The sequence below is a fragment of the Thunnus albacares genome, chromosome 7 (assembly GCF_914725855.1).
Source record: "Thunnus albacares chromosome 7, fThuAlb1.1, whole genome shotgun sequence".
In the NCBI taxonomy this organism is placed as follows: Eukaryota; Metazoa; Chordata; class Actinopteri; order Scombriformes; family Scombridae; genus Thunnus; species Thunnus albacares.
This window is the reverse complement of record NC_058112.1, coordinates 8843314-9403326: the sequence shown is the minus strand read 5'-3', so window position 1 is coordinate 9403326 and position 560013 is coordinate 8843314. Positions and strand designations below refer to the sequence as shown.

Sequence of the window (560013 nt, the reverse complement as noted above, 5' to 3'; positions counted from 1 at the left end):
GAGACAGGAACAGTGTAAAAAAGAAAATTGATTAAATAATTGACAAAACATCAAATGTGCCTCACAATGTTTTCGAGAAGAGTTTTTGTATTTTTCTGTTACAGAGATTGTTTAGGGATGCATAATATTTTTCCACATCAGTTGAAAACGTCTGAAATTTGGTACATTGTTTGTTGATCTTAATTTATGAATATGATATTTCCCTTGCAGACAAAGATGTTTTTACAGTCCTGAGTGTGACCAGATAACATGAAATCATGTGTTCAGAAAATATAAACTAAAGCAACTGATTATTAACACATCTGACCGAATTTTTGGTGTAGCATGCTAAATACAGGTGTAACATTGATTCTATTTCAAATGTACAAAATTAGCATAGAGGAGAAATATCTGTATATTTACTCATGGATTTATTACATGGATCAAAGTTATGCAATATTTTTAAGTGAACCTCTTTTACTTTGTTGGCTATAAAGAATGAGAGAGGGCTTTTGCAACATGTTTTTAAAATCTAACAAATGAAATTCTGTTGACTGCTGCCAGTAGATAGTGCTGTGTGTTGGCTATTATACACTGTCATGGTATTTCTTATCATCATATTGTTACACCTTTGGTCACAAAGGTCAAATCTGCTGATTTGTCCATTCGATGAGTCACTGCAAGGTAGTTTTTATGATGTTGATGAGTGTGTCACTGGAAAACATTTCAAGGTTTCCCAGTGAAACTCTACTTACAGCAGATGAATGTGAAAACAACCTTCTAGCCTCAAACTCTGCACACATATTATTCTGCACAGTGAAGCTCAAATATTCAACTATAGGAACAAGAAGAAAAACATATTTTTGAGTGGAGGGGCCTTTAAATACTGTCATGAACCCCTGACCTTGTTGCCATGACAGCTGTACTGTCTCTTTAAGATACCCGGAAACGGTTCTCTGCTATGTGCTTACTGGTCGCGGTTCAAACAGACAGCTGACCTCCCTCCCGGCGATGATATCCCACCCTGTAATCTATGTTCTTCGTAACAGTGTGAGGTGCTGGCGACACCGGGCTGTCCTTAAAGCAGCTCTGAAGGCCTCGGACTTCAGCGTCCGGCGCTGCTACTCTACCCCAGTTCGTGGCGGTGTGACGGGCATGGAGGAGATACTAGCGAGGGTCGTTGCACCTTTACCCACATACGAGACGAGAGACAAATCCCCCCCTCCTCCTGAATCCAGCAGCGTGGAGTTCATGCACTTCTACAGAGGTCTAGAGAAGGAAGACAAACTCGGTTTCCTGGCGAAGCTGTCGCAAGATTTCGGGGTGGATCACAAAAGTGTGTCGGAGCTCGCCGGAAAGCTACTGGACACCCAGCTAAGGGACTTGGCGACCATTTTGCAAGTTGAAGACAGACTGCGCTACAACTTGACCCCCCGTTACAGACAGTTGCTCAACCATATAAGCAGGGTCGAGGGGGGAGTGAAGTTTCTGGTGGATCTCAGAGCCGATGTGCTCGAAATTATCTCATCTAAAGCTATCGAGAGCCCACACATCAGGGTAATGCCTATGTTTACATTTTCTACGGGTGCCCTCATGTGTCAAGTAGTGCCGTTCGCGTTTAGACGTTTAGCACAGTTGCCTGAGTATTGTAATTCGGAGACAGTGTGTACAATATTATAGAAGTATAAAAATATAAAGAGTGTAGCTGCTTCAACAACTAACCCCCCCACAGAGGAACTAAATACACTCGCAGCTTTGCCGTCATCACATGGCTCACATTTCATCACAGCTTGAGTGGTAATGAACTTTACCCCAGTTATCCTTCCTCACCCCTACTGAAGAAATAACTTGTATATCTATTTTAATTTCCTCATTGTTTATGATATTTTTTCCAATAAGTTAGTCAGAGCTTGTTTGGCACAAGACATTATTAAGCTTAATTTCAGAGCTGCATCCTTCACATTTCCCTTTTGCCTTGCTCAGGCAGACCAACTTAAAGTACAACAGTAGTGTTGGAAATCTCTTGTTGTTCTATGATCCATTCTATATATGAAGAGGCAAGCAGCAACAAAGTGAGAGAGCTGAATATAAATCAAGCATGCAATGAATATTTTGAATGAAAAAAAAACACAATTGAAAGAAAAAGGCAGTGGAAAAAATACACATTTTCCATCACACAGAGCTCCCTTGCTCTTTGTCCCCTTAATGGCACATTTTGGGCAAAATTATTTTTCAGAAATGCCACCCTTTCCACTTCACTGTTCAGTCATTCATATCCAGTCAACTGTATTTACAATTTTCAATTCAGTTCAGCACTGGAGTGCAGCAGTTTTCATGCACACTGTGGGATAAGAGTGGAATATTTTTCAGATGGCAAGCTTGATGTCATGTTAATCCATGCACCTAGTTTGTTCAGGAATACAAATGAACACTGTGGGCTGCGCATTTAATTTAGACCCTCACTGCACCTTTCTCAACCAAGTTTCTAAGGCCTGGTGACTTTTTTCAGATATATAAAAAGTATGAAAATGTACTATAGATGTTTTGATATTAATACATACTCACTTATTCAGTGCAGAGATCGAGTAATTTGACAGGATAACTCTTTTAATAACATGCCAAAGAGAGGGGCTTATAATTAGAGGGCATCAAAGGTTGCACATTCAAGTACTTTCTTGGCACCTAAACTAAAGCAATGTGAAGATGAATGTTCTACTAGTCCCTTTTTTAACCGTAGCTAAAGCGGTGCACTTATTACTGTTTGCAACACTTACAAGCTACAGAAGAGCAACTTATACGTGTGATTCAGACACTTCACTTTGCTTGTTATGCAGTGGAATTAGAGCCTACCACCAGATGCTTGTCAGTGAGGGCAAGCAAGATAGAAACTGCAGTACTTAGTTGTCCATATACAGTATATACCATATGTGTGTGTATGTATATATATTTATCAAGTATTTATCATGACAGTTACAAGATTACAGAACTATTGATGCTTGTGTATTATCTGCACCTCTCATAAACACAAGACAGTGTATTTGCAAATAATTTCTTTAAACCATAATGGAGTAATAGATGCATGTGGGTAGATTTAATAAGTGAAGTTATCTGATGCACAATATTACTAGGGCTGCAACTAACGACTATTTTGATTATCAATTAACCAAATATTTTCTCAATTAATTGATTAGATATAAAATGTCAAATGTCTTGTTTTGTCCCGACCAACAGTCCACAACCCAAAGATTCAGTTTACTATCATAGAGGACTAAATAAACTAGAACATATTCAAGCTTAAGAAGCTGGAACCAGAGAATTTTGGCATTTTATTCTTAAAAATGACTCAAGGTGATTAATCGATTATCAAAATAGTTGGTGATTAATTTTCTGTCAATCAATTAACTGGCTAATTGTTGCAGCTCTAAATATAATGCTAATTTCACTGTCAATAACAATGTGTATACAGTCCTTGGCCATTTGACCCCTGATTAGCTAGGCAGAATAAGGGCATAAATGCAGGTTTGCCATCGATCTGGTTCATATTCTCTACGTTGGCTGAATCTCTAAGCAAGATTCATACTGAGTTGGCATGATATTGTTGCTTTGCTGCGGCTTTGTATAAGCTTGTGTGCTGGAGAATTGCTGTTTGTGTGTCAGAGGTCACCAGCAGTTGTTTTATTGAAACTATAAGCAGAAAACCCCCATAGTGTGTAGATGTTGAGGTAATCCAAACCACATACAAGCTTCATAACATAACATCAGGAAATATGCTTTACACAGTGTTTTGTGATATGATGGCCTAATCTAAACCAAATACCATAGTTGCCAAGTTGTGTCCACTTTTCTCAAACAAACTAGATGAAATGCAAACTGCAGATTTGTAAACTTGTCTCTGAGAGATGCATTAATCAAAATGTGGATGTGTGCGCCATTAAAAGCTAAAACTGCCCCCACTTGAGCACATAAGGACCCATTTAAAGAAAACTTAATTTTAATGGTACAGTATGTGCTTTCTTTGGACACTGATTGATGATACAGTGAAAGAGGTTATCTGTTACCTTTATGATCAGTTTATGTACTTGTAGCCTCTCCTGTCCTGCTCAATATCTATTTTATTCCTGCTGAGAGGTGGTACAGATGCATTTAATCTCAATAACCCAGACCCACTGGGACCCTTTTGTAGTTTAAAAAGGTCTAAGCTACCTACAGGGTCCACACTTGTACTCGGTGCTGACCACCTTGGTCTTGGTGGTGCACAGCAATCTCTGCGTGTTGTTATTGCCAGAATTGATTGAGCTGAAAACGAGAAAAGGTCATGGTAAATATGAAGCTTTTAGTCGCTGTATTGATAGTGTATACCAGGGGGAGAGAAAAGTGGCAATCAAAAGAAAAGATGAATCATAGAAGGAAAAAATAATAAAATTTCTAAAATTGCAAATGTTATGAAAGTTTGGAATTTGCAAGGTTGCTGCTACTGTGTTTCTTGCAAGAGTGGCTCTTTCAATTTGACGCTAGATTAATCTCTCTTTGTGCAGTAATTGATTTTTCATGTTCCTCCTCACTCCTTCCACCTCCAGGCCTTTTTATTCTTCTCCACCTGCTCTGATGAAAGACATAAAGACAAGTTTGAGACGTCGTTTTCCTCCTAGAGGATTACATAAAGTATCAGTGAGACTATTTTTGACCCCCATAGACAGAGTGTCAGGCGACATGTGGCATACAGCCTACTGGAGTAAAGGTACTGGCACACAGTGGTCATTTGGCCTCGGATAGACGGACTGCTCCTTCCAGGCACTGCAGTCCTCATCGCTCTGTATAATCACAGTATAACTGCAGCTCAGGGTAGAGAGGGTCCTTGTAGCAGAGGCTGTATCAGCTCAAAGCATCAGCACCTCAATGCTTTGATACAGCTCCAGTGTCAAAAAGCGTTGCTTCATTTTCTTTCTAATGGAGTGCAGGATTTTCTTCTCCCCCCTTCCCTATTTTTCCGCCGTCTTTCTCCTAACCCGAGGCTTCGAGTGCTATAACCCTTCCATTTCAAAAGACTTCATCTTCTGCTAGGTCAATGGAGTACACATTACAGTTTGGCCTTCCTATTGTGTGGGTGAGAATTGGCTACCTAAGGCAGTGCCTGCGCTTTCACGGGTTGTTGATGTGCTGCATTTTCCACAGAAATGCTGGGCCAGGATTATCGGCCATCATAGATTATTTTGCTCCAGGCAGTTTGTGAAGTTTGAGGAGCACAAATGCACATCAACACAAACACACATCGCAGAAATTGGGAAGTAATGATGGAAGTTGTGCTGAACTTTTTTCTTTTTTTTTTTTTTTTGAAGGTTACTTTTGATTTGCTCCTCACTCAACTGATTTTTCCAGCGTGAAACCTCTGAACCATAGAGTTGAATAATGCAGGGTCTGCTGTATATGTGGGGAAGAATTTTAAATTTTGTATGTTTTGGTTCTGATAGTTGCTCATACAGAATTTCAGCCAGTGGCCTTTATACCATGACAGTACTTGAGCTTGTTTGTATTAGCTATTATTATGACTGACAAGACGGCATTAAAATAGGCCCACAGTGAAGTCATCCTATGGAACAGCCAATATAAGGCTGTATTTATGTGTGTCTGCGTGCATGCACCGTGTGCACTTTGTTTGTGTGTTTGCAAGAGATTTGCTTTAAATGAAGTCTGACCTTTGCAGGAGGACAGGCCTGCTTTGAAATGGCAAGTTGTTTATTGAAGTGCCTCCTCTACACCCATTGCAAGCTCAAACAAATCATTACTCATAATGTGAAAACATTCAAACGGCATACAGACAGCCAGGGGACTGTACACCCCGCACAGTGTGTAAGATATAGGGTATGGAATTGTTCATAGCCTACAGACAAACTTTAGCAACTCCGCTGTCAGTCAATAGGACAGAGTTTGTGAGTTCTTTCAATAAAAGAGGTCATGAGGTTGTAAAGAATGTGTGTTTTTCTAGTTATTTTAATGGTCATATAAAAGCAGCAATTTCATCAGAATACTTTTATAGTGTTTCTTCTTTATAAGATAAATTCCTCCATAGATACAGTGAACTTAGATTGCTCAATGGTATAGTGGATACAATGACATTCTTTCTCTCATTGATCATGTACTTCTGAGGTTTACCTGCACACCAGTGTTTTATCAAATACAAAGTCAAGATTCTGCTTCCATTTTCCCGACAGATTGGCCGCTGAGCGGTTCTCAACAAGTGAAAGAATGTGGTGATTTTTAGGTTATTAAGTGAGTATGGTTGTGATTCTAAATTCTCACCTTTTTTCTCTCCAAGGACCTGAATGGCACACTGAAGAGCTTGCTGTCTGAGTGGTTCTCTGTAGGTCTTCTCCGTCTGGAGCGAATCACCTGGCAGTCCCCCTGTGAGATCCTGCAGAAGATCAGCCAGTAAGGGCATCCACACTCCCTCATGATATCCTCCTCCTCCTCTTTTGTTGCATCATAATCTCTTTTCTTACATGTCAATTAAACAGTACAGTATGAACACTGAAACACTAACTAAAAACCTTCTGCCAGGTATGAAGCTGTCCACCCTGTGAGGAACTGGACTGACCTGAAGCGCAGAGTGGGGCCATACCGTCGTTGCTATGCCTTCACCCATGCTGCCATGCCAGGAGAGCCCCTGGTAGTGCTGCACGTGGCCCTCACTGAAGACATCTCTGATAACATTCAGGTTAGAAGCTATAGCTGCAGGCTGCTGTAATGGTTTGTCTGACTTTAACGCACCTTCGAGGGTAGTTAAACATCTGGGATTTACTATTTTGTTCCTCCTCTCAGCTGACAAATGAGTTATTGCTCTGTTAAAAACAATGCATGAGACCTTTTAAAGTGCATCTTCCTCTGGGAGCGACCTCCACAGTGCAGACTTCCTTTTCTTTACATTGAGGAAAAGGTGGTTGTGATATTTCAAATATATTATATATTTCTCAGATAGTTTGAATGCTTATTGTATTGAGACTGCTGCCTTGACTGGAGCTATTCAGCTAGTAACAGCAAGTTTGTGTCTGGATGATGACTCAACAAAAATGTGTTTTTCTCTTAGAGTATCGTCCGTGAGTTTGGAACCCTCGATGTTGAGGAGGATGTGAATAAGATCAATGCAGCCATCTTCTACTCCATCTCCTCCACCCAGGCTGGTCTACAAGGGGTGGAGCTGGGCAACTACCTTATCAAGAGGGTGGTGCGGGAACTGCAGGTGGGTGCAGGAGGGATGCACGATATAGTTTAGGATGTTTGTCAGCAAGAATGTGGTCTATGGTTGACTGTGGAACTAGAAATAGATGTGGAATCCCAGAAACAAGCTAATCACAGTTGAAGACAGTTTACCTTTAGTTTACTTTTTTAATATTCATTGCGGGAGCTGGAGAGATCATCAGATACACACATTCTAAAGAATTACAATTACAGCACTTTTGCTCAGTTTTCACAACAGAAGTCTAAGGTACAAAACACTGACTGACTACTAAAATCTTCTCCTGAAACACAAAATCCTGTGCTTCTGTACAAATTGCAAAACACGAAATCAAATGCTCAGACTACAGCCACTTCAAATTAGCACAAGTTTTAACTAATAACTATAACTGAACATACAGATCACTGAATGAAAACACCATGTTTTTGCAAGTATTTCTCCTTATTTTAGCATCATTACTTTGGTGATCAGCATTGCAACATAATTGCTAATTAATTTGAAAAAATAATCTGGAAAAGGAAATGTAATTTGTTTCCTTTTGATTACATTTGGAATGTATTTAGTGTTACCCTTATGTAAGTTGTGGTTTAATGTTATATTTTTATGTAACTTACAGAAATATCTAAACTTTGTGGTCGATACAGAAAAGAAAAAGTAAACTGATGCAGTAAAGTAAAATCGGAAACATAATTTTGCCTTGTATGAATGTAGGATTTACTGTATGTCAAAGTCAAACTCTAATCTTCATTATCTACTTATTTACAGTAATACAGCATATTCAATAAATAAAACTGAAGTCATTCTTGCACTACATCATTTCAAATACTGACCTCTGCATACATTTCACATTGTTTTTCTAATTATACAAAATTTAGGAAATCACCATTTTATATGAAAAACAACAATTTAAATTCAGTGATAGTAATATACAATGATGTGATGCTCTTATAAAGTTTTCTGTGATACTAAACTATATTTGCTATATTATGTGAGATTTTAATGCCAAAATGAGGAGTTCAGTATTTTGAGTTGAGAAGAGGCAAGGTTATGTGAACATCAGTTATCTAAGCATTTAAATTGTCTTTCTCCATAATAGCTGGATAATAACACTTTATCTCGACAGCACACGCGACACATGCAGAGACACAGCTGTTAACTTCAGCAGAGCTCCTCAGCTCCTCCTCTATGGGGTAGTATCAAAAAGTGTTTTGTCTCTACCCTGGGAACAACATATTTCATTCTGTATGACTTGCATACTAAGTTCAATCAAAAAGCTATGGTAGCCTTCAGGTGCATCCCAGCTGGCAGGGCGGTGTTCTGGCAAGAAATACATTTGTGACAGGCAAGATTTTTGTTTGATTTGATTGCTTTTCAAAAGTTTAAGTTTGTCTTTCAGTCTCAGCGCTAAAGCATTAATTGCCCACTTGTTTTAGCAGTTGCTTATACACACATTAATGTACACACATAAACAGAGCAGTAATGAAATCTGCTCTGTCACTAAACAGGCAGTAATGAAATCTCATCCATCCCGCTCAATAAGCGCAGAAGAGCCCTTCATGTCGAGCCACTCCAGCTAGCACTTGTTAAATGATTGGAACATTGAATGGAACATCAAAAACCACTCTACCCAACAGCTGGGAAATAGCTCTTTATAGTATATCCTCATAAAATCAGGTTTCAGAGCTTTAAGCTGCTTCCACTTTAGTTATTCATACAACAGGATTGCTGCAAGCTTTTTACTTAATGGCAACATAGGGTTCAGTGAGCTCAGCAGATATTGTTTTTTGTTTTTGCTTTGGCATTAGGGCTGCTTATGTCGGAGGTTGGAAAGTAGGTTATATCATACTGTGTTGTAAAGACGGTTACAGACGGTGATTGTTGTTTTCACCAAGAGGTCTACTAGCGTTGCATGTCAACATCTTCTCCTCTCATGTTTGTTGTCTTTCTAAAGAAAAAAATAGTCATCTAAAAAAAGAGGTGTGCTACTTTTTAGCTTCCCTACACTGCCCTACAAAAGTGGAGAGCAGTAACTATAAAGCAGTGAAGCTGAGATAGAAAGATAGAAACGGATAGAAAGGTTGCAATGCCTTTATTAAGGCATTAATGTGGTAATTAAGAACTAGTCAAACCTCAAACGATGGAAAACCACATGGAAAATGTGCAAAAAAATTAAAATTGTATTTATCTGAGGAACGTTACAGTCTGTGTTTTTATCTCCCACCATTTTCCGAATCTTCAGTAGAGCAGAAGCTTGAGTGATATTTAAGTCACATGCTTCCTGTACGTACGTCACGATTCTTTGTTGCTGTTGTACTTTTTTGCATTTTCTTAACTTGTCCACATTTAACCAAACGTAAAAACCTTTTTTATGCCCACATTTAAAATAAAAACCAATGATGGAAATGCACTTTCTGATACTCTGCTAAGCTAGTTAGCTGTAGCAGGTGTTTAGCTGTCTTTTTGAGTTCAGCTACTGCCTCATATAGTTATTTTGAATAACAAAATGAATAACCAAAATGTTGGGTGATCAAAAATTATACATTATTATATTTTATTATAATTACAGTTAACAGCTATGGAAAAAATCAAGTAAATTTAGTTTTAGCTTTAACAAAGGCTAGCCTGTGTCTTCCTCACCAGCTAGCTTTCAATTGATATAGCTCTCTTGCTTTAGATGTATAGTTGGTTGACTCCTTGTGGTATACAGTGCAGTTAAGTGCAACTGTGGCCTCTAGAGCAGATTACCAAGCCAAAACCAAATTTTACATGTTGTATCCATAGTGATTTTAGTTTGGTAGATCAGATGCCAAAAATTCAGATTCTTAATTCAGCTTTGATCAATGCACATACACTGCATTTTGGCTTTGTAGGGCAGTGTAAAGTGACTTTTGTGTGACATTTATTCCTTTTCTGGACACTCCACAAGTGTATCCATTTATTATGCCCCTAGTGGGAATCGAACCCCTGACCCTGACAGTGTAAGTGCCAGGCTCTACCCTCGGGGCTACACAAAACCATAACACACGCTTGTATTCTGAAGAGGCCCTGGCTTTCTGATAGAGCTTTACCTTACGTAAAGGTGAAGAGAGGAGCAGCATAGCTACAGAGGAAGCACAATGATGATGGATAGATGATAGAGTGGAAAAGAACAGGTCACAGTCATGATTTAAGATGAAGGGAGGAGGTCTTGCTTGTCTTTGTCGATTGGACCCTGGGGCACAGCTCTGGCACTTCCTCCATATCCTTTCCTTCCTGTTCCTTTTTCACCTTCCCTACCGGCCTTATCCATATTTCCACCACTCTCTTTCTTTGTCATCCCTGCCCATTCTCGACATGGGGGCACCCAGTAGTTAAAAGAAGAGGTTGGAGTGAAGAAGGTGAGATGGTGATACAGTAGAGTGAGAACAAACACAAGGGCAGGGAGGAAGAAAGGAAAACAATGTTGCCGAGAGAGGCAGACAGACAGCAGTGTGTCCCTCCAGGGGTTGTCTGACACTTCTACTTTCATCTGCAGCCTTTCACTCCTCTGCCTAGCACATCGCTCCTTCACTTATCAACCCAGATGCTGGAGCGTGAAGATGGGCGGAGAAGAAGGGGGAGTATTTTGGGCGAAAGGACAGGGTGTAGTGGGTTGGAAGTAAACTTATAAGATGGGTCGGTGGCTGGGTGGGTGGGTAGGGGGTGTGTGTGCGTGTGGGTGGTCTAGACAAGACAGAGACTCGGAGGAGAGAAGAGTGAGAGAAGAGGACGGGTATTAAAGGTGGGGTGCAAGGGAGTGATGAGGAGGAGGATAGAATAAAGAGGGAGGGAGGGAAGGAGAGAGAGAGGGGATCATCCATCTCCATCAGCAGGGCAGGATCGTAAAGCAATGGAGTTGATTTGTAATGCCGTCCCTGTCTGAGGAGCTAATGGCCTGAGCACACACAAGAAAATTCTGTTTTGTGTTTTGATACTGAGGATGAGTGTTCATCTCCCTTACTTCTACTGTTGCAACAATGGAGCTCTTTGCATTCTAGTGGGGATCAAATCTCTGCTTCCTCTCATCTGTTTTCCTCATACTCTTACCTTGTTTTCTCATCCCTATCCCTTTCCTAGTTTTCTTTCTTTTGTTTTTCCTTTTCTTCTCTTAAAGCTGGTTAAGGCAGGCAATTCTATGCTGAATTGTCTCTCTATGTATGCAAATGACTCTGCATCTTTTTTATAGTGTTTCTCTTAAGTGGATTTAAATATAAAAACTTTTTTCTTTATTTTTCATCCCTCCAGAGCGAGTTCCCTCACATGGCCCAGTTCTCCAGCCTGTCACCCATCCCAGGCTTCTCCTCTTGGCTCCAAGGCCTCCTCAGCCAGTACAGGAAGGAAGGCCGCGGCTCCGACCTCCTCTCTGAGCAGGAGTGGAGGGAGGTGGAGCAGGCCACTGACTCAGCCCCGGGGACCCCGGCCATAGATGCCCTCCGCAAGCTTATCAGCACCAGTGAGTGGATGCGCTCCGAGCGTCTGACCCGCGTTCTGGAGCCCGTCTTGATGCGGCTCTGTGCCTGGTACCTCTACGGGGAAAAGAGGCGAGGCTACGCTCTCAACCCGGTGGCCAACTTCCATCTGCAGAACGGCGCCATCATGTGGCGGCTCAACTGGCACGCTGACACCAGTCCCAGGGGCGTTGCGAACTCTTGCGGCATCATGGTGAACTATCGTTACTTCCTGAATGAGACGTCTACAAACAGCGCACTTTACCTGCAGAATAAGGTCATCACGGCATCAGAGCAAGTGCTGGGGCTGGTGTCCCAGTTTCAAAAGAACAGCAAACTGTGAGATACAGATGAGGATACACCCATAAATACACCTTTGATCTATTGGTCTGAAAGTTTGAATGCACTTCAATGATACTAATGACTGGCAAACTTTTGTTTTTTTGATTTGTCTTAAATATTTGACAATTCATCTAATATAAAAAAAAGTGACGGCTTCGTAAGCACCACTGAATGGACGTCAGTTGATCTTGTTTTTGAATTCATCCCGTCTGCTGTATTTAATGCATAGCTTAGGGTTTTTTTGCCGCATTGGGTTTCTGGCTGAAGCTGTTTCATATTGTGTTATGGCTTCACAGGTGGAGAGACTGTAGCTAATGAAGCACGAGGCATCTATCAATGCCTTACCATGTTCCTGGATAACAGTGTGTGTAATGGTGAAGCAGGAGCTATGAGTGAGTGCAGCTACTGGAATAAATGGTGTTTAGATTCTTTCATTTGGCTGAATTGTCTCACTGCAAAGATGTTGGGAGAGTATTGGATTTTGTCTTTTTTTTTTTCTTGGGTCAGGTTTATACACACCTGCTGTTACAACGCCTATTCCCACTAAAGCTCAATACACAAAGGCATGAAATCACAGACTGGAAATATTATTTCATATTAAATAACTCTAAACTAAACATTTTTTTGCCATGTATCATGACTACATTTTACAGTCGACTGTGCTCATTCACACCCAGTGGGCCGGACCCTTCTGGTACCTCCATTCAGGTGATTTTCAAATAATTTTGCCTGCACACACACACAGACATGCACACACACCACCAACCTCTCCAGAGAGCCATCGCTGATGTTCTAACTGCTCTGTACAGGTGCCAAGCAGGGCTCATATCAGCCCACACCCCATTGTTGTGAAATAATATATCACAGCAAGTTGACTGTGAAATTACATTTTATCTCTCCAAGGAGCCAAACTTTCTTTTCATTTTTGTCACACTCCCTGTCTCTCTCTCTGTCTGTCCCTCTCCCTTTTCTCTCCCTGTGCCGCTCTGTGTCCTAGAAACTAATGGAGTGAGAAATAAAGTTAAGGTAAATGGCTAGATTGATGGTGTTCAGTTGTGAAGAAGGGGGGAGGAGAATAAAGAAGCATAAAAAGGACAGTTGTTTAAAGGATGCCCTTGAGAGACGGTCTGAGTGTCTCCGGAGATATTGGCAAAAATAAAGAGACCCATACGTCTCCATGCACAGATGTGCATGGGGACATGGAAAAAGAGCAATACCGTCATGCAGTCACACGATGGAAAAAGATGCACACTGTGGTATGGGTTGCCATGGAAACAACAATGACATATTCCTCACCTGCTGCTGGCAGATACGGCTTGTTTTGAGCAAGCGGCAACCTACAGGGCTGAAAGAAGAAGCCAATGCAAAAGTGCCAATACCTGTAGTTCCTCGAATGGCCACTTGAGGCTGGCTCCAAAAGTGAGTCAATTCCTGTAGACCCCCATGTTAAAATGCCCAACTTTACAGCAGAAAGAAAAATGTTTACAGCCTGGTACAAAAAAGGTTTTGGTCTTTATAGCTAATTTCCCCATTCATGACAACTGTATGGGAGGCAAATTTTTATATAATTCACCAATTAAAATTTTATGAAGGCTTAAAGTTATGCATAATTAAGGGCACGGCCGTATTGATTGACAGGTGGGTGCCATCACAGACAAGTTGCTACCATGGTGACAATGTTGGTTAGGTGACATAACCATGACGTAACCCCAGATTCACAGTGTATAGCCATAGCCATTGCTATTTGTGTGTTTTCAGTTCATTAAAGTTAACTGTAACATTTTGGTCACCTGAAAAAGTCTTGTTCAGCGTTTGGTTGTACTAAAAGACCCTCTAAGGAGTCGGATGTTCTGTTTTTTTCCATTAAGTACATTTTATTTTAATGGTTTTAAGTGTATTTTTTGCTAGCGAAAATTAGCATTAGCATTATCACAGTTAACCACAGACTGTAAATGCACCATGCTAACCCAGCTAGAAGCTAGCATTAGGGTCAACTCCACCCTCTCATCCAAATATGAACTGTGTCTCAATTCACGAGCTGTTTCTTTTGAAGGCTGCGTTTGAAGACTGAATGTGTCACAGCAGTTTGACCAAGGCTGTCTCATTTCGAAGGCTCCTTCAAATGCAGCTGAGAAATGCAGCCTTCTTTTCCCAAATTTGGAGGATCCAACAGAAGGATCCTTCACGGCCCAACTTATCTCAGAATGCATTTCGCAAAATCCGGAAGTCCGTGCGATAAAATGGTGGAGATTTTGAGCCAGACTGAGCTGTAGGACTGTTAAAATGTCATTTTATTAAGTTTTAATATTTCTTCAGGCAAGAAAGTAAGCATTTCAATTCCCAATATGTGTTCAGTTTATCCAAATAACGCTTGTTTGTAAATCTGCTTGTGCCATTTTGGAGATGTGAGGAGCCGCTGACCGGGTGAAACCAGCCGCTCAGCTGTTCGCAGCCCGACTCCTGAGATGATTGGCTGGTCAACATGTTGTCATCCCGGTGAGAACATGATCCAGTGAACTGATTTGTGCAGCTCTTTGGTTAATTTACCGCTGGCTCTAATGTCTCCGCAGCGCTTTGATATATGATATAATTCCTTTAGGAAGACAAGTGATCTCACAGATGAAATTTAACAATTGTAGCTGCTACGTTAGTTTGTCTGAATGTAAAGTGAAGCTTCATGTTTTTATTGGACAGAATAACAGCATCACCTCTATGGCTCTATATGTACAGATATCACCACATTTCAATAAATATAAATGATTCAAATGAACAGATCAGTCTATATTAAATTCACTTTATTTTACTAAGCTATATGACAGTTTGAATTTTTATTATAGCTACATTACAGACTGAATAACATAATTTACATTTTGTCACAGTCCAGTCAGGTAGGTGTGTTGAAGCTGAGCTGCTGCTGTCAGCAAATACGCTGCTGCAGACAGAGATTGGACAGGCTCTTTTCTCTACTCCAGAGATTGATTGAAAAATGAAACAATTTACGATACTATTTACATAAATAAAATACATAAGAAGTGGAATAACAAGGTATATGTGGGTCCTTAAAAGTTCAATTTTAGAAATATCAGACCTCAGAAAATGTGTTTATGTATACTTTGGGTCAGCTGAGCAGGGAGTTCCTGGGGTGTGTTGCTGGACCTGGATGGGGTGCCACAATAATAAAATTAAAAGTGATGGCTCCATTTCTACTAGCTGTGTCCCGATTGTCAACTGCAGCTGTCAAGGTTGCTAGGCGACAGGAGCGGCACTTCGTGACACAAGGATAAGGGCAGGTACAACTAGCAACACAGCTGGAAATCTTACGCAGACCAGACCGTCTCATTTAACAACGCTCAGTTCCAGCCTTTGCGGTCAGCGAAGGACAAGCCTTTGTAGATTGCGTCCTTTGAAGGATGCGACCCCTGAATTGAGACGCAGCTATGGTCACTTCTGGCTCTAAAAATCCAAGATGGCGATGGTCAAAATGCAAACTTGAGGCTTCAAAACGGGAGTCCACAAACCAGTGGGTGACATCACAGTGGCTATGTCCATTATTTTTTACAGTCTATGGGTTTTGAGTCGCCTTTTCCCGTGTAGGTCCAATGTCAACGACCAGAGCAGTTTGGGTTAAAAGTCCAGCAGTTTTTATTTACTCTTAAAAAAAAGCATATTACACCATACAGTGAAAGTAATGACTTTTTAAAAGTAGTTAGTCAGGTATTTACCATAGGACTAAGAGGACAAAATGCTCACATGGTGAGCAGTTACAGCTCTGAAATCTGATTTATGGACACATTGGGTCCCTCAAAATAAATTGATACAAACCTCCTCAGTGGAGGCTTTTCAGAGGATGAGTCAATTCATGCTGCACACCTATCTGATGGGAAAGCTTTAAAATTACTGACAGTACAGTGCTAATCAAGTCCACTTTTAATGTGTTGAATGGAGTTAGTTTGAAAATGGCTGTTCAAATGAATTGAATCTGAACATGTAACCAACCAATCAATGGAAGACGCCATAGCACACATCCTCCACACCACCCTATCTCTCCTGGACAAGAAACGGAGCTATGTAAGATTACCATTTATTAACTACAGTTCAGCTTTTAACAACATAGTTCCCTCCAGGCTCATCACAAAGCTCAAGGATCTGGGTTTAAACACCTCAGTGTGCATGTGGATTGTTATGGAAAATTCTAACTTAAGGGGCTACAAATTGGGTTATACTGGATCAAGCATGGACCTTGGGTCACAGAGTAAGCAACACTAAATCTTAAGCTGAAGGAGGCACTGTCTCCTCTCCTTGAGACTCAGAGCAGCTGTCTGTGATGTCTGGGAAGCGGAAGCCTTTCTGATAAAGAGTGAACCGGTGTTGTCACGGTAACCAAGGTCAGGGAGATGGCCCTGAGACTCCCCAGACACCACTGATAGGTGATTGCACAGATTCCATTGGCATAAGCAGACAACAGCGGCTCCAAACTCCATGCAACATGACTGCACTAACACAGGTAAAAAGATCTTGGTGTTTAGAAACTAATGAACCAATAGATTAATTTTTCATATTAAAGATGCATTCGGTTTGACCATTTCTGGGTGTATAGTATTTGTGGCATGATCTGTAGGGGTTTAAAGACCAAAAGACCTAAAGACGGCATCATGCACATTCAATTGTGATTGATAAAGTTTCTTTTCTCCGCTTGGCCAAGTGTTCAATAAATATTCTCAGCCTAAGAAATCAAAGGCTCCTGGACACTTTCTTCACTGATGAGTTGACCATTGATCAGCATTTCTCAATAATATGAATCCTTGACTTCCTGATGGACAGACACCAGGTGGTGAGCATAGGTGGACACACCACTTCTACCCTCATCCTTAACACTGGAGGACCCGAGGGCTGCATTTTGAACACCCTGCTTTATACACTGTCTAGCCACTTGCAACTTCAACACCATCATCAAGTTTGCTGACGACACAGCTGTGGTGGGCCTGATCACAGATAACAATGAAAAGGCCTACCTGAAGGAAGTAGAGGACCTGAAAAGCTGGTGTCAGGACAACAACCTACTCCTGAACATCAGAAATACTAAGGAGTTGATAGTGGACTTTGGAAAGAAGCAGGGAAGGAATTACGCCCTCCTTAATATCAACTCCTCAGTGGAGAGGAGGTGCAGCTTCAAGTACCTTGGTGTACACATCACTGAGGGCCTGACTTCAGCGCTGCATACTGACTCAATGGTGAGAAAGTCAAGGCAGAGACTGTTTTACCTCAGACGCTTGAAGAAATAAGGGGTATCCCCTCAAATACTGACAAATTTCTACTCCTGCACCATCGAGAGCATCCTGACAGGGAACATTACTGCTTGGTGCAGAAACAGCACTGACCAGGACAACAAGGCCCTACAAAGAATGGTTCGTTTGGCTGAACATACAATAGGCGGTACTCTACCCTGCCTAAAGGATATTTACACCAGGCACAGCAAGAATAAGGCCACGAGAATCATTAAACATCTCAACCAACTGGATAATGGTGTCTTCTCCCTGCTGTAAGAAGGTATTGGATACATCAGCGAGAGCCTCTATCCTCAGTGAGTCACTGCCAAAGACTGTCCTCCCCTCCAAGCATATATATATATATATATATATATATATATATATATATATATATATATATATATATACTATTCCTATTCTAATTAAAGTCTTTTTAATGCACAAATTGAAGGAACTGGCAGGATTACATTTCACTGTGATTGTACCTTATATGATTACATGTGACAAATAACCTTGATTGATTGATAATTACTTAGAATATCAATTTAACAAAGGAAGTGTTTGATAATATTAAACATCCTTGATCAAATGGCAGTAAAATTGGATTGCTATATTAGAACCTTTTGTAGACATTGGCTGTCATAGTGCAAATTTAGCAGCAAGTATTCTGATCACTGACAATCTACACCGTGGCGCAGTGTGTACTTAGACCAGTCTTCATTTGTATCAAATCAGATTGCAGTTTTGTCACATTTCCAGCCCAGCACGTTGATAATGGATTCACAGCCAAGCTCAATATTGTACTGCTCCGTTGTCTGACACATCTTAGTGCCAATACTTTCCAAAAAAAGCAGCACAAGACCTAATTACAATTGATTAGAAACTGTCTGCTGTGGAAATTCATGCCTCATCTAAAAATAATTCAGTAATTCAGACAATCTTTTTAATTTTTATTTTCAAGTATGGTGGTGGTGTGTGTGCAGCGGGGGTGGGAGGTGGAGGGGGTTTATTTCATTTCTTGTCCCTTGTTCTGAGGGAATTGCTTTACAAATTAAGCTAATCCATTTTTTACAGATCCCACTGACCAGAAAAGTCAGGGAGTGATGGTGGAGTGGTGGCCATGGCATTTTCATGTTCTAATTCATTCTGATAAGGTCTGAGATGTAAAAGCCTTTTGTACAGAGAGTTTAAAGGGACAAAAATGGAAATAAGTGCCGGACCGTAGTATATATTAAAATGATACCAATGCACATGGGGACATTCCATAACTACTTGGGAATGGGAATGCTGTATACTGGCATGATTTTTGATTGGAAATGGTTTCAATACATACATTCATAATATCACATTTGGTTATTGATCAAAGAGCTCCAAAAAAATAATCTGAACACTTTGTTGTGTTTTTCCAAAACGAAAGGCTTCAATTTCCTTTCATTTTACTGAAGTTCTCGATCACATTAAATGGTATGGGGTACAAACATTGGCACAGGACACAAACAAACATTTGAATTCAGCTCAGTCCAATATTTCCTCTAAACACTACACTACTGTTGAAAACATGTAGAGTATCAAACCAGCCGAGTCAGATTCAATCCACCAGTGGCATCCTCAAAGGGAAACACACCAGAAAAAAATTACTTTATGGGGAAGAAATGTAAAATTGATGGGACAACTCTTACAATACAGTACAGAAAAATCTTAATTGTCACTTTTTGCACCACAAAATCAGCTAAACCTCAGCCAAGCTTAAAGCCCCTGAAAACTTGGTTTTAACTCTTATGTATTGGCTGTAACATCAAATATTCATGACTGAAGCAACAATCAAAGTTAAAGTTTGGGGGAAAAAACTTTAGATTTTATTTTTTAAGTTTTTAAGTAAGTTAAATAAGTAAGTTTTTTTTCCCTTTTTTTTGGTCAATTATTGCCAAATTCTGATTGATCTTGCTGCACAAGAGGTAAAATAGGTGTCACCACTCCTATTTTAAAACTAATACAGAACCACTTCAAACCAGTAAGAAGAGCAAAGATAAAGCAGCACAGGCAGATTACTCTTCTGTAAAATTATCAAAACTGTTTCACCATTGGCGGGAAACTTTTTGCTCTTGGTAAGACACTTTTAGGGCCTTTATGCTACTGTACCTTCTAATCTTGTCAGTGAAGTGCATGCTTGCTTTTAAAAAAAAAGTCAGTTAAGTTTCTGATGTGTTTTTAGGGCATCTGCTCAGTTTGAATTGTGTCCACTGGAATTTTATAGGGTGTGGCATTTTATTATAACACTTACTCCTGACATTTGAGGAAATCAATGTACTCGCTTTTTGGGGCTTGAGTCGTTTTTTATGATGAGGACTTTTGCACACATGTTCTAAATGTCACTGTGGCTATTCATAGCAGTATTTGCAGGTAAGTGATGATGTGAGGAAAGTGGGATTTTCAGTTGATACTGAGAGAGAGAGAAAAAAAGTCTGCCCAAACACTGGCTTGTACCTGCAGGCCACTGACTTTCGTGTGTGTATGTGTGTGTGTGTGTGTGTGTGTGTGTGTGTGTGTGTGTGTGTGTGTGTGTGAGCGGAGGATTCATCCAAGTGTGCTAATCCATTCTTCCTGGTTGCTGTAGCTGGCCCTCCTTCATGCTTCTCACCTCACATCATCACCATTCTCCTCCTTCTCCACCCCCTACCCTGCACCCACAGCCCATCCAATCCCTTGGTCTGTCTTCAAAGGGCTTCACGGTTTAGGAGCAATCATGACACACACATACACACACGTTTCATACGTGCATAGCCACACACGCTCACAGGCTTACACACTTCCATTCGACTGCACCCAAATTATTTGCGTTTTAACCTTTAGAGGGCAGCAGTGTTTCATTCAGTAAATTGTCACACACAGTGCTTGGAGTTTGAACAATGCTTCACTGATGTGTTGGCTGGCCAAACACAATCTTTCTCTCCCTTTTCTAATTCACCATAATCTCTCTGTCTCTTCTTCCTCACGTCCCCTCCTTGCACACCTCCCTTTGTCTCTTTCCTCTCCCTTCGGGGTCTGTGCTGTTATTCTTCTCAGCCCACCCCACCCACCCTCTCTGTCCCAGTTGCGGAGAGAGTTGGAGATTGACAGATCTGCTATATCTGGTTATAGGCTGTAATTAAAACTCATTTGGCTTGCTGATGGCATTTTCCGCCCCCCTTCATCCATTGCAATTAGTCAGTATTAGTTGACCTGACGTCTTGTATCAGATTGGATTATTGAATTAAAAAAAAAGAGGTAAACAGAAAGAGGTAGCAGTGGCATCACCCAAGGGTGACAGCCACTCTAGGCCTGATACAGTTGCCAGACGGATTGAAATGAGAGCATGAAAACGCTCTCTCCCCTTGTCTCAGCCTCCTTCTGTCATACACACACACGCACACAAAGACTTTGTCCATTGATTCTCCTAGTTGTTTCCTTGGATCACAGAGTTTTTTCAAAACAAGTAAAACCAATTCATTCAGGGCCCCAGTATATCCACATATGCATATGACAAACACATGGTTCTGTTCCTGAATTCATTGATCAGGTAAACAGTCCACAGATCAGAGGTGATGATCACTCACAGGCTGAAATCCTTAAAGGCTCATTTACCTCTTCCTCTTCATTCGTCCTTCATCTTTTACCATCAATATCTGGACCACCTGGAAATACCTGGAACAATCTCTCTATCATTTTTAGAGCTAAAGTACCTCCTGCTGTGCATAAGTCAAATTTCCCAAACTTTTGACAGTTGCGAAACAAACCAGATGTTGAGAAATTTAGTAAAACAGATGTTCTGACACACATTTGTGGTGGAAAACTGCCTTTCCATGAACAGGCCAGTAATTGTGCAAAGATAACATTTACGTCAATAAGAGACAGTTCCCAAGGGAAGTTGGAAGGGGATGATCAGTAATGTCACATTTTAATTTTCTTTGTGTAATGAGTGAAGGCTGCTAGGCCATGTGTATTGTGAGAAATGCGGAAGATGCCAAGTACAACTGATACATGTTAGAGAAGTCTGAGACACCATTGTTTTCTGAGATGAGTCATGTCTGGATTATTACCAAAGTGTGTTAAGATCAAGCAAGGTGGGGTTCAGCAAATAAGCTCCACATTAGGAGGGGTTATGAGAGGTATATAATTTAATGTTTTATTATTTTTCATTAGGTTATTTTGTCCCAGGTCAAAGCCTCGGTTTGCTCTGTATTTCACTTTAATGCACAGTAAACCTATTCACTTTGGACTCTTTCAGCTTCCAGTGTATTCTTTTGAATCTTTTTCATAACAAGTGGTAAATTAATTTCTGAGTTGTGGGTGACCTGAGGATCTCTGGCCCATTTGAAGATTTCCCACGACACATTGTTCGCACCAGCTTTTTCTATCTCAACAAAACAAAATCCGTCTTCCTCTGATTGGAAAAATGTCTTGGATAGACAGACAAACCTTTTGTTTATTGAGTTTATTGAAATCCCTGCCATTATAGTTGAATGATGTCCCACAATGTAACCACAGCATGAGCTACTTCATAGAGATTCATATGCAGAAATAATGACATAAAACTTCTTGATCCACATTAAAGGGTTACTCCAGGGATTTAGAATTACACTGCCTTATAGTTTGGGGATATGCAAGAGACAGATTAAACAAGACTAACACCGTGTCTACACAGGAGGCGTAATATGAGCAGCACATTAGTAGAGCAGCATCAGTAGCTAGTAGCTACTCCATTTGTGTGTCTCATAAACTGTATCTCTATAGTGTGTCTATAGAAAATGTTTTCAGGCACAGTAATGAGTGTAGGTCACCCGTGTTTGGCAGCACTCAAAGCCCAACATGCAATCACTGTAGTTACATGCATAAAAGGTAGGAAAATACACTTAATGCACAAAAATATGTCTCAGGTTGCATATAACACAATGGAAACGTATCTGTTCTGTCAGACGTATGTGAGACGGACGAGTGACAAGCTCAGCTGAAATGCTTTCTGTGTACTTTACAGTCATTCTAACAACTATACTTAGGCACAGTGTTTTGAGCTAATTGCTAACATCAACAGGCTACCATGCTCACAATCATATCTGCTAAACATATTGATGTTTTGCAGGTATATGTTATGTATAGGCTACCATTTTTGGCAAGTTAGTGTGTTAACATTTGCTAATTAGCACTAAACACAAAGTACAGCTGAGGCCTATGGTAATGTCATTTGTTTTGCAGGTATTTAGTCATAAACCAAAGTATTGAACAAACTTTGACTTGATAGTGGTGCTAGAGGGAAAGTCAAGGGATCACTAGAGTTATTACAATTTATCCTAATGGGCACATGAATATCACTACCAAATTCCATGGCAATCCATTTAGCAGATGTTGAGATACTTCACTGGGTAAGTCAAAACTTGGGCATATTGGTGGTGCTAGAGGAATAGTCAGGGTATCACCCAAATTAGCATGCTTCATCTTCTAGGGACAATTTCAAGACAATCCATCCAATAATTTTTGAGATATTTCAGTCTGGCCCACAGTGGTGGACAAACCTGCAACTGACTGACCAGCTAACATTACCATCCCTACAGCCACACCAAAAGAATGGTCAAAATCAATGCAGCAGAGGCAGAAATATCCTAACTTTTTGTGTCTATAATGGATTAAGCTCCAAAACCACTTCTATTCTACACTTCACTTAATACAACTATCAGACCTTCCCAGCCTGGTTGATGTCCACATCTTTTAAACTCCAAACCCCAGTTTGTAACACAGGCTTTCTGTTATAAAATTGTGGTCTCCAAGTCAAAGCTCAGATCACCCTGATGACCCCATCAGTTATTTTCTCAGACATGACAAAGCTGATCCACAGCTACAGAAGACATTATACAGCAGTTCACAGGCTGAGCAGTACTCCCCATCCGTTCCCCTTTAAATGGTTTGAAGAAGCCTCTTGAAAACCAAAAAAAGATCAGAATCTTTTTTTGTCATTATTCTTATTTGAAATAGAATATCTTGGGATCATTTATGAAGTCATGCTACCAATTAATATTTCATTACAAACTCACAGGTGTGTCATTTACACTCCATCTAAAGTTGAAATACCCTAATAGCATGAGAGACAAGCATTTTTAATGAACTTCAGCTTGTCTCTTCAAAAGATTCCACCATCTGATGAAATACGTATCACATGCAGTGACTTTTTCTCTTACTTTTCCTCTTTTCTGGAGACAAACTGAATAATGAGTCAATGGCTTTTCCTGTCAACACGGTTTGTCTTTTACAGTCACTGCGTGCATTCCAGCGACCCATTAAAGCTATAGACCTCCTCCATACTTTCAATCTCGCTCATGCATCTGCAGAGTTATCTTCAAAAATCAGTTTATTCTATTTCTTTCCCTCAGATCAGCTCACACTGCACTCTCTCCGTCTCCCTCTGTCTCAACTGTGTGTCTACCTCCCTTCATCCAGACATGCACAGCGGTTGCAGAGCTGCATATTGAAAGGATATGCAGTCTCACTTCATGAAGCTGTGAGTCTCATTTAAATAGATGCAGCAGCTGGGCTGACACGCGAGCCTCGCCTCGTGAATCCATGCTCCTCTTGCAACAGGAGAGATGGGAGAGCGGAAGCCAACAATGGTGTGACAAATTGCGTTTTCTTATTTTTCATTCCGCTGATTTATTCCTTCCCTCTACTGCACTGCCACCCATCAACAACCCACTCCCCCACCGACACCCCTCAGCCACTCCTCCATCCTGTTTCCCATCTTGTTCTACCCTTTGGAGCGGAAGGCCTATAGCAGTGGTAATGAGGGAGGTTAATTGGCCTTGCTGTGTCTTTAGGAGGCTCGAATGTAATGATGGCAATGATAGGTGGGGGGCGACAATTTTCTCTGGATGCCCACCTGCTTACCCTCTATTGTTTTCACATAATCTGAAACCTTCCCCACTGAGTGTCCTCTTCGTCTAGGCAGCGGGCAGATAAAAGAGAGACTTTTCCATGGGAAAACGTTCATACAGACACTAACACCTTTCATGCTGTTCTATTACTCAGGGTCACATTCTGATACTGCGTGCCATCAAAAAGTTGAGTTGTTTTGCATTACCAGGGTGAAATGTTCACTGTGATGGATTGCCTGTCTTAAGCAATTTTCTTTTTGATTTTTGATTTTCATAGTAAAGTGAATGGAAAGCATTAAGTGTATACTAGTATCCAAGTTTTGAACTTTATCCCGGTTTTGGTCATATTTGTGTTATGATGTGTACATGGATGTGTACATTATGCTAACAGTTTCCAGGTTTTTGATTGTCTGCATTAGTGCAAAGAACCTCTCTGTCATTTCTGTGCTGACTGAGATAAGCTCAGCAGTTGTAGAGGATGAACCCCGTTTGGTTTCCAGATGCCCGGACTCTGCTGCAATTACCGATCTGCTGGATTTGGCCTCTCTTCATAATTTGAGTTGAAGATGCACCTGTGCACTAAGCAGACATAAATGAGAAATCTGGAATAGATCTGACTTTTTCAATCCTGTCTTAAGGCAATAGACAGGTGCCCAGAATACAGAAACAGATTTTGCTCACTGTAATTGTGTCTCCTGTTCATATTGACCATGAAGAGATTTGTTCCTATGGTGCTTCCAATATACTGTAAGTGATGGGGGACAAAATCCACAGCCTTCATTCCTGTGGAAAAATACATTCCAAAGTTTCCATCCATCCATCCATCCATCCATTTTCCGCCGCTTACCCGAGATTGGGTTGCGGTGGCATTAGACTGAGTAGAAAACCCAGACATCCTTTTCCCTGGCAATGCCCTCCAGCTCCTCCTGGGGGATCCCAAGGCGTTTCCAGGCCAGGAGAGATATGTAATCCCTCCAGTATGTTCTGGGTCTGCCCCGGGGTCTCCTACAGTTGGATGTGCCTGGAACACCTCCAGAGGCAGTGTGTCATTCCAAAGTTTATCTGAAGTTAATATGAAGCTTCAGCAATCTGAGTTAGCCAAATCAAGTGAATATCTTGCAAAGTTATGAAATTTCTCTTCTGAACAAATTCCACAGCTCTGCAGGGAAGCACAGAGCTTTGGATTTTGGAAGATACCTACCTCATTTGTCTAAGATTGCCGAAGCCTCATATTAATTTCAGATACACTTAAGAATGCATTTTGACACTGAACCGTGATTTTGGATTTTGTCCCCCATCACTTCCATTGGAAGCAATGTTCTCTTAGTGGCCAGTATGAACAGAACAAATGATTACAGCAAGAAAAAAACTTTCTATTGAGGGTACTCCAGCTAGCATATCAGGTTTCTCAAAACCTGAAGAGCTTTTTCATGTTGAAACCAGGATATGATGTTTATAAGAGCAGGACACTCCAAAAACTCAATTATAACCTGAATACTAGTGTGCATGTAAACGTACTCGTTGGCTGCCTTGAAGATACAGGGTCAATCAAAAAGCTCACCATATGCACTGGAAAATGGTAAGAGATATTCTTAAATACACACAATTTGTGGCCGCAGTAATGGATTTAAACATTTGAAACCACTACTGTGGTCTTTAAAGTGAAACTGTGACACTTTAAATACTGGGTCTTCACATCAGGCATGAAGAAGAGCAAAATTAGCTTGTTCAGAAAATGGAGTGAATTTAATCTACATAATTAATAGCAACTTCAAAAACTGGCTGTGAAAGGCACCTTGTTGAGAACATTTTTCATTATCCTTACAAAGCTGTGAGTATATTGTATAAATATACGACATGCAAATACCCTGCAGTATGTGTCTTTGCATGGGCCAAGGCTTGTTAATTGTTACACAATCCATGCATTTAGTCTGCAGGTATGTGTCTGATCTTTTTAATTCAACAACGGGAAATGACCATTGAAACTATTTTGTAATAACAGTAACTGCTCAATTTATGTTATGTTATTCCCCAGAGCACATAACTCAGTATCTGTAGAAAGAAGCTGGGAGGTCAACACGATCCATTATTCATCAACTATCTCTTTTTCTACACTTTACCCTTTCCTTCATCAGCACAAACACCTCCTTCCTCTTTATGTCCACTCCATCTCAGCCACTCCCATCTTTCCCCACTCTAGTCCCTTCATCCACCTCGCTGCTGCGGTCAGTTAGGCCACTGCAGGTGACCGATGAGCAGAGCCATTGATCACGATAAAGTCAGCCTTTTACACTTAATGAAATCCACATTCGCTCACTCCCCACATGCAAAGTGTCTGGAGGAGCTCCACCAACACACACACACACACACACACACACACACACACATAGAAGTCGAGTGTTTGTGGGAACTTGATTAAATCAATACAAGTAGAGAGAATAAGAGGCAGGCAGATGGATGGATTCAGTAGAGCATATTCACCTGTTATACTTGTGCTTATTCATGATCAAGCATCTGTTACCTTTTCTTCTTGACTTTTTGCCCCCCGTCTGCCTCTCTGCATGTTTTTTTATGTGGCATTTATGGATGATAGCAAGAAGCCTTTGAATCTTAGCGAGGTGTTCAGGTGCGTCTTGACCAATTGGAAGAGTGTCAAGATTTATTTACGCAAACCCTGATCACACACACGCCTCAAAGTGCTTCATGAACAAACAAGGAAAGCAAACGGAGAGGACAGCTAATATGACTGGAGGTCAAGGAAACTGGAGCTTCAGTGGCAGCGCATAAGGCCTTTGTTGCTCCAAAGAAATATAGCACTGTGTGTGTGAGAGAGAGACACATTTAGATTACTAATATTGACAATAATAACATGAGATTTATATTGGAAGGACATACTTAATGAAAGTTCTCCCCACAGGTCAACAAGCCAAGTTGAACACTTGATGAATGAGGGAATGCCACTGAAACTATTGCACAGATTGCATGGATATTGCAGCAGAGAACAACAACAAAACATATACTGTTATAGTTTTGACCTTAGTTGTAAATGTTGTGTGCACAGAATATTGAATTACACTGTATTTCAACAAATCGAATTTTATTTGTTTGCAGCAAAATGCTCTTCCAATTCTCTCATCGCAGGTGCTGAGTGCTTTGCATCAGTATTTAGTGTGAATTTGGCCCTGTTCATACATGGCATTAACATGTGTCTTGGGTGATCTGATCACAAGTGGATAGCTCTAAATGTGTCAGTTCACACCCGGCATTAGAATGCGTCTCCACATGTGTCTTGAGTGACCACTTGTGATCAGATCTCACTTCCCCGCTCTATATGCAAATAAACATGTACATCATTTCTGTTTACAAAGACCAAATGCATTGTTGTTTTTAACCGGTGGGAGGCAGCAATGCACTTCCTGTGCCTAGTCTGCCGGAAGTTAAAAGAAGAAGAAGTTTTCCAAGACTTTGGCGCATGGGAAAAATCAAAACTCTTCAGCCCAAATGGAAATCAGACAGCGTGTTTTGTGTGTACTCAATCCATAAGAATCCATTTTGCCTGTTGTTTTGGCTTCTTGTTGTTTCGCCCCTTAATATGATGTTGTTGGAGCACAAATGAATACATACCTCCGCTTACGCAGAGGATGTCAGTTGAGTAGGTGGTCCCTAAATGTCATGTCATGTCAATCCCTAAATGCCAATCTCATCTGCACATATGTAGAAAAAGAAAACTGCAGTACACTTCACTACAAAAAACTTTTTTTTTTAAAGAAATCTTAAAAAAATAACCTATTACAGTAGGTATTTTCATGACACTGAAGTAGGATCTACTAAGAGCCCATCTTCCTCCATGACCACTCCACGTGTTGCTCGCATCTGTGCACATGCATGTTAATTGGCTGCATAGAAACAAATCTAAATTTCAAATTTAAGGAAAACGTTGGCACTAATTATGTGGACATCAAGTCGGGCAGGTGAAGGATTTTTGGAGGCAAGAGCAGAAGGATTTAGCTTCCATCCAGCAGTTGTTCCCTGCTGAGTGTTAATATGCAATTCTGATAGTGAAGAGCAGCAGCATGTCTCTGCCTCTCTAGACTTGTTTGAGGCAAATTACAAGGTGTTGCATCCAACATGAAAGCTTTCAAATTGACTTATAGGTTTACACTTTGTATGATAGCCCCGGGACAACGACTGTCTCAGCCAATCAACGTTTGTGATGTCATCACATAGAGTCCTGCTGCCGAAAAAAAAAGGAACATAGGAGGGGAAAACGGCTGTGCAAAGAGACGCAAATTACAAGGTGAGACCAACATGAACGTTTTCAGATTGACTCATTATTTTACACTAGACTGCTAATAACTTTATTATTATGAGGGTATTAAAATGCATATTTGCTTTTTAGATTGGCATTTTGCCACCATGGAAATAAGCTAACATTAACTTGCATAGATGAGCTAAAAGTTAGCTAGGTTGCCACCAGCCAAAACTGATGAGCATTGCTATCTTTCTGGTTCTAATTGAAAGAATCTGAAGTAATATTTGTCATAACTTTGTAATATTTGTAATAACTGAAGATGCAGCCAAACCATCGCTTTAGAGAGCTGAACGTTGCCCACAAGTATCCTCGTGCCTTTCATACTCGAACAGAAATGCATACGAAAGTGTGAGCTAGATAATATACATAGAACAAATAAACACACACTAATACTCACTGTATGACATTAACACAAAACAATGAATGCATGTTACTTATCGCTGATTTTTAAAAAAAAACAAAAAAAACCAGGTAATACAAAGACTGCATGCTCTTACTTTGAAATGCGGAAATGACGTCGTCAGCAGGCGATTGCGTGCTATCCGAAAATGTATGAGTGGATTTTTGTTCAGGCCGGTGGAAAGTTTGTTTCAAAACTCCGAGTGTGTAAAAAGCAAATCCACATGTGTAAAACTGAGATCCACAGATGTTTTTTCGATTCACAAATAAAAACTGAGTTCACAAAACTTTTTTTGTATTTGTGGAAGATGTTTATATTTACAGATTACACATTTACACACAGATTGTTGATCTGTTCACACAAATCATTATGAAACAAATCTCACTCCATAAGTTCTCCTCCTCTCCAAAAACAAATGTACATGAGCAACTGTAACAATACTGAATAAAGCTGTTTCACGTAAAAAATCAATGTTTCCCCAACGATGTTTAGCGAGCACCGGACTTCTGGAAGGGGCTGCTAGTTGAGCTGTTAACATTTACTCAGCTTGTTTCTCTGATAATTTAAGATCCAGATGTCCAATGACTAAAATCCTTCATCTGGTTAAAAAATATGGTTAAAAACGACCAAGATCTAAAAACTTTATCATAAAAACTGACTTAAAACTGAATAAAAGTTAATTTATAACAGTTTCTGTCGAACAACCACAACGCCAAGGTATTATCTTGTAGGTGTATACTCTTTGGTAGACACAATTATAGTGGACAAACACAATGCAGACACATGCATCTTGTGCGCACATACTCTTTGGTAGAGGGGTATGACACCATTGACAGGTGACCAAATGAAACAGTCCATTAATTTGATTAAAATGACAGATTTCTCTGGGTTTTAAAATTATTGGAAACATTTGGGATAATGTAAGCACACAACTCAACAAAATATATAACATAGGTCTAGTTGTTTTTAGACATTTTAATGTGGAATAGTTACATATTACAGCTTTAAAGCAAATCAATACATGGTACATTAACATTTATTAAATTAACCAGTCCTGTGCTTTAGCAGACCACACTGGGTCTGCAGAAGTAGCTCCTGCAGGTAAGCGCATGGGCAGAGAGAGACTGCAACGACTCTGCTGCTGGCTGAATCATGAGGAGAAAAGAGACAGAGAAGAGAGGAACTTCTAGTTTTGTTAGCCTGGCTCCATGGGTGAAGTTCAGACTTGGTGCAAACAACCAAGGACTCTGGGAAATTGAGTTTTTTAAGGACTCCCTCTGTTTCTTAGAGTGTTGAAACATGTGGTTGGCCTGTGAGACCCAAACACTGCAGTAAACTGAATTTATACCCTGGCTCAAGCTCATGAACTTCAGTAAGCTTCCAAACACACATGCTGTCATTCGTTCATTCCATGAGCTTCATTACTTATACTACTTTAGTAGACAAGTTAAACAACAGTGGTGAAACCAAAAGACACACACCCCTGTTTACATCATAGGAACTGAGGTGGAGCGGGTGAACAGTTTTAAGTTCCTTGGAATCAACATCACACATCTCCACCCTAGTAAAAAAAAAAAAAGAAGCTCAGAATTGGCATGAGATGTGCACAGCCCAAGACAGGAAGGCTATGCAGCGGGTGATTAAAACCGCCCAGAACATCATCGGGTACCCATCTACCGAGCATCAGTGATATTGGTAAGGTGAGGTGCCTGCACAGAGCCCAAAGGATACTAAAGACAATACCCACCCCAACCACAGCCTGTTCACCCTGCTGCCATCTGGCAAGAGATACAGAAGTACCATCAGACTACAGAGCAGCTTCTTTCCTCAGGCTGTGAGACACCTCAATTCATCCTCCGCACTCCAATATAAAATATTGTCTTATTTTTATGACTTATTATTTATTAATCCATTTATCTAATTTCTGTTTTTGTGAGTAGCATAAAGGGACTACAAACTATATTTTGTTATACAACCTTGAGTTTTAAAATGAATGAATGAATCTTAAATCTTGAATCTTGAAATATAAAACAAAATGTGAAGCTGGAGTGGAGCTGTGCCCTCTCTGGATGTGGATGTCACTTTTGATTGTGACCCCTTGTTAAAGACAGGGACACACTGTCCACTGTGGCAGATGCTGAGGTAAGGGAATAATGCTTTTTATCACGGCAGATTAGCGATTAGTGTTTACACAGATGGCCTGTTTAGTTTGGAACAGAGGGACCAGGGCAGAATTGCTCTAACAGTTTAGCATCAACTAAATGCTGACTGAATAGAGCATTGTTTGCAATTTCATTTCTTAGATATGACAGCAAAACAACAGTAATACTGAAACTACAGCTAAATGCATGTCTGTGCACCTGGTTTCATGATGTCAAAGCCAAAAGCCCAGCTACTACCCTGGTCTCATATGCATTGCTGGTGAGCAGTGGCCCAAAAGTTACACTGCTTCACCAATATTTTTTTTATTATCTTGTGCAACTGCATCCAAATATAGCATAAGTCTTGCTCATGAGAAAGCATCCAATAGTTTCATCTACATGTATATGAGTCTAATCCTCAGGACTTACCTTATTGGCCTTACTGCTTCTTTTTCAAAGATTTATGTAGTGAGCACACGTCCTCATTGAAAATCTAACAAAATATGAATTTTGACTACACAGCAGCATTACAGTGTGCAAGTTTGCCTAAAGCAAAGCATCTGAATCATCTTCTTGGTCTTTCTGACCTCCAAATAAAGCAAAAGATAACTGTACAAACCCATCTCAGTAGAAGTAACAACGGTTACGATATTGTAACCCTAGTTCTATAAGCACAGGCAGAGCCCTCTACTGGACTCTATGGGTAATACTCTCCTCCAATCACGCGCACACAATTGGCCACTGACATTTGCATGTATGTGGCAGGCCAATCAGGACTCACCTACCCATTACATGTGTGTTGCACACTAAAAAAGCAGTGTCTCCCTGCTGCTCACTATCTGAAAACACTATAGCCGACGGTGTAGGAGCGGCAGGGTGCTTAGGTGGAGGGCTCTGCCTTTGCTTATAGAACTAGGGTTACAATATTGTGACTTTTGTTCTATCTCACACAGCCTCTGCCCTCTACTGGACTCTATGGGTACAGTAGGTGGAGCCCGATGCATGTTTGCCGTGCTGCGATATGTCATCAGACTGCCTCACTGAGCCTGACCAGCTACAGTCCTCCCACTACCCTCCTACTACTAATCCCAGCTACTTAAGTGGAGCAGTAGGGGGTCAAACCCAGTCCAGTTCACATCGACCTGAGCTGGGTGAAAACGTGGCCTAACTTCGCGGGGGTCATAGATCATACACCAAACACCTTGCACACCCCGTTCTCGGAGTCATCTTGGATCACGGGAGAATGCAGGTGTATAATTGCCCGGGGGGGTCAGGTGTACCACAGCTGAATGGGGTGAATCGACAGGGCGCCCAGCCTGCTCACTCTCTTAGCTTAGGTCAGCACAAGCAGCAAAGCTGTCTTGAATGACAACACCTTTAAAGAGGGGCGCTCCAGAGGCCCATAGGGATCACTCACTAGGGCCTCAAGTATCACGGGTAGTTGAAGGTGAAGACATGCATCTCTGACCGTTGTCTCCTAACCCCCTGTAAGAAATGTTTCATGAGGGGGTGGGCGAAAACAGTTCTGTTGCCAAATCCTCATGACAGGAGGATGCAGTGCATGCAGCAGTAGAAACAGCTGCTGTATACACTTGAACAGTGGCATGAGACAGCCTCTTTTCCACCAGATATTGTAGAAAGGACAGAACCTCTCCCACTGCACATTTCAGGGGATCCAGACTCCTTTCCTTGCACCAGCGTTGGGATCCCAACCACTTTAGCCTGTAGCAAGCAATGGTGGATCCCACTTTCACTGCCTGGATGGTCTGCATCATCCTGTGCAGACAGTCTAGCCCGCATCAGCCTGTCCCTCTCAGGAGCTAAGCCTGGAGAGGTTGGCCTAATGTGGGCAGCGCTCCTATCTACCCTACCTCCTGGGACAGAGCCCCCCACATTTGGGGGATGGACCAGGGCTGGGCTGCCAACATCTGGGTCATCTCTGCATACCACGGTGCCTAATGGCGGTCTGGGGCTATCAGGATAACCGACAGCCGCCTTTGTCTCACTCTCTCCAGTAGCAGGGGAATGAGATGAAGAGGGGAAAGGTGTAAAGTAGCCTCCTTGACCATGCCACATGTGGGGGTCAGTGACAGGTCTGTCAGTGCTCCTCGATCCAGCCTGGGCTGCTCCGTGGTCAGGGGAGGGCTGGTGCTGCAGTGTCTCTGTTGAGGTGATGTGGGAGGTGGCTGAGATGGCTGATAGTGCTCTGCCCTGCCTGCGGGCCCTCCACCTTGCTGTGGTGTTGCAGCGATGCACCTCATCTCCTTTCTGGTTTGAAGAAGGCACAAGCGGCAGGTGACAAGTCAGCTGCGCTTTCTCCTCTTCCAGTCTCTTGAACTGCTGAGTTGTTTGCTGCCACAGCCAGCTGCGCGCCCAGTCTCTTTCCTGCATCAGCGGAGGCTGCAACTTCCTGCTCACCACTCAGCCAGCTGAGTGAGGAATCAGGAGGGCTGCGAGGGCCTCTTCCAAGGGGAGGCACACCAGGACAGCCTGTCCCTGTGTGGCCTTGCACTCTCAGGAAGGAAAGCAGTCCTGCCACTGGTGACTTTGTTTTCAGCGGCTCCTTCCAGGACGCTTTGACACACTGCCAGATGTCTGGGAAGGGAGGCGAAACAATGGCTGGTTGAGCCAAATGAGCCAGGCTGTAAAGTCCTTCATGGAGCCAGCTGGTTTTGGCCGGATGGAGATGGGGGCAAAGGGAGCCTAACACGCTCCATTGCCATGGCCATAACCTTCGGGAAATTGTGGCGACCTGATTTGGGCAGTGGATTTCTGAAGGTCAGTAATATTGCAGACACAGATGAGATGTTGTGGTCATCATCCATCGGTGAGGCCGCTTAGAGAGTCTCAGCCGTGGTGTTCAGCATTAGCGGTGGTGGTGGAGGGCCGGATGAAGCGGTGAGCTCATCTTTGCCACAGAGATCAATCTCAAGTTCCAGTTTGCCCTCAAGGTAGCGGAGTGAGACTTCACACAGCCGAAAATGGTCCCACCGTTGCTGGCACTGAACAGGAGGGAGTGCCTGGCAGTGCACGCAGGGCAGTGGCTGCATCATGCCACTCTCTGCATGCTCCTATCTGAGGCACTCAAAGCAGAAGAGATGCCCAGTGGCAGCGGCAATGAGATCGGGGCACAACAGGCAGGAACAAGCTTATGGCAGCAACTCCATCCACAGAGAGGTAAGATCAGGGAGCTGATTTTGCCGTCGCCAAAGAAAAGAGGATAGTGAGCCACAGGGAGACTCTGCTTTTATAGTGTGCCCGTCCTGATTGGCTGGCTACGTAGAGGCAATTTCAGTGGGCAATTGCATGCGTGTGATTGGAGGAGAGTATTACACTTAGAGTCCAGTAGAGAGTGGAGCCAGTGTGAGATAGAACAGTTATCCATAGTGTGAATAGACCTTTTTGGCTATACTAGTCAAAATGAGCAGCGCTTATGTGATGGAATTCTTCTGTGTAAGTCTGCTGTGTAGCTTCAGTAAGGGACATCTAGTGTAGCTTTAAGAAAAAAAAAGAACAAAACTGGCAAAGTCTGGTTTTGGGGTGTGATGTTCAGCTCCTGCACAAGTCCACCATGTACTTCTTTCTGACCTTCTCCTGAACAGATAGGACCTTTAGGTGGCCTGATAGTCCTTTCTGTCAGATAAGTGGAAATTATTCATGATTTTGCTTCCACACCGGTCTGATGCACTGGAAATTATGGCATTTTTTTTTAAAGTAACAATAGGAAAAGTTTCCATCTTTTCTGTACACCACAACATTTTTCCCCACAAGAATATAAAATATACAGCTTCCATTTCCTGAATATTTTAATCTTGTGTGTTGTAAGCAAGCTAACTGTGAGCAAGACTGTGGTACAGAGGATATTATTAGATATTGAATATTTTTTCTGTCTTATACACATGCTTCATGTGGTTTGAAAATTACATGTTTTCACTTTGATGTGGCATGAAACATCAGAAACCACCTCCATTAGTGGTTAGAAATAGCGGATCGAGAACTATTATCAAGACATCTTGGGTGCTTTTCCATTTGAATTTTAATGAAGTTAAACCCTATCCTCACGCACATACATGCACACAAACACAATAGCTTTTTAGCCATGTAGCTTTTTTCTAAACTTTTTAGAAAGACAAAGCACACACACATGCATTAGTGTTTCACAGCCTTGAAATGGAAGACCAAAGGAACATTAATGGATCTATCAAGCATCTCGCTGTCCTCCTTCCAACCATACAGACATCATTAACAACCATGTTGCTACTCTGCTACGGACAGCTTAACCAATCTAAGGCAAAACAGAGGAATAAATAAGTCTGCAGAGGAGAGGAAAGGAGGGCCAGAGCAGAGGGCAACTGACATGGATAAACATTTTCATGAATATTGGACATTGCATTTAGGAGATAAATATCACTTCCTGCACACATGCACTAAATGTACATTATGTTGCTGCATATCAAATGTAGACCACATACTTTAAATTTATTGTAAATCAAAGGAAGTTTGTAACATAAGGCTTGCTTCCTGTTGCCACTAGGTTGTGCTACACAAATGGGTCATTAATGCAGCAATACATTTAGTGGAGGTCGCCTGACATGCATATGCATTTTCATGAATATTGGACAGAGCACAAAGGAGTTAAATATCACTTCCTCTGTCCACTATGTGGTGCAAGTGAACACCCATTAATTATATGTCATGTTGCTGTATATCATGTGTAGACCACATCATGTAAATTTAATGTAAATCGGATGATGTTTGTCACATAAAGCTGACTTCTTGTTGTCAGGAGGTGGCGCTGTGACTATGACTCAATATTAACATGTAGTTGTGTTCAGGTCTGGACTCTTATCAAGCATGAGAAATCTGGGGCAGATTGGACAATGAACACTTGAGTTACAATGTAATGTACAATGGTAAAACATTGAAATGTGTCACATCGCCATGGCAACTGTGTTCAATGAAAGCTTACAAGCATAATAACTTTGCATTGCAAAGGTCTTTAGATGACACTGACCAAATTTGAGGTTGCTCTGGTTAATTCTCTAGGAGGAGTTTGTTAAAGTGCAATGCCTGCAAATGGCAAAAACAGTACATTCAAAATGGCTGACTTCCTGTTTGGGCTTAGGGTATGGTTCCAAGAGGCTTTTTGTAAGTCTGGACATGATACATGTGCCTATAAAATTTGGTACATCTAGGTGAAACCTAATGTGGGGACTTCAACTTTGAAATTTTGTGGGGAGCGCTATCAAGCCATTTTGCCACACCCATGCCCAAAACCCTTAAAACATATATTTTTACCACTTCTGATGCATTTGCAAAGTTTTGTGAGTTTTTGAGCACCTTTAGCCACTAAAAAATGCAATTCATTTGGATAAATAATATTTCCTTGCATTATAATAGGGCCTTTGCACCACTAGGTGCTTGAGCCCTAATAAGATATACAGTGGAATGCGTTTATAGTGATCATGTCCGTCCGAGATAAATTGATCACTATAAGCCGATGATTATTATAATCGATTTTTTTTCTTTTTCTTAATTTCTCATGCAGATTACTATCTAATTGACATTTGCATATTTATTACATGAATATAAAGAAATTAAACGGCAGCTTCTCTATTTACTGAATTTTATTGACTGTTTCAAAGTACAGTACAGCTGTTTCAAATGCTTGTTTCGCTGCTGCATCTCGCTGGCTCGTTTGTGGCAGTTTGTCATAAGCTTCAAGGACACTACGTTTTTCATTTAGTTAAAATGACTTTCTTTCTCCCATCATGATTTCATTGTGCATGCAGCCTCAGGTCACCAGCTGGCAGCAGACGGGTTGTGCGTTAGTCTGAGGGGTTGGGCGCCAAAGCGAAAAAGTTGAACCAGAAAACTTTTGGAGAAACGCAACCTATAACGCTGTACAACCCTACCATGAGGGAAGAGAAAAACATTACTAGGAAGAGGGGAGGACATTTCTCTTCGTTTGATAACGTTAAAAGTAAAGTTAGGATTTGCTGACCCCTTTTAAAAAAGATGAGAGAAAAAGAGAGTGAGAGGAATAAAATGTTATTTTCTCATTGATTCACGGCGGTTACAAAAATGTCCACAACTGCACCCTGCACCTCCACACAACCCTGCAGAGTCGCACTGCAACGTCTGATAATGGTGCCGCAGCCGCTATCATCTTTTAATCTTATCGTCTCTCTACTGTTTTTCATTGTCTTCTACTGTCATCTTCTTAATGTCAGACTGTCTTTGCTTTTGTATTGTACTGCCTTTGCTTTGTCTGTCAAATCAATTTGTTTTTAAAGGTGCTACATAAATAAAGATATTATTATTATTATTATTATTATTATTATTATTATTATTATTAATAAATACACATCATACGTATATTATGGGAGTAAGGTAAAAAGAAAATAGAGTTACCATAGTTTTAATTTTTTTTCCATATGTTTTGTATAAAATGACCCATAATGAACATGACTATTGATTACTATAAGCAAATTATTTAAACAGCATTTGCATAGGAATGATTCTGTCCCAAGCTTTTTGATCCGTATCAGCTGTTGATCACTGTAACCGTGATTACTATGAGCAGTTTCCACTGTATAATGTGCAATATTATAGTTTTTTCGATTAAATCCCGTAAGCCAACACAGGACACTTTGTCTCAGAGCAGTTCTTTTCTTAAATAACTGTCCAGCAAGTCAGATGGACATGTCATGACAAGTCAAACATGTGCCATGTATGTAACTGACATTTGCTAAACCCCTCCATCATACAGTGATAGTCCAATCATAGCTTAGCAACCATAACTAGGCTTGGCATGCTTGTCAAGCTTTGGATTTTTCCACATGCTGAGATGGTCTGTATGAAGCTGTAGTAAAAGACATACTCAGCATTTAGTCCAACTGTCATGAAATTGTTTTTATTTTCTGCTAAAGCATACATATCTGCTCTGTGCCCCACATGTTCTGTGTTGCCCTTTGAGAAAAGAATCACAGACCAAAATGGAGAAATTTATATTTTATCTTATTTGGTTTCATGATAGTGCCCCATATCCATTAATTCTTCAGAATACTGTTGATCAGATAAATAGATTAGACATAGATAAGGAACATGTTCCCATACAGCCAATCAAATCTGCTTCACTTTAAATCATATTTAAGTCAATGACGTCAAAGACACAAATTCGCCCAGGGTGGAGTGAACTGACATGAAGACGCATCCCTTCGAGTTGAAAATGTGTCAACTTGAATGAAGAATTTGTGCTTATCTTGGGTCTTTATGAATCTACTTCATAAACATACAGAACTGAGAGGAAAAAGGAGACAGACAGGATGGGAATACAAGAAAGAAGCTGAGTTTCTGGTGAGTTTGGGGAGCCACACTTGGTAGTCCAGTATCACATGACACACTGCTCCTGAATCAGTTTGTCTCTTTCCCCCCTTTATCCTTTCTTTAAATCTTGAATCAGTTGCACATTCTTTACTTTCTCCTTGTCTGTCTGTCTCCACTATCACACCTTGCATTTCTCTCTCGTCTGCATCCTCCCTCCTCATTCCTTCCTGCACTTTGTGAATATAAAAAGCCTCAGTTTTACACTTAACTAAAGTACTTAAACTTGAATAGTGCATTAATGGATCAACAACCACTTACTGTCATGGGAAAACAGTTGGCTGTAACACTACAGCATAAAGCAGCAATTACCTACATACATTGGATAATAAAAACAACATTATTGTGTTAACTAGCTACTCCTTGATCATTTATATGACAGATTATTATTTGATGCAGAACATTTCAGATGTCATATGTCAATCCTTTTGAGCAAGAGAGTTCATTTGTTTTAATTCAAACATTGCGTGAGTGAGTGGGTGGTGAGTTGATGGTTGCTCTGTTTTAACAGAATACAGTGGTGCTCCCATGAGAATGTAATGCTCCACCTGAGCACAAAATGAGCAATGCTAGAATTTACAGCAGAAACTGCTGGAGGGAGCCCAATTTTACTGCATTTAGTGAATGCAAAGGGAACTGCATAAAAGCTATCTCTAAAAATTAACTCAAAAGCCAATAATGGATGAAAATGAACAAGAAAGTCAGAGAAAGACAAACAAGGAGATGAAAACAGAAATGAGATATTTGAAAAGAGGTTGCTCCATTCCTAAATGTAAGGAGGCAGAGATGATTATATGCCATTCAGAGTCCTGCCTCTGCCTCTCTCAGTCAGATAGCCATGACATGAGGCAATCCGCTCAGCTGTGATCAGGAAAAGTGGGTCCTCTACGCAGTGTGTAGATGTTGTGAATCTTACCTCACCTTCTCTGACTCTAGGCCTTGTCTCTCTTTCCATTCAGCCCCTTTTTATTTCTCTGCTTCTCCATGTTTCACCTACTTTACATCACACAGCCTTTTCCCTGTGTCTCTGCCAATCTTCCCTTCTTTATCTCCTCTCCTTATGCCCAGTGTGCCTCGATGACTTTGCATCTGATTGAGAATCCAGTTCTATTAGATGTAGATTACATTGGCATTAGATACATATTGCTTATAAAACCCAGAAGGCAGAAAGGTTTGCTTTAATACTTGTATGCTAGTCATCGAGAAATCCCCTGGTTATCTACACCACTATCTATGTTTCTTTCTCTCTTTCACATTAAACATGCACATGGTGTGCTGGCGACAGCGCTGCAAACATCGTGTATAATACACCAAGGAATGATGTTTGAATGTTAATGAGTCACTGATGCATGATATTTTTGATTTTTGTCAGAGGCGGAAGTTCACTGCAAGTCTTCCTTTTAACTCTCATTGTGCTTTCCATTATTAATAAAATGGTATTAGGCTGCCTTTGTAAAGCTAAGTATGCCAACATAATGGCATTGTAATATTCTATATTAATGCACAAACATTTCCTTTAGCGCTGTCCCCATGGTTCAAATACTTGATCTGAGAGGAGATGCAAGTCCCAAAAGCTGGAAGGAAGCTGAAAGGCAGGAGGAATGATATTCATGAATAAACTGCACAATTACCCTTTGAGACTAGATATTTGTTATCCCAAGAAGATGAAGACTCCTGAGCTCGAGTGTCACCGCTACACTAATTCTTACTTCATTACACCTCTTGTAGAGTCAACAACAAAGCAGAGAGAAACCAGCTGCAGTAAGACCCAGAGTGACAGCTTGGTTTCTTCATATGAATTGATGATTTATGAAGGTAAAACAGGACTCTCACATTGCAGCTGATGCAAGGTGAGAATTGTTGATTGGTAATTGATTCTGACAACTGCTGTTGAACTCTGAGACACATTTAAAGGTGCAGTGTGTAGAATTTAGTGGCATCTAGTGGAATGGACTTGGCAGAAATGGAATATAACATTCATAAGTATGTTTTAAGTAGTGTATAATTGCCTGAAAGTGAGAATTGTTATGTTTTTGTTACCTTAGAATGAGCCCTTTATATCTACATAGGGAGCAGGTCCTCTTCCACGGAGCCTGCCATGTTTCTACAGTAGCCCATAGGGGTGTGCCCGAATCCAAATATGTTATTTGGCAAAGCACAAATAGTGGGATTTTTTATGAGCATTTATTTCATACAAATATTTTAAAAATTATTTGTTTTCGGGAAGAATGAAAAAACCATGTCATATACCAGCGTGCAGGTTGGTTACATCGCTATCTCAGTCTCTCTCTTCTGCTCCGCTGTTATGTCTATCAGCAGGTCTCAACAAGTGGAGTCACATCCACCTGCTACATGATGCACATTTCCTAATTTGGACATCACTCCCAGAGCAGGGGGTGTTCCCCAGAGATAAAGCTGAGCTACTGACACATGCAAAGTGTTCCCAAGGGACTCTCCATAACCTGTTGTTTCCCTTCTCCTTTCCACAGTTAGGTTGTAAAAAATAGGCAATAAATGAAAAGTGCAAAGCAAGAATCTCCTTTGAAGTTCTTCCCTACATGTTACACAATGCGCTGTCTATGTGTTATAAGTGTATAAATAAGTAGAGGTCTGTCTGCAATGAGACAATGAGTAAAGTTATAGCTCAGTAGTCAGCGCAGTCATCTATGATCTGGGAGACTCGAGTTCAAGACCCAGTGTGGGGACCTCCTTCAGAAGGTCATTCAATCACACTTATTGTAACACTTTAATATCCTAAATTTAAAGGCGCAATAAAAACAAAAACTGCATTTTTATGCCTATTTCCACTTTTATTTGAATACAAATACAAATATACATAATTTTGCTGCCTCAACAAATACAGATACAAATACTGGGCTTTCTGCACATCACTAGTAGCCAAGAATGGACAAACCAAACACTGGCTCTAGAGAGGGCCTTTTGTGTTTTTTGTGAGTTTCACGGCCACCATAGGTTCTCCTACATGCTTGGCAGAGGAGAGGGAGGGGAGGCGTATTCATTTAGTTGCAATTTGCAACTTCACAGCTACATGTCACTAAATTCTACACACTGGTCCTTTAAGTTGATCGCCCTCGGGGCATGACTAACAAGAGTAAGAGTTTACAGCCATGCTAGTGAAGAAGAAAATACAAATTTGGGTAGAAACTTGATAATCAAGTGATGTCTGGGAACAACCCCTCGGTCAACAAGATGCTGACCTTTTTGATCCTGTCTGAATGCAGCATCCCTTCCTGTTCCTGCCCCTTGATTTCATCTGTCTGGGAGCCCCTTCCTTTTCCCCCACCCCCTTACTATGTTGACCCTTGATCTTGTCTGTGTCAGACTGTAAGGTCTGAATGCAAATGCCCTCCCTTCCTACATTTTGTTTACCATTTGTTGATCACTGCCTTGATCTTACAGTATAAAGTGTTTCCATTTCTTCTGCTCTGGGTCAGTCGACTGTCTCACACCCGCTCTGTGTCAGTAAGCTCACCACATTCCGGAATGCTATTAAATCACTTCAACCACAGTAAACTTTGAACAAAGACTTGACTGATTTTCTTCAACACTGGCAGCTCTGTGAGGCTATACTTAAGCTAAATGCCCACATCAGCATGGTTACATGCTCACAATGATAATGCTAGCATGTTGATGTTTAGTGGGTACACTGTTTACTGTGTTCACTGTGTTTGGTTTAATGTGTTAGCATGCAATAATTTGTTGATAAGCACTAAACACAAAGTACAGCTGCAGGTATTTGGTCATAAACCAAAGTATTGGACAACTGTAATTGTCTGGAATTTTGACCAGATGATAACACTAGATGAAAAGTCATTACAATGCATCCTCTGGGGACAATGAATGTTTAAACATTTCAAAGCAATCCATTCAATAGTCACTGAAATATTTCAACAAAGAACTAAAAAGTCTACCTCATTGTAGTGTTGGAGGAAATGTCAGAGGATCTCCAAAGTCATTAGAATACATCATCTGGGAAAAATGAATGTCTATTCCAAATTTTGTGCCAATCCATCACAGAGATATATCACAGTATTAGTGAAATTTTTGACCTGCTGGTTGGCATGAGAGGAAGTCATCCCCTGGGGACCATGAATGTCTGTACAAAATTTCATAGCCATCCATCTAATAGTTGTCTAGATATTTAAGTCTGGACTGGCGGACCAACCGACAGACCACCATTGCCATCACTAGAAAAAAAACATGACCAGAGGCAAGTCTCCATGTCAAGCAAGACACACGAATGTTCAGTATATCACAATGTGTTATTAATTAATTCCATTTCATTTCTTGAAGTTAAAAGTGCTGCCATACAGGCATTTCCTTTTATACTTTCACTCTGAACTCATTATAATATGCTATATTCATCTAAATATTTACTGAATAAAATAAAACTCATCTCTTATTTCTCTCTATTTATTAACTTCTTATCTCTTGTCTTCTCTCTCCCTGTTGGCCCAATACTTCTCAAATGTGTCTTTCTCGCTTTGCCTCTGCCTTCTCCAAGGCCCCCTTCTTAGAGAGTCTTTTCACTTCTGTATAGCATATAACATAAACACTGTCCCATTTACTCAGGATAACCCACAAATCCCATTGTGAACAGTTGTCATTGGTGTCTATTTTCTACCAAATGTAAAAAATCTGTCCATAGTGAGGCATGTTTATAACATTTAGTAATCAGTATATTGCTTCCAGAAAGAGATGTTGTTGAATCCGACAACTAAAAACTGTATCCTACAGGTGTTACTTTTGGGAAAGCCTTCTCCTTTAAAGTGTAAGACAGACTCAGTTAGTTAATGATGAATCCATATATGGTGAGTTAAGGGAGACAGGAAAAATCCTTGTCCTCTGGATGTGCCAGTAGTGTCAATAGAAATGGGAGAAGTCAGGCGATAAATGACTGATTATAATGTCCACGCATGACATGCTGCATTAACATATCAAATCATGCAAATGGTGAGCTGCCCTAGAGTTGCAACAAGGGGGAGCATGTGTATGTTTGCGTGTTTAAATTAGAGGAAGGAGAGCAGAACACACACATGTGTAGACCACATGTCTCAATCATTCTTTTTTCTCTTTCTAACACTAGCAAAGTCATTAGCAAACTGTCGAGTAGTTACAAAATGGCAGAATCATAACGGAAATGGTATCAAATCAAGCTCTAGAAACAATGTTTGTGATGGTACTGATTCTTTCCATCTGTTTTCATTAAAATGAAAATGAGACAGTTCATCCATCTTTCTGCCAAAGTGATATGCCTACATCTAGGGAACAAGGAATATGAAAGCATTCAATTTCCAATATCCATTCAAATGACTATGCAATGGTATGCACAGTATGTATTTCAATAAATTAACCATGGCTGAGGTCATGAAACCTTACATTTCTCATGGAGAATGGAAAAGAATTTCAAATAGTTTGTGGCCTTGAGAGAGAGATTTAAACACTGAAGGTGGAAGTCTTTCACATAATCTACTTAAAGTACAGTATAAAATGACTTGTATCTTTTGCTGCTAACCGTGTCAAAGTAATGCGAACAGAAAGCTAAATTTATATATTGTTACAAATTAAGCATTCACGCTTTATTCTAAAACGAATAACCACATTGCTAGCCCTTTAGTCCCCTAATATGAATGGAAAGCAGCATTGCAAGTTATTTGAAAAATGTAATCACACGTTCTATATTACTTTTTAAAAGTTATTGCGGTACTTTACCAATCACTCAACAGCAAAAGTCATTAGTTACGTCACATGTTACCTTACTTTTGTTACTCAGCCCAGCTCTGTCAAAGCTGCCTTTTAAACAACTTCAAAGCCTCCACACCCACATGTTATATCTTCTGTGTAAAAGAAAATGAGATGTGGTCATTTAACAATCTAATAGACTACAGTTTGGAGGTATTTACTGACCATCAAAAGCTAGGTTAACATTAGCCTCAGGGACTGCATGAAGTGCCGTCCTCTCTGTAAAGCTGCATTGCTCTCACACCCTCCAACTATGAACTAAACCAGGTGATTCCTAAATGTAATGCCTTACTAGTGGGTGACATTAGCAAGTCAGCTACTGTAAGAAGACAAAATGTGCAAATAAAACAACTTTGGAGTTTCCTGGAGTTGAATTTCTGTGGCTAACTGTATCATTTCCCACACCAAATTATCATGTATCAGATGCCTGTCCACTGATATCACCCCCCCCATCAAACTACTGGTAACATGGCATGTCAAAGTAAGTGTTATTGGGATTAGTAACTGTTATGTAATTACTGAATTTCAAATGTAATCTCTTATACTAATTGTTACTGAAAAAAGCACATTTGCCCATCACATCATAGAAAGCAGCCTGATTAGCTGTATATGCTTTCTTAAAATAATCCAAGTGCAAGTTAACCTGTACTCATTGACTTGACGGTAAACTATGAATAATGGATTTTATTTATCATTAAACTACCAAGAGTGGTGGCTTTTTAGCCGTTTTTGCAAATGGCCATTTGCTACCCCTCCCCTGAGTAGTGACTGTCCAATACAGTGTGCATGGAGCTATTAGGTTGAAATTTAGGGTTTTTTTTTGCCCATTCAAAAGCAAAACTGATGATTAAACAGTGTGTTTATCAGCACTAACGTAGGATGCAATCGTTAGCATGTTTGAATAACTAGCTTACTACTAAAATGCGACTTGAAATACATTCATTTTAAAAATGTCCTTAATTTCAGACACAAGTAGCCAAAAGCAGGCTTCGCATTTATAGCCTGGGAACATGTATTTTGATGGCTGAAATTACAACTGTAGCTGGCTGCTTTCATTAGCTAGTGCTAGCTTATTAACATTAACTACATGAGTTTGCTGAAAACTCCATCTCCGGACAAATAACTAGTTTGGCAGTCATCTCAGGCAACTTCCATTTCAGAGTGCAGAGCAGGACTAACGTTATTGATAGAACGGGTACTACAGCAGCTTCCACACGGTGGGTGTCAGTTTGAAATTAGTTTAGTAATGCTGCACTAACAATTGGTCTTAGAAGTAGGTAACAAGCTAGGCAAGCCAGCAATTGCAGAAAAAACATTGCTTAATCCATCCACTTTTGCTCTTGTACCTTTGGTTTTGGAAAGGCAATTCAAAGGCAGAGGGGCAGTGAACCTAAGCCTCAATTGCTTGAATTATTGCTCTCTTCCTTTCCTGCAAGTCACATCCCCTTGAGCTAGTACCTTTGCTTTCCTCTCCAGAGTGGCACATTTCTTTTTCCTCTACGTGTGGCTGTGGTTCAGCTCTTCCTCCTCCTCATTTATCAGGCCAGAATCTGTAAATGTGCCTTTTGTGCTAGCCTCCCCTTTTATGTGACCCTGCTGGAGAGGTTGTCTGCATCTACTTCAGCTTGCTCACCTTCTTCTGCCATTTTTCTCCCACCTACCTCAGCTTGGTGGTTGGCCTGCTTTCACGTGAACTCCTTTTCTCCATTTTGCCTTGATCACTGTCAGGTCTTTCTCAGAGGCATGCTCTGATCTTGTGGCTGTCCACTTCCCAGGCAGAGCTGAGCCATCATCTAAGACTGTAATGATTTAAATAATAATAGTGGAAAGTATGAGATTTTGAGGTGAGTGTAAAGACGTATAGGTGTAAAAACTACTCTGATAAGTAAATTGATGAGCACATGATAATAAAGTTGTAATAGTCATGAAGATGACAGCTATAATTATGATACAATTCCTCTGGAAACAGTTTGATTGTTATAATTCATTTTTTTACTGTATACCACTGAAGTTCAATTCAGTTAACCTCTTTATTGTACTACTAGAGGAAATTGTTGTTGCAGCAAGGCAGCTCAAAATCCATTTCTGGGTGAAATCCAGGTATCCATAGCTGGGTGTATTATTATGATAATGACGTTGTGGGGTACAGTGGATTGGGACATGTGTGGGTTTGATGAGGGTGTTGTTCGTTATCCATTGTGTGTGTTTAGGCGACAGAGAGAGAAAGGCCTCCTGTTTAACATACTTGTGCGTGTGATTTCAACAATCCCCTAAGAAAGAAACATCAAGTGGTGATGAGTCATATGCTCGTTCACAGATTCAGGCACACGCTAGACGGTAAACCCGATGTCATTTTAGTGGATGAGAACTGGGCAGTAAAATAAGGTGAAGCTGTCCTCTGTGACTGAATTTACAACTGGATGTTATGCCCGGGCCACTACCTCTACCTGAGCAGCGCGTATGCGCTGAACTGCTGCGGCTTGTACATGTACGGTGTCGACACAGACAATGTTGCTGCAGCCCTATCTTTCTGGAGTTTGGACAACAAGAAGCTAATAATTTTAAGAGGCACACCAAGTGCAGTTTTTCGTCACTATACATGTTGGAAATGAATGAATGACCTCACGTTTTGAAGGGAATTCAACACTAATTTTAAGTTTGCAATAGGATATTAAGAGAAAGCTGCATTTTATAGTGTAACCCAGTGGCAATAAAGGGTTAACTATTAATAATATATTACTACAATGTTACTGTTTTTTATTTTTTCAGTGAGCGTAGAGATGATCAGCCACTCAGAATTCATAGTTCGCTAAGTCCCGCCTCTAGCTAAACATGACTGACAGATCACTACGCACCTGCGTGATCAGGTGTGTGTGAGAGACAGAGAGATGTGTGTAATGGCGACAGAGCAAAAGAAAACTGATGAGTAGCATTAAAAAGTTTACAGTAGTTAAGCTTAATGTGGCTACAAGCTAACAAATCAACACAGAAGAAAACCAAAGTACAAGCAAGCAGGAGTTTGGAAAGTCCCATTTTTTCCTTCCTTCTATCTCGGTCTAATGGGCAAGCGTAAGAGCCACTTCTGAAGATCCATTCGATGGCGAGCCTCCTAGCTTGATTCTACCTGGAGCGCAGGATTAACTCATCGAATACTCCACCTGGTGGTAGGGTGGTGTTAGTCTCCAAGACTGCTACAGACAAATCCACAAGAAATGTCCACTCTATTCAAAACACTGTCACAGGAACAGTCACAAACAAGAAACTACAGACAGTGGATTGACCAGACAAATATTGAAAGTGATCACAGAACAAACACTCTATTGACGAACTAAAGACTTTTATTTTAAAGGGCCCATTTTTAATTTTTCATTCATCGTTATTAAAATGTTGTGAGCTATCACTTCAAATCTCAAGTCACTAAAGATGCATATTGCAACTTACCTTGTTGTTTGTGTACTTCATTTATGGTTATTGCAGTCTATGTCCCTTAGCTCCTTACGAACCTAGACTAGCAGTGTATTTACCTGGAGTGGGTTACACAGGTTACAAAAGCTACATGCATTACTGGAATAATTACATAAAAATAGACACAAAATAATTTTATTTAATATATTTGATTCCATTCTTTGTAAACAATATGACATCACCATAACAACATCATGTGTGATTCGTTTTTCCATCCTGCCATTCTGTCAGAATGTGTGTTTGTGTATTCCATGCTGTCCAGGTGTTCTCAGTCTGCCTGAATCCATGTGAATGCAGCAATACTGTCATTCAGTCCTGTCTTTCATAGGCTGGTAGCCTTATCCATTGCTTGACTTTTGCTCTGTCTTTCCATTGTCTTGATTTTTTCCCCCCATTAGTGTTATACTTAGGTATGAGGATGAAATTCAAGAGGACTTGTTGAAAGAAACCTTCAGGAAAGAAGGTCATACTGTTAGCAACAAAGTCCACCTTACAATTTGTCTAGACTGTAGAACAACATAACAGTCTTGGCTTTCCCCACATGTTGTAAAACACAGTAAAAAAAAACCCTTTTCATTCTCACTTTTATCTCCCAGTGTATGTATTAGGGATGTGCAGAGAGCCCAGTATTTGTATTTGTATCTGTATTTGTTGAGGCAGCAAAATTATTTGTATTTGTATTTAAATAAAAGTGGAGAGAGGCTTAAAAATCCTGTTTTTGTTTTTATTATGCTTTTAATTTTAGAAAATTCAAGTGTTACAATAAGTATTCATGAATAAACTACTTTATGAAGGAGGTCCCCACACTGGGTCTCAGACAGGAGTCTCCCAGATCATAGACGACTGCGCTGACTACTGAGCTAAAACTTTAATCATGGTCTCATCGCAGACAGACCCCTACTTTTTTATACACCCACAATACAGAGTCAGCACACCGTGTAACATATAGGGAAGAACTTCAAAGCCGATTATCGCTTTGCACTTTTCATTTATTGCGAATTTTTACAACCTAACATTGTGGAAAGGAGAAGGGGAACAACAGGTTATGGAGAGTCCCTTGGGAGCACTTTGCATGTGTCAGTAGCTCAGCTTCATCTCCAGGGAACAACCCCAACTCCGGGAGTAATCTCCATATTAAGAAATATACATCATGCAGCAGGTGGATGTGACTCCCCTCGCTCTTGAAACCTGCTGATAGACATAACAGTGGAGCAGAGGAAATAGACTCAGATGGCGATGTAACCGACCTGTGCATGGGTATTTGATTTTTTTTCTTCTTGAAAACAAATAATTTTTGAAAATATGTCTATGGAACAAATATTCTTAAAAAAAAAAAAAAAACACTATTTGTGCTTTGCCAAATAACACATTTGTATTTGGGCACACCCCTAGTATGTATGTGGGGAAAGAGAGAAATGAGTATACTGCACATTATGTTCATGAGGACATGATTCCGTCTCTGTGAGCCCGCAGGCCATTTTTGCATTTACAGGTAAGCTGACTGACAGGGTGCATCATAGATGTATATTACCCACCTGCATGATGTCTGGAGCTGCTAACTGTTTCATGTATTCTATCCCATCTGACTAGTAGACTCAGGGAAAAGAGCAGGCCCGCATTCTTAACACGCCATGCATTATGCAAAGAAACATTCTGTACACTATGACAGTCTTTGATTATTTTCTTCATGTTGCCACATCGCACTTTAGCCTTGCTTAAATTAACCCTCCCACAGCCATGATTGTTTTGTGAATTACACAATATATTGTTATTTTTGGTCTCCATTAGCTAGCACACAGTGGAGAGTGACAGGCAGTACAGGGAGAGCAAGAGGGATAATGTGCCCAGCCATTCAGGCCAAGGACATCATGCTTAGATGGTATAAGCCTTAAGGTGTGTTCCAACTCACATTTTAGAGGTGGTGTGACTGCATACATAGGCAAAGTAAATACGTGAGTGGACAAGGGTTCACTGACTGACATTTCACTGAGAGCAAAGTGAATAGAGAATGTGAGAATAGAGAATTCATGTTTGATCATCCTCTCTGCTGCAGAATTTGCTCATTTATTTCATGGTCACACTGTGGATTCACTCACATTCAGATTGAAATATAATCAATACTGTGTAACATCTTAGGACAGAGTACTGTTGTATGCCTGCAATAAAAAATTAAAAAAAAAAACTTGACACAATTATCAAAGCAGAGTTCCAGGGTTCCGGAGTAAAATCATTGAGGCTTCTTCTGAAAATAGTAGTGGTTCACAAGTATTAGTTTCGGTGCAGGGGCAGCCAAAAATATCATACACTGGGAAATCAGCGTTACATTTATAACTATTCTGGTCAGCAAGATGTAGACCCAAACTGAAAGTGTAGAAACTCTGAAACACTCGTTAGAGCTGAGGGGAATTGCAGGCCAGATGTTTACTGGAAACAGTCTTATTATCTTTAGTTTACTGCAGGATAAATGAATAATGAAAGAATAGTAAATCAGCAGGGAGATGGTTTTAAGAGGGATTTTGTTTCACTTAGTATCCTTCTGTAAGTTACACTAAAGGAAATTCAAGTTCCTTCTTAGGCTATATTGAGCAATTCAAGGTGTTACACAAACTACTAGTTGTCACTAGTGGAAACAGGAGAGACGGAGGATGGAGTCATATTTTGTTGGGTTAGTTTTACCATCTACCAATATCCAGGTTTGCCAGTTTTACATTGTGGGCTGGCTCACAAGCATGGCTTATGTACATTTAAATGTAATAGAGACATAATTAGTTAGTTACTTATGTTGGTTAATGAGTTCCACCTTTGCTTTTCCTGCTATGACAAATCAAAATTTAAGAGCGATATAGAGTTATGTTGCTTCAATATTTTAAGTACCTCTGTAGAATTGGGCCAGCATCAAAGTTATAGGTTGTGACGTCAGTTGCTCAAAAATGACATATAGCTACATTTTAGTGACTGATGCCATCTAGCGGCCATAGTAATTATGACCTGGAGCAGTGGCGCAATTCAGATGATGTACATAAAGGTTGACAATTTTCCTCATTCGGAGGAGGTGGGGAGGTTTGTGGTTGTAACCCAATAATGGACTACCACAGGAGACAGATGTTCATTGTAGGGATGCACAATATTATCGGCACATCATCGGTATCGGCCGATAAAAGCTCTAAAATGAAATATCGGCAGCAGCCATTTCTGCTGATTATGAGAGGCCAATTGGTTGCCATCTCCTCCGCCGCCTGACTGTGCTTCCCTCCACGGACTGTTTCACCGTGACGGTCCCGGTGCTTCCTCCGCAGGCTTCACTTCAAGCTGCCCGTCAGACCCGCTGCTTCTTCTCACTTTAACTTGAATAACAATCCGGGGCTCAGTGCTCCGGTTGGATCCACATGCAGAAGCAGGGCTAATGTTAACTGGGAGGCTAGCAGAGGCTAGCTGGCTGTGCTTCCATCTGGCCATGCTGCGGCTAACGCTCTGGACCAGAGATTAAATCCTACACATTAATCCTGTCTGTCTAATGAACTCAATGAAAACTTTACTGCTCCACCCACTTGGCAGGTTCATTAAAGTTTTAAGGCTTCCTAAATTCTTCCTTCATATATTATCTTTGTTGATCATACTTAGTACAATCTATGTTTGCATGCATAATAGTCTCCTCAGTCATCTGGAAAAAAAAAATATGTGCATATATCGGTATCGGCGCATATATTGGTATCGGTATCGGCATCGGCAATCGGCCACAGTGAGTTGGAAATATCGGCATATCGGATATCGGCAAAAAATCCAATATCATGCATCCCTAGTTCATTGCCAACTGTGAATGTCACATTTCCAAATGCTAATCGGGACAGTTTTTTTAAAACCGTAACTACAATTATCCCCTAACTTTAACCCTCTTATTAACTTTAAGGAAGTAGTAATTTAAACCCACACCATGAAGTAATCATTATAACCCAAATCATGATCGCTCCCAAACCACAATCGATTGATCATTTTAGCCCAAACCAAGTGGTTTTTGTACCCAAACCTAACCAGACATTAACCATAGCGTTGTCTCGTCATAATACAGGACCAGTGAGAGGTTTGGACACACTTTCTCATTCAAGTGAATGTGAAGGTGTGTCCAAACCTTTGACTGGTACTGTTATTCATTTTCAACAATGGTTTGTGATGATTTTGGACAGCTCAGACAAATGATGTTGACCTGCTGATTACAGCTAAGAGGGGCGCCAGATTAAAAAATGCTCCTATGTGTTGTTTTTGGAGTGTATGGCCACACAATTTATTTGGTCATTTAATTTGGAACATTTGTCATGTTTTTTTTTTTTTTAATTAGTGTTTTCTTTTTCACAGTTCCCAGTCCCTTACTCATCCCATTTAGCCCAACATTTACACCCCTTAAAAAGATTCTCACAGGACCATAATTATACCATATTCATAGTCAGAAAAGTTAAGGATTACAGATAACTTCACAGCATATAATCGCAGTTAACGTGACACTTCAATATGAATAAATAAATATTCTCTATGTAGGCACTTTAAATTCACATACAGTAGAGCTGAGATTGCATTAAAGAGGTGCCAGAAGGCATTAATGTCTTCCTTTCTTTCCTTTTCCTTCTTTTTTCTTTTTACTTAGTTCTCTGCACATAAACAAGCATTAATGCATGTTCATGTCTTTTCCTCTCTTTTCTTACACGCACAAATACACACACATTTAAAGGCAGGAAATAGTGAAGCTGTAAATAGACAGTTCTCTGCATGACTCAATTGTGTGTGTGGTTTCACTGTTGCGTGATTTGCATATATCACCTCATCTTCATGTGAGAATATGCTTTTGCATGATTGTGTGCACAGACATGCCTGCATTTGTCCATGTAAACACAACTTCTAGTTGTTTGACATTGAAAATGTAATTGTGCATTCAAATTCAGTCTGAGGTTGTGTTTAAAGACTGCTCTCTTACATGAGTCATGACAAATTATGGAAGTAAATTGTTTAGTTTTATGCTTTGTCTCCACAAATCATCATGGACATGGTATTAAAAACTGGGCACACAGCAAGGACTGGCCATTAAACAATTACATGCAAATTAATGAACAAATAAACAACATGATCAATCAATAAATCCATTAAGTAGGCCAGTCTCACGGGAATCCCAGAGTTTGTTACATCACTAACTGAATGGCTCCTTCAAAAGAAGAGGACAGTTGGTAACAAAGTTAATGGCTTCTTAGCTGACATCTTAAATTAATATACGAGTTGTATATCAATTTGACAGATAGCCTCTTCACTATTAAATTATACTTCTATATCTTCTCCTCTTCAAAGATTTAAAGCACTTAGCACACAATGCACGAGATGATACTCAAGCTGAGAAGCTGCTCTTTGGCTGTTTAAATCCACTTCAGAATGATGGACATAAACTTCACTCACAACAAAACTCCAGGATTAGCTCTCCTCACCACACCAGCCTGGCCTCACAGTTTGGTCAATCAGCTCAATCAGATTGGAGACATTAATTGCTGGGCTCAGCAGCATAGAAGGACTGATTTCAACAATTATGCCATGTCATGTCACAGTGCAGAGTGCTCTGTCATCATTCTGCAGTGAAAAAAAGCCTTCTGTCGTTAATAGCCTTAAGCTTCTTACGATTCCCCACATGCCAACTTTCAGCTTTCTTCTGTAACATCCTGCCTGCCTTTCTATCACATTTTAATTTCCCTGATATTCATATTTCATTTCCTCGCTCTCTCTTTCAGTATCAAGTCTATCAATAACAGGGAGAGCTTAGCAGAGGACTGTCTTCAGATCAGTATCATTACCTGAAAACATTTTATTTTGGTTTGGAACATATTCTAAATAGATTTTATGGAGATAATGTTTATTTCATTGCATTGCCTCTCAAATTCCTCAGCATTGTTTGACTAGTGTGCATTGCCATTGATAACACACTGGGTAAACTGAAACACTATGTATACTGAACTGCTGAAGAGATGGAAACATCTCTGCTAATGGAGTTGTTACAATGATCAAAACTTTCTCACAAGTTTTCATTTTGGCTTTAGATCCTTGGATGATTTCTTAGAGACTATCATTTATTTTTTTCTTCTTTCCTCTCCTATTAATTATCTCTTGACTCCTCAGATTCATCTTGTCACCCTTTGGAGGGGGCCCGTCCCCTTGGTTGGAAACCCCTGCTCCATAGTAGCATCTTCAAAATGATGCATTAATGTGGTACTTCACCCACAATCATTTAAGTATCAAACACTCACCCCATGCAGATCGTGACCAATGGCCGTTAAAAGAGTGGTCTTTCATTGTTCATGTGTGTTACAGTGGATTCAAAGACAAATCTTCTCTCTTCACCAACATATGGCAAACACTACTTCTGGCAGAGCTTTGTATCTTAAAAGAGCACGGTAGTGCTACACTGAAGCAGTGTATTCAGCTTTATTTCCTAATTTGCTTTTCTAGGCCCTGTTGGGGTCCAAGCAGCTGCTTCGTTTGCTTATGTCTGAGGAGAGCCATCTGATCTCTCCTCTGTATCCTAATCCTGTCCAAAGTAACAATTTCACATAATCAAATGTCTATTTTGCTATGATTCAAGCTATATACTGTACTTTATGAAACTTTAATATGGCGAATGTGCTGTTGTAAATAACCAATGTCAGGTCTGCCTTTTCTGTGAAAAGACTTTGTTTCAAAGAGAGTGATCTGAGTTATTTGCCCATGCCTCAGCAGTACCAGTTTACTTGTAATGGACAGAAAAGGAACTGCGTAGCAGAATGAGCAGCAACAGTGACTGTGTGGCTGTGCAGATAAGAAAATCATCACAGAAAATCCAGGAACATGACAGCAGTGCTGGCCACACCATAACTACTCTGAGCACTGGGCAGTGCAGGGTAGAGAGATGATCACTTGACAAACTAATATGGCACCAAAAAAAGCGATGTTCGTTAATTAAGAATAGTTTGAATTCACATTTGAGGAGTTATGCTGGAGGAATTTTCTCATTTATTTCATGGCCACTTCAGTGATTCAATCACATTCAGATGGAAATTATTTTTGAAATTATTTTCTGTCACACTTGTCATGACCACCTCAAAAACCATGGAAAATAATGGGTGACACAAAAGGGTTAAAGCAAAAAATACATGATTTATTTGAAACAACTAAAAATGTCAAAATGGTATTAAGTGTGGCAGCATGTCAGTAGTGTTGTGTGTGTGTGATAAAATAGTGAGTGGAGTGTTGTATGTTAAAAGGAAAAGCAAAAAGAAGGGGAGCATGGAGAGTGGGGGGCAGAGTTTCCCCTTTCTCTCACATCACGGAACAAGTGGGGTGTGCTCAAGGGGTGTGCCCGGATACAAATACATTATTTGGCAAAGCACAAATAGTGGGTTTTTGCCAAATATTTGTTTCATATGAATATTTTAAAAATTATTTGTTTTCGGGAAGAAAAAAAACAACATGTCAAATACCAGTGCGCAGGTCGGTTACATCGCTATCTCAGTCTCTCTCCTCTGCTCCACTGTTAAATATATCAGCAGGTCTCAACAAGGGGAGTCGCATCAACCTGTTGCGTGACACACGTTTCCTAATTTGGACATCACACCTGGAGTTGGGGGTGTTCCCCAGAGATAAAGCTGAGCTACTGACATACACGAAGTGCTCCAAAGGAACTCACCATAACCTGTTGTTCCCCTTCTCCTTTCCACAAAATTAGATTGTAAAAATAGGCAATAAATGAAAAGTGAAAAGCAAGAATCACCTCTGAAGTTCCTCCCTACACATTACATAGTGTGCTGTCTCTGTGTTATGGGTAGAGGTCTGCCTGCGTCTGTTTGTCTGAATAAAGTTTTAGCTCAGTTGTCAGCGCAGTCATCTATGATCTGGGAGGCTCCAGTTCGAGACCTGGTGTGGGGACCTCCTTCATAAGGTAGTTTATTCACGACCACTTATTGTAACACTTGAATTTTCTAAAATTAAAAGCGTAATAAAAACAAAAACAGGATTTTTAAGGCTCTTTCCACTTTTATTCGAATACAAATACAAATAATTTTGCTGCCTCAACCAATACAGATACAAATACAAATACTGAGCTCTCTGCACATCCCTAGTGCGTTCTTAGAGTACTGGGAACACTGGGCCCATGTATTCCCAATAAACAACGACCTGATCACACCTGGTGGGCATCTGACACACAAAAGACAAAGACAAGCACCATGCCCAACAGCCAAAAGAGGCAGGGTCATCACACATTAGACAGGAAGGTAAATAAATAATAATACAACAAACAGTATACAACAACACACAACTGAAACAATAGAAACATCTCAATTTTATATATATCACATTCACAGGCAGGAAAGTCAAAAAATTCAAGGGGACTTAACAGCAAATAATCATCTTTCAATGTGACACTGCAACATAAATAAATCGATATTCCCTGTGTAGACTTTTACTCTTGCATCCCTGAGGTTGCACTCAAATACCAGAGGACACAAGAAAGTGTTTGTCTTTTCTTTGCCTCTCTCTCTCTCCCCTGCTTTCATTTTTCTTTGTCCATGTTTCCCATCTTCACAAATACAAACATGTTTTGCATGACCGTTACTCACACTCTCCTTCTCTTTATAGCACATACACGTTGGCAGGAAATCGAATCTATGCACCACTTCCGAGTTGCTGTGGTAGCAGGCTACTCAAGCCCAGATGTACTACTCTCTGTTCACGTCCTCCAGCTCTTCTGGGGGTAGCCCAAGGCTTTCCCAGGCCAGATGGGATATGTAATCCCTCCAGTCTCCTCTCAGTTGGATGTGCCCAGAATACCTCCACAGGTGTCCAGGACGCAGGGAGTCATTTAGGGAAGGGAGCTGATTCTTTTAATGTGAAATAGCAGCAGTGCTACACTGAGCTCCTTCTAGATATCATGGGTTCTCGACCTGTGCCCTGGGGTGAACCCAGACTGCAAAGGAGACTCATTTCAGTCACTTATATCTGCATTCTCATTCTGTCAGTCACTTGAGCTCATGACCATAAGTGAGGGCTGGGGGCCCAAAGGAGACCACGGTCTTGCCTGGAGCTGCACGGGAGAGAGAACATTGGAAGCGGTGTGACAGGACGTGGAAGCGGGGCAAGTATGGAGGAGTGCAAGCTAGGCTAACTGCTAACCCATACAAACTGGCAGTTCCAACAATTATACTGGCTAATGTTCGTTCTCTGGACGGCAAAATGGATTATATCAGACTTTTGAGAGTTTTCCAGCGCAGGCTAAGGGACTGCTGTGTCTCTGTGTTTACAGAAACATGGCTAAATGAAAACATGGACAGAGCCAACCCATCCACGGAAGATGCAATATCTACCTCACTTCACCTCACTCTGTCACATCTGGAGGGATAGGATACTTATACTAGGATCCTCTCCGTTGATTTCAGCTCGTACCGTCATACCGAAATAGCTGGTGGAGAAGCTGAGGTTGCTGGACATGGACACTGGCACCTGCAACTGGGTCCTTGACTTCCAGATGCAGAGGCAGCAGGGATGGCAACCGCACATGAAAATCCATCTCAGTAAGCACAAGTTCACCACAGGGCTGCGTCCTGAGCCCCCTGCTGTTCATCCTGTTAACACATGACTGTACTGCCAGACTCAACACCAACCATATCATCAACTTTGCTGATAATAAAACAGTAGTGGGTCTTGTCAGCAATAATGATGAATCTGCATACAGAATGGAGGTGGAGCAGCTAACGGCCTGGTGCATATCCCACAATCTCTGCCTCAACGTCAACCAAACAAAGGAGAGGGTGACTGACTTCAGGAGGGACGGCAGACATCATCCACCACTGACCAACCACTGGCTGTGGAGAGGGTCAGTAACATCAAGTTCCTTGGAGTGCACCTGGTGGACGACCTGACCTCAATGAATAACACCTTGGCCATCATTAAAAAAGCACAACAGTGGCTCCATCCCCTCCAGTCTGTCCCACCACCCTTCTCATAATCTGTTTTCCCTCCTGCCCTCTAGGAAGAAGCACAGGCGCATCTGTGCCAAATCCAGCAAAATGCTAAATAGCTTTCACCCAAAAGCAGGAAGGATCATTAACAGACTGTGCCCCCCATGAACATGCCCACCCCCCCACCTACCCTCTAACCTCCTCATCAGTGCTGGTCACTCGTTGACACGCACCAGCTGTCAACATCGAACTGAGACATGCACTTTCTCTCCAAATGTACTTTAATGCACTATGCTGCTAATTTTTTGTTCTTTTTTTTCTCTTTGGGATACATGTTTACATGTTTTTATCATTTTGTAAGGGAATTTTTAGATATATATCTTTATCTTTTCTGTTGTTGTTGCACTGCTGTGGGCTAGGAGGAACAGCATTTAATTTGAATCTTGAATCTTGTACCATGACTTTGCATAAACCTCACACTCCATCTTATCCTCACTTGTGAACAATAACCTGCAACCTAAATACTTCTTTGCTTTGCTTACACTGCTTTTCTTACATTGCTTCACCTGGAGCAGCACTGCTCCTAACTCACACAGATTAATCCTGGCTGCAGACTTAAAGGTGCTGACCATCCCAACCGCATGACCTCAAGGGTGTACTGTGTATACAATATAGGACATTGCACATCATATTTTACAAGATTGTCATGTGTTTTGTATGTAAAATGTTAATCTGCAAACTAAGTAACCAGTAACGTAATGCTGTGTAAAAAGTAAGTACAAGTAGGCTACTGAGAAAAAAGTACAAGTACATATTTCACTCTAAAAATGTTGTGGAGTAGGAGTAGTATACACCAATACAAAATGGAAATATTCAACGTACCAATATGATTGTTCCTGCATTAACTGATTTTTTGGCCACCTGGGGAAGTAGAAACAAGCTATAGACACAACTTGTTAGCAAACGGTTTCTTATTTACACATACATGAGACACAGCAACATTACAATTCATTTGCAGTCTTTCTGGCTAATTCCAAAATTCACTCTCTTTTTAGTTCTGTTTGCTCTCCACCAACTCCTAAAGGGAAAATTCTCACTCTTTAGCTGCTAAGTTTGTCTGCTGTGTGGTGCTGGACAGGTAGCATACAGTGGGTTTATCGGAACTTTGTTAGTATAAACAGCTGCCTGCTGCATCTGGAAATTATGCTAATGGAGCCCATGGGACTAAACCAAAACAGTAAAACCAAAACATTGAGCTGAAAGATACTAAAACACTGGCCTATACAAGCACCCAAGTTTATGAGCTCTGCACACAAGTTCAGTAGCTCAGCAACATATTATTTACGACAGAGTTGTCAGATTATGGTTGTTTCTGTAGCTTTCATGGTCTTTTGATATGCTTTAACAAAGAGGTAATGTACTGTGAATCATGGCTGAGCTGACAATGGCACTCTCTGTCACCGGTGAGGGGAGCTCCTCTGCTAAAAGCTACCAATTTGACAATGGTGAGTGTCAGTTCACTTTGAAGATTTGTTTATAAAGATTTATTTGTACATGTTTTGAATACCTCTATCTGCTAATTGCATGCACTCAGAAGGGCATAATACTGTCATCTGTCTGCAAATAAGATCTCCACAATGCTTGGATGAGTGTAGGGAGGATAATCACCCCCACCAAACGCATTTCCATTAAGACAAACAATTCCCTCTGCCAGGACAGTAAAGTCATGGACTGGTTCTAAACACTTTTCATCGAGTAAATTATCACCTCCTCTGTTATTTAGTTGGGAACGTCCTCTCACTGAGCAAAATTGAAAACTGGTTCAAATTGCAGAGTCTGAGGAGATCATCATGTTGTCATCTGCCAGCCAACTAAAATTACCACAATCATAGAATCTATTCAGGGAAGAAAAATAATCCCATCAGATACAATTCAGGCTCATTAAAACAAACACTTCATTGACCTGGAGCAGGGTTAAAAATACTACTTTATTAAGATGAGGGGACCTTTGTCGTCATGGTTACAATGATAACTACTTGGTCCCTTGTTATCATGGTTAAAAGAAACCATTGTTAACTGTAAGTAGGAAAAAGGAAATGAACATTGGCCTCCCATGGCAAACTCCCACATTTTGTTGACCACCCATCACCCCGACATTCTCCCTTTGTGGGCTCTAGCATAACGCCACCAAAACAATTAGTATGATTGCTTAAGGACTTTGTCACTTGATTGTGAACAAATGCCATTTTGGGACATTTGCTGAATGTTTTTCTTCAGAGACTTTATAGGCACTCTATCACTGTGAATGAAAGTGTAAATATGGCAATTGCACTTCAATAGTTAATATTTGGTGACAAGTAACCTTCCTATTGTCCATCCATATCATAGAGTGAATGAAAGAATGTAAACACAGTTACTGTAGAGAATGTAACTGAAGTACCATACAGTATGATCATGTACACCTGTGTCATATTGTTATGGTGCTCTCAAAAGCTGAAATCAGTTACTGAGCTATGAATGAAAACCTATGCGGTAAGGTATCTTCTGTCAACTGTTGTCAAAACAACAGCCAGGTGCCCGTGTTAACATTGAAAGAATTTTCCTCACTGTATCATTCCTGTTCATACTGGCTATTTATAGATCCCCTTCAAATGTGCTTTAAATGTAAGTGATGGGGGCCCTGGAAAGATATCTAAACTTGATTTGACAAATTTGAACGACTGAAGCTTCATATTAGCTTCAGATAAACTTTTAAATATATTTTTGCACAGAAGGAGGATTTTGGCCTTCATCACTTACACTGAAAGTGCATTATGAAGGGATCTTCTAATGGCCAGTATGAACAGGAGGAATGATTACAGCAAGAAAAACACATGTCAATGTTCATTTGGGCTCCTGACTATTGTTTTAAGACAGACTTGAAAACATTGTGAACCCATCATTTAAGGGCGTTTTCAAACCTGCACTTTTTAGTCTGGTTGAATCGGACTCTGGTTTGTTTTCCCCCTTGTGGTGCGATTAGGAACTGTTTGTTATTTATGAGAGGGAGGGGGTGGTGCAAAATGGGGGAGGCACAACAAATATTTTTTTAAGCACTGGGGAGGGACTTATGTTTTTTTTTATGTTAACTTCAAAATTAGGGGAGGGACATACAACTTTAAATGGTTGCATTTTGTATTTATTTTAAATACATTTTTTCTTTTCAAAATACGTTAGGGTTAGAGTTAGGGTTTTACCACTGTGTGGTTACAAGACTCAAAAGCATTCAGAGGAAATAAACCATTCAAACTTGCCTATTCAGTTTGTGATGGAATATGAAGGGTTAAATGAAAGAAGCCCCTTTTGTCAGCCTATCAGAATTTTATGCCTCTGCAGTTACTGGGAAGAAAATGCTGCTTTCAGCTCTGTGATCGGTGGTCCACCTATAATTTTACAGACAGCCGAGTAATTCAAATGACAGTAAAATTGACAATCATAACCATATCTTCCCTCTAAATGGGCGGACTTTGTTGTTACTACTTTATGAGAAGTTAAGGCTGCTGTGTGCTGTGAACGGGTCTGTACCATTACCACGCTTGTACATCTGTGCTGCGTCAAATAGGCAAAGTCTACACACCACAGGACAGTCATCGTAACCAGCAGATATGCCTGATCTGCTGCCAAATTTCAGCAGTGAGAGCAGTGTTTACGTCACCACGACCACATGGCCCATACAAATACAATCAAGTCAAAGAAGATTGATAAGACAGAGAACTGATGAATGTCATTTGGGCTTACATAAAATCATATTGTGAACATTACTGTCCATGCTTGCAATTATTTGTCAGCTAGGAAAGCTACCATGGCTTTTGCCCTGTAGGCCAACATTGTTGTTTTGTCAGCTGACAATTATGTGGTTGCTGCTGCTGGCTGACAGATTACACTCCATTTAAATACATAGTTTAAACACTTTTCCTGGCCTTCGCCGTTATGAAGCGGTGCACTGGCGCACTGAAATGGAGCGGACACAATCACAAGCACAAACAAATAAACAAGCCGGGAGTAACCATGGCTAGTGAGGATTCTCCATGCCTTTTTCAAGATTAACTTTTAGTGAAAAGTTGGAGTTAATTGGCAAAGGAAGACTTTCACCAGAGCTAATTTCATGCGGAAAACCAAGGCTTTTTTCAGCTCAAGGATTTCATTTTCAAGAAACTTTCATTAATGCATCATCAAGGGGGAAGTTTTTGAAATCTAATAATGGCTGCCGAGCCAATTGATATTATTCTGACTGGTGCTGCCACAGTTGTCTGTTACAGTTTATTTGGGAAAACGGTCATTAATATGTACATGTTGCTAATGTTGGCTTTGAGTGTCCTGTGATATGTGTGTGTGTGTGTGTATGTGTAATGTATAGGCTTATTAAATGTTGATAGTTTTGTGTCGTGGGGGCGTGACTGTTGTGCACCTTTATTCTGCTGAAGTGCACATAGCTTGATGATAGTGTGATGATGTGATTATTTCTAAGGAGGATTTGCATTTAGCTTAAGAAATTATCTGTTTGTTTTGGTGATAACTCTCACTCCCTCCCTGCTGTTTGCTTGTTACATTGGTTGGATTAAGTTAGCGTCTTATTTTTGTTTCAGAGCTGGAATTGTTATAGGTAACTTTTGCAGTACTAAAGGAGAGGATGCAGTAAGTTAGGCTGGTAGCTTGCTTTTTTTCCCCCCGACGAGGGAAGGGGGGTCAGAGGGCCAAGGTTTAAGAGTCATGGTTCGCTATTAAATGTAATGGTTGGAAAAGGTCAGCCTTTGCTTTTTATTTTCTCCAATACTACCTACCTTTGTTATGAATATAATAAAATATGGTTATTTATGGTGGAGAGAGGGTCATGCATTTTCTCCTAGTCACTCAGGAGGCTCAAGGAAAAATATTTGTAGCTCTGGGGAGGGTCAAGATAAAAAAGAAAAAGTCATTGTACTTGGGTGCGGACCAAAACAACCATATTGAGGCCCTTTAAGGATGTGGTCTCAGCCTGGTCCCAAACAAATTCTGGAGTGGTTTGTTTGTGGTGGGAATGTGGTCCGACTTCGACCTGACCCAACTACTAGGCGTACTCTAGAAGTCTGAGCTAAATGGCTCCTGTAGCCAGGTGTGTTTTGCATACTGGGATGCAGACAGGTGAAGCTAGCAGCTAGCCAGAGAATGAATTGAGGTCTGACTTGGACTAGCCCAACAAAGAATGTTGGTTTAGGACCTAAAAAATGTCCTCTAGCCCTCTTTTTCTGTGTTTATGTCCTTTTCCTGCAGCGACAGATGGATCTCACCAATATGCAGATTGAAAGTTCTCACATGGCTTGTAGTGATGCAATTTGGTTCACTTGGATTTTTCACAGTGTAAAAAGAAACTAAATGGGGGTGGGGGGAGTTATCAACTCATCCACTGATTTGGACCAGAGCAAACAAAGTTTAAGTATGAAAACACCCTAGGTCAAGTTTACAGTAGGGCTAGCTCTGCTTTCCCCTCTGTGAAATTGTTGGCATACCAAACTGTATAGCATATGTTTGAGTTTTTATCCATTATACCACTATATATGTAACTTTTGTATAAACAATTATCAGCCTTAATCAGTTAATAGTCTCTGAATAAAAAGATGTTGACACCAGCCAACATGTAACTCTCTTTTAATTTATGTCACTATTTATGGATATCAGATCCGGGTTCTGTTGGCATATAGACAAAGTGATCAGAAAAATCCCTATCCCGAGTGCTGAATTTAAGTAACTGAAAAGTATGAATTATATACAGACAAGTGACAAAAAATAAGATAAACCTGAATTACACAAACCTCCAACAGAAAAACTAAAGCACAAAAAACTAATCTCCATCATTAATTTAACCCTGCTAATATCCTACAGAACAGAAAAGTGTTGCATCAATCTTATAATCCCACAAGCTGCTGGTATGGTACATGAAATGGCTGTTGTAATCTTCCCTGTGCCTTTGTTCCTTTTGGCAGCAGGGATTTCTATCTTTTTCATCCACTGGCGTTTTGACTCACACTTAATCTGCGATTTCACACTGTTTCCATCATTTTCAACCGGGTGTCTTGGCTCCCATCAAAATAAAACAAATGAAAAGTGTGGCACGGAGTGACAATTTTCCCTGCAAAGTCGTACAGTGAAAATGAGTCTGCGGGAGGATAATGGCCTCAGTGGAGTGGTCACTGTGATCAGCCATTCATCTCCCTGCATGCTCCTTGATGAAGGAACAGCCTGTATTTTCAATCCAGTGTCAGATTGCAAAAGGGATAGAAGGCTGGACTGTTCATACACTGCGGGACACATAACCTAAGTGTGTGTGTGTGTGTGTGTTGATGTGGCCAGCTGGTAGGACATCAGCCTGTTGTGGTTAATTTGCTAGAGGGGGGTCCAATGCCAACTGAGCATCTCCCGTTTTACTGCTTCATTAGACACATTCAAACACACACATACACACACACACTGATGTTGCCCCTCAGTCGTACCATATACATGAGCATTCTGGTAAATTGCAGGGGGCAGATTAGCATGGTTAATTCACTTGTTGAAGAGGCACTAGGGCGAACAACATCGCAGCCGTATTAACCGAGGGCATTACACAGAACGCTTCCTAATGTGTGCTGCTCTGGAAATGTCTCATTTCAGCATGTCACCATCATCTCTGGACAGTTCTGCCATCCCATGTGATGCTCATTTAGTTGCCGTTTCCTGTCCTTGTTTTAGCCAGTCAATGTTGTTCGCCTTATCCCCAGCCCTCCTCTTCCTCTCTTTCTTTATCTGTCTTTCTCTCTCTGTCTTTCTCTTTCAGGTAAAGTACACAGACAAAGTCAAGTTGTTCAGAACAGCAGTGTCTCTTGATGAAAACCCAGGGGAAATGTGCTGGGAATTGCTTTCATTTTGTTAAAGACGGGGCTATTCTTTTCTTTTGTGTTTGGCACGGCCAGGCACAGCTGTTTGCGCAATTCAATACCAACTCCCTTATAAATGGATTTTCCTCCTCTGCTTTTCCTCAACCTCTTCCTCCCTTACAGCTTTGTTGGGACTATGTACACAGTTGTAATATGTTTGCTCTGGTTTATCAGAAGAAATGGAATGGAAATGTTAAAACAGGTGGATGTTAATACAATTAAGGCTATTTTAATCAGGAGAAATGTAGAATGAATAATAGATTATTTTTGGATCAACAATGACAAAATCTGGGCAAAGGTTAAGAAGACCCAACATAGAACAATCACCTTTATCAGTAGCAAGGTTGTTAGTAAGTGCACTCTCTGTTCTGTGGATACCTCTAAAGCCTGAATGAAATATTCATCAAAGGAAGCGCACTGGCTAAACATGGCAGCATGGAGACTGTTCTGTAATTGAGAGCACAGGGGATCCAAGTTACTCCAACCTGACAGAAGAGAGGGGAGTTGTGCCAGCATTCAGTGAGCTGTTTGTGTGGATTAAATGCTTGTGCCAACTTTAACAATTACTTAGCTTTTTAAGCAGTTTGTTTGGAACAATGTCCAATGAAAACTGAATTATGCCAAACAGTGGCTAAAGAAAATTTTGATCATAATTACTGATGCAGTGACATGTAGACATGATATACATATACATCGAGAGCCTCGTGCAGTACCTCAATGTTTCCTTTTCTCAAATCTTTCACACCTCATCTGGGAAAGCAAGAATGTAAATGTGAATCTATAGTCCCCAGGAATATAACAGTAGTTCTTATTTTTTTGGAAATAAGGACATCCAAGTCATATCAGCTGGAATAGGAATAATAATACATGATAGAGATGCTTAAGGAGAGTGAGATGGGAGCTAAAGAGATTTTTTTTAGTTTTTGCTTTCTGATAGTTTCCCATGTTTTCCATTTACTGTATTTGTCAAACTGTCATGTTAAAATACCTTTTTGAGGCATCTTATGCCTTACTAATAGTAGGAAATAATAATAGGGAAAGAAATAAAGATATAAAGAAATAAGAATAAATAAAGAAATAAAGAAAGATAGAAATAAAGGTCCCTGGCCAGATTTGATGCAGGGACATTGTGGTTTATGGATGGTGTATTAACCCCTAAGCCACAGGGATATCCCTCAAACTGTCATGTTGTGTATATTCTACAATGCTTATTGTTTTTTTTGATATAACCTTTCATTTTTCCAGGGTATTTTCACCCAGAGCCCCTTTTCAACAGTACCCACCTCACACAGTTTCACACATTCACACCTAGGAGCTGTCCAGTACAGCCACAGTCTCATCTGTTGGCCATTGAGCAGCTCCACTGGAGCAGGTGGGAGTCCAGGCCCTTAATCAAGGGCAGCTCGGTGGTGATAAATGAGGGAGGAGCGAGTACTGCTCAATCACTTTACCCGGCCAGATTTTTCTGATTTTTTACCTCTGCCCCCTGCCCTCTTACCATTCTCTTCATTCACACAACCAATATATGTGATTAAAGCCTCAATTCTTTTTCACTTTAGATTTTAGGTGTCCAACAATTTCTCTACTTTGTAGCAATCGGCCAGGTGTGTGGAGATGAGAAAGTATTATTGCACCATTATTGCATCTCACACCTCTCTGTGACTGTTCAAAATAATGAAACCCTTTTGCCTTCAGATGTAATTGGACAACATGTCATACAAACTAGTTCATTTTGATCATACCCTGGCGTTTAGCATATCTCCTGCTCACTCTGGACTACTGTCTGTCAAATATTAGGTTGTTAATGCACACTACACAGTTAGACGCTTTTAAATATGTTTAAACATACAAAATATTTTTCTCTCCTTTCTCACAGGAAGGTCAGAGAACAGAGTCATCCACAGATAAGTGCCTGATGAGATGAAGTGTTTTGACAAAGGGCACTTCAGCAGGGTGAACACAAGTTACAATACACACAGGCTAAAACCAAGCTCTGATTGAAAAATGATCTATCTGGTCAGTAGCTAATAACTCAAATAAAATACCTAAAGCAACACCATAGTGTACTGTAATATGTATGTATATATATATATTATATATATATATACATACATACACATATATACACACATGCTGTAATGACTGCCGCTTTCTATGATGTTCATTGTATGTCTGTACCTGTCTGATGTGGGTAAAGCTCCTAGGCACTACAAATTGTGAGGGGATGTATTGTTTTGGATGAGAGGTGTTCAGAACAGTATGCTATATGAACATCAGAGATATTTATTAGTCACAAAGGACATCCAGCCTCAAGATGGTCTGTCAGACCATCTGTATACTGCTGTATACTCCCCTTCTCCCTTACCTTCCTCTGGATTAACAGACTGATTTGGCTTTATTTTTGTTCTTTCTCAGACCATCAGCTCATCAACTTCTTCAAAAACACAAGCTGCAGTTTGGCGGATGCTCATCAGGTCATCCTTGTAACTCCTGATGGAACCTTTCTTTGGCCTGACTGTTAACACACTCCTACCACCTGCCTTGCTCCAATCAGCATGACTTCAAAGGCTGTTACAAACAGCACCAGGGAGATGAAATATCCCATTGCTGTTCCCACTTACATCTGTTTCCACCCAGTTATGTAATCTTGCATGGAGAAGCAAAGTTGCAGGTCACTGAAGTGCCTTGTGATCAGAGTCTTTATGCAGCCTGGGACATGGAACAACTCCAGCGTGAAATTGATGAGCTGATGCAGAACTGACCCAAAAGTGTCTGGGCAAAAAATATGGAGGTCTTATTTTAAAAGAGAAATATTGAAAAAGGCATGCAGAAAACATTCAAGGTTTAAAGGAAACATATTGTAGAAAGGTGCTACATAAATAATATGAAAGTATCAAAACGCTCAGTCCACGGAGAAATGCACGCAGCCTGTATTCAGAAACTGGGCCTTTTAACAAGCTGTTTGGACTTCTGTAAGGTTGTGATGTCACAACTATATGGGCAGCGTTTTCATTACCATTATCTTGGAGGGGTGACCCGCCCCTCCAATGGGACCCCCCTGAAACAAACAAAATATGTTTATTTATGTTATTTACCTAATTTATGTGACCTTGTTTCATTTCAGGTCAGTGTGAGAGTCTCCACTGCATTTTGCTGTCATTGTCATTACACAGCCTTCCAAAGGTTTGATAATGTTATCCTTAGGGGTGGCCATTTACCATTGAGTTTTACCCAGACCACTGATTTTACCTACAGTAGCTACAGTGGACTACAATCCATTACCTGTGGTTGGCCTGAGTGAGCGTCACTCAGAAAACAGTCAGCCAATCAGAAGAGAGGGGCATTGAGCAGACACAAAACCTCTTTTTAACTGTGAGGCATACACGCAACCTCACCCCTTATAATGTACATTCTCTGCCAGTGCATGAAGTAGTGTGTCCTATATTAAGCAAAGTGAAAAGTAAGGATATAGATGCCATACCCTAACTGTGCCTTAGCATATTATATTTACAGTAACTACAATATTTTCCCATCCATATGTTACCGGTGCCAGACCTAGGGGATATCTGGACCGACAGCAAAGGTTACACAGGCAAGGGTGCACTGTGTAGCCGATAAAAACATGGTCTGTGGATTAATAAGGGAGAGAGCCAAAGTTAGCATCTTGCTCTAGCCGATGCTCATTTAATATTTAACACAACAGTATAAAACTGTGCATATTTCTCAGTTATGTGAATGTTAGTTTTCTGAAACCTGCTGCTTCAAAGTTCATATTTCACATTCACACCAAAACATGTTACAGAAATAAAATAAATGTTGAAACCAAATTCACAATAAACAATATAAAAAGAAAGAAAAATAACTTCACACAAATTTAAAATATGACTTACATTTCTAAATGAATAAGAAGAGGCTTAAGTAAAATATCATGTGCTTTATATATAAAATATAGTCTAAGATATATATATATATATATAAATATATATATAAAATATAGACTAATATAACAGTACAAAAATTATATTACCCAAAACACACATTTACTTTACTCACATTACTACAATCACTCCTATTTTAACACATACACCACAGTTACACTCATCCTACACTGATATGACCTACACAGAACCTGTCAGCAACATCAGCATAACACTCACTTGCACTTGCACTTAACCTCTTCACAAAATGGCGCGAGCACGCCCCGCCATGGACTGTATGCGCCCCGCCAACGAGTGACCGGAAGTGAAACCGGTCTGAACACAGCATCTCTATTTACCGTTAACTCACGACTGACTGGCTTATACTCTAAAACAATCTTTAAAACACACCTCCGTATGTTACCACATGCAAAGGTCTGTAACTTTCACCGACAAAACAGTAGAGAACCGAAACTCACGGAGGCAAACACTCTCAATGGCGGTGCCCGCGAAAACATACAGCAACGATAATACGTTCCAAATACATCTCTAAACCATGTGACAACTTCACAGAACGACTTGCAATGCATTTACATTAGATATTACACAGAGCTAATCATAGAAAAGCAAGTTTTAACATACCTGTGGATTAATAAGGGAGAGAGCCAAAGTTAGCGTCTTGCTCTAGCCGATGCTCATTTGGTATTGAGTTGCGCATGAGCGGTGCAGGTACGAGTGATCTCCCTCAGGTATCCACAGTGGCATTAGAGCGCCGTCTACTGACATCTTTGAGTATTGACCTGATGTCAAAACAGAGTTAGATTAGTTCAAATAATTAACAAAAAATTAGGTGGTGTCTGTTTACATAAAAAAACTTAACGTGTCCTTTCCAACCCATTACACATACTGTAGTTTGCATGCACAGATATTGTAGAAAGCAAGAATCTTAGAGTGGTTGGTTTAATCAATCAATCAATGTGTCTGCCTGGTTTGTGTGGTGTGTCTCGGCTGGGCCAGTCGAACTTTGGTGCAGACTACACAACTGCAAAGACAACTGCAAACAAGACCCTCCATTTCAGGAAATTTAGGTCCACTTCCAGGTGAACTCTGGTGCAGTTTGTTTGTGGTTTGAGAGCTAAGCAGACCAACCACAGGACTGTGTGAGAGTAGATACAGTATGTGAATTTAACATTAATAAAATAGCTGATAAACTATTAAGGAGGTGATGTATAGCATCCATTTATACAAGACCACTCTGTAATCAAGACCACTCTCTAATCATGAGCTTGTGTCCTACTCCATGTATTTTAGCTGCCCCCCAATAAAAGGTGAGTGAAACAAATGAAATGAAACGACTGCACAGGAACTACAGTAAACGTTTTGCCCTGTTTTTGCCTTTTCTTCACTATTTATGATATACAAGGTCCAGTTATAGTCTGGGCTTATAATGTGCATAATCAATCATTTATTTCTGAGCTCTTTGAGATAAATAAACACATTGTGGGTGCATGTAGCACTGGTGATATGATGACATGTTTATTGTTAACGTATCTGATGTCCACCAAAAATGAAACTATACATCAGGGCTGTGTGGCGACCACAACAACTGTGATTGGTCTGCATTAGCTACTTTGTTTTTCTTCTACATATTAATGCAAGTTTTCTTTCCAATGCAAAGTGAATAAGATAATGTGAACATGATTACTTCAGGTATATAATGACACAGAACCTATGTGATATTATGGCAGTGGTTAAATCACACACTGAACTATAAATGAATCCCTGGACATTGTAAAAGTACACACTGCAACACATCCACAGAGAGGTGTAACATTGCCTTCACACCCACAGGCTCAAAACAATTCTGTTTGTGAGATAAAGGCTTATTTTTCATAGGACCAGTTAAATAAATGATTGAAATACACTGCAGTCACTATTATTGAAGTCAGCAAGCAATGGTTAAAATAGACAAAAATCCTTTTAGTTATTCATAGACTTGGTGAGATGACATGTTCCCTTTAGCAACACATTAAACACACACACAGACAGATGTTAATCACATCACTCCTTGTATTTGAGCATAAAAGAAATCATAGGTGGTGTTTTTTATTTCTGTCATAAAAAACTGTTATTTTCCAGACAACCAGCAGGTGATTAGTAAACGATTTCATTATTGTGATGTTATGCTTATCATGCAGACAGCAATTCTAATTTCAGACCGACAAAGATATATGGCCCCAAAGAAAGTCTCATTCTGCTACATTAATGTTAAAATTTGTTCTCTGACCATTATAAACACCACATGTTTCCATGAGGCATGCAAATACTGTATTATGAATATGAATCTACAGAAAGCCATTAAAAACACAGTGACATTCAGTATATATAACTGGAGAATAACAAACAAAAACAGCCGTGCCAAATGCTTTTCCTGGACTGAGTCAGATGTGTTGTTGAAGTATCTTTTGGCAGTATGTCAGATGTTTACTGTACCTCTCAGCCCTCTGTCTTTTGGATAGGTTTACTGCAGGAGACCAGCTCAGCAGTCTGACCAAGGACAACAAGAGGTTATTAAGTAAATCTACTCTCAGCAATTGTTGCCTTCCGCTTGGCTCCCCCTCAGTCTCTGCCAGGGTCCCCCTGTGAGATATGGATTGTTTTCAAGTAACAGGCGGTGAAAATGGCCATCTCATTATTTTTAATGGGTGTTTGAGATGGGCTCCGTTGCAGTGGTGCGCTGTCATTTAGGTGCCTGGGCAGATAGGGGGATGAAAAGAAAAAATGTATGAGGTGCACAGGGGAAGGGGACTTCTCCATTGTGGTAGAGGTGTGTTCTAACTATCGTTGCAGCAACAAGAATGTCTTAATGTGTGTTTTTTTTGATCAGAGTCATACCGACAGAGTGGGAATGGACAAGTGAGGAAAGGAGGAGGAACAAGAGAAAGAGATCTGTCCACTGAAGCATAACTGTGTCTGCATCTGGCTGTAACCCAGGCGGCCACAGCACATGCTAATTGTGATCATTTTTCAGTCTACATTAGTCAGTTGGCTAGCAAGCTCATCTTTAAGCCCCCACCCCACTAACACTGTGATTAGGTACACATAGTGTATTTTTTATAACCCTGGAGCTGCCAGCAGCACCGAACAAAATGGCATTTTTTTCAGTGCATTTTCCATCTAGATGAGTTTTAATTAAGTCTCCTCTCTGTGCTCCCCTGTGGCTACTCTAATCAGACTACGGGAGCGTTGCCTCTTTCTCACATGTTTTGTAAAGGATCCTGTGGCCCCTGTTGGGCCCCCCTGTCTCAGTGTAACACCCCCTCTGTCAGTCCAGCTGCACACTGTGAGAGACACAAAAACACAGGCACTGGGTTGAGCATTTTCTCCACAGCAAAAGACAATCAGTGGGTGGTTGTCGTGTCATTGATTAAGATTGGTGAGGTTATTACACTGCATGGATATGCACAGATGCTCCCTGATGAAGGCCAGGCTGAAACATGCTGGACTACTAATTTGTAAAAGTAGACATGGAAAAAAAAACTTTGAAAATAAGAAGTTTGCTTTAATCTTACTTTTCATAAAAGTTTTTTTTTAATTTGGCATGTATCACAATCTTAACATGGTAATCATTTCTGCCATCCACATATGTGCAGTATTTCCCAGACTGTGTGTACTTTTGTATTTATATGTATTCGTATTTGGCTTAGAGTCTGTATGTTTATATATTTTTTATTTTACTTTTCTTTTTTTCACTTTTCTGAATATTATTGCTTATTAGTATTGGTTGGGTTTTCAAGATTTAATGTAAATCCCTTAGCCCATTGTTACTATGCCTTATTGTGGATTCACATTTTTTTTGGCATGTATGCATATATGGGGCCCATGCTATTGTTTTAGTGCCCTATTTTGATTATATACAAGGCCTTATGTGTTGGGTGAAATGCCACCCACAGCTGGTATATAATTTAGACTGATTATGTGTTTGTCAGACCCTGATGAAGACTTAGAGTCAATACGCATTGGTCTGCTTGATTGTCTATGCTTGAGGAATAAATTCATAAGATTATTTCACCTGAAGTTGGAGGGCCTTAGTTTTTTCCCCATGTTTATCTGCACCACTTAAGGACAAATATCAAACATGGCACTTTTGTTTGGAATTTTCAATGTGATAAAATGAAAGTTGGAGTGGAGAAGTGTTCAGTTTCTAGAAGAAAGGGTATTGTCTTCTCATAATTGTGTTCTTTCTTCCTATTCAAAAGGATTAGACAAAAAATCCAATTGGAGACGGTTGGAAGGTTTGACGCCTTATCATCGTTCAGTTCTCCATGTATCAAATTTGCTGCTTGATATCCACATTGTTCTCCATCTATTTATGGATTGGATCTAAATGAATTAATCCTTGATTTTCTCACCACCCTTTCTCTGTCTTTTTATGTGCAACAATGAGCAGTGTCGCTAATTAAAGTCTAATTAAAATTTGGTGTCATTTGTCCCGTTATTATCACTGTTTCTCGCTTAGGGGGTAAGGGTTAACACTTAAGGGTAACAGTTGAAGTTTGACAAACTTACTGACACATAGATATCAGTATGTGTGTGTGTGTGCTTCATGTTAAGTAGGAGAAAAAAATGTTTCCTTTTAAAATGAGAGACTGCTGCTTGTTTTCATTCAGCGTATTGGTCTAAGCTGTATTTCCTTCTCATTATTGTCTAAAAGCAACATGCCATTGTTTATGTGTGTGTGTCTTCATCCTGAGTGTTGTGTGTATCATTAGCAGCAGAACAAGACAATGAGATGAGATGACGAGCCCCAACTTTAAATCATACCAGTTAGAGAGAAATTCCTTCGAGATATCAAGAAATGTTTTAGGTTTATGTACTGAGCCATCAGCCAAATCGCCCACACACTCAGAGGCCCATATTAGCTTTGGCATATTAAGGCCTTTTTTTCCCTATAATAATTATAATTGTTACTAGATCACGTATTTCATACCAGTTGGGAATAGGATAGCTTGCAGTGATCTTAATGGATGCACAGGTGGGAAAAACATTTCTCACATGGCTAGCCTGATGGACAAGCACATGTATTTGTCAGTGCACAAGTGACCCTGTCCCTGTTCTTGTCCTTGATACTACAGCAGCAACAAGGGCATTTATTTGTGACTATGAAACACACAGAGATACAAGAGAACTGATTAGTTTCCCAAAAAACATCATCAAGACTAAGATAATTGTAATTGTAATCTGACTAGCCCTTTTAAGCTTTAGAAGTGGTGCCCAAAACCATTGAAATGTAAGACCCTCATATAAATGATCGTAGATTAGGTAGGTAGTCCTTCTGCCCATTCTTGTTTAATGGCTAACACAATGTCTTCACAACTTTGTAGCTAAAGCAGCATGATAGCAGAGCAGCAGAGTCAGTTGTCTGTCTGTGTCTATGCAGGATGTATTCACGTACATTATTGAGAGTAGGTCATTTGCGTTTTGGCAAAGCTCAAAGACCAACAAATAATCACTGCAATTACATGTTTAAAGTTGAAGTGTAAAAATATCCATTGGTTTTCGGTTACATGCATAGAGCACAAATGAAATGCAAGCTTTTACGCAGCCTGTTTAGAGAGCTGTATCTATTAAAAAGCATAAGCAAAAGCATATCCGTTCTGTCAGACACGTGAGATGGACGACTGATAAACATTAGTCATGTTTATCAGTGACTTTCATACTGAGCGATTCCAAGTATAAAACATTTCTTTTATATGGTTTACAACTTTTACGCTTTGCGATTTATGTATTTTCAATATAGCATGGCTTACAGACAGTTATATACGCCACGTTACTTTAAAGTGGATCCTGCATTTTCTTCAGTACCACATACAGCCGACGTTATGAAACTCTTTCTTAAGTGCTGCTTTGGGAAACAAAATAAAATTATAGAGCGAAACACTTTACTTCCCAGATCGATCGTTACTGGGAAACAGGGCCCTGCTCATACCAATTTAGGGAGGAAATGGGATATTATCAATACCAAAAACCTTTTCTGATTAACTTGCTGAACAAAAACTACACAATGCATGCAAGCCTACAGTGACATGCACACTCACACACATACGTTGACATGCACACAATCAATAGCTTAGACCTCAAGCCATTTCAAAATTTCCATTTTAATATCACAATCCAATCCCCAATGACTATACCGACACTGAGAGGCCCGATCATTAAAACCAATGTGACAGGTGATCGTTGGATGACTCAACCTTACCGCTATAAATCAGTGGAGTGAGAATATGAAGCTGCTTCTATGAGGCATAGCTGCAGATGTTTTCACATGAAGAAATCTGTCCATGAGTTATTGTTTTTGTTGGACTTTCCAACAGCTTAAGTCTTATGTTATGTGTTCCTGTTTTGTTCATGGTGGAAAAGGGTTGTGAAGCACAATATTTCCCACACTTTACAGTTAGTCCTTTGAGCAAATGCAGTTAGAAAGTGATGTTATGTGTATGATCCTCTGCCTGTTACGCGGATCTCTATCTTTGTGTTTGTGTTATGTTTTGTGTGCATATGTAAAAATTGCTACCCCCTAAGATTAAGATTTTAATCAGATTCACTTTACTTGTGTGCAGAGTAATAGCTGAGGAGATTTATGAAAAATCAGGTTAGGGAAGTGAGTTAGGGAAAATACCCCCAGTCAGCTGATTTGGTTAGAAGCAGAAAAGAAGCATTTAAAAAAAGAGGGCAAACAGAATATGAAAAGTCGTCTTCTTGATTGAACTTTCGCTGTGTTTCATGTTTTACCACATGCAGTATGGGTCTTTTCACTCCCAACTCTAACCAATTAGTGGATTACAGGGTCGTGCTTGTCAACAGTGAATGGAACCATACTGCTCGCAAATGATGCTGGGGACTCCTAACTCTCTAATCGTCGCCGAAACAGAAGCAGCATCGATACAGCAGCACTGGAAATAATGCTGCAGTACAGTTTTAGCATATGTGTGTGTGTGTGTACACTACAGTACAGTACTTCATACTGTTCACACTTTTATTAATGCATATGTCTTGTGCTACAGATTGGGGAGAATTTGGGAGAGAGCATTGTGCATTTTTCAGACACACACACACACACACACACAGAGATGATAATTTCCTTCTTTCTATTAAAATTCAAAACAACTGAGAAATGCCTCTCAGGGATAAACTCATTTGGAAAAAAAATGGCAATTTTTTCAGCTGTGGGATAGCAGCATACAGTATGTATCTTTTCAGGAGTGCACACTGGTAATATTTGATAAATTATCCGTTTTACGGTGGCATTAATATTTAGGCAATTGCTGCTATACTGGAAAAGAAAGAGAGGTAGAAAGACAGAGATAGTGAGGTGGCTAAAACAGAGCAGAAGGGAGGGAGGAGGTGGAGGGCAGCAAGGGATGAATAAGGATGATGAAGAACCAGGGTCCGGGCAAAGTTTATCCCTAGGGCTTGTACCGTGGCTCTGCTCCTCCAGTCTGAAGGCCCCTTTAGGAGGTTAGGGTCAGGCAGCTGCCCAAATCGATGGGCTGAAAAGGGACTGAGAGGCTCCATGCTAATACCTGCTCCATAATACCGCCTGCTGAATCCCTGCTGGGTAATGTCATCCATCACCCTGCTGCTGCCACCAGCACAGATAGAGGAGGAGGAAGAGAGAGACGCAGCATTGTACAGATAGATAGATGGCTGAGGATGGCTCTTGCGTCTTTCCTGTATATCCCAGAGCTGATTTTAATAAAAGTGGTAATAGGGAAGCAGGAAGTCCCAGCACTGTGTCTCTGGCCCTTCAGACAGAGAGATAAATGCCAGGTCTTGCAGGTCTAGTGGGACAGAAAGATGTTAATCCATATATTACATATTACTTGCCTCAGCCCCAGCGTCACAGCGCTGATACATCATAGTAGCTATTGATTGGCCCCTGTCCTGACAAGGGCTGCTAAATGAGATATTTCGTCCTCGCGAGGGAAGCCTACTGTATTAATTTTCTAACCAGGGGCCAACTGCCTGGCTAGTGTTGTTTTGCCTCAAGTTTAATTTAGTTTCATGAAAGGTCTCGTTTTTCTGTGGGGCAAGGTCTGAAATTATGTGCCGTCTCCAGAGAAGAGTAAATTCTTTTTTAGAGACTCATACACACCGCCCTTATAGAGGCATTAAGCCATTTTCAGCTGCTACAACCTTTTAAATGTTTTTACAACAGAATATTTAACACTTATTCAAACACTTTTGAGCTGTAATGAGGTCTTCTGATTGATTATGGTCTGTTTTATTTGTACTTATTTACAGGCTTATTAAAGATTTTTAATAATGAATAAGAAGACAAGCGGCATTAAAATACATGACTAAGACCTCAGTCACCCTGGCATTTATAACAGTAACCTATTGGACCAAAATCAGTTCATTTCTGTTTAGGTAAACTAAATATGTCAGTACTTCTGCATTTAGTTGACTTGGTGAACTTTGGCATGTATATATGCACCATTGGTCAGTTACAATTTGTCTTGACATGTCGAGCTTTGAGGTGAAACTGGAGTCCAGTATGGAGGAACCATATCATCTGTGTCAAGTTATTACTACACTTTGTAAAATATTTTAAGCCGGTTCAAGTTAACTGAACTTAAGCTGAATAATTAATTCAATGTGAAAATGTAAAACCACCTGAATTATGATAACTCAGCTAGAGATAACAAGTTCAATAAACCTAAGGTGTTAAGTTGAATCATCAACTATTCAGTCGCACTAACGAACATATAACTGTCAGATTTACTTTCCATTTACAGTACCTCAGTTTGAAGACTCAGTTTTTATTTGTCACAAAGAACTTACAGCTGTCACTGTTCATAATGGAGCTAAATTACAGCAGAGGCAGCACAAAGAAAACATGCAAGGCTGCTCTCAGTGAACTTGTAAAATTATAAGTGCTTGAGGGTTGGGAATGAATTCCACACTCTCCTTTATCATGGTTTGCATCGTTTTCATTATTATGAAAAGAAACAACCAAGACTTTTCTTAACATGTATAAAAGACACATACCAAGTTTCCATCATGTTTGTTTCAACAGCGCATGCTGGGGAGTCTGGTAATATGCTGATGATGTTTCTTTGGAAACTGAATGAGCTGAGTGAACTCAGTTATTCATTCCACTCAGCATTTCAAGTCAAAAGACTTCGAGTTGGGTGAACTCATGTTTATAAGTTCTGAAGTGGTCTGAAAACAGAAAAACAACATGATGAAATACAAGATGGCCACACCTCCTCCATTTCTCTCCCTCTACCGTTTTTGAATCTTCTCAAAGCTCTCTCCTCTCTTGAAAGGGAAGGGATTGAAGATGGCTGCTTAGGGTATGAGTGGTTTGTTAGGCTCCACTCTTATCCTTTTATCCTGCTTCTCCCTGCTGCTACTCACTGCTTTAGCCATTGCTTTTAAACTAATACTCACCAGTTTTTCCAGTAAAAGGCATATATTTTTTGTAATGCCCCACCAACTGAAATAAAAACACAAACTGATAAAAAATGTTTAATGAAAAGGTGAAACACTGGCTGAAACAAAACCAAACCTGCGATCATTGATCACTGATCATGCACTCGTGCATGCACACATAGACATAGATATGAACACACAGACAGAGGAACAGACACACATAGACAAACATACATACTCATAAAGACTTCATGTATGCACAAACCTATAAATATTATGCATATATACACATATTGCCATGAATTAGGGAACATAGACAAACATGTATTATTATGTGCTCAATTTAACTCATGTATTTTTGGTAATGATGATATGTTATGACAATTTTTTAAGTGGATAAGCCTAATCAGCGACAGGGGTCATAAATAATCTGGGCTAGATATCCTATATGCAACACATCTATATCATGTTATTATAACCTGTTTCAATGTTTTTGCATTGTGCTTGACAAATGAACTAATACAGAAAGAAAAAAAAAACTCCCTTCGGTGTATTTGTGCGTACTCACCTCATGCTCATTACAGAACCTGCCATGCCTCATGTGCCCTCCAGACACCTTCACAGAGTTTACTCGCTTCTGTGAATTACAGTCACCTGCCTGCACAGCTGCTCTGCATGAACTCAGCCATCGTAACATTTATTACAATACCGTGCTCTTAGCAAAAGCATTGTTCTCAAGCTTTCCTTGTGTTTAACCTGGCTGCTTGCACTGAAAGGTCTTCTTGCACCATTTACTCCACTGTCTACACTTGACAGTCTAATAAATGGTTTGAAATACAGTTCAAGCAAACATTGGCTGAGGTTTGGATTTTAATGGGTTTATTTAGATGTAACATATTACTTAAAATATCTCTTTTGAGCCAAGCTTAAGTTAGACCACAACCTTTGGGTCAGTTTCATTGCTTTGTTCCACTAGAGATAAGAGTATGTCATGGGTATCAGTATATTTACAGTCACTATCTCCCCGCAGAGCAGTGCTTTAACTGTTGCCTCCCTTATCAGTAGTGTCCTTCCTCTCCAAATACACAGAACATTTAAACCAACCCAATGCGCCGATCTAATCGCTCACACCGTATTGCTCTTTTTCTTTTCTCTTTTTACCTCTTTTCCTCTCTGCTGAAATGTTCTGTGCACAAATGACAGAGAGAAAAGGGCATTTGAGGTGAGAACTATACCTGTCAATGTTAGTTTCTAATGACAAAAGTGTTATTTCCCTCCTTTATTCTACTCACTATGCTCTATGTAACATTGTGCTAAAAGGTGTCACTGTGAGAAGATAAATGTAGTGTGGGCTATCTGTGGAGGCCAGCAGGAGGAGTGAGAGAGAGAGAGGCTATAAAGGCAAACATTCATTCTCATTAACTCTCAGTTGAATTACTTACCCAGTTGACTCCCTGTATCTCCAAACTGCACTGCTCTTCACTGAGCTGCCCTTGAGCCATCTTTAAGGCCACTGAAGACTTTCTGTGTTGTTTTCCTGTCTTCTGTCTCTCTTCCTTTCTGCTCTGCACAGACACACTTTTGAATGGGTACACACATGCAGTTTTGTTTCTGAGCATTCATGCGTTTGTTGCCTAAAACGGTGTAGCAAAGCCACACCCTCCTCATCTCAGTCTGTGGAGTTGATTCATTACCGTTCTTCTTCTCACATGATTATGGAAATGCTGACTGAGGGGGGTAAATTGAAAAGAAAGGGGGATGATGCAGCTGCTACACGTAATAGATATTGACTTAACTATGATGCTGTGATGGCCAATTGATACACTATGTGGTGGGCACCTTACTGAGGTTCCAATTAAGGGAAATCACCTGTAGTTCTGTTCATTTTGTCTGAAAAGGAAGTAAAAAAGATACATCAGCACCTTTCAGTTTGGGTCCAGTTTGTTTTGACAGCATACAATTTTTTCAACAGTTTTGTGCTTCAGACTTGTGTATGTGTGCGTGTGTGCTTCAGATTCTAAGTGATGATGCCCCTGTGCAAAAAGTCAGGTCTATAAAAAACTTTTTGCCCTGTTTCCCATTGCTTGCGATGAGCCCTGACCTCACTCCCCATCAAACACCTCCGGGATGAGTTGAGACAAAGATGAATCAGACTGTGAGCGAGGCATTATCACTGACCATCAGTACCTGACACCACCAATGCGCTTGTGGGTGAATGGGAGCAAAGACCTGCAGCCTGGTTCCAAAACCCTCCCTGAATACTGGAGGCTGTCATAGCAGGATATTAATGCCTATGGTTTTGGACAATTCAATACACAAGAGGGGATCCAAAAATGCCTGGAACTGTTGAAAAAAAGTCATTATAAATCTTTCAGAAGTACCTTTCCAATCCCCTTCAAAGTAATCTCCTTGAGATGTACACTTGTCCCAGTGCTTCTCCCATTTCTGGAAACATCTCCTGTAGTCTTCTTTTGTCTTTGTCACCATGTCTGGAGCCTCCTGTGATTCTTCCTGGATTTCTTTCATGATGGCAAATCTTCTCCCTTTCAGTCTTTATTTTAATTTCACCAAGCTGTAGACATATGCTACCTAGCAGCAAATCTGATAACGACACCCTACTGCTGTGGTATTGATGGCTTCCGGGATTTTTTGGGTCCCCCCTCGTATGTTCAACAAGCATGTACATATGTAATACTCATGTGTCCATATACAGTGCTCTCTTTGAGTGTCTACACACTTTTGTCCATGTGGTGAACTTCCAGAATGTTTGGTCAGACCTTTCTCTTCTCTCTCTCCCATTGTGTGTCTGTTGAACAAGAAAATCAGCGTCGCCTGTTTTGTTTTCAAGAATTTCTGCTGGGACTGAGACAATATCGCAGAAACACACACACCAACCCAACAGACTTGAGTCACACACTCCAGATTAGGAGCAATCAGTGTAAATAATGTTTTGTTTCAAATCACCGGAGGGAGGCTTTCAGTCTGGTGGATAAATGAGTCATATGATAGAGGGACCCACTGAGGCCTCATGTGGGCCCAGATAGATCATTTGACAGGTTTGTGAGGTTATCAGAGGTGTTTGTGATAATGTCAATTGACTGAAGAAACCAAATGACGCAGGAATTAATCCAATGGTAATTAAGTGAACCAGTGCCAGCAAGAAAAAAAAACAAAACTGCAAGAGTGATTGAGTGAAGGAGAGAGAGCTAGAAAAAGAGAGAATAAGAGAGCAAGAGATCCACTGTTGATTTTTCTGTCTACGTTGTTAGACAGCGATCCGTCTTCAGGATCAATACACTCAAGATACAACAGTTAATCATTGAACACACAAACACTTTTACGTGAAGCACACAGACACACACACCCATGTGATTAGAGCAGGCCACGAAATTACACACGCAATTATGTAGATTTAAGAATAAGGTAAGTAAAACGTGAAGATGGGGGGAGGGTTGGTATTGCTCTACACAATGTAAAGCCCCCTGGGGGAAATTTGTGATTTGTGATATTGGGCTATACAAATACAATTGATTTAATTTGAACTGAAAATGGGTAAGGGGGGTATTGCCCACAGCAAGCTGCTGCCTCCTAGGGTTCCCCCTGGGTGAGCGGTCCCCCGGGAGGATGGACACTGTCCACTCTCAGCAGAAATGTTGACTTGCCACTGAAACCAGAGATTATTTTAGCAACAGTACAGATGTAGTAGTCGGCAAGACTCTGATTTCAAACTTAATTCAACTCCATTGCTTTTCACATTTAATTGGAATAAAATTCGGAAAGAAAATAATTTGAGCAAAAGCTCCAAAACATCAAGATTGGTTAATAAGTCAGAAATAATTTCAAAGAATAGATCACAGGCTTTAAACATTGTTTGAACTGACACCAGAGCTTATCTGACACCAGTGAATAAGAAAATGTTTAATTCCCTTGCAGTGCATTTGAATTAACTTGCAAGGAATTTATAAGTGTTAACACCTTTAATATTAAGAAAAAGCGCTGTCATTTCACAATCTGTCCAGAACCATGATAACATACTGTATAACAAGCTGTATGACTAAGGCATACTGTATGTATGATCCTGAGTCACAGCCAGTGTGTCATGAATAGCTGTTCCTGTTAATGACAGGGTAGAAATATCTGTCCATCATATATGTTAATCATTTCTGTTATTTTATGCTAACCATAGCAGCCTGACAACCAAAGGGCCCGCTGGTGTACAGCAGATTACTCATCCCTCTGAGCTGAACATGTGACACAGCCTACAGAGTGGAATGATTTTTCAATGACTTCCACAGAGGCGGTTTGTCTTAGTGTTTAGACGTAATGGAGAGTGAGCTATTCACTTTAAAATTACATAATTTGAACTATTTCAAACTTTCATAACTTCAAGGTCATTTATCTAATGACATTTTCTCTTGAAAAGTTAAAGTTTCCTGTTTGTAAATGTTTAAGAATATTCCTGAAGTTTGTTTTTTTGCATTTATTTTAAGATTGCTGAATGTGTGTGTGAATTGTGGTACGTTTGTTTGTGTTCACAGCCTCCAATCCATAAATCTATGTTGTGTTCAAGCGCTGGTAGAAAACTTGTTGTCAAAACTAACCTGTAAGCTGATATGTAGTCCCTCTGTCTGCAAGTAGTTTGACAGTTGGTGTAGCAACCTCGAAAATCTGAAGAAAAAGCCGGGCAGCTAATGCAGCCTTTCATACAGTACATCTCTTTAGAGTCTTTGAAGAAAAATCCTAGTAAATAGTAAATAGTTTCCAAGTTGTCTGACCTTGACAAACTCTGTGTTATAAGAACTTCGTCTGGTTTGGCTTTCTAAAACACCTGAAGATCTTCAAGTCTACTTCTTTGGCTCACAGCCGTATCTGTCCATTAGTGGAAAAGCATCTGTTCTGGGCTTTCATGCTCCCACACATTCATCCTGTGAATCATCCTTTTTTTGATGGGATGCCTGGAAGAATACAGAAACGTCAGTAAAGGGAGAGAAAAGGGACCCACTGGACATAGCTACTTGATACATAAGTAGTACCTAGGGATGGGTATTGTTAGGTTTTTATCAACACTATATATAGACTTCATAATATCTCACTGGAAACTCATCTAAAATGTCACTTACATAAATAATATTCCTGACATCAAAATACTGAGTGAAGTTTAGAAAGGGAGGAGGGACTGGTTGGGAGGGGGGCTGCCGGCTGAGTTTACAAGAATTTGCCAAATTTTAAGATACATGACAAATGAAGCTAAACAGTTAGACTATATACAGACAGCTTTCGTTTTAGCTTGTTTGTAACAATTCGTTATTAGCTGAGCAAGCGTGCTGTGGTTGTGTAAAACATAGCAGCAATTGATGAGACTGTGGACACAACAGATGAAAATATCACTTTTCTACATGTTTATACATGTTTAAGTGTATTGATAAGGTATTGGCTTTTTACTCGCTAAAGTTTTATTGCACTTACAGTAACGATCGTATTTGTTTTTAACTCGAGTAAAACAATATCTTTCAGAGAGCAGAAGAGAGGACAGAGATGAGAGGCTGCAGCATGATAATAAATTACACCAAAACGTAAAATATTACCAATAAAAGAACTGACCTTAAATTAATACCCTGTTTTCTTAAACTTGTAGAACCAGTTCCAATTCAGAACTGGGTTTCGGGGGCCATCCTTAGTAGTACCAAACATGCAGATGGTTTTGGTCTTTGAATGTTAGGGTTGTGGACAAGCCTCCATGTCAACCTTGCTTGTTTGATGCATGAGCTGTAGCATTATTAATGCAGTACACCCAAGCAAAACTTTTTCTGTTATATCTGTCTACATCTTAACAAAATATTGGCCAGTAGGTGCTCCTGTCTTTATCAATGAAAGAAGAAGTTCTTGAATGCTAAATCCAACAATAAAAGAGCATTGCCTTTGGGATGCACTGTCCTGGGGTTGTAGCAATTTGCACAGAAATCACCACAGTCTAAGTAAAACCTGCTTCTAGCCTGTGATTGGTGCATCTTCTTACTATCTTCTTTGCACTCAAAATGGGCTCTAAAAGTTTCCATGATCTGTTATCTACAAGAGTATGTGCTGCCTCAGACTCTCTTGCCAGTGAACCTCACTAAATGTTCCAACACCTGTCGGACCTCTGTGGGCTGTTAACTGGGAACCTTGCAGCAGGCTGATTGTATCTGCTCTGATGCAAAGCCTGTGTTTCTATTGTGCATGAAAACAAAATTGTGACTATTAGAAATGAATAAATGAAGTTGCTGTCTACAGACATCAACTTGGCATTTTTAAGCTACTCTGTAACACAAAACTGCAAATATTAAGGCTCTAAACTATTCATTGCATAGTGTATAAGCATCATTTGTCAACCTTTCAAACCATATTTCAAGCATATGTTCACAAAGTTATCTTCCCTCTGAAAACTTCCCTCTGAAATAAATTTGACAAATTAAGTCAGTGCTGATACAGACAAATGTGCTTTTCAGGGAGGCTAGGCAAAGCAAATGTCTGACAGATGACATATTACTGAAAATACAATAATGTTGCCACAAAAAAATTACTTCCAATCAATAGAGAATCTTCTCCACAGCTGAATATCTTCCACTGCAAGGTCAGTGATGTGAGGAGCAGCAAGAATCAGTCACCTGTCACGCTGACAGAAAGCTAATAAACCAGAACACTCAGCAGTGACATGTGGTTTCAAGAAATGTAGGTACCTCATCTTCTGACAATCCTGCTATAAATTCAAATTCTATTATACTTATTAATTATTGCTGCAATGTAATGGACAGAGGAGCAGTGGGATGTACTGCAAGAGAGGTCACTATTGTTTTCCGTTGTTCAACAGGATAGTAAATTGGATGTGTAAGGGGCCCTTGGCAGCTGCCTATTGTGCCAACAATGGTTGTGCCATTAACATTGCTAAAAAAAATTCTCAGTCTCTTATTTGTACTTGACATAGACTGAAGAGAAGAAGTATTTTAGGGTCAATTATATAAACAGAGAGTTGTTGAAAACTCAGAGTGTAAAAAATGTTTAATTACTTACTTGTAGATAGCAATTAAAAACAGGAATGCAACACATAAAACTCAGTGTGACCTTGATGAAGACTGTATTGATGCTGGTATGTGTTGAGCTGGGTTTTAAAAAAAAAACTTTTATTCCACAGTCTGTTAAAAAAGAAGAAAAGCTTAATCTTTTCTCTGAGTTTTTTTTTTTTGCAATTTTCTTTCACAACACTGCCAAGGAATCAAGGAATTATCTCTTTTTGTTCTCTTGTTTTTTGTGTTTCTCTTTTCTTATTTATCTCGTGTATTCCTTCAGGGAGGACAGCAAAGACAGAACCAAGCAAAACATGACAATAACTCTGTATAATACGATAAGTAGCTTAGCTAACCACTTTGCTGACACACAACCTCTAAACTGGTCTCCCAAATCCTCCGCTTCAACTTCAGGGCTTCTTGTGTCAAATCAAATTCAGGTATTAACAGGCAGAGGTTTGATATGAAAGCCCTGAGGTGATGCAAGATCGAGTTTGGAAAATGGTTGTAATTAGAGTGTGCAAAGTCTATTTTACAATTGGTAGACTGTGTTTGTCTGGTAATTCAGTCAGTACAGTGTCTAATTTAATACTCAGGCTACCGTCACTGCTGGCCAAAGTGATCTTCGACTTAACTGACTGTGTATTTAGAGCACATTAAACTGACAACAGCCCCACTGCTAATCAACATGTGTGGATGTGTTAATTGCTACAGAGTAACATGAATAATGGAGCAGGAACTCCAGTTAGAAGGTATATAAACAGTTTTACTAATCATACTTTATATAAGCAAGTATCTCTTGAATGTTAAAGTCCACATATTATTTCAACAAATCTTTTTTGAAAATTCCTTAACAGCCTCTCTTCCATCAGCATGGCTACAAACATTATATAAAGTCTATGTTACAAACCTACAGAGGCCCTTGCAGGTCTCTGGTACTCTTGACTGTCACCTGGGAAACACAAAGCATTGATTAGCACAAGGCCAAATACTCTACATGACTATTAGCTCACATTGTTCATTGTATAAAGGGGTGGTGGACAACATATGAAACACCTCTTAGTATAATGCCATACTGTACAATTCAACAGCACCACAAACAGCCTCCAAAACGTTATGGTGAACCAACAAAAACTGAATACTATAAACCTCATGAAGGTGGTCATAAATGCAAAATTCAGATGTTGAGGACAAAATCCAACAATGTGAACTTTCTCTTCTTCATCCTTTCATCACTTCTTTATCCCAGAACTTAGATGTTTCAAAGTTGTCTTCTTAATCCTCACTGAGGGAAACAATGATGATATCAGTCTCAGGCTACAGCCACCGATAAAAGAGCATTTGATTAACAGAAATGACCAAAATGACAGAGAGCATCAGTTTTGAAACCTAATTTCAGTTAATATGTGTGTGATCTTGTCTACAGCCAGGTCCTTCTCAGTTATTTCACTTCTTCTTAGTGGGAAAAAACTAATAATAAATCAATGAATACAGCTGATACAATTAATAAGGCTCACCTGTTTTTTCTACAGAGAGCGTGAGATAGTGAGACGAATATTGACATTTGCATGCACATTCAAACTGCATACATTGTGCCTACAATATACAATCAACTTTTCCCATAACATTACAAGAAAATAACACTAACTTGACCACTAACAGAGAGCAAATTATTCCACCGTATTTTAAAAATCGTATCTCTTAAGAACTATTAAGAACTAGCATTCACAAACCATAGGTATCATTAGGATAATGGTATACAAAATGCTGTGACTGCTGTTTTTGAATTTGTTGATTTGATTGAGGTAGCACGGCTCATTTCTGAATTACTGCCACAATGTTGACATTCATTTCCTCTGCGTGAACCCAATCTAGTGGTCCATGAAGTCAATGGGAAATGATTAGACCGAAGCAAAATGCGAGGCGGAGGACAAAATGTGTGTGTGAGTGTTATACCCTGAAAAGGGACTGAATCTATAAAGATAGTGTTCACAATGTTCACTCTCTGGCATCTTTATGGTGAATGCTTCAAACTTGTGTTGACAAGGAAGGAAACATATCAACAATGCAGCAATAATCATTTTCACAATAATTGTCTATTACCATTACATTCCATTTCAGTTGCAGTCGAACACAAATCATCTCAGTCCATAAAACTTCCTCCAAGGTCCTTCATACACAAAATGTGCATTTGTGAACAGTCCAACCAATCTCACCATGCCTTCACCAGCAAACAAGCAATATACAGATGAGAATATACAGAATTTCATGAAGCTCACAGCTACATAATTCTGTTAAACTTCCCTTTTAGTCTGGCAGACAAGGCTGCAACCCCTGCACATTAATCTTAACAACTTAATCCAAAATACATACGACAAGTACCTCTTTTGAGGTACTTGTCGTATGTATTTTCGAGCTGTTTTGGTAACAATTTCAATAAACATTCCTATAACACTGTTCACATATATGTCCACAACCCAACTAGCATACATGTCTATTCCTGGTTATAGCATAAACACCCACATCAGGATTACCCTTATGCCTCTGGATATGTCCTGGCAAACATAAATATTAGCTATTTGAAATGTCTCTGTGCCTTGTTAACTTTCTCTGTTTATGCAGGAATTCAGTAAAAGTTTTCACCTACATGTTTCCACTTGGCACAGTTACATTGAAAACATGTAGTGCCGCCATTGCTAACTATCCGTAGCTGTATTTTCCTCAGTCTGTTTTCACCAGAATAACCCGGCCTATTACAGCACAATTACTGAAGACAACTGCTAACATGTTAAACCGAACTCAAAGTATTTACCAACTTATTTGACATGTTGACAACTTGAACGTGTTTTTCGTAACTGAAAAGGGAGAGAATCAATTAAGATAGTGCTCATGATGTTCACGCTCTGGCCTCTTTATGGGGAATGCCGGGCCGAGAGCGCTCTCTTCTGGACATTTACAGACGTAACCATTGAGGACAGCTTCTCTGCTATCTACTCGGCAGATTTAGAGGCTTCCCTCGATTTAGATCACAGACTGTTTTACCGTTTTTCATTGGCTTACTGTATATTTTTATACAGGACATTTTCCCGTCTTTTCTTTTATTGCATTACTCCTGTTTGTTTAATTCTACTATTGAATTCCACACATGAATTTCTGTAACGTCTCTGTATTTAAACCTCAATACTTATTCCAAAAATTAACAATATGTTTTATCTCTAATTTATTGAACTGCCATGTGCATGAACTTCACTCTACCACATGAGGCATTCGCCCAGCCGCCGAGTTCTGTGGCTCCTGAAAAAATTAAAGGTAGAGTCAGTGATTCTGGAGAAAGATCGTTCAATACACTTTTTGTCAAATTCAGCGAGTATCTCCTCATGGTCTGCTAGCTGCCCATTCTGTGTGTGCACTGAAAAAGTCTGAGTTTGTTTCCCGTTTACAGCACTGGCTCTGTACATGGAAAACAAAGTGAAACAAAAAACAAAACACTATTCCAGCCAATCAGCAGGGGGTGTTCATGCTCGTGCACAGGATAGGGGGAAGTCATGAGAGCAGCTGTCTGTGTGAGGACATGACAGTTTCCCGTCTCCAGCAGCCGTTAAATGGTGAGGGAGGGCTGGTGAACTGGAGAGATAGAGAGGCTGTGACCAATTCACATAGAAAGTGTTTTCTCATGGAATAACTTCATTTTATTAAATGTATTAATCCACACTGAATTCAAGACAATCTAGAAGACCCCTCAAATTTCTTTATGCTCCGAGTCTGTTTCTGTCACATTTAGTAAAACATAATCTGAGCAGGCAGCTGTTTAAATTACACAAATATTCTGCTGTATATGTGTATTGAACTTATTAACCATATCAATGAATCACTAAATACAAACACTGTTGATTTCTTCCAGTGGAGCTGACATGCAAACTATTTTGGTTCAGTAAATTTCGGCTGTCAGTCAGCCTGGTGAAGGTAGTTTGTCTGGCTCAGCTTAAAAAGAGTCCATTGTGGTATTGTCAGGCATTGAGCACTTTCACCACAGGAATCGGTGAGTTCTCTTGTGTAGGAGAAATGTTCAGAAGCCAACGCTCTGTTTCCTCAGCTCCCTCTATCATCATGTATTTAGTATGTCAATGTACAGTCAATATACCATCACACAGTGCAGGGGTTGTCATTGACATACCTTTATGTTTCTGCTGTCAGACAATTGCAGACATAAAAAAAATACTGAACAGATTGTGAGTTTCAGTGAAGCAGCAGCAGCAGGAATTATGGCCTTGGTTGCTATAGTAGGTAGCGTTTAAAAAGTAACAAATCACTTTTTTATACTCGACTAGTCATCACAACAGTGCCAGAAAGAAACTCAGAATTCTATTAAGTGTATCCATATGCAGTTATTCAGCAATATAGAATTATCTTGAATGACGAATGTTCAGTGCCAATGGATGGCATAATAAGACATTCATATAGCACAATGAAAATGAAGGTTGACATTTTTAGTTATTTAACAGTGACATGATTTAACTGTGATCACAGTCAAACCTTTAGTAGTTTAGATAGCCTAAGCTTAATTTGTTTTGCAGATTCAAACAATATGAACATGTAATCTGGGCATCATCATGTGTCCTACAAAAAATATTTTTGCAACACTAAATAGCTGCATATGAATAGAATCATTAGAGCTATAAGCCAATGAAAATACCTTTGTTGTGCGATAAGCCATCACAGATCCAACTTTAACCTGTTGAGAAGGAGCAGAGTTTTCTGCAGTATTTCCCTATTTTGTGTGCAACAAGTCACCATGTATAAAGAAAAAAAAGGGTAAAAGTAAGAGGTGATGTTTTTCTGACATTTTAAAATTTCAGTGAGGATGCAGACTTTTACAAAGCAATATGAAAACCAGAATCCATTTGGCATATGACAGACTTCAGGGAGCAACATTTGATTGACACCAGTGTGTGCACTAACATAGCTGAGAGGACAAGGATAAGAAAACATTTGTCAGAGTGCAGATTGCAATGTCATTTTTTCAAAATTTGTTGTATTCTAATTAACCTTGCACACACTATTTGAAACCTTTTGAGCCTTTGATCAGTATTTTTCACGTTTCTTTTTTCTTATACAAGCATCTTGATCAATTTGCTTTTTCTGACCCACACAAACACATGCTCTCAGTCATTCCATCCTGTAATATCAAGCCACAGACCTCCCGTCACCTCCATCAACCAAGTTAATGGACTTAGTTGGAAAGTCTGTTCTAAGGAGTCCAACCCGGCTTAACTTGATCAAAGCAATTACAGCTGGTGACATTGGAACCTTGCTGGCAATGTAAATAGCAATTTCGGATATATCCACATTACTGTGGACAAACATAGCCTCAGGTTCACTTCAGGCAGAGATAGCCTGCCAATTATCCAGTTATGAGAAACCAAAGTGATGGGGAAACTGGAAAGGCTAGAGTTCTTTTAATTGACTTTGTCTCCACAGTTAATAAGGTACGAGAGTAAAGGATAGACAGCAACAGCTATTTGTGACACCACTGGCCACAGTTAGACTTACATAAAGAGTTCCTCTTGGCTCAATAAAGAAGTCAGGTATTTGAGTTATCTTTGTTTCGCAGGGGGTCATGATGGCTGAATGAAACCTTATGTAGCAAAAAATGGCTTTTTTAGAAACTGGGAAGGTAAGATCTTCCCCTCTCTCACTACATTTTTTTCACATGCAGCTAATAATCTAAGTGTAATGCAAAGACTTTGTTTTGTAACTTGTCATCATAGTGTTTTGCGCTAATAAAAGAGGAAATTCATCCCAGGGTGCTGTTAATCTCCAAGCAAAGTCCTTTAATTGTAATGCAAATTGATGTTATTTGTAAATCCTTCTTAAATGGTGCTAATTCTGTTAGATCTACATACTTAACAGCAGAGAGCACTGCGGTTAAGTGCTACTCTTACCTAGAATTAAAAATCCTGCAATCATGTGAGAAATATACACAGCAACAGACACTTCACTTACAGCTCTTAAGCTTTAAAAGCATGCGTCTCTTCTCATTTTGCCTATAGAAACTGAAAGTGCAGTTTATGGCGCAGTGCATTGTCAGGACTAAGCTTTAAATACGACTCGATCACACAGCTGTCCCTTTACTTTCACAGGCTTTTAGTTTCTCAAATGAATATGAGGGAGCTGATTCATTCTTTATTCCTCTAAGGGGGAAATTTGCTTGCAGGATATAACAAACAGGAACATCACAACAACACAAGTCTGTTACAGTGTGCCCAGGCTATTTAAGGCAGTGATAGCTGAGAGCACAAAACTCCTCCCAAAGCATGTTTTTTTGCAGAGTGGTTGTCTGTATCTGCGGCCATTGTGGATAATCATATGTGACTGTGCAGTGCGCACATCACATGAAAAGATAGAGCGGTGACTAAAGTGCATATATTAATGTAAGAGCAGATGGACATGCACCTGCAGAGTGAGGGAGAGAAAAAGAGAAATAGAAGAGTGAAATATTTTCACTGATGTGGTGCAGAAATCCAGTTTTCTTGTTTTCTGTTAAATTATTCCTGTTAGTACTAATCACAGTCCACAGCCCATAAATCTACACATAAATTTGCCCCTAACGTGTTCTTGTGACCACCAGAACACCCACTGTGTTGCATCAATGTAAATCTATTCAGGGAGTGAATGTGCTGAGTCCATTCACTGCTCCTCATAGTTATCTGGAGGAAAATCACAGGCATCCGACCGCAAAGAGACACAATGAGCCCAACAGTGAAAACAAATTGGTACTCTGGGGAGCTCTGATGCCTCCTTTTTGCTCCCCGGTTTGGTGGGGGCGACATAATAAAATACTTCTGCTGCAACGATGCAGGTTGAGTCTGCAGAAGAGTGTGTGTGCGTGCATATGTGTACAGGAATTGTAAAAATATGACAACTATCAGTATGCATGTTTACGGTAAGCAGCTCAGCATGGTGTCCCCGCATGTAGTTACTTCTGATATTATGTAGTTAAAAACATGCAAAGGTCAGTCTGAAATGCATCATGCTGATATAAATCCTCAGGATTGAAACTGTGTACAACATAAGTTAAGCATCTTGGTTATATTCTTTGTTGAATTCATGCATTGTTTTCTACTTGTATTCATAATCGCCTGGGGACATTAAATAGCATACCGTACAATGTATTGTATGGTGTGTTAAAACTCACAGACAGATGTGCTGTGTTCATAAGAGCCTCCCATCCCCAACAATCATCTATTTTTCATTCTTTTGTTTGTATGGCAAAGCCTCCTACTGTCTTTTTGTGTTTAACCAACCTGCAGAAACATCTCAGGGTACAACACACTTTAATCAGCATGTGATATTTAAAAGACTGCAGGGTCCAAGAGGAACTGATGTTAAAACTAGTATGCCATGTTGCCAAAGCTTCCTATATCCCAACAATGTAAAGCAGCTGAATTAATGATAAATCCTCTGAGGCACTTCATTATTAGCCTTCACACAAGGCAAACTATTTCAATGCCTAAAAGCCATAAAAAAACAAACATACAAACACAAGCAAAATTAACCGTAGCTGTTTTACATTAACATGGCACCTGATAAAAATACAAAATCTGTATACTCACATACTCACTCACATACCTGTGACCTTATTTCATCATTTAGAAACTTTGGTTAGTACACACTGAAAATCAGTTGAACAACACCTTCTTTTATTAAGTTGACAAAAGGTATGGGGATTGTTGATAAATGTAGTGTTTATCTATAAGGATACTGTTTTTTAAATTAGGCTAGTAATATATGATGGGCTATCACATGCAGGCAGATGTTGTGTTGTTGCTGTCATACACTGACATCAACAACCTCCATCTCTCTTTTATTGCCTCATTTGCATATCAAGGCCCCCAGTTTAACACCTTTCTGTGTGAAAAACAACACAGAAAATAAGACAGCTGTGAGTTAGTGACCTTGAAATGTATCAATGACAAACTGAGATGAGTTGGAAATCATTAAAAAAGATACTTCATACTGTGTTTTGTGTACTTACAGTATGTTGACTAGGCAAAATGGACTTGGAGAGGCTATTAAATGCAACATTTACAGCACATTAGCTGCGCATCTTTGCATGTAATAAAGGAGGCTGTTCTTTGTTAGTGGTTTGTTTGGCTTCACTTTCTGACTCTTTTACAGATGTCATCCTAATGAGGAAGGGAATGCTTAATGAAGTAAAGATCTACCTTTTCTGTGTGCCGATGTTGAGCACAAACTAACATGATTCCACTAACACAGGGAATAAAAACCCTCCAGACCACAAAAAACAAACCTAAGAATGATTTAATCTGTGAGTGAACAAGTTGAACATTTGGGAAATGGGCTTATTCGCTCTCTTGCTGTGAGTTAAAGAAGAGGACTTATAATACTTTAATGTTTGTGTGCTAACTATGGAACAATTTTTACATTTCTGTTTGTGTACAGATTAAACAAACGAGATACAATATGTTCATTAATGAGCTTTAGGGGTGCTGGTTGACAGATGTTTTAGCCTTGGACAGAGGTAGCCAAGAGGCTGACAATATAAGGCCTGATTAAAGATGTTTAATACAAACAACTGGACAGCTACAGCAACAATTAGGCATCATTCTCCATCAGAGCTCCCCCATGAACCACTTTTTCTCACAAAAAATAGCAAAAAAAAATGTTTACAAAAAGAATATCAAAGGCTGCACAAGTCTCCTGTAGCAATGCTGTCAGATATTTTCATCTTTGGAATGTTTCAGGAGACAGATTATCAATGAAGTCTTCACAAAGGTACAGTTCAATGCATCCATGGTCACTGATTGTTGACCAGTTGTCTGCCAAAGTTTAGTTTCAGCTGACTGATGAACACTGATGTCTAACTGAGATGTGATGAAATGAAATGAAAAAGCAGAGAGAGACTGTGTCTACATTACGCTCTGTGGAAGGAAAAGACCTTGAGAAAGAAAAAAAAATGGATTCTTATTGCAGACTGTTAATCAAAACACATCACAGATAAAAGCTGGAGGAAGGCACCCCCCAGATCAAGGTCGATGTTGGCTCCTTCTCTCTTTTTGCCTCTTTCATCTAGAGCATGTAGTACAGCTTGACATGAATATCCACAGGACTGCCAACTTGTGACTCCAGCTTGTAGTGAGAAATGTTCCTGTGGAATTTTTGTTCATAATAAAATGAGCATCATTCATTCTATTGTGTGTTTATTGGGTAACATTTTTGATATACATCCCCAATATTACACATATTTTTCTTCAAAACATAGGATAAGAAAGTCTCTCTGGTCTATTCCAATAGAAGTAATACCTAAATAAATTATCAACTCCACTGGAACGCGCATCGCACTAATTTGTTGATGCATGCTTTTGGTTCAGATGATGATCGGTGCATTCACAGACAATCCGTGAAGAGTGCTACCTTAACCTTGATAATTATGCACTGTAACAGTCCCATCGTGAGCAGAGTAGGTGATGAAGGACAGCACAGCTCACTAATCCATAATGATGAGATTAGAGGGACACCCCTTGCGTAAAAAACACCAGCGCTGACAACATGTCACCGGCCGTCGAGCACGTTCAACAATGAATAAGTCAGTGAGGACTCAGAAAATGTCATGCAGATAAAACTGAATAAAGGGGCACGGAGAGGCTGCACAGATGTCTGCCACTGCCGTTCCTCTGAGAAGAGCTGTGGATGAGGACAAAGCCCCGTAGAGTGGGCACGGACGCCCTGCAGGGGATGCACCCCCACCACAGCATAAGTTTGTGTGACAGCATTACATGGCCGTGAGCCAAATGCTGCTCCGACAGTGACATACCTTGTGAATGTTGTGAATGTTCCCTGTAAGAATGTCCCAGAGTGCGCACTGAGTTGGTGAGATGTTTCCTCTGCTTCACTCCTGAGGGGAGGGAAAAACCCCTCCAGAGAAATAACCATCGATCTAAAAGAGCTAGTGATGACCTTAGGCATAAATGAGGGATTTGGTTGCAATGTTGCTGTGCTCCCTTCTCTGATAGTATGACAAGAAGATGAGACTGATAGCATGCATAAGTCACTCACTGTCTTAGCTGATGTCAGGGCTAAGAGGAGTGCTGTTTTCAAAGACAACATCTTAAGAGAGATTTGAACTATGGGCATCCCACTATGATGCCAAAGAATGCACGACAGGTCTCTGTCGCCTGACTCCTTTCAAAAAGTGCTTAACCAAAGGATCCGCAAAAAACAGATCTCTCTCCATAGCCTTCAACACAGGATGAGATGGCTGCAGCATACCTCTTAATCATCGATGGAGCCAGTTTCTTATCTACCAACATCTGGAGGTAGCTCAGCATGAGAGGCAGAGGACACAATGTGGGATCTGAGAGGCTCTCCATGCACCAGCTCTGAAAAGCAGACCATCTACCTGTGTAACAGGCCAAACTAGAAGGAGCCCTCGTCCCCCTGGATAGTGTGTATCACCGCAGGGGACAGTCCTAAGCTCTCCAGGCACTCACATTTCAGGGGCCAGGCCCACAACTGCTGGCCTATCACTGGGAGGTGTAGGATCACACTGTCCAGCTGTGATAGTGAATCTCTGCACCACGGGAGCTGCCATGGCTTCCCAACCAGCAGCTGCACCATAGTCAGGAACCATGATGCGATCATGCTTTCTGGGGCCACCAGGATGACTTCCAAATTCTCCTCCTGAACGCGCGCTAAGAGGTGAGGAATCAGGGGAACTGGGGAAAACATGTAAAGAAAAGCTTTGGGCAACAGGCAGTGAGAAAAGGTGTCCACTCCCTTGCATTCATGGAGAACCACGGCTCACAGTGTGCATTCTCTCATGAGGTGAATAGATCCACCTCCGCTCTCCCGAATCTGTCCCACAACATCTGGACAAATGTGGGAGGGAACTCCGTGTGACATAAAGTCTGTGGTTCTATATACCCAGGATCTACTCCACTCTGATGGAGTACCACAGCAGGAGGCTCCTGACTATTTCCAGCAGCTGAACTGAGCATATACTGCCCTGGCGGTTTAAGTACACTGCTGCTGACATTATGTCTATCCTCACCACTACATCCTTGTCTGTCAGTCGTGGGGCGAAGTATCTCAACACTTTCAGCACCGTGGACAGCTCCAGGCAGGTTATGTGGAGAGATAGAGGCTCTGGCCATCTCCCCCCTATGACATGAGACTGACACATTCCTCCCCAACTGAAGATATATGTGTCTGTGTACACTGAAATGTGTGATGTAGCTCTCCCAAGAGGAACCCCCATCAACAGAACACAGGGGGTTTTCCAGTATGTCCGATCTGACTGCAGTGAGGGAGGAATAGTTGTCATGCATCTCTTGTGCTTTATCGGGTCATGGCAGTAACAGCTGAACCACCCTTGGAGCTGTCTCATATGGAAAAGCCCTAGAGGAATGACCACATGACTGGCAGACATCATACCCAGCAAGCGAATCACCGACAGTGCCATCACCACTCTGTGAGGTGTGATACGTGACAGAAGAGAGTTGAGCACTTCTAGCTGGGAGACAGCTTTGATATCATGGTAGAGGAGTTCATATGCCTGCCTAGATAAACTATTGACTGGGGAGGAAGAGGGGAGCTCTTCCGCCAGTTTATGGCAAAACCCAGTGCTGAGAGATGCTGCATGAGCTGCACAATGTACCAATTGTCTAGGTAAAACAGCTCTCTGATGCCTCTCCTGTGTAATGGCTCCAGAGCTGTTTCCAAACATTTGGAGAAGGTGCAAGGAGCCAGAGAAAAACTGAAGGGTAACTAGTTGAATTGATACTGTACTCCTTGGAAGGAGAAACGCAGGAATTACCTGTGCCTGTGGATGATTGGCACATGAAAGTATGCATATATTAGGTCAATGGATGTAACCCAATCATCGGGTCGCCACATACTCCAGCATGTTTGACGGTCAACATGTGAAACAGCCTCTTCATTATGCACTTTCTGATGAGTGATAGGTCCAAAATTGGCCTCATCCCACCTTTTTTCTTCTTCTTCTTCATTCTTCTCACCTGGAGGGATACAGGAGATAACCTCCTTCTCCAGGAGGTCCGACAGGTCTGCAACACACCAGTAAACAGCGGTGGGGAGGACTGGTGAACTGAAGCATGTAGCCCTTTCAGATATTTCTTGTCATCCATGCATTCATGGAGAGCAAACTTTGCCATGCTGGGCAGCACTCTGAAAGTGGGTGGGCACACATCAGTGGAGCCTCTGTGGACTTTGTTGATAACCAGTGCTGTGCCCTCGCTGCCACTATGTGATGTGAGCACTTGCTCGCCACAACACATGGGAGGGTGCAATGGAAAAGGCTGGCACTGGCTACAGTGCTCAAAGTGCGGAACAGTGTCAGCATTCATCTCAAAATGTTCAGACCCTGAGTCCAACTCATGCCATGGTGAAATACCCCCACCAAGTTGCACTGATGGGTGGGAGGTGGGCGATACCCGTTTATGGTCTGTTGAGCAAACTTGAGACGGGGATTAATACCTGCCCGTGAAAATGTGAGTAACCGGGCTGCCTCAGCAACTGACATTTGTGTGCACAGCGGAGGAAACGTGTGTGGGGAACCACGGCCTCAGTGACTGACGCACTGTGTATGTGTGCAGTGGATGAAACATTTGTGAGGGCTGTCTGTCTTAGTGGAAACAGCCACAAAATGCTCAGTGGAGACAAAAGCAGACTGAATGGGAGGAAACTGCTCTTTTTAGTAATAAGTGGGTGGCCCTGAAAAGGGCTGTTGTGTTCAGCAGGATCAAGACACATGTTCCCCATGTCCCATCATTGCCACTGCCACCATTGTTTGTGAGGCGGCTTGGCAGGTGGGTTGGACCAGGTTCACACTGGTCAATGGTTCTTGGTTGCAGGATGGCACAGAGCCTGTTGAGTCATAGCTGCTGAAGGAGGATATTGCAGAGGGGGAGGTTGCACCAGAGCAGGTGCATGCTGAGGCGCAGCGGCTGCAGGGCGCTTCGCTTTGGAGTGAGCATCTCGGTGGTCATGCTGGGAGCCTCAGGAACGCTGAGGCTCAAGTGCAGCTCTGCTTCAGTAAGTCTGTGTCCTTACCCTGTCCGCTTCCTCGGCTGCTTTGTGCAGATGTGTAGTGGCACTCTGGAGGAGCAGATCAAAAAGTGTGGTGAGGCAGGTGGGGCTGTCCAGCAGCTCCTGTCCGATTTGTTTTGGAAGCTGAGACATAAGCAGCCCTGAGTTTCACTGCATTATCATTATTATGACTGTTAGCATGGTGATACATTTAAACACTTCCTCACCGTTAAATAGACCAAATCACATATCACTGCTGTTGGGACTCACTAGGGGACCACATGTTTCAAGACCCAAGAAACCTGAGACACTGGATGTTCACGCCTAAGGTGTGAAGCTCCACCCATGGATCCAGGTTAACAAAACCTGAGAGCCCCCTCCTCTCTCTCTCTTTCTCCGCCAGCTGTGGCAGGAACAGCTTCTTGCTCTCTTTCCCCTCATAGCTGGAGCAGCTCTCTGCTGGAGCAGCTCTCTGCTCTCTTGTGTGGCCTGTTCACGGCAGACACACACAGAACTCTTGTGTTCGAGAGCCTGCCTAAGACTCAGAAACTAAGTTTCCTAGTGCCAGCTACTACACAAGTCTGCTGGCTGGTTTAACAAGTACAGGAGCCACGAAACAGAGTTAGCTTGCCGCTAACTCTAAACAAAGGAGTGACCTGGGCCCTCTGACCTGCACGGCCGGAGTGCCATCTACCCTGCATCTTTCAGCTTTGGAGCCAAACCCTTCTTAGCCTGTCTCTTCCATGGATTCACCAGCTAAGAAGCAGAACACCACAAAGCATCTCTTCCCTCATGGACTGGTAACAACTGGGCATAGCCTAGCAACATAGTGAAGCATAGCACGGCTAAGCAAGAATGTTTAACTTAATCAATGTACTGTACATGTATTGATTTGGCTAAGGTTATTCATTGAACTATTGATGTGATGTCCTTGTTGTTCACAGTCAGGTTACTGCATTACCACACTGCTAGGTTAGCGTTAGCATGCTTATCACATGTTACACCCAGTAACTAGGCCTTGCATGCAACTAACCTCTTCCTAACCTGGCACCTTTAGCATACACCAATTGGCCTTGAACAGAGAACCACTCAGTTAAGAAGTTTAAAACCTAGTTTTGCAAACTTTGGTTCAGGCAGCACATGTGGTTCAAGACACCACATGGTCTGGCCTTTTGTCCCTCTGGTTCTCTTTGTCAGCCACATTGTCTGCATGCCATGTGCTCAGTCACCACGTGACTGCAGCCATCTTGCCATTGTCTAGTAGTAAAATATATCAATAAAAAATATGAACAATTCTTGTTAATAATTTTATTGATTTTAATAATTAATAATTATCTTGATAATCATTAATTATTGCTGATAGTCAAACTTGTAGCCAAGGCCCAACACTGCACATTATCATAAAAACAAATTGAATCACACAATAACTTGTTGCTGTTCCAGCTAGGTGCTTAATTATCAAATCATAAGAGCTTTATGTTGCAGAGCAATGTCGTATAACTTTCCTTCCTTCTGTGCTTACGTCAATTCACCAACTTTAGATGCGAGATTTGTATTTCTGCTGCAAGGGAACCAAAATAAAAGACCCATAATATTAAAAAAAGGGCACTAACAAAATAAAGCTTGCAGGAAGTGGTTACCTTACCAACAAAACTTCCTAAGAGTCATTTACAGGAAGCAAGATGGTGGCCAGGTACTATTCCAGCGGTGGGACAACAGGAAAAATGTGCTCCATATCCCCGTGGAGTCTGGTGAAAGGCTCATAGCGGGACATCGGTCCCTTTAGTTTTCCAGGGTTGGAAAACGCCACCTCCGTGTAGGGCTGTAGCTCTGTGAATTAAGGCCACACTGAGGGATGCCTGGACAGTGGTTCCTGGATGTAAACATCTCTGCCTAAGAGGCTGTTTGCAGGTGCAAGTTGGTCTGCTAGCATAGGGATGCCTCTCAGATCTGCTGCCATTTTAAATGTGGCCGGCAGGTCCTGGAAAAGTGCTTTCATGGCAGGCAGTTGGCTGGCACGTTATGGCGGAAAAGGAGCGAGCCACAGCTCCGGGGCTCCTGATCGTGGTGGGGAAGGAGAAGGCTGCAGCCATGGGGCTCCTGACCTGTTGTCATCAAGCTCCAAAGCTTCCATTGGGGAGGAGGGAGGGAAAATCTTCACAACTGTGCATGCGTGTGGGGGATAAACCCAACAGCAACAGCTCTTAGAGGGCGAAGCCTATGGGAAATTGAACCATGCCCTTGAGAAGGGCATCCTTGCTGTGTCAAGGTTGATAATACAGTTGGAATTATATTTAAAGAACAGATTTGGATCCTATTTTCAAGACAGATATAGAGTTTAGTGTTGAAAGTAGAGAGTTGTTTCCATTTTATGTGGCTTTTCTGTAGACCATTTGTAAAACTGTAATAAAGCTAAAAAAACAGTATACAAAACTTTAAATAAAGATTTCACTGAGGAAGTTAATGAAAGCAACTTAAAGGCCTACAATAATCTCGCTAAAGGCAATAACTGCATTTTTCATCAAGTGTAAAAGATATCAAAATAAGCATCCACCTCAAAAATAACCATCCAAAGAAATACATATTAAATAAGCGTTTTCAGACTTACAGATTATACCTTGTCAAGGGTGAAGACACAGTTGATGGATGTGGATACACATGACCTCTTTGCATTGCTGAGGCTTCAAACAAAATGGCTGTTCAACAACATGAGGCTGTTTAAACTGCATTACCCCATACACCAGTAGGAGGCAATTGGCAATGTTGATGAATTGTATTTGATCCTAAATTGAATGCCCGTGCCAGACAATTTGCAATTAGCATAGGGAAACGCACCAATAAACCTAAATAAGGGCAGCAGACCTAGGTGCTGTGTGCAAACCATCAAACCAAAGTAATTTGACAAGTAATGTTAAACTCAGACAAAAGAAGAAAGAAAAAAAGGAAAGGAAAATGCCACCTAAGGGCAGTAAAAAGAAAAAAAAAAACTTTTCTTCTGCAGAGATAGAAACTCTACTCAATGAAGTTTCATTAAAAAAAAAATCGTATTTTCAAGTGTGAGCAGTGGGGTCACCGGTCCAGAAAGGTGCAAAGCATGGCAAAAGATCACCAGTGCAATGAATGCTATATTTGAAAAGACGCCAAAAAATGCTTCCAGACGTACCAGTTTTGGGAGGGGGGCAGGAAACTGTCAAGACAACAGACATGGATGAGCACATCGAAGCCATCACTGAAGAGGTTTCTTTGTTGGGGGTGAAGTCTGATATTCCACTGGATAGTCACCTGCCACAGCCAGGAAACATCAGCAGCATACAACAAGATCAAGTAGCTGAAGACAATGGTAAGCATCAATCCAATTTTTTAATCTCCAAAGGGAATTTAATTAAGTTGATTGCTTCATTTGATTCCTTGAATTTTACCTAATCTATAGCCTACCATGCCCATTTTTGTTTTAAGCTACATGCCCATTTTAAATAAGTGGTATATGAATAAATGAAACAAAGCATATGTATTAATGGTCTTTATTTTATTATACAGATGCATCTGGCTCTGGAGCGCCATCCACTTCCCAGAATGCGCCTGGACCATCAAGACGATCCATCCGAGCAGAGATCATCTCGGAGTCGGTCCTACAAAATCAAGAGAAGATATTAGAGACTCTTCTGCATATCTCTTCTAGTTTTTCACATATTAATGACACTCTCAAATAAATAAATAATCTTTAAAAAACAAGAAATAAAAAACATTTATCAAATAAATGTCATTACAATTTTCTGCCTTGAGTATAGGTCATTTCGCAATGTAACAAAAGTGATCTGCTTACATGTTAAAAAAGTAAAATGAGTCACTGTTGGGTTTCAACACTATGTCTCTGGTCAGGTCCCACAAAACCATCTACCCCCATGTCTTCAGGTTGTGGTGGGTGGGGTAGGGGCACACCATGTTGCATTGCAATATTGTGTAGAACACAGCAGGCCATGGTTATTTTGCACACCTGCTGTGTCTAGGCATAGCCACCGGCCTTTCAGTATACCGGTGGTGTGCTCCACCACTGAGCGAGTGTGTGTCAGTCCCTGGTTATTGGCCATCTTCTGCTGGGTCTGAGGGTTGGTAAGTGGTGTCATAAGCCACGGTAGTAGTGGATTGCCCTGATCACCTAAATTAAAAGTTGGATTTATGTTGAATAGTAAAAATGCAGACTTATGACAATTCTATCATATTATCACACTTACCAATAAGCCACCTGTCTCTAGCAGCACCTTGATCCAAGCACATACCCACCGAACTGTTGTGCAGCACGAAAGAGTCGTATGCTCCCCCCAGCCAGCGGGCTACTGCATTTGAGATGTTATTCTGTGCATCACATATTATTTGGACATTGATTGAATTGAAATTGTTTTCTACTGAGGGAGGGGAACAGATTTGGGGATAGTGATACACACGAATACAGATGATCGTTCCAATAGCAAGCCAGCAATGGCATAAAAATTCCCTTTTATCTGGGTCTGTTGGGCAATGATATATGGAAACCTAATGTACTATGGAGTTAACTGGATGATTCCCTGAAAAACTTTGGAGCGCACGAGTAACAGTGGACTGGGAAATGCCAGACCTGTCACCGATCTCTCTCTGGAAGGTCCCAGTATCCAGGAAACTGATAGAAGCGAGTACTTGCAGATGAGGTGGAGTGGGATTAGATTTTTTTGTCACTCATCTTAGTTGAGGCTCCAGAACAGCTCACAGGTTTAGAAGAATCTGCCTCGGTAATGGAAAAGGGCTTATGAGCCACTCGTCACGCTCAGCAAACAAATCTGCTCGATCTTTAAATACATGCTCTCTTCTCAAGGTTTGGTCGGTCAACACTTCAAGCAGTAGCAAATAAGCTATTGCAGAGTCAGTTGGGCACCACTTCATACTACTTTATATAGCAAATCCTAATTAATGACGTGTGCTGTCATAACTAATGATTGGATAGGGGTGTGTGGGTGAGTGTGTGTGTGCGTGTGGGCATATTGGTCTATTTTTTGTTGTTATTTAGGCTGGACCTAATCATCTTTAATAAGTGTAAACATTTAACACTATTGAATGAATAAATAATTGCAGAATATTTTTCGTCCTTGTTTTCATGACATGCTTTTCCATCATCATTATCCATATTTCATGGCACAAAACACAAGTTGGCTTTTGTGTGTATTGGCTTATGTGTGGTCCAGGGCACCCTTAAATTTTGATCTTAAATTGTTTGCACACTCAATTTAAGATCAAATCTGTGCATACGCACAATTCATGCATGAGGCCCAGTGTTTCCAACTAAATGACTAGTGGAGCCAGAACAATGACAATGCTAACATGCTTATGTTTAGGTAGTGTTAACCATGATCACCATCTTAGGTTAGCATATTGGCATGATAACATTTGCTAATTATCACTATGCTAAACTACAGCTGTGGCTGATTAGGAATGTTATTAGTTCTGCAATTATTTGGTTAAACTGGACTAACCAAAATTTTGACCTGACTATGGTGCTAAAAAAAAAAGTAACTGAAGAAGTTAATTTGAAACATCCTGAGGGCAACATAAATGTCTGAACCATATTTCATTTCATGGCAATCCATCAAATATAGCTGTTGAGACACTCTACAAAAAAACAAAAATGTCAACTGTCTCAATCACAATTTATGGTAAAATGGTATACCGTGGTTACTATTTTGTAAATGTATTTGTCTGTCAACATTTTTTTACAGTGCACATTTAAGGAGATAGTTGTGGATGGCTATGTGGGATGCTGTATCATCCCTGCTGAGACACATCCATAGCAATGACAGTTTGAGAGCAAAGTTCTGAACTTGTAGCATCGGTGATGGGGGAACACTGACTGCTGCTAAGAATCAGGGTGGCATGGCCAGCAGGTTGAGGTGAGTGATGCTACAATATCAGAATGATGAGTGAGAAAAAATAACAGTTGATAGATAGAAGAGGGAATATGAGACCCTTTAGGCCTGGTTGAATATATTGCTAGTGTAATTACCACCAATATCTGCCAATGGCCCATTCAGAATTTGTCACAGGTTCAGGGCGTTACTTAACCTTGCTAAGCCTAAGTAGAATGACAGTGAAAATGATAATTGAGACATCATTACAGATGAGGATCTTCTGTTAATAGGTGCTAAATGATCATCTAGGAGGGAATAAATGAGTCTGAATGGCTGAGTGGGAGATGGCGGATGGAGGATATTAGTATCATTATTATTGGATATTATGGTTGCTATTGGCATTTTCAGAAATAAAGTTATAGGAGCTGTCAGGAGGAAATCTTCCATGCTGGTGAAGCTATAAAGCAGCCACTCTAATTAGGAAGTGAAATTAAAATGCTCAGCCAATGGAGGGTTTTGTTTTGAAACCACAACGAGGCGGAGGAAAAGTCACCCTGCCTTTCCTCCAGAACATCTTTTTCTGCCATTTAAAAACTCATAAAGTTTGTTTTTCAACTTTGTAACCACTGTAACCATTAAACTTCCTGTTTGTCCTTCCCTTCAGTACTCACCTTGTCCTACTTTGTCATCTCTTGCATCTCAGAGAATATTTCTCTTAGCTGCTTTGTAAGCATGAGCTTCTGATATGAAGCACAAGAATGAGACATGACACATGAATTGGTTAAGCACAAGCTGATGAGCATATGGAAATATGTGCCAATGCATCTCGCAATATTCCATAAAGGAGGTGAATATTAAAGGCTGTACATGATTTAGAAACTGCTGTGATATTGTGTATTTTTTATGGATGTACTATAACTTGCACCCACCATTTTAGTCTATTTGTCTACAGCAAAACTAGACTAAGAATGAATACATTTTAAGAATATGTCTGTTGAGTTGATTGTACTTATTGTCTCCCACTTTTACTGCCATGAGAAGGCTGCATTTGATCCAAAAGGATGGTTTGACACCTCTATTAGCTGTTGTTATGAGACTGACACACCCAAATCCAATATAGTATAGAGAAAATAGCAGGTTCTTTTTAGTATAATAAGCACTAATCAACTGAGACAGCTTGAGTGCAAATTGTTCACATCTATACATGTCAAAGTCAGAGATCACAGAATCCAGAATAATTGAGCGAAATAACAGCATTCCAACAGATATAAATTAATCTCTGTTGCGAAATGATGCACAAATAACAAAGGAAGACAACATAGGGGTGTTAAGGCTCACTGCTCATTAAAATAGCTTGGAAAAGTGTGGGGAGTTTTTGATGAAAGCTGATTGCATTAATTCAAGTTGACAGCTACGTCTGTAGCAGGCTGACATCAAAATGCTATCCAGACTTCACATACAGTGTTGTAACTCTATGTTGCTGAAGAGTCAAAGAAAAGTATTAAGAAAGTAGAAGTCATGAATAAATGAAATTGACTTTCTCATTTGAAGTTTTTACATCCAACCAAGTTTTATTGTGGCACTGAAATGATAATGTATGAACCAGAAATAAAATGACCATTAATGTAACTGCAAAATTATGCAAGCTGGCGTCAGCACACACTTCTGTCTAGACAGAAATCATTTTATTGTCTTTAATGTCCAGCACCTGTTTTTCCATGTTCTGCCCTGGCTTAACTTAACCTATATGAGGACCTCCATAATCGCTTCGACTGGGACACACTTCATTTCCACACCCAAGATTAATGTGTTGAACGATCCTGGCATGATCCTTTATTTAAGAAAGCCCCCTTGTGTGCTTTCACTGATTTTACCAGGATGGCCAACCTGTTCTCATTCCCAGGTCATCAAATACCACTGCTTTGTCACGCCCCTCAGTGTCTTATTCCGACACTCAAAGTGCCCTTTAGCGTCTGTATGAGACACACCAGGCTTTCAACTAACTCCAATGTAAACTCATCCATAGCAATATTTGACACCCAGAGCAACTGCTCTGGCCATGCATTTACTCCAATGTTAACCCGACCGTGGTGCTATATGAAGCTATGAGCATTAGTCCAGTGCGCGGACTGGAGGACCAACCGCCCAGAAGTATTTTCCTCACTACCAATTCCCATGTTAAGGTTTTCTTTTAATTATATCTTTAACATTTCTCAACACAAAAATACAAAAGTGTCCTTGATAACTCAACAATATGATATATGATACAGTTAATGTTATGACCATCAGTTTTAAATAATTCTCCTTCGATTCTGAGAAAAAAAGTTTTTTTTATCAGTCAATACTGTCCTAAGTCAGTATTCAATCAATACTGAGCCATGTCATCCTTTAAAGCACTCCAATGTTGTGTGTGTGTGTGTGTATGTGTGTTTGTGCGTGTGTGTGTGTGTGAAGGGGGGGGTGGTCTCCATGAACCAGCTGCACACAAACATCTTAATCAGTTTGAAATAAATTCAGTAATAATGGTTTCATAACAGGTAACAAGGTCTTTGTCTCCATAGCAACATGGCTGAGGATCATGAGTAATGTAGCCTTTCACTATCCAAAACTGGCAAAAAAACAACCCTCTTTCTCAGAATCAATGGAAAAAAAATAAAAAATGATGGTCATGACATCACCTATCATATCGTTGAGTTATCAAGGACACTTTCATGGTTTTGTGTTGAGACATGTTAAAGATAACATTAAGATTCAAGATTCAAGAAGTTTATCATGTGCACAGTAAACACGGGCAGTTACACTGTAAAATGAAATTCTTCTAGTCCACTCTCTCAAGCAAAAAATTAAATTAAATCAAAATTTTAAAGTTAAACTCACAAACAAAGAGTATAAGTTATATATAAGTTACATGTACATGTATAAGTCACAGTTACATTTACAGTATTGCACAGCACAGTATTGTGTGAAAAAGCAGCAATCCTGAAGTGACCAAGCAGCAGGTCATAAAATGCAATGTGCATTATTTCAAATATTGCAAATAACAGTGTGGATACCAGTCATAAAAAAATGCACTATACATTACTGAAAATAAGGTGAGATGACAGTGAAGTGACAGCAGCAATCAAAATGTATCTGTCTGTGTAGTGTTCAAAGTGCAACCAGTCAGAGGTTAAAAAACCTTAAATTTGGAATAGACAATGAGGAAAATACTTTGGGCGGCGGGTCCTCCGGTTCGCCCACTGGACTGATGCTCATAGCTTTGTATAGCACTGTGGTCAGGTTAACATTGGCGTGAATGGAAGGCTGGAGTAGTTGCTCTGGGTGTCTAATATTGCTCTGGATTGGTTTACATTGGAGTTAGTTGAAAGCCCAGTGCATTTCATACAGACACTAAAGGGCACTTTGTGTGTCAGTATCAGATGCTGACGGGCGTGACAAAGTGTTAATTGATGACCTGGGAAGGAGAAAGGGTTGGGATGGCTAGGCTCTTGGGGGTCTTTCCAGCTTGCATTTCTGTTTAATGGTGAAATACCTACATGCAATCACTGTCTTATCTGCTGCCTGACTGAAGAATAGTCTACAATACTTGTACAATATCGAGGAGCGGAACAGAAGAACAAAACAGAACTGCTCAAGTCATCTGTAGGTGGTGATTACCTCAAACGAGTTAACAGTGTAGTACCTTTTTCTAATATGTTCCAATGGGTTTGTAGCATTTTTTGTGCAGTTTGTGCAACCTGGACATCTCATATTTGGCACCTCTTGCATTTTTGATGAACACTCTGACCACCTAGAGTTGAAAACAATAATGCCTGAGCAGACCAATGCTGCTGCTTTTCTATGCTGTCCAACTGCAAGGGTGGAAGGGTCAACCCAACTGATCAGCCATCAAAAATGGAGCAAAGGCTAGTAGTTTTTTCTGCTGACAACACAGAAGAATTTTATCTCAAAGACAGAAATCATCATATCATAAACAAAAACATCAAGTCTTGAAAAATATTAGTGGAGTATTTAGAGCTTTGGGTATGTTTTTTGTTTGTATGTTACTCAATGAAACTGCTGTCATTACCAAAAATACATAAGTGTGATCAGGATGAGAGCACAGGGTGGAAAGCATCATGTTACTTTTATGGCATTCAGTGTGAATCATCTTACAGCTATCAAGTAGGCTAATTAGGCTAAACCATTAGATGGGCCACCAGTGAGGGCACCATGATCTTCTCCCTCAGAGAGATATTCCTACATGATCCAGAAAAAGCAGGTTTTCATCACTTCAGGTAATCATAATGTGCTGTGCAAAAAAATGTCTTCTGGGGTGTCTCAGTGGCCTAGCAGTAAAGAAACATACCATATACTGTGATGGCAATGTCCCCCGAAGTCTCTTCACTCCATGGTCACTCAAAACAACTCCTCACCACTACAACATATTCAAAATGTTACCAAACAGGTTCACTCTCCAAATTTTCTCATCATACTGTATCTGCCCATTTTTAGTGTCTCTTCATGGTTGCACAGAGGCTAAAAATGGCTTTTAGAGTCAGTTTTGAGATTTTATTGATTACTTTAAAAACATGCGTAAACATGGCTTGTGTACCTGACCTTTAAAATTCCAATGAGCAATAACAGCACCCTGAGGTGTTTGGGCAGACTATTGCTTTCAGTCTATACTCAAGAGCAAAGTGTTCCTGATTGCCCTTGTCATTGAAAACTATATTTTTTTCTGTAACAAATATTCAGCTATTTGAATAGTAACCTAGTTGCTGATTGATATCACACATATTGACTGAAGCTATAACCAATACAGATCTTAAGGATGCTGAAATTCCCTGTAGAGATGAGGGGAATTTCATCATCTGATGACAATTCTTGGTGGGTTTATCACTGTGAGTGACCCATTTCACATTATACATAGTCATTTCATCCATTGTTGATTTATAAAAAAAAAAAGATTAGAGCAGCTTTAAGAAAAGGAAGTTCAGTGTCACCAATTAAAATTTCAAAGAAAAAGTCTGATGGTATTGTTTAATCTCTAAATGACTATATGAAGTGCAGTATAAAAATATTACAACCTAATAAAATTACATAAATGTTACATCTAATCATTAGCTGATAAATAAAAAAAACAATCTGATAATCAGCCTCCAGATTTTTTCATTAAAAAATGACTGATTAGGGGAAACTGACTAAAATGCAAAATGTAAATGTCATCCATGCATGCTAACACACTTGCTGTCATTAGTCAACAAATGGCCTTTCAGTGAACACATGATCTGCAAAACAGCATTGTGGGAATTTTCAGTAACGGCTTTATTAAATTAGTGCAAAAGACAGACGTAACTCATTCAAAATGTCATCTTTTTCTTTAAGGTGGTCTTCCACACGAACCCACACACGCTACGTTCTTTTGATGAGCGCAAGAGAGAAAAGCGAAACTATCCACCAAAACCATGGCCTCTGTTTTTGTTTTCTTCTTATACATCTTCTTGTGACTTGTAATCAGAGATGGGGAGAGAATAGGAGAGGGCGGAATTGACAGGAGACAAAATTGAACCAAAAAAAACAAACAAACAACAAACTTAACAAAAAAAGATGTTACAATAAAATAGTCAACACATCAATAGCATTAGAAATAGTGCCTAAAATTCACAGAAAAAAGGTTTCCTCTTTTTTTATTTACTCACTGTGTAGGTGACCAAAGAACTTGCAATCAAAGTACATAAGTTAATCAATACTGTATATTTATACAATGGTAAAAAATAAAATATTTATATAATAGTACTTTTTTTAAGGTTTACACCGTCACTATAAAGATATACTGTTTTCCACTCCATGACAACTAATGCAATAAAAACAAGCAAATCGAAGAAACAACTCCAGAGAGTTTGAAGGCTTATGGCTACCACCTTGTCCTAAAAGACCACAACCACGGCAGACAAAGAAACAGGCTTTGTTCTCTCCAATGAAAGAGAGAAACAAGATCAAACACAGTCTGTGACGAGAAAAGAAAGGAACACACAAAAGTCAATGCTCTTCCCCGACCAGGACAGTAGCTCAGCCTTCGCAGTGTTCCCTGGCCCATCCAGAGACAGAGAGAGGTTGATAGATAAACATGGGGACAGGAAAAGAGAGGCAGATAGATAGTGGGACAATGTCTTGGCATGGGGAGGGTGAAGGAAGGAGGGATGGAGCAGAGGGGAAAAGAAAAAGTAGAATAGAGGTAGCTATGAGAGGAAAAAGAGGGAAGGGGGGGAAAAAAGACAGCTGGGGATGGAGTGAAAAGTGGCAGATGAACTTTGGGAAAAGACCAGAGGTTTAAAGGTGAGGTCCAATATGAAATAGATTTATAGCTTTTGTTTTGTTACAATATCAATATACATAGTGTTTCAAGTATCTCCTACAGATGTGGCATGTTGCCATGAACGCTGCTAACACCCAATGTTTGTCTGCCAGTGTAATGGTGCAGTGCTAAAATGGAATACAATGAAAACTGTACAAAGAAATGAATTAATTGATGGTGTGGAGGGTGAACGTGGGGAGAGGAACAATAGACAAAAAGTCTAAGAGAGTCACATAGATTCAGCAATAGATGACGAGACCAGATGAGAGGAGACTGACAGATGCAACAACGAAAGTAAAGACGAAGAAAAGGAGATGAGAGTGACAAAAGGATAAGTGAGTGAATTAAAAAAACAAAAAAACAAAAATAACGCCAAGTGGTGTTATACAGCAGTTGTGCCGGTGGGGGATTGTGTGTATTTTCGTGTTTGATTTGTCATGGTGAGAAGACTTCTTCTCGCTTCTTCTTCTTTTTCGTCTTCTTCTCTCCTAAGCCTGGGTTGCGTGGGGGAGATAAGTCGTTGCTTTTCAGTGTTGCAAAAAGGACTACGGGAGGTTTCAGCAGAATCTACAGGCCTGGTGGGAGAGGAGATGAAAGCAGAGGAAAAGACAGGAGAGAAAGAGGGGTGAGTGGGTGGGGGGTTGAGAGGAGAGGAGGAAATGAAAATAATAAGAGATGGAGAGGAGAAATGTGTGGGAAAGAAAGGGGAAAAGATAGGCAATACTGTAAAGTCAAGGTCATCACTGAAGCAGATCAATGGCAATCAATTGCAGAGGACAGATGATGGTATCGCGTCATTAAAGATTCAGTGAGGACAAGACAGAGAAGTTATAATTGTTCACTCTTAGTCCACATTTAGACAGTATGTAACTGGCATTCATGTGAAAGTCCACCCTGACACTGTGTCAGCTTGTACCTTCCTTAACATCCTGGACAGTCCAATCAATATGGTTGAACACAAGCGAGCAACTCTCTTCTAAGTGAGAGTGCAAATAAGTACACCAAGCTTTTGATTTATCATGCCATTAGAGACACTTTCTGGAGTGGCTACAGTGAAGATTAATTGGGTACTGACATGTGCTTGTAGAATACTTAAATTTTTACTTCAGAATGAGTTCAGTTTATGGTACGATGGACAGCTCTGAGACAGAAAATATGACCATGTGCTCAACAAATTAGCTTGGACTCCCCACTTCCTTCGAAGAGGGGAATCTGGTTCGGCTCACTCAACATAATCTTTATGAGAACCTGTGAAATTCAAAGCATCACAGAACATATGTTAATTTTGGGGCTGATGCTGCATTTCCCCCTGTGATCAAGAGGTTTGATTGAGTCTATAAAAAGAGCGTAGGGTAGGGTATGTTCTCTGGTAATGTGACAGTTTGTCTCATCAGTCTGGTAGAATTGCTTACAACGAGCTGGTTCAAAATTTGATACACACAGTCACATAAATACACACAGCGGGCAGACTCACATGTAGGCTACACACACACACACACACACACACACACACACACTGCAGTATGGAATGTGAGAGTTTATTGATTGCCTCTCTGCCAGCCATCTCCTCCCAGTCTGCTCCCTATTTCTGACATGTTTGGAGATGGCTGCGCATTCGACAGAAACCCTCCTCACTCCTGCTCGCAATTTTGCTTGTTCTCTCCCCTCTTTCTCTTTTCCCTTCTCCTTGTTTTATCTGTTTTCTGATATGACTGGAATGACTAGGATGCTTGGGGCTTCTGCTACGTCCTTTAACTCTACTGTAGGACTGAGCAGAAGTCAAGCAGTCAAACAACACATTAGATTAAAAGGCGCCTATTTGAAAAATAGTAGTTATACAGGTAGGTGCAATTACTACCAAATGCAGATTTCATGAAAAAGTCTCTAACTAAATTTTAAATTGTGCTGTACTGAGGAAATGAACAGTTCACTACAAACTTACTTCATAAGTGTGCTGTGGAGAGATAAATCCAAGTCAGTCAATCGTTGTTTGTCGAGACCATTTGCTCCTCTATCAAACGCCACCACGGCACAAATTCACCACAAATCTTCTCTTTATTGAGCATTATATAACATTATGATCTGAAATTTTAAATAATTGTCAAAACTAGCTTTTTTGTCATTCCACTCACCTAATCCTCTTTTTGTGTGTAAATTCATAAGGAGCCCAAAATTGGAGAATCCCTTTCCAGGTTTGTCATTGTGAATTTGTATAGACTGCTGTGATAGAGTGCTGTTTGGTGATATGGTGCTAATTGGAATCTTTATAATAATCAGAGGGGAAACCTTAGGGATCTCTAGGCCTTCATAACATATTAGCATTTTAAATATTTTATTTAATCTCTTTCATTTAATAATTATTCTCTGCTAATTCTAATTTTAGCTATCTATCAAGTTTGCTTCAGAAATGAAAAGGTTACTATCCTAAAACCATGAAAATAGTTATCCAATCAGATTTTTTTGTTGTTGTTTCTAAGCGGAGAAAGGATTAGCTGGCTCACTCATTGGTTAGGACTTCATAACTGGGACAGAAGGCCATAGCTCCCATAGCTGCATGTGTTTGTTTAGAAAGTGGCAGATGAATAAACAAATTACATTTTGATTTATAGTAGGTGGGACCAAAAATCATTGCCCTGGGCCTCCCCGTAGGCCAGAGCTACTCTTTCTCACAAGGTTTCTCTTTTTTCTGTCAAGGGGTTAGTAGATCAGCAAGAAAAAGATTTAATAACAATTTAATAACAATGTAAATTGCTCAGAACAATGTTTCGATTTTACAAAATGATACTATAACTTTAATGCAAGGAACAGAGCAGCTTGGACAGCAGAGAGGAGCACATGAGGATGATGATGTAGCTAGCTTGATAGCGTTGCCTTTTTCAAGGTGGGCTTTCGCAGAGAAGTAATAAATAACACAAATGGAAGGCCAACTCCAGCACTGGAATTGACAGAAAAAGGGAAAAGTGTTGAAAGGCATTTCAAGACTGACTATTATTAACGCTACCCGTGGATGACTGGCTGCAAGAAAACTAACAGGTTGTATTGCTGGAGTTGCCTTCTTTTTCCACCCTAGTCATCCACCTGGGCTACTACTGGATTTGTTAGCCTTACCAACCTAATGAAGTCACCAAAATTACGCCAGGTGCAAAGCAGCATCAAGTGCAATGCAAGTGTCTTTGCTAGTTTAAGACCGACGCAGTTGTCAGTTTCCCATCAATGTCCATGTTGTTTAAATAGCAAATGCACTTGCACCCATCAGAGTGCCCACGAGCGTGTTGGTCTTAAAATGAGGTGTGGTCAGGCGCATTGTTGGCGCATTGCTATCTTGAGGCAGCAGAGAGCGATTGCACTATTGAACAACAAATCTGGTCTTAAGTCAGTGGCGCAGTGTTCACTGTTATTTCAAGGGTGCTTTATCAAGACAGTAACATTCGCCTACATAAGCAGGTGCACAACATACACTCTGCTTGTTACACACACGGATGTGCAACAGCGCACAGACATGCATAGATTACAGATAAAAGGATTACAATGTGAAAGATTATTATTGTGTACATTAACATATTTAAAAAAATCAGTCATAATTCTTAATCATAATATTTATCAGAATTAACTAATCGTAGTAATGATGGATAAAGTTGTCTAATTATTTCACCAAATCGTGGCAATACATGTAGATATTTAAACAGAAGGACAACAACGGATCAAACATAGGTCGACTTTCCTGTTTCATCAATACATGAGGACATGAGCAATACGGGGAAATAAATAAGGTGAAAAAATGATTAACCTAAAGAAGGAAATAATTCTGCACAGCTTCTAGCTGCTGCCAGCAGCAGCCGGATCAGAACCTTGGAGAGCTGATCAGGTCCTGATAAATGTGTTGATGATTCTTTACATGATTAAAATTAATGATTTGATTTTTGAACAATATTTAACAAATATTCTTAAACATTTTTGAGAGTACAGTGATCAGGTTTCCATACTTTCAGCAATTAAAACCCCACTGATTTGATTTGAGGAGCAGCAGTGTGCTCGTTATGGATCGTGCGCTTTCACTTTGCGCATGAGCAGATCTGTTTCCTCTGCAGAGAAGCGCTCCTTCTTACTACTTGGCAAATGCGCCATCATAATCACAATCCGCCAAGGTGCAAGAGCACCTGGCTCTTAAAGGGAATGGGAGATGACACTCTGATTGGTTTATTGCATGTTACGGCCAAAACACACCTGTGATTAATAAGGAGACTATGGACAGCCACTTTGAACCATGTGCCTGATGCATTAACCATTTTTTCCACCATTGAAATAGCAAAAGTGGATTTGGACACATCCTAAATGCACTTGCGCCATGTGCTTCAGACCGTGTGCTTTAGATCGTTAAAATAGGGCCCCTTGTGTTTCTGGGGAAGCAAGAGCTTGAATTTAGAGCACATGATGAGGGCAAAGATTCTGAGAACAAAGGCAACTACTGAGATGCAGGAGTTTTCGTCTGAATATGACATCCCCCTCGGCTGTCATCTTGATACTGCTACTGTTGCCTATCCCTCCCAAAATCTTTTGGAGGCATCTTGTGTCCAGCACTTAAAGTCTGGAATTTTAATGAGGGAGAAGTAGTAGAAACCATCTTAAGGATTTTAAAATGGCAATTATCTTTTTTTTTGTGGAAAAACCATACCAAACTTTAAGTTTCTAGGTCAAAAGGGAGACGCATCAAATCAGGGTTTTTCAGTAAAAAGGCTGGATTAAGTCGTAGTACCACATGTGTATCTCCTGTGGCAAACTGAAGGCAGTCAGGGTGCACTAAAAACCTGTGAATATCACTGACCCGCTTAGCCGATGCCAGTGCCAACAAAAGAGCAGTCTTAAGTGAAAGCACTTTCAGATCTACCTGCTCCAAAGGCTCAAAGGGGGGTGACATAGTGCATCCAAAATACTTGACAAATCCCATGATGGGGCAAGCTGTTTGGACACTGGTTGCAGCCAGCGAACATCCTTCATAAAAGAGCTGGTGAGGGGATGTTACCCCACAGCCTTACCATCAAAACCTACATTGCACGCTGCAATAGCCACCAAGTAAATCTTGACTGTGGAGAAGGCTTTGCCCTTATCCAGCAAGTCTTGCAGGAAGCTTAGAATCACAGGCACAGAGCATTGGAAAGGCACCTCCTATAACCTTGAACACCAGTCCTCAAACACACGCCATTTACAATCATATAGCAACCTGGTAGAAGAGGCTCTAGCATTCTGAATGGTTGTGATGACATTCTGTGGAAATCCATCTGCATCCAGGTGTGACCATGGTCAGTTTGGGCGGAATCAGGGCCAGAAGGGGAAATGCATGAAGCAGAACCTGGGGCCACTTGTGAGCCAGCACATCTATCTCCATTGGTGCATCCTGGTCTCTCAGAGAAAAGAACACAAGACACTGAATGTTCTTCCTTGAGGTGCACAGATCCACGGTGGGGTGACCATAGCGTGCCCAGACCTAACTGGTCACCTCTGGATGGAGTCTCAATTCTCCATATAGAGGTTTGCCTCTGGAGAGCAAATCCGCCCCCCATGTCTTTACTACCAGGATGTGAGTGGCTCTCAGTGACAGATAATGCACACTGCTCCACAAAATCAGTGAACCAGTGTGTGCAACCGAGGGGAGTGCAGTCCACCCTGTCTGTTGATGTATGCCATCACAGTTGTATTGTCTGACCTTATAAGCACATGAATACCCCTTATAATGGGAAGAAAGTGCCTCCTGCCAGGGACACTGCCAGGAGATGTAGGGAGTTTATGTGGGTGAAACGAAGGTGAGGAGCCCACACCCTGTTCACGATCCTGCCCCTCATGGGTGGCTCTCCAACCCTGCAGTGATGTGTCCATTGTGACCACCTTCCTGGTCAGGACGGACCCCATTGGAACCCCTTGTGTCAAAAGACCGGGGAGCTTCCACTGGTGGAGCACTAACATACATTCCACTAAATTCCTCACATAACAATGTCAGTGACATGAGTGGTCCAGGCCAGGGGATGCAACCCAACATTGAAAACCCTTTATGTATCAGTGGCCTAAGGGGATGGCCACTATAGCCAATGCCATCAGCCCCCAGCAGCCGTAGGCATGTCCTGAAAGATAACAACTTCCCCCTGCGGAAGAGAGCCAGGCATGCCAAAAAAGCCTTCACCCTTTCCGCTGATAGGTGGGCTCTGAGGGAGACTGTAGTTTAAATCATTTCTCTTTGAAACTGCAGATTTCTTATGGCGGAGAAATTCGGAGTCTGTGCATGATGCAGAAAAATTAGTGCCCCGCAATTGAGTGGTTAGCTCAATTTGGACATTTAAGCTAATATTCTTGTAAGTAGTCTGCTTTCTGAGTGAAAGGCGAGAGGAGGTTTTTGAATGAGTTGATGACGCTGCACCATCCCTTTTGTAGGGAGAGGATGTCCCTCCTCTGGATGCAGTCGTCATGACTGCCAGCCAATAGGGCTGGTGTAATGGTATAGGGCTTCTGAGGACTGCAAGGAGGGTCATACCCCCATGGTGGGATACCGAGCAAATGTTTAATAGAGAACATATGTTATTGTTCCAAGCAGAGTATTTTTATATGTCTTACATGTTTGGAGGGGATCTTAACTATTTCCACATAGTAACTAAAAGGTGTAACTGTTACATGTATTGAAAACTGAATTAACTGACAAAGCTAATGTTAGCTTGCTAGTGACCATTTTATAGTGTGTAAAGTGTAACAGGGGTAAGTGGCTGACATATCTAACCTGACACTGCTGTTTAATAACGATGTAAACTGGGAAGACTGTAAATTATTTTCCATAAAAATAATAGAATATCCCTCATATTACAAAATGTTATACCTGTAACGTGATGATCAAACAATGTTGGTTAGCTTAGCATAGTATTACCCACTCATCCTAAACTGCATTGGATGATTTACGCACTTTGTAAACCTAGTACTGGATTTCTGAATAGCTGGCTTACTTCAATCCAGGGATTGAAAAATACCAGATAAATCAATTCAAATTTAAACTTGAGTTAGGATTGTATATCCTTATCACATTGTGCCATGGAATTGTATAAAATCTGTGACTGACTCATATGTAGCCTTTACAGGATAATGGATGGCAGATGTGTAATATGTGCAAATTACAGTAAATTTGTAGCAAAGAAAGTGAGACCATGCACTGCTCCATTACCACGGTATATGGTTCTAAAGACTGTGACAGTGTTTAAGTACACTGTAAGTACAACTCCTTGGTGCACAGATGCAGTGGTTACTGTGAGGAACGGATCAGGTGTACCATAAGCATTCTGCCTTACTTAACAGGCTTACCTTTAAGCCTTGCCTTTTACTGCTAATCTAGCCAAATGCATGCAGCAAAATGTGGTGTAAAACAGCCAATTTGGAGGTGGCAATTTGTCATAGCTAGCGTTTGTTTCTAAAGGGTTTACTGTTGCATTATGCTTTCTATGATTCTTTTGTGAGTGCATGAGTGGGTTGCACTGTTGCTCTTACTATTGTGGTCATAGCTCTGCTGTGCTTTGTTTAATAAATTGGCAGTCAGTATCAGTCAGACAAACTCATCATGCGTTTCGACTGTTGACCCGCCAATATGTCCTCGTCTTTTTTTCTGTCTTTATCCTCCCTCATCTCTCTCTCTCTCTCTCGCCCTCTCTCTGTCTCTCTATGAGATTAGGGAGCAGTCTTGAGGAATGTGAACTATAATTTTCCCAGACATTCTGAAATGAATTGGACTGTACACTTCAGAAAATTCTGAAGCGATCGAAACATGGCTGAATGGGGTTGAATATCTAATAGGGTAGAGGGTATGTAACGGGTGGTGGTGGGGCCGATTGATTTTTTCTTTCTGTATTGTTTTTCTTCCAGTGCCCCCCCTTTCATAATGCTTAGGCCTAAGTGTTCCCAAAAAAAAGGAAATAAAAGTCAAGAAACACTCGAAGGCACTCGAGACTCAGATATTGGTTTTGCAAATCTAATGAGACAGCCCTGTTTCACCTCACATGAAGAACTGGATATAAAAGAGGCAATTCTCCCCCTCTGGCTAAAAAGTCAAGGCCTTGACATGAAAATACATTGCTGAATCAATTCACCTCAGCTTTCTCACAGACACAGGCTATGAACTCATAGGTCAGGAACAGATGAAAGAGAGAATTAGGTAGGTAGAAGAGGGAGCAAAAAAGAGGGGAATGAACAGACGGTTGCTGAATATAATCACTATACCTGAGGTTGGCTTGGTTATAAATGAGTCACTTCATGTTACGTCTAGTAGAATTAGCTACAATAACACGCTGTGCTCCTGTAGAGAAGCACAGAGGGAAATTTTATAATGATTCTTGCTACATTCTCAATGTCTTCTCATTTTTGTTGTTGTCATTCTTTAAATCTTCTCGCGTCTGTCTACTGTTTAGAAGAGGTTATCCATATAAAGTATAAATAGCAAAAAGTTCCTGTTTATATATGAACATCTTTGTGTGTCACTCTCCTGTTCCAACACTGCATTAAAAACAGTTTCCAGTGCCATAGCAAATGAACCAATTTCCATTTCACAACACCGGAAAGAAAGGAATACATTTTAACTCAAACCTCTTTTCGTCATGTATATGAATGACCTAATGCAGAGTATCACAGTGATTCACTGATGTTGACTTATCTCACCATCTCCACTTATTGTAAGTCTCTCTGGGTAAAAGCATCGGCTTAATGCGTAAAATGTAAATTTAACAAGCTGCAGGAGGCATGGAAGAATCAAACGGGACACTGGGGGGAACAGTAACCGTTTTCTAGCCTTTCTAATTGCTGAGAAGCGAGGAGGGTGACAGTTGATTAGCCCAGGTATGTCACGGCTGCTAGACGAAAACAGCGGCATTGCAGCATGAAGAAGAAGCATTACAGAGGAAGACAGAGAATCTGTCAGGGTAACAATGATTGTAATGAAAGTTAATAAGCCGTATCAACCCTGAATTTAATGAATTAACTATATAAAAAAAGAAAAAAAAGTTTCTTAAATTACAGGAATTTGTAAGTGAAAGATTCATCCCTGTTGCCTAGAAATTACGTTTATATGCCATAGTACTACTAAATTGCAACAGTAAAAAGGCTTTGCAGGAAACATAATACTGGTTGAATTATGTTTTCTCTCAATGTAATGAGAAAATGTTTTTGATTAATGTAATTGGCAAGTTGGAAAAATGTTAATACTGAACATATGAGTAAAATGTTCAGTGACAGACAACGTATTCCTTTTTTTTCCCTGCCGAAATATCCAGTCTTGCTGTATAATAGACGCTGGTAATAACTACAGAAATATTAAAGTTTTTATGTTTATGTTTAGACTCTGGCAGCACTTGGTTAATATCAGGGAAAGACTGTGGTCTTGGTTTAATACAGTAAAAAAGTCAGCAGTGACTTGAGGCACAAACTGAAACCATGATTTTTCACTAACCTTAACCAAAGTGCTTTTATTGCCTAAATCTAACCACATGCAGGACTCACGATGCAAACCTCAGTCTCTGGTGCCACAGTCTAGTGTTCTGTATGCCTACCATCCACCCTGACCTCCTCCCTCCGAATTTGATACGATATACTGTATAATTGTAGCACTTAACGTTGCTCGTGAACCCAGCCAGCAATTATGTTTGCCAACACAATGTAAATGCCAAAACAATTTAGTGGAAAATATTAAAGGGTTAGATTTAATATTAAATAATTTTGTATGCAGGTTCTAATCTCATTTACAGTTTTGATGGCGGGGTGAACATTTTGTTTACATTTAGACACGGATTGTGTCATTTAATTGCTTTACAATTTCAATTCAATAGAACTTTATTTATCCCTGTAAGGACACTGTATGCAGCAGCTCGCTACTACATCAACAGACAGTCAACACACAAAGGAGACAGGAAAATAAGAAAAACACTGTTAGTCAGAAAACTAAAAACAGCAACAATCTAAAAAGATACACAAGGTAACGAGCCATACAAAAGCATGAAAGGAAAAGAGAAATTGAGAGGGCAGACAGCAGAGGGGACACATTTCCTCATGATTTGTTGGTCACAAAAAGAACTCAGATCCCTCTGGTTCGCTCCAGTAATCTTTGAACAAACGTTAACAGTACTGTTCAGGCTGTTTCTGTCTTCCACTGTCAGACTGTGAAACCAGCAACTAAAAGAAAAGGTTAAAGGACTCTCAGGAAAAGATTGATAAAAACCACTAAGAATAACTGACACGAGTGAAAAGGAAATTAGTTTTTGGAGAAGAAGTACTCTTTGCTGCTTGCCGAACTATAGACTCTTTTCAACAGCAGATATGTGTTTTTTTTTAAATAAATAAACCTGTAATTACTCACAGATTACTTACCGCACTTCATTGACATGCCAAAAAAAAAATCCCATTTAGTTTTTTTTTGTTTTACAAGTTCATGATGCTGGTAAAATGCATGAAGCTTCATCAGTATGGCTTCTCTGGACACATCTCTGAAATTATCATTTCAACCTCGGCTTTTCCTGCTATAATAAGTGACAGAATGTCTACTGTGAAAAAAAAATATCTCTGTGTTTACAGCCCACATAAGCTGGTTGTCAAATACTTTCAACAACTGACAATTTCAACATTCTCATCATGTCTGATGCTCTGTGTGATGATATCTCTGATGTTTCTAAAATCAATAATTAGCTCCATGATTTCATGGATATACTTCTAACAAGTAGGAAGAGCTACACTGTAGCTCCTGATTATGATCATTTAACGCGTTTGTATTTTACACAATATGTTAGCTTAAGACATTTATAATAATATTTGTGGCCATGGTGTCAGTGAAATGAGCAGAACATGGGGACATTAATGATAGCTTCCTTCAATTTAAGTGACCCAGTGAACCATGACAGTTAGCCACCATGAAAAATACCAGGGCACTGGACCACTGACATATAACACTACCATGATGACTGTTATCAGTTACACCTGGATTTGACAAGTCAAAATATCAACAGGACCACTATGGAAATAAGCAATTCTAACTTTTATCCTGTGTCATGCTTTAATTTCATACGTAACACTTTGTTTTATTTGCTTTTTACAGTTTTTTTGTTATTTTTTGGAAAAGCATGTTATGCGTAGGTTGTTTTATTACAGAATCAAACCAAATCAAATTTGAGGAAAAACAATGAGGAAGGTCTACTCAGCTCTGTTTGCCCCAGCGATTAAACAGAAGAAGAAGCTTCCATGATATTTACACACAACAAGGGTCAGACTGTAGAAATCAGATACTCGATGTTGTCATTCACATTGTCTACTTCATATTACCTCATCCTGTTGCTAACAAATGGCTTGTAAATGACTCTTGACTTATTTTTGGCAGCTTCAGATTTGGGGCTTAAATGTCCCTTTATATAACTGTTTAACAGATGTACCAACAAATGTACCAACAAGTCATTAATAATACATGAGTGAAAACATGTGTACAGTCTAGTGCAACTACTTTACATTCATAAACAATTTATGATGCCTTTAAGCATCACTTGCTAATGATCAACAAATAATTCACATATCTTCAGAGCAAATATGACAACTTTTCAGATTCCGAAAAGGGTAAATTATGTACATATAGCCTTCAGACCTAAACCAAAGTAAGTTGTCATTATGTATTCCATCTGTAGATCATACTGTAGTCTGTTAAGGCTTCTTCATGTTCATTATTGAACAGTGGTAGCTCACTTGGTTGTAGTCTGTTGTTCTGAGAAGCTGTACACCTCTTTAAATACCAGAGAGTGACTTTTCATATCTTGGTTCAAAGATCAAAAACTCTTCACAGCTTGAGCTGAAGGCAGAAACAACTCTCCACCATACACATCGCTCTGGTGCGCGGTCTCTTTAAAAGAAGCTGTGAAAAAGCTATATTTTTACAAGAGTAAATAAGCCCCTAAACATCCTGTCTCTCTAGCTGGAAGGGGATTAGTGTAGAGCTGCCGAAGGAAGAGGCTGTCAGAGCGAAGCGAGGGATCAGAGAGGAGAAATAGTGTGGACTAAAACCCCGGGAGGATGGAGGTAAATTAGTGGCATCTGGGCTGGGAGTTGTTTGTTGTGTTTAATGGTAAATACTTTGTTTTCACTCCGCCCTCTCGCTCTCTCTCCTTTACTCTTGGAATTACATTATTACTCTTGCTGAAATTACAGAGGAACACAGAGAGAAGCAGGGACAAGCAGTTTCTGTAGAACATTATTACAACCACAGACAAATCTGCAGCTACAGCCCATAATCCTGCATGGAAAAGATTTCAGCATGCAGTTTGAGCTTGTAGACCTTTCTAAATTGACCACATGCAGGGTGAATTGGCACAGTTCAGGATGACATGATTGTGCATATGTGTGTGTGTGTGTGTGTGTGTGAGTGCAAGAGAGGTAGTAGAAATACTGGTAAGAGCATCAACATCCGTTCCCCCAGAGATTTTCATTTTATCACCTTATTTCACATCCCTCATAAGCCAAATTCACACATTGCCACTTTGGGCAAAACATATCAATCTCCAAAGGCCGGCAATGTCCACACCTCCCATATGTGTAAAATACACATTATTTACATCCTGACTATCTTGGCCAACTTATTGCCTCCAGCCACATGCCAACTTTGAGAATTTCATTTTTAGCGACAGTGAGGCTGCTGAGGAGAGATAGTGCGTGCACTGCACAGAGCACATCAGTTCACATGTGCACTGATAGGGGGCAGTGTGGTCATCTGTGTTGGTGCGCCACCTGTGAGCTGCATCGCCAGCAAAAGTGGAGCGTTCCTTCTAGTAATTACTTCTAAAATTAGCAATAATTCTTATGAGTAGCTGTCCTTTTTCTGTGCGTCTGCAGCCTATGGGAGCACGTATTGACTGCATTTAGTTTGCCCAATTAGGAAGCCTTATCTCAGGTGAACAATGGATGCTTTCACATGAACATTTAACACCCCCGGATCTGAGAGTGTATGTGTATGTGTGTTGGTCTTTATATATCTGCAAGCATTTCCCTCTACTGGAGTATAGGATAATACTTTATTTGTTCCCTATTTTAAGCTAATCTGTGTGTGTGTGTGTTTGTAGTGGATGTGTGTGAGAGTCTATTACACACTGATCACAAAAGAAAGGCTTACAATAGAGAGGAGTGAAAGTAGGGCCCTGCAAAACCCTGGGATTTAGGTGCCAATCCTGCAACAGCAAACAAAGGTCTAGTAAGCATTAAAAGACACAGTATATGTTGGCGTTCACTCACCCTCCCTCTCTGTCCTGCAGGGTTACATACATTATTTAAGGGTCTGAAAAGCAACCCCAGTGGAGGCAGAGAGTGAGGACAGAAAGCCAGCCAGGACGTGACTCTACTTTTGGCAGCGTTGCTACGCTGAGCTGAGCTGAGCTGAAGGACTCAGTGGAGGATGGATGGATGGGAAAGCACGATCTGACTGTGGTTCCATACTCCTGTTTGGTGACGGCAACAGTAAATTCCCTACCATATTAACAAGCAAGCAGGCTTCACAGCCCACACATCATTTAAAATTCTTTTGGCTTCCAGTAGATGCACACAACAAGAGAAAATCTGTCAGTGGGGGAGAAATGATCCAGTTTCCTTTCTCTTCAACCTGTTTTGATCAGTTCTCTTGATTCAAGTGTCATTTTATGGAGACTTACAGACTTATCTTTCTCTTCCTGCCTTGTTTGTGTTTGAAGGAAATATATACGATTGTGAATCAGGACGACTCCATCTGCGTTTTTTTTCCGGGGTTGTTCAAATGGAAACTCCTACTCAGCTGTTAGCAAAAAGCAGTGATGTGGGTTAGAGAAGCCCACCCCCCACCACCACCACCACACACACATGCAGTTTGCTGACAGTGTCTTCCTAAAATACTCGCTGGCTGTATGTTAGAGCACGAGAAACTGTCTAGAAATACTACGAGCGATGTTGCAGTGCTGTGTCTGAGTTTGTGAGATGTTTATAATGCACTGGACAGAGCTTAGGGACACACAGCTACTGAGTGCTGAGAGCTCTGGCCCGAGCTTCAAGATGAATAACACCCGCAAGTCCCACCAAATTCTGCTCTATACCGGAACCGTTTACTGACGGGAGGAGAGGTCAAGAGTTTATTTTTTAAACTTACAGCAGCAGTAATAGTGAGTGCTCCGTCTGTGTGTCTGTAAGCACGTTTAGCAGAGCAGCAGCAACAGTGAGTGTTCAGTCTGTGTGTGTGGCTACAGGCTAGGTGGGCTAGGGGGTATATATTGGTTTATATGTAGCAACGTCATCATGCAGAAACCTACATCAGGTCACGTGGGAACATTTTTTTAGAAGGGCTTGGGCAAATGGCATTTTGACACTAAAACATACATAGTTTGACCAAAATTTGAATTTTCAGATTTGAATACATATGAAACACTACTGGGATACTACAGAATGATATAAAAACCTTGACAAAACAAAAAATAATGGACCCACCCTTCAAGGGAAATGTGATTTTTTTAGATTGAATGTGGAACTGAAGTACTTGTTTATATAGCCTCTTTCTTTAGCCCCTTTCTCTCTCCTCTCAATCCTCTCTGAGAAACACTCATACATAGAAATATATTACTCCTTATGCTGCAAATATGTCACAAGTGAGAAGGTCCTAGTGGATGGCCTGGCATACAAAGCACAGGACTCTTGACACCAAGGGTCCACGGTTCAGGTCTTACATGCCACGCGTTGTTAGGTTTAAGCGATTAAAACACTTTTGGTTGGTTGGGGTTCAGGAAAAATTGAGGTTTTGGTTAAATATTGAAAAGGTCAAAGAATCAATGCTTGTGTTTGGGATCAGGGAGGTTGTACACAGGTCTGCTGGGATTAGGTCCAGACCTCTAGTTGTCAGGAGGACGTTGGAGGAATGTTTCACAGATACATACGGACATTTTGTCAGTTTGCAGACATGTTTGAGAAAAATATTTACTATTGTGTTATAAAAAACGTCATCTAACTGGCATTATGTTACCTACAAAACTTCTTTGCTGATGCAGATTTTTAAATTTAATTTTTAGCAGACATAATTTGGGACTAAGAAAGACAGAGAGCTAAAACGGAAGCAGGGAAAAGAAAAAATCATACAGATGTGAAGAGTCAGAGGAATAATAAGAATGTACTGCTGCGTGGACGTGCATGCGCCTGTAGCCCAGTCGGCAAAAACAGAACAAAACAGGAGAGTTTAATCTCCACACCTATATACTGGTCTCCTTTTCCCCATCCTTCCCCTCTGGCTCTCTCCATTTTTCTTCCCCTCATCTCTCTCCTGCGGGGTCAGAGTTCAGCTTGGAGATGAGGGAATTGAAACAGGATCCTCTCTGCCTCTCTGTCAGACTATCTGACTATACACTGCAGTGATCAGTCCCCTCTATCTGTCCCCCAGCACAGGTCTCTGTGATGAGCTTGAGCAGGAGTCATCTCTCTAGGTGCCTGTGTGTGTGTGTGTGTGTGCAATTGTGTGTAGAGATGTTCTCTGTCTGAATTGGTGGAACCTCTGTTGTCCAGCTGTAATACTGTCTGACATTCCCAATAGAGACACACACCGACCCTGTTTCCTCTCTCTGTAATCTCCAACCTGCAGCTCCAGGGCAACACAGCTCACTGTTACTTCTGTTTTAACTATGCAAACATGCTTCAGTCCAAATGAATGGACATGTACACGGGCACAGGATCAGGCAGCTCAAGAATCTGTCATCTGGAGCAGCTATTTGGTTAATGAATGCCACTGTCTATCACGACTCTATTTACAGTAGTGTAATGAATGCTACTGTCATTCAGAGTAAAAGGACATCTGTGGAGAAGATTCTCCTAATGTCATCTTGGCATGTCAACCAAATATCATGCTTTCTAGTTCAGACACTGAGGCTGCTGCCATGGCAACCGCGGATAACAAAATACTTCTAAAAAAGGAGAGTGTGAAAAGCTAACTGACGGTTCCAGCTGCGATACTCTCAGGATCGCTGCCATAAAACTTTTCCGAGAGCTGGCGGCTTGCCTGTCAATGCTGACGCAGCATCGGCTTACGCTCATGATTCATGTGTTGCAGTGAAACTGCAGCTAATGGTCTATCAACGCTCCAGTGTGGCGTTCTCATACTGTTGCTTGCCACGCGTTGTCAGTTTAATTTAATACTTTGTGTCCTGTGAATCATGAGTTTGTAACAGAAGTTGCAGGTAAGTGCTCCAACTGCATCATGAGAGAACAAGATGATGAGTTCTTCATGGCGCAGCTTCAAACAAACCTTTCCCATACACGACACAGTCATCTACTATGAATGAGTGCTTCGAGAAAGATATGCATCAATCAAGCCAGATGCTGTGATTCACAGATACCTGGAGAAAATGAGAAAATGAGATGCAGAGATTCTGCCTCTAAGCAAAGGATTATGGGGAGAGTGTGGCTGATTGCTAAATAGAGAGCAGAGCGTGGTACAAGGAAGGAAAAACAGTGGCACACGGGGCTGAGGGATGAGAGTCAGGAAGCAGACATAATATGCAAGCTGGAAGTGATCAACGGGAGATGTGACAGAGGGAGAGAAAAGATGTTAAGATCAATCGAACAAGACGAAGAAAAGAGAGGACAGAGAGCTGAAAAGAGAACGATAGACAAGACTGTGATTTGTCGCGATGATCCTCAGTGAAACATTTTACAGTCTCACAAAAATCAGCAGAAAAGATGATGGAAGTACAACACCATCTTTTAGGCCTAAAATCATAGTGTACCTTTTCTTTTATTGCCTTTTCCTTTCGCCTCTCCCCATCGTCCCTTCTTTCTCTTTCCCTCTCATTCTTAGTGCTACCCCTCTTCTTCTTCTCCACATTCTCTTACTATCCCTCCTGCTGCACCCGCCTCCAGTATACAGTGGACCAGATTATAAACTACAGAGAACAAGCCTAGACGGGAGAGCAGCATCCGCGGGCCTTAAAGTTGCAAATGAATTTTCTTCATACCAAACTAGCTGTGGGACGTCCTCCATTACATTTATGTTGTGAATGGAGGAGGCTGAATTATTCATGCTATTGCTAATGGCTTAAATGAGATATTCAGAGTAAATTCAAGTTTGACTTCCTGGGGAATGCCCTGGGCATCGCATAGAAAAAAAAAAAAGAAACGTGAAAGGCACAAGACAGACTTTTAAAAAAATGAATGAAAAAATGCACACTTGCCATATGCAAGGGATGCAAACTGTATCAGTATTACTACATGTGCACACACACACACAGACACACACAGCCACACACAGACATACATTTGCTTATTTCTAAGAAGTCAAAATGGACTTACACATAAAGGACTACACATTGAGTACAATGAATTGCTTCCTTTTTGGTTAAAATTTTCTTAGAGTCCTTGGCATTTAACACTGGTCTTTATTGATTTCTCATCAAATTATGAATTGGCAGCAACATTTTTAAAAAAATATAAAACCGCATGTAAACAAGGACACCATCAAATGAAACTCCACCTCTGCTTCTCTGTTGTTGTGTGATAATACTTACAGAGTAGGGCGAGCAGGAGTGTCACCAGCAGCACGAGAAGGCTGGCGCTGTGGGAGTGAGCAGAGCTGCATTGCATCTTATTCTTCTTACAGACGCACACCTGAACTTTGACCTCTGTGTTGTTGGACAAAGGTGGCACCCCCGAGTCAGTGATGAGCAACGGAAGCTGGTAGTTGGCTTTCTTCAGACTGTGCAGAAGCATGATTTGCGAGTGTGTAGCTGTGGGGGGACACACAGAGGAAGAGGGAGGTTTAATGGAGTGGATGTGCAGTAATCCCCCCATCCTGAATGTATTGTCTATATATTCTGCAGTAACACTGCACAGTAACGGCTGCATATTGTGCAAAGCAGAACTAAATGAGTGTATTATGTCAAAAAACGTATATGCTTTCAAGTAAAGCGTTGCCAAGCCCTTCCTGACAACTGAAGCGACAAATATTGGCACCAGTAAATTGCATAAGATTGTTACATTTTGTTACATCATACTTTAAAAATCCTTAAGAGACACAAGAGGAAATACCGGAGCCAGTCACTTCATGCTGAAATGTGCCACAACTACTACTACTTGTCTGCCAGGGCTGTTAAAGTGACTTATAGTTTAGTATTGAATTAGAAAATGCACATTGTCCAACTGTGCGCTCAAAATAATGTCACAAAGCAACAGTAAGCAACAGTAAATATTTCAAAAAGATATCCCCTCCACCTCTATGGCTGCTCTGTGTGTTTTAAAAATGCTAGAGTGAAGTGTGAGATGCTGAATTTTTAAATTCAAAGTTTCAACAAAACCTGATCAGCATGTGACAAATCAACAAACAGCAACTGTCAGCACCATCAGATCTCCCTCAGTACAATCAGATTCTGTAAATTTGGCATGTTTTAAACAAACAAACTTGATCATTTACTAGTGTTGATGTGTTAAAGAAATTATCACTTTAAACTTCAGCCACATGCACATGAAAACACATACAGATGGGTGACAAATTAAGGCTTCATTGTGCCTTGGCATAGATTCTCCAACTCTATGGACTTCTATTGGAGGGATGGACAACATTCTAACAAAATATATTCCCTCATTTGGTCCCATAGGTGTTCAACTGGGTTGAGATCAGATGACCATAAAGGTCATGATTCCCATCATTTTCATACTCACTGAATCACTCAGTGACCTCTCTTGGCTTGTATGAAAGCATCTGCATTCATTACATTTCCTCACTCATTTATTCAGGTTTTTTCCTGTTAGCTTTCTTGCTGAGGGTTTGATGAGTATATTGATACCACTCGTATATACAGTATGTCCATTAGATTTAAGGCTACAGCCAGCAGCTGGTTAGCTTAGCTTAGCATAAAGACTGGTAACAAGAGGAAACAACTAGCCTGGCCCTTGTCGTTTTTGCACTTTTTGTACCAATTCAATTAATAAGTGATCTTTAGAGGTGCTGTTAAGTGGATTTTGTTATCTTTGGGAATAGCCAGGCTAGCTGTTCCCTCTGTTTCCAGTCTTTATGCTAAGCTAACGGGCTGCAAGAAAGAAAATAAGTGCATTTCCCAAAATGTCAAACTATATTTCCTTAATTTTTCACTCATCTGTATTTTAAAACAAACTGAATTTAATTTTCAAAAGTATAGATTTTAAATTAGATTCAGATGTTAAAACCTAATTCAAATTAAGATTTTGTGTGAAAAAGAATAGCTTGCTTTGAAGTGTGTCTGTCAGTTCACAAACCACTTCATAAACAATTGTAGTGAGAAGGATTAAAACTAGCCGTTGCATGCCAGGACATGCTGAAACTGAAGTTATTTTTATATAGAGATATACTGTCGAGGCATAACCACCACTTCCTACCTGTGGTTCTGCACACACCTTTAGGCACACACACACACACACACACACAGCTGAGACAAACACAGTGCTAGTCCGTTTCACTGGGAGCAGGCTCTTTCTCTGCTGGTCCTATCTGTCTCTTCCAGCGGTGGTGATTGAGGAGTGTCTGTACCTCCCTCTCCCGCTGTCAGTCACAACTAATACCTCTGGGCAGGTTTTAGCTCTGCTCTGTCACTCAAACACACACAGACAGTGCTGTCGGTCATGCAACCCTGAATCAATGTCTGTCCCCCCCCCCCTCGCCCCATTTTACTTCCTTGGATCATTTTACTCTTCATCCTTATTGTGTGATCCATAGCATCCACAGTTTAGAAGTATTATGACACAGTATAAACATGATAATATGATAATGACCCTTGAATATTTGTAATGTAATTCTATGTTGTGCTTTGGCAGCTCTCTCTCACCCTTCCCTTATTTTCTTAGTTTATTTTATCCCTTCATTTCCCAGTGTGCTTTTTGGCAAACCTGTGAGAACAAACTCAAAGCTCTTGGTTTAAAGAAAATCAGTAATTACGGGAAAGAATAAGTGAGTCACATACACTGATGTGCATTTTGTGGTGTGGTCAATTCACATTACTGTTGGTGAACAAATGGCTTCAAATCTGCCTCTATTATGACAGATTTATTCCTGTGATTGCTGAAAGACTTGCCATTTTTCAGTAGGTGAAACATTTCCTATTTTCATCTCCATTATTACATTTCTGCTGGTTCAGCTCAGTTCAGTTCAAGAACAAACAAATCAAATGTTGAGACGGAAATAATTTCAACTAAAATACTCACAGTTGACCCTGGTAACTTTCCAAGTTTTGTCTAGGCCGGGCTGTTTTCCCAGTTCTATCTTAAAGGGTGCGGCATTGGGTGGCAGGTCCTTGTCCCGCCCGCCAACTATGGCCACATTCATATCGTGGGCGTCTTCACACACTCGTGCTACTGATGGCACCACATAGGGGGCATTATCATTGTAGTCTTCGAGGTTGATGACCAATGTGCCAGTACCTGTGGCTGGAGGGCTCCCTGGAAACACAAGAAACACACACTTATTAGGATAGGATACGATTCACTCTGCAAAGTTAGTGCTGTAATGTTGGACCAGGCGCTCATCATGAAGAGTGTGAACAGTAATAATGTGAAAAGAGCAATAATGCAATGTGGCTCCGGTAAAACATGGTGCACTCATGATTATTCACCCTTTTCATTCTACAATGTCAAAATGCTTTCAGCTGATATTCAAGAGCAAAATAAGACCTGAAAAACCAGAACACCAGTTAACTTAATAAGACCTATCCTGTTCTTTTTAACTCAGCTGACCTGATTTAACCCAAACGAAACAAAACAGTTTGTCATTTCAGTGCCGGAAGAGAATGAATCACAGTGGCTCATGTTTTGCAAAAGAGCATTTTGACTTGGCATATGGCGGGCTCCTGTGTTTGCATGAGATTACACCTTTATTGAAGGATGCTGGGTTAAAAAGCAGCTTGGCTCCTCTCTATTACTGCTCTCTGTTTCACTGCGATTAGAGGTTATTAAAAAACCTACACGGCATCCAAAACAGCTCCAGAGGTCAGTCAGCAATTAACACCTAAAGACAAGATCTGTAATTGGAAAATGGGTCTCCTCCACCTTTTCAAGGTAAAAAAATAATATTAGTATATGTGCAATAAATGTCAAGTGATGCTGGGATGAAACCCAGTCTGGGTTTTTATGGTGCCATTAGAGAAAGCTTCATACACTGAGCAGAAAATTGCATTTCCCAACGTGAAATGGTAATTTGGTGAAAACTTACTTTTTAAGACAAACTTAAAAAACAAATTATTGAGGCAAAATTTGGGATGTTTTGATCTAAATTTCAAAGAAAAAAAATATTAAATTTTCTTATTGGGAAGGTTTGGCCAGAGTTTCATAATATACAAAACTACTCAGAAAACAGGTTACACATAATAAATTAACTATCACTAACTGCAGCCCTCAGTAAACTCTGTCTATATAACAGAAGCAGATTCACCACTCAAAACGGGCATAGTTTCCACTGGGGATAGGGATGGGGGTTGATTTTAAATCTGTTTGTGTCTTCTTGCTGTCCAGCCTCCACAATTGAAATGAAACAAGAGAGGAGCTAATAAAAATGTTTATATGCTTTTATATGAGTTGCCTTTAATTTCTACTGTGCTCTCAGAACTTCAGGAGCGTAGCAATGCAAAATGTATTTTTTTTAATTGTTAGTATTGTATTGCATTGTCTTTAATATTTTCCTGCCAAACTAAAATAAACTAAAATAAATCATGATTTGCTATTGGTTAGATTCATTTAAATACACATTTATTGCATCCTTCCCACTTCTGAAACTGAACCTACACCCTTGCCACTCAAATTGGTATATAGCAATCTTTGATACAATGATTCCTTGATTTCATGTCCGTTGTTTTAACTTGTTTTAAAACAAGAATTTTGTAAAATGGGTCAAATAGTTCATAAGGAAACGTTCTCATCTCCAAGCTGTGGCTTTTTATTCACACACAACCCCTTAAACAGGCTGTGAAATCCCTGCATGCAGGCAAATATCCAAGTGCTAAGTATTTACTATTTATATAAATGCATGAGCGTACTCTATGTCAAGTGTAGTGGAAACCTTAAAGGCATGTGTAGGTGCTGATGATTCTCTAGGATAATGGCAGTCATCCAACTGGATACATTACCACAACACACACACACACACACACACACAAGCACACAGTCAACTATTGCTCTCCGCATTCCCACCAACTCACACACACTGTACCGTACTGCTCTCACAAGGTCAATTATAAAACTGAAATGCTCTCACTGCACCAGAAAAAAGTAGTAGTGATAATAAGTATACTTCAACCAGATTTTTCTTCTTTTTAACTCCTTCCAAAACACCATTTGGGTGTATAAATATTTGTAGTCAGAGAAGAGGGCACAGGGCACATATTATATAATGTATATATTTTTACCTGCTTTAGATTCCTTTATAACGGTCTGCGGAGAAATCACAGCTGTTATACAACCAGTAGATAATGACCATGTTCTGTTTGTTTGCTGAGCGCAGAACTTTAATTTCATTCTCAGCTGTGAAACCATCAGCAGATTGTTACTGAGAGAAATCAAATGTAATGGTAGCGAGTTTGCAATTTCTATTGTATAATAATTGTGAGGTGTCTGCTATCTCTGCAGTCAGTTGCGTTTCTATATGTAGCCGAAGAATGACACAAAATGGCAAACAACCCCTATATACTGTAGATAAGTGCAGCTGTGACAATATCAGCAGCATCAAGAGCAGAGAAGAATAACTTAGCAAAAGCAGAGAGGAAATGTGTTCAAAAGCAAATCAAAGACAGCAGCACTTCAGGCGAGACTGCAGATAATCTATTATCACTCGAGACAAGAGACCAAGAGAGTGAGGATGGGGCTCAGCTCCCCCATCAGTGAGAAGATGTAAATTTCTACCCATTTGTGGTGGGAGAGGCTGTCTCTGTGCTTGGCTAGTTATAAATGAAGCTGTTTGTCTTCCTAAATGAATACTCCCCACACCTAATCACTCTATTTCTCCGCTCCTCTCCTATTCCTCCTTATCTCCATTGCATCATGCCTCTGTCATCATCAGCCCGCCTCCGCATCAATGGAGCTTGTCTGCTGGCCTCTACTTCACACTGCTTTGTCACAAAAGCTCTGATTAAACACACCGCAAGTTTCTAAAGGAGACGGGCAATTCACCGATCCTTGCAGCTACAACATGTCCACCCATCTCTGCTTGTTAGGCACTAAAGAGAACATAAAAACTAAAGAAGGCGATATTTAAGAAAAAAGGGACATGGCACCAATGACACTGTTTGGCAGCAAACAATTCCTCTCTAAATATAAAGGTTTCAATCTCCATTTACATCAGTTACATTTTTACAAGAGAACACAGACTACAGGCTAAATCAACATAAAAGAAGTTTAAAGTGTGTTCTCAGGAACTGTGTGTGTGCGTCCGTTAGAGCTGTGTGTGTCTGTCATTTAAGGCTCGACTTCTTCCTCTAGATAAGAGTTGTGTTCAGGGTTAATTACTAAATTATTGTGTTGTTTTAGTGATTGCTGTGTACCAAATGCTAATTATCACTGTTAAAGGCCATCTTGGTGGTATATAGTAATGAAAGAACAGCCACAGAAAATAAATAGTGTTTAGTTATGACGGTTAATTGCAGTACTATGCAGTTCCAGCTTTGTGCTTACATTTCCATTCATTTATTTTATGCCCAAGATTGACTGTTCAGGTTATTGCTCAGTTATTTTCAGAAATTTGAAGGAATTATTTAAAGGACTCAGGATTTAGCGATAACTAGCGGTGAGGTTGCAGATTGCAACCAACTGAATACCCCTCCCCTTCCAAGCGTGTAGGAGAACCGATGGTAGCTGCAAAACTGCAAAAAACATGAAAGGCCCTCTCTTGAGCCGGTGTTTGGTTTGTCTGTTCTGGGCTACTGTAGAAACATGGCGGTGCAACATGCCGGGCTCCATGGAAGAGGACCCTCTCCCTCTCTTTCAGCAGAGTCTTTGCCTCCTAGTCTTTATTACAGTCCATGTCCCCTCAGCAGTGGTTGACCCTGGGCTTTGCAATGTATTGTATAACTGAATCCCAATGTGTCTGCAAGTGAATTATGTTTCGTTGAATTTATGATAATCCAATTATCTTTAAGGCTCTTTTTGTATCTTGGTAACAGGTTAAAATGAAGTTGAACGGAAATCCATGCATCATTTTGCTCTGCAGCTTTTCTTTTTCTTCCAGAATACTTTCCTTTATTTAGGTTACAGGGATGAAGTCAGAAAGTTTTGAAACTTGCATAAGCATAAGTAACTTCTTTACTCATGTGAAGAGTGTTTTATACAAATGAGATAATTAATGATGTATTATTTTCACTGAAAAATTGAACAGTCGAAAGCTAAAATTAACTTTACAAAAGTGAGGATTGATTCTGATAAATTGGTTTCAGAGCAAGAATTACACTAATTAACGAGCAAGATTAACTTTAATTGTCTCCATCAAAGTCCCTCTTCAATATTAAAGGAGCAAAGCCTGCGAGCCAGTTCAGGCAGACAACTCCAGTTGCACTGCTAAACTCACACATGACAAATTCTTTCTATTGTATTATTCATCCAATGCACCCTTTGTAATAAAGCGCCCAATTTAAGTGTAAAAACTACAAACTGTGTTCATACGCCAATATTCTGTTTAGGTGTACGAGTTATTTTATTTTATTGCTCTAGAAGCTTTGTAAATGTTTTACAGTTTTGTAACGAGTATTGTCATGAAAGTATTTATTGTGGACCTGTCACATTCTGTGATCTGCAATCCACTTAACAAGGTTGAAGCAGATGTTGATCAAGTGTATCGAATTGGTGCATCTCTAATTTTAAAGAATCATTTAGATGGTGACGAAGAAGCATGATTTGAAAACTCTGTGACAGCAGCAAACAGACCTTTTCTGATTTCTGAGTGCTCACTTAAATCTCACTCATTTACTGCTTTCAGACGACTGAAAAATATTTAAAATATTAAAAACTTGAGAGCAAGCAATTCATTCTTATCCCATTTTGAAGTCAGTTATATGTAAAAAAAAAAAAGCAGAAAAAAGAGCTCTCATTCACAGGAAACACACTTGAAAATTTTTATGATTAAGTTTTGAAAAGCAATTTTATAATGTCTGCTGGCAACCAGAAACACACACACACACACACACACAGAAACAAATTAATATGAATATGAGAAAAACATTAGCAATATGAAATTATTCTCGTTGCTGCTTAATCATGGCTGAAGGTGGATACAATTTCAAAGACATTTGTGAACACATGATCTTTTTCACAGACTGATGACCGTACTATTGTAATATCTCAATTCATATTTCTATATTCTATATAACATTTTAGGTTGCAGCAGCCAAAAGTTGCAGAACACTAAAGCATGTTTGCAGGATGGATGCAGCAAAGATCCAAGTCAAGGAATTTGTGCACAGGCTGACTTCATCAGCTCTAACCTCTTCCTTTAGGCTTTACCCTCTTGCTTTAGCTCCATCCTCCACCAGCACTCCCGACACCTCCACCTGCCCCCAGCTGGCAGTTACACAGCCCTGTTGTTCTCCTGTCTGCCCAGAGATGAGAGGAGCAAGCAGGCTGTTTGACTCCTGGGGCCGTCAGGGCTAATCCACAGCTACAGGCTACAAACTGTGCTTTCTTTCTCTCCCTTGCTTTCTCTTTCTATCTCTCTATCTATCCCTGATACACTTTGCTGCCAACACTTTGGCTTTAGGCTGATGCTCTCTTTCTGTCCGACTGTCACTTGTTGTTATCGCTTGATATTTTTTTTCTTTTTGTCTGACTTTCCCCTCGCCGCTGTTGTAAAAGAGGAATGAAAGACGAGGTTACGACCAGCAGTTGTTTGAAATGTACCGATTTCTGCCCCTGCATGCTGTGATGTGTATAAAATCCATGATCTGTTTACTTCATCTTGGTGGGGTAAATGTGTTTTATGAGAGGAGCTGAGGGCAGGAAGCTCAGCAAATTTGAAGGGGAAAAGTGCATGAGTATGTACAGCCAGTTCCATTTTAATTTTTGCCAAAGTCATACATTTGATCCGTTTTTCTTGCTGAGAAATAACTCTGCCAAGTGCACTATAGCCAAAAGTGAATTCATAGGGTAAAGAAAATGTCCACTTGTAGAGTCACCAAGGACAAAGCTGACACAAGACTATTCTTATCTGGCCACATTTCTTTTTTCTCATTAGAATAACCATTAAATGCCAGGACAGCGTTGGTACAAACAACCAGTGGATGATGCCCTTGGCTAAAAATATTCAGCATTGTTATTACTATGATTATTTTCCTCAGCCATATAAAAGTAGATGATGAAGGAAATGAAATAACAACAACAACAACAACAACAGACCAGGAGCAGGGATATGAGGAATGGCTCATTGGAAAATGTCACAATACATCATGCTGCAGCTAAACAGTCTACTACTTCACAGGTGGACTACGGTGAGGTAATAGAGGAGAATGAGGAAAGATAAATGAAGGCAAAATCTAAAATGAGAAAGGGAGGAGATGAGAGCAGGACCAGGGAGCTTTAGAGGGTCTGCCACAGCAGAATATTCAACTTAAATTGAGTTAAATCTCTTTCTCATCACTTTACAGTGTCTCCCAGCAAAACAGGAGAAAACTGACTCTTTATTACCACATGCACACAGCAGCGCAGTACTGAGCCATAACACACAAGGTAGCACATACACTGCTGCATTTTCCCATTTCTCTTCATTTCTTTTCGGTGACACGAGTCCATTCAAACACATAGCGGGGGGTTGCACAATGAGTACACATTATGTTGTGGTCTGTAAAATAAGGATGAAAGATGTATGGTTTCACACTGAAGTACTTCTTTTGCCGTGGCAGCATGTTGAACAGTGATGTACTACAGCTGGTGCAAACTAACATTCCAGAGCCAGAGGAGGAATCACTGCGAAGTAAAACTACACAAAGTAATACACTAAACACACTAAACACAAAACAACTCAGGAGACAGAACAAGATAATCCCCACATTGGAAGACATATATCAGGGAAAGAGTAAACTAAGACACTGTTAGTAAAATTATTATTAAAAACGATTCACAAAGCTGTTGCAGTTGGGAATTAATTTGAACTGTGTGAAGTGAAATTGTGAAATTCTACAGAAGCGAAATTCTGTGAAATTCTACAGAAGCTCTCAAAAATATCTTGAGAAGCTGAGAAACACTGCCTTTACTTCTGAAACAGGAAATACTGAAGAATATCAGATTCTACATTACAGTAAAAACACAAAACTCAACCTCAACAGAACATTCCTGATGCTCTGTGGATTGTAAATGGATTTAAATTGATTTTTTTTCTCCGGTGAGTGTATTTCATGCAAAGAGCAGGTGCAATCATTGTTTTGCTGAAGGATACGGTACCGTATCAGGTTTTGTATTTTCCAGTTTCTCTCTATCCGTTTTGCCACCGTGAGTCCCAGACCTTGTTAAAACTCCCTTCAGATAACCCGCTTCATTCTGTACCATCACTCATCAGTCTCCTCAGGGGCTTCAGCAAACACTATCACATGACATCCTGCTAATCTGATTGGCTGATCGGAACTGTAAATGAAACCATCCAGAGCCAATTACAATAGGCACAAGTCATTAAGAGAGATGACTTCGGGGAGAGAAGCGGTGCCGGGGACAGGTGCATCGCTGCTAGTCTGGCAAATTACTTTCAGAATAGAGTTTGGGTTATCAGTTGTTGGCTATTATACCGAGTGACTGGAGAAGGAGGGTATTGATACGGCTTAAAGTATGCGTACACTGCAAGCCCTTTTTCTACTAATTAAACACCAAAATTGCCTTCCTGGGGAGATTTCTTGTTTTGGTCTGCTCCCAGAAAAACATTGCTGAAGGATTTTTACTGTGATAAGCTGCCAGATCAAAATGAAGTACATCTTTAATTATTCAGTTTGTTAAACTCATACTATTCACAGCACTCAAGCAAGATCGAAAGGCCTAATGGGCCAATTTTTAATTATAATTTTAAAGCAGATTTTAAACAGTTTAGTCATGTTACTTCTATTTCATTGTGATTTGCTTTCTAGCTGTTCTACAAACAGCAGTGAACCAAAATGAGTTACACATTTAAAAATGGCCAAAGCCCTGTATACCCATTACCAACTTACACAGGTGTTTTCACTTATATTGTCTGATTAGACCTCCCCTCAGAACAGTGTACTCATGAGCAGATTATATGATTGATATCTCCTTCACTCTCATGTTGCAACTGTTGACGTGGGACAACTCATGGCTTCTGACAGTGCTTAATATCAGTATTCACTATTCTGCCCATTGTTGCTTTGCTTTCAAGTTCCTGGTATTGTGCATGCTGGCTCACTGTGGCACTGTCATGGCTTACTGGGACACTTGAATAGAACAGAGCCATTGTTAATGTTATTAGTATTAGTAACACCTGTGCTTTTCCTACTAATGACAAGTCAAGATGTCTGCTGTCAAAAAGGCCTATTGAACTTTTGTCATAGTGTCTCTAGACATCATGTCACCTGCCTGCCTTTTTGACCCCATTTACACCTGGCTTAAAATGTGATCTGTATCTGGATACGTTATCTGGATAAGGAAAAATGCATGTCAATACAGGTGTAAATGCATTCAAAATGCATTTTGATCAGATCGGCCAGACCACATTTGGAGGTGGTCAGGCTCACATCATGATCGGATCTCAACCAGGTGTAAATGCGATCTGTACAGCCTGACCACATTTATTAGAAAAAAAAATCAGCCCTGTCAGTTCCTGCCAGCTAAAGCAAGCCTAGCAAAAGCTACAAGTAGTAGCTGTAGCTAGAAATCTTCCCTTGCAAGAATTGATTTAGAAATAAATGTTGTGCATTCATGGCAGTGGTTTCCTTCACCTGGGATGCGCTATGTTTGTTGACAAGTTTCGCCTAGCTAGTTTGCACATTGAGATTCGATCACAATGCGGGCACAGCTGAAAAAATGTGTTAAAACCAGGTGTTAATGGGGCCTATCATGCAATTTGTAAATGAACATCTTGTCTGGATATGGAAAAAATAGTAAACTAGAGTAAATTAATTTGCATCTTGAGATCCCATCACAATGCAGGCAGAATTGAGATAACAAGAGCACTTATTAATACCAGGTGTAAATGCAAAGATCTGTAGATTGGATGTCATTATCCAGATAATAAAGATCACTTGTTGATATCAAGGGCAATAAATGGGGCCTTTGGATCATGTTACCTGCTAGCTCTCCCAGTAATGAGATAATGAAATTTGTTTTGAATCTGTAAACTCAGTTTTAGCCTCCGAGCCATGAGTCAATTGCTTGTTTTATCCTGTGATCCTGAACATTTCTTGGTTATTGTTACATTGACTTTGTATGTAAATCCCAGCACAGCTCCACCAAGCTTCAACCTAAACTGAGGTCTCATCAGCCAGAGGAATTGAAAGCACTTGTGCAGGGATAAAGTTTTAGTCAGTTTTCATTATACCACAGTCAAACCAGATCTCTATGAACAACCAAATTAAGGCTGATCAAATTTGCTCCATGATTCTTATCAAGTATTTATGTATGTATATGTGAGATGCTTCAGTGAGTTCGCACATGTGCAGGAGGAAGGGAATAGCACCGATATGACTGAGCTTTTCCCTGACCATTCTAACGGGGAAGGTGTTAATTGAGGTGGCCTTTACAGCAGCTTCAAAACTGTGAAGCTGTGTAATTAAAACAACCCCCCACCCACCACCACCAACATACATCGCAGACAGACACACACACACACACACACACACACACACACACACACACACTCCTCTACTCAGATGGTGCCTTCAACTCTTCATCAGGAACTAATCCTCTGACACATTTCCTATGTCAGTCTAATCACATACTTTCTAGATAAACTGAGAGACATCCTCTATCAGCCCGTATTTGCCCGATTCCATCATTTGACTTCATCTTTCATTATCCATCGTTCCTCTCCCTTTCCATTTCCACTACCCACTCATCTCATTTCATTTGGATCCCTGTCATTAAAACTACACCCAAAGCTGTTCTTATCTGTACAGAGAAAGCCCCGGTGGAAAATCCAGAGAGAGATGTGCCGGGTGAAGAGGTGGGGGCACTTTTTAAAATTTTGATCATATTGAATATACTCACTTCCTAAATAGCCAGTACTTTTTTTTTTTTTCCTAAAATAAGTATCCTGGTATCACTGCACTCAGAAGTTCTGCTGCTGAGTGGGCAGAGGTGTGCTTGTTTTAGCGTGCCAGGCGTGGTGATAACTTCTGATCTGTGGATGAATCAGTATTCCAAGGACACCAGAGAGACAGGGCCTGACAACAGCCTACAACAGAGAGAGACGTTTCTTCCAGAGCAAAGCTGAACAAAGGTATTCTTTAATCACAGACTAGTCTGTTTACAAGGTGGCGACTTCCCCAAGAGGTTCTGCTACAAGTCAAGAAACGAAAGACAGAGGGAGTTGGAGAGGGACAGGAAGTGAGAAACTGAGGTTGGGGAGGAGGTACTACAGTTCTAAAGTGAGAAAGATACAGAGCGTATTTGGGGTTAATGAGGCAGTGCGGCGAGACAGGGGAGGGAACAGAAGGCAAGACAGCATCGAGCTGTGATCTTCAGCTCTTTCCAGAGCATATCTCATTACACTGCCATTATCTTGGGTCAAGATGCCTTGATTCCCTACCCTGCACCCTTCCCTCACGCTGGCATCACCCCCTGCCTACTGCTACGCAGGGTCATAATTGATTGGCTGGGCAAGAACACATTTCAGCAAGGTAGTTAACCTGCTTGCCTCTGTGGCTGTCTCCATAAAGGGATTGACAAAAGAGAGATATATGGATGGAGTGAAAGTGACCTTAAGACAAGCAGGACGCGAGTAAACACTTCCAGCATTCATATAACCCTGTTTTGGTCAAAGGCTGCTTCACAAAGCCAAAGATCTTCTTTCTCTCAAATTTTCCTTCCCAAAATTTCACTTAATTTCTCTGTCGTGTCATTTTTTAAATTTTCACCTTTCACTTTTCCCTCTGCCTCATCTGTTGAGTCTCATTTTCTATGTTTCTCTTTTTGTCTCCTTGACACTGAGCCCTCTATCACTATATTTACCATCCTATTAGACACGATCTGTACGTTAGCTCTTGCTCTCGGCTCCAGTATAATAGATACTTTGGAAAGTTATAGTGGGCAGTCATGGCTAATTTTTAGCATCTGCTAAAAGCCCTGTTCCAAATCCCCTATTAATCAAACATAGATTTATCAGTAACTAAATCAGGTTTTAGTGGAGCTTCATTATACATTTAAAATCCAGCCAGAGAACGAAAAAGCTTGATACTGACATCCATCTTCACAAATGTAAAATATTTGCTTCACTATTCTATTCTTTTCTATTCTATTCTTTTCTATTTACACCTCTTTGGGATGGGCCTGTGGATTTCAGCGCAATGGGCTGACACACCGACTCATTATGCTTTATTATTTCCCTGCTGTAGTTTGAGGCAGCCTGATCACAGCCGGCTAAAGACACAACATGAGTCTATCTATCTGCATTTAGCCTGCCAGGCTGCCTCACTGTGTGCTGGTGACATGACAGACACTTAGCAGTGAAACCGTTGTATCTGGGCTGGCCTGAAACAGGAAAATTACTCAGCCCATTACGAAAATGAGCGACACACTGGTTCCCAGCACTTAGTATGGCAATGAGGCAGCACAGAGGCAGACATCACACACAAAGGTGGACACATGTAGAGACACACAAAGGTACACACGCACACACACACACAGAGAAACAGAAGGTATCTGTGCTACTGACAGTTGGCCACCACTGTCAGTCTTTTTCTGTCTTTTGAGAGAAGAGATGATGAACCTATTATGCGACCCTGTCACATAGAGATGGACAGATACACACACACACACACACACACACACACACACACACACACACACACGCAGTCCTATTTAATTTTACATCCATCTGAGCACCAAAGAGTTTCGTTCTGTGACCCATTAGAATTCAGCATCCCCTCTGTTTTTGCCTCCTGCTTTTTGATTTAAACCTGAGGGGATGTGATCTGACTGTGTTGAATGCTGAGACTTATCAAACTGCTCAGTCTGAGTGAGTGCATGTGTGTGTAATACTTAATATTCCAGTAATTAACAAAGCTTTCTTTGACTGTGTAGAGGTTGTCTCACTGTGATACAGACAGACGGACACACACACTCGCCCTCAGTCTAAATGAAGGTCTCTCCCTTGTACATCGATGTGTTCAAAGCAAACACTGCTTGGCTCTTCCGTGACTAACCTCAAGAGTTTTCAGTAGCAAGTTTGGTGGCAGCAGACACCAAAGATTGCATGTGTGTATATGTGTGTGCGGCGCTGTGTTTCAGATGACTGGGGCTTTGATAATGTATTCATGCCTCCCAATGACAAATGGCTCCCACCAGGAGGCGGTTTAACATTTAAATGATGAGCAGGAGAAAACATGAACCACAACACACAGCACAGAGTGGATATGCAGGGGCAGGCCAGAAAGGCACCGCATGTACCAGGACAAAGACATTAAAAACCAGGATGAACACACAATCCAGTCCCTGAACTTTAATCCACCCACACACAAACACACAGATCCGCCAACACTGAATACAAAAAGGCTAATGTGAAGGAGGGAGAAGGGGGTAAGACGCGGGAACAGCTGGTGTCCCGACGGGGAATCAGCGAGCAGAAGAGAATTTGTTGGCATGCAAAACCAGCAGCTACTGATGAGAGTTTATATAAACAGCCCGTCAAGCCCTCTGCTCAGGTTGGAACAATATCTCCTCAAACAATATCGCGCCGCTCTGCCGGCCTGCCAGGTGCCGCTTGCCCGGGCAAAACTGGGTTGTGCCTTTTCAGTCATTAACTCAGAAACAGAAACACATGAGGAGGAGGTGGGAGACAATGTGCACAAATACAGATGCAGGGATGAATGTGAGCACCGGTGCATGTAAATAAACTGGGTGGATTCACAGTCACGCATGCATGTGCGTGTACGTGCGCACACACTCATAATAATGTAGGGCGAGTCACTCAGGAATGCAACTTTACACATCATGGAGTGACAAATGGCTACGTCTGCTTCTCCTGCAAGTGAAGTTGATTGCTATGGCAACAGAGTGTAACCTCCAGAGTCCAGAGTTAATGCTGCAAATTCTCCAGCTGAGATGACCCCTGACCTTGATATCAACATTATCATTACTTCACTACCTTGTTAAATCCCTAGATCCTCTCTTCTCTTCTTCCTCCTCTCCTCTCCTCTCCTCTCCTCTCCTTTCCTCTCATCTCCTCTCCTCTCCTCTCCTCACTTTCATTTTCTTTCTTTGTCTTATTTCTGTTCACCATCTTCACCTCTCCTCCTTGATCCCAACTTCCTTTCTCTCCCAGTAGTATGTTCACTCACACTCACATCATTTACCATCTGTTGTTGCCTGGGGGGCCGCTCCAGCTGACCTGCCCTCATGCTATTAACCAGGAGCTACAGTCAATCTGTTGCTAACCATGCAAAACATTTACCAAGAGTATACTTCCCATTTCAAGCTAGCACACAAGGTCAAATCAGCTTAAACTGGCCATGGGACTGGCCCATGACAAAGGAAAAAAGTCTTATTTCAGAAAAACTCAGACACATAATACAAGACTTAAAGTTACTGACGGCATATTTTGAGTTTGAGAAACATTCTATATTTGGTAGTGTTCTAATTTTAGGATTGATGCACTTGATTTTTGATACAACATGTTATGAAATATAGCTGGGAAAATTGTAGATAAATATAATGTAACATTGTTAAAGACGTCTCTCTAACCTCCGTTATTATGTCTTCCAATCGATCTTCTCTTATTACAGAATGTAATGTTTTCCCAAGGTCTTTTGCGTACAGGTGATTCTCATAAATGCCTCTCTTTTAACCTCTTCCCTTTCTGTTTCTGTTTGTTTCACACTAAACACTGTACATACTATTATGACACTATTTCTTCCTTCTTCACTCTCCCTCTCCTCCTCAGGGGTGCAGGGTGGATAGGTATTCATCTGAGGTCTCCACATAAAGATAAAGATGTAAGAGGTCAATCGATTTCCTGTTGGTAGTCTACGTAGGTGGGTTGTCATACAATCATTGCACAGATCGCTGTGTGGAAGGAGCAAATTTGTCCTGTCAATGACAGAGCGTGCAGCAAAAGAGGCGAGGCAGGGGTCGAGCGGACATCAGTATTCTGCTCATGTTTCAACAGCGTGCACACGCAAGCATCGCCACAGTAGGTTGTTAAAGGTGTGGGTGAAAGAATAAGGTTCTCCTTGGTTATATCTGTGATTTCTTGCTGAATAGTGGTCTATGGGAGTAGCATGGACACAAGTACCTCTTACACCTCACCTCTTACATCTTAGTTATAAATAGGACTGGGTATAGTTGGAATTTTATGGTTTGGCTCAAGGGGTGGTAAGAATAGTCTGTATTTCTTAACGATTTTTTGATGGATTGCCATGTAATCTGTCTGTGTGTACAGACAATCATTGTCCCCATAGGATGAATTCCACTGACTTTGGTGATCCTTAGACTTCTATTTTAGCACCACAGTGAGATTGATACACTTAGTAAAATGTCTCAACAACTGTTGAATGGATTGTCATTAAATTTTATACAGACATTCATGGTCCCCAGAGGATGAATCCAATTATTTTTTTGATAGTACATCTAGTGTGAACAGCAGGTGAAGGTTTTTCAATTATCCAGTCAACATCTAACAGATGGATTGGCACAAAATTTTGTTCAGGTAATAACGGTCCTCAGAGGATGCATCCTAATGACTTTGATGATACCCTGACGTTACCTCAAGCGTCACCATGATGTTCACATTTGTGGTTTTGAGTGAAAAGTCTCAACAACTATGAAATAGATCGCTATTAAATTATATACACACATTCATGTCTCCCTCAGGATGAATTTAGTGATCCCCTGACTTTTCATCTAGCGCCATCATCAGATTGACATTTAAATCTGTCCAATAGTTTGGTTTATAACCAAATACCTGCAAAACTAATGACATTCCCTTCAGCCTTTGCTATACTTTGTATTTAGTGCTGATAATGTTAGCATGCTAATACGCTAAACAAAGATTTTGAACGCAGTAGACATTAGACCTGCTAAACATCAGTATGTTAGCGTTGTCTTTGTGAGCATATTAGCATGCTGACGTTAAGGTTAGGGTTAGGAGCTACTCTCAGTTTTGTTTTGATACTAGTGCCAATGAGAGAGAGTTTGAAGTACTGATACCTTGTTGTCTAAATGTTGTCAAAACAGAAGCAACCAAACAAGAACTTCAGGATCCATTAGGAAAATCATTGTATTGAAAACGTCACAATTATATCAAGCTGTACCTTCTTACCCTGCGTCCTCTTCTGGCTCCAACACCAATCTTGCTCATTCTCCCTGCCCTGTCCACTCATAGACTTGGCCATTTCTGTCCCACTTCCCCAGCTCTATATCTATTTCTTGTTATCTCCTCTTATGTCCCTTCCTTTCTCTTCTTGCCTTGACCCTTCCACCTTCTCCTCCTGCCCCATCATTACTCCTCTTTCAATGCTCATCTTTCTGAGGCTCTTGAATTCCCCAGCACAACAGTGCTATTCTGCAGCCTACTAATAGAATCTCTCAGTTCCTCTAATGGATCTGTCAGAATCTCCCTGAGCACAGGAGACCAGATAGATTGATAGGGAGAGGGAGTGAGACAGAGAGAGAGCGGGAAGGGAGAAGAAAAGAGAAGAGGGAGAGACATGCTAGGGCTCTCTAGACTTTTCATCTGTGCCTCGGAAAGTCTCAGAGCAGCAGCTCCACTGACACTGCCAACCAGTGACCATATGGTCCGATAGAAGCAGTGCCACTTAAGGCAATCTCATTGTCACGTTGTACTAACAGTTTCACCACAGCCAGGTGAAACTAACAGAGAGAGTGAGTTCTTTCCGAGAGTGTACTGCAGTTTTATGCAAAGGCAGGCTTTGTTTCTACTTTTTCATGTTTGCTGCCATGATTCTGCTCTGAAATATATCACCCAGGAGAAATTCTTTGTAAAATGCAAATGAGAATAAATATATGTTGAGAAGCCTTGTTGGCATGCTGCCACTGGATAGAGTAGAATCTTTATCAAACTGATACCCTTAAAAACACTTTTCAAAAATATTTGTTTAAAGTGAAAGTGAACCTTTTATAATTTTATTCTGTTGACATTTTTGGTATTACATTAAGCAGTTTGATCAGGATTTTGACAGTTTTTCTTGATTTTATGTTGAAGTTCTCTCTGGATTGTAGTCTTTGTTCCTTCTTCCATAGCAGCTATCACTTTCCATATCAACAACCCAATTATTTCTTTATTGTTTAAAGGGGACATATCATGCACATTTCCAGATGTATATTTATGTTCTGGGGCTCTGCTGTAAGTATCTTTGCATGATTTACAGTTACAGTTATTTATCTTATGCTGGCTCTTTATGCAGCCCCTCAGTTTAGCCTCTGTCTGAAACAGACCGTTTTAGCTCCTAGCTAAGGCCCCCTTCCTGATGAGCCCACTCTACTCTGATTGGCCAGCTTGGGGAAGCTGCCCCTCAGCAGACTTCTGGTGGCTCGTAAGGCTATGTAAACAAAGAGTAGTCATAGGATTTTATTTATTTTTCTCGTTCTTTACTTAAAATGGGAACTCCTCAAATACATCTGTACATGTTCGAGCCCGAATCCGAACAGAAATATACAAGTGAACAACGCATGGAAAAACATCATCATCACTTTAAATGCATCAAATGTAGATTTCTTGTGAAATATCTATGTGGCACTGGTTTAGGAGAGTTATGTTAAAGCTAATCATCAACTAGCTACCAATTACTGTTGTATTACCGTATATCAGTTGGTGAACAATCTAAAGGTCTTACTGAATATTTAAATGTCATATACTATTTATATATAATTAATCCTCCATCAGTTTCATATTCTGCGACTTACCATTGTCTGTGGCGATGAAGACAGCTGTGTATTTATTGTCATGGACATAAGGAGACTCACGGTCCAGAGAGGCTGAAGTGTTGACAGTTCCTCTGACTGGGTTCACACTCAGCCAGCCTGCTGGGTCTCGCAGAATAGTATACCTGAGAGAAAGTAAAAAAAATAAATAAATAAAGTAAGTTTTGACCATATAATCACCATAACATCAACTACATAGTGTACCTTGCAGAAGTTGTCTTTCTAGTTCATTTTTCTCCTGTACTTTTAGGCGTCAAGACATTTTAATATAAATAAACCAACTGAATTCCAACTAGAAACTTAAATAAATGTTTCTGCAGTGACATATGGAGAGTTGTTTAATTTCAAGAGTGATTAGGACTATGACACAAGGCACTACTGGTGAACTTATGACTATAAATGCCACAGAAGATCAATTAAGAGTGAAAGAAAGTGAGATGTGTTAGACTTGTATAGTCCGTTATAGATGTAGTAATGGTGCTGAGGGAATTAGAAAATGGTATGAAAATGGGGCTAGAGTCACTTCCTTTGCATAAGGCCCCCCTCCTGCGTGACTGCATCAGCAGCTCCTGCAGGGCTGAGGTTTGAAGATGATGGAGGACCTCTCCAAAAATCTTGTGGGCGAACGGCCAAGCAGGCATTGGCCTTGAAAACGAGCTGAAGAGTGGATCATGACCCTGCTAATGTGGCCACTCATCCAGCCACTGATGGCTGGTAGATGGTGATTGGAAGGAGCTTGCATCTGCGCTAATGTCACAAGTGATTGATTTAGGAGCTCTGGTGAACTACTTTCCTGCACACACACACACACACACACACACACACACACACACACACACATATACTCTACGCACATACCGTATATACAGTTTAAAGGGATATTCAGAGTTGTTTTTATTACACCTCTAATTTTAGGATATCAAAGTGTTAAAATACGTGTTCTTCCAGTGCTCCCACACTGGGCCTTGAACTCTGGTCTCCCAGACCACAGAAAACTACACTGACCACTCAGCCAAAGGGTTCAGGTCAACCAGACACACAGACCTGAAACTATTTATACACCCTCGACACAGACAGCAGAGCGGAGCAGAGGAGAGAGACGGAGACAGTGACGTAACCTCGCTACGCTACGAGTCCTGACCTGCACGCTGTTATTTGACGTGTTTTTTTTTTCTTCACGCAAACAAATAATTTTTTAAATATTTGTATGACATAAAGATTTGTAAAAACCCACTATTTGCGCTTTTCCGAATACCGTGTTCAGATTCAGCTCCACCCCTAACATATATTCAGTTGTTCTGTTAGATGCACACAAAAACACACAAAGGCAGCTACTGTAAAAGTGTCTCAAACACACACACACACACACACACACACACACACACACACACACACACACACACACGACTCCAGACTTTCTTTGACATAAGGCCATAAGGCCATAAGCACCAAAGTGCTCAGCAGTAGACAAATTGTCTCTGAAATGGAGCTCTTCAGCTAACAGAGCGCGACAAAGCCTTGGGAAATGGCTTTGCAATCAACCTTTGCTCACACCTTTCCCCTCTTACTCTCAATCACACACTTTCCCTGCCAGTGATTACTACTGTTAACCAACACATATGTTTTACTGTAACAAAAGAGGCACTGCTGCACTATTAATAATGACACATATATCACTGTATATGCTCACTTTCCGCTCGCCTTTCTCTATTTCTTACACACGCACAGACATTAAGCAAACACACATAGAGTAACCACATGATTCATAAGGCCAGCTCCTCCAATAAAACTGAGTCAGGCTCACAAATTATTCCCCTCCATATGTCTCACTCCTTCCATCACTGAATACACTATCAGACACACACTGTGATCTCTGTGTTACATGGCTTTTTAATCACCAGCACATTGTGACACAGAGACACCCACACACATGCACATGCACAAATGCACTGAAGGTTTCAGGGCATTATGATGTTAAATATGTTGGGTGACAACATTCAAAAACTGATGTATGTTGGGACCTTTATAAAACCAAAATATTTATGTCTATATATACTGTGTATTAATATTGTATGTATCTTTCTTCTAGAACATGACCGGCACCTGACATCAGGTTGTCTTATATTTGGTTTTCTTTACAGTGGGCATTACAGTCTCCCAGAGCCACTAGCATGGCTATAGACTCTAACTCTTGTTTGACTGTAAAATGTACCTGGGTCACATTCTTTAATAACTACATTTAAGAAACTCTTATCAAAAATGTTAAAAACTAAATAGCCAATATATCGTTTTCAGATTTTTTAAACTCATAAATATTGATATTGGCCTTGAAAATCTTGTATCCTTTGGGCTCAACAACAACAACAACGATAATATCATAAACATATGCTCTGTACTGTAATGCATCACCTACATTTTGACATGTTGTGCCCTGGTACATATTTCAGAGCAACATATAAATCCCTTCGTGGTGACCAGGAATTGAAGCCTGGAAATGAACAGAGCAGTCCAACCAGCCTGTATTCACTTTTGAAATCTTCTCTTAAAAGTCAATTTTCACTCCACATGAATTCACAGCCTGGTTTGAACCTGGGAATCTTTTTCAGACACGTTGGCTATTTAATAGCTAACAGCCAAACACAATGATGTTCTGCAGATTGTTGTGTAAAATATCAGGACATTATGGCTCTTCCTACTTCTGGAGAAGACTAATGTTTCTTTCTGCATTAGTGTAGGCTCAAAGGTAACCACTAAATGAGTCAGAGCCACTGTTCCTTCTCTCTGTGCAAACATGGGGACAGTCCATTAAAGCCCTTTAAAGGGCAAATTAGAAAGACATTAAAAAGCCATTAGGAATATTCATATCTGGCTATACATGTTTATCTCCAAAACCAGAGAAGGTCCAAACAAATCAGTCAACAAATGAGACAGCGCACAAACACAATGATCACACATACTCTAATTTTTGTGCACACGCTGAAGCACACATGCACACACACACACAAACACACACACACAAAAGAAAACATGGCCTGTATTTTCTTGCTTGCACTGAGAAATAATTCTCAAGGCAGCATAGTGATTTGTCGAGATTTTTGCTTGAGTGTCAGAAAGTGCCATGTCGTGAGGCACAGACTGTGACCCCAATGTTAGAGGGAGCAGGCCGTAATATTGCCTCTTTCCACAGGACTGCCAGAGCTACATCCTTAGGGGCTGTACTGAGCTGCTATAGCTGGCATCAGAGCCCAGTCAGGATTAGTGTGTGTATGTATGTGTGTGTGTGTGTGTGAAAAGTATGTATGTTTTGGTAAGGGGTTGCCCTTCGTAGTGAGAGGACAAAGAGGAGCCTGGTTGGGGCTGGCAGAAGTGGTGGAGGCCACAGACATAATACCAACCTATGAGTTTTTAAAAATTCTTTTACATGAGCCTCTCTAAGAAACTGTTATACTATCCTTTTAGTGTTTATTGAAAACAAAGGATTAGTTCAAATTAGGAGTCATTATGAGTCAAACTCACAATGACCTCATTTTGAGTAGCAAAAACATGTAATTTGAGAAAATTGCAGGCACTTGTTCAACTTTGTTAAGTAGTGAAAACATGTAACTCACCAGTATTTGACAAACATTGAATAAGACATGTACAGAGAACATGCAGGTAAACAAAAACAAACAAAAAATACAACCAACCGTAATATGGATACTACGAAAACCTGGCACAAACTCATACTTCATAAAACTAAAAAGGGAGTCTTGGCCGATACATATTGAGAATGTAAATAATTTACTCTGACAGCTAATTTAAAAGTTCTTAAGTGAGAAAAGAGTTTGACTGTAGCCTTCGTGGATGTGTTGAGACAGATGAGCTCTTTCTAACTCTGACCTAAGACTTGTTATCTCAGACAACTCAAAGGGATCTGGGAGTATGAGGGGGAAAGAGGCTCGCTGCCCACTTGCAACCCTGTTACATCAGGAGCAAAACGCTGGCATACATTGTGGGTATCTGTGCATGTTTGTGTGTCAACAGCAGGTGTGGGTAGGATACACAGAATGAGAGAGAAAACATTTTGTGCTAATTTAGACAATAGATAAAAGCTGAGGAAAGCTCTTTGCATAAATGCTGATTATTGCTTGTTTGTTTTCACTTAAGGTATGTGGCTGTCACTTCTTCTAAGTAATAGTAATGTAGTGTGGTTGTTTGTGCAGTTTGCTCTCTTATAAATACACATAAGTTTGCTGCATCAAGTATATATACTATTACTGTAGGTGGGTCTCTAATAGGATAAAGTAAATACTGGACAATGTACCTTTCTAATAGAGAAGTTGATCACTAAAGTGCTTTTCAATTTGTTTTATTTGATCCCATTCATGCAGTATGATATTTGTTCCTTCACTTGTTGGTACATTGTGTCTGTTTTTGGACTCTTGATCTCATGAATTTTTTGTTAATTATCAGAAACAGACTTTTATTGTACAATTGACAGTTTGAATCCAGTAATCAGATATCAAAGGAACAATTCAGCTGCTTTAACAATGCAATTTGCTGTAATATGGGAAATCCATTTTTATCCCGATGTTAACATATAAAACACAGTGGTGAACTCCTCAGGCAGTACAAATGCAGTATTAGGAAAAACCATATATAGTATGATGCTGTTATACTGTAACTCCACAAAAAGTCTTATGGAGGAGGTTACAGTAGATGGATTGCTGGGCATACAATGTGTCACAGAAAACCACAGTTTATTTTAGTGGTATTATTTTTGTTCATAATGAAATGAGCATCAGTGGTAAATTGAGTCTTTCTCTCTAACCCTCTCTCTGGTCTTGTTTAAAGCTGCAATGCTACAATAACTTTACTAACCTTGCTCAATCATCTTTAAACTTACTATTTTGTTGATATGCGTCAATGAGCCAGCACACTGTGGGCTTGTAAAATAATTACATACAGCCTATAACCTCAGTGTTCGACTTTCAATTATTCCCTCTTTCTCAGTCTGTTCTATTCAACTCAAAACTGCACAGTGGGAGTCGCGCAGACACAAACACACCTGTGCTCACATGCATGCACCAACTGTTCACAGCTCCCCAGTCAAATACATCCAAGAGCTACAGATCAGGTTAGGGTTTGCACGAAACTCCCAAAGCAGAAGCTGAATTCATCCATCTCTCCCCTATAGCTGAGCTGAGTTTGCTGCTGTGTCAAGCCTGTGTAGGTTTCCAGGGGTGTGATAGATATTCACGTCCTCACTTCCAACTCCGGATGTGCATCATTAAGTTTCACAAAACAGCCATAACAATCTAGGACGTCTGGTAAGGTCATGCTTCTATACTAACTTTACTATCTTTTAAGAGGTAAACTGGTTTGGAGCAGTGAGGCATTGGTTCTCAGCCTCAGGGAGCTGTGAACTCATATAAAATGTACTTCACATAAAAATATATGCAAACAAATCCTGTTTTGCTTTTAATCTTCATAAAATAAGTATTAAGTAATAATATTAGTTTTCTTTTGGGCCCACTTCATTTAACAACTGACATTGTGTGGAAAAAAAAAAACATCCTCTCTTTTGGTGACATAGTTCATTACCCACACAGCTGTATCAGAGTATTGCAGGCATCACTTCATGTTCAGGCAGTTGTGAGTTCTTCAAAGGCAAATAATGAATACAGAGGTAGGGGCACCGGAAAGACTGAAAGATAGACTACTGTTTGGTTGATTAAAATACCCAGCAGTAAGGAGAAGATAGTGATGCATAATGAGACAAGGATCAGTGTCAAACAACACTGGCGCAACATGTGTTTCCCAGGTGTTTCGATGAGATGATTCATATCGTCTGAGGCAAAGGTAAATGCATAAAATTTGAATATTTAAGTGGCTGTAAGTATGTATCTATAAAGAGAGAAGAAGGTTGTATACATCTGCTCTGTTTGGTGACTTGATGAGCTAACCATTTTATATTCCTATGAACCTCTATTATAAAACTGAATCCAATTTATGAAACCCTTAGTCCAATGTAAACTCTATTTTTATCTCACTTATACCTCCTTTTACACATATACTCACACACACCAACACCCGACCCACACAGAAGCTTAGTCTTGCTATTTTAAGTGTCAGTGTTCCCTACTTTCAGTTTTCTGCAGTGCACTGCAACTTTGACAAGTGTACATTCATACACTTGGATGGCAATGACAGCATATTAGAGGAAAACCTATTATGCATTTCTCTCATCCCCCCCGTCCCCACACACACACACACACACACACATCCTTTCTCTAACTTCCTCTCTTGTTCTTCCTGTCCTCACTCTCTGTTGGCTCTTACTTTATCTCACTGTCTTTATCTGTCTCTCTATCACTTTCTTCACTCTCTCCTGCCAGCAAGATCGTCCGGTGATTGGAGTCTAACTTACTGAGAGAGAGGAGACGGCACAGAGCCAATGCTAATAGTCTGTTTCTATCTGAGAGCTGCTGAGTGTGTCTGAGCAATAGATATGAGAACATCAATCAAGAGACAATCCGTAAAAGTACAGAGGTTGTGTCGACTTGTGTTTGGCTGTAACAACTGTACACATCATCCAAATTTGCGGCTAGCAAAGCGAGAGCAGGAGGACAGAGGGAGGGAGGGGGCTGAGCAGGGAGAGCGAAGATAAGGAGAAGGATCGAAGATGGAGATAAGACAGGGACGCACGATACTGGAACTGTGAATAAGTGTGTAATGAAAACGAGTTCTCTCCACTCTCTATAGCCTTCTCCTCCCTGTTTCCTCTCGGATCTACTTCTTCTCTGGTGGTGTCATCTGAGGTGCCAGTCAGTCCGGCACGACTCCAGTTTTGTTGCTGTACCCTCGCTGAACCCGTAAAGTTCCATTCCACAATCCTTTCCACAACTGACGCAACCCGGCCAATTAATGTGAAACCTGTTACTTGACCTGTCCTGGATTTACATAGACTCAAAGCTCCTGGCATTTGCACCGCCAGGGTACTAAAGGGTACATTACAGCTCGGGGGAAATTAATTAATGATACAAATAGTGCTATGTGCAGATGACAGAGGGAGAGGTCTTGCACTTGCATTTCTGCCTGCTCAGACCACTGAATCTGGATCTAATCATAATTGACCTTCTGTGCTTTTCTACACACTGGTAAACTCAGATACCAAGTTTAGACAAGAGATAATTTGGAGCATTGAGGCCAACTTTTTACTTTAAGCAAATCGTCAAACCCTATTTGGAGAGGTCCCCGTACAATTTGCCGACTGTTAGAACTATTAAAGATAAACATAAAATCCACCCCCGCCCTTTTTACTGTTTATTTTACCCTGGCCTGCCCTTGTCCAAGTTTATATACTACAATTGTTTTGTGCCAGATATGTTTTGACAAAAATGGAAGTGCTGCCTCGATTATGTTTAGTGAAGCGCTATGTTCTGGTTATCAGGATGAATGGTGGGTATACAAAGCACACGACCCTGACACCTCAGACTGGGTTTTGCATCATAAATCTTGTGTGTGGTTAGGTTTAGGCAACAAAACCACTTTGGTTAAGATTAGTCAAATAGAAAAGAAGAAGAAAGTAATGCTTCAAGTCATGTTTGACTTTTCCAATATTCATCTAAGACCACAATCTTCCCCTAACCTTAACCCTTGTATAGTCTTAAAGGCAAACTATGAAGGATTCGTGGGTTGCTGTTTGTAAACACAACATTCAAAGTTGGCCACTCCTCCACAGCTCAACTACATCAGAACGAGCTGAGAGCGAGAGAGAGAGAGAGAGCGGCGGTGGGCCATCAAGCTAGAGATTGAATGAAGAGAGGGAGATGCCGTAGCTAGAAGAAAGCAGTGAATCAGAGAAATAAAATGTTATTTTCATGGCGGTTACATTCTAACGCACAAATAAACGTGCCCACACCTCCACACAACCCTGTGGGAAGGTGCTGCAATGCCGGATTTGGTGTGAATGCAGAGCTTAATCCTGTCCGCTGTGGCCTCTCTGCTGTATATGTGTGTGTGTATGTGTGCGTGTAGCTCAGCCCCGCCCTTGGTCAAACAGACACAGAGTCCCAACCTCACACCTGCATGCTGTTAATGGCTGGGGGGCACACCCACTGCCCAAAGGTTGATGCCCAGAAACATCCAAAACACAGCAAAATAATAAGGAAATAAGAAAATACAGGCACAAGGCAGAGTCTCTGTACCCACACACTTCCAGTGGGTCATAAGAGGTGATTCAGAGCGATTATTTGTGTGTGAGTCTCTTTTTCTTTTTTTTTTTTTTTTTTTTTAGGAAAAACCTACATAATATGCCTTTATCATGCTGTACTTGTCTTGTCTTAAGGGTCAAAAAATGACCCAACACACTAAACCCCTAAAGTAAAGCAGCTGAATTGAATTTTAAAACTCAAATCTGTTTTGTCATTCATCACAAACTTTGTGAATATCTGGGTGCAGAAAAACTGCATTTAATCAGTGGACACCACTTGTTTTTATTACAACACACCTGTCATTATTATCTTCTTTACTAAAGTAAAGGTTTACTAGTATTATTGCTATGGTACTGAATAGGTCTAAACATTATTTTTTTAGCAAGAGATAGTACTTGTATAGCCCAAAAAAATGGCAGAAATGTACAGTAAGTAGTTTTGAATGCATTTTATTTGAAAGGAAACAACATTCTTGACGTTTTTTGGCAACATACTGATATATTCTTTTATGCTGTACAATAAGGAATTCAGCAACAAAATACTAGTCTTCTTCCTTTTTTTGAACCACTGCCCCCACCCACAAGGTGTATAACCAACAATAATAAATAATAATAAAATAAGATAATAGATACAAAACAAAAACATGTAGAACATAAATCAATCAACTCTAATAAGCACAGGCAGGACAGCATGCAAGTATGTGTGCATGGACTTTGCGGATATATTTCTCAAATGTGTAGCACATAGTATTTGTTTTACAGTCCTTCTTTGGGGGGGCAGAATTGGCATCTCCTCCTCTTGCCTGCCCCAGCTGCAGCCTCAGGTGAATCAGAACAACCCCATGAACAGCTATCACAAGTGTTGCAGAGGCTGCTATGCGGGTGACACACTCCCTTCCTGTTCCACTTACCAGGCATCCAGGTAGGGTTGATTTTGTTCCATATCATGAAGGCATTGTATGAGGACATATCAGTGATGTTATGGAAGTTGACCAGGGGCCAGCGGGCTGTCATGCTCCTGCAGCTATAAGTTCCAATCACCTTGTCCAGGTTGTCCACACCTCCTTTGTTGTGGTTGTAGTCCAGGATTATGATTGGTTTTCTGTCCTCATGATCACTGATCTCAGGCCTTTTGTGCAGCGTGCTCAGGAGGATCATATTCTTGTTCCTCTTTGGGAGGTATGAAACTAGAGTGGTGGTAGGGGTGAAGGCAAACTTTGATGAGAAGGCCTCTCTCCTATAAATCAATGATATTACAACTATACATAAAAAAAATTAACAGTGAAAATCACTTACATTACAGATATGAAACTAAAAATTAACCTCTGAATGGAACCAGTTGCTCATTTTTTTGTTACCTCAGGCCCAGGGTTGTAGAGGTATGGCAGATACTCCATCCACTTCTCCCAGACCTTTCTCACAGCCGCCAGATTGTCTCTCACATGTCTTGCAAGTCTTGACTCACAGTTATCAAATCGTAGCCGTTTTGAGAAAGTGTGACAGACTTTCAGTGGCATCACGGCATAAATCGCCCTTCCACTCTCTGCATCCCAGAGACTAGATGTAGCCTTGCCTCGGGACCTATACACACCTGCTAAGATTAGCAGCCCTATGTAGGCATGCAGGTCAATCTCATTCACCTTTTTCCATTTGTCTCCATATTTACAGAAACCCTCCAAATTTGTCATCTCCAGGATGAGTTTTTGATGGCTGGTGTAATCAATGTGTAGAATGTTGAGGCGATGTGTTCGGCATGGGCAACTGCATGTCTTGTGGGCCCTGGGGTCACCCTTATGGCATTTTGTGCTGCCATCCTGCCCTGGTTGTCAAACAGTATGGTGACAAGGCCCATGTTATTTTGCTGTTCTTTGACAAAAATGTCTTTCTTTCACCTTGGGGGATTTCTTCTTCATTTGAAGATGAAGCATCACGCTCTGGGTTGTATTCTTCCCCATCTTCTTCTTCAGATACCTCTTCCTCTTCTAAATCACTGTTGTCCTGTTCCTCCTGGACATCTGAAAAAAATCAGATCTACAACCTGTTGAGCACTGAAACGTGCATTCATGGCTTCAGCGAAGAGAGAACTGGGGGTACTGTCACCTGCAGCACCTTTATAGCCTCTGACTGCATTCCCCATTAGTAAAAAATGCTTTCAAGAAATGTTTATTTTGTCTGAAACTGTTTTTGTTTTGTCTGTGAACTTGAGTCATGCGTGGGGTCATGGAGGGGAGATGCTGCAGATTCAGATAAACTTTATCATCCCACACAAGGGAAATTTGTTTGGTTTTAGTTTTGTCTGAGTTCAATCAGTAGCAAACATAATCTCAGTTTCTCATTGTTTGTGTGTGTGTAGTTTTTGTGGTGTGTGTATGATTTTATAACTGCTGGGTCAAAAATGACCCTAAGACAATCTTGTACAATTAGAAAAGCTTTCATGGAAATATGAACAAAGGCGATGTTTCACTTTTTCTAATGTTGGAGTCACTCTAGGAAAAGTCATCAAATTTCAAGTTGAAAAAAGATCATTTAGGGGGTTTTCTCTGCTGTTAAACATAGTGGTGGGTCATTTTTGACCCTTAAGACAGCACTGTGAGCATCCAAACATAATCAGAAAGAACCTCAATCATGCTTTAGTTGCTACAAGTGGATATAAAATTGCAAGAGTGGATGTTGTCGGAAAAACAAGTAAAATACTTTAGTTCAGTTACTTTCTGTTTTGACATTTTTCAACTTGGAAGATATGTTCACTCAAAAAGTTTCTTCATTATATTGACATGATTTAAAATAGGAATTCAGGTGACATTTCTATCAAAACCCATCTGCTGTTGCAATTAGTAGTACATAAACATAATTTCTAGGGGACAGGGTTGCTGCATCTAATTGATTTCTTTCTCTATCTACTGTATATCCATAAATTATATATATATATATATATATATATATATATATATATATATATATAAATATATATGTGTGTGTGTGTGTGTGTGTGTGTGTGTGTGTGTGTGTGTGTGTGTGTGTGTGTGTGTGTGTGTATACACACACTACATAGATTGACAAGCCCTCCACTGACATGGCATAAAGGAAAAGAAAATAAGCACTGCATTTCACTTTGAACACGTTACTGAGCTACAGTGGGGCATTTAATGTGATATAAAACAGCGGTCAAAAACATTTGCAGAATTTGGCTTTGAAGCCATTGTGTTCAAAAAATAAGCGACAGCTTTGGGTTTGCCTACAAAGACCCTGATCAGCCGCTCTGGGCTGGATTTCGACTTTAAACTGAGCTGAGCTGCCCACTTTTGGCCAACCACTGCTCCAGGCAATGCGGACAAATTACCCACGTCACACCTGTTCATATTTCTGCTCTGTATCAGCACAGTGCAGCAGGTCCATACAGGGGAAATAAATGTCACAGCGCTGAGAAAGGGGAAAACAAATGCAGGTGCATGTCGCATCAATCATCCCGTCACAGAGATCCAGTCGAGGTTTGTCTCCGTGTGAGGGAGTAAAGTATGTGAACTCAGAAAAAGATGTAAAGTGAAGGTGTTTCAACTAAGGTTTACACAGTGCTTTATGTGAATATGCATGTTTATGAAAGGCTGATGAGTTTAATCAAACAGCAAACAGCTTTAGTCACTGATGACTTATGCAAGATGCAACAAGTACATCGGGTGATGTTCTTTACCATACATAGAAAGAAGTGAAGAAAGTCAAACAAACTACCAGTGTTAAATGATCCTATCTGAATGTTGCAAGTGAGTTCCATCATTTTCTTCGTCTCCATGGGTGGCAGCACCAGAGTGGCCAGACTCTTTGTTCTGCCTGTCTCTTTTTGCAGTAACTGATCCCCTGTCCCATCCTAGCTTGAATCTGGGTGACAGTGTGACTGACTATGGATTCAACCTACGTTTGATTTACCTTTTACACAACCTCCAAAAGCCTCAAATCTCTCCGTGCTCTCTTCAGCCCATTGACTATTGTTTTGCTGTGAGCCAGGTAAAGTCTAGAGGAGGCTCTCTGCCAACTCCACTCAACAATTGGAGAAGCTCCCCTGAGGATGCTGAACAAAGACCCACTGTGACTACATAACAGCAGTGGAGAGAGAGGAGAGACAGTGGGCACAAAATCAAAGATGAAAATGAAAGGTTTGCATTGTCAATACTTTGCAAGAACAGAGAGGAGTATGCAAGGACACTCCTTTGATACACAAATGCACATTGAAGACACACAAGCTATGTACAAGTCTGTATCAGCACATACACATTGAGTGATACCAGTGTGTCGCCCTCATTGAGTGTAACAACACTTTCATAAAGTAGCAAGCTTGAGTAACAACAGAACAAAAAAAGTTATTATCATAAGGTGGTTAAGGTGCAAAATAGCACCTCTTTGCATCAGTTGAAAACCATAACCCTGTAATTAACAGGAAGAAAAGCAATTTACTCCTGCTTTGCAGCACAGCATCCTTCTCTCCCTGTTCCTCTTGGCATCTTTTAGGATGGTTTTAATTATTTCCTGGCATAGTGACTGTATGACTAAAGCCTCTCCCCTCCCCCACTCTCTCTCTGTCTCCCACACACTCACTCACTCTTCCCTCCTTTACCAAGCATTTGGCATGCTTTACTCATCTGCTAGAAATGAGAAACAAATCTAAACATCTGATTAGCCTGTAATCAGCCCCTTCTCATCCCAGAAGGATAGAGAGAAGAGAGAGAAGAAAATGGAGCAGACTATGACTCAGCTTGTTCTGCTCTGCAGAGTGACATTAACAAAGTGCTGTGGCAAAATGAAAAACATGCAACTCATTTCCTTGAAACTTTCTCTAAGGCACTAGGGCTGAACAATTAATTGTATTTTCATCATCATCACGATATGGGCATGCACGATAAACACCGCAAAAGACTGCCTGAAACACGATGAATAAGAAACATTGTTTTATTCACACGCGCCATGCAGGCCAAAGACTGCTCTGCTGTGTTTTCAACGTTATGTCTCCAGCAGCGGAGAGCAGCCTCTCTGCTGCACCGTTACCTCTGGGGAAAGCCATCGCTTTCCAAGACGCTGAGCGGGTGCAGAGTTTCTGAGGTGAAACGTACTAAGCACCGAGTGATTTTCTTCACCTCAGAGTTGGTTTAAGTTGTTTAAAGCTGCAGTGTGTGTTAGCCAGCTGGTCTCATTTGTTACTGCTGGAGTTCACTGCTCTGCTCTGTTAACGTTAGTCTCTGAGTGATGGCGTAGAAAGTTCACAATAGAACCAATCACAATGTTTGTTTACAATAACTTCCGGGTCAGAAACCTCTGTGTTGTGTACATACAATTTAATGGCACGGAACAGATGGGAGCGATGAACAATTGGGATATACTCTCAATTGAAGAGAAAATGGTTAAGTCTTGTTGTGTATGGGAGTGCTGGGCAAAGAGAGAGAGTGGAGAAGGGTTCGGGTTTTTCAGTGTGCGTGTTAGTGTGTGTGTGTGTGTGTAATTCGTCCCACAGTCTCATAGTTCAATCTGCGCGCTAAAGAGTCCACTTTGTTTTCCCCACAAACCCAAATCAGTTCAGTTCAATCCAGTTTTCCAAACTTAAAAGAAAGACAACGCTTCGGGTTTTACCGCTGCTCCCCGAAAAGCAAAAGAAACCAAAGACACTGGCAAAGCAACACAGTACATAAAATAAGCACAGCAGAAATGTCAGATAGGTTGGACCACTGTGTTTAACTATATATCTTTAAATGTTACAGTTACGGCTGGAAACGACAACAGAAATAAACAAGTCTGTGGATTTCACATATCTCCACAGTCTACCTGGAAGTGACTGTTGTTGTTAGCGAGAGATCATGGTGATTTGATCTATATTCTTCATGTTTGTCTCGCAAAGGTAATTATTTAGTCATCAAATCAAAAAATGCTTGCAACTGCTGCCTTTTTTGAAGATGAACTCTAGTGTGTGTGCACTGTAGACTGTTTGAGTGCTGCACTGCCCTCACAGTTGAGTTCTGCCTTTTTTGTTCCGTCAACATCATGTAATGAAATAACATTTAGAAAATTGATTTTTGACATTTGTGAAAGGAAACCTGCCCTGAGGGGTAGATATTTTTTCCTGATTTTATCTAATTTTCTCTTGATTAAGTGGCCCTACTCTATTTCAATTTCCCCACTCATACCATAGATCTCTGCACCTTGTTTGGTGGAGTCGAGGGTATTGATGATTGTAATGTGAGACATTACAGTTATTTTAAATTGCCATGTTTAATTTATATTTATTTAATGATTTAAGTTGTTTCCCCCCAGATGTTTTTTTTAATTTCAACACTGTATAGTAAGAGATGCTTTGGTTGAGTTTAGAAGAAATTATTTTAAAGGGAGCAGGGGAAATTAGACTTTAATTTCTTATAGTTATAATGCCTTATTTAAATTAATGTTCTGTTCAATTGGTTGGATATTCATGTGCAATTTGTTCAATAAAAGCATGTTTGAAATAATTTATTTCACTTTTTTGTTCTTCTTGTGAATGATGCAATGCTGCCTCAGACAGTAACTACGCTGCCTTCTCCCGTACTGCGTACCAGCTTGGTGGAGTAGAGGTTTGAAGAAATCAGGTACAGTATCTACAGAGCCATGTGGTAACCTTATAATCTTGGCAAATGCCAGTTTGATGCTACTTTAACATGTCACCCAGCAGATAGCACTGCTTAGTAAAGGACACAATGAAAGCCTACTAAAATGTTTATTACTGAGATTCACATTCCTTCCTGTCAGCCACTTAGTTGATGATATATTAAGGTTATACACATGAGTAAATTAAGGAAGTTTCTCCAGTATTGTATATATATACAGTACTGGTTTCTGATGACAATAACTGAGAATTTGCAAAAGTTTCAGTTTTTGACAACTGCGTCACACTACTGATTTCTTGTACTGATGTTTGTACATTGTAAACACTGACTTAACATCTGAAGAATGATCTCCTGCACACATGCTTTCCTTATTTGTTTTAATGTTGCACTTGAGCCATGGTAGGAACAAAAAAGATTTTGAATGTGTGGGTGCATTTTACCATGATTGCAAGGGCAACACACAAAAAAATGCTAAAAGATTGGTGTGACAAAAAATACAATTTGTATTTGACAGATTACAGACAAGTATTTAGTGGCAGCTAGTAGTAGTAACTAGTATTTGTGTTGCATCTGTTACCACAGCCAGAAACATTGTAGTGGGAGAACCAGTGGAATTAGGGTGCTGTACTGAAAACTTAAGTTTTCATCTGCAAATGTCAAATGAACAAATGATTTCCAATGTCTTTATTGGTTGCTGACCGGCCATCGGGTGGGTGTTATGGGTACACACTGCATGTACACACACTGTAACAATATTTTTCATTTCAAAAGCCTAATTGCTGGGCACAGACCACAATTGGCTCCAAAATAGTTGCAATGTTATAAATCATACTTATGAAGCTTTGGCAAAGTTCATTAAGGAAGACCTCTACCCTCAAATTTTGCCTTTATTCATCTAGTGGGTGAATGCTGCTATTTCCTCCTGTCATATTTCTCTGTTATTTCCACTTTCCTACACTGTCAAAATCCCTACATTCACAACTCTGACGTCACCACACCTGACCAATAATCTTTCTGCCTGTGGTCCTCGAACTAATCAGACCCTTGATGCTGTTCTTTAAATATCCTTGCAATTCTGCCATTCTGTCTCTAAGACCTGCTATTGCACAACCCACCACCTCCCCATCACCACTACGATGTCTATGATATCCAGAGAGACTCAAGTGAACGTTTCCATCAACCACCTGCCGGTTCCACTCCACCACCACCACCGTCTAGACTCCAGGGGATCCTTTCCTATCTCGTAGGAGCAGCTTTATGAAGATGCTTCACAATGATGGAGTCCAATCTTTCCTTGTTTCTAATCTCAATAAATATTGTTATTCACTTTAAATTGATCCCTCCTTATTGAAGAAGATTCATGCCTTAAACTCAGATTAAAGTATTGCAGAAACTTTACACTTTCAGCAGATTTATGTGTAAACAACTTTCTTGTGTCACTGCACATACATCATTCTGCACAGTGAAGGTCAAACATCCAAGTGAAGTAACAATAATAAAAACATATTTTTGAGTGGAAGGGGACTTTAAACAAACAAGTTTTAAAGGAAATGAAACCTTTCTATCAGTTACTACTTTGTTGTCCAGCTTGAGAACTTTAAACCCTTTTTTTTCTCAACTTCACTGATTCTGTAGTTACCCCTCTTTGCCTTACTATATCCTAAAAAGTTATATAATTACTATTCAGCTTTTTTTTGAAGAATCATGTTCTACTTGTGGCCCAGTAGCAAATAAATGTTCCATGGCCTGCAGGTTGGAAACTCCTAAACAGCTAGATAGAGGATTAATTTCCAAATGTGGGTAATTATGCTGTTTGATCAGTGATACTGGCGCCTCTGAGCACCCTTTCACAGCACCATGTCAAAATGTGATGCCAAGGAACTAAAAAGCAAGAGAGCAGAGCAAAGTGAAAGAAGGGGAGGAAGCATTAGAAAAAAAATAATCTCTTCTAAAATCTTACTAAATGCAAATAGCTAGCACTGTTTAAAAAAATGCATTGTTGGTATATGGATTGGACTAAACTTCGAACTATGATGTCAACTGCCATGAACAAATTTACACAATTGCAGCCTTCAAATTAAGAAAAAGTTGGTAGTGTGTAATTTTGACTAAAGTTTCATACTGTAGGTTGCTGTTGATGACTAAAGAGCTGTTAAGGTGTCCACTATTACTGCAGCACACTTACTCTTGTAGACCTCTGATGACTTAGCCTACACACAAAGTTCGCTGAGTTGTATGGATGGCCCAGATACTGGGTTACTGCAGCTATTGGTTAATTTTTAATGTGATGTGTTGAGAGAAAGGGAGATAGAGAAGGAGACAGAGTGGCTTTAGGCAAACTCACTTGGTTGTATTTCACTTCTTTGTAGAAAACTTCTGGCCAAACAAAAGTGCTCTGCTGTTGTTTGCCCCTGGCCACTTTGAACTTTGGGGTAACTTTTGGAATTAGTTAGGAAAAGTTCAGCAAGAGTATTATAGATTTCCTCTTTACCTTCCTGTTTCATCCCGATTACCTTGTACTCTGTGCACTTTGCAGCAAACAGGATATTTAACTGGCCCAGCGTATCTGTCTGGACACATTTGCAGGCGGTCTCAGCCAATCAAATCTTCATTAATGACAGTCTACTTGTATTATTAAAAATGTGTGAAAGTCAGTGGGTGAATTCCTCCTGCCTGGCTCCATCCCATCATCATATCCTCCCTAGTGCGCTCTATTCGTATGTCTCACTGTCATCTTTCTGTCCTGTAATGCATGCTCTTTATCGAGGGCTTTCCACAAGGATATGGAGAAACTGGACAGTGGGGAAAAGTAGCCAGCTAGAGGGGTCCGGGGACATGCTGCATGGAGGAAAATTTTGTCTGTAAAAGCCCAAATTTGGTGGCCTCTGGTACATTCTAATGCCACTATTCCATCATATACACTAATCTTAATTGTTGTATATTTTAATGTCTACCTGATTGTAAACATGTAGTGAATTATTGTAAAGGAGAATTAGGCTTCTTGCGTGTTTTAACCCACACAGTCTGAAAATAACTATTAACATTTAAAACCATGCCTGTTCCTGACTGATCAGAAGTTTTGTAATTAAGAATCATTAGACATTATTTATTATTTTTTATTGACACCTTCACTGTACGGTTGTACAAGACATGCCACAAAGATGGTTAATGCATTGTTTTAGTAGAGACATAAATGCACTCTTATTCAACAAAAATAAACAAGGTTATTTTAAGGGGGAACAAGTTTTTAATCCTGTCTTATCTAGCCTATGCATTAGTTTTAAATTATTTATAAAATAAATCTATGCCAAAAATAACTCTGAACTAACAAAACACATGAATCAGTTGACTGAAATCATGTGGATCTACTGAATCAACTCAACTTCTAGTTATCTTCATTTTCATTTTCATCTTCACTATCATCCTGAGTGTGAGGCTGAGGCATGGCCTACATTTCTCATCTGCCACAGGCCTGTTACTTTGACATCATTACCTGTTTTACTGTGTGTTTGCAATGCGTCTTAGAGATGGCTCTGCTGTAAAATGTGCAATGTAGATAAAGATAATTCATTAATTTGTTCATTCATTAAGCCATAAACGTCTGTGTAACGTATATGGAAAATGCAGCGCTTTCAGTGGACTTTTCAATTGTTATTGTCTTCAAGTTGCTGCTGTCGGTGTTTTTCAAAGTAGCCGGTCTAATGAGGATGCACAGTCTAGGCAATCAATGCAATTCTTAATGTATTTTGTCATAGATGTTAATATATGTCAAATACCGAGAATGGCTCTCTGCTCTCTGTTCGGCAGGATACAGCCTCTCAGCTGTGGGCGTACACACACACACACACACACACACATTCATATAGAGCATGCGGGGGCGGGATAGATAGGCATGTTTCTCTATCATCATGCTCACACTGTTTTTAAGCAGAGGCTAGTGGTCATAAATGTACTTGCCGAGTTAATCGCAACTTGTTAATTAAAACTATTTTTATTAGGCTCAAAAATGGATATAATAAAGTAGCTGGCTGGACTTAAATGAGTAGTTGACTGTTTGGCCGGCAGCCAGTGCTTATGGAAAGCTCTCTTTATCTCTCTCGCTCTTACTCTGTTGGTCATCCTACGCAGGCAGGGACAATTTCAGGAAGATCTGAAGGTGATCACACTGTCTGACCCCTCTCAGGTCAGCCTTTGTCACATTTGACACCCTTCCCTTCACACAGACTCTGTGGTCCTTGCAGTCTGTCTGTCCATTGATCTGTCTCACCTTCTCTTTCCTCATCTCTCTCCTTACCTTGGCTCCTCAAAGTTCCCTGCCAATTTTCATGCCTGACATTCAAGCTCTCCATCCTTCTTAACTTCAATATGACCAAAGTGAGAGTAGACAGGTGGCTGCTGAATAATGGATAACCCAACGGCTTGAGATTCTCTCTATTTTCAAAGCAAGGAGAAGAAAACAACTTAACTGTATTTCAGAGAAGTCATGGTAGAGAGGTAGCTGAAGTCTGCAGACCTCTGAGCTTTGGATGAACTGGGAAGTAAGGCACCATGTGACAACTTTCAGAAACTTGAACACTGGAAATGGTTTTTATTTTTACAGCTATTTGCAGATTTTATTTCTGTTGCTATGATTTCCAATCCAAATGTTGTTCAAAGCATTCTGCTTTATCTGTCTACAGCTTCTCTCCATGGTAGAAAATCTTTGGAGATGTCTGGTTGATTTCGACCTATTGTCTGCTTTCAGAAAAGCAGCAATATCTACTCTGATCACTTGAGAGAAACAACCGCTAACCGCACATGCTAGACAAGAACAAATATCAAGAAAAGAAATAAAAAGAAAAACACAACGTTCTTGTCTCTCCAAGGGTAGTATTAACTCTGCACAGACATTATACAACGCTGCACAATAATGCTATACAATGCTGTGTTCAAATTATGGCCATGAGTTTCAGTTGAGGTCCTTTACTTTCTGATGAAAACAGAGTCTCCTTTTCCCATCAAGCATCAATTACATCAGTGTAAATAGTTACTCAGCAACCAATGAGAGTCTTGTCACTGGAAATGAGACCTAATTAAATTACCAAACTTTCTTGATGACACTTCAGATTATTGGTTCCCCTCTTAACACAGCCTAGCAGATTGGCACCACAGGAGCATGAAGTTGAAGATAGGATTTGAAAAAGTAGACTGTCTGACTGAACTTTTCTACAAATTTCAGGGTACAAAACTACCCTGAAGTGCTCGATATTTCCTCAGTGTCAAGTGCCCACGCACCCAGCAAAACATTTCTGTACTCAGAAGGTTTACCAGAGATTTTTGTCAAAAGTGAGCCCAACTCTCTCCGTCTATCATGCACACTGTCATTACCTTGGTCTGATGTGGCTTTATTCTTGAGCACCCTAGTAAAACTATTCTGCTCAACTAAACCAGTCCAGAGGGCTAGAAAACCTGAAGAAACATGAGATAAATCCCCCAGAGCTTAAGACTTTGGCCTAAATACTGAACAGGATTAAAACAACACATATTTGCTATAATGGTGTAAATTGGGACTATATAAGGTCAGTTTGAGTGAAAGTGGTTTTATATAGTGATGTATGAGTCAAGAGAAATTGCTTTGTGTTTGTTTTTTACTGTTCTTTTTACTATTCTCATCACTGTGCTCGAATAAGGTAAATTAAAAAACACAAGTAATTTGCCCCGAGCACTATTTTAATGAATGCTTTTTAACATTAAAAAAAAAATCTATTAATAGTTGCATCATGTGATTTATAGATGCTGTGTGCAACATTTCTTTTATCATTAGGATTTAATTACATCTCCTCCAGAAAATGTTTTCCCTCGCATTGTCAACATTATGAAAGAATGAAGCAGTGATGAGATCATTAAAGCCAGCAGGAGCATTGGGGGCTCGTCAGAATCTGGACTAGTTCAAAGTGTTTGTGGTCAAAGTGTAACAGATTTCTTTTATTTATTTGCTGAAATGTTACACCCTTGCAGGGAAATTATCTGTGCCTCAGCGACATTAAGAAAAAAAAATAGGTGAAGGAAAGCTTTCTAATAACCTGGATAATGAGTTAGTCCTGGCTCTGCTTGGTTCTGCTTGGCTGTGGGCTGAAAACCAGGCTAATGAGAACACAGCATATCCTGTTCCTACACACTACAGCTTTTTGAAGACTATTCATGCAGTCTCCATCTTCAAATACAACCAAAACCTGTTGTAATTTCAGTGATTAGACTTCCAGTTAACGTTTCCATTAATGTTCATGGAGGTAGTAGGTTGTCTAAAGGCTTGATCTTAATTTCATCATCTTGTATAAAACATGTATTGTATGAAAAGTGAAACTGCAGTGATGAATGCTTCACTAGGCAATTTGTGGTGAAATATTTACAGTTTATGGACAAGGTGTCATAATGAGTCCCACTCACAGAGGACATCTGAAATGTTGTTAGTCTGGACTTAGATAATACCTTCTCTTTATTTTATTATCTGTTACATGACTTCTATCATGTTGCTGTCATAATGTCACAATAGACCTTTTTCAAACAACTATTATTCAATAGTCTTAATACAAATATGAGCCATACGTATTTTTAATAAGGCTGGTTACTATGATCACACTAATCCACTATTTATAAAATCCCATAGGCATATATAAGCATTATGCTTCTGCCTGTGCCTTTTCAGTCACTACTTAATATTTAGACTAATTGTATATTAGATTGTATATTGTATATACTGTTTATACTTATTGTATTATGTGTGATGACTGAATAAAAATTTTTACTACTACTAAACTATGCCTACTTTTCAGTGTTCCAATCAAGCAGAGAGTAGAGTATATCTATGAGAGGGATTTAAATCAAATCCCTCTCATAGATATACTCTGCTCACATATTGTGTTTTACTTGGAAATACATCACAATACTAAAGCTAAAGACAATCTAACTTCTGTTTCACTGAGACTTTAACTACCATTGTTTTATAAAATTGCACCATAAGAGACACCTTGTATTTAAAATTTTAATAAGAGTGTACGTGTGTGAAAACCTACATTTCCTTTAAGTTTATTGAGCTCAGCTAGTGACACGTGATTGTCCTGTGGAATATACCATATGATGAACCATCCCCTCTAATTTGGCATTATCTAAAATGCCCCCTGCAATGACAAATTTAGTTAAAGCAGTGTGGCAAATATTTTATTACCCATCTCCCACTGGAGTTTTAATCCTGTCTGAATGGAGCCAGAGTTGCACAGGTTTAAGAACTCGGATGACTGCCGCAATTATTACGAATCAAAGGAGGACCCCAGGTGACAATAGTCCTTTGCAAATAGGGCTTAGGTGCTTAATGTAATGGAAAGGTTTCAAAAAATTGAGTTGCTTAAATAAATTTAGCAGCTGGCTACTTTGTGTTCCCTGGTTTCTCCACATGCTGTTTCTTGACAGAAAGGGCACAGATCAGACTGTTATATAATATATAAAGTAGGCCTGTTCGTATGTATTATTCCTCCTAGTATTAACATAATTGGGGCCAAATCCACAAAAGAATTGCACTGCTTTTGTGGCTACTAAACCTGTACAAATGAGACAAAAAGATAGCGTGTAATTCACAAAGCCTCCGCAAAGGGTGAAATGCACCGCAAACTGCGCTGCCAAGCAAATAGCTTACCATGGTGCGTCTGCGCCATTTGCATTTATGTAAATTATGTCATATTCATACATTCGGTGCAAAATCTTTCTATGCAAACAAGCCTTGTTGCGAAAAAAGTCTTATTCACAAAGACCAGTGCTAAATGCCACACGCAACTAGGGTGGAGTTATTAGCGTCTTCAGATAGTTAGTGTTAACTGTGCGCACACTCACTGTTTCTCTCTGTTTCTTTCTCTTGCTTTAAATCTTCACGCTTGTGAGGCTTGAATGATATTGTATTTATACTGAATGATATTAAGGGTGAAATCTACAGTCAGACATGGGGGGGATCAAATGGAGTTGTGGGCTTATCTCGGATTTAAAAATAAAAATAACTGCACTGACGGAGCTTAGGATTCATCCATACAGTAAGGGGCTGCTTTATTACAAACAATTCCACCATATAAACCTGGAATGCGTGTGTAACAGCTTGCCTGTAGGTGTGTAGCAAAACACAGAACATTAATTACAGTCAGATCCTGACCATATATCACGCATCCGTACATGGTGGTTTTCAAGACGCACTCCAAACACACTTAATTGATATTTGAGTATTTTTTAAACCAAAAAGGGGTTGCAAACATTGACAAAAACTGTTCTATAATTCCTTTTAAACTCAAAAGATAACAAAAAAAACAACTACAAGTTATAGGTTATAGCCATAAAGTGGATTGATGTGCAGCCATATACACCGAGACATGGCCAAGTGGACCTGACTGCTGTCGCAAAAGAATTTGTCCAGCAAAATGAGTGCAGGGACTGGTCGTCAAGAACTGTGTGGGTGCACACACAGAACTGCACACTCCGCTTGTCTCTGTGTGTATATGATATTTATCTCCTGAGTGCTGACTCATGATAATAATGAATGAATATGATGTTGATTTGCACTTGCAGCAGGATGTGTTTTGGTTGTTTAGGAGATGTTTGTTCACTATTGTTTCATCTGTACATTTATGTGTAAGTAGGCTTGGCCTGTCGTGTGTGAATTTTTGTGTTGGATCAGAGGGGCATGTGTATGCGCGTGTTCATCATGTATGTAGATGTAGCGTTGTGTGGTGTCGGACTAAAAAGTAACATTACTCAATACTCATACAACAGTAATATAGGTATGTCTGTTTCAGTGCATGAGCTATATGCCCCCCCTTTGTTCAGATGCATACTGTGGTCCATGCATTCAGTGACACCTGAACAACATTATTGTAAGATTCAGACATTAATGTTACACGTTTCAGACCTGCCTGAGTCACATTAATAGATGTATATTGATAGAAATCTCAGTAGATTATGTTGCTGATGTGAAATACTAGAGAAATACAAATACATGAAAGTTGGTTTGTGATTGTGGAGAGCTCTGTGTTTGTGCACCACAGCTAATTAAAGACACACAATATGAGGTTTTTGTGCTCTCTGCAGTTTTCATTATAGACCAATCTGTGTGCGGAAATATGGAGAAAAGCCTGAAACACTGGAAACAGCTCAGCTTAATCAGGTGCAAAACAAGGGCAAATTGCACTCAGCTGCAAAACTTTATTGGTGTGTTTGCGCTGACATATCATTAGTGCAAAATCTTTTCTGAATAGGACCTTAAAATGGGGCAGATTGCGGGTGCAAATGCTGCACAATTCACGGTGCTATTCGGGGGCGCATTCCATTATCTGTGGATTTGGTCCTTGGTATAACTGGCTAATGTTAAGGAAATACTCTTATTCTCACAAATATACACATACAACCTTGTGTATGTGTGTGGTGGGCACTGAATGCTGCTGACTCTGACCAGCGAGTAAGACCGATTGTGTTCCTTGTCAAATGCATTTGACCTACACATCCCAGGGGCAGACACAGCGAGACACACACACACACCTGCACAGTTATGCAGAGCCAGACAGAGGAGCAGAGAGAAAGGTAAACAGATATCCTCCACTTTTTTTTTTCGTCATTTCATTCTGTGCACGCTCCCTCCCTGTTTCCAACTCTCCAAGTGTCTGTCTCTCACAGTGTCCTCAACCTGTCTGCAGGTTACAGTTGTGACACGTCAAAGTCACTGTTACTGGCGAAATGTCAGAGGATGAAATGACAACAAAAACAGAAGCTATGAAATAAATATAGATATGTATGCCAAGGATGAGAGGAAGACGGATAAAGTTAGAAAGATGCAGATGTGTGACTTGGGAGACAAACTTTTTTAACCTCTTCTAACCCGAGTGAGTCATAAAGAAATTAATTCCGTTATGCTGTTGCTCAGTAACCATGTTTCCATCTAATGTCAAGCAAATTTTAAGCAAACTTTTGAAATGTAGCAAAAAAGTAAAATAAAATAAAAAAAAAGAGAATTAGGTGTGTTTCCATCAGCTGGCTTGGAGAAAATAAACTAGGTTACGCAAAGTGTAGTTTCATCAGAAGTTGGCGGTATAGGCTACATAATGCATAGCTGTACAGTAGGAGAAGTAGACGTTGTGAACCGGAAACTAAACCAGATGTCTTGGCCATCTATGAGAGATAAATGGAGATAGGTCTTCAGGAATTTGGTTCAACTGAGCAAGTTTTAATTATTCTTTCATGTCGGCTTGTATTGGCCATTTTTTTTTTTTTGTGTTATGGGAATATCCGGGAAGACGCTGACAGTTGAAACTGTCATGTGAGTTAAATGATCAGTCATGTGAGTTAAATGTCCACTATGTCAGATCTTATTTGGCAAAGGTGTTTCCATCTCCCATTTATAATGCATTAACTCTGTTTCAAAAAAGGCAAAAACCATCTCAAGCAAGTGTAAAAACTTAATGAAACTTGTTCAGATTCTTGCGTCAGAGGGAAGTTTTTCTAATGCAGTGCAATTCAGGAGCAGAGGATGTGGTAAACAGGTTAGTGAGGACTATTAACTGCTGAGCACAAGCAGATAAGATACAATCAAGACTGAATGTTTTCTACCTCATATTTAGTTTGGTGAAAACATTTTTTGCTGAGTCTCTCTTAACTCCTGGATAGCCTGATGCGTGAAATCAGTGTTTAGACAAAAAAAGGCAGTTTGGCTTTTAACATCTGTATCCCCGCCTCAACATTTATAATGAAAGTGATATCAATTTAGAATGAAGATACTTAAAACTGCTCCAAGGGCATTTTTAGACCTGCGCTTTTTAGCTCGGTTGAATCAGACTCTGGTTCGTCTTCCTCCTTGGTGTGATTCATTTGGGCAGATCTGAACACAGTAATCGTACTAAGTAATCTCTCTGCTCACAAGTTAATCAGCATACTGGGAAGCAAATAAGTAAATTTAACAGTTGCTAGTAACTACTGTGAGAATTACTTAAGGTACAGCCTGGACTAATGCAACAAAGAAAGTTGTTTTTGGCTAGACTACCTTCTTCAGGACCTTCTTCTGGGTTTACATTCATGCTCCTGCCCCAGACACATCTGAACAATAAGTGGAGTGAATGTTCTCACATGGCTTGTAGTAATGCATTTTGGTTCACTTGGACTTTTCTGTGTGAAGAGAAACTGAACCAAAGGGTAAACACAGCAAGTTTACCAACTCATCCACTGATTTAGACCTGAGCAAACAAACTATAGGTTTGAAATCACCCCAAGATTCCTTAAGCCTACAAGATTTTTAAGCACACTAGTGATGTGGCTCCGGGGAGCAATGATGACTGAATCTGTTTGTTGGTCCATTACTCTGGCTTTCCCTCGTCTTTTCATCTAGCACCACCAGCAGGTTGACATTTTTGTTTTTTGGTGAAATGTCTCAATAGATATTGGATGGATTGCCATGAAATTTGCTACAGACATTCATGGTTCCCAAAGGATGAATCCTCATGACCTTGGTGATAACTTGAATTTTGTGTGCCACCATGCGGTTGACATTTGTGGTTCTGAGTGAAACATCTCAACAACTGTTGGATGGGTTGCCATTGGAATTTTGATACAGACACGCCCCCCCTCCAGGATTCATCTAGAACTATCATCAAGTCAAGATTTTCATTTGTGCAAAATTTTGGTTTATGTCCATATACCTACAAAACTAATGACATTCCCATCAGTTATCTGGCATATTTTAGTACGCTAACACATTAAACTACTTTCTTGTTTCTTTCCTTTAAAAGTCTTGTTAAAATGTACATACTTCAAATACTGTACAGATGTATGCTTTAACAGTGACCTTTTGTTATTTCTTTTTTCTTTCTATATTTTTCATCCATTTCTGTTTGCTTTTGATGTACAAAGTCTGTTAAAAATGTTAAATCAAATTGTGACCATTAATCAATGTTAATTCAACTGTCAAGATTAAATAAATGCCCTAAGGTGGCCCAAAGTGTTGAACAGAGCATGTTTCTTGATCTTGCAAAAAACCCAGAACAAAACAAAAAACTGCCCCAGTATTCAAGTAGCATGTTGGTACTACTGAACAGAATTTGTATTCAAGGGCCATTTTGTGCTCTCGGACATTTTTAAATTTATATGGTTATGTGACTTGACTGGTGATCTTGGGGCTGCCACTTAACAAAGCTTTATGGGCACAGGTCTTGACTCCTACACAACATTCAGCGGAACAACTCCACATTATGTAGCATTTGATACTGACACAGTGACTACATTTTACAGCACATAAAGCAGCATTAATAATTTTAGCAGTAAAGTCACGATCTGGTGGGTTTTATTTCCTTGGATCATTATTATCCCGATGTGTTTACTTAACACTATTTTTTACATGATATATAACTCCAAGGGTAGAAAAAGAGCTATCTAAATTGAGTATAAATTAGGCCTGAAAGCCAATAAATGCAATGATGAGTTTTTCGTCCTGTAAAAGGAAGTGCAGCCCCTGCTATGGGGCTCCCTCCGGCAGCAAGAGGAATACTTTTTATTGTAGCACATAGTGAAACTAATGGCCTTCCTGTTATGATGATGATGGTAATATTTGAGAGAGGGCTTTTTCTGTACCAGATTTGAAGCTAATGAGCTGCCCCACTCTGTGGCTTTTGAGTTGACTGGGGTGAATGGTTTAACCTATGCCAGTAAACTGCAGATTGTCTGAGCAATATTCATCTGTTTACACAACATGGGCAGATACAGCACTCTGAAAGAGCTTTGGAGACAGGGATTTCAGCAGTGGAGGAGATGTGCATCTGACGAGGAGATACAAAAGAAAAAAGGTAAAAAAAAAAAAAAAAAAAAGAGTGATGAGAGCAGGAAAATGATGACCTGACAGGCTAAAATTGTGAATTATTGGCATGTTTTTTACCTGCCAGATCACCTTGCTAGCATCATCTGGAGTGGGAATAATGCAAAGCTCACTGACGTAACAGGATTGCACAAGTATAAAAGAAAATTTAAGTGCTGCTCGCAGTGTTTCTTTAACACACAATACTTGATTGTGTAGCTTAGCTCAACTGAGAGACACTGAATGAAAATCAGAAAGCACATTACTGCCTACTGAATACTAAGCCACAAGCTACAGCAGATGACACTGACATCACACAACACAGAAAGCTCAATCTCATTTGTTCTCTCTTATACACAAGACATGGACAGTTTTGCTGAAGCCCCTTACCTGATGCTCTGTATCTGTAATATATCTGGATCTGTAGCATTGAGTGAGGCCACAAAGCTGCCCACGGGAATGTTTTCCATCCTGGTGACTGTCAGGGGGTCAGGGAAGAAGACAGGACCCTCATTAAAGTCCAGGACTGTGACTTGAACAGTGGCTGTAGAGCTGGGGCCGTAGCCAACATCAGGAACTAGGGGGTCCTCGTTCTCAACTTTGATGAATAGCTTATGGAACGCTGTGGCTTCATAGTCCAGAGGCTAAACAGAGGAAGGTAATTGGGAGAAAAATATATGAATTGAGAAATGAGCAGGAGAAGGACAAGAATTAAAAGTAGAGGAAAGATAGCAAGGGCAGGTAAAGATGGAGGGGAAAGAAACAGAAAATGGAGATGATGCAAATGATACATTGCATTGAATATAGTGCACAGCTCATGATAAAACACACATTATTCATTGCACAACAGTGAAATTGTACAATGTGATTGTGGTGTTTTCTATTGCAGTGTATGAATGCACAGTTTCATATGCTTTACCTTGACAACGGACAGCATTCCTTCGTTATTGTCTGGATTAGTTTGGATTTCAAAGCTCTGTGTAGGATCTCCGTTGATTATAGAGTAGATAGCTCTCCATGCCCCTGTGGCTGGGTCGTCTCTATCGTCTACTGTCAGGTTGACCACCACACCCGTCATGCCCTCATGCACATGAGCCTCGAACTGTTGGGAAGCAGACAGACAAGAAGAATCAGTGTTAGTTAGCAAGAACAACTGAAGATACCTGGTTATGGAGACTGTCAGGGAACAAATCAGGCTAGTCTCAGACAGAGAGAACACAGAGATGATGGCTTTGATTAGGGCCTTCTGTTAGGAGCTGATTTATGTACCACTAAAGGTGTATTAACACTGAATGTGAGGTGATTTGTATTGGCAGCATGATTGCATTCTGAGTCACTCGAAAGACAACAGTGAATGTGAATGGGTACAAATTTGCTTTTGGTCGCACGAATCAAGGTAAAGGAGTCTTCTTGAGTTAATAATGTTTCAACTTCAGTGAAACAAATTGTGCCTGTTCTAAATCTGAATGACTGCACTTACAGAGTACAAAAATAAAAAGCAGAGAATATGGTGGAAAATTGGAGAAGGAATTGAAGTTCTTGGTGAGCTTTGAGGTCAATCACAGTCTTGTTTGTGCTTTCACACCTGTAGTTCAGTTTAGTTGGTTCAAACCAAGGGAAAAAAAATTCTAAATTGTTGCATTTTATTTCTGGTGTGGTTCACATTTATGAAGATTTAAAAACACCTAAATATAAACAAATCAAATTAAGAAATAAAGTGAAATACAATAAACATTTTTATATGGATTTCATTTTATGTATGCATTTACTTTGTCATAATTAAACGAAAAACATGTTTAAAGGATGTGTTTTTTGTCCTTAATAAGTGAATTAATTATTTTTCCATCGTGACTGAATTTTCCTTGCTGCACAGAAACAAAAAGAAGTGTACAGGTGTATAGCATTTAAGTGTTGTTCAACAAAGAGCAGCATAGAGCTGCCTAAAATAAAAGCGAAGTAGTGTCATTAATTTTCATAAGGAGGTGCAGAGGACCTTTTTCTTTTTTGAGAGGGAGACACATCATCAATGCCTGAATGAAAAATAATCAACTGTCAAATCACGGTATGATGATGAATATGTAGAGGATTACGGACTAAAAAGAAGTATTTTGTACCGTAATATTATGAGGATGTAGTTACTGTGTGGTTGCTACGTTTCACTCGTTTAACTCATTTTTTATAACTGCTTAAATACACGGAGTAGGACAAAAGCTTGTACTGATGCGCATACATGGTTATCAGAGGATATTACAAAAATATACAGTTCAGATTCTTCTCTTCGATCAGCAGAAGGATTTAGCAGTAGTTTAGCTTTGGAATTCTGCTAAAATCACATATCCACTATGCTGTTATCCACTGATGTGCTTCATCTGCTCTGCTCTCAGACAGCAAATAATCTGGACCTTGTCAGGTGGTCTCGATCTGGTTGTTTAGTCCACACCAGAGCTGGATTGACAGCTTTCACACCAACCTAAACAAACCAAACCAATGGACATTAAAGGTAACCTGTGGAGTGTTTGACCACTAGGGCAATGTTTTTTCGGAGTGGGTGTCCGTTTGGTTTATATCATGCACATACTGTACAAGAGGAGGCACATACACAGGGATCAGCAAGCATGCAATGTGAAAATATTCCTGCCGGCAGTTTTTTGCTATTATACTGATAAACAAGCGGTCAGAACACGCAAGGAAGCATGGCAACGTGCCAAGTCAGACAAGGAAGAGGAGGACTGCATGCTAGCAAAGATATATGAAATAGAATATACAATGCAGAATTTTAAATTTTAGGGGGAGAAGTGAAGCTTCTCTTTCTTTTCAGCTTCCTGTCCTCTTTTTGCCTTTAATTTTCTCCTCAGTCATACAGTTGTAAAAATGCAAAAGCTATTTTCATACTGAAAAGCTACAGCTGAATAGAAACAAACAAACAAAGAGAAAAACACACAGCACATGTAACAGAAGAAACACAACTCATATCCTCCATCATTTATTCCTCACAGTACATCTAATTTATTTTCCAGTGTCAATCACTCCCCAGCTTTCTGCTCATTGCTGGTAGTGGGCCTCAATCAGATTCTTATCAATGCCAGCAGGACTCTCACTAAAGGCTACATTGTGAACAGCGGTACCCTTGCAGAAGATCCAAGCAGGCAGAATTGCCATTCTATGTATGTGTGTGTGTGTGTGTGTGTGTGTGTGTGTGTGTGTGTGTGTCAGGACATCAGGACCATTATGGTGTCAGAGCTTACAGTGTAATCTTTCAGACACAGAACACTCTGTTTAAGGATAGCGCTGGTCCAGCCTAGATTACTACATCTCCTACAGCCCACGGTATTGTTGTTTCACAGATTACTCTCTTACCACTTTACGCTCCCTGGCTCCATGCATTTATCTGAGGAGAGACAAACATTGATTTCTTCTCTTTCCTTTCTTTTATCCCTTTTTTATTCATCCAAAGTTTGTTTCAAAAACACTTTATACCATTCACAGTCATTTAGGGCGCAGATGATAGAAACACATTGTTCTGTAAAGAAGGAGGTTATGTTTGTACCAACATGAGTATTGTTGGTCCTTTTGTCCTGCAAGCCTGTGGCAGTCTGGTACAAAAGCATTATGGAAAATTACGAGGGTTGTGTAAAGGCAGGCTGTTGCAAACATAAAAAAAGCTCGGTGCTCATTTAGCCTTAGCTTTAGTGAACAACCTTGAAGTGATGGAAGCCATTTTGCAAATATTACCTACATGCCACCACTGCAAATACCCGAAGACACGAGCACTGTAATCACTAACAAATACACGTCATCAGCATTCCAGTGCTCATCCTCCTCCTCTGGACTTCAAACTGCAGATAAAACAAACTGAAATGCAATATTAGCAAACTCTTTCTCTGTCTCCCCCTCTGCCACATGAACACACACACACATACAGACAACAGCCGGTCAGATTGGGTTTAATCATGTGGGGCAGTCATGTGGTTGGGTGGTTGGAAGAAACGCTGTATTCTGTGTGATGTGGCCACTGGGCCCCTGCCCTGCCGCTGATAAGGCCCCAATTCCACCTGGAGCACAAAGCAACCAGTCACCTGAAAGACTGGAAGGAAATGACTAACTACTAGACAGAGCTTCTGGCCTGAAATGACTTAAACACATTAAGGGAGAGGGGGGGGGGGGGGGGGGGGGGTGAGGAGAAAAAAAAGGGTCTGCCTTCAAGTGTGTGTGTATGTGTCTGTGCGTGTGCATGTGAAAGTATATGTGCGTGTTGGCTGTTTGCTGTCTGAGACTCCAAGCCTAGACAGAGCGCCACTTAACAGAAGTGGCTCTTGCTTGCTGCACTCTCAGAAAAAATGACCACATGACAAGGGCAGCACAGGCCAAGAGCCAAATAAATGAGCACATCTTCTCTGCAGCCTGGGGTCTAAAGGACACATGAAAACACACACTGTCATTCATACATGTACTTTCAGATCACAAACACACGCACTACTGCATAACTCACACATAGATATATAGATATATAGATAGACAATGTCTGCAGTGGCCATAAATCACAAAACCCTGCACTTCAGACATTTAAAATTCCAAGGAGGAAAACCACAGTGTGGCATTGATTTTTTGTTTCCCATCCCCTTTTATGCCTGACTTTTTCAATAATCTGTCCCATAAATCTTCAAGGTAATGTCACACTGCCAAAAGATAATTGGGTGATAGTCATTTGAGGCAAACAACCTAAGAAGAAAAAAGTAATATAAATGGATAATGTCAAGTTTCGGTCAACAGTTTCAGCACTGTCATTTTGATTGTACCTATGATTGTGATGTTGGCTTATGTTTTTTTGTTTTTTTAATGTCATATGTGGACTAGTGTGACTTCTCTCCACGTTTCATGTGAACATGCTGTAGAAACGTGATGCTACAGCTAAGTCTGATTATCCATAAACATTTAAATTTAGTTTATTACTTAAAGGAACAGTAGTTTTTTCATGTTTTAGTATATTTACTAAAAATCCTGTACATCACAATAAATTAGAACATTTATTTTAACGTTTTAATTTGCCGCTGTTCCAAGCATCCATTGGTTTCCATTCACTTCCAATACAAAAATCTATTAGTACTTGACGCTTGCTTGAGTCGTCTAATCCATCACGGTGAACAAGTCAACAATCAAGTCTATGTACTTTATGTCAGTTATACCGTACATTATTGTTATGAGGTAGTGGGGTGCGGACCACTCAGACCATTCTGCACTTAAACTGCTTTACCACAAAACAATAATGTGACACTGACACAAATAATTTGCAGACTTGATGTTCACTGTGATAGATTACACAACTCAAATGAGTCTCAAGAGTCGGCTTCTTGATTTTCATTCTGTATGAAAATTAATTGAAACCAGTGGCTGCCTTGAACAGCAAGACAAATACATACAAATCCATAATTGTATGGCATGCATTCAAAAGTCGTCAGCAAATATATAAAGTATATATATGATCTGTAGTTAAAGAACTGAACCTTGAGAACATATTGATATGGCTTTTTAAATGAGCATGTTTGAATACATTCTGCATAATGGAATGTCTGCATCATGTAACACAGCTAGCCCTTGTAACACTGTCTTACCCTTGCTATTGCCTCATACACAGCATGTAATTTAAATATTTTCTCCACATTAAATCATATCTGTCTCTTCACTGGTTAAATAGCTTGCATATGACACTGCTAATCAGCTTATGTGACTGTCAGTCTGCCCACACACCTATCACTGACGATGAATAACTCACAGGTGCTGGTTGCCGACTGTGTGAACAAGTCGTAGTGAGGACAGTTAAGTCTCAGAATTAGAATCAGAACCAGAAATACTTTATTGATCGCCGAGGAGAAATTGGTTCATGTTGGGTCACGTCCAGCTGCTACAAGATGAGTTTAAATGAGAAACAAATAAACAAACCCAAGAACATAATATGGCCTCGAGAGTGCTTTCTTTAGCCGTGCAGTAATTGCCAAGTATTTAATGGGAATTTCAGCTGTGATTATTGCACCGATTATTGTACTTATAATAGTACCATGGAATAACATAAATTTGATACAGCAATTACCACGTATTGTCAAAGTAATTTTCAGTCATTACTCAAAAAATCCATAGCTAGTGCCAATACACATCTTAGTCAATATACTGTACAGTGGGAGTGCAGGTTCTCCCTGTTAGCTAGTGAAGCCCAATGGCTGTACTTTTAGCATTTACAAGGTCTGGGATGAAAATCTTTGTTGGTTAGTCCACCACTTAAATATTTCAACAACTATTAGATGGATTGCCATTTTCTACAGACATTCATGGTCCCCAGTAGAGGACGCCTACAAACTTTGGTGATCACTTGACTTTCTTTGGTGCCACCATGAGGCTGACTTTTTTGGTTTTTAGTAAAATGTCTTCAAATGGTCCAGATATTCATGGTGCCCAGAGGTTGAATGTAATAATTGGTGATCACTTTACTTCGCATCTCATCGTATCAGCAGGTCAAAGTTTTCAATTACCCAGTGAAATATCTCAACATCTACTTGATGGATTGGCACAAAAGTTTGTACAGACATTCGTGATTCCAATGTGATGCATCATAATGACTTGTGTGATCTCCTGACTTTTACTCTAGCGCCACCATGAGGATGTGGGCTTGTAGTTTTGAGTGAAATGTTGTGACAACTATGGGAGGGACTGCCCTGATATTTGGTACAGAGACTATATGAATGAATGAAATGTAATAACTTTGGTCATTTGATTCAGTGATGTAATAATTTTGGTGTTTCCCCTAACATTTCATCTAGCATCACCATCAGGTCAAAATTTTACTTTGTCCAAATACCTACAAATCTAATGCCATTCCCATCACCCTATAAAAGTAAGCAGTAATTGGTGGTAGTAATAAGAAAATTACTGGCAGTAGAGCAAAATTTATAGTTGGTCCGATCCATTCAATCAACTGGAAGTTTACAGTATTGGCATCAGCATCAGCATTTAATGGACCAGTGAGGTACCATTTGGTGCTCAGTATGTGAGAATGATTAACCTAAAACTTCTGTGACTCAGTCAGGACCCAGACTAGTAAACACCTGCAAGCAAAAGCAAAACAGCTGGTTGACTTCTGAAAACACAACATAATTCCACAAAACCTTCATTTGAACATTCAACGTACCTGTTTTCACGGAATACTGAAATTTTGGCAAAGGGCCCGAGAAAGAGATGTGAAGCCTTGAGATAAATATACACATCTGTCAGCTTTACCGAGTAACACTAAACACTCTTTGCCTCATTAACATTACTATGGAAATTGTCTCCTATTTCTTATACAGGTTTTTAATTTGTCCTTCATTGCCAGCTGGCATTGTTTGCCTGTTACAAACCAGTGACTCAGACCATTTTCTTCTAGTCTGAGTGTTATGTGCGGTGCTCTTATGAATGGATAGACACAGAGGGTATAAAAAAGAAAGAAAAAGGTGAGTGTGGTACTGGCTTTCAGAAACCATCAAATTTAATAACTTTTCCATCTTGTCCTCCCTCTCACAGGTATACACAAATAAACAGAGACACATGCATGCAATTAGAGTTAAGTAAACAAACATATGCTTGCCATATTCCTACAGGTAGGACACAGCATTATACACATGCCAGTGCACACACGAACACACAAACGGAGGCGGAGGGAGATCAACTTATTTCATTCCTGGATGTCTGTCACAATGTGTTATTAATACAGATGGCAGTTGGGTGCTGCACTGACAGGCAGCCAGACAGACAGTTGAGCAGCTGTTCATTTGTCCTAATGGAAAGTACTTTGTGACACGTCCCTGTTGCCCCCAAGATTTTCACTGACAGGGAACACACATAACAGCAGCCCATCACAATAAACCTCCCGAGACAAGACTATTTTGCCTCTGAGCAACATTTGCTCTATTGCCACATAACAGCAGGGAGGCACTGCAACAGAGGCATTTGAAGTTTGCCTTCCTGGGCATATTAGTTACTTTCACACCATTACTTTCGCAATGTCTTTTTTTTTTAACTGTCTCAAAATCCATCTCTTTTTTCTTGCTACATTTCTGGTCCTCTAAAGACTAAAATGAGACAGATCCAAAAATGGTGCAACACCTTTAACATACATCTTACAACAGGTTTAAAAGTCTGGATGATGGAGTCTTGCGCTCATTTGCTAGGTTGGGCCCCTGTGTAATAACAAAATACTGATGTAGTAGTCACAGAGGTAAAAGTCAGATTTAGAAAGCAATCTCCCTCAGTTAAACAGGAATCGTGTACGTTTTCAAGCAGCCACTTGTCTTTCCTTTATCTGCTTTCAAAAGCAGCTTAACTCTCAGTAGAACGAGGTGTAGACAGACCGAAAATCTGTAAAAAGGCACCATTTTCATTGTACCAGCATGAAGCTGAAATGAAACCAAGTGCACGTGATCACTCATCTTGCCAGACAATCCTATACACAGTGTCTGTGTACAGGATTGGCAACTCACCTCTCTGTCTAACCCCCCACTCGCTTTTTACTCGCCCCCCATCTTTAATCCTGCAGTAAGTGTGCCTGGAGAGTTAATGAGCTTACCTGTGTCTTTATTAAATTTGAACAGCTTCTGCTCAGGCAGTTTCCAAAGATAGATTTTCGATGAATCTGACATTCAGCAAAGCAGCTTTTCTACCTTTGCAGAACATGACAGCCCTCAATGCAGCTGAGATTTTTTTTTTTTTAAAAAGGAAAAAGACTTCAGTAGATACAGGCACACAGCATATTAAATAACCATGCTTGAAAGCACTGACAGCCATTCAAGTGTTACAGCTGATGCATTACATTAGATAGTGTTGGACAGTCCGTCTCCAGCGGCCACTCTAGATAGTTCTGCCTCAGAAAATGTTGAAACTACTGGAAAACTGACAGTCTGACAATCCACACTCACTTTCTGCTGTGTTCTCCCCAATGAAAGTAAGTTTCCATTGATTATTTCAACACAGGACCCCTATTACTACCTCTCTAGACTGCTAGACTGCTAACCATGACTAGCTCTGAGGAGAAAGTCTTTGAAAATGCAAATCTTTATAACTCCTAACCTTTTCAAATTTAAACCTGTGCAAAGCTGGTGCTCAACATACAGCAAGAGATATGTAATGAACGACAAAATGATTGGACAAGTTCGCATTATCAAAACACCAAATAAGGGAATATCTTTTTGAAGAATGGTGTTCCAGAGACTTGTAGAATCAAGGCTGAGGAACACCATTCTTCAAAAAGATATTCCCTCATTTGGTGTTCTGATGATGGTGGTGGAGAGCGCTGTCTGATACGTCAGACCAAAATTTCCCATAGGCGTTCAGTTGGGTTGAGATCTGGTGACTGTGAAGGCCATAGCGTATGATTCACATCATTTTCATATTCATCAAACCATTCAGTGACCTCTGTGCCCTGTGAATTGGGGCATTTTCATCCTGGAGGAGACCACTCCCACCAGGATAGAAATGTTTCATCATAGGATAAAGGTGATCACTCAGAACAACTTTGTATTGATTAGCATTGACCCTTCCCTCTAAGAGGACAAGTGGACCCAAACCAAGCCAGCAAAATGCCCCCAAAGCATAACAGAGCCACCAGATCCTCTTGCTGTAGGGGTCAAGCATTGTGTAACGAAATATAATTGCACAAACATGGTTTATTTGTAAAATGATTTGACAAGGGGATCAGAAATGCTTTAGCGTGAGACCCTTTTTCAAATCTTAAAATTCTTTATGTAGAGGAAAACTGACAACTGACCAACAAACTTAAAGCTCAAATTGCAAAAGTTTCAAGGACATAGCTTACCAAGCCTTACTCTAACCTGCTCCATTTGTCTATGTCAGACACACACACACACACACACAAACACACACACACACACACACACACACACAAATGTATGTTATCCTTTATGGCAGGCATCTAACCTGACATATAGTGCACAAATCCTTTCCTATTGGTTCTCCTTTGTGAAAGAGATTTCTGGCCAACTGCGCCACCGTATCACCCAGGGTAAGCGCTGTGTGTATCTCAGAGCTAGTGAAGCAATCATGCAAGGCCCGGACTAATCCATGACACCCGTTAGCCATCCCCCAAGACAGACCAGCACTGACAGGGCCCTGCTGCCCCGTGCCTGGTGCTACACCCATCACTGCTAACGTCTTTATCAGCGGGACAGATGGATTGCAGGCAAGCATATTCTCCTGGTCATCATAGAGGAGAGCAGGGAGCTGAAGAGAGAGAGGGAGAGGGAGAAGCAGACAAAAAGACAGACAGGCACAGAGAAAGAGCGCGAAATTGAGTGAGAAAAAAAAATACAGAGACTGGCTGTCAGGGAGTTTGAGTGACAAGAATGATAAGGTCCATCATGGTCTTGTTATGAGGAGCAGGGGGAAATAGGCCCAGTCAGACACGGCGTGGAATTAGCTGAGCCAGAGCAGAGACGAGACGACGAGAGGAAGTGCCGAGGAAGAAAATGAAGGTGGGATCAGGATGTTGGTGTGGAGGAAAGAAAGAGTGAAATAGCAGAGAAGGCAAGAGCTGTGAAGGGCAAAAGGTGGTGGGTGTGGGCGAAGACAAGTGTATGTCAGTGTCTGCTCTAATACCAGCATTAACTGGTGCAAAAGTTTAACTATATCCACAAAAGTTCCCTTGTACAGTGTGAGCAAGTGTAATATCAAATCCCACACAGCACAAAATCCCAGAAACAGTGCACCTAAGACTAAAAGTAAACATATAGGGATAACATAACCCTTGCTGAGATTGGCAGATAAAATTCACCAGATGAAATATCCATCTTCGTTAGCATACATATCTAACCTTTCAGTTGAGAGAATTACCAAGGGATTCCATATCATTTTTTTTTCTTGTTTCCTCATAAAAGCAAGATTAGACCTGTGCTATAAAATTAATCAAGTCAGAGCCCAGTCCCCCACAGAAGGTAGCCAAATGTAATAAATTTCCTACTAAGAAAGGACATCTTAACTTATGATTTAAAATGGAAGATAGATTACGCTGAATCATCCATCCTTAAAAAGTACTTACCAAGGGGGAAAGAAATGGCAGTTTGGCAAACTGTTCAGCTAATTCTTACATCTTTCATGAAAGGTTTTGAGCATACTCTATATGTTCAGTATTGCATCAGTAATTATCAGTGTAGGTCGTAACACAACATTTAGCATCACTCTTCAGCTGCTTTCAAGTCAGACTGAAATTGAATTGAATGAATACACAGTAATATTAGGAAAATTCAAATTTCAATTCAACTTTAAGTTGTGAAATCATTTCAAATGGATAATGAAGGCTACCTTGAGTACCATTCTCTGTGTCCTACTTAGATGTCAACATACAGATAGAGTAGCTCCAAATCTTTACAACTTTCTAATAATTAACAATAAAAAAGGGAAATGAGAAATCAGTGCACAAAGTGGTTTGAAAGTTGATTTTTGACTTTACATTTTCATGTTAGTCCACCACATAACAACAGCAACAACAACTAATAAGAGCTTATCTACAGTAAACCATATTTGAGAGAAAATCATAATGCGCCAAAATAATGTTCACTTGTTTTATAATTCTTTTACATAAAGCAAAAACTTCAACAACTTCAATGCAGAGAGATGAATTAAAAAGGGAAAGGAGCACAGATTCCCTGCTGGCTGATCTGAGGATCTATGCAGGAGTCGAGTGGTGGTTTGAAACGCAGACTTCAGAAACTATGAATAGCTGTCTCTTTGTATAGAGCTGCGGTAGGTAGGTCTGAGAAAAAAAGAGGCACCCTATATAGGGATTATGTTTGCTGAATTCAAATAAAATGTCAACTCATAAAACCCAGCTACAGTGGATTTAATGAATAATAACAGGAAGGAACACAATTTCAGAGCATTTATTTGCTTGCTTGTTCTTTTTCTCTCCCTATTCTTTCTGTCCGACTCTTTCTAGTCATCTTTTCCTCCCTCTCTCTATCTTTCTCTGCTTGAGTCCTGCTCACAAGCTGGAAGACAGGCTTTTAAAGCTTATATCTGGTCTGCAGGAGGTGGCGTCTTCAAAAAAAGACAACTCAAGATTCTTCTGAATGAAGGGATTTTGGAAAGTTCTATGAAAAGACTTGAGTATTTAGTTGAATAATTTATATGGTGAAAGCTCGAGAGCTCCCACTGACACAAACCCAGTGCAGATACACATTCGCAAACACACTCACAATATGATGGCGGTCATCTGAGAGGTCATAGATGATTCATGGGCAGGTTAGAGGTGGTCAGGGAGAGTGGAGAGTAGAGGATTTATACAGGGAGCTTAGTGCCTTCAAACACTTGCTTTTTAAAAGCTCCATTTCTCCACGCTGTTAAACGGATCTCTTCCCAGTGAGAAATGAGAACATTAACTGGGACATGGACATGGTGCACTCTGCACGGCCCTGCCGAGCCCTCTGAGCTGTAACATTTCACATCTGAGCTGCGCTCCTTACAAGCTCCCCTGACAACCCCAATGCATCATGGGAGGGCTGTAGGGGAGGTTTGGTTGGGGCAAAGCATGATGTGTCTCCAAACCTGACAACAGCTGTGGGCATTTCCATTAAGAACCACACAACTCAATGTTACAAGTGCACCTTGAGGCGCAGGGAGGGTCTTTTTCTACAAGACCTCATTCCTTTTTTCTGTTTTCTCACCTCCAGAGGTGAGAAGGAGGGATGAAGAGGGAAAAGAAAACAGCCATGGTAGCAGCTTTTGACAAATTCATCACGAGGTGCCACAAACTGGCAAAAGGTGCAATTTATTGTGTGCTATTTTCTATTTTTTGTGCATGTACATTTTATTTTATAGCACGACTGGCAGATCGCGGTTTAGTCTGTTAGCTTTTCACTAATGCCTTGAGGCATTGCTGACTAAACAAAACATCACTGAACCACAACACGTCTACTCCCACTCCTGCACGCAGATTCCCTTATCTTGCCTGTGCACCCACATCAACCAGTTACCAAGATGTGTTATTATGTGTTATTATTTGCCACATATGTTCTTTGCTCACACATGCATACCCCGTGATCTATGCTGGGCTTCCCCTGAGCTTTAGCAGACAAGGACACGAATATTTCTATATAAGAAAGATAAAGGTTAGACAAGTCCTTGAGTGGGTGCAAATACAAAATACATGAAATGTGTAGGTGTATGTTCTGTGAGGTAAAGTAAGCATGCAACAGGTGACTCATCACCATGAATGGGTAGTTGTGCGACTGCATTGACATTTGGTGAACATTTGAATAGTCCATCTATCCATTTCAGTAATGCTTCCACGTTAGTCTCATACTCTGTACTATGTTAGTTAAAAACACATTAAAGTAGATCTGACTGTGCATTTTAGATGAAGAAAAAGCTCCACACTGCTCATGACAAGCCCCAGAAAATGAATCCAATTAGTTGTGCACAATGAGAGAGCCCTTCCTCAACCAGCAGTCCTTGGTTCAAGCTTGCTATTGGGAAGTATCCGCCCTGTTGACATGTTCTTGACAAAGTGCAGTATTTCTACCAGCTCTAACTGACTGTGAACTCTGACCTCCCTGGAGTGGTAAACAAACAATTTCCACACACTTTCTGTAGAAACTACATGTGAGCGACAAGGGGATAAAAAGAAAATGCTCTGTTCAGAAGAAGTAAAAGAGGAAGAAAAAAAAAAGATGTTTCTCACCAGTGGATGTGTGAACTCAGGGGCATGGTCATTCTTGTCTGTGATGGTAATGGTAGCCGTGGCTGTTCCCGTTAGGCCAACCTCACTTCCTGCCATGTCCTTGGCCACAATCTCTAACTCGTACGTTGTAGTTGGCAGTGTCTAGAAAATAAAAACATAGTGACGCAGAGTTAGAAAAGCGATACATAGATGTGCACAAGAAACACAAATATCCACAGAAGAACTAAATAAAGAAATGGCAGGGATATAAGAAGAGGAGAGGAGGTCTGGAGAGGAAGATACAAGGAGAATAATGGAGAAAATAATACCTTAGATAGAGTGCAACCAAGGAGGAAGAGGGAAGAGAGAGGCACAAAGGCAATGCAAGTACAATCACTTTTAAAGTATGGAAGAAAAAATCAAGGTCACAGTAGCTCATGCATGAGGGTGGATGTCACAGAGTTGCAGTAAAATATCCTTGGCGATTAAGTCTGTGAATATTAGAGAATCTATTTGAGAGGTGAATCATGGAAAAATCATTATTAAATGAATGATTAGCCATGTGAGTGATTAAATTAATCCACTCAGAGCAAAAGCTAACACTTATCACCATGTTTTACATTACTGGACGACCCTTTAAAAAAGCCTGAAAGCTCTCATAATAGTTCACCGGAGGCTTGAACCAACCATCACATTTACTGGATAACAGCTGAAAAAGAATCAGCACTCTGTAAATATGCACACTCACACTCACATAACAGTGTACCAATAAACACTCTTATCTCTAACAATATCTCTAAGGAATGGTCAGGAATCCACATTTTAAAGTCCATCTGAAATCACATTTAATCATCCATCTTTGTAGTCAAACAATGTCAGTATGTTTTTTTAATACATTGGTAACTTTTTGTATTATTAGAATGAACAAAAAAGGTCTTTGGGGAAATATTAGAAATGCTCTTTTTTGTCTCAGCCAGCTGGAGGAGCATGTCGGAAACTTGTCTGATTGACATTAGCTGGCAGGCTACTGGTGTCACGCCACACAGAACAGAGACAGAGTAAACAAACTGCTGTAGCTACAAGCCACAGTTTGTTTCTAACAGGGATTTTGAAGAGCAGGGACCAAACTAACAAATAATCTGTGACATTTACAGGTACGTTTACATGATGTTTAATGTGCTGCAGCCGAGCAGCTAATTATCTATCTAGCCTGCAAACTGAAGTTAGTAGTAGACTTTTGTCCTGGTTTGTTCGGTCGCTTGTACAACATGCTAAGGTGTAGGACAAGAAGTGTGTTCATATTTGTAAGTTAGATAAGAAAACTTTAGCAGGAAAGCTAATGTGGGTTGTTTTTGCTGAGTCTGTTGTTTTTGTGTTGTGTAGCAGGATGCTATCAGGCTCAGTGTGACGGTCTGCCCTGCATATGATCGAATGCCACGTTATTGCTCTGACTTGCTGTATAGAAATAAGGTCTCCCTTTTGGTTTCACAGGACAGAGATCACAAGGCAAATAATTTACAGAGCTGATAATGCTAGACAAATGTCATTTAATTCAGTTGGACTTTAAAATTCATACATCTAAGTACAGATAGTGTGGTGATAAAGAGAGAAAAAAAAGCTATGCAGTACAGAATCAAAGTGTAAGCGTAGATCTATTATGCAAGGTATTACACTGATCCATTTTAAAGATTCCCAAAGGCTCAAAGTTGTTTTTTTACACACATTTTCCACAATAATTTGAGGCATCAAAGATCAAGGTTTCTAGGCCCTGTCTGAAATGACAAATATTTTCCTCCACATAATGTGTAAAATCATAGTGTTCACTTAGGGCCTCTGCTGTGCTTTAAGAATCTTCACACATGTTTTTAGTTATTTTTGTTGTCATTGAGTATTAGAGATGAAATAACAAGCTGAACGTTAATGAAACCCAAATTCAACCAATGTCAAGTCATGCTTACAAAACAAAACGAAGTCTTATGATTCTATGTTCCTATGCAAACTTGGTCTGCTAAGGCATCTGTCTTTTAAGTAAGTAGTTTTGCTGAAGCTGGACTGCAAACCTCCATATTAGATATGTAATCCATTAACTGGCCTGCCAGCATCTTTATAACAATTTATGTAACAATATTTGAGAAATATAGTTTATACAGTGAGAGGATTGCGTTCTTAATGATCATAACAGCAATAATTTGTTGCCATAAGTCATGCCTAATAGAAATGTTGATTCTAGTGAATAAATAAAAGAAGGTTGGGGCTGGTAAATCCAACATTTATTTATCTGCTTCAGTGTTTTCTCCCTACTGGGGGTGTTAACTGTCACATGCTGAATAAACTTCATCCATCTGTCTCACTGAAAATGCTGCTGGAGCTCTCGCCTGCATTGTAGATTCACCTCTGCTCTGAGTGCATGTCTACTCCTCTCACTGACCCCTGGAACAAAACAGGGGGGAGCTGTCACACACACATTAGTACACCAGAGTGCACACACACACAGAATCAGAAGAAAAAACACAACAAAATGATCTAGAATGTTATTATATGCTTAACTTTTCCTTGTTTTGTTTTTGCAATAACATCATAAAGAGAAGACAGACTTTTCATTAGGCCCTTGTTTAACACACTAACTGAAATGCCTATAGGAGGGCATTTATAGGCCAGTTGATAGCCAACTAAGGTACTGCTCCAAATGAGCCTGTTTTACAGTGTAGTTACATTAGACGGCTGTTCCAGCTCCTTGCAAAAGTGTTTTGTCAGCAAGGGAAAAATTAATTTGGACTTCATGTCATTTTTTTTTACAATGTTGCCTAGTTGGATATATGCAGTAAGTTCTGTAGTAAAATGATATTAGTGCTACATTATTTGTGATTTCAGATCACAGATGGCAATGATAAAATTACTTTATAATTGTCAAGAGCGTTCATCTCTTGCATTTGAATATACGTTGCTATTCACTACATACACTCTGATTATTAACTCCACCAGATGTAAGTCTGGTCCACTAAAGTTAGGCACGATACGAGATGAATAAATCTCGTTAGCTTCGCCACCATCTTGACAGTAGGGGCAATTGAGTGAGATTCAACTCTTTCTTTGTTTGTGAGGGGAGAGGGAGGTAGGGAGGGGTTTTATTTTGTGTAGTGTGATACAACAAAATGTTCTAAAAAAAACCCCAATAAATTTAAATTGAGAAATTTGGACTTTTGGACTCTGTTTATTGTTACTTTATAAAGTTTATACAGTTAAGACAAACCCAGGAGGACATTTCCTCCATTTCCAACCGCAAGTTGGGGCATTTTTATAAAACTGCAACAACGATAGACGTGGTGTTTACTGTTGCCATGACAATGAAGGATGTGTAAATTGAAAGAAGTAGAAACCATGTTTCAAGTGATCATTTTAACCCAAACCCAGACAGTAAGCACAGTATTGTCATTATTTTTTTTTTATTTTTTATTTTTTTTTTATTTATAACGGTTGTTGCTGGCATGAAAGACACTTCCAACTGGAATTTCACTAACTGCCGTTATACTACGTGTTGAAAAATGCATCTAATAATGACACAGATGGGTTTCATAGGAGTAAATTGAAAGCCCGGTGCGTCAGTATTAGACGCTGACCGCGTGACAAAGCGGTGGTATTTGAGGACATGGGAATGAGAACGGGTTGGTTCTGTCCTCATCATAGATATTGCTCTAATCAATTTCATCTGAGGCAGGCGGGGGGAGATCAAACGATCAATGGCCAGACACCTTCAGGCTCATTTTAATTATCACATCAACTAGAGTTTAGACAGAATCAAAGATTATTCACTGAAATGACGTATTGAGGTCAGGTGCAACATAATGTGTGGACACTTAGACATCTTGAGCGTTGAAACCGAATTTTCATTTTATTGATCAAGAGTTGACCATGGAAGGTAAAGTTACACGTAACATAAAATCCTATAAATGTCAAATTAACTAAACCAGGACACGACACCATTTGAATGCATTTAACTGCCCGTTTTTATTTACTGGGGACTTTCTATACAGAAGAAATTACCAGCCTAGAGGCTAGTGCTGCCTCCTGTTGTAAACGCCATCCATTCAAGCAGCTGCTCCAAGGGAGATTGTGGAAAGAGGAAGACAATAAACAGGTGTTTCTATCAATAGTTTGTCACACATAGTGGGTGACAGAGGTGTCCCTCACAACCAGCTCCTGCTCGATCAAACACTGTGCAGGCAGATGGTGCTCCACGGACCTGTGAGTTTATTAAACTCATGCACACAATCACACATATACACACACACATGCCAACTCTAAGCACTCACACACATACACACACACCTGCACACAGACATACACTTTAGCCCTCCAGCTGGAGAAGAGCAGGGCTCTGGGATACCTGCAGTCTCAGTGGTGTCTAAACACATTGAGCGTGGCCTCCTCTGGCAACTGACAACGTCTTAATGAGTATTTCCTGAGTCTCAACTCAATTATAAACTCCCTGGCAGTACCTGGCCAAGAAAAGATGTTCACATTCACTCTGGGCTAGAGTTACAGCAACGGGGAATTTTCCCTCCAGGTGTCAGAAAACTTCTACTGGCATAGTGTTGATTGAGATACTCGTCTCAGTCAGCCCCTTCATTTTTCAGCCTCTTTTTAATTTGCCTGGAAACACTTGATTAGACTTTGCAAGCGGCAGTGATGTTATAGACAACTGAAAAGTTAACATTTTGCTTTTTCTCTTGTGGGATTTTGTAGAAAAAAAAACTGATGGACGGCAGCATGTTCATGTCTACATAAAACATTGGTGGTCAAGCTCATACTCCAGCTTTATCTATTCTGTCTCTCTCCATACTGTAGTTTTAACATGTTTATTCATTTGCTCCCAGTAATTTTTCTTAATACCAGAGGAGTAGTCAAATGATATTATCACTTATTAACGTAAAGTGGGATAACTTTGGGACTATATTATATCAAAATAAATAATTTCAAGCCAGATATAATTAAAAATGAATAAAATTTGTAAAGTAATAGCCTAAATTAGCTGTCTTGTGAACTAAATGCTAATGTCAGCATGATATCATCCTCACAATAACAATGCTAACATGAAGATGTTACCATCTTAGTTTAGTGCGTTAGCATGCTAACATTTACCAACTAGCACAACAGAGAGTATAGCTGAGACTGATGGGATTCATTTTGCAGGTATTTAAATAAATAAAAAAATGACATGATGATGGCACTACATGAAAAGTTAAGTGAAACCTGTAACTTGTTGGTGGCACTAACATCAGAGGATCATCAAAGTCATTAGCATTAATCCTCTGGGGATCATAAATGCCCGTACCGATTTTCATGGCGATCCAGTCAGTCTGGATCAAAGTGGCAATACTGAGCTCAGCTACAGCACACAGCCCTGCAGAGTTTACTGTTGAATGTGGTATGTGTTGGAGAAAAAAAGTTTAACAATGTGCACACTGGTGTTGATTGACTGAGTAAAGGCAGCATAACCTTTGTCACCTTTGCATCATCGAAATCGAATGTGATCTTTGGTGAACTCTTGCACTCAGAGTGACAGAAATCCCTGTATCCACTTTAAGAATAGCACTGCCTTTTTTCCCAATGTGCAGTATAATTTTCTTTGTAAAATATAAGTGGGAGAAAAACTAGGAAGCCACAAGTGATTTCATTGAGCGATTGTGTTTGTGAAAGCTGACGTGAAACTGAACAAAGAGCTAATGAAGTCGAGCGTTTCAAATGATATGACAGGCCTTGTTTCAGAGACATCTGATCTGAGAATGACATTTCAGACCGTCACATTCTGCCTTGAAAGGATTTCATCAAAGCCCCTCGAGTAAGGGCTGATCTCTGGCACAAAGCAAGGGAGAGGATGAGAGTAAGAGAGAGAGAGAGGACTGGAGAGGGATAAGTATGGAAAGGAAAAGAACAGAATAAGAGAGAAAGACAGCGGCCTGACATCTGAGACACCACATTAACTCTCTGAATAGGTGTGATATTATAATCAAATTGGCAGTGGGTTCTTTGTTCTCCCCTGGCCCTTCACTAGTGCTCGCTGTCAGCACCAAGCCACTGGCTATTCTTCAGGCCTCTTTTCAAATGCTTAGAGAAATGATGACAGACATAAAAAGGCTTAGAAAAAAGTCCAACTAGAGTTATATGAAAACCCACTAGTGACAGTATTTCTACAAGAGCAACATTATTCCTCTTACCTTTACACCTTCATCTGCTTCATCCCTCTTCCCCTCCACCTTTTTTTTCCTAGTGGAGAGCTCTTTTTCTCTACAATTCATACATTTTCTTTTGTCCTTGGCATTGAAAAGACAGTCTCATTATGCGACTACTAAACTGTATATTCAGAGGTCCTAGAATTGGGTCTGTTCCCTCTTTAATTAAGCTCTATTTTCTGCTTTTCATTCTTGGTGTAGACATTTGTTTGGGTATAAGAAAAATACACACAAATGTATGAGTTTTTGGGGATGCATCTCTTGAGACTGTTGCTTCAGGTGTTTACATCCATCATTGTCAAAGCCCATTCATACTCTTTGCCTTTGTATTCCTGTGATGTATGGGGAACTGTTATACTAATCTTTATGAAGATGTAGGACTGAAAGCATCAGTTGACCTGTTTTCTGTCAGCATTGCTCAGGTAAAAGCAGAAACGGATGAAAAATACAAAAGTATCTTGACTGATATCCCAGAGGATATGAATATTATATCAAACTAGCTATGCACTTTTTTCCCCCAATTTCACCTCTTTGATCTTAAATATACCTGTCCTGTTGCCAAATGCTCAGAACTTTAAGTGGGGGGTATGGCTAGACAGTAGAGTAGACATCTCATTAGGTAATGGCGTGCTGTCTGCTTTGCTGTGCTTAGTGGGATGCAGGCCAAATTATAAGAAACACTCAGCAAGATGCAGATCTCAGATCGACTGGAGTAAAACCAGTTTACAGCTGGGATCACAAGCGTTTTCCCTTTCAAGTATTGTACAGGGGGTTGATTCTGTGGTGCACAGTAGGTGTGTGCGTTTGTGAATGTGTGGTTGATTCCAGCCATAATAACTCAATTAAAGGTACGCTAGTCACGGTGTGTGTTTGATATTTTGTAACTCCTGCTACTGCTGCCATGTCAGTGTTAAAGACAGAGTCTCATGTTCAATTTAGTAATGCATATGTATTAATAAAGTAATTTCTGACAATTATTAGACTCCAAACTTAGTCTCTCTCTCTCTCTCTCTCAAACGTTTTAGTTCCACTTCACCTCACAGGTCGCTGGCAGCCTCCTGCACTCCACCTCTATAGATATATGATTAATCACTTTGACAATAGTTAATTGCGGTAGGACGGCAGCCACGTGAGGCCCCTTATCTGGGCCACTGCAACCTACGCAAGTGATCTATTTCTTTCATCATCTTAAGCATGGTTAGCATTCCACTGGCGGAGAGAGCAAGAGGAATATGCAGGCGGCAGTGGGAAGGTGACACATTGATAACAGAGTTTAATCTATCTATCTATCTATCTATCTATCTATCTATCTATATATATCTATATATATATATATATATATATGGTAACATATATATATTCTCCATCTCCTTTCTTAAGTACAATTCTAAACTGAAATTTTGATAACTGCTGTTCCTATAGTGAGATCACATCAATCAGTATGTGAGTTTGAATGGGAAAAGAGCAAAGGCCTCAAATTTCTTAATGAATTAAAATGAATGAATTTAAAAAACCTGTGTTGAGGAGAGTTTAAAGAAAAGAATCATTGCATGAGACTGCAAGGGCAGTTTTCCATTTTGCCACGGAGTCCTCAAATTGAACTCAAAGAAATATTAAATGAAAAATAAATGATAGGACATTAATTATTCTTAAGTCTTACATGTGCAGAACAGAAGGAGCATGATGTAAAAGGTTGTCAGCTGTGAAATGCCCAAAGGTCCATTTTCCACACCTGACATTAAAAAAACAATCTTCTCTGTATAATGAGTAATATTTTTTTCTATCTTAAAAGGCTGTGTTTCAAAATGGTTGACATAGTGTTTAACAACATCTTTTCACTTGTTGCTATCTCTTTTGAAATTAGGATTTATTGATTTTTTTAAAAATGATTTGCATTTTAAACTTTTCACACCCAGCTTGCAACTACAGCCTTAGGCATGTCCCTCCAGATTGACCATGTAACTGTGTCTCTACTGACTGATGCAGCTTTTAGCTTTGAAAAGTTCAATGAGAGGTAATATTATAAATAAATTATTAATCTCAATATTGAGAGTTCCCTGTTATTATAGATGAGTGAGAATGAATCTGTGGTACATCAGTTTAATAAACATGTAGAGCAGCAAGCGTGCTTTACGTGTGATCTTACAACTAGACCATTTTACTGCACAGGGTTTACCTGAAATCTCATTGGTGGAATTCACAGGCTATTATCTTGACTTCAGCCTCCATCATTTATAACTAACCTCGCCGCATACAAATGAGAGAGCAGTTAATCGACTGTAAGAATGAGATGATCCAGCCTTGATGCTAAACACACTGATACAGCATTATATTGCAGGAACGAATCTCTGCTGCTTGATTCTATTTTCTCACAGTGTCATGGTTCCACAAAGACCATTTTTCAAACTGGGAGCAGAGATATGCCATCTATCCCCCCGGGGACATCACTGCTCCAAAAAAAGACAATACATGACTCAGAGAGGATTGGTCAAGCTTTTAAACCTAAGGCGTTTCTTGGATATTTCTTGTTCACTATCAGTCACACAAAAGCGATAATACCTGACAAATCCTGCAAAAACTTCTTTGTATACATGTTACTTGGTGATGCTCACCAGTTAAAAGCCTTTCATTTGAAGACTAGAAACACAAACTACAAGAAGCAGTCATCATGGAAGTTTTATATTATCTCAATTTCAGTATTAGTGTAAAATTGCAAACAGTATCAGGGTTTGCAGACAGCTCTTCGGAACAGAGTATTGTATAAACACCGTGTAAACCACAAAACACAAAACAAACTGTAGTAGCAGGATTTAACTTCTATTTCTCATTTTAATGATTTAATACACAGCTCTGATTCAGCTCAAAGACTCTCTCTGGGATACTAATGCAGTCTGTTTTACATACAATTGCTGTGAGTTCATCAGAAATCTAAATAACAATAAATTTTGTCACACCAACTGCTGAACTCACTCAGTGAGAAAGACAAAACAAAACATAAAACATAGTTGTGTGACACATGACTCCCAGTTTCAACTCTATCACCTAGGGGGACTGAAAAGCACTACAATAATAGATTTTTCTCCAGCAAAGTAACTGTGTGGAAGATTAAATATGTAAATGGGACAAGATCCAAAATGACTAGAACATAATTTCATGGATTTGACAGAAGTGCCATTTCTAATATTCTTTCAGGAAGCAAGCCCAAGGCTTTAAGAAACAAATTAATCATCTTAAATGCCTTTCAAATTTTGTCGAGCAGTGCTGTAAAACTACCAAAAGCTACAAATCCTCCTGTGCCTTACCTCGTGTAGCTCTTGATATTCAGTTAGATTTATCTGACCGAGGCACTGTACGCTAATCAGTGCTGTGACACAAACAGGCAGGTTTGTTGCCAATTATATCATGTTACTTACAAGAGGAAATGTTTATTGTGTTGGCAATGAAGGCAACGCTATGGCTACGTGGTGAGCCAGCAGTAGTCTTACCTAAAGGGAAACGTCAGTATTTTCCAACCTAGTTCCTATTTTCCAATCTTTATCTGTCTAAGTGACTAATAGGGACAACAATTTGGTCCAGCTTTGAGCGAGAGCAGTTCAGTCAGCAGCCATGACAGGAGTGCTGGGAGGAGTTTGTTCTGTTTGGGTACAGAGAGTGTAGCTTAGTCTTATCTAAAAGATTTCCAAAGTCAAAAAATATTGCGGCTAGGGGGCTCTCTCTGACACACCAGAACTCTGCTGCAGACACTGACAGTCAGTATAAGCCTGTTGCTTTCTAGCCCTCCTTCACAGATAGTAGAGCTGCCTGTCTTGCTGCCCACTTTCCTGTTTCTGGTACTGCTCTTTGGCTTCTCTTGGCAGTAGCTCTTCAGCTGCAGACTGAAATACATTATAGCTGTATTTTGAGTGTCAGCCATAAACTCCACAATAATGTGGTTGTCTATTATCTATTCTATGGAGATACCAGAGCAAGCAGTTACTGATTGTCTTTATGAAAATAAACCTTGAGTTTTACTCACTTTCTCCTCTGGAGAAGTGAAGCCCACTTTTCAAAATGACCTCCTTGAGCAGATGTGTGTGGGAAACTTGAAAACATGAAAAAAATGTGCTCCACTTTCAGCTTGTTGTTTCAAAATAACACCTTTTTGCAGTAATTGGCTGGGATTCCTCACTACACACTCACAGGATATATTGAGATGGTTCTTTCTCATGCACTACACTTTGCTGTGTAATGCAAGGATTAAAGTGTTAAATCGGTGAATTATCCCTTTAATATATGGGGGCAATGATGGTAAATAACGTTCAGAATGCAGATGAGGGGTGGATGCAGTGCAGAAAGTCTTGAAAGTCCCATTCTTGTAATCCATTGTTTATTATGTAGTCTCTCATCTGCCAGTTTATCGTAGGGGTATAAAACCATTGTTCCAAAGCCAACTGAACGGGTAAATTGACACGCCAGATGGTTTGTTACACAGAACCATCTGAGAAGTCGTTCTTGTAAACTGTTTGGAAAAAGGCAGGCACTTTCAAAAAATACTTGGCAGTTGATTGGATGAACCATCTGTCTATCACCATCTTACCTTGCGAGGCAGCTGGATTTGCGAGATCACAGGATCATGCGAGAATCCTCACAGGACACTAATAGGTCCGAACCACTCTTGTTTCAGACACAAGCGCATAACTTGGAGCCTGACAAGATGGATTCTCGCAAGATCTCCTGAATCCAGCTGCCTCCCGAGGTAACTGAATGGAATCATATCAAATCATAACATAGGATAATGTATCAAATGATTGCTGAAAGAATTCTGATCTAATTGTATCCTTGTTTGATTAAATCAAAGCATAGTTTGCTGAATCTTCCCCCGGTGGGTTCACTAATTAATCTAGATTGCGCACGGACAACACACACCCCTTATAAAATAAAAAAAAAAAAAAAAAATTAATGAGCCATTGTGGCAGGATTACCATGTGTGTGTCTTACTACAGCAGAAGATCTATACGCACAGTAAATACTACTTTGGAAGTATGAACTTGACAAGCACAAGTGTCAGGCTACGATGATTCCAGTCCTTCTCTACAGAGAACAAAATGAATAGTTCAAATGATTCAGCTGGAGAGAAACTCTGCAACACAGAGAGCAATTCAACATGCATTCAAGTGAAACATGTCCCAGTTTTCCCCCACGGCTGATGCTCAAAGGATTGTCAAGTGTGCTCTGTAGTTCTATATTTCTCTCTTTCTTTTACTTTCTTCTCTCCACTGATTTCATCTCTCATCCTCAACTTCTTCTAACCTAAGCTTTTGTGACTGCAGTTGCACAGATTTTTATTTTTATTTATTCATTTTTTGTAAGATAAAGTCTTTTTCTTTCTTCCTTTGTTTTCCTTGTATTTAGATGTATGCTATTGGAGTCCCTTTTGCCTTGAGTACAACATGAATTCCTCAAGGCATGTATTGAACAGGGTGCCAGAAATGCTCCAGTCCATTTAGCTTTTTTAACCACATATACATGTCATTGTAAAGGTGCCGTGTAATGCTCAGATAAGGAGACTGACATGTGTTTACTGAGATGGTACAGTTTCTTGCTGAAAGTATCCATCACCTCTCAGCCGTCCCTGAACACTTATAACTCTGGAAAGACTGACATATTGATCCAACATACAGGATACTCTGGGTAGGGATAAATTTGATCTCATTAGTAGCCTGCAACATACAGTAAATACTCTGCGATAGACTGGCAACCTGTCCAGAGTATTTTTCTGCCTTAGGCCAAATGTATGCTGGGATTGTCTCTGGTCCCCCGAGACCCTGACAAGGACAAATACCTGCTATAAAAGATGGATGGATGGTCTCAGAAATCAATACGGCACAAGAGATATCCTCCAATAGCATGTGGTCAGAGACGTAAGGCAGATATCCATGTTTTTTTTTGTAATGCAAATGAAAAACCCTCTGTGGATTAAATTACTAAATTGGGTATTTGACCATGTTGCTAACATGTTGCTGCGCAGTTTTGCATATATCCTTATTGAAGGCAGTGACGGCTTTCAGAGTCAGAACCTTTCATTCAAGCATATATTGGCTATGAAATTGTTCAGGGTGAGGGAAACCCTCCCATGTCTTATGTGTTGGGATAAAAATATTATAAATTTAAGCCAAATTCGGATTTATCCATCAGCAAGTCACAAGAAAAACACAGTCCAGCCTTGTGTTGTTTTTCACTTATAAATCATCAACTTTGTGCTCACTTTGGTTTTATCATCTTTCTCTTCGACAGGAGTCAAAATTACATCTGCTGTAGCCCATCTGCTTCAACATTTGATGAGTTATGTTGTCTAACACACTGTGGAGAATTACATCTGAGCTGTTGTTTGTCATCCAACTGTTACTTTTTGGAAAAAAAAAAGAAAAAAGAGTCTTGCCATGCTTTCGCTCTTATCAATGACGCTTTTTTATTCTGCAGCTGACTATATGTGTGTCTAAAGCTGGTATGATCAGTTTAAAAAAGTCCTTTTTTTAGATCTTATTCACTGTTTGTTGCAGTCAGTTGCTTGTACAGAAAGAGATGTACGGCACCTAAATAAGTTTCCACTGCACGTATACAGGTGACACATATGATTTGAGTCTACTAAAAGTGCACTCAGCCTGCACTGGACACTTATGAACCTGCCACAGGTTATTCTCTGGTTGACACTGTTCAGAGAGGCTCAAGTGTAAAACTGTAGCTCCATACACATCAGAGGAGGCTCGTCCATAGAGGCAGAGGAGGTTTCTCCTCCCCTATTTTTGAGAGGCAAGAGGGAGATCAAAATATAAAAAAGAGTAATTGGTTGAAATAAACCATTATCAAATCTCAGTATCATTTATAGAACATTTTTTCTCTTGATTAAAATGCTTCAACAGCGACACCTGCAGGACAGGAAAGAGGGGAAGTACAGTGTGTGTGAAGCGGTGAGAGGAGAGCAGAGGAGGACGGGCTCCTGCTGTCCTCCTTAGAGCAGGATCTCTAATATTAATGTACTTTATTTTTATTCATTCACATAAAATGATGTTGCAAGGGAGGACGTCCTCACTAACCAATCAAGAATCAGATTACAATATTGACATTGCATTGGTCCAAATTTCATCTTCAATCCTCTACCACTGTATGCAGTAAAGCGATATAGATTCATATTTCATACAGTAGCATATTAGCAAAGAAATTGTAATGTGCAAAGCGTGAACAACTTTTAAACACATCTCTAAAAAATTACATTTTATTTAGTTTATAAGTTCCAAATTAACTTTTTTTTGGATTTATGTTTCCCTTTTTTTAATCGAGCACTCGGTAGCTATTTAGCATCTTTTTAATATATTTGATATAGAGGAAGAATATTTTCTGTTGTAGATCATCTATATTAATATTATTATTATAAATAATGTTGTAGCAGTTGGTACAATTAGATAGTTTTCTTTTTCTTTTAAGATGATCTAGATTTTTTATTTATTTTTTGTTCATACAAAAGGTGCCAAATTAACAAAGCGAGCTGTTAAAGACTCAGTGAAATAGACTTTATAGTCAAGTGTGTAGGATTTCATCTTACCCTCATTCCCCCCGCAGGGCACAACCATTACAAATTGTTTGCAATAACTTCCACAATAGATTCTCATTTCTGGCTTTTCTGTATGTAACGTGAGGCTTTGAGTTGTTTTTCCTTCGGTCCTCCGGAACTCAATTTTTTGAGTCACTAGCCGCCACTGATACACATCACTGGTAAACCATAGAATTACACATAATTATGTTACATTATCATCACATAGTCAGTGTCAATATCAGTTTTCTCTGCATGCTCTCTCCCACTCTTTTTTATATGAGTCATGGAGATGGTTAAGAGTTTTTTAAACATCAATAATGTTAAAATAAATTTCCATTTTTAATAGAGACGCATTTCAACTGCAGTTGCACAGCATCTAACCCGTGTTTAACCCAGGACAGGATGGTGTTGATGGCTGAGGCATCTTGACCCATCCTGATTGACAACTAATACAGATTTATCCCACAGCTTTGTATTGTTCTGATTGGTAGTAAGCTTTAACACACTTTTATTGACTTGATAAAACATGTAATGCTGAATAAATAGGACTGATTATTGTTTGGTGTGACAGCAGTAAAATTGTGATGCAAAAAAACAATAAAATTGCTAACATCTGTTGTCCCTCCCTCACCACATCTCTTGTCCTTTCTCTCATTTCCTTATTCTTTTAGTTTTACTGTGTATGTATTGATCGGTGGTGGTAGTGATGGTGGAGAGCGGGCTTGCATTGCAGCATTGACCATATTTATCCCGCCTCATCAGGCCAATTAGTAGCAGGATGATAAGCTGCTGCAGCACCGGTGTCCCTCAGCTCTCTCTGATGAGTGTGGGGCTAATTGGGGTCAAGGTTGGGTTTAAGGCTGCAGTGAGTTGGAGCAGAAAGCGCAAGCTGGGGCTAATCTAATCAGGTGCACCATCAGACCACAGTCTAATTGCGTCATTTAGTGAGCAGTTAGATGTATATTGGGGACTGAAATAGTCCCCCATTACCACATACCCCCACACCACGAGCGGAACATACATTTTGTATGTGTGTGTGCAGATGTGTACAACTGTCGTTATGTGTGTCTCTGAGTGTGAGAGAGTGTTTGAGTTAAGTGCAATCATCATTCTGCGCCTGTCACCGTCAGAGCTATCAAAGGCCCATCTGGGAAGCATGCACGCACGTGTATGCATGCCGTGCATATGTGTATGTGTGCACGGCAGCAGTCACAGATCCTCCAGTGAAGAGCCCAGGTGTTCCTGTTAAAGTGTTAATTAGATTAGTGCAGATCAAACGGGGGTGGCATTCGCTGGGGAGTAGAGGTGGTGGGGCCATCCCGCTGGGGCACCAGTTCCAAATACTCCTCGTCATCCACCAATTAGGATAAATTAATCATTCACTGGACTCATCTGATTGGTTCCCCTGAACTGCATGGTGACCCAATAAGAGGTGTATGCAGATTTCAGTAGAGGAGTGGAGTGTGTGATACAGAAAGGGTACAACAGACTGTAGACCTGTTGGAGGTTTAAACTGACATAAAGTGAGGGTGTTTCTTTAGAAACATAAATGCACATCTGTCCAGTGTCCTGTGCTTTCCATTACTTTACAATGCAAAGTGTTACAGTTATGCTATTTTAGATCATTCAATCTGTGTAGCAATAAAACTTAACAATGGAAAGGGGGTGCGATAATCGTTTAAATATGGAGATAATGGCACACAATTTCAGACTCTTCTGAAAAGGGGTCAAATTACTGTGGGAAGTAGGTGTGAATGTTGGATAGTCATTTTTGTAAAATTTAGCTGAGGACCAGTCTACATATTAACTAAGTAAACAAATTGCCATATTTCCTCTAATAGTGACCAGGGCCTTTATTTACCTGAACTGCAGCGGGTACCAGGCCTTTATTGGAAGCAGTCATTTCACGGGGGTTGTGTGAGTTTTATTACACTAGTAATGTAATGAGAGTCAACAGGCTGCACCTACAGCATAACCGTGTTGTTGATTCGGTTTCAGAACCGTTACACCCCTAAGAGAAATGCATGCAAAGCCTATCTACAGACACAATTTAAGCGAGCCCATTAGAAGGCAAAGTCTATATCTCAGTTCTAGACAAATAGACAGACAGACACGCACAAACACACATACACATCCGCAATTGATCTCGCTGGGTTGCCTTTCCCTTTATTCAAGTCCAGGAACATTTCACAATCAAACCAAGCAAAGTGTGGCTGTGTTCCCACAGAGCCAGAGGACTGAGGACCAGGAAGAGGAAGGAGCACATCAGCACTAGCACACATCAATTCCACATCAAGTAGCAGCTACTTACGTGGATTTGTACTGCACAACAGGGAATGACAACAGATGTTTGCTCAAACTCTTGAAATGTTTGTGTTCTTCCCTCTTCACCGATTACTAACATACATTACACTTTGGAGGGAACCTGACACAACACTATAGAGAGAAACTCACCACTCCTGGGCTTTGTTCCTGGGTTAGGGTTAGCAGACATGCCCAGGACACGGCAGTTATGTAACTACAAGGGAGAAACCCGTTGCCCCAGAACAGTAAAGAATATACACTTAGACCTGACAAACATAAAGAGGGAACCTCTGACTAAAAGGATGGTAACTTTGGAAAATATTGACTGGAATTGGCTAAGAGGCAATCCACCACTGCCAATACTTTTTAAAAACATTTCTGGAGTGTTTTAGATGTCCCTCACTCATCTGTCTCTCCAAACAGATGCGCTTCTATTTTTACAAATGGATCAAACACATCAACTCCAAGTGAGCACTGAGGAAGAGTTATTGTCTTTTTACATTCTGAGTCTATATTCTTTCAGACTTACTGGGGTGTAACCTTCTTTGACAGCTATTCAAATCTCATATTTTCTATTAGTTGTGAACATGTTAAATATATTCATAATGACATATCAAAAGCTACAGTTTCTCTGAGCTGTGACAACATTCTTGTTCACCTGTGAGCCTCTCTAGACACCTTCCTGACCTCTATACTTATGTGCACAAACTCAAATACTCACACTATGGAGTGTAGCAATTCATGGGCATTGTCATAATAGTAGGCTGCTGAAGGCTGGATCTATAATTACAGCTCATTGCCATTTTTGTCACATAAAATCCAAAATCTAAAAAATCTAAATCTAAAATCCAAATCTGTGCAGAGGGGTGGTGACCGTGTGTTGGGACTGGTAGGAGTGTGTTTGGTTATTAGCAATAATTCAATAATTCATTCATTATCATAGATAATTAAAATTCATAATTATCATAGATAATTATGAATTATGACATCAATAGATTATTAATTAATAATTCAGGCACCAACTATTAAAGAACCTCACGGGGGGGGGACACAACTGTCAGATCTATGAGCAGCACAGTTGGTTATTAGCAATAATTAATAATTATCAGAGATAATTATTAATAATTTAATTATTTTTATAATTAATATGAATTACAGGGCATCACCCGGAAAACAAACAAGGTAGTCTCATAAAAGAGTTCACCTAGAATGTTAATATCTGAGAGGTATCAATATTCATGGGTGAACAAAGAAGGGTTGAATTCAAGTGCTGACTCCCTCAATCAGCCACTTTTCACAATATATTAATACAATAATGACAAAAGAACTTCTCTTTAAAGATATAACAGTGTTTATTAAACTTAGGAGAATTAACAAAGTTAATAAATGCTTTGACCAATAAACAACTATTCTAAAATCTAATTCTACCCAAGCAAACAAATGACAGCTATGTACAAAGTTGAACACATGCAGGTGAATGCATGTGTGTGTGTGTGTGTGTGTGTGTGTGAGAGATGGGTAGGTATGTGTGTGTGGGCAGCAAGATGGCGAAGTGATCTGGCGTGATGATGTCGAGGGTTTAGATGCGGACGTGACTATGGGAGGAAGTCATGTCACGTGAGAACCAAATGGTGGAAGTGACAGAGGTGTCTTGGTTAGACAATAACAAGATGATGCTGCCTGCTGGTCGGTGTCTTGCAGTCACCCAATTCCGTGTAAAACACACGTGTCTGATGGTGGATAACTAGGGACGTGTCCCATGTTATCTGACCATCAGATGTGTAAAAAGGTGTGTGTATATGTGCGTGTGTGTGGGTTAGTCGCAAGAGAGGGAAGAAAGAGGAGGGAAGTGTCCGTGAGGGGGAGAGAAGTGGTTCCTTTGTTCAAAGAGAGCGTGTGTATGGACGGCAGTCTGTAACGCACGTTGTCTCTGGTTTCTGATCGACAAAGCAACTTACTTTCTCACTCACTGTGGCGCAAACACAGCAGTAGTCCCAAGCGGGACAAACACAAAAAACAGTCTAGCGTGGTGAACACAACTAAACAGGCAGCAAACTTCAAATACTCCTCAGAGTAAAACAGAACAAATGGACTCAGCGGTCCGTCAATTCACACAACAGAAATAGCAATAAAGCTTAAAAAGCTAAAGGCTAACAACAGCACTGATGCTGAAAATAACACACTATAATACTGTCTCTGCCCAGACTTAAACCTCTTACTTGGTCGCTTCAGAAAGCGAGCAGGGTGTGTGTTTGAGTCCATTTTTCGGTCCAGCTCGGTTCATAGGCTCGGATGCTGACGGGGCCGTCCTTGCGCTGTCAGCGGGTTTCACAGCAGCTGATACTTGGCGGCGTGGCGGAGAGAACAGCATCGAACTCAGGTGAAGAAGAGTGGAGCAGAGAAGTTATCTGTGTCTTCCCGAAGAAATCTGTTACTTCCTTCTGCAGGAGGTGAGAGTGCCGGTTGCAGCAGCGGTCTCTCTCGGTTCCGGTAATTGAGTTTGGTTGAACACAGGTGAAGTCTTGTCTTGTCCAGCAAGGGGAGAGTCTTCCAGTCGGTGGGGTTAGCTCCTTCAGTAAACTGGCTCACAGAGGGAGCAAAGCTTCTCCCAGCTCAGTAACAATGGAGAGCATGTTTCTCTGGGTGAGTTCAGTTTTTAAAGGGGCGGTGATGTCACAGCTGTGTCATCATGATCCTTTTCCGGTTTAGTACCTAGGTGTGAATGAACAGTGCATGTTGGGATATGGAGTCTTAAATGGACTCTCTTGTTCTCAACTGGGCGCCATTTCCTGTTATCAAGCCTTGTGAGTTGCATGCAGGCCTGTCTTTGTCTCATGAAGTATGAGGCCCAACACCGTGTGAAGATTAGGTGAGACAGCAGCAACCAGCTGGATGACTCAAATTGGTGAGGTGAGTTCAAATTGCCATAAATCTCAGCACCTGACCACTTGCAGTCATCAACGACCCTGACCTGAGCCTGAGAATATGATCATTTTTGGGACAATATTCTCCACAAACTGTCTTGTACAAGACAAAGTTGTGCCATGCTTTCCTCTAAATGCCTCCCAAACCAGCATAGAAATAATGCATATCATATTGAAGCCAATTATATTGAATTGCATCACAAAAGAGAGTAGCTTTTAATATGGGGTTCAGCATCTAGGGAGCCCAATATTTGTTTTTTGTCTCCTCACTACTGAAGCATTCTTTCATTAGGGAAGAAGGAATACAGTGGCAAGACCACATACTGAGAGCTTAAGTCTGTCTGTTGACTGAAGTCTGTTTCACCACATCTCTCCAAGGACGTTATTTTCAGTGGGAGGGACTGGCAGAATAAAAGAGTGAAAAAATCTACACCCACTGACACACACCGATAAAAACACACAAACATCATGTATACAAGGCAGAATACACAGGGAACACAGTGCTGGAAATATACACAGCATATACACACTGATCAAACAGACATAAATTAACACCCACAATGATTATAGTATTAGTTTCTGATTTCTGATTGTTTTTTGATTGCCGACTCCTTAATTCATCATTCTATTCTCCTGTTCTCTTTGCTCTTCTCCTCCCTCTGTTCCTCCTCCTCTGTGTATTGAATCTCACCCTCCCCTCCATTTCCTGTTCACAGCAATAACGTCCTAATATAATTTTGCAGAAACTATTCAGCTCTTAAGTTGACATTATGAACAAATTTATGGAAAACATGGAAAGTCCTAATAAAGGTAAGCACTTGTTATTTTCAAAATGTCTCCTGAATGAGAAACATTTGATTATGAGGTTATTAATTATAGTGCTTTTAAAAAATACACTGAAAACTTCTTTATATTTTGCTCCATTAGCTGTATTTTAATAATAACTTTCACAAACTGATCTCTTCATCTATTTTAGTAAGAGCGGAGGAATTTTTATAAGAAATTAGTCGTGACATACCAGCTATTTTCTGAGATTCTTTAGAAATAATGGGCCCATCCACATTGTAAACATAATTTGTTCTGTCTTGTTTCATATGAAATGTCTTTATCTGTCATGGGAGTGATATGTTGTAACAGTGGCACTTGGGGGCAAATGGAGTGATCTGTCTCCAGCTCCTGCTGAAACGGGGACAGCTTGCTTATAATTGCTGGCAAATGTCACCACAGTTGATTACCAGTGATTTGTACCACTGCAAAGGGAATCCAAATAAAAAGTAGAGTTGATGAGTGCATATTTAATGAGGCTCATACATACTAATGCAGGCATCTCATTCTGCTCTATTTCCTCACATAAACATATGCAAATTCACGGTGCAAGTCAGTGAAAACGCAAGAAGTCATCCTAATGAATGAAATACAGAGATACAGTATAAGATGTCATTATCTCAGCTAAATGGTCAATGTGGAATTATGTTAGTTTACTACTTCCAGCTGTCAAAAAATGTCCACAACAGTTTGGGCCTGCCTTGAAAAAGTACTCTGGAAAAAAAACAGACACATTTATACAATCAGATATGATGTTAGAAATTTAGATTTGACATTTGATATGTGATACTCAGAAATCCTGAACTTGATGTGAAGATGCAGATTTACAATGACTGCATGTCTGACAGATGGTTTAAGTGTCATGTTCTGTGTAAAGCACTGCGCCTATAGGTCGCTTACAGTTACTTCATGTTGATAGTATAACCAACTGGAGCGTGTGTATGCATCTGCTTTAGAAATGATAATTTATGTGATCATCATTTGTTTATTTCGTGGGAGAGAATGGGGGGTTTTTGGTCGCGGCGAGTGATTTAATCCATGCAAACAAAAAAGAAAACATTTATTTCATTAACATTTGCTTGAAGCAACAAAATGAATTAGACTGTGGTAATTCCTTATACTAAGAACTTTAATTCTGGGCCAAATAGAAGGCCACCCAACTCCCGCTGAGCAGTCATTAAGCTTCCTGGTAATAAAACAAGTAAATGATGAGTAGATTAGTGGTTTCAAATTTTGGAAGCAAGGATAAAAATGGAGCTCAATTTGTATGCTAGTGTTCTCACTGAGCCCTTGCTGGCCCAGCTGTATGGAACCAGGACCCCTTCTGAGAGTCTAATGAAATACTTTCTTTGAGACACACAAACACAAACGTGTCACAGTAGGACAAATCCTGCCTGGCCTGCATAGTGAAGGACACACACAATATCGTCTGCTAGAAGCACATAAAATTATGTTTGTCCTAGTTGAGCGCGTGTCTCTGCTTACAGCTTATACAGTACTTGAATAATGCGCATAATCCCTGACAAAGCCAGGCAGGACAGTAATCAATGTTATGGTGACTGCATTGGTTTCAGGCTTTAAACCGTGTTGGACATGCACACTTGAAGCAGTAATTTGATCTTGTATATGGAGCACAGGTTGGTAGTCCATTTCCTTGATAGTTGTCCCTCTATGCACAGCGTTGTCTACAACAAGCTGTTGACCTGCCATGCTTTATTTCACATGCACCTGTTTGGATTCACCAATATGTAAATCTGCCCAACTCTGAGGGTCCATCAGCATCTGCTGGGTGCCAGGCAGGGAATACAGATGCAGGCGGATAGGTATTTAGGAAGGCTTCTCACGTTTGCCGACTGAGGAGCAGCACAACAACTTGGCCACAGCCACAGTGGCTCCGACACTCATTCATCAACTGGATTGATTCTCACCAACCGCTGGCAATCTGACTCATCAATATTCAAAATCACACTGCCCTAAAATAGCTTCAGCCTCAGGATTTTAACCCTTAAAGTGAAGTGCTGTGATTATGAGAGAGATTAAGGAAGAGTGAGCCAAATCCTCTGGCTGTACTGGTGAAAGAGGACAATCAGAGTGACTGATGGCTTTAATTGGGTTTAATTGTTTTTTTTTTTTATTATTGCTTTTGGCTTTATTTTTATGACTTTCATTTAGATAAAATAGGATTTTTAAATAAGGGCTTTTTAATTTTTATGGTTGTCTTGTAACTGTAAAAAAAACAAACAAAAACAAACAAAGAAACAAAGAAACAAACAAAAACTGCCCAGGATCTGTAGTAAACCTGCAGCTAAAATGAATTGTTGGGAATTTCCTTTTCCCAATGTGATGTTGGTCTTTCTACTGCATCATAGTCAGACTTGTAAGGACGGGGTTAGGGAAATAAACAACATGTAGACCATTGCAGACATGATGTCTCAAAACATTAAACTGAATTTGTCTTTTTTTCTTAAATCCACCCACAACAAAACTACTGAGCTTCTGGACTAAATTTCTGAAAAATACTTTCACTCTTCTCCTCTGTGACCAGATCATCTCACTCATGGCTCAGCTATCTTCATTTTTTTATTTTGTGTTTTTTACTAGAACATCTCTCGTGAAGCGTGAAATTCACTTGCAAATGTATATAAATGTTGGTATTTCTTGGCAATTGACTTCAAATTCATACATTTTTAATGATGCACTTGTTTTTTTATTGATTAGTTTTTTGTGTTTGTTGTTAGGTAGAGGGAGAGTGAGAAAATCGAGGGAGGGATGGAGGGAGAAGGCCCATTAAATCTCTGTTTTGGCCTCTCCTGCTCTCGCAAATACTGTGTATTAATGCGACCAAATTCAAAATGTAGTTGTTTTTATTTACTAAATTTTCTGTCTCTGTCGTCCGATAATGTGACGAGCATGACATTTGACTGTGGTTTATTGATACCAGCCTGTAAGAACTACTAGCCTATTATAAATGTGACTGTTGTAGAACAGATGCTATGCTTCCTAAACATTTACACGGAGTCGGGACCAAGCCGAAGCACAGCCAGAATGCGATACAGCCGATTAATGTTTACATTCAACGCAAATGTGACTCTAATGTTAAATGTATCCAAATCTACAGTCAACACAACTGCAATCTCCTCCTAGTTTCAGCTTCAGTCTTCCCTGTCTGTTATTTCAAGTCCTTATGGAACACAGCATTATAACTAATCCAAAACACGGCTGTATGCCTTGTCCTTGACCTGCTTGAATCCTGCTTTCAGCCCAGGATTCTCTGCCTGTGGCTGATGTGTGATCATCAAATTCAATTCAAGAATTTCAATTACCAGTGTTCTGCGTAAAGTGCAGTCATTGGCTTTATCCAATAATACTTAGAGTTTTCTTGGGGCATGTTGGAGTTGTTTCAGTGGGAAAAAGAGTGTGTTTCATGATCACCAGATATATCCCAATGGCTTCCACCATAAAGAAACTAAGGCTCCAGTTGATGCACCCAGTAATGCACTTAAATGCACATTTGCTTCCCATGCTGATCCACTCTCACTGAGTTCCTGCAGTCACCTCGCCATCCAGCACTGCCCCAGAATCTATAAAGAAGTCTGGACAATGCATAGTTTTCCCTTGAGTCATTTATTTCATGGTGCCACTTTTCACCTGTCTCACTTGGGCACTGGCATCCACAACATCTATTCAACTATGTGATGAACAATTTCTGCCCTAAAGTGCAGGAAAAAGGAAACATAAGAAGGTTCATCCAACACGTCTGTTTCTTAGTGCAAATGCAGCAAACGCCACATCCTGCCTGAGGCTTAATTTGACCATTACAGTAACTGTTGAAGACAGTAGCCAAACAGTTTCGCACAGTCTCACTTGTATATGGATCAATGGCAATTTTGTGAGCAATCTTCCCAATTGATTGTATTAGTACGTTTAAAATGAGCACTCTATACAGTATGTGCCGCTTTACCAAAACAAGCATCCATTATTTGTAGTTCTAAGAATGTCTGAATCTCTAGATGTTTATTGATAATAATGTGACTAAAAAATGTTTAGTATTTGTTCTATTCTCAACATGTCTCTGGTGTGGTGAACATCAGTCAGCATTATTCCATTTGCAGGACCTTGATAGAAGTATTGTATCTACCTGCCGGTATGTGACATCTATGCACGAGTCAACAGCCTCCACAGTACAGCCTACATAATGTACTGACGGCTCAAAACATGGATGACAGTTATTCACAGCACAGCTACATGTATCTAATATAGTTCAAATGAAAAAAAAAACATGTTGTAAGTTTCCTTTTTTATCTTTGAGGGATTTATATCAAAGTGAAATTGGGCAATCACATCATCCACAAAGAGTATGTAAGCTTTTTGAATAGGATCTGTTCAAATCTCCATAATCCTTGACACCAAAATTAAACTGCACTGTTTGATCGCTGAAGACACACTCCCCCTTGAGCCTCTCCTCCCACTTCAGTAAAATAAAACTAACAGACAGACGGAGGAAGAGGAAAATAACAAGACAAAAATGCCCCAATGCCAGAACAAGCGCTGCCAGATTCATATTCACAGACCCGACACTGCTGGGAGATGTATAGTATACTTACAGCTAATTATTCCCATTTTATGCTTCCTCCTTTCATATGTATCATTTAACATCAATGGCTGAGAATGAACCGGTTTTGTCATATTTTGGGCTTGGCACTGTACAAAGCACTGCACACACTGATATAGGACACAGCATTAGAAATCATTTTTATCATCAATTATCAGAGTGGAGATGAAGACTTCAATTCTCAAAGAGACAGGCGCACTCACAGCCTCATCCTTCACATCCCTCTAACAGCACTGTATATCAGGATCCATCCCAACAGTATATTATGATCTATTTTGAATAACAGTGTAGTCCCTTTCTGCTAAATGGAGCTCTCACCTGAATGAATGTGAAGCTAGAAGATAAGGAATTCTCACCGCTACACAGTACAAGTATGTATGTCATTTCCCAGGCAGGTAGGTACATTCATCCCACAGAGAAGTTAATTTTCCCTGTGGCCTAGTTTCATAGGATGGGTGCCAGTCAGAGAGAGTTAAATAAGCTCGTCATTCTTCAGGTGGTCACTAGACACAGGAATGGAGTCATTTATTTTCCTAAAATAAGGGAGAAAAGGTGCGCAGCATGATTCCTAATCCTTCTTGTTGACAACCCAATCAGTTAGCGTGGTTAGGATGTAACATCATAGTGTTGTGGAATTTTTACAGCATGGTAGTATTGATATATGGAAAGAAGCATACATTAAGTTTCTACTCTGACCAGGTTATATGGTGGTGTTTTAATTGGAAATTGTAAGTGATGAAAATATCAACTTGGTGCAGAGGGGTTTTTTTTCCATTTTTATATACACTTGCTCCTTTGTTGTAGGAATGTATACATCCATAAATCTTCATTATAAAACTTAATTATTTTCTTAGGAACTGTAAAATATTTGGTGATCATCATTTTGATATTAAGGCATGGTCACACTAGCATCGAAGTCCAAAGGAATTGCTGTGATAAGCAGATTTGCTTACAGTAAATCACTGCAAATTGTTTGCATCAGTCTTATTTGCATCTCTTTGGTCAAGTTATTCACAACGTCGCTGTATCTTTTGTAAATAATGTGTCATGCTTAACGATGATACAGAGATCATCAGATTTCTCCCACAAGCTCAATGGTAAAAATGTGGCTACAGGTGTTCATAGAGGTGAGTAAATGATGTGTTTGTGTGTGTCCTGGTACATGGTGAGTTTGTGAGTGACTTGCGTTCCTTTTTTCTCTGTCAGGGTGCTGCTCTTATCTTTGCGGCCCAGAGGCCACAGGACTTATCAGGCACACATTCATCTACACAGGTCACTGCCAAAACCCAGAGCCGCTTCCTTACAGCTGGGCTATGGTCTCCATACAAACCTCTGTCCCCAGGTTTGTACTTAGGGGGGAAAAAGTCAAATATTGACTCCATTCCACTGAACAAACTTCAGAGGAAGTTTCTGTGGTGACTGTCTCACAGTGTGGCTGCTGTGTGGCTCTACAAGCTTGCTGAGCCATGGGATATTGTATCTCCAGGTTTCAGAAAAGCAAGGAAGTCTCTCCTGGTCTTTGCCTTTGGCCTCACTTGCCATTTGAACACATGCCATTATATTCAGAGTGTTCAGATTGCCCCCTTTGATGGCTCATTGTGAATATAGTTTATAACCATTTAATGGACAGAGTTCACATCATGCAACATGGAAGAAGTACCGTCACAAATAATTAAAGGTGTGCTGTGATTTTTTTCTTGTAAACAAGATTTCATGTTACAAATGCATTGTGTGCTTCATTGAGATTGAACAAACATGTCAAATGCATGACCTTACAAAAAATTTGCGAAGACAATTTTTTTCAATACATCTAATTGTGTTTTACTGAGATCCGTGTTTACTGGTTTCAGTCTTCTTCTTTCTTGTCTTTGTTGGTGCATTACGACATTTCTTTGCACGTAACAGCCACCAACTGTCGATTAGCGAAATAATGTGAAACTGTTGGCAGGCATGTGTATTTCATCTCCTGCATCAAGCCCCCAGGAACAGCGCTGGACAGTGAGGTTAATTTTGGCATTAGTAGCCACACTATTGCAGGATCACGTCACTCATCTGGCATAAAAAGACATTTTCGAATACACAATCTTTACAAAAGGCATGGCTGTAACTGACTATGTCTGTAATCAGAACTGGATCCATTCAATCAAATAAAATTAAGAAAGTATAGAATAGTATTACTCAATTATTTTCATGCCATTCATGTGTGTAGGAAGCCAACGGGAAGTGAGCTGGGTCAGCCAGAGGAAGTCATTGATGCATATGCTGTCAACCGGCTCAGATGGACTCTAGTGCACATGATCTAAAGGCCCCAAAAAGAGGAAGCCTGGAAACCTTTTTAAGTATGCGCTTAATGAGCAACTTTCAAAGGAATGAATACGGTGCCATATCCAATTTTCTTAACACATGTATGGCATGCATGCCTTTGCTCATTGAGGGTCCTTGGGCACATGATAAAACACAAAAGGGGCACCCATCCAAAACATTGCTCTGTCCACAGGGTACTTTTAATTACAATCCATTAGGTAGAAATTTATAGCAAAAATACAGAGGAACTGAAAAATAGGATGGACAGTATCAAAACAGGGCTGATATGAATGTAAGTGATAGTCAAATGGAGTCTATTTGAATTTCTTCACACAAGAGAATACAAAGAATAAATATATCCTAAACAACAGGTATGAACATTTCTTCAGTGTTGTGTGAAAGAGCCACAAAGAACAATAAGGTCAGTCGAGGCATTTCCTCACAGAATATAGAGATACCTAAAATAAAAACTACAAAAACGTGGCTGACAGTCAATATTGATCTTTGAAATCTATTTATGTTTCCCACTGTTATTGTGGTCTTATTTCCTAGTCATCTACTGCTTCCTGTGGGATTCTGCTGAATATATTGCACAGAGACATCTAAGATAGAAAAATACACCAATGTATTCTTTGTACATTTGTCCGGGGAGAATAGCGCTTCTCAAACCAGCGAGAGGGAACAGTAGGACGACGATGCTAGTTTGAGTGCATTCAGTCCAACTCTGACTCAGACTGGCTACAAATAGATGAAACTAGATTAAATGGAAAGTGGCAGGACAGAACGTTTAACTCCCTATTTGACAGTCAGTGGGCAGTGGGCTTAACAAAATAAAAGCCAATTTACAGAGTCCCACTGCTGGGCACCATGAGGAGAATTACTGTATGACCTCCGCACATATGCTACAATTTGTGTCAATGCCAACTTCCCCTTCTCATTTTCTCTTTTTGCAGCAGAATGAAACTATCACCACAAATCCTGATCTATGTCTTACTGAAGTAGGGGTGCAATGGCCTTTTGAAGGGATCTTTACACGGGGGCTGTTAAAGATGGTCACCTAAGGAGAGATAGGCCCCAATTGCATTGTGTCTGCTTTAGTAGAGGCAATGAAGCAAGCTGAATTTCATCGGCAAAGAGAAAGTGGCATGTGGAAGGGAACAATAAAAAAAGTACTGAGCACACAACAACAAACTTTTCCAATCAATGCACTTTCTCATGGAGACAGGGTGAAATTAATTCTCGCCTGAAGGGCTATTGTAGGGGGGAGGTTCACTGGAGAGTAAGAGCTGTTGACAAATACTCTTTATCCTCAGGTCAATGAGGATGGGAAAAAGTAAGGGATGAAAGTGAAGGAGTGAGGGGAGACAGCAGGAGGAAGAGAGAGAGAGCAAGGAGGAGAGAGAGATAAGAGGAAGGTAAGAGTGCTGAAGCTCTCTCTAAGTCTAATGACAGTGCAGCGTCACCAGGACCTCACTGACATTACTGAAGCCCTCACTTCCACTTAGCATAGACATTTCCCTCCAAGCAGCGACTGGTTGTCTCACCCTAATTATTCTCCCCTCAACCTGCATGCCTCACTCTGCTTGTCACTCTCCTTCATCTCTCTATTCTCAGGTCTCACCCTCCTGTCCTTTCCTTGCTCCTCCTCTCCGCTGCCCTTTCAATACCTCCTTAGGACACAGGAAAAGTCAGAAGTCTCCACTCTCGTAGATTACTTCTGAATTTTAAAAAGGTCTCGTGTTCTTTTGCTGTGTGCGTAGTAATGTGAATGAGCCAATATTTGAGTTTGTCTCATATTTTGCATTTATTGCCACTTTAGCTTTGTTTGATTTAGATAAATTGCACATTTTACATCTTTCAGCCAGCTTTTAAGGTAGGAGTCATGAGGCTTACAACATTTTTAGCTGGTGCAGAGAACATTCATGATGTTAAAGATTAGTTTTATTCATAACAGACACTCTGTGCCTGTGCAACAGTGGTGGACTTTAGGCTGCTTTATACTACTCCACTACATTTCAGTGGGGAACTACATATATCTGACAAATGTAGTTACTAGTTACTTTTCAGATTAGGTTTTTACATAAAAATGCATTCTTAAAGATTAAATCAGTGGTTCCCAAACTTTTGGAGTTTGGACCCCTTGCAAAAAAAGCAATATCTAGTTTGAGCCCCTTGTCACAATCCAGATGTCTATGAGTTTTTAAAAGTTGCAGCAAAGAATAATTCCCTGTTAAACTTCTCACATGGTTTTATCTTAATAAGTGTTTGAGGCTCAAAGAGGAAAAACTCTCCAATATTGGTGATTAAGGAGATGTCTAAAAAATGAGTACAAACTTTGTTTTTTTCTCTTTCCTACCCCATTAATCATCTCAACTCCTCAGGTTTATCTTATGAACCTTTGGAGGAGGCCACTGGATTAAACTATTGAACTCTATTCTGTAGATCCCCGGTGGTGGAATGAGTTACCAAACTTCATCTGATCTGTAGAGTCCCTCTCAATCTTTAAGAAAAATACTAAAGACGCAGCTCTTTAGTGAACACCCCTGCACTTGATGGACTGAAAAATAAATAAATAAATCTGCTTCTATGCATTCTATGAACTCTATGCATTGCCTCTGCCACTTGGCACCTACTTCCTATCTACTGTTGTATCAACTCTCAGACGTACATAGCTTTAGGTTAAAAGCGTCTGCTAAATGAAATTGTAATTGTAAATTGATCTACAAACAGTTAAAACCTTGATCAGCTAGTGAAATGCTTCTGTCAGTACTAGTAATCTGACAATGTAATAATAATACAACATTTACATAATCAGAACAAGTACTTTTACTTTTTACTTTGATACTTAAATTATATTTTCCTGATAATACTTACTTTTACTATCAAAATGATTTTGAATGCATTGTTTTGTCTGGTGTTGTTCACATCAGTTGCCATGAAGTGCCTAAAGAAACTGGTGCTGAAATTCATGGACTCCATCATTCCTGTGACCACTGATCCTCTTCAGTTTGCCTACTGGGGGAACAGATTGGTGGATGCTTTCCACTCAGCCCTTGAACTCTGTCTACCCCACTAAGTTAGTAGCACAGCTGGCAGATCTGGGGCTGCCCACTCCTGCCTGCAATTGGATTTTAGGTTTTTTGACAGAAAGACCTCAGGTGGTTAGGGTGGGGAATGGGGTATCAGCAGCGCTGAACATCAGCACGGGAACCCCCCAGGGCTGCTGCCTCAGCCCTAGACTCTTCCCTCTACACTCATGACTGCCTGTCCACCCATAACCTTCGCTACATTTTCAAATTCACAGATGACACAAACATCCTATGACTTATCAGGGGAAACAATGAATCACACTGCAGGCAGCTGGTGGACAAGACATTCACCTATGGGGAGGAAAACATTCTTGTCCTCAACAACCAAGGAGCTAATCCTGGGTTTCAGGAAGAAAGCTCCCCCTCTGCAACCTCTGTGGATTAAAGGTACTGAGGTGGAACAGGTCGACAGCTTCAGGTTTCTGGGCCTGCACATCACCACCAACCTGAGCTGGACGGTAAATCAGCCACTGTCAAGAAGGCACAGCAGCAGCTCGATTTCATCAGGTCACTGAAGAAAGCTGGCCTGAGCCATCAGCCTCTTACCCAGGCCTATAGAGGTCTTGTGGAGAGCGTCCTCACCAGAGGTATAACTGTGCGGTATGGAAACACCATGTTAAAGAAGAGAAAGGCTCTCCAGACCGCAGACAGGATCACAGGAACACAGCTCCCCTTCATGGACACTCTGTTCACCCTACACTGCAAGAAACAAACCTCAGGCCATTCTCAGACACTCACATCATCCTGGACACTCTCTGTTAAGTGAAGAAGCTCCACCAGCTAAGATACCACCGACCACAGAGCATCAGAACAAACAGGAAGTGCTTCCACAACAGTTTCTTCCCAATGGCCATCAGACTACACACACACACACGCACACGCACGCACATGCACACACACACATGCACACATACTCCATACTTTTAATTGTGTGTAGCTTTTTTATTTATTATTATGTGCATATTCTATATTGTATTTTTATTACTTTACTTATTTATTATGTGCATATCTTTATTGTATTTTTTATTACTTGACTGAGAGATCCACACAAGAATTCCAATGCCCCTCTACACCTGCAAATAAAGTCTTGAATCTTTAATGTACTTTTACTTGTAACTGAGTATCTTTACACTCTTGTATTAGCAATGTTACTTGAGTGAAGATCTAAATACTTTTTCCACCACTGCTGTGCAAAGACAGAAAGGGGAAAGAGCGTAAACACAAGATGCTTTAATGAGAAACACCAAAGGTTCAGTTGGTCCTCTGGAGTAAACAGTAGAATGTCCTCATGATATTAGCCAACCTTTTCATTAACGAAACTGAAAGGTTGTGAACTCTAAGAGGCAAACAGTAATAGGAAAACAAAGTAAAGGAGGGAAAACGGAGTTCAAGGTGATGATGGAACTATTTTTGTCTTCTTCTGCACAGCACCAGAAAACTTTACTTCATCGTCTCAGAGCTAATTCTTTAATCACAACTTGATGTGGTAATTCAGTTGACAGACTGAACTTCGCTATTATCTGCCAGCTTCTCAAGCTTTAGACTTTAAACAGATTGTGTTACTGCAGTGTTTCTACTCCTGTGCCACATGGACATAAATAATGGATGTTTGAAAAGTCATTACAGGACTCTGGGATGCCAAGCAGGTTACTGAATGTACACTGCAGAAACTCATTGCGCTCCCGCAAAACACGAGGGAAGAGATGACTTAGCTGTCATTTTATGTGCTGATAAGAAGAAAACACTGTTTTGCCTTTTCTTTAACTACTAAAATGTATTTTACAAAGGAAAAAAAAGTCAGATTTGGGTAAATTGTGAATATTAAGAAGAGAGTGTTACAGGGACAGACAGGGAATGATAAAAAGGATCTGGACTGTTCAATCATTGTATTTTCATTTATTATTTGGCAACACATTACACATTATACTGTAGTTAATTTACAGTATTAGTCAACCATTATAATTTCTCTTATAATTTCTCTGTGCTTAGTTTGCATTACTGCAACTGTGTTTTTCTATATTGTAATTCATTATCTATTTATATAACAGTATCTAGTGATGTGTGCACACAGAAGTTATAGTTGCTGATAGCTACATTAAAATACTTATATCTGCTTACAACTAAATTACAGTGTGTTTTAAACCATTTATTAAATGTCTGTATACTGCTTATGAATATGGGGACTTGAAGTAAAGTGTTACCATTTCTTTGATTAATGATCCACTTAAAGGCCTGTCCAATTGGCAAAAATGAAATTGTGCATCAAGACTCTTTGTAAAATCATAATCATGACATGAAAAGAAAATGAATCATTGAAAAACACCCACAAAAAGAAAATAATCATGATAATCTACTTTAATTGCTTATTTTGACACATTTCCACACGTTCTTCTGCAACGGGATATTTTTCTCTCTGATAGACTGTTAACTCTATTATCAAATTTGTCCTGCCTTATTCCTCTCCGTTGTTCCATCCCCTTAGTGTCTTAATGATCACATTTTTCATGTTCATCCTTCTTATTTCCATTTTCCCTCCTTGCTTGTCTCTTCTAGTCATGCATCTCTTGTCTACTCTTCTGGTGAATATAATTCTCTTCCTTGTTGTTCTCTCTGGTCCCAGACTTTCATTGACTACTGTCGGTGAGACTCAATTAAAGCAAGGGGAAAAAAAATAATAATAAGATTAACAACACACACTTTTACCCACAATGCCCAGGGGGCTCAATTTATCTTGAGGAATGCTCAGCCTAAGAAAAAACTGTGATTGACACCTCTAACCTTCATTGGGATGTAATCTTCATCTTTAGCACTCAGAGATCTAATTAATTAGGGGGAATCTCATTTCCTCACTAATGCAACTGGACAGAGGCATGATAGAGGAGGGAGAGAAGGGAAGAGGAGGAGGAGGAGGAGGTGGAGGAGGAGGTAGAGGAGGAGGATGCTGAGGAGAGGAAGGATTGAGAAGGAGGGGGAGAGAAAGGGGTACCGTATTTCATCAATGCCTGTGAATGCTGTCCACCTTGTTCATTTCGAGGAAGAACAAGCAAACGTGAGGTGGTTGGGTTCACACCAACTACAGTGTATTGATTACAACTGCCAGAACTCTGGCTACTGGCCATCACATAAAGAGGCAGTACTCTTTATAATGGGATCTCTTGGTAATGTACTCAAGCATTTCACTTTCTTTTCTGTACTTCTTCCTGTGTTAAAGACATCATCTATGTGTGAGGAAGGGTTATCTGATTGTATATCATATCATTTATGAGACAAGAAGCAAATATCAGGCAGAGAAACACACACTTGAATTAAAACAGGAAAATTACTTAGATGCATGTATTTACTTTCAACTCTGTTGAGTTCTGCAGGAAGCCTAGTTTTCCTATTCAAACTGATAAACCCTTCACCTGATGTTTTCACGAGTGTCACCGTAACAGCAGCCTTAAAGATCCCCTTTAGAGATGTATTAAGAAATATAAAAATACTCTGCTTGGAAAAATAATCTGTTTCTGATATAGTTTTTCCACAAAAAAAGAATAATTAACACATTAAAGTGGCAATCTTGAAGATCTCTGAAGATTTTCATTTAAATAAATGTCTGTTAAGCCACTATCTATCACCAAATGAGGTAAAACAGTGGTGATTGAGCCTATAGCCCACTGATGAAAGCCCTTGCATTTGTAGTATTATCAAAGAGTATGATAATTACAAACCGGGTGTTGGCGGCGACTTTCCCACCATGCATTCAAATTAGCAGAGCCAACGCAACAGACTCTTCATTCGTTTGCGTGTGAAGCGGCTTATTTATTCTTTTTACTCACAAAGCTTTTATTGCACATTCAGTAACTGTCTCTCCTGTGCTGCGCTGTGTGTGCAGCACACACATGCAGGGCTGAACCCCGTCCCTTGGTGCTCCTCAGAGCAGAGGAGACAAAGTAGTGCAGCCATAAATGACATAAATTAGCTACATAACATAAATAAACAGTCTCTGCTGTGTTTTGCTGTCATTTATGGTCGCACTATATCCTCTCCTCTCCACTGCTCTCTTGTGTTTCAGCGAGGGCTCCTTGTGTGTGTGTGTGTGTGTGTGTGTGTATGCTACAGAAGAGGACATTGAACCGGGTGAAATACTCGAGTTGACGACAACTACACTCGTTACGTTACTGTAAGTGCGATAAAAGCTTTGCATGCAAAAAGCCAATAAGAGTGATTTATTCATGTTATCCGTGCAAAAGAACAACACATCTGCAAGTACTGCTTATTGCACACGGTGCTGCCAAAGACAACAAAATGGTGATCTTTGAGATTGCCGCTTTAAATTCCTTACAGCATCTACTCTTTCTTCCTCATTAAAAATGTATAAATATGTAAATATATTTCATCTCAAAGGTTTAACTGCTGGACACAAGATGTCTTCTACTTTACTTCGAGTCCATTCTCAGTGTTTGTGCACTGGAGGCTTCAAGTTTCCACATCACACTTGTGTATATTGCCAGGTTTGGCTTCCAGAGTAGTTGTGATCTCAGAAATTATGCTTGAAGACCCCTAAAAATCTGATTTTCAATGAGCACAGAGAAACTTTCCACTTTCAGCGGAAGAATGAATGTGAATGTGAAGAATGTGAAAACAGCCCTCTACTGTCAAAGATACATCATTCTCAGAAACAGCTAAAAGAGAATTTTTTTAGTGTCAAACAAAACTGAGCGGCGGTTTAAATGTGACTTTGCCATCAGCCACTACAATGCACTGACTGTATTGCAAAGACTTGTACTTTCATCATATTGTATTCATCTATAAGTAATGGGCATAATTTCACAATAAAAGTCACATTTTCTTTGCATAATTTATTATTCTGATTATTTCAGTCTCAATGATCTCCATTCTTTATATACATTGTCTAAGGGTGCAAATGGATCACAAATGGTTTGGAACATATCACGGTTTTCAGTCACGGATAGGATCATGTTTCAGATCAGCAAGAAAAAAAAAGGGAGAGAAATATAACTTTGTTTTCCGTTTACTCTGTGAAACACTTAAAAAGCAAGGAACTTCTGCCCATTGTCTTAAATGAAAACAAAATTCAAGATTTCAAATGTTTAAATAAAACCTTAAAATATATAAAATATTCAATACTTAATTGTTAAATTAAAGTGCAATATGAAGCATGATACCTTCTTCCTTCAAACATGGTAGTGAATGAAACAACAGCCTGTGTCCACGTCATCAAAACTTGATGAGAACTTACAAACATGAACACACGTCTTGTCCCGTAGCTTAGCTTGTTGAACGAGCCACCCACCATACAAACATTCACCAGGGAAAAGTGCACCGCTAACATCAGTTGGCAGTTAGATAGCTAATTAGCTGCTCAGCTGCAGCACATTAAACAGCGTGTAAACATACCTGAAAAGGTCACTTCGGATGCTGGTTTGGTCATTGCTCTTCAAAAGCCCTGTAAGCGAAACACTGTCTGTCCATGACTCGTAGCTACAGCACTTTGTTTACTGTGTCTCCAATGAGACATTCAATTTTGCAATTAAGTTCACATGCATGCGGAACCGTGGGTGGGGATCTGTACGAATCACGGATCAACTATGTTCTTTTACATCACTAACATAGTCCCCATCTGAATTAATTTTGGCATACTGGGAGAAATATTTCAGAAATCGAGTACACTGGAGACCAAAGCAACACATACACACACACACACACAGGCAAACACATTATATCCACTAGCTAAATTAAAAGAGAAACACAAATCAATCTAAACCATCATTCTTTTTAATCATCACCAAAACTATCAATTTGCGGAACAAACATCTGTTACAAACCTCCCTTTATGCAAGAGCAAGATAAAAATTCATTGCAAGCTACTTCATACAGGACGCAACAGTGTATAGTAGAAGTATTCCATATCGACTATTTTTGAAGGGTAAAAAGACCTATGAATATATTTCACACTGCTTGTAGTCTACAGTGGCTGTACAGTAGTTCATTTATATACACTGGCTGTATTTCATTTATGCACTGTAGGTCTTGATTCTCTCAGCTCTTGCAGATATACACTTCTGTATCTTTAAATTACTTCCACACAACTCTGAAGCTACCGATATGGGTGAAAAAACATTTCTCAGGCTGGTGAATACAAAGTGTCTTGGGTTTGTTGTTGTTGCTATGAATAAAATCGCTGTGCTGTTGCTACAAAAATTGTTCTACAGCCTTGCTACTGCCTCTGCACCCATGAACCTTCTCCAGTCTCACCTCTCCATTAAGCTTGCTACTGGAGATTGCATCTTAGCAGAAATCGAACCAGCACTTCACCCTTTCTCTGATCATTCGCCTTTCTTGTTGGCCACCGCACAAGCTGCCCTGCACCTCTTCACACCGACAACAGCTCTGGGTTTCCATGCCTCTCTCCTCCTCATCCACTCTGAGGGCCTGCACCTCTGTCCATACTTGCCTTCATCTCCTTCCAACCAGCTCATTTACTTGCACCTTTCCAATCTCCAAATCATAATAGGGGAATGAAAGGGAGTTTATAAACTGAAGTGCACATCAGATCTGCTGTAATGAAATCTTATCAATGTGTTCCCTGTGCTGTATTATTTGCATATAAATGACATAATATAATAACTCTCTCCGGCCTCTACCTGAGAGGAGTAAATATTTCTCTGTCTGCTTTGTCTCGTTGCTGTGACACGAGGAAACGAGACGCTAATTGAAGAGAGGAAAGCATCTTTATGTGACGACTGACATTCAATTATGTTTGGGGGATCAGATTAGGTGGTGGCCCTAGAAATGTTTGAAAACAACATTTTGCAGAGCGGCAACTCCGAAGGCAGCCGAGGATGTAATTTGAATGGCTGTTTGAGGCCCGTGCTGAATGGCTCTGCTCTGAATGGAATCACTACGCTATGACCTGCGAGTAATTGGATGTCCAGAGTGAAGTGTTGACAGAGAAGGGGGAGGTGAAGCTGACAGAAACAAAAAAAAAAAAGAGATAGACAGTGAGGCAGGGAGACAAAGAGGAGAAATAACATAAAATGAAAATAAGCAAGAAAACAACACGATGAACAGGCACTGCGGGAGGGGGTCAATAAAGGAGGGGGAAGAATTACAACAATGAAAGCAGAGAAAATGAATGCAGTTTTCCTCAAGAGTGGAACCTGCCAAAGCTTCAGTTGTCATTCATCACAGCACACACAGGCGTGTAGCCACTCTGGCCACTGAGCCAAATAAGCCATTAGACAGGATAAGCTTTCTTATCAGCCAAACGCTGTCAGGAAGCACACCGCCAAGGTCACACCAAACAAACAGCAGGTCACTTTACTTACAGCCAACATTACATACTATACGACTGATCAGGGACAATTGTGTACATTCATCCATCTACCTGTCATTCTGAATAGTTAAGCATAACAGAGCAGATAATACAGTATAATGTAAACACATTTACACTTGTGCAGGCCACAGCAAAGTAGTCCTTAGTATACACAGCACACAACCAAAGATCATTTGCTGACAGATGATGAGTGCGGATCAACACAGAATATCACCCACCCTGTCAGCAGAGATTATTTCTTCATGTACACAATACAGCAGGCTGCAGACTTTAGCCTTGACTCAGACTGAAGAACAGAGCTTTTGTTTTGTTCCACGTGTAGATCTTTTTTCAACAGTGATCGTTAAGCACTACTTTTTCTATCTGAAAGTCACCTTCATGAAAAAAAAAAAAAAAACATGTACTGTATTGGTTGTTAAAATGTGTTTTCTGTGTGACAGTATAAAATGGATTTAACAAGCGCTCACCGCAGATAGAGGGGGTAAAAGACAAAGACAACAAAATGAAAAAATAAGAAAACGTTAAGTTTTATCTACTTGAATATAAACATCACAACTCCAAACACACACACACACACACACACACACACACACACACACACACACGCAGACAGACATCCATTTTATCTCCATGTAATTCACCTTTGTAGAACATGGAAGGGGATGGAGGGGTCGGCCGACTCCATCGATTGGCTATCCTTAGCAGTGACAGCTCCCAGATTGGCCAGAGAGCATTAGAGTCAGAAAGTCACACTGCCATTAGCAGTCTGTCCTCTCTGGTTACAGCCTGCCTGCACACGGACACTCCATAGACTAAAATAGATTACAATGATTGGTGTGTGTGTGTGTGTGTGGGCACAGACAGATGTCTGCTACTGTGTGGATGTCTAGGAAATTTAATCACTCTATCACTGTAACTTATCAAATACATTCTGTATGAACTTAAAACTAATAACCTTAGCACTCTCCTTTCATTTTTCTTATTTAGTTTGAGTTGTTCATTCTATGAGCATCCCCTCCTCATGTCTGCATTAAGGAAAACTCACTGCGTGTGAGCGTGTCTCTGTCTGCACTGTTCAACTAGTATTCATCATGTCTCAAATGATGGTATAAATCAGAATGTATGAATCAATATTTTGTTTGCGCGTGTTCATTTGAAGATTCGTGCTCAATGCAAGTTACTGTACATAGCTTATTGCAAATGAATCACATTAGCATGATAACAAGTTGACCTGCGCATATTCAGCTGCGTCCACCTTCTTTTTTGATTCACATCTCTGCTCCTCCAGCTTGTGGTTGGACGGAAAAAATGGGTGTGGGGGGGTGCATGAAAGCACAGCTGACTGAGGAAACTAGGGTTAGATTGATAAATCAGCCATCTAAGACATTGTGTTCTTCTTTAGTATGCACGATCAAGACAGGACAATATCTTCAGTCTGGACTAACATCTGTGATGACATTATGTTTTCTCCAAACAGCTGATTTTTCTCATTAACAAACTCGTTTTCGCCAGCACACACTTGTGGATATAGACGCTGTAACACATACACACACAGGAATAAAACATAATTCAGTTCCATCTCTCAGAAAGATAACATAACACCCCGCACACTGCCTGTGTCAAGCTGCCATACGCTTGCCTTCACATAAAGCAAAGAGGGTGGAACGTGCTTATTAATATTGGCGCGAGATAGCGACCCTTTTCTGTCTCATTACCAGTCAAATTCCTTCTCTATTAGACCCCAATCAGAAACAATAAGTTAAAGTCTGGAAAGTCCTTCTACTTCCTATATTGACTTTTCTAATCCTATTAAACATTATCTACATGTGCAAAAAAGTAAAATAATTTGAACTCCAAGGTGCGGTACAAGCTACACTACGCAGTAGAAATATTCAGTTTTATTGAGAAAAAAAAGGGCGTATGAGACTAAACAGTTTAATAGGGACATTTTTGCAAAGTAGATTGACTTCTTCTTCTAACAGCGTTCTGATGATTGAGAGATTTTCATGTGCATCCGGTGCAAGATACTGTATGAGCACTCCTTCGTCTTTTCAGACTTATGAAAATGGCCTCATGCCCTAGTGATATTAGCTGTCAAAAATTACAGCCTGCCATTGATCCAGCACCGCCGTGTGTCAGAATAATATAAGACAGTGAGGAGAGACGTGTTTAAAGTAAAGTGAGGAGAAAAACAGAGAGCGGTGGAATAAATGTGCATATCAAGACAGGATTTTACACCTCAGAGAAAGCACTAGAGGGAAAATCAAACAAATCTCAATGTGACAAAATTGATTTTCCAATTTTCTCCGGATTACTTTCTGCTTCCCCGGGGCAGGTGAGGTGCCTATCCAAATACACTTAAGGTTCCACCTGAATTATGTCTGAGGAATTCAGAGAATGGAGGGGCAAAAGTTTGGCCATCTCTCCCTTTTTTCCCTCTTCTTCTCTTTTTATTTCTGTCTGTAACACTGCACAAATGTGCTGTACATGCTGTCCTCAAAAACTATATTCTGGATGGCAGATGGAATTGATGTGTGTCATGCCTTAGCCATATTTATGAGAACATGGTGAAGCGGCTGGGTTAAAATCTCTCCTGATCTAGAGGACAGTTTAAATCTTATGCCTTCTGCACGTCCATCTTGCTCTGCTGACTGTGCTTTTGAAGAAGTCTCTCTTTTTTGGCTGGACCAACCCTATAACTGTGGTTGTCCATGAGTGAGTGAGTGAGTGAGTGAGTGAGTGAGTGAGTGATGAAGTTACACCATTGGTCAGCTGGCCCAGTGTTGGAGTTTCCCCATTGGCTGTTGTTCTTTCAAAATGAATCAGCGTGAGATAATGGAAGTGGTGGACAGCAGCGTGACACCAGCAGCGGCAGAGTGAGTAAATATACTCATTCTGATGCTCTGAGCTCTGACATTCAGGAGTTAAATGCAGCAAAGTCGACTAAACTCCTGTATAAATAGAAACGTACCAGCATCTCTACTTCTCCTCCTCTACTGTGCAGTGTGATCGACTCTCTGGCTGGCAGCGCTGTCAGCTGCCGGCAGGAGAGATGCTCTGTGGTGCGTTTGGATTTTATAACTGAACTAATACCAGGACGCAAACTTTTATTTCTCTGACGTTTTCACATCACAAATGATGAACAACAGCATTAAAACACGAGTCTTGCTGGTAAAACATGAGACTCGTGTAGCTGTTATATCAGTTTAGTGTGGGGTGGTTGCTCTGCAGATGCCCTTGATTTGACTGCAACTGCGATAACTGGGAGGAGATAAGCCTCCTGAATTTGCACCCAAAATGCAGTCAAAACTTTCATTTACAATTTCAACCACAGCCTCCATGATCATCGACCGGGAAAGAGGCAGAAAAAAGGTGCATAGAGGCATAATGGAGGGTTAAAGCACCCCAAATAACAATCACTGACAAAACACTCAATGCACAATGTCATGTGATGCTACTTCAGTACACTTTACCAGCAAATATTACTGGGACCACTACAGAAAATTGCAGATGAACATTTAATATCCAGGAATTTACATTACAGACACTCTCACTGACTATCCCTGTGACAAATTGGCCACAATTTCACACATTGACCATACATGGTCCAGTCATATACTAGATTTTGACCTAGTCTTGTTATTGAGATGCTGCACTGCAGCTGGACTGCTGCTAAAACCACTGAGGATGTTTTTGAAAAAAAGCTAGCACATTAATGAATCATGGGGCTGTAGGGATGAGGGGATAAATACAAGACTTGTAGATAAAACATAGCCAATCATACAAGGAGCTTCAGGCTTATATCACTTTTAGGTGGCCTTGTTTGCAATCATAATATAGTAATAATATAGAGGGCTACACTATTGCAGACATGATAAGTTATAGCTGTATGACTGTTTAGTAAAAAGAAATCATCATACTGGATTTCACTTCTTTTGCTTTGATAGCACTTGAAATGGAGGAGATTTCATGGACCTTGACACTTTGTGTGGAGTCTTTCACACAGGTATATAATCGACTCATTGCTTGAAATATTATAGAAAATCCTTTAACGCCGTGGTGTTCTGCTCATATCTTCATTTAAAGCTCAAAGAGACAGTCTACTGAACCTTCAAAAAAGATATTTTGACAGACAGATCTGTGTCCATTGACTTGCTGTAGAACACGTTTTCCATTATGGCACAGTAGAGGAAAAACCACTGATGCCAAGAAGGCCTTTCTAACAGCACTGATACCTCATGAAAAAGGAGGAAATAGACTAGAAAACCCAGAGTCATCGCAGTATTTTTTTACCCTTTTATGATCCTTTTGTATGGGATAGTGCACTGCATCACAGTAGGTAACGCCTGAACATGCACATCTCAGTTTTGCCTAACCGAAGGTCAAGCATGACTCCAGTGTGATTATATATATATAACATATAACTTGGGTCTCAGGTGTTGGTCACTCTGAGGGATTTACTGATAACTTCAAAAATTTATCAGCTTTGGGTAATAAAGTGACAGAAAGAATCTGTACCTTTTGCAGAGATTTATTGAGGCCTCAAACAGGCTGACAATTTGGCCATAAACCTCCATCAAAGGCATTCAACTGCATATTTGAACACCATCCTGTTAGAGACTGTAATAAATCTTGGCTGCAGACAAGTGGAGAGTTATCTTTTGAAATGTCCTGGAAGAGAAATTTCTCAAAAGTCTCGCATTTCCATTACAGAGGAGAAACCACAAAGACCAACATAGATCTCGATTCATTCAATCTCTCACTCAACTCACAAAACCGGCATTAACAGTGCTCACTGCATTGATTACATCTCATTTCATCATACTTTTAATCAATTATGCCTCTATTAAACAGTTTACTGTAGCTATGGGAGCGGCTCATCAAGGCAGTTAGCTGCCATGGTTCCAGCAGTTCCGGATGGGAGGTTTTCAGCCAGGCTTGTTGGACACCACCAGAGCCGACAGATGAGTGTGTATCACCTCAATTAAACTATGCGCTAAGTGTCTGACAACAGCTAATATTCCTCTTCCACCAGCGAACCCAATCGATGTTCTGGCTTTCGTCACACTGCTGAAAAAGCAATCATCCCGTTGTCTCGCTCTGGTTAGAGGGGGAAATGGAGGGGCGCTCATCTCACTTATGCGCCTGCTTACTGAATTGCACCAGCGCTGCCCCATACAGACACACAAATACAGGTGCCCCAAAACGCTGTATCTATACATACACATGACATCCTACAATGTGCTGTCTTCACTCTGCTAACTGGCAGAATTGGTGACATGTACAGAAAGAGTAGATGTACAAGCTTCCTCTCAGAAATGCCTACTGCTTATGACAAGAACTCCAATTGGAAAAGAACCAGCACTCCATCCAGTTAAACACACACATGCACACGTCAACCCACCTCTCTGTCAAGTAACGTAGGGGAGATGACGGTGACAATGTCGCCTCTTTCTGCATCAATGTAGAACATGTTCGGGGAGGGTTTATCTGGCGACTGCCTGACGATGTTGTAGCGCAATGCGGCGTTATCTGTGGCGGGGTCGTCTGCGTCGAACGCCGTCATTGTCATCACTGTGGTTCCTGGAGAAGACAGTGAAGAACAAGGTTGAGTCTGAACTCAAACATACTTCTCATGTTCAATATGTGTGTGAGAGAGAGAGAGCTAAATGATGGTTTTGTAAATAAAATATTTTTACTGGAGTGAAACACAATTGAAGAAGCTACATGAAGATTTGTTTTAGTTTTCTCAGTCCTTGCTCAGATGGGATGTTTTTGCTCTGGGGTTGATGAGTTAACAGTAAAAGGATTAGGTTCAATTCAATGTCTAAAGTGTTGCATTTCTGAGTGTGTAACCAAAATGCTAAGGAAAAAAGCTTTTGAATAAATCTCAAATAGTGCGGCTGTTGAGTCTAGATTGTGGTGTACATGATATTTCTTACATATTACAAATCAATATGTATTGTGTTCTGGCTTCTAAAATTGGAGCAATCATGAGAAATGCAATTTCAAACTTCTGCTGCCCAGACAGCTGCTTAAAAAGTTAGCTTTTCCTATTAATGTGTTTTCTCCCTCGTGTCAGCTCTAACAGCAGGGTGCATTTTATTTGGTAATGGGAACAAAAATGGAAATCCTGCCTGCTGCAGCTGAGCTGAAATAGGAGGCAATCCTTGACACACCCTCAACCCTCACTCTCTTGTCAGTGATGAGATACACTCGCAGCAATTCAGCAGGACACACACTCAATCCACTACATGCACGGAAATGCACATGCACGTATGTACACATTTGTGAAGGCAAATGCACAGATAAGTGCATCCGTGCACACACACAAATATAGACCACTTTAGGTGGTGTCTCTTCTGAGTAGTGTTTTCTATTTCTCCAGTGCAGCAGAAGTGTCTATAAACTGTATCTCCATCCAGTGCTTTATGTTCTTGCTGTCATCAATTTGCAGTCAGACTGGTTAAAATATCATCTGCTTAGTACCTCTTCGATTTGTTGAAGCTTTGGGTTTGACTCATTCTAAGAGAAGTAGTGACTGCATTCTGATAAAGTGATGTATTTGGGATACAGATGGATATTTCTGTCATTCTAAAATGACACGACTAATCAATGAGGGTGATGATGCAACAATCGCAGCTATCAACAATAGCCACAAATTTTTAAAAAAAACAAACAAACAAAAAGAACACCTTAACCTTTAAAATTATTTCCTTTTCTGAAACTATTAAACCCAATCAAGTTACATGTACAGTATTTTCTGGCACAAAAGCCTTTGTGATTCTCATTTGACCCACATATTCTCCTAAGCACCAAATATCAGCACTGCGTAACATGCTTCATAAACATCAATCTCTTTTCATGCTTCTTCTTAATACCCAACAGTACTTTGCCACAGTACATTAGCCAAACTAGTCAAATAAGACAAAAAAGGGCTGCTAGAAAATATGCAGTCTACATTAAATAACTGCGGCTTAATACCAAACGTCTTTAGTCCAGCTGAAGGTAATGGGGGGCAGAGAAGTGTGGGTTTTATCCCCTTGGCATTTGCACTTCAAGGTGAACCATTAATGGTTAAGTAAACCAGTAATCCTTCCTGTGCAGAATAATTACACAGTCCCATCTCCTTCATTACCTATACTCTGTTCCACTTCGCACCTCAAAAGCCACACTATTTGAGATGACTCAGTGAGCGTGCGCACAAACACACACGGGCGCACAGTCATCCACGCACACTTTTGCACACTGACACCACACCAACCGGCAGCGAATTAGAGTGTTAAAACAATGACTAAATTGGTTATCCTGAACAGATCTCAGTGAATTATGTTCTCATTTTGCTGGCAAACCAGGGTCTATTGAACGTAAAACAATCATATTACATGTTTTATGTGTTATCAGAGACAAGCTGACCCTCTCAATCCTTACTGTCTTCATCAGATACCATAATTCCACTCACAAATGAGCATCGTGTAACCAATAAGCATTTGTCAGTCCCTACAACACGGCCATCAGAATCAGTCAACTTATATGATAAACATCTAGCATTCTCTAATGGGACAATGGGGGTGCATATAATTCTAACGCTGACGTCCGTTGTGTTTAATCATAAAGTGGTATCATGTGGGTGGCCTCGGGGAAGACTCATTGCCCTCTCTTATCAGCTTTATCCTCTGGCAGGAGCCAGGGTTCAATCAATCTTAACTGCATTGGATGGTTATACAGAGGGATGGATGTGAATACACAGGACTGCCATTGCCTAGCTATCACTGGGACCCATCTGCTGCTCTGCTGCTCCGGCTCAGACCGGATAAGAGAAATAAATAGAGATGGAGATGGTAGAGAGTTTGTAAACTATCAAGTTACTGTGTAATGAGGTGCATATGTGAGGTGCTCACACATGTGCAGAGTTAAACACCAAAAAGCAGAGAGAGAAGGGTTATGTGGTAAAAGATCACCAATTCACACATGAAAGGACAATGATTGACACACTAAAAAGAAAGTACACACAGATACACATGTTGTGGATTGATTTCATCACACAGGCTGGTGGGACACGGCTGTGTTGCCTACAGCTAACTCCTATATCTTTCTGAAACACCAAGGGAAATCAGTGGGGGCCGGCAGATCTGCGGGTGCCACTAGGGATCTGACACAGTGTGAAAAGCCAAGATGAAGCAAGAGAACATAGACAAGATAGAAATAAGGGTAAACGTGATGCTAGTGTATGTTTGAGTCAGCTGCGTGCGTGTGTGTGTGTGTGTGTGCATGCTATCTATGCGTCATAGTGTATCCGCATGTGTGTGAGCGATTGAAATTTCATCTCAAATTATTCAACCTGTACAATGGCTATTCCAAAACCTGAAATGGGATTCATATTAATCAGACTAAAGTGACTAAGAAAGACCAAAAGCTGACCCATTCTATTCTCAAGTGTGAATGGGATCAAAGGAAGTTCAAAGATGAATCATCTTATGCAATACCAATACTGCTGGGATACATGACAATGAATTACAAGTACATATTCCTAAGAAGCAGATAAATGTATGTGAAAATGTTTGAGTGAAATCCACAAGGTGAGTAGAAGGAGAATTAGAAACTGCTGTCACTAAACATTTGATGAACCTGCAACAGATTTACGCACTATTTTGGGCTCTTAACAGTTACATTTTGTTTGTCAATATTTACTATGTAGCCATGCTGTGGTTTTAGAATAATGAAATGACAGAAATGTCATTGATGTTGTGGCAAAGTTAAAAAAAAAAAATTGTGTCAATTTTTATTTAAGCGAGTTTAGCTGTGCAAAATATGAGAGGCCGAAGTGGAAATTTTTACAAATACCCGCTCAACCTGATTTATCATTCTCGACTGAGCCCTGCTGCAGAGAAAATTGTGTCTAAAATTGAAGTCATTTGGTTCGTCTTCAGTTATAGTTCAGACACTGTACACACTTTAGTGATAGCAGCGAAGAGTATTGCAGCAATTTAAAAGATGTATGTAAAGTCAATTTGCAGGAGCTCTCCGTTCAGCACCACACTCAGACCAGTAATGCAAAAATGTATTATTTTTCACATTATTTTACCACACTGCTTTCCTCAGAGGCCTTTTGCTTGAAATTGTATTATTTCTTTTTACTTTTAGTGGCAGATCCTGCAAATAAACTCAAATGCAGCTCATTTGTGTGACTGAATACCCTGTTAATTTGGAAAAAAAAACAAACAAAACAAAAAAAATGGGATGATGCAGGACTTTGTGCCCCTGATGCAAATTTGTAGTAGGCTTATTAAGTATCCCTTTGTTTATTTTTTTCATCCATCAAATTTACATCAAAATAGCATGTAAATAAAGTGCTGTTCTTCTCAAACTACCTAGTCTTGGTCCCAAACTAATATAGCCTAATGCAGAGGCTCCTGACATGGGAGTCATGACACCCCAGAAGGTCTCATAAGTCTGAGGGGGGATTAACCATTGAGCATATTTTTTCTATTTTCTCTTATTCCTGCTTTTCTGTGAAATAATGGAGTGTGTTACCTCCCCGAGCCTTTGAAACTAAAATTAAAATGTGCAATTGCTTTCTTCCACAGAAGACATTTTGACATGTCACAGTGGGAAAACCACATGTGTAAATAATGAAAAGAATGATGTCTGAATTCCATTAACTGCTTCAGTTTTAGGGTCCTGGTATTGTGCATGTTGGCTCACTGTCACACTGTCGTGGCACTTGAAGAGAAGGGGCCATTGTTAATGTTATTAGTTCCACATGTGCTTTCATACTATGACAAGTCAAATTGTGTGTTGTGAAAAAGGCTTGTCTAAGAGGGAAATACATGATTTTTGCAACTGGTGATGAAACTGAGACTCTACTCAAATATCTTTGCATGATTTCCAGTTCAAAAAATTCCTTATTTAACTCATACTGCCCCTTTATGCAGCCCCTCAGTTCAGCCTCTGTCTGAAATAGGCTGTTTAACTCCTGTCTCTATAAGCCCCCGCCTCCTGATGACTACACACTGTTCTGATTGGCCAACTCTTGGAACCTGCCCCTCGGGAGACTTCCGCCACCTTTGGAGGCTACGTCAACAAACCATGCAACAAACTATAGTAGTAGGATTTCACTATTTTTTCACATTCTTCACTCGAAATGTCAACTTCTCAGACACATCCGTACGTTCGGTCCAAAATCCAGTCTGAAATATGAGAGTGCAAACACTCTCGCAACAACTTCAGCAAACAAACAAAGGCTGTTTATGGACATGTGTGATGAGCTGACGTCAGCTCATTAGCAAGGTAGAAAAAACAGTTGCAAACAAAGCTTTTAGAAGGCTGAAACCTTGGCTTTTGACTTGCAGGGAACATTTCTACATACGTTAACCTCAAGTTTTGGAACTTTGACCAACATAGATATCGGACATCATAACAATATATAGATAACAGAAAAATCACAAAAATCATAATATGTCCCCTTTAAAGGGTCACAGGACAAAAACATTGTAAACTATTCGTCTTATGTCTTGTTTCCACAGATATCTTATTTTTCAAATCTGAAACCAATTCTGTTGCCAGTGGTCAAAATCAATAGGGATAGACATTTAAATGAAAGAGAATAATTAAATTGTTGTTTGCTTACTCAACAAAAGGAGATTTATTGCACTTTTCAGCACACTTTATTGTTGAAACAACGATTCAGGAGAACACTTACAGAAGAAGCATGTGCTTCTGTCTTGGGATTTTCATTTTTTGTCGACCCATTTATTCCCACTAGTGTCTAAAATTTCTGGGTCCTATTGAGCTGGAAATACATACATTCATGTTTATTAAGTAGTAAGATGATAGTTGTGAAATTAGTGCTTGTATATTGGTGAAGCAGCTTTCAGCAGCAGGGCTATCTATTTGACTGAATGCTGCATTGTACTCTACTTGTCAGCGCTGTTTGCATCAGTATTGTTACAACTACACTATCTACCCGGGACTTGGATGTTGGCCTGTCTGTTTGCCTCTGTGTCTTTTGTCAAACTCACTCTCTTGTCATTTCACAGAGATGATTCTAAAGATCTGATTTTCTTTAGAGCAAATTATTTTACGCCTACACTTGAAAATGTGTCTTCTGTTGTAGTATTCTTTAAAGCTGTCTGACTTTAATCTTTCCAACTTCCTACTTTTTGCTTGTATGGTCTTTGTGCACCATGTCTTTGACCTTCAGTGATCAAATGATTAAAAAAAACTCTGTGTAACTGCTTCATCTCTGTCTCTGTCAGTGTGTGTGTATGTGTGTCTGTTGTATATTTGAACTATCTGCCACACACTACACTGTAGATTGTTCTCTGCCTGTCTGAACACACATTTTTTACATTCCTCTATCCCATCAAACTGATTTGTATACCTTTATTTCTTAACACATTATCAGCACTGCACTGTCTGTTTGCCAGCTTATTCATTCCATGGGACTTCACCTCTTTGTCTGCTTACCTGCCCGGTTGGCTGCCTGTGTGGCACACTGCCATCCCTCTGCACTATCCACAAACCTCCATAAAGAATCTCCTGTTGAACAGACTGAAGACTCTGGACACTGTGACTTACTGCCAAGTGTCAAAATGGAAGATTGGGCATCAAAAAAAAAAGAAAGAGGAAACAAGAAAAGACAAACACTTCATTCACTGTATACACAAAAATAGTTATTTTTATTTCCTCTGCTTTAAGAAATAGGTATTCATAATGAAACCTGTGAGGATGACATCACTTTGTGAATGGTGTTTCATTAATTATGTGCAGCCAAACATACAAAACTAAGAGCTAATTTTTTTTTTAAGGAAAACTGAGCGTAACAAAGAAAAGATGAGGCTACCGTCTAAAAGCACTTTGAGTAGCACTGTATAAAGTATGAAAAACTATGTAGTAAATAATAAATATATTGTTGAATGTTTCCACTAACATACAATATATATTCAAAATGTGAATTGTTTTTTATAGGGACATTAAGGGTCTTTAGTCTTCATTTATACTGATTAAAAATATATGAAAAAACAGAATTGCTACCATTGCTATGATTGTATGACATCATTTCAATTGTGTATATACTGTGTATTGATTTAGAAATCAGTACAAGTGTTTTTCTTTTGTGCAACCACCACTGAATATATAACACAAATTAGGAAGAAGGAAAGAGGGTTTTTTTTTTGTTTTGTTTTTTTAAAACATCCATCTAATACCTTACTCTGCATTACACTGAAAAAAAAAGTTAAAATCAAGATAAACAGATTGTTTTCCTTTTTCTTCTTCACTTTATAAACTCTGTAAAAACCCTGCACACATACGTTCCAGTGCATTCTGGTCCATTTTCTGCATGCAAATGTTTTCATAATGCGCCCAGATTGATTAACAACTTGATTCTAATTTTGATCTTTTATTTGCAACATTAATAGTGACGGGAAGCTTTATTTACAGTTAGGAAGTGAAACAACCATTCTTTTGCCCAAAGTTTTGCCATTCAGCTATTCACAAAACTTTTCCAAATAAATAAATTTAGATGCAGAACAGAGAGCGGCTGAAGCTGGAGATGTGGAAAGCTGTTGTGGAGCTCTGCTGTGCGGAAACTAAATATGAGATAATGAGCCCTGAGCTGACAGTCAAGTGAATGGAGTGAAATACAGTCCAGCTGCCCTTTCCTGCCTCCTCCACAATGCAGTTTCTCCTATCTTCTCAGCCAGTGTCTGCTCAGGCCACAGCTGGACTATTGGAAAAAGCTAGATAATAAACAATTTATGCTGGATACATCCCAATGTAATCCACTAGGACGGAAGAACAAAATACAAACATTCAGCATCTTATGAGTGAAATAAAAATCACTGTGATACACCAAACGCATTTATGGATTGGAGGGTAAGGTAAATATCTATGAAAATTCAGATTTTATATGACAGACAGATAAGTAAATGCATACATTTGGGCTAGCGGATTTAACTGCACTTTTTCAAAGAACTGATTGACAGAAAGGACAGTCAGTCTGTTATTGCATTCATCACAGCCAAGCAATGACACATTTGCTAATGAGAATATAAATAACCTGCTAATGAGAATATAAATAACACACAAGCTAATGAACTGAAGAACCTGACAAACAACACTTTACACAATGGCAATCAAAACTAGGTAATGAACTCACATCTTAACTTGATAATTGAAAAAATAATTCAATTGTATTAAATCATTAGAAGAAAAAAAAGAGCCGGAATAGGAGGACGAGCAAGAGAGAAATCAGAATGAATATCATAAACAGCTGGCATTGATATCACAGGTATGTAGTATTAAAGTATTTTAAATGTCATGCCCTCATATTGTTCACAATCTATGAATCAAGTCTCTGGACCAAAACATTTTCATGGACTGATGCATTTCAGTGAATTACAGTCTATAAAGCATTTCATTGACAATAGCTCAGCATGGTTAAACAAACACCAGAACCATGTGGTTTTTTCATTTGAATTATAATGTGCCCCAATGGACCACTTGAAATTGTTCAAATCGGTAGTAACTGACATAGCCAAGTTAAAACATTGGCTCTAACATCTGAAAATGGTTTACAGTCTACAGCAGAAGAAATGATTTGAATTCACCATGTTTTTATAATGCCCTTCTGGGTTTCTTTATCGATCCATCCATCCTACGGTTCATTCTCTCTGAATTGGTGTGATCTCACACTCAATTTGAACCTATTATTCATGATTATTCATGATTTTGGACAGTTTTCAGTCTTAATCTGGTTTTAACATTTATGAAAACAGACATGTACAGATACAGCTGGGGATATCTGTGAACTGAAAATCTAACCTTTCACATCAACCACTGTTTTTGGGAAGGGCACTGACAACACCAGAGAGTAACTCTCAGGATTTCAAGGAGCATTTTGAGTTTAAACAAATACGATCATTTATGCTCATATTCGCATGTCTTTATTTAAGGCACAGTTCCAAATGTCCATAAAGTTGGTTTTACTAGTAACTACAAACACTTCTGAAATGGTCATCGACATTAAAAAACTTTTGGCACTGTTGATGTTAGTGTTGAATGAAATGCCAAAAGCCTTACAGTTACCATTAGCATTTTCTGTCTTGCTCACCTTGCCTCCAGTAAAGCCTCCAGTAATTCCATTTCTATTCCTTTAAGCTAGACAATCATTCATTAGTCCATTTGTTCCTTTAACCAGCTTATTCCAATCCATGGTCACAAGGGACTGGAGGTAAGCACTGTCTATACAGACAATGCTTTTGGGCAATTTAGTGTCAATCATACCACCTAAGCTGCAGATCTTTGAAAACAGGAGAGGAAAACAGTTTCTGTGTTTGAGAAACACAAAAGAATATGCTAACCTCATATGGTGTTAATAACCAAATCATCAGGCTGTTTTGCATCAGAAAAATAGTCAAAATAGTACAATATTCAGAACTGTTAGATTGGATGGGATACTTATCTGTGTGCATGGATTACCATTGTTTTTTATCATGTTCGAGGTCTATCGTTTGTCCCAGTCACCAATACCATATGTGTATACATGTGCATACTACACAACTATGTCATTTGGGATTTTAATCAGGATTTTCCCTGCCATAGCTGATTTCACTCTCCCTCGTATTTGCATATTTCTGCATGTCCCCTCCTCTCCCGCTGGCATAATGAATGCTTAGGGTCCCATGGTGCAGCCAAATGTCAGGCCCTGAGGCTGGCTCCACTGAGCATAATGACCAGCTGAACCACCTCCTATCATGACCTCAAAAAGAGCAGAGAGGAGGGGAAAGCAGAGAAAAGTCAACTAGATGTGAAAAGAAAAGAGGGAGAGAAGGTAAAGAATGAAGACAAGAGAACGACATAGAAAAGAGGATTGGAGGAGACTGGAGAAGTGTTTAAGAACCAAATTAGTTAAAAGATGAAAGACAGGCAAATAAACGACTATTGTATGTAGCAGCAAAGGGGAAAGAGATGTGAGAAGAAACAAATTATGTAAAAGGAAGTGAAGCAAATACATGAAAGCGTAAGGAAGACAAAACTGGGAGGAAACAGGATGAACAGCTGTTGAAATAGTGTGTGTAGGAAACTGAACAGGAAGTGAGACACTGTTCAAAAAACAAAAAGTTGAACAGAGGAAATGGGTGGCTGAGGGTTAATGAAATGTGATATTGTCAGGATGCATCAAAGCTGTTGACTCAGCTGTGCATAGTACACAGTTGCAACAGTAATCAGCAAACTCAATAACAACCTAGGGTGTACTGATTAAGGGAAAACTTCAGCAGCCACACCACATGATCCCATCATCATTAAAGAAAATCTAATTACCCCGTAGCTGTGATGCCACCAGACATGTCCAAATGTTTCATGCTTTTAATGCTCTGCCAAAGAGAGCCCCCAGAATATCATTTAAAAAACAAGTCATTAATCTGAGGAGGCATGGAAGTGACAGTATATTGCTTTCGTTTTCTTAAGCTTAATTAATCATCGTGGAGTGTGCACAATTAAGACAGCAGATCATATCTGATGCCGCCCAGCATGCTCCTCCAGCTGGAGCTACCATAGAGACATGTTGGATAGATCCACACAGGCAATCTCCACAGAGACTGACAGAAACACTGGAGGAGCAGAGAATGTCTCCACTGGGACAGGTGCGAAAAATGACAGATACTATCTTCATAGTCGGCAGGTGGGTGGATAGTACAAACATGTAGAGACAATAGAGTGGGCAACCCTATGAGGGACCTAAATTGTAATAATTTATTGGTAGCAAATTTCTATCCCATCGGGTTTTAACAATGCTGGTGGTTCTAGGGATTGCAATGTAAGTTGGTTGGTCCGCCATCTTGCTCCAGACTGACATATCTCAACAATTAGATGGATTATCATGCATTTTTGTACAGACTTCCATGGAATCCAAAGGATGTAGCCCACTGACTTTGGTGATCCCTTGACTTTTCCTCTCGTGCCATCATGATGTTGACATTTTTGGTTTGCAATAAATGGTCTCAAAAACTACAGATAATCATGAAATTCGATACAGATACCCATGGTCCCAAAAGGATGAAGCCTAATGACCTTGGTGATCTCCTAATTTTTCATTTAGCAGCACCAGCAGGTAAATATTTTCACTTATCCGGTGAAATATTTTCATGTCTAGTGGATGGATTAGAACACAATTTTGTACAGATGGGTACCTAGAAGATGAATCTTGATGACATTTAGCTCAAAGCATTGCTGTGCCTGAGGGCAGCATCATGAGCCGCAAACATGGCTGTAGACTATTCTTCATCTTTATACCTGATTATCCTGTTATAGGTCGCAGAGGGATGGAGTCTATTCAAACATGCACTGGGCAGAAGTAGCAGGGTAGAGGTCAGCAATCTATCATATAGCTGAGCCCTTATATAGTAGGTAAACAAATTCACATTAGCTCATAGTGCCGAACTAAACATGCATGTGGCCAGTCTAATCGATGCATTGCACCTCTGTCTCCCTCATTTCTCACTTGTCTTTAAGTGTGAGTTTCTGAACCAAGGTTGAATTGTAAGGTGAGACTTCAGTCTTAACTACACTAAGGAATATGGACTGAAGGCTCAAGGTAACTCATTAAAATGCAAGACCCTGGAGAGCTATTTGAATGAAAGATCACAACCTCTCACACAGGATTTTATGCAGGAAGTATGCCAACTATTAGGAGACAGATTACACAAAAGAGCCAGACAATGTTAGACCGGAAAAAAGTAAGGCAAGATTTCAATGAGCTTAGAAAAAATCAGTAAAGTAGATTATTTAATTCTTTCTCCCGCACTCCCTCCAAGCCACACCTCTTGGCTTTTAATCTATGATATTTCCCACTTCTTTTGGTCATTTATCAGCTTAAAATCTAAATAGCCACTTGGTCCTGGTTCATACCATCCAAATGATCATAGATTGGCCTCCTTTTTATTGAAACATATACTTATAGATGGGTGGCAAATTAATGCCATGAGTGGTCACTGAATGGTTTGATAAGTATGAAAATCATGTGCATCATATGCTATGACCTTCACATATACCAGATTTCAACGCAGCTGAACACCTATGGGAGATTTTGGAGTGACATTTTAGTCAGCGCTCTCAGGCACAATCATCAAAAAACCACATGAAGGAGTATCTTTTTGAAGAATGCTGTTCATCCCTCTAGTAATCTATTTCATATAAAGTATATGTATATCCCCAAAAGGATTATGTAATTTTGTGTTAATTTTAGGGAAATTGTACATTTTCCAATTAATTTGTAATGTAGCCTGCCCACTAATTTAGCTTACTAGTCAGACTGGTCAACCAGTTGATGATCAGTTGGTGAGATAATATAGCATAATGTTTATGTATCTAATTGGATCTGTCTGCTATGAAGGTTACCAATCAAAAGCTTTAGAAATATTCAAATTAGATGTTCAAAGCCTGTAACCAGTCACAGTGCAGCAAAACAATAAATAAGAAGTAAATGTGATGATAAGGTATATCCACTTGAAAGAATTCTTGATACCATGCAACCTGAGGAAACACATGCAGTTTAAGTTTGCCTTTGAAGATTTTAATTTTGAGGCTTTCCTCAATAAACAAACCACATGCATATCCTCTTATTTAAATCCAGCATGGCAATGTCTAAAGTAAACAGTTTTGAGGCACAGCATTCATTTAAAGGACCAGTGTGTAAGATCTTTGTTAACTTAGAATGAGCCCTTTATATCTACATAGGGAGTGGGTCGTCTTCCACGGAACCCACCATGTTGTACCGCCATGTTAGTAGCCCAGAACAGACAAACCAAACACTGGCTCTAGAGAGGGCCTTTTGTGTTTTTCATGAGTTTTGCAGCCACTGTAGGTTCTCCTACATGCTTGAAAGGGAGGGGGGGGTATTCAGTTGGTTGCAATCTGCTACCTCACCGCTCACCATTCCCTTCCCTACAGTTAATATTTTGTTATGGGGTTATACTGTACATTAGAATTAGCATTTCATGAATTGAGAGGTGTCTGCTGTCTATAAAAACTTCACTGCACATGGGACCTTGCAAGATGCTAAAATTATGAATGCTGTACCTCATCCTGTTTAAATGTTGAGTTTTCTGCCAGATCAGTACAGCCATTCTGTTAGGGATGACAAGGCTGCCAGTGAATGAATTTAGTTGACGATGTCCCTCACAAGCACAGTAATGCAAATGTGTATTGTATGTGTGTGTGTGTGTGTGTGTGTTTGGGTATAGAGACAGGTGTCAGCTTGACTGAGTGCGCTGCGAGTGCAGCAGCCACTGGTCTGTGGAGATGAGAGGACACCACTGACTCCCAGCTGACAGGGTAGTCTGAAGTGGGGTTTCAGCTGCAGGGAGGAGAAATATCTGCAGTACGATCCTTCCCACAGTGACACCTCTGTGCCAAATCCCCATGCAAAAACATGCATACATCTGCACACATGCAGACAGGCGTGAAAAAAACACAAGTACAAATATATACAGTACATGCAGTCACACCGACATTGATGTAGGTCTCACAAATGCACAACATGGGACAGGTCTGTTTTACTGGAGCTGCCGACGTTTTATTTGCTTTCTTTGGTCCCCTGAGCATCAAACACTAAGTTATGGTGTGGAATAACAAGATATAGCTATAGGCAAATTATATAGTTAAATCAGCACATTTCTCCTCTGAATGTAGATAAGATTAACAATAATGTTCCATGCAGTCATTTGACTCCAAGGATGATAACCTCCTATATAATTCTCAAAATGGCCCCAGTAACTCAGCTGGGAATGTGTGATTCACCAATCCTCAATCTCCCTGCTCCTTCACCATTGAGGTTCCAGCTAATGACTCCACTCACTAAATCAAGACAAAAGATACTTCCCCTTTAAAAAGACACTTCAATTAATTACCTCCGGAAAATCCCTCTAATTCTATACTAGGGGCTCAGTGAATAAAACTGAAAACCTATTAGTGGGCATTCATCTGATCTCACCCAGGAAAAGGAGGCAATCAGTGTGGAGCAGCTAGCTACTGTACAGCAGAGCAGAGGGATGAGAAGGACACGGGAGAGGATGCAGGGCTTGGAATGAGTCAGCTTTAAAGTGGATCAAAGCTATTAGTAAGAGAAGGTTCTTGTTTGTTAATTTATAGGTTGCGCCATTCGATTTCATTCTACATGTGAAATACCTTTGATACGCACTGACCATTAAGCAGCCACAATTTGTGAATGAAAAAACATGGAAGAAAATAAAGAAAATGCTGATACAGTAGTGATACAGCATAAGTTCCATGCCTTAAGTGTCTGAATAGTGGATATAGATACTGAGTTTAATTGGGTTTATGTCTGAAAAAAAAAAAAAAAACTGCTAAGATACGCAACTTCCTCCTAACCTCCGAGGTCTGTAAAAAATACACAGTCAGAAGTGAGACCTGAAAGTTTAAAATGCCTTTAAAATGTGTTTTCCTTTAGCAAACTCTTTTTTGTCCATTTAATTTCATCATGAACTGCAAAACAAGACTAAGAGTGAGAAACAGGGATGGAGACAGAGGTGCAATGCATAGATTAGTCACACAACAAATATGTTAGGTACTATGAGCTGAAGATAAAGATGAAGAACAGTCTACAGCCATGTTGGCAGCTCATGAAGCTGTACATAGGCAAAATGATACTTTGAGATAAATGTTAATGTCCAATGCTAACATGTTCACATTGATAATGCAAACATGCAGATTTTTATCAGGTGTAATTTTTACAGTGTACAATGTTTAACATGTTAGCATGTCGAGGTTAGCTAAGTAGAAACAAACACAAAGTAGAGTTGAGGCTGATGGAAATTAGTTTTGCAGGTATTTGGTCTTAAATCAAAGTAGCCTATTGGACAAATTTAAATGCTGACCTGATGATGGTGCAAGAGTCAGGGGATCCCCAAAGTTATTACAATTGATCCCCAGGGGGCCATGATTGTCTGTAAAAATCTTATGGCAACCCAGTTGTCAAGACATTTCACTAAAGAACAGAAATGTCAACCTCATGGTGGTAATAGAGGAAAAGTTTAGTTAGGGGATCACCAAAGCTCCATATAAGATTCACACAACTATCTATTCAATAGTTGTTAAGATATTTCAGTTTGGACCAAATTGGTCCAAACTGGAAGTGGCATGGCTCTGCCATTGCTAAAAATGCTATTTACAGCATTCTTAATGCATAGCACATAGTGTAACATAGGCTATCAATAATATGAAATATAGTAAAAGACAAATGGAAAAATGGAAAATTATCAGGATTGTGTGTGTGTGTGTTTGAAAGAGAGAAAGAGAGAGAGAGAGAGAGCAGATTATGCATGGAGGGGATAATGTTGTCAGTTGAACAACCACACTATATAAGAGGGTTATAGCTCTAGGGGATGATAAGGCAAAGGAAACCAACCACAGCGCAGTGAGATAATACCGCCACCCGGTCCAAGAAATGAAATATACAGTACAGAGTAGAGAAAATAAGTGGAGGGGGCATGAATCTAACAGTCATCTTTTCCACCCAAAATACACTTTACCCCAGGGCATGCATGATGTCTGATGTGATGATAAAATTATATTGAAATAGTTGTAATATACATATGAAACAGCAACTGATATGTATCGCCATGAAAACTTTACACTGCCCTCAGAGATCTTAATATTTATTAAAACAAAGTGATAAGCGTAAACTGAATTTACTACAGTCAGCAAGGATCCATAGAAAATAACAGATTTTCAAGGGCAATAATACACACATACACTGAAGCTGAAAGAACAAAACTTGTATAGTACATGGAAGAAACACACCACACTCTACACATAAGCCTATTTCAATTACCAGTAAACTTTAAAAGAAAGAAAAGAAGTGACACAATGAATGAGCGAGAGTAGGACAAAGTCATGAGTTAAGCGGCTGTTTTAACAGTCTATTGTTCTCTCATTGTTCTTGATTTTACCCCGTAGCAACACCATTAATGGCATTAAAACAATCAAAACTTGATTAAGCACTTTATATGGAGTACATTCCTCAAAGCAATAGTCTTATCCATGTGTGCTGCGTCCTTGAATTATCTGTCATCTTCATTCTTTTCAGTTCTTACATGAGCGGTTGCAGGCATTTGTTCGCCCTTGACTTGGAGGGTTATGATCGTGACCATTCACAGTATTCACCGAGCTTCCTACAGTACAGGATGCTGGAGGACAGTGCGCTGACAGTGACTGGAGGATGATATAGCAGGCTGTTAGAAGGAAAATGCTTTTTACACTCTTGTGTGGAAAACAGTAAGCATGCTTTGTAGAGCCTGAAACAAATGCTATTTTGCATTTGATATCAAAAGTAGACACAAAAAGGTACTTGATACTGCAACTTAACTACAGAAAAGAATAAGAAAACAAGTTTCTCTTATTATGTCCTCTCTCTTACATCTTTACTGCCACGATTGAATGCGTTTTATTTCATAGAACTGAAATAAAAGGGAAATAAGCACCTTAGGAACTGTCAAGTTTCTGTTCATGAACTACTGTATTATGTGCCCATGTCATGACAAAACAACTGCAGTAATATGTTTAAATTAACAAACCAGCATCTGGAACACACTTAGTGTGATCCTTACTTACACTGAGTGTCTGACTTAGTGGCTGGTTATGCATAAAGGCCATACTTCCTGTATTTTAAAATAACAGTAAGTAGGTGATGGTAATAGATGATAGAGCACTACAGAAAGATGAGGAAGAAAAACAAGTGGAGGAGACATTTTCACCAGAAATAAAAGGCATCTTGGGTTCTAAGTGGCCATGTTTCATAATGCTTTCAATAACATTGGTCATATTTCATGCTCTCTGGATACTGTTTCATTTTTATATTTTATATGTCATATTATCATATTTTAATACTGCTCATAATACATACTGTATATGTAATCATGGTTACTGAGAAAAACTATAAACTACAGAGAGAGACAGAGACTGAAACAGAGAAAGAGTTAAATCCCTCGATGAGGAGGTATAAAATGAGAAAAGGTTTTGTTGTGATATTGTTGTGAAAAGATAAGAACACTGACAGATGTTCAAAAAGTTGGCTGGAGGGTGTGAGCGGGGGCAGAAATCTTTCAGTCTGACCTTTAACTTGTCAAAAGACGTACCATATTGCTCTGATGGATCCTCTGATTTCTTCAAATCGAGGTTTTGCTCTTGGCTACTGAGTGTTGTATGATACAAAAAGCTTTATGTATCCTTGTGCGTCACAGAAGAATAATGCAATGAAAAAGGAGCCTTTGAAGTATGCAGGACATAGTTGAATCGATTTCCATTTAAAACTATCTATTTAGAGCAGTGCTCTCATCCAACTTTGATTCCATCAATGATCAAAGAAGACAAATAGAGGTCAATTTTCGTCAAAATACCGACTAACAATATGTTGTTTTCATGTACAGTAGAACACAGTACATATCTGTTAGAGCATTGAACACATATTTTACATGATTGAATATTATTCCAGGGAGCTTTAAGAATATACAGCGTATATACACTTAAAGCTTTTAGCTTACGTATTTTCTTGAAATCAAACCCCTTCATGTTGTGTGATGTGGTTACTAATGCTACTAATCTCACTGAGAATCAACACAAAAAGGCAAAAAGGCAGTATGCCATCTGCCCTACTAAGAAAAAGGACCAAAAACACCACAAACAAGCAAAGCTCCCCCACACACATATACAAAAATAGGTATTGTAGCTTTGGCTCTGCAAAGCCGCTTGGGTAATGAAAAAAAAAAAAAAGTCAACATTGTCTAAAGAAGGAGGCCACAATGTGTAAAAATGAAGCAATAATGCAGTTGAACATCCATGTCTTTATAATTGCCTAGGGATTAATTGGGAGTTAAATGAAAGTGACACCACAAAACATAGACCTAATCTTGTAGGCAGGAGGTATGTAACAATTGACGGTCTGTAATTTTGACAGGCAATGCCAACATCGCTGACACTTATATATGTATTTATTTATTCTCCCACATGTAAATGCCAAATGTTGATCTTGAGTCCTGGCAGAGGAATGTAGCAAATGACTGTACATGTAAGAATATGACTGTTTCTCTCTCTCCGGCTGTTTTGTTAAAGCAACATACAAGCTAGCAGCCAAGAATAAGAGACATTGTTGGCAATGTAACGTACAGCATTACATTTTCGTCCAAACAGTCCACACTTGAGCTGTGTGAACCACAATACACTGCTGAGGAGATTTTGCATTGGAAGCAAGAAAGGACTGCTGGCTCGAGTTTAATAGCAGCTCTGTGGGAGAGTCACAGGAATGGACAGACTGGCTGGAGAGGATCAGGCTGACAGTGACGGGTGATGGATGCTGCACAGCCATAGAGCCCACAGAGATTGGGGGTATTTGTTGCAACAAATAGGATTGTGCACATTTTCTACTGTAATCCGTGACTGAAACCGAGGAGTAGAGGTCATTGTGTGTTACCGGGCATCAAAGTTTTGACGTGCACATGGACAGTGGGGTCTTAGAAAATGTCCTCCACACAACATAAGGATGAACTGATAAAAGACAACTAGTGAAAAAAAAACAGCAGCTTAACTGAGAGGTCAAATGGGGAACAACAAATTCCCTTCAGTTCACATGCTGAATTAAAAACTAACAACATAAACATGTTTGATAATGAGTCACATCACTGTATGAAACATATCTCCGGATTTGCATTTTTGCTCCATTTGAGCCACATTTTTATTTGCTGTATATACGTCTACTTAAAACTATTGCTAGCATGGCTGAGCACTCTCTCTGCTCTCCAGCCTTGGTTTGATGTGCCACTTCTTGAAATAGATGCACTGATGCAAGACCATTGGTAAAGTAGGTATAGGTGGGAGTCTGGTGCACAGTGCAGGAGAAAATACACTGAAAAACTAGAATCTGACTCCTCAGTTTCTCTCAGTTTCCTAACATGTTATTTCTATCAATACTGGTCCACAGCATTTATTTTTAATGGAATATAAGGCATCACTAATCTGAATCATCTCCAGTACTCTCTCCTGCTACATCCTTTTTTTCATTGAAACACAATAACTTAAAGCTTTACAACTGATTGCTCACTGTTCAGTCGATGTTTATACATACAGAACGGCATTCGATACAGAGTACTGAACCTCCTTTTCTCCAGCTAATTTAAGTTTTTGCTTTTGAAGAACATCGTGGATCCCTGTTATCTTCATCCTGCAGAAAATCTAAACAACCCTTATACCAAGTGGAGGCTGTAACATGTTCAGTGGCAAAGATAAGAGTCAATTTTGACAATACAGATCTGTATCACGAAATTTAATCTCAGGACACCTGCTGTATAAAAGCCCATGTTCCACCGAAGACAGCTAACGATAAAACACAATCACCTGTTATGTGAAAAGTGAAGATCCAGGCTCCACTCCTGTTACTCCCCTTTTTTTGGTTTCACTTCTGATGCAACCTGAGGCAAGACCAAAGTGCATGCTTAATATTGTGGCCAGTACACACTCACATTCATGTGGTCTCTGACTGTTTGAGATTTAAACTAAGAAGACGTGATGCACACTGTGTCCAACAAATACTGCCAGGGCAGTAATCACATTCAAAGTGTGTGTGTGTTTTTTTTTAAATTTGATTTACATCATGCAAAAATAAATAAATAAAAGGATAAGAAAACATTATAAAATTTGTGTAATGTAATTAATTTAGATTGTAAATATAAAAATAAACTTTATCATACAATATGCAGTAGCTGTTAATAATCTTGATTAATGATGATGTTGCTATGGTCTTTCCAAAGCTTGTTTTCAGCCTCCTGATTGGAGTAATCGACCCACAGAAGGTTATAGCAAGACAATCTTGCAAGTGTCATAAGCCTCCTTAGTCCAGTCAGCAGCCCAAGGTCAGCAGGGGTCCCGCCTCCTCCTGGCAGTAAGCCTTTACTGTCAGAAACAAATTGTTTGATAGGAGCTCTTTTTCCACTTAATCGCAGCCACCACAGATGTGCACATACACTCACACACACACACACACACACACACACACACACACACACGCACACACACACACACACACACACACACACACACACACACACACACAAACACCAACAAAGGACAGAAATCTCATTAAGATCAATGAGATTGCCAAGATAAAATGTCACTCAAAAATATATTAGCCATGGCAGACCGAATCTCCAGGTCCATTAAAAATACAGAACAACCTTCTGTACCCATGAGCCTTTAGACATTTTTGATTGTTTACATCCATGTCAAAGGAAAGAAAAAAAAAATATATATATATATATATTTATATATATAAAATTCAGAGTCGGTGTAAATACCAGGATGCTGGATGGTATATTATTTATCACTCTGGCAAGAATGCAGGAGTGGCAAAGGATAGACTACACCTAATGTGAGATGCCATCATTACTGTAATTTCATTACAAGTTTGAGGTCATTGTTCCCCTAGGTGAAGATGAAAGTGAATGAGGCAACTCGGTGTAATCTACTTTTCTGAGGAGGTCAGTCAACACTGTGATTAGTGGGACAGGCATGTCAAACCAAGAGAGACAAAGAGGCTTCTTGGCAACACACATATACTATCCACACATGCATACATACTGAAAGACCCATGCATGCATGATATATGCAAATCAACAATTAAAGCTCTCATACAGTTTGTAACGTGTGGCCTACTTTAGTATGACATAGCACACTTCCCTCTAGGACTGTACTGATTGTTAGACTAGCACACTGTAGATACAATACATTCATCAAACACCATCAATCAAAATATGCTACACAGCTTTAAATAACTATCTGTAACATTCACAGCTGCTTTTTTGTATAAAATGATTATGTATGTTATATAAAGGCACATGGGCATATATGTAAAAATATGCAGCACAAAAACAGTCAAAGTCAAAATGGGTGATCTGAAGTTAAAACCCAACGTCAGTGAATGTGTGAATATGTGTATGTGTGTGTAAATGGTAAATGGACTGTACTTATATAGCGCTTTTCTAGTCTTCCAACCACTAAAAGTGCTTTGCAATACATGTCATCATTCACCCATTCACATACACATTCATAGACTGATGACAGAGGCTGCCATGCAAGGTGCCAACCTGCTCATCAAGACCTAATCTAATGCACATTCACACACATACTCACACACCGCTGGCAGAGCCATTGGAAGCACTTTGGGGTTCAGTATCATGCCCAAGGACACTTCGATATGCGGACTGGAGGAACCAGGGATCAAACCGCCGATCTTCCAATTCGTGGTTGACCTGCGCTACCTCCTCTGTGTGTGTCTGTGTGTGTGTGTGAGAAAGAGAACGAACTAATAGAGTTAAATTGTCAGCTCAAAAAGCAGGGCACTTCTACTGAATACTGTATCTCTCTATATAAAGCAAGGAATAATAAAGCAAGGAGTCAGTCTGTCTGTATGTATGTATGTATGTATTTATGTATTTATGTTTGTCCTTCACATATCTTGAGAACCGTTCATCCGATCTACTTCATACTTGGCAGGTGGATTGCTGGGCAATCAAGGATTGATGTGTGAAGTTGTTTGGGTGAGCAGTTCTCAGGAAATGTATAAAAATACATCATAAATAATGTTGATTTGCTTTTTATTCTGCCTATGGACCTAACAAAGCAGAACTACGGACAGTGCCACTCTGCTATTGCAATCCACATTATGGTCAGAGATGGGGTTACGCCTGTAGTAATAAGAACTACTATAGAGAATGAATTGAAAAGGTTTAGAGAGGCAAATTCCATTCCTGTTCCTCATGTGAGGGAACTTTGCATGAGTGTTCAAGACATAGTGCAGATAGCCTGCATGTGAGGTGTTTAGGGAGCATCGGTAAATTGCAGTGTCTACTGATAGTCTGCATGTGAGGCATTTAGGGAACGGGCACTGTTCTCTCTGGGTATTGAGAAATCAGCCCGTTCTGAACAGGCACTGCGCTAGCTCAAATAAAAGTTAAATATGTTAGGGGAGTACTAATAATCAAACATTGTGCCAAACTATTGCATTAGTGTTTATAGGTAACAGAAAAATACTGATAATTGGCATTCAACAGAATGTGAACCTCCTCTGTAGTAATATTTAATTAATTTTAATTAATCAGTTATTGTTCATTTTAATGTTTTGTTGCTTTGTACACCTTCTGCATATGTATGTCTGTGTGTGTGTGTGTGTGTGTGTATGCACTCTAGGTACCTGTGCTTCCTACTCTTCAACTTTCTTCTGGCAAATTTTGCTAGTGGTCTGTTGAAGTCATTTCTGTGTCAGCATTATAAATACTTATGCACTATGTTGGATGTCAAGTCTGAAGTTGCTGACATTTTTTTTTTTTGCTCTGCACTCTTCAGTTCCTGTCACAAGGCCTTTAGTAGAAAAGGAAAGTGTACAGAGTTCAGCGAGAAGGCGTATCCTTAAGGACACAATTATGATGTTCTTACTAGGAAAAAAGGCAAAAGAGGTCGGAGGAGTTAGCGAGCAGACCTCTTTGTGAGAATCACTATTAAACATCTGCATTATTACATTAATGATTTTGTTTTATCAAATATGAATTGTATTTGTGATGTTTTTTTAAGAATAATCTCCTTTGTCAAATCATAATATCAAAAATTATAAATGTCTTTTCATGATGATGAATACAAAACCACAGCATTATAAACTTCATGGTCCCAACTAGTTGTTAGAACCAAATTCATAAAAAATGTCCCCAAACATTACAAAAAAAATTACAGGGCAGTTGTCACATTTCATGGATAATTTAAACATGAAAAAGGATGATGTAAAATGCATTATGGAGCATTTAAGGGAAAGACAATCTGTGTGAGCAAGATGTGATTATGCTGATTATCCTTGGATTTATGGATAGTAAATGTGAGTAATTACTCACATTAAAATAAACCATGGACAGATTATGAGACAATCAGCCCCCTGGGCATATAAAAGTGTGACACTGAAAGGCGTCACAGGAAGAACATACAAAAACATACAAAGCAAGAACTGTTATGAGTAAAAGATAAAAGTCCAGTGAGACTCCCTTAAAGTAGAATACTATTCATTACTCTAAAACTCTTTGAACAAAATGCTCACATCAGCATGCTTGCAATGACAATGCTAACATGCTGATGCTAAGCAGGTATAGTGTTTGGAAGTGGCTATTGGTGTGGATTCCTGTGTCAATAGTCCATTTATTGTTGGCATGGAGTTACTGTGCATGCACTTTGGTATTGATTGCAAAAAGATCATATGATCCAATTAAAATTGTTTCAAAATGGAGGGACGTTTTTACTTGTAGGTAATAGGGATGTGCAGAGGGCCCAGTATTTGTATTTGTATCTGTGTTTGTTGAGGCAGCAAAATTATTTGTATTTGTATTAAAATAAAAGTAAAAAGAGGCTTAAAAATCCTGTTTTTGTTTTTATTATGCTTTTAATTTTAGAAAATTAAAGTGTTACAATAAGTGTTCATGAATAAACTATCTTATGAAGGAGGTCCTCACACCAGGTCTCGAACTGGAGTCTCCCAGATCATAGACGACTGCGCTGACTACTGAGCTAAATCTCTACTCATCGCCACATTGCAGACAGACTTCCACTTACATACACCCATAACACAGAAACAGCACACCGTGTAATGTGTAGGGAAGAACTTCAAAGGCGATTATTGCTTTGCGCTTTTCAGTTATTGCCTATTTTTTATAACCTAACTTTGTGGAAAGGAAAAGGGGAACAACAGGTTATGGAGAGTCCCTTGGGAGCACTTTGCGTGTGTCAGTAGCTCAGCTTCATCTCTAGGGAATAACCTCAACTCTGGGAGTGATGTCCAAATTAGTAAATGTGTGTCATGTAGCAGGTGGATGTGACTCCCCTTGTTGAGGTACTGGTACTGAGCAGCAGTGCGCACAACTCCAAATCTTAAGATTGTATCAGGTACACAACCAAAACAAAACAACGGCACTCACTAATCCATCATCTTGTGTTTTTTAAATTGTGGACAGAAAATTAACGCGTTTCAGTGTAAAGCCGTCATCAGCGTAGAGAACAAAAGAAATAACAATACAAATATAGATAATCAGGTGAGACCCAAAGTCCAATCAGTAAAAGGGAAGAGGTGTGGCCTCAGTGATCAACATGAAAGGCAACCGGTGTCACGAGCCTGAGAGAAACAACATACAGGACTGAACTTCCCAGACAGGAGACTCACATCAAGCATCAATACAAAAATGGCAATGCAAATCAACAAATACATGAAGATGCCGATGAGCAAAAAAAACAGTTGGCAAAAACACAACAAAGCAACAACCTGCACTATATGTGTATAATCCATTAAATATCTAAAGAAAAAAACTATTATAAAATGGATCTATGCTAAAAACATCCCAAAAATTACACAAGAGACCAATAATGTGCATAGAGGGCTCCAAATACTGAGTAAATAAGGAAATCCCTGAGAGATCTCCAAACGAGGATCTGTCTATACTAGGGACTCATAGCATAAAAAAGGAAAAAAGATTAAGAGCTATATGACCCTATAGAAACTGATTAATGAGAGGATTAATTAATTTGAGGATTCTTTTTATTTGCAGTGCAAAGGAGTCAGTATGGGTAGTGCATGTTCACCCAATTATGCCAATTTATTTATGGGAAAATTTGAAGAGGAATATATTTATCACAATAATCCTTTTTTCTCTCTGTTGAGATGTTGGTTTCATTATATAGATGATATATTTTTCATATTTTTGGGTACTGTTGATCAACTGGAGGCTTTCAGTGAACATCTTAATTCTTGCATGCCTACTATAAAATTTTCATTGGAACATAGAGATTCAGTGTCATTTCTTGATGTGCTTGTTAAGAAAACAGAACATGTTAACACCAGTATATACAGAAAAGAGACCGATAGAAACACATTTTTACACTTTAGCAGTTACCATCCTCCTAATATGAAGAAAGGTCTTCCATACAGTCAGTTGTTGAGAGCTAAAAGAATCTGAAGCAAGGACAGCGTTTTTGAAGAACAAGCTATTGATTTGTGTAATCGGTTCAGAGACAGAGGCTTTAATGATCATGTGATTGGAAAGAGTTTGGATGAAGTGAAAAATTTAGACAGAAATACTTTATTGGTCCCAAAAAGGGACTTCAAAATCGTGATGGCTACTACATTTTCTCCGTTATCCAAGGAGATAAAAAAGTACATTTTATCTAGTGATCCCTCTGTTGGTCATTCTTTCAAGGAATTTCCAATTTTTGCCAATAAGCGGGCTAGGAATTTAAGGGACACTTTGGTCAGGGCTGATTGTTATATGCCTCCTCAACATTTTTTGTCTAACCCAGCAGGAGGTAATTTCCCATGTTTAAACTGTGCCCAGTGCAACGCTATGATCAGAGGTGACATTTTTTTACATCCCCACACAGGCAAAAAGTTTAACATTAAGAGTAGGATCTCCTGCGGAACTAAATTTGTTGTGTATCTTTTGAAATGTCCTTGTGGGTTAGCATACATTGGTAAAACTAAACAAGAGTTGAAACTGAACATAAGAGTAGCATGAGGAAAAAAGATGAAAAATCTCCAGTGGCAAGACACTTCCATTCAGCCGGTCATGATGTCTGTTCCCTCAAATTTCAAGGTATAGAAATGATATATCCTTTCAAAACAGGTGGTAGTAGGGACACACTTTTGTTACAGAGAGAAGCATATTGGATCCACACACTACAAACTGAAAGCCCAAAGGGATTAAGCGAAGAACTGCTTCTGGGCTGTTTTCTATAGTCTATTTTCTTTATTATTTATTTATGTATTTTCCTTTGGGGGTCCTTTTGTACATTTTGATTCCCCATTAAGATTCATATAGACACTTCCTTGTCTATCCTTGTCTACTATTTAGGTAGTTGGATCCATGATACTTTATTGTGCTCTCTGGCTAGTATTAAGAGGTCAACAAGGTCAGACTAGGTCCCTTGTACATGCTATTTATCCTCATTGGATCTTAAATTCATCAAAACTTAATCAAAATTTTTTGTCCTTACATTTTTCCAATACATTTTTTCTACATTTTTTCTATTTATTAGGGTTATTTAGCTCTTAATTAAAATTATAATTATGATTAAAATTTACTTGACATGCTGATTGCCCTTCCTACATTTGCCTTATATGGTTGTATAGATTGTTGTTTTTTCAACGATATTTTTCTATGATATTTATCTATGCTCTCATTAATCAGTTTCCATAGGGTCATATAGCTCTTAATCTTTTTTTCCTTCTTTATGCTATGAGTCCCTAGTATAGACAGATCCTCGTTTGGAGATCTCTCAGGGATTTCCTCACTTACCCAGTATTTGGAGCCCTCTATGTACATTATTGGTCTCTTGTGTAATTTTTGGGATGTTTTTAGCATAGATCCATTTTATAATCATTTTTTTCTTTAGATATTTAATGGATTATACACATATAGTGCAGGTTGTTGCTTTGTTGTGTTTTTGCCAATTGTTTTTTTGCTCATCGGCATCTTCATGTATTTGTTGATTTGCATTGCCATTTTTGTATTGATGCTTGTTGTTTAACGACACTAAAATGCCTGATGTAAGGATAAAAAATATCCAGTTAGTGGTCTACAAGAGATATGGCAATAGATTCTGCACTCACTCATTCCTGACCAACAGAACAAACTAATATCGGCACAGAAAACCAGTCTGGACCAACAGCCTTTGGACTACTGGCATGGAATCCCATTCCATGTCAATAAATTATTGCCAGTTCTGTAGCCATAGCTGGTGCCATAATGTTTGGCGTGTTCATCATTTTAGTTTAGAATGTAACGATGCTAAGATTTGCTAATTAGAATGAAACAAAATGTACGGCTGAGGCTGATGGGAATGTCATTAGTTTTGCAAGTATTTAGCCATAAAGTATGAAGTATTGAACAAATTGAAATTTGGACTTGATGATGGTGCTAGATGAAAAGTTAAGGGATCTCCACAATTCATCCTGAAGGGAACCTGAATATCTGTACAAAATTTTGTGCCAATCCATCCAGAAGAAGTTGAGATATTTCACAGAATAAGTAAAAATTTTGACCTTCTGGTCATGGTGCTAGATGAAATTAGAGGACCACCAAATTCAAAAGTTTATACAAAAATTCCTGTTAAACCATCACATAGTTGTTGAGATATTTCAGTTTCGTCCAAAGTGGTAGAACCACCAACCAACCATTAGACAGAGCGACATTGCCATCCCTAGAGCAACGCCGCTAACACGGCTAAAAACTACCTTTGTTCATAGCTGTAATGTACATATGTGGTGAGAAGCTCCCTGGTTGCAGCAATTTTTTTATGCAGGCAAAACAAGCATATCTAACATTTGGGGAAATCTACAGTAGTTTTAGCAGTCAGATCGCATGGTTTCCGCAAGTATTTTCTGCCTCAAATGTAAGTGTGTTATGAGATGTGAGATTATATTAAATACAGCACACAGTTGTTTCCAGCAACAGTATCTATATATATATATATATATATATATCATCTTTATTAAATCTTACTGTATTGCTTCTCAAAATGCGGATACAATGTTATTATGAAAACTTTGTTGTGAGAGCACCGAGGGAGTACAAATTTTGAATTAAAATGTCTGAATCCAAGATAAGATGAAATGGGAATAATCTTTGCTTTTTTATGTATTTCATTACATCCATTGTTACATATGAGAGCCTATACAAAAAATCAAGTAAAATACTATCCATTATTTTTACCTGTCAATAACCATAAATAAAATATGTTGCACTGGAGTTGCCATTTCAACCAATTACTGTCTAAGTCTTTTGGGAATCTATTCAGATGCCGAAATTACCTCTTGTTCTCAAAATCATAAAAGCATTCATGGAGGCAATTAGAAAGTTCTCTGTTGTGTGTCTAGAACATAAATACTGCACCAGTGTTTCCTCATGGGACAAAACAAACCAGTGCGTTTCTTGATAAATGAATGCAGAAAAAGCAATTTTTATAAAGCTTCAGGGAAATATGACTCTGACAGCATTCTATTTTTATCAAGCGCTGTTTTATTTTCATCGCTAAACCATTTTTCAAGCTGTCAGAGAGAAAATAAAAATAAATGAAGAGAAGAAAAGAAATACACCGAAATCCATCTCACCATCACTCCACATGGCCACATCCATCTCAAACCTCTTATCAATACAGTCATCCCTCTATAACAGGTAGTTACTGCTGTGTGAGCCTCTCTCAAATACTTGTCTTTCACATTGTCCCATTCCTATTGATTTCTGTCCACGCTTTCACTACTTGGTGGCAAAATGTCATATGAAACACAAATTCCTTTGCTTAAAGGTGATGTACAGCATGTGGTATGATATTGAGGATTTGACAATTCCATTACTTTTGCTACCACACCACATGTATTTTGACAAGATTGGTGACCACATAATCACAACTCGCCACAATGATGACAAGACCATTTAATTCCTGACTGATGGATACATCTCTTTGCCCTGTAGAGTTGATTACAGCAGAGAATGCACAACAGGCTGCTCCCTTGTTCTCATGTGTGGACTTTGTCACCTCTGCTTGTCTGACAATCCCAGATCAATACTCAATCAAAGAGTTTTTTGCCTTCAGCTGATCTGTTGCTTCTTAGTGCGAAAGCCCAGAAACCGAGTGCTGGACTACTTGCTGTCATTTAAAAAAAAAAAAAAAAAAACGTAGAAGGAGATGAGAGAGGAAGGTAGAGCAGGAGTAGCTAAAGGAGATTCTCAGTGATCGTCTACTGTGCAGTACAGCGTCACTCAAACACAGAGGGATGAAAGCTGTAATTTGGAAAAGGAAACAGTGCAGGGGGAGAGTGACAGTCTGACTAGATGGAGAAGACTGTCTCTTCCAGTCATATTCCCACCACAACGCTGTACCCACATCAGTTTCTTAATGAAAGAACTGAAGTGCCATACTGCCTAGACAAAGATAAGGATAAAACTCTCTGTGAGCATGTTTGTGAGACAACTTCCACTCTAGTTTAAAACCCCACAATATTATGCGGGCTCATGTGCGTCAGTCAGAGTGATGATGAATAGGAGCTAAATAGGAATCTTTTCTACATTCAATAAAAACACTAAACTTAAAGTCAACATTTCCTTCCACTTTTGAGATGTCCTTAGAGTAAACAAGCTATAAGCACACAATTCTTTCATTCTCCTTTTTCTAAAGCTCCACTGTACACAGTAATTGTCAACAATACTGTATGCTGAAAGATGAAAAACAGAACAGGATATCAGGATATATAAATGTAATGGTAAGAGAGTGGAGCTATTATGTACTGTACAAACAGGTTCTGTTTTGTGGTCATGATGGATCCAATTATTGAGGAAGCATCTGGTCATTGATAGACTCCGCTCTGTATGGGTTTATAACAAAATATGTATGAACAGGGACGCTGTCTGTCTTTTATATTCTATTATATCTATCTATTCTAGACTCGAGTATTATGTTAGAAGATAGGTGATGTATTTTGATGGTAATGGACCATTTCCTGAATTGTGAGCAAGAGAATTGTGATGCGTACAAAACTATCAAACCACCTTGAGCTCAAAAGCTACAGTAGCTGTACATTACTCTTAATTACACAAAGTAAAGTGGTTAAACTGCTCCAACACAACCAGCCTACTGTAATTGGAAACATTTTTCTATTCAAAAAAGGCTTTTTCAGCTAACAGGAGCTGGTCTTGTGATACAGGAGAGCTAAAGTGGCTGGGATTACTCTGGTGAAACAAAAAGGGGGGATAAACTAAATTGGAGAACCTGGAGTGCAATGGGGATTTTGAAAGGGGCAATGGCTGTCCTTTCTTGTCAGAGAGGGGGAGTGGAATTGGAGCAATAGGGGAGAGATTGGTTTGTCTGGTGGGACTCTGAGGGTTTTGAGAGTGTGACTGTGTGAGTGGAGAGGAGCAGGTTCCCCGCCGAACCGAAGAGAGGGACGGATAATCAAGCCCAAGTTGATGTGGGACTTTGTGTAGGAGCAAAGGAGAATAGAAACTCTTTAATAGATTAGCAGCGCTCAAGTACTGGAACGGCCACCAGGGAAGCTGAGAGTTGAGCCATTGTCACACCTTGAATTCCCAATCCTCTATACACCTTCATACAAGTATAGTTTTGGGGCTCCACATTATGCTTTTGGGTAAGTCTCTCTCTCTGAAATTAGGGATGAATTCTCATCTACATAACACTCATGCATGACCAGAAGAAGGGAGAGAGGGAAAGAGAGAAAAAGAGTGACAGAAAGCTGAGGGAGAGAGATGGATGTAGATGCTTTTTAGCTTTGGAATGACGCAGGGAACCACATAAAGCCCGCAAGGGAGCAGAATAATTTACTCCAAACCACATAAATATATTCAAATAAAGTCCTATTCACATAAATTCAGATCAAATCACTATTGAAAATAAAGCCCATTTAGAATGCAATTTTTTCCCTCTCAGTGGTGTAATGCATATCGCTCCCTATGGTAATTCAAAAGAAGATAGCTCAGTTAAGACGGCTCAGAAAATCAATGATGCCTTACTGGTGAAAAGAGAACAGATGCATATAAATGAGTGAATAGCCTAAGAGCTTTTCAATGGATTGGGGCTTGCATCTCTATCCACTGGCCATAAGGACTGTTCAGAATGCAGATTTTCACACTGCTCTTTCAATCACTCATCATTTACCATACAAGCTTTAATTTGGAAAATGTCACTGGCGTATCATCTAATAATTTTCCATTTACACACTGCAACTTGCTAGGACTAAACATGAGTCACCAAGTAATTAGGGGAAAATAAAAATTGACCAGGTGGGCTTATTACTTCACTGAACCAAATGGCATCATGTACATACACATCCATAAGTGCAAGGGAGAAAAAAAATCTAATTTATCCTAACACAACAATGCCCCAGAGTTAATTGGGCAGCAGCCTCAGTAGATACCTTGGGCATTAATTTCCCTGGCTTTCTCAGGCTGGCAGGCTGATAATGAGGCATTGTGGGACAGCAGGTCACCTGTTAGGGTGTTGGACAGACTGTTCTCCAGCTAACAAAGGGAGAGAGACAGACAGAAAGGTAGGAACAGAAAACATAATGGGACAAATGGGGACCATCATGCTTCAAATTACCTGCCAGTTTTGGTGTAATCTATCAGTTGAACCATTATCTATCACCTGAATCAATCTCTTTCTTGCTTCCTCTGCACCCACAAACTACTGCTGGCACTCCACAAACCCTCAACCTTAGCTTCTTCCACTAGCCTTCACAAAACTTACCAATGGTACCTACACTAGCAATTACCTATTGGTTCTCTTCCCCTTTTACTTTACTGAGGTTTTTCTCCAGCATGCTGGCAGTATCAGGTTCCTGCCTGCCACTGCACGTGGCAGTCATGATGCCGCAGCAGAAGAACACCCTGAGATCAAGGGAACCCAGCAGGGGAACAGGGACGGACAATAGGAGGACAGGTCAGAGTCCATATTAATGACTGCAGTTCAAACAATCCTGTAACTCAATGCTGGGGACATTTTCAGACAACTGATGTATGGTTCTAGACAAGTGGTCAGCACAGCAAAGTAGGTCTGGCCACAGTATGTTGTCCTCAGGCCCCATTTTCATGAAGGAATATGGGTTTGTGGTTGCAGAGAATTTTTTTCTTGTTTGTTTTGTTGTTGTTTTTTTTGGCTACATCAGTTGTTTTTTAATGTGAATTCTACTGTTCCAGTGTGGGAGTAGCGCTGGAGGTTGTATCTACTGTAGTTTTTATGTCAAAGATGACTAGAGTGAACCATACGGGGGTGCATTACTCAAACTTACTTTACAAATGCTGCAGGTCAAAATCAGAGAAAATTGTTAGGGACACCAGCCACCCCAACAATGGTCTCCTCTCCTTGCTGCTGTCAGGGAGGTGTTAATGATCCCTTGCACAGAGAGGCTAAAGAGGACTTTTTATTCCCTCAAGCTGTCAGAATCCTTAACATTGGACCTTGCTTAAAGTCTGTATATCAGGATTGACTTTTCACATTAATGACCACTTCACTCGTGTTCAAATTTCATGCAGTGCTACTGTGTCTAATTGCTCATTTTTAACTTAATTTTTGTACTTAAATGTTTTAACTTTTAATCTTAATATTTTATCATGTTGTCAATATTTTTAATTTGTTAATTTGTTTGCACTTACGTTTTGTGAATAATTACTATTGTATGATCTCAGGCTGACGATGTAGATATTTACTACACATCACTTGTATAATAATGTACAGTATATGACAAATAATATTGATTTGATGAGGGGGTTTTTCTGCCTAAGTAAACCTAAAGACATCACATAAACTCTATGTTTGAATATTTGCATTCTTCAACAGACTCACATGCATCTCATTAAAATCTTATGAAAACTAGCATTAGAACTATTTTAATGTGATTAACTAAAAATGCTAGTAAAACAGTCTGAAATGCTTTACTGACACATCTAAAGTAAGCAGTAATCATGTCTAAAGAGTCCACTGTGCTATACAGTTCCTCAGCCGCAATAGTCTATACAATGTAAGATGGCCTTCCCTTTTACTCGCTTTAATCACAACAGTAATCCTTTAAGGGCAGCACTAACTTGTCTGCTTTTGTGAATACCAGACTGGTGAGCTACAGTTTTGTCAGGTAATTACTCTTACCATCCATAATAACAGTGTGCAATTATACAAGGACATACAATAGATAGCGAAAACCTGCTGTTCACACAGTTCCAAGACCTTCAGAAAAACTGCTGAAATATTGTCACTCTAAATTACTGCTATTTGTCACCAATTTCCCCATCAATCCTGACCCTGAATCCTCATATTAAAAAGTTGCTGGGGTTCCTACAACTGAATGCATCATCTCTACTTCAACTGGCCCTTTTCAACAGATTTCTTACTTGCACAAGATAAAGGGCGTGATCACGTTGCTCAGTATAGTAGAACTGTAGTTGTTTTTGTCATTTTTGATAGCGTTCAGAGAATTTGTGCAAATTCTGTTTTTGCACCTTGTGATTCTGGAGAGAGTATCAGTTTCCTCTCTTGGGCGAAGCTGGTCCAACTCACTATTCCACGTATCAAACTATTAGCACACAGGTGCTGATTTCATTGGCCATGATTGATGTCAGCCCCTCAAACACCCACTGATAATGTACTTCTCCTGATCCCTGTTTCCAACAGTGCCACGCTGACATGCATCTTCTGTAGCTGTGAGAGAAAAACAAACAGAGTAACCACACTCTGTGCACCTCGACTGTGCTCTGCACCATGAGTTCATAATAACAGGTCCCCTTGGGTGAAATGAGTAAGCATCTGTGGAGAGAGGGGGTGTGGTGAGGAGAGGAATGATGCACAGTGGTACTAGAAAGATATTCCTGTGTGTGTGGGTTTTGTGTAAGTGTGGGTTTTGTGTGATCAGCCATAGGTTGGGCAATATCATCATATAAAATAATAATATACACCATGATATATTGCTACCTTCATTTCCCAGGTTTTAATTTACTGGATTAGCCAAAAACAGACATTCTCATCTGCTTATTTTATTTATAAATAGTTTCTCAATAAACCATTTACACTGAAGACATTTTGACTTTTCACAGCTGATAAAGCTAAAAAGCCCAGGTGTGAGTAATAAAAATAATAATGTCACTGTTCCATTAAAGTGTCCTAGTTAGACATGTCAGAGATATATAAGGATCGTTGAACTGTAACTCCTAAACAGAGACATCATTTATGTCATTAATCACACCTGTGCATTTTATCTCATGACAAGTCAAACTGTATGTTGTGATGCGGGTCTATTGGATTTTCAAAAATCTTCACTATATGCTGATATAAAATTACAGATAACATGACACAAGTTTTAATCCGTATTAATCCATATTGCCCACCCCTAAGCTACTTACACTGCCTGTGTGTGTGTCAGAGCAGAGAGCGGAGCAGAACAGCAGACCAGATCCATCCCTCTCTCTCCCTTCACAGCAGGAACTCGGGCCTTAATTACTTCTGATATAAACACAAATTAGTCTGAAACACAAACAGAGACTCAGTTATGAGTAATATCTTCATTTATACCCCATCATGTCCAATTAAGCAAGATATATCACCTAGATACTAAATTTAACTTGTCTGCATGGTGTTGGCAGAGGAAAGATAAACACAAATTACCAAAAACATGACAGTCACAACACAGTAATTTTCCAGCAGCATACCATTTCATCCCTAAAATTTAGATCAAACGATTTCCGCTGTGTGAATCCATTGACGAGGTTCATGACTTTCAGTGATGATAATGTTTTGTTGATGTTGGCATAATGACTCCCAAGTGACTCTCAAAACAAATAGTGATAAAGAGCTATATGACATAGTGGGAACAATTTATACATGTATCATCACCTTACCTAAACTAGATAATAGTTTAGTGTTTAGTGTTTCACCTGCTGTCAGTGAAATACTGAAATTAATTAGATTACCTAGATTTTGCATATTTTAGCCCATTTATTACAAATTATGTATTCATTGCTACTGACTATTCTTAAGCCATGTGAAGATCTTTGAATTTACATTTTTCCCATATCCTTTCATTATGCATTAATTAAAACTTGCTTGAGTGATGCAATCCATCATAGTGAACATCAACTCTATTAATTTCTGTCAATGTTCATCATTGTTATAACACAGTGCAGACTTTCCAAATCAATTAGCACTCAAACTGCAAAGATAATGTAACTTTGAAATATAATGGATTACACAACTATTCAGGATATTCACAAACTGTACAACTCAAAATGTATGAGTTACCAGATGTTCACACGGGGATTATGTTGGTGATTTTGATGTGGAGAAAATGCAAATACGACAAGTGTGTGAAACTTCACTCACTTCCAGATGAGCTGCAACCTGGCAAAGAAATTAACACTTCTCAACACCAGAGCTTGGAGAGTTCTTCTAACCGGTGTAAATATTCAAGTTGATGTGTTTTAAGGTACACACATAAACTAAAGAACAATACAAATATCAGCTTTAAGTGTTTCACCAGAGTGGACAGTTAAAAAAAATACTTATATTCATCATGAAGCATCCTGAGATCAAGCAATATAGTGTATCTACAGTATTTAGAGGCAACAGTAAGGATCACATTGTTTAGGAGCTTAATGTACCCAAATGGTGAAATTCCCTTACCTTTCCTTTTGTTAACAAATCCCATTAAAAGACCAAACCCAACAATTCATTGATCCAACCAACAGGTATTGCCAGCATAGTCAAAGCCTGATATAGCTTATTCCTCTGTGCCATAAATCTCCATTGTTGTCCAAAACACATCAGTGAGCCACACTGTTGCACTGGGTGACCTACTTCATTACAATGAATATGGGCACTATAGAATATTATGTTTATTATTTACATGCACTGTTCTGCTGCTGTAATTGTGTAGTGAAAATGTACTATTTACTTCGGTTTGAGTATCATTTGCTAAAAGCCACAGTTCGCAGCTGTTTTGGACAATTACAGTCTCTTTTTGAAAATAAACTTTTTGTTTATTGTCTTGAAAAATGTACGTGTTTTGTAGGGACTATTTGACGTGAGGCTGAAAGCCAAAGACAGTGTGGGGAAGTCAGAAAGAAATGAGAGATCGGGTCTTTTCATGGGATTGTAAACAAAAGAAAAATACAGAAAACACCAGCCTTATCATTTAAAATAAACCCTCAGCTAAGTCAGTTAGGATATCTGCTTGTTGATGATTGAAAAGTGAGAAGGTGAATAAATCACTGTCAGCAATACATTGACATTATTGCAAGAGCCCAAAAAAATCAGAGATCCCCTAATGAAGTGGGGCAAAAGCAAGTAAGTCAATATCGGTAGTTATAAAAAATTTGGTACACAGGGTTAAGATGGAAAGAAAAGCATAGAAAATATGAGGGGAAAGAGAGAAAAGGGAATAGGTTGTTGTGAACACAAAGCCCAAGGGAATTCAAGGCATGAAGGAAAAAGAAAATGAGAGAGATAAAGAGGAATGGAGAAAAAATGAAGAGTGGAGGAGTGAACAGAGCAGGAGGAGAGGGCTTGCCAGGAGACTCAGGCTTTGGCTGCCTTGTTATCAGTTTGCACAGAAATGTCAGAGCATTGTGACATTCTCCCCTACAGCTTCCCCTGCTGCCCAGCCACTACTGTGTAATACACACACCATGCTGCTACAGATCACACACACACATTGTGAAGGAGCATGTTCACACAAATTCACTCAAAAAGAACATCAACACACAAACAACATATGCACATACGGTACATTAAGTACAGTATCGCTTCACTCACATGCATGCCTTACGGAGCTTTTTTAGGAAGTAGCATTGGTGTGAAACATTGAAAGTTTTGCAGCACGACAAACATAAAATGCTGTAGCACTGAGACAAAACAAAAAAATAAAAAGACTTTTTATAAAAAGAAAACGAGAAACATGTATTTCTTTAATGTGCAGTTCATCATTTTCACTGTGCACAACACACAGTGAGTGAGACAGTAAAATGTACAATTCTTTGAGTACAATTTGCACAAGTGGAAAGCTCGAACAAGATCACATACACACTCACACCGAAATAAATGTGTCCAATGTTGTTGTGGTAAAAGGCAAGTCAAACGTTCAGAGATGAACAATTAATTCTGCTGGCCTCTCAAAACAGTTTGGCCTCCCAGACCTTTCAGACAAGGATATTCACAGACTGCAACATAAGCTGCAAGGAAATTGTTTTTTTACTCAGGGTTTTATTAGACTTAATATTTTTTTTTCCCTAGGAGGGTTAGGTCAGCTCATTTTTCTCAAGTGTGCAACCCCTGCGGGCAGTCTCACTCCTTTGGGTCCTGCTCATATGGCTCCACCTGTTTTTGGCAGGCTTGCCCTCTAGGAATTTCTTATTATGTGCTCAATTCCTTGTATAAGTTGAAATAGAGCCAAGTTAAGAATAGGGGCCCTATCTTTTTTAAACACTGGCGCTAGCAGATATGATCATGCATAACTACCTGACTCTACAAAGCTTTATAGCATCTTTCAAATCATTGTTTTGGTTTTCCGGCCAACAACGTTACTGTTATGGTCCATTCTAATCCCTCTCATCAGTATCGTTTTTGACTTAGGAGGCAGCTGTTTTTGATTTTTTTTTTAGCAGAAAAGCTCTAAAAATCCACTGTACACTACCTGTGTAGCTTCAAATGGCAGACAGACAAAATTAACAACTAGCTGTTGAACATGGTGGATCATTTAACTGCTAAAAGAGTCAGATATTTCCCTCAGGGGTTGTTGGACCAAAACAGTGCTAAAAGGAGAGTGAATATTGGACTTATGTTTATTCATCAGGGAGCCAGAAACACAACTCTAAATGAATGCTAATGTTGCTCCATATCTGCAGAAAGTGTAAGCAGGGAACTGTTTGCTATTTTTAAAGTATAAAAATGTTGATGCCAGCGTTAGACCTGTGCCCACAACAAAATATATCAATATCTTTTCTTCTCTGTCCTCTTTTTACACAAAGAAAAAAAAACACATATCACTACTAACAACTACATGTTAACCAGCACTCATACCCAAGCTGCTGTGTTGTGGCACTGATTAAATCCTTATGTTATGACCTGTAATCGTCTGACATACTAAAGATAAATACAAGTTACTGACAACAGCTGTGGTCTGTGTTCGGGTATTTTGAAATTTAAAATCAGGGATCACAGAGAAAGTTAGAGGCCACTGATTGTTCCTCTTAGCTTTACTGCCACACAGCCCCCAACCCCGAACACTAAAACACCAAGCCGGTCAATCTATCAATGATTTAAGGTATTTTGAGTGTGTTACTCAAACAAAGCACCCTTTCAAAATATACCTCTACTGAGCAGGAAGCCCACAGGGAAAACATGAGGTGTTCAAAACAATTTGAATGATTGATTTATTATTAGACAAATTATTGCAGCTCAACAGACATGTTGGCTAAGCAGCGTATTTAGTACACAGATTTGCAGGCATATGCAAGAATCATAGTCTTCAGAGCTGCATCCTTCATCTTATCTCGGAGCTCAATTGGATCTGGCATCCATGGCAACTAAAGTACTAAGGAGCTGTCAGATCAGACCATAACTGATAATAAAATCAAAGTTCAGATCATTTTATTTTGCTCACTTTGGTTTATTCAACCAGGCTATAATCCACTCAGGATATAGCATTTTACAGGAAGCTCGGAGTTATAAAATATTTACTGAATGTCTTTGAGATATATATATATATATATATATATATATATTAAAAAAGGAATACAGTATCATATAATTGCATATAAAACCAATTCTATCAAGTCCAGTCACAAGAAGGTCTCTAGTGGTGGTGCTATCAGATCTAACCCAGTAATGTAAAATTAGGTTTTTTTTTAAGTGTATTGGTGCTGAGCTTGCAGAAGTCAGAGTTAACTTGTCTACTAAACAGAGTTAGGGCTAAAAAGTACTATGATGATTCAGGTGTTTTGTGAGGTCTGGTCCTCACTGAGCAAAACTAATAAGAGATTTTTCTGCTTGGGATTTGCCATATTTCTGATTTGTTCTCTGTGGGCTAATTTTCTCACTGGTACTGCTAAAAACACAGGCAGATATACATGAATGCACACACTGACTCGTAAACCTCACACACAGATAATGTGTAAGGCAAGCCAACATTTAGACAGTTACAGTAAATGCACTAACACATGCTCTGCATCAGGTCAGGAATCCACATTGTAAAAAAACATGCATGTAAGCAAGGAATAAAAAGGCAATCGCATAATATTATTCTCAGTATCAGCGATTCCATCATTTAAACCCTGTTAATGCTGGATAAAAGCATCAAATTCACTTTAAATTGGACTGCATTATTCTAACAAGATTCAGCTATGCAAGTTTGTCAGCCTATTATCATGTTTTGTATATCCAGTAACGACATCCTATTGCTTACCTAATATATACCATCGCATAAGCAATGTCTGCATTAGAAATTCATAACACAAGTTCAGCATGAAGTTGACAACTGCTGAAAATGTCTCTATGGGAAGCTCTGTTTGTGTGTGAGTGTAAGTCTTCGCTCCTCTGTCTGGCTGTTGACTGTTAGCTCATATCTGTGAAGCTCTGTTGGTGATTAAGGTTTTAGTCTGTTTGCCTTTTTGTGCTAATGATGTGAGAACAAACACAGTGAGAACCACGCACAGGTTTTTATTTTAGCCTTTCATTGTTGTGTTTTCTACTTCTGACCATATGACAACTACATATGGCAACGACATTCAATTATGTATTTCTCCAAACAATCTTAAGACACCAGACAGGTAGACCTGAGGAGCTCTTTGTTCAGTGAATCAGTGGAGCACAGTTCAAGGTGAACAGCAGGAGCACACAGAGTTTTGCTGATTTTGTCATCAGGGGCATGTGGTGCAAGAATGACTAAGAATACATTTCAGTGGTAGGAACTACCAGTAATAAATGCAAATGCTAATCACTTCTTCTTTCCACCTAAAAGCAGTACAGTCTGTTAAATGTCCAGAGCAGGTCCACCACAACGCCTCTTCATTAAAGAAACAATCTTTCATGTGTTGGAGGTGTGAAATCACATCATGTAAATCCAGATCCATTTCCATTTATAGCAAACTGTTCAAAAATAAGAGCCAAACAGCACCTGGCAGTTAACATCAACAGACAGTTTATCTAGGATGTAACCGCCTCCACAATTCTGACCTAAGTGTCATGTCATATATAACTTTTGTATGGTGGTCGACACACATTCACACCACAGCTGTATATACATAAAAATCATTTCTAATTTATGTTAAAATGCTTTAACGACTGTATAATCAAGACTGTAAATTGTGCTAAGGCACAAACAATCAACTTGTGTAAAGGTGGAAGTAGAACTTTCCTAAAATAGAATTACTGTACATTCAGACAGCATTTATTTATATTCAATCTGGGTGAGGGCACAAGTGTCACCTTTAAAAAAAAAACTGTGATAGCAGTGACAACTACTCAGAGAACCAGAAAAGGGCTCTATGACGTGGTGACAAAGGCATGTGAAGATTTACAGAAGAAGCCACATGTGAAGAGTATTCTCAAAGCCTGCCATATAGGTAATTCTTCTATTTCCCCTGCCAGCCACACTATTGAAATGATTCATTTTGAGGTATGTTATCCCATGGCAACACTTGACCATAAGATGTTAGGATGGAGGGCAATAAAGCAGAGTTTCCTACCACTAAGTCAACAGAGCAGAAATCTGTCAGTACACACTGTTCATCAGAATGAGGTAGACTGGAAGTTGTCAAAAAAAACCTCTACAACTGTAGAGTTTGCTTTCTAATTTTCTCAAACGTTATATAAAATGATATATTTCCACACATAGACAGAAAGACATACAGTAAGTCAACAGAATAAAATGAGTCACTCCTACTCATACTGATCTACTATATGATTTTAATGCAGGAAGAAAGTATTTATTGAGAAAATATGTTTTTGTTACAATTTTTTTTTTTTTTTGTATAAGTTTTGGTTGTTTCTACCACTGATTAAACCAACTGTGTATCTTGCAATGATGGCTGGTGACTAGATGCCTACACCATCGGGCGAGAGAGGTTGTCTTTTGAATCTGTGTGTCTTCTCGTCCCCTACAATTTCGTCAGGTACAACCCAAACTTGTGGCCACAACAAAGATTGAAATTTCAGAAATAACACCAAATCAGCCATCCAGCGAAGCGACAGAATCTTCAGGATTAGATTGTAGTAACAGTAGTGATACCACACACGCTTGAAGTTCAGACATGCTGAGGATGCCTTGCTGAATGCTGGGATGGTGTGATATGTGATTACAGGGCCTTGCAATCAAACCACCAGGTATTCGCACTGTTAAATCTGTATTTACTGGATTCAGACTCAAGGATCCCATCTGCCTCATCTCGACATACATAACATAATCAGATTATACTGGTTCTATCAGACATGTTTTTACTACAGCTGAATGACAATGAGGTGTTAACAGTTTGACAAACTGCATTTCTCTCCTTCCTACAGCATCAGAGGTATGGCATTTCAGTGAAGGTGTTGCTGCAGCATAGCAGAGGGGTAAATAGAGTGCGATGCTATATAATATATATGCTATATAATGTCATACAATGCCATATAAAGGTATATTTAGCCACTTCATGTAATAACTGTGTGTGGGTGTAGCATCTTTCAAGTTATTCTGATGTCATAAGGTTTAGTGGGTAGAAAAATCCCAGTTAAAATTGTTATAGCCTAGTTTTTAAGGATTTAAGATCCTTCCCAGGATGGATGGGGGCATTTCTTTTTCTACCACTGTCTATTTTGATACTACAGATGTCACTTATTTCTGTAAACTGTTCATCCTTTACTTCAACCATTTGGAAACATGGGTGTTTTGCAGTGTCTTTAATTTCAGTCCATACTGTTACACCTGGGATTGCTCTGTGTGCAGAGTCGATGAGGATACAGATGCATCCGTTACTTGTAGCTAACCATTTCAACCTCTCTGCTTGCTCGGTAATTAGTTTCCATGCACTCTCAATAGCAACATGTGGTGTTCAGGTGTTACAGCTAATTCAATATGTGGAAATATTTTTCATTAATCGAATTGTTATTTCAGTTTTTGTACCCCCTGGGGTACAAGTAGCCCTGGTTGGAAAAAAAGAAAAAGTAAAAGAAGCAATACCACAATGTAAAAGTACTGTTACAAGTAAAAGTCCTGCATTCAAAATTGTACCTATGCAAAAGCACAGTTATTAAGTTATTTTTACTATGAAGTATATTATTGAATGTAATTGTTGATGCATTGATAATCAAGCAACTTTTTGAAGTTGTAGCTGCATGAGGTGGGGTTGATTGGAACTACTTTATATTTATACTGTTTGGTAGTTCTATAACAATGTATCCTGTTTTATTTGTTGATCATGTGTTTTGTATGTAAAATCTGAAACTACAAAGTGATTAATATCTACAGCTGCCAGCTAAATGTAGTGTGCTGTACCAGAGGGGTTTCCAAAATCAGACCTTGCTTAAATTCTAAAGCAATATGCTTAACCTTACACAGAACTAGTGTTACTTTCATTTTCAAAGGTAAATTAAAATGATATTTTTAAAAGATATTGTTGTCATCAGAATCACATGTAATAAACATTACAATAGATTGTGATTATCAAGTCTTAAGAATTAATTACTGGCATAACCTACACGTACAAGTTAAATCTAATATAAAACCTTAAACTTTAGGATGGCTCTTTGAAGGAAGCAACTTGTCAGCATACAAGTGCCATTAGAGTAAAGCTAGGCAATAATACTCCAGCCTTAAGTGAAGAAACTCCACCAGTTTATTATTGCACTTCTATAACACTGTCTGACTCACGATGGACAGTTTAAAAAAATTTAAATCAATACAGCAGAACTAGAGATATCTTCCTTTTTCCCATACATTCTTATTCCTTGTCAAAAATTGCTGCATGCATTACTCACAATACAACTCAAGCACTAACAGCTGTTTGGAGATTTGGGTGTGTTACTGTGTGCTCGTGGCAGCTAATGTAGCCTTGAGCCGCTAGCCTCAAGCAGAGATAAGGAGCGAGTGAGAGAGGTGTGATAACCTCAATTCTTTCTAACTCCACCCCCCCCCCCCCCCCCCCCCCCCCCCCCAGATTTCACGCATCTCCTTCTGCAGCCATAAAAGTTGGTGGGACTTCCCCTTTAAGATGTAATGTAGCTCATGAGATCTATGTGTCCGTTTACAATTCTGCGTTGCGGGACAATTGCATTAACAAGTTGAGCTCTCACATGAAAGATGTCTCTCTCTATGTTTTATTATTTAGGCATATGCAATGCCCTTTCAACCCTATCACCACAGAACACACACATACAGCTAAGGATGTAAACATAAACTTCATAAACACAACCGCACCTAGCCTCAGATAAGGGGACGTCTCGAGTGTAGCAATTATAGTGTCTGTGTGATATTGCTGTCAAACTAAATCCAATAAGAGCCCAGTACTCTCCAAAGTCCTTCAATATAACAGTGTCACCTACCTGTAGGGGATCCCTCGAGCACCTCTCCTGCATAACGTGTTTCTTTGAAGATGGGCCGGTTGTCGTTCTGGTCGATGACAGTGATCAATAGTAAGGCCGGTCCCTCGACAAGGTTTCCAGCGAAGTCTGTGGTTGATACTTCCAGCTGTGTGGATGAAAAGATACAAGAGTTCATTTTCCTCAATTATGATGGTGTTCAGGTGGTAACTTATATTTATAGTAATCTCCATAACACTATAAGAGGCTACTGCATCAGTGGTAGCACTGTATCATAATGGTGATGCTTAATAGCTGAATTTTCAACATTTGTCAGATGAACACAGCTGCTATTAGTCTATTTTTGTTACCAGTAGTTGGCAATCGCCCTGGATTACAGTGAGGAAATGATTTGTTCTTGAATGGCTATGAGTAACTGAGGACTCATTTTTTAAACTCCCTTCATCCTTTCTTCTGTCACCCACTTCAGTCCTTCTTATATATATTTTATAACAATTTCTTGCTTCTCCTTAAACTTGAAAAAAGTATTGCACTGTGACTCTTCAGATTCTTTTACAGGCACTTACAGATAATACAGATAAAACCTTTCACTCGAGCCCTCTCCTCCACTTCCTCTCTGCCTCCTCCACCTTGTCTGCTCCTCCACTGCAGACTCCTCCATTGGCCCACATCACATATTTATGCATTCAGCTTCTCCTTACTCTGCAGTATTGCTAGTCATCCCCAAGGTTCACCTAGGGACTATGCCAGCTTAGCAGAGTACAGTTAAAATATGCACAATATCCATTCAGCTAACAAGCAGCTATTAATCCAGAATGGGGCTGTCCTGTTTAGTCAGCCGATCTCTTTCTCTGCTTTATTATAATGCTCTCTACTTGTCTTACACTTAAACAAGACAAATCACAGCCTTGAAGTTGGGTCTCACCATGGACCATGGAGGGTAAATATGCAAGTCAATGAATAAATACAATTTTAAATGAGTTGCATTTGTCTCAGAGACATCAATTAATGTTGTCAGAATATTACTGGCAAATTTTCAAACATAAATAAAAATACATTTCAGTAATTATGATATTTTCATATCACAGAAATAATTAACAGGTGATTCTTAAATTCATCCAATCCAAGTAATAGGTCATCTTTTTTTTCTTTTTTTTTAAGTTCAACCTACAAGACAATTTCAAATTTAGCTTACAGGTGCAACTCACAACTAATAATATAAATAGAATTTATATATATATTATATAAAGACATAATTTAAGATTACATTGCTGGACTGATAAATGGATTTCTTTGATTTTAAAGGTCACAAATTAAATGTTCTCAGTGAGTCACAGCCTTTTAAGGTTCTAATAGTAAATCCAGTATTGTGGCACTTTTGTCAGGCAAGCTAAGAGAAATGAGGAAAAGAATGACTTCTTCCAACACAATTTCCAGAAAAATACTCTTGTTGGCAAGCTTCACTTGCTAGGGGCATGTAACCGGTCAGTGTAAAAAAAAAAAAAAAACACACACAGCACTCACACAGTTTTTGCTGCCTGTATTCATAAATACAAGTAGCATTCCGAATTAACACATTATTCACCTCACAGGAAAACAGGAAAGCTTTTCCTTTAATGTGCTACATGTAGCCTCATTAAAAGTACCATTATCAAATTAATTGGGAAGGCTTAGTGTGATTACCATAAAAAAAAGGAAACCATAGCTGACATGACTGGTTGGCTTTATTTTGTTTATTAAGAGAGGTTTTCCCAGCAGTGGTCTCTTTTGTTTACTGTAATTATCCACATGAATGTCTCAGAAAGTATGCAGTATTGATTTTAAAGTGCTATACAGTATGTAGCACATTTGAGTATAATGACTTAATAGAGGCTACAGACTGGAAAAATCAACACACCTACTGTGCAGTATGCATAAATGGCAGAACTACCAAAACTACTATGTATGCTGTACATTATGTCAGAGTGCTAGTGACTCAACACATAATTAGCTGTATGTTTCTAATGCTGATTGCAGCATTAGGATCACTTTTGATATAATTTAAGCATGAGTGCCACTAGAAATCCTATCTGCAGTTGCGGCTGCACCCTATGAAGTCAGCGATCCTATAAAGATACCATATGTAATGGCATTACCTCTATTTCAATCTTAATCTGTGGTTAAAGAGATCACTTCGCTTCCTTTATTAGCGCTGGAGCAGAGCTGTGGAGATTTATCAGAGAAAGAGAGAGTGTGCAGGAGCGGGTCCTCCTTTATCTATAGCATCACATTACATCACCTATCAGTAATGCATGACATCAAGCAACCTCTCTATATCACATGGGTCATGCCACTCCACTCCCTCTGTCGCACTCCTCTGTCTTCCTCTCCCTTTGTCCTCTCTGTCACCATGGAGCCTGGAGCATATAGTGTAATGGCATACATGCAGCTGAACTAAGTGTTTTAGGGGTTAGGGACCTAATGGTTTCATATATCATCTCATCCTCCTTCTCTCTCTTTCCTGAATCTCTAGTCTCTCTCTCTCTCCCTCTCAGTGCCTTGAGAATATACCATAGGAGGCTTTTCATGAGAGGGACCATTTCCCCTCCATCTCCATCCTGCACAACTGCTGATTCTCAACTAATGGTGTTCTCTACCCAGCATAGTATTGTCATCCTATCTACTCTGCAGCTCAAGCACACACACACACACACAGCATCACACACGCTATATCATTACACTGCTGAAACGGGTGTACAGGGATCTACATGGCAAAAGAATCACTGTCCTATGCCAACAAGTAAATGCACGCATGACTTCGTTCGCTCACACACACACACGCACATACGCTTTAACACACTCCCCCTTTTCTTCTCAGCATGTCTGAGCTGTAATGAGAACATTAGCTGTGAGGTGCCTAGTATCAGATCATTTGAATGGAGGATCACACCAACAACACAGCAATAACCTGTTTGGCAGCTGGAGGGAATTCATAATCAAACACATATCGTCTCGGAGCAAAGAAAATGGTGTGATCTTTCAAACAAAGCCTGCCATGAAGAGCTTTGATTTGCATGAATTTCTTTGAGCTGTTCAGTAGGACATGCACGCATCTCAGATATGTCACAGCTCCATACTATAATACAGTACATGTTCTAGACTGGTTTTGAGTGTGCAGCGCATTTACAATGACAAAGTGAAATAATTAATTAACTAAAAAATACTAGTATGGACAGTAAATTGGCTTGAGTTTTGAGTGTGGTGTTGGTGGACAGTAATGTCTCACAATGTATGATGGCGAGACAGCATCACTGAGTTCTCTGAAATAAAGAAATAAAGAAATTAAGTTAAACATTTTCTAGGAAAAAATAACAGCTCTTTATTAAATGTAATAGTTGTGAAGTGAGAAGAGGCGTTGGAAGACTGGGCTGGATTCTACCAGATAATGTAATAATCCTATAGTTTAATGTTATGACCGCCAGCTTTAATTATTTCAACTTAATTTCTGATAAACCATGGGGTTTTTTGGAGCCTCAGCTTGTTGTTTTGACATTGAGTACATCAGAAAACCAAAAAGAGAGTCTGAAGTTCTGCCTGAAGCATATGCAAGTGGTGATGAATTACTATCACAGATTTTTTTATACTTTGTCTCAAAACAACAATTTTTTATCAAGAACTCTGCAGGCTGTACAGTAGACCAGTATTTGTATTTGTATCCTTTAGGCTTAAAGGCTCAAAAATCCTGTTTATGTTTTTATTACGCTTTTAATTTTAGAAAATTAAAGTGTTACAATAAGTATTCATGAATAAACTACCTTATGAAGGAGGTCCCCACACCGGGTCTTGAACTGGAGTCTCCCAGATCATAGACGACTGTGCTGACTACTGAGCTAAAACTTTAATCATCGCCTCATTGCAGACACACCTCTACTTATTTATACACCCATAACACAGAGACAGCACACTGTATAATGTGTAGAGAGGAACTTCAAAGGTGATGATTGCTTTGCACTTTTCATTTATTGCCAATTTTTTGGAAAGGAAAAGGGGAACAACAGATTATGGAGAGTCCCTTGGGAACACTTTGCATGTGTCAGTAGCTCAGCTTTATCTCTGGGGAACACCAACAACTCTGGGAGTGATGTCCAAATGAGAAAATGTGCGTCATGTAGCAGGTGGATGTGACTCCCTTCATGAGACCTGCTGATAGACGTAACAGTAGAGCAGAGGAGAGAGACTGAGATAGCAGTGTAACTGACCTGCGTGCTGGTATTTGACATGATTTTTTTTTTCTTCCCAAAAACAAATAATTAAAAAAATATTTGTATGAAACAAATAACACTATTTGTACTTTGCCAAATAACGTATTTGTATTCTGGCACACCCCTACTGTACTGTATGTGAAATATGGAGTGTGGTTAAATAAATGTCCTTGTAACAATGGGAAAATTCATCAAATATAACTTGTACAAAGTGCAGTACCTTTCTCACTGTACACTCACCTTGGCACTGACACTTTTGTACTTTATAGTGATGAGTCTTCTCTAAAAGCTCTTTTTTAAGGAAATGAATCCTCAGTGGTCCTCATTGATTGGAGGCTTGTGCAAATCCTCACCTACAGTATGCACCCTTCCTCTCCTTTTACAGTGATCTTTGCATATTGAAAGACTGCAGAGAGAATATGCATGATTTTGTCTGTGCCTGACAGACATAAAACGGGTGAAAGTGAATACATGTTTTTCAGTATGTATGTGGGCACTTTCTATTAGCATGTGGGAATATGTGAAATAAGGTCTTCTGAGACCCAATCAGCCTGCAGCGTATACTGTACTATGTATACGTTATACTGCACATACTATACACAATATCCTCATCAGTCACTTCAATCTCAAGGAAACTGCCAACAGTTAAACTCAACAAAGGGATGATTCCCACCATATATAACACATATAAATCACACTTATATGCTTTAAATCTAATTCAAATTTGATTTTATAAAGTTATTGTCTTTCTGCTGAAATGTGTAAGGAAAATGACCCATTACATTTGTGAGGCAGCCAGTCAGGATGACAGACAGTGTGTGTGTGTGTGTGTGTGTGTGTGTGTGTGTGTGTGTGTGTGTGTGTGTGTGTGTGTGTCTGGAGTGGGGTGAAGTTGCTTGAAGGGGAGGTTTAAGCGAGACCTGAGGCATTGCATTCCTCACACTCGCCTGTTAATAAAATGATTAGGCTATTTTGTCTCCATCATAGATCATAGCAAAATATTTTCTCAAGTTGAAAATCAGCATCTATATGTGTGCAAGAGACGGCGATGATTTCATTTGGAGGAAAATGACTCATTAAAGGCAAGGAGAATTGGAGAAGATGGGCCTTGCTCGTGCCAGATCAGCGGCAGTCAGTCACAGTGAAGATGATCAACTCTGTGACCATTACCTCGGTGTTTATTGGCTGACCTGCCCCAGCCTTTAGAGTGGAGATCTGTCTGTTAACGTTACAGGGTTTCAGTGAGCATCTCTCTTTCCTCTCACTTCCCTCTTTCTATCTCTCTTTGTCCTGAGACTGTGTCAGAGAAGCTGAAGCAAAGCTATTTTCTCTCAGAACTGAGGTCATAATCACACTGAGACCTCGCTGTGTTTCCATGGTGTAGGGGTCTCCATTTGTTTTAAGGCCTTTCTAGGAAGGTTTGTTATTTCAGTGGTACTCATAATTATTTGTCATGAGTAAATCATGGTTAATTTATTCCAAATTGGTTGTACATTATGAATGTCATCTATTGCCTTTGCTACAAAAGGTTTTCTTCATCTGTGTAAAGCTAATTGACAATTACTATTTACATATACAACGCCAAACCTCATATTACATTATTTTTTTTACACCAACTGATTCATCATCTTTTCTAGAAAATAAGTTCAGATCAGTCAATTATGAAAATAATCAGTAGTTGCAGCCATATTGTAGATGGATTTTTTATGTTGTAAGATCTTAAAATACACCACATGCTTTTGAAGGTGGCACGTTTCACTTATACTAGTGAAGAAAAGCCTTTCAGTCTTCTTTTCGATTTCCATACACCTTCTCCTACAGTACAGCAGGGTGTGATAACAACAGAGAGATGTTTTTTCCTCTTTCCCAAAAGATTTTCACTTTTCCCTTCTATTCCTCTCAAAGCTGAGACCTTGAGGCATCAGCTTCCCTTAAGGCCTTTTCATACATTCTGCGTTCTATGGACAGCTGCAGACTTGCACACAAACCATGGATGCTGTTGCATTCATACTATTTTCAGACATCTGCAGACACAGACACATTCCACACATGAGCACTAGTAAATAAGTTTGCAGTGTGATAATTTTCCAGAGTTGTAAAATCCACTCTGTGAGTATTACAAACTGCTATGTAGTGTTTTTCTGATCAGCCTTTAAACGTAATAATCTGTTACACCAACCGGACTTGCTGGATCATATTTCACTGTCTCACCAGCACTTTAAACAACACACCAACACAGCCCCTTGTATTGTTTTACACAGGGCTGTTTTCAGTCTGAATGCAGCTGAGGAGTTTCTGTATGTTGCACAACAAGAAAAAGTCGAACAAAGAAAATCTCATATTACATTATTTCCTTTTTTTAAGATTACTAGATAATACTGACAGAGAGAGAGGCTATATCACCACAGCCAGTTCAGTCCGCACAAAGTGATGGGTTTTTTTTACATTGGCATTTTTTTATAAAGATAGTTGAGAGAGATCAGAAGGGCAGGGGAGAGAGAGGGGATGACATGCAGCAAGGGGCCCTGGCTGGATTCAAGCCCAAGCCGCTGTGCTACGGACTCAGCCTTGATGCGTTGTACATGCTCTACCAGGTGAACTACTGCGGCACCGTCATATCATTTCCTTTTTAAAAAATACAAATACAACCTTGGTGTAGGACTGTGGCTTGATCCTCTTCGGCACTGAAAGGATTCAGAGCTATTCATGTTCAACACAGCAATCAGTGATATAAAAAAAAAAATGCTGCTCTCATTTAGCAAGAGACAGAATACACACACACAATAATGCTGATAAATGTAGACAAGAGTAAATTAAAGCAACTGAATATGAATCCTTTGGCTTGTTTCAATTTAAATTTTTAATAAAACCTAACATTTCGTCATTTTTTACATTTCTTCTCCTCTCTTCTTCTCTGTCTCCAAGGATACTTCCTATCTTTGAGTCTTGAAAGGCCTTTGTGACCAGATGAGAAGCTAGGTTGATTACAGGGGAGGGATATAGGCAGGAGTGTGAGCTGAAGCCCCAGTCAATTGGGCACTTGGCTTATTGTGGCAGAAGTGGGCTAACGGAAAAGGTAGCTGAGCTGGGGCAGCTTTATCACAGCCTTAAACACAGACAAGAATAGGAAGAGTGAAAAGGAAGTGCTTGGTGAAAAGGGGCAGAGTCATGCATATGGAAGCGTCTCAGTTGCCTTCCACTGCTATCGCCTCATTTCACATTCACTCAGCATTCATCTCCTCCTGAGCCATTCAAGTAGTCCTCCCTTTGCTGGGGAGGTGAATTCAAAGGGGCCCTGCCCGCCTGCCGTTTTCTTAAGATCCCAGTGAAACTGCTCTGCGGTAGCTCCAAGGTGAATAGTACCCAGCACCTCCTAAACAGTCCTGTGGCTCAGCTTTTATCAGCAGGCTGTGCTCAGCACGCTGTGCTCCACCCTGCAAAACCCTGGTCCTGCCCTAACACAGTTCAGACAGTCCCCAGGAGGGAGAGCTTTCCCTCCCTTAAACCCTCCTCAATGCTCTCCCTTGGACACAGCAAGTGGGGCATAATCTGATCACAGTGAAAACTTGCTGAATTGTTTACTGTGTAGTAGGTGTGTACATTATTCGGCAAAGCACAAATAGTGGGTTTTATACGAATATTTGTTTCATACAAATATTTTAAAAATTATTTGTTTTTGGGAAGAAAAAAGAACCGTCAAATATCAGTTTGCAGGTCGGTTACATCGTTATCTCGGTCTCTCTCCTCTGCTCCACTGTTACATCTATCAGGGGTAAGTCCCAAATGGACTCTCCATAACCTGTTGTTCCTCTTCTCCTTTCCACAAAGTTAGGTTGTAAAAATTAGGCAATAAATGAAAGGTGTAAAGCAAGAATCACCTTTGAAGTTCTTCTACATGTTACATGGTGTGCTGTCTCTGTGTTACGGGTGTATAAATAGGTAGAGGTCTGTCTGCAATGAGTCGATGAGTAAAGTTTTAGCTCAGTAGTCAGTGCAGTCATCTTTGATCTGGGAGACTACAGTTCGAGACCTGGTGTGGGGACCTCCTTCATAAGGTAGTTTATTCATGAACACTTATTGTAACACTTTAACTTTCTAAAATTAAAAGTGTAATAAATACAAAAACAGGATTTTTAAGCTTTCCAATTTTATTCGAATACAAATACAAATACAAATAATTATGCTGCCTCAACAAATACAGATACAAATACAAATACTGGGCTCTCTGCACATCCCTACTGTGTAGCTCCAGCAAGCTGAGTTTGATTGGTCAGCTTAAGTTAGAATAGGAAACTGAGGGTGGGGCAGGGCACGGTGGGATGTAGGGAGTGTCACTAAGTTAAACATACAAATTACAGCTGAAAGATCATCGATATTGTTGATTAATCAATTATAAGATGAACTGGAAACTAATGCCAAACATACTCTGGTTCCAGCCTCTAAAATGGGAGGATTTGCTGATTTATATTGCTGTAAATTGAATATCACTGGATTTTTTGACTGTTCATCAGAAGAAAGAAAACACTGGAAGATTGGGCTTGGGCTCTATGGGTGTTTTTCAATATTTTCTTATATTTTATAGACCAACCAATTCATAGATTATTCTGGAAAATAAGTTCAGATCAGTCAATTATGAAAACAATCATTAGTTGCAGCCTTACTGTAGTTGGATTTTTTATGTTGCAAGATCTTAAAATACACCACATGCTTTTGGAAGATGGCACGTTTCACTTTCAGTCTTCTTTTTAATTTACATACACCTTCTCCTCCAGTACAGCAGGGTGTGATAACAACAGAGAGATGTTTTTTTTCCACTTTCCCAAAAGAATTTCACTTTTCCCTTCTATTCTTCTCAAAGCTGAGACCTTGAGGCATCAGCTTCCCTTAAGGCCTTTTCATACATTCTGTGTTCTTCGGACAGCTGCAGACTTGCATGCGGACCATGAGTATTACAAACTGCTGTGCTGTGTTTTTCTGATCAGTCTTTAAACGCAATAATCTGTAACTCCAACCGGACTTGCTGGATCATATTTCACTGTCTCACCAGCACTTTAAACATCACGCCCACACCAACACAGCCCCTTGTATTGTTTTACACAGGGCTGTTTTACAGTCTGAATGCAGCTGAGGAGTTTCTGTATGTAGCTGAACAAAAAGAAAAAGTCGAAAAAAGAAAAATGACAGCTTAATGAGGATAGGAATACAGCACATTCATAAAGTAGATGAGACAGGCATTCCTGTTCTCTTCATTCATGTTATGGAGGGGTTATGCAAATAACCTAAGTTTGCTTTTCTAGCACATGTGCAGTTGACATACTTGCTATGCATACAATCCTCGTTATCACAAATGTTGGGCTGTGCGCGTAGATGTCCGCAGAGGTGCCACGTGGACCCTTGCGGCCACGCCAACGCAGAAAGAATGAATTGACCTTACATACACCCACTGGGTTGGTGTACCCAGTTGATCCATCGGTCCTGTTCACATCTGCTGCATCTACCTTCAAACACTTGAATAAATCTATACCACTGAAAGTAAGCCAAGGAAGCAGGCTGTCGAGAAAGAAGCACAGCTGCTAAGTGTGTTTGTTTTCAAGCTCTCACGATAGCATCATAGCTCTCTAAGAGACACGGGGAGATCAGCAGGGAATGGGTGAGAGTTTCCTGCTGAAGGGCACATTTTTCTGCAAAGTGAGACCACAACTTCATACCATCAAAGTCAGTTAAACTAAAAACTCCTGGTACTATAATATACCCATCATTTACAACATCAGGGCTTTTCTGAGGCATTTTGTGTTTGTTTTCAGTGGATAAAATGTTTGTCAAACTCAGGATGTAATTTGTTTTGATTTGATACACCCAACCATATAATTTAGTCTAATACAGTCTAATATGATCCCAGTAAGATCCCCAGTACTCTGCAGGCTGGGTGCTAAGACATTCATAAAGCCTATCCTACAGTCAAAATTTTACATTAATGGAGATTCTTATTGAAAATGAAATATCAGCATAGTCTTGCATATAATCTACATGTATGTCTATGTAACATATGCCTCTTGCATGTTACATTAAATACATTAATTGTGCTTTAAATGGTCATTTTATGCTGTTATCTTATATTTAATATTTAATACTTGGCTACATAGTATCCAAGGTAACACAGCTATAAAGCCCATCACCGGGGGAACAAGTCAGACCGGGCTTGTATCCCCCAGGTGAGTGCGTGACTATTAAATGGAAACCTGTAAATAATAATGTATAGCTGACCTGAGATAGACTTTATTACTAATTATAATCATGTTGACATTCAGAGTGATTATCTATGTGAACTGATTCATCTGTATGAATAGTGTCTTTGTGTAATCTGTAATATAGTGAGTTTTTGATCCTGGTCAAGGTTAGACCGTTGGCCCTGTAATTTGTTATTTAACGGTTATTAAGCTTCATCACAGAAATCATTTATTAGTATTGTAAGTTTCCTTTGATTATGATTTTATTTATGTTAAATAGTTTTACTGAGACCAGGCTTGTATCCTCCAGATCCCAAAGTGCTTGTAAGCAATAAACAGACATCACTGAATTGACATCGGAGCTGTCTGGGTTTCTTCGTTGGAGTCAACTGACGTTACTAACCGTCAGCCGTTAGTCCACCATCATCATCACAACACAAAGCAGAGACTGTAGGCTGTCACTATTATCAGCCATATGAAACAAACTTAACGGGGCCATTATAAACTCTGAGGCAAATATAATCCCCCGTTACATCTACAGCCCTAAATCTTTAAATGGAAATGTGTATGCCTTGGTGGTCTGATTTGTAGTGTGCTTATAAAGCTGGTGTTAGTGATTTTAACCCCTATGACTAGCTGCTATCAGTAGGGATATCTCAGAAAAGCTAAATTATTTAGAGAATGTTAATGTGCTCATTGGCAAATACATCTGCGTTTAGAATATCGGATTGTTTTTTGTGTCGATTTCTTTTCGGTCTCTTATTTCAGAGTCACTGATCTCAAATGTTACTCATTACATCAAAAGAAAAGAAGCCCTTGGAATGTCAAAGAAGATATAAATAGATGGTCTTTGGAGGGAGAGAGATTGAACGAAAGATGGAAGGTGAAAAAGAGTGGGGGAGTTAAAAGTATAGAGAAGATAGAAAATGATAGAAAAGATCTTTCATTCAGCTGGCCGTCTGGCAAGATAAAAAATAATCCTGCTTCTGAAAGGCGGTGAAAGAGTCACAAAGGCTCTCCCTGGTGTATCATGGTACAAAATAGCCCCCCTCCTCTCAAAAGGTATAATTCAATCTCCTTTTGTCTGGCACTGAGGGTACTGTGTGGAGGGCCGGTGGAAAACTTGGCTTACCTGTCTACTACTGTCTCTGCTACTTCTTTGATTTGTTTATTATTTCTCTTTAAACAAGACTCTTCATATCTTTTTGCAAAGCCATGTTGAAAATAATGCCACGACCAACATCTATTGAGCCTCTAGAGGAATGTGCTTCTGTGGCATTGAGTGATAATATGCAAAGAAAAATAGATCCCAAGTGTTCTGACACTTCAGACACTTTTTTGATCTCTTCTCTCTTTTATTAGCAAAGAACAATGTGCAAAGCATTCGAGTAGTAGCTTCTCATTTTTAGCCAGCGCTTTCGTTGTTCAAATGACAACCGTCACCGGCGGCAGGTCATATATCAGCAGTCACTAATTGAAGTTAATTCCGTGAGTAACTTGATGACCGAACAAAATTAAATTGGGCTGTTGTTGGGTTTGTGTGCTCTCTACAAGCTGGTGTCTATACTCGGCCAGAGATTGATTGTGAGGAAAAAAACTCCACTCTGTAACCTCTCTAACCACTTTTCAACTGTGAGTGGACTGTTTTTGTAGGTCCAATGACACCAACAGAGTCTTCTCCGCTAAAAACACTCTCTACAATCACATCTTTTCAATTTCAGGGATCAAATTCTCCCAGTTTAACTTTAATTTATGTCAGATGAATAATTTAACTTAATGGTTTTGAACCAGGAACTTTTAGTATTTGGATCAAGTAGCTGGTGAACAATAAGGTGTGCCAAACTGAGTAGGCTACACATTATTTCAATGTGCCACATGTTTAAACAGTATTATAAATCTCTGCTGCTATGCATATTATCATTCTTCTATGTATAGTGAGCATGTTTGGCACAAAGTGCATGTTTGTGCAGCTTGAGTGTGCACTGGGCAGCTGTGTCATTTAGGTAAATACAAGTGTTATGTCGGACTGGGTATCTCTAGACACCCGATATTAAGGAACTCAAACCTGGGTAAAAAAAAAACCTAATCGTCACAGCCACATCCCTAATTAATACTAGCCTATATCTTTTATTTTTAAAATAGTTTGATCTACAAAGTGTCACATATTACACCCCATTTCAGTCCATTCCCCGCCTTTTGTGGTCAATGTCAGCCATTTTAGTAGATAATTCGGGGAGTGTTTCTGTCTCTGGTCTCTACAGTTGAAAGCGGAGCTGCCCTGGTACGAAGGCTGAGTGCATTAGTGGTTGTGCCATGTGCCTCGGCAGGCGGCGGACAGGCTGAATTAGTAGCAGTAATGCCTGAGGCTGAGCAACAGGGCATTCACTGTTTAATCAGGTTATCTGGGAGTAGGGGCACAGCAGTGTGTCTGCAGGGGTTTAAGGGGGTTTCTGGAAGGACAGCAGGATAGTGACACAACTCTCAGAGCTGAATGATCCTGACCTGAAGGAAGGCTTAAAAACAGGAAGAAATGTTAAAACTTTGCGGAAAATCTCTCTGAACTGCACTGCAAAAAGAACTTCAAAGAAAGTTTCTTTCATCGAGTTATTGCTTACACTTGAAGATGTCTTAATAATAAATTTATTAGCTGTTCTAGAAACCAAACAACAGATGCATAATGGACATCCTGTATACTGTATGTGTGTCTGAGGATAAAGCCTCGCAAACATATTTAACTAGACAATTATGCCTGTGAAATAACAAATTAGCTATAGACCACAGGCATTATCAGAGGAGGCAATGGTGTGTGACCCCTGTGTTGTGGTTATATTTCTTAAAGGTAAGAGCTATCATGGTGGCTAGAGTTTTGTTTGCTCACAAGGAGCAGGCAGTGGTCGTGTTAGTGCTGATGGTAATGTGTGTGTGTATGTGTGTGTGTGTTTGCCCTTTATCTCTTGCCCACATACAGGGACTAAGTGCACATCAGGCCTGTTTTCCTGTGTGCAGGGCAGCGTATCCTGCTCTCCAAAGCCCAGGAAATTACAGTCCAGCCAAGCAGAAAACAGGAGTGGGATTTGGACAACAACAGACTTCACCTGTCTTAGGCCTCAGGCTCATAAAGGTAGACCTACTGTAAATGAGGAGGGTGTGAGATTGCTATATGAAACAGTGGTATATGTCTGTTTGAAGTGTGTGGATGTGAGTTTTATGGTACAGCAATGTGACCGGCTGAGAGTGTATTCATTTATCACCACACCCTCCCATTTATATTACACTTCCCTTTAGCACTCTGCACTACTGCACATACATGAGCCAAAATAGCAGCATTTGCTACCTTGTTTGACTGAACGATGTTTGGACCTGTAGGATATATAGAGATATCTAGATAGAGATATGCACAGAGATATACATTCACACATAACAATACACAAGTATACAAGTAACCACCAGAAACTGTAGGTCAAACGTTTGGGCTTTCACCTAGTCACTGCTCTTTCACCTCAGCAACTTGACAAATTAATCAAAAAAATCCTCCTCCTCTGACACCTTAGCAGAAGAAAATAGCATCAGCAGAGCAGGTAGAGCCAAAAGGACAGATAGAGAGGGGAGCAGTGACTGTAAAATTTGATTAAACAACAAAACTGTGCAGGCATTCATGAAATCTGAGCCTTATGCCGCAAGGTGTACGGATCAAAACCTGCAAAGTCACCAAATTAGCAAATTGTGGGAATTATGTGTTCCGTATGTCTGCAAAAATGAAAAGGCTAAGAATTTTAATACATATCTGCGAGAACCTGCCCTGAAATGCTTTAACTAGCATCTTTGTACTGTATGTGTACTGTGTGTAAAGAGGGGATTATTATAAATTAGCTATTATATTTAGAAGAAATGTTTAGAGCAACACTGGGGCGTATTAGCAGGAGGTAGAAGGTGGAGACTGAAGAGAAAAGCAGTAAACCTGTCAACAGACCCCTCATTCCCCCTTCAAACTATAGACCCGGGTATTATATAAACAACAGTGAGTAGCTTATTAGTGCTGAAACAGTCATCTCTCAAATGCACATAAAATGACAGTTTTCTTGGGATGCACTGTGATGTGCGTGGGTTGTGTCATTGTGTGTCTTCCGTGCTTGAAATGCAGTCTGTGCGATCAAATGTTATTCATGCTAATATCATTCATGTATGTTCGAATAGAATGTAGCATGTAAGGAAAACTATATTGTCCAGAATGTCCACAGCTGGTAGCACCTGTCACTCTGTATATGTATTTATGTTATTTATACACCATTCTATTGCTGCATTATAGATCAGACTTCTGTTAGTGTCAGTCTATAATATAGATTCTTTATTAATTCTAATAGAATGGAATTTCATCACAAACTATTTGTGAGTATTATTATTGGACATTACTTGCTTTCAAGGCTGGATAACCAGTTCCCTGTAACAGCAGCGAACTGACAGAAACCAAGGGGCCCCTGCCTCGAGCTCACTATTTTCACTATTTGTAGTAATTTAAATCAATGCAAATGTGTCCTCCAAATTTTACAGCACAGTATCAACTAAAGCCCTTACTAAAAGTCCTGCATCAGTACCTCATCCTGAGGATCCATCCTGTAGACGGACTCTGAGAGAAAATTTAATTTTAAGAACTTTATTTTTTAAGTAAAATTACATGCATTAAACTTTCAAAGGTTTAATACCTATAGCCCAAGGCTGCTCTCTACAAAGTAAAAAAAAAACAACATGTAAAACTCATGTCAAGAGTCAGAGTCAGATGAACAAAGGAGTGATCTGTCAGAGGATGCAACTGTTTGATGTCTACTCTTGCAAAAATGGGTAATTATAGTTAAAACTGTTTTGCTTTACTTATGCAGTTTGACAACCTAACAAAACTCTTTTGAGGGAACAGCTTTGTACAGTTTTTGAATGAAATTCTAAAATTCAAAACAGCTGTCAATTTCCAACTTGGCCTTTCTAGAGTTGAGATAGGTCTATATGTTTTTTTAGTCAGTCCATCCTTTGTCAGTGTGTACTGTGGCTTGACAGGCAGAATATGGGAGCAAAGTATGGTGCCTTTTTAGATCTGCTGTCAAAGGACATCACAAGGGAGGATGCCTGCTTTCTACTGCAAGTCACAGGCTGCAACACCAAAAACAGGATTAGGACGACTTTTGAAGAAATTCTAGTCTGTCTCTAAGAATATTTTTTTATTATTTCACAGAATAAATCTCAGTATAAAAGAAAGTAATTCAAATAATTACATTGTAGCCAAAGACTCTTTGGGTTTTATCAGTATGATTGACTATTGGGGCAGTTAAGAGCCTATTGTATGTGGAAATCACAAAGAAAGACAAGAAATTTTAACTTGAAAGTAATGCCCATTGCACCATTTGTAGCTGTGTGCTTTTTGTCTCCCTCAAATCTCAGCATCTCCAAGGTAAGCACGCACAAAGGACTCAATACACTTATTGTTGTGATGACCTGCATTACTGAGGGTCATCCCTCTACCTGTGTAAACAAGACTGTTATTTATCACTTCACGTTCTATCCTTCCTCCGTTCTAAGCCAATTAGAGATCTTCCCCGCCACTCTCGACCCGACCCAAGCTCGTCATAACCGCGTTGATAAGCCTTGTCCTCCTCCCCATGCCCCTCTCCCTTCCTCTCCATTTTCCATCTCATTAACATTCATTTTCACCCTAAGTGAGCTTAATAAGAAAATAATGTTTGACATTAAATCCTTGTGAACATGTGGCCCAGCTGATCACTGTCTGTTCTTCCACAGCAAATGTTGACTTTGTTAGGGGTTTGTTTGTTTGTTTGGTTGCTTACGTGGTTCCTTTTTATAGCCTACTTAGAATTCCTACTTTCCATCTGTCTTGAGCTGACCTCTTGCTATTGTTATGCTGAAGTTAGGCTGTGATTTTCTTAAATTTTGCTTGGTTTGTGCTTTGACCTGCAACAGTTTCTGCATCCATATATTCCATGCTGAGCCTATACCACGACATTTAGATACCAAGGCGGTTAACTTTGTTGATTTAATCTTTTTCAAAGCCAGTGGCAATATTATTTTGATATGTGATGACCTTGTGGGGAGGTAAGAGCAATTCTTTGCCAACAGCAATCAATCGTTATCATACCACAAGATAGGGAGATGAAGGAAAGAGGGGAGTGAAAAGAAATGTTCAGTACAACCTTGGTTGTCTATACAGCAGAACATTGATGCAGTACCGAATACTGACAAAGACACTCCTGAGCTTAAACATAGAAGGAGGTAGGTAAGTCACAGGGTCTTAAGCAGAGCCCTTCCAGAGGGTTAGTGTTTACTCATATTTGCTTGCACAGACATGAGATTGACATATAATCCTGAACGCGAGGATCCACACTCTTTATCCAAAACCACATCCACTGTAGTAGATCCTAAAGAAGTGTCTCTAGAGGAAACACGATGGTGTTCTATCATCTCTTGATGAATAATAGACTTGACATTTTCTGACATTTGCTTTAAATGTCGCTTCAAAAACATAATAATGGATCAGAGATTTATATGATTATCTCACATGTTTGTGTCCCAATCAATGGAACTGTTAAATAACGTCTTAAATTGATATCTCAAATTTCAACACACATTTTTCTGTAGATCAATGATGTTCGATTGAACAAACTGTATATATAACAGGTACATATAACACGCCACGCAGCAGTGAAATACCCTGAGCTCTTGGTTTCACTTTGCCGACAAAATGCCTTTAGAATAATGGTGATTTTAATCCACATATGAATATTTTATGTTTCATCCTCACAAAAAGCCATTAGTGCCAGTGAGGAAAGGAGACACCCTAAATGAATGTGCCTGGGACAGCCTGCGAGGACCACTTGGCACAATAAAAGTAATACAGTCTTCATTCTGCACACACTGTTGGACCATCAATAAAAAGGCAAAGCTGAATTTGATAGGAGACCCTTATTCTGAGTCATGACTGGGGCACAGACTTACTATCTCCTTACGATTAGAGGAGAGAGCTAGATATCATGCAGGCCTGACTCAGAAAAGGATGAGGATGGGAGGAAGAAAAGCACTGAGAGCGTGTGAAGCCAGTGTGTCCATCATGTGTGTGCAAGTGCATATGCATGTACAGTATGCAGTGGTGGATGAAGTATTCAGATCCTTTACTTACACTAAAAGTACCATTACAACAATATAAATACGCCATTACAAGTAAAAGTCCTGCATGAAAAATCCTACTTAAAAGTACATAAGTATTAGCAGCAAAATGTACTTGAAGTATTAAAGTAAAAGTATTTATTTTGTCCCTCTGATTGATATATTATTATATATGACCTCATTAGATTATTAATACTGAAGCATCAGTGTTAGTTACTGTTGTAGCTGCTGGAGGTGGAGCTAGTTTGAACTACTTTATATACAGTTAGCTGGTTTAGTCCAGTGGTTCCAAACGTAGGGGTCGGGCCCCTCCAAAGGGTCACCAGATGAATCTGAGGGGTCGTGAGATGATTAATGGGAGAGGAAAGAAGAAAAAACAAATTTCTGATACACAAATCTGTTTTCAGTTTTTGGACTTTTTTCTCTAATCTTTGATTGTGGGTGAAATATTGGATCACTTTGAACATTTATTGAAATGAAACCATGTGAGGATTTTAGAGGGAAAAATCACTATTCGGTGCAGCTGTTAAAAACTCATAGAACTCATCTGAAATGTGGCCCCGACTACACACTGCTTTTTGTAAGATGTCAAAAGCCAAAAAGGTTGCAAACCAATGGTTTCATCTTTAATAATGTGCTGTATTTTAAAAGCGTGTTATATTATCCATTGTGTCAAATCTTCATCTGAAAAGTCACTAAAGCTTTCAAATGAATGTAGTGGAGTATTAGTATAAAGTAGCATAGAATGGAAATACTCAAGTAAAGTACCTCAAAATTGTACTTAAGCACAGTACTGGAGTAAATGTGCTTAGTTACTTTAGATCACTGACAGTATGTGCACATAAAGATATAGCAGCTTGCCTTCGGGAATTACAACTATCAGGTTGGAAATAATGATGATCATTAGTGATGGCCCAGACACAATGAAATGTATAATTGATGTTAGAAGATAATTTACTCCAGGCCATAGAAAGAATGGCATATTAGACTGCTTCAGTTTTTTTTTTCACTATGATGGAATTATTTAGCCATTGACTGAAGCCTTCAATTCAGTCTCTGAGCTTTCATAATCAGACTATGAAGGGAAAATCACTCAGAGGTGATTTTTTTTGGAAAGCAGACTTGCTTTCATTTCAGTCTAGAATCACAAGTCAGATACATAATGAAGGCAAGTGAATTCGCTATGGTTAAAACTAAAATCCATAACTTATTTTAGTTAATGTTATTTTATCTGTTATCTACACAACGGTCTGTTATTAAGATGTTAAGATGAATTGAATTATTTGCTCTGGATAGTGTCTTGTTACTATACCTCTCTGACACTTTCAGTAAAGTCTGTTTCTGTGTCTGTTCAAACCACAGCCGTTGCATGAGGAGAGACGTGTTTTCCATCATTTTTTTTTTTGTAGTGTCACAAAATCCACGACACAATGTGAATACTGGAAACATTTTTTGAAGGCTTTAACACAATCTTAAAGAAGCAGCGTTTATCAGAGGTAGCAAGGAAGCCAAAGGTGACAGAAACAAATCACCCAGAGATGACGGTGAATATTGGCTCAGAAGCCTTTGGAAACAACTAGCTATAGTAAGATAAGGGTTTCAATGTTAATTCAGCTTCTTTTGGACAGGCAGTGTGCACAGTAATAAAATTCTGTAGCTTGCTGTTTGACTAAATCACCCTTATCTTGCAAGAGACCCGCTAGCCGTGCATGGCCAACGTTAGTGTCAGTCAGTGTCAGTTATCTAATGTTGTCATGAGTTCATAATGATCATCAAATGAGGAAGCAGTGACAATATTTCAAATGGAAAATATATAATGGAAAATCAGCTCCTTATCTGGTAATACTTTGTTATACATGTGTGGTGGACAATTTCTCTTGAAAGATTATTGTGCACTCTCATATCTGTTGATGTTCTGTACTCAAATGTGCTTAGGATAAGAGGATGTCAGCCGGACATTTAATCTTCTTGTTTGGCGTTTGCTGACAAGTATCAGCGGGGTGCTGCAAGAATGCGATGAGTCAGGATGCAGCTGGAGAGTGTTTTACTGACAGATCACAGGATGTTCAGGGCAGTCTGTGGCAGGTGTGGCTACCAGTGTAAGTATGACTGTTTGGCTGTGTTTGGGAGTCCATATGCATACATATGTGATCCCGGAATAAAATCTGAGGGAAAATCTCTCTCTGTGAAATCTGCTTTTATTACAAAAACTTCCATGACATCTTTAATTAATAAATAATATTCTAATAATGTGTGTATCTACAGTTCTGTTAGCTCTGCTTTCTGTGTTTGCATGAAGTTTTAAATTTCAGGCTATTCGGATATTTTTCCATAATTCTGTCATCTTCTTCTCTCCGTCTCCTCTCTGCTCAGTCATTGTGCCATTAAATATTTCTGAGCTGAACTAAACTTTTCCATACAGAACACAGTCAAATCTTCATGGAGAAGGTCCCCAGACCCTCACTATCTGCTTGTCTCTCTTCTTTCCTGTCCTCTTTTCCCTGATCTCTCTCTGTTTTGTCCCCCAGAGTTCCCTGTACCAACTTTTGTTATGGCCAACCAGGACCCAAAAAACTTTATTCCACCGAGCTGTTACCAAACTTTCAGGAAATACGCAAAAACTATTAGACGAGTGCGACTGCTTTGAAGGTGTGTGTGCTTGTGTATCTGTGTGTCTATAATCTTTGGTAAATGATAGTAGCAATGCTGACAGAGTGGAAAAGGTAACTGCCTTAAGTTTAAAAAGGCGTGTAATTTACAGCCTGGTTGGAGTAACTGAATTCTGTGAAATCTGTGTTCAAGGTCATTTCTCTCAAAGATTTAACATTTTCCTCTTTAAAGGTCAACAAGGGACCAGGTTCAACTTCTTTTAACAGTGCAACCTCTTTCACCTATTTAGCAGATGATAGTCTGTCACAAGTGTTTAATCAGTCCTTAAAGGAATAGTTTGACATTTTGGAAAATATGGTTGTTCCCTTTTTTTTCCCAGGTGACAGATAAGAGGATTGATACCGCTCTCATGTTAGTCCAAAGGAAAATCCACCTATCAGCACTTCTAAAGCTCACTAATTGACACGTTACACTCTGTTTGTTTAGTCTGTACAAAAACAGGTGTAAACATGACGCATTGTTACATCTGTTTGTGTACATACAGTATTAAACAAATTAGATGTGATGTGTTAATTAGTGATCTTTAGAAGTGCCAGTAGGCAGATTTTGTTACCTTAGGAAAGAGCCAATCAAGCTGTTTCCCTGTTTCCAGCCTTTAAGCTAAACTTAGCATAAAGGCTGCCGGCAATAGCTTCATATTTAACATACAAATGTGAGAGTGGTATCGATCTCCTCAACTAACTCTCACCAAGAAAGCAAATAGGCTGATATCACAAAATGTCAAACCATTGCTTTAACCTTTTCTCGGTGGCTTCAGTAACCTGTTTATGTTAAATGCACATAAATGTACACGCTCAGAATTATCAAGTTAAGATCACACACCTGACTTACTGTCATATCGTAAGAGTTAATGTGGCATGTAAACAAGCTGCTTGTTGGTCCTTTTACATCTAGTTTGCAACACATGAGTAAACCCAGATCTTTACGGTGTCGTGAGCACATTGTGTGTCAGAGGACATGACAGTAAGAAATACTGTTTCTATTGCTGCATCATCATTTCTTGTCATATTCACCTATAAAGGAAGGCGGCAGCTTATATCTTTTTATACTATTCTGCTAGCAGACTATTCTATCCAGTAACTGGTGTATTCATTTGGATACAGGGATGCCCACTTACTGGGTGTTAAAGGTGCTTGTAAATAACCTCAATCAGACCAGAACTACTGAAAGCCAATGTCCTGGTTACACCATGCATGTAACAGTCAGCACTGATACCAGAGCAAGGACAGACTAAAAAGGATATATGGTGAATATGTGTTTGTGTTTGCTCCGCTCAGCCTTTGTCTCTGTTCCTCTCCCGTCTGCTCTCCTCTCACATCTGTTGCTATTTACTGTGTGAAATATTTCTGAGTTTTTACAAAAGCCAGTTAGCTTATCAACAGCTTGCACCCAGCTGAACACCCTAACTCACGTCTGGTTTCTGAAAACAGAATAAGATCAATTGACCGACTTGAAAAGTAGATTTTCTCTGCCCCTCTCTCCCTTTCTGTTCTACGAGAAACGCTTTCGTCAGGCAGACAACCCCGAGGGCACCAAACCCGGCAGGCACCTCAAACAGGCTCTAATGTTCTTTTATCATAAAGGAAAGCACTAACTTCCAACTGATTGCATCAATTCAGCCTTCACTAAATAAGGAATCCATCCATTCTCAAATAGTGCTGCCAATAAATGTATAGCGAGGGAGAGAGAGAGAGAGCACTTTCACAAGCCAGCTTCTAACTGTTCAGGTTTCTTCAGTACGCTGAACATATGTTTAATTTAAAAAGAGATAGTTCAAAGTCAATTTTGTATGTACTTTAGATTCTCATGAATAAAAAGGAAATAATCGGTGAACAAAATACGGATTACATGGACACCAAACATGACAAGGAAAACAATAAATGTGTCAAAAGAGAGAGGAAGAGCGCCCAAGTGGACAGAAAGGACAGAAAGGAAGATACACACAGACACAATAAGCACCAGAGCAAGAACAAAGACACACACACACACACACACACACACACACACACACACACACACACACAGGCGTACTGACCTCGTAGGAGTCAAAGTCCTCTCGGTCCAGTGAGCGGCTGACTGACACCTCTCCTGTGTCTATGTCAATGGTGAAGAGACCTTTGGGGTCCTGGTCAGCACCGGGGCCTGTCAGTCGGAAGATATGGTTCCCTGACTTCTCTGATGAAATCACCTGCAGACACACACATGCACGCACACACACACACACACACCAGCTACTATAACAACTGTAAGCCTTTCCTATTTAATTTTGAATCAGCCTATTTCCTGAAGCAAAGAATTAAGGAATTACTACTATTTTTTTTTTCTTTTTCCAAGGGACAGCATAACAAAAAACACTTTTTATTAGAATTTGTTGATATACATTTGAGAAAAAGGAGCTTACTGCGTCTTGAATGGTGATGCACATGCCTGATAGCTACCAATTAAAAATTTATATCAGACAAGACTTTGATTTAATTTCATCAGTTGGCCAATTCATCTAATGTAAAATAAGACAGTCAGCATTGTCTCCATGAGCTTCGGAGGCCCGCTGTGACCACTTATTAATGCATGGTAGGATTCCTTTTAGGTAAGGAAAGTTGAACAGTTAAATATAAACATCCATCCCTTAATAATTAAACTTGAAGATTATGCAGATTATCTTTGTTGTTGTTGCGCCATGGGAGAGAAATTCCGAACCAAAGAACCAGACAGCGTACAACAGTGATGTTTTAGACCAGTCCTGCCAAATTTGTGAGCTTACAACGTCTCTCTCTCATTCTCTCAGACAGGAATGATCTGACCGAGGGACTTTTTAGATAGATGTACTCACATGAGACTGCCGTAGCCAGCGGCATCCGCAGGTAGCCCAGCAACAGGAATGTGCAGGTTAAAAAAAGAAACACACAGAAAACAAAGCATGTTAGATTTACATAGCACAGAGAAAACAGCCGTGGCTTTGTTCAAGTCACTGGTTAGAGACACAAAACAGTAGAATATAAACCCATATTGTCAAAGTGTAATGTGTGGACAAACTCAAGATTATTCACAGGATAACTAGTCCACTAAACACTTGTTGATTTGCTGCAAAGTGACAGATAATTAAACAGTTCCAAAGAATATATATATTCTCATCTTAATAATATATATTCTTTAAAGATCTCCTCCAGAGTTCAGATAATAATTTGTAACTAATGTCTTTATTCCACAAATAAGTTTAATGACCTCATTCAAATCCTTAAAATGACTATTTTACTAATCTACTACCTTCTTCCTCATCAAAAATCCAAAGCCCATGCATGTACAAATATTTTTAATTTCAAAAGCTTCACTGTTGGATGCAAGATATCTTTTATTTTTTACTTCCATTCTCAGTGTACTAAAGGTTTCAATTTTCCACATCACACTTGCGAAAGTGTGCACAATTGGCTCCAAACTCGTTGTGACGTCACAAATCCTGCTCTTAGGTTCATGAATCTTAAACTCAGATTCAAGGTGTGCACAGAGAAACTTTCTCCCTCCAGTAGCTGAATGTGAAAACAGCCCTCTAGTGTCAAACTCTTCACATACATCATTCTGCATAGTGAAGCTCAAAACTGAAGGAAGACGAAGAAAAACACATTTCTGAGTGGAGGGAGACTTTAAGATTAGGGACCAAAATCACAAATTGTCATTGGAAAAATCACTAACGTACTCTAAAATCAAAGCTGAAATTCAGCTCCTTCTTAAGTTTTCACAAAACCAACACCACAACAATATCTCACACTCTGTCTAAATCTTTACAGACTTCCTGAATACTTTCAACAGCCAGTGTAGACTGCACCCTGTATATACATGTTCTTCTGGGCCTCAGCACTGTCACTGTGTGTCAAGGATCTAAACAGTCCCTCTGCACTGTGCCGTGTGATCAGAGGGATGCCATGAGGTCACCTTTAATGAGAAGGGCATCTAAAATGAAGGCCTTTCTACTCCCCACTTGAAAGAGCATGGGAGATGAGACTACAGTATTACAAGCCTATGCCAGATGAAGCTCAAGCCCTCTCCAAAGCTCTCTGGCATTTATCTTGACTATTGCAGTGCCTGTTCAAAATGTGCCTGTTCGGAACGGGCTGATTGCTTGGCCTCCAGCCGTTGCTTCAACCCATAGAAAAAAATATACAGTCAATGTGAGGTGTGAATGAGTGTATACACCAACAACATGAAAGAATCTAACATTCTATTATAAACAGATGTTAAGTATTGTTAATAGTACTGTTCAGTGTCTACTTTTCTCTTTTTAGAGCATGCCATGTGAAAAATCTGTTCTCTGACTCTCTGTACAGCTCAGCTATGATCGCTGGCTGTGCCCATGCCTATGGTTTATTATGGAGTACAAAAAGCAGAGACAAATATTTTTTTGGTGTAACCAACTCATGCAGGGACTCACTATTTTCAATAGTTTTTCATTATTCGACTATGAAAAGCTCCACCTTGAACAGACATGACTTTTACTGTGCAGTATTAATAGTTTTACTTCAGAAAAAAAAAGTTTTGAGTACTTCTTCTACCCCTACCAATACCAATATTCCCAGTTAGAGAAAGGGTGAAAAGTAGCTAAAGCAAGACAGCATTTTTCAGGGGCCCCGAATCACTAAATCCGCCCCTGAAAAACACACCCAAGTTGCAGAAACGCTGGTGAAATACACTCTGGTTCATCGGGTGTATTAGTCGCTTGCTTTGACATAACCACCGCTGTTCTAAAGAAGAACATGGATTTAATTAATGGAGGTATTTTTGCTGGTGGTAACGTCATGAGTGTTCTAAGTTAGTACAACAAACTTACACAATTTGAGTTACAATCATGGCAGAGTGGCACTGTTCCTGTAGGCTATCTATTTGTGCTTGTCGACTTATGCTCAACTCAGTCCGCAGGGTCCTGAAGCCCCACTCTGCTGCTGCACAAAGCACTGTTCGCTTGTTTCATCAAAGTTTATTAATATTGAATGTGTCGTGTGTCCCAAATGGCACCAAATTTGACACTGCATGTCTTTGGGTCCCCAACAATACACCTGCCAAGTGCCAAGCGGATTGGATGAACGGTTCTCAAGATATGTGAAGGACAAATATACATACATAGATACAGACAGACAGACAGACGGAGAGTCCTTGCTGTATAGTTAGATGTCCTGCTTCATCTTTTCCCTCTCACTCCGAGCTCCTTGCTCCCCCACTTGTTACTCTCTAATACGTCCATCCTTGCTCTTCTGCTGAGCACCCATATCTTATTTTCCATTCATTTTCCACTTCTCTGCACCGTCTTGTCCCCACTCCCTCTGCTCTTTCTGTTTGGCATACCAAACGACGAGAGTGGAAAATGTCAAAAGTGTATCAAAAAGACAGCAAAAGGCAGCTATTTGTGGATGATATTCATTAACTGAAAATGTCTCCTCTTTTCTGCTATATCTAACTCTTCTGCTCTTGTCTTATCTTATTCCTCCTCTTTTTCATTTCTTTCTTTCTTAGCTTTGTTCATTTTATTGTAATCTGGGATATTTTTTTAACAGCAGTAATATCACGGGAGCTTCCCCTTACTATGAGTGGCATACAAATCCCTTAACATCTGAAGTTTAACATTAACTTGTACTTTCTTTTGAAGTATTTTCTCATATTTCTATCTTCGTGAAGACATAAATCTCAAACTATACCTATGGACATACACAAACACACACACGCACACACACTCACATACAGATGCAATAGCTGTCATTCAGGACAGAGATATTTCTGAGCAGTAATCACAGTGGCAGCCAGCACCTGCTGAGTGTGACAAACTGGGTCAGATGAAGAAAACCAAAAAAAGAAGGAGGTGCAACATTAGCCGGATTCACAGATGGCTCGGCATCAAAACTCGGATAGATGCGGGTCGAGTGGAGGAAAAAAACATGAGGACACAGAGTGAAAGAGAAAGTGAGAGAGAAGGAAGCGGCGTGTGCGAAAGAGGGGAGATCACTGATAAAGACGCAGTAACTTCAGCTGAAGAGTAAGTGAAGTGTCAGGAGAAGTTTAGTGTGATTAGGAGATGCCTCTGCAGGGGAGAAGTGTAATAATCTGCACTGCACATACACACACACACACACCCTGACTTGCAGGCATGCTGGCATAGAAACGTGCACCTAGTGGCTTTGTCTCCGCTGAGTCCCTCTCCCTCTGTGTGTGTGGGAGGACTGAAGGGAGAATCTCACCTCTTTCTATCAACTCTCATTACCAGCCGAGCAGACATGAAAGACAGTGGAGCTAGTGATACTGCAGGAGGATGACAGGAGGTGTGGCGCTTCTCCGCAACACCAAACACCTCTGAGCACACAGAGAATGAGCACCAAAACAATGTTTCGTCACTGGAGTGTGTGTGTGTGTGTGATTTTGTGTGTTGGCTTGTGTGTATTGAAACCTTGATAACACCTACGGCTGTCTATGTTCCTGTCATGTGTCAGGTAGGGCAACAAACAAAAACGCTTGGAAGAGTAACACAGGTATGTATAAATATGTACACACCACAGACAACTTCTCAGGAAACCTGTTATGTAACTTTTTTTTTTTATGTGTGTGTGCGTGCATGCTTGTGTACGTACCTCAAAAATCAAGACAAAAATCTACCGCTTGAAGCAAAGTATGCCAAAGAGAGTGTAAAGTTGGCCAAAAAAAAAAACATCATCACACTCAATCATTATAATGCAAATTCTGTGTACACACACACAAACACACCCAAGACAAACACATACGTACACTCCCCATGTCCTTGTGTTTTTTGAGGGAGAATGTGGGAGAATTCAGTCTGTGTGCATGTATGTGTGTATATGTGTGTGTGTGTTGTGTTGTGTGTGAGAGAGAGTATACAGTAGCATCCCTCAGTGTTGCTTCTGTTATCCCTATCAAGGTCACACAGGCAGCTGCGAATGACAATCACTGGCCATGAAAGGACTCTTGGGACCAGGCCAGCCCTTGAGTGTGTATCTGTGTGTGTGTATTTGTGTGAGAGAGGTAGAAAGAGGGGGAGAAACTGAGAGAGAGAGAGAGAGAGAGAGAGAGAGAGAGAGAGAGAGAGAGAGAGAGAGAGAGAGAGAGAGAGAGAAGGAAGCAGGTCTGATTGTGCCTGTGAATGGGAGTGCATTTCTGCGTGTGAGACCCCGAGTGTATAAGAATGTGTGTACAGTGTGTGTGCGCGTATAACCGTACAACCATGCCAGGCTTGGACCAGCGCTCTGCCTGATTGTCCCGCCACTCCAGCCTGCTAATGAGATGGACGAGGCGAGGTGGAAAGGCCTGCTGAAGACACCAACTGCTAGAACCAGCAGAGTTCTTAACACTGGACAATGGGGAAAAAAATGGCGCTAATTAACTAGCTTTGATTGGTTCGCCAACCCTCCGCTAATCATTACCCATCAGCCACTGTATTCTGAGCCAATCACAACAAGCCTAAGAGGGGCCAACAATCAAGAGGGACCTTGTTGAAAAAAAAAGAGACACGAAGAGACAAGAGTGTCATTATGCATCAAGTCTGTGTTAAGAGGGTCAACAGCGACTGTTGCAATGGGAAATCCTGCTTTTGAGAAGAAGCTTTCATTTTATAATGTCCAGCTTGTCCTTGCCTCTTCATATGCGGTTTCTTTTTCAACAACAGGGTGCTTTTTTTTTATTCACGTAACCATAAAAATGACTAACTTGTAGTACATTAAGGAATATGAGTATATATTTTAGACTTTTTAGATAAAAAGTTGCATCCATTAAATATCATAAAAACAGCAGATCAAAATGTGACAAAAACAAGTAAATTCAAAGGTATCCAAGGGAGAATAATAAAGTTTAATGGCTGCAGCCACGGAGAATGGTTATGGCTGTCTGTGTTAGCTTGCTCAGACAGCAGGATGAGCAATCACTCAGTCTTGCTTAAGCTCATGCAAGGACAGCATCTCATGGGCAGTTCACACCCAACAAATCTGTTTTTTATTGCTTCCACTGGTTTTTTTTAAGCTCCTCTCATCAAAATGGATTTCACATCTGCTTGATGTGTCTGGGGTTCCAGACATGAACTGGAATTTGCGTCAGATGGTTTTAACTCACCGCCGGGCAAACATCCGCCATAAACAGGCATGATTAACATTCTGAAAGACAGACAGGGAGAAAAAGGCAGGAACTTTCTGGTCTTCCTGAGACAATTAAGAGAATCAATTAGACTAAATGAGGAGGCCCGCAGGCTGCCTGCTTTCTCATGTTGTAACATCTCACAACACAACTTGCTCACTTTCTGCTTGGGAGCTCAGATAGAGTCCTGGTATTGAATGGCTGTTTTTAGTCAGAGGAGGAGAAACAACGAGAAACAAAGTGTGGGAAAGAAAATAAAAAGAACGAAACAGAGAAAGAAAGGAAGAAGAAGAAAGAGTTGACAGACACCAGGTAGAGGGCAACAAGAGAGCAGAAGGAGACAGACTGACAGGCAGAGCAAATCAGGACATGCTGGGTGCTGAAACAATGGAACATAGGTGCCAGACATGTCTATTCTCCTTACTATATTAGCTAGGGCTACAACCAAACCAGGCCCTCGTTCCTCTCACCAACAGTTTTTATTGGAGCTGTCATGTCAAGCCAGACACATTCTGTTGATTTGTGAGCCGGACCCTGAGGCAGGGAAGGATAAACACAGGTTGGATAACTGACAGCTCCAGCACAGCATGGAGAGTTAAGATAGCTTTAGAGAATGAAGTGTTTGATAGCTGATACTGACACATCTGAGATTTTCATTTGCTATTTAATGGGGCACTGTGTGTGTGTGTATGTGTGTGTGCGTGTGAATTAGTGAATCTGAATCACTGGCTATTATAGTCTTTTAGGAAGTACTAAGCATCCAGTAATGAAGCGTTCAGTCATGCCTTTTTTGCAGTCATGACCGCATATTCATACCTATGGGAAATTAAGCTTCCCATTGTTGAGTTGCCAATAATCTATCGTGCATTGCTTTAGTGCTTTTACAACAAGAAAGCAGGCTGCAGGCTAATCACTGACCCATTACACATAAAAAAAAAATACAATGTGAAACCTGATGTGGTGGGTTGGTTGGGTTTAAACCAGTGTGATTAATTCCAATTAAACTAGATCTTGTCAGTAGTTTGTGAAATCTCAGGTCTTACTAAAGGCACACAGTAAAATATAAAACGTGCTTTATAAATACCACCACCAATAAATTCCAACTGCTTTTAATCATAGCAGTAGCGTGTGATCATGGGCAGATGATCACACTGACTAAAAGCCAGACGACATCCTACTACACATCACAATAGCCAAAGACTTTGAACAACAAACCCACATGAGCTTCCCTGCTAAAGTTTTCTTCTTATCTGCAATCTCACTAACATGAAAACATGTGCACTTTGGCTTACTGAGTAACTGACTGAACAAACCAGGGAAAGCGCACCACTAACTTCAGTTTCCAGACTAGATAGGTAATTATCTGCTCTGCTGCAGCACATTAAACAGCATGTAAATGTGCCTGCAAATGTCACTTCGGTCTGTTTGGAAGCTGACGTGGTTCTTACTTCAATACCACTGCTAACAACACTCTGTCTGTCCATGGCTTGTAAGCTACAGCTTATTTCTATGTACTTTGTATGAGTCTGCTTGCTGCTGTCAGTCAAACACATGTGAACTCACCCCTCCAGCCACTGAGTAGAAAAAGAGCATTACTGATTGTAACGATGCTAGCTCGTGTCCTCTAGAGAGTAGGTTGCACTCAGGCAAAACATACATTACACTGTCAAATTCTTTAGTTTATTCCATCAAGCCGGCACTAAGGAGTGTGTAGTTAGGCTAATTTACCATTGCACCACTCTTACTTGCACTGTAATCAGGTCTATGCTACATTCATTTATGTTTCAGTATACAAATGTTTGTTGTGCTCCATGTGCTCCACTTCGTATTACCTGCTGGCCAAGAATCCAAACTGCCAAACAGGAAGTGGGAGGCTCCAAAGAGCTTTATAATACAGGGGGAGCCCAGACTGTACCAGGTGGGTTGGAGTGGGGTGGGATTTGTCTTTTACAGTACCCCAAACAATAAGTATGTCAGTGTTTCTTGTGTTAAGACATTCAGAATAACATGTAGATTTGGTCCATATTGTTAACGATTAGAAAGGTTATTTAGATTACTTGATTGATTGTAATCTAACTTTTTCAGAAGAGGAGGGGCTGACTGTATAAAAGACAGGGATAGAAGCTCCTCATGATGTTTTTTTAATTTGCTTAATTCAGGTGTGGACCTGCTGCTAGTAGCATGTGCTAGCCGCCCCTAGCCATGGGCCTAGCTTAGATATTTAGGTTTACTGATTTCAATTTTGTAAATAGTTTTTTCACCACCTCATACGAAAACCACCTTGACCTGCGTTTTAAAATCTGGGCTGTATTCCAGAGAGCAGGTTTAATGAACTCTGAGTCTAACCTGAAGTCTGAGTTAATGAACCCTGAGATGGAAAACTCTGAATTTTGTTTCCAGAACAGCTGACCTGAGTTCAATCAACTCTGAGTGCGTTCACTCTGTGTTAAGCATGTGCGTGGTGAATGGAGAAAGACTCTTCATCAATTGTCTCCAATACTATGATTCACTATGGCAACAGGTAAATAAAAGGCAGAGTCTCCATTTTCATTCGGTGGAGGCAGAAACATTAATGTGTGTGTGTGGACTGTGATCATTTATCTTAAAAAAGAAAGCAGTGACAGAGCCTGAGTCAGAGCCGGGAAAGGAGTTAATAAGTAACACAATAAAGTTTTATTCAGCGTAGTCCATAAAGTAATAATTCACTATACTTGAATTTCCTTAACAGATGATAAAGTGATGGAATCTTACTGTGTATCAGGCTATACGTTGCATTTTAAATATATTTATTCAGCTTTAATCTGACAGGGACAGGAGACGAAAATATAACTGAAGATTTTAAAGAAATATATAGATGAAACAGATAAGACATATTTTATATAGAGACATATGACTGTAACCTCAGTCTGATCCAGTAATAATGGGTTTGGTGATTTGCAGTTGAAAAGGTACAAACTGAGAGTACATTTTGAGACGTTTATTTGTGTCTTGGCTTAAAAGCATTCAGTGACTTTATTTCAACTATTTCAACAAATGTCAATTTAAACATAGTCACTGAAATGCTGTTAAGACAACTTCAGATAATATGCACCGTATTTAAAAGACAATGTCAAACTACATTTAGTTTGTAACTAACCACAATCCTATTTATAAATATGAACATAATCTCCAATATGACATGAAAACTATGATTGATGAATATTCAATCACTGAGACCAATCACTGTGTGTGAGTGATGGACATAATTATTCATTGATCTTAAGTATCTAAAGCTTCATACAGGTTTTAAAGTGAGATTACACATTATGTGCAAGTAACATTTCAGCGCAGGAACTGCTCCAACAACCTGACAGCTGCCTTATCAATGTGCACAGACATGCAGAGATTTTACTCTGAGCTGAGGGATGAATTCATACTGTGTAATATTTGAATGAGGGTAAAATCTGCTGTTCAAAGAAATGACTGATGCGCATAAAAGTGGAAACTTTAGATAGTCCTTGTGTAACAAACTTATATCCAACCGGGATTTTGACTCTGACATAAAGTAAACCTCCGCTAATGAATGCTTTTCAATGCATGCCTTGATATCGACTGAATGAATGAGGAAATTAAATGTTGTGACAGCTGCTTCAGGCGCTGCAGGAGAGAGGAGAAACTCGGGGTTTGTTGAAGAAAACCTTTAGAGTAAGTTACCTCCGTACCTGGCCCAAAGTTTAAGTTCTTGCTCTCATCCCCTGGTGGCTTCTAAAACCAAACGTACACCGGATGGAGATTACACCTGACTCACAATCTTTACACTGATATTCCCCCAAAGATTTTCTTCCATTCTTTTAATAATAAAGCAAAAACAAAAAACATGTTGACATTATTTTGACTGCAAAAAGGGACAACTAAATGTGATTTAAGTTGGACTTTAAGTAATGATGAATGACAACTCTGTGGAGCACACCTAAATATTTGGAGCAATCCCTTTACTGTTACAGATTACAGGATGCTGGCCTTGTCTTTAATAGTAAGCTAAATCAGTATCCTTTATATAGGTACTGTACTTTTCAGTTGGAGTCAGACTTTTGCTGTGTGTCTGCACACACTCTAAACAAAACATGTCAGCAAACACAAACATATTCATCACATAAAGAGGGACAGACAACTGTCTGTCAAACCATCAGTCTTTGGTCATCACCTGTGATTGGCCTAACACAAGATTTAATAAGATTCCTAGTTTTCTTGACATTAGGAGAATTGCAATTTGAGACCTCCATGAGATGAAGAGGAAAACTGTTCAAATTGGAGTCAGCTGATGGCTTGTCATTAAACAATCAAATAGGTGCCTGAGGACTCTGTCACTATTATGACTGATCTTAAACTTATATTTCAGTTAAACTTTTTAAAATATGCAACACTTCACCATTTGTTTGATACCGGCCATGAAAGATACAGGTAAATGCATGTTTATATGAGTTACTGGGTAAATAAGGACTGGGTTTTTTTGGACAGGATGGGTATTTTCTGGAGAAATGAGTAGAATGTATTTGAGGTGGGCTCTGATACAAAGAGTATCAGCAGATTTCCAGGGACAGTGCTGGGCTGTGAGGCGATTTTGGTGTATGATTAGTGTTGCAGAGCATATGACACATTTAGTCCAAAAAGACTTTTCCCCATTCACAATCACTACCAAAGAAACAGCTGTAATTTGGTGTCACCAACATCCTGAAATTACTCTATTATCAGAATTGGATTCACTGGGTTCATACAAAGTCTGAGCTGTATCAGTCCATTATTTTCATGTTTTTCATGGGTGCAGGGATATGGAGCACTGGGAAGGCCATAGAGAAAAAAATAACTAATTCGATTTAGTAATTCGTGCTCTTGATTTAACATATTTCACCCTCATGCCATCCTCACGTCCAGCGTTCATCCTCACTATGGATCGCTTGGATTTAATAAGGTTTTATTTTGATCTTGGACTAAGATATGAGGATGTACTTTAAGCACAACATTGTGTTATCTGTGAGATCCCTTATAATATAGAGTGCAGAATACGGGATAATGGACTTTTTTGCTTTCACACTTTAATGCTCATGTGGATCTCATCCACTTCATAAAAACTCAGCTTCAGGGTTGTGGACATGGATATATTATCAATCCACCCATCCATTTTCTGTTGCAGCAAAGCTGGAGCCAATCTCAGCTGACTTTGGGCAAGGGTTGGGGTACACTCTGGACAGGTCTCCACTCAATCACAGGGCTGACATATAGAGACAAACAAGAACAGAACCCAAGCACGTACAGGGAGAACATACAAACATATATATGTATGTGTATATATATACACACACATATATGTATATATATATATATATATATAATGTTTTATATTCTCTTAGTACATCCATGGAGCCAGGAGCAATTCCTGGCTGCCTTGGATAAAGCTTAGCTTGAATCAGGAACTGACAGGAAATGTCTTCGTCATTTTTTTCAAACTTCAGGCTGACTGGCAAAATAGCTAAATCGAGAGCATGAATTATTAAATCGAGAGCATGAATTACTAAAGTGGGAGCACAAATTACTAAAATGAGAGCACACATTATTAAATTGAGAGCAAAAATTTGTTTTTTTTTCCTTCATGGCCCCACCCAGGCTCCGTACATGGAGCCAGCAAGAGGTCAAAAAATGTTCAACATATGGAACCGGTGAACAACTTTAACTGGACTGGCCATCTTGGTTCTCTTAATACATCCAGAATGGCAGGAAAATCATGATATATGCATGTTCAGACTGATTATAGAATCACTGAATGATACAGTACTGAGCACTACGAGGACAAATAATTTTTCCTTAAACACTGCAGTTCCCCAACTTCCTATCCCCCGCTGAGAATTATGCCAGATGCACACTTAATCCCAGACATGAGCAAAAAGCAAGGAATAAACTACTTGAGGTATGATTGATTTATCTTACCAAATACTTAAGCAGTCTAAAAAATGGTCCTATCAGCAGTGACTGAAGAGGCGGCTGGCTACTAAGAGGAACATTTAAGCATATCAATTTCATTGCATGCTCCAGCTGCTGTGTGAGTTGTTGTGAGCTGTTTATAGGCCCCCAAGGGAGGGCAGGGGAGAGACCTCTGTATCAAAACAATTCCACAGCTAGCAGGAGGTGTGACATAAACAACAAGGTTCTTACCCTTACCCTGTGAGTCCCGCTGACAGCCAACCCACCCTTGCCCCTCCAGCACACACTCACACACTCCACACATGTGCATGCACGCGCAGAGTCATACATGTCAAATCATAGCCCTTGCAATCTCACCTCTCCCCTGAATCCTACTGCTTATCTCCTGGAGAGAAGGAGGGAGCATGAAAAATGAATGGCTGCCATATGGAAGTGGTAGGTTGCATAAGAAGAGGGAAGCTATTGGTGTGGAAAATCAATTTCACCAAGTCGACAACATATAGCTTCTATTGGGTAAAATAGCCCACATTAGCCTGTCTTCTCATGCAAAGCAAAAAAGTGGAGGTAAAGGAGAAGGATGGAGGGATACAGGGATGAGAGAAAGCTGGAGAGACTTTACGACTGACAAGTGGAGGGAAGTGCAAATGGGGAAGAAAAACAGGCATAACAATGGAGGGAAAGTAATTCATGTCATATACTATACACTATGCGTCCAATTCCTCTCATGACTATGTAAAAGTACCGCACGGGCTATACTCATTAGCTGACACTGTAGCTCAATCCATAGCAGGACCATAGCATACAGAGATAATTTGAGTCCCCTATGGACCGAACTTATCTGCTGACTCTCATTCCTCTCCACTCTCTCCCTGCAGTTCCTCAAGGGGAAAAATGTGCACAAACCCCTGAGGACTTTGGTTGTCCAACCAAAAGTATCACCTAACGATTCGACACATGCATGCGCATTCACTAGGTCTACAGTCCTCCACTACCGACCAGGCCCTTGAGATGCGTCACTGGGACCATATTGAGTACAGTGCTGGAATAAGCAGGAAGCACAGGCTCTGTACGCTGTGATTGCGGTCTCCAGGGTACAATTATCTATTATGTGCAGGGCTCAGTGTGGGATATTGTTTTATGTTAGTCTCTGCAGGCACTGAGAGATGTGGTTGATCTCTTAGTGCCCAGTCTTATCTAGAACAAAGCTGCTTGACACGCAGAGATACATCAAAGCTTTGTAACACCGCGGGAGAGATAAATGTACAGCCTGTACAGGGTCTAAAATGTATGGTTTTTGGTTGACCATTATGTTCTATGTTGACTCAGGTGAAATGATTTACCTGCTGCACAGACTTCTCACCATTGCACATGAAATAATGCAGTTGCTCTGCAGAGGAAATTAACTGAGGAGCTTTTGGAGGGGTTCCATGTATTATGCAATGACACATAATGCGTAAATATAATCGACATCATAAATAATAAGTCGCGTCACATCATCTTTGGCCTGTTCCACAGGTGTTAAGCTGGACAAGAAAAATCTTTCATCAGTGATAAAACACTGCATAATGTGACTGGGCCTAAATAACAACATTTAAAAGTGTGAAATTGCTAATAATATGCAATTTATTTACAAATTATAAAATTATTATTATTATCAATTATTAATAAAAATAGCTAAGACATTGTAATCCATAAACCATCATCATAAATGTAATTAAATTATTAATATATTAAAATTGTCTTGTTCCCACTTTTAGATGACAATAGCTTATACATCGGAATGTCCATAGTGGAATGTGACAGCGATTAACTTCCCCCATCAGATTTGGCCGATATGATTAAGCAGCAGCCTGTTCAGTGTGTCCTCACAGCCTGATAGTTCAGTAGTGATAAGGAGGGGGGGGGGGGCTCTGCTGTCGCTACATCACATCCTGTTGTGGACAGAGACGAAACATGATGTGCACCTGGCATAGCAGTAGGGATTTATTTAGATCTATTCCACAGACCTACACATTTACCAACTTTTTATTTTGTTATGGACGTACAGCGTGGTAGGTGTGCAGGCTGTATACAGGATTCACAATCAGGTTCAAAACGGTTGTGCCAATGACATGTTTACCAGCCAAATCGGCCTTCTCTGGCTTCTGCTTCTGAAACTATTGTTTGCATTTCACTAGCAGCAATGTTTTTCTACATTTTTACCATCACAGCCCTCTCTGCAATGATTGACAGCTCTCTTCACTGCTGCACTAATCCGACAGGGTTTTCTATATAGAGAGAAATGGGAGTGTGATAGTATGCTAATTACTGATAGCAGGCACGTGCCTGTCAATTTAGAATAATTCTGATTCACTAACATACGCACAGTAGTAAGAACAAAATTCCCCAGTGCGCACATCATGAATCTGATGGTAATTTTGCATCTGTACTTATTTTGTGCACAAAGAACATTTCTACATAATGTAATGTCACCGCTTTCAATGTCCACCAAAAATCTTAATGACAGCAAGGCTGATAAGACTTCAGTATAGCAAAGGATTAAACTAGGTGTCAAACAGTGATGCTACAGACTAAAACATTTTTGTTTTTCTTTCTCAGTCATTAATACGGTGAACTGAGAAAAACGCAGTCTGTCGCCATTGGGAACATTTCATCTCACAAGCTTGTCTCAAATATGTCATGACTCACAAATTAAAAGTATGAACATGGAAGTTGTTTCATTCAATCTGCAGTTGATTTAATTCTGCTGTTAATTGCATACAATGTCCCAGACAAAAAAAAATGATAAAAAGGTCTTATATTGATTGGACTTCTGATAGAAAAGGTCTAAGATATATAAAAGTGTAAAAAGAATTAAAAGATGAGGTAGGTAAAGGTAAAAACAGAGATAAGAGGGAATGGTAATATGTTATGAATGTTAACATAGCAAGTATGAAATAAAACTCTGTATATACAGCAAGTCAAAAGTAAGATGATAAACTTTTTGCTAGCTTGAGCCACACATCATATGAAGGTTTCAAATATATCAAAACATTTATGTGCATGCACAACATAAATGTTTTATTATCTATCACCTGCTAGAATACATGAAACATTAATAACTCATTACTTTATTAGCATTTAATACAGCGTCTTAAAAATAAAAAATAAAAATGTGTGTGTTTTGATGAGATCTTGGTTTTGGCCTGTAAAGTTGGTACTGTATGCTGCATAAGTAATTCAATAGAGAAGGTAGAAGGTAAGAAATAAGCAGAATGAATCAATATTGCCAGAGTTCACTACAGGCAACACAAGAAACCCACTATGTGCTGAATCACATGCAAGAGTGAACTTCTTCAGGCAAACACACACACACTCTCTCTCACACACACACACACACACACACCTTTCTTTATAAGGAGAAAACGCCATTTTCAAGTATCATGAAGTGATGGAATTTTACTTTAACGGTATTTTAACATTCAACCTCATCTTAAATAACTAAAGCTGGAACAGAACATTTCTACAACCTCAAAAAGGGGTTCTGCTTTTAGTCATTTGCATTGCCGTTCCTTAAATTGTACTTAGATGTTCAAGCTGAGAATGAAATATAGAGGAAATATGCCTGTGCTCATCATGATATTCAGAGCACAGAATCTGACCTTACGTTTCTGATCGGGGCTTCATTTCCAAAAAAAGACTGCTCTTAGATGTAAATAGTGTTCCTTAAAAGATAAGCGTGATCCTATGATGTTTCATTCATTACCTACATTCATGTGCGACACCTTGAAATAACCTTTTTTTTGGTGTAATTTTGTCCTTCATTATAGCCACCATACTCATTAAATACATGTTCCCATTCAGCTAAAATGGTAGGAAAACATGATATTACCCAACTTTCACATTTTTACAACATCAAAAAATAAGTCGGCACTAATGATACAACACTAGAAATGAATTTGGTGAAAATGTATTTCTCAGATATGAACACTTCATTGAATAGTGAAACTGTTGAACTTTTGAACATAAGTATAAATATGCATTTTAAATACTCCATGAAAGACTTCTTATATTATGTACATGCTGACACGTTATTTAAAGCACCTGTGAAGACCCTACAGACAGCGGTTACCTTATTTAATGCCCACATGCAAACTGTTTGTGTGTTGAATGTCAGTGAGCTCCCTCTCTGTCTCTGATTTTGCTATTGCTATTGCATAAGATACAGTACTTCCCCTTCAGCAAAAAATAATAAGTAACCTCAGATGTACTAATGATTATTCATATTTTATGCTCTATGAATAACAGACTTGTTAACCTCAACATTATTCATCACTCATCCTCATGCATTTTAGCCCAATTTCAATTTCAAAGTCATGTTAAATACTTAAGGATCTGAATCAGTGCCCAAATGAAAATATCTTCATCTGGAAATCAACATTTTTATTTCAATCATGGTTTTATATGAAGGAAGTTTCTAGTTTACAAACCACCTTACAAGTTCCTAAATGGCTAATTAACTTCTGACTAAAAGACCTGTAAAGACGTTCTGGGACTGCTTATGTTTAATGTTTGGCCAGTATCAGTAAAACACTACATTAAATTTCTACGAAGCTTAAACAATCTTGTATGAAGCTTCTTCTCAATCAATTGGCAATATCTAATCTACAAGAAGATAGATCTGATTGATCTTAAAATGATATCAAATGAAAACAAATCAATGCTCTGTTCCAGCTGTTTCTAATACATATGTTTTGGGTAAGCCAAACCCATCTATAATCAGTCATCAGATAGGTAAGTAAGTAAGTAAGTAAGTGAAACTTTATTTATATAGCACCATTTTTAACACAGGTTACAAAGAACAACAACCAGTCATCACCCAAAGTAATCCCTTGAAGTAATCAAATGTTGTAGAAAGGCCATCCTAAAAAAGTGTGTTTTTAAAAGTTGTTTAAAAAGGACAACAGACTTAGCTGATCTAATGGGAAGGGGGAGATTGTTCCAAAGTCTGGGTACCAGGGCAGATAAAGTGTAGTTGTCTTTGGTTTTTAGTTTGGCATATGGTATGGCCAACAGGTTTTTGTTAGATGACCGCTCGATGGTGTAAGGGCTTAGTAGCTCAGAAATGCAGGCAGGAGCTAAACCATGTAGGGTCATAAGTGATTAAAAAAAAATTAAATTCAATCCTGGACTTCGCAGGCAGCCAATGCAGTGAGGCTACAGTAGAAGTGATGTGAGATCTACGGCCAGTCTTACGTAATAGCCTAGCTGCTGCAATTCATATTAGCTGAAGACGTTCCAGGACAGCTTGACTAAGGCAGGTGAAAAGGCAGTAGTCAAGGCCGATAATAATGGTCTGATTTTTGCAGTGTTCCTTTTCTCCTTTTAGTTGAAAATAACAAGATTGAACCAAATTGTTGACATGGTGTTTGAATTTCAATTTAAGGCCAAATGTAACACCAAGATTCCTAGCATTAGTTTTGACATAAGGGGCAAGTGGGCCAATACTACAAAAAATGCCATTTGTAGTATTTTCAGAACCAAAAATGAGAAGCTCAATTTTGTCAGAATTTAGTTGAACAAAGTTGAGAGACATCCAGTCCTTTATCACGGTTAAACAGTTGTGGAGAGTGTCAAGGTTGCTAAAATCATCTGGTTCAACTGAAAAATATAGCTGAGTGTCATCCATATAACAATGATAGGATATACAATAAAAGCGACTGATTATCTGGCCCAAGGGAAGCATAAACAAGGAGAAAAGAATAGGACCTAGGATTGACCCCATTGGCCACCCCATATAACAGCGGAGCAGATGAGGACACATAGCTACAATTTGACAAATATGTCATAAATCACTCTAGAGTAGTTTATGTCATATTTGAGATGCCAACGTATGTATTTAGTCGATTAATGAGTGGATGGAATGGAGTGATCAATAGTATCAAAGGCAGCACTCACATCGAGTAAGACCAAGATGGAGAGTTCCCCCTATCAGCAAGCAAAGGATGTCATCCATGACTCGAAACAAAGCAGTTTCAGTACTGTGGTTTTGGCAAAATCCAGACTGAAATTTATCGAAGATATTATTCCCTTCAACAACTTGAAGAAGTTGCTTAGTAAGAAGTTTTCAAGTATTTTGGAAATGAAAGGTAGTTTTGAGATGGGTCTAAAATTGTTCAAAATGAATGGAAGAAGGGCAGGTTTTTTAAAAGGGGTTAGACACTAGCTGTCTTAAATTGATTGGGGACATGACCAGAGGTGAGGGACGTGATTATAATACTGAGTACAGCAGGGTCAATGACAGGCAGAACCTCTTAAAAGAATTTGGGGGGTAAGGTAGCGAGATGGCAGGAAGACAGGCACAGATGAGAAATTGTCTCTCTGAGGTTGTGCATGGTAATGGGGCAAGATGTCTTATATCATAGTACTCTGAGATTTAGAACAGGTCACAGCTTTAGAACCATCACTGTGTTTGACTTGGCCTTGTCTTTCCTTAGTTCTTTCTCTTTGTGTCCTTTATGGAAAACAGCCCGTGAATTGTGCAGTAAAAACACACTGCTTCACTAGGTTTTAAAATTGGCTTGTTCTGGATGTTAACAATTTTCAGCTGAGTGTGGTACAGCAACAGTCATGTTATGCTGCGTGAAAAACTGCAGCATGATCTGAAATTGGATCACTTAATTTCTTAGGTTGATTTTAAACCATTAATTGAATCCTCAACTTACTACATCTAACTTGCCCTTTCTTCCACTAACTTCATTAACCAAAAACATAATCAGACCTGCAGGCAACATTGAGATTTACAGTATGTTGCTGTATCCTGAATATAAACAACATGCATTAAAGAAGTAAAAAAAAGCAGACTTGTCCTTGTATAAAGTGGTCAATGATGGAGGCTTTCACTGTGTTTTCCTCATCACAGTAATATATTGCTTACATGTCCAGGCAGCAAAGGACTCCAATACACAGACCTCAAAAGGTCTTCAATCTATGATCACGGGATTTCTTTGAGGCATAAATTGAATACTGTCCCCTTAATTTAAAAAATCATTAAAGCTTACAAGAAAGCAATGGCTTATCTATCTAGAAAGCAAAACCATCTGACGTTTGCCATACACACTAATAAAACTATCTACTTTGTTTTGACAAATCCTAAAGAAAATCTCTTAAATCTTTATTTAAAATATATTTGTAAAGTGTGAGCTGTAGCTTAACTAAATGGCAGCCTTAAAGAAAAGGTAACCATTCACTGAAAATAAAAAATAAATGCACTCATGATGATGATGATCATCAGTCAACTACAAAAGCAAGTTATTGCTGTGCTTCCATCCACCTTGTCATTAATGGAACCACAATAATGTCTCGCATTCTCAAACCATTCTTCACACTGAGTTTTAGTCAAATGATAATACAGACAAATAGCTCTTTAAAACAACTTATTCATACAGTACAACAGTAGTCAGAAGAAACAGTATGCTAACCAGCTGCAGCCATTTAACTTTTTGTTCAAGCAGGAGCAAAGCAGCAGGAGTCTGCTCAAAGCGTTTTTACAGAGTGATATACTCAGTCTGTGCAGGTGGTCAGCAATTTTTATTTCAAATACACGTCCTAGCTAATGTTACATTAAATGTATAATATGTAGCTTTTCCGCATTAAAATGTCTAAAAACGCTTAGACCTATTTCATATATTTTGTTGGATTGTATACTCATATTGTCCCGAATGTTTCCAGAAATGGTCAAACCCAGAGAAATCTGTAATTTTAATCAAGTTAACGGTCTGTTTCATTTTGTCGCCTGTCAATGACGTCATATCCCCCCAGAGTTGTGCTTGACCACCAGAAGCTGTCATAAATTGACTTTTCATCCAGTTTTAAGCCACTTTTTAGATCTTGGTCATTTTTAACTATATCTTTTAACTGGATGAAGGATTTTAGTCACTGGACATCAGAGAAACAAGCTGAGCAAACGTTAGCAGCAGCTCGGCTCGCAGCCCCTCCAGACATCCTGTGTCCGCCGAACAGCCTCAGAGAAACACTGAAACTGCTTTATTCAGTGTTATTCCAGTTTTAATCACCGGGTCTGTTTGTTTTGGAGAGGAGGAGACCCCAGTGGATAATTCGGCTCCCGTTAACAACCTCCTGAACGTCTGCATCTTAAATTATCAGAGAAACAAGCTGAGCAAACGTTAGCAGCAGTTCAGCTCACAGCCCTTCCGGACATCCTGTGTCCACCGAACAGCATGAGAAAAACACTGATTTTTAACGTGAAACTGCTTCATTCAGTGTTTTACTGATTTCAATCACCAGGTCTGTTTGTTTTGGAAAGGAGGAGACCTCTGTGGATAATTTGGCTCCTGCTAAAAACCTCCTGAACGATGAAGGAATCCTAACCGGGAGAGGCTGACTGCAATGACATCAATGGTGGTTGTTTAACAATGAAGACAACATGATCCCACGCTGCTTCACGACATCATCTGATTGAGAGACTCCTAGCGGCAGAAATTACATATTGTGCATTTAACTAAATGTCACAGGATACGAGATAATGTGAGTTAGATGAACCCTCTCTCTATGTCCCTATGGTCACTAGTTTCTTTTCTAGTGGTTAAATGTCTCTCTGTGGCTGTTGTGTGTATTTATTTTCTTAACAAAAACACAGCAAACATATCATGTGATGTAGGTTGTTTTCCTGGACACATAGGTTTCCGTGTTACAGTGTGCTGTCTGCATGAACGTCAGCAGGAACAGAGCCTGATTCGTTTTTAATTTATTGGTTGTTCAGTCACTTGTTGATGTTGTGTGATTTGTTAATGAGCCTGAGCAGAAGGTCTGGTTACCCGTCAGATTTTTTTCTGACTATAAGTAACAATAACACTGTAGGCTTTGTAGGTCGTGCATATAGAAAAGAGTATGCAAGTCATGTATTTGATACATGTATTAATACTTTTTGATGTGACCATAAACTTTTAGATCTGGTAATGTTTGCCCTGCAGGACGATGCCGCATTGTCGAGTTTTGTGTGAATGCAGAGCTTCATCTTGTCTGCTGTGGCCTCTCTGCTCTCTGTGTGTGTAGCTCAGCCTGACCCTCAGTCAAGCAGACACATAAACCTGCAGCTCTTTATACATCCATGACACAGAGACCGAGAGCAGAGCGGAGCAGAGAAGAGAGACGGAGATAGTGATGTAACCTGGTCAATACGCTTTTAGTCCCAACCTCACACCTGCGTGCTGTTGTTAGCTGGGGGCTACACACCCACTGCCCAAAGGCTGACGCCCCCACACCTTTATGTTTAAGCTAGTATGTTGAGTGTCCTCACTGACTTGTGTATTATCATAATAATATAACATGGTGTCAAAGGGATATTAGCTTAACTGAAATCCCACCAAGCCAAAATGCATTTATGTAAACAGATTATGAATCCACCAGAGTACTGATGTGATAAAAAAGGAATTAGAAAGAAAATTTCTTCCGATACCTGCAACATATTTTATACAGCTTATATTTTGAACAGTCAGTACAAATGAACTTTATTAACACTAACACTTAATTAAAACTAGATAAATAAAAATAAGAAATCAGTACAGACCAAGAACCTCCTAAAACATTTGGCTCCATAACAGGGTTGACAATGACTTTAGGACCCATGTGAGGCTCGTCTGTGATTTTATGGCAATTATAATCTCAGAAACATCATTTCTCCTCTCTTTCCATATTGCTATATTATATATTTAATCTTGTCTAGGGAACTGTGTAGCAGATAAAGGAGCACAACATACCCTTCTTTTTTTAAGGATAAATAAGGGTAAAATTAGCAAACATGACCAAACTGTCACAGGCCATGACAAACTACTGTCCTGTACCTTCCGGGTTTAGCATTTCGAATGCAACTCTTTTGTGCATTTTTAGTTATGAAGCTGTAGGACTTGGATACAGTTGGGAAAAGTGTATGATGTAACCATGCATTTCTTACCCTGCCAATGACCTTGGGGAAGGAGGCTCTCTGGTTCTCAGTAACGATCATAGGAGGGACCAGCAGGGATCTCTTAGATCTGTATGGCAGTGTCTGGCCAAGACCCAAGATATCCTAAAAAAGAGAATCCATGTTGTTAAACTTTTCATACCCAAAACAATCCTTAACATTCTGTGCCTTGCTCAGTAAAAAAAATTCTTCTGTGATGTGACATCCTTTATAATTCCCACATCAACTCTACCTTGTCCAATATTACTTGTTTGCATCTGATAAGCAATTATCCCAAACCCTACTGACAGCACATAAACACACACACACACACAGCAAGCAGTCAAACGGATTAGAAATGTTGATAAAAAATGCTGAAACAAGCTTGGAGGGATTCCCAATTCCTCTTCTTGAGTACAGTATGTACTATATAATAAGGAACGCAAAGAGGCTGTGAACCATGCATCTGGCAAGTAGCATCATATGCTTTAAATGGATGGAGAGGAGAGGAGATTCTCTGTGCAAACATGAAATAACTGTCTCTGCTGCTTTCACCACAATTTAATTCATATTCTTTAATTCTTTATTCAGCCCGTATGTTTAATAAGGACAGGGAAGAGGAGAGAAAAAAAGCTAAGCAAGAGCAACAAAGACTATAAAGAGAGACAGTAAAAATGAAGAAATGAGAATGACGGCTTTGGCGAAGCAATTGCAATGTTCATGCAGACAGAGCCAATCTGAAATGTTGCTCTTTTTTTTTTTGCTCTTGAGAACACAACAGCATAATCTAATTTCATCTTCCACCCTCCTGCTGTTGTAAACAAAGACATGGTTGTTACTGTATAATATAGTGAAAGATTTCCCTCACTCCTCTTCATTCCTACGATCTGCTTGGATGTTGACGAAAATAATCTGTCACTGACACTATGAACAGAAAGCTGGAATCCTGGCTGCTAACATAGAGGTGATTACCTACAGGGGAGGACAGTCAGACAGTCTGTCTGCACACCTGGATACAAGCCTAGTAGAGACATCAAGTACACACACACACACACATACACAAAATGCTCTTGCTTACCCATATAAATGGGTCCACAAACCATGCTTCATGTATGCTTTATTAGATATAATTAGACATTACGTATTTTGAATACTAAAATAATAAAAATTACATTGCACTGCAAATATCCATGTCTATACAGTGTGATCATCCTTGAGTGCTGCAGACTATTTAAGGTCATTTATTTTGATTTAATTGATTTCACATAACTTTAATTTAAATGCATTTACATTTTGTCCTCAGCTTGTCTCTGTATATGTCTCTCAAGACCTACTATCAGGACATACAATTAAAGCTTCCCCAGCAGTGCAGCGCTGCTCAGTGATGCATCTTGATCTCCCAAATAATCACAAGTCAGGTGAGAGGGAAAGCGATAACCTGCACAGAGAGCCGATCAGCCACCTGCTTCCAAAAGAAGGTAACCCAAGGACAATATCAGAACAGGTCTATGAAACTCTCCTTTTCACCCCAAAAGCTACAGGGACTTTTCTCTGCTAGCTTCTATTAGTTTTGGTGTCATTTTGTTGGATGAAGTGAAATAGTTTACTTTTGATTTAGCACACAGTTAACAGCAAGAATTACCCACAGCGGGAAAAGCTAGGTTTTATTGGATTTATCCTCATAACCTCCATCATCAGAGAGAAGTTTTTTGTTGCTTTTATTCTGTTGCTTGCACTCCAAAAAAGAAAAGATTATCAGGCTGGAACTCCTAAACCAAAAGGTTTCCTCAAAGCAGCCGTCCTTCAAAACTATAGGTGGTGTGTTCAGATCTTGCAATAATTGATATAGGGATATTAATATCCTGATTAACCTTCGATTCAATGTCCTTATGAGGACAGTTCATTGTCCTCATAAGGGCAGTCACTGCTAAAACAGTTGAGCAAAATGACAGAACAATGACAGAGAGAGAAACAACACAGCAACAAGCCCAGTCGCTGAGCCCTGGTTTAAAATGACAACACAGTTTCAATGAAAGGGAAAACACAGACCTGCGGTTTTTGTGGTTTAATTTGCAATGCAAATAGTCTCTTTTGTCCTTCATCTTTTATAGCCTACTGTGCAACACTTTATTGACAATGTGTGTGTGTGTGTGTGTACGCATTAAGGTGGTTGTGTGCGTGTGTGTGTGCAGGGGGCTGTTTGTGTGTTTACTGTTCACACTGCTGTTCTTGGCTGACAGGGACTCTGGCACCGCTCTCACCCCTGTCAGAATGACGGAAAGAGAACAGGTAAGAGGGAAAAAGCGAGGCATTTGTTTACAGGACACTCAGACAGAGAGGGCAACGCTGCGGCCGCTATCCGGCGAGCACTCGCGCCACTAACCGCCTCATCCCTCCACTCCTCCCACCCACAAAGGTCAGAGAGAACACAGTGAAACAGTAATCATAAACACAACCGGACCAGAACAAACCAAAGACACACTGAGTGGTCTCTGAAATGGCCACTCTTATCAAACCCACTGGGGGATGACCTTCCAAATGCCAAAGACAGAAATCTCAAACTGGACCTGAAGCAGTTAAACAAAACACTGTGCAAAACTGTGAGAGATTATATGACCTATTTTGTGTCTAAAGAGCACAGTCAGTGGTGTGTGTATATGTACGTGACCGGTTCACAAGCGAGGTGATGGACTTTTAAGCAGTGCCTGTAAAAATCCGGCCAGAGTCTGAAGCCCGGGGATGAGCGCATCAATCCCATCATGCACAGGTCTCAGCGGTGTGATATGTGTAAAGGAGGGTAAGAAGAGCTGAGAGGCAAACAGGCACCATGTGGTATTTTTAGTGGCCGGATGTAGAGGCTGGAGACAGGGGTTAGGGCTAAGATAGATCACGCTGTCAAATCCACGTCTTCACTGAGCTGAGATACAGTGGATATGGAGAGGGAGTGATGGCGCTTTAAGACGTATCAATGTTCTGCAGGTGGATCAGAAAGGCATGTTCAGCTGGATACAGACTACCGTTGAGGATGGCTCACCACAGGGTATTCTGGGAGAGATAACTTACAGTCCTACTTTGTTCCTTCTCATCTTTTCGCCTGCCACTTTGCAGCTCCCCCTCTTTCTTTTCTCTCGCTTAACCACAGCTTTTCTTCTCTCTTTGCAGTCTGCACGTGTGATGAATAGTGTTCTTACAGCTTGGTGACACCATAAGAGAAGGAAGCCATGAATCTTTAATGTGTCCTGTTCATAAATTACTGCTGCACCATCAACCCTGGTCCATCCTTAATACATTTGCTTCTCTCCCTGTCTCTCTCTCTCTCTCAGATGATCATTAGGGCATTTCAGTGTACTGAGTTAAAGGTGGTTAGGTCCTGTTGAAAAGATTCGAATATATTTCATTAAGTCGGATGCAACAGGAAGAGGAGAGTGTAAGAGGAGAGCGTACACGCCCATGTGAATGTTTACAGTGTGTACACGCATGCGTACTGTACTACAGTGTGTGAGGGAGATGGAGTCTTTGACATTGTCATCTGAGCTACTGAGTTACTGTGGCAGCAAAGTCACGTCCTTGTCCATTCTGCCATTTTCACTCTCAATGCTATATTGAGAAGTGTCATTACTCATTTCTGACAATGTGTTGGAGACCTGGTGAGAAATGGATTATATCAAGGCCAGCATCGACCAGTGGTGACAGGGATGTACAGCTATTCAGCGTGGAATAAAATCTTGGCTATGCAGCCAGGTCAAGCAATCTGACAGTTCTCCTAATACAAAGTTAAGCTCACTCGTATAAGTATCAGCAGTATGTATATGTGCAAAACAATACATCCCGACACACACACCCGCCTGATAAGATGTCACTCAATGTGAGTGTTGACAGCATAATGTTTCACACTTTGTCTAAGTATAATCAACCAAGTGTAAACACTTTTCATCTTAGTCAAGTGGAATATAGCAAGACACTGATGACTGATGCTTATTTTAAATATTTAATTAGCTGAATTAATTAATACTGTGCCAAAGTGATTATATGTGTGTGTACCTCACCTCTAGATAGTGCCGTACACTGTTCACTCACAACAATTCAGACATAACCGCTTCAGGCCGAGCTCATTATAAAATGAAGCCAATTAAATCTGCCGCTTTTAGACAAACATTTAACCTAATTGCACAGACAGTGCACATATTAAACGTTAGGTCCTTCAACTTACTTCAACTCATATCATATGGTTCATGTGTTAGAGCACATCAATGTATGTAATAACATCATACTAAAATTATATAACATGTTAAAGTCACTACAGCAGCTATGAAAACCAGTAGAGTTCTAATATTTATGTGCTTTGGCTTCTATGTTTACAATCAAACTGGCCCTCTATCAGTAAAAGAACTATAATTGAATTACACTTACCAACACTAAATTGTATTTAATAGCCATATTGAACAAGAGAATGTTAGCAAAGAGGCTTTAAACTCTGGGGTAACGTTAGCTGGTTAGCTAGCCAGCACTGTTGATTATTGAACGTTAGCTAAGTACAGAAAGCTCACAAACATGTAGCTACTCTTTTTACTTACACTGTTTTTACTTAGCTTTGTAAAAAAAAATCTCCTTATGTCACTCCCCAGTTTTGTAGAACACATTTCAGTGTTGCAAATTTGTTTTGATAAAAAACATAATTTAGCTGCTGATAATAGCAAAAGGCAACACGCTAATACTAATGTAAATTACTTGTGGGTTAAAACAAGTGATGTTAAAGTGACTTTTAAAAAGTAAATTCTGAAGTTCTAAGTTATTTACAAATTTAAAAACCTTTTTGGTCTGAGCCGGTTGGTTGTTCATACCTCACTCTGCGGTTAACAACAACATCACTTCCACAGCTGCAGCCGAACCTGCTGTTTCTGTGTAGTGCTTTCTATCTAGAGGGAACCAAAAACCCTGAACAGCGGGGGTGTAGCAGAGTATAAGTACGAATTAAAAACATAAAAACATACAGAAAAGCAACTTTTGTTGATATGCAATATCATTAAAGCTAATTGAAAACATTTACTGTAAAAAATAAATTGAATATCTTCAAACATTTGAGGGGACCGTGCCCTCTTCACTTGAATGAGTGTGACCACCATACTTTGAGTTTATCATCACTGTAGCAGAAAATTCGATCTGTATTTAACATTTTTATTCATTATTATTTATGAATTATTCATTTACCATTCATTTTTCACCCAATGGCAATATCATATTAGCTGTTACGATTATCAAGATACTTTTTCTTCGTCTTGAAACCCATTTCTTAAATAATGTCTGTTATCCTCTGCTGACCTGAAAAAGTCATGCATGTGATGATCCATGTTTCTCTCGACTTCTGTCACAGTCAGACTTTTCTCTCATCTGCAGCTGGTTCAGCATCCAGGAGGGAGGCTTTTAACTAAATCTAAGAGGTCTGAGCATAATTTTCATAATCTAATTTTAGCTTCTCTGCTTCAGTTGTCACCTAACTCACCTAAAATGTTAACACGAGGTGAGCACCTCCTCATATCCATGCACTTACACATAGGAGTCTCACCTCCCGAGACAAGACATTGCTAGTCCTTTCAAAATCCAAGCTGAAAGTCAATCATCAGTAATCGCATGTTGTTGTTTTTTTTTGTTTGTGCAGGTTTTCTTCTTCAGACACTGCGTTTAAATCAATCCTTAAAACACACACTAGAAATGTGTTTATATCTAATTTGTCTCACTCCTATGAGAGACTGTGTCTCAGCTGTACTCAAAGCCTTAGATAGCTCAGTAAAGATAGAAACAATATAAAGGCTATTTGGCTGTTTGCATTCATGCTTATGAACAGTAAAGCACTGATATCTTGATGAAAGTGGAACTGGATTAAATCCCAAAATGGAAAACCCAACACATCCATCCACCCATCACATAGGCTCGTAAAATTATGTGGAAATGGTGGTTTTGTAACTTGAAAAATATCACTAGTTGAAAAAAAGTCTTTTTCAGGTGTCTGAGTCAGATAAATCTAGTTAATCAAAACACCAGTGGTTTGAAGATCTTATCAAAATGCAGTTCAAGTGCTTGTATTACTTCATTTTGGTATTTCTACTGACGTGAAACAAAGACTTTTTACCATTAGCACAGCTCTTTTAATTATGCGCATCAATAATTTCAAGGTGAAGGTTTGTTTTGCTGCTCTTGTAAATTAACATGACGTTAAGCCTTTTTCTTTCCAGTTCACTCACTCCCACGCATAAAAGCTAACAAAACATGTGTAAGTTAGCAGATATATTAAGCAATTCTAGAAAATGATGGAGGATGAGGAGGAACTCACATCAAAAAAAAAAGTCAGACAATAGACAAAGGCAGTAAACAGAATTAACAAATGACACCTACAGAGCAAGCTACAGAGAGATAGTGTGAGTGGGATGGAGAGAGAGAGAGAAAGATTATTTGTATTGTGTTCTGTAATGGTAGCTGTTGTACTTTGGTTGCAAGATGTCACATTTTAGTCATCCCGAGAAAGCCTTACTGAACATTGAAAGCTTGGTTAGAGAAAATCTATTTGCCGTTGCAGGATGAGGATTTTGCTCAGGATGCAATATTACATTTCATTCAGCGCACGAAAATGGATGAAACATAACAAAAGCAAAATAAATAGGCTTTTGGACTCAGATTATTTGGCCTCTTATCAGTTGTTACATTTGAATGGTGCTTGTTTATGCCCCCTGAAGGCAAGAAAATGTTCTGCATAACTGTTGTTCTGCACAACACAACCAAAACAAAACGGGATAATACACACACACAAAAAAAAGTCCATATCTTGGAGCGTGCATTTGTTAAATTGAAATGCATTCTTCCATTAATTCACATATTGATCGGTTGCAAGAGGAATAAATTACTCTTTGAATTCAGAGTTTTGCTCATAATAGGAATCATTCATCAGCTGCTTCTCTCCCTCTGGGCCTGTGTTACAGCAAAACTAACAGCTCACGCTGAGGAATTAAAAACTGATTCTCTCCACCTTCGCTCACAGCACTTATCAATTATCACCAGCCAATATTTTATGCTACAATACAATGCATTTGTTATGCCAATAAATTCACCATGGAACGTTTCCGCTCCGTGTTAAAGAGGAAACAAAGGGAGGTTTGGGCAAATAAAAAATTTAACTTTGACAAGGAAATAACAAAGAGATTTCATTACGAAAATGTAATTTCAGGAGAAACCTACTCTTTGTTACAATAATTGAAAAACAGGGGAGAGTGCTAACTCAGATCGGAGATTTGAAGCTCAGCATCCCAGTCAGTGTTGTCAGCAGAGCCATTCCACAAGTCAAACCCCTGGCTTATTGGAACAAGCTTTTAAATATGCCATGAGTTAGTTACAGATTCTTTAGAAGCTGCTGCCGCTCTGAACACGTGTTTGATGGGCCACTTGAGACGGTGCAGAGGCGCGGGGTGGGGAGTGAGGGGGGAACTACAGGATATGGACAGAGAAAGGAACAATAGATTTTCTGATGATATGAGCCCCAGAGCTTGAAGAGTTCCAGCAGATTAATTGATAGTGAAATAATGAGAGCTTTCAACCACCCCGCCTCACTAGAGGAAGGACTCTTCCTCTCTTATGCGTCTATTATCTTTAGGATGTCTCCCTCTCTGCTCGGCTCCTCCAACAACCTTTCTTCATCTTTGTTTCTTTCTCTACCCTTTGCCTTATTCATGAGCTCTGTGTCTGTTTGTGCTCTGCAATTAGAGTAACTCTACTTTAGGATAGACGGAGACATTAAAGCATTTGTCCACAGGAAAGATACAATATTAATCAGGGATATCAATCTCCTCTGATACAGGCTGATATTTTACAGCAGGAGTTCAAGGAAACAAAAAAAGGTGAAAAACATTGTGGAGAAAAGTTTAGTAACTAATGGAACTTGTGAAAGTGATCCACAAATAGTAATGGAAAGCAAACACACACACATGCACGCACACAGACTCATGCAGAGGACAGACCATACGGTCACATTAGTCACAAGAAACTTCACTTCCCACACATAACTTGCCAAAGACTAATTCACTTATATCGTGAATGACTCGCCAAGGTAACACCCATGGACTAGCTAACCAAATAAACGATGGTGAAAGGCACAATCAAATGAGAGCCACATCATGCCAAAAGGGATGGAGACATTCATTATGCTCAGGGTTGGAGAAATAGTATCAGCAGGACACTGGACGCTGCAGCAGAAAGACAGATGATCCCTGAGAGGGGAAGGGAACACAAACTGTACCTGCAGTCCCTGGAAACTTTTCCTAATCAACTTATTTGGACTAAACAGAGGGAGGATTTAGGTGTATGGAGGATATAAACGAGGGAGAATGGTGTTTATTCATGTGTATAGAGTTCTGAAAGGCTGTCAATTTGCTGGCTACAGAAACACATTTCTCTAGATTACACAAAACAAAAGGACACATTTGCAGAGAATCAAAGCTGAGTTTAGGGGTGCAGGCTTACAGGCCAAAGTCCCATATAACTGGAAGTGGCCAGTGTCATTTTTCATACTCCAAACTCTGGTGCAAAACCATGTGCAACTAGTCAAAAACATTATAGCTGTTTATATTTCCTTGTACGAAAGTGCCTCGTTTCTCTTTCCCTCCATGTGACCTCATACATAAATGATGAATAAAAAAACATGAGTAGAGGGAAATATGCACATTTGGATATTCATCAAAGTTTAAGTGGTGTATTCTTACATTCAAGACAAATTTGTACCAGACTGACGCAGAGCATGTGTAAAGCATATGTGAAACACGCGGTGGTTCCCTTTCACTTTCTCTGCAGCGCTGCAAACATTTCTAAGTGTCAGTAATCTGGATCAATAATCTTGACTGTCTACCATCGACACATTAAGTCCATCAGTCTGTGAACAGATTCAGCGCTGGGCTCAGTTTTTGTCGCCATCTGCAACAGTGCTAGAGACTGACACATCTCTAGTGACAGCAACTAGTATATGCTCATAGGCTTGGCAGAGCACAGCAGCAGCTGTTCCCTGGCCTCCTTCAGCGGCTTTTACACTTTCCCCTTTAGTAAATCAAACCCTTTTCTTTCAAGCTGTTATATGGTTCTCTTGGTGGATGTAACATCATTCACATTTTTTGTCTTCTCCCTCCATATGTCATCTTTAGGATTTAATGCCAATACTTGTTTTGCAGAATACAAGGCTATTTTTTCTTTTCAGGGCACAGAGTATTACCTGAATATCAGGATTCCTCGACTTATTTTTCACTTTCTTTAAATGTCTGTTTGGTTTCAAAGATTATGCATGTGGGTGTTTCCGTACTGCCTAATATGGCATCTCTGAGGAGGTGCAATTATGTTAATTGATGATAATTAAGGTCGCATGAACATGCTTCATATGTATGAGTGATTTAAATTCATCAACATATGCATGAATATGACTGAAAAGTGAAAACACATGTCTCTGAACACTTGATGGATTTGGTTTTTAATGTTTTTAATTTGCAGTTGCAATCATTAATGTATGAATGTTTAGTGAATGGCGCCCAGTACCCGTGTTTATATCTCCAAGCAAATTTCTCATGCTAAACTCTCCATCTTGTTGCCTCATTTGAAGGAATATATTGACAAATTGACATAGACTTAATCACTTTGTTCTTGTTAAAATGAGGCAACAGCCAGCAGCCAGTTAGCTTAGCTTAGCTCAAAGGCTGGCGACAGGGAGAGAAAGCAAACCTGGCTCTGTCCTATGAATAAAAAAATCTGCCTAGCACCTCTAAAGCTCACTAACTAACACATTTGTTTACATCCGTTCAGGAACCATAGTGTGAAACTGCCACACTGAGGTGTTACAGGGGGTTATGTGTAAGGCAATTTCGTGTGAGTGAAACAGCCGATGCTCCAGGATGTTACTGCTCCTGGCTCAGAAATAGTTCAGCACACAACGCCCCGTACACCTCAACGTGTCATTTTTACACTCTGCTTCTTGTACTGATTAAATAAATGAGATATAATGTGTTAAAGGTAAAGTCAGCGATTCTAATCCAATATACTTTTTGTCAAATTCAGCGAATATCTCCTCACGGCCCACTAGCTGTCCGTTCTGTGTGTGTGCTGAAAAAAAATTCAGTGTTCATACACAGCACTGGCTCTGTAAATGGGCATGTAAATTCAGTGGCTCGGACTGAGCTACACAACACTACTCCGGCCAATCAACAGCAGGGGGAGTTCGTGCTCGTGCACAGGACAGGGGGAAGTCATCAGAGCAGCTGTCTGTGTGAGGACATGACAGTCTCCCGTCTCCAGCACCAGTTAAATGATGGGGGAGGGCTGGCGAACTGGAGAGAGAGAGAAGCTATGACCAATACACATAGAAAGTGTTTTCTCACAGAACAGATACACTTCTATTTTATTAAATGTATCAATCCACACTGACTCCCAGACAGTCTCACAGAAACCCACCATGTTTTTTTTACACTCCGAGTCTGTTTCTGTTGCATTAAGTGAAGCATAATCTGAGCAGGCAGCTGTTTTAAATCATACAAGAATCCCAATGTACATGTGTTTTAAATTCATTTACCATATCAGCGAATCAATAAATACAAACAGTGTTGTTTTCTTTCCCTGGAGCCGACATGCAAACTATTTTGGTTCAGTAAATTTCTGCTGTCAGTCAGCCTGGTGAAGGCAGTTACCAGGCTGCTGTCTTCTCAGGAGCTGCAGCTGACAGACGGCTGCTTCTGTAGACAGACACGCTGAACGCAGGTCGAGTGAGAAGAGGGGAGACTGCAGAGAGGCGGAGAGTGTGGATGGACTGTTGTGCTCACTTGAGACAAAAAAAAAAAATTCCGCTCGTGATAATGTGTGAGAGGAACAGAAGTGACTCTACAACTGACGCATCGCTCTGGATTCCACCGTATTTCTCTTTTGGTCGTTGCCTTGGCAATGCGTGCCCATGAATTTGGGGGGCGGAGCTTCTGAAGGAGCACGAAGGGAGGAGTGTATTTGATTGGACGTTTAGTTCAAATATCAACAATCTTTCTCCAGAGTGACTCGACCTTTAATTAGAGAGTTTTAGAAGTGCTGGGAATGAATTTTGTAACCTTTTCGAAAGCTAACCGACTGCTGGCGTTAGTTATACATTTGCGCACAGACGTGACAGTGGTATCAATCTTCTCATCAAACTCTGGGCAAGCAAGCAAATTAAGCATATTTCCCAAAATTACAAAATTTTCATTTGAGGACAAATGAACCAGATAACTGTAAATATATAACAGCTTGTAAATATTCCATAGGGAGTCCTATTAATTTAGCAGCATTTCGCTGTTTATTTGAACACTGCTACAGTATGTCCAGCTTTATTTATCACACTGACCTTTTCAATCTGTAATGAAGTGTAACCATTTCAATTTGGAAAAGTGTAAGTGTAAATGAAAGGAAAGTGCTGTGAAACACATTTGTTTATGCAAACACACACACACACACACACACACACACAGCAATCTCTACTCACCCTGAGAGCATGCGGCGACTTAAGCGGTAGTCCGGTGATGGCCACCTGTGCCGTGTCATCTGCATGTGCACTGAACCCATGGATGAACATGACTGGCCCGCTGTACGGGACATCTCGCTGAGGAACCAGATTCAAATCCCCGTCCACATGGAAGTTGGGGTCCGACAACTCAAACGCCACGTCCTCGTTACCCGCACAATCATCAAACTCAACTGGAAGAAACACATAGAATGGGTAGATGTTACGTCATCACTCCAAACAAATTACAAATAAAAGAGAAGTCAAGAATAATCAGCCACTGAGGTATATGCTGTGCTGTAAAGAACTTGAGGGTTTGCCAGACGATCCACAAAAACAAGTATTTCTCAGATATAAACAGATGCCCAGAAAATAAACAGATACCCAAAGAAAGAGTAGGATGTTCTGAAGGGCTCTGTCAGCTAGGCAACAATAAAGTCAGTGATCTCTATTCACACAAGCCTCCTGCAATATTTATGACCCACTGCATAACATTCTACGCATTGTAGACTTATTAATGTGGCTGACTTGCTTTTGCAGTGCTGTTGCTTTTATTACAGTGAATGCAACGGCTCCCAGTTGCGGGGCTGAATAAGAAGAAAGAATTGAAGTGTAGGAAAAGAAAAGTGTCACCTCTGAGTTATGTGCATGTGACGCGTGCACATGGGAGCTTGCCTTGTCTGACTGAGGGAGATACCGCCAAGGACTCTACCAGGCTTTATCCCTTCTGATCATGTTCATCCTCTCTTTATCTCTCTCACACACTCCCCTCGGTGTCGCGACATGATCCCCATGTCCTCCCCCACCCTCAGCCCTGACAATCCTCCCCTCCCTCATCCTTCACGTCCTCTTTACCTCGGCATCCTGCTGATGCTTCCTACTGTTGCCGCTCCTGGAGGGAGGGGTTCCAGAAGTAGTCTGCATGCGTGGATGTGTACACGTGTTATTGATTAGTAAAGCAGGTGCAACAGGAATCACATGGTACTGTACAACTCTCAGCGTGGGTCTGAGAGAGCAAGGAAATTTCAAGCCTCAGAAGTTTCTGCCTCAGACATATGGTGGCTTATATAAGTCTGCGTTATTTCTTTTTCAATTCTCTTTGAGTTCAGGAATTTTCTGCAATTGGAAACATGACACACATGATATTCCATATGGTTACCATTTACAATGTGCCAGCATGTTGTCTGTCTCCTCTCAATCAACTTCACAAAAATGATTTATTTATGGTAAAAACAAGTAAAAATGTAGATGAGAATGATTATGTTTCTCCACTCCTCTGGGGCAAAGAAAGAATGCTAGGCTGTCAAGGTATCGTCCTACATGATTCATCAATTACTGATGTGATTCTGTCAGCTTAACATAACAAAAAACTCTGTGGTACTGTAGTTCATGACCAACTGAGGGAACTCCTTCACAAAAGATCTGAAAGTCTCTCATCTCTGTGTTCTGTTCACATTGGGGACTGAACAGGCATCTTTCTGAGGAAGAAATGGGTTTAGATTTAAGCCCATATTTATCAAGTTTCTCAGAGCAGCTTGTGGATCAGTGGTGCCTCTCTGAAGATAAAACGCCACTCTCTTCCTCGGTGCAAAGGCTGCGAGCCCTCTCTGCTGAACCAACTCGTTAAAAGTTGAATCTAATATAACTGGCTTGATGTTGTGGTGTTGAATGCTTACCACCTCGCACTTACAATATATTTGAATCACTGCCATACCAATATAGTTTATAAGCACAAACAGTAATTAACACAACCAATGATCTGAGACAGTCTGACAAAAAATTCTGTTAGTATAAGTGTGTATGTGTGTTTTTAAAAAAAAAGCAGACCACTTGTAGGAAATTAAGCTGGTTGGGTTAAGCAGTGTACAGTCTTTGGTCTCAAGGGGGGTCGTAATGGTAGATACAAGGTACTCAGCATTAGATACTTTATGAAATTTGCTTCATACAATGAAACATAAATAATCTATAGCATCAGAGAGTTACAGTGTAGGGTCAGGAAGGGTTGCCAGCTCTTCACTGCCAGTTAACAGAGAGTGGGATACAGGGCTTTGATGCTGATGAGAGAGGCTGCTGGTCTTCTGTCCTTCTGTTCAAGTTTCGTCACATGTGAAGATCAAATGAAATGTTTTTATCAAAAGAAGAACAAGAATATGAGAAACTTTTCATGTTTTAGTGAGAAATTGAGAGAACATGTATGTTTTATGATGGCAGCAATACACTGCCTTAGCAAACAAATAAATACTTTATATATTTTTTAAAAACTCAATAGTGAGTGCAAAATTACTAGTTCCACTAATATTTCTCCTGTAATACACAAGTTTGCAAGCAACATCTTAACTGCACGGCACACACTTTCAGTTTACTGGAAATAGCCACTGCCTCCTCATTATGGGGACAGAATGTTCACAAAGAATCACAACCCTCACTGCATTTGGGCCTTAATAATTAATGATCTTGATGTATACATAATACCACACAGTTGTGGGAAGGCTGTTGTTCAATTCAAGTACAATGGCAACCCATCGCTGTAATTAACACCTATTGTTCTACTGCTGAGAGTACTGTAGCTGTTGTTCATGTTTCTCAATAACAGGATGCAATGTAGCTGGGACATAAAACAACTTCCTTGAAGACTCTACTGCCTAATTGCTCTCATTCAAGTGTCTACCTACTCTTCCACCCTCCCCGTGTTTTACCTTGTAAAAACAATGGCTGTGTGTCTGACTTAAACTCATCAATCTGTACCCATCTATCTCCCATCACCTCAGCACCAAGTGGAATGAGAAAAGTCCATGGTTAGCACTGCCTGACTATAAAATCAATGGACTGAAGTCTATCAAAAAAACTAATTTAGTACACTTAACCTTTGTGACTGTTTAGTCTGGCTTCTTTTATCTGTCTCACTGCAGACATTTTAAAAATCTTCCCTCTGGACAGAACTGTTTTGTGCCATATGGAGCAGAAGAAGAGAATACAGGAGAGGAGAATAGTGGAGAGGAGGAAAGAAGACGGGAAAGGACAATGAAAAAGAAAATGACAGTAAAGGCGAGGCTACAATGGACACTGAGAAAGAGCTACAAAGTCAACAACCTACTCTCCAGGGAAACAAGGCTCCATCTCAAAATTCAACTCTCACTTCTAAGCCAAAGCATGAAAGATGTGTTCATTTCCATTCCCATTACAAGCCTCAGATTTATTTCAATAACATGGGCGCGCTCTTTAGAGCCTGCAAATTGCAGCGCCAAACAGTGTCAGTGGCATTTCAAAGGCAGCCAGAGAGTGTTTGATGGTATTCTAATGTTGTCAGGTTTGGGGGGATTTCAGAAGAGAGCATGGTGAGCTGGCGGCTTTGAAGTCAGGCAACAATGACAGAACGCAACTTACCCCGCTTACCACCAGCACCACCTCGCACCCACTTTCTTTCTTCAGAGTGCTGGCTCAGGGTTGAAATAACTGTGCACAACATGGATTAGGGTCGCCAAAATCCCTCACTGATGACTCAAGAAGAGAAGGTTGGCGTGTGTGTGTGTGTGGTTCAACTTTTTCCTCAAGTTTGACATTCAAGTTCCTTTCAGGCCAAAGCCTCCCGTGGAGTCTGTGAATGGCAAATGTTCCAGAAGCTCTGTCACTGAGGGCAATGGTTATTTCAGGCTTGATTGTTACCATCAGCTTTCTTGGCACCAGAAACAGCAATTCAAAGTTTTCATTTAGCAAGAGATCTTTGGGGATTTCACTCACCTACTTGAGTAATTGAATTTACTAAAGAAACAACAATCAACACCTTTTCTTAACGCATTTGGTGTTTTACGAATAACACATTTACCTGTCAGCCAGTGACAACATAGTCCGAAATTCTACATTAAATAGCTACATGAAGTTATGTAATATTCTTTATACACAAAAAATTAAATAAAAAATACATTGCATGCTCATCATGTCAATAACCCTCTAAAGGATAAAAATGACAAAATGGTCCAACAAAACCATCAGAATAATGAAAACAAAACATCTATACGCAACACTGCAATCTTGATTTTCTGCCTCTCATTGATTTGACATCTAACATTATCCAAGTGTATTTAAATTGGCTCTACTCTCTTTGTCAGCCACATAAATTGGATTTTTTTCCCTCCTCTGTCAGGTACTAAAGTTTTCCTTTGAGGTGTTTTGAAGACAATTTTCTGTCTTGTAACTAAATGTCAAGTCTCCATGATGGGAGAGATGGGAATCAGAGGAGTAATCTCAAAGGTGGCAGCACGGGTGTGTTTGAGCTGATAGCTGCCGTGTCTAACCAGACAGAATGTGCTCAGCCTCATAAAAAAGGCTCAGGAGAACACCATTCTCAAATAATCACCTGGCATAAGGTGCTATAAGAGCTGCTTTTGAAAATGTATTTGCACCCTGAATTGCATTTTACCCCAGAGTTTGCTACCACAGAGCATTGTGTAAAAGTCATTATGCGGATTCAGTGGTAACACGGATTGGGCTATTCATTTAGGAAGATAACAGTTTTAAGGATTAAAGGCAAGAACCAAAGTATAATTTGTGTCGTTTGGCAAACTATCCATCCAAATGTCGACAAAAGGCAAAATGCAACCACCAAAATTCAAAACACAGCACTGGAATCAATCTATCCATGTGTCTATCTACTATCTCTGTCTATCTTTTAATATGAGAACTAACACTGAACAACAACAAACCTAAATTTACTGTTTTTTGATGCCGTTAAAGGATTGTTTACAACAGTAGACACCCACAATAAATGTTGTTGTCCCTAATGCTCAAAAATGCACTTGACTGTATTGGGCCATGCCTGGTTTCTATTATAAACAGCTGCAATCCCCTGCAATCTGGCTGTGTCCCAGCTTACTTCAAACATGCAGTTGTTCAGCCCCTCCTGAAAAAAATGAACCTTGATCCATACAGTCCCCATAACTACATCCATAACTACTCTCCTCCTACCTCGCAGATAGGAGTTTTTCTGTGTCTCTTGGTCCTTTCACATCTGAAACTGCTTCTCTTTCCTGTGGTGTGCCGCAAGGTTCCGTTTTGGGTCCTATACTCTTTGCTTTATATATGCTCCCCCTCGGTCAGGTTATCAGCAAATTTAGCGATGTTTCCTATCACTGTTACTCTGACGATATTCAGCTCTATGTATCTTTTAAGCCTGATAACCCTGATAAATTGTCTGTTCTGCACAACTGTCTGACTGCTATTAAGGACTGGATGTCAAACAACTTCCTACAGTTTAATACTGACAAGACAGAGGTTGTCATCATTGCTTCTGACAATATAGCTCCCAAGGTAGCTAAGAGTATTGGGTCCCTTTCATCAGCTGTTAGGTCAAACTTAAGAAATCTTGTTGTCATATTTGACCAGGCTATGCATTTTGATCAGCATGTTAAATCATTGACCCGTACATGTTTTTTTCCATCTACGAAATATCGCTAAACTCAAGTCCATCGTATCATCGGAAATGATCATCCATGCGTTCATATCATCCCCTTTGGACTACTGTAATTCCATTTTCACTTGTCTCAGCAAAGCATCTCTGGACCGGCTACAAATGGTCCAAAATGCGGCTGCAAGGCTGTTAACCAGGTCCAGCAGGATGACTCACATCTCTCCTATTTTAAGTTCTTTGCATTGGCTTCCCATCCATTTTAGGATTCATTTTAAGGCCCTTGTTAATACGTATAGAGCCCTGCATGGACAGGCACCTGAGTACATCATGGATCTTATCCATCCCTACGTCGCCAGTAGGTCACTTAGCTCATCCAACCAGGACCTACTGGCTGTCCCTCACTCGCAGCTGAAAACTAAAGGTGATTGTGCCTTTGCATTTGTGGCTCCAACACTATGGAACTCTCATCCTGTACATATATGGTCAGCAGTCTCTATAGAAGTTTTTAAAAAACTATTGAAGACCCATCTTTTTAAATTGGCTTTTGTGTCTTCTTGAGTTATCTGATTGGTGTGTGATGTGTAATGATCATTTGTTCATGTGATTCTACTTGTGGTACCTTTTTTTTTTTTTTTAAATTTTAACTTGTGGCATATGTTTTTACTCTATGTATGTTTTTATGGTCTTATTTTCAACTCTTATTCCTGTGAAGCACTTTGTGAATTTCATTTCTGTGAAAGGTGCTATACTAAATAAATTTATTATAATGTTGCCCTCAGGTATACACAGTATCTGCTTTGTACTCCATATAACTCCACGTCACCCAGCCTTGCCCTAAAAATTCAATTTTTATACTAATAATTATTCCCACACTTTTTATTAACATAAAGAAGAAACAATGTTAATGAATATCTATAAAGTTGCATAATGTTGATACTGAACATACTGGCTAAATGTTCACTTGCAACATATTTCATTTGTTTTCCTTACAAAATCCACTTTTGCAACGCAATATCTGCTTGCAACAACTGCAGCATAATAATACTTTTGTTACTGTGTTGTTCAGGCATAGCACTTGGTTAAGGTCAGGGAAGAGATCATAATCTTGAACCCCATAGCAACTTGAAGCATGAGACAGGGTGAGTTTAGTTTAACATTTAATAAAAAAACAAGATTTTTCCTTCTCCAGTGGCAGTAATTATGTTTCCCAGAAAAATGTAATTACTAAATATTCAACAAAAAAAGGTTTCGTATGAATATAATTTCAGGGAGACTGCGTTGATTCATCCAACACCTGCTGTGCATACATGAACCACCGCTCACGCTAACATCTGACAAAACAGTGATACTGTATTTCAGAAACCAGGTGGAAAATATTTAATTTTGATGGCATTATCTGTTAAAAAATGTTCTGTTCAGAGGGAAGTGTCTACATTAAAATATAATATGCAAATATATATTTTTGGTAAGGGCAGAAAAGTTTTTTATGTACTTATTTTGGAGCCACAGTCCCTCATTAGTGTTTGACATTCATTATATTTTTTTTTTGTTTGTTTTTTCTGTTGTTGTTCCCTGTCACAGTGTACAATTCATTTCAGCTAACTGAAAACATCTAGATAATTATAACACATGATGTGTGTGCCCCTTGAGTGTTCTTACAAATAACAGGGCTAGAAAATGTCACTGTCAACTTGTGCCGCGAGAAAAAAATATTCTATTGTTAATGTTTAATTTTCTTATCTTAAGCTGTGATAAAAACTGTCAAAACATTAGAGAAGTTGCACTGTGCAGCGCTGACATTTTTAAAATTATTTACTTGAGGTTCAGAGATTGTGTTGAATCACTGGCTTAGAAATGTGCAAAAGCTGATTATGATAAGCTGGCACTTACAAAATAGATCAGTCACTAACAGCTTAGCAGCTGACTTGAAGTCATTCTACAAACTGTGCATAGTCAGAGGTATTTGGTCCCACAGCACACTCATGCGAATCAAAATCACCATCTTTATATGGAGAGGTTTTGTTTGCTGTTGTGCTAAATACAGCAGCTGGACTGGAGATGGTTGTTACATTGATCCGTGAGGCTCAACATCCAGAGATGGTTCATTCTGTTCTGTTTTAGTCTGCTGTCTGCAGCTCTGTGGGTATCCTGTGGTTCTTGTTTCTATCTCTCTGCTCCTGTAAATCAGTCAAAAAGAGACAGAAGAGAAACAAGACAGTGAGCGAGAGAAAGAGAGTAATTATGGTGGAATAATGAGGGCCAGCTCAGTGCTCTCTCACTCAAGGCTCAGGGTGATCTTCTCCTTGTTATTGCCTTGAGTTACAGCCTGTCCACCTTACCAGGCCAGGGATGCCACTGCCACTGCCGCCAGTGACACACACAGGTACACCCACACACACAGATTCCACAAAATAATGAACCTAATAGAAGTCTCACACTTTTTTATTGGAGTCTCATTTCAAGCTGACACCAGGCATAATTGATGCTCAATCAGCACCACATGAACACCCCAACTGTAAGTCTAGTTCTTCATGTTAGACTTGTGTTCAAATCCACAGCCAAGACTGCCACATTATCTATAGCATGTTAGCAACTCTGTAAGGCTGTACTTAGTGAGGATTTAAACTGAAAACAGCCCTATGTTAAAGCATTGCAGGGGGCCGTGTTGGTGGGAGCTTGTTGTTTAAGGTATTGGTCAGACAATGAAATACAATCCAAGAAGTCCAGTCAGAATTACAGATTAATGCGTTTGAAGGCTGATGAGACACCAAAACATTTCACAATGGTTTGTAATACTCACAGACATAATTTTACAACTCTGTAATCACAGTTATCACAGCGACAATAGTGTGCTAAATGCTAGAAATACAGCATTCACATTACAAATTAATCCAACAGGAATGTGCGCTTGCATGTTGGCCAAGGCAGTGCGTTGATGTCACATTGCATTGCAGCAAAAGTTGAGTCTGGCTCAGTTGTGTTGTTTTGTCAGGAGGCCTCTGCATTGACACCCCTGCTGCATCAACAGGCTGCCCCCATTCAAACGAATAAAAGGGCTGAGTTTTTAAACGAAGGGCTAATGTTGGTCTGAACACAGCCTTGGGCACAGCAGTGCTTTGCGCTATATGATGATACTTTGGTTTTAGTTTGTTTTGTTTGTTCACCGTATTTGTTTAGCAGCATGCCAACATTTACTAATTAGCATTCAACACTAAGTACAGCAGAGGATGTCATTAGTTTTGCAGGTATTTGGTTGTTACCAAAGTATTCAACAAATTCAAACGTTGACATGATGATGGCGTAAGATGGAAAATCAGGTGTTCACCAAAGTCATACACTGCAACCTGATGGGAAAATTTATGTCTGTATGAAATTTCATGGCAATCTAACCAATAGTTATTGGGAACTTGGGACATTTAAGCCAAAATCATAAACATCAACCTCATGGTGGCACTGGAGGAAAAGGCAGAGGATCACCAATTCACAAGGCTTCATCTGAGGATCCCAAATGTCTGCACTAAATTTCATGACAATTCATCCAATAGTTGTTGAGATATTTCAGTCTGGACCAAAGTGGTGGACTGACCAACAGGCCAATATTACCATCCTTGGAGCCACCAGCATTGCTAAAAATGCCAAAAACATACTTATAGAACATGAAGTTGACTATTTAGAAAAAAGAGTTTAAACATACGTGTCTTTTCAGTGAGCTGCAGCCACTGTTGCGTGCAGTGTGCTTCAACCCTGCCTCTTAGTTTTGGCCAGATGTTATGATGCATGCAAAGCACAGGTGGATTTGCAGCTGCATCACAACAGTGGGGCTGCAGATATCAGAATTTTTCTAGATTCGTTGGCCTCAGTGCCAGAGTCAGGCCATGCTAAATTGCTGTGACTAATTTCCAAACAGTATACATTTGCAACCATAAGTGTACACACACACTGCATGCAACATTAAATTACTGCAGTGTTCACGCACCTGACAGATGCATAACTATCCATCTACTATCTATCTATCTGTGGGTTTCTCCCTGTTTTATTTAATTGGGATATTTGCGGTTATGTATTCAGCCTGGGCAAAGCAAGACAAATCAGAAAGAACCTTGGGTTTATTAGAGTTTAACAAGGTTTTGTGAGCATCTTCTCTCTACCATAATTGCAATGTGTATGTCCCCTAACGGATGGCAGGACTTTTGTTTATAATCACCCATGTTCATCAGGATGCAAACAAAGTCACAGACTCCTCTCCATCGCTCACTCACAGTCACAAACTCAAACAGAAGACACCAACAGAATCAGTCTCTCATTATTACCAGCAGCGCTTCATAAAGAAGTCTGAGGCAGATAATGACAGGAAATTGCACTACTGACATTTCTGACTGAAAAAGCATGTATCTTACATATGCCTCAATTTAAGTGCATGTGTGTCCATTTATGATTTGAGTGAACCTGTCAGCCTTTCTCTGTGAGTGTAAAGCAAGTAGGAAGGTAAACATAAACAAACATGTTCACTTAAAGGTGCAGTGTGTAATATTTAGGCTGTATTCAGACCAAATCAGGCAGTGCGTCGAAAATGCCAGTCCTCCCATTCCTTTGAATGGTGGTAGTGTGGCTCGGCTGCGGCGGTTTTGGCCGCTGCGGCGCTGCACCGGACTGTGGTGGCCATCACACCCAGAGATCAGACTGATCAGAGTTGTAAACTCTGCCATGAGGGAGTACAAAGACGTTACTAGGATGAGGAGAGGACGTTTCTCTTCAATATGATAACGTTAAAAGTAATGTTAGACTTTGCTGTCAGCTCCTCGACCCATTTTAAAAATGACGAGAGAGAAAGAGAGAGAGCTGAGAGCACCAGCGAAAGAGAGAGAAAGAGAGAGAGAGAGAGCAGCTGTGGTCGAGTGAGCTAGAGAATAAATGAAGAGAGGGAGCACCCACCCCCTCCCACCCTCTCCCCTTCCAAGTGTGCAGGATAATCTACTGTGGATGCAAAACTTGTAAAAAAGCAAAAGGCTCTCTCTAGAACCAGTGTTTGGTTTGTCCGTTCTGGGCTACTGTAGAAACATGAAAGTGCAACATGGCGGGCTCCATGGAAGAGGACCTGCTCCCTATGTAGACATAAAGGGCTCATTGCAAGGTAACGAAAACACAATGATTCTTATTATCAGGTGATTATACACTAATTAAAACATACTTATGAATATTACATTCCATTTCTGCCAAGTCTGTTCCACTAGATGCTCCTAAATTCTACACACTGCACCTTTAAACTCAATTAATTCATGCAGCAATCCTTGAGCTAGTCACCCTATCAGTGAAAAGATATATTGTTCAAGGTTGTTCACAGTGAATAACATGCATACATAAAACTGACAGCAACGGTAAACATCCCGCTGTCTTCACGCAAGCTGGAACTGTTTAGGCCTACAGACCTGGTCTTTGAAGTTGCCTCTTTCAAGGTTACACCTGCTTAAATATGAATTCATTTAAATTCCTATTTCAGAACCCATCGTTGCACTCCTCAACCCGGTTTTTATGTGAAAATATAAATGAAAATGTATTAGCGTATCTATGCTATTGAGATACCCTGAAGCCTAGTTTGACAAGGTTAACCACAGCAACAGATCTGAAGGGGAGTGAGTGAGGTTTATTCTAGCACCATAACCAATCAGTCTGTTTGTTTGTCAGTGGTTGGGCAAAGCGCTTCATCAAAGAGGGCCACGGCAGGGATGGAAGCCGATTCAGATGATCACAAACACAGGCACAAACATAGTCATATAAAGACACATCGAACAGTCAATCAGCTGCAGAGCTATGTAATTACTGTACATCTTTGCTTATGAGCACCATCAGCAAACCAGATTTTAAGAGATTATACGCACTGTGATAGGCACTTGACAAATGACGATCTAGTCAGTCCATCCAGGTAGACAGCCAGGCAGCTTGTGCAATGAACTAGATGACCTCAAACTACTCTGCCAGTCTGTCAATCATCCCAGCCACAACTGACCACTAGTCCATTACTGTGATGTGCAAGCAAAGCAGCCAGACAACCAGTCACAGAGCCACATGAAACCGATGGAAATCTGAACACATCATCTGATCAATAAACTACAGATAAGCTGCCATCAGTTGGATGGATAATGATGACAGATAGTGTGTGGTTTGTCACATTTATTGATAATCAGCTCTAAAAAAAATAATAATTTTGAATTTAGCTCCAAAACGAACCCTAGAGGTCAGGAGTCCTTTGAAACATATGATTGCAATTGACAGACCAGCTGGCGCTACGGAAGCAACAGGGAAAGCTCTGAGTCATAGAAAGTGTCAGTGATCACTTGTTGACTACCGCAGCAGTGATGTAATCTTACTTGACTTCTAAATGTACTGCAGCTAAAATTAGATTTTGTCTCTGCTTGTTGCACATGATGACCACTGACAGGATCCCTTCCCTGAATCTGTAATCAAACTTGACTGGGGCTTATAGTCTTACTGTACACTAAGTAAGTTCAGAGGTAAAAGTTTAAAGTCATGAGCATGAAGCGTGTCTACTCTCCAGTCACAGTGTCCACACTTACAGACTTTGAAGCACTTCCCAAAAAGTCCATGAAGGCTCAGAGCTGTCCTGCTGTGAAAGTGCTGGAGGGCTGCCTCGCGGACGTTTTGAGCCTTTTATGCACACTTCCTTTAAGTCTGGAGTGCTGCAGACTTTGCTTGAGGGAATTAAAAACATTCCAGAGCATTCTGACATTAAAACTGGGATGACAAAATAAATAAATAAATAAATAAATAAATCACTGATACCTAGCAAGAATGAGTTTACACATATGTGGCAACATTACTAATAATATTACTAATCACATGTATTCTACCATTAAAGTCAGAAAGTGAGCAACAAATATGACATATGAAGTATATAGTTGCATTACTTACACACAGAAATTCCTCTGCCCCACTGAACATGTGATTTGACTAAGTGCTGTTCTATTGCTTATACAGTATTTGGAGTGTTGTGCCCTCCTGTACTCACACACTTGCATGTGTTAAGTACTACAGTGTATAAATAAACATTATTATCATTATTATTATTGCTGAGCAACTAGGTTAATTAAATCTGTAAGGGTTCAGTGCCTTGGGCTTACGTGAACAATATACTACAGTTGAAATCAGCACATTTCTCACAGGCATTATGGAATGATGTGACCAAGAAAAGTGTCCCCTCGAGTATTAACACCACAGTCTGGGCAAACCTCAAGTCAGACCTTTTTCCAATTGTAAAATCTGTTTATAAGTTTGTTCTCAACCCCTATGGACATACACCCACAAATGGTTAACAAAGTCAAGTGATTTCTTGCATTTTGTACACAAGCACAAGGTTCCAGTTCAGCTGTTGTTTATACTGTTTTGATTTCTGAATTAGCTACATAGAACACACCGAGATGAACTAAATCAATTTTCTGAACCAGCTCTCTGTAATCACAAGGATCTATAGCACCTGCTGTTGTTACATTCCATATTGCACAGCTTCAAAATCTCAGCATCCCATGCGGTACAATTATCAGTACACGGTAAACATAACTGTAAATACTTCTAACTGTGCATATACACATATGAGTTCAATTATCTTATGTATGCTGATTTATGAGTTGTGATGACCAATCACCTCTTTTTCTGTGCTTTGTTGGTGCACAAAATTGTGCCTGTATTCGTTCTGAATAATATTCCTCTTGCTGTATTATCAGCTTTTAGTATAGCCACAGTGTGTGCTCATTTCAAATTTCAATATCAGGGTTTCAGCCATCATTGACTTCAGCTTTTGGAATGGAAGGCCAGACCTCCAGAGAGTACACCAGCTTTGATTTTGAAATAAGCATAATGGAGCCCTAAGGGTGGACACTGGGAGAAGGACCATGAGTACAGTCTTATTAGGTTTTTGAATGAACAACCGCAACAAAAGATGTGCTCTGTATATTCATCAGTGCTGGTGAAGCCTGTGAGTGTGTCTGTGCATCTGTAAGGATAAATGCACAAGATTAGATGAGATGCCAGATGGAAGTGAGATTAAACATGTGATCGTGTGTATATTTGCTGTGGCTTCATGCCTCTCCAATAAAACACTCCCAGAGCAGCTAAAAGTACCCGTGCACCTGTAGCATATGTGCAAATACGTTCACGGATGTTGTTAAGGGTCTATTTTGTCCTAAGCAGAGGAAGGAATATTTGCCAACCCATTTAACAGCAAAGCAAAAAAGGGGGAAAACAACTTCCTGCCAACTGCAGCAACACCCAAACCTGTCAATCAAACAACACACGCACTGGAATACACAAACACAAAGAAGCACACATACAGTGAACAAATCCATAAGCAAACGTAATTTCACACACAAGCTGACATCCTGCAACACAGAGGCACCCAGCAACGGCAGATCAGGCAGATCGATAGCCTTTCAGGAAGCCAGTAACACCCAGGTTGAGCCCCTGAGGCTCTAGCCAAGTTACTCAGCACTTTTCCTGGCCACTCAAGAGGAGCCATGCTGGGCTCTGGGCCAAGAGCCAAAGACAGGAAAGTAGCATATGAGTAAGAACAAAACTTTTGACACAAAGTAATTTTGTCACTTCTATGGCAACAGCCTTCATTGTCTCCTTAGTGAGTGCACAGTTCACTTAAAATGTCTGATTGAAGGTACAGTCTTTGTTGGTGAAAGTGCTCTGTCAAGGATCTGCAGGTTTGAAGGACAATTTTTTTATATCATTTATGCTCTGCATTATGGTGTCTACACACAATCAGTGTAGCTGGAAATCTTGTTTTCTGTTCACCTTAATTTTTATTTTTGTAGTGCCAGAGTTAAATGTCATACATGTGCCTGCATTTAGACCAAATAATATTTCAGGCTTTTATCGTATATTGAAAGGGCAGAAAAGAACAACAAATGAAAAGATCTAATGAAACCATTGGGGACAATCCTGAATCCTAACTCTGGAAAGCACAAATGATGTGTTTCAAACAAAAATGTTTTACTTTATGAAAATATTTGAATACTTTGGAAAGTATGACCACAGCTGAGAACATATTCTGTTCTGTTTCAGTCTCAGCTACTCCATTTTGAGTGTCAAACCCCCACACCCACAGATATACAAGTAAAATGAGGGAAAAAAAGCATGAACATGTCACCATTCAGATATAGTATGCTGTCTTCTTATTCTGAGTGACATTTTAAAGCAGCTCATTTTAATTTAGGTTAAACACAATGATGGTGCATGAAAATGGAAAGTAAACTAGACTCGACAGCAGGTCCAACTCTGAATGACACCTGTATTCATTTGGATAATTTGGGGATTCTGTGTCTCTGCCCTACAAGTGGCAGGGTGCCAGTGTCTGTGGTCTTATCATGAGGGAACAGATATTCTAAAATAACACAAAACGGCTGCCTATGTCTTGTCACTGAGATGGAACTTTACCGCTCATAATTAGAGTAATATTTTTTGTAGTGCATCAAAATAAAGTACACAAGGAATGCATGGGAAGTGGGCTATACAATAATGAGGTGCAGATACTTGCGTGGATGGTTTGTGTGATGAATGAAAGAAAGAGAAATACGTGGCTCATTTGATGGCTGTCCTCTGCAGCTGCTGCTGACAAAACCCATATTTATATACTGTAAACATAACTCCAAATGGAAGAAACAATTGTGTGCAACTACAAATACACACACACACACACCCAGTCCTGCATTTGCAGACAAACACTTACACAGACACACACATTTATTACCTACAGCAGACCATGTAAATACAGAGTTATAGCACATTAGTGCTGGGTGATAAAACAACAAACCTAATTATCTGACAAAATTAAATCAGCTTGATAATCTTTTGATAAAGTATGCAGCATAGTTGCATCATTTCCAACAAGGACTGGGCATGTGACAGCCCTATGAACCAATCAAAGTGAAGAACAAAGACAATCTCCTTCAAAGTAAACAAAACATCCTTCTAAAAGGTAAAATTAACAGACTTATTAGTTTTATCAAATGTATAACTGTTTTATGTTTTAAAAATGATCTCCGGATTATAAAGACAGGTAATCTTCACACAGAGCAAGTTCTCCTGAGAAACAGTAGGAGTTATAGTAAAAATGGTTTGTAGGAAATGGGTACAGTGGTTATTTCCCTCCAGAAGAGCAGTCAGACCCACAATGCTAACAACCTTATGGGATATCCATGTCCAAAATATAAGGCCAACTCAACAAAGAACACTGCAGTTCACTTTTTTTAAAGTAAAGTGAAAAGACAATTGGTAGACTGCAACATTCATGGGAATACAGCAGTTTCTAAAAAATTTAACACATTAAATGAAATTTGTCTTGAAGACAAGAAAAAACTTGCTAGTAGATTCATCAAAGTTTAATCACTAAAAATGCAGTTGTAGAGTTTATAAGAGGAGACAGCTGCACTACAAGTAAATGTAACAGCTTAAACCTCAATTTAAACATCAGAAAAATATTAAACCATCCCTTCTGGCTTAAAGTTGTGTAGAAAAAAAAACAAACTCATCCTTATGTAGGACAGTTAACCCTAAAATAAACATCGAAGAAATACCAGACCAGTTTCAAGAGACAGCAAAGACTGATGAATCTGTTCCACAATAGGGCTAACTTTGGTTTCCCAAATCTTGCAAACACTTGTTGAGTTAGACAGCAGTGATGCACAGCTGACAGGCAGCAGGCACACAAAAGGTTAAACAAGTGCTCAACAATTACAGCATTTGAAAGAGAAGACCATAAATGGCTCGTTCTGTTGGAGACAATTACATGAAGGAGTTCACCATCTAAAGCAAGCAATACTATTAGATTTGTCAGAAAAGCTGTCAAATAATCTGAGCAGCAACAAGAATCCTTCTGGAAGAACTAACCCTCCTTTAATAAACACATATGTGACCTCTAAATCTTAATTAAATCACTAATACCAACTTTCATAATTGGTTCAAATGCAGATATGCTCACATGTGGTTCATATTAACAGTGCCTTTTTGAGTTTCCTTGTAAACAACAAAAAGTTATATTTACATTCCGGTTTTTCCCACATAAACTCACTGTGTGTATCCTTGAGGCCTAACAGACATATTTGAGTGTACTTCCATCCTCATAACATCTGTAAGTTTACATTTAAATTGTGCATTATTTATATCCATGTTTGCATCCTTTTTTCCTCCTCGTGTTCATTTTGGGCATCACTACAGTATGTTCGTTGTCCAGATACAGCTGCCTACTTTTAATCATCGGACCAGCATGACACCGATGGCGGGATGTGAGTCACACCACCTATGCGCATGTGTGTTCTCCTTTTCATGCATGGTACAAATAAACATTACTTCATAGCGCTACTAATGCTCAAAACCTCCACAGGGTACCTTTAATATTTGAGAGTATGCACATTGCAGTGGCTTCTGGCATGCAGTACTTGACATTTAGCATCCTGTGTGTACAGTATACTGTATATCCACAATCTACTGGTTATCATCCCAAAACCAGCCAACTGGTTGTGAAGGAGGTAAGAGTAAAAATATAGAAGAAAATAGGTCAGTGCTACATTGTTTATATAATTTTTTTTCCCTCAAATTATCAGTAACTTTGTTAATGGTATTAAATGTCTATATTTGGATCATTATATTAAACCTAATCTAGCTCATGGTGTAGTTAAGTTAAATAAAATAAGGTGCACCTCTTTACAATTTGTGTAACTTTTAAAGCCTACTCACACATCCACCAGCCCACCCTCATGTTTGTCTCAAGATTTGATCCTTGGCCATTTAATACAGAATTTAAAAAACTGTCTCTTTAAAAAGGAAGCTACAGGATGTTCAGAGCAGGCTCCCAGCTGGTGCAAACTGCTCTGATTGACTGCGGTCTCTAATCATTTCAGGCCATCACTTCCTTTCAGAATCAAGATGTGCCAATGTCTGGTCAGAATAATGTAATATTAATCTTGACAGTTCGTATCTGCTTGCCAAAACCTGCTCCCTAAATTTCTTCAAAGCTGCAATTAAAAACATCATGTTACTAATTGATGAACACCCTCTTAGTGAACAGCCCGCATTGAATTAAACATGTGAAGTTTATTTTTCATTCCAGGAGTGCTGTGAATGTTGTTTGTTAGACCTACTAGCAGATGTACAGCAATTTGCATCAGAAATGTAAATTTCTTCCCTGTTAAGTAGGTTAAGCACAGCCGGCACATAAGTATAGGGAGGAAGCAAGAGTGATCTTCTTCAGGGATGTAAGAAGGAAAGAAGAAGACAGGACAGACACAGAAGAGAGAGAGACACACAGAGAGAGTGCATCAAACGATTGCCAATTGCACCATGATTGCAGATGGGGTCTTGGCACTACTGTCATTGTGCCCCTCATAGACTGTGATTGCAGCCTCTACAGGCAGTCTCTGAGGACTGCTGGTGCCAGTTTGTGTGCCAGTGGACCAAGATACAACTTTGCAGCCAGCAGCAGGTATGCTGACAAAAAGGTGAGATATCTATCTCAATGTCATGCAAGATGAAATACTATAAGTATAATCAAATTAAATATAATTAAAGTAAGTATAATCAAAAAAAGAATACTCTTTAGCACCAATAAAGTAAGCTAATGTAGCTTAAATAGTCAGATTGACAGCATGTAACTGAAACACAAGCTGATGTGGTGCCTTGTTGTTGTTGACTGCATGTGTTTTTCTGGACAAAAAGACAACAACAGTGGCTATAATTAATATTTCTATATGAACAATTGATCAAATGATTAATGTCAAAGGTGTTGCTCATATTGACAAAAACCCTCAGGGAATTATCATCCAACTCTTCCCTCAACTCTCAAGAGCGTTTTAGCATCTCTCAGCTCATTGTTTTGTAGTTTCTGGCTGCAGCAGGCAGCTGTTTTCAATGTTGTGGAGCATTTAGCCGCTAAAAAGCCACATATGTATTGTTAGTGGATCCCAAAACTGACCCAAAATGAGAGTGAATAATAGACTCACTTCATCAAGGGGCCAGAAAACAATTACAAATGAAAGCTAATGTTGCTTCATATCTGCTGAATGTGCAACTGTTTGCTAACAAGTTTACTATATCAACTTAAAAGGTGGTAATATTTCACTTGACAGCTTGTTTCCACCAACCCCAAGTGGCCAAAAAATCAGCTAATTGCAGCTTTATAGAAGAATTCTGGTTAATCACAACTATAATTTTAGCCATCATTTGACTACAGTTGAATGGAGCCAGAAACATGATGATCAGGGATGTTGTAAACAAGCCAACAGTTTAGCCAGATTATAAACCACTTTATATGGAGGTAAAATGGTAGCCCCGGTAATAATCTCATTGAACAGGATGATTGTGTGTGTACAATTATGAGTACAGTGATGGATGTTTACCATAAAGAATTTGGATAATTTCACCTTATTTTTTTCCACCCAAATAAGTTTGATTAAATTGCGGGTTTGTTTGAAACATGTATGATTGATTATGATATTTCTTGCTCTTTTTGACCTGTTTTTAACAATGCCGCCATGTTTCAAAATCTCAGCAATTGACTTGATGAATGTAGAAATGATGGCCAAAACTATGAACATGACACCCAGGTTGTAATAAACCTTTAAGGAGCAAGTTTTCTTTTAAGTATAAGCATATTACTGGCAGGTGTGTCTGAATTTTGAATCCCGAAACCTTAATTCCCACTTTCCTCATATAATTTGATTTAACCACATCAAAACTCATCTAGCATTACTTACCGTTACTCTGTATTTTCATGGATTTGAATTCATAAGTTCTGCTGCATGATATCTGTGTTATTCACTATAAATTATATAAATTATAAAGAGCCATACAGCAGCCCATGAAGTAGCTGATAGTTATTCTAGTCAAAAACTCTCATGGCATTTCCTTGTGTCACTATTATTTCTGATGTGCCATAAAAGGATATGCTGCCACTTCAGCTTTTTATTCCTCTCTCACTTCTCCCCTCTCCTTTCCACAGCCTCTACAATTTACACTCCTCATCCTGCAACATCATTCCCTCCCTCTTCCATCTCAGCCTTCCTAACTACCATCTACCAGAAGCCTCCCGTCACAAGTTGACCCATATAAGGGTGAATGTAGCTGTGGGCCAGATAAGTCCACTAGAGACCCACATGGATTCTTTCTTTATCTTCACTCCTTACCCACACTTTCACCTGTTAGAAACAAACACCGTGCCCACCATACATATGTCTGCATTCACAAACATACTGTACATAGAAACACCCACCCACACACTCACATACCAGTACACATATACACACTTGCATACCCATCCTAGTAACGGTCTTTCTTGTAATTACAGTAATTTGTCAAAGCCGCACCTTGATTTATGGTCAAATTAAAAATACACCGGAAAAGAAGCTGCGAGTCCTGGTGACTCCGGCTACAGAGGGTGATTAATGCTCCGCCATTACGGGCATAAGAGTGGCATGATCCGGATACGCACCCTGCCATGCAGAGAGAGGCGAGACAGAGCATCAATCCATGCATCCACAGTCTCTGGTAGATAGAGTGGGCGTAGTAGGTGTCTGCTTGGGGTGGCATCGCGTGGGGTGGGTTGAGCATAGTGTAGGGCAGGTTATATTGCCAAATTTAGTAAGTAGGGCAACAATGTGTGGTGCACAGCTGTTTTAACTCACAGTAAAGCTAGACTGTATGTAGCCTCGCTCCATCCCCATCCAGGGAATCTCCTTTATAATTAACTTTTTGCTTTATTTATGCAAATACCACAAAAACATTTGGCTATGGGCCCTGAAACACAGTTGCCATTTTGCTGGGGAACTCCAATAAACAGATGAGTAAAATATGTTTTTTCTATGGTAACTGGTAAATATACTGCCTGTATTTCTCTTTTACTGGGGAGCATTTGATGGCTGTTTGTCTGAAGTAACAGTGGTGAAATAATGAGGTGCTAAATGACATTGCAAAAGGGTTGAAGGCTGCACAACAATGTCGACATCATGCAGTGAATAATGTATTTGGTGGGCTGGCTAGAGAACAAAAGAAAATGCACCACAGCAATCTCCTCCATGAGCAAAGGATATAAACACTTGAATGAAGTGTGAGCTGAGGAAGTAAGCAACCTTTAAAGCAGAAAATAAATCACAAAAGTCATCTTTCATACGCTGCATGATGGAGTATTTGTCCAAATATGATGCATCTTAAGGTATGTGTGTGGGTGTGCCTGGCTATGATGTAACAAATTCCCTGAAAAACATCATTGTGTGCTGTGAGCAGTAGAGGACAGCAAACTTTATCATCTAAACTTGGAGAGCAGAGCCGGTAGGAGAGAAGCAAAAATAAAACAGATGAGAGAGCTGTTCCATTTGTCCAATTTATCTAAAACCACTTGGCTATATCAGGATTCAAGTACTTTTGAATTGCCTTGATGATAAAGTCAGAGGGAACACAGGCTAGAGACAAGAATTGTGCCAGCGAGGAGGTCTTTGGAGCTCAGTGCAGTTAATATGCCTTGGGCCTTGTGCCAACCAGGAGAGCTCTACGTTTGCAGACTGCTACTGAACATGAAATAGAAGACTTACTGCTAGTAATGCCGAGCCTGGAGAGGGCCATCTCCTTCAGGTAATTTTTGTTCTTCTTCAAGTCAAGTCTTAAGAAATGCTTAATTAAGAAATATGAGTGATGCTATAGAGAAGGCTAAAGGCTGCCATGTTTTTTAGGAGTAATCATGTTTGGTGGTGGGATTGCAGAAAGCCCCACAGAGCCACCCCATGGTCTCGCTCTGCAGGATACAGATAAGGTGGCTCTCTTCATTTCTTCTCCGTATTTTATCGGCTGTCAGCGCAGTATGCCGTATAGCTTCTCAGTACACCATAAAATCAAAACTGTATTTTCTCTCCAGGTTTGCAAAAATGAACAGAACTCAATGCCTTTTTAGGATGGCCTCTGCAAAAGGTATACCCCTGGTTATAAATACTCATGTATAGAAGTCCAGTGTCTGCACAGAATTACTGATATTATGAACCATTGTTTCTGACAGCTTGCCAGGTTGGTAACAGCAAACTGCATCAACTTTACTGCCACCTCTGCAAAGGCAGCAGTGAGGCAAGAAACAAACAGCTTGCAAAACTTAGGTGAGCTATAACACCATCTCAAAATCAATACATCTCACTGCTGTATTTCTCTGCATCGTGGCAGCACCCACTGAGAGAAAGAAACGTTTAACCATTAAAGTAACTTTTCAGAAGTCAACACCTACTTTATCCTTCAGTAAATGTTGTTTACCAACGGGCCCGCTTATAATGCGTCTTGACCCTGTAGAGATGTTTGGTATTTGCAGCACTCTAAAGAAATATGGTACTTCTAAAAGTGCATGAAGTTTAAGCCCCCATTCTAATTCCTCATTCAATCTAAAGGCATGTGTCTTGTAGAAAACAGTTTATTTTCTGCACATCTACAGTATGTTTCTTCATGGCATTGTTTATTTATGCAGAGAAACAGAGAAAACCTCATGTTGAATTGGCGGCGTAGCATTTTGGAGCAGATAAAGGATCAATTTGAGCACAGTTATTTCATAAATTGGAGTCCATTTATTCAGCAGAAATTGCATTCCTCACCATCGGGTCAAACATCTCTTACACATAAATAAATTCAACTCTTTGGTAAAAAGCAATTTCCCGACTTTTCTATTAAGCTTTTATATATTGAAAGTTCTGCTTTGTTTAGAATGGTTTTCATATTGAGCTGTAGAACATGATGCAGATGTATAGATTTTAGCATTGAGTGTAATCCTTCACCATTTGGTACATTGAGATACTTGGATTTTACATGACAAACAATAACAACTATTGAAAGATGACAGCGCTGATGCCACACAACAATGTGAAGGTCATTTCCCTTATATGTTCTGTGTATAGATAAAAATCATGTCTTTATATTTATACAGTTTGAAATGAGATGTTTTCTGAGGTCATGAGGTAAGAAAGAAAGATATATGTTCTTCATTGGCATCTGTAACCTACTCTTTTAAATTGTCTTATACTGTATGTTTCGATTTTCACTTGCATCAGTTTTTCATGTAAGTAATGACCAGCTGAGTAAGAGGAGAAGAACAGGTGATGTGATTGGAGGACAGACAAAACAGAAAGACAAGTAGCAAAACCAAGACCCAGAGGGAGGAAATGTATAGTCGTAGTCATAGAGTGATATAACAAACAGCGCAGAGTGCCAAGAGTGGGAAAGACAGGCAAACAGTGAATGTTTGCACACTTTATGTATTTGCGTTTGTTTCCTGGATATGACCATTAGCCATCAGCTTGAACCCAGGTCTGCGCCAACAGGTATCTCCCGCTAACAGACCGCCCCTTCACTGGTAATTATACAGGGGGGTCTACAGCAGGTGGCAAAGGGCTGAGCAGAATTTACATAAATCTGCATGTGTCACAGGGCCTGGCTGCAGCCTCTGGCACTCTGTATGAATCATGCTCACACTCAGCAGACAATTTGTTCAAATTTAACAAAATGGATGGTGGGAAGTAGTACCAATGCCCTCTCTGAAACCCGTTCGGTGAATGCATTGAATTATTTGTTCTAACAAATGACTTTCCTTTCCACTTTTTGCACATATGTTGCAAGCTGTGGACACTGTCACGCCATGTACATGTACTGTTATTTCATTTTGTTAGCTGATTGATTCATACAAGGATTACAGAGCAGTCACTGACATAAGCAGATACCACTTACACATCGTCCAAGTTGAAAGCTGAAATTGTGTGCCTGATTTGTTTCCTTTGTAGTTGTCTTTTATACGTTGTTTTCGTCATGGTCTTATTGTTTTTCATGTGTCTTTGTAAGTGCTTTGAATCTTTAAGAAACACTTAAAATTAACCATAAAGCACATTTCTGATATGCTGTTATGTGCAATTATAAATCAACAACACGACACAGTACACAGTGCAATTTGTATGCAAGCTTTCATCTATGTGTGCCTCAGATATGAGCATGCACATGTATATTTATGTTTGTACCCTATGAGTGTGTGTGTACACATGTACAGTATGCATATGTGTGTGGGCAAAGGCATGCTTATGCGTCTGTCCAGGCATTGAGACCCCCCATGGTGAGAGGTGTTTCTGCTGACAGGAGCATATTGAAGGTAATGGAACCACTCTGTCGTCCCAGAGCAGAGCACTAAAGCAGAACTGAGTTCTGTCTCCTACTACACGCACCACTGAACCTCCAGATGACAAAATCCCTCGCTGGCTGACCGAATCAAACACAATAAAGCTGAAAAAGAGAAAAAAATGAGATTGAAGGAGAAAATGCTCAGATTTGTCGCATTTTGCTGCCTAAGTGGGAAGGTATGTATTTTCAATTGTGAAAACTGTATATCAGTGGGGTGGCACTTTAAAAAAAAAAAAAAAAAAAAAAAGTTATCTAGCACCTCTACAACCACTGCATGACACTTCAGCCATATAACAATTAAACTTATTCATGTGCCTGAAGCAGGTAATAATAATGAGGAGAACAACTCAGTGGGATGATGAAATAAATAAAGAAGTGCCTGAATAATGAAAGAGGAATGAAAACATGTTCCACGATAAATGACAGACGGCATTACAATCTATAAATTATTCCCATTTGAATTTACATATTTCCATTGTATTTCATCATATTGTACAAATAAAACAACAACAACTCACTGCAAAAGTGAATGAATTATTGAGCAAATGAATTAGTGAGAACTTCCTCAGCTCTGTAGTAAAACGACCGGTAGCTGACATGCCGGCAGCCATAACTCACAACCCCAGAGGAGCAGACTGCTAGCCAGAGGACATTATTGCTGATCTCTGTGGAGACGGAGTGGAGCTGTGCAGATAGGCACTGCTGGAGGGTCCCAGAGGAGCAGACTGGACCAATAAGTTGTGGCAGCAATATAAAGTTGAGATTGGACTTCTGTGGTCTGAGTTTCGCAATGGAGTCTGTGGGGAATCCAAACGGCCACTTCAGTAACAAAAGAGTGACAAGGCTGCCTCCCCACAGGCTCAGAGATGGAACTGAGCCACCATGATAACGACCCCTCAGCTGTGAACACCATGACCTTCCTCTCAACTACCTCTCATATCTTTCATGTTTTGATTATAAACCTGCTGAGATCAAACACATATTTCTGCATAAGGGGGAAATACAACTCAAAGGCTGTTGAGGAGTTCTCCAGCAGGTTATATTGACTCGAGCATGGTAACCAGTGTATTGGGTATGAAAAGCTCTAGCAAAATAGTCGCGAGGCAAACACACATGCATTTGAGTACACAACACACGCACAGTTCACTTTACAGCCCAAAGCTGCCCTCAGGGGAGGAACAAAAGAAGAAAAAAACACTTTGGTAAATATCACCCAATCAAGGGGAATAATTCATTTGCAGACACAAATTATGTTGTTGTTGTCATTGTGGTGCAAAGAAACAACCGCTTCTGTATCCTGTTTATAACAAGAATCCACATGAATTCTAATGAATGTGAAGAACAAAACAGCCCGTACACACACACACACATACACACACACACACACACACACATACACACTGTCACCTTGCCCACTGACCGGGAGAAAGCCTGGCTTTTCTCCTCTCAGCTCCCCTGGATATGCTGCTATTCAAATCCTCAGGAGCCAGACAGACAGACTGAGGGTTTATATGCGTATGTGAGTCTGCACACCCACATGCAGATTTGTGTTGAAGAATGACACAGAGAGAGAGAGAGAGAGAGAGAGAAAGGTAGCAACAGAGTAACATTCAAAGCGAAGCAGAGAAAGTTATATTCAACACGGTTGTGTTTGCTGTGTCCATTTTTAACTGACCTTGTATAAGTGGCTGGCCTTTCTGGAAAGGTCCACTGTATGCCACCTGGTATTGTTTGACCTGGAAGCCAGGCACACAGCCCTCATGGCGTCCATCCTGTTGGGCACCCACGTGGGCAACCTGCGACACAGAGAACAGAGGGAAGGTCAGAATAATACACATGAACACATGGTTTCTGTGCAGATAAACCTGACAGGCACGGGCAGGAGGGAATAATAATAAATAAATGTTTCCCTTTAAAAAAGATAATCATCAGTAATCCTGAATAAACAACATGAAGAAGATACATGAATATGTGGTAACACAAACAAACAAACAAACAAAAAAAAGACTTCCACTTGCACAAAGTTTCTTAACTATGAAAACAAGGGACTAGTCTAATGAATGTAATTGCTTTTGGGTTTATTGTGGAGATAGAGTTGAGTACTTGTACCACCAGAATGACTTCACATATGCTCACTGCTGATGAGTAGCTAAAAAGTAACTGTACAACAAGTTATACAGTTCAGAGGCAGCTGTGATGATTTGGCTGTATAATCATCAACTAAAAATAAACACTTTACATAATAAATTAATTTAGTTTACCATTAATTTACCATTTTTAATTATTGCATCATAGTTTCACCACACATAGAATAGCAAACTTAACTAGGTCAAGATGCCATTTGGCAATGATTTTCGAATTTTACAATTCAATTCAAATTACATTTATTCAATTCAAAAATTATACAGCGACAAAGCACTTTAACCACTCTTTTGAAAAATGACCTTCTCTTTAAGGGTGGGTGTTCCAATGGAGACAGACTGTAAAGTGCTGTGTCTGAACTGATTCTCAGCTCAGAGAGACCAAACATAATCTAGATAGGAAAAGATTCACAGCTGAGCAAAAATAACATTTCAGGTTATATGTAGGTATGCGATGCATTAATTGAAAGATAAGCCTTATGTTGTTTCTTTCAGATTGTACACTGTTTTTATTTACCACTTCGCAATGTCTTATTTTCAAAAGAGAACCATTTATAAATACAGCTGAGGTTTTGAAATCATTTTATTAGCTTGGATGTTTTTGTTTGTTTATATTACATTTTCTCCGGATGTAAAGCTTAGATAGTCTGTCAGACAAAGTTCTGGTCAAAAATATTTTTAAAGCTGGCAGATAAAATTTGTGGCTGAAACTTCAAGCCTCCATACAAACACTCATTGCTCACCAATACTGACAAATCCCCAAAAGAGAAGTTTTGCACAAAAAAACCCCAAAAAACTCATGACATGTGTATTCTTTGCATTAGGCTGCAACATGCAGGCTAGTGTAAACACCAGAGCTCGCATCAAAGAGTCTCCATTGTAGGCGAGCTTGCCAAGCTACAAGTCTTCCACTCAGTGCATGCATAAGAGTAACAACTTGGGTCCTATTTAGGGATGTGACTATCAAAGAGATACTGTACATGCTGCAGCGAGCTGGGCCTCACACTTGACCTTTGTGAATGGACTGGATGGACATCATTGCACTGGCCAAAGACTGGACTTCTTAGGCCAGCAGTCAGTTGTGAGATAAGCTCATCTTATGTACAATATGGTAGTCACTGTATCTCCATAGTGTTGTCAATATGAAAAGGGCCAAAAGTTGGAAGTCCAGTATTAATTTTAAATGATGTTTTGACCTATCTTTAGGCCCTGCAGTGGGTATCAGGCTGTGCCGTCAAAATCTGTTTAGCCCTTAGGTGACACCATTCTGTAAACCTGGCCTAACGTACCTTCAGACTGCCTTTGAATCCACAGCTAAACAAAGAGCAGATACTCAGAGGCTTGACTCGGCCTTATTCTACATTATATCTGCCTAGGCTAACCGACACTGGCTGGCTCCACTGGCTTGATAGGCAGTTTCATCTAAATGGCCATGGTCCACTAGTCCAGCCACCATCTCTTCTTATCTAGTGCCACTTCTCTTACAAATAGCCACTAGCTATATCAAAATCTTTTCACACCATCAGGCAAACAGTGAGCTGCTCTTTAATTCTGCATTTGCCCAAGCGAAAAGCAAATGCTCAGCTTCTTATGTTTGGAAGAAAATATGTGGTTTTGCAACTCTTGTGTCACACGAGAATTCCTTTTTGTACTGTACATACATGAAGTGAGGAGGACATGTCCTTATCTTGAATGATGGATGACTCTGTGCCGATCTCTTTGATAGTGAGCTGAGTGACTTCACCTTAACACAAGCTTCATGACTGGAGTAGTGAGTATATAGAGCCTCCTCATAGTGAGAAGCCCCACTCCTATAATCGGAGAACAGGGGTCAAGAGATAAGTAACTTCGAGCTCTTTATGTATTGGCAATAGCTTTGGCATCATTGCGCAATTCAGAGAACTACTTTAGAAGCAGAATTGTGTATGTTGTAATAATTGACAGCTCTGAAACAGATACGCACACCTAACCAACCCAAGTGATTTTCTGGAAACACCCCCATCCCTAATATGTAGGTCAGCCTAGCATTGTGTACTGTGAAACGATTAGTTAAACACTGTAAGGCTGCAGACAGAAAGGAGGTGAAAAGATCCATTGATCACTAATAGACCCACCAAGCACTGTGAAAAGCTTTCCATACTAGACTGAAATCAAGCTGGACAAGGCCAGTATCAAGTCAGGCAAGGGGGTAGATGATAAATGGAGGATGAAAGCCTCAGTAAGTAAAGTGGTCAGTCACATTTCAGTAAATGCGATTTTGTATATCATGTTATTATTTGAAACTGTTTTATATTAAAACATTACAAAATGTGACAATTCAGTATCGACAAGTAAACATTGTGTTTTTGCACAAAATCAAAATCTGGGATATTATTGGGCTATCTTCACACAGTGCTGTAATTACATAAACCATATAGTATGGCATACATGACACTGATGACTATGCATGTGCCAAACTGTGCCATCTGTCACCAGTGTCAACCAGTGACATCGCACCTGCTCACCCTCATATCTTTTGACCCTTCCTCTTGCAACTCCCCCAGAGATATCAAGAGAGCTTCAACATGAAAATAATAATGACACACCGTTCTTCACAGAATAATGATCCTTTATAATATGCTTACATATTCCCCTAATTCTACTGACAATCCTGTATCACAGTAGTGGTGTTATGACATTATTCGGAATGAATATGAAAGAAATACAGTGAAAGGCTCCCAGGTATGATTTCCATCCACACAGGAGAAATTGATGTTTCAAGAATTTACCAAGAAATCTTATCAATATCAATATTTGACTCATCAGTTACACACAAAGCACAAGAGCAGTGCAAAAATCACTAAAACTGTCCTTTTTTATCAATGGACTGTTTCAGTTGTTTGGTGTCAGTAAGACAAAGGGAAACACTGAACGGAAATGGTACAAAAGCCCATTTATGTAATTTGTCTATTGTTAGATGGTATCTGTCATTATGTCAGTCTCACTTAATAATAACAAACAGTTGTCACTATTTTGCTTTATTAGGGATTTCAGCAGTTTTCAGCACTTAATTGGAAAAATGACTCAGAGCCCTATTTTTCTTGAAGCGCTATGACAATTTGGTGTTTTTCTGGCCTTAAAATTCACTTTGCCTGTCTCAGTGGTATTTTGCTGCCAAGTGCAACCCGTACAGTGCACAAGTGGAAGGAGAGGTGCAATACGATGTAAGGTTAATTCAAAATGAGGCCATGCGTTTTGGTGGAAAGTGGGTCTTTGATGCTGAAAATACATGACTCAGAACCATGTCTGTTTCTGGCCAAACATCACTTCGCTGGCAACTTACTTGAGGAGAGTAAGCGTCTAATGTTGTCATGCTTCACTGTGATTGGCACAGCTGTCAGAGCAATGAGACCAGTGATGTGACTGACTGAGAGAGTATTTATTAATCACTACACTCTCCGACCTATATTCCATTTCACTTTGTGCTGCTACACATACAGGAACCAAAATGGCAGGTGCACTTGAAGATGTGTAGTAGTAATGAGTAATGAGCATTAACCACTAAGTACAGCTGAGGCTATTTTGCAGATAATTGGTCAAAAATGACAAATTAAAATTTTGACGTGATGATGGAGCTAGATGAAAAGTCTGTACCAAATCTCATAGTAATCCAACTGATAACTGCTGAGAGATTTCAGTCTTAACCACAAATGGTGCTAGAAGAAAAGTCAGAGGGTCACCAGAGTTGTTAGGATTCATCCACTGGAGAACATAAATGTCTTAACAAAAGTTTCTGGAAATCCATCCATTAGATGTTGAGATTTTTCAGTGGTGGACTGACCAACAGGCCGACATTGCCATGGAGCAGCACCACTAGCATGGCTCCTATAAAACACTAGATTACAGACAACATGAAAAAAAGGACAGATATATATCATATATTAGGGAAGATACAAGAATCACACCCAGCAGCATCTAGGCTGTCTATGGAGATCTGTCTGCATGATGAACAAGCTTTGGCAGACATTCAGCCATAGAGGTCATTAGATGTAATGCCCCTGCAAAGTAATCACTGCACCCAGGGGACTTAGTGCTTTTCCTTCAGGTGACAGAATGTTCATTCAATTCCATCACACAGCTTCCTGACAAGGCAAGATTACAATGCTTGTTCGTAATCTCAATCAGGTTGACTAAGGGGCCAGAAGCCTGTGGGCAAAGCAAGGCTATACGGGACACATACGCAAATGCAGAAAGAGACATTACCATATGCACACAAATACATGCACAGTGATATAAGTCTATGTGCACACAAGCATGTAGATACCTGCAAACACACCACACACTGCCCTCAACAGGAATCAACAACATGAGCACCCATTTTAATGTCCATTAAGGGGGAAATATTATAGTCCAGCCCCAGTAACTCACAGTAGGACAGCGAAAGCATTAAGGCAAAGCAATACTAATGACAATGTTGTTAGAAAAAGGGAATATTATTGTGGACAATATTTTCCATCAGGAAGCCATTTATGAATGTACTATACGTGTGAAGGTTACATTATAGCAGAATGAACTGAAGCTTTTTCACAACTATGTTCATCTATTGCCACCCTGAAAATTTCTTTTTTCACAAGGAAGAATTAATTAAAAATATAATCTCAAAGGATTGTGTGGACATTATTTTACAGAAGGAGATCCATATCAGGATTTGATATGCACTGTCGGCTCCTGTATGCGCATATGTGTGTGCCTCTTTGTGCGCATGCATGTTTCTGTGAACTCGTTTTGTTTTCATGCCTGAACTGCATGCAATAGATATGAAAGGACCTGATTCATATTCATATGTGTTTAAGTTAGTTTGCCATTTTATGTGCAGTGGGACCTAAATTATCAGCACACATACACACACACACACAAAACGAATTAGTGTGCAATGAATACAAACATTTACATCTGTTTCCAAGGGAACAAAACATGAGCATATGTGCACCCACAGGCCCTGTTTCAGAGTTCAACTATTAAGACTCTCTGTGGTGAATATGTAATGTCTTTCATACTGTAATAACTGGATCCTGACCTTGATGTGCAGCAGGTACACAACATAACAAAGGACCTTTAATACAATATCCCATAAAGTGTAAAATATTAGATTTTTTTTTTTGATCCTGCGTCGAGACTTGGTTCAACAAATGTTTATTAGAATCAACAGAAATTATGAATGAGGTTATATTCTATTATCATGTAGTAGTTTCTTAAAGGAAAACATGTTAACTGTGTTCTAATTAATGAATCGGTTGCGTCAGCTGTTCTTAAGTTCAAACGTAGTCTAGTTATGGTTGTGTTGTGGAAATTGCCTGAAAACACTAAATGCACATATGAAATAATACACAAAACACTGCTGGGTTGAAGATTAAAAAATATTATTGTACAATAAGGAGACAGAGCACACAAAGATTTGCATCAATTCGTCTCACCAAACGAAGTGCAAATTTATTCTATTATAGTGAGAGAAGGAACAGAGAAATGTATGCTAGATAAGAACCACATCTCCCAAGGACACAGGAAGGCAAGAGCCTTAACCTGTCTGTGGCTTTTTACCCTTTAACCTGTCCTGTTTACTCCCAGACCCAGGATGTTACTTTATCTGAGCCTAAACAAGAATGGAAAGAGAAGAGTGGGCCTCCTAAAACACATTCTTTCTAACAAGGACATGCAAACATTAACAAAGCAAATAATCATCATTGCACAACTCTGCACATTAAAATGATAAGCCAGTCCTTTGGTCTGTCATTACCTTTACAGTTGCTAAGAGGTATACATCACTAAATAAAAAATGGTTAAAACGCATAAATTAGTTCTTATACAGCGATTAGCTGTTACTACATTTTAAATCTGGCAACTTCCGGTTGCAACTTTTGCAGTTAACTCAACCAACTGGGAAAGCTAATGATAGCTTGCTAATGTGTGACCTGTTTAGACTGAAGAGTAAATAAAAGTAATGGAATATAGTGGACACATCTGATGTGACACTTGATGAAAAGGCTTTTTCACAATTATATAAACTGAGAACATTTCAAATGGCATTTTACAAAAATACATAACATACCTCAAATTACAAGATATCATGTCAATAACAGTACTCTACATTGCCAAATATCATTGGTTAGGTTAGCAAAATTAGATATTTCCCACTCATTCTAAATAAATAGGCCAACTTCTATCTCTCAAACACATATCTTTCCATGTATGCATTTATTAATTAAAAAAAAAAAAAGTCATACATAATTTTACAAAGAATTGACTGTAAAGTTTAATATCATGGTTGTTGGCCCCATTTAATTGTTACTTTGGAAATTATGTTATGTCTCGAGATGCTTTAGTGACTTCCTGGTTATGTAATTCATTGCTTTATACTGGACAGTCCAACAGACAGGTTTACTCATTACTTAAATCATTACTATTCACAACATTTCTTTAGTTTTAATGGTGCAACCCAATTTAATAAATTAGTATTTTGAAACTAGCTGATAGAACTAAGAACTTATGAAGGACTTTACACACAAAAGATACCAATCACTGTTTTCCCATGAGTTAAAACTGTGGTTTCTACCTGCTGACCGCTTGTTTCTTCCCCTGTGTGGTTTCTTATTATTCAAATATGCAGTATGTTCTGACAGCATGTCTCTTGAAATTACTTCATATCACATGACACAAACTAAATGCTGAAATAAATGTGCATTGTAAATTCAAGGTAATTATTTGCAGACAAAAGACTGTGGCCTAATTAATGTTTTTTTAAGTCCATGGTTTTAAATCTAGCTATGCTCACTGAGAGTCCCCAGTGCAGACAATGATCAGGAACAGGACTGCCTGCTGTACACCAAGACATGCATGCCAAAATATATGCACATGCTCAGACAAACAGGCACAGTGTGAAGTGATTTGTAGGACACAAATCACCTTTACCAGAGCTTCAAATATGTTTTCTCTTGAGGGGTCCAATGAGAGACATTAATTGATTTTTGTGCATTTCAGCTTCAGTATCTTGTGTGTTTGATGTCTCTGTGAAGGCTCCATTGTTCTGCAGCGACAGGCTCTGTATGACTTTGCCAGAGCTGAGCACTACATAGAGGGATTACTATGGTCCAGTCTAAGGGAAACAAAGAGCCTTGGGTGCACGAAAACAATATCTATCCAGCAGGCACAATTATCATGCTCAAGCAATGCTAGACCCGCGGAAAATTGTGTATTGTGTACCAACTTAATGAGATGATCGACACAGAGCCAAAGAGATAAATAAATCTGGAAGTATTTAGCCGGATGTGTGGACAAAGTCCGAGAGAGAGCAGTGGAGCAAACTGCAAATAGACTGGTAATCCAGAGGATAAGTGTCAGAGTACAGGATCATTTGGATCAGGAGAGTATACATCCAATACTGTCAGACATAAATAAACTTTCAATGCACGTCCACCTGGCATCCTATTTCCTTCTTAATGTATTATTAATGACTATGAATTTGCAAATCCCAAAACAATGCAACAGGTACAGCAAGCTATACCTAGATCATTTCCCAACCTTTATTGTCAGACATAACCATGCAGTATTTTTTTCATATTGTTAAGTATTGTTTGGGTTGTTTTTTATGTTTCCATTCGTACCACTACCACTTGGAGTGGCAGAAGTTGTACATTTCAACCAGTTATCATTAATCATTTATCAATTAGTTTTTGCTATCTACTTCAACTATTTATACTTTCAGCTATCAGTTTCACCCATTAATCCATTCTTTTAGCCATCCATTTCAACCTTTTAGCCATTATCCAACTAATTTTAACACACTCTTAATCGCAACATTGTTCAAGTGTTATAGCTAACTCAACATGTGGACAGATTTTCTTTTAAATCAAAACGTAAATTCTGTTTTATCAAATTGTTTGATCTACTCCACAGTATTTCCAAGCATCAACCTGGCAACTACTACACCTACCACTGGTTGGGAATCATCTTGAACATGAGTCAATATTATTGTATTTAAATATAGAGGCGAGAGAAAGAAATGGCTAGAGCCCTGAAGAGAGAAATTAGACACAGAGGCTGGATTGGTTGCATATAGATCAGTTTGCATGAGGAGAAATAAATACAGCTACCTATTGACAACCACTTGGAGTGCAGGTCTTTAGGTTTATGTTAGCTCTCTAAATGCAGCCAAGGAATGCTCAATCAGAAAAAAAAGGATCCATACGCTTTACCTTCAGCATTTAAATCATGCTGTTCTACTAAAAGCTCCATTACCAGCAATAAAGTAAACATTCTAAAAATGAAAAGGTTTCTGTTTTACAGGGGTATTTGCAATGTAGTAAATGGCAAATGAAGTAAAAAAAACTGCAACATGTGCTGTACAGAAATTTGAGGGCAGTACTATTGATTGAAATGAGAGAGACGGATGACTGAAGGACATGTCTGAGTGGCTTCTGGCTGCTGCTGATGTTGTTGTAGCTATGATGCCGGTCGACTCATATTCACGCAGAAAGAGCAAGAACAGGTCAGCTCATCACTTGGGAGTTTGACATCTGATTCAGTTCAAGTGTGAAGGACCAGTCAGGTGATTAAGGCAATGACTTGGCAGAGCACATAGTAAATGTCACCTCTGGTAGAAATCAATACCGCCTCAAGAATCCACAGTGCATCTGATAGATAGAGATGGAGAGGGCCACTATGCCTGATATTTGCTGAGAGGGTAAGGGGGAAAGAGGCTGTGATAGCTGTTAGAAGTGATGTGTGAGTATGTGCACATGCAATATGTGTATGTGTGAATAAACACGACAAGACAGTGACGGAACGGAAAGAAGAGTGAACATGTTTCTGTAAGTGTACAAGTCTTTCATGCATTCTTATGTCTTTATTACTGTATTTCGATTTGTTTTAGTCACTTTTTTTTATTGAGCTGTATCTAGCAAACAGCAGACAACCTGAGGACTTGAACCCACAAAAGAGACAGTGCATCCATTTGCATTTGTTTTATAATTACACACTTTGTTTTGCCTGTAGCTGTCTCTCTCTTTCAATTACAAAAAAATAATTTAAAAACAATCTACAGTTTAATATATTTCTGTAATATGAGACAAATTGTTTTCTGTGGAACTGAATAAAATCACTGTGACCTTCATACCTACTTAAGTGGCTCCAGCTGATGTATATTAAACCTCCTGTATTGTTATATGCTGCATTCTGTGTTTTTGCATGTTTCTCCTTGTATGTTTGTGTCACTGAGTCTGAATGCATGTCTGGATGTATAGATTTGATGATGATCTGGCAAGCCAGCCAGCATGTGTGCATCTGTAGCAGGTGTGCATGTGTCTATGTACAGTTTTTTTTTTTTGTGAGTGTGTGTGTGTGCATACACGTGTCTGTGTCTCTGCATGCATGCAAGACTGTTTGCCAACGATCCAACCAGTCAGCCAGACAGCCTGCCAGTACCCTGACATTTCATCCAGCCACCATCCCTCCTTCCCTGCTCTACATCTCCCTTTCCTCCTCAATCTTGCTTTGCCTCTGTCTCCATCAAGGTAAATGTCAGTGCACACACCTCAGTATAGGTCTGGCTGACCCATCCAGGCCTGGCTACATCTACAGCCCAAGATGAAGCCAGAAAACCAGAGGAGAGAAAGAGAGAATCAATCAGTCTGGGCCTCAGACACCTGCAGCTGGCAGGTTAGCCAGGCATGGAGGACCTGAGTCATGAAACCATCTGGTTCTCGGCCTGGGCTGCCGAACCCTGGCCACACCTGCTGGGCCTGTAAAACAACACTGGAGCAGTAAACACACAACCACGCCATAGAGGAGGAGCAGTGGAGCGAGGACAGAGAGAAGAAAAAAAAAGCACCTTTGCTGCTGGTGGGTGGTTGTTGTCACTGTGTGAATGTAACATTCAGGGAGTAATAAAGGAGAAAGCGAAGGTACAAGGGAAATACAGAGGCAGAAAAACAGTGAGTCAAACAAAAACAAATAAAATATGTGGAGGTAGATATACAGGGCGAAGACGAGATACCCGTGTTTTAATGCATACAAAAATAATGTACTGTAAATACCATATTCATTGCAAAACCATTGTTCCCAGAGTTGTCTGACAGTACAATAAGTCAAAGCTTATGTAAAAAGGACAATGGTGAACCATGAGCCAAGTTAGATGTCTGGCCAACTTTGCTCAAATATTTATCAAATGGTACGTTATAATGTACTAATCTCATTTAAAGTTAAGCATAGAGTTTGAACACAGTTTTTATTTGACGGTGTTTGAGTTTATCAGGCATTATGTGACAATGCTGCAGGATTATGTGTACATACTGTACAGTTGGTGTCGTAAAATGAAATTGGTTGGGAAACACTTCTGCAGGCATTTAACTATGTGTATGTGGTCTGTATTCACAATGTGTAACAGGCTAATGTGTGTATGGGCAATAAGAAGGAGCTTCCTTCCTGATAAGGTGATCATGAGTCAGCTGAGTCCAAAATCACACTGCTGCTGCACAACCAGCAGCCAGCATGGGAATTCAGGAGAGGTCATGATCCACTTGTTTGTCTATGAAGTAATATCTATCCAGCATCGCATTTCAACTTGCTTGAGATATGTCAAGTGACGCAGCAAGGGTTTTGAGTTGAGACTGAACTGGTACATTGGCTTAAAGGAACGAATGGACTGGCAGAAATGGAATAAAATATTCATAAGTAGTTTTAATTAGTGTATAATCCCATGAAAATAAGAATAATTGTGTTTTCATTGCCTTAGAATAAGCCCTTTATATCTACAAAGGGAGTGGGTCCTCTTCCACAGAGCCCGCCATGTTTCTACAGTAGCCCAGAATGGACAAACCAAACACTGGCTCTAGAGAGGGCCTTTCGCATTTTCCGCAAGTTTCGCGGCCACCCTAGGTTCTCATACATGCTTGGAAGGGGAGGGTGAGGGGAGGGGTGCTCAGTTGGTTGCAATCTGCAACCTCACCACTAGATGCCACTAAATCCTACACAGTAGTCCTTTAAGTACCCATTAATAACCCTGTGGAACCATATTTACATCCTCATATAAAATATTTTTGCAGAGTAATGGCATACAGAGGTTGTTATTTGCCTATATTCATGTTTTCAGTTCTAAGAAAAAAAACAAAGTAGTTAGATTTCAGATTCATTGACTGAAAAACAATCCACTGTGGAAAGCTGTAAATTTCAATCAATAGATGTTAGAGTTAAACAAAACTAAACAAAAAACATTGCTGGTATAGAACGAAAGTGTTTCACATTGACTGCAAGAACACTGGGGCTTCAGAAAAAGGCATGAGCATGAAACCATATATTTACCAATCTATTTCTATTCATAGATCCCCCACTCACAGCCCAGCTGAGCTAACAGCAAGCACTCTTCCCTGGCACGTAAACCCCCCCTTGCCTCTTAAAGAGCAGGGGACAGCAACGAATTGGCCTGCTGACTCATTCAAAGCATCGGAATAGCTTCCTGGCACTGGCTAACATATGATGAGGACTATTCTCACACCACTATGAAACTGATCTGACTTTGAAACTTTTAGTGTTACATGTTATTCAAGCAGGCAGGTCCCATTGCGATGCAAATCCAGCATCCCTGGGGGGGATGTAGAGTTGCGTGGTAAGTGAGCTGGCATAACCCTGACAGTACCATTTCCTCACTGTCAGTCTGCTCAAATCCCTTTTCTAGTTGGCAAGCTTGTCAATACTTCCACCTCGCACACCTCTCACTTCACTGCACAGGAGCGGGGAGAGAGGTGTGAAGTGAGGGATTGAAAAACAACAAGAGCGTCAGCTGCAGGCACCAGCTGCTATACAGCAGAATTCATTTGAATGCACTTTATTTCTTCCCTGTTGCGATTTGGCATATCAATCCAAACACTTTCAGCTATATCTAGATGGCATGTTCATTCACCTTGACGGGGGTATTTTGTCTAATAGTCTCAGTAAGTAAACCTGAAAAGACCTGTTTTTTATAAATATATGAGTGACTTTCTCTTGTCTTTGTTTGAGTTTGTTGTGTCTAAACAACAACCACAGCAAAGTTTTACCAATGAACCTCCTGGCAGTGACAGATGGAAACTCAATGCGATGAGTGGACTCCTGAAGTTAAAATGGTGCAGCATTGACAGGGAGGTTACACCCTTTCAGGTGCTGTCAGTAAGAGCTGACTTAAGAATGGCAACGCTATCACACTTTGCTCTAAAAGGCTGCAAATTGCAACACAATTCAAGTTTGAATGTCTCTAATCAGGGGCTCACTCCTAAACACAAGCCTATCAGAGGCTGGCATCAGTCAGTGATGCACTGAGGTGAACGAGAGGAGATAAAGAATAGCAAAGTCTATGAACGTAGATTCACGAAGCCTGCGTTATCGTTCAGCCTGTGTCTTCAGCTATTGTTGGGCGGCTGGTGGGCTGCACGCAGGTATTGGCTGGGGTGGTCATTAGAAGTAAAGGATTGAGTGTTGTGTTGTCTGTTTGTTTCGTTATCAGCTTACCTTTCTCCACTCTAGCTGACCTCCATTCATCAAAAGTACCTGCCTGCTGCTGATACTCTCCCTTCAAGCTCTCTTCCTTCCACCTTGAATTGACCTACACCAAAACCTTCTCAACTGCTTTTTTTCCCCTTGTTTTTGATCTAAGCAAAGATTCCACCTCTTCTTCCTTTTTTTACTTTCCTCCCTCACATTTCTTGCTTCTTACAACTTTTTTACTCTTCACTATATTTCTACTCTTTAATTTCCTTGCTGATTGTCTGTCTTCTCTTCATCATCACTTCACTCTGTTAGAATTCATGTCTTTCTCTGTGCTTTCCCCCTCTCTCTGTCGAATCATATCTGCATGCTACAGTTTGACACCTAACTAATCATGCCTATCTTCAACAGCCCAGCAAGGTTAAAAAAACACTTCAATTAAAACTTGTTTTGATTAATAATCCACTGGAAAAGGCTGAGACAATCAGCTCACTATCAAACTATCCACCTGTAGAATAAAAGATATCCTCTAAAAAGCGAATGCACTTGATTGTCATTTTGCAGTCTTTCACTCCCGATTACACGATGATTACTAAGGCGTGTGTTGAAACTGCACCGGCATTAATGCAGAATACCCAGAGTACGCCATTAATAAAGTAACCAAACTGACACTTCAAAGGACATTTATACAGTATGCAAATGAACATCCTCAGTCATATCCTGTTATCTGTTTGATGTGACTTCTATCTCATTCTTTGTTCTACTTTTTACACGTTCATTTTCACTTATTCCATTGCTACTTTCCTGTAGTGATGGGGGACAGCCGCATGTTCACATTTCTCTCACGCACTGGAACACTGATGTGATTTTGTCATTCAAGCATTAGGAGACACTTCCACCAAAATGAGTCTTTTCGTGCACACTGAGCATATGGAGGATGGAGAGCAGAGAAGTGGATTTTGCTGTATGAGCAATTTTAGAGATTTCTGTGGATGTTTAGATACTTTATTTCCTAAACTGGAAAACTTGTTGAAATTGGAATCCACTGTAGTTGGCGTCAATACAAACCACAACACAGCAGCTTTTCTCTGTGAAAAAACAAGCTAAATTTTTTTTTTACAAGCCGAGCAGGGGTAGATGGATTTTGGGATCACTTTAAGTAAAAGGACAAAATCTGCATTATCTGTTTACAACTATTACAAGATGCAAAGTCATTAAACAAAATCGATATTTGCCCAAAATGCTTCTCTATTCTTTAGAAAGAAAACCCCTCCTATAAACGCATACAAATGTATAATGCAAAGAATTCCTAACACAGGTATGTTTAAAAAGAGACTGAAGTACAATATTGGTACACACAAAACCATTAGATCTTGTCTACATTTCCCTGGTAAACTTAATAAGCATTGAGCATTACAATTGATTGTATTTGGGGGACTTTTAGTTTTGTTTCTCTTGTCTTTCCAACAAAAAGCAAAGAAACAATATAGCGTAATCATCAACAGCAAATAAGATCACTCTAAAGAAGCAGCGCTTGATGCCATGCTTCATAGATCAGATATGGAAAAGACAGACAACTGAAGTGTGAGTGTACATTTATCCAGAAGGGGTTTATTTCTCTTTTCAGCCTGGGAAGCAAAACATGCAGTAGATCAAACACAAGTGGTATCTATAAAACAGAATTTCCCCAATAACCTATTTCCTTTTAAAAATAAATTCAAAGACTTCAGGCCTCATAGGTCTACAAGAATGGACATTGTGCTTTCACAAAGTCAATTTAAAAACATTTTCCCAGACACAGTACTGGAATTTGATTCTTTTGATGGAATGTCAGAGGGGAGCCCCTAACTTGATTTACGGAGGAATAGGAAAGTACATTTTCAAATTCAGCCGTACATCCAATCCCATTTGATCCTGACAAAAGTACACTATAAATTGGGAATCATATTCCAGGCTGTTTCCCAGCTGTAGGCTCACACTCAGCTCTGATTCAGAAGTGGATAGATTATTCTCAAGCAGGCAACGCTGTCTGTCTCCATTGCCCTTGGAAGATATAAAACAATATGGATAAATATGCTGTGCAGGGTCTCATGCTGGTCTGTTTGCCACTACTGCTGAATGACTCCAGCTTCCCTTCATTGAGGAAATACTAATATTTGACTCGTCAGACACTATGGCAAGGAATCGCTTTCACACACACGATCCATACTGCATTTTACTTCTTTTTATCAGCTGCAGGTCTTAGACCTAACATAAAAATAGTCTTTTGATTGTTGATAGATTGAGTATTCAGTTCAATATTGTGTTACTTAACAACAAGGGAGTTTTTGAGCAGTTTCCTTTTCCAACGTGTTGGTGTGTCACTTGTAATTGTGAGTAAAAGCTTGTGTAGTGTGAGCTTTGATGAAGCTACTTTAGGCCGAGGGGTCATCCATACCCGCCTTAGATAGTAGAGCTGCATCATTAGACCTACAGCACAGTTTTCCATCACAACCCTGTCCCTCTGTGCTACTACCTCTCTCTATCTGTCATGTGGCTCCTCTTTTAGAGAGGAGAGGAGTCACTTTTAGTCATCTTTAGCCTCTGCTCTTGATCACACAGAACTGGCAGGTATTGTCACAACCCTGCAGCCATTGATCTTGCCCTCAGTGACAACCTGAGGTGTGTTTTCACACACAGTCCTCCCACCTTTCATTTGCAAGCTCTTAACTTGATTTGGTCCCTTTGACTGTATCACCCTTACAAGATCAATGACACAACTGATTTGGTTTTGACTGGGCTAAGAGAAGGGTATAATTGCCTGTGTGTCACATCTTAAACATTGCCTAATCAAAACATGTTAAAAAAAGACCCTAAAATACATAACAGTAGCCTCCATAAACCAGAATGCTATGCAGCCACAAGACCTGTTGCATATTTTTATAGGGTCATCGTTCTCTATAGGCAACAAGAATCAGCAGTTTTTCTCTACATGCACAGAAACTTAGCTCAAAGTTCACTTAATATGTAATTTGGATATTTGGTCCTTGTTAGCTTCTGTACAGCAAACAAAAGACAAAGATTGATTTATTTAGGTGTTCGGGAGAGGGATATAATCTTACCACTGGTTCCTACAGTGAAGAAAATGCGAATCAGTTTTCACTTTACAAGCCATTAAATGGGTGCATGATTTTTTATGGCACTTCCATAGAGTGGAGGCTAAACAGATTTTAAAAAGAACGTCCTAAATTGAAGCAACAGAAGCAGAGATAGCCTGATTTTAAGTTTCCTGGTTCCTATATTTCCCTTAACGCAACCAAAAACATAACTTTGTTTGCCTGGGAAATGGCCGCATCCTTCAGACTCAATGCTCTGTGTAATGCAGGCTTTCTGTTTTGTCTTCTGGGTTATTTTCTCAGACTTTAGAAATCTCCCACCAGAGATACAAAAACAATCACACAACTTTTTTTTTACAAGTAGCACAAGTAGTGCTCCTCATGAAAGGTAAACTGAAGCCCCTTTCACACATGGACTGTAACCCTGAAATTTTGCGGACATTACCCGGAGGAGTTGTATGTGTGAACCCAGATGTCTGAATCTGTAGGACTGGATATTAAATGGACTTTAATTGAATTGCAATGTACACATAATAACCTTAGTACCTTAGTACAAAGTCTGTGTAATATCTGATTGAGCCCATGTGTGAATACAGCAGTGAATTCTCTGGGGAATTCACAGCGAGCAAACGGGCTACAATTGCTTGCTGCTGTAAGTGCAACAAAATCCAGCAGAAAGGGAGATGGTACAAGCAATTTAACAAACAACTGTTGAACAAGCAGAACATAACTTAATACGACATCTTTGACTCCCAGCGGTCAACTCCCCTCTCATCCACAGCCGCTATATTTTACACATGCGGCTGGCGCTGGATAATTGTCTACATGTTAACCTCTGACCACTATGTATTAACCTCAGATGACTACATATAAACCGAAATGTTAACCAATGACTGTTAACCTCAGATGACCAGTTCATATATATATTGTTAACCTCTGACAAAAAATGTAGTAACCTCCGATGACTACATATTAACCAGATGGCTACTAACTAACCTCAAAAGTCTACATATTAACCTCCGATAACATGTTACCTCCGACGACTTTGTGTTAACATCCAACGACTACGCTAACCTCTGACAACTGCGTATAACCCTCTGACTACATGTCAACCTCTGATGACTACATAAACCTCTGATCATATATTAACCGAAGACATATTATCCTCCGAGGACTACATGTTAACCCCGATGACTACATATTACCTACATGTTAACCTCAGTATATGTGTTAACCTCTGAAAACTACATGTTAAGCTCTGACGACTACATATTAACCTCCCACATTAACTTTTGACAACTACATGTTGACGACACTTAACCTTCGACTACATGTTGACATCAGACGACTGCAATATGTATCATACATATTAACATGCAACAACTATGCAGTAACATCAGATGACTACATATGAACCTACCTGGCGACTATGTATTGACAACTACATTAAACTCAGACAAATACTTATTAACCTCAGACGACTAAATGATAACCTCAAATGACTACATACTAACCTCCAACAAGTACATACTAACCTCTATGTATTAACTTTAGACGTTAACCTCCAAAGACATTAACTTCCCACATAACCTCCACAATATTTAATGGTGGAACTTGCCTTTAAAATTTTGACCTAGTTGGTTTGGAGACAAATATAACAAGACATGAAGTAGCTGACTGCCAACATTACAGTAGCCACTTTTGTCATCAGATGGATGATGCCTCCAAATCCACTCGCTGCAGCTTTTAATGTAGGCCTTCTTGGTTGATTTAGTTTCCAGTTCCATCATGTCTCTTATTTTACAAAATGATGTTCTCTAAAAAATGTACAATGAACAGTTTTCACTTTGGCTGAGGGGCTGTAAACACCAGCTCAAATGTTTAACAGATGTTTAATAAATGTACCAACAAATTATTTATAATAAATTAGTAAAACGTGCATTTAGTTAATTAAACATTTATTAAGCCAATTAACATTTGGTAATGATATTCTGGCAAAATTATTCCTCACTTGTCTATCAGATATGAATTTTTAACTGTTACACATGATACCCTACTACCCTGGTATGTAACTTGTTAATGAAATTATTCATGTTACTTATCATTATTGCATAGGTTTATAATGATTATGAATTTATGTCATTCTTAAGTGTTGACTGCATTTTTTTTATTGTATAAAAAAGTAAATGTACCTCGAAGCATTAATGTACAATATATGAAAGTGGTGCAAAGATTCGTACAGAATCATTCTGTATACAGACCACTGAAGTGAATCAGAGTATTTCTGTGCAGGATCTTGAGGCTCTGCTAATAGCTAATGGATATATTTGGCTGTATTTGATGTCACTGGGCTGCACTAATTGCTTGTTAATCCCTTTTCTCTTGTGTTATGACTACTGTATCTTTAATCAGACAGTGTATTGAATAAAAAAATATCCTTGCCACACAGCAAGGAGACTACCACAATATCCTTTTTATGTTATGTTCCCTTTTAATTTCAGAGGCACTCAAGACCAATTAAGTATAGGACCAGTCACGCTTATATAGATGATTAGATTATGCAATTAACCCTGAGGCAAAATGACAGAAATTATTTCATATAAAATGAAAAGCGGCAGCAATTTCATTCAGCGTATGTGGACATAAGAATATGGGTAAAAACACTGTTTCTTAACAAAGAATTAATTTAATCTTACATTCAGCATTATCATTACGTGCAGTGCAAGGATGCTATTCGGTTGTTTCCGATGCAGTCTAAATAAAAACTTGTTTATCTTGTACATTGCTTCACAAGAGTCAAGGTAATTATGTGTATTTAAGAAAATTCTTGAAACAAAGTACTAATATGATATAACCACAATGAATATATCAGTTTATACACATTTTTTCACCAACTGCACAAATTTTCTCAAAAAATATTCTAAAAATGTTCTGTTGAGGTAAACACTATAAAGACAAATGTCTCTTATGTATTTTAAGAATGAACATGTCCCCAGTTCTGTTCCCTTTAGTGGAGTCTGCATATTCTGTTGAGTGTTTACAAAATGGTTTCAAGATTCACTGTCAAAAGGTTCAGAGGTGGCACTTTTTGAATGTCTTTCTTTTGCTACTTTTAATTGAATAACCCATAAGTGTTTACAATTGGTCTTTTGCCGACAGCAAGGCTATGCCAATAAATATGACTGAGCATTAATGAATATTGTAGTTCTCCCAGTTGAGCTCCAACAAGAGAGTTTCACGATTCCTACCTGTCTGCTCTAGTCTGCCATTTCTCCACCTGTCCAAAAGATGCCTCCAGACCTTCCTTCCTGTTTACTACACCCACCTGCTCACCTGTTCCCACTCAGTAATTGTCTGCACCTGCTGCCCATTCTCTCATCAGCTCATCAATACAAATACCAGTCTCTATCATCCATTCCCTGTCAGCGCTTCTCGTTTCTCTATTTTGTGCCTTCTCCTCTCCTCCTGCCTCCTGTCCATCCTCCTGCCTGTGACCCGGAAATCGATTTCAGTGCGTCATGTTTAAGGATGTCTCAATTTCTAAAGTGCATCTAAAGGAGAGAGGAGCAAGGCGAGAGGATGCTTGCCAGAGGAACTATGTGCGAGGATGCACAGGTGTATCCTTCACAGAAGTCTTTTCAGCACCCATGACGTATAAAAGAGGCATGACATATATTTCGTTGTGTGTTAAATAAAAAATAACAATGTATGAGATCTGTACATTCTTACAATAGACAGATGATGCAGCTGTGCTATACTGTGCTATATATTATAATTAATGTCAAATTGATGACGCATCTCAGGTGGGAGGGAGTAAGACATGAAGGGAGGAGGCCAGGAAAGGAATCGAGGATGTACAAACTGAGATATGAGAAGAGGTCATAGCTTCTTCCATGGACTCTCTCGTCAATCTTTTCCTGATCTGGATTCTGCCTGTTCTTGCACCTGTTCCTGCCTCATCCTGTTGTTCAGACCTTCAGCCTGTTTCTGACCTTCCTGCCTGCCTTTTCCCCTTTTGGACTGTATGTGCCTGATTTCGGACTCATTGCCAGCTGATTAACTGTCACCCTGTCATTTGTGTTTTGAGCATTAAACCCCCTCATTCAATCTGTCTGTCTGCAGAGTCTATATTTGGGTACTTCCCCTGTCTGCCCCATTCTCATTTGAGACGGAGAGGAGGGAAGCTTTTGTGGCAAGAGTGTCTCCCACTCATCTTCCAAAAATTGCCACTAAATAAGTTGTAATTTTAACAAAGTATGATGAATGCACAACTGTTTAAATATTCATGTCCTACATAATATTCTGTATTACTCTGTCCGTCTCTGCTGGTATGGGCAGAGCTCTGAGGACTCAAAGTGTTAAAAAGTCAAAAGAAATATACAGAAAAACATTTTGTGAATATTTATTTATCCTATGTGGGATGGCAATGTCCCCATAATCTTATAGAATGTATCTTTTATTATGTGTACATTGCAATTCAATGCAGAAATAAAAATGCTTGAGCTGGGAAGAGATTACACAGTTTTTCATTTTTAATCACTCATAATACAGTTCCATAAAACTCCCATGAATGCAATGAAGGGTTTACTTTTCACAGTGATTTTTTGCCTCTGTGTAATGTACTGTATAATCATTACAACCCTCATCATTACAGCCCCAATCAGCACTCCAGTGGTAATGTTATTTTCATCCCGCTGCACCAGTATTAACACAGCATACTACCTGTACAGTAACTGTAATATTCAAACACGAATAGCAGTGTTTATGAAGCCCTTTTCCACTCTATAGTAAAAAGTATTAGAGCAATAAATGTTACTGCAGTCCCCTCCCCTCGACACAGTAGTAAATATTGAATATGCTGGATATACTGCAGTGCTGCTGTATGGAAATAATTGTTACAGAGTAGTAAATGTTTCCTCGGCCCCCTCCCGCCCCACTGACCTTCCTGGTGTCTCTGGCCCTGAGATGGGATGTTAATGCCCGTGTCTGGACAGCTGCCACCCTGCAGCCTGTACTCTAATGGATTGATAAAAAAGCTCTGAGCACAGAATCAATCATGATATAAACCTGGAGTGAAGCTTGTTAAACTCTAAGGAAAGTTCCTCTACCCTAATGCCCCTAATCTTCAGCCATTTGTTGTCTGACAGAAAGATTGCAGTTGTTACCATCCTCCTGCTGTGCATTAGGAGGCCAGAACCATTTCAGGTGATGGGCCTGAGATGGATCTGAGGAAAGTAGGGAGTTTGTTTGACAGGTTCTGTTATGCTGTAGAGAAATGGGAGTTTTAACTTGTATGTAAAAAGAAGCAATATGATGGGTTTTATTTTATGTTTTATAGTAAACCTTATTGGCTTTATATCTACAGTATATGTATGTCTGCATTCCTCTCTGCCTGGAACAGGAAAAGAACAGTCCTGCAGTTTGAAAATGTGCCACAGAGAGAAATGAACTTCCATTGGACCACAACAAGGAGCCAGCAGAGTGAGCCCCCTTACACGGGAGTATATAATGAAAAGTTATACTCAATAACATCACAATGTGAGAATGACAATCTAGAAGACAGCGTCTTCATGTGAAAAAAGGCAGGTTGCTGTTAGAGGCCTATATGTTTTTCATTGTGAACGTCACCACCATCAACCAGATTTGGTCATGGATGAGGCCATTCATCTGAATGTTATCATAATCATGTTGTATTTTAATACAATTTCATGGACTTAATTGACTCTGGAAGAGCAATCTCCTTGAGATCCAGCCTGCATGAAATATGTTAAATGGTGGAAAAATGAAATGAAAGAGCGCTACCCTGGACTGCCATACATGCAAAACACATAATAAGATGGTATTCAGAACGCAGTCAGAAAAATAAACACAGTCGTCATTGAAGTAAGCAGCTTTGCGATCTTAGCGCTGAAGAGAAGTCAAGCTTACAAAGACATTCAAAGCAAAGTGAAGTGGTGAATAAGTATTAAGCCTTTATGAAGTTATTATGTTACATTATGGTGGTTAAAGCTCCCTCTAAGCTGAGATGCAATAGTAGTCTTTATCCATGCCAAATGTCTCAATAAAGGCTTTTTAGATTCTTCTGACATCTTCACAAGATTGTCTTCTCTACAGTTCCAATGTCAATACCGTACCAACTACAAATGAGTGTTTAGAGCCGAGATTTTTTTATAACTGAAGTCTATTTTAGAGCAGTTCACAAACTAAACCCCTATTTTTATAGCATCGTCTTATTTAAGAGGTTATATCATTTCCTCTCAATCTCCGCCAATAGCTCACTTCCTATAACTGCCATCTGCATCCCACATTCAATCGAGCTTAAACATCCTTTCAAAATTCACATGGCAATGGCAGGGTGAAGAGTGGAAAAATGGCCAAATAGTCGTGCTGAGCTTTTGTCTGTATAAGCATTCAGCCCTTCCTGTAGTTATTCCAATGCTCTGCCTTTAAGCAGCATGCTCACTGACCCTAATTCCATACTGCTCTGGTGTCATTCTGAAAACTGAATGTAACCAATTCCAGGGAGCAAATTGAGGGGCTATCAATTGTAGTGGCGGGGCGTGTTGTCACTACGGGTGTGTCATAGCGGAGATGGAGTGAGGGCAAGCGTAGGAGACAGGGAAAGGGGGGGGGTATGGCTCGAGGGGGTTAGTTTGGCAACATTTCCGTGGGTCAGACACTATTCTATTGCTCCACAATAAATCTGATTTAATATCTATTGTGCTGCAGGTCCTGCTCGGGTGCGAGTCGGTACGGAGAGAGAAAGAGAGAAGAAAAAGAGGGAGGGAGGCAAACAGGCGGAGTGGTATAAATAAAAAGTGAAAGGAGAGGAAGCAGAATGGGATATTGGGGGCATTGTTGTATTAAATCAGAATAATAAAGCTGTGCATGCACAAACAGTATCAAATAGAGACGTCTGGGAGCCGTAGAGCCACAGTTCCCCACCAAATGGTATCGGCAGTCCACAGTGACGCTGACACAAGGACACAGCTGCAACAGCCAGTTTTAATCAACACATAGCAATGCAACTCCCACTCAGAGAGTAAAATGGCTTATACCGTAAAAAGCCGCTCTGCTTCTGTAGGCGCAGAGGCTTAAAGTGTTGCTGTGAAATAACAAGCTCCACCATTGGTTTAAAGTGTGTTGTAACCTGTTGTAATGGTGTCAAACTCCCTATAGCAGTCTTGTCAGGGAAGAGCACACAGTTTGGATGCTGCATATGCTAATCGCTGCCATCGCATCCACTCCTGAGTTTTATATTGCTGCTTTAAACCATATATCCTGAGCTCCATAATATATTGTGTGCTTAGATGATTTACTGGTAAGTGATACAGTGTAATAGCCTCATTGCATTTTGGAGAGAGGAGAGGAGACATATAAACAATCGCTATTGGCTGCCATCACTAGTATACGTACAGTACGCACAGACACACAAACTAAGCCTGTGCCAAAGCAGTGGCCTATTATAATCACTATGTTAAAATCTCATTGGATCCCCCTTCAGTCCTTATGCATATAGCAACCTGTTTCTTATGGCAGGAGAGTTTGGCAATGGCACCTCTGCAGGCATTACATCGACAGTTTGCCGTTATAAATGATGGCATGCATACAGATTTCTGTCAAAACAATTGGCTACAGAAAAAGCAGATGATGAGTGTTCGAAGTTATTTTAATGTCCTCTACATGTATAACCACCATGTAAATAGATTTATGGCAGTTTCCAATGCTACAAGTTGGGCACTGGATAGAGCAAAGACCTTACTTTTGGTCTTCAAATGAGCCAGAGCTACAGATATGTTTGCTTGAAGCAGGGTTCCAGGTCAGAAGAATAAACATCTTATTTAGAAACCAAGCTGTTACGGTGTAAGAGCTGCTGGACTGAGGGGAATTGTGTAAAATAACTCTGACACAACTGCTGGACTAAACCAAAATAGAGCTTTCCTCTCAAAGGAAAAAAAATGGTCAGGGAACAGCAGTTGAAGACCTTGTGAAGGACAAATACCAAAGCCTACCATAGAGCATTGTAGTTTGTGAGGCAGACCACCATGAAGTCACTGTAAAGTAAGTATAGAGATGATTTTATATCCATCTTAAGATGTGATTATGATAGAGTAAAATAACACAATCTGTTCAATCTGTCAAATCCCAATTGTGACAGGTTGAATTGTCTTTTGATTACACTGTGATTACCCAGCTTTATGAGCTTTATGCAGAAGCCAGATGCCAGGATTAATTCACTTCATTATTTTCATGTTGGTTATGTGTTTTTTTTTTTTTTTTATGTCAACATGTCAGAGTTACATATCTTGAGTGTCGGCATGATTTGCATCGTTTCTGTTTGTTTGAGAAGACCAAGTTCAACAGTGTGATGACCGAGTATAGCTGTATAGTCTACCTGTGTACCTTGCGTCAGATTTAAAACTGCACTTTTTGTACAATTCTCTTTCAGGAAATCCTCCATTTGGTAAATTCCTGTACCGAGGAAAAACCATGTATGAACTCACATTATCCAAAATTGATCCAGTCTTTTTACAAAACATAGTCACAACACACAGTATTGATGCATTGAGACAGTTGCTGTGCATTAAAGAGCTCTAATCAATAATTGGAAAAAACGTTTTCTAAGCCCTCTCTTTTGTCTTGCATGGCAGTTCACCATCAGTGCCTGATCACTTGTCTTCCTTTGCTCATTATGGCCACTCTGATGGTTACTGTACATCTGCCAGCCCGTGTCATTATAGATAAAAATGTTGCTTACTCAGAGCCCCCGTTCCCACCCTTCCCGTGACAGCAGAATATCAGTGCTTGACCACATATCCCTTCCTTATTATGGCCACTCAGACAGAGTTACATCAGCTGGTCAGTATTCCAGCTCGTCAGCTCTATTTCTGATGAAATGCCACATTGCGGATGTGAGGTCAGCGCACACTGAGATAGTTGTCGCTTGTATACACAGTATACACAGGTCATTTGGTATACTGTGGGGTGTAGCACACTAGATGTTAATGTACAACAGTCATTAGGTCACTTTGTAAGCTTGATTCATGATAAATATGGACTAACAATTGTATCCAAGCCTTTTAAATGACGGTTAACTCATTCAGAAGATATTCTTAATGGACATCAACATACCAAAATGGTAATGCTGACTATAGATGAGCAACCCCCAATCTTCTAATCATTAAATTCTGAATGGGAATACATTAAATGCTGACAAGATCTTCAAAAGAGCCAGTATATGTGAAAAGGAGAAATTATCGCAACATTTGTTGCATGCATAATGTCACACATATCCAGCAGACAGTCTTCCACAGATGCCCTTGGTTACAACAAAACAAATAGAACAAATACAACAAAAAAATGGTTCTTAAAAAGCCAATAAGCATGGAGAAATATTTTTTTTGTGGATTTAGTCATTAGATCTAAATGAAGAGAAAAAAAGATTAAAAAAACAAATATCTTTTAATCTGTAGGCTGAAAAAATTATTCACATACTGCTGCGGTTTTAGGGGGAAAAAAAATCTTTTAGCCAGTTTTACAATCAGTAAGTCTTTGCTAGTACATTCACATTATCTCTCCAGCTTCTACATACATTCCACTCTGCACCTTCAAAGCATCCAAAAATACTCTGCACTGTTTATTCTTGCACTACCTCCTGCATGGTGTTTGCTGCCTCTGTGTAGCTGAGGTTACAACACCGGGGACTGAATAACAGACTTCATCCGCTGCAATAATTAGAGTCAATATGTCAAATTGATTCTGGTCAGTCATGTAGCTCACTTTACTATGCTGTGGAACAGATTAACAGCTTTGGTGCTGGAGAGCAGTACTGACCCAGCAATGCAAAGCAATTGTTTTCTGTGTGTGTGCATGTGTGTGTGTGTGAGAGAGCTAGAAAACCGTTTCTGTGCTCCCTCTGGCTCGCTAAGGTGCTATGATGTTGTTTGATTTCAAAATCAGCGCTCCCTAATCGAACAAGAAATGGCTTCGCACTGCCTGGCTGGAGATAAATGAATAGCATGCGGGACAGCAGCAGAGGTTGAACTGGGGTCAAGCACCATTCTGCCAGACAGCCCAGGAGACTGCACTACCTGTCACAACACAGATAGCCCCAGAGAAGGATGGAGAGAGAGAATTTAAGCAAGCATGGGAGGGAGCCAGCAAGAAAATCCATCTGGGAAGGAGAATAAAGGTAGAGTGAAAGACAGAGGTAGAGATACAGCTGTTTTGATGAGGAGGAGGGGTGGATGGGGGTAGAGGGAGCAGATTTATCTTGAGGACTACATCCACACCAATATGTTTTTGTTTTAAAACACATAACTTTTGCTATGTTTATGCCTGGATTGCGGATACGGATTGTGTTTGAGTCTGGACAGGCAGAAACGGAGACTTTTGAAAACAATGACGCATACACCCACGTTCGCTTTCCTGATTGTGTCTTATCAGTCAGGACGTGTCCTTCCCTGATTCCTCACATCCCTATCACGTGACAGTTCCACTTCATCATCAGTCCAAGCAAAGAAATCTCTGGTCTTACTTTTCACCGTTGCTGTTCTTCCTCCGTATTATTTTCTGCAGCTAAGCAACCAACCACAGAATAGACAATCTGCTCCCTGTTTACACTGGCACACGCATGCCCAGTGTAGGTGAATCATATGTGGTTATGTGATATGCGTTTTCAGACATGTTAGTATGGACGGAGATCATTTTAAAACGCCGTTTGAAAATGAAAACGTATTAGTGTGGACAGGGTCTAAGTCTCTCTGATAAAAGCTGCTTAGCAGTGCCATGTTTGGCCTCCACCCCATTCAGCCAATGGGGGTTAGAGCAACCACTCATCTGTATTACTGGAGGTAGGGTGAGGCATGCAGTGTGAGGAGAAGATGGTGTAAATGTTGGGTCAGTGGGGGACAGGAGGATAGTCCGTCGAGTGTTATCCCCGACCAATGTCCTTCATCCATTGCCAAGGCTGCAGACATGAGGGGGGCTGCCCATTAAACAGCCCCTGTGGGGGTCTGTGGTGTAGTGATGGTGGTGGCTATGGGGGGAGGGGGGAGGGGGGGTCTCTGGCACTTGCTCTGCTGACAACCGTGTTATTGAAGGGTGGGGACGTAATTAGAGGGCGCACCAGTGAGTACAGAATGTGGAACATCATTAACAAGCTCACATTGTTGAAGTGGGGACTGTAATTAAAGGGTTCCCACAGCAGTGGGAGAGGCTTTGATTGGAGAAGTAGAGGGACAAAGTGATTTCGCTCATCTACTACTAGTGGCTGTTGTGACCTTCACACCAATTGGCAATAGACAGGGTGTGTGGATGGCACTTGTGCGTTTGTGTGTGTGTGTGTGTGTGTGCATAATGTATGCACTTGTGCATGTTCAACAGTATGTATTTTGACTTGATGAGGAATGAAGAAAGATACAAGGTCAATTAGACACTGGAATCTACAATCTATAACACTGTTCATCTGAATAGGAAAGAGACAGCGGGAATCAGTGATGGAACAGCCAATTCACTGTTCTTCATAAGTAAAAGGTCAGAGGAGAAAATGTCCATTAAAAGGGAAGGAAAGAAAGTTATATTCAAGCCCCTGAGGGCTAGAAACAGAGCACAAGGCTGTACTGTGAATCCACTGCCTGTCCCTGTGGACACTTTTGTAACTATTGAATGCGTGCAAAACGATTTACCGTAGTTCCTTTCCTCTCGCCTCGTGACTATTTTAACTCGTAGCATGGGTATTTGTGGATTTCTTGCCTTAGCCAATCACTCAGTTCTCTTGACACGCTTGGATCTTATGGGGGTTAAGAGTCAGTCTGAAATCTGTACATAGTTTTCTCTGCCTGTGAAACAAGGATCCCTGTCTGTATCGGAAGCTTGACCCAATGCTCCAAAGACCCAGAACAACATCAGTCACCCAGCAGATATCCAAGGTCAGAGCTACAACTGTCAGGATTCTTCCTGGCTCAGAATGGGCCTTTGGGGGCTGACTACGTACAACAGTAAGCATGATCAGTATGCAGTAAAGGCAATGAGTCTGTGTTACCTTATGTGACAGAAATATGTGCATTTTCCTTTTATTTCAGACCATTTGATAAACAAAAATGTCTGTTATGTTTGAGTAAATGAAACGCCAATTAACAAAACTGTATACATATACTCATATTAATACATAGAATATAAGCTGAATTTCATTGGAAACTTACCTCACAGGTGATCTGATAAAGGCCAAAATGTGCTGAAAGAGATAACTGAGGCGCCTCATTTGATGCACGTCATTTGATGCTCCTATGGAAGATTTGAAATGCCAACACCGTAGAACCAAAGTTTTGTCCTGTTGTTCTTTCTATGTACTGCTGCATTAGTTGGATGTAATGAATGAATGAAAAGGAGAAATGCAAAGGAGGTGAATGAAACTAAGAGTGTCTGTTTCCACAGTAGATCATCTGAGTGTTTGATAGTTATATATTTGTGCTTTAGAATATAACCGACATGAAACAATCAGAAAGGAAGGTTTTATTTCTCGTTCTCGTTCTCTACCACTGCTCCCTCTCCTCGCTCGACCACCGCTGCGCTGTCTCTCTCTCTCTCTCACTTGCTCATGCTCTCAGCGTGCTCACGCTATCTCTCTTTTTTGGCTGCAGAAGAGACAGCTTTGTTCGCTGGGTCCTCATTTGATGCTGGTAAATCGAGAGTTGGAGTTGGGGCGTCAAGGCAGTTTGACATGCCTCATAACGCTTTTGGTGCGTGTTTGGTGGCCATCTAAAACAATAGATGAACCTCAAAGCGCACGTGTCAGACACTCGCAATGTGTTCGGGCCTGAAGGCTGTTTTCTGCTAACTGTCTCTAGTCCAGAGTTGCCCTTTCATTCATACAGCACACAGCGGGAGATTGTCAGTGTCGGACACGTTCTCACCTACTGGAAACACTCAATGTTTGAATTAGTAGAGTTATGCAGGAGGCAGGACATGACGTGAAACTTAAGCTGTGGTTGTAATTCAGCATTTTTAAGATTTTCAAATAAATAAAACGGCTTTTATTTTAATGAGAAATCACAGAAAGTCCTCTCTCCCATTAGCATGAGCTTCACAGAAGCGTTCAGGCCCAGTCAAAACAATGCAACTTAGCAGGCTTATCCAGCACCAACCGCATTTGTAAAATATAGTGTCTGTGGATGAGAGGGCAGTTGACTGCTGGAAGTCGTGGCAGTTTTTAAGTTTATGTTCTGCTTGTTCAACAGCAGTTTGATAGATTGCTATTAAACACATTCAGAGAGGATTTTAATAGCTATTTTTATTCTCAATTCTTGTCATTTTGGCGCTGGTTAAAGTCTCTTTGGGGGGCACCAAAAGTTCCTCTATGCAGCAAAAACCCTGACTCTGGATGTCTGGCCTGGTTTGTTTCCAATAGAGGAGCTTTGGAAATCAGAGAGATGTTACTGCCCTGTACTGCTGGCAGAGGAACTTCACAGTACATTTTAAAAAGCTTGTCAAAATACATCACTGTGAGAGAGACATAAACAAAAGACAAATATCATGGGCTTGTAAAGTACTTTCATGCAGTCCTTCAAAAAACCAGGCTGATGATTCATAGCAGAGAATAAAAACATAAGAAATCTTGCACACAAAATTGTCCCACAATGAGACACTAAATAATAAAGGGACATTAAAAAGCTTTAGAAAATGATTGTCTTATAAAAGATGGAGCCTTGGTAAACACTGTGTTACACTTTTTGTTGGCCACTGCAATTATATTTCCAACATTGGACTGTCCCTCCAGGAACTGCAGGAATTTCCAAATTTTAAGATCACAAGTACTTGTGACAACTTGCAATTTTCTTCTAATTCTACAGGGTGAAATTGAACCAATTATTGCAAATTTTAACAATCACTACGCTTCAGAACAATCATTACAACCCCAGATCAAATAAACAACCCACCTCCTCGCAAATGAATGAAAGCCTCTACAAGACATTGTTTTCAGGAATGCTCATCAACTACTCTTATTACCTAAAAAATCTATCTTCCCACACCAGAACTCAAACGTGAAGATGTGTTTTGCTCTTAATGGAACTAATAACATAGCCTATTATAAATATCAGTGAGTCATTTGTTGTAACTAATTTAGTTAATAGTGTGAGCTTCGTGGAGATTGTCACTGAAGATCGAATACTTTATTGTGATGCCATGTGTAGGTCATCTATCCTATTATAACTTTTTAAACTCTACACATGCACCAGCAGAGGCACAAATACAGCAGGGAGGCAGAAAAAGTTGCTGTGAATGCTTCGTTCTTTGCTAGCACAGTTAGAAAAATTGTCATGCTCCTCTGTGAGATTTCTCTCTCTGACCGAGCCAGACTGAGGGGAAAGAGTCAGTGTGTTCGTGTGTGTGTGTATAGTTTGGAGAGTGTGGCAAGAGCACAAAGTTTTGGCCTTTTTAAAAAGACCTTTTTCTGTCATCTGACAAATATATGACAGAAAAATGCTCCCCAAACACAAATATATAAGAGCAGTCTACTTTGTCTCCTGCTTTTGTTGCATTGAGTGTTGATTATTTCACTGGAGTGCAGAATAGAAACAGACAGACTCACACAAAGACGTATTAGCTGCATAATGGACGCTCACACATTTAGATAATACCATGACACCCATAGACATCTAAGCCCTTCAGCCAACACTAGCTCCATTAACACCACTATTAGAGAGGGGCAATTGATTTATTTACCTGCAAAGCCCGACACAGCATATCAGTCAACCCTCGCAAACCTACACATGCTGTTATCCAACTCCAAAGAGCCATTTTAAAAGGGAATTGATGGTGGAGCCTATTTTGCAGAAACAATGACTACTGGCCTCTAAAAAAAAGCTGACCTCATGCACTAAGAGATGGAAATGAAGAAATGAATTTAAAAATATGTAGAAGAGGTGCTTCTCTCAACTGCACGTTTGTTCTGTTGTGTCTCAGGAGGGAATCTATGTGGCAGACAAAGGGAAGCTGTAGCAAGGAGGATGCAAATGAAACAGTCTATGGCAGTAAAAAAAAGCAAATCGCCAGCAGGCTGATGTTAAAGGCAACATGCCTGAATAACACAAATAACAGAGGATATTGTTCCCTTAAAAACATCCACTTTGGAGTTGGTATAGCAACCTTTTCATGATGGTATGTAATTGAAAAGCATACATTCACCTGCAAGTGCATGTAAGTAAAGGTTGCACCATCCTTTGCATGCATTTACAACCAATGTATGTTCTGTGGAGTGTGAGGCATGTGTTGATACATACTATGTGTGACAGACAGGAGAGGAAGTACAAAAGTGAATACGAGGAAACAAGGATGGAAAGAGAAGTTCTGTCTATCTTTGTTGTCTGAAACAAAAAGGTTCAATACCAAAAGCATTCCTTTGACAGCAGGTATATGAAAGCTGACTAAATACAATCAGATAGTGTCGCTGGCTGACATTGTGTGCCGTTCTGTCGGCTGTGGTGTAAACACAAGCTGAAGCTCAGATGAGCAGAGAGAGATGGGAGTTTAGAAATCATATCTGGACAGCCACATCCCTGCAGTTGATAGACTGGCCTCTCAGTTTCTCTTTTTCTCTGTCTTTATATCTTCTTTCACTTCCCTGAAGCATGCTAAGGTCGTATGAGTTTATCTGTTCTCTGTTGAAGGCACTCCATCTCACAACCTTCTCCCCACTGCCTCTCTCTTTTACACCAATCTATTAACTGTCACAGCCAATGCAAGCCATTTGGCAGATGTGACAATCAATATACACTCTGATAAGCACAACCCTGTGTCTTGTATGTACAACAGCAAACAGTGGTGGCAAGATTCAGTTTGCGGTGCTGTAACTCCATGAACACATGCATGGCAGCCCAAATGTGACACGGTTAGGGCCATGCACTACCTATCAACTTAAAATTATGCACAATCATGCATGTGCAATTAAAAATGTATGCAGAAAAAAATAGATTACTGCATATATAATATCTAATATCTAAATCAAGACGATGTAGATAGATGTGCCAGAAGGAGAGATGCAGTGTCCTGCCTGTCTTGGCCAGGTCTTTGTTTTCCATTAGTCAGAGTTATAGCCCCTAAGGCACTCTGTGAGAGCACTTAAGGTTGGTGATAAATACACACAGCCACTAAAACAAAGCTGACTGATAATTCAGGGACAACACACACCTACATCCCCCTTGGATCATCAGTCCTGGGATCCAATGCAGCACCCTGCTCTCAGAAGCTCTCTCACAGACTTAATAGAGATGGCCTGTATATCACCTTTTGAGTTACAAATGAAGGGACAGCATGAAGGTCCCTACATTAAAAGTTGAACTATCATGACAAAATTATTAGTGATGGTTTTATAATGACAAATCAACCACCATGGGGACTCATGATGTCATCTCAAAAACTTTCCATAGATGATCGATCCTCTCTGAGAAGTGATCATCAATGGTGCCGAATGGATGTAAATATATATTGAAATGGAACCTGGTCAAATTACTATTTGAAAAGTCTTCGATTGGCATGTAAGTGAGGACCTCATTAATCTGGTTCTGCTGGCAGGCTCAATCAAACATTGAACTAGCCAACATATTGGAGAGTCGAGTCAGAGTCAATGCCAACAGTTAGGTTGGACGCTTTTCAGTGATACTGTTGGTAGATATATATGTATTTACACATATATATGACAAAACACAAAATAGACATGAGCACAGCTGAATTCAAACCACCATGTTTCATAAAACGTCAGGTAACGCCTGACTCTCAGTTTGTACTCCCACATGTGGTTCGTTGTCAAAAGAGAGGCAACGAACATTTCGTTGAATTCTGAAATATGTAATATTACATTACATTGCTGTATTTTCACTGAAGTACCAACCTCTCACACAGCAGTGAGACACACAGAAAGAGAAAAACAGATCCAGGAGAGAGTGGAAATGCCTTTGACGATGTAGTAAATCACATTGAAATAAATCTTTCACTGCTCAATGGGTGAAATTGGATGTGAGAGATGAGAGCTGTGATATGTGTTTAGCATTCACCAGGTGTAAACTGCTGCTGTAAATGAGGGACTGAAGAAGCGATGTGAAACTAAGAATGAAACAGAGAGGGAGGGGGGGAGGGGAACTGGGAGAAGGCTGATATTTATTTATTCAGGCCAGGGAGCATTTAGGTACTAGCACTTCAGTGAACAAGCAATCAAATGGTGAAAAACACAGCCTCATTGTTGACATAAATCATAATTATACCACAGGCTTACACTGCAATTCCTGATATAAGAGCAATTTCAATGGGGAAAATTAAACAAGCGCTGTTGTGGTGGAGTACTGTATAATCATAGTTTATAACTGTTGTTGAACTGAGTGGCTTGTTTTAACCCTGTAAGGCCCGCTGTTGCAATATTACAACAATTACTTTTAGCTATTTTAAAAAAAAATCTGTAAATGCTTTTTTTTTTAAAGACCACATTTACATAGTCAGTGGGTCCTATTGTTTATCCTTGCAATGCTATTGGATAGTAAATGTGTTTATAGGTCCGGCCATCTGGCCATCAACTCACACTACCTGCAAACTTTCCGTCAAGCTCATCTTCTTGTTTTATTGGACCGGATTTGTCAAGAAAGAAGTAAGCAACATGGCTTGAATATTTTTTTGTGATGATTACAATGTCTAGAACATGTAGATACTTAATTATCATGGAATACATTCATCAAATTTTGAGCGTGTTATGTCTATGTTGTAATTCTACAACACTGGGTTAGAGTGGTGGTCAAAACAGCATGTGCACCTTATACATTACATGGGGACACTGCACTTCTCACATGTTCACATATGGAAAAAATACTAATAGAAATATAATGTCTTTGATGATTCACTATAACTAGGTTCTAAATTGATTTTCTCTGTTAAAATTTTGAGTTTAGACAAGAATTGAACAAATGAATAAACTGTTTCTGGTTGAAGTATTTGAAACTCTATCTGTAGCAGAAACTGTTTCTGTATCTTATCAGTTAAAAAAATAGATTTAACTGATCTTGGGCTTTTTTTGTTTGCCCAAATAGTTGCCTGTTACAGGTTCTGACTGTTCTGAATGTTTTGGTTGTTGCCTTGTTCAGGGACAGGTGTGAATGGTCCTGGTGTGGGGATGTAAATGTTCTGGGGGGATGGAAGTACTCCTTTAGGTATGATAAGTAGAGAGCATAATAGGCTAGTCAGACAGTATTGTGTGAATTTAGTGGAATGTGTAAATGAATTAGGATAAATTTGCATTGATATTATTTAGCCTGGAAAATACTTGGCTCTCAATCTTGAACACTTGGTCCACCACCCTATCTATTCCTTCAGGTTATCTCATACAATGTAATACTTGTATGTATCATTAATATATATATTTATTACTATTTGTTTTTACTTTTTCCATTTCTGAATGCAACCAGCAAAGACAGATCTTCTATACAGTGTGCAGGATGTGACTGCTGCCATCCAAAATGGAGAAAGTGATTTTGAAATGGAATCAGACAACATTGATGCGAGTAATGAAGAGGCAGATGAAGATGCCAGTGAAGTGGACAAAAAAAACCAACCCAATGACTTCCTAGCCAGTGATTATCATCGAGCCCCAACCAAACAAATACACCATGCCCCGTGACAAGGTATTGCTTGCTGAAAAATCGCACATTTCCCAGTAGAGACGAAGAGAGGACGCTGCAGACACTGCAATGAAGGATAAACCAACACACTATGCAGTACGTGTGATGTTCATCTTTACTTTTCAGAAGAAAAGAAGTGTCTTTGGGACCATCATTGCATATGAACATGACTGAACACTGAGATGGAGATGAAATTCAGTTTTGTAATTACAATTATATTCTGTTTTTTTTAATTAATAAATGACTATTCATAAAAAATATGACTGTTGAGTGATTACTATTCATGGTATATACTGTTATGGGGCTAAATAAGAAGTCAACCCTGCAAATTAACCCTTAGTTGTTCTGTATACTTGTTCAGAGAATGTGAGTAAGAATACAGAAATTCTGCTCCCAGCTAAGCCCAACGTTGTAATATTACAACATTTCCCTAAAAATTTACAAAAAAATTTTTTTTTGCTAATTTTTTTTCTATATTTGGGCTTTACAGGGTTAAATATATGTGAGGTTAATTTTGTGTGCGTTTTTGTATGCATTGTATTTACGTTTACTGTACAATGCAATGAGTGGACTTCTGACATTAGTATAGGCTTGTTAAAGGAAAAGGATCAGGAGAAAAAAATCTACTATTATATCCTCTCAGACAGTTATATTCTTCAGTATATATGCATGTTCAGTGCAGTCCACCATGCTGTTGCTTCTTAATTATGTAAATAGAAAGGTACAGAACTGCAACTTGTAATTTTAATGATAAAATAATCTGGCAATTAATTAGTTTCTGAAAGTTGTGAAAATGCACATTAAAATCTCTCAGAGCAGATCTTCAGGTGTAAAGTCAGGTGTGTTTTGTCTGACCAACAGCCTAAACCCAAAGACATTCAATTTAGAATGATACAAAACAGAAAAATGCAGCAAATCCTCACATTTAAGAAGCTGGAGCTTTTTTTCCTCAATAAATGACACACACGATTAACTGATTATCATAATTGTTGATTCGTTTTCTGTTTCTGTTCATTTTCTTTTTGAGTCTTATACAGAGTCTAAACAGACGAACACATGTAAGTGAGAACTGTCAATCAGTGACCACCAATCATTTGAAACACAGCTAACTGTAACATGCTCCTTCACACAAGCAGACTACACAGGAAATCTATTGAGATGTCTGATTGAAATTTAGGACAGCTGCCTTTTCATAATTGGATAAAGGGGTCACCGTCCATGACCTGAAGAGAACCTCTTCTGAAGGGTTGTATCTCTGGCAAAATGAAGCACCTTTCAAATTCCTAGTGAGAGAAAGAGAGACTGAGTAGTTACAGCTACTGTCACCCCATCACCTGGGGACCATTCATCAGCTCACCGTGAGAGACTGAATGAGGGACGAGAGCGAGATACTCTGAAAGAGGAGGAGGAGATGGAGGAGGGACAGGGAGCTGACAGGTTGGTGTGGTGGCAGGGGAGTAACAGGCACAGAAGGTCTGAAAAGCAGTGAGCTGAGCCAGACACACACACACACACACAAATGGACTGTACCCAAAACACACACCACATGCACAACAGTGCAGTCAAGCTGTGCCCACAATGCATGCAAGTGTGTGTACACACACTCAAGAACACACTTTTCCTTCATCTGTTTTAGGCTCTGTTGAGCTGGTGTAAGTTGTGCAGTCCCTGATTAGAGGCTTTTACACGTGGCTGAGAGCAGCACTTGAAGCTATGCTACATTTTCTCTTTTTTTTTTAATAAAAAGGATGTGGATGGATTATCCATCAAGCGTTTGGCTTTGTGTTTGTTCATTCATCCATCACACTCAATAACATAGACATGACTGAAGGGGGGTGTGTATGTCATGTTTTCAGGTTAGCGTGTTTCGTTTGGATTTGAATGTGAGAAAAAGGGAGCGAGAGAGAAAGGCAGTAATTGGGGAGAGCTAGGTCATGTTTCCTGGGTTTTATTCAAGCTCAATGCATCGTTTACAGCAGAGATGTGGTGCAATCATTCAGCGGTGAAATTACAGGTGGAAATGTTTAAGATTTCCTTGGCTCTTTCTTGTCTTTCAAGTACCACTAATTTCGATCCGTTTCACCCCTTGGATTCTGTAATCTTTTTACATGATGAATTTGTCCATCAGTGCAATGTATTATAAATTATAATTCAAAGCTGAAAGAGAAAAAATGTTGCAATAGTGAATTTAATTTGCATTAAAACCTAAATTTGCAGCTCTGTTTAGCGAAAGAAAAATGACAAGATGATGATGAAATTGTGTATTTTGTTAAGAATTTCCCTGGAAAACTGGGCATAAAGCATGGTGCTGTGTCTGCTACTGTACTGACAAGACATTTCATACAAGAAATTGGCATAAACACAAACTGTCCTCTGTGGCAGTGAATTGGATCTGTCATCGTCTCAATGGAGTAGGATTGGAAAAATAATACAGAAATCACTCAGAATCCTTGTAATTACACACATGAGAATTTAAGTATGCATAGAGACACACACACACAATCTCTGCTTAAAATATTCACTTCTTTTTTCTTTTTGCAACCACTAGCTTGCTACTCCATGATGCCAGAACATAAAACAAAATTATTGCACAAGAAAGAGATTCAGGTCAATTCTCAGTTGATTTGACAGGTCAAAAATGAATTGTGTCTTCCAAAAATATACTCTGCATGTCAAGGCAAGCTGAGAGAAATCAGATTCAGCATGAGTGTTTCATCTTAAACAGAGAGTACCTCTTCGGTTACATGCAAAAATTGGGAGTCTGCCAGAGGAGGCTCGTCCATAAAGGCAAGAGGGAGATGAACAGAACATAAAAAGAGTAATTGGTTGAAATAAACCATTGCTAAATCTCATTATAATTCATATCCATAATCTGTTATTGGCCAAAACATCTAAAATGACATTCCAACGGAGGACATCCTCCCTAACCAATCAACAAGAACACAATATTGACATCACGTTGGTCCAATGACATTTATCAAATTTCATCCTCAGTTCTCGCTCACTAAAAAAATACATTTGTTTCCCCTATTTGTTAAATCGAGCATTAGATAGCTGCTTGCATTAGCCAACGCAACAGTTAGCCTGTAACAGACCTGAAGGACTGTTGTTAAACTAACGGGAGAACGGACTTGAGGGTGTAGCGGCAGCAGGAAGCCACCAGGCAGCAGATGGAGAGCTCTGCTCTGCTGGCCCAGCCTTGGGCCCCACTGCCTCAGCTGTCTGGGCTGGACACATGGAGGGACTAAGGTGACATGCTATGGCAGCCTGACGTTCTGTTACTCTGAAGTGAATTCCTCGCAATAAAAGAAAGTTAACAACATAATTTAAATGACACAACCGGGAGAGTTAGCTTGTTTGTCATTGTTGCTAATGATAACAGACTGGTTGACAAAGTTCTGTTAACAACAAACAAGATGACCACCAGCAACAAATGCAGTGAGGTGTTCTGACATGGACACTTCATCTCCATGAAAGAAAAAAGAAGACATCAGATAACGTGAGTCAGGTACAGCCTCTCTCTCTCTGTCTCTCTGGTCGCTAATTTCTTCTCTAATGGTTAAATGTCTCTTTGGCTGTTGTGTGATTTATCTCCTTGACAAGAACGCAGCAGAGATGATAATCTTGTGCACATGCGTCGGCGTTGTGGTTGTCCACCAGAAACTCTGTCATAAATTGACTTTTATTCCGTTTTAAGCCACATTTTTACAATAAACTTTTTTAGATCTTGGTTTTTAACTATATCTTTTAAGTTTTGGATCTTAAGTTATCAGAGAAACAAGCTGAGTAAACGTTAACGTCTGCTCGGCTAACACAGAGTCCCTCCCAGACGTCCTCTGTCCACCAAACAGCATCAGACAAACACTGATTTTTAACATGAAACTTCCTCAACGATGAACACTGAAGGAATCCTTACCGGGAGAGGCTGTCTGCAATGATGGCAATGGTGGTTGTTTAACAATCAAGACAACAACTCCCATGATCCCAAGCCACTTCACAACAGCATCAAACTCTGTCTTTTGTTATTGTTTTGATAAAGAGACATCTAGCGGAAGAAATTACATATTGTGCGTTTAACTTTGTTGGTAAAATGACACATCTGAACCACTCCAGGATTAAAATGAACACCTCTTTGTTTAGAAACATGTAAATGTCTTTAAAGAAGCAGACTTTTCACCACTCAGGGGTTTTTGTTTTTGAAAGCAAACTGTTTTATATACCATTCAGTCAATTAAATATAAAATTGTCCCCCCTCTGATTTCATTAGGTAGGGGGCAATGATATAGTATGATGCAGTTTGTTGTAAGATTCCATGTTACATTCTGTTTGAATATGGGTTGCTATAATTCAACAGGTTATGCTATAAATTATGTTGGTGTATGTGGTGTTTTAAAATCTTCTTCTATGTGCCCCTTTTTAACTTAACTTTTTAACATAAGAACATAACATAACTTGAACATAAGAAAGTAGAGATAAGTAGCCAACTAGTGTAAAATAACATGACGCCGTGGGTTGGTTTTCCTTCTGTCCTCCCAAATTTTTCAAGTCACCAGCCGCCTCTGTACAGTATGTCTGCATACAGAGTTACAGCATATACAGTACTCAGTCATAGACCCTGACCACAGTCATACACATGCAGCCTGTACTCCATTGCATTTCAACTTTAATTGGGATTTTAATTGGAAGATACTTTGTCTTTGTCAACTTTTTTAACTATATATAGTCGGATGAAAATACAGACTGCATAAAAAATGTGAGTGAATCTGGCTTTTTAAATGACAGTTTGGGTTTAGCTGTAACCGTCTTTACACACAATCCGTTTGTTTTTATTGAGTTTCATGTTTCTACTAAAGCTCAGAAAATACTTCTGAACATCAAGATCCCTGCTGAACTGCATTTGCTACCCTGTCTTCTGTTGTAGGATTCTGTTCTCCTCTGAGCTGATTCCACCTGCTGTGCATGTGTGTGTGTTCATGTGCATCCATGTGTGTCTTCACCATGCTAAACAAGTCTGTTTTAGGTTCACATGGTTTGTTTTTGACATCTCTTAACAGGATGCTGTTTGTCTGAATTCCAAACATAGTGCTTCTCCCGCTCCTGCTGCTGGACTAATTTTGAGCTGCTTAGAATAAGGGCATTCATTAAGTCTGTAAAGTGTGTGTTAGAAAGTTGCATACTGTGTGTGTGTGTGTGTGTGTGTGTGTGTGTGTGTGTGTGTGTGTGTGTGTACTCTCCATGAGTCTGTGAAGAAGAGTAATATGAGGTGACAAAGCTGCAGGAGACAGTCGGGGCAAAGCATCCTCTTGCTCCAGCAAGCACCTCAGTGCCAGTGTGTGTTATAATGTTAATCCATGTTGGCATGTGCCGTGCATTGACAGTGCTCATATTAAATCTAAGGAAATGCATGGGATCACTTTAAATCTTTCCTCACCTTTTCTTTCCTCCTTGTCTTCTCTGGCTTCCTTTCTCACTGTGTTGCTGCTTTTTCTGCCAAAAATGATTTTGGAACAGTAAGAGAGAAGAAATCTGAAATTTTTAAATTGGCTACTGATATGCCTGGTTGTACAGCCTAATCCCCTGATAGTTCTTAGGATTTTGTGCTAAAAGCAAAGAACACTAGTTCATTGTGCTGTCTGAGAATACTGCAACGTAAAAATGTGTCACACAGATGGTGATTAGCAGTTGTATTTTCATTTCTCTGACCTTTAACTTGACTTGAATCATATCTCCGTCACTGCATAAATATTGTTTTCTCTGTTCATTTGTTGTTTTTACCTCATTATGAAGGTGCCATATGATAGATAAGTGTGGAGATAAACACATGGCACATAAATTTAAAGGGAAAAACAATACATTCAACAACACTATGGCTAATTACATCGTCTATTACACTCAGAGCACACAATTATTTACATCCATCAACATTAGCTGCGTCTAAGCCAGGAAAGATGATGATGAACTCATGCTGGGGTCTGCATAACACCAAATTTGAGCAAAGCTACATCTAATACAACTCTGTGATGCTTTGATCATGGATGCCACATGTTCACGCCTTACCTCTGGGTGTCTATAATGTCTATTTTGAGAAAAGGGGGGTGTTTGTGAATTAAAAGGAATAGCTCTCACGATCACAGAGAATGCAGTCAGAAATATGTGCTACAGAGCTGCACAGGGGTTTAAAGGTTCTCTATCCCTGCTCATGTACACGCCTGTGCAGTAGAGTGTTTGTTGTCGGTGTGTAGAGTCAGATCCAGACAGACATTACAGATATTGGCGCTGCGAGTTCCGCTCCCTGTATCTTGGTCCAGAGCAGATGGCCACGGATCCATTCAGCCAAGGCCTTAATAGAGCCACAGCTGCTGGCAGACAAAGTGAATCTCTCTCCATATGCACTTCCTTGGAAAACACAGCACTGTTCTGTTTGCTCTGCTGTGGGAGTGTGACACAGTCCATAAGCTGTGACTCAGACCACTGATACTTTACCATTTCATACCAGTCCACGCAGGGCAATTTGTTGAAATTTAACAAAGGCTGACAGTGGACAGGTACACCCTCCTGGCCACATTCAGCCATAACGCTGGCATTAGCAAGATGAAAATGGGATCAATATTGTGACCTAACAAGAGTCAATCTATCTCCTAAAATTTCCACCTGCGAGAAATGCAATTGTGTCTGTGGAGTTCCCGGTGCCCGTATTGAACTCATTAATATAAAAGTCCTTTCTTTACTCCTTAATGGATATTCAAGTATCCTGTGTGACTTTATAGTGCTGCAGGTATTTCATATGGTTACTCTAACAGTGTAAACTGTCATTGTTGTTATTCCGGAACACACCTGATCTGATTCTTTTTTTTATTTGCAAAAGTAGTTATTGCTGCGATAACACTAAATTACAATAAAAGCACTTGTCAAATTTCAATTAGAGAAAAGCATTTGTCTCAGCAGGAGACGCTTTGATGAAATCCTGCTGTATTTTGGCTGATTATTACAGATACATTCATTGTTTCTCATGTTGCGTCTCTCTCTCTCTCTCTCTAACAAAAGTTTTATCTGCCGTCTCTTCTGTGTGAAGGTAGCATGTTACCTCTGTATTTGCAGGTTTTCTCTTGGTGCTCCTGTTTCTAGACATATTTCTGCATGTGTTTGATCTCCAAAAATAGGTCCCCAGTTTAGCCAATATCAATCTGAACTGTATTATATATATTCATACGATTTGAATATCAGTAAATGTGTGTTAGCCCTAGGATTGACCTTCCAGTGTCAATGCCATGCCTTGCATGTGCTGGCATAATGTTTGCTTCTCTTGTGACCCTGACAAGCACTGAGTGGGGAAAATAAGTGACTGAGCTCCAACAGGCCAATCCTTGCAATTCTATGTTAGGAATATGAAGTTGTAATGGAACTTTTTAGTCTTATGTTACTTTTACGTTACTCTTATGCAAAAACTGTTTTATGATTTACATTTTTATACTTAAATGTGCATGTGATATGTTTTTTTTTCCTTGAATAACCCTTGTGTGAGAATGCAGGAATGTATTTAGAAGCAGGAACTGTGTGGTACGACCTTCAACTTTTAGTTCCTGCTGACAGATTGATGGGGAGGCAGAACTCCCCTAGGAAGAGACTGTGATAAGAGATGGACAAAGGACCAACTGTTGTACAATTTATTAACTGCCAAGGTGTGTTAGCCCTAGGATTAACCTTGTGTTCAATGTCATAGAGTGTTCTACAACATTCTGTGGAGGGCGTGGCTATTACTATAAAATCTGAGGGTTTGACTTCACTCTTGGTCTCACTGTCTAACTCAGACTGTGATTCCCATGTGCAGATGAAGTTGGAATAAAACGCTGAAAGACAAACTCGCTCTTTGTGAAATCCATTTTTATTACAGAAGTTCCATGACAGAAGTGTGACTGCCATTATCACTATCCTGACAGACAGAGGCGTTAAATTTACAGCACAGGTGTTAAGAGGGTGAAAGCACTGGCAAGAGCAAAATCACTGCCAGAGAGGAAATTTGTAGATCAAACTGCACTTTATCTTGGGAAATGTAAAGGTAGATCAACCAAGGAACTGACAAGAGAGCGGAGAGATTTAAAACTTAAGACAGGTGAGGGACAATGAATGCTAACCAACTGGGAAAGCAGGGGGCTTTACATTTCTATTCAGAATTAAGTGAATCACTCGAGAGCTTTGTTTACTGAGTGTGAGTGAACATGGATCCAACAATCCCACCTGCTGCAAGGGGGGAATCACAAAAACACAAAATGCATTCACATGGGCACACACTTGTCTTTATGTGCCCTGGAAGATCTACAGGAGAGAACTCATTAAAGTTACAACTACATGTTTGTGGCAAAGAAAGTGTGGAGAGAAACTTGTTGCCTAACTTCAGTGTCTACATCAAAGTCCAAGCAATCTATAAAGTACTAATCTATTTTGGCACTCCACAGCCACAACTAAGACACTGCCCCCATTCAGTTACAGACACACAATCACAAACGTACTTCAAATGGTGTGCTGCTGCTTTAAGTTGTTATCTGGCTTTCTGCAGCAGTCTCATCCCAGGTGTCTCATGGTGAGTGAGTGTCCACTAATGGCTCCACTTGTTCAAAGCTGCTCCTGTGAGTTTCTGGAAAAGTTTGTGTTCATTAACACTAGAACCGCCAGGGGTTGCTATGTACCTAAAACTACTAACAGCTCAAATTTACCTGTGTGCCTGGCTACAGCATTTGTGATACTAAAAAAAATGTGTAATGTGTCATTGTATTAAAGCATTGTCTTCACAAAGCAATGTCTAAATTCACAAAATGAGTTTGTTTAATCATCACCTATGTTTTGGTCCTCTTGTTTTATAATCTAAATATCTTTAAGAGCAGTAATTGTTTAGCATGGCTGTCAGTAAATGGGTATTAGAAGGAAATATTTGCACATTTGGGTGGAATGATATTATTATAAAACAACATTCATCACATGATGAGATAACCCATGTTATTTAAATGACCAAAGTAGCCTAAATACCCCAAATGGACAATAATGAGCCGTAATAATAAGAATAAACAATCCCTGCACTTACGGGTGATTTAATGTCGCAATGAAATCAACATGACAAAGTCAAGCGCACAATTTCACTCAATCAATTATTCATTTAGAAAACATCACAAAGAAACTTGAGGTAACCATTAAAGATTTTTTTAAATTTATAACATCATAATGTTCAAGTCGGCCCATACATTTCTCTTTTGATGTTCCATTCATGAAAACGGAGTAAGGCAACGGGCAAATCAGGCTTAACAGCCTATAAACAATAAACAGTAAAATGGCAAAACAAAAATGAATGAATAATCAATTAACTAAAAATAAGTTTTACAAACAATGAACGTTTGTGAGGAGACTAAATTATCTTCATTTGAATACATTCAGCACCTTGAATGTGCATTTTCCACCAACAGCTTTCCTGCACTTCAAGCTCTTGGCAAAGGTTTTTTTGCAGGTCATTCTCTTCTGCTTATAATTCAATTATGACTTGACGTAGTTGTCAGATCACACACTCAAACGAATGCTGTTGCCTAGCAACTTAGATTGATTGAACATAAACCACATGAAAATAAATGCATTTCAGGTATGGATAAATTTTACCCGGTGGCAGTTGTAGGTATAAACTCCAGTGCTTTTAATCTGGATTCATCTTCACTATTTTTAACAATAGGGGGTGCTTCACAACATTATTTTATGAAAAGTCAAAGACTGGGGGACATGAATATTTTATTAAAACAGAGTAACGTACGATTAAAAAAATGCCACGGGTAAATTTTACATATTGGTGGTTCTAGTGTTAAGAGCGTGCGTGTTGAGAGGGGGATAATCTGCAGATGTCCTGTCAAAAGAAAAGATGGAGGAAGTAAAGGAGTAGTTGTGAGAAGAATGAGAAAAACATGGGGGGACACCAACATCAGGCAAAGTATGTGTAAATATGGCCCATCAGTGCTGACTGACACCAAGTAATGGGATGTGACATGGGTGGTGTGTATAAGTACAGAACCAAAAGAGGTAATATGAACAGAAAGGGTATGCATAAAACTTTGTCACATGTTACCTGATAGATACTGTCTGTTTTTTTCATCAATATACTAAGTTATAAATCCTAAAAATTTAGGGAAGAATCTTGAATCTACTTTGTGAAGTGGAGTGAAAAGGAGGCAAAGATGAAGAGGTAAATGAAGTGGCGGTAGTAATCATGTGGATGGTTTGACATTTACTGAGGGTTGTAGGAAGTAGTGTAGGAAGCACCTTGGTCAGGTGAGGAGGATATCAACGAGACTAGACAGACAAAGATGAGCTGGAGGAGACGGTGTGAGACAAACCGGAGGATGCTTGAAATCAATAAAGTGGATTTGTGGAGTGGGGACATCGAGGGGTGCAGAATGGGGAGGAAATGGCACTAAGGACAGATGGCGTTTAAACACCCTCTATGCTGAGAGAGCTGGGGACTGTGTCAAAAAATCAACAGAGGGAGTATTGGTGTCCAACTTCTGCCATGGTACATGGCAGCACCCCATGGCACCAGTCTGGACAGGCTGCACCATCTGAACAGCATGAGCAATCTGACTATTCATCTAGGCATGCTAGAGCAAACACAAACACACACACGCATGCACGCACACGCACGTGCACACACACACACACACACACACACACACACACACACACACACACACACACACACATTTATTTAAGTAGTGCCTCTGTTGGGAAAGGATACTGTCATGTTGCTATACTTAAGAGCACCAAATACATCCCAGAAGGTCTATTTTCCCCTTAAGAAGAGAGCAATCATAAAAAGTATAAAAGAGAAAGCCCATGACCTGTTGTTCAATCAAACACTCCACTGAACACACAAACACAACCTACAGACACCAAAGAGGACACAAAAGCAAAAACTAGGACAGTCGCACTCTTCTGTCAATCTCTTATTCAGTCACACCTTCAAATCATTCCCACAACATCAGCCACACAGCAGGACTGTCTGCAGCCATGACAATGATGATTACCAACCTCTTTGACAGAGACATGCACCAACAGCGCGCCAGTTCATGAAGTGCATTGGAACAGAACTGTCCTCCAAACAACACAAATCACAACAGCAGTCAAACTGCCCAAATGTATGTGGTCTGCACACTCATGTTGAAGAGAAATTCTGTTTTCATTCAACTTCAATCTTATTTTTGCAGGTTTGGCCATCATTCCTATTGGTAATGATAACCTTGTACTTACAAAGTCCGGGAATGCAGTGACATCTAAAAATGACAGGGCCTACCCACTTGGCACTCAGGCCCACCCAATCAGAAGGCTTCCTTTTTTGCTGGATCATCCAGGGAATAGCAGTCAATGAATTCTGTTTCAATTTCAAATGTGACTAAGTAACCAAAAAAAATAAAATAATTCTTGTTTCTTGCTTCTTGTTTACCATATGATGATGTTGATAGGTCAGATTTTTGGAGCGGCAGTGCATTTCGCAAATGCTAGATTACGAGCAGCCCCTCCTCTTTTACTCAATGTACACAGCCCACGCATTGCACAGAGAAGCATGCTTTCCGCTAGCTAGCTGCTTAAAATTTATTGTAGTAGTTAAATGTAACTGCTTTGTATGGCGCAACAAAGCAGTTTGCTTAAATTTGTCACAAAAAGACGTTGTGAGGAGGAGCAAGAGACTAACCCTGCTCCAGGTTCCCTCTACAAGTGACAAGTAACGACAAGTACGTGGCTGCTAATTCAGCGCTTGACAGGGAAACGGCTGAAGCAGCAGCCACATACATGGCTGACGGAGCCGCATCTGATTCTCCAATGACGACCTCCACTCCTCCATGCCAAAGCACAGGTACCTGCAGCGTGAAGCCATGCACTCAGAATTTTTTTTTTAGATATTTGTGTGTGCGTGTATGTATATATATATATATATATATATATATATGTGTGTGTGTGTGTATATATATATGTGTATATATATATACTTTGATATTTTATGTACCTTAGACCACATTTAATTTAGTTTGAAATAGGCACAATTTATCTATTTTATTATTATGATGAACAGAACAGGCAAATATTAATAAACAAAATCATTTCCCAAATTTACTTGTTTATTGTGGGCACACAATTTATTGTTTGTAAAATGAGCAATTATTGTTACATCTGTTGTGTTATGGGTCAAAATTGACTGCACTTTCCTATGAAAAAAGGAGAAAAGTCAATTTAACTTCCAAAAACAACAAAAAGACAAGAAGAACAAGTGTCATCTCTAGAAAGGTGTGTGTGTATTGGGCCTGATGCCAGACTCTTAAGGGGGTATTTATTAATAATCAATTTTATTTATTAATAATCAACCTCCCCCCCCCCCCCCCCCCCCCGTTTAAGCTTTATGTATCTATAGAGAAATAGCAAAAACAACAACATTACTGGCCAAGATACATGTGACTTTGCTTAGCTGTTTTTTCAGGACCATGGACAGCGCTGTTTGTTGCGTGTAGAGGGTTCATGCACTGCATGCGAAATGATTAAAAATATATATATTATACCTGTATAATATAATAAATGAAAGCTATTGCATGGTTAAATCAATTTATTTTATTTTATGAAAAAAAATGCCCCCTCACAATTTTTAACTGCTCCTTCATGGCTCTGGGCCTGGTGTGTGTGTGTGTGTGTGTACATGTGGTCTGTGATAAGCTACTTTTGGGGACAAATTTCAGACTTACAACCAGTTAATTGGGGACGGCTTGTCCAATTGGGGACAAGAGCTGCGTCCCCAATTGGGGAAAAAAAAAGCTGACTTTTGGGTCAGTGGTTAAGGTTAGGGTTAGGCAAGTAGTGGTTATGGTTAGGGTTAGAATAAGTCTCCAGGGAATGAATGTAAGTCTATGTAATGTCCCCAAAAGTGACTGTGATCTGATATGAGTGTATGTGCGTGTGCGTGCATGTGTGTGGTTTATGTGGCCGCCCTGCCAGGCTATGTTCAAGTGTCATTTTTAACGTTACTGAGCATGTTGATGCCAGTGTACCTATAGCCATATGCTTGATTAATGATGCTGTTGCGTCTGTCAGCTGTGTGTGTGTGAATATATGGCCGTCGTGCCAGGCTATGTGATGCTGTGCCTGTGACATTACCTCCGATGATGTATAAGGCTTGTATGATTAAACTGTGGTGCATTCAGGCAAGTATAGTTGTAACGGCCTATTTTGGTTAACATATGCATTTCAAAACCTATTAAGTATGATTGGTCATGGACAGGCTAGGCCCACCTGATTTTCTCTGTGCTCACCCACACTGTGATTTCTGCCTACGCTACTGCTGGTCTGATGACTGTGCAGATTTTAAACACTCCCACAGGTTAGCCACACTTATTTGGAAGAGGAAACTATGGCCAGTTGAAAAATTGTTATCCAAACTGCCTGTTGTAAACTCCCATCACAGTTTAAAGACCAGCTTCCTCATACAACTTAATCCTCACATGCTTTCTCGAGTTGTGAGCACACAGTCTTCCTGTGCAATGACAAATCATTACCAAAATCACAGGTGCACTCACTTTCTTGCCCATCATATTTCATTGTCGTGATGTCACTGCATTGAGAGATCTCAGAAATAACTTTGGTGAGCAAAATGCTATCATAACAAACACAAATGATGGTCCAAACAACCGAAATAAGAACCAAGTTGTAATAAACTAGTATTTACAGTGACAAACAATATGACTGGATGAACACATGGACAAAGTGAAAAATTCCAGGTCGTCAGTAAACTAGTAGCGAGTGTCAACATGCAGAAAAAATACCTTCTTAGAGAATTTTTTGGTTGAATTTTGGAGTTTCCATCTGTGTATAGGTCCACGAAATGAAACTGATTTTTTGAGCTGTTTATGAGAACTGTTTGGTAAAAACCCAATATTGAGATGGTAGATGTGAAGACTCGGCATTTCATTAAATTATCTATCTGACTGTGGGCAACCATGCATAGCCCATCCCTCTAAACAACCCTCTGGGAGGGTTTACCCTCTGATCAAGGTCTCTCACCTGGGAAGCCTCAGAGCACATCAGGCCGACTGAAGTGAATATAGATATGGGTAAATGAATTATGAATTATGAATGGGCATAAATCCAAAAGGTGAAAATGCAATAGCTTTTCAAATTAAAATGGATTTTCTAACCATCAGAGAAAGTGATAACCCTTGGAAACTTAACACAGACAGTGACATCCTATAGATGGGCGTATAGAGAGACTGATGGGAAAACATAAACATTAATATTTGCAGGTCAACGCAACTCTGTAATATATCACATAGTGCAAACTCCGGTACTGCATTTTGTGAGTGTACTTTTACAAAGTGATATATTTCAAGAGATCCTTCATGAAAATACTTTAAAATGGCACTACTTTAGAGAAAAAGGAGATGGATCACACCTCACAAGAACATACTGTATTAACAATTTTAACCAGTGAATGACACCCATAGGTGCCAAATTGTGTATGAAATCTGTGAAAATTCTGAGAATTAAAAGACTGTTCATTCTGCCTCACACACACACACACACACACACACACACACACGCGCGCCTGCAGAACTGCAACCCCAGCCCAACAATTCTGCTATCTGTCAGAGCTATTCCCATGTAGGGACAGCTGAAGTTGATCTCATTAACTTGCCCTTCATTCAAACAGCTAAGTACACACAGACACACAATTGGAGCCTTCACAGCACAATCAAATCCTGATGGAGGGAGAGAAAGAAAGACAGAGGGGGGTATGAGTTGGAGAGAAAGTCTGCAACAAATACAAGGAAAAAAGGAGAGCAGAGGACACACAGAGAAAGAAAGAAGAGCACAGAAAACAAAGTGAAAAAGAAAAGGGGAAGAGAAAGGAGACTTCATTACTTTCTGAGCCTGTGACAAGTATTTTACTTTAGTGTAAGCTGATTTTCCCTCTCACGTACAGCAGTGGATTGGCTCAGAGTCAGAATCTTTCTGCAAAGCTATTTGTTTCCAGTATCCCTAATAAAGGAATTAATGTTATGTTAATGACTTTTCAGCCTATTACTGCACTGCTGATGGATCCATCTGTACTTGAAAATGTCTTTTCCTCCAGAACCCAGCCGCATGGTTATTTGTGTCACAGTCTTTGTCAGGTAATTTATGGGGGGACGTTAAGCTGTTAATACATTGTGTTACAAAAAAGACGACAGTTTAATGGCATTGCGTAGATGAGCAAACTTGCCATCAATAATGCCGTATAATGAAGCCTGCTGAAGGCCTGTTGGGAAGGGAAAACAGTGGCTGCTCAAACTTTAAAGAGAATACTAAGAGTTTGCATGCTTGAGAGTGTGTGTGTATGCTCATGTATGCAGATGTTATTTCATGTGTATATGTGTGCACTGGATTCAGAGTAAAAGAACAACTGAATTAACAAGTTTGGGCAAGAAGCAGATGGTGCAGGGGAGTGGTGTAACAGAGCAGGGACAGTGTCTGAGTAGCGCATGTGCCTGCATGTGGGTTCAATCCCCTGGTTGGGTTTAATGGCAACAAGTCCTCCAAATGAAACTATCAAATATGTTATTTGACCATGTTCACTCCCTGTCGACACACAGGAGCATTTTTTGATCTGTTGCCCTTATCAGCAGTAATTGGCAAGACAACATCTATTGTCTGCTTTCCAAAGCAAGTTATAAATCACTATGAAAAAATAATGATATGATGTGACACTATGGTTAAGGTCTAGTTAGGTTTATGCACAAAAATCACTTGGTTAGGTTTAGGGAAAGATCATGGTTTGGGTTAAAATGATTACTTTCTTAAGGTTAGAGAAACATGTGGTGTGGATTAAAGTTACTTCCTTAAAGTTAGGTGATCTTTGTCGTCATAGTTATAATAATAACCATGTGGTTAAGGTTAGGGGATGATCTTAGTTATGTAGTTGCAGTTAGAAACGGGAAACAAACAGCGGTCTCATGTGATGGTCCACTGTTGGGTTTATGCCTACATCTAGCTGTCCTCCTCTGAATGAGGACATTTGTCAACATATACATACATCACCTGAAGTTGGCCACTGCTCCAGGTCATAATTACTATGCCTGCTGGTTGGTTGGCATCTGTCACTCAAACACAACTAGCCTATAGGTCATTTTTAGGTGGCTGGAATTATGACCGATTGTGTCATTTTTCTTTGGAATACAGTCTTTTCAATGGCCAGCTCTGTTTAAAACCCTGTCTAGGTAAATAAAGTACTTGAGTTTGCTAAGCTCAGAGACTAAAAAATCTCATATCAAAATCTGTAAGTAACATTCCCAAAGGCCAAAATGAAGCTTGGCTGGGCACTGGTCAAATTTTCTCTGGTTTAGATCACAGAACTAAACTGAATTTTCAGTTTTAGTTACATTATATTTAACTTTCGAATCCTGAAAGCTGAACCTAAATGGAACTGATGAGGGATTTGAAAGGATTCAGATTCGATAAATGTATTTGCTTCTGGATTTAGATTCAACAAAATGCTACCAAATCCCAACCCCATTGTGTTAAGGGACGGGAAGCCAGTGAGGAATCATGTTCTTGTTGCTGCATTACTGATCACCAGTTGGTTGGGGCACCTGCACAGAGAGGTGTTGGGATCTGAGAGGATTATGTGAACCTCTTCACATTATACCCTCCTGGTGAAGATCCTCCCTGGCAGGTGAAAAGAGGCAGCTGGCAACTCTGTGTGCATTGGAGGAAGCATGTGGAAAGCCACAACGCATGGGAAGTTGGCAATGGGGAAAATTGTGAACAAAAAAGTAGAGGAGAAGGAGAAGAGGAAAGTTAAGAGAAGAAGACAAGAAGTGATGATAAAAGCAAAACAGAGTGGGAGACGTTACATAAAAAGGATTATGAAAGAGGTAATTCCAGTAATGAAACTGTTTATTGCTGTCATCATTCGCCCAATCTCTACAGCTTGTTCTCTTCATATTTCCCAACCTTCTGCTCCCTTTGTCTCTGTCCTTCTGTCCTGTCTCAAACTGTCCACATCTGAGGAGTGTTGCTGTTATGAAATGTTCCTCTTTTCTATAGACTTCAAATCTAAGAATCTGTAGGCAGTTCTCTGCTTCCTTATCTCTTTTTGTCTGCCTCTCTTTCTCTAGTTCTGCATTGCCATCTGTTTGTTTCACTCAAACTGCAGTGAATGAACGATCAATTTATATCATGAATTGGTCAGCTTGTGGGTTTATGATTTCTTCAGAAAGGTCTTGACAGGATGTAGTCAGTTATTTGGTGTCTGGTTCTGATTAAAATGGCTAAAAAGCCTAGTCAGTAGGCTTTAAAAGGCACATTCACATGTGTACGTAAAAAAGAAGACTAGAAGCATGAATAGACACATCAAGTCACAGTGATGTGTTTGACAGAGCTGGAGAGGGAGCCTGCATGAAGTGTGAAGGACAACTAAAATTTGCTGTTGGGTTCCGTTTGGTGTAGACAAGGGATAATTTTTCTGTAACTGCCATCCTCCCTCTGATGCCCACTGTGCAGTGAGAAAACATGGACTATCCATTCACAGGCACACACATACATAATGACTTGTGCATTTCACATACACATACAATTGATGAATGCAAAAGCTCCGTTCAATGGCTTGAGTGGAATGAAACTTTATCAAAAGCAGATATTTTTTATTGAAATTACTGATCATGTTATTTGACATTTCAATAGGCCTGGGGGGATTTAATCCCTATACAGGAGTGTCATACTGTAGAGCAGAGCTACACTCTACTCCTCGATAGTAGCCTCAGCTCTGTCTGCATCAACCCTGCCCTGTATTCATTCAGACAACTGGGAATAAAATCAGCTAAGTAGTAGAAGATTAAGACGGATTATAGCTGGTGTGGTACATCATCTGAATGCTGTCATGTCACTATGGAGATGAAGACTCACAATGGTATGTGCAATATGCCAAGTGTGTATGGACAGTCAAACTTTTGTGATGATAAATACTAATATTGTGAGGATGTACAAATGTATCATCGTACATGTGAGGTGAAATAAACATCAGAGATGCTCTGCTACAAGCAGAAACTGCAAGAGCTACTTAAAATATGGTGTTGCACGTTATTCCTCTTGGTTCTTTGGTGGCAGGGTGGTCAGAGCATTCACATTGCTGGGAACCCTTCTGCATCTCCAGCAGGTATCTCAGGGTCACAAGCATTTTGCCCCATAGCCTATACACCTCACCTGAATGGGGCAGCGAAGACTAAATTAGCCTTCACCTGCAGAAGGGTTCCAACTGTGGGCTCTCATCAACCACAACCATCTTGAGCTAGTCTCAGATGCTATGGCATGCCATCTCAGTGGCTTTCTTCAGTTGCTTGGGTTCCAAACCAATCAGCTGTAAGAAATACCACACTGATGTTGCTGTGAAGCCGCGGCAGCCAACTTCAATGGGGAGTAAGACTGCGTGCCATCCTTTGACAAGAGCCTCAACGATCAAATCCTGGTACTTGGCTTTCTTCAGTTGGTGAGAGATGGCTAGCATGACCTCCCAGGGTGAGTTCAGCTACTAAGATGGTTTTTGTATTCCTGGATAGACTCCAACCATGTCTGGTCAGAGTGAGGTTACTGCCATCTCTTACGGAAAGACAAGTCTCTTCTTCAGGTCCACTTGCATCTCTCAGTCAGAAGCTTGATGCAAAATGGAAAGTGGGTTCTTGACATTTGTTCTTGCCCTTTGAGCCTCATGAGCCCTCATTCCCTTTAAAAGGATTGCCATGCCTCTACCTGTATCTGCCTTCTCCCATTGCTTTGGTACATTCAATCAAGATGTGATTCAGGGTGCAAAGGGTTGCTTCACACTCCTTGCAGGATGGATCTTCTTCTTTGTCTCAGATCTTTAGGTTGTTTGGAATTGGCAAGAGGTCAGCCACAGCACACAGGAGGAAGATCAACTTGCCCTGATCAGTACCCCAGAGTTCTTTCCAAGACAGCGATCACTTGAATGCCTGGTCCCACTGCATCCACTGTCATTTAACTGGCGTGAAATGACACGTGGAAAGGTTAATAATGCTGCATTGAATTGGTATATCACCTGCATGCAAGACTTTGGCGTATGCGCTGCACATGATTTGAAAGTGTAAAGTCATGTTATTTGTACGCAGATTGTGAGACTGGGTTGCTTCCACACATTGCACATACATTTGTCTGGAAACTTGTCAAATTTCAGTGCTACATCAATGCATATAGGCTAGAGTAAGTGGTGTTTGAGTGACTAGTGAATTAGATGAAATTTTTAACTCCTTATGCACCATAACAGGTGCCTGTAGTGGTCATACCCACATCTTTGCATGGCGTATTGTATATCACATCCTGACTAGTTGCTTCATAACAAATGATAATATCCTAAGTGGAAAATATTAAGATGAATAACAAAGAGAAACATATTTTGAAAATGAATTTTAATTTAGACATATGTGTAGGATGACGCAGTGTAAAGAAACAAAAAAACAAACAAAAAAAATGTTTTCAGCTCATTTCAATTCCCTCAACAGCTGCTAGTGGTGGTTGACTGTTGTGAACTTTACTTAGAAAAGTATGGAGGCATATAAAAGCATATTGCATACTGTAGTGGTTGCTTAAAAGTTATTTTAGCAACTCATAAAAGTTATTTTAGCAACTCATAAAAGGTATTTTAGCAACTCATTACTGAATTAGTGCATTTAGATTGAGGATTTTCTGTTACAGTGTTGCACTGTATGTGTTCACAAACACTGAAGCAAGATATAAAATAACTGTACGTTTGAGTTTATCACTTATGGTATATCATCTTGTCAGCCACTTGTTCAAATGTATTTTGAAATGTTCTTTTGAAAGTTTCTCTCTTTCCGTATTTCTTGTTTTCTCATGTTCTCTCTGTCTTCATCCCTCAGCTTCTCATTCATCAATTTCGGTGGGTGACAAGGATCCTCTACAAAGGTACTGGAATAAATGGCCCCCTGCCCTGCTATCGACAGGCTCTACTCAATTGAATTTAATGCTTGGCTGCCCTTGTTTTTTCTTTCTCCGTCTCGCAAACAAACTCATTTATTCTAATTTTTTGATGTCTCTATTTGCATCTACGAGCTCTAACATCAGCTCCACCCCCTTGTGGGGTTGTGCTTGACTAGGGTGGCATCCATTAATTAACCACTTAATCAGAGCCAATTAATGTAATAATGCATGGCTTGATTAACAAAATTGCTATAGGCATTTCAAAACAAGGTATCCAATATTTAACACAAATGGGTTGGGAAATGGCAGGTAATTATTCCGTGCGATGTTAAGTGAATATCGATGGATAACATTGTGGTAATGTGGCTATATTGAGCTTGAGAAGAAGGGAGAGAATTATTTTGTCAGTGCAACTGCAAGCGATGACAAGCTGTCAGTATAGTGTTAACAGAAAATGAGACCTAGCTATGACAACTGGCTGACTGTCTGAACAGACGGTGACTCACATACATTAGAGGACAGAAACTATATTGATAGAGAAGGAGAGAGAAAGTCTTTCACCCTCAGACACACATGCTGATATATACGTGTCATCTATATATGGTGTAGTATTTCAGACAAAAGGCACAAAGGAAAGGAAAAGGCCTTCTCAGCTAGTCTTAATTATGAGGAGGCATTCCTTCAGTCTGAGTACACCTGGGGACCAACATTCCCTCTGTCCATCTCCTCTCTTTCTGCAGAGTCCAGCAGTCTGCCTCCGAGGAAGAGGACAGAAGCTCTGCGAAAGATCAATTTGTTGTCATCTTCTGTCTGGGACACTAGCTTGCTGGTTCATACAAATATAGAGAACCACACACATGTGAATGCTTGCACACCCTCTACAGTAGAACTCAAGACTTTCCATCCCAGTCTCCTCCAGAACATTGCACTCAATAACGGCAAAACCAGAGCTGCAGAACAGAGTACAAACGGGCAAAAGAAAATCCCCGAATCTGAGAGCTCAGTGTTGCGAATTTTCTGCCTTCCTGGATCACAGCGCCTGAGCATTCAGCGACGCTGCTTCAAATATACACACAACAGCGCTCATACACACAGACACACACAGAGCAAACACAGCAGCTGTCAGTCACTCAGCTAAGCTTTCTCAGATACTCAGCCGCTCAGTCAAACTTAAAAAACTTGTTAGTGTCGCCTCCCCTCAAGGCACTGAGTTCATAACTACCTTGGAACATATGAGTTATTGATCAGATCAATCAAAGCTGTGTTCTAGACACACAAACACCTCTTATTTGTCCCAGAGAAGAGGGAGGTGCAGCAGCAACAATGACTGAGTTACCTTGGCATTTTGTCAGCAGCCAAACAAATATCAAGATAGTATTCCACAAAGGTTCTGAAAACAACTTGAAATGGTTTGTTGAACTGTTTTCAAACTATGTGGAGAACTGAAACTGCCAACATTAAAAATAAGTAAATAAATGACTCAATATATAAATTATTATGGCATTAAATGCACTAAAAATAATATTAAAAATAAATGTAGGCATTAATTAATTGATGAATGTGACATAAATTGATATTTCTGTTTTAATTTCCTTCTATATTTATTTACCTTTGTATAAATTCCCCTATTTATTTACTTTCCCATTTAATTTTCCATTTTATTTATTAATTTATTTATTTTTAAATGTATTCGTTTATTATTTTCCGTTTGCATTTTTCCTCCTCTGTATTTTCCCAAACTTATTTATTTCTGCATTTCTCTTTACATTTCTTCATGCATTTCTGTGTAGGAGTTAATCTACCCTTGGTAATTAATTCCCTTAATTAATTGCCTTGTAATAATTAGGGCACCACCTCTTTTAAGGGAAATCTTTTATGTCCAGAGGAAACATTAAACCTTACTCAATTTGATCAATTAATCAGTCTTATAAAACCATAGGTTCTTTTCAAAATAGTGACCTCTGTCTGCTGTGCTCAAAGAGACCACAACAACTTCTTATTATAAATGAAGTAATTTATTCATCGCTAAACGTCTTAATGACACCTGATAAAGCATAGGATCATAAAGCAAAAGAATAATAAGTTCTTTAAATAATAATGGAAAACAGTTATCAGAGTTATACTATTCTTTATGCATTTTTATGACAAACAACATTACATGAGTTACTTAATGATTAAACATTTAATTCACATGAAATTCAGGTTTGGCTCAGATTTGGCTGAAATACAATAGAAGCAGTGAGATATCACTCAGGAATGTGAGCTAGAGTTTATGACAGTGGTCTGTGGAGATAAAGAGACCAAAAAGGAAGTTTTCTGATCCAAATGTGTGTGTAGTTGTCCGGTTCCAGTGACCCCAAAGCTCAGTTTATGCTTCTGGTTCAGGCAATACTTGTAGTCATTCGGTCAGAAATGGTCTCTCAGGAGGTCTGTTTAACCTCCATTTTGTCACAGTGTTTGATTTTGGTCACTGTCATGCTGTCAGACCCCCACTTGGATAAGAGGTCAGTTTGTGGAGGTCTTAGGTGAGGTATTCACCCCATGTCTCTGGGATTCACTCACCTCCTCACTTTGAATTAAAGAGGGGTTGTTTCATCTAAAGGGCTTAAAGAAAAGAAAGCATGGTGTCCTACATCTGCTTCATTATGCAAATGAGTGGGCTGTCATTCAAAGTTTGTCATGGGGTCAACTTTTTGCCTGTTGGTTGAATGACAGCAGAGTGCATAGATGACTATGTGGATGTATGAAGTTGAGTAATGGGAAAATGTTAATTCTGAAGGACTATAGTTAACAGTTTGAGTCAAGCATAGAGGCTGTGTTATGTGTAGCTTGGAAGATATGGTTAATTTATGATATGCTGAATTTGATGAATTTACTGTTTATCAGACCACAAATGAGACAAGAATTAGCACAACACATCGACTCTCTTTCATTCACTCTGTTCTTTACTGTCTCCTCCTGTTGAAGATAAATTAATGGAAAGCAGCTGTTGGTTGTTTTAGATGCAAGGCGGCTGTATGGCAGCTCAGTGATCCCAATTTCTCCCTTTTCTTTTTTCTTTGTCAGATCTCTTTTCCTGGGACTGCTGCAGCTGCTGCTGCTGCAACAAGGTGCCGCACTGCTGTATGCCGGCCACAGCTCACCACAGAATGGTTAGACATGTTGCCAAGGTACCATTTGAAATGTAGTTTCGAGACATTTTGGATGTTAGCACCATCCACCAACACCAGCTTCTCTCGTCTCAGCAGCTCCCAGCACCAACACCGCACCTGGCTGCCCTGTGAAAACAGTGGACCTCAGCAACATGTCTTTCTGTCCTGTGGTGCACTGTGGTTGGCATGTGGTGGTGCAGCAGCAGCAGCAGTCCTGGGAAAAGAGATCTGATAACGAAAAGAGAAAAGGGCAAAATGGGATCCCTGAGCTGCGAGATGGCCACCTCGCTTCTAAAACAACCAACAGTTGATTTCCGTTTATTTATCTCCAGCAAGAGAAAGTAAAGAAGAGAGTGAATGAGAGAGAGTTAGTGTGTTGTGCTAATTCTTGTCTCATTTGTGGTCTTGAACAGTAACTTCATCAAATTCAGTACCCCATATTGCTATATTTTCCAAGCTACACATAATACAGCCTCTATGCTTGACTCAAACTGTTAACTCATCGTCCTTCAGAACTAGTGTTTCCCATTTAATTCCCATTTCCTCAACTTCAGACACCACATAGTCATCTATGCACTGCAACTGTCGTTCAACCAAGAGGCAAAAAGTTGCAAAATGAAGCAGAAATGTATAAAGAAATGTAAAAAGAAATATAGAAATAAATAAATTTGGGGAATAGGGGGGAAATGCAAATAATAAATAAATAAATACATACATTTAAAAGTGAATAAATTAATAAATTAAATGGAAAATTAAACGGGAAAGGGAATTTATACAAAGGTAAAGAAATACAGAAGCATTAAAACAGAAATATCAATTTACTCACATTATTTTTGGCGCATTTAATGGCATATTAATTTATTTATTGAGTCATTTATTTATTTCTTTATTTATTTTTGATTTTGGCAGTTTCAGTCCTCCATAAAACTCCCCACAATTCAACAAAACAAGCTTTTCCCACAATGGACATACTGGTTAAAACATTAAATTGCATTACCATTTAGCCTCTGTAATATGCTTTAAATAATCTTCTGACAGATCTATTAATGATACACAGACAGCATATGACAGCTTAACATGAGTTAAAATGTATTCTGAAACTGTGGATGGATTGTTGAAGTTTGCTTAGTGTGTATTTATTATTTCCCAAAGACAATTCTTAAGCTTCAACAATCTGCAAAATCATAATCTGTTTATTTGACCTCTGCTTATCTCGTTTTATTTTATTAATTCAAAACCATTCTACTGTGTAATTGTGTAGTCTGGAAGACTTGCTAATGTAATCATAAAAAATGTGCTTTTTGATTAGCTCATGTAAACACTGCGGTCAAAAGCCATTGTAATTTAAAGCTGAATACCAAAAAAATATGGTGGCACTCCTGTGCGGCTCAGATGGGAAGTAGATCACTGCTGTCAAAATCCTCTTCTAGCAGATCAACCATTAAATTGATATAATAGTTGCGTTACACAATGTTAAATAATGGGCCTTTTTGAGATGCAGCACCTTGTAATTGTAGGTACAAGGTACACATATATATATTATACTGATATTTCAGTGTTTTAGTTTTTTTTTTAATTTAATTTCTGCTTGAGCAACAGAACCAAGAAGAGTCATATTTGGTCCTAGATTAATACATAGTCCTGTAAGAATCTCACTTGGGGTTTAGAATACAGAATTATGCTGAGCTGAGGGTATTTGTGGTAAACATGTAAACAAAAAGAAACAAAACATACTGTGGTGCATAGAAAAAGTAAACCCTAAAATTCCAATAACACTACCAGAGAAATACAGTACACCTCGACCAAACATAACAGCTCCACAGTGACCTTCAACATGAATACTTTAACCACTGTCACTGCTCTGAACACCAACTGTAAACCTACACATGGCATACACCATTATCACATCTGACAGTGACATCTGACAGTGTTGCCATCACTCCTGGTGTTGTTAAAGCTGCATGTGCAGAGCATAGCTATGCTGCTCTACAGAATGGGAGCTTCATGCATAGGCTGCTTCATCAATAACTCATACAGCAGCTCGTTTCACCTTACTAGCAAGCAACCTCCATGCCTTGCAGGCGCTTCCTGCAAAGCGTGAAACAATGCGGCAATGGGGAGAACTTATTAAAAATATATAATCTCAAGAGACAGAGTGCTCACTCAATACATGAGCAGGTGTGTTTGTCATTGGCACCTGTGTTTATGAATGCATGTATGCATGTATATGTGCATTTGTAAATGTGTGTGGATATTCTGTCTGTCTGCTCTGGAGGCAGTGCTGCACTAACTTTATTCCCCCTGCAGGTTCTCGCTACAACTATAGCCTGTGCAACATACAGTACATCCTAACAGTGAAGGGGCCAGATAATGATGCAGGTCCTGTCATGTTTCATGCATTCTGATAAGGCAGCCAACAACGAGGAGGAAAGCTGGTGAGCAGCCTACAGGGATGACAGGCTACAACTACCAGTGAACCGTGTTGGTACACAGCCTTCCTCTTAACAAGTTCACTGTACCACAGTGCAAGTCACAACTCATAATGTAGCAACATAGAGACAGGTGAACATCTTGAGGGTGGATGACACACATTCGATGTTGCTGCTGCTATATCTCGAAGCAGGGATTTTTGGAAACTTCTTGGGATTTTTGGGAGCCCTTCCTGAAGCAAGAAGAGCTGCGTGCATCATTGCTGAGTGAAATGCACCAATAATTTCACTTTATTGGCCACAATTCTAAAGTTAAATATAGGTTTGGCTAGAAGTCGCTACAGAAATACAGTGGATATTAAGGGGTGTAAATTATTGGAGAGCACCTCTGTTGTGACAGATCGTATTACTCAGTGATGCAGACCACTAAACCATCAATTTGTCCACCTGTTTCTTGTTCTGTGGTATGTCTTTCTTTCACACCCCTACACTATGTCTTTCAGCTAATCCCCCCTCTCTATCGCATTTCTCATTTCTCTTTTGATTTGGCTCTCTTCTCTCTCTGTCATCTTGTCTCTCAGATTCCTGTACCCCATTTCTATATCTCAATCGCAGAGGGCAAAGAGAGAAATCATGCGTAATATCAAACTGCAGTGCCCTTCACTAATGAAAATTAGGGGGCTTGTGTTGGAACAATGTGAGTGGTGTCTGTGTGTATAGGGGGTTTCTTTCTTCCCTTATATTTTTTAATGTTTCTTTCTTCTTCCCTCCTTCCCTGCTTCCTTCACATCTGGCATTCTTTTTCTTCTCTGCTTCTGCTTCCCATCAGTACCTGGTGCTACAGACGACACAGTTATTATTCAGTGAGCGCGGTGCAGCAGCATCTTCACGTATCACCGACTGGTCGCATCCTTAAGACCCTGTATGTCTTATCTGTTGGCTGGTTAAATGGCTGTTTGTGCGCCGCCAGCTGAGCATGAGTTGTCAAGTATGCAACACACTCTCTGGAGTTCAGGGAAGTTGTTGCACACCAACCCTGCCCTCTGCAACCCCATTGTGCCGACTGAGATGGCTCTGACAGAGCCGTCTTCAATAATTCAGTCCGAATCAAAGCGAGACAAAATGAATTTCAGCAAAAGACATTACTTTCCACTTGGAGGGAAACATAGTTGAAATTCAAAGCTGCAAGTCTTTTACATGAGGTGAGAGTTCAGCTAATAGGGTATAGTGCTGTGAATACAAACTGAAATCTGAGTGATAAATGTAAACAAAGCACTGTGACATATGTCACGTTCTCATGTCTGTCCTATGTGAATAATGCAAAGTCTTGTTATGATAAATAATGATGTTCTTCATAGTAAAACTAAACAGCAGCTACTCAATGGAATTTTTTTCCCTTTCTTCTTTTTGTTTCAGTATAGACTCTGAGGGTGTATTGTGTGTATAGAGTATGTGCATTAATTTAAATTTTAAAGCTGTGAATATATGTGTAAGTGGAGGTGCCTATGATATTATTCTTGTCTGTCTCCTGTACAGTACTGTGCTCCCCTTTCATCTCCTTACCCCCTGCAGATTTTCGTCTCCTAAGATGGTGATGGCATGTTCTCCAAAGACCCGTCCTACTCTGCCTCTGATTGGGTAGTACTCGTTGCCTTTGTTGGTTAGGTTGAGGCATGAGGAGTGAGATGGTTAGGGTTAGGGCGGGTGTTTGCAGAACACTCCGTCACCATCCTAGGAAATGAAAACCTGCCTACCCCCTACCTCTTAGCCCCGCAGTGGCCCAGCTTGGCGGCCCCGATGCTCTCGTTAATCACATAGTGTCAGGCCCTTAATAAGTCCTTGACGGGGGTTTCGCTGCGAACGACACTCTTTATCAAAGGTTTACACTGCCAGTGTGTCCTGGAGAATGATTGATCCCACCATGCTCAGGTCTGCCCTTCATGCTGACTGACGGAGCGACACCCACACAGCGGTAGACAGCGAGGCAGAGGTGCACGGACATGTGTGCGACTCAAAACGTGTGTCTCGCGTGTGAGGATGAGAGCGTGTTTGGGTGGCAGTGGTGCTGTGCTAGCACCAGGGGTGATGGATACTTCTGCTTGTTTCATTTCTCTCCCTACCAACCAACCCTACATGATCCTGCATCTCTAAATGCAAAACACTCCCATTATAGATGCTGTGATAAAGTGATGTTTTAACCTTGCCTGCCTCTGGCTGGAAAAGAAGAAGCCAATCCACTTAACAAATGAAGTAATATCAGGAATCGGTTGGCCTTGTTGCTTTACTTATGGACATTATACTAAATGTGAAGCATTATCAGAGCTCTGCTGGCCTTGTCCTGAGGTAGGCAGGACATTTGAATGAGTTAGGCTGTGTGACCGGAGGGGTTGCAGGTTCAATCCCCCAGACCGGCAGGATAAATCAGCTCCCAGGATAAATCTGGGTGGGGAAAGTGAGGAGGCAGCACCTCATTACTACCACTGAGGTGCCCTTGAGCAAGGCCCTTAATCCAAAACTGCTCCAGTGGAGCTGCTCAGCAGCCAGCAGATCAGACTGTGTTTGTACTGGGGCAGCTTCCAACTGTGAATGTGTAGCTGTGTGTCTGTGATCAGGGCGTTCCTGAAAAGAAAGAAGCATTGCTCCCAGAGAAATTCCCCTGAACAAATTATGGTTAGAAAAAATAGATGAATATCAAATCCATCAGATACAAACTTAACTTGACCTGTCCTTAAATTTGTCAAAACACGCAGACATGCAGTTGAGAGAAAGGACAGTGGATACTGAAGAAGGAGATTTAATACACAGTCTACTAATCTATCAAGATGTAGATTTCACATTTCATATACAGTATGTACCAACATTTTGTAAAAATATCAGGATAACAAGAACTTGTCAAATAATCTTAAAGATCTTAAATTTTGTGCAGGTAATAGGGTTTGATAAAAGTTTCAGAGTGGATGGGAGATTTGAGATGACGATCTTTTTTAGTGAAATGAAAGACAATCAGTGAATCTGATGGCTGCACATACAAACAGCACTGGATTTACAGAACAGGGGTCTCATTTATAACCGTTGCATACACACAATCCGGAGCCTGAAGGCCTGAGGTGGTGAATTGAAGCCAGATTATAAAATAATCCTCTCACATATTTAATTTCACTTAAATATCAAACATGAATTATAGATCCACATTATCATAAACATTCAAACCAGCAGTGTTATCTGTACCTGTGCTTGTAGTGAGCCGTAACTATTCCATGAACATCTTTCAATTTGAAAAGATATAAGCCAACTCAAACCTTAAATCAGAGTCTGCTCAACATCTCATCAGTGCTGTCTCAGCCGGAGTGCAGAGGAGAGGGTCAGTTGTGGAGCAGCACAGCAGCTGCTGAGATGAATGATGCCAGGATGTGGCAGGTGGCAGGATTCAGGAAAGTCTGGCATTCCTTTCCCCCAATATTAACCCTGAATATACTGATTCCTTTTCACCTCGACCATATTAACTAACTGATGAAATGATCGTCATCGGTTGTAGAAATCCAAGATGATGATAACTAAAACAAATATAACTTAAAAACAATTGCAGAACAGAGTGCTAATAGATTTTTAATATCTTCTAATACGGTGCATATATCACCAGGTATGATTTCAGTTTCCGTGTAGTTTATGTGTGTAAAATTGCTGCAGTGAACACGACTGTGCTGTCAGGCGCACAGAGCACATTTGAGACTCTGCGGTGGCTGCCACACTCATTCTGCCTTCTCCAGTCACCTCACAGGCATATCTTCACCACCTGCGCTCATATATAGACTTACTTTACGGACTTTACTGACTTTACGATCCACAGGAATGTTTATTGAAGTTGTGGATGTTTTGGATTACACACATAACACATAACTTCAAGAAATCCAAAAAAAACAGGGAAGTAAAACAGTAAAAGTCCGTTTACGACGGCGGTCCTGCAAGTGACGAGTGAGAGGGCATGTACGCTGACTCTCAACACTGATTGGCCAGGCGTCTAAAGTCAGAGAGACTGATTGGTCTGGCAAAAGAAACATATGTGCATCAATATTCATGAATACTTTTGCATCAATCATTTATGGTTGAATCTGGGCGTGTAGAGGGCTGGATATGAGGCTGATCCATGTGCGCACCAGGTGGACTGTGATTTATAAGGAGAATATTCGTGTGTACGGACGGTTTTACAAATCTTTTTTTGGGGGGGCACGCCATTTTCGGCTTTTGTGTGCACATACACTTTTAGTATGGATCCTATGCACTGTTTTATAAATGATACCCCAGGATCTTTAAGTTAGCTGATGGAAGACAGTTTTTCTTTTTAAAAAGGCAAAGAAAAAACTGTACGGTGGCAGGTTGACGTCAGTGAGGAAGGGAAGTTGAAACTATAGGCTGTGGAGCAGGGAAGTGAGGGAGGATTCACAAGTAGAGTGAAGAAGAAAAATTCCTTTGATTGCATGCTCCCTGATTAATCATTTCTCAATAGAGTAATTTGTGAGATAAGGTGAAAAAAAAAATCATTCTGAGAGGAGTCAGTAAAGGTTGGACTGATGCCTGCCTTGCTGTTAATACATTAGAGACAGTGTGTCAACTTTTAGCACATAACCAAAGAGTTAAATAATATTTTCAAGGTGGTCATCATTGATCTAAGAATTATAATTGAAGCTTTCACCACTTGGGTCCAATAAAAACAAATTGGTTACACTTGTCTCCATTAATTTGCTTAAAGTAAGTACACAGACTGAATTCTATGAAACCATAATTATAGAATTAAGAGACACATGGTTAATTAATTCTCTTTGGTTTCTTTGAGGTTTTTAAAGCAAAGTGCATCCCTTTGGAATATGAAGTACCTGTGTTGACTGTCATTACCATTTGGTGAGAATAAAGACTCAAATTAAAAGTCAAGAAAAATGTCTTTGTATTACTTTTGATAACAGGTTTGTCACCAGGTGGCTCAGCCAAACAACACTCTGACCTTCAACACAGAGAAACAAAAATCGGCACAAAAAATCCTCCAAACTTTGAGTACCAAATCTCTGTCATTATTCTGTGGCTGTGAAAAGAGAAATCACATAATGGTTGGGGGATATCACAGCCAATTGTACCAGCAGACCTGTTTGTAAATGGCAGTGCGGGGACATGAATGGTTCCAGGAAGTTCTCTGAATGAAATCTAAAGAGAACAATTTAGTATTCTCTGGGAAGACGCCGCAGGCAACGCAGCGATTAGGAGACTGACTGTGAGGGCCTACAATCTAACTCTGCACTCTTTTCTGACCGCCACTCTTTCTTTCTGTTACACACACACACACACACGTACACACAAACCTCTGCCATGAGGTGGCAGACGCACCATCTGGTGCAATGGGCAGGGAGACAAGACAGAGAGATTGAGAAGGAGGGACATTAAACAAGCGTGTAATGGTTCGCTGTTTGCCTGCTCTGTCCATGTGTGGCTGTATTTTGCCGAGAGTCTCTCTTGGATGCGAAGTCTGTCAACGTTCCCACCAGTGTCCCCTCCCACAGCCCCTACAGGTCACTACCACCCGGTCTCCACAGACATTCTGCCCAGATAGCCATGCTTTTTGTTCCAAGGAACAAAAAAAACAGCACCTGTTCACAGAGGCCTCTCATATTGTTCCTGCAGACCTTTCAGCCAAGATGCGCCTCTGTAATCATCTCAGTAACAATAGAGGAGAACCGTAATATTTTTTGCTGCAGGTATTGGTTCTTGGACAGATATGGCTGCAGGAAAATAACAAATGTGATTCTAACATGGCTAGTATACCTCTGCCTACCAAAAGAGAAAGAGAAAGAGAGAAGTGGAGTGTTAGTGTAAGGAAATATATGTAACCCACTATAACCTTCCAGTGGAAATGGAACAGCGCCTGATCAAACAACTGCTATATTATGCCTTTTCAGCTAAACAGCCATGTGAACACAGTTCCATCCATTGTGTGCAGGCGGTAGAGTATAGATTGAGCAATGCACATACGGAGTAATAGATGGAAGTGGAAAAGGAAATGGCAGCAGTGGTTAAAGTCAGCATCTAAAGTTAAAATAACTACAATTTTCCCCCTCACAATGCTGCATACTGGCCACAAAGTGCCTGGTGTTTCAAAAGTGTGGGTGTTTATCTGACCAAAGCTCTGAAGGCTGGTAAACAAAAGAGCTCTCATGCTGTTCTGGCCAAATAGAACATGTATGAAATTTGTTGGTATTCAGACTACCTCCTTTACAATGTAAGGAGGTAGAGGGGGGGCAAGGATACTGTTGAACACATAATAGCTACAAATGTTAGATCTTCTTTCACCAAGGTTTTTCTTTACATGTGAGGCTGAATTCAAAATGATTTGGCACAACAAACAGTGCAAAAATGCGTTATTGGCTGTTTTGATGCTCCAGGGTGTCATCCCACAGCTTCTCCATTTTGGCTTTATATCCTCAAGCTGTTAGTTCCTTTGTTTGTATATTCAGATTTTGATACCGCACAGTCAACTCTCTCCGCATTTTGAAGATTTTTCTATTCTACATAAACACAAAGAAGCAGAGAAAGAGAAGTATTACAACCATATCTACAGCACGGATTCAGGTTAACTGTGTGAAAACCAACTAGGCTTTTTGACAAGGCTGCTTACAAATCAAGGGCAATACTGGAAAACACTTTGACAATTTCTAAGACTCTCTTAAAGTCTGCCCTCAGGGATGCAAGCTACACAATGACAAACATTCATGTGTGAGGCCACGCATTACCAGCCATTCGAAGAACTCCAAAAATCCTTGACTTCCTGTATCCAGTTTGTCAAAACGGGTCTGTGGTGAGAGCTCCGCCAGACAGTACCTCTATTTTCTGGTGTTACTGTACTCGTGATGAATAACCCCACATTTGTGCCTAAAGGCAAATTCCAGCTAGAATTGAGCTCTATCTCCATCCTGTTGTTTCTCCAATATGTTGTCTCGTCTTCTTTTGGCAGGCAGTTGTCATGCATTCTCTCATTCACTCAGAAACCTTACTTCTGAAAGGAGCAGTTCTGCTGGCCTTGTCATCATTTTTTGTTCCTCTGAATAGCGTTTTGCTGTTTAAGTGCTTATAAATTGAGATTGCTGCATTACATGTACTTGAGCTGACTTGTGAGTCTTGCAGACTCAGCCTTTATCCTGAGGTTTATCAGGCATCTGCTTTACAATTGCTTTCCAGGATACAGTACATGTGCCAATAAAATGTGTTTTATTGAGTGTGGGGTTGGGATTTTAACTGCTGAGATATCTAGTATTCTCCAAGCATATTCCATCAGAGGTAATAAAATGTTGTCAAGGCTAAGTTTTGTGTCTACTACACTTTACATGGAGTCACGCAATATTAGGACAACTAAATGAGATTTTCTGGGCTTTGCACTGGAATCAAGCATTCTACCTTAAGTACAAATCATGATCGCCAGCATTCCTGACTCAGTTTCACAGCCAGTTGTCACCCACTGATTGCAGTTCCCGCCTCTGCAGAGCAAACACCTTCCACATACTATATACATGTCCAATATGCAGCTAGAAGCTGATGTGGTGGACGTCTTTTTACCACCATTAACACCAGGACCTGTCAACTCATCACCCCAAATACCTGTCAACCATATCAACTCGAAGCCCCATTTTTGACAGCACCCATGACAGGAGATAGTAATAGCTAATTCAAGGCCTTAGGTGCTTGTCAAGCGATAAAGATCGATCGCCACCCGTCACACACTTTCAGTGAAATAATGCAGGAGAATGACGGTTACTCGATAACGATCAAACGAGCCACAGCAGCATTCCTTTTCACACTGTTAATCTAAGGCTTGACCTAGTCATCAGTTAGCTCATGTATGTAGCGGCTGTTAATAGATGTTCCTGAGATCCTTGCATGTCAAACGCCAATCGTTCTCGGAGCTGTGGGCTGTCACACCGCCACATGTCAAAACCCTTGATGTACGAGCCACTTTCTCTCTGCTTTAATGCATTTAAATGGAGCTGTGAGTCCAGCAGGGCCGGCCCAATTTCAGAACCAGCGGTAAAGGCTCAATCTCATCTACTGCCCTGGTGGACGGAGCGTGTGCATAGGAAATGAAATTGAAAATCCATCAGGCGCACCCACATGTACACACATATACATACACACATATGCACACACAAGGCTTTTTCTTACACAGACTCTCTCCGTTACGCACACACCGTCACACACTCACACAGGGTCATATCTCACATTTCAAAGCGTTAATAATAATAACGGATGTGTGATGAGCTGCTGCCTGATGTAGAAAGCTAATCCAAGCAAAAAAAATAGATTTACTGGAGTAATTGAACTACAGTCAAAGAATTATGAGAGTGAAAGAGCTCCAGACTGCACTCAGTGTAAAGGTATTCTAACCCTGAATTTAATTAAAATCCTTTTTTTCTCCGTTAGACTCCTCATAGCATGTGTGCTCTAAATCATAAAGTCAAACCTACTCACTTAACTTGCAAGGCATCATCAGCTTTTTTAAATGAACGTGCTGTTGATACGAGCACCTTATATGAAAATCACCAATGCACGTATGGAAATGCATTAAAATGTAAATGGAGTTGGGTTTTTCTCAAAGCCAAACGCTTTCAGTTGTGAAAAAAGTGGCTCCAACAAAACATGTAAGGAAGATCAAGTACATTTTCTTTCTGTTTCACAGAATCCTTTTACATCAATGAAAACAATGACAAAAATATTCACTAACAACCTTTTTTTCCACAATAAAAACACGACTAAAACTAAGTAAAAAGTTACCTTTGAAAAAGAGAACTGTGACGAAATGTATTACATTTTGTCTTTCACAAAAATGTGAAAGACGGATGGATGGACAAATTAATTAATTAATTAATAACTCTTTTAATGAAAAGTCTTATTCAACAACCTGCATTCATCTGTGGAGACTGTAGCCTATTAGTGTCATCTATATATATCTTAATATGGTATATAATATATCTTTTGTTCAGAATTTGACTTGGCCACTTGACCTGTCGCACTTCCATTAACAAGAAGCATCAACATTACTGAATGCATTATGTCTCTGTCAGTAATGATATCTGCCGTTGCAGGTTAATTGAAGAAACAGATAATTGGACTAAATTCACCTTCGGACTAAAATGTCTTAAGTTTTTGTTGAGTAGACTTAAAATAATAAAAATCAAGGGACTAAAATCTGACCAAAACTAAGGCTCAGCACCAGCAGTAAAAACTGAACTATGATCCAACTGCAGTATATCTAACACCAACCGTCAACTTCACCCAAAGAGCTTGAAACCCGACTTTAAATGATTGTAGACATTCCAAACTAAATATTTTTGCCCTCCCTGTTTTCTGCTGATAACAAAAGACAAACAACAGAGCTGTGGCAAACTCCCTTGACACTGGATTGTGCATGTATGAATGTGCGAGTATGCGCACATGTGAATTCACAGTGAGAACACCTGCTTTCATTGAAAGAGCACAAACATTTGAGAACCTGTCCCCGTCCTGCCAACACCTGTCTTCCTGAGTGAAGCAATAGACACATCCACAATGGATGTGAAGGAGGAGAGGGAGACATCAAGAGCCAATGACATGTAGCTTTGGCTCACTGTCACTGAGGAAATGTCAGCAGAGCACACCACTAGTTCTCAGTTAGGCAAATGTCTTTCTGGCAGGGAGATTCTGTGAATGTTTGGATGGTTGGTTGACCCTCTGTAAGCCGTGCTGGGGAATGTAATTTCTGTTGTAGTGTTCTGCTCAGAGGCCAAGGGCAGGGTTGATTTGACTGAGTCAATCCAGAGATTCAAATTAAAATGCCTCTTTCAACACAGTCAACATGCTTGTGCTACAGAAGGAAGCATTTGCTTTAATTCTCTGGTTGGCTTCGGGCATTGCTCCAAAGCAAATACGACTACAGGATCAGTCAAGAAGTCATGTTTGTGAGACTAGTAACAGCATTTCACATGGCCTAACTTTACAAAATGAACAATATGACCACCAGACATTCATTTAAATTGCTGCAAACATGCAATGCAATTCCATCTCCTACTCTGCCCTATTCCGGTTTTATGTGTACATACAAATTCTGAATCAGTAAATCACAAAGAGATGAACTTATTCTCATGTATATAGTGTTCTCTTTCTCTCTCTCTTTAGTTAATCTAAAGATGTACTATCAACTTATGGTAACATGCTTGAATCTCATTAAAGAATCTTAAGACCCGCTTTCTGAGAGTTGAAAATTCTGTTAGAAGTCATTTGCTGCAAAGCTCAAGACCAAAACCTCCAGCAATGAGCAAAGCCAAAACCTAACCCCTGATGACGAGACTATTTCTTTGATTTCAAAGCCTCGTCTCATGAATCAAGATCAACATAGTTAGGAAATCTTCACTACAATCCTGGCTAACAGCTCTCATAGAGGTTGTTATTATTTCACACCTCTGTCTACACAGAACAAATAATGAGTATACTCACATAAATGGTTGCATCAAAAGACTTTTTCATGGCAGCCATTTTAACATGAGAAGCCCATTGACAATGACTAAATCCCTCTAAGCTCCAGGTTTCTGGTATTGTGAATGCTGGCTGAGACACACAGAGCCATCATTAATGTTTTTCCTCACACCTGTGCTTGCTGTAACAAGTCAAAAGGTCTGCTATCAGAAAGGCTTAGGCTATTTAAGGTGACTTAAAACTAACCCTGACATAACCGCAGCTTAAGGTTGGTTCAGACACCTGTTTTTATCTTACATCTTGTTGCAATGTGTGAAGTATTTTGGTAAGCCCTGAGTCAAACAAATCTATTACCAAAGTTTCTCCTTCTCTTTTTTCTTATCAAAGAGCAACGTTCAAAACATTCAGGTAGCAAGATACCCATTTTTAGCAGGCAACTGACATTGTGACATGTCACAGTAGGAAAAGCACAGGTATAAATAATAACACTGATGGTGGTTGAATTACATTTAGCTTTAGTTTTAGAGTCCTGGTGTTATACATGCTGGCTCACTGTCACATGGCCATGGTGTTACAACTGAGCCATCGTTAACATTAATAGTAACACCTGTGCTTCTGTCTACTGTATAAAAGGCCTACTCTCAGTTATGCCAATTAGAAAAGGCAACAGTTGCCAACAGATGAGCTGTAGCTAACTAACATTAGCTAATTACAAGTCATTTAAAGGCTAAAATAAAACCAGATAATAATTATAATAATAATTTCTTCATTCATCATTTATTCCCCTGCTCTCCTGTAAAGCTCTAGGCAAGAGTCAGTTTTTGGACCACAGAAGAATGTTCTGTCTGTTAACACATTCATACAGTTTTTTGGCTCACCATGACGTTCCAGGACACTGTGTTGTCCATTTCTGCAATAAAGACATCTGGTGACGCTTTCATTTCTTCAGTGGCAGCAAAACACATTTTTTAACATAATTCTGTAACATATTCATCATTCAAGACTAAAAAACATAATTATATGAAAAGTTTGGCTAGTTAAGATCCCAGCTAATACATTTGTATTAAGTGTATTCAGTCTCAGTGCATAACCACAAATTACTGTAATTTTTTAAAAATACAGATGAAAATGTAAGGGTGAGTTTAACTTAATTACTTGTTTTCTAACTTATTCTAGTAGGATCTATTCATGTGCCATTTATACAATGGCAATAAAAAGTTTTGAAATGTGATGCTAAAAGCATTATTATTCTCAGACTAGGAATTACTTAATACTGAAGAAATAGTCCCAATGAAATCTGCTGTCGAATCATTTAAATATAATATTTCAATGCTATATGCACAACTAAGCACTTTTCTCTGGAAAGAAGTGCTTATTTGTGAGTTGTTGCTTAGTTGTTAATTGTATGTCGCTACATGTTACAACACTATGGAACAATAAACAGGGATGAGCTGAAGTGTTGTTTGTTCCGGCTCAAGCATAATCCATGTATCGATCATTGTATGACTGCTGTGAATGCAATCATGGAATCACATTGGCCTTTCAGGTGCACTACCTCAAGCCTAAAGGGATAGGATATCTACTCAGTGAGCAATGCAACTGTAGGCCACTGACCAAAGCTGGCGAAACCATTCCTTCTTGTGCCTTCTAAACTTTCCCCAGAGAGCAAGCCTTCGCTTCCTCAAACAGGTTAAATTGAATTAGGACATTCTAGCAGCTGGCAAGTGTGAAATTGAGTTGAAGTGTACCCCGAGGTTAGGCGTGTGAGATGCAGGATTTAAACACCCCAACAGAATAGAGCGGGATCAAGCTTTTTGTCTGCAAGCTGAATTCTAAACAAGCAACAGGAAGGAAGATAAGGGACAGCTGGATCAACTGCTCAGTTAGGGCAGTAAGAAGGTTTGTGTTTGTATGTGGGTGGGTGCGCATGCGTGTGTGCAAGCGTGCGTTCAAGTGTGCGCATGTTTGTCGATGTGCACTGGGATTATATCACCACAGGGACAATAAAGTCAGTCAAGTGATATGCAAGCTATCTGGAGAGAATTTCCCAGCAGAAGCCTTAATCTCATTCCTGTTGTAGCTTATAGTGACTAAAAACACAAAATCTCCCAGTCTCAGCTGTTGAGAAAAACACATACATGGAGAGAAACGATAACATACCCTGTTGGCCTACATTTTTCATCTGGTATTCATCTGTCAGTCACAGCTAATGCAGCCTGTTTGTTCAATTCACCTTGTCTGTTTCATTCAAACCAAACTAGATGCACACAGAGATTCAGGACCCTCAAGGTGCAAATATGAAAAAAGTCAATAAAGCTGCAGCAAATCTATAAGAATACCTCTAACAATACCAAACTCAATTAATTAGATAGACGATTGTTTCACTCTTGTTTATTGGGCTCTACCTGCTGAGCTGGTGTTTGGCTGGAGAGAAGCATGGAAATTTATTGGGTATACTGCAGACTGTTTTTTGATGTTTCCCCTCAGTGTGCATCCTACTGAATACTTCTTTCTGCTGCCATTCATTGGTATGAGGCAGGGGTTTCTATCCATCTAAATGAACACAAGAATCTTGCTTCTAACCATCCATCCAGTGTGTGGTCTAAATCATCTGCATGAATGTGCCCTGGCCTCACACAATGTTGCTATCCATCACAACACCGCCATGGCCCTCGTCTGCAAATCATAACACTGCATACAAACGTCCTCTAACTCCTGCAGCAACTTCCATCTCCTGCTTATCGCCTTCTTTTTCCTCTCAACTATGATTAGTCTCTCCTTGCCTTTCACTCTCCCTTTTTCTCTTCTCGTCCCTCTTCTCACACTTTTCCTCTCCTCTTGTTTTCAAAGGTTTCATCCCTTTTTTTCCTTCTTGTTTCCCTGTTTCCATTTGACCCCTGAAGTCAGTGCAATGCTTCCTCCATCTCCCACATAACAGTCATTTCCAGCCTTGATGCCAAGTGTTTGTCTTATCAATCACATTTTCTCATCCATTCTTTCCCTCTAGCAACGGACTGTTCCATCAGTCACCGCTCAACACCCACGTTCAACCCCTCTCACCCTGTCGTTGTGATGGTTAATTCCATCAGTCACACGCCTCTCACACACCTTCACCAAGCCCAGCCACTTCCATCAGAGCGTTAATCCATTTAAGAAAGAGAGCAGCTTCTCGCTCCACTGGTGTGACTGCGAGGTGAGGCCAGAAAGAGAGGGGAGGAGAGTAAAAAGGAGGCTTTGTCAGAACAGATATAAATGCCATGCCACAAAGCAAGGACGATAATTAGTATTTTATTGTCAGGTTAGAGGGAGTATCAGCTGGAACTGAACCTGAAAATCAGTCTTGAACTGGGGGTGAGGCTGGGACAAACAGTGGGATGGGAAGGGATAAAGCTGGAAGCACAGTGTGTATGCCCAGATGAAGGCCTTGGGCAAATTTAGGAAGGTTTGGGCCTTGATTAAAGACTCTGATTGAAGCTGGAAGTGTTCTGCTTTAAAAAGTAAGGCTGTGTTGTTGTCCTAAAACCGTACTGCTTCAGACACAAGACTAAGAGTCTACAGCCACATTAGCACAGCCCTGTAGCCAGAACAGGGGGGGGGACGGACTTTAAACGTGGTTGAAAACTATACTTTTACACAGTAAAAATGCCAATACCACTATGAGACAAAAGAGCCCCTCATATTAAGGTAATGCTTAACAACCCGTACTATAACACAAAAACACATTACAAACTTGTTAATTACACACTCTTAACAGAAAAAGGGTTCGCTCAATGTCTGTGTCAGAGCACATCACAGCGTAGCACAAGCATTTCCTAATTCAGACTTAATGAACAAAAACAAGAATGTTGCTGAGGCAAAAGCTGATTAATTTAACCAAAATGTCACAACATAACAAGCCTGAGTTTAAATGGGTTTGTAATCTGTCCTGAGCAGTGTGAGCATTGTTGGCATCCGTAGCGAACCGTGACTCTTAAACCTTGGCTCTCTGATCCCCCTTCCCTCGTTGGGAAAAAAAGCAAACTACCAGCATAGCTTACTGTGCTCTCTCCTATAGTACTGCAAAAGCTACCTATGACAATTACAGCTCTGAAACAAAAATTAAGACTCTAGTCCAGCCTTAGCAATGCAAAGAGCAAAGAGCATGGAGAGAGTGAGAGTCATCACCAAAATAAAAACCAGCTAACTTCATAAACACACAAGCTGTGTGTGCACTTCAGTGGAATATGGTGACAAGAGGCCCATGACAGCCACCCCCTCCTACCACACAAAATTAACAAAATTTCATGTAAGCCTACACATCATGACAGCACACACACAGCCAAGCAACCTTTTGTGACATGTGCATAATGACCGCTGAATTGGTAAATTTACAGATTGACGGGTAATGACTGTACTCCCAAATAAACTTTAACCTATACAAAACAGTGGCAGTGGCGGCCAGAATAAAATCAGTTGGCATGGCGACCTATTAGATTTTAAATAATTTACCCTTTGATGATCGCATTAAGTTACTTGAAAACAAAGTCCTGGACTTGAAATGCTTTGGTTAGGTTCTGGTGTAGGTCTTCCTTTGCCGATTAACTTTTCATTAAAGGTTAATCTTGAAAATGGCGTGAATTATAAATTTGCAACAATGTCCTACTCACTAGCGTTAACGTTACTCGCTCGAGGCTTGTTTATCTGTTTATCCCCAGTGGCGAGCTGAACCTTTACCCTTGCAGAGAAATTCATCTCACGGTTATGTGTAGGATTTGATGGTTGACGGTAGGCTGCCAAATCACAATTAAATTATGCACCAAAACAGGTTTTATCTGCATAATCTCAAATGTGAGCACAAATGCACAACACATATATAATTTTCTTTTTATTAGAAAATGAATTTTGTCAGATGGAGGGTGTAACATACATGGGTGGGTATGGGTGGGGGGGTATGAGATGTGCTGTGGGGGGGCATTGCACCCCAAAGTTCACAATTCATTCATGTCTATACCAAAATTCATGACAATCCATCCAATAGGTGCTGAGACATTTCAATCAAAACCACAAATGTGAACCTTATTGTGGCGATAGAGGAAAAGTCTAGAAGGATACATAATCTGGGATCCTTGAAGGTTTGTACAAAGTTTTGAGCCAATTCATAAAGTAGATGTTGAGCTATTTCATGGTATAAATGAAAACTTTGGCCTACTGCTGGTGTTGGATGAAACGTCAAGGGGTCACCAAAGATTAATTCTCTGGAAAACATGAATGTTTGGACAAAATTTGATATTTATCCATCCAGTGATTTTTGTGATATTTCAGTCTGGAACAAAGTGGTCAACCAAGTGACAGACAGACTGCCATGCTGACCTGGCTGTTTCTAAGGTAAGATATTCATTAGCACCTCTTGGTTTACAGTTTAACCGTGATGCTTTTTCATAGTGACTAATTTACTGATTTAACCAAGCTCACATGGTCTCCTAATTCCTCTGAATAATTAAGAAGCTGACTTCTCACATTGATTCAACACAAAAAAACTGGCAAATGCATCTAAAAAGATATTGAAAATCTGCTTGACCCTTGCTTGGGTCATTGTACCTTGGGAATGGTGGACCACATGCTGACTCTGATTAACTTGATTATACTTCAAATAAAACACTTTTTATAGGAATCCAAAAAAGGCAAGTCTATTTTTACACGATCCAAGCAAAATACCCTGCAGTAATACCCTCACTACTATAAGTTAATGGTAAAGAGTTGATGTTTTACACATTTTAATCCCTGAGAAGAAGAATAAATCATGCCAATAAATCATAGTACAATGAATATTAATATGATTGCAGTTTTTTTGCATCTCTGCAATTAACACCTCTTCAACATTCAACATACTGTATTTTACCACCAATTATTCCAGTCATAGTCATGCAACATATCCTAAAATTACAGCTCACAGTCTAATACTTAGTACTAAAAACGTGTGGTGTCTGCATATCAGTGTGTGCAAATTACTGATATTAACGAACTGTAAAACCTGGAGAAAGAGCACTGCTGAGGCCGATGGAGGTTACAGACAGCCAGTTGAGGTCTGTTACTGGCCAAAAAAAAAGGGGGTAATGAATGTGAACTGCACTGAACTGAGGTTTGATGATGTGGAGCTTCCGAAATCTACCCTGCGTAGAGAGACCAATTTCAAATTCTCTGCCTTCCTGTATACTCAGGAAACCTCAGGAAGCCTCATATAGTGTCATTGCCTCCTGAGGCCCCTGTGGAGGAAGAAAAGGCTCATCAGGCTCTATGGCAGTGGACCCACATGGGGAAAATAGTAATTATAATATATATATGTACTGTGTCAGTTTTGATTCTTTCATCGTTATTGTGAGCTTCCAAGTATCTCTCAAAGGCGATATAATGTGCCTGATCTAATGAGTTGTGTACCTTAAAACATTCTATAATATTCTCTTTCATATATTTACTATTTGCTCTCCCCTGCCTTTCTACTTTTCATCTCGCCGTTCCTCCCTTGTGAATTCCTGACAACATCCATCTCATTTTATTTTTCTTTCTGTCTCACAATCAGATGCTGCCAGTCGAAATCTATGGCCGCCTTAAGTTTCACACATTATTTAACATCCTAGTAGCCTGTCTCTTTCTTTTCATGCCCACCCATTTCATGAGGTTTTAAATCATCTCATCTCAGCTCCCTCCCATCGCTCTCTGCTCTCTGCTCCTCCTCTCTCTCCTCCACCTCAACTTTCTTTCCCCGTCACCCACACTTGGCTGCTTCCCTCACCTCAGTTGACCTTTTCAGAGAAAGAGACCCGCAGACGGAAAAAGAAACTCCAGAGAGAGAGAGAAAGAGAGAAAGAAACATCACATGCAGCCATCGGAAGCTTCCTCTCTGCCTCCCGTTATTCCGCAACATTCTCACCATGTAGCTAAGATCGCATCACCCCTCTGAGAGTGCAAGTATGTGTGTGTGAGTGTGTGTAATTTCCATAAATTGAGAGTCAGTCTCAAGTGACTGGCCTGGGGGCTGATGATCAGTAGCACTTCTATCCTCCCTCTGTTGCCAACCTCAAGGGGACCACACAAACACACATGCATATAAAGACACAAACTCACACACATGCATGCTCGCACAGTCTCACTCAAACACACATAGACGCATGCACACTACCGCTCCTGGGACTGTCAGTGCCTGAGGCTTGTCTCCGTCTCCCTTCCTGTTAGTCAGTCTGAGTCTTCATAAGCTAGATTTCCCTCTTCAACAAGCATGTGCTTCATTCTGACAGCATGCTGTCTGAGAAAAGCCATGAGACAAAGTCTAGCCACTCGATGAAAACGAATATACAGTGGTGCAACACAGAATCAAAATTCTTTTCTTCTTACAAGAGGCTGACAAACTGTGGATAGTGAGACAAAACAGATTCCTCAGTCATTTAGAGCTCTCTGCTGTAGCGGATAGACATACAAACGAGAGAATGAAGACGCATGCACAGCAAACCAAAGCTTTGTCCTGGTTTTCTGCTTCATTCCCACCTGCGGCCCATTACTTCCCACCCTCTGAATGCTCCATCAAATTCCCTCCTTCCTTCTCCTCTTTCTTCTCCTATTGTCCCCGGTCTTGAGGATGCTGCTGTAAAACAAGTGTGATTTGTTATTCTCAGTGGCATGGCCTGCTATCAGACAGCCCCTGTTGTTATCATAAAACTCAGAGCAGGGAGAACAATATCGAGGGATGGGTTCAAAAGGGGTATCAACAGACTCTGCAACTTTAATCTCTCACCTTCCAAAAAGACCAATAATAAAGTGGAAACCGCTTGTGATAACATCCATCCAGGTCAAATTGATCACTATTAGCGGATGATTATTATAACTGATTTTTTTTTTCTTTTTCTTAATTTCACATGCAGATTACCATCTAATTGACATTTGTATATTTATTACATGAAAATTAAGTAAAGAAACTGGCAGCTTTTTACTGAAATTTACTGACTGTTTCAAAATACAGTACAGTTGTTTCAAATGCTTGTTCTTTCGCTGCTGCATCTCGCTGGCTCGTTTTTGGCAGTTTGTCATAATCTTCAAGGAGACTACGTTTGTCATTGAGAGAAATGACTTTCTCCTGTCATGATTTCAATGTGCACGCAGCATCAGCCTCAGGTAACCAGCCGGCAGCAGACGGGTTGTGCGTTAGTCTGAGGGGTTGGGCGCCAAAGAGAGAAAGCTGATCCAGAATAAACTTTTGGAGAATCGCAACCTATAACGCTGTAAAACCCTGTCATGAGGGAAGACAAAAACATTACTAGGAAGAGGGGAGGACATTTCTCTTTCTTTGATAACATTAAAAGTAAAGTTAGGCTTTGCTGATGGCTTCCCGACTCCTTTTGAAAAAGACAAGAGAAAGAAAGAGAGAGAGAGAGAGAGAGACAGAGAGAAACAGTGGTCGAGCAAGCGCGAGAGTGGATTAGGAGAACGAGCAGTAGTAGCGAGAAAGCCGGTGAATGAGAGGAATAAAAGGTTATTTTCACCCCAACCCCGCACCTCCACACAACCCTGCAAAGGTGCGTCAGAACATCTGATAATGGTGCCACAGCAGCTAAATACATATCATAAGTGTATTATGGGAGTAAGGTAAAAAGAAAATAGAATTACTGCAGTTTTAATTTATTTTTCCATATTTTTTCATGTATGAAAAGACCCAAAATGAACACTGTAAGTGGACTATTGATTACTATAAGTGAATTATTTAAACAGCATTTTGTATAGGAATGATTCTGTCCTGAGCTTTTAGATCCATATATGCGGTTGGTCACTACAACCATGATCACTATAAGTGGTTTCCACTGTAAATAAAAGGACTTGTCCTTGCTCATAATCCCTCCTTCCTTCTCCACCTTTTCTCTATTTCTCCATCATATTGAAATCGCATTACACATTGATGAAAAGGATTTAATTGGATTTTACAGGTTATATGCCAAACAGCTGTATCATTTCAAGGGTATCATGGTGTAGAGAGCCCGGGGTGAGAGTTGAAATCCCTCTGAGAAGAAAAGATACATGAGGCAGCACTGCAGTCAGTGATTCCTCCTCCCATTTCAACTGTGCCGCTTGTTATTATCTCATCACTGCAGTTGTAGCAAGGGTTCTTCTTTTGCCCTGTGATCATATATATACACATATATATATATTATTGATTCATGTTTCTTTTTTTTCCAATTGACTCATTGTTTAGTCTATAAAAAAGAAAGTACTGAACATTTTCCATCAGAATTTCCCACAACCTAAGATGATGTCTTCAAATTGCTTGTTATGTTTGACCAACAGTCCAACACACAATTCAATTTATATTCAAATCTTGAATGTGATGTCAAAAAGAAAATCAAGGGTGTTGTTGGTTTTAATATTGGTTGGGTTTTTGTTTAGATTTTCTTGTTTTCCTCATTTATGTGTGCTCACATGCACATAAGAAAGAAAGCTTCATTCTGCAAAACAGTGGCTTTATGCAACATGTATGTTCTTTGCTTATATAACTTTATATACACGCTCTATATATGCTGCTCTGTTTTACCCAACTGTCTGCTCTAAGTCATTTTAAAACCTCACCTGAGATTATGTAATGTCCTTCCTTTCAGTCTGCTGATTTGACTACACAACTCAAGAATGTCCAGAAGCTAATAAATTGGTGCATTCATGACAGAGCCACAGCAATGTTTAAACATTATCTCCAAAGCATCTCAAAAACTCTCACTTTTTTATTTTTTAATCACTTTATGCTTATGTATCCTCATTTCATATAATCATTTTTAAGTTTTATGTAACCTCTTAATCTGTGTCTTACCTTATTTTGACCATTTTAATTACAGTAAACATAATGCCAGCATCTAACCACAGAAATCCTGTAGTATTCCCTCATAAAATGGAGAGGCGTGTGGCTGCTGTTAGTCAAGCCATAATGCAACATGCAGACCTTTACCCACAAAGGGAACAGTACACCCTCCTGTAGCACACTGACCAAAATTAGCTGTCAGCCAATATGGTTTATTTTCTAGGATTATTCGCAATTCTGTGATGTTTGAAACATTTACCAACACCACCTTCAAATCTATGGTGCCTTTCCATTGTATATAATACAACAAACCACATAACATCCCATTATGTTCATATCAAAAACAAACAATCCATGTATCATAGATGCATGACTTATACGTGATTTACCATATATGTATTTCTTAGCATACAAAAATACATACAGTACCACAGCTTATACTCTAATACAGGTACAATAAGTACAGAACAGTGCTGATAACTAAAATGACTGAACAGTCAAAACAGATCTAAAGGTTTATGTTCACATCAAAAGGTATCAATGGATGTATCAAATATGTGACTTTCAAACTAGTCTAGTTACTTTAAGCTCATTATACAGCACAGCTTAAAAACAGAAGAAGAAGCTGGCAGGAGACCTTCAGCGCAGGCTCATTTCAAGTCACACACAGTCAACAGGTGACTGAACAACCAGTGAATTTAAAACTGGAAAAAATCCGAATTATTCAAAGCCCTGCAGGCTCTGACCTGTGATTATGTCTCTGTAATCAGCACACCAGCTTCAGCGTCCAGACAAACAACCTACAGCATAGTAGGCAACATAATATGACCTTGTGTGTTCCTGCTAATGAGTTAAATGCACAAAGGCACAGAGAAACGTTTAACCCTTGGGAAATAACCCAGCAAGCAAAGAGACAGAGAGAGAGATTTGACTCACATTTTTTTGATGTTGCAATCCATCCGTCTCCTTGCTCTCATGAAGATAAAGTATCCATGTCATATTTAATGTCCCACTGCATGTGTTGCAGTTTCTTTCAAGTTTCTTATCCTGTGACTTGTCCACAGTTTCTCAGTGACATCACAGTGATCAATTGACTGTTTGATATGTAACTATTGTACAATCAAAAAATGCCAACTTCACCTTCCTTCCTTACAGTAGGTTTCAGTAAGGGTCCATCACCAAGTTTGATCACACACACCAGCTGACATTTACCAGCTGTTTCAACCCGGAGGGGCACTGTTTCACTTATTTGGGCAAACTCAATATAAAATGGGGAAAAAATAAAGTGGCAACCTACGAGGCTGAAAAATGAAGCCAATGCGGAAGTGCCAAAAACTGTAGTTCCTCGAATGGCCACTTGAGGTTGGCTCCAAAAGCGAGTCAATCCCCATAGACCCCCATGTTGTGTTAGGGTTAGCACTAAAATGCCCAACTTTACAGCAGAAATAAACATGTTTACAGCCTTTCACAAAAAACAGTTTTGGTCTCTATAGCTAATTTCCCCATTCATGACAACTGTACAGGGGGTGATTTTTTTTATAACACACCTGTTTAAATTTTACTAAGCCATAAAGTCATGCATAATTAAGGACGTGGCCGCTTTGAGTGACAGGTCGCTGGCCGCTAGGTGGCTTGTTTCAGCAACCAGGCTTCATTCGGCCCACCTCAGCTCCACCTCTTTGCCCATTTTGGATTAGCCGGGAGTTAGGCGGAGTCAGGCACTGCCAAGATGGCGACGGCCAGAGCCGCCCACTTTGAGCATGAAAACCACTTTTCAGGAACCAATGGGTGACATCATGGTGGCTACGTCCATATTTTTTACAGTCTATAGGAAAGCTGTGACTAAAAATACCAAGTGCCACAAGGGGGTGTAGCCCACAGTGTAGTATAGCTTGAGAGTCGTCAGATTTCAGATATGGGGATTTATTCCCCATATCTCCCTTTTTCACTCTTAAATTAAATAGCTTTTACATTTTTTTAAATAATGTTTTGATTCTTAATATTATGTTTTTTTCCAGTTCACTTTTTGTAACGCAATGGATCATATTTCAACTCATTTTTCATTTTTCCGGTTTTGGTGATAGCCTGCCGGAACTTCCTGTAATTGGTCCGAAAGTCCAAACCACCCAAAAATGTTTTCACACCAGAAACGAACTGAACCATGGTTCAGTTTTATCCGGACCGAGACAACCTCTTTTCGTCAGACCAAGGTTCGGCTCTTTGGTCCGGACTATGGTCTGGGGGAGGTTTCACATCTGTACTTGTGGTTTGGATCAAACTGAAAAGTCTGAAAGTCTTGAGCAAATTAGGTAGGTGGGAAAGGGCCTTAAGTGAACTGCAGGAGTCCTTTCAGTGCAGTTAGTTATCAGTGTGCAGATAGGGCCATGGTGAGTGGAAAAGGGTGGCCTGGAGGAGCTGCTGAATGTTGTGCGATGGTGTGAGTTAATCTCTATTTCTTTCTCTTACTGCACACACACACACACACACACACACACACACACACACACACACACACCTGTTTCCCAGTTGTCTGCTATTGCCAGCTACCAAAGACAGGCCTTAATTCCCTCCAATCACAACTACAAAGCCCAATCTCTGCACCCAGAGAGAGATCCAGCAGGATAAAAAAGATAGCTTCAAACCATTCTCCTTCCAAGCTCACAGCTCACCATAATAGCACACACACACAGCCACGTGTAAGGCCCCTGTTCACTAGCCGACCAAAGAATGGGAAAAAGGAACCCACCCACACTCTAAAACACATACGCATGCCTGTTTATTGTTTGTCAGTTTTCATATCCTTCCTTATTTACTCTCCCCGTAATACAACAGAGTGAAAATTAAATAATGGAAAACAAGGCTGTGCTTTATTTGTTATTTCTCTCCTTTTGCTTTAAAGTTATTGAAAACTTGTTCTTGTCACCATTGTTTACCACTCGGCTTAAGGGAAAATTGCATCCATGCGCTTCTCCTCCAAATCCATTTTCCATTTCTGTTTTCTCTGGGAGTAATAGAGCAAGAAGTCAGGTAGCCCCTGTGCAGGAAATGCAACCAAAGCCAGAGAGCTGCAAGGACAATATACATTACCTCTCTTCAAGTGTACTGATGACAGTCTTTTGATAACAACCCTTCAGACATCTGACTTAATGAGTGAAACATTAGTTGTATTGCATTTGACAACCACATTATCCTACAAATGGTTCCTTTTTATTTCTCAGCTGTGGGCTCACATTAATGGCTTTTATTGGTCTTCATATACCAAATACATCACAGTTAAAAGAGAGAAATGAAGACATGGGTGCCACAGATGAATGTAAAGAAATGACGCTATAAAAAGCAAAGCCAGTGAAAGCATCAAAATGAGCTGGATGGATTTTTCACAATTCCTGGCTGGAAGCTCTGCCTTTAACACTTCAGCTCCTGTGCGGTGTTCAGCCAGCCTGCAGCACCCTGGCTAATGCCTGTATACAGATAGATGATCCAATGTGAATCCAAATCTCTCTCCAAATCTCTGCAGCCATGGCTGGTAATATGATAATAAAAGGGGTGTTTAGAGAACACAATGGCTGCTACTAGAGCACAACTGAAGCTGAGATAATGATGGAGGAAAATGTTTGAGCTTTGGGAACAAAGCCACAATTGTACATCAAACTCATGTACAAGAGATTTGACTCCAGCATTTAGAGATTTCTGTTTGGCCATATGGGGACATGGAAGATAAGTCATATTTGGTAAACGAGGCCATTTCATTTTGGGATATGGCATTCCTTCCACATTGAGTAATTGAGGATTGTCATGTTGGGAAGTCCAGGACATCACACAGCTGGTTGTCAGGGTGGGTAGATATGATGAGAATTGATAACATTAGAACAATTATACATGTTCAAAATCTACCAGTATGGACAAGGACCCGCTTATTTTTTTGGCATTATTCCTTCTTTGCAGAGAGACAGGAAAAAAGAGGGGAGAGAGGAGTATGACATGCAACAAGGTTTTGTGGCTGGAACCGAACCACAAATGTTGCAGCTATGTGGTACTGTATGCATCGTAAATATATATATATATTTTTTGTTACCTATATATAAACTCTATCCTGAAAAAATTTAAAGCTGCAGTAATCAATGTATTATTATATTATCTATTTCAACAGTGAGACTAAAGTCTACGTGTAATGTGTAACTCGTAGTGACAAAGCCACAGAGAATCATCACCCCACTGCAGTTCCCCTCAGCTGAAAGTTTTTACTGTCTTTCAGCTTTTTGCTTTGTTTTTACTGCCTGCAATTTTACATTTGATTCAGCCTCACCGCTCTCATCAGCAACATTTAAAGCTACAATTGGTTGCTTCTTTCAGTGAAAAAGTTCTAAAAATAAAAACAAAAAAACACTGTACACTACCTGCAACAAACAGCAGACAGACAAATTTAGCTACTTGCTGTAGTGGAATAAGAGATTCCACTCTGGAGTTGGTGGAGATGAATATTGGTCTTTTGTGATGTTGCCAGTAACATGACTACAAATACATGCTAAAAATGTAGAGACTACTGCACAGCAAAGATGGCGGAGCAACCAGAGCTGTAACGTTGTCACCCCTCATTGCTTCGGGTATACTGAATCTATCTATAACAACTATCTACTGTAGTTGAATGAAAATGTCCTAAGCTATCAGGGTATGTCTTAAATAATTTATGTGCCAAAATGCTCAAATCATACTAAAGTAGAATGCGTTGACATTGATTTTGCCATACAAAAATAAGTTTGCATCTATAACACCTCCTGCATGACGGCTCTGCTTTGAACAGTCTATTGGCACTATCAACCAGAAAAGTAGCGAGAGAAACACCAGAGAAGAGCCACAAAATATGGTGCAATGCAAAGTTCAGCCCCAGTTATTATCAGTGGGCACGAGTGAATTGCTTTTTATAGCACTGTTGGAAAGCAGGTGACATGGAACTGACCAGTGACATGAAAAAAGCAGGGTTGAAAGTAGAAAAATGTTAAGTCAATGCGAAGAAAAGGTGATTCAGTGATGACTCAGGCAGCTTAGTCTTGTTGTGTGGGGATAAATGCCTGTGAAGATTAGGATTGTAGTTTTTGGGATCCCTCTTTTTTATGCCATCATGCCGTAGGAGTTACGGATTCAAACAGAAACAAAGTGCAATTACATCAAGTTTGCTGGCAAGCAAGCTACTCACTAGCTTGTGAGCATTTGACATGGATTTTTGACACAAGATTGAATAGTGGCGCAAAGACGACATATCCAATCTTATGTCTTGCTTTAGGCAGAAACATTAAAAGCAAATCAGTCAACTGACAACTAACTTTCTGAGTTTGCAAAAGATGGTAGCTACTTCCACATTTGCAGTTGCCATATGTAGCAATCAATGTACAGCAAAAGAGTACTGACAATGTTTCATAAAGAAACAACCCTAATTGCTTCTGTAGAAAACTTCCATCTCACTGTGGATGTTTGTGTGTGAATTAGTGCCAAGTTCAGGGTGGTTTCTGGATACTCTGGATAATGGTATGCACTGAAAAGTTTTGGTTTCCATGTATTTACACCAACCTTTTTAAATGTAATTCCTTTCCAAATGCTCCAAACGCTCCTGGCGCATTAAACAACCAGGTGAGAGCAGGACTATAGATGAGAGACAGTCGCAGGTGGAAAGGGGTGAAGAAATAGATGGGAATAGAATATAGGTAGTTTCTTTAGAGACTGCAATTTGTCATTCTACGCAGCAGCCTGTGAACACTCTCACCAAATAAATATTCATGACAAGTGGAAAGGGTCGTTCACTCTCGTCCTCCCACCACTGGAAAAAGCCTGGGTAAATCTCCACATGAGAAATGACTCTGTCAGGACCCATTTCAGAACCACAACTCAGCGACCTTGTCCACCCACCGTCCACACATCAGCACTGCCACAGAGGCTCCATCTTCTGTAATTCCTCTATCTCTTTCCTTTCTGCCAACCTGCTTTCACTTTCCCTCTGCTCTCCACCTGCCTCACCTTTTCTACCATTCTACCATCATTACCTCCACTCTCCTGTCTCTCTTCCAGTCCCTTTCTCTTTTCTTCACTCTTCATATGTCTCTTCCGCTCTTGATCTTTAACTACACTGAGATTAAAGCAGAGTTGCTGGTCAGACTGGTAATTTTGTGTGGTGAATGCGGAGCAGCGTCATGCTATGACATATTAATTCTTCTTTTGCAGAGGGGAGCAAGAACAAGTTTTTGAATCAAAACAGATGACTGTGGAGGCAGAAAAAGAGAAAGACAACAAGAACAGAGAATGATAGGAACATGAGATTAAGAATGGGACAAAGATAATGAACAAAAACAAAAATACAGGTGAAAGAAAAAAAGAGAAAGGAAGGAGGGTGAAATGTCTTGGGGACTTTGGACCTTTCCAAAACAGTGTTAGGGTGTCAGGGATTAAATTCAACCTGAGAACTAAGAGCCAAACTGAGTTAATCTGAGCTACATTGAACGTGGAGTAGCTTTCACACCAAGCTGTAAAAAGCCCACCTCTGTCCTGTTGAATGAGGGTCACCTAGTACACTTCAGTGTAACACCAGTACACATGGTCATGTACCGTAGAGCTAATCTGGAACAATTATTTCAATTATTGATTAATCTGATGATTCTTCTCTCGATTATACAATTAAATGTTTTTCTATTAAGAGTCAGAAAATACCGAAAATGCCTGAAAATAATTTCCTAGAGTCAAAGGTGATGTCTTCAGATGTCTTGTTTTCTACAACCAACAATCCAAAAATCAACAATATTCAATTTACTACCTTGTATGACAAAGAAAAGCATTAAATCACCGCATTTGAGAAGCTGAAACCAGTGAATTTTGGGCATAAAGAATTTTCTAAATGTCTAATCTGTCTGATTATCAGTTGCAGTTCTAATAATGTACCAGTCAGAGTGAATGGAAAGCACGACATGCTGATCATCATAAAATGGATATTTGGTTGGTAAAAGCAAATAACAAAATATTTATAATAAGCCAAAGGATATTAGCAGTCTTTAGTCTTCAAAGCAAGACGTTACTATCATTTTATCAAAATCCTCCTTTTGTGTGGCGCAGCATCAGTTCCTGTAATCTACCAATTACTAGATGACAGCATTAAAGATTTAAAACATGTAATGAATAGAGTAAATTATACATCTCTCAGGTATGTGGACAAAGAGCATGGTTGTCAGAGTGTGTATCTGTGTCCTGAACCTTTGCAGCTGAAGCAGGGTGTGCTCCAACTGTCAGTTTCCCTGAGTGGAGCCAGGGAACAGTGGAGACATGGAGCTCTCATCCAGAAACACTCATTAGCACTTCCTTTTCACATTTAAGACAGCCTGGATATGTGAATGGTTGTGAGAAAATGTGCAGTAGTGTGGGATGAGAACAAATGAGGAGAGGTCTATGTATGGCTGAGTGTCTTTTACCTCCTCTGATGGGCAACTGATTAAAAAAATGGATGTCATGTATAACCCAAATGAAAGTGATACAAAATCCTGTGGATCCTATTAGGGCTCTGTGGGGGCAATTAAAACAGTAGTGGATACAGATGAACACACTCAGACAAACACACGCGCACACACACACGCGCACACACACACACAGATATAGTATTTCAGATGCTCATGAGTCGCAAAATAAGTCGATTCTCAAGTGTTTCATTCAACGTCAAAGTCAAGCCTTAAGTTCCAGAGGGATGGGAGGAAGTACAAGTCAAGTCTGACAAGAAATGGTCGAAACTCCAGCAAGACTTGTAGTATAAAGAACAACTTTATTGTGAGAAAAACACGTCCAGGGTCCTTGGTATAGAGTCAAGACTCAGAGAACAATACGGCTATTTCTAGAGTTCAATTTAATATTTGGTAATATATATGTATATAGGAACCACACAATTACTAACTTTACAGCATAATCCAAAAGATAACATAACAAGAGGGAGAATTGAACAATGTTTTCTTATTTTAAGTTTTACCTCTTGCTTAGCATCATAAATCTCTGTCAAATTAAACAATAAAACAAGTACGTAGAAGGCAGATCGAGTGTCTATGTCGATACTAAACATGTCTGTTTTTAAATTTAATAAAAAAGACACTGTAATTGTTCTTTAATACGCCGTTTGGGTGATGTTATGAATTCAGTTCAATTCAATGATTTTCCTCATATCACTGAAAAACTGGATGAAAAACCTACATCATATACTGATTCATCTTGGCAGCATTATCTTTATGTCTGCTCTCCCACACAGTCATTATCACTTCTTGGCTAAGTCAAGTTACTTTGCAACTTGAGCATAAAACAGCAGAAGCAGCTTCCACCCACCCACTGCAAAAACAAAGTTAAGTGCTGGAGCCTCTTCACATTCAGACATGGAGAGAATAAATTGTCTCTGCTTTTGATGTTGAGAGTTTTCAAGAAGCACCTGTGCAAAGTCAAATACTTGACATGTGCATTTCAATTCAGTGGGCTTTATTGGCATGAAAGTTTCGAGAACAATGTTGCCAAAGCATCAAAATACAATTTGTCCAAATATTTGAACAGTACAAAATAACAATAATACAAACATTAAAACAACATTAAGATTGATATATATGAACTATATTAAGATTTAGATAAAGTATATCCTATGCATGTATTTGTGTGTGTGTGTTCTAGTACTGTCTCAAAGAGCTACACTAGTCCAGTTCAAGAGCGATGTTTCATTTGTATTGTATCGCTGTTTCTGGTGAGAAAAATGTTGTTGAAAAATGCCACACATTTCTCTGTTCTCTATTTCTCTGTTTTGCGTCTTCAGGTTATGCTAACCCATTGTTGCTAAGTTTGGAGCTAACCCCCTTCACTTTTACAGCACTTGGGGAAACAACAGACGTGACTTTTTAGCATTTATTAACTGACACACTGTACTGTACATTAACTGCCAGACTGACAACTTACTACTAACCTTTTCCTCTTCTCCGCTCACATCCACTGTCACTTCTCTGCCGCTCGCTCTTTCCTACTCGCTACGCAAACATACTACGCAATACCGTACTCCTTGACAGAGTTATGCTACCAATAGTTTCCTAGGTAACGACACAGAAGTTGACTCACATACCGAACAGTGCTGCACAGACACTCCCAAACGCTATTGATTTCCGAATGAATGGGTATTTGGCGTTATTTTTGGCATTATAAATATTTTTTTGGCCTGGCAGGGGTTCTTGTTGTGATAATTATAGGAGAAACACTGATTCAGTAAATGTTCAGTACATTCAGTAAACGTTCATTAAACGTTGAGTACAGTTAGACCCAGCAGTCTCCATTAGCTTGTGAAAACAACGGGGGTGTTTTGAATACACCCCCGTTGTTTTCACAGGTAATTTGTTAGTCTGTCCCTCCCGCCACAGGAAATAATGGATTAATCCTGGAAAGCTGTTGATGTAGCACTTTTCTCCTTATGAAAGTAACACGGAGATTATTCGACCAATGAGAATTTAGTCGTACGAGAGCATATCGACCAACTAATCGACCAGTCGACCAGGAGACTACAGCCCTACTGGTAACTAACTGGAAAGTTGCTGCAGGTGCATTACAAGCCAAAAAATACCATGTTATCTGATTTAAGCTACATTGCTCCTCATTGCTGTCACCACTTTGCGTTATTCTACGCCATTACAAGCTGAATACTAGTCATTTTAGCTTATCAGTCTTTTCCTGTCCCCACAGGCTCTGAGAACATGTCCTGTCCCTTCTCCTTACCTAAATTTCCCACAGTCTTCATTTTGATGACAGCAGACACAGAGATCCTCTTAGTAACCTAGATTTCTTTAAAGAAATGCAGGAAATACGCTCATTGGCTTTCTTGCCACAAGTTAGATGAGAAGATTGATGTCACGTGTGTATGCATGTGTTTCTGTGTAGGATATAATATGTGAGCATGGGGATTTACTAGGTAGGTGTCTGAGTTTGCATCAGACACTGAGAGACTGTCTGTACTCCAAGTGAGCCAGACTAGGCCAAGGCAGAGTATCATAAATCACAGGACAGAGCCATGTTAATTTAAGTCCGTGTCCTCTGTAAGTAGGGAACACGATACCGCTGTAATGAATGTTCATGTTCATGTCCTGGTTACCGAAACATAAAATCCTGTGAAGCTGTGGGGATAAAGGCTCATGCACAGAAGCTAAGGCACAGCTTGAACTGGAAAATGTTAGCAACTATTGACATTTTTCTTTTTTAAACATTTTTATTTATCTTATCTTATATCATTTTATTGGTATGTCTTCTCTGACAAAACATATAAAATTAGATTAAAAGTAGAGTCAGTCATTCTGGAGAAACGTTATTTGAACTAAACACCTCAACAAATACACCACTCCCTTCATGCTCCTTCAGAAGCTCCGCCCCCCAAAAATTTATAGATGTGCATTGCCAAGGTAACGACCAAAAGAGAAACGTGCTGGAATCCAGAGCAATGCGTCAGCTGTAGAGTCACTGATGTTGCCTCTCACACATTATCACAAGTAGTCCATCCACAATCTCCGCTTCTCTGCAGCCTCCCCGCTTCTCTTGGGGAGCTGAGAGGACAGCGGCCAAACAAGCTGCCTTCACCAGGCTGACTGACAGCAGAAATTTACTGAACTGAATGGTTTGCATGTCGGCTGAACCAGAAGAAATCGACTGTGTGCGTATTAGGGATGTCAACAGTTGACTATTAATCGGTTAACCGCTGAGAATATTTTTGACCAGTTACACATGTCGGTCTGTAGGTTAATTTGTATACATACTCCGCTAACGGCTGGACAACTATGTGTTCACAACATCAGTTATTCTTTTTGAAGTACTGGTGTAAAACCGACTTCTCCACGGAGTGTTGTATTATAGGTTGTTTGTAGCATTAATGTTTAATCAGTTTATAGTGAGTGTGTTAGAGTCAGTCAGCACTAAAAGTGTTTCGTTAGTCCAGTTTAACCTGCAGGAGTTGCTGAAGGCTCATGTAACATGTTTTTCTGCCAAAGAGGAAATAAATTCATGGCAAGTGAAAACAAGTCCAAAGCGTCTTCTGACGTCTCTGCTGCAGAAACAGAATATGTCAAGCTGCTAAATACCACAGTGACAGATGATAAAGAACTCAAACTCACAAACAGGCAGTCATATAATGACTAATAATGCTAACTGCCAGAGAAAATAATTTTTTACCGCTTCCAAGAGCCTGGCAGGACAAAGTGTGAGTATGTAACCAACCAACCATGATATAAGTTATACTGAAAAAGTAACGTTACTTCAAAAACAGCTGTTGGACAAGAGGGGGGGGGGGGGGGGGGGGGGGGGGGGTTGTCTTATAATCAGAATCGCCTTACAATCATAATGTTATTTATATTCATACTTCCGAGCATGTTATGCCATCGCGAGCATCTGTGACTAAACGCATTGAAAAACACTGAGGAGAAGGATGAGCTAAAAGTCAAGCTAACATTAGCTCTGACGACCGACTGCTGGAGAGCTCTCACAAACAAAAGCTACATTACAACTTTTATAAAAATGAACCGGCTGGTTATTGGTTAATGGGTGTCAGTCTGTGTATTTATTGAATCGTTGATACGGTTAATAAATTCAAAACACATATACAGCGTTCAAAAAGATTCTTCAAAAAGATATTCCCTCATTTGGTGTTTTGATGATGATGGTGGAGAGCACTGTCTAACACATCAGTTCAAAATCTCCCATAGGGTGTTCAATTGAGTTGAGATCTGGTGACTGTGAAGGCCATAGCATATGATTCACATCATGTTCATATTCATCAAACCATTCAGTGACCCCTCGTGCCCTGTGAAATGGGGCATTGTCATCCTGGAAGAGACCACTCCCATCAGGATAGATATGTTTCATCATAGGATAAAGGTGATCACTTAGAACAACTTTGTATTGATTTGCATTGACATTTCCCTCTAAGGGGACAAATGGACCCAAACCAGGCCAGCAAAATGCCCCCCAAAGCATAAAAGAGCCACCAGATCCCCTCACTGTAGGGGTCAAGCATTCAGACCTGGACCAGTTTTTCCTTTAATCTATCACCCGTCTGTATCTATGAGCATGAACACCCCCTGTTGCTGATTGGCTAGTGTTGCATGGCTCAGTCATAATCACTGTGTTTACATGCCAAATTATAAACTCTGTTTACAGAGCCAGGGCTGTGTATGAATACCAGATTCTTTTTTCAGAGCATACACAGAACAGACAACTAGCGGACCAGGAGGAGATATTTTCTGAATTTGTCAAAAAGTGTATTGAACAATCTTTCCCCAGAATCACTGAATCTACCTTTAATAATAATCAGTATTACATAATTCCATGTAAAAATCTGATGAAAACACAATTTGCGGCCACCACCAAGTTTAAATGACAACAAGCAGGAAATCTGGATTTTAAAGTTTATTTAAACATAATGTTAAATGTTTTCAGGATTGTAGTCACTCTGTAAAGTTGCTCTCTAACAGGAAGTTGTCCGTTTTGGCCGTGATAAAATAGCTGAGGTTTAACAGCAGTAGTCAGTCCACTCATTTGTGGCTAATTAAATCCAGCAGAAAAAAAACTCTTAGTCAAATACTCCAGGTGTCTTTGTGTACACACGCTCTAGCTATGGCTGAAAAGGACACTCTCTTTTCTCCTCTGGCTCCATTAGAAATAATTATCTCCCATCGATCTTCCCAACCCTCCGTGGAGCAGTAACATGAGCTTGTACTGTCTCAGCCTTCAACTGTCTGTCAACAGTGTGTGTGTGTGTGTGGATATGTGTGACCTACACATCCCAGGTCTGTGCAGTACACTGTTTGACTTGTGACAGCTTGCTAAGAGTTCCTGTAATTCGGTAGGTGGCTTATCCCAGCACCGCAGCAGAGCGTGTCTCCTAGTGAGACTCTAGGAAAGGAAGAAAAGCCCTCTTTGAGCAGGTCAACCACAGGGGGCCCTGTAATGGTGAATGCACTGATAACCGGCCACCCGGTGTGACTCTACTGCGGCGTGAAAAACCAAGCCGTCAGTATGGTGGCCACCACAGCAGAAAATTGTGTCCAGTAAAGCGTGCAAGGTAGGGAGAGGATGTGACAGTGAAGACATGCAATCCTAATGAAAATCAGATCCAGTCACCTCGCTCCTCAGAGAATCTCTGCGACAGGAAACCTATAGCAAGGCTGCGGCTCCCCTATAGCTGATAAGAGAGGTGAAGTTCAGATAATGAGAGGGGCGGAGGCCAGCTCTATGATACAGGTGCATATCACTGCTGTCAGGTGTAAATGTCTTGTGTCTCGAAAATGCAATCCTTCCATGAAGTGAAAAATAGCAATGACAACCGTGTATTTTTTCAGTTGTTTGAATTAGTCACAGCTGGTATCTGAGGGGGTGGATGCAGCATCTCTATGGAAATCACTGCACTCACCTTACCAGGCCTCAGCCAAAGCCACGCTCTCATCTTTACCTTCATTACTGCTGTCTCAGCCTTCCCATGAGGATCACAGCACAACCAACTTCACCAAAATCCCTTAAGTGTGCTTGCAAATAGCTATCCAAGCACTTATCCAAATGGACTGTGAGCTCAGTGCCCTAAACTCTATCTTTTAATTACTTCAGGTCTCCAGGACAAATTCCTGCATGGATCACCCAAAGCAAGAGCTCACTGAGGTGGTCTAAGTGCTTTTTGGAAGAGTCTCATTTGATCAGAGTATTTTTGCAAATAGTGGGTGCAGATGAGTATGAATGAAATGAACATATACTGTTCAACACATCTGTCTTTCAATCCACAGCAATGTTTCATTTCCCCCAGAAATAGTCTATGACCTCTTAATGACTAACATTCTACACAAGCAGGCCTTTTGTCTATACGCCAACCGAGCAATGGGGAAGAACCATCTTTGTAAATGAGAACCCTTTCATTTCAAATGAAGAAAGCTCCATGCTGTGTGTACATGTGAAACTGGAATGTGTTGAAAGTGTAAAATATAGCAGCTCTACAACATTTCCAGGCCTAAATATGGCATAAAAGCAACATCAAAGTGAGGATCATCTCCTCAAAAAGAGTTCAAACTGCTTCACGATATGGTAAAACCAGTACATAGAACTGTCAAGGACGAGGTCATTACTAGTCCAATGGCATCCTCCTTTCCTTTTTTTTTCTCCAATTAATTTTTTTGTCCCATCATTTAAGTCATTTGTAAGCTCAAAGCTTTGGACCTGCCTGCATTCATATGAGATAAACCTCTGAAGGGAGGACGATATTAATTGTGTCAAAAGGAATTCAACTGAAGTGGCAGCCCTCTCTGTCAGTGGCAGGCAAAAGTTGGCTCTCTCATTTCCCCACACGCTGACATCAAAAGCAATAAGTGGGAAGAGCTATTCTAATTGCCTTGAAGCGACCTGCATGCGTAGGCACCAATATAGTGCTTTGTGTGCTCGCTTCAAATGAATCCTCCAATTCCTGTCTTTTTCTTGACAGTCAAATTCAGGGGTTTAAATGGCCACTCTACCTCTACAAAGCACCTTTGCAAAAACACACATACTAGGGTCCGTGCTGGCATAAATGCACACTCAAACACTCTTGCAGAAATACACCTACACACCTATGTATGCACACCCTTAAATTTTAAACACTAAGTAGATCTAAGTGGCAATTATCCCTGACAGCCCTTCAAAGAATAACTGGCACTTTGTCGCCATCTAGTCAGCAGGGGCGGTACTGCGTGCACCAGGGCAGACAAAAAAATGATTTCTTCTCAGGGGTCAACTACTTTTCCTTCCTAATGTCTCCTACAACAGTGAAGCAGGGATAATAATAATAATAATGTTTAATAGAAGCTAACAAATAGGGAAAAAAGTGTAAAAATTAAATGTAAAAACTGGTCTGTTATTTTGTGTGAAAAGGAAGGAAGAAAAGACTGGGGACATGTCAGGAGGGGAAGAGGAGAACTGAGGGAGGGGAAGTGAGCTGATGAGAAGAAAAATGGGTTAAGAAATGTTGTGGAGCAGCAAAGACAAAAAAGGATAAAGTGAGTAAGCTTGTAAAAGTCAAGAAGACCTTCTCAGCTATCAATTCCGTTTAACAGCAGAGAGGGATTTGATTACTTCAAAGACACTTGCTGAACACAGACTGAAGTGGAAAAACCCCAGAGTCATGTTGGGAGAGACTGAAAAAGTAGGGCTGATGCCTTCAAAAAAAAGAATCTCATCAGATGGTCTGAGAGTAAAGTGGCAGAGTTAAAACAATGTTAAAGTCAAGGTGATGATACATCTTGTATGATTATCAAGCTTTTAGATCATAGGTAGCACTCTTTGCTACTTTGATTTTTGCAACAAAGATGTTTCTTTTTCTTTTTTTCTTCAACAACTCTGCATTTGATGTGTATTTCTAAAACTGACCTTGAGATCAGCTTGGAATCAACTGGAAAACGGCACAACACAGAAACACGACACAGAGAAAAAGAATTATTTGGGGGGGAAGAACTAAACAAGCGCAGCGGATTAAGAAGTGAAACATGACGAGCTTTTGTAAAAATGCACTGGTCAGCAGAAATGTATGCGTGCATCTGTGTGTGTGCATACTAAACGCAGCCCAAACAGCATTCACGATTAATCAGCACGATACAAGTCTCTTCCACCAGCTAATCCTCTATTCTGTTAACCATATTTGCTATTTATATATATATATAACTCAACAGACACTTACAGTACACTGCAGGGCACATTCATTATACCGTTCTGACATCCTGCTTTGGGTGGTATTTCTGTAACAGATGGCATTATCTGGAAAAATTCTTTATTGTAATATTTATTGTTTGACCACCTTGTAAAAATGGCCCCTTTGTTAATTAAATTAAAAAACCAATTCAATTTAATTATAGTGCTTCCTTTAGGCACAGGAGGCAGATGGTGCATGTGTTTAGGACATTGGTGCATGTTCAAAATCATTTTCCTGTTAAGGAAATGTCAGAGATTTCATAAGTCGTGCTTGAATAACTGCCTTTACCTCATTCTGAACAAGGAAAACTCTGTATTAGTATGCTGGAGGGAGACTAATCCATAGGGGGTAGTGCAAGGTAAGCATACAGCAAGTCATGCATCACATACTCTCTGTTGAATGTTTAGATATATGCTCAGAGATTTCTAGACCTCAGAGAAGAACTCCAAAAGAAAACACACACACACACACACACACACACAATAGTTCTTTTAGGTGTTCATCTAAATATGTGTGTAACTGGGGCTGGTCCAGGTTGAAACCTAGTGGTGTGTTTCCACCCCAAGCTACTAATGGATAACTGTTAGCATTTTGAATTTTCCTCCCCAATGCTCCATTTAGTTTGATGAGTGCAAGTAAATATGAGGGCAGAAAAAAACAGGGGGTCCGTTTCTTTTGCTTTTTCTCTTGAATAAGAGTTTGTAGACAAGTGCAGCATCAATGGCTCTTTGATTTATATCAAACTCAGTATAACTTCTCACCCACCAATTTAGCTAGCTAGTGGCCAGGGACACGCTGCTATAGCAGGACTCATCTATATGTAGAGAAACACTGCTAGGGAGCAACTCACCTACCGATACATTCATGTAAAATCAAGATCAAGTGCAGCTGAAAGAAAACTCCATCGCCCACTTTCGACCCTGTGGCTACAATTAACATGCAGTCAGTGATGAAAAGCTAGCTATTCAGTGACCTATGCTAAGTGCCTCTTATTCGTGACTCAAGAACGGTCTCCGACACTATCTATTACTCAACCTAAATAAAAGTGCATCACACCAACAAAGGAGCACTACTCACTAAAGAGGCTAATGCAACTTATAGTATCATTGCCTTTCACTGTCATCAGCAAAACTACTCTCTTGGAAGAAATGGGACCTTGCAGTACCAGCCCTTTAACATGAATACTCCCACTGTGCTGCTGGCGGCTTCACACACTTCGTAGCAATGGAGAGGAGTCATCGCAATCACGCTGAAAAAGAAACTTGTGCCGCCTGCCAAACATAGACTCGAGCTTGTGTGTTTGTGTGACAGAAAAAGAAAGGGGAGGACATATCTGGATGTGGTGTTTGTGAGTGTGGAAAAGAGACAGACAAACAGAGTGGGTGAATAGCTCATGAATATCTGTAATGTGTTACAGAGAGTGTTTGTCAGAGCGGATGGTGGAGGAGGCAGGGGCAGAGACACGGAGAGAGTGAGAGACGGAGAAAAGAGAGAGGGTGTGAACCATGCATCTCTTTCTCTCTCTCTTTCTCTCTCTGTCACAAACACACACTTGAGATTTTGTATGTGGTTGTCAGAGGATCGCTTTTTTTTTGGGAGGAGGGTGGCTCCTTTTCGGACACGTTTTCTTTCAGCTGTTATCTCTACCTGGGTATCAATATGGCTCTTTGTCTGTCTGTCACCTATTTTATCTGTGTGCTTGTTCATCTGCTTGTCTGACCACAAAATTGACCAGAGGAGAACAAACTGAGATGAAAGCGTGATCAACTGGAGGACAGCATTGCATTGTACCGCTGTGTCCTTCAGACATGGTTACTGAGGCCTTTTGTGTGTGTGTGTGTGTGTGTGTGTTTGTCTCTCTTTTCTGCTTTCTCTACCCACTAACACTCATCAGCACTCACAAATAAGCCATTAATCCACTCTCCTAGGATGTAGGGTTTTCTCTTTTTTTTTTTTTTTTCTTTTTTCATTTGGCACATTTCACGATTACACCACGCAATGTCCATTGGCGTTTTGCATAATTAGGCCACTTATATCAAATGCAGGCAGATTCTAATGGAGCGCTAAGGGGACATATTTACTTTAATTAATACTCCCACTATCTCTACCCCTCATCCTCCCTCCCTTCATCCCCCTCTCATCCACTCCTTCCTCAGGAGAGTGCGGTGGCTACGTCAAGGGAAAGAAGATTGAAGAAGACTGTGTTTTCCTCAAAGGTCACACCCTCCCACAGTAGAGTTAAGAAAGCGTTTGACCTTATAGCCCATTACTGTGCAACACCGCTCAACCACAATCACAAGGGAACTCTATATGGATAAATAAAAAAACTTGGTTTTGATGTTTTAGACTCTCCCATTAAAAGAGAAAAATCTGTTCAAGCGCGCAGGTGTGCACATGTACAAGTGTGTACTGCTTAGGTGTGTGTGTGTGTATGCATGCATGTGTGTGTGTTTCATTTACTGGAAGCCTTTAGAGTTAGATGTTTCCTGTTAATTACAACTGACTCCAAAAAATATCCAAAGAGCAATCTAGTACAACAGACTGTGGTTGGCTTGGTGCTTTTACCCAGGAAACAGCACCGGTAAGTAGAACGGGAAGGAGACTGAAACCTCAAAGCCCCGTACGAGAAAGCCTATTAGCCAGCTGATTGTTAGAACCACAGTAACACCAGGATACATTTAGACAGCAAAGTCTAGATTGGTGTTGGACTGCTTTCACTTGAACCCTTTCATACTCTGTTTTTTATTCTGAGTGTGAGTATTTGTGTGTCTCTGTGGGCTGTTAAAATTGCAAACTTCTCTGCAGTTTTTCTAAACTCTAACCCTTTATTCCGCCAAGCTCCACTATGGGAGCTAAAACTCCAGACAGCGCCGTGAGATGAGATGAGGGGAGAATGAAAAGAGGGGCAAGAAAGTGTGAGGAAGGGTGTTGAGGAGAGAGACAGGGGAACGTAAGAAACAAAGAAAGAAATCATCCCTCTACAATGACTGGCATTCCTCATTAGTGTCATCATTAGCCTCTGTAGCTTGTCATACTGTTGCTCCTTAACCAGACTCCATTATAAAAAGCCCATCACTGAAAAGGACACTTCACACACAGAAGCCTTCTTGGGGAGAAACAAGAGGTTAGCTGGGGGTCTGCTTTGAAAGGATGATTCATTGTAACCGGTGATGGACATGATAGGCTCTGTCTGCGTGGTACATAAAGAAACCACAGGAAAGTAGATTGTGTACATATAAATACAACATCTCTCACTGTCATCTAAAGAGGAGGGTCACAGTCTATATGTCCTACAAACCTACAGGTATATATGATTAGAAATTACTTTGAAATGGAAAATGACAGACATTAAAAAATTATAGTACTGAATACAGCATGGAGCAATTGTGTGTGTGTGTGTGTGTGTGTGTTAATATCTCAGACCTGTTGCTGCAGCCCTGAATAATAAATGGCACTGACATACCAGGAATGGCCGTGTCCTCTCTTTTTGATAATGTTAGATCAATGGACTGCCTCCAGGACTGAGTGAGGGTGAGGCAGAACCGAGTGTGGTAGTCAGAGAGGAGGAGGGATAAAAGGATAAGTGTGGGTGTCAGGCATCTTTTGGTGTGTACGTATCAACACGAAGGTCAGTCCATCTATGAGTAACAGGACAGACACCATGGCAACTCTCTGTCTTCGGCGTCACACTTAAATATTTTTCCTGGAGACCCTGACCTTCCTCCTTTTCTCTATCTCTCTCTCTCTCTCTCTCTCTCTCTCCCCCTCGCCTGCAGGGGCTTAAACAGGAACTTTAACAGTCCGTTGGTCACTGCACCCATAAACGTCTATGACAGCAAATCTTCCCGCAGACACGCCCAGGTGCCAGCCCAGAATTTAAACTGTGAGTATAACTGTCATCTTCCACGGGTGAGAGAGAGATAGAGACAAAGATGAAGAAAGAGGGAAAAAGAGAGAGATAGAGCGAAGGGAGAAAGGGATGCTGAGCATCTTGAGGACATAAATGGGGGATTAAGGTTGGTAAATCATATCAATTAAGGTAAAGGACTAGTATCAAAGCGTGGGAGGACTCCCAAACTGAACAAAAGCTTGAAGAGGGGGAAAGATACACAAGACAGACAGAGAGGAGGGAAGACAGGGAGGAGGACTCAAAGTGGGAAAAGGAGGAAAATTCTTGCACCTGCAGCTCTCAGCTGCGCTGTGCTTATTTTGAATCATTGCTCCACCCGGAGAGACTGCTTAGCGTTTCATTTAGAAAACAGGGATTTATAGCCAAGTAGGGGGCTGCTACTGGCGTGTGTGTGTGTGTGTGTGTGTTTGTGTGTTTGTGTGCAGGGGTTGTGCGTGGTGGGAGGAAGGTAGATGTGTATGGCAGCTTACTGTGGAGAGGAACTTGGCTCCCTACCTGAGAATCTATAAATAAGATTGTTCGATCCCACTGTAATATGGCAAGATTGGACGCTCCTGTGATTCTAAGAGGGGAGAAGGCACAAATTTTCGTGTGGACGTGGACGATGAGTCAGGTGGAACGGCGTCCACATGTTGCATACAAATGTGCATGTGTTTTGGGTGCGTGTTTCCGAGCAGGATGTGAAGCAGCGCGGAGAAAAACGTTGACATATGGTACATGTTTTCGGCGGTTTGCATTAATGTGCGCTTGATTCGCTTCATGGACTCATTTGCATTCGGGGTATTCAAAATATTTACAGCTACTACTTCAGCCAGATGAAAGAGAATCCCCCATGGAGACGGATCAGATTGTAAATCATGCAGCCAGAAGTACAGGCCAAAGGACGACCAGAACCATGCAACTAACCTGCTAGAGATCTGCCACTGAGTGTGTGTCTTCATGTGAACAGCAGCAAGCTCTGTGTGTGTGTGTGTGTGTGTGTGTGTGTGTGTGTGTGTGTGTGTGTGTGTGCACAGAAATACAGATTACAAAGATTCTCTTCTTGCAATTTTGAAGAATCTCTTTCTTAGTCTCTTCCTGGGGTTAGTGAATGAATCTAGTCAATGGAAAGTCTCCTCACAAATGCACTAATACAGATCTGTGTTTGTGTGTATGAGGTGGGCGGTGAGTGTGTGTGCAAGAGGAGTCCGGTCATAATCAATAAAATAGGGAGTTAAATAATAGCGGATAAATAATAGATCATGATTCAGGCTAATAGTGCCAGTCTGAATCATGATCACTTCAGATTAGAGGATCGAACTACAACATGGAAATGAACCGATGGCTTATCCAATTAAAAATGAATAACTACACACACACCAGAATACGTGAACTAAGCCTACACAGGTCAAACAAGAAATACCAAATGAGTTGTGCTGCCTGCTGCCTCTCAATACATCTGGAGAGAGAGAGAGAGATAGAGAGAGAGAGAGAGAGAGAAGGGGGATAAGAGAAAAGAGAGAAGCAGCACAACAACACAGTTTCCCAAATGAGCTGTTTGCCTGCCACGCTTCAGGGCTCTCCCATTGATGCTGTGTTTAGAAATAGTCTCAGCTAGGTTATTTTAAAATTAGCTCCCATTTCACCCTTTGTAGGATGCCACCACAAGTGCCACTGTCATTAACTTAAGCAATTTGCGCTTTTACTGATCTTTAGAATTTGTGTTTTTTTTTTCTATCTGCGGGAGGAGGTCAGAGGTCGAAGCAGCTGAAGAAGATCATCCCTGCAGCTGGATTCATCCTAGCTCAAGAAAATGCCAAGAGGGCATGATGGCCATTTGACCAATACACTGAGCTTATTCAAGCCAAAAACGGTACCAAAGTGTCAAGAGGTGTCACAAAAGCATCTAACTGACCAGCTCAGCGCTGCCCTTCTCGATTTTAATAGTAGTCTAAAGACTGGCTTTAAGAAATAGCTGCTCCGAGTCTCCCCCCCCCCCCACCCCAAATATTAAAGTCAGATCAAACGGCAGAGTGGCGCTATCACAGTGGGAATTAGGGCTTTATTAAATATCCCTAGAGAGTCCACGTCTACGGAGAATGAGTAAAATACCCAGAGAGGCGCCACAAATAACACAGCAGAGCGGCCAAGTTAGTTCTCAGCTTCTCTTTCTGTCTCTCTGACACCCCCCGACGCGTCTCTCTCTCTCTCTCTCTTTCTCTCTCTCTTTCCTCCTCTCCTCCGTCAGCCTGTGTGCTTCTCACATCGCTTCCCACGCACACACACAAGCCCAAAAGAAACGCTCAAGTTGGTGGCTGAGCGGAATATAGATGCGACTGGAGACAAGAGCTGGAGCCGTGATTTGCACATAGACATAAGATACACCCTGCGCTCTCTTTCTCTCTACTCCCCTCTTCTCCATCCTCCGTTTCTTTCCCTCTTTCGACTAAATGTGAAAGGCATTCCTAAACTGAGCGACCGCTGCAGATTGCCAGATCCGACACCTTCTGCCCCGGACTCGGTGCCATGAATGACAAGACGTGCGCGCAGAAGGACTAAACGGGGATAAACTTGCTCTGGCGTGGCACCAATGTATCTGGCAGCGCAGTTTGAAGGCGCTGTATGGTGTGTGTGTGTGTGTGTGTGTGTGTGTGTGTGTGTGTGTGTGTGTGTGTGTGTGTGTGTGTGGACTCGGGACAAACTTGACAAGCGATTATCTATTTGTGCCATGAACACAAGAGTAACCCAAGCGTCAGTGAGTCAGTCTTTGGATAAACCGGGGGAAATCAGACGGATGCAAAAAGTCGGATCCCTCAAAGTCTCAGTGACATTGTCCCCAAATCAACCCCCCCACCAACCCCCGACTCCCCACCACACACACACACACACGCACTCTCTCTCAAACACACACACACACACACACACATCTCTCCTGTCTTACCTGGTGGATGAGGAAAGCCAAGAGAATGCGGAGTCCAATCTCCATGGTCGGTTTAATTTCTCTCGGTGTGAAACAGAAACAGATTCAAGACAGGTTGATAGAGGTTGGGTCAGCTTTGCTCATAATTCCACTGTCCAAACGCCGGAGAGAGGGGAAAGCCTTTCGCCGTGAGCCGCCAGCTGCCAACTTCCCCCAAACACAACTGCAGTCTGATCAGCAAAGCATTGGATAGTGAAGGCGAGACCACGACCAATAGATTTATGAGGAGGACAGGAGGAGGGGGGGGGTGGTGGTGGTGGTAGGGGGGGGGGGCGGAGGAGGTGAGATGGAGCGAGAGGGGAGAGGTGGTAGTATGAGGGGAGGGGAAGGGGGGGGGGGGGCGCTTCGTCTCAGTCAAAGTGTTGGCGTCCCTAATTTGTTGTGGTCCGTGACGAATTTAGACACCCAGTTAATTTCTGGAGTTTGCAATGATCGGCAGGTGCAGGAGCAGCAGGTTCCATGAACATCACACGCGATGTGCCGTTTTTTTCCCCCGATCAGACAGCTTTATAGCCCTTATACCAGCATCTATAATTCGTCCCCTTTTAAAGGTGATTTACGGTCCTACTGTGTATTCAACGCAAGAGCGAGGAAGGCGCACGGCGAGCCTCTATTAAATGCATCCTGTGTATGAACGCACACAATAGCGGCGACGCCTGCGGGGCACCCTTAGAGAAAGAAACTTCAGTAATATGTTTTAGCATCACCGTTCAATATTACAATCAAAATATGTTATGAGCGTACATAATGGTTCAAAACGAATCTTGCTGTTTAGGCTCAGTGTTAATATGACTATATAGGTTACACTCCTCTGAATAATTAGTGACTTTAATATTCTGCTGTGATTTTTCATTTTTGGTTATGAGAGCTGTTGTTTTCTTCCTAGCTCTATTATGAATTCTTAATTTGTGTGGGGAATATAGTTTCGTTGTTTGTCAGATGAAGCGTTTTCTTTTCAGGCAGTGTGCTTACCTCAGCCTAGAGGCATATTCCCCCCCCCTTCTGTCTTGTTGTTTCTATGAAACTCTTTGCCTTTTGAGAGGGTTAAGTCCAAATTTCTCAGATTTTTCATTTGGTCTTAATGAAATCTACTGAAATGCAGGGCTGCAACTACTTTTATTTTCATTATCGATTAGTCTAGCAATGGTAATCTTGATTAATCTATTAATGGTACATCTGTCAGATACTTTATGAAAGTATATATAATGATGCTCTGAAATAGTGAAAAATGCTCATTAAAATCCATCAGAGCCTGAGTTTACATATTTAGAGTCTTGTTTTGTTTGGCCAACAGTCCAAAACCAAAAAAGATTCAGTTCACTAAATAAGAATAAGAAAACCAGTGAGCACCAAATGTGTATCCATCCACAACAGAAGATAGTCCCTGACAAGTGTACTATTTACTCCTGTTTGAGTAACATTTCATAAAAACTACAGTGCCTTGCTGTTTTAGGAAATAATTTTTTTTTAAAAACGTATCCTTTAATTAAGAAGACAGCAAGCTCCATGCTCAGGTGTCCTTGAGCAAAACACTGAGTGGCAGAGTTGTGTTGTTCTGTAGCTGACCATGACCTCTGAGTTTCCTGTTGGAAATAATCAATTCATTACCACATAATTATTAAAGTACATAATGGCTTATTTGAATTTAACCCTGTGGCTGATTTAAGTCCCGATAGCATTCACCATATTGCTGCATTCATACAGTAAATTGCTTTTATTTGGTCTTTTTATGATCCGAGTCAAATAGGCACCACTGTCACTAGAATATCTGGACTGTTTAGTTGTTATTAAAAGGCTGATGTGAAAAGAAGCATTCAAGTCAAATGCATTTGCTTACACTGGCTAAAAAAAAGTTGTCACAAGATTTTTGAGCCTGGGAGATGAAAATAGTTTTAGTATGTTTGAGCTTTAACTTTCAGGATTTCCCAGTTGTTTGTTTTTCTTTTTCAATTTCGCACCTTGAGTTTACAGCATAAAGAAATAAAAATAAAACCCACCAACAACAATAAAAAAGAGAGAAGAACAACGGTCAAGGTTTAGACATCAGCTCTTCCAGACAACGCAGAAGGTTATTCAATGAGCACCAAACTTTTTCTCATTCTGGGCCCAAAGGTCAGATGTCTGTTAAAGTAGCCCATCGGTCTTTCTTAGGGGGCAGAACTGTCAAAGAGCACACTTAATCTTCATGCAAGGTACCCTTAACCTCCAACACACAGACAAATCATAGAGACTGAAACAGACAGATGAGTCTCCTGCACAGAGGAAGAGCAAATGAACTCTCAGATAATGGAAACATTCAGAGCTTCTGCCTCCCTTTTCTATCTCTCTGTCTGTTTTTCACACATACAAATCCCTTCTAAAGGGTGTATATTATCAGTGACAGATTTCTGCATATATCCATCTTGAATAGGGGAAAGGAAAAAGGTTAGCTTCATACAAAAGTCAGGTGGGGTCTCAGTATATCTCTCAGTGTAGAAAAGCAGTCAAATTCTCCCCTTCCCTTTTCAATGGATGTGAAAAATGAGGGCAGGAATTGTTGTGACGCCTGAGGAATTGCTTTTCCTAGACAATTTTTCTGCCATATTCATTTATCAGTAAAGTAAAGGCCTTGGGAACACATCACCAGTGACTGCCTGGTTCAAAGCACACAAGTTCAGCTATGGAGGAGTCAATGCACATATCCTTGAAAATAAGATGACTGAAATAATCAATTAAAATGTCATGGGTGGATGAGGAATGAAATGTCAAACATTTCCTGTCAGATATTTCGGAATCGTCCCAAGATATTTTAGTTTTGGGAAATCATAGAAGGAAAGTCATGTTCGGTTTGTAAGCCATGGCTGAGTGAAATCAACAAATCATGACAGAAACGTCTGTTTGGTGGCACAGGAAGAGAGGGACTGGCTCAATCAGGTTGACAGCTTTTAGGCTCAACTTCATTAATCCAAAAATGCTCATGACTCAGTTTTATAAAGAATCCTAATCTGGGAATGGGAATTGGCAAATTATAACGCTCTTCTGTCTGTTGAACTGAGTTTTTGAATTTTGAAGGTTGAGACGATTGCTGAATTATTAGGAAAAAAAATCAACAATACTTTATGACATAAACAGTCATCGATCTTTCCTTGAATGTTTGTGTGGGACTGAGCAGATCAAGTGCATGTGAAACACATAGAATGTGAAATTAAGTGTTTTGTTTTCCAAAAATTTTAGATGCTCAAGGGGAATAAACTCCTTTATCATCACTTCCACCAGACATGACAGAAATTCAAAGTTTGTCTTCCAGCAGCCAACTAGTGTACTGTCAGACTGTTTTTTCAGCAGCAACCTTTCAACTAACCATGATAAATGTTTGTATATTTAATATTTACTTAATACATGTAAATCATTTAAAGTACATCATTTACATCTACATCTCTATAAATAATAAAGCTCCAACTAATGATTATCAACAAATATTATTTTGAGACTTTTGTACCAAATAGGTCATTTATATGTATCTTTAGTCCTTGGCAGGACATAATGGTTTCAATTTGTTTCTCTTTTAAGTATGATGCATGCTCCACAACAACTGCCTTTAACAGAAGAAGTAGGCTCTTCCCAACACAAGATTTATAATATTTAAAGCAGTACACCGATTTAGTGTTGCACTTCCACAAAGTTAGGAAGCCTGCAAGACACACATTAAGAAAAAGAAATGTCTAAATCAATGCAGCTGAGGCTAAGTTAACCTGATGTTTAGTCCCCAGCATAATTTAAGTTTAAAAAAAAACAACACTGGATCCTACATTTCTCATAATGCAACTTAATAGCATATTCAACCAGACTTTCCCCGTAAATGCTCACGCTTTTCAAACTCTGTGCCCCAGTTTGTGACACAGGCTTTCTGTTGGAGATTATGAAGTCTCAAACCGGGATAACCCCTGATGACATTACTGTGACATCATCAGGGTTGTTTTTTCAGACTTTGCAAAGCTCCCTCCAACATTGTCTTAAATATACTACAGTGTATCCCTTTCCATTGGGTTTGGTCGATCAGATTTACTCTTTGTGAATATATTTGAGGCAAATTTTGTATATGCACTATGCAAACTTTACCGTGACTGAATTAAGTTACTCTTAAAAAAGATCATTGGACTCATGCCATGCAGGTGGAATGCAGAAAGACACAGAGAATAATGCTACATTTGACTGGAATGACTAGAAAGGCTTAGAGTAACATTTGTATAATAAATAATGAAGTTGTCCATAAAATACTGAATACCACACTCTCTTACTACATACCTCTACACAATATAAATCCTCTACGGTCCTGAAACCTTGAACTGTACCACAATATAACCATGTATACATGTTTCCAATTATTCAGATTCATTAGGCTAATCATCCGTAACAACAACATGAACACACTGGGGACATGGGGAAGCAATTAGCTCCATTTATCTGATTTAAGCCACAAAACCTGCTCTCTCTCTCTCCTCCTCTGTCTCTCTCTCTCTCTCTCATGTTATAGCATCTGCACTCCATAAAGGTAAACAAAATGGTTCTTTCTGCCTTTAAGTATGATGATGGTATTCTATTATTTCTCAGATAAGTGCATTTTTTTGGAGCATACATGAGAATTGGACCAGATCAAGCATTCTCATTTCTGCGTCAGCATAAGCCACACGTCACAGAATATACTGTATGAGTTCATCCTCCCCAAGAAATATTACCACTAGATGGGGTGAAAGTGTTCATACAAGAGTACTAATCTTTCATCTGGAACATATGGACATCAAACTTTAACTGAAAGATGAAGAGACACTTAAAATTTTATTTGTTAAGAAACCACCTAATTATCTCCTGTGAGTACAAAACAAGGTCATTCAAGGTGAAGAAAACACCTGCTTTAACTGAAGCAAGTGTTCCACAACTACTCTTTTTTTTACAGAGGGAAGAGGGTCCTCTTTTCTCTAAAACAAGCTCAGTGAGTGGAAGCCATAGTAAAGAGCCCCAGGCCTGAGCCCTCTCTTGTCTCCAGAGGCCTACACCAGGAACCAACCATCCTCCTTGTAGATGCAAGTGTAGTTCTGAGGAATTTGCCTACGCAACTCCCTGTGTAAATATTCTCTCTTTTTTCCTCCTCTCTGTCTACCTTTGCACACAACAGACATGACCGACAGAGGGAAGCGAGGAACACGCCATGTTTTCCTAAGAGAAAGATAGCTGGATCACTGAACCTGACATCCAGATGCCACACAACAATTCTTTTTGCCTGGGGAAAACAAGAGTTGAAACTACGAGCTTTGAACTGTAGGCAACACAACAAACAAAAGGATTCCATGCATTCTGTAACATCTGGGAAGAGAAAAAAAAAACAATGAAGTCAAGGTAGAATATTCACTGATGTGAACTTGCTAATACTCAGAGCAAAGGAAACATACACATTTGCAGTGTATGGCCAAAGTATGTGGATGACTCTATATACATACTTATTATGTGTTCTTCTCATCATCTGGTGTTTTTTGTGGTTTGATTCCTTTGTTCCAATTAAGGGATTTTGATCTAAATGCTACAGAACACAATTATATTACTCTCCACCAATTAAGATTTGTCCTTCTATAATATTGTCAGACTCACAATAGACAGTTAAAAAAACAGGGATCAAAATTGATGCAGCAGAACCAGAATATTATCTTTTTTATTCCACATATTCTTCTACCTTGTCAAAAATCAGTGCCTAAAACTTGACCGTCAACAGTTTGGTCGTGGTTTCAGTTATGTTACCCTTGTAGTGGCTAATGCAGCCTCAAGCCACAGGCCTCCAGCAGGAATGAGGAGCAGGCTACAGAGGTCTGGTAATCTCACTTCTCTCTTATTCCACACCCTCAGATTTTTTTCATTTTCAAACTTGTAGTCTTCAGCCCCAAACGCCTGAAATTACATCCCTTGCGGCAATTTATCAGACCTTGGAGCCACAGAAGGCTTTATACATTTTTTTTCACAAACAGTATGTAGAAGTCCCCCAAGACCTGTTAACACACTTTGATGTGTAAAATTGGTGGTGTTCCCATTTAATACACAATAGTGTGCTTCTAACTTCATGGCAACAATTCTGGAAAGGCCCTTTGCTGTTGACGATGCTGTGTACACAGAGTGAGGTCAAAAAAAAAAAAAAAAACTAAGCTGGATCTAGCTGACTAACTATGTTGCCCAGATACTATGTTTGTACCCTACTCATTTGCAACAGCATCTATGTTTTGAAAGAAATGTTATACCATCAGGATTGTAGTTGTCCATCAATATAATGAGAAAATGTTTTTAATTAAAAAGTATCAGTTCTTACTGACTGTATCTACAAAACTGACAACACATTTAATTTGTTTTCCCTAAAATACCACCTGTAGCAATAAAATTTCCACTTGTCCCAACAAAAGCATTATTACGTTTTCATGGTGGTCAAGGGAAAGATATTGGCCTTAATTAGATAATAAAAAAGTCAAGAGTCACTCGATGTATAAACAGGAATTGTTTATTTTTTATGTATTTCAACTAAAACCACAATCTTTTCTTAATCTTAACCAAAGGATTTTTGTTGCCTAAACCCAATCACATGTGGGACTCAGGATTCAACCTCTGGTCTCTGGTGTTAAAGTCCTGCACTTACAAGAACATAACACTTTCTTGACTGGTAAAAACACTGCCAGTGAACATGTTTGGCAATTACATTCACTTAAAAAATGTATCTAGCAAAACAAATTTGCAGTAGCTTAACCTAATTTCTGGGAGACAGGGTTGAACTGGTGTGCACAGAGCCCTGACCTCAACCCCATTCAACACCTTTGGGATAAACTGAAACTCTGGCTTTAAGCCATGCCTTATCGCGGAACATCAGTGCCTGACCTCACCAATGCTCTTGTAGCTGAATAATATATGGGTGTAATGTTCAAGTATCCACATACTTTTGGCCATACTGCTACAGGATGATAATGCAAAAGACAAATTGATTACAATTTCACTAATGATGGATCAGATAAAGAGGTTGACATCTAAAATTGGCTTGTAAGTTATTTTTTAACATTTTTGACCCTTTGATTGGAATTGATCTTAGCGGTTTTACAAGTCTTTTACCATTTTGTCACAGCTTTGTTGATTTCATGAGACATCCCTGCTTGCTTTCCTATTAGATTATACTTTGTTTACTGTTCCGGCTACTAGCTTGGCTAGGCTTGTTTTTAGCCTGGTGGCTAAGCTAACTAACCAAACGATGCCAACTATGCTCTGTCAGGACCGTGTGCTACTCCATAGAGCAAACAAAAAGATTGCTGACCTTAAGGAGGATATTCAACGGCTTTTTGATGAACTGCAGAAGAAAGACTCTCTTTTACCCAGCTTAATGGACGTGGCCTCTGGGCAGTCCAAACAGATTTCCTCTCTCAGTGCAACCAGACATGGCCCGTGGCATAGTCAATACAGGCGAATGCTAATATTTACTAGATTTTCCTGACACTATTTTAATACTATTATTTAAAAATATTACAAAATAGATACTATTTTCTGGGCTGCCCACAGCATTAACCCGTCGCAAGACCCCTTCATGTATAGCACACCGCATGCATCATGTGGGAGAAGCGTTCATTGAATACATGTTTTGTGCATGACTGCTACGTGTAGGGGAGACATGGGCAATTGTAACAATTTTCGGTTTTGATGTCATTACTCAGAAACTCTTGAACTATTTGGATACATTTTTTATTTAAGTAACTTGTATTTGTGTTCTACTTATTAACAGTCATCAAATGTTTTTACAGGCAGTGTTACAGTCACAATATTGATTTTAATACTAGAAGTCAAACGTGACATCTGCCCCCCTGTGCAGGGGCGATTGTAACAGCATATGGGGGCAATTGTAACAACACACACAATACCTTAATATAAATACCATGACCACAATAAACTCCCAAGAATATAGATACTTAAAACAATTTAATATCCATTGAACAATTAATTCCAGTTGAACTAAAACAATATAATTAATCATAATTATACAAATATAAAAACAATTTCTAATGAATAAGCAACACAAACAGAATCACAAAAAACAGAGTTTCCCTTCATCAACATTTAGAGACATCAGTTTGCCTTTGGCAGGCACAGAGGGATCATCACAGACAATGTGCATAATGAGTTTCATGGTTCTGTCTCGTTTCTGATTGGTGCAATTTGAGATGTTGTTGTTGAGATGGTGGTGGAATTGGCTGTGATGCAAAGGGCACCAGCTAAAATCTTGCTTAGGGCACCAAATTTACATGCAATCATCCAGGACATAGTTCTGTGGGACCCCTTCACTTGTCCACAGCTTTCCTCCTGCTCGTCACCTAACCATCAGCTGCCTTGTGCCAAAGTGGTGGTCTGTGGTTGTAAGGGATACTCAGACAGGGCTGCCTCACCACCTCGCCTAAGCTTCTCCAACCGCTATACACGCCTGTCTGATGACACTCCTGTGGTTCTGACTTGTCCTGATCTGGACCCCTCTCAGAGAATGGCACCTACTGACACTGCAGCTTCTTCACCACTGGTGGCTAACAGTATTTGGGTGACTCACCACTCTACTGTGAAGCCAAATCAATAGCCCTCATCTCGAGCAATGACCTCCTCTTCCTGTTGTTGTCATCAGATGCTCTGGAAATCTTCCGTGCCTTGAGCCAACAGGGAAATCCTCTCTCAAGTCTGATGTTTCTGACTCACCACAACATTCGCCTGCTCGGACCCCCCATCCTCAATTCGGACTTCAACACACAGTGTGGAGACAGATTGTGCGCTCTCTTGCCATTAGAACCCACAGCCATCATCTCCTCGTCCACTTTTCTGGCCAACCACATTAATAGTTGAGGATTCCATAATCAGGAATATCTGTTTTTTCAATACAGCCACATACTGCTTCTCTGGAGCCACAGTCACACAATCATGCAGTGTTTCCCCTATATTCATTCAGCACTGGCGGTGCCACTGCAAAATTGTGAGCACCAATGCTAAATTTCACATGATCATAAATATCAATGGGCTACTAATGATTTTCACTCATACACTGTACGAGCACGATAACACCCTACGTTATTGTGGAATAGTTTTGAGTAATCCTCTCTCTCTTCATTCTTCAAAGGACATCTTCAAAGGACATCCCCCCCCCCCCCCCCCAATCTCACAAGCAAGCAGCCAGACCTCCTGCACACTCATTCACAAATCACACATCAACAGGTGACCGGACAACCACTCAATTTAAAGCTGGATAAGTTCCAAATGAGTCAGGCTCTTTCCATGCAAAGTTGACCTCCTGACACACGTGAAGTGTTCCCAAGGGACTCTCCATAACCTGGTGTTCCCCTTCTCCTTTCCACAAAGTCAGGGCATAAAAAAATTGGCAATAAATGAAAAGTGCAAAGCAATAATCACCTTTGAAGTTCTTCCCTACACGTTACACGGTGTGCTGTCTCTGTGTTATGGGTGTATAAATAGGTAGCAGTCTGTCTGAAATGATGTGATGAGTAAAGTTTTAGCTCAGTTGTCAGCACAGTCATCTATGATCTGGGAGACTCTAGTTTGAGACCCGGTGTGAGGACCTCCTTCATAAGGTAGTTTATTCATTAACACTTATTGTAACACTTTAATTTTCTAAAATTAAAAGTATAGGCTACTAAAAACAAAAACAGGATTTTTTCTTTCCACTTTTATTCAAATACAAATACAAATAATTCTGCTGCCTCAACAAATATAAATACAGATACAAATACAAATACCAGGCTCTCTGCATATCTCTAGTGTCCTGGCAAACTACCTACAGCACATTGTATGATCTCTGCTGCATTCTTGTCGAGGAGATAAATTCACACAACAGTCACAGAGACATTTAACCATCAGAGAAGAAATTAGTGACCAAAGAGACAGAGAGAGAGAAGGTGTATCTGACTCATGTTATATGATGTCTTCTTCTTTCTTTCATGTAGTATCCATGCCACAATGTCTCACTGCATCTGTTGCTGTTGGTCATCTTGTGTGTTTGTTAACAGAACTTTGTTGCTGGTTGCTAACCAGTCTAATATCATTAGCAGCAATGACAAACAAGCTAACTCTCCTGGTTGTTTAATTTAAATCATGTTGTTAACCCTCTATTATTGATGAGAAGAGTTCACTTTCGAGAAGCAGCTGAAATCCATTCTCCCATTAGCTTAACAACAGTCCTCAACATTCCCTCAGGGCTGCTATAACAAACTGTTGTGTTGGCTAACGCAAGTAGCTTTCAGCTGTTCGATTAGAAAAAGGGAAACATAAATCTGAAAACAGGAAATGTGGACTCTGTTGAAAAGGCCTACGTTATAATTTATTTTCTAATATGTTACTGTATAAATCTATCTGTGGCCTTACCATACAGTGGTAGAGAACCGAGGATGAAATTTGGAAACTGTCATTGGACCAATGCGATGTCAATATTGTATTCTGGTTGTTGATTGGTTAGGGAGGACGTCCTCCCTTGGAGTGTCATTTTATATGTTTTGGCCAATCATAGATTAGCATAAAAAAAGTGCATTAAATTGATATAAGAGATCTTTCCCTGACACCTCTTCCTAACATAGAGCGAGTGAGCAAACTGTAGCTGTGACTGTAACTAAAAAATGTTCCAGATAAAATAAAAATAGGGTTAGGTGTGCGGAACTTTCGCAAAAACAGAGCCAGGGTGAGCGGTTTTTCAAATAAGCGACACGTCACTCAGCCTGTTTGCTGACGCATGGAGCGGGTTAGTGTGAGTGTGTGGTGGATCAGATGGAGCGGAGGGACAGAGCCACTGCTCGCCAACAGAGTGCCAGGGAGCGTTGAAGCCTCTGGAGGAATAACACCCGGAGGCACACAGGATTCTGGATCTGGAGCTGTTTACCGGTAGAGGAGAGCTCAGAGTTTGTTTTTTTTAAACTTTTGGGATTAAAAAGTTGATTTATCTTAACGCTTACCTTCTCTTCGCTCATGTTGACTGCTGATTGGAGGGGAAACAGAAACGTTAAGGACATCAGTGTTGATTTTGACCAATGAAAACAGGGTTAGATGCATGAAACTTCACAAAAATAGAGTCAGGGCCAGTGGTCTTTAAAACAAGCAACACGTCGCTCAGCCTGTTCACTGATGCACGGAGCAGGTTAAGACATCCTAATTGCGAAACACTGATGTTCGCTCGCTCGTTCGCATCACATCCAGTTAGGGATCGGTGTAAGGAGGACAGCAGGAGCCCGTCTTCCTCTGCTTTCCTCTCACTGCTTCACACAGACTGTCCTTTCCCCTCCTGCCCACACTGCAGGTGGCGCTGTTGAAGCATTTTAATCAGAACCGCATTAATGGATTTTTTCCAAAGAAGAGAGAAAAATTATTATATAAATCATACTGAGATTTGTAGACTTGTAAACTGCTCCGTGACCGTTCACAGCAGTAGCAGAGTAGCAGCACAGAGTAGCGGAATGAGACATCTGTCCTCCCTCCTGCTCTCTGCTGTAAACAAACGCAGCTGCTAGAGTGCAGCTGCTCTCATGTCTTCCCTGGTCTCGGTGCTTGTTTTTGGCAGGAGCTCTCCTGCTCTCTGCCTGCTCAGCCTGCTCTCAGTGTGTCTCCGGATGGCAGGTGGGTTGCTCCAGTTCTGGCTCGTCCCTGCTCCTGTGTGCGCTGCAGCCTCACCGTCACACACAAGCTCTCTCTCTCGGCCGCACATTCGCTATGCACTGAGCTAAAAGGAGCTACACTACTTGTATAACACATTTTAGTTTGGAAAACATCTTAAAATTCTTTTTTAAATTCCCCAATGCTTAGGCCCAGCGGGGGGTCACTCTTGCAACACACGGGTTGCAACCCTGAGTTGAGCTGGTAGTTTGCTTTTTTTAAACCACAGAAGGAGGGTCAGAGGGCCAGAGTTTTAAGAGTCACAGTTCGCTATTAAGCGTAATGGTTGGAAAAGGTCAGCCTTTGCTTTTTTATTTTCTCCAATCTTCAATACTACCTACCTTTGGTGGGAATATAAGATATGGTTATTTATGGTGGAGGGAGGGTCATGCGTTTTCCCTCAGTCACTCCGGGAGGCTCAAGAAAAAATATCTGTTACTCCAGGAAGGGTCAAGATAAAAAATAAAAAAAACAAAAAACAAAGTCATCCCCGTGTGTTCTATCTGTGAAGCACTTTGTGACTGGTGTCTGTGAAAGGTGCTGTATAAAAAAACTTAACTTACTTACTTACTTAAATTGACATTTAATTTAAACCAATGAGACTGATTGAATGAACACTTCTCTTCCCATGCTACCGTTTGAAAGTATAATAATTCTCCATAATTTGAGCCATTGTGTGTGAGGATCGCATGTTTTGTTCCTGCTGCAAAAAAGAGAATATTTTCACAGTGGGATAAAGGGTATACCTGACTTTGACCTTGACTAGACCACTTATGGCATTCAGAAATGCACTTTTATATAATATCATTAACAATAAAAGGCCACGGTTTTGTTAACTGATGTTTCTAAAGTGTTATAGCTGAAATGATATTGTGTACAAGAAACTCAATGACCTTATGGCTTCTAAAATCTGCCCTTTTTGCTTTGGAACATTGTGCTCATTTAAATAAATTTAGCTTTTATATTTCTCCACACCACATCCTGAAATAAAACTACCCTGAGCACTTTAGTGAAGATATTTACAACCTTCGATCCAGAGCCGGCCTGGGAAGCTGGAGCAGATGGTAAGTAGCCAACGAGTGACTGAGCATGGCCTCGTTGCGATAAACTATTGTTATAGTCCAGAATAAATTAGGTTTATAACCATAAAGCATCCCAAATGGAGGAGATAAATCAAGTCATCTTGGGCTGATTAGACATCCATTCATAAAGTCTCACTCTTGCATTCAGTTATGCATTCATGGCCACAACTCTTTGTTTACTCTCATGTTTCACATTATCACACATCTCACAGTCACAAACATTGCAGACTCCACAATCACACACTCCAATCAGATGGGTTTTTTTATTCATTTTCAAGTGTCTAAACAAACACGGTGCTGCAGTCATAGCGAGAAATGGGACAAGATAGGCAGAGTCAGGACATGTTTTCTGTACTTGTTCCTGCATGTTGCTACTTAAATGTTTTGGAGTGTCAAAAAGATATTTATTTCAATTTTTATCTTAAACTTTGGTCATCCAGTTTTAGTCACTCACACAAACAATCACAACTGGGAGCTGCAAAGAATGACAGTCTTGTTCTGCTGGTCACTGAACTGCTGGTCTCTACCCTCCATGTGGTCTTTCCTGACACCATCATTTAATTGCATAGCTTATGGAAGAGATGCATCTGTGAGGTTTTGATGCCTGCTAATATATATTTCTGTGTAGGCATCATCCATGCAGAACAAGCCAGAAACCAACATCTTTAATCTATAGTGTTGATATGAGAGCAGCTGAGCGCATCAGTGACTCTATGCTGGTAGTGTACAGCTAAGTATTGGCAATGACAACACCATTTCATTTTAACACTACTTAGAATTGCGGTCCTTCATTCTTATCATTTTACACATCATAGATCAGAGATAGCTGTGTATGTAAGAAGCTGATTCACTGCCAGTCAAAGAATATATGGTTTAGAGAGGGAATCTAAGGCTGTAGTTGCCTGCATATTATTTTTCCTCTTACTATTATTATTTCATATTATTATTATTATAACATCCGTCTACCCTCCAAGTATGAAAGATTGATTAGATTTTTGAGCTCATAATGCAGCTCATCCTCATATCCTCATATGTGTGGAGGGAATGACAATAGTCTCTGTTATTAGAATAACGTTTCTTTTAAAGCAAAACCCTAGTAGTGCTAATACTGCTATTTCTGTGTGCTTGGACAGTGGTTGAACTCTTTAAAAATAAACTGCTGACTCTCCCTGCCTTTTTGACACAGTAAACACTATTTATCTGAACCTACTTGCCTTGTCTGTGAGTCACACTTTAGGATCCAAACCTTGACATACTGAGCTGTAAGTGACAGTGTAACAGAAAAAATAAAATAAAATAAATTCATTATAAAAATTTAAAAAATAAATAATTCATTATAAAGAATGAAATAAATTCACATTAGGAAATATAGAAGTTGAGCATACAAAACATCGTTTCCAATGGACATTTTGGCATGGCTGTGAATGAACTGAAAGAAAAGGCAAGAAGGGCTTTTTCTGTCATCAAAAGAAAAATTCTAATTGACATTCCAATTAGGACCCGACTCAAAATTCTAAATTCAGTAGTAGATCCAATAATGTTAAATGGTAGTGAAGTGTGGGGTCCATTAACCAGCCAAGACCTCCCAAAATGGGAAAAAGGGAGTTCATAGACACAAAGCCAATAATGCATGCAGGGCAGAACTTGGCCAATACCCTTTAATAATTAAAATTCAAAAGCGAGCCATCAACTTTTATAAACATCTCCAATCTAGCGATTCCCACTCCTACCAGTACAAAGCCCTTCAGTGCCAAGAGTTGAACAGAGATAAGAGCCCCCTCTGCCAGCTGGTCCTGAAGCTCTGCCCACACACACCAGGGCTTCAGGACAGACACCAAACAATCTGGCCCAACCAAATCATCTCAAAACAAAAAGAAAATTATATCAAATATTGAAACAAAACCATTAAGCCGCAAATTAAATTAAAATTCTATTTGACCCAAAACAGAGAGTACATGGTGGCAGAGTACCTGACCACCGTGACTGATAGAAAACTAAGGAAAACAATGACAATGACAATGTACAGACTGAGTTGACACAGCCTGGCCATAGAAACAGGCTGTCACAGGCAGAACAGGCTACCCAGGGAGGCCAGGCTGTGTTCACTTTGTCATAAAAGAGAGGTGGAGACAGAATCTCACTTCCTAGTATACTATACAAAGAGGTTTTCTTTGAAAAAATAAATAATATATAGTCTGAGTTTATCCATCTCCCCAATCCTCAGAAACTGCTCTATCTATGTGGGGAGAAAAGTCAGTGTGCTGCAAAATACGTTAAATCTTGTCATACACTACGAGAAACAAGCTCAGTAGTAAATGTTCTTGGGTGATTATATCTGTAAAAAGTGTCTTGCTTTTATTATATTGCATTTGATATGATTGTTGATATTTGCATATGATTGTGTATTTATTGCTAATCATCTGTCAGTGTTAATCATTTTCTGTACTGCTTTGACAATATAGGTTTCTGATCTGTCATGCCAATAAAGCTTACTTGAATTTTAACAGTTATAGTATGGTACCACACTTTTCTATGTAGAACTATGTAGCTATGTAGCATTTCTTTTTTGTCTTCTTCCTTCTGAGCCCATGTCCCTACAGGAAGTTGGATCAACCAATCAACTTCTTTGATGCAAATATCTAACAACTAAACACATCAGTATGCTTCAACCAAAGTGCTTGTCAGGTGGTTGGATCCCACACACCTTTCAGATATGTGAATCAGGGATCTGACAAATTTTGTAACTTTCTGAAACCGACATTCCAACAAGCTTGCCAACTTCACACAGTGATTGGCCAGATGTATGGAGGGCAGAGCGGGGTTAGAACTTCTCTTTCAAATGTTCGTTTTTCATGGCTTTTTCATGGTTCACACAACTATTTCTACAGTATGAATGTTTGTGTCTGTAAATGTGTGCCCTTGGCACCATATTTGAACAATCATCTCCCCGACAGAAAAGTTATAAACACTTTTGCCTTCAGACATGGTCATACAAAGTTCATTTTGAGCAGAACCTGACCTTAAGAACACACTCAATGTGAAAAACAACATTCATTTGTTATAACAGGTATAGAAAAGTATACCCTTGCTACACTATAGAGCAATTGCATCATTGGAGGCAAGCTCATATTTTTTCCTTTCCTATTCACTACACGTTGTAAAACATCCAATGTTGGTAATATGAAGCATATACCAGTCGATACTGCATGTGATGTTGGTTGTTTGTCAGCACAGGTTAGGCTAGTTCTATCTCACACAGGCTCTGCCCTCTACTGGACTCTATGGGTAATACTCTCCAATTACACACATGCAATTGCCCACTGAATTTTCCTTGCACATAGCTGGCCAATCAGGATGTGGCTACCAATTATGTATGTCTCACACAGAATAAAAGGCAGCGTCTCACTAGGGTTCTCATTCTTCTCAATTCAGCACTCACTGATCTTATTCTTTCATGGATGAAGTTGCTGCTCCAAGCTTGTTCCTGCCCATCATGCCCCACTGCTGACAGGCATCTCTTCTGCTTCGAATGCCTTGGGCAGGACAACGCAGAGAGCAGCATAATGTAGCCACTGCCCTGCGTGCACTGCCAAGGACTTTCTAACACCAGCAACAGTGGGGCCATTTTTGGCTGTGTGACATCTCGCTCCGCTGCAACGAGAGCAAGCCGGAGCTCAAGATAGATCTCCACATTGAGGATGAGTACCCCGCTTCGTCAGGTCCTCCGCCACCGCTGCTGCCAAACACCTTGGCTGAGACTCTCCAAGCAGCTTCGCCAACGGACAATGACAAAAACCGCTTGTCTGTGTATGCAACATTGCTGACCTTCGGGAATCTACTGCCGACTTCAGTTCACTATTATTTCCCGAAGGTCCATGGTGGCGGAGCATGTAGAGCTGTCACTGCCCATGCCTATCCCGCCCAAACTGGTCAGTTGGCTACGTGAAGACTTTTACAGCCCAGCTCATCCGGCTCAACCTGCCTTTGTTTCACCTCCTGTGTAGTAGCCTCCTGGAAGGAGCTGCTGAAAACAAAATGACCAGTCGCAGGACTGATTTCTTTCCTGAGAGTGCAGGGCCACATGGAGACAGGCTGTCCTAGTGTGCCCCCCCTGGAAGAGGCTGGCTGGGTGGTGAGCGAGAAGCCGCAGCCTCCACTGGTGCAGGGTAGGGACATACTGGAATATTTAGAGAAAATTTTCCAGCTGGGCTTGCAGCTGGCTGCAGCAGCTAACAGCCTGTTAGCGTTTGCCATTGCTGCGGCTAATACACCGGTCCAATTCTTCTGTTACTCAGCGCTTCAAGAGGCTGGAAGAAGAGAAGGTGCAGCTGAGCCATCATCTGCTGCAGGGCCATCCACATGAACTCCCTTGCTCCCTGCACATTCAGCAAGTGTGTGGATGCAGTGCTGCAGCTGCTGTGTGACCACAGCATGAGGGTCTCCTTTTACTTAGATGACATCATTGTCATGGCCAAGTCCAGAGAATTGACCATTTTTCACACAGTTGAGTTGGTGCTGCACAAAACCTGGTTAGGCTTCGCCATCAACTGGAAGAAGAGTGCCCCTCAGCCATGCCAACAGGCAGAGTATTTGGGAGTTGTGCTCAACTCGGTCAGTCTGTGGGCCTTTCTGTTGGAACCCAGACAAATGGCCCTGCAGCAAGCAGTTCTCAGATTGCGGCGATGAGCAGCAATGACAGTTCTGACTGTCATGCAGGTGTTGGGGCTCATGGCAGTCTGCCATCCAGTGGTTCCACTGGGGCTCCTGCACATGCTCCACCTGTAACAGTGGTTTGCCAGCCTGCACTTGGATCCCAAGATGCACAAGCACCACATGGTGAATGTTCCCCCATCAGTACAGGAGGACCTGTGCTATTGGGAGTCCCCACAGCATCTGTCAACAGGGACGCCACTGGGTCGAGTGACCTCCTACTTAGATGTGTTCATAGATGCGTCCCTGACGGGGTGGGGGGGCACCTTCATGGGGAGAGCAATAGGTGGTGTGTGTGGCCTTCAAGGGAAATCTAACACATCAACCTCCTCGAACTTCAGGCGGTGCTCTTGGTTTTCCAACACTTCCTTACTCTGGTTCAGGGGAGACATGTGTTGGTGAGAACAGACAACCACACCACAGTTGCCTACATAAACAGGCAGGGCAGAGTTCTATCCACAGCCCTGTTGAAGATGGCAGAGAACCTATTTTTGTGGGCCTCAGAACATCTCCTGTGTCTGAGATTCCTTCACATTCCAGGTCCAGAAAAAGGGGGTGCCGTCCTAATGTCAAGAGGAGGCCCTCTGGTAGATGAGTGGGTGCTGCTCCCCGAGGTGATGCAGCAGATTTTGAACTGATTCAGAAGAACAAAAGTGGACCTGTTTGCCAGTCGAAACACCCGCTGCCCCGCTCTGGTTCTGCAGGATGATCCACCCCTGGGGGTGGACGCGTTTGCACACATGCCATGGCCAAGCAGGCTTTTTTACACCTTTGCTCCTCTTCATATCATTCCTCCTTTGCTGAAGAGAGTGAGACAAGAGCATCTGTCGGTCATCCTGATAGCCCTAGACCACTGTTCAGCATCATGGTATGCAGAGATGACCCAGATGTTGGTGGCACAGACCTGGTCCATTATGCAGATTTGGGGGGGGGGGGCTCTGTCCCAGGAGATGGGCTCAATATGTGCGCTGCCCACAGTGGGCCAACCTCTCCAGGCTTGGTTCCTGAGAGGGACAGTTTGATGCAGGTTGAACTGTCTGCATAAATGGTGCAGACAATCCAGGCGGCAAGAGCAGGATCCACCATTGCTTGTTACAAAGCAAAGTTGTTGGGATTCCAACACTGGTGCAGGGAAAGGAGATTGGACCCCCTGTCATGTGCAGTGGGAGATGTTCTCTCCTTTCTACAGTATCTAGTAGAAAAGGGGCTGTCTCATGCCACTATTAAAGTGTATGCACCAGAATACACTTTAATAGTGGCATGAGACAGCCCTCCTGTCATGAGGGCTTTGGCAATAGACCTATGTTTGCCCACCCCCTTTTGAAACATTTCTTACAGGGGGTTAGGAGACGACACCTGGTCAGCCGGCTTCCCCCTTCGAACAGCTGTTTGTGTGCTATGGAGAGGGAGTGGCCTGTAAAGCCCTATCCAAGAAGTGCCTAGCTAGTTGGCTTTGTGACTGCGTCTCCCAAGCCTACAGGCAGTGGGTAAGGACCCCTCCACTGCGGTCCGAGCACATTCTACACATGGTGTAACAGCGTTTATGCCATTATTCAGTGGGGCGAGTATTGAGCACATATGCACGGCAGGGTCTTGGTCTATGCCTTGTCCATTCTTGAGATTCTATCTCTTGGACATTACGGGCTCCTTTTCAAGGTCCATGCTCAAAGGGGCAACTCAGGACTTGTGAAAAGGGTGGTGTGAGTGTCAGCTGTGGTTACTATTTACCACTGACCAACGCTTGTGTTACATTAATGTTTTTGAAATGATTTTGATTGATGTTACTGATTTTTAACCACTGTTAAGGCTTTAAAAGTTTTTGTGTGTGTTATGTGATTAATAGCCTGTAGCAGATGCTTGTGGAGCTTTAGAGTTTAAGTTGTGTTCTTATCAATCAAATTGTGTGCACCACCAAATTATGTACAGGTAATGAATGTGCTGGAGAAAGACACAAGTGGAAAGGATATTGATCTGTCTCCATCCCACTCATTAAGAAGCCTCTTAGAGAGTAATTTCTACTTTCCAACCTTTGCTGCACTGGTCTTCTCATTTTGAGTGCGGAGTGTTTGATTGTGGGGTGTTGTGTACCAAGATGGACTCTCTAAGGAGTTTTAGAAGTTCAAAATCCTGCAGAAAGAGGGTGAAATAAACAGAAAGGTACACAGTTCAGTTGTATAATGTATTGTTAAAATTCAGTCCCCTGCATGCACAGAAAACATGCAATAGCAAATATGTTTTATCAAGAGGTATGTTTTGCTTGTGTTTGTCCATTTGCAAGTTGCAGTGCATTAAGCTCTGTAAGTCACTGTAAGTATGCACTAAGTAAAATAAATTTGTATACTTGGATAGCATAATGTAATTACAGAAATGTTTAATGTTGACCCTAAATGTCATTAAAGTGAGATATAGGTTAACTGCTATTCTATGTGTAGAAGAGATTTTGAAGCACCTTGAAAACAATTACACACCTAATGCACTTTCAGTGTAAGCGATGGGGGACAAAATCCATAGTCCTCACTTGTACTACTCAAAAGTTTATCTGAAGCTAAATTGAAGCTGCAGTCATCCAAATCAGTCTTTTCAGTATAAAACTGTGTCCTGTTGAGTAGCAGCAGAATGATGGTAGTAAAAAGGGGATATTTGTACTAAAAAGGCTGTAATTTTGGAAGATATCTACTTGATTTTTACTAATATGGACAGCTGAAGCTTCATATAAGCTTTAGATAAATTTTTCTTTTTGTTCTTGCACAAAGCAAGAAGTGTGGATTTTGTCACCCATCACTTACATTGAAAACACATTAAAAATGGACCTCTTAATGGCATGAACAATTTATGCTTTCTCTCAGTCTATTTACTTGCAATCCCTCATACACACAGTTACAGTGTAACAGTTATATGTCTATCATTTATGTCAATTAATAATTTCATTTCAGTATTACACCTTAAATTTGTCATATATATTTACTGGCACAAAATAAGTAGTGTCAACAATTCCACAAATATTAATAATTTCAAGATAATATTTTTCAACACTGGATTAAAAAGTAACATACAAAACAAGTGCGACTAGGTATTGGAGATTTAACCATCTCAGATGGAATTATTTTGACCCATATAACAGAGAAGGAAATAGCAGAGATCAGGTTTCCAAGGTTAAAAACAATTAATTTTATTAAATGTTAAATATAGAAACCTAAACACTAACATTACTAAAAAAAGGAAAAGAAAAAAGAGAAGAAAGAAAGAGTTTTAGCTATAAATACAGAGGCACTGTCTACACCAAGAACTATTAGTCAGGGTCAGGGTTGCTGTCTACCAAGCCGAGAAAATTTTAGGGGAAGACACACTCTGGGCCGATGCACCAAGAAGTTGGTGACATTACACACACACACTCACACACAAACAACTTAAGATAAGAGTAATTTGGCCTAATGTAAGCATGTAACTATAGAGTAAAAAAGGCCCAAGGATTGAGCCAAGGGGAACAGCACATTATCTTGTTACATACAGTTGCCAAGTGACACATCCCAGATAGCATATGGAAGTGGACCACTTCAGGCAATGATGCGGCACTGCTGGCCTTCTTCTGGCCTGGACAAAATGGATGTGAGCCTGAAATAGCGCACATGTAAAAAAGCAAATATGGCCCAAATATCCCAAATCATCTGTGGCATTTTTTGGTAAAGATGCAGTGCTCTCAGGTATGTGAATTCTGGATGTGGGCCAGTCCTGGTTTGTTCTTGGTTTACATTAAGGCTTGCTTGTGGCTAAGATCTGGGAAACAGGAGCGGACCGCCCAAGTGCCATCATTCCATGCTGTCTGGTGTTTGGTGTGGGCCGGATCTGGGCCGCCACAATTTTTGCTATCTGGGATAATAGTCTTTTGCTAAAACAATCCCAACTTAAGGCATACTAACTGCTTTTTTAAGAGCTCACAACACAGACGAGAAGTCCAATGGATGAAATCATAACTACGGATCATGTCAGCAAACCCATCTCCATGACAACTGAGTAATCTCCATTCAGCAATGAATTATATCACGCTTTTAACTATATCTTTTAGTCGGAAGAAGGATTTTAGTCATTGGACGTCTGGATCTTAAGTTACCAGAGAAATAAACTGGGCAATCGTTAGCAGCAGCTCGGCTAACAATCCCTCCAGGAAGTCCGGTGGTCCCCAAACATCGTCGAAGAAATATTGATATATTTAGGTGAAACAGCTTTAATTCATATTTTTAACGATTTTTATCTGTGTGTACGTTTGTTTTGGGAGAGGAAGAGACCTCTGCGGCTAACTCGGCTCCCGGGAGAAACCGATCGAATTTCTGGATCTTCCGTTATAAGCGAAATAAACCGAAGTGTTAGCAGCAGCTCGGCTAATAGCCCGTACCGGATGTCCGGTCGTCGGCGTACATCGTCGGAGAAACACTGATTTTTTTAAGTAAAACAGCTTTAATTAGTACTTTGACGATTCTAATCTAACCGGCCGAACGTCTGGATTTAAAGTTATAAGAGAAATAAACCGAACAAGTGTTAGCAGCAGCTCGGCTAATAGCCTGTACCGGACGTCCGGTGCTAGCTGTACATCGTCGGAGAAACACTGATTTTTTAAGTAAAACAGCTTTAATTAGTACTTTGACGATTCTAATCTAACCGACCGAACGTCTGGATTTAAAGTTATAAGAGAAATAAACCGAACAAGTGTTAGCAGCAGCTCGGCTAACAGCCTGTACCGGACGTCCGGTGCTAGCTGTACATCGTCGGAGAAACACTGATTTTTTTGGGTGAAACAGCTTTATTCAGTGTTTTTACCTGTAATCACCGGGTCCGTTTGTTCTGGAGAAGAGGAGACCTCTGCGGGTAATTCGGCTTCCAGTAAAAACATCATGAACGATAGGCACTGGAGTAATCCCATCCCGGTGAAGCTGTTTGTTAACAATGAAGACAACAACTCCCATGACCCCTTGCTACTTCACACCGTCATCACACTCCGTCTTTTGTTATTGTTTTGATCGAGAGACCCCTAGCGGCTGAAATGACATATTGTGCGTTTAAGAGTTGAACCACTTAAGAGTTTTTTCAGTTTTTTGGACTATCCAGTGGTGCCATATCATCAGCCATATCAAAGGAAGCAATACGATCCTGTTTGACAATAGCAGAAATTTCAAATCAGCTCCTAGAAAAATATCATCCAGAACCCCAGTGAGAGCAGTCATAGTATCGTAATGAAGCCAAAGTTCAAATTTGAAAATAGTGTCCAAAGACTCGTATCATATGATCCCAGCATCCCAGGTTTGATTGTGGCCGAGGACCTTAGATGCACATCTCATCCCTCTTTCTGACAAATTTATTTCTACATTATCAACCTGTAACATTTGCTGGCTACATTTTGTTTGCCATTTAAAGTAAAATATGGATATAACCAATTACTGATTTTTTAATTTTTCATTTCACTGTGGTGTGTACATGTGTATAATCTAAAATGAAGCTAGGTGACATCTTTAATTGTATTTATGTAATTGCGTTTCAGTTGTATGGATTAAAATGTTTGTTTGTTTTTACAAGCAAGTCCACTATCATTCACCAGCCATTTCATTTACAGACGAGTTGAAGCAAAGTAACAGATGGTGACAGGCAGTGCTTTCCAAAATGAAACAAATCAATTGGACTCACCGTGCTGCGCACCTGCCAGTATGCTGACATGGAGGACACCTCTCTCATGAAACAAACAGAGATACAGAGTGATGGCCTTATACCTAAAGAGGTAGAAAACCCTCCCCCACTTTTTCTCTCTCTCACACACACACAACAGTTGCAGTGACATGATTGACAAACCTAAAACACAACATGTAAGAAGCAGACACACTCACCTCCATCAAGCTAGAGGTCTGTAGGGAGAAGGCTGCTCATTTACTGACTCGATTGTGAATCAGAGCCGTGGTATGGACGGATCAATGGTCCTAATCAATGGATTAATAAGGCTCTCATTGTCAAGAGTCACAGTCTCTTCTGACAACCACAAGCAGAGTTGTCAGAGGAGAAAACAGAAAGTTTGATGGTTTGACACATATAGATGCATGACGACGAAAACACGTAAAGCACCAGTTGATAACTATCCCCTTACATCAGACACAATTTATATTAAATCTTTAAGTAGCTCAGGCTTTTCTGTTAATGAGCCAGAGTTGCCATCATATCCAAGTGAAAATTACACGTTACATCTGGCCACATAATTTATTGGCAATTTCTGCTCTGCTCTTAATTTCTGATATTTGCCAGCTGTCTGTGCTGGTTTACCGCTCGGAGTGTGATCATGTGGGCGGAAGTGTCCATGGATCTCTATGAAGTGCTTATACTCAGGCATGGTCAGGAATTCTAATGTCATATAAGTTAGAGTAAAACATGTCAAAACTCAGCACATCAACAAAACAATTATTATCTACAACACATTCGCAAAAGGTGTAATTTCCATAATTTACCAAGACAAACTGAACTCAAATTACCTCATTCATATTCTCTTTCACCCTGATATGATTTATTAACAAATATAGACACAATTGATTGGCTACATCTGTTTCCACCCACTTTATCAGGCAATGATGAGGTCACCACTTGATCAGATTCACTCAGATTAAATTTGTAGACATGTTGAATTTCCTGCAATGCTTGAATGCCCAAATCCATTTAGAGCATCTGAAGAGGAAACATTTCACCTATTAAACATTTAAATCAGGTGGGCATTCTGGTGCAGTAGATATGCAAGCGTTACAACTGTTTCACATTGTCTCTGTGTGTAGATTTGCGTGCTTGTCTCTCAAATTAAACCAAACATCACTCTAATTAAAATGAATAAATTCTGTCTCAGCAGCATTGTGGCTCTGGATAACGTGCATGGCTGTGTGTGTACTCAAGCAGAGGTAAACAGCTCGACCTTGTTTCTTCTCTTTTCTTTTTGTGTTTCTTCAATTTCTACTCCATTTCAACCTGGAACATGCTGCACATATTGCAGACAAGGTGTATATAGAAACACAGCTTTCAGAACAAGTGAATATTTTGATCATGTTTGTGGTTGAGCTGGTGTCCCCCACTCCTTGGCTTGTCCTTCTTGCGGCATTGTACAATACTGAGACTATTGACAGACAATATTAATCCATAAAGCTCTTGCTGTTTGCCAAACAAGTCCTCCAAATTAAATGACAAAATACACTGTTTGTAACTGCCCAAATATTTTGTTGACCCATCTATCCACCCTAACATCCTCCCTCTGTAAACTTTGTGGCTCTATAACAACTACTTTCTCCCGTGCTCCCAATGTAGGAAGGTTGTAATTCCTAAGGCCACTAAAGGGCTTTGTGACTTGAAGGTTCACAAATGTAATTTCTGGGGGGGAAAGACTCTGTTTACACCTCACAATTTTTAACTCTTTTGCCAGACTCTGCTGCATTTGCATTGCACTTACCATATCTAACAGTAACTTTTTGACCTGGGGCTGTATTTCAATGCTGGTGCAAAGCTGGTAGAGGTGTAAATGCTGGCAGATTGCCCATTTCATTGGGCACAAGACACTTTTGTTTGAGTCTGTGGCTTGAAAACGATTTGTCTGCTTTGAAATGAGCCCTGCAGCACAAATGGAGTGTCAATAAAGAACAGGTGTCACAGCGTAACAATGCTACTCATTTTGGTATTAAATTATGATTCACTTTTGAGCCCCAGAGAACAAGACTTGGATAAATGTAGAGGTATTGGACGTGGCAGTCATCATGGCAAAAGTATACGAACATCTAACCGAATGTGTTTTTATGGATCTAACTCCACGATCAGACTGCCACCTGTTACATTTATTTTGCTTTTAAAAGGAATAGAGATATGTAAACTTTTTTAAAGAAAGAGTTTTTCTTTTGTGACATTGTGATGGATTGCCCGCCCCAAGCAAGTTTCCAGTCTCTACAATTTGATTCTTATAATGCATAGGAATTAATGGGAACCAGCAAAGACACATTAAAAGATCTAAAAACTATTATAAGCTTTGGATGAAGGTCGTCAGTAATATAAAATAAACCCAGTTCCCAGTGTGACTTTTAAATTCTGCCAATGGACTAACATAGAAAAATAATAGATAAGCTCAAATGAAGATGACAGATCTAACTCTTTATTTTATTTTGAGGACACTGGTGCACATCACCAAAATTTTTCACTCTTCTTTTCTGACACCATTTTCGACATTTTCCAAATTTGACACAGTATTACCAAGCTCTGTGAGGTTTCCAAATCTAACAATGTCTCCCATTTACTTTATTCATTCTGGATGAAGATATAACCTTTCCAAAGGTTTAAATCTGCTTTATTCTTGTAGTTAGTGAGAAAATTTTGATGTTGCATCTACATGCTTGTACTCACTGTGCTCTGTGTGTTTGTCTGGTTGTTTGTTTGCTAGTATCCATGTATCTTCTTTAAGTGTTTTAATGACTGCAGGCTATAAGGCAAATTGTCCCTATAACACAGAAAATGTTTACTCTCACTTTTTCTTTTCTTTTCAACATACTATCCGCCTATCTACCTGAGCGCAGTAAAAAGGGACCGATAATTTCAAAGAAGCCAAGTCTTTGTGTATCTGACAAGCCTAAAATTATAAGTTGCAGAATCTTTTCATGGGTTCCTTTTTTCAGTGAAAGTACAGAGCAGTTGATTTCAAAACGCTTACATGCAGGATTGTAAATATGCTGCAGTTGAATGAAGAGAATGACAGCCAAACGGATCATATCCATATCCATAACCATATTTTGTTCTTGTTCCTCTTCTTCTGTTTTTCCACTTTTCTCCTGATTTGGAAAACCCAGCTTCCCATGTCCTATACTTGTTTCAGAGAAGGAGTATAGTTCAAGTGTAGATGCCTTGTTGCTGACAAATTGTCTGTGATTCTAGACCATCTGGGTTGGGAGGGAGGTACACATTCACTCTGGCCTTAAGGTCCCAGCTTCACCAAGAGTACACAGTGCTCAAAGCTTTACACTACCCTCCAACTTTACACTACTACCCACCACACTGCATACAGGTGCTGTGACTAACTAGTACAATTGGCTAGTGCAGTGACAAGGATGTGATACCTCAAAGGCTTCCCACTGGTGCTGTCAAGCTTTAACCAAGATTGAAAGTAGAACTGAATACCTGAACTTAAGATACCATTATTTACAGGGATTTCATCAAATTCCCTTCAGACTTCCAGGTGGAAAAAACTTCAATTTAAATAAAGGCACCTTCTCCAAACTTCGTTAATGCTACTTAACTGTCAACTTTTCATCTGCAGCCGGTTATTCCAATTACTTTTCATGCTAAAGTGACACCTAACAGTTCAGCAGGTGGAGTATGGACTGCATAAGATTAAGCCTTAATATTTCAACTAAATGACCAACAACATTGCTCCCAAGCCTTTCCCTACTGGAAGAACATGCGTCCATGTATCCACTTGGACATGGAAAAATACAGGATTAGACAATATGGTTGCTATTGTTTTTCCATATCAAAGATGATGCACTTTTAAGATGAGTTATTCTACCATCATTATTCTTCAAACACATAATTGAATGAATATAAAAGAATAAAAAAATGGCGAGAAATCCCAGTTTTGAGCCCAAAGGCGCATTTAGTTTTTGAGTTACATTGATAGCTGTGGTGAAACAATTTCAAATGGTTGGCTGATATAAATTGCACTTTTAAAAAACAATCATATGGGAAACGCTAGATATGAAAGAGAGAGAATGAGAAGGATAGTACGAGTGAGAATAGTTGCATCGTGACAGCAGGCCTTTCTGAAGTTCTGAGCAGCTGCTTATGCATGATTTAAAGGACTGTCAATCTTAAACTGACAATCAGCAGAACATATAGAGACAAATATAGTTTTTCTAGTATGGGTTGACAGTACTCTAAAGGTTGATGCAATATATTTGTTTCAAATGGTCACTGACTTGAGAAAAGAAACAGCTCAAGAGATATTAAGAGATATTGGTAAAAAAAAAATTATCGACTGAAAAACCTTTTCGTTGTACATTTGTGTGTCTTCATTTGCAGTTGGGCATTTGTGTGGGTGTACAATTGGTCTTTCAATTTTGATGCAAGGCTTACCTGAATAAAGTAACTGCCTTTTTGTGTACTTCTACATGTACACTGAAATGGTTCTCTTCTATGTGTATATGTGTATTCAGCTCTGTATGCATACGTGTGTGTACATATGTACATACATATGTACCCTCACTTCAGGCACATGAATACCATACACACATATCATCATTGTTGTCCTAAGGGTACGCTCTGTCCTTTGACATTTCTGATCACACTGCATAAAGACAACCTGAGGAATACACACAGAGACAGCGAGACAGAGAGGGAGAGCACAGTCAGGGATCTGCTGTCAGTCTGCCTCAAGACCAATAGATCAAAAAACAGAACAGAGTTCCAAAAGATCACAAAATTGTCTGACAAGAAGGTGTTCGCTTTATTCTGTCTTTATTCCGTGATTACAGTTTTCTATGTGCCTGCCTATATCTTTTCTGTGTGTAAACAGTTTTGCTTCTTCCATTTCTATCAAACCAAACAACACACTGACCAGACATTGTTTAAAGGTGACCATCATAAAGCAAAGAGGGCACAGGGAGGAGCGTGGGTAAGACAGTGGAAGGACACAGAAATCCTTGCAACACAGTCTGTGTTGCACACATCTGAAATAATGGTTTCAAAAACAAACATTACTCTTTTTTCCATTTTATCTTTGCCTTCTATGTGTCTTACTGCCTCTTTCTCTCAGGAAGTGAAGCCTGTAGTGGGTGCCAACTTCTCTCCCACGCTCTGTTCTCATTGAGGAAAAAAAAAAAAAATTACAGTCTAACATAATGGCCCATTAAGGTCTCCCTTTGCATTCGGTTTAGAGGCAGTATTGGCTGTGAAGCCCTGTCTCAAACTCAATTCATTAGGCTCTGAAACGGCATTGCTTTCCATTAACAACTATATAATGACAAAATTAATAAAACAATGGTGTTTTATCACCATTGAGGATAAAAAAGGAGTCACTGGCTCATTGACACTGGAGAGATTTAAACTTTATTATCCACACTGATATGACAACGCTGACAATACCGGATTACTGAGCTAATATGTTATCCATGTAAACACAGGCCAGTGAGGAGGAAATTATATCTTTGTGAGTGTAAACCAGATGTCATAGTAGCACGTGATGCTTATGATTAATGTATGTTGCATTTTTTCAATCAATCGCCACACGTGACTAGTTCTCCCCGACTTAATTGCTGTCTATTTATAGTGTTATTCCAACTCTGTTGGTGTCTGCAGAACAGAGGATGATTAACCAGGCATGCCTTGAAGCGGGTCAGAGGCAGTCACTCTGTTCTTGTGCACAACCCTGAAAACAATTTAGCACCACACTCCAAGTCCTTGAGATAATTGCGATTCAATGAAGTTATACATAAGATGACAGAAATGATGATGAATGGGTGGCTGCGCTAATAGAAATGACTTCTCTGAGGGATATAGAAATGATTGACAGTGAGGAATAAAAGCTGGGACAATCAATGCCTATTGATTGATTTCACAACGACAGAGTTCAGAGAGAGAGGCAGCCAGCAAAGGGAAAGGAAGATTATCAAAAATATGCAGTAATGCTGTACTTAGAAGTTATAAATGGATTCATGAATCATACCCTATGATTAATTATTATTCTAGTATGTAATAGTGTTTAGAAGAGGAAATTTCAAACAGAAGTGGTACCTTGGCTAAAAATGTGATCAGACACCCACTGGTGCAGGCATGTATTAGACCACTGCCATACACATGGAAAATCAGGGCCGGATGGATGGATAGCTGGTAATCTTTGGTATAAGCAAGATTACCAGCTTGTTTACACACATGCTGCTGAAATCAAGTGATGGCAGCAGTCTTTTTTTTCTATTGAAATTAGCTTTCTGTTTGCTTGTTCTTTTGTTTTTTCATTCTTTGTTCTGGATTCAGGATATTAGTCAGATGAGCAGTATAGCATGTCGCCTGCTGAGTTTCCGTTTCTCACTGTGCTCATCAGATCCCTTACAGCACAGTTTGGATGGAAGCACACTGCAAAGTAGGAGGACAATTATGATGGCATACGCTGCATTACACACAGTGAATCCCGTTGTAGTCATATTGGCCCATCAGAGAGATAAATGTATATATATCACCAAAGGGGTTTGCCGTTTGTAGTAACAGCATGAATACAGTGTGTTTAGTCAGACACAGGAAACTGGCGACAACATCTCACTCATATGGAGAGTCTGCCTGAGCAGGATTCTACCTTTTCAGTACAGACTGCTCCCTCTTTCACTCACATTCCTCACATATATACACGTTTTCCAACCACATCTCCTGTTGTAGAATGTACTTGAAAATACATTACCAACCACTGCTTGTTTTGTGTTTGCTTCATTGTTGAATCTCCACTCAATACCTCTGTTTAAATTGTAATCATGGTGCTTTGTGTGCAGTGTACTGTAGCTGCTATAAGGTTGCAATTATCTTACTTAGGACTAGCAATACAGTACATTCGCCACCGCAACCTCCTCTAAATTGCACAATTAACCTGATAATGGCATGCTGCAATGGAATAGTTCAGGGGCAAACAGCTTGAGCAAAAGAAATGATAAGAAGCATATCCTTATCTTAAAGACTTTGCCTGACTGGATAAACACAAAGCACCCACAAGCAGAGTTCAATAATTAGATCAATTAAGCCAGTGGGTAATCAGATGCAGAATGAGCCAAATCACAAAAGCTTCCTTTCAGGGTGTGAAATGAAGGGGCCAAGTGAACCTGCAACTCACATTGTGCTGATTGAAGAGCAGCTTAATATGGACTCATTTGTGAATAACACACACACACACACACACACACACACACACACACACACACACACACACACACACACACACATACACACACATTGTTTCTGAACCTAGAAAGTAGGGATGTGCAGAGGTCCCAGTATTTGTATTTGTGTCCATATTTGTAATTGCAAAATTATTTGTATTTGTATTCAAATAAAAGTGGAGAGAGGCTTTAAAATCCTGATTTTGTTTTAATTAATTATTTAATTAATTTTAGAAAAATAAAGTGTTACAATAAGTATTCATGAATAAACTACCTTATGAAGGAGGTCCTCACACCGAGTCTCAAACTGGAGTCTCCCAGATCATAGATGACTGCACTGACTACTGACCTAAAACTTTACTCATCACCTCATTGCAGACAGACCTCTACCAATTTATACTCCCATAACACATAGACAGAACACTGTGTAACGTGTAGAGAAGAACTTCAAAGCCAATTACTGCTTTGCATTTTTCATTTATTGCCTACTTTTTAAAACCTAACTTTGTGGAAAGGAGAAGGAACAACAGGTTATGGAGAGTCCCTTAGGAACGCTTCATGTGTGTCAGTAGGTCAACTTTATCTCCGAGGAACAACCCCAACTCCTGGAGTGATGTCCAAATTAAGAAATGTGCATCATGTAGCAGGTGGATGTGACTCCCCTCGTTGAGACCTGCTGATAGACATAATAGCAGAGCAGAGGACAGAGACTGAGATAGCGATGTAACCAACCTGCGCGCTGGTATTTGACATGTTTTTTGTATGAAACAAATATTCATAAAAAACCCACAATTTGTGCTTTGTTGAATAATGTATTTGTATTCAGGCACACCCCTACTAGGAAGTGCATTGTAGGAAACAAGTATTATCTTGTTTGTTTGGTGAGAAAATCACAAGTAAAAGGCTACTTAGACTCCTCTGCACTCTGAGAAAGTCAATCAACCCATTTTATTCATATGCATTTCCTGCTCTTATAAGGTATCAAGGCATCTCTATAACAACACAGCCCTCCATCTCCTCCCTTGTCTCTATTTCTGTCCATATTGGCATCAATGTCTGCATCTATTTATTTACCCCTTGCTCGCCCAGTAGCCACATTATATGGACATGTGTTCTCATTTTCAAGGGAACACACACACGTACACAGGTAAGCATGCACAAGCATCATTACGGCATTTAAGAAAAAACTGTCTCCCTTTAAGCACCTTGAGGCTGACATCAATCTTTCTCCTAAGAGGAGGGCTAAAGGAAAAATCATTATTGCTCAAGATGCTAACCTTAGCAAGCCTGTTTTTCATCTCCTGCTTCTTCTCACGCTGAATACGGCAACACATTTCCTTTGGAGACAGACGCTCAATACCTCAAAGTGTGACTTATATAATATGCTCTGTTTGCTACAGTTGGATGTTATTCCTTGGCATCTTCCACTTACAGGCATTCTGTTGCCTTTTGATCTCTCTCAAGATGGAAAGAATGAGCTGAGCTGGATCTCTCCATGGTGCTGAACTATTTCCAGCTGAACAGCTGCCCTCAGGCCACGGCAACTAGAAATATGCACCGACAGTATGAGACAGTGCTATCCACGGTGCAACAACATTGCATAGACACCGAGCTGTCACTGGCTAAACTCACTTCTAGGGTACTACTATAAATGCTACCGAAACGGCTCTGTTTATTAATTCTTCTTCTGATATAAAATCAGGCTAATAGGCAGTATGTGAAAGCAAATCTAATTTTAGCACCATCAGGAATCTTTCATTGTGTGGATAATTTACTTTAGGCTAACAATGCACTTTCCCTCCTGATGTCTATGAAATTGTCACAGAACTAATACAGAGCTGCAGTTCACCCAAAAATTTAATTGTGAATGTATTCCAAGTGCATCACCTGGAAACACTTTGAAAGCCAAATGAAAGTCATGTGTGTCAGTGCATGTTCATGCTCCAGCTGTGGCATCAACCAAGATTATTCTGTCCTCAGAGCAGATTAGAGACACATATGTGAATACTCTGAAGAGGGTTGAAGGCCACATACCATTTATCATCTTCAAATCGAGATATCTTATTCACACAAGTGTGACAAACTGAGAGAACACTGGATGTAAACTTTATTTTACATTCGTTGTCTTCTGTGCTCATGTTTTGTAACGAAGAGGTGAAACTCAATCACATGCAGCCCAGGCATGTGCAGAACGCATGCAAACATAGATTCATATCACCTTATTTTTTTCTTTGGCTCAGTTTATACACAGCTGGTGCAGGTCTTTTGTATTTTTGAGAGAAGATGAGAGCCCAAGCTGGAGTCCATTATTGTTTGTTTGCATGTAACTGTGTATGCAGACGGGTAAAGGGAGAATATACAGATTGCCTCATTGGTTTCTGTGTGGGGTTAATGGGGGTTTAGAAGAAAATATATCAACTGGAGTACATTTAGAGGTCAGTGGGTGTCAAGAAATAGATATGCAGCCATTAATGGTCCCACTGACAGCAATAAAATACATAAACTATTTTCTCATGCACATACAGTGCATCCACACATAAAAGTCAATGCATGTAGACAGGGAGATGCACACATAAACACTTTGAGCTGATCCACATTCGCAGCAGGAGACTAGTTACATTTCACACCCAATTAAGAGGAGTAGTGCATAGGAGTCCACGCTGGTGTCCATTCATGTGTGTGCATTTGTTTGCACATGTTTATGTGTGACTGTGAAAGTGCAGCAAAGTGTGTGAGACAGAAAAGACAACTCCACTGCGGAATACTGCCAGGAATTTTTAAGCACAGTGTTTAATTACAGAACCATTAGAAAGTCTGCATGATCCATCCTGTCAGCCATCCTTCCGCCCTCTTTCATTTTAATCGAGGACATATTATCGCAATGTATGCTCCATTTCATAATTAGACCTTTCGCATAATAACTCTATCTCTCATTTTTTATGAAAATGTCCTCAAAATAGACAGTCATCGGTGTGTCTTGCTTTCATTTCTTGAACAAAAATTAGACCACTCAAAACCACATTAACAGCTGGAATTAGTAGTGGAATAAATCCCTCTTTAAACCATACTGAATGAATACAAATAAACATTGAAAAACATGAGTGGCTGTAAGAAAGACATTGTCATTCACGTATTACTTATCACATATCCTGATTGAACAACAATGAGCTTTTTCACAGATATAAATCACATTTTCAAAATATGGTGAAACTCTCCTGGCAGAGAGGCTATTCATGCTCATATATTGGAATGCTTAATCTACTGTTAATAGCTCAGGACCCTGCTCATTAATTTCTTAGGGATCCCATACACTAAAGTAGTATTAGAAAAAGTTGCACTTATAAAAGCTGCGATTAAAGAGAAGAGGGTTTTGTAGCATAATTCCACACAGCACAGAACATGCTGCACCAATATAGAAAGAACATAATATCAGAACATTTCGGGAATACTTTTGAAACTCTTTAGTGGTAATGCATTGATCTTAAAGATGACAAAACAATCTCAATACTAGGTCCATTTAGTGGATTTCTATCACCATTTTTTTCTGAGCACCATGTTTTTTTAAATAATTTATTTGTGGTGAGAAGTTCCTGCTCGTTTATCAAAAATGTATCTATAAAACAAGTTAACAGACTTTTTTTGCAGCAGCAGATGAGTTTTAAATATTGCAGGGAGAACATCCCCGGTTCAACTCTGACCGGAGACTTTTGTTGTATGTCATGCCCCTCTCTCTCCCCTTGTTTCCTGTCTGCTTCTCTACTCTCAGCTGTCCATTAAAGGCAAAAATGCCCAGAAAACATATCTTTAAAAAAATATTACAGGGAGTAATGGAGCAAGAAAGGACCAGCCACAGTGAGCTGTTAGATGAAGAGCTGCAGGCAACAAGCTGCACAGCTCCAACTCCTCAGCAAGGTAACCAACTCCTTTTACTGTGCTCTGCTGTTGTGCTGAAAGCCACTTAGCATGAAATCAGATCTCAGTTGTTCATGGAATGAAAGAAAAATGCCATTATTAACTGACGTCTTTTTAAAAGACGTGCTGCAAACAGATACACCTGTTGCTCCTCTGTTGTATTTCTGACAAAGTAACTGCTTAAGGAGTGTTTACTGCATGTGATGTTACCATGGTAACCATGGGTCTCGCCATAGGGCTGAAATCTTAAGGAGTATAATTTTAAGGACTTATCGACCATGTTGTTTTAAAAGGTTGAGGTTAAGGTGAGGTTAAAAGTGCATTCTTGACCTTAGAAACAACAGTTGAGAAAACAATCTCTCACAACATTAATTGCGGTTATACTTACAAGTCAAATGTCTTTCATCCAGCTGTTTGGCTCACAAATGGCACATCTTCCACATGCCAAGAGCTGTGGATTACTGTCTTTTACAACATATCAATGAAGACATGTTGAATCTTAAAGAAGAGTGCTTTTTGCAGATGTAACAGAACAAGCCAGATCAATGGGATTTCTGCAAATGGCAGTGCAGAGAGATGGATAGATAGATTTTCTCCAGTCACAACAAGTTGTGGTATCATTGTGATCTAATGAAGGTATTGTTGCAGAAGATGCTTTGTATGTAATCTGTGACTGATTTCTCCCTGTATGATTGCTGATATGCGGTCTAGAAAGAAGCATCTGCTCTTTGGTTCAGAGGGACTTAAACTAATATTAATGTTTATCATAGATTTTTTAGATAGCCTTCTATGTGAAATTATTGAGAGGATTCTGCTATCAAGCTCCATTGTAGTTGACAACTTTGCATCATATCATCTACCTTAAGTTGTTTTGTTCATGAGAAAAATGGAACAGACAAGAAAAATGGGATAGAAATCAAGATACACTGTTGTCACATTATATTGTTTTGAATGTTTTAAGGTGGAATTTTCCTTTGAAAGACATTAGAAGTTAATATTAGGCTGTAATGCAGTTTTTCATCTGCTCTCTTGTTTCAGCTCTATTGTACCTTGATGGGTGGAGGTCAAACTGCATATACATATTCACAGTGTGTTTGAACTTGTGGGACTATAACTTAAATGAGGTCTTTTGTCTTTATAACCATTACACGACTGCTACATTTTAGCTGTTTGCTTGTTTTCATGGGCATAAAGTTGAAATACAGAAAAACAATGGCTGCCCCAAGGCCAAGAGGCTATGGCTGTCACCATGAATTAAATTCCCAACTCTGCCTGTCACACCCTCCCGAAGGACTTCTATTGTCAACACAGATTTTCATAGTATTAATTTCGCTTGTCTTTTTCACTTTTCACAATGCTGAGAAACATAGCGTATATCATACACACTGCATGTGAGCCTGTGGGTTCAGTGATACACAGACACATAATCACAAGAAACTACACCAACACTTACAGATAAATATGCACATATTTTTTACTCTTGGTGACAAGCATCACACTCAGCTGACTGGTTTTATGCATGCTACTCACACTGGATGCACCAAAATATTGATTGATCCTCCAGCTCTGTTTGTGACTCTCTGACTGTGTTTGTTTTCATCTCTATCAGGGCCTATTAAGAAAAAAAAGCTGGAGCTGGTTTCTTCCTTTTAGAAGGCAGGGGAATATTGAAAGCAGCTCAGCACTCTGCCTGCTTTGAAATCCAGGAGGCAGGATGATTGGATAAGTATTCACTGCGCATCGCCGTCCCTGAATGGCCTCATCTACCTTCGCTCTCAGCACTCTGCGCTCACTCAGTGAAATCCATGCACATTCACCGCGTCTCTAATGGATGCAATGGACTCAGTGAAGAGAGAGAGGAAGACAGAGAGATTTGTAGCTCATGTGGCTGAGGGTACATGTGTTGAACTTGGACCTAAATGACACGTTAAATACTGCCATATGTCGCATCCCACTGTCGCACAGTGACATGATAGCACAAGAATTCCTGGGACAGATTCCAGCACCCATTTTCCTCAGTTGCCTCTGTTCTCTCTGCCTTCTCTCATACCCATTGCACTTTTACATTGTCCAAATGGGCACCAATTTAGCCACTGCACAATGCACCAGGGAATTAAATGTTGGATCCCACTGTGTTCAGTAATTACCTTAATAAATTCACAGAATCCAATTAAATCTATGGTATTTCTCCCATCAGTGCATGGTTGTGGAGGAACAGCTTTATCTGCAGGTACACAGAATTTGTGGAAGACTGTTTCACTGCTGACAAACATAATGCAGAAGACGCGGGGAAGGAGAAAAGTACACAAAAAATAAAGGGTAAGTGTATGTGAGTGTTCGTGTGTGTGAGAGACTATGTTAGAGAGATAAGATGTAGGGGGCCATATGGACTGTGACTTCCGTGCAGCCCAGCAGGAGGTGTCCATGGAGCTGTCTAGCAGTGCGTTAATCTAGCAGGTTTTAATGGCAAAGGCAGGCAACAGCCAACAGCTCTGTACTCCCACAGCAATTCCACGAGTGCAGGCCTCTCCAGCAGCCAAATGGACTGTGGCTATAAGCTAGAGCAGCCTCTGCGTTTGTGTTCATGCATGTATTTCTATGCTTACGAGCACCTCATGTCCCCCACAAAATAAAAATGCGTGGAGAATCTTCTGCATTGAGGTCATTTTGCAAATCCCTACAAAAAACCTCTCTTTTTTCAGGTGAGGATTTGTTCCTGTCATGGTTGGAATTCATGATTATGGTTAGAATAACCATAATCATTAGGTCAGTTCACTCGGTACTGCTCCTCAGTCCCAAGTAACATTAAAACAAACAATAATTGAAGCTGATTGTGTTGTGTGCTCTGTGCCATTGTATCTTTACTGAGAAGCTAAAAGATTAAAGGACAAGATAAATGTAATAAAGTCAGAGACAAACTATTTGATTCACCTGATTAAAATAATAATACACTTCAAATAAGGGCTTATTAATAATGACTGAAATAACTTTCATCTTCATGCTGTGTTTCTTGCTGGAATAGATTCATATCCTTGCTCAAAACATGTGATACTGAGTAAGCCTAGGCAATCTGAATGCTTATTATGCAAGGTCATTCATTATAGTATAATAGAGAGCCAGGCCTAGCGCCAGTAAAATTACTTCTTCTCTTGTTTATTTTAATTTACATACCAATTTTGGAGTCATCTTTTTGTGTTAAACCATGAATTTCCTGGACCCTATTAATTTGTGTACCTCTGTTGTTTAGGATTAGGATTTAGGGTAAAATATAAAATGAGGGAAAAGGCAGGATTAGGGTTTATGGAATGAATGAGGGTCTAATGTATGTACATATGTACTTTCTTCCCCCATCTACATTGCCAATTGTGCGTGTGCCTGCTTGTACTTGTTTGCTAGAGAGAGAAAATGAGAAAGACAACTTAAACAAATAGGCCACCCACAGAGGCACTTACATTATCAACACAATGACATTTACACAAACACAACTACAAACAACTACACAGAGAGACACACAAGACCTTAAGTGGTTCCAGTATTTCTGAACGGTTCCCTTTCAAGCTAACCTGCTGAAGTAATCAGAAGTACAATAAATACCAGTAGGCATGCAAAGAATGGTACAAAGCAAAAACAATTTTCAATTAGCAATCTTATCACACCTCTGTGGTGTGGGGCCACTGCAGAGCAGAGACAATGGACATACAATGCATTTCCATTCACAGCAGTCTGCCTCCACAGAGCAAACCTTCTCTAAACAGGCTGGCTCAGTGGATGTAAAACACTCTCTAATTAGTGTTTGCCCCTTATTTCCTTGTATTCATTGATTGGCCATTGTACTAAGCACAAAGGTGGAAATTATACATTTTTGTGTCTGCAGTTAATGTCAAATAGCTTTCATTAACTTTGTGTCAATCCAGACTTAATTAAGATTACACTTAATCAAACTTGTATTTCCTAAAGAGTGGCACATGTGTAACTTACCACAGTATACACATGGATGTAAATTCATACATTTACTTATTTTTTAACACATAATGTGTTCCATACTGCATACAGAATACTTGACACCTAAATACCATAGTTTTATGTTATCACTGCATTCCCTTTCAGATTTTTAAAAGATGTCATTTGTGATGTGCATCTCGCAAAAATGTTATATTTTCTGCTACATTCAGTATTGCAGAGTGGTGTGTGTAATGCATTATGAACATGGGCTGCACTGTTTGCGGTTTGGACTACATAGTGTCATTATAGTGACGTTATAATATAAATTATCTAACCATTTAGACAAAAGTGCACTCTGTCTGGCAATAGACAAAATGCTCATAGCTGAGCTAATGATATCATCTGTCCCCTGCTTTCAATGGTGCCATAACATCTGTGAAATTATGAACTGAATTTGAAAGTTCAATTCCATGGATTTTGTGGGGATTTTTGTAAATGAAGATTGGTATGAGTGGAATATTTCAACCATACTATCTGCTCTGGTACTTTACTGTCATGATCACATTTGCAGGATTGTTCCCTCCTAATACTAAGGACTCTATCACTCTGTCAGCTCATTACAAAAAAGAACACAGAAAAGTTTTACTTTTCTAATCTAATCTAATCTAATCTAATCTAATCTAATCTAATCTAATCTTATTATTTTATTGTGCTGTTAATCCCTGCACATGAACCTTTGCTGAAAAACCAGTCGCCAGAAACATCAAAGTTTGGCCAAAGGGTGCAGTTTCAGTGCTCCAGGACTGCTTTGATCAGACTGATTGGAACATGTTCAAGGAGGCTGCACATGTAGGGGCTGTGCAGACCTACTGTAGAGGGATATGCATCATCTGTTACTGGCTACATCTGCAAGTATGTGCTTGATGTGATCACAAAAATGACACCGCCCAAGAAAAGGCCCTGGCGAAATGCCAAAAGTCTGTTCCCTGCTCAAAGCCTGAGATGCCACATTGAAATCTGTTGACAAATCAGTGCTGGGAACAACCTTACCAGCTGCATCGAGAGAGCCACAGTCCTCCTTTGGAATTAAAATAACAAAGAAGATGCAGTACATGATGCACGTAACAGGGCATTCAATGGAACCTAGAAAGACCCTATCACACCTCAACAATAATAAAGTCAGAATCCTGTTTATCAACTTCAGCTCAGCATTTAACATAACCATTACGTTGACCTTACTGAGCAATTTCACTGCGCTTGCACTGAATACAGACCCTTGACCTTCTGAGCAACAAGCAATTCCATTATGATAAACAGTGGTGCATGCAGCCCAGGGCTGTGTACTAAACCCGCATTTGTACACTGAAGCGATGTTGAGCAGTCAGTCACAGGAGTGTGGTTCCTCACTAGTTAGTAACGAAGGAAGTGAGACAGCTCAAGATCTGATGCAGGCAAAAGTCTCTCTTAATGTCTGCGTAACAAAAGAGATGAAAGCTGGCTTCAGAAGTAACCCAGGCCCCTTCTTAAAATATGTGGAAGAGCAGTGGAGGCAGTGCACAGCTTCAGATTCCTGAGAATGTACAACACAGACAACCTCTAGTCTCCTTGAAAGATGATCATTAATGCCTCTACTTCCTGAGGACACTAAAGAAGGCTGCTTTGTACTCAGCAATCACGACCAGGTCTGGTTTGGAAACGGAACTGCAAGAGGTCAAGTGGGAGGTCCTACAGTGGGTAGTGAAACCTGTTAAGCTCATTACAGAAATGACTCTACTCATAATCAAAGACAGAGCAGTGTATTAGGCAACATCCTACCCTATCCATTCATGTCATGTCTGTTCCATTTCTGTCTGGAAGAAGAAGATGTCACACATCAAGAACTACAGAATGTGTAAGGGTCAACTCAGTTGTCCCTACACCTCAAAATTTCATTCACAGCACACCTCCTACTATGCAGGAGTTGTTAATGTCCTCTGCAAAAATTCCATCTTTTGCACAGAAGTGGTCACAAGTCTACTCTCTGGTTTGTGATGAAATGTCCATTCAAGCTTAGTCTGATGATCAATTGACATTTTGTTTTCACTTAATTTTTCAGTCTTATATTATGTTTATGTTTGCTGTTTTTTTTGTTTAGATGTCCCAACCAATCAGTACCTGGTGATCAATCTGTGCAGCTGAAGTGTCCTTACAGCCTTCAGGAATGTTAAAGGTAACACATTCCAATGAATATTGCATGCTAATGCAGATGCAAGTGCAGATCAGTTGAAGAGTCTGTAGTGTGTCAAAATTCAAACATTACATAACATTTTGTTATATTATTGATTGAATATTGTGGAACATTCTCTTATTGACATTATGGACATGTTGTATGCTGTGTGATTTAACACACTAACTGGCTTTAAAATATGTGTATAGAAGCTTTCTTCATGGGTTGCGTTGTGATTTTATTGTATTGCTTTTTGGCTTTTTTTGACAAAAGCAGCCTGCAGTGAAAAAACACCCTGAAAGTACTACTTATCTCACTGATAAGTAATAATTCAGGGACTAACTAAGAGTTGGGAGCTAAGAAAGCACTTGGATACATTTATGACTTCTTGCCAGAAGTAGATGTCACCACAAATGATAGTATTTAATATTTCATGTAATGACATATCCATTAAAGAAATATTGTATCTCTCCCACTCTTTTATCTGCCCAAATATTTTGCTGGTCCATCTTAATAACAGTAGTGAAGTAGCCCTGTCCTTCACTCTGAGAGTTTTAAATGGACTCCGCTCTTTCCAGACGAACAAAGGCTCTGCGTCATAAATACTATTTATTCATTGTGATGTCAGAAATGTTGTTTCCAGATAACAAGAATGTTTTGTATCCCTTATCCCCGTGTTTTGCAGTTGTGAGCCTTCTTGTGAAGGAGAACCTCGTGCCTGTATTTGCATTTCAAAAATGAAGGACTTGAGATGGCTGTGGTCAGAAAAACAGTACATCAAAATGTCTGTCATCCCACTTAACTGGGTAATGGGTTTAATGGTAATAGGCTCAGTAATTCAAGGGATGAGAAGATGAAAAACACAGGAAAGCAAAATGATAGAAAGAACAAAGGACAGATGGAGAGTGGTAGAGACAGGGAAAATATGTGAAGAGCAAGTTGAAGAGCCTACCCTGGAGATGTCATGGCACTGCTGGCATGAATAGAACAAGAGCACATGGAATTACAAACAGAAATCATATATATTGCAGAAAAGCTTCAATGTGGCTTGACATAGAGGGCCCTATCTTAACGATCTAAAGCGCATGGTCTGAAGCGCATGGCGCAATTGCATTTAGGGTGTATCCAAATCCACTTTTGCTATTTTAACGGCGGAAAAATGGTCGGTGGTTCCAAGGGGTTGTCCGTAGTGTCCTAATTAATCATGGGTGTGTTTTCGGCGTAACATGCAATAAACCAATCACAGTGTCATCTCCCATTCCCTTTAAGAGCCAAGTGCGCTTGCACCTTGGTGGATTGCTATTATGATGGCACATTTGCCAAGTAATAAGGAACGCTTCTCTGCAGAGGAAACAGATCTGCTCATGCACAAAGGGAAAGCACACGATCCATAACGAGCACACTGCTGCTCCTGGACCCTCCCGTGGTCAGCCCCAGACCACCAGTTTAAGGTCCTGTTCATTAATTTGTTGCAAATTTATCTTTGTTTGTTCTTTTAATTACAGCTTTGGTTTCTTTAAAATCATTTCGTTCAGTCATGGAGTAACAGGTCAAATCAGTGGGGTTTTAATTGCTGAAAGTATGGAAACCTGATCACTGTACTCTCAAAACTGTTGAAGAATATTTGTTAAATATTGTTCAAAAATTAAATCATTAATTTTAATCATGTAAAGAATCATCAACACAGTTATCAGGACTTGATCAGCTCTCCAAGGTTCTGATCCGGCTGCTGGCAGCAGCTAGAAGCTGTGCAGATTTATTTCCTTCTTTAGTTTAATCATTGTTTTCACTTCATTTATTTCCTCATGTGTTCCTCATGTCCTCATGGTCTGATGTAGCAGGAAAGTCAATCTGTGTCTGATCCGTTGTTGTCTGCCTGTTTAAATACCTATGTGTATTGCCATGATTTGGTCAAATAATTAAACAATTTAATCCATCATTACTGCGATTAGTTAATTCTGATAAATATTATGACTAAGCATTATGACATGTATTTTTTAAAATATATTAATATACACAATAATAATCTTTCACATTGTAATCCTCTTATTTGTTTCCTTTTGCATGTCTGTGCGCTGCTGCGCGTCCTGTGTGTGTAACAAACAGAGTGTATGTTGTGCACCCGCCTCTGTAGGCGCATATTACTGTCTTGATAATGTGCCCTTAAATAACAGTGAACACTGCGCCATTGACTTTAGACCAGGTTTTTGTTGGTCAATAGCGCAATCGCTCTCTGCTGCCTTAAGATAGCAATGCGCCAACAATGCGCCTGACCACACCGTACTTTTAGACCAACACACCCATGGGCGCACTGATGGGCGCAAGTGCCTTTGCTATTTTAACAACGTGGGTGCTGGACGGGAAAATGACTACTGCATCAGTCATATAAAAGCAAAGAGACTTGCGCTGCGCTTAGCGCTGCTCTGCTCCGGGTGTAAGATAGGGCCGAGAGTCTACAAGCCTCCAGAACTATATACAAAGGATGAACATTTTTTCAACAGATATTCCTTCATTTGGTGCTTTGACGATGGTGAGGGGTGCTGTCTAACATGTCAGTCAAAAATCTCCCATAGGTATTCAGTTGGAAATTCACATGATTTTCATACTCATAAAATCATTTGGTGACCCCTCATGCCCTGCAATTTAGGAAGAAACCACTCCAAATCAGATTTTACTTTAATTTCTCAAATTTAAAATTTAAATTTACAGTGTTTGTATATTTTGTCTTAGATAATAATAGCCACTTTCAAACAACCTTATAACTAAATAACTTTAACTAGACAAAAGTTTTAGATTGCATTCCACAAATCACAGTGTATTTATTTAGAACATTGTCCTGTCATGAAACAAATACATACACTTTCACTAAGTAGTTGAAGATTTGTGGCTCTGAAGTTGCAAGCCTCTGAATAAAGCTGAATAAATCTGACTAATATGTTGGCCAGTTGGCAACATTTGTCATTTGTACAGTTATGCAGGTTAATCTTTTTTTTGCTTTTTTCCCTCAGTGGCAAAAAATAACACAAGCCTGAGCTTATATATTGATTACTGCATAAACACAGCATCAGTGATGAAACTCTACCACTGCAAATCGCTCCAAATGTACTGTGCATCTACTGTATGGCTGAGATTCACTAACCCAGGCTATGAATGTATTATGAAAAACCGAATACTGTGTTCCAAGATGGCACCACATTCATTCTTATGAAAGCTGAAAGTTTTTTTTTTTCAGGCTTATGTGGATTTGTGTGTTTTGGGCCCATTGAACATGTGCAGTACAGTCCTCCTGCCAAGCTAGTTGAGATGCTGGTTGAAAGCATGTATATTAGAGACTTTCTGTGGCCGAGCCAGTTGACTTCCTATTGGCTCCCTGGACGCATGAATGGCATAAAATAATGTAACATCAGGATGATGTTATGCCCTTAAAAATAGCTTTTTTAGACTTTGAGACAGTTTTACAAGTATGGAACCATCATGGATAAAAAATCATAACAAAAAGGGCAATAATTGACCTTTTACAGATGTCTCTTGTATAATGGTGGTCTATGGGGAGAATGCTTTTTGGGCAGCAGGGGATTTTTTCACTGCAGTACTGTGAGTGGCCACTGTGTCAAATATGCTACTAGACCTGACTGGAAGAGCCGTACCCAGCTCTGCTAATGCATCCATGCATGGTACTCATGAGCAGCATGTAGCTTGCAAGCTCATTAAAGACCTCTTAACTAATGAGCTCAGGATGTTGCCTATGTTGTACATTGTTTGTACATAAACCCAATAGTTAATAAAGCAAAAAATACGATTACTATTAATAATGTAGCTAGTATCCTCATACCCAGAATGCAACACTCTCTTTAAGCAAAAGGTCCATGAGGCTCTCCTTGACATCTACCTATTTGGATGGCATTGTTACTACTGATAGGTAAGTACTGTATTGGTACCCCATAACACACTGTAATCTATTCAGCTGTAATGAAGTGCTACTAACAGTTTCCTAATGAGGTGCCCTGGCTCACTTCTCCTTTTGATACACAAGCTATGCAAACCCCTTCTCATGCACAACATGGGGTCAGACATGACCCGTGTTCATTTCCTCTGTTATTCCATGCATGTCTCAGTGTTTCTTTGCTAAATCCTTTTAAATTAATTTATTTCATTATTTAATATTACAAGTATTAATTAAGCATCTTGTTTTTGATTACCTCAAATCATTATTTTCATTTTTCCTTTCTTACTTATTACTGTGAACAGAAATAGTTTTGGTATTACTAAATTAAGTTTACACACATGGGTCAAAAATTACCTGTGTATGCAAGTGTGATTTAATTAAAATAAAGACATACTATAATAACAATTTTGTTAAAATAATTATTTTAGCAGTGATTTGGAACAAACAATAATACATTTAATATTTGAAATATGTTAATTTGTCACACATAACATACACATATCACTGATAACCGATAACAATGATATGGAACTGTAGTATAACTGTAGAGAACTGTGTGAAATGTGGTGAATATGACTGAATAAAAGAAAATAAAACTGATAAAATAAAATCACATGGGTACAGCACAAATTGCCATTTTAGTGCTGACATGCCTCACAAATGACAACTATGTGTTTGTGCTCCTTGCAAACATGCCTAGTGCACTGGGAACACCAGCTGCTGACTTTTCTGTTTCTGGCTGCTGCACAGATCTTGTACCGCTTCCTTTTCACTTGGTCCTCCTGTCTGATGTCCTCCTGTGGCTGGGTGGTGGCTGCATTTAGTTTTTGTTTTTTTTGTCCCATATCTTCCCATTGCCTCTGTAATATGCTTTTGGAGGTGGGGTGTTCCCTTTATGCGCCTCTTCATATGTGGCATGATAATCTCTTTGCCCAGCTCCTTGATAAATGGCTGCTGTGCATTGGTCACACAACCCATATAATCTGGGTGTTGTACAGTGTGCACATGGTGTGAGTGTGGGAAAAAGCACATATGTAACCATTTTTGAGGGAGAGGGCAAGAAGGAGGGATATGCAAGGAAAAGGATCTGAGGAAGTTAGCTCTAATTACTAATTATGTTAACTAATAATAACATTATAACATAACTAATAATGTTTTGAGAAGAAATAAGTTAACTTTTTGGTTGTTTCTTACGGTACTTTATTCTTGGGTTACCAAGGACCCCAGTTGGCCCTTGTATGTTACATATGTTGGTAGGATGAGGGTTAACCTTAATGTTCAAATATTATGTACAGTTATCTTTCACAATATATCAAATATTTTCTTAGGTAAAACAATTGTAAAATACTTACATAGACTTACATGCATCAGATGTGCAAAAGCAGCCGTGTTGAGTTGTGAAATGTGTGGCAGGTGAATGGTTGTCTGCAGTAAATAAGTTCATAAGTGCAAACATTTACAAACATCAAAATTTCCTATCAAATTCTATAGTGGATACATATGGGTTATTTTCGACTCATGTATGTAAAACTGATGTAGAAATACAAAATGCATTTACAAAACCTTAAACAAGATATTTAACAAAAATCAGGAATATTAAATGATAAAATACATTTATTTCAAAGATATAGCAAAGAAACACAAATGAAAATAATAATAATAATAATCTGTGATGATCAAAAACAAGTTAATTGAGGAATATCTGGAATACTGAATGATGAAATTCATTTATTGCAAAGATATAGAAAATAAAAACTCAGACAAGTCATTGAGCTATGTTGTGCATCAAAGGGTTAAGATAAAACATGTTGTCCGTGAGGCACTGAGGCCCAAAGCACAATCATACAGAATCCTAAAACATGAATATGTTGCTTGTTAAGTATGCTTTCAAGAGTAGACGATGTTCCTGTTAATACTGATTTCCCATTTCAGGAGTAAAGTGAAATGCATCTCTGTCATTTTTATCTATCATATATATTTTAGTTTTGTAAAGTGGTCTCCATTTTTCCATTCATCAATGTAAAGAATAGAAAGTATAATTAAAGAGCAATCATTATAAATCAGCCTCTGTCCAGTTAATTATTTTCACAATTTATATTATACTTTGCTATACTAATACTCATCTGTAAGTTAGTGTATTGAAAAGCTAATTTAGTCCTTAGTTTTTCATTTTACAAAGACTTTTTTTTTTTTAAATTAATTTAATTTAATTACCTAAAGTCTTGTACTACTGTCTGTATTAAGAATGAGTTTTTAAGGTCATGTACTCACTGGTCACATAGAGAATTCAAAATGCCACTTTTTTTAAAGCTGTTTTTAATAAATTGTTTATCTGTGTGGGTGGTATTTGCTCTAGTAATTTGACGAAATTATCATCCATCATTTGGTGTATGTAGCCTATGCTTTGTAACCTATGGGTATGTCAGCCTTTAGACCTAGATCCAAATAACTGCCTGTGGTACATAATGTTAATTAGGTATTAATAAAAATAGACCCATTAGGCGAGTTCTTTGTTTTAAGCACAGGTAATAAGCAACTTTTCATAAAGTCACTCACAGCAGTCAGACTCTGCAGCTAACACACTTGCTTGATTTACATTCCTTAATTTTTCATAAAGATGGCTATAGTGTAGTAATGCATTTGTCTCACAGTATATTGTCATGACTTTAATTTGTTTGATTGATGACTGTATGTTATATGGTCTGTCTAATTATTGTATTTGGACTGAAAAAGAGAGTCTAAGTGTGGTTTTACTGAAAAAACATGCTCTATGCGTATAAATAACATGAATAAAAGCTTAAAGTCTTTTAATTTTCTATCCACACATTATATGTGAAACACATAGTTCCACCTGTATGATGTGTTAAGGAGCTCCACACTGCATTCAAAATCTAGCTGGGAGGTTTAAATTGAGCATAAGTCCACCAAATTAAATGACAGAATATATATTATTTTATTGCCTTACAAAATAACACAGATGAAAGGCTGTTGACAGATTGTTTGGCTGTTGAAGGCATTTCAACAAGTGATTAGTGTACTGGCTCCAGAGCCTGTCCTCCCAAGAAAAACAACACTAAAGGTCATAAATTCAGTTGCCAAAAACGACCTATAGTTACAGATGCCAACTAGCAGCCATAGTAATTATGACCCGGGGAAATGACGTGGTTCAGATGACGTCAATATAAGGTGACCTCCTTAGGAGGAGGCGGATGGGGTGGATAGCTAGATAGTTAGATGGCAAAAAGTGGACTTAGCTGCAGGAAACCACTGTTCACCTCCTGTTTCTAACCGTGAGTGTTATGTTTTCAGAATGTCGGGACATTTCTTTAAAAACTGTATTGTGATGTTTACTGTTGCCATGATGACAGAGGTTGCCTAACTTTAAGGAAGTACTAACCACATTTCAGGTTATCATTTTAACCCAAACCATGATCTTTCCCTAACCCTTACCAAGTGGTTTTTGTGCCTAAACCTAACCAGACCTTCACCACAGCATTGTCACACCATAAGACATTATAATTTTTAAACAGGGATTTGTAATGGTTTTGGAAAGCAGCATATTATGCTTAAATGGGTCATTATGAAAATGCTCCAATGGGTCGTATTGGAGTGCAGGTACAATCAACCTATGTGGTTGTTTAATTTGGAGGGCTTGTTGTGGCTCCATGATGACTGTCATTCTGTAGTTTGCTCATTCCGCATTTGTGTTATTTTCTCATTCATTTCTATGTTTCTGGTTTCAATTGTAATTTTTTGTTGTTGTTGTTGCAGGCAGAGACTGCTGAGTTAGATTCTCTGGTCTGGTTGCCTGTTATACACACAGTATTTAGAGATTTTGATAATTTACTGATTATTTTTACCATTTAATTTTTATCCACTCCTACATCTCAAACACACTGAACTACTGTTGAAAACATGATCCAAAACAGCTTCCATATTTTCCTGTTTAAAATCTGAAGCAAAGACCAGTGACAGCGGCGTGTTTCTTCAATCAGATGTCTGAGGGTTTCATGTTGACGTGATGATTGATTGTAGATGATTGTACAGCCAACATGAAATTACATCATCCTAAGGAAATGCCTACTGAGCCATGCAATACCACAAGAACCAAAACAATCTTTTCTTTTTAATGTCTTTTGTTTGTCATTGTGTGTTTGCCTGCAAAGCACTTTGTTTAGTAAAACCCTAGATGATTAAATAATAATTAGTTTTTTATCATCTCTTTGCAAGTCTCATTTACAAATTGATAAAAGGCTTAGTTGAAACAGACAGTAGTTTTGACTTTATTCCTAGAATTAAACATTTTAAGTATTTATATCACTAATTTCATGTAGAGTGTGAACTGACCAACAACATTAAACTGCATTCTCGCACATTAAAATGATAAAATACAGAATTAAATTGTCACCAACTTTTGCTTTTTTTCTGCTATTAACAGCCTATTTGAGGCATCTATCTAGTCCACACGTGTACTCAGGCAGTATGTCATTACAACTAATTAAACTGATTTCACAGCAGTATATTAATGAGAACATCCCAAACAGTTTTCATGACAAATGGAAGGTGTGATAAAAGCAGATTAAGTTTATTCAACTAAAAACGATGTGTGTCTCCAATTTACTGAGATTTTTTTGGGCAAAAAGTGGCATTCATAGTTCACAAATTGTAATGAATAATTGAGTAACCATGACTAATTCACGGACAGTACTCCAAATTGTAATACTACTGGGATGCCCTCTTAAAAATTGTCATTGATGTCTGCTGCTTCAGTCAAACTGTGGAGCAAATAGACACATTAATGCATGCACACATACACTTACACCCATCAAACACACACACTCACTCACACATTACTCATTATGAAGCTGACTATGGAGCCATGTGTGGAATAAAAAAATGTTTACACATTAATGTGCTACACCAGTTTTTGTGCTTATCCATTAAACTTGAACTGAATTGTGAAATATAAATAATAATGATACTGCAAATATTGTGCATGTTTTTCCATTTTTCTAAGGAGGGTAAAAAAGTTTTTGGCATCAGTTGAGTGATAATTGAGAGTCAGCCATGCTAGGAAACATGCTGTCAACTTCTGTGGTAAACTATTGACTGGAGAACATCAGACTGTGTAGCCTACAGAGATTGACAAGGCTCCTCCCCCCTTTTTCAACATGTTCACATAGCGCAAACATTTAACAATCAACCATAAGCAATTGAAGCTGTCTGCCTCTTTACAGCATTCAGCAACTGGCAGGACCCATTGTGCTGTCAAGTCTGTATTCCACTGAGGAAGAATGTAGCTTTAGCATTAATTCCCATTAGAAATTACCTTTCATACATGCTATTTTAAGAGTGCTGTTAGCAAACCTCTTGCATTATAGAAATGAGGGTGTCTAGTCAGTATTAGCTAATGTTAGCTACCGTCAGATTTGGTGATAATCTGGTGGTAATAACTGACTGAGCAACGGGCAGTCCTGGGATCTGAGTTACATACCAAGTCACAGACTAAAGTATGGAGTGCTGAGGTCAAACCTATATGTTGTCAAAGCTGCCTGGCAGCTTTTAGACTTTAAGTCAAATAGCAAGCTATTTTAGTACCCACCACACAGATACTGCACCAATCAAATACCAAGTACAGTAATTACAATTTTGACCAAACAAGTGCATCGCATATACAGATTTCTTTGAAAAATTAATAATTTGAAGATAAGTTAGACATTTAGACATTAATTTAAAAAATAAAGAAGACCTTCTACCTCTGCCTTATGCCCCTCAGTGTCTCATTGTATCCCACTTTAGCAAATGTATCAGTTTGTTTTAGTGGAATTGATAATAAAGTTTCGTTATGATAAACAAAGAAATATGCAAGGACATATACTTTCTACTGCTGGACACTCAACAACAAAGTGAAAAATGTGTGTGCGCACACACATAATCAAATGGGCATGTTCACTATATCCTTTTAAATATTGTTTATTCAGAGACATTACAGATTGCAGGTGAGTTCAAATCTGTCTTCATACCAGCACTGCTGCTGTCAGAATTCCATGAAGCCATTACCGTCTTCTCATGTCCCATTTTACTGTATATCCTCAAATGCGTATGATTTCTTTTCATGCATTCTTTCCTTCTCTCTTTTCTCCTTCTCTTTGTCTTCTCTCATATGCTTCTTTTCATTTCCTTGTGTCTTGTCCAGATGTCTCCACACCTTTTTCTTTCTCTCATTTTTCCACTGCCCCCTTTATTTTTTTCCCCAGTCTCACATCTTGTCCTCACCTTTCTTCTCTCCCCTTCTTCTCTTCTTTCAACCTGTCTCCTTGCCATCCTCTGATGTCTATCAAAGTAGGAATAATGAGAGGTAATATTTCCAGTGCATAAACTCACTCAGGCTGTTCCTGTCATGCTCTGTATTGTCATGACTCATTGCCTCTTTGGCAGTGAGTCAGCATTTGGCTTTTTGAGTTTTAAAGGTAATGACAGCAGAAATTTAAAAATGTCCTTTGCTGTTTTGTTGCTGATAAAAGCATATGCATTTTAACAGGTAATTAGATATTCACTGTATGAATGGTGTGTTTTGTTAAGACACACATCATTTCTCTGGGTTTAACTAGGTTAAATCTCTCTCTTCATAATGGCAAAATGATTCCCGTAAGATCTGTGGAACAATGCGGAGGTGTGGCTCACACTCTCACTCTGCTTCTTACTCTCCTTCTCCCTTTCTATTCTATCCCCAACCGTCACACAGTTATACACTCTGCTCGCCTCCTCTCCCTCTCAACATCCACGTCCTCCATTTTCTCCTCTCTCCACCTCGTTCACTTATCATCCACCTTGTCTCCCTCGCTGCCTCTCTTCCTCCTCCTGCCCTTCCTGCTGAACACCTCGTTGAAATATGAGATCATAGATGAATTTCATGACGAGTTGTGGCACCTTGGTGCAGAGACGAGGCTAATGAGAGGCAATTACCAAGATGCAGAGCTCACTAATGGACTTTTACCATCGTTTGTCTCCAACTGATCTTGCTGCACTCCTCCCTACGTGGGGAGGGGAGTGGGAATATGAGAACAGTGAAAGTGAGCTGCATATGAACTTTTGACAAGTGATCAAGTTAGAATGTCAAATGTTTCCCCTTACCTTTTTAACACTTAGAAGAAATATGTCTAAAAATAACTAACTTGAGGCAACAGTACCAATGATATCAAAAAAGTTCTCCACACTATTGTCAAAGGTTTCTTGGTTTTAATGCAAACAGGTAATATGATATAATGGTTGTTCAGAAAGCCATCTCAAACTGGAAAGGGCAAAAATAAAACCCCAGAATGGACTCAAGGCATTACACCATCATTAGCTGAAGCAGTTAGCAGCAATATTGTACGGTGTATGGCTTGAGGCTTGTGTATATTTAAACTTGCAATGGCAAGTTGAACTTCAGCAATAATGGTTTGGATAACCTATTAAATTATAAGCATATAATTATACAGGATGACTGCAAATACGTTAGTAAAATGGATTTAAGGACTAAAGTCAAGAATATTTGCAACCCGTCTCCTAGAAAATTTTGTTCATATACTACTAATTTGTCACCACAACGTAAATGGGAAAACTGGCAGTATATAAATGTAAGAGACAAGTTTGATATTTGTATGGCCACATCAGTGTCTCATTAGGCTTCCATACCCACATCAGAAATGGTTTCCAAGTCAGCCCAAATCAGTAAGACAAAACAAACTCAACACAAAGAGAAAAATTGCATGGGTGAGGAAAGTCAAAGGGAGATTCCCCTGGGGGTGCAGTAGGACCGTAGGTGGCAAAAAGGCAATTACAAAAATGAAAAGAAAACTGGAACAATTCCAACTGAGGTCCAACAATAGGATTATATTATAAGTCCAATATTAATGAAGCAAGACCTACATAATAAGTCCAATAAATGAGTGTTCAGTTAATAGAAATAAAGCGTAATATGAACAAAAGTATGAGGAGGTTAATGGAGCCAGATCCTCCAGCTAACCTCAAACTAGACGAGCGCAACATAGTATAACCATACTGACAGTGCACACCAAGGATGGCTGCTGCTGTAGCTTTAGAGAGTGCTTTAAACAATTTAAATAATATTTAATAATTTGAAGATTTCAAAGGAGCCGGCTTCCTTAATAACAGCAGGGTGCTAGGGTAGGAGGGGTAGACGCACTGGAAGGCTGTATTTCATTGAGATTTTGTCTTGATAACAAGGAAGCTCCCCTACTGAGATGTTATAGCATGCAAAGGAAGGTTCAATGGGTATGTCAGGCCAAGATCATTTCATATTTTATACATTAAGAGAGCACTCTAAAATCAGCTCTATAGATAGGAAGCCAGTGCCGGGAGATAATTATATTAGTTACTGCATATGTTCAACTTCTTCTGCTACATGGAATATGGTCATTGTTCCCTCATAGCTCCTCACCACATTCCTAAGAATGAGGACATCATCACTGACAACAAAAATCAAGTCATATAGCCAGGTCACCTGTACTTGACAAAACCTTATGACTATACACATTATCAGATATATTATATACCAAATATTAATAGTAAGTGGTCTCAACGGTTAGCTAAGGCCTTTTTGTGTGGCCTGCGTAAAGTTTGCATGTTCTCATTATGTCTGGGTTTCCTCCATTTGATTTAGTTTTTATCTCACAATCCACAGACATGAAGGTTAAGTGAACTGTGGCTCTAAATTATTGGTGGGTGTGAATGTAAGTGTGAACCAGCTAAAGGAGCTCACATTAGGTACAAATGCAGCACAAATTTTGTGTCAAAATACTGTTGGTTTGTACTTTATCTACACACTACTAAATAAATGGTAGTTGTTTCAGACAATAAAGATGTCAGGACTTAAGTGTCAAAATGTCACCACTGTTCAGTGTATAGCAGATTTAAGAGTTGTAGGTTGTTTTGTTTTTTTTAAAACAGATTTTTTATGGCAACCTGACAGCAGCAGGAACAAACTGTGAACACAATGCTATTATCACCTTTTAATTTGATGTGGTGAACTTCTTAGCAAACAGCTGCCTATTTACACATGCAACAGATATGGAGCAACATTGGAGTTTCAAGTTTCTGACCACCTGATGAATGTTAATTCAGTATTCACTCTCCTTTGAGTTCTATTTTTTCATCTTCAGATATTCTGAAAGAAATATCTGGCTCTTTAGCTCTTCCAAAATGGATTAGCCTTTGTGCTGAAAACAGCTGCCTGAAAACTATGCTATGAGAGTGGTGAGAGCGGCCAGAAAACCACAACAATGAGCTAAAAGGCGCTATAAAGCTCCATAAAGCTGAAGGGTGATAGTTCTCTATGGTTTCTTAACGATGATTAACTTTCACATATACAAGTAGTCATGTGATTCATTGTTAATATTATATAAATATTCAAATAATCCTTTTTTTCATATTTTGTGCATATATTAATTTTAATATGAATGTATACCATTTATTCTGAAGACCAGCGTGCATACTTTAAGTTCTGTTGTTGCTGACAGAGTGCCTTTACTCAATGATGAGACCACTGACTGTCAACAACAACTGTCATAACAAATCCTCCATATTAAACAACAAAATACTTCATAGGTCCACATTTTGCGTGTCATGTCTAAGCATTTTAAGTATTTAACGCTGTTGGGAAGGTTTAGGCACACAAACCACTGGGAAAGATCATGGTTTGGGTTAAAATGATCAGTAAAATGCAGTAAAAACATCCTGACACGACGGTAAAAATGTCTGGTTTAACAGCAGTAAAATGCCCGAAGTGACAGTAAAAATGTATGGTTAAAATGTCCCGACGTGACAATAAAAATGTCTCACCTTATAAAAGAAAAGAAAGTCATATTATATTGACATCATCTGAAATGCATCACTTCCCCTGTCACTCAAACGTAACTAACTATAACAAATGGTGTGTTATTTATACGCCATTTGGTGACATCAGGCTGGCCATTTGGGGGCACTTGCTGAAATGATTGTCATTTTTCAGGACAGTCTCATCATGTAGAGGTTACGGCCATTTCTGATGGCGTTTTTCTTTTTGAAGATATTCATTCGTATTCTCTTGGCGTGGCAGTTCTTCACAGTCATGGCAGCTGTAGTGAGTGGTTACACCAGTGTGGAGGCGAGGGGCTGGTGTAAGGTGAAAATGACGTCAGTGCACACCCTCTATCGCTGTGGTTCAATTATAAAGCCTCCTGTTTCTATATTGATGGAGGAGCAAGACATGCTTATTTCCACACACACACACACAGACAAAAAGCATAGAGCTGGCCCTGAGAGAGCTACAATGGCCTCAATCACTCCCTGTCTAGCATATTGACTGGAAAACTTCTCGAAGGGGTCTCCATGAAAAAATGGATAGCTGTGTTGTTCTCCTCAGCCTGTCCTGGCATTGTTATACTAGGTGCATTAAGGGAGTCAACAGGCAGTGGAAAATCACTCATGCACAAACTGTTTCTAACTGCAACCTTGCTCCTCAGAGGAAAATATATCAGGAGAAGAATGATGTTGAACATTGATCCTGCGCTGTGCCTCCAGTCTGGCCTCTCTTTGTGACAGGATATGACAACATAATGTAGGACCACAGCCCATGACAGAGCAGGGAGCTTATATCATAAATCAAATTCAAGTAGAGGTTGAAGGCTTTAGTGAAAGTCACAGGATTAGAGGGAGCTGGATGGAAAGAGACTACTTAGACAAGACCAGTGGTGAAAATCTTTATTAAATCATAAAAAAACAGTCGACTTTTCTAGAGAAAGACAGTGAATGTGAGTGAAAAGAAAAGGATAGAATAAATGATAAAAATACCAGACAGAGATGTACTTTATTGCTCTAAGTGGCAAAGCAGCAGTGCTCAAATGCAGTCTGAGTTCCAAGTCTACTCTCAAGATGTTTTATTTGATTGCGTCTGACTTGTCTCAGACTTCTAGGATGTTTTACTCAAGCCTCTACTTTCACGGCAGTAAACTGAAACAATAACGTTGCAGCAGTGGATGTTCACCCCAGTATTAACTTAGCTGTCTGGCACTGGATCACACTGTGGAAGCGGGTGTGGCAATCCCAATGTAGATGTGTTAAGAATATTACGCCCACACTTTTCTGCTCGGAGTCATGCTTTATTACCTGTGACAGACAATTGGCAGAAAAGTTTCTTACCCATAACCCGGAGAGCCTCTGGATAGGACAGATGGATCCACAGAAAGCATATGAAATGTCATAAACTCACTGTTGAGTAGCTACTGCAGAGTTACAGCACTGTAATAAACCAACTCTGCAGTTCCCATCAGCTCTATGGAGATTTTTAGCATCTTTTTCAGCTCACTGGTTTGGTTTTATAACCTGCAATTTTGCCGTTTTTAGCAAAAAAGCTTCCCACTAAAGTTGGTGGAGGCCAAAACAGAGCTAAAAGGACAGTGAATACTCAATCAGAATCTGATGATTAGCCAAGTATGCAAGCATACAAAAAATGTATCTTGGCGTTTGTTCCCAATGCTGGATGTACATAAGTGTAAGCAGGCAATTGTTTGCGAACGTGTTGCCATAAAAACTTAATAAGATGACTGTGTGTGTTTACAGATTGTTCTGCTTCCCCCAAGCAGCTAAATAATCAACTAATACAACTTTTAGAAACAAAATGCTGATTTAATACTAAAAACAGTAGGGGTGACAAAATTAAGACAATTCCCGAGAATGGGGAAGTTAAGTATCTGTGATGGATAGATGGATGCAATTGGATGATAATGACCTCACTTTAGCATGGAGAGTCAGTATCCAATGTTTGATTGTACAGTATGAGGGAAGAGAGGCATTGGCTTTTTGTCAGCTTATAAGATGGCATATTTTACAGGTTTCATGGACTATCAAAATAAGAGAGAGCCTGGAAGAAACTACTGAGGCTGAGAGAGAGAGAGAGAGAGAAATTCTCCTGAAATTGTGAGAAAAAAATAGCGTCCTGAAAAAAGGACATGATGTTTGGCAGTCTTTACTCATTCTCAAGCCCAGTTGGACTTGGTCTTGACTCACTCTGTCTTGGACTTGTCTTGGAGTTTATTAACTAAAGCCCTGGCAAGCTGCTTATCTTATCAAGTTGTATAATTGATGATCCTTCCTCTCAGAATGAAGCCGATCATACAAAGAGAATACTGGTTAAAAAAAAGACCTCTCACCCGTGCCTATTTCCTCTGAAGACCATCAAAGATGTGCTGACGTCCAGTACAGCATGACAGCAGGGCACTGCCACTGATTAATCAACGTCTAACTCTCATCAATGATCAAATGGCAGGAGAACACAGTTGTGAACATCATTATGTAACATCATTATGTAACATCATGGTTATGATTATCTAAAATCATAGAAGAAGTGAAAATGTGGTGAGGCAGCTGGACTACATGCAGATGGCAGCTAATTAGAAAAGCCACTCCCTCCTTACTTTTGCAGCACCAGCGCCATCAACATTTAAAAGTATTTTAGGCTGTAAATATTGTACCAAAATACTTTGTAGCTCTAGCATCCAGTGCATTATCTATGTCAACATATACTGTGAGTGGTTTCTATTTTGGTGGCTCACAGGAGGTGTAGAGGTAAGAATGAAATAGCATTGCCTTTTTTATTGCTTTTATGTGCAATACAATACAATTAGTATTAACCACAGGAAGAAAGAAAGAGAAAAAGAAAGCAAACAAAATAATATAGTTAAAATCCCCTGGGAGGGCATCTCTGGTTGGGGTCCAAGGACAAGGAGGTGTCAGGGTGGGTCCAGGGTGGGCCAGGTCAGGACAGATGGGTGAGAGCTGAATTTTGGCAGAATTTTTTTTTTAATTTTGTTTGTTTGCTTGTTTTATCCCTATTTTGGATTCTTTATTTTTAGCGCTTTTCCCCTTCTCCTCATCCTTGCTTTCTTTGCACTTCTTTGCACAGCACTACCTCTAAATCAAACACCAAAAGACAGGGTGGCCTTTTCAAGCTTCCCGCAGTATTTACTACATCACTGCCTCCTTTGCCAATACTTAATTACCACACCAGTGGGAAATAATCAATTATATCATTGTGGTTTTCTTTTGTTGGCTTCTTACCACCCTGGGAAGAGCATTTTCTGTCATGACATCCATGTTCACCCAACAGAATTTACAAAGAAGCAGATGCTAATCTCTGATCACTGACCTTTAGTGTAGAGCAGCAGTGATGACAGTCATAGGGATAATGTTTCTTCACCGTCATCTTGCTTTTTATATGGTAAATGTGTGTATTTCAACAATGCCAGAGTAAAAGAGGACAAAGCCAATCATGCAGGAGATATGCCTGTGGGCCCTCCATGCTAACTGACTGTAATGGGGTGCCTTCTAAGGCGGACAACCCCTGACTATCAGTATTAGGGAAATGAGAGTGAAATGATGGGGTGGTGGCTGGTGGGGCAGGTGGTGGGGGGTAGGGTAGAAGGCTCTGCAGGCCATGTATTAGGTTTGAGTTTTAATCTCCATGTGGGGCAACAAACTGAACCCAAGGCTTTCTAAAATACATTCTTTTCTGTCTCTCTCAGTGTCTCCCTCTGTCATTCACACTGCATGTTATAACATTGATGATGTTCCCTTATGCCACTCATTGCTGAACCATTTTCATAATTACAGGCTCTCCCAATGTGTGGCTGGCATCTAATGGGGAGATGAGTTAAAGTCTGTGATGCTAACCATTCTTTTTTTCCTGGTATACAAATTCAAGTGAGATCAGCCACCCACCAGTGTGTGCAGTCAAGAGTGTGAACACACTGGCAAGTGAGTATATGCCAACTTGCAAACGCATGCATCATATGAGCGCAAATGTATTATTTATCTGTACCTCCTTCCACCCATCCACAGTGAGTCATCAGGTAGTGAAAAGTGGTTTGGTTGTGGTGTGTATATAATCTTTTCTGTTGATGAGAGTTTTTGAAATCTATAGTGCTGTTCTCCAACCTAAAAATTCACAAAATAACACAACAAGGAACTACAAGTATTCAGAACACCTGTTAGTTGATTCTGTTAAATGTGTGTCATGTGGTCAGATGATTGAACAGGTTGTAAACAAGCCAAGTTTAGCCAGATTATTTTAAGCACTTTATTTTGACTTGAAATGTTGGTATATCCATTGTCACGAGAAAAAACAATTGTGCACACAACTACAGAAAGAACAATAGCTCAAAACTAAACAAGAAAGTTGGTCTGTAAAGTGTTTTGTTTTGACCATTCTAAATTACTGAGAAAGCTGTCTTTATATAAACTATCCTTAAATGTAAATGGCCATTTTGACAGATCTGGGTTCAGACCTCTTCAGAGCACTGAGACACTGATGAAGATGTCCAAATTTCATCTAAATACTGATTCAGGTAAATCATCAGTTCGGGTACTGCCTGATCTTGGTGCAGTATCTGATACTGTCGACCATTAAATATTCTGGACAGACTGGAAAAGTGGGTTGGATTATCTAGTACTGTCCTTAGCTGATATTGTATTTGGAGTAAGTAAGTTTGGAGCAAGTTTGGACACACCTGTACTGTATACTTTTTCTTATACATATGTATTTGGAGCAATTTCGGGTTGTCTTGCTTGAGGATGTTTCATTATGTGGACAAGAGGAGCATGAAGATCACCCCACCAACCTTTTGATTAATGGCTGACCCGCTCTACCAACTGAGCTACAAACACTGTACTCTTCCGTTATTCTTAAGGATTTTTTGGGGAGTTTCTCCTTGCCTGATTGAAGGACATGAAAATTGGTTTTGTTTCCTAAAATAGACCTGTGAAGACCTTTAAGAATACAGTAATTAATTAGTACTTTTGGGCCATACAAAAGTGGGTAAATCATGTGATATAAAAAATAAATAAATAAAGGAACTAAAAAAAAGCCAAAAAGGGAGCATATAAAAGAAAAAGCAGCTGGAAGATAGCAAGAAAAAGAAAGGGAGGGAGAGAGAGAACTTGTAAGGCTCATTTGTCATCATTCTTAGGACTACTATTATTGACTTATCATTCTTACTTCTATCTTGAACTTAACTTATTGTGGTAATGTCTAAACTCTAACAATGTCAAAATCTTGATCTCTCCGTTTGTGAAATAAGTTTACATCATGTTCAAACGTCAGTCAAAGATGTGTCAGGCCAAAAAGATGAGAGAAGTACAGAGGAGAAGTGGGGAAGGTGATAAAATGGCTGCAGTTTCAAAGAGGCTGCTTTTTGTATGCAGAGATGCCATCTTGGTTATCTGGCAAAGCACAGTGTACAACAGGATTATGGCCAACAGCTAATGAGCTATTTAGTGCTGGCTTTGCTGCCAGAAGAGATGGTCCTGCTGGCCACCTAATTTGTACACTCATACAGTACAAACACAAGTACATGCATATGACAGCACACACATGCATGGCCAGTCGAGTTCTTTGAGGACTTGACATCTAATGTGAAGTCAGTAAATGTCATCTTTGTAACCGATTAGCTCTAGATAGAAAGGATGAGACTGTTAGTGGCTGTGTTGGCAATTTGGCAGTTTCCATTGCTCTTTTTTTTTTTTTAAATCCATAGCTGCATGTGTGGAGGGTAAATTCATGTGGACATTATTGTCTGACTGAAAGACATTTGCTTTAGCTGTTGTTGTAGCCCTATTTAGTGATTTAGACCGATAAGGCAAGTATTTTGAGCCATATCTAGCAGAATGCCTCTATGTATGGTAAGATTGGGCTGTTGGTTGGTTGGTCCACCACTTTGGTCAAGACTGAAATATCTCACCAACTATTGGATAGATTGCAGTGACATTTTGTCCCTACAGGTTAAATCCTACAAACGTCAGTGAATCTCTGACTTCCTCTAGCACCACTGGCACAATGACATGGCTTTTAGTGAAATGTTTTAACAACTGCTGGATGAATTTCCATGAAATATGGTATAGACATTCACTAAAGTTATAATATAGAATTATTATATCCTTGGTGATCCCTTAGCTTTTCCTCCAGCTCCACCACCTGCTGTACTTTAGTGTTAATTTTAGTATTTAGTTTAGAAAATAATAAACTTAAGTTTAGTGTTAATTAGCTAATCTTCGCTTGCTAACATGCTAACCTGAGATGGTGAACATAAACATTACACCTGCTTAGCACCAGCATTTTTACATTGTTGTTGTGAGCATGTTAGCATGTTAACAACATAAGTATTTAGCTCAAAGTGCCGCTGTGCTTAAATACAGTCTCACAGAGCTGCTCGTATGGCTATAGACTCTTAGGGTATTTTTAAACTCATGGTTTGTTTGTTCTAGTACAAATCAGTGGATGAGTTGGTAAACTTTGTGCATTTTCCCCTTGGTTCCATTTCTTTTCACACAGAGAAAAATCCAAGCACTAGCAAGAAGGTCCTGAAAAATGACCCACCTGCCAAGTATCAAAATTCAATGCACTTCATTGCACAAGTCCAAGACAGACACCGATTCATTCTCCAACTAGTCATCTCATCTGCATCCCAATAAGCAAAGTACACCGGGCTCAAACTTACCTTGTGGTTGGGTTGGTCAGATCAAATGAACCATTGCAGTTAATTTGTGACCATACAAAGACCCACTGAGGATGTCCACAGCTGAGTATGATTGCTGTATCTGCCCAAACTAATCATACAAAAGAGATAAGAGGGAAAATGAACCAGGGTCCGATGCCTTAACTGGGTCTCAGGAAACACACAAGCTGGCAAATCACTTCCATCTCAGTGATAGTCTTCTTTTTCTTTTGCTTTCTTTCTGTTCCTACCTATACCTGGTCTTATACTTTCTGATCTCCATGCTGATCAGTGCAGGCAAACAGTAGGGAGAGAGACACATAAAGATGGTGGAAGGAAGAGAGAAAAAGAGAGGTAAGAGGAGGCCGCAGGGAAGAGGGAACTTGTCGTAACAACCTTTTTTTTTACAGTGTTACAAGGAGAGCAGACCCCAGATGAAAAGGGTACATTTTACACTCTTTCTGTGTGTCTCATTTGCCTCTCTCTCTAGCATTCTCTTTACCTCATGCTCATTACCTCAGTGCCTTTTATCAACAGCGCATGTGAATTTTGCTCCATGTCTTTCTCCTTCTTTACGATTCTTTCTTATTTATAACCCTTTTCCTGCTCCTTCCCTGTGGGTGTGGATGACAGAAGCAGAGAATCATAGATGCCCAACAGCCTTCCTCAGGCCTCTGATTCATTCTGCTGCTTTCTGATTACAAGGGATGAACAGCAATCACCTGAAAGAGACAGAGCTTAAATGATCAAGCTTACCCTGCACTGAATTTGAAAGTTGCTACAAATATTAGTAGTTTGTACTTGAGGATATCTCTTCTATTCTATAAATGATCTCAGATTCAACTATTTATAGATTCCTAGTAAAGCAAATTTCAGAGAAATCAGGCTATAACGTGTGATCTAATTGTTCAATCTTTTCATACTATGATGTAATGTCTTCTACTCATTCAATTTACTTCATTCATTTCTTGTGACACAAGAATCTGACAATAAAGTGTATATATTCTGTTATATTCTATGAAAGCAGTGGATTAAAAAAAAGATAAATGAGATGATGTTGTGTAGTGAATCACATGACATATAAAAAATGTAGGCTGGTCCTAAACTCCGGTTCAATGAGAGGGAAGTGTGAAGTGTTGGAGCCATAAAAAAGTAGAACATTTTAGTCTGAAACATCAAAAAAAAGAAAAAACAAATCTAAACACGACCAAGAGAGTCACCAGTTCCAGGGTGATCTGCGAGACACCTGTGACCTGCTATCAAGAACAGTCTCATGGGCAGCTCCCAAGAGGCAAATGTTGTGTTTTTGCCAGGTTCAGATGCCACTGCCTCAAGTGCTTCAGGAGGAATGGACTTTAGAATCCGGAGAAATGTGGGGCTATGTGTCCAACTATAGTGCGAATGAACTGTGTTTTTTAACAGTTGGTGGAAGGGGAAAGTTTCTGACCCCTCACAGTGAAAGCAATGCTCACCTCAAATGACTGGGTGGTATTAAATCTGGTGGCATTAAAGATGGCTTTATCGTACCACCTATCAGGTGTCCAGGGGTAAGGAACCCTTGGACCTCTTCCAAAGCAGTCAAACCTGGAGGGGCATGGTATTGGTGAAAAATTCACTCTGTTTTTAGACAGTTCCTCCTCTGTTAAACAAAACCCCACCCTCCATCACATTAATTGTAACCAACTATGACTACTAGTGCTCGATTTTTGCAGTAATGCGGCAGCGAAGGGGGGTGAAATAATTTATCTCGGAGTAGCTGCAGTGTGCACCAACAACTACCAGGTGGCATATGCAAGCAGTCCAGATGCAGTGTCTGTCTGTCTTTTGTAGTGTAGTCAATACAAAATGGTGACCATGCTCGACAAGCAGACACAACAGGGGAACAGAGAAATGCCATGAAACAGTTTGAGAATTAGTCACAGCAATCTGTTATATTTTATGCTGGGCCTACACAGTATACTTACACGTTCCACAGTCTCAATTTCATAATGGACATTTGTGTCATGACATTTAAACCAACCATCCACCAACACGGTTTAGACGTTAAGATGTGAAACATGAAACTGTTTCATATATTGTTCGTCAGGCTCAGAGAACTGGTTACTGATGGGAAGAGAGTCCAGCAGAATTTTGGAGACTTCCTCCTCGGTCATAGGGGAGAATGAGGACAGTGTGGCCCTGTTAGCTGGGCCGGTCTGTAGTTTGAACCAGCGGAGGGTGGATCCTGAGATGCCAAGTTCAGTGAGTGTGGAGTGGAGGATTTGGTGGTTAACTGTATCAAAGGCAGCTGTCAGGTCCAGCAGCAAGAGGGCTGAGGACTGACCAGCAGCTCTAGCTGAGCAAAGTGATTCCGTAACCAACAGGAGTGCAGTCTTGGTAGAGTGACCCCACTCAAAGCTGGACTGATTCGTGTCATACAGGTTGTTCTCAGAAAGGAATTCAGAGACTTGGTTTAAGACTGTGCACTCAAGTATTTTTGATAGGAAGGGCAGGAGTGAAACCAGTCTGTAGTTTTCAATCTGGGTTAGGTTGAGTGTAGGGTTTTTGAGCAGCGGGGTGTCTCAGGCTTGCTTAAATGCTGTGAGTAAAACACTCTTTGGAAGTGAGAAGTTGATGATGTGTGTAACCGCGGGGTTAAGTGCGGGGGAAATGTTCTGTATCAGGTTGGATGGTCTTGGGTGCATTGGACAGGTAGTGGGACGAGAGTCCAGCAGAATTTTGGAGACTTCCTCCTCGCACATAGGGGAGAATGAGGACAGTGTGGCCCTGTTAGCTGGCAGCTGTAGACTGAGTTGGTCAGGCTCAGAGAACTGGTTACTGATGACACTGATGACCTTATCATTAAAAAATGAGGCAAACATGTCTGCAGTGAGTAGAGTGGAGGGCGGAGGAGGAGGCAGGTGAGTTAAAGGCAGAGAACATTTTCCACGTGTCTATGGCACCACAGATCTTGTTCTGATAGTAAGTGGTCTTATTAGTTTTTAAACTGGAGGAGAGTGATGCAAGGAGACCCTGATAGTCACTGAGGTCAGTGGACTCTCTGGTTTTACACCATTTTCTCTTTGCTGCCCTTTGCTCTCTGGTGACTTCAGTGAGCCATGGACTGGGGTGGGTGATGCGAGCAGGTTTGGATATTAGAGGGCAGAGATATGTCTGTAGCCTTATTGACCGCAAGTGAGGAAAATTCGTCATGAGGAGGCAGGGTAGCCAATACCTCATTGGAAAGTTGAGTTGGTGTGAGGGACCGGATGTTGCTATGGAAAGAGACCATTTGTGGAGGAACATGAGGATGTCCTGGTAAGGTGATCATGACTTGAATAAAGAAGTGGTCAGACAGTGGGTTGACAGTCAGATTTGCTGTGGAGCAGTTCCAAGTAACATCTACACAGGTCAGCTGTTATACACAGATTCCAGGTTTATACAGTGGAATTGTTTGTAATAAAGCAGCCCTTATGGATGAATCCTAAGCTCCATTAAGAGCTGTTAGGACATTTTTATTTTAAGTAACTAAAAGTCCAAAATAAACTTATTGCCCCATACCCACTTGGTCACCATACATAAGGCAAGGCAAGGCAAGTTTATTTGTAAAGCACATTTCAGCAACAAGACAATTCAAAGTGCTTTACATAGAGCATAAAAGGCATCAAGACAGAATATAAAAGCAACACAAGGCAATGTAAAAAGACATTTAAATACATTTAAAAAGTGTTAAATTTGGAAATAAAAAGGAGCTAAAATAGAATAAGACAGATAAAACAGGAAAATAAAAGTTAAAGTGCAATGTAAGATATTAACCCTCAAATTTGGTTTAATCAAAGGCAGTGGCAAACAGAAAAGTGTTCAGCTGTGATTTAAAAAAACTGAGAGTTGCAGCAGACCTGCAGTTTTCTGGGAGTTTGTTCCAGATATGTGGACCATAAAAACTGAACACTGCTTCTCCATGTTTAGTTTTCACTCTGGGGACAGAAAGCAGACCTGTCCCCGACGACCTGAGAGGTCTAGATGGTTCATAACGTAGCAGCAGATCAGAAATATATTTTGGCCCTAATCTATTCACTGCTTTATAAACCAACAGCAGTACTTTAAAATCAGTTCTTTGACAGACAGGAAGCCAGTGTAAAGATCTGAGAACTGGAGTGATATGATCCACTTTCTTAGTCCTAGTGAGGACCTCAAGCAGCAGTGTTCTGAATCAGCTGCAGCTGTCAATCGATTTTTAGGGAGACTTGTGAAGACACCAGTACAATAGTCAAGTCTACTGAAGATAAATGCATAGACAAGTTTTTCCAAATCCTGCTGAGACAAAAGTCTTTTAATTCTTGATATATTCTTCGGGTGATAGTAGGCTGACTTTGTAACTGTCTTAATGTGGCTGTTGAAATTCAAGTCTGAGTCCATGACTACACCAAGATTTCTGGCTTGGTTTGTGGTTTTTAACATCATCTATTAAAGCTGAGTGCTGACTTTTAATTGTTGTTCCTTGGCTCCAAAAACAATTACTTTAGTTTTATCTTTGTTTAACTGAAGAAAATTCTGGCACATCCAATCATTGATTTTTTTAGTGCACTTACTCAGTGCTTGTATTGGACCGTAGTCCCCTGGTGATATGGTTATGTAAATTTGTGTCATCTGCATAACTGTGGTAACATATTTTGTTGTTATCCATAATCTGAGCCAGTGGGAGCATGTAAATGTTGAACAGATGAGGCCCCAGAATGGAGCCTTGGGGAACTCCGCATGTCATTTTTGTCTGCTTAGATGTCTAATTACCCATAGGTACAAAGTAGTCCCTGTACTTTGAGTAGAATTCAAACCAGTTCAGTTCTGTGCCAGAAGCAATAATTATCTAAATTTCCATATTAAAACCTCACAACTTGTCATAGTAACACAACACGCTTTCCAGTCTGGGAGTTTTGCAGAAGCTCAACAGTCAGAAAAAAAGTGAGCATCAGAGCAGCAATGGAAAGATTTGAAACAGTAAACAGCTCAAATAAATGCTGAAACACCTCAGCTCTCAAAGACACACAAAGACAACTTAATCTGAGCTGACCAACAAAACTACTCAGCTAACAGCATAACGCACAGGTTTTGGCTGCTTGTGTAAGATGGATATCATTGTTTGCACATTCACTTTGGTCTATTTTTCTTATAATTTCTCTATGCCTATATATATTTCTCTTCTAGAATGTGAGCAACTGTCACATAACTCTATTTCCCCTCGGGATCAATCAAGTATTTCTGATTCTGATTCTAATTACTACAGTTAATTAATTAAATTCTTAACTGTTTCTCCTATTTGTCAAGCATGGCTCATGCTCATGCTACGTTCTCATATATAGCTTCCGTTGGACATTTAAAAGAAATAAGTCAGACAAGGAGGAAACAATGATAAGATGTCTTAGTTATCATACTTCTCAGATTTGTCTCATGTAAGTCTCAGACTCATCTCACGTTTTTCTCTTTACTATAACCAACTGCCCTACTTTGAGGGGTTACTATCATCAATGGAAAACAAAATCCAGAAAAGTAAAATGAGTACATTTGAGCTGAGCCAGTACCATGTAGGGCAAAAAGAGCTTAGACCCTCTCCTCTAATGACCCCCCACTACCACAGCTAAAGAAGTCTGCTTTCACATGGAAATGATAATGCTGGAAGCTATACAAATGCAAACCAGCCAATTAAAGTAGTAGGGGAACCGTGATTCCTGTTCTACATTTAAGAGCACCAAATATTTCAAATGTGGAAAACCAAAAGTCAAGTTTACTAATTCAATTTGGTTCATGTTTTTTTAAATTGTTTTTATTGCAGGGGTTGGTAAATGAATAATTGCTTTTCTCTGTAGCCTAACCATAGCGGACCAAATTGAGGGTGAATACTATTGACAAAGTGTCTTTCATTTGTTCCCTTAGTATTCAGTGTCAAACCAACTGCAAAATGCTCTGGATGTGTGTCATTCACAGAAAACCTCCTGCGTCTCGTTTGTGTTCATGTCAACAGCGACAGTGAACACAACAGCTGTGAGCATGGTGCCAAAGCTATGTGTCTGTCCTGTAGGTCCCAGGGGCTGCTACTGCTCCGAAAATACACATTCTCCCTGGCGTTTTTTGCCCTTAATATCTTTTGATCATTTCAACCCAAACCATGATCTTTCCCTAACCCTAACCAAGTGGTTTTTGTGCCTAAACCTAACCAGACATTAACCACAGTGTTGTCACAGTGGACAATCTAAAGTCCAGTATGATGAAATATATGAAAATGACAAGTGCAGGAATTAAATGAGGGATGTGAAATGTAAAGTCTCATTTGTTAACCTCATCTTCAACCTGTTTATGTTGTCCTGGGTCACTTTTGGGGACATTACATAGACTTATATTCATTTCCTGGAGACTTACCCTAAGGCCGTATTCAGACCAAATCAGGCAGTGAGGCCTACCGCCACAGGGTTGAGCGGCGGTGTGTGGGGGTGTGGGCATGTTTATTTGTGCTCTGGTACATAACTGCTGTGAAACAATCCGAAAACGTTATTGTTATTTATTGTTATATTATTATGTTTTATTGATCTGATTCACTGGCTTTCTCGCTACCAGTGCTCCCTCTCTTTATTCATTCTCCAGCTCGCTCAACCACAGCTGCTCTCTCTCTCTCTCTCTCTCTCTCTCTCTCTCTCCCTCTCTCTGTCTCTCTCTTTTTCTTTCGTCTTTTTTAAAATGAGTCAGGAGGCCGACAGCAAAGTCTAACTTTACCTACTTACTTACTTTACTTTTAATGTTATCAAACGAAGAGAAATGCCCTCCCCTCGTCCTAGTAACGTCTTTGTACTCCCTCATGGCAGAGTTTACAGCTCTGATCAGTCTGATCTCTAGCTGTGATTGGCCACCGCAGCCTTCAGCCGCAGTGGGGTCAGGTTGCGTTTCTTCAAAAGTTGACTCTGGCTCAACTTTCCGGCTGCAGTCCAGTGCAGCGCTACTGCGGCCATAACGCCCACAGCTGAAACTCACTAAACCCATTCAAATGAATAGGAGGACAAGGTTTTGTCCCCAGTTGGGAACGTTGGAGTGCTTTTTTGGATGACTTGGCTCAATATTAATTGAGGAAGGCTATTTTTTAAGAAAGATGATTTCATATTCAGTATCCTCAGCCTCATATTCTTGGAAATATAAAATCAAATGATCAACTTCACATTTTACAATCACATATTGTAAATCGCCTTTTGTTTACAGAAATAGTGGCAGTTGGATTCGGGTTGTGGTGGCAATTTGAAATGGAATGAAACCCATGGCAAACAACCCAAAACAGTAGTTGCACACGCCAAGTCTGTGTTTTTGTGTTGAGAAAGATATCATTAAAAGAAAACCTTAACACAGTGACAGTGAGGAATACTTCCGGGTGGCAGGTTCTCTGGTCAGCCGATCGCAAAGCTTGAAATTCTGGATTTCAAATTCAATTAATCCCGGGGACGCTCTAAAGACTATGTTTTTTATTGAAAGAACATCATCAAACAGTTACATAAAATAACGCAAATAACAGCTCAGATAACTACACAACATTCATCTACGTGGTTTCAGCGATAGCAGCGTCCATAGCAACCACCATAGCAACGATAGAAAGCCTGCAAAAATTTTCATAATAACTAACAAACTAAACATCATATACATTCACTGAACAAAGATTATGAAAATAAAATGCACATTTCAAAATGCATTTTTATTCCTGAAACCATCTTAAAATACTGCATTTTCTACTGAGAATAAAAGGAATGTAAACCATTTGGTTTGTTATTGCTTCAGTGAAAGAAACTTGACAGTCATGTGACATGGACACAGACCAACGTAGCTATTACATTACGTTTTGATGTGAGACTGGGGACACATCTGCTCTCCACAGAAGTTAATGAGAAGGACTAGTGTATCACCTGCATGCATAATTGGACTTTGGCATATGCACTGCATGCAATTTGAGAGTGTAAAGTTGTATTAGTTGTGTTAGATTGAAGAGACCAGGTTGTGAAATGAGAGACACCCCAGTTGAACTGGGGTGGACAGAGTGTGATAACCTCCAGTCTCTCCTTCAGTTAACGATAACAATGCCACTCCAATCCAACAGGTGAATACCAGCCATGAAGGGCATATAGGCTCTTCTCTCAGCTGCATTGTTTGGTTCAGGTATCTGTAGTAGACCAGGAGCAGAAGCAGGAAGTCACTGCATCTATTCATTTCAGTGAAAGTCTGGTGATAGCAGCCAGGCAGCTGTGATAGCAGGGAAGCAGGTGACACCCATGTGATCAGACACAGATTTTTACATTTTCTGACACTTGACATTTGACCATTTTTAGCTGCTTCCTGCTGTGCTTATTGCTGTGTGATTCTGATGAGATTTGGCCTTGTCACTGTCCACAACCCACCCAATATCATTCACTGAACCACCTGAATTTTGGAATACTTAAAAAGTGTCATTATCTGTTTTACTCACACCTCTGTGTGGTTCTTCCCTTGGTGTTCTACAATTTTTCACAGTCGATTTTATTGTCTTTTTTGATGCCTCCCCCACACATAGATACACACACTCTCACACACACTCCTCAATCTCCTGGCCATATCACTGAATTGCTACCATATGACTGATCTACACGCCAGCTATAATCTTCTCTCCTCTCCTTCTCAACTGAAGGATCCCTCCTTCATTCCCCTTTCAAGTTGTTTTTTTTTCCTCCAGATGGAAAATCACCAGCTTTTCTGGAAAGATAATAGGATAGCTGCTGGCAGCAGTGCATCTTGCTAGGCAAGAAATTCTTCTAAATTACCTTTCATTGGGTTAAGATACAACATGTTTAACTAGGCTTGAAATGGACACCATTATTGTATGAGATATGTCTACACTGGTGTTTACAGTTTAAAGTAAGTTATTGTTCCACCTGTCAACATCTCTGAAAGGCAATGGTGTGTTGAGAATGTACATTTTTCAGATGCAAATGAAAAAATGGAGACTTACCAGAAAAAAGATAGTATTGGTCGTTTGTTCAAATGCCTAAAACAACCTGACTCTTATCTGTTGAGAGCAAACATCAGAGTACAATGACCATGTTATGTCACGAAACCTGCATGTATGTATGGGTCTACAAAAAATGTGCCCTCTGTCAAGACTGCAGTTTGCATCTTTTTTCCTACCAACAGTCAACATGAGATTATTTTCATCTTAACCATGTTCATTCCCTGACCTTAACAAAGTAGTTTCTGTGCCTAAACCTAACAAAACCTTGACCATAGCAGTGACAGACCAGAAAACAGTCTTATGAATCATTTTTGTAATGTAATTTGTACCAATTTTGAAAGGCTTTGACAAATTACATCCTAATGCTAATAGGGTCATCAGTTCAGCAAAGTATCTATTTTGTCATTTAGTTTGGAGGACTTATTGCAACAAGACTATAAGTCTACAGCCATGCTAGTAGCTCTGTGAAGCTGTACTTAGGCACAGCAGTGCTTTGAGCTAAATGCAAACATCAGCATAGTAACATGCTCACAATGGCAACATCATCAGGTTAGACTTTGGCCTGATAATGGCTCCAAATGAAAAGTTAAGGGTTTACCAAAATTATTAGAATGCATCCTGAGGGGGGAAATGAATAAGTGTACCAAATTTAATGGTAAGTCCTCAAATAATGAATAGACAATTCACTCAAAACCACAAAGGTGAACCTCATGGTGGTGTTAGAGGAAAGTCAGAGGATCACCAAAGTCATTAGGATCCATCCTCAGGAAACAATGAACATCTGCAGAACATTTCATGGCAACCCATCTAAAAGTAGTTGAGTCTTTCAGTCTGGACCAGAGTGGTGGACTGACAGACATTGCCATCCTTGGAGAAAAAAATTTATTTTTAAGATATGTGTTATGCGAAAACACTCAAAATACTTTTTCTTGAGTGTATAAATTAGTATATGCACTTCAGTTTGTTCAAATTTTCTTGGTGGAAAAACAGCCTTCAGAAACGTACCATTCCATGCTTTTATGCACATTTAAACCAAATGCACGTCAGTTATTCCCAGATGTACCGACAAGTCTTCATGCCCAAATGACAATATAGATAATTCATCACTTGCTTCTTAAATGATCCATATGAGCCTTCCAAGTATGAGTGTTTTCTTATCTGCCACCCCTTGGTTAAGCGTGGTAAAGAGACAGTCTCAGCCTACTGTATTATGCTTCAGTGCATAAAGCTGACCCCACAAAACTCATTCATGCATGGTAAACACATCAGGATCACAGCCTGAAATGTTTTCCTTAATTAATGTACCTAATAATATTATGAACCCTGTGTACAAGAGCACGATAACATTACACAACATAAATATAATATTATAACTACAATTTCTGGAGAAACTGTTACATCCTACTGGGACTTTTTCTGTGGTTTTTGGATTCTTTGTGTATTTTGTTCTCTTGAGTTTTCAGTGTTGCATTTATGTTGCCTGGTTTTGGTTTTTTCTCTGTTTCCCTTGTGTGTTCCTCCTGTGTTTATGTGTACCTCCTCTCACCTGCCCTGCATCACCCTGGTTAGCCCAGCCCTGCTCCTAGTGTCTTCCCCAGTTTATCTTTTCACAGTCTGCCCGTGTGTTGTGTCACCTGTTGTCTGTTTACTTTAGTTCCTGTTTTATTTTGAAATATTCTCTCCTTGGGCTCTTCTCATTTCTCTATTTTGTGCCTCCTCATCTCCTCTCTCCTCCGTCCTCCTGCCTGTGACCCGGAAATCGATCTCAGGGTGCCAGGTTTAAGGATGTCTCAATTCCTAAAATGCATCTCGAGGAGAGAGGAGAGAGGAGGTTTGCCGGAGGAGCTATAAGCGAGGATACACAGGTGTATCCTTTGCAGAAGTTTTCAACACCTGTGACGTATAAAAGAGGCGTGACACACAGCTAGAATATACAAACCATTTGTAGTGCTTCACATAATAAGATATATAAAGGATATATGTGTGTGTGTGTGTGTAAGTGCGTGTGCGCACATAAAATATAAATAAAATATAACAATGTATGACATCCGTACATTCTTGTCATATTATGCCATGTTGTTATTTGAATTAAAAGTAAATATATAAGTTGTCATGAACACTGTTATGCTTTCAGAGATCATAAAATACAGCAGTAGACTGTAACACAACAATGGACAGATGATGCAGGTCTGCCACACGTTATATTTAACTGACATGACGGCTCTGAAGCAAGGATGTCTCATTTTGTTAAATGTCTGTTGCCTCGACTCCTCTCTCCTCGAGTCTCTTCCTCACCTCCTCCGCTCACATCTCAGGTGGGAGGGACTAAGACGCGAGGAGAGGAGGCGAGGAAAGGAATCGAGGATGTACAAACTGAGAAATGAGAAGAGGGGCTTGTGTCTGGTTCACCTTTACTTCCTGTGTTTGATTATGTCATGTGTTTCACTTGTGTCTCGTTTCCCTCACATGTGTCTAGTTTGCAATCACACCCTGTGTATTTATAGTCCAGTTTTCAGTTCGGTCTTTGTCGAGTCGTCTGTGTTTGTACTGAGTTTATTCTGCGTTTGTTCCTGTGTCAGTATTCCTACGTTCTTGTGTCTCAGTGTCTCCTGTGACTTTTGAGTCCATTCATTAAATATTCTGCATCGTATCCTGCCTGCCTGTCGTCTCTCGCATTTGGGTCTACCTGCTCCACTCACCTTCATGACAGAAACAAGCAAGAGCTCATAACAAAGAAAAAGCAGCGGACTTGTTCTTGAACCTTGAATCCAAAAGCAAAAAATGCATATAGGTGATTGACATGTTGCCATTTATATATAACTGTTAATTTGTCCTCCTTATTTTGTAATTGATCTAACATTAAATGTTAAGATTTGGCATTTTCATTGTCACATTCACTAGTGTGTCTGTTTCATTCACTAGTGTGTCTGTTAGTCTCATTCCAAATAAGCATTAATTTCAAGCGTAACAAAATTATGTCTCAGTCCTTGTTTATGTGTCACGTTTGTTCCTCACAGTCAGACACTGGGATTGTAATGGAGATTGTATCAAGTCGGTGGGAGAAAAGGGAAAATGGTTTTGCAGAAAATGCAAAATGGCAGAAAGTATGGTGGCAGGAATGACAACTGGTATATGAACATGTTGATTTTAGCAAAGGAGAAACAAGTACAAGTCTCAGATGTACAGCTAGAACTTAGTAGTCAACATGTTACGCTGCTACACAGTAATTGTCTAGATCCAATTTACTAACAAGTTGAGAGGTCCAGCCAGCAAAACGAGTGTCCTGGAATGATCTCTGTATCTTTACTTACACTTACACACACACACACACACACACACACACACATACACTTTTACTAGGAGGGTAGCAGGAGAAGTGACCGACTAACAAAACCTGGGCTTTGCGGTCTATTATTTTTACAGCTCTCATAACCCTTACACCACAGAGCCATCATTCCAGGTTAGATCCCCCATTAACAGCTGTGACTTCACATCAAAATGCCATCCCCTGTGATATCATAACCCCTCCACCATAAAGGTTTATAATCCAACGAATTCAGGTCATGTTCAATGATAACGTTTCAGGGGAAAGGGGGGAACATACATTTTAAACGAATCAATGAAAATTCTGTCTTGGAGCATGACTGTGTTTTGTGTGCAATCTGTTGGAACCACAGCTACAGTTTGACAGCAGCGGGTGGAAGCTGTGGTTTTTGATCTCCACCATGAGGGTGATACAGCACTGCTGCCAAATTGGTTCCCTGACTCGGTTGTATCTTGCCAACTGTAGTCAATGGTTGTCAGCAGCCCTCTAAAGACCCGCTCAGAGACCATTTCCTACAGTAGTCATGTAGTGGCTCCTTTTGTTCCAATATAGATTACGATATACACCAACCCAAAGCTCATCTGGCTGTATAAACATTGGGAGGGTGTGCATACTACTGAGATGATACAGCTGATTGATGGGCATAATCCAAAAAGCAAAGAAATAAAGTAAAATAAAATAAAAAAGGACAGAGAGAGAGAAAGAGACAGAGAGAGAGAAAAAACACCAACAACTACAACCCTCCTTTTGTTTACATATTTGAAAATACATGGGTAATTAGACTATTTTGCTTGTAATTTCAGGAGGTTTCAGTATTTGTTGAACTTGATGCAAATTGCTGAAATTTTAATTATAATTAGAGAGAAGAAGCTAATTGGTGGTCAGGTATGAATGAACCCCCCTCCATACACGCGCACACACACACACACACACACACACATGCATTAACCTGACAGCAGAGAAGCATTCAGGCCTGACCTCCAGCGGCCAGCCCCCTAACCCACAGGCTAATTATAAACCTCATGTTCCCTCATCACATTAACTCTGCTCTGTGGTCAGACAGACCGAGGACTGATGTCGAGCAGCACAGGAGAACAGAGACAAGCCCTGTCTAAATGCACAGCTTACACTTTAACAAACCTCCAATTCATCCATCTTTACTTTTTTCGGTTTAACATTTGCATTGTAGGAATTGCACTAAACTTTCAGTCATATGTTTTGCACTCTGAGCACAGAAATACATAAGACAGAGTTAAAGCTGTTTCAACTTCAAGCAACAGCTACAGATGGTGGTGCAGCCATCCAAGCCATGTGGTACTATGTGTTAGCAAAACAGTTACTGGGAATAACAGGTTTGTTTGATATTTTTGATGCAAGTTATAGAAAACATTTGGTTGTGGGATGCAGTTACGTTACATAAGGTTACGTTCTATGATTTTGTGACTGATTTGAACAAGTGGTTTACAAAGTGGTCGAGAGACACAGATAAAGACTTAAAGGAAGACACAAGCCAATAAGCCTTGATATGGATATAACAATATGAGAACATGTAGCACTGACTGTATTAAAAACACAAATAGATAATCAGCCTGCAGGCTCTGAAAACAAGAAAAAAACAAAAAAAAGAATAGAAAACATCTTTGTCTGATATGAATGCAGCTTCAGTTGAGGATTGATTTGACACCTACAGTTGGTGCTAGGAAGTGATAGCTGGTCACTTGATGATACAGTGTGAGACTCCAACATAATGAGTGACACATTTTCCAATTCAAGTTGCACAAAGCAATCATTTTATAATCACTTTTTGTGATATCCTATAAGAGAAGCTGAGGTGAGAAGGCTGTGAGAAGGGATCTGCTTGTAGTCCAGCACCAAGTGGCTCCAAAGACAGGGGAGGCAATTACACCAACAACAAGCCCAGACAACAAACTGCTGGTTCCATTCTCGCACTGCAGGTGTGTTATGCCGAAATGGCATCTGTAGTAAAGGATCAGTTCTTCCAAATTATTACAATATTTTCCACATACCTCTAGTGTATAGTTTTGATTTGATTTTATTTGACATTGAGATATCAATGTCTTAGATTTCTGCTGCTGCCCCAATATGGATGTGAATGGAGTTTAATTTGTGATGTTCAAAGTATGAAAATTACATATTTTTAAAAAACGTCTCTCAAGAAACAATGTCCTCGTCAGTCTGGATAAATTAACAAACCTCAGGATAGAATGACTGCACCTCCACAAGCTGCAGCCATAACAGCCTGGAGCTAAAGACCCTCAAGACAGTAGAGTTGTAGAGTTGACAATAGACTTCAGGAGAGCCGCACCCACCCCACCCTCCATTCACCATCAACAGCACCACAGTCACAGCTGTGGAGTCATTTAAGTTCCTTGGCACCACCATCTCCAAGGATCTCAAATGGGACATCAACATAAGCATGCACCAAGAAGGACCAACAGAGGGTGTTCTTCCTGAGGCTGCTGAGGAAGCAGGAAGTGTTGCTTTACTGTTTGGTACAATTCAGCAACCAAACATTCACAGACTTCACATCATTTGCTCAGCTGAGAAGATCATGGACTCCCCATTGGCTGCACTTCTCCAGGGCAAGCAAGATCATCTCCGACCTATCCCACACTGGACACAGACTCTTTGAACTTCTTCCCTCAGGAAAAAGACTGAGATCCATAAAAACCTCCACCAGCAGACACAGAAACTGTTGCCCTACTAAATAGCTGAACTGTACTGTTATCAAACTGGACTTTACATTTCATATCTCTCATTTAATCCCTACACTGGTCACTTTCACATATTTCATCAAACTGGATTTAACATTGTACATTGTATTCAGCCTCCACTGTCACATAATGTAATTATTTATTGCAAAAACACTTATTCTGATTCTGAGATGTCTTATGGGATTTGATTACTGAATACTGATTTATATATTAAACCATTCACACCTCAAGGTAAATTTGCTCAGATACATAATGATGGTCCCCTTGAAGAAAGTATGTAATTAAAGATTAAATTAATGACAGGGAGTGGCAGCATGGCTCAGTGTTAGCAATGTCCCCTCACAACATGAAGGACCTGAGTTTGAACATGACCTGCCAGGCTGGGCCCTTTCAGTGCATGTATGAGTTCCTTCCCACACCCAAGTGAGATTAACTGGAAACTATAAATTATTATCTGTTATATATATGTATATATGTATATATATATATATATATATATATATATATATATATATATATATATATATATATATATATATATATATATATATATATATATATATATATATATATATATATATATGTAAATCTGATTGACAGGTGACCCATTGAGGTTGTGTCTTGTTTCTCACCCAGTGTATGCCAGGATACACCGCAGCCTCCCACAACCTTGAGGGTTGAAGAATGGATGGATGGACATTAATGGCTATGATCTTGATAGCGATGATTATAAAACAGATAATGATAATGTGTCATGAAATGCACAGGACTATGACAGTGATAAATAGTGAACAAGAGAGTTTTAATGTTTCATCAAGGTATATAATGATTATTACTGTGGGGTTGGGGGGGGGGGGGTGTTATACATACAGTATATGGTATGTACTTTATTTATACTGCTTTAAACTGCCTTGGCCTTTCACACCAAATGCAAAAATGCATATAGTTTTCAGGGAGTATTATGTAAGACATACAGGCCTTACAAAGCAGCGAGTCTGCTCACTACATTGGAATGTAAAAATCACAATATTAATCTTCATCCTTTCTGACATTCTCAGTCATGCTTGAGATTTTTTTACTCAAGTTGGATCGGGGAGTACAGTTATATAACTCAGAGAATTAAGGGACATATTCAGCTTTTCCAGTCTTCTCTACAGTGAAACTGGCACCACCATAACTTCTAGCTTCTGTCAGTGCCAGAACTCCACTGGATGTGTTTCATATAGGTCAGCATATTTTGGGGTCAACGCTCAATTTAGTCAACATTGGCTACAGAGCCTGGTGGAAAACATATTGGCGTTGGAGTTGGTGGTAAATGTTGAATGTGAAAAAAAAATCTTACATTTATGAATAATCTATTGGGTAAATTAAATTGAATATTTCAGTATACAGAAGTGTAATTTGTTTCATGTGTCAGAAGTAATCTTAGTGATTGATTTTTTCACACACAACCTATCTTAAGAGTCAGATTGCAACATGACACTTCTGAAAATAAATCCTGATCTGGACCTGTCCTGTTCCACACTACAACAACCACACAGTCTTGGAGTACCTGGTCCATTTGGCACGAGGGTCACTTGAAAAGCTTAAGAAAGAAGGTTAAATAGCTGCTGAAATGTGTGCTTTCTGTCTACATTTACTTCCCTACTCTTGCACCAGACCTTTCTCTTTTCTTTTTTCCTGCATTTGACCTACTAAGCATCTATCCCAATTTAATTTTAGCCAGTGTACACACCCTAAAGCCAATCAATATCTCACATTACTGTACTGTAAAGGTTCATTTGTTAAACAAACATGCTGTTCAGTGATTTATGATTATTTTTAACTTCATGCACCACGAGTAAAAACACTTTTATCTGGATAACATCAAAGAAGAAACCAGGGTTACAATATTTCTGCAGGTTTTGCATATTTATTGAGCTGCTCACAAAGGCAGTTTTGTAAAAAAAATAAAATAAAAAAGGAACCTTTAAATTGTAACTTTGCACAGAATGATAACATGATGAAGGATTTCTGACTGTTACTGCTGCAAATATGTGTTATATAAAACTATGCATGATAATCATTACTAATTTGTACCTGTAGTTGCTGCCATTATCAATCACCTGTAAATTATATTGTAATTTAACATATGATGACCGTTGATCCATCTCAGACTGTCAGTGAAATGTCAAAACAAGATTATAACTGTCGTCTGGACTGTTATTGTGAAATCAAAGAATTATTCCACCATGTATTTAGATTGTGTTCTTCACTTTTCACATATCTGTGGAAATTTCCAGCCTCCTGGTGGATAAAGTTGTTGAGGACACCTGTTTAGGAGGCACCTTTGTTTTTTGTGTGTAACAAAAAGTGTGACATCACATTCACAAGAAATGGTGCTTCCCTGCACCTGGTCTCGATCTGATCCGGATGTGTTAGATAAATACAGAAGTAATGTTGTCTGCAGCAGACGAGTGGTATTTCACTAACAAAGACCATGCCATTTGAACGGTATAAAAGTAGATTTATTTGGATTGTCGGGAGGGTTCAGGATTGGGCTGGATGCGGATCGAGGAGAGGGATGAATGGGAGCTGAAGGTTGGTCCGGGTCGTGTACAGTGGGATGATGGGGTCGAGGAGTGAGGGATGAAGGGATGAGGGTCGAGGAGTGAGGGATGAAGGGATGAGGGTCAAGGAGTGAGGGATGAAGGGATGAGGGTCGAGGAGTGAGGGATGAAGGGATGAGGGTCAGAGGAGTGAGGGATGAAGGGATGAGGGTCGAGGAGTGAGGGATGAAGGGATGAGGGTCGAGGAGTGAGGGATGAAGGGATGAGGGTCAGAGGAGTGAGGGATGAAGGGATGAGGGTCGAGGAGTGAGGGATGAAGGGATGAGGGTCAAGGAGTGAGGGATGAAGGGATGAGGGTCGAGGAGTGAGGGATGAAGGGATGAGGGTCAGAGGAGTGAGGGATGAAGGGATGAGGGTCGAGGAGTGAGGGATGAAGGGATGAGGGTCGAGGAGTGAGGGATGAAGGGATGAGGGTCAGAGGAGTGAGGGATGAAGGGATGAGGGTCGAGGAGTGAGGGATGAAGGGATGAAGGTCGAGGGGTGAGGGATGACGGGATGAGGGGTGAGGGATGAAGGGATAAGGGTCAAGGGGTGAAAGGATGAAGGGATGAGGGTCAAGGGGTGAGAGATGAAGGGATGCGGATGTGAAGTGGTAAGATGTGCGGCTCATAGATGCAGGGATGAGACAAAAACACAAGGCAATTAAGACATAGGGAGCAGGCACGTGGGGAAATACGACCTGGCCCTAGCTAGAGCTGAAGCAGTCTGTTTTCCGCATCGTAGTGGCGGCAGGATGGAATCAGTGTGCCAGTGCAGGGGGTGCTGGGTAGGGAACCCGCAAGCGAGTTGGCTGGAGTAGTGGTGGAACTGGAGGCTGTGCAGAACTAGAGAGCCTGGCTTTGTAGGCCGCGGAGGGGCAGAGTGGCGGAGGCCAGAGTGAAAGTGCTCGCGGGCACAGAGTTAACGACGGCTGGGGCGAGGGGATCGGTAACAGGGGGTGCTGAAGACACAGAAAAAACATTTGGGTGTTTAGGAAGGGAAGGGAACAGGGATAGAACAGTAGGAAAGGAGTGGGTCCATCAGAGGGAGCACTGTGGCTCAGTGCAACTGTTACTGTGCTAACTGCAGGACCGGAGGTGGCTGAGGGAAGAAACATAAAAGAAGGAGCAGGTGGGAAGATGTTAATCGATTGGAAAAGAGCCGCGTCCGAGTGGGCCATTGCGTGGATGCATGTGGGGCGTCTGGATCCCAGTTGATCAGAAGCACAGCGTCTGGAGGAGAAGGGTTCCATGTGGATGTGGTGGTGAAGGAGATATCTCGTTGGTACTGCTGGATCTAGTCATGGACGGTATGTTACCGAGGAACGTGGATCACGGAGCACGGCAGGAGGTACGTGTTTGCGATGCAAGCGTGTCATAGGTCGCGTGAGAACTGTACGGTACAGGAGAGAAAGGGGTTAGACACGTTTATACAGGTATGCACGGATGATTGAATTTAGTGAAAGAGAGGGGCGTGGTCGTGAACCTTTGTTATAATAATAACTCCATCACAATCCTTCTCAGTTATGCTGTGAGGGGTTCTACAGCTTGATGCAGTTTACTGCCAAACCATCTTTCAAACCATCCGTTTTCTGCGTATAAAATGTGTACATTCTGATCCACAAACTGCTGTCCTTGGCTATAAATGATTGTAAATCACTCAGTCCTGGTCTGAGGGATTGTTTGGTCTCACAAACATAGAAATCTGTAAATTCTCTGTACTTCACTGAATATAGTACAGTGTTGCTCTGCTGTTATATTTTTGGATGTGATCCTATGTGTCACATCCTGCCAGGACATTCTGTTATGTTTGGACTCTTTTGGACTCACCTGTTCCTTGTTGTCTGATTACTTTAGTTCCCATTTTATTTTGAAATGTTTTCTCCTTGTGTTTTGTTACCTTTACTTCCTGTTTTCCCACCTTTGTTGATTGCATTGATTCTTTCATGTTTATCATTAAATATTCTGCATCTGATCCTGCCTGCCGTCTCCTGCATTTCGGTCCACCTGCTCCACTTACTCTTTGACACTATCGGTGAACCAAGCATACTACTAGATTTTAAAACTGAAATACTATGGTCAGCACAAATCTCTCCGTACTTTTCAGAAACACTGGCCACATATTGCACGACAGTAGGGCTCTGTTCTGTGCTTTAATCAGATTTTTTTTCCCCGTTGGTCTGGTGCTTTTTGTTGGCTGTTTTGTATTATAAGTCAGACCTAATCAGGTTAACCAGTGGCTTTCAAAGCCTGTTTGCTGTGCTTCTGTTCCTTGACTTTGGCCTTTGTGTTTGATCATGTCTTAACAAATTTTGCATATTTCATGAGTATAAAAAATGCTACTTATAATAATTATGCCCAATGTCACCTCACTGCATCTCGGGAAAATCATTAACACAAACGATAACACTTCATTTTACGGGTCCGCAAATTTCATGGTATTTAGCAAGTAACTTTTTTGCAATTTCCTTGAAATTACCTCAAAATTTGTCTCAACTTTCATGGTAAGTAGATATAATAAGCAAGTAAGTTATTTGAAATTTTGTTGAAATTACCACAAAATTACCCCAGCATTTACCTCAAATTTCATGGTAAATTAGTGAGCTGTTGCAGCTTAATTTCTGAATAGTTTCTGTCTAATTTCTACTGAGTGGACCCCTAAATTGAAGTGAGTTGTTGCTGCCTAATTTCCAAGTAATTTCTGCTTAACTTCTGGGAATCATACCAGCTTAATTTCCAACTACTTTCTGTCTAATTTCTACTGAGCAGACCCCTAAAATGAAGTGAGTTGTTGCAACTTAATTTCCAAGTAATTTCTGCCTGACTTCTGTAGGCCAGTAAATTGAAGTAGGATTTTTAACCATTTACATTCTCACCAATTTCTGTATAATTTCAGCAGATCAGTCCAACCCTGTAACAAATTTCCTATTTATCCATTTTTAAAAAGTGTAGCCACCATAAATTGCTAGTTACCGACAAATACAACTTCATCCATCCAGTTGTTTTGTTTTCGTGGTCTGGTTGAGGCTTTTGTCCAACATTAAAACAAACGCGCCCTTGTTAGCATCTGCAACAAGCTGCTCAGAAATGTATGGGGCTAATCCAAACTTGCTAATGTAGGCCGTCTTGTCGGCACTGCATGCAAAAGTGCAGGCAATGTCAGAGTCAGGGAACATGGCGCGAAATAAGTCTCCAACTCCCTCATTTGACTTGTAGGACTGGTGTTTTGTTACGGTGTTCAGTGACCACAGTACTTCTGCTTTCAATGTAGACGTACAACCAAAAATCGTCCGGAGATGTGGTGCTGCAGTCCTGGTTGTGGATGACGGGGGTGGGGGTGGAGGTGTGGTGGAGACGACAGTAGAACTGCAAAATACGTGGCGTTTGTTGGCAGCTTGATGTTGAAGCTTGATGTTGAAGCTTTGTGTTTCGCGCTCTGCATGTGTGACTCCACTGCCTTAACTTCCATCGTGCCGAGTTTAAAATACAAAATACAAAATGCATCGTGCCTTGTACACAATTCCCAGTACCGATTTCAGCCATGCCGAAAAATGTTGATTTGACAGCCAATTTTCATTGAACTTACACTTCCCCATGTTGTCCAAGGTAAAGTGACAGCTACACAAATAAAGTGCATCTGCTTTGAGAGTCCCGGCTGCACCCACATCACTGATTTTTTTGCTTCCGCTATAGTGATTGCGGGAGGTTACAGCGAGAGTTGTTCGGTAAATTATTTAAAAAAATAAAAAATGTATCAATTATTTTGAGATTTGAAACTAATAATAATTATAAAACATTTTAAGACTTTTGAAAGATTGATTTAAGACAATTTAATGCCAATTAAGGCCTTGATTTTAGATTAATGAATTCAATGCCTTTTAAGACTTTTCAAGGATCCGTGGGAACCATGTTAAGAGCTGTGGCCATTCACTTCCCCCTGAAGCGGTAGATGTTCTCCTTATAAGAACACCAGGCTCTCTCAATATCATGTGTATGAGACCCTGTCTGTAGATACACAAAGTGTCGCCTATGGTTGGCATGATAATGGATGGAACCATCTTGTGACAGTCTTTTATAAGCTCTCCAACAATCTGTGATAAAAGCAAAACTAATAAAAACAAACTACTATTACTACTATTAAACTGAAGCTAAACCAAATTCGTCATGAAATTCAAAAATAGTATAGAAATAACAGGCTAATTCAAAAGAAAAAAAATATAATACCTCTACAAGGAGAAAAGACCTCCAGGCCACACAAAACACATGACCACTGACTTAGGATAAATAATATAAAATATATTTATAAAGGCATTCTGTCCTTTTTCATTTTACTGATAGCTTCTTTTTATACATGCAAAGCATCGCTTTAGAAAAAACACTTCTTTGTTCGATGCAAATCTTTAACTCAAATTATCCCACAAAAAATAAAATTAAAAACAAATGAATATACAACCAAAACTGCAGTAAATTAGAAATTAAGAAGTATTCAACTCTCAGTGCTTGATACACAAATTAAATGTATCCTCTGTTGGATCAAAATGCACTTATTATCAGTTATCGGTTTGTGACAGTCTTTGTTTTCCCTTAAGTTACCTTAAGGTGATTAGTCTTATTTGATCTTGGGTTCCTTCACTTCAAATGTTCCTTTAACGTTGTTTGTCAACTTTGAGTTTCTTTATGACATCAGTTGTGGTCAGTTTTTAAGTCTGTTTTGGGCCTAAGAGGAACAAAGTAATCTGAGATCTCAGGAAAAATTAAAATAAAATAGAATTCTCCTTAGTTCAGTTCCCTTTGATTTGGTTCCTACTGCCCCCTTGGAACAGCGCAACATCCACATGTCAGCATCCCGCAGAGATGAAGGTATCCACGAGCAGCGATGACAATCTGGATGGCAGACGAAGCAGCTCCACTCACAGATAGAATCATCCCTCAAAAAAAACACAAAACAGTAGTTAACCTAAGTGCATTACAAGCGTTGAAGTAACTTACAATCACATTTTCATGCATTATGACAGTGATTGTTGATTTATTATAAAATTATTATAATCTATTACAGAAACAAGAATTATAAAACACTGTGATCCTTGCAAAAAAATGTCAGTGAGTGACCTGCAATTATTAAGTATTGTGATTACATTACCTTATGTCATTATAAAATGCTTTATAATGTGATTATTGTTATAAAGAGATATGAATATTTATGAGTGCTTTAAGCAGATTATAACACAATAGCAGAATGATTATAATGCATTATGGACATGGGCTTCATAGATAGTGATACCATAATCATTTCAGAACTAAGTCTCTCTCCCTTTTTTGTACATATACATTTAAAATAAATGCACATTTCTGGCCTTTTATATTTTACAGTACATACACATTAGCTTTAAAGCCCATTTCAAATGTGCACAAACTGCCTTACATGCTTTCCCAGGGCTACATCAGTAGCTTAGCATGTTGCACTTAGCCTAGCTTCTAGACCACAATTAAGCCTAAGTGGTTAGCGGCTAAAAAGCTTAGCGCCATCAGCTATATTCTCATCACGTCACACAAACATTATATCCTGACTGAATTTTTGCTTCATCATACCTTTCAAGGTAAACTAACACATGATTACATTATTTTGGAACAAAACCTCAATGCTAACCAGCTAACCTCAAGTGGCTAACTCACCAGGATAATCCATTAATTTGGAGGGAAATGCCCACTGGAGTCCCGATGTTTTTTTCCACTGCGCAGTTTAGTAGTTTTCTCTCTCTCTGGCAACACACCAGCTCTTCTCGTCATTTATGTAAATCTCACATTAAAACGCCTTATTTTAATCTTCCCAAATTTACTTACTTTTCGCAACACACCTGTCAGAGTAGTGTGACCTGCAGTAACTGAAGAATTTGACACTTCTCTGTGCGCAGCTGCCCAGGAAGCATCTAGATCATGGATGTATAAAGAGAACTGGATACAGCGTCGGAGGCGGGGCCCCGTTCATTCCTATGGAAGTTGCTCAGTAGCGCATGAAGCAATAAAAAATCGCCTTCCGGTAAGAAAGTATCCGACTCTCCTGCATTGTGCGGTCCATGGAGCACGCGCACTAGTGACTTTCGCTGGCCGAGTCGGCTATTTCCGGTTTAGCCCTCTGGCTAACTTGAATGGGGATAAAACAATTCAATCATGCAGCTCTTCTAGGCTTTTGAAATGAGATCGGACCGAACGGATTTAATTATGATAGTGAGACAAGTCATTTCGCGTCTCTTTCACAATGTAAGTCTATGGGAAAAAAATTTTTGGGCCAGTGTGCATCACGTGACGTTGTAATTACACGGTTTGGCCGCTATGTCAAATTTGCTTCAAAGCCGGGCGCTCTTCCTGTATCCAGTTCTCTTTTTACATCCATGATCTAGATAGCCCGTGTGAGGCGTTTAGGGAGGATCGGTAAATTGTAGCATCTGTGGAGGCTTCTATCACTTCTTATATTGTCATTTAAGCCAACATGGCCAAGAAGTCCTTAACATGCTCACTAAAAATGAATTCTGAACATCTTCAAGATAACCGGGCAAACTCCATCTGCTGAGGAAGATTGTGTGATGCAATAGAAAGCTCTACTCTACAGCTATTAAATTGACGTTGCAGAAAGATTGTCTTGTCAACTACTGTTTCCAAGGTCAAGAATTAACATTTATTCTCTATTATTTTATTTTAATTGTTTCTCCATATTAAATTGGACTGCACCTACTGTTTTAAATACACTGATAATTTCACTAATATTTAATTCAGACTGCAAAAGTTGGTGCAGTCAGTCTCATTTGCTTCATTTCCTTAACTTGATAAAGAACATTGACATTTCTCAGAGAGAGCAGACTGGATACCATATTATCTATTCAACCTCTCAATCGTAGAGGGCAAAGTGACAAGTGTTGCTATTCATTTTGCTAGTTACAACATTTTTTGTAAAAAGCATGAACCTGTCAGAATGATATGCTTTTGACTTCCAGCCACATTTACTGGTAAGTCTGTATACACATTTGAATTTATTTATATTTGAAGATTTCTTTTCTCCTCATTCAAGTGTGACATTGTGGAAATCTCAAAATCCCACAAGTTCCAAGGATTTATTTTCAAAGGTGAGAGTGTAGTAATACATTTGAAGCACAGCAGTACATAAAAAAAAATATGGAAAAGAAGAAAACAACAAAATTATAATGTTACTTGATTTTTTTTCCTTGCTAAAGGGACTGTTAATTTGCTTAAGTGGGCATGTCCTTGACTAACACATCCCTCAGATCTTTCTGTCCAATAAATCACTCTCATTCTGTTCTGGCTGTGAGTCTGATTGGAATTGAGTTTGTTATTAACAGGAACCAGACAAGAAGCAGAGTCTCTGCGTCTAGTTTAATATTGCATTGGACTACTACAGTACAGAGAACAAATATTCTTCCTGTGTAGTTATCAGTGTTTTGTACTTGTTCCCATTCTGACATAAGAACATTTCACTTCTTATCTTTTCTTTGTTGCCCTTTGAGATTCCCTTTTAATGAAAATTATGTCAGAAATAAAATGTTCATCATCATTCTCATCATCATTTATCTGTTTCCATCTGTACTCCAGCCATTCACAGAACATTTTTAAACTTGAGAAAAGCTGCACAGCCTGTGTATCACTGTCAAAGAAGCTGTGAATTCTTAGAGTAGAAAGAGCATATAGCAAGTGTAAGATTATCTAGTGACTTTGTTGCACAAAGATGATGGTCTGAAATTCTTCACTACCTCTCTGTAATGTTCTGTCTTCTCCAAAACACCATGGCTAATAACACTGAATGCTCTGGCTTTCTATGTGAGCCTTAATAAGCATGCTTTAGCCTTTTTTCACTCACTGCAAGGAAAAAAGAACTTAGAATTTCCAAAAACAAGCTCTGAAGACCAAAGATTATCCAGCTAATTACATATTATCTGAGACAACAGACAGCCATGGGAGGACCAAAAAGGCACACTCTCAACCACTAAGCAGGCAATTACAATTACTATCAGTTCCACAGTTTCCCTGATGAGGAAGGTGATAATGGTGACAATCACTATGACTAACAAAGCATGGAGTAATCAGAACTGGCTATTGGACCCCGCAGTCACAAGAACAGTGCTAACAAGGTACCCAACCGAGAGACAGGCACAATCCAGGTAAATAGGACAGGATGTGTAATCAGTGACATAATTACTCAGTGTGGACCCACTGATGGTTGCAGAAACACTGAAAATTTGATAGATTTGCATCAGATACTGGAAACTCAGCAGTTTTGGTGCAGAAACTTGACAAAAGATAAGGTTGACTCTTTGTTTTCATCACCTAAGGAAAAGACAGAACATTCAAAAGGTAGTTCTCTTTTGATGCCTCTTGAACAGTTATATTCTCATTCACAAAGAGTGTGTTACATCCCCACAGTCTTAATTCAATCTTAATTGTGCTTATTGAAAAAGAACAAACATCACAGGATCTCATGTGTCAAGCAAAATAAATCATTCACTGATTTCTTATTACTATTAAACTACAGGAAAATGTAAAAGTAATTCACCATACATTAGCACATTAGCATCAACAAACTTGTGGAAAGATAGTTAAGTCTAGCTTACAGCCCTCAAATATCTCTTGTTCATGCTGAATGTAAAGGGCTACACATTTTCTCATAAATGTAATTCAGTTTATGTGAGGAATAGTCAGACAGTTCAAGGAAAAAGTAGATGATTCAAGAATTCAAAAGTCATTCTTTCTGTGTGTGTTCACTTATTCTCCACACATTTTCAGCAACCTCTTTGAAGGCTCAGTAAATGTCCAACTGGCCAATTTGTACTACAATATGAGGTCAGTCTCTTGTGGTTTTCAGTTGGTTTGCTCTTGCAAAAACAAAATGCCTTGCAGGGAGGTGAAATAGTGAATATATTTTTTATTAATTTAGCCACAAGAATATATTTAGATAGTGTAACAAGCAGTTTTTATTTTGATTACTAAATTCTTTGAAAGAATGAATATCCTCACATTTTTGGAAGACATGGTTCCACTAGGGTGTACCCTCCATTTTAAAAAACAGTTTTCTTCCAAACCTGCTCAAAGTTGTTTGGATACCTCCAAAATTGTTTAAATTAAATTTGATTGATTAATGTAACAGTCCATATAATGGCAGTTACACAGAGACAGCAATGGCATCTTGCTTCCATATTGTATTCTAAGTTAAAGCAGCAGGAGAGTTTGTGTGGACAGACTGTTGAGAAATTCATGAGCTGTGACAAAGGTTTCATTCTTCCAAATAAATACATTTCCTGCTGTTGTGTCTTTGGAAAAAGAAACAGGGTCTGTGGGGATGATCACACAGAAATGCTGTAATGATGTTACCCCTCGTGATTTAGGCAATTATGTGGTTGCAGTTTGATATGATGATATGGACAAGATGGACTGTTAAAAGATATGTATGTCAAAATTTGCTGTTGAAGCTCTCCACAGTGTTGTCAAGTCAGTGGTGCTGATAGGTGAGTAATGAGGGGCAGAGGTTCACCAGTTCAATCCCTGGATCAGCAGAGTACATCAAGTAAAAAGCAGCACTTTCCCCTAACTCATAATTTTGTCTGATAACACTGCCATGCCTCCTAATGGCCACTAGGTGGCAGAGGGGCTAATCTCAACTGTGTGAGTGAGTTGCCTTCTTTATCTGTGAGGTGCTTTACATTTAAAAATATAAAAAATATATGTATTTTCTTCTTTTTGTCTTCTTTTTTTGTGGGTGTGTAACACTAAATTTGATAATATATTTCAATATGGACAATGAAACAACAAGATGGAAATCCTTGTATCATTTAATTGTGACTGTCACACTAAAGCAAGTATCACATGTTAGATTATGGCAAACCTCTTCAACAACCAATTCAGCTTGAAGTCTGCTTATTAATTCACTATGGCATTTTACCAAACACAGTTTGCAGTTAGTGGAACAAAAACTGTAAATTAATTATATTAAATGATCATGTCTTATACATTAGCATTTGTTGTAAGTTATTTTATACTTAGTTAAACAAAAATTATTGCTTAGATATAGAATGGTTTTGAATTAAGCAAATCGTTTTAGGGACACTTACGGTGTAATTATGCTAAATTTGGATCCAGCATTTCCTGAGGCTGTCTTGGCAACAGCCAAAAGTGTGAAAATGCAGTCTTCCCACTGAACATCATTCTACTGATGGAGAATGTGATTTCCCATCTAATTTCAGATGCCACCTTGGTGGATTTGTTGTGTACATGATCCGGACACAGTTCCAGAGGCAGAGCTCTATTTAATCAAGTGACTCGCTTCACACTGATCACAGCATCTTGCCTCACCAATCTGTACCTCCTAATGTAATCATTCCATCTACTCCAGCGATGCAGTGGTAAATATAACTTCGACCTTTTAGTTGGTGATCAGGCAAACAACTGCCCCTGTACACCAGGAAAATCATATATTCCATCGAATAGTTTCTTTTACATAGACAGGAAAGACACAAGAGAAAGAGGGAATTATGTGCATTATGTGCTTTCTGCCTCACTCAACCATTATTATAGTGCTCATTAACCATTATTATAATGATTAAATACATTCACGTTGATACACAGGTAATTTTGTTTCACATGTACTCATTTGTTTCCATTTGTGACAGATTTCCACACTCTCATATGGTCTCTACATGGTATTTTCTCTTTTCTTGTTTAACTGTATAACAACAAAACTTCACTTATTATATTAACATGTGTATTATACCTCATACTGTTCCATGCAAGCTGTATAAATTCTTATAAAGCAGAAATACCCTTTTAAGATCCCTCACTATCTATCAACATATAAGCTGATGCTTATCTCTTTGACAACCCCACTTTATCTGTGCACAAACAGTCCCCACTCCTCCTACCACAGTTAAATGTCATCAGCAAACCACCATTAGCTATTCACAATAATGCAAGGTGATGTCATATCCATTTGTAACCGAGTGCTTGGACCTTGGCTTTGTTGGGATTCAGTGTATTATCCAAATGTACTGTGCATGTGCTATCAGTTTTTTAATTCAACTTAACATTTTTTCATACTGAGTCAACTAATGAAAGACCAGAAATCATAAAAACATAACCCCCCTGACTGTGCTCCTTCTGCGCCCTCCTTCTCTGTTGAAGTGAAGTGTCAAGGATGTAACATGTGAATCCTTGCAGCCCAAATGGATCAGTGGGTGGTCTGAATACACCTGAGCTTTGCTGTTGCACTGGAACCCCTGGTGAGATGAAGGACTCTGTTTACTGAAAAAAAGACCCTTTAAAGGTGACTGACATCATGTCTACCTGCTGTAAAACCAAACTGACAACAGGGAGACATCTCAGCATCTCTTTTGTGCAAAGCCTCTGTCTACACATGAATATCTATGTGTTTGTGGTATCAACATGTCTAAACAGGTCATTTTTAAATGCTGGTGTATTTGATTTTCACATTAGCACACACAGTGTTTATGATACATTATCCATACATGCCTGCAGCCTGCCCATCTGTAAAACACACTACAATAATGGTGAGGGCAAGTAAAGTACAGGAAAGATTCCCATTTACTCCTGTATGTATCTTGTAAAAGCATGTCTTCATCTGCCCTGTGCATTATGTGAGTGAGGCATCCAGCCACAAGCAGTATTGCATCTGTCACTTTGTGTGCTCTTTCTCCCCCTACTGGCAGTGACTTACACTTGCAAGCCTCTACTGGTTTTGTCCATCACAGGTCATAAATGTTTGTTAGTATGGCATCGCTATAGAAAGGGCATGGCTCAAGAAACAGAGAGCTGAGCTGCTTCCAGCCTTAAACAAAAAGAGGTAGACTCTTCTGCCTTTGGAGAGTCACACCTGAAATGTTTCCTCTTGTTTAATCAGGATTATTAAGGTTTATTTTTTTTCATTTTGGCCCTGTTCTTTTCACCAAACGGATGCAAGTTTTCAGAACTCTGAATGCTAATGAAAATGCCTACTTTTTGTTCAGAAAAATGTACACAGGTTTAATTCCATTTGCATATTTTTTATGTAAATACAAACACACACAAAGACTGAAAATGGGAAGTTCATCTTCAATATTTGCTGTTATAATAGACTTGTTTGTTTGTTATGTGGACTACTAATTCTTTCTTTAAGATAATAGCAGCTGATGCTTCTCCCAGCATGCTTTATGCAGAATACACACCTACTGTACAAGCAATTTAAAGTCTCTGACGCACCTAACATGCATGTCGGCTGTCACAGGAAAATGCACAGGGGGATTACACACACCTTTGACAAATAAATGATGAGGGCCAGTACCCAAACCCATGACCTCTTTGCTGTAAAGTCTTTTCATACTCCTTACATAATTTCAGGTGTCTATAAATAATCTTTCATCTACTTCAGTCAGTTTTGGGGTAATACAGTAATTTTGTTGGAGGTCCTCACAAATACCAAAATTCAAATTGTATCCACTCTGATCTTCCTTGGCTTTCAAAACAGAATGCTGGTAATTGTGCCTGTTTTTTCAGTTGAGGACTCTATGGATTCATCTATCCATCCTTTATTCTCTGTGCAGTGTCACTCTCTCAATTTACCCTCAGAATTTTAATTTTAGGGTGATATTATTTATTTGCACTGTGCAGTCAGCTTCCAATGTGATATTACAGGAAAGGCAATGACTGCAGTTGTTGGACTTCACATCAAAGCCACAGAGATTAGAATTGATGGATTTCTTGTTTCACCCCATTTAGCATGCTTGTGTCCCTGGTAGGCATACCATTAACAGTTGACTCAGATAAATAAATGCCCACACATACTCTGCCACATGAAAAACACAAATATCTGCTGTAATAGGCTACCTAGAACATTCTTGAAATGTAATCACAATCTCTCCTCTGCAAAGTTAATGGTAATGAAATCATTCATTTATGTTTTATCTGCTTTCATCTGCTGTTACAAATGTATCACTGTGTTTGTCAGCATTTATTTATTCATTGTTCATATTACTACTTTTCCAAACAAGTAACTGCTATGAAACTAACGTCTGTCCACGGGGCAGAATTGATGTTTAGACACTGCAATAGCTGAAAGAAATTACTCTTTCATGATAAGAAAAATTAAATAAGCTGCCTCTAGTCTGTCTCAGTGGCTTTAATTGTGAGTCATAAATTTAACACAGGCACCCTAAGACATATCTTTGCAGAGAACATTGACACACCTGCTCATGGCCAGCTGTAATATCCTGGCAGTTAAATTTAATGGTGTCGAATGTCAAGCATGACTACAATAACGGATGAGAAAAGTGGGAATAAATGAAAGAAGACAATGCATTAGGATTGCAGAGGAGTATGGAAAAAGAGCAATCATTAAACTATATATTCTGTTTAGGTTTACAATTGTGCTGAGGACCTGCAGTGTTCTTCTTGTCAGGGTTGACTGCTACAGTATAGGAGAGTCAGTCTAAGTATGAACAGTATGAACACATAAATGCACATGTGTACATCAGCAAAAGCTTCAGAGCTGGTGAATGTAAGCTAAAGAGTTGCTTTGACAGTGAAGCTGAGCTAAGAGGAATAACACTCAGCCTGCGTGTCAGGGATCGCTCTTAATTACCTCCAATCTGAGCACCACTGTTTGTTTCCCAGACTAATGACTTAGATGGGGATTAAGCACTTGGCACTGTGCTAATTAGCCCGCTAGCACTCCCTGGGCATCCCAACGTGAGCCTCAGACAAAAAGTCATCAACAGGGGGAGGGCACTGTTGGTTTTTCCTTGGCCCCATCCAGCCTCTGACCTTCCTGCATACACATCCACCACTAACCCACCTCTCCCATGGCTGGTTAGGTGGAGAATGTCACGATGAGAAATAATTATGTAGTGGTCAAGGAACACAGGTCTGTCATTTATCCTAATATCTTTGTGTGACACACTTTGACTACATTTCTTGTGTAAAAGATGCTGAAGAAATGATGTGTTTTACAGCTATTTTGTATTATTATTTTATACCCTTGTCAAGGTCACAGGTTGAAGAACAACACATGCAAGTTGGGGTGTAATCCAGCAAAAAACCTCTAAAATGATTAATTGATGTCCTGCTAGAAATGAGCAGGAGTGATTTTGTCAAATGTGATGACATGTACTGTATGTGTGCATTTGTGTGTGTGTGTGTGTGTGTGTGTGTGTGTGTGTGTGTGTGTGTGTGTGTGTGGTGTGTGTGTGTGTGTGTTTGAAGTTTTCTTTATCTGCTCATGATAGATTTTTACCATCAAAGTCTACTGATATCAGTAGCATATATTATCAGAGATCTATAATGAAACATTGATGAAAATATTGCCAGAATCAATCAGTATCAAGAAAAAATGGAGTTTATTGTAGCTTCTATCCTTTGAAAGGGCAAACATAGCTCATATGAACAAGGTTTAGATAAGATCTTGTTTTAAATTGTCCCTTGTATCTCACATTCATTTATTTGTCTGTAGTGTCCCTGTGTTCCATTGTCAGTCTTGTGTTTAGCTCTCACATCTCAAGCCTGTTCTGCTGAAATCTGCAAATAATTACCATTATCTGAATCACACCTTCTAAACAGAATAATATTAAGATTTTCCTACATTGTTCCATGTCTGAAAGAAAGATTAAGAAAGAAAGAAACATTTTCTCATTCCAAGTCAGTTCAGTTGATTTAATTACTGCTGTGCTGTAGTATAACCCTCTGGAAAGCCTAGGATTAAGCATCATAATTAAGCAAACCCACAAAAAAAACTACTGCATCCACTTAGTATAGTTAGAGCCAAAGATCAAAACTGTGGGGTTTAATTAAGAATCAGTTTATCGATTTGCGTACTGTTTTCATTGTCTGGGAAAAAAAACAACCTATTTCTATTCTCATATCTTCTAATTAAATTAAAAGAGTTACCTGTATACACTCAGAGATAGGTAGCTGGCTCTTGTAGACAAAAAATGGGAAACACAGATTAACACACATAATTTCATTGTTCACAGTGTCAATATGCAGCACTTAGGGGTCAGTGTAGCCATTTTAATCTGCCTGCCTCAAAAGAAAAACAACAGTATAGGTTGAAAATTCAGCCAGCAAAAATGACCTGTAGTTACGTTTGAGTGACAGACGCCATCTAGCCGCCATAGTAATTATGACGGAGAGTGATGCGGTTCAGACGATGTCAATATAAGGTGACAGATTTCTATAATTGGACGTGGCGGGTTGGGTGGATGACTACATAGAAGTGGACTTAGCTGCAGGAGACCACTGTTCACTTTCCAACCGTGAGTGTCATGTTTCAAACTATGTGTCGGACCAGTTTTTTAAAAACTGTAAGTATGATTGTTGTGGTGTTTACTGTTGCCATGACGACAAAGGTTGCCTAACTTTAAAGAAGTAAGTTTAACCCACACCATGTTTCAAGTCATCATTTTAACCCAAACCATGATCTTTCCCCAACCCTAACCATGTGGTTTTTGTGCCTAAACCTTACCAGACCTTAACCACAACTGTCACACCATAAAACATATAAAAACACATATTTTTTAACAGTGATTTATAATGGTTTTGGAAAGCACCAATAGAGTCGGCATATTAGAAAATGCTTCTATGGTTCATTCTGGAGTGCATGGCACAATCTGGGCACATGCATATATAGACCTCAAAGGGGGCTTGAGCACCTGCCCTTTTGGCCTCTTAGAGAGAAAGTGCCCCTGCTCTGGAGAGTTTTTTAATAAATAAATAAATTCCTGTTGTTAGTGCTACATCCAGCATGACATAACAATATACTCTGTATCTCATCTTGTTTCTGAGCTTAGCTGATAGAGAATTTATATTAGTATATGTTTGTGTTTATAGTTTACCGCGAGGTAAAGCTGTAGTTGTAGTACTGGTTGTAGTTGACGAAACTCAGTAGCATGGAACTAACGTTCAGGGGACTGTTATTGTCATCACACAAGTTAATGAATTAAATTAATCTGAGTTTCTAGCAGCCAATTGATCTGCATTAACTATAGTCAGTGGTGATGTTGTCATTGTGTTATTAATGTCTTTGGATTTTATGTTATGTTTGCTCAATAGGTGAATACATGTATAAGGACAGTGAATGCAGCTATATTTACATGAATGTTGAACGTTAACTATTTAGTAAATGTCTATATATATTTAGGAAAATAGTTAAATTCAAGCACTTTTTTCAGTATTTTTTCAGTATTTTTGGAGGGAGGGAGGGATGAGGGGATGTTAACTGTTAAAATCTTTTAGAAATCAGTGTCTAATACACCTTATCTAAAGCTTATGTGTTGCTTTTTAGAATCGTGGCTTAAATGAATGATGCCTTCCAAGCCTCAGTATTATGATATGATATGTGAATAATATTAAACTACTTTGTTGGCACATAGTATCTTAGCCCTACAATATCATCATCTTCTTATTGCCCATTATTGCTCAGCAGTATTAAGCTGAGCTTCTGGATGTGAAGATGTCTGTCAGAGGGCTACAGTAGGTAAGAGTTGGACTGGTTAACATGTGAGGAGAATTTACTGAAATACACTTAATTTCTTTGCATGTATCATTAATTAACTGTCATGTAGCAGTGTTTGAACCAACCTCAGTCATGGGTTTGATTTAAATACAAACATTTTAATGTCCCTTTAATAGTGTCCCAAAAGTAGTCATTCCAGGTATATATTTATGTATTATTACTTATATTTAATTATTCATAAAAGTCGCCTTTTATGAATTTGGACATCCTCTGCATGTCCCTGGTACAATCAACCTATGTGATGTGTTGATTTTAATTATGCTGGGATTTCTGAGCTAAATGAAGACAAAAATTATGTCTTAAATCAGATTTTTAATCAAATACATTTGCAATGCAAATTAATGCAGAAAATAACTGAAACATGTTGCAGTTTGCAGTCACTTTAGGGGCAAAGTGGAGCAAAACTCATCAATCAAGAAGACAGGTGACATGTGCTTTAAGATTAGGAGAAAAGAGCCCTCTTTCATATAGGAATGTAATCTCAGTGTTTCCCCTATTATTGTACAGGCCCGGCAGCCTACCAGGCCAACAAGAACCCCTGCCGGGCCAAAAAAACTATTTTTTAATGCCAGAAATAATGCCAAATATCCATTAATTCAGAAATCAATAGCGTTCAGGGATGTCTCTGTGCAACACTGTTCCGAAACATGGGTCAACCTCTGTGTTGTTGCCTGGGAAACTGTTGGTACTGTACCTCCTTTTAAGGAATAGGGCAGTGTGTAATCTGTGTATGTAGTGATTGTATGGTTGAGTGAGTGTGAGTAGCAGAAAAGTGACGGTGAATGCAAGCAGACCAGAGGAAAAGGTTAGTAAATTGTCAATCTGACAGTAAATGTACAGTACAGACCACAGTGTGTCAGTTAATACATGCTGCAGCTTGCCAAGACCAAGAAAAGTCACGTCTGTTGTTTCCCCAACTGCTGGAAAAGTGAAAAGGGTTAGCTCCCAAGTTAGCAACAGTGGGTTAGCCTAACCTGAAGACGCAAAACAGAGAAATGTGTGGCTACTGAGTCTCTCCTGAGTTTAGCTGAGACCCTGCCCCCAGTCAACAGCAGTCAACCTAGGGGAAACACTGTAATCTTTACATTTTACCCCCTTTTAATAATTTTACAGAATATATAATTTACTATAGTATATTGAGGTTTACACTGCACAAAATAATACATGTAAAATGGTTGATTTATTGCTCTAACTCATGTGTTGAAGTGTAATACTGATGTAAAGATACCTTTGGCCAGGTTATACATACAGTAAGTGCCAGTTGCTAAGAGCATACCGCAGAGATCTAAACTACCAATTTAAATGCCATGTTATTATTGCAATGTCAGCAGGTCTTTTTAACTTATTAGGAACAGTCTGATTGCTTAACTTGGTTTAGTATTCAGTGGCAAAATCAAGTTTACGCTTGGATTTGAACTCCTTGGACTCATCTTACCAAACAGAATACAACCAAGGACATGAAGAAGAAAAAAACACGTCTGATAGTGTTGATCCCTTTGACCCCCCTGCCATAGAGAGCAGTTCACTGACCACTACTGAATGGACATGTAGTGCGTTGTATATGTTCATATATCCTCAACCTGTATTATCTCCTTGCACTAAATGATTGAATTCTTTATAACTTGATGTGCTGATACTAGTTGACTACTATTTCTAAATTTCAAGGTGGACTTATACCTCTCCTCTCTGCCCTTACTGATGCATCCCGCAACGAAAGAGCCATCAAGAAAAGTCTGCTCTGAAGCCTGCTGTGCAGAGAGTGAATATAAAAGGTGACAGCGTGGTTCCCAGCGAGCTTCCTTTCTATTCTGCAGTATTTCCACCACAATGCTCTGGGGGAGGCCAAACTGCACTATCTGTCAATTAAATAGTTTGTAATCCAGGACCCCATGCTACTGTCCACCTGCTTCACTTTGAGTGTCACCAAGGGGCCGGATGGCCATGAAAGTAGTGCAATCAAATAACATGATAGCCATCATGCAACCACCACTCTGGGTGGGAGTAAACCCCGTGGAGCTAGTACATGATGAAATTGTCCACAACAATTATGGTACTGAAAAGAATAAACTAGAATTGAATGGAATAGAATAGAAATTACTCTTATATTGTGGCAGTCTGTCCAGTATTGGCAATTTTATTTTTCTAGATTTAAGTACAATCAATTACTAACTGGACTTCTGAAAATTGATCTCAAAAGTACAAAAATTAGTACTGTTGTCATTTATAATCTTTAACATATCTTTCGATATTGGCAAGGATGTAAATCGAGGTTTTACTCTCCTCTGTCAGCACAGCAGGATAACAACAATCATTGTAGTCATTTGCCTTATGATTCATTAACATAATGCTGCCTTTTTATTGATTTTTTGTGGGTCATTTTGTTTTCCTTTGAGGACGTTGTGGGACGGATTTAATGGTCCAGGGGGCAGTTCCGGCCCTGGGGCCGTATTTTGTATATAGCCCCATGTTTAATGTAGAACAATGATACATTATGCATATTGCACTGAGGTTTTTTTGTACTATACTCTTATTTATATCATATTTATATTTTTTTATGTCTGCACTGGTGTCTTTAATATCATGTTTTGTACAATACCTTATTTATATTGTATTTACAATACATTTCATGTCACTTGTTTTTTTTAATACTGTTTTTATTTTATAGAGTTTTTTTGTATCTAAAATGGAGCCATTATGCACTAAGGTTTCTGTAATATAGTTTTTTTGTACTATACTTGTGCAATACTCTTATTTATATTATATTTATATTTTTATGACTGCACTGGTTTCTTTAATATCGTATTTTGTACAATTGCTTGTTGTACAGACGTGGCCTAAAATATTTGTACCCTTCCACCTTTTTTTTAAAAAACTAAATTTTCTCTGTATAAAGTTGAAACTGACAGAAGTATATGGTATCCATCATTCTTTATTTCACATTGAATATAATTGAAACTTTGCTTTTGATTTACAACTTGATATATTATTTAATACAGTAAAACAAATGAAAATGGCATGGCCAAAAATATTGGTACCCTTAACTTAATATTTTGTAGCACAGCCTTTGGAGGCAATAACTGCAGTCAAGCACTTTCTGTAACTCTGAATAAGGTTTCTACACTTCTCCACTGGTAGTTTGGTCCACTCTTCTTGAGCAAACTGCTCCAGTTCTCTCAGGTTTGATGGGTGCCGTCTCCCAACTGCAAGTATCAGCTCTTTCTACAGATGTTCAATGGGATTCAGGTCAGGACTCTTAGCAGGCCACTTCAGAATGGTCCAACATTTTCTTCTCATCCACTCTTGGGTGCTTTTTGATGTATGTTTTGGGTCATTATCTTGCTGGAAGACCCATGACCTGTGACTAAGACACAGCTTTCTGACACTGGGCTGTATGTTTCACTCCAAAATGCCTTGATATACTTCTGATTTCATTTTGCCCTGCACAGATTCAAGGCACCCACTGCCTGAGATAGCAAAGCAACCCCAAAACATCACTAAGCCTCCTTCATGTTTCACGGTAGGCATGGTATTCTTTTCTTTGTAGGCTTCATTTTTTTCCCTCTGTAAACATAGGGTTGGTGTGATTTACCAAAAAGCTCTAATTTTGTTCCATCTGTCCAAAGCACAGTCTCCCAGAAAACTGTGACTTGTCAACATGCATTTTGGAAAAGTCCAGTCTGGCTTTTGTGTGTCTCCCTCTTAGAAGTGGAGTCTTCCTGGGTCTTCTACCATGGAGCCCATTTTCATTCAGACAGTGATGGATGGTGCAACTTGAAACTATTGTACCTTGAACTTGAGGATCAACTTGGATCTGTATTGAAGTTTTCCTTGGTTCTTTTTCGGCCATTCAAGCAATCCTTCTGTTCAATCTCGGGCCAATTTTACTCTTACGACCACACCCAGAGATGTTGGTTACAGTTCCATGGGCCTTAAACTTCTTAATAATATTGGCAACAGTTGTCACAGGAACATCAAGGTCTTTGGAGATGGTCTTGTAACCTTTACGTTGACCATGCTTGGCTATTACCTTTTTTCGAATGTCTTCAGACCACTCTCTAGTTTTCCTTCTGTTTTCCATGTTCAGTGAGATGCACACAGTGGCATAAAACAGCAGAGTGAGTAATTTTCTCCTTTTAAATTGGCTGTATGAGCGATTATAAGATTGAAAACATCTGTGATACTAATTAAAACACAATAGTCTTCTTAAAGTATCACTATAAATCAATTATTTATTACAACTTCTAAAGGGTACCAATAATTTTGTCCAAGCTATTATAGAATTGTCTTCGTAGAATAAGCATGAATTCAGTTATTTTCACAAATATTTTGTTTTGTTCCACTGCAAACCAAACATAGATATGCATTGATAATAAAATATCTTTTAATTTCAACAATGTTCAGGGCAAATGGCACATTATTTTAATAAAATGCAAGAGTACCAATAATTTCGTATTAAGTATTTAGAATTAATTTTATGTCACTTGTTTCTTTAATTCTGTTTTTATTTTGTGAGGGGGGTTTTTTGTTACTAAAAGAAAATCTCAAAGACATTAAGCCCTGCTGTTTCTGTGTAAGTATATGGACACTGGTGGTGAAATTGGCTACAATGCAAAGGGCACCAGCTAAAATCTTGCCTAGGACACCACACTTCTTGCCCAAATGGCAATGGCTGAATAGATTTTTCTAGACCAAGATCTACAAAATATTATTAGCTGTAATTTCAAAACAGAAACCACTGCCCAGCATTAAATATGTGTTTTAGCATGTGATGATAAATGTGTGTGCAATTGCATGCATGTGAGAATGAAATAAAGCAAGAAGGGGAGGGGCGGGGGGGTCATCAAACCAAAAGGCTTGCACATATGTTTCTTTGAAATCCTAAATGTCAATTGTGAACACATTTGTTTCACTCTCCTCTCCTTGCGCCCTGTTAAATGGACACCATGGAGCCTGTGAAGAAATGCATTTCGTCTTTTCTTTTTCTTATCTTCAAGATTATGATCTTGTCTCATCAATGCCAGCCCTTCAGTTAAATCCACTGCTATAATAGACTTATCACATGAGCCCACCAAGGTGGTGGATTCTCTTTCTGGCTCTTCATGTGAAATTCATATTCATTAATCAGAACCTTCTTTGAGGCTTTAAAAATACAGATGATTTTTACTGAAGCAGCAGGCAAACAGGATGACATGGAACACCTTAAATTAGAAAAGCTGGTATGAATACATCCATAGATATATAATCAACACACTCACACAAATTCTAATTACCTTCTTAATACACAGGAAATATCACGGATGCGAGGATCAATAATAAGACATATACTATGTATGAGCACAAAAAGGGGGAAAAAAGTCAGAGCTACTGATGTAAATAACATTTGTATTCTACACACACTGCAGACAGTATTAGCAGATAAGAAGTCATTAAAATGCTCGGAAAAGAACAATTCATTTAGGCTATAATTACTTATTAACAAATGGGATTTTACAAGTTAATGTATATATTGGCAGGAGAGTTGAATGCACAATATGTAATTTTCTGCCGCTAGGGGTCTCTCAATCAAAACAATTAAAAAAGACTGAATTTGATGATGTCGTGAAGAAGCATGGGATCATGGGAGTTATGTCTTCACTGTTAAACAACAACCATTGTCGTACAGACAGTGCTCTGCAGTCAGCGTTTTTACCGAGAGCCGAATTATCTGCAGAGATCTCCTCCTCTCCAAAAGAAATGGACCCAGTGATTAAAACCAGTAAAAACACTGAATAAAGCAGTTTCATGTTGAAAATCAGTTTTTCTCTGACACTGGTCGGAGGACACAGGATGTCCAGAGGGGCTGTGAGCTGAGCTGCTGCTAACATTTGCTCAGCTTGTTTCTCTGATAACTTAAGATCCAGATATTCAGGAGGTTTTTACCCAGAGCCAAATTACACGCAGAGGTCTCCTCCTCTCGAAAACAAATGGACCTACTGATTAAAACCGGTAAAAACGCTGAATAAAGTAATTTCACATTAAAAATCAGTGTTTCTTTGATGCTGTTCGGTGGAAAGAGGACGTCCGGGAGGTGTTGAGAGCTGAGCTGCCGCTAGCGTTTGCTCAGCTTGTTTCTCTGATAAATCAAGATCCAGATGTCCAATGACTAAAATCCTTCATCCAGCTAAAATATATAGTGAAAAACAACCAAGATCTAAAGAGTATATTGTAAAATGGTGGCTTAAAACTGGATAAAAGGTCAATTTATGTAAGCATCTAGCAGACAACCGCAACACTGACACATGCGCAAGGGGGATATGATGCCATTGACAGGGGACCAAATGAAACTGACCATTACCTTGATTAAAAGTACAGATAGATTTCTCTTGGTTTGAAACTTGTTGGAAACATTTGGGATAATGTAAGTACACAACTCAACAAAATATATAACATAAGCCTAGTCATTTTTAGACAGTTTAATGCAGAAAATTTACATATTGGGTTTTTAAGGTTTACGATTGTTGTTGCTGACTTCTTGTTTTCATTAGCTACTTCTCTTGTTCTCACAGTTGCTGACCAAGGTCACTTCTAGTCTGATACAACCCTTTTCTGGCAGCATCTCTAGTAGAATTCATGTAATTCATCCACGTACAACAAAATAGCACTGACA

General features: G+C 39.8%; 2 protein-coding genes and 2 long non-coding RNA genes across 8 annotated transcripts; 1 reads left to right on the top strand and 3 right to left on the bottom strand.

Annotated features, from left to right (window-relative positions):
• The first annotated feature begins 914 nt into the window (after positions 1-914).
• Positions 915-12452, top strand: mlycd (malonyl-CoA decarboxylase). The gene is made up of 5 exons (XM_044356818.1): positions 915-1536; positions 6293-6405; positions 6535-6691; positions 7061-7213; positions 11474-12452. Exons 1-5 carry the CDS (start codon positions 991-993, stop codon positions 12017-12019), a joined length of 1515 nt encoding a protein of 504 aa, XP_044212753.1. The 5' UTR covers positions 915-990; the 3' UTR covers positions 12020-12452.
• A 64800-nt stretch (positions 12453-77252) lies between these two features.
• Positions 77253-80441, bottom strand: LOC122986303. Its single transcript, XR_006404283.1, has 3 exons — positions 80270-80441; positions 79331-79778; positions 77253-77675 (listed from the first exon to the last, which is right to left on the bottom strand). It is a non-coding gene; the product is annotated as an uncharacterized LOC122986303 (long non-coding RNA).
• A 21102-nt stretch (positions 80442-101543) lies between these two features.
• cdh13 (cadherin 13, H-cadherin (heart)) lies at positions 101544-458454 on the bottom strand. Of its 5 annotated transcripts, none has more exons than XM_044356226.1 (15): positions 458227-458454; positions 355101-355221; positions 329806-330017; positions 318297-318410; positions 297105-297110; positions 296310-296462; positions 273976-274120; positions 231218-231396; positions 188638-188778; positions 175843-176025; positions 175314-175567; positions 147251-147393; positions 130412-130645; positions 127747-127965; positions 101544-101625 (listed from the first exon to the last, which is right to left on the bottom strand). In XM_044356226.1, coding segments are annotated over exons 1-15 (2151 nt in total). In that variant the 5' UTR covers positions 458272-458454; the 3' UTR covers positions 101544-101623. The 5 variants fall into 5 exon arrangements, with proteins under 5 accessions (XP_044212161.1, XP_044212160.1, XP_044212162.1 ...); XM_044356225.1 differs by lacking the exon at positions 101544-101625 and adding an exon at positions 109156-110781; XM_044356227.1 differs by lacking the exons at positions 101544-101625; positions 458227-458454 and adding exons at positions 109156-110781; positions 374399-374455.
• Positions 458455-540624: 82170 nt separating this feature from the next.
• Positions 540625-543061, bottom strand: LOC122985842. The gene is made up of 2 exons (XR_006404199.1): positions 542483-543061; positions 540625-541737 (listed from the first exon to the last, which is right to left on the bottom strand). It is a non-coding gene; the product is annotated as an uncharacterized LOC122985842 (long non-coding RNA).
• Between the last annotated feature and the right edge of the window lie 16952 nt (positions 543062-560013).

Excerpts from the sequence above, each read along its gene's own strand:
- cdh13 (XM_044356225.1), bottom strand. The coding sequence starts at position 458,271 with ATGGAGATTGGACTCCGCATTCTCTTGGCTTTCCTCATCCACCAG. Across the intron at positions 330,018-355,100 it reads AGGCCAGCCACTTATACAAG|TTGAGTTTGATGATTGTGCG; the intron begins GTCAGTTAAAAA and ends TGTTTCTTCCAG. Across the intron at positions 318,411-329,805 it reads AGTCGCCGCATGCTCTCAGG|GATATCTTGGGTCTTGGCCA; the intron begins GTGAGTAGAGAT and ends TCTCTTTTTTAG.
- mlycd (XM_044356818.1), top strand. The coding sequence starts at position 991 with ATGATATCCCACCCTGTAATCTATGTTCTTCGTAACAGTGTGAGGTGC. Across the intron at positions 1,537-6,292 it reads TCGAGAGCCCACACATCAGG|GACCTGAATGGCACACTGAA; the intron begins GTAATGCCTATG and ends TTTCTCTCCAAG. Across the intron at positions 6,406-6,534 it reads ATCCTGCAGAAGATCAGCCA|GTATGAAGCTGTCCACCCTG; the intron begins GTAAGGGCATCC and ends ACCTTCTGCCAG.